At 45.8% G+C, this 527,980-nt stretch overlaps 1 protein-coding gene across 3 annotated transcripts; it reads right to left on the reverse strand.

Moving 5' to 3' along the window:
- Nucleotides 1-482: 482 nt before the first annotated feature.
- NUTM1 (NUT midline carcinoma family member 1) lies at nucleotides 483-380,750 on the reverse strand. Of its 3 annotated transcripts, none has more exons than XM_078644818.1 (6): nucleotides 379,242-380,750; nucleotides 342,730-342,858; nucleotides 341,730-341,842; nucleotides 231,441-231,694; nucleotides 179,364-179,480; nucleotides 483-5,563 (listed from the first exon to the last, which is right to left on the reverse strand). In XM_078644818.1, exons 1-6 carry the CDS (start codon nucleotides 379,937-379,939, stop codon nucleotides 1,535-1,537), a joined length of 5,340 nt encoding a protein of 1,779 aa, XP_078500944.1. In that variant the 5' UTR covers nucleotides 379,940-380,750; the 3' UTR covers nucleotides 483-1,534. The 3 variants fall into 3 exon arrangements, with proteins under 3 accessions (XP_078500944.1, XP_078500943.1, XP_078500945.1); XM_078644817.1 differs by having other exon boundaries at nucleotides 231,441-231,697; XM_078644819.1 differs by lacking the exon at nucleotides 179,364-179,480 and having other exon boundaries at nucleotides 231,441-231,697.
- Between the last annotated feature and the right edge of the window lie 147,230 nt (nucleotides 380,751-527,980).

Raw genomic sequence — 527,980 nt, forward strand, 5'->3', positions numbered from 1 at the left:
GGGTTTTTTTTGTTAAAAATTTTCATGTTGGCACTGATATATTCACCTAACTCTTACATTACTTTAACTTTGTTTTTCTACAGTGAATTATTAAGGTTATTTAAAAAACAAAAACAGAAAAAACCAGATCTTTTATCACACCTAACTATAATGTTATTTTAACCTCTTTTTTAGTGAAAACAAATACACACATATTTATGTATGTATATACATATATATATAATTATATTCCTTATTTGATTTGAGGTTGTAGTAGCACTGGAGGTACAAGTGTACTTCACCTTCTCGTCCACATCAAAACCACTTGCAGGAGACTGCTCTGTGGCAGGGGACATGAGCTCCTTCTTGCCACAGACCGAAGGGCAGTATGGTCAGTCATTCCGGGCCAAACACACCTGTGAAAGAACATCAAGCACATCCTCTTCTTCCTTACTCGGCAAGTGATAACAGAGGGAGAATAAATGAAGCACGGAAACAATGAAGAAAGTAACTCCTACTTTTATTGAAGACCAGGAATATATCACTTCAGATGTTGCTCTGAGGATCTTCTGAAAGTAGGGCATTCAAAAGGATCTTGAAATCAGTACCACTGCCTGTCAGCCTGAAAAGGAAAGGGAAACAGTGTTGCCTTCTTTGAAGCATTAGAGTTCTTTTTACAATCAAGCAAACCCGTTTTTCAAAAGACTGCCTGACATGAGTTTCTCCTACCGCATATATATATATATCCAGCTTCGGTTTCATCATGAAAATAAACTGAGGACTTTTCATTTTATTTGTAAGATTTGATATTAAATGTTTTAGGCACAGCTGGTCATGACAGCACACTAATCACAAATACATCCATAAAGGGATGTCTGCTGAAAATGGGTCATGTTTGAGGTGATATCACTTGATTCTTTCACTTGGTTGACCGGAAAGAGATGGTGTTGGTGGTTGTTTCTCTGTTGGAGTTCTGTGTTGGAGTCTCAGGCCTGGCGTCAAACACATGGCAGTGCCAGCATTTGTTTGGAGCTCACAATAAGCATGTGTTACTACAGGAGGATTCTTGCGGACTTCAAGCTTTGCTGGCCATCATTCACTCCAGTAGACCAATAAGCCATAATTCATTTTGGTATTTTGTGGTTACGTAAGATAGGCATCAGACAAGGGAAGCAAAAGCTTGCTTTTTGTTCCTGGAATTTCATGTACGACAGCCCTGGTCATGGATGCGAACTGTCGGTCCCAGAAGAAGTCCGAGATGATCTGTTTCAGCAGATAGGGAAGTGTCATGGGACCGAGTAACATGAAGCATTAGTCAAAGGTGATGGTGTATTTGAAGTGATGGTGGGAGTTTGTTTTGCAAGCAAGATTAGCCTGAGAAGGGGCTATCCGCTTCAGCTCTAGAGACCTGCCAGTTGTAAAGTCTATATATTCTTCTCGCGAACCAGCCCATTTCTGCATGGGCAGGTTTTCTATTAAAAATAAGGTGACATATGCAGTCAGAAAGGAATATAAAGTGCTTAAAAACAGAGGCGTATCACAGTAGAAATTTCGGTCAGTTTGTTTTCAGACGTTTGCTTCTCCTAAGCAATTTGGCTCCAATCTGCTTCCTCTGGTGCCTTGTGAGGATCTGGCCTACTCTGGAGCTTTTAGTATAATCTTGGTCATTCTTGCTAGAATCTGCTTCAACTTGCTCAGGGGTTGGACACTGAAGTACATGATGACAGGCTGTTCCCGCTGATGTCTTCCCATTGTCTTGCCCAATGACTGCTCTGACTGTGCCAGGTTTGAAGACCTCAGGATACTGCCATTGGCACGTCATTCCCACTGTGAGTCCAGCCTTGTTGACTGAGGTATAGGTGGTCGAAGGTGCTGTGGGTATTACTGACCAATGTTGATCTGTAGAGGGTTGAAGCTTTCCTGGTGCCACTGCGTAAAACTGGGCCACGTTTCCATCATCATTCTCCTCCTCTTCTCCACTTCCAAGATCTGAAGACGAACAATGAACAGGTTCGGCCTCCTGAAAACTGGAATTGTCTAGTGTGGGGATAATATGTATACTTTCTTGTGATTGTAGATTCTCTTTTGCCTTTGGAGCAGCATGATCAATGGAAAGACTATCTCTGTCCATTTCCTGGTAGCATACGATCATACTATTAATGCAATCAGACGAGTGTGAATTCTTCTGGTGTATCAGACATCCAAACCTATCTGGAAGCATCTCTGTGGCTTTCGGAAGGCTTGTTCTCCCATTATGTGCAGTCTGAACACAACACACTTCACTGCATTTATCCTCTTGGGAGACAGCATGTTGGAATTGTGCCTCTTGGTGCCTTGCAAGGATTGGTTGTTTTTGATTCATAAAAGTGGTTTCCTCTGCCTTACTTAATATGTGGGAGTATGAAGACTGGATTGAGCTTTTTACTTGCGTCTGCGATTTCAGTGTGCTCTGGGCAGGAGTTTCTTTGACAACACTGTTCTCCAAGTTACCTTCATCTGGGTTTGGATGTACTGGGCATGGTGTATTGTTTTTGTTATAATCAAGAAGAGGACAACAATCTATGCAATTTATGTGTCTATGAATGCATGTATCATGTTGGTCTTTGGTTGAAACAAAGCCAGCTGGTTGTTCTTTGCAATTTCCTCTCTTGTCATTTGCCTTTTGGCCTTCCTGTTGGGTACTGCTCTGCAAAGATATGTGCACCAAAGAGTTGTGTGTGTCCATCCCCTGAGGCTCAAATTGCTTAGACTGACCTCTGTGTGAGTCAGAAATTAATGTTCTTGTCTTTATACGTGTGATGATGTGCTCATGGCTTCTGTTAGAGCTTGTCTCATTGAGATCTGGAGCAGTGGATTGCATTAGATACTGATTGTTGTTTCTGCTGCTTTGCTGCTTCAATTGTTGTGTACTAGAATTGTCTATTTCTTTGTTGGCAGACAATATTTGAAAGTTACTGCAGGACTTCAAACTCAGGGTACAGTGTTGAAAAGAATTGGGGCTGCCATCTTCTTCATCACATAAAACGAACGAGTCATGCGTAGCACTTTTGCCCTCCAACTTATCAGTGGTCTCGGGATGATAGATAGCTTCTTGACTTGTGCCACCTGATATCAACCAGGTATTTATTGGCATTGCTTTGGATCCACATCTTTGAAATGCATTGTCAAACATTTCTTCATGCAATACTGAAGCTTCATTGACTGATTTCTGCTTGAGTTTAGGGGTGATGGTTGGATGCTGCTTCCGGTTTTCTTCTTGGTTACAATAGCCGATGGCATCCAAAGTCACTAGCCTTTCAGAATCCACCTGATATGAAAACCCAAGGCCTAGGCGGTGTTGGTGGTCATCCCTGCAGTTTTGATCGGTGCATGCCTTCACATTGGAACTCTGCAAATTGAATTTCATATTGCCAGAATCAGAATCCCTCAGACTATCAACTCTGCCATTGCAGTCAGGAGGAGCCTTAGGCACAGAAGGTGCTGAAGCCACTTGAAGAACTGACATTTTTAGTTCATTGGATTTAAATGTTTCTTGTTTAATGCATTCCTTAGTGGTAGTATCTACATGGAATTGTGAACCCTTGGATGCAAGGTTGCACCCTTGATATTCCTGATTTCTTTGTTGGTTGTTAAATACAGTGCGGCCTGTAGCCACATTACATACCCTGCCAGACTCAGCTTTGAGCTCAGTTGGTGGATTTAGGTTATCAGCATTTTTGTTCCTTCCAGAGGTAGGAGTGTAGTCCTCCCAGCATTCCAAGTTACCACACTGATCCCATTTTGACAGCTGATGTTCTTGGGTTTTATCTTCCCCACTCCAGCTGACTGGCTGTCCATCTCTTTGGGTTTCAGTCCCAAATTGTTTTTCTCCAAACTCTGTGGTATCATTCAGGCTGGAGACTGAGGATAATGCTCCAAGGCATGAAAATTCTCTTTCTGTTAGAGATTCCAAGCTGTCTTCCCTGCACAGAATCTTCCCGTCTGTTCCCTTACAGTAAACCAGAGATGCAACGCATGCTTTAGCTGCAGCACAGTCCTCTTGTTTGTGGCCATTCCCTCCTTGCTTGATACTTTGTGTCAGATTAGCAGCTTTGTCAGAGCTGGCCTCTGATTCACAGTTGTCTTTGCTTAAATGGGGAATTTGGGTTCCCTCTGCGCTGCACCTTTTCCCAGGAATTACCAAGGAACAGCAATGCTTTGACAGGCAGGAACCAGTTCCTGTTCCCAGAGCTGCACATCTGGAAGGTGAGCTCTCTCCAGAGTAAGTGACTACCACCTTGATGTTCTTAATCTGATGACTGCCACTTCCTGGTTTATCAAAGTAACTAGGAGAGGGAACTTCATGGCAAGTTAAATCTACCTTAGGATCACTCTGGATATCCAGTTCCTGCTCGCTTCCACTCTGTGGAGAAGTTGATCTAGGACACTTGGCTACTATTTTTTCATCACTGCTTTTGGCACATAGGTCCTCACTGTTCCTCTTGTGGGTTGCTCTGACACTTAATTTAGGGAAGAAGCTGGGTTCTTTCAGCAGCTGACTTGTGTTGACTGTGCTACATTGTTTGGGGGATTCTGGTAACAATGGTGCCAAACCTAACTGTGCAGCAAAGGAACCCACTTTGAATTTTTCACTTCCAGGACTTCTGTTATTTTCTGAAGCCAGAGATTCTGAACCTACCTTCCTGCAAGTAGACCGGGGTAGATCAACAGGCTTGCCTTTAGGATTATTAGGAGAGTGGGCACAAAAGAGTTTTACCTCTTTCTGGGACTTTGTGTTCTTTAGTTGAAGGTGACTCGGAACCACCAAAGTGTGTATATTTTCACAGGCAATGGTTTTGCGTTGTTGAGTTCTACTCTTGCTCAGACTTGTTATTTGCAAGGGAGCAACATGCCTGACCAAATTCTTTTCTGAAGGCAAATGCATGGCTGAAATATCCTCCTGGCCTCTAACCAAACCTACCTCTCTTAAAGGGTCCATGCATATTCCTTGTGCTTCATCTTGCATGCGATTCCAGGGTTCTAAAGAGCTTTTACTACAGGGAATCAGTGTCTCTCTCTGGTACTCATGTTCTGAGGTCTGTGTGTGAAGCCAGTGGTCAGTTATGGTCACACCTATCTTTGGTTTCCCAATTCCATACAGGGTAGTCTTCAAGTTGCCTTCACTGATGGGAGAGCCTAGGACATATTGACCTTTTGATGATCGGCTTTCCCAACTGCATTTGTCTCTCTGGCTTTCAACTTGGCACTTCTTTTCTCTAAAAGATCCCTCGTCTGTGTATGTGTCTGTTCTGGAGTGAGGACCACCCTTCCCAAAAAGAGTTTCCTGATAGGATCGCTGAGCGGAAGCATTTGAGCTGGAATGCATCATCCTGGAATTATCCCCAGATGCAAGAGTGGTCTTGTTCAGTGCTTCGTTACAAGGAGAGTTCTCTGGTGTGCTCAGTCTGAGTGATGTAATGCTGTTGTTGGCATCTGCTTTAGGAGTCTCATCCTCCTCATCAGATTGTGATGGGGTAGAGCCGGACTGAGTGCTGCAGTTGGAGTCGTTCAGGGTTTCTATAGATAAAAGTCGCTTTTGCACCAGCTGAAAAAAAATCAGATTTAAAAAGTCAAATCCCGTATAACTTTTTTCTCAATATACACACAAGCTGTTACAATGCATCACCAGCTCCCCATTCCTCAACTACACCAAAATCCTGCTACATTCCGAAAACAGAAGCTAAATGGCTACTGGCCTTGTCTAAAGCCTTTGTCAACCTTCTAGCCAGTTAAAAATACATAATGAGTGAATTATGAGTAATGTTTTTCAATCCTATCGCTTGCCACCCAACAAGCAATCTAGATTGTGTGAGGATCTTTTGTACAGTCTCTATCCTTACATTTAATCAATGTTTCTTAATGCTTGACTCACATACACATTTATGTATGATTTCCAGATCTTCCTTAGCATGTCTGGTAGTATGCAGACACATTTTTGTAACCTTTCCAGGGGGAAGTTGCAGGTGCACATAGAAGAGATGTTCTTTGCTGTTGGAACACCTCTGTGGTGTTCCACTTGGCGACCACACTGTCCCACCTCTGAGTAATCTCCAGGAGCTCCTCCCCACAGCTCTAGTTTAGATGCATACAATCAAGAGCCCAAACAATTCTGAACTCAGGCTTGCCTTCATTTTTGGGTGCATGTTACTGCCATGTTTTATTCTATAGAAACTGTTGGGTAATCCATTGGCCATCTAAGATATAGGTGTGAAAGCAACTCCTATGGTGAAGCCACTGTTAACATATTTGCCAACCTCAACTTTATTTCAATTTCAAGTTTTTTTTCTTAGAATGGTTGGACGTTTTTTAATAAATGTACATTTTTAAGAAATAGTGCAGCCAGGAAAGAAGTGGGTGTATCATGTTCAGTGTGTGTATTGGGTGTTGTGGAGGGTTTATGCCGTCACAAAAAATAGGGGACCGAGAGCCCATGAAGGTCCAGCATACATGCTCCACTGAAAAACAGTGTTTACGCCCATCCTATGTGGCAGTCTGGGTGTATAACAGCTTAACTGTATAATAGTCATTATTCAGAAACGTGTGCCTCTGTGCAACCTGTTTATAGAGACAGGAGTGTCTATTCAAAATGTGTAAGGAGTGGGTCTGTGTCTATGGAGTGAGTCTGGAGTGTCATCAGTCAGAATGAAAACCACTTTGGCTATCCAACTTACCACTTTTAACTCTTGAATTGCTCTGAACCAACTTTGGGACACTCATACAAATCCTCACTGGATTTGTGACACAAATCGGGTTCAGATTTGCCAAATGGAGCCAAAGTTATTAACAATACAAACATTGAATTATAGATGAAGCAATGCACTGCCCTTACATACATACCTAAATACATGCATTTTGTGCAATAAAAATACCCACACGTAATTTGTATTTTACATGTATGGGTACTTTTATTGCATGATGTGCGTGGGATCAAATAAGATTCCTGTTTCATACAAATCAGACTTATAAGGAAAAAGAAATGGTTAAATTTGCAAGGTTCCAATATGCTTCTGTAACAAAGTGTTGATATGAGAAGCTGCACAGGAATTCAATTCTCCCCTCTATACAGAAAATAATTGGAGGAGATGGTATACAGTGATGTGAGGATTTGGGAAGGAAAGATACATGGGCTGATTGCAAAGGGTACATACCAAAGTGCCATTGAAATGCCAATGGATTGTATAAGGTATGTAGGGATACTTATACCAATCAATCAGGATTCATAAAGCGTGACAAATCAGCTGTTAGGGTATCCAGGCGCTTGCATGTCAGAAAGGCGTATTCAAACAGCCAGGTGTTGAGGGCCATTCGGAATTCCCGAATCGAGGTGATGGTCCGGAGGTGCGTGGGGGGGTGTTCCAAGTCTTTGCTGCCATGTGGGAGAAGGATATGGGGAGGAGGATACTTACTGGCTTAACATAGAAACAATTTGGGAATTCAAATAACCGTTCAGTTAATCTAGCAACAATGAAGCTGAGAATAGATATGTAGATATCAAGTAGGGGTTAGACTAATCAAATGAGAAACGCAGGGGCATATGATGAAAATATGTTTCAGGTTTTTCTAATGTTCATTATGTTTCATATTATTATGACTGCTGGCATAACAATACAAAAAACTAAATCATCATCATTCTGATACACAAGATTTATGGTGTATTAGAGCATTGGAATGCTGAGAGCTCCACTGCAGACAATGCAGCTCCAGAGATCTGTATTCACTGGTAAAGGCCCTCTCAACTGAGTGTTCTAAACTCCACAAGCTGCCACGAGCAATCCATGCTATTTTTTAAAATCACAGTTAGTTTAACAGTCATATCATGGTGAAGAGCTGAGCAGTAGCAATGGCAAATCCTCCAAGATATGTCCAGTTTTGTGAAAAGCCTCAACACATTTCTTTCAATTGATTTGGACATATTTCCATTGATGAATGGGTAAATAAATCTGCTTGACAACAAAGGGACATGCCTGGAACATGCCACCATAACTTTGCTGCACATGAACTGGATATACTTGTAGAGCAGTGGACTGAAACCAACACTAGAACAGCAACAAAATGGGCTTACTCAAATATTCAGAGACTGGTTGGCAGAAAGAGGGCATGTGCCAAACTCTGAGATGAAATCACTGCCTAAATTCTGTAGCTTTCTGAGACATTTTTATGCAGAGGTAAGAAATGCTTAGGGGACTGTTATAGTAATCAAAGCCTTATATCAGCCAGGGCTGGACTAAACAGACAAATGAATAATCCTCCTTTTAGCAGAGCTATTAATATCATGCATGATGCTGTATTTGCACCAGCTAACAATGTGTTAGTAGCAATTTAAAAAAAAACAACGTAGAGAAGGCAAAGATATCAGTATAAGAAAAGAGTTTGTATCAGCACAGGACATGTCAATGATAAAACACTATGGTGTCTTGAACTGTGCTGAACCTATTTCATTGCAGTACAAAGTTTTATTTTGATACCCAACTACACCTTGCGAGACGTGGCAGGGAAGGATTACTGGAGTTGCCTAAAATGCTTTTACTTTCCAAGTGGATGAAAACAACCAAGAGTATTCAACCTTAACTTTTAATGAATAAACAAAAAAACACAAAGAGTACATGAGTAACTAAGATATCAAAACAGAGGTCGCATCTATGCCCAGCCAGGCAATGATATGTGTCCTGTGAAATCTTTGAATTGTTATATTTCCAAATTGCCCAGAGATTGTACGTGTTTCTCTGTTCAACCAATGAAACTTACTGTTGAGGATGCTGCACGTGCCTCTGTTTGGTATTTCAAGAAGCCTCTTGGGAAAAACACAATTGGAGGACTAATGAAAGAAATCAGTAGAAAAGCAGAATTATGTCGAATTTACACAAACCATTGTCTGCGCACTACAGCTGTGCAATTGCTTGCAGATAATGGTCTTGAAACTCGACAGATTATGGCAGTCACTGGCCACAAAAGTGAAACTAGTGTACAGAGTTACTGGAAAGCATCATCTGAAGATCAAAATATATGGTCCACTGTACTAGCAAAATTAGGTGACAGTACCAAGAAAAATAAATCTAACAAATACATGAATGGGACAGATATCCTGTGTAGAAATAGAAGACAATCCTTCTTTGAAGATACCAGGGAGCAGCGCACATCACAATATGAAAAACATTTTTTCCATTGTTTTCTCACACTGTAACATCACATTTAATGGCAATGTACAATTTTTAATAAAATGAAAGCTTATAAATGAATGCTTACCGTAACAAATTAGTTTTGATGGTTGTCATGCTTTGAACATTTCCTTCTTTCCCAAACGTATTAGTGTGCATATTTAACTCCTAAATTTGTAACTAGTTATTCCATGATTTAGTACTGTAATTCTAGCACAAGGTGATGTTAATAGGTAATAAATAATATTTTTTCACAGACATAGCAGTCTGTTGTTTTTCATTCTCCCTGTCTGTATACATTTTCATACCACTGTTCAAGTTCTTAATGTTCAAGTACGGTTGTGAACTGTCTGGTTTTTCCCCTGTTATGGCCTGTTTTTAAACAAAGTGTGGATAAACTACCGCGTTGGAAGGAGTTCCTATCAATCTAGTTTTCCTACTTGAAACAGCCATACTCTGTCTCAACTTCTACCAGTGCTAAATGTGAAAAATATAATCTTGACCCTGTCACTTTTTAAAAAAAATTGGTGGCAGCTTCAGATGTAGAGAACAAACCAGTCCTACAAAGTACAAATAGTTGTAAGGGTCATTTAATGTCAGGCTTTTAACAGATGCCGCAATAAATCAGCTTCTTTTGGGTCTATGAGCAGGGCACCTCCAAAAATGAGAGTGACACTCGCTGAGCCTGACGCCGCCGTGAGGGAAACGGCCCCAGGTGAACGCTGCTACTCACCTCACCTCTACCGCCCACCGCCAGCGGACTACCGCTCCCAGCAGCCCCGGGGAGGGCGTGACACCTCACCACGCGCCCGGAGGCGCCATAAGAACATCGAGCGCTGAGCGCTCTTGGGGGACACTCGCTGAGCCTGCCGCCGCCGTGAGGGAAACGGCACCAGGCGAACGCTGCTACTCACCTCATCTCTACCGCCCACCGCCAGCGGACTACCGCTCCGAGCAGCCCCGGGGAGGGCGTGACTCCTCACCACCCGCCCGGAGGCACCATAAGAACATCGAACGCCTCCCGCCCCGCGGGACGCGCGCGGGCAGCGCCCGGGCAAAGGGCGGGCAGTCTGTGGCCATCCGGGGACGACAAGGAACGGGATGGGCAGCCCCCCTTGATTGCCGCCATACTACCCCCTGAGTAAGCTATTTTGACTATATATGTTTTTTAACGTTTTAGCTACCAGGGTGACGTATACCTTGTGCTGTGATTAATCAATGAGCCTGAGCTAGTTGCTTGTACCTTTTCCCACTGTTATTACCCGAAGAACTTTAACAATGTCCAAAAAGAAATCCACTATGGACAATTACCTTGTCAAAGTTGTAAGTAAAAGTAACAATGATCGAAGGAAGTCATTGGGCCTGGATAGCCCTCCGCTACCACTCCTTACGCACCCTATTGATTGTCCTGTATCGTCTCTGGACACCCCTCGCTTAACTGACGTTCTAGCAGAGGATTTACCGGTTGTATTGGCCCCACTCCAGGACGTACTAACTATGGATTTGGTTGATGTCCCTTCTGATACTTCAACACAGAGTTCTCCAGCTAAGAGAGCTGTAAGGACCTGCAGAAAGGCTCAGACCAAGCGGGGGGGGAACTTTTCATAATAAAAGACTTGAAACTGTATCTAAGAGCCTGGCAACGCATAAGGAGACTACGACTATGTCTAGCAATACCGGAGCTAATATAAACTCAGAACAATATGATTTATTAGATAAGTTTAAAATGGTTGTTAAGCCTTTAGTAGACGAGATAGAATTATTGATAGCTGAAGTGTCCAGATTAGGTGGCCTATTGGGTACTCTTACCTGCAATAATGAGAGCATTAGGGCAATAGAGAGGGGTGTACTATCTGGCAGCATTGTACAGAAGCAGTCTGAGGGAGGGTCTGATATCTGCGATTCTGGTGGATCGCACCCACTGGGTGGACAGCAAGTAAAAGATAAAGCAGTCCCAGCAGCTACGGTGGTGGGGGGACCAGCACCACCCCCACCCCCACCCTCAGCCCACGGTCAAGTTCTACCACCCAGAAGAACTTGTTCCACTAATCTCCCACCAGACTGTGTACCTTATGTTGTTGTCCTCTCTAACGTCCCACCTCTGGAACCTAATTCTATCTATTCCCCCCAGGAGTCACACGACTCCCTCAAAAATAAAACTGTCTCTTGGTTAAACAGGTATTGCGGGTTCCCTACAAGATACTCCGACCAAATACTTACAACCAGAAGGGTATCCTGGATAGGAAATGCCAGGAAAACTAGTACGGGAGATTGCGTCATTGTTAATTTTAAGTACCCTCAACATGTAGCAACCGTGTTACTCAGAGCAGCCTCCTTAACACCAGTGGAGAATGGTGTACTAGTGCACCCTTTGGGTTATTTTTACAACCATCTTAGTAAGGGGCCTCACTCTATTAACCGTAGTGGGGTCCCCAATACCAATAACTGTACACCCCTTGAAATCTCAGGTCAAAATAGATACCAGGTCCTGGGTACATCAAGTATTCCAACTTTTGAAATCCCAACTCAGAATAGATATCAGGTTCTGGGTACACCAAGTATACTGGATCTAAATGACTGACTGCCTAAGGGTGGTAGGCCTTGTCCGTGTTTAACGGTAAATAACCAGGTTGATAACTTCATCGGAACAAGGTTATCTGAGCAGCTACGAACAGTTAACGGTGACATGCATTTTTGTAACAGGGTTGAACCTACAGTTGTTGTAAAGAGTATGGCGAATGTCCAGTCACTTGAATGTATTGAGGTTACCAATGCTGGACCAGCTGTGGATGTACCCCGTCTAGTTGCTGACAATCTTGGTAATGTTTTGGATCAACCGATTAGCTGTTCTATTGAGGGTACATCTATTATTAGTTAGAACATAGCCGGCTGGGCCTCTAAAGATGAAAGGTTGGGTTGGTTGTACTTGATCAGGAAATACGATATATTATGCTTCCAAGAAACCTGGTGTACTACTAAACCTAACCTAGATGGCTATGTGTGTTATAGCTTAGAGGCTCTAGAGTCACGGCATGGACAGGCAAAGGGTGGCATGCTCCTACTACTATCTGTGGACCTATTGTTGACTGTTGTTAAACACATAACCGTAGGAAGTAATTCCCAAATTCTATGGGTACATCAAAAAGAAGGCTTAGATCTGCTTTTGATTAATTTTTATACTAACATTTTTGATAACTCATGGCACAAGGTTATCGAGGAACTGGGCAATACTCTCATGAAGCTTGTAAATGAAGCCAAATGCATTTTTAACTTCATCTGGTTAGGTGATTTTAATTCCCCTACCTGTCCATTATCGTCCACTAGGGCATGTGGGATGTTAAATAATAATGGCGAAAATACATATCACTTCCCACATAAAACCTATGGGGCGACCATTAACAATATTATGGCGACCTTTGATTTAGAGCAAATAGAGCCAGTGTTGAATAATAGTGGCCACATTATACCTACTTTTACCGGAAGGAACTCTAATTCTAACATAGACCATGTCATGGTCTCTTCAAACATCATACCACATTGTAGTACCCTGGTAATTGAGGACTCTAGTTTAAGCGACCATAATTGCATTGTATTAAGAATTGAATCCTTTCAATGCAGAAGTCAGGATGTGCTAAGAACTCTAGTTAGCATTGAGCCGCATAGATCCAACGGGATAAGGTTGAGATGGAGAGGCGAAAAATCCAGTGCAGTTTTACCTGTAATTATTTCTAAATCTTTGATAGATATTGAGGATATTTTGGCAGCAGGTAGTGAGCCTGTTGCCATTATAAATAATTTTGTTAATATCAGTAAAATTATTAATACCATTTTTATAGGAGGTAGAACAGAAAACACCATACGCAAGAAGGGCTGGTTTGATCATGTATGTACGGCACTCCATGTACAACTCAAACGTGCCTTATCATTAAGACCGAGGGATCAAAAGGAAGTTTCACTCCTGAGAAAGGATTATAAAATGGCTCTTTCCAAAAGGAAGAGGGAGCTGCAACAGGAAGCATGGGATAATTTATCCCGTGTTGCAGAAACCTCTGATAGTTGCCTGTTTTGGTCAACGGTTAATTCCCCCTTTCTAAAGGAGGACAAAGCCCCACACCTTGCATCTAACGTCAGCAGTGAGGCCTGGGTGTCTCACTTTTCGGCTATATTTAATGCTAATGGCTCTATCGTAGAAGAACAAAGCCGTTGGCCTATACTCCCATTGGATATCTCATTGGGAGAAGTTGAAGGTAGTATCGGGGCCAGCAAGGGGGGCAAGGCACAAGGGCCTGATGGAGTCCCCATTGATGTGCATAGGGCCGTTCCGCTAATGTGGGGACCTATCCTCACTCTGGTTCTTAACGTGGCTGCGGTAACTATGATTCCGCCCACCTGGGCAGACTCTATTATTGTCCCTATTTATAAAAAAGGGAGATAGGTCTGCAGCAAGTAACTATCGCCCGATCAGTGTGTTAGACTCATCTGTGAAAGTTATGAGCAGAGTGTTACTGTCCAGGTTGGAAGCTTGAGCTGAGGATGAAGGGATCCTCGCAAGCTCACAGTATGGCTTTAGAAAGGGCCGAGGGACACTAGATCAGTGCCTGAATCTAGAATTCCTAATTGGCAAGTACACCTCGGCAAAGCAGGGTACTTTGTACCTCTGCTTTGCCGACTTGAGTAGTGCATTTGACCTAGTTGACCATTCAATCCTGTGGCCAGTCTTATTAGAAATGGGTGCACCGGAACCCATTATCTTTTTCTTAGCTAGACTCTATGAAAAGATGCAAACGTGCGTGCGCTACGGGGTAAACGGAGAGTGCACCCCTAATTTTAACGTAAAACGTGGTATTCGGCAGGGTTGCGTTCTTGCTCCCCTGTTGTTTACCCTTTTTGTTAACGCTATTGATGCTGTTCTGAAAAAAGTCCAAGCAGATGCCCCACGGGTCAACGGATTAGGCGTACCAGTACTGCTTTATGCAGATGATGCTGTGCTTCTCTCAAGGACTCCTATAGGTCTACAACGCCTGATGGATAAGTTCTCTGATTTCATTAGTGAAAGAAAGTTGTTGATCAATAAGAGTAAAACTCTTGTCATGACTTGTGGGGCTAAATGTAACAAAAGGAACGCCTTTTTTATTGAAGGGGTAAAAGTGCAGCAGGTGGAAACGTTTTGTTACTAGGGTGTCACCTTTACGCACAATAATAGCTGGTCAGAAGAACTTTCAAATGTTAGGACAAAAATGGTAAAGAGTGCCCACGGTATCTTTAAGTTCGCATCTAAGATCGGCGATAGACGGATCAGAGATATGATGTCAATTTACAAGGCCAGGAGTGTCTCAATTGCATTATACGGTGCTGGGATATGGGGTTATACTAATGTAGATGTTGTACAAAGAGAAGAAAATAACTTCCTCAAAAAACTTCTTTGCCTACCTACCTCAGCCCCAAACGAATTGATTCATAGAGAACTGGGTGTCGCCTATTTAGGCGACCTCATTTCGTTGAGACCCCTGATGATATGGCGTGCGATCTGGGGGAAAGATGAAACGGCCTTTAACCAAAGCGTCATTAAGGATTGCCTTGATCTAGACAACTATACCAAGATACCCTGGCTTAAGTATGTTCTAGACAGCTTCAGGGATATTTTTGGGCTCAATTTACTGGCAGAACCATGTTCTGCACGGAATATCCCTAAAGTAGACATGAAAAACACCTTTCTGCAGTACAGAGCACAGAAACGCCTGGAAGTTAACTTTCGCCTTACCACAGTCCGTCTTTACAATAAATACATTGAAGGTGATTTACCACAGCTATATTTGAGCATGGTAACTAGACCTGCTCATAGGTTTGTCCTAACCAGACTAAGATTTGGTACGGCTCACGTTTTGGTTGCCTTTCCCCAACCTAAGAAGCAACCCGTTGGGCCGTGCCCATGCGATTGGCATTCCAAGCAAAGTACCTTGCACTTTATGTTAATTTGTACTCTCTTTTTGAATGTTAGGGTGGCCTACCTGAAACCGATTTTTGTACAATATGGTGTCGGAAATGTGGAGGATGCGATGAAGTTAGTTTATAATATGAATTCTCCGGACAAATGTTTTTATATCGCCACTTTTATTTCCAAATCAATTCAGATGAGAAATAGCATGTTATTTTAAATATTTATTCCTTTTAACCTGTATTGTTTATGCATTATGTACTATGCATTTTGCTTATGTGCTTTTATGGTCATTGTTTAATATGAACCGAATAAAGCTTCATGAAATTAAATTAAATGAGAGTGAAAGGTTGGAAGTGTTGTTTGTTTTAAATGCATATAAAAGGTATTTAATGCAGAAAGCACTATGCCTCATACATGCCAGTTTGTGAGCATTATTGACCCAATATCAGAATAGCCATTGGTTTGGAAGGGAAAACTGACCCATATTTCCAGTGCTTTCAGTTTGTGGCAAAATTGAACATTATTTCCAGGCTGATGGAGCTAAAACATCACGCTGGCAACTAGCAGCTCATTTGGCCAAGGGTTTAAGAGGTTTGAAAAAACTGGGAGGTCTTTCAAAGGGGCGTGGTCGATTTAATTAAGGGTGTGGCCTAAAAGCACACAAGCTAAAAATCTGTGCTCAGCTTAATGTGCCGCCTGATTGGTATTTTGCTGCTTCTGTCATTGCATCCAGATATATAATACAAATAACATTACACCTACAACAAGCCTGGACTATTGGCTTAGTCAATGCTTGTTAGTTGCATAAGATGAATAAGCAACAACTATGGCTTCGTTGTATATAATATTGAAAACGCTTCAGTTGTGACATGATGAGACTGCCAAAGAAACATAACGGGTATCTTTGAAGTTACATCAATGTCAGTGAAGGGTGGTACTGCTGCGGAATTAAGATTTTTTTTTCATGCTGACGGTGAGGGCAAAAATGGAGAGCCTGAAGGAGACCTGTCCCAGCACCTGTTTTTCAGAGCTGCCGGTAAGCACCGGCAGGACCCCGCCCACTTAATGCCCTGCATTTGGCATTGAGAAATCACTGATGCTTAACTGTTCCTAAATTAGGCTAGATGTGAAAGCCCAAATTAGCAGCCCTTTTACAGGCAGTATTTTCTTTTGAATGCAGATCGAAAACAAGTGATGTTATTTACTATAATCTCAGAAAGTAGTAATGGTTCCACACTTCAGCTACACTGCCAGAAATACACAATGAACCCTGTGAAAATAATACAATAAACTTAAGAAACACAAAATAATCAACTGAAACAGACATCAATAGCACTCAGAATACGTAATTGATTCCTACTTCATGCTTAGCAAACAAGCTTATATTTTCCATTTCGCTTATATTTCCAAGCATTGGCTAAATGTAAAATGTTTTCAAAAGGCAGGCCTTTTTTTTTACAGGGACACAGTGGCAAATAGCAGATCAACACAACAGATTGGGGGTGGTCAATGACCCCAGAATCTTGTTTTTTTAAGCAGTTACTCATATATAAAAAGTATTGGATTTAGTCAAATACATATTCTATTTAACCAGGAGGTAGGTCTGGTAGAGAAATGCTATTGACATAATTGCTCCGTTGAAAGTAGATTCTGTCACGATAAACACAATCTTTATGGATTATAACAAACTCCGTGAGAGGCGAAGAAATCCATGAGTGCAGGCCGTTGTGAAGCTGAATTTTAATGAACAGAATGACTATTTTAGCAAGATTGTGGATGTCGAGCGCATGTACAAAAATATATAAGGAAAATGCTACTTACCAATATGCATCTGTTCTTGGCATGTAGGGCTGCTGAAATTCATATCTTAGCATAGATCGCCGCCTAGTGTTGGGTCCGGATGTTTGTACCTTGTTGTCTTGGAAGAGTCTTTGAAGTATCACAAGATAGGTGACTCCTCCCCTGGACTACAGTGCGCATGGGCATCTTCTCCATCCTCAGATTGTTTTTCGCCATTGTGGCAAAGATGGAGTATAGAAAAGTAAGAGATAACCATGTAAGTGTATGTTAAGAAGGTAACCCTGCAGCTGTGACAGGCACCGGGGAGGCATGTGGGCTGCTGAATTCATATCTTAGCATAGACTGTATAGCAGTTTCTCCTCTAGCGGTGGTCGCCTGTATCAGCTGCAGTGGTTTGAAAAAGAGTTTTAAGGACAGCCTGGCCTACTGCAGCGTGTTGCTTAGCTTGCACGTCAACACAGTAGTGTTTAGTGAAGGTGTGTATGGTAGACCATGTAGCTGCCCTACATATGTCTTCTAAGGGAATATTTCCTAGGAAAGCCACGGTTGCCCCCATTTTGCGCGTTGAGTGGGCTTTTGGGGGAACTGTTAAAGTGCGCTTTGCCTTTTGATAGCATATTTGAATGCATTTAACTATCCATCTGGCTATTCCTGTCTTTGAAATGAGATTACCCTCATGTTGTGGAGAAAAAGCAACCAAAAGTTGCTTTGTTTTTCTGAAAGATTTAGTTCTGTCCACGTAATATAGCAGAGCTCTTTTGACATCTAGTGTGTTTAGGGCTCTTTCAGCTACCAACTGCGGGTTTTGAAAGAAAACTGTCAATTCTATGGACTGATTGATGTGGAAAGTGGATATAACTTTTGGCATGAATTTAGGGTAGTACGAAGCACCACTTTATTTTGGTGTATTTGCATGAAGGGTTCCTGAATGGTTAGTGCCTGTAGCTCACTCACTCGTATGAGGGAGGTAATGGCAATTAAAAATGCCACTTTCAATGTTAAGAATTGTAGATCACATGAGTGGAGTGGTTCGAAAGGTGGCCCCATGAGTCTGGTTAGTACTACGTTTAAGTTCCAGACTAGCGAAGGTGGATGCTTTGGAGGGATAATTATTTTAAGCCCTTCCATAAAAGCTTTGATAGGTGGTATTCTGAATAGGGACACGTGTTGCATGTTTTGAAGATATGCTGCTATAGCAGCAAGGTGTAGCCTTATGGATGTGTATGCTAGATTACATCTTTGAAGATGTAGCAAGTAACAGATTATGTTTTGGATGGAGGCATCTAATGGATTGATTTGGTTGTTATTGCAATAGATTACAAATCTTTTCCATTTAGCTGCGTAGCATGCTCTAGTAGTGGGGCGCCTTGCTTCCTTGATAATGTTCATGCAGTCTGGAGGCAAGCTAAGGTACCCAAACTCTAAGACCTCAGGAGCCAGATCACTAGGTTCATCTGATTGGGATCTGGGTGACTGATTTCGCCATGGTTCTGTGTTAGCAATTGTGGCGACAGGCGTCATTTTTGGTGCGGGACTACTGATAGTTCTAGGAGCGTTGTGTACCATGCCTGTCTTGCCCATGTAGGAGCATCCAGGATCATTGTGAGTGACTGTTGTTTTAGTTTGCGTGCCACTAATGGAATCAGTGGGGTTGGCTGAAAAGCGTACGCAAATCGGCCTGACCAGTTCATCCATATCGCATTGCCCTGTGACAACGGGTGTGTGAACATGGCGGCAAAGGACTGGCATTTTTAGTTTTCTTTTGTGGCAAACAGATCTATCTCTGGTTGTCCCCTTTTTGGAGTAATGGTTGGAGAACTTGAGGGTGAATCTCCCATTCGTGTATTTGTTGGCTGTGTCGGCTCAGTAGATCTGCGATCTGATTGTCTATTCCTGGGAGGTGTTCTGCCAGGAGAAAGATGTTTTTTGGAATTGCCCACTTCCATATGCTCTGCGCTAGGTGAGACAGCTGTGAAGAGTGTGTCCCTCCCTGTTTTTGAATGTAGTACATGGCTGTCATGTTGTCCGTCCTGATTAACACAGCCTTGTTGTACAAGTATTTCTGGGGGGCTTTCATTGCTAGAAATACTGCTAGTAACTCTAAGTGATTTATATGCAATGTCTTTTGTTTGACTGTCCAGAGACCTTGGACTGTGTATTGAAGGAGGTGGGCTCCCCAACCTGTTAGTGATGCGTCCGCAGTTAACACTACTTGTGGAACTGGCTCTTGGAACAGTCGCCCCTTGGAAAGGTGTTGTGGGTTCCACCACTGCAGAGAGTTGTAAGTGCGACTGTCTATCAACACTAGGTCTTTTAGTTGTCCTTGAGCTTGGTTCCACTGTTGTGCTAGGCATTCCTGCAATGGACGCATTTGAAGTCGGGCATGAGGGACAATGAATATGCAGGAGGCCATCATGCCTATAAGCAGCATGAACACTCGAGCTGGCAGGGAGTGTTGTGGCTGAAATTTTTGAATGAGAGACTGTATGTTGGATATCCTGGCTGGATTTGGATATGCCTTCGCCACTGAGATATCTATTGTTGCTTCCAGATATTGTTGTATGTGGGAGGGCTGCAGATGTGATTTTGGGTAATTTATGGAAAATCCTAGACTGTGCAGAAGCTGGATTGTCTGAGACGTATGGTTTGCACACTGTACGTATGAGTTGGCTTTTATGAGCCAATCGTCCAGGTAGGGGAACACATGTATGTGTTGCCTTCTGAGGTGTGCTGCTACTACTGCTAGGCATATTGTAAAAACCCTTGGTGCTGTAGTTACCCCGAAGGGAAGAACTTTGAATTGGTAGTGGTGACCCTCTATTGTGAACCTGAGGTATTTCCTGTGAGCTGGATGTATGGGTATGTGAAAGTATGCATCCTTGAGGTCTAATGTAGCGAGGAAGTCGCCTTGCTGGAGTAGCGGGAGTACTTGTTGTAGCGTGATCATATGGAAATGCTCTGAAAGTATATATTGGTTCAGAGGTCTGAGGTCCAATATTAGTCTGAGGGGCCTGTCTTTTTTGGGAATAAGGAAGTATAGAGAGTATACCCCTGTGTCCTGGTGTTGAAAAGGGACTGGCTCTATGGCTCCCTTTTCTCGCATGGACAGCACCTCTTGTTGTAACAACGTGATGTGTTCTTTTGACATTGGACGGTGTTTGGGTGGTATGTTGGGTGGAGTAGAAGTGAGTTCCAGGCAGTAACCATACTCGATAATTTGTCTCACCCACCTGTCTGTGGTAATGGCATTCCAGACTGGTATGAATTGTGTTATTCTGCCTACGACTGGTGTTAAGTGGTCTGGAGGGAGTGTGAACAAGTCACTGTTTGTTGGTGGCAGAGGCTCTGGTGTTATTATTACCACGTCCTCTGCCTTTGTTATTTCCTCTATAGCTTCCTCTGTTGGAGCCTTTATGAAAGGGGCCTTGGGTATTTGTTTTAAATGATGAAGAGGCTTGTGATGTGTTGCCTCTGCCTGAGCCTCGAAAGGAGGAGCGGCGAAAGGAGCCCCTAGACTGTTGGAATTGAAGTGCACCCATGGACTTTGCGGTGTCAGTATCTTTCGTCATCTTTTCTAAGATGGTATCAACTGCTGGGCCGAACAAGAAATCCTGGTTAATGGGTTGATTAAGTATGGTAGACTGTACTTAATTTTTAAAACCTGAGATGCGGAGCCAGGCATGCCGGCGTAGCAACACACTAGTGTTGACAGACCGAGGGGCTGTATCGGCCGCATCAAGGGCGCATTTCATAGATGCGTTAGGGATGAATTCCCCTTCTTCAATTAGGTAGTTAGCTTTTGCCTTATAAGGTTCTGGTAGGTGTTGTAATAATCCTTCCAGTTCATCATAGTGTGCTCTGTCATAGCGTGCTAAAAGAGCTTGTGTATTGGCGATTCGCCAGGTATTTGCTGCCCGAGAGGCCACTCTCTTTCCTGAGGCTTATAAGATTTTTGACTTTGTCAGGAGGGGGGGCATCACCTGTTGTTTGAGAATTCGCTCTTTTTCTGGCGTTAGAAACAACAAGAGAGACTAGTGGCAACTGAGACTTGATATAAGAGGGGTCTGTAGGGGCTGGTTTATATTTCTTTTCAATTCCTGGATTGAGGACACGCGCTCTGGCTGGGTCTTTACAGATGTCTGGTGCGTGCTTAAGTACTCCCTTTAGCATAGGGAGTGTGCGTATACTCTTCTCTGATGTTGGGAAGGTATTACATAGGAAATCCTCCTCTATAGGGTCAGTGTGCATGCTTACACTATGATACTGAGCTGCTCTGTCAAGTAGCTGGTTAAAAGCAACCGTGTCGTCAGTAGGGGATGGCTTAGTGGGATATGTGGAGGGATCTGGTATGGGTTGTGTATCATATGGGTCATTAGGATCATTTTGATCTTCCCATGTGTGATCTTGGTTTCCCTGATCATCAGGGTCTATAAAGTCCTGATGAGGGCCTTCACCCATGTCCTCTTCCTCATCATAATGTGTAGGAGAATATGGAACATAAGGCATGTCAGGAGTGAAAGGAGGAGGTGTAAAAGGTCTAGAAGGGGATGTCCCAAAGTCTTTTTTCTTAGGGGGAACAGGAGAAGGAGCCTCAGTGTCCAGTCTTTTCTTGTTCTTTATGTAGAATGTTATCTGTCCTGTATTAGGGTCTATATGCAGTCTATTTTGGTCTGGGCTCACTGGATCAGGATGAAAAAGTTCTTCTTCCACTGTCCATGGCTTTGGCGCCGATGTTTTTGTATTGGTTGCCTGCTTGTTTTTATTTTTATCTTGCGCTTTTTTCGGCTCGACGTCTCTTGTCGGCTCGACAGCTGTTTTCGGCTCGACGGTCTTGTTGGACTCGACCACCTTCTTATGTTCAGGGGTCTTTTTCGGGTCGACAGCCTTTTTCGGTTCGATGTGTTTTTCCGGGTCGACGACTTTCTTCGGTTCGACTGCCTTTTTCGGTTCGACTGCCTTTTTTCGGGTCGGAGGCAGTGTTCGGATCGACGACCTTTTTCGGGTCGATTCCTTTTTTTTGGCTCGATTACCTTTTTTGGGTCGACGGTCGTTTTTGGATCGACGCCCTTGTTTGGGTCGACCGTTTTCCTTGTATCGATGCCCTTTTTCGGGTCGACAGTCTTTTTCGATCGACGACTTTTTTTGGTTGGCCGGTGTTTTTCGGATAGACGACTTTTCTAGTGTCGTGGCCCGTTTTAGGCTGTGGAACAGTCTTTGAGTCTATGGCCTTTTTGGAAAGGGTCTTGCTTGGTCCCAGGGTACCAGAAGGCTTGGTAATGGTCTTCGGAGCCGAGCCGGAAGGCGGGGCTTCTGAAGCGGTGTTTCGGTCGCGGCTAAGGCCTTTTGGCGATGCTTTGACCGGAGCCTTGTCTGGAGGTGGAGGCAGCGTAGGGGCTTTAGTATTCACGGTTTGCCCCGGTGGGAGGACTTCCTCGGAGTCTGACTGGTCTTCTACGGTGACTAGCTCTAGGTCGGAGTCCGCTGCCTTCTGGAAGTTCATGTTCGTCGTCGAAAATGTTTTCCGGGAGGAGGAGCTTCGCGCGCAACCAAGATGGCCGCGTGAGCTTAGGGCTCTCGAGACCCTCGCAATCTCCCGCATCTATCCTGTCCTATATCCTGTTCTCCATTGATGCTCTCGTGAAGACGAACCACGCGTGAGGCGAAATCTGCATTCCGATTTTTAATCGGACCCCGGGAGCCGGAGCTACGGTGCCTTGAAGATTGAGGCCTAAGCCTCCGTGATGCCCGGCTGTGGAGTGGTCCTGCTACCCAAGCTGTAGTTGAACAACATCGGCCTGAGGGGGTTGGCATGATCGGTCTAGTTGGTTTCACTTTCGGTTTCGCCTCCAAGGTGCCCCTTGACTGGGAATGAGCCTACCCCTCTGCCTACAGGCGACTGCCTGGTCGCCCACGTATGTGATTCTGACTGCTTTTGCCGGATTTTGAGAACTTTCAACTCGGGCCCTCTGGCCGGGGCTGCTTTTGCCCGTGGAGGCCAGGGGTTGCCGTTTTCTTGCTTGGCTTCGTCGACTCACACTAGCCCATCTCCCCTAATGGCGGGGAAACCGGACGGCGACAGGCTGAAACCTAAGTACACTCGGCGAGGTGGCTCCACTCAATCTAACAATATGGATCGCTATACCCAGCCTAAGGGTTCTCCCGGTGGAGCTGGCACGGGGATCTGTCTACTTCGGCGACCGAGCCGACATTACAAGATGTCATGGCAGCGATCGATGGAATCAAGTCCTCGTTAGGACACCAAATTGAGGCTCTCGCACATAAACTCGACACTGTGGCTATTGACGTCAATTTGATCCGTGCGGATCTGGGCAAAACTAATGAGAAGGTTAAATCTCTGGACATTAAGACGTCCAGCCTGACGGGTGATGTCACTGATCTGCAGACTGATGTCCGTCGCTTGAAGACCAACAGTGATCTTATTCTGCATCGTCTCGAGGATTATGAAGGGCGGGCTCGCCGAAATAACGTCTGTATCATAGGGGTTCCAGAAAAGGCGGAAGATCCTGCAGCCGGCCTCTTTGTTGAGGACTTAATTGTTCGCCACCTTGCACCTAAGGGACTGAGCAAGTTCTTCACGATTGAACGTGCTCACAGAGTTCCGGGTGGACAGCCAAAGTTGGGAGCCCCGCCACGGCCTATCATAGCCAGAATCCTCAATTTTCGAGACAGGGACGCTATCCTGCAGGCCTCGCGGACGAGTGGCCCTACAAAATTTGAAAATACCACTGTCAGTTTCTACCCGGACTTTACCCAATCGGTCCAGAGGCAAAGACTTGGTTTCATGGGTGTGAAGAGAAGATTGCGAGACATGGGCCTCAAATATGCCATGCTTTTTCTGGCTAAGTTACGAATTTAACATGCAGAGCGGACTTATTTTTTCGATCGTCTGGAGGTGGTATCGGACTAGCTTGATACTCTCTCTGGTCAGCATCCATCGGAGGAACAGTCTGGTGGAGCGGAGGTGAGCCTGACGGAACAAGAATAGTTGCCTGTGGACGGTATCCTGGAGCCTTGAACTGTGGTTCGATAATCCTGACACTTGACTTGATCTATATTTTGGGGGTTGCGGGGTCAGTAGTGGGTCTCTTTCCTCCTCTGTTTTTCTTTTTGTAGCCTAGTTAGATGGGGGGCGACAGGCACACTGCAAGTTTGGGTGGTTTTCTTCTATTCCGCAGGGGTGCAGGGTGGGGGGTGTTGTAACGGGATATTGTTGGGGGGGTTTGGGGGTTTTGTTTATGTTGGGGAATGTGTGTGTTTCTTTGCAAGGCAATGTATCTCCGTCTAATTTTAATAAGGTGCAGTATTCTTCCCGGGGTTGGATCCTCTTTCTATTTCGGGATGGGGGTAGAGGGCTGAAATTGATGAGTTGGAATGTAAATGGTTTGGGGGATCGGATAAAACATAGTGGGGCAGATGTAGGTAATTCTATTTTACCGATTCATAAATACCAAATTTTACCGATTCGGTATTTATGAATCGGTAAAATAGAAGGTGGGAGATGTAGGTAAAAATTAATTTTCAGTTACCGAATCAGTAACATTCGGTATTTACTGATTCGGTAAATACCGAATTGGTATTGCCCATTGATTCCTATGGGCCTTGAAGCCCATAGGAATCAATGGGCAATACCGATTCGGTATTTACCGAATCGGTAAATACCGAATCCTGCAAGGGTGCAGGGGGTGTCACTTTGACACCCTCTAGCACCCCAAATACAGGCATGTGTGCCATGTGGCACACAGACATGCCCTAAGGGCATTTCTGTGTGTCACATGGCACAGGTGTGCATTCACAGATGTGCATGCACACCTGCATTCGCTATTTTACCACCCAATAGGATTGGGTGGTAAAATACCGACTCTTAAGGGCCTGTGGCACTCTCAGGAGTGCCACCTACATGTGGAATTACCGAATCGGTAAAATTACCGATTCGGTATTTTACAGAATCTGTAAATTTACCGAATCGGTGAATTTACCGATTCTGTAAAATGCTGGCCCCTACATGCCGATTCTGAAATACCGGTCGGTAACGGCCGAATTCGGCCGTTACCAACCGGTATTTCCTCTCCTACATCTGGCCCAGTGTTGTGCTGCAACTGTTAAAGCGTCTTTCCCCAGACGTGGTCCTCCTTCAGGAGACGCACTTGATTGGTAATACTTGTCGTGCTATGAACAGGAGGGGGTACCGATTGGCAGCTCATGCCGGGTTCTTCTCTGGTTCCAGAGGAGTGGGTATCCTGATTAAGACTTCTCTCCCACTTGAAATAGATTCCACTGTCCTTGACGACAGAGGGCGCTATGTTGCTCTTACGGTTAGATGGGAGGGCCGGACCATTTCCCTGGTTTCTGTTTATGTCCCCCCTGGTTTGCAGACGACTACCTTTGCTGACTTGGGGCATGTTCTTCTGACTCTTCCTGAGGGATCTCTGCTCATGGGTGGCGACTTCAATGCAGTGGTTTCTAGTATGATGGATCGACACCCACCCAGAGATCTGAGAAGTTCCCAAAACTTCTTGTCTGAGTTCCTTGATGCCTTGGGTCTGGTTGATTGTTGGAGAATGTTGCACCCGGTGCAACAGCAGTATACTTTCCATTCTGGTGCACACGGTAGCCTTTCCAGAATCGACTATGTATTAGTACCGGCGGCACAAGCCCTCTCCGTCACCGAGGTTAAACATCTGGCTCGTGGTATTTCTGAACACTCTCCTTTGTGGTTGCGGATGGAGCCGGGCTCTGAGTCTGAGGGCCGGACGGCCCCGATTAACCCCTGGTACCTCCGAAACCCCAAAACTCAGACGGCCTTGGTAAAATCCTTTGACCAATATTTTTCGGAAATCGAGGGCTCGGTTTCCTTGGCCGTATCCCTCTGGGAGGCTTTTAAGACTGTCTTTAGGGGTCAGGCCCTGGCACTGATAGCGAGTGTTGAGAAGCAGAAGGATGAGGCAGTGGTCAAGATTGAAGCGGAGATAGCGGACTTGGAGCTTGGTCTGGAAGGGGGGGGGGTAACCCACGATGCGTTGCATGTATTACGATTGAAACAACTTGACTACAGGGCTCTGGTCACCGACGCGGCTAAGGCCATGGGCAGAGAGCAGCAGGGACGTCTTTATGATGTGGGGGATAAGGCTGGTAAATTAATTGCGTGGTTGGATAAGAGGGATAGGGCCAGTCGGGTAGTGCCTGTGATTGTGACGACTAGTGGTGATCGTGTTTCTGACCCTAAAGAGATCGTTCAGCAGTTCGCGGATCACTTCCGGACGGTCTACTCCTCTGTCTCAGACAGACCGGAGGAGGACTCACATCTCTTGTTACGGGATATAACCTTGCCGCTACTCTCTAATGACGATAGGGCGCAAATGGACGCCGCAATAACAGCAGATGAGGTGGCTTTAGCGATTCGCTCTTTGCGTTCGGGGAAGGCGATGGGTCCTAACTGCCTGCCTATCGAACTCTACCAATTGAGACCTGATAAAATCGCTCCCTATCTGCGAGACATGTTTTTGGAGTCTCTGGAATGTGGCTCTCTTCCCCGTGATCAGCGGTTGGCGTCCATTGTGGTGATTCACAAGGAGGCGAAGCCCAGAGACAGGTGTGCGTCATATCGTCCGATTTCCCTATTAAATGCTGAACCTAAGATTCTGGCAAAGGTCCTGGCTAATAAATTGATTACTATTATTGGTGAGCTGATACACCCGGATCAATCCGGTTTCATCCCACATAGGAACACCGCCCTGAATCTCCGGCGCCTACACGGTGTCCTCGCGAGAGCGTCGACGTTGCGTGAGTCGGCCATATTGGCGTCATTGGATGCCACGATGGCCTTTGATACGGTGGAATGGCCATACTTATGGGCCGCATTGGCTAAGTTCGGGTAAGGACCAGGTTTTATTGGTTGGGTCAGGTTGCTCTACGAGGACCCCCTCGCGCAAATTGTTGTTAATGGCCGTGTCTCTGCCTCGTTTCGTCTTGAGAGGGGAACTCGTCAGGGTTGTCCTTTGTCGCCACTCCTGTTCGCCTTGGCCCTCGAGCCCCTCGCCGCGTGGATCCGATGGGAGCCGTCGATGAAAGGTATCCGTTGGTCCTCTGACTTCGAAGATCGTATCTCGCTCTCTGCGGACGATATTTTATTATATCTGACTTCGCCGCGGAAATCCTTGATAGTATTGTGCGACGTCTTGACTTTATTTGGTAGGAACTCAGGCCTCATCATTAATTGGACAAAATCCTATTTATACGTCCTTTCAGGCGACGTTCCTCTTCTCCCGCGAAACTGTCCCATCCAGATTGCGCAAACGGGGTTTAAATACCTCGGTATTTACATTTCATTGGACCCCGCAGTTCGGTACGAACATAATCTTCTTCCGCCCTGGTCTAGATTGAAGCAAGACGTTGCCGGTTGGCGTAGGCTTCCACTTTCCCCACTTGGTCGTACTGCCCTTTTTGAAAATGATGTCTTTACCTCATTTTCACTATGCTCTTCAGAATAGTTTTGATATTGTCCCCGCTAGCTATTTTCGGGCGATCGAGGATCTCCAAAGAAAATTGATATGGGATGGTAGGCCTCGTATTTCGCTCGCCAAACTGACGCTCCCGTGGTACGATGGGGGTATCGCTCTCCCGGACATAAAGCGATACTATTGGGTGTCTCAATTAGGAGCGATTAATCACGGCATGTATGGTCCCGACTTGAACCCCGCGTTCGCCATGGATCGATGGCTACTGGCTGGTGGCAATTATTACAGGGCACTATACTCCAAATCGGTGATCAAGGCTTTGTCGGGACCTACGAAGACAGTGCGACAGGGTGGACAGATCGTCTGACTCAAGCGACCCCGCTTTTTGCTTCCGATAGACTTGGCAAATTGTAGAATATCAAGGGGTTCGATAAACGGGACCTCATTGGTATTAGTAAGGTTGGGGATCTCTGGGTCCGGGGACAGGTGAAATCTTTTGAGACTTTGCAGGAGGAATTTGACTTGAGTAACTCGGAGTACTTCCGCTATATCCAGGTTCGCCACGCTTTGTGGTTGGTTTTCCCGGTCAGGGAGGTAATTCCGGAGTCGTCCCCGATCGAAGATAGATTGTTGGATGGCTATGTGCCTGATAGTACCATCTCACTAGTTTATAAAAAGCTTTTCAACGATAGATCAGACCTCCTATTGCATCTACGAGATTTGTGGACACGTGATGGTCTTGAACTGGATGGCGAGGACTGGCAATCTGAGATCTCCTCTCCGAAGGAGGTTGCAATCCCAGCTCGACTCCGGTTGGTTCAACTGAAGATTCTGCATAGGATTTATGTCACGGGCCCTCGTCTGGTCCACATGGGTTTTTCTGATGATGGTCTGTGTAAGCGAGGATGTGGGCAGGTGGGGACATTCCTTCATATCATCTGGGAATGTCGTGAGATCTTGACTTTCTGGAACGGGGTCCATGAGGTAATGAAGGAGGTCACTGGGATTGCCCTCTTACCGGAGGCTAGACGCTGTCTATTGAATGTTTGGGAGCATACGGATCATAATGTAGCGCAAACTCAATGGGTAACCTTGGGAGCCTAGATTGCTAAGAGGGATATTGCTCAACTGTGGGGATCCCCGAGGCCGCCAACGGTCGCGGCATGGAAGGAAAACATGGACTGGTGCATGTTTAGAGAAAAGACTGTGTACTTAGCTCGGGGTCGCCCCCGGAAATGGTGTAGAATATGGGGACCTTGGAATGGCTATCGTGGAGATATATGTGAGCCTCCTGTTATAGATGTCCCTGATGTCCCACTTTCCCCCAAGCCCCACATTCCACTCGCTGTTTTATATTTGTTTTACCTCTGCCTAGCCCTCCCCCCCCTTTTTTCCTACATTGATTACTGATTTCTTGTATTGCTTTCCCCCCCCCCCCATTCTGGAATCTGTACTGTATGTAATATATTTTTCTGCCTTGCTGTTTATTTAAGAATTTTTCAACAACAAGAAATATAAAAAAAAAAAAAAGAAAATGTTTTCCGGTTCCGGTGCCTGTCGCTGCATCTCTTGTCGAGCAGCTCTTCAGTTCCAGGTAGTTTTCTTCGACCGGAACTGAGCACAAGCTGGACAATCTTCCTCGTTGTGCTCCAGAGACAGGCACTTGTTGCATACTGTATGCTTATCACTATGTGGAAACTTGGATCAGCATTTTGGGCATCTTTTAAACTGGGTTCTTTCCATCAGCGGTAGGCCCACGTGGCGTCTAAAAGGCCCAACGGCCCGCGTGGACTACCAGAGATGGATAGAAAGAGTTGTAGAGTCGAGGGATACCGAGCGGAAACAATACCGTCGAAATTATGAGGTTTTTGGCCTTGGAAATTAGGAAACTTTCGCTCCCGGAGTTGGAGTTGTCGAAGTGCATCCGAACCCAATGGCGGAGAAAAACAATCTGAAGATGGAGAAGATGCCCATGCGCACTGTAGTCCAGCGGAGGAGTCACCTATCTCGTGATACTTCGAAGAATCTTCCAAGACAACAAGGTGCAAACATCCGGACCCAACACTAGGCGGCGATCTATGCTAAGATATGAATTCAGCAGCCCATATGCCTCGAACTTATGTTTTCAAAATTTGGGCCTCACTTACCTCATTTAAATAAAACCAGTGTGCTTCCTAGCTTGCAGAGTTAAACAACATGGGGTGGGCTCTTCTATATTTACAAAATGTCCACTTCACACCAAGTGCATGCGCAGAAAAAAACACCTATTCCTGTCACTTAAAACCGAAAATACCTTTCCTTTGCCTGGCATTCTTAATGTTAATTTCATGAATGCCCTGTCATCGTCATCTTGATTAGGTCGAGTGAAGACCAGAACGTAATTGCAGACAATATTACATATGTCCTCTGCAGTACCTTCAGGCAGTGGAGTCGGAGTGCGGCTTTTCACATAAAGGCAGTGTTGGACCTGCGATGGGCAAGCCCAGCACAAAGGGGGTAGCTTGGCTCAAGTGACAAGGCAAGTGAAGGCTGTAGTGTTAAGCCGGCTCTCACCCAATAATAACTCCTTGTACAACCACACCAAGAAGAAGGACACCACAACACTGCTGTAGAAAAATACGATTCCTTTATATAAAAGTTCTTTGTTGTAAATAGGGTTGACTGGGAAAACACATATACATTTCTTTTGGTCATACAGTTCTGGTAATAAATAGGATTAATAAATAGAATAACTTCAGGAATGAGTATCACAATAAATATCACATTAAATATCAGAATAAATATCAGAATAAATATCAGAATAAATATTGGTTCATTTAAATAAACAACCACATGTTTCTTCTGGTATCGCTGCCACCAATTAAATACTTTCGAATCATTACATCTGCAATACGTTTCAAATGGGAAAGATAACTCTTACAGTTTATGCTGTTTTCAATGACCAGGTATACGGCTTCTCTGAGCACAAAATAAGGTTTGGGACTCTTTAATAATCACTCAAGGCGTATGCGCGTATATCTAGAAGGCAAGGAAACACAGTAAATACATCATTTGCACTCGGCGGTCACCGGGATAGGATCTCTGCTTGGCCGGTGAAGTCTATGCGCGCCTACGGGCTTTAGCACCACTTGAGCACAGGCGGCACCAGTTCAAAGTCATTAGGCTGACGAACGGGCTGCCGGAGAGGTCACAGAACCTTCGCGCACAGTCAAGTAAATGCCGGTTCACAGTTCCTTCACAACGCTGCATTCACTACGAGGAAACGGGCCCACCTCACATCGGCTGCAATCAAGATACGATTCAGTCGGGCACAGCACTCCTCTCGTTAGCGACGGGGCTCTCAGGGGCTCCACGGACCTCCCTCCGACTTCCGCATTCAGGGTGGTTCCCGCCCACAGCTACAGCTCCCGGGTCACTGGAGAGTGGCAAAAGACGCTAGTCCCGCCCAACGAAGGCCGGCCTTTCCCCGCCCCGGCGCACCACCTCACCTTCAATCTGCGTAGGAAGCGCTCTACGCTGGTGGGGCTCGGAGACGTCCGAGCTCCCCTCTAGAGGCACAGCTGACGATCGCGGTCGCGGCGAACTTGCTCTCGCCTCGCGACTCGATAAATCGACCACAGTTCACCACCGGGGGGGGGCGGAGAGGCACACGAATCTGGCCACAGTCTTTGGGGGCAATGAGGCACTCGCTGGGCAGGCGCTGTAGGCGCTAGATCACTTCTCACGTAGCTGACTGGAACGCCAGTCAGACACAACGCCAGCAACCCTTTGCTGCTCTACTGCCTGCGCTACCAGCCACCTCAGGGGTCAACAGGGCAGGTGTCAATCTGGTGTCAAGTCTGGAATCTCTTAATCTCCTCGTCTCTAGTCGAATCTCATCTAATCTAAAATGGCCGCCAGGGACTGGGCCTTATACAGCCAGTGCCCTGGGGTACTGGCACGAGCCAGAAGGTTCTAGAACCTTCTCTGGCTGTGACAATGACATGGCACTCTTGAGGGGTATTTAGGACACTCACAGCCACCGTACTGGGGTTCTAGAGCAGCCATTTTGTGTACCTGAGGAAAATAAAGGAATTCCTGTCAGAAATGCGCGCCAAACAAAGGGCGCCAAAACCTCAAAAGGCCAGGGTTCATGAAGGCTCCAAGGGGAGTCACTTCACATGAGGAAAAAGGGTGTCCACCATTTTAAGTTCATTTATACAGGTTGACAACCCCAGTTTGTAATGCCACAGGTTTGGGCCAGGCGCCTTGTAAATAGGTGCCACAAACCTTGTGAGCAACTGGGCGTCAAGGAACATCTAACCCCATGAGACAACACATAAAAAGTCCTGGTAGACAAATAAAAAGCGACAAATTTTAGGAGGTACAGGGGAACAAAAGAAATCATAGTGGTGAGGGGACTCTCAGAAGCAGACGGGTCTAACAGGCAGCCACCATCTTCTGCAAGTATATTGTTCTGGTTTTATTTGAAAGGTGTTGTCTACTATGGACCAATGCTCTAATAGCCCTCTGTTGCAGGGCTATGTCAGCCATTAAAATCCCGCTCCCTTGTTAAAGGCCCTCAACACAGGAGCGGACCTTTAATGCCCGGTATAGCCTATAAGGCTATATTAGAACAGTTAATTGTTGGGGGCGCCATTGAAAACAATAGAGTGCTCTGGGCTTCTAATGGTCAGTAGAAGCCAGGAGCTTCAAAATACCAATGTTGTTCTTCAAAGCTTTTGCTATGAACAAAGGCCTCATGGAGCCAGCGGGAAGTTCAATCCCCTTATAATAAATAACTGTGTGCTGTAAAATACCAACAGCTGTGCTTGTCTACTGTTCTAGCTGCCAGGATGGAGTTCTCACCATGAAGATGAGTTATTCTGAGAGGATTGGCTGACTCCTAGCACTCCTTATCTGAATGAGCATAACTCATTGTAGCGAGGAGTGAAAGACACCTTCCAGTTCTCCTTTTCTTTGAAAAGGGTATACTATGTATTAACCCTCTTCTGGTTTAGGAGATCTACGAACGGTGCCTGCCCAAGATGTGGGGTTCATAACCTGGTTCATAACCTGGTAACCTGGTGCCCAATATGGGGTTTGACCTTGAAGGGCCCGTTATGGCTCGACCAAGGAGATAAGCTAAACACACACAGTTTTAACCAGACATCTGTAAAAATGTTATGCTCTTCCTTAGAAGATAGGTGAGGTCTCCCTAACCTCCTACTGGGGTTTAAGTGCTTAACAGATACAGAGGATCAGCCCATATCATAAATACTGTTATTACATTTTAGTCAGCAATGGCTGGAGAATTAGAGGAAATTGAATTGGATTTAGTTGCGATAGCAGAAAACATTGGGTCACCCCTTACCGCTCATATGACAGCAAGGCACTTTCCATTAAATGGGTGTGAAGTAGTAATGGTAGTAAGAGCAGACCTGGTATATACCACTGAGGTATTTTACTCCTGGATTCAACTTAGAAGCTGAATTTGCAGGAGGGCTATTGACAAAGTATGTAACAAACGATCCTCCATTCCTATATGATCCTTTTGTTTATAATGAGGTGTCCTTGACTTTCATTGAGCACTTAATATTGTTTCAGGGAAAACTTACAGATATAGTACAAAATGCAGTTAGGTCCACTCACATTACGAAGGCAAACTTAGCCTGTAATAGCTAAGTACACATCATCATCTGGAATGCAAATACCTACTCACAACAGAGAGTACAGAAATACTAAAAGAATTTGTAAACATACACAGACAATTGAGTGTACATATTGCAGCATTGTGGTACTGAAGTAATAGGCCCTGTACAAGCAGCTACCCAGGATACACCCAATAATACACAGTTAATAGATTCTATAACGGGGCATTGCCAGGTAAAGAAAAATTAAATAATATGTTGGTTAACAAAGGAAATCTGTCATTTGTGGTGTTTCATCATACTACTGTGCAGGATAAACACCAGAGAGGGGTGGTATCAACTGTACAACAGTGTTGATCATGGAGAAATGTGTTTGCTACTCTACACATGGCATGCCTTTAACTGTGGTATTGCCAGAAGTATTGATAATACTCTGTGAAGAACGGGGAGCTTCACCTGCAGTTGACCTGGGATTGTAGGCCATATAGTCACAGTAGCTGAGATTGTTCTTGGTAATATTAAAAAAGATGAAATGCTATTGGGTATTTGCCAGATTTAGGCTGCAACTCCACAGGACCAGAAAGAAGTGGAAGTGCAAAAACTGCAATTTATTTCTCCAAGGGGAGAGATACCTTATGCTGACCCCCCAGGAGTTTGCGGCTTTGGGTGGCAAATTTTGTGGCCCAAAAAAACAAAGATTGTGCCCTAAAACCTAAAAATGTACGGTATTTTTGAAGTGGCCGAAGAAAATGTGCCTGCCACAAAAATATTGTAAGGTCTGTGCTATGGGACAATCTGTAATGTTGCACGGTCTCCAGCAGCACAGCGCCTCGAATTGGAGAATGTCTGTTGCCAAAGAGAGCAGTGTGTGAAGAGTATAACATTTCAGAATGGATTCCAAAATAAATCACAAATTTATAGCACAGTTAAAGAGCACAGAGGGAATGACCTGAGAGATAGTACGGGAATAAGAGCTCCACAAAGATATCAGTCTTCTGATAAGCATTTTTTAAAAATATTATTCACAGAACCGTGGAGATAAGAAATCAAAGTCAAGGAAAGGTACCCACTCTTCTACAGGACCTGACAAGAAACTAACATATCAGCAGGGCAGAGGGGATGGTCAGGTATTGGGACCATCAAAACAGTCTTTTCACAAGAAAAAAATAGATGTAGAAAGGTAGCAGGATGCCTCACAGAAAGAGTTATAACAATGAACGGGGAATAGGGGATGATCATTCTAGGCGGTACTACAGAAATAACTATAGCCAAACAGAGACTTAAATCCGAACTGAACGTGGAAAAGACCAAAAACCATATGCAAATAGAAGCACCTGATTGAAGTTCGAATGGACTGAATTTAGTGACATAATAAATCCAAAAGATTAACTTGCACAACTCAAAGCTGTTGTTCCATTAGGAGAGACGTTTTGAATGGGAACATGTTCTTCATTAGTGACCCAACCACTTAGAGACTGGTATGCCACGAAATGAGCATTACAATTGGCTCTGGCACTATACACAAATCAAGCAATTTGGGATAAAGGTGCAACAACACATGTGATTCCTTTGAGAGATTAATCACGGGTTCAAAAATAATATCCAATGAAACTAAAGGGTCAGAGAGACATCAAGCCAATCAAAAATGAATTAATGTATGACGAAATTGTCATCCGATACCCTTTAACAAATAATATATAATTGACTTGGTTTAAAATCAAATAGGTTAAGGTGATTATTTGCATTATCACAACTTGAATCAATATTGTAAAATGCAAGATGTACTAAATGCTCACTGTATAGGATTGAGGATACAAATGAAACACAGAACACACCAAACTTCAATAGGTCAAGTACAGCACAAGTAACTGAGTTACTGAAATATGATTTGAGCATAGTTTGTTATGTTGATGGCAAATACATCACTGAAGATGATTTATAGGAATACTTGCAACATGTAAGCAGTATAGTGACAATACCTGCTGCAGCAGATTACAAAGTGAACTTCAGGAAATACAAAATATGTGCTTTAGTTGCAATATTTCTAGGCAAAGAAGTTAGCCAGTGAAGAAAAAGAACTTGTATCCTTGAGCTACCTTGAATACCAATACAGTTTTCAATACATTCAGTAAACCAAATCAAGTACGAAGTTCAACGTATTTAGAGTGAATGGAAGACTGTCACTGCACAAAGCACACTTAACTAAAAGATGTATTCATAAAAAACAATACCGTCTTTAATGAAATGTCCAAGTCCACACAAATACTAAACCAGACTTGGTTTGAGATCTAAACACAAAGTATTAGTACACAAAAAAGGTTTTCTGTTCAAATATTTTCTTCTCGCGCTGAAAAAAAACCGGCCAACATGTGTTTCATGGTTGCTTCCTCAGAGCCTACATATTAACCAAAGCTCTATGAGCAAAACATATTCAGAATTATTGACACTTAATTTCCTTTGGTTATCTTCAAATGGATACATCATGACTTTATGACAAAATCAAATATCTGTTCATCCATTTTTGTTTTGGTATTCCCAGGTTGAAATAATGTTCTTATAAAACAATCACTCTCCTAAGGTTCTTAACGGCATGATAACCATGAAAATCTTGAGCGGGAGTATTCACTGGGTAACAGCCTTTACAACGTGGCCGGAACCACGCATAACCTTTACCACCAGTCCATTACAACGAATGAGCCTTTACCACAAATATGTGTTTACCGTGAATGCCTTCACAACAAAAATTTAAGTATTTCGCAGGTATACAGTTAGGCTCAGATTTCACTTGTATAAAACCATAGAAATTTAGCAGTTATAGTTACCTGAGCTAACTATAACTTACGTCCCTGCAATAAACTGCTTATGACCTCACATATTACATCACTCATGACATGGTCAGTGACCTCACTCATGACATCTCAAATGACATCATTGATGACATCATCCACTGAACCACTCAGACAACCACTCACACCCCTATGTAATGTCTCATTCACCCACTCACACACCCACAAAAACACTCACATACCATTCACAAACCCCTAATTAAGTCCCCTTGGATGCTGAGAGTGGTTAGGGGCCAATAACCCCTCCTGTTACCACAAGTAAGTCCCTTGCAACAAGATTGCTGAGATCTCGTCAGTGGCCCACCTCCTTTCTCAACCACTCTGCAAACGTACCTCCTGGCGCACTACTGGTTGGGGAATAAAGCCCCCTTGGCTGCTGAGGTTCGTTTCTGAGTTCTATTTTGCCTCTTTCTGCTAATTTATGATCTCCATTTTGCCTCTTTCTTCTGGTTGCTGGCCTTTATTTTTCCTCTTTCTCCATGTTTCTGACCTTTATTTTGTTTCTTTCTGCTAGTTTTGGACTTTTATTTTACATCTTTCTGCAGTTCCCCGGGATCGCGGAGGGAGCCTCAAGGCCCCTGCTGTCTAGGAGCCAGCATTGCTCTCACAGACAGGAAGCTGCTAAACATGCAGATCCCTGTCTGTGAGAGGAATCTTTTTATCTGTTTCCCTTCCTGCTTAACAGTGTGCAGGGAAACAGACAAAACCCCCGCTTCCAGCATCCAAGACCATTTATCATCTCTTGCTTGCTGGAAGCAGAGTGCTTGCTCTGACTTGGCGGAAGCTGTCAAATCTCAGCAAACAGCTATGTCCCAGGGGTGGGCACCCAGGGACAAACCTGGAGCTATTATAGGCCCTGGGGAGGTGGTGATTCCGGGTGAGTCCCTACAGCCCCATCCCATTGCTTTTAATTTAGCCCCAGCAGTGGTGGTTCCCAGGGCTTGAACCCGCCCACGGAGGGGGGTCCATTTGACCCCACCTCTAAATTGAAAATAAGGCCCAGGGAGGTGGTGGTCCATGGGGCTCAAAAGTGTCTCAGGAAGGGGGCACCCTCCTTTTATTAATTACGCATGCCCCGAGGACCTGACCCACCCGGGGGCTAAATAGTAGAGAAGTGCTGGGGGCAGCTCTTCTTTTTCTTATTTTTCGGTAGGAGCCACAGCTCTAGCATGACTCTCACTGAAAATTTTAAAATAAAATGCTTTTTTGCCCTATGGGTACCTTTGGGACCACCCAAGAGACCAAGGGGGTCAGGGTATTCCTACCCTGCCCCCTCTCTTTTATTTAACTTTATTGAGGGGATTTGGCTGAAGCTCAGTCTCAAGATGGCTAGCAACACATCCTGGTTGTAGGGTTGTCAGCCATTCACATTTCAGCATGGGACTGTTGGATCCTTGGAGGATTTGCGTCCCCATACATAAAAATATAGAGTCCCTTTAATAGCTCAATAATTCTGAACGGATATACACCAAATAACAAAAAGTTTTCTTTCTGGACCAAGAGCTACCATTCTGCCAAATTTGATGTAATGCTGTCCAGCGGTTCAGGCTGTAATTGCTAATAAAATCTCTATCGTAATTAACATTGGAAATAAACTTTTTTGACCCTCCCCCCTTTTTCTCGGCTCCTGTTTGACGGATCCACTCGACACATTCTATGCGCAGCAAGAATGACTAGCACACTTTTGTTGGAAACTTTCATGAAGATTTGTCAAATTGCGCTAAAGATATAGGCAAGCCAAAAAAGGCTTTTCCTATGGAAATAGGTAATATGCAATACATGTGTATATATATATAAATGCACACACATATATATAAATATATATACACGCACACATATATACACACACATATATATATATACAGAAATATATACACACATATATATACACATATATACACACACATATATTACCTACTGGCGGTCGCCAGTAGGTAGTTATAGTTAGGACCTTGTTTCTATTCAAAAAGCATTTTTTCTTTTCCCAATAACTTTGGTGCCGGTTGACGAATCTTCGTGAAATTTTCAAAACTAGTGGGGCGCTCCGGTGTGCTCCTATTTTGAACATTTCGGGGTGATTCAGCAAGCGAGGGCAGAGAAAAAAAGGGGGTTCCAAAACGTGTTTTCTCCATGTTAATTCCCGTAGGAAACTTTAGACATGGCTACAGCCCGAACTGCTGAACGGAATTACACCAAATGTGGCAAAAAGGTAGCCCTTGGTTCAGAAAGAACTCTTTTTGATAAATGGTGTAAATCCGTTCAATAGTTTCTGAGACATTAAAAAAAAAAAAGGTCAAAAAATGCATTTCCCATAGCAAACTTTAGACACGACTACAGCTCGAACTGCTGAACAGAATGACACCAAATTTGGCATAAAGGTAGCTCTTGCCTCAGAAAGAATTCTTAAATGGTGTAAATCCGTTCATTAGTTGCTGAGAAAATCAAAAAATAAAAATATCAATATATAGAGGCGCGGTGGATCCGCGCACCCTGCCGATCACGAGCTGCATTCTAATTGACTGTCAACACTACAAACCAAGAAGTGTTGGCAGCTATCTTGGGTCTTGGTAGCCAAGGCACAAGAAAACAGAAAAACAAAGGCGTAAAAAAAGAAAAGGGAACAGAGTAGAAACACCCTGTCCTTCTTGGCCAGCTAAGGGGGTCCCACAAGGACCCACAGGGCCAAAAAAAGCTTCCTTTTTTTTTTTTTAAACAGCGAGATGTGTAGAGGATCCGCGGATCCGGCCGTGAAAATAAAAAAAACTAACGATTCGTTATTAATCAGCCAAGTGGACCGCCGCCACAGGTCTTTCTATAAATACTTGCGGGGGCACACAGCACCCCACAGCCCCAGGGCCCCTGGGGCTTCTTTTTTAATCTGTGGGGGGCCTTTAAGGCCCCCCCATGGCTTTCAGTAATTATTTTGCAGAGCCACAAGGACCCCCGCTGCCCCGGGGACCGCCACCCTGGGGCTTTAAAAAAAAAAACCTGTATGGGGGGGGCTTCATCCCCCCACATGCCCCAGGGACCGCCACCTCCCCGGGGCACTAATATTCTAATTTGGGGGCCCGTTACGGAACACCGAGCCCCGGGGACCACCATTCCCTTGAGCTGTGCATTGGTTGTGAGGGGGGCCATACGGCTCCCGCCCTGTCATTGCAAACTGTGGTTTGGGTTTTGAAAGCAAGAGCAGGAAACCTGCTCTCGCTTCCAAAATCCAAACCACATTGCTTTTTCACACGGTGAGCTGCATGTCAGCAGCTCTCCATGTGGAAAAGCAATGCCGCTCCCGCAGGACACGGGAAGCCGGCAGGGACCGCAGGGGCATTGGGGCTCCCCCCACAGTCCCCACAGGAGAGGGCTAGCCCCTCACACAAAAAAGGGATGGTCAGGCCCCGGGGGATGGGGTGCCCAGGGCCAGAATTGGACCGGAAGAGGGCCACGCGGCCCCCTTCCCCCCCAAAAAATTATAAATAGCCCAAAAAATTATAAATAAATGGGGGCCCTGGGGTGTGGGGTCCTTGGGGCCAATAGTGGCCTTAGGAGGGGGGGCCATGCAGCCCCCCTTCCTATAAAAAAGAATATGTTTGGCCATGCCCTGGGGGATGGGGTCCCCGGGGCCAGAATCGGCCATGGGAGGGGGCCCACGTGGCCCCCCTTCCATTTACTTTTTCAATTTTTTTAAAGGGGGCAAGGCCCGGTGTCCCCAGGGCACAAAAAAAAGGCAAGAGAAGGGGGCCACACGGCCCCCTCCTAAAAAAAAAAAAATAATAAAAAGCTGGTTTCGCGGCTAGGCCCCGCCCCCTCCATGCAACACTCAGCAAGCGCACCCCTGGCGCGTTTAACTCTGGGGAATTAATTCCCCTTGAATACTGAGGGTCCCTGGGGGCTAACTGGCCCACCAGGAACCTCCAGTATGCGCCAGTGAGCTGCGTCGCAGAGAGGTGTTTTTACGGGAAACATCCTTCACAATGAAGATTTTAAAACGACTTACCTAAACAACAAAGCCGGAACCACGACTTTCAAAAACCACGACTTTCCTTAAGCACAACTTCCCTAAACCACGAGTCTCTCCACTACCCTCTGCTCCTGTATAACGTCACTCCTCAGAATTAAGGGAAAATAAGGGGGGGAGGTGGGGGGTCTCCCCCACAAAAAAAGGATTAATAAAAAGAAAGAGCTAATGGTATGCGTTGTCAAAGCATACTAACAAAGTACATTTAGATCCATTTTTTATTACGAGTGGTTCACGCAAGAAGTATTGTAATTACAATAGTGCCATCTAATGGCAAAACACGAGATGTTTCATTTCGTGGTTTAGGAAGTCGTGCTAAAAAAGGTAGTGGTTAAGAATAACTCGTGGTTAGGCTTTCGTGGTTAAGGAAGTCGTGGTTTAGACAGTAGTTGTTTAGACATACAACCCTTTTTACACCTCTCTGCAACGCAGCTCTGTGGCACTTACTGGAGGTAACGTGTGGGCTACTTGGACCCCAGGGACCCTCCGGATTCAAGGGGACCTAAAACATCCAACTTAATACGCGCCATGGGGCGCATCTGCACAGTGGTAAAGGGAAGGGGTGGGTCCTGAGGTGACATGTGTGCAAACGCGCCCTGTGGCCCGTTTTAAGTTGGGAAATTTATTCATCTTCAATCCTGAGGGTCCCAGGGGGCCAACTAGCCCACCCGGTACCACCCGGTACCTCCAGTAAGCGCCACAGAGCTACATTGCAGAGAGGTGTAAAAAGGGGCGTGGCCTCTGAACACCTCCCTGCAACGCAGCTCCCTGGCGCATAATGGAGGTACCTGATGGGCTAGTTGGCCCCCAGGGACCCTCAGTATTCAAGGGGAATTAATCCCCTAACTTACAACGCACCCGGGGGTGCGTTTGCACAGTGGTGCAGGGAGGGGGCGTGGCCTGATGTGACAAGTGTGCAAACGCGCCCTGTGGCGTGTTTTAAGTTGGGGAATTAAGTCCTCTTAAATCCTGTGGGTCCCTGGGGGCCAACTAGCCCACCAGGTACGTCCAGTAAGTGTCACAGAGTTGCGTTGCAGGGAGATGGAAAAATGGGCGTGGCCTCAGGCCATCTCTCTGCAACGCACCTCTGTGGTGCTTACTGGAGGTACATGGTGGGCTAGTTGGACCCCAGGGACCCTCAGGAGTCAAGGGGACTTAATCCCCCAACTTAAAACGCGCTACAGGGTGCGTTTGCACAGTGATAAAGGGAAGGGGGCGGGGCCTGAGGTTACATGTGCAAACACGCCATGTGGTGAGTTTTAAGTTGGGGAATTAATTCCCTTTCAATCCTGAGGGCCCCTGAGGGCCAACTAGCCCACCAGGTGCTTCCAGTAAGCACCACTGCGCTGCTTTGCAAAGAGGTGGTCCAGGCCATGTCCCTTTTTACACTTCTCTGCAACGCAGCTCTGTGGCGCTTACTGGAGGTACCTGTTTGGCTAGTTGGAACCCAGGGACCGTCAGGATTCAAGGGGAGTTAATCTCCCAACTTATAACGTCCACAGGGCGTGTTTGCACACATGTCACCTCAGGCCCCTCCTCCCTTCACCATTGTGCAAACGCATCCTGCAGCGCGTTTTAAGAGGTAGTTTTAATCCCCCTGCCCTATTATGTACTAGGGTCTTACAGAGGAGGTCATGCTAATCACATGGGTAACCCAACACATAGTGTTCCATAGTGTATGTTGGTGTTTTCACTGTATTCTAAGTGTCTTTTAGCATAGCACTTTCTCTAGACCTGGTTAGTCACAGTCAGTTACCACCATTACCCGTCTGAAAAAGTTGTGGGCACAGGGTGTGTGATGGGCGCAGGACGAAAAGGTAACACATGGGTTTTGGTTTTCTTGGGCCTTATTTTGCTATACAACAAATCAGAACTCTTCTTCTTGAAATGTACAGTCCGACGCGGTGAACGGCTTCTCTCGGCTCTTCGTGGACAGCGCTCTGTAGATTCCGGATGACGGGTTCTCTCCGGGTTCCGTCGGGGTGTAGTCTCGTCCGATTCCGTCTTGCCGCTCGGTACAAACAGAATGAGATAATACGGTGTAAGTCAAATGTCCTCTTTATTTTACCACTCTAGGGGAAAAGGAGTGAGGGAACAACAACCCGTGCAACACGTCTATATACAGTGCCGAAGTGAGGGGTTAGTGCTCAGGGTAGGGAACAAAAAACCAGGGATCTGTGAATACCCAGGTTACGCGGTAGAAACACTCTTACGACTGACCCAGCCCTTGATTTTGTTTCGTACCTGTGTGAGCCATACACCTCCCGCGGGTGTATGGCTGGGCGGCTCGTAATATCGGTGGCCTCCTGGCTTCTCCTTCCCCGCTTTCACTTCTCCGCCTCCCGTCTCCTCTTCCTCGAATCCTCCCAAACTCTCCTCCGCTTTGCTTCCTCCGTTCTCCACGCTCCGCTCGACAACTCTCTCCCTCCGGGTGAACAAACACACTTCTGATTCGTCGTTCTCCTTATATGACGTCTCTACGTCTGGCTGTGACTCCTCCCACTCGTTGTTCCAGTCCGAGTTAAAGGGCCATTGTACTGTCTCCTTCTCTTGTTCTTCAAAGTCAATATCGACGTTCTGCGGGAAGTATAAAGAAGGAGAGGAGATAGTGGACATCTGGTGAAATGAACCCTGGTCACACCCCTGAACCTGTGATGGACCGACGCCGTTACAGGGTGATTTTGCAACAAGGCCTCTTTCTGCTCCTCTGTTGGTTCTTTCTGCACATGTCTTGCTTCTTCCTGCACTTTTCTTCTTCTTTGTGGACTTCTGTTGCTTCTTTTTGCATTTCTTTTGCTTCTTTCTGTGCGTTTTTTCTTCTTTCTTCACATGTCCTACCTCTGTAGGCATAATTAAAAACTAGCATTTAAAAAACCTTTGAAATTCACTGAAAAACCATAGGTTTCAGGCACATTATAGTTAGAAATTAGCATTTAAAAAACCTTAGAAATTCACTGAAAAACCATAGGTTTTAGGCACGTCATAGTTAGAAATTAGCATTTAAAAAACGTTGAAATTCACTGAAAAAAACATACGTTTCAGGAGTGTTATGGTTAGCTGGACATTTCACTCGTACACAACCATGGAAATTCCTTCGTTATAGTTAGTTCTGCTAACTATATCTCGCCCGCCCACAATGCACTTCTGATGAGGTCACATATTACATCATTCATGACATGGCCAGTGACATCACTGATGACATCTCAAATGACATCACTGATGACATCATCCACGTGACAATCTGATACACCTCCTCACAAACTAGTATAACCTTTGATCACTCACTGTAAAATACAGAGTACATATTTGAAACCATTGACACACCAATACCCATTGGTTGGGTATTTGAGTGTTCTGATTGGTTTCTGGGTCTGTGATTCAATCAATGTAGGGTTGGGACTAGGGCTAGTGTTAGGATTTCTATTGGAAGTAGGGACTAGGTTTTCCGGTGTTATTGGTTGTTGGGACTAGGGTGGGACTAGAGCTAGAGTTAGACCTTTAACCCCTTGCCTGCTGGGCTGATTCCCCCGCTGTGCTGGGGCGTGGGGTTGCACACAGTGCCCCTGTGCTCGTGACGAGCTCAGCTCGTCATGAGCCACGTTGGTCGTGTGCTCATGACGAGCTCAGCTCGTTCCGGCCACACCTGTTACTGTAGAACGCTCGCACAGCAGGGGAATTAGCCCCGCGTGTCAGCGTTCTAACCGTTATGATGAGCTCAGCTCGTCATGAGTACACGGGAACCGTGGCTCATGACGAGCTGAGCTCGTCATGAGCATGGGAGAGGTTAATTGGACGTAGCGATTAGGGCTTCTGGTGTGATTGGTTGCTGGACTAGTTGTGGGACTAAGAGTAGGGTTAGGCTTTCTATTGGAAGTAGGGACTAGGGCTTCCTGCGCCATTAGTTGCTTGGACTTGAGTTGGGACTACTGGTAGGGCTAGGGCCTCTATTGGACGTAGAGATCAGGGTTTTTGAACTGATTTGGTGCTTGGACTAGGGCTAAGATTGGCTGTACGGTCCTGGTCTCTTATTTGTTCTAGATGTTTAGGGCTATTGTTGTTATTGGATAGTTTTAGGGCTAGGGTTCCCATTGGCTAAAGGGGTCACCTGATTACTGAGGCTATAAAAGGCCAGGGTTAGGGCGTCTCAGCCCGGGCGTCGAGGCTAAGGGAAGAGAGGACAAGGGCAGTTGCCTGTTCGAGACTGACCAGGACCAGGGCCAGAAATGCTGCCCATTTTCCCATTTAGCAATATCCAGCCCAAACCATCCACAAACAGAGCAACACACTCACACCAAATGTACACCACGCACAACACTATGCCCAGATTAATGTACCAGCATGCACTACAAACCCAACCAAACCACATCTATACACCCTACTATCCCAACTACCACACTTATCCACCATCACATACAAACAGTACACAACTCTATCCTATACCACTAACCAATCCACTCATCCCTAACACAACGCCAATCAACACCATACATAACTACATCCCATCCAGACACATGCTCCCTGCTGTAATTACACCTAAAAGACCACCTTTTATCACTAACAAATAATCATCCTTCCATCATTTGTCCAACAAACACCCTCCTCTCCCTTCTACCATAATAACACTAACGCACAACAGACACACTGCACACCACCACACTTTTTAACTCTTGCAACAAACCAGTCTTACCTGTACTTCATTCCCTCCCACACACAACATACACTCTACTCGTAAACACATCACCACCCCCTCTACCGTACAACCTCCTCTCACAAACAATACTATACAACCAAATCCATTGCATGAAACATACATCAGCACCCCTTTTCAATACTCCTCAAAAATAAAATATATCACACACACCAGCACAACAAGATCTTCAAAACGCAACACCTGATAATACTAACCATCACAAAATACAAACATACACCCACCTTTCTAACCACACAACGGAACAAACTCCAATGCCAATCTTTCTCTCGTCCACCACACCTAACACAGATACAGCAACACAGCAACTCTCTTCTAACCACCTCTCATCCATTGGATAATTTAGAACCTTACTACATGACCCACATGCTGCCCCACCTCCCCTGGCTCATACACCTTCCGCCTTAAACACACGCAAAAAACAAACTTGGACCCGCTGAGCCCTGACAACTACAGACCCATTACAAATGGACCTTTCCTGTGCAAACAGATAGAAAGAGCAGCGTTCACCCAAATGTCACAATTCATTGAAGAGAATGACATACTTTCAGTCCTCCAAACAGGATTCTGTCCGGGAAGAGGCACTGAATCTGCCCTCATTGCCATCTGGGATGACGTGAAGAATACAGTTGACCGCAACGGGGTTGCTGCGCTACTCTTCTTGGACCTCTCAGCTGCCTTTGACATGGTTGACCATGACACTCTGAAACAAAGACTCTATGAAGCCGGCATAGAGGGAACTGCTCTAGACTGGATCGCGTCTTAACTTCAAAACAGAACTAATGTCATCCATACCCCACCTTTCTCATCCAAACCGTACTCCACAAAAGTAGGGCTCCTTCAAGGTTCTATCATCTCGCCCATGGTTTTCAATATCTACATGAAGTCATTACCAGTACTGATCAATAAATTTCACCTCACGTGCTATAACTATGCAGATGATACTCACATACTCCTGCAACTGGAATGCCCCAAAGACATTGGAAAATCACCAATTTTCAGATGTCTCAGAGCCATGGATCAGTGGATGATTTGGAGCCATCTCAAATTGAATGCTTCAAAAACTGAAATACTCATGTGTGGCGATTGGAAACCTTACAACCCGCTTGCCGCATGGCCTAATGAACTGGGATCACCACCTAAAGTATCGAAGGAAGTAAGAAACCTCGGAATAACCATGGACTCCAAGCTGTTGATGAATGCCCAAGTGGCCAAATTAGCAAGATCAAGCTTTGTCACTATAAAAAAGTTGCGACTAATTTTCCGTCATTTGGTCCACACAAGGTCCAAGCTACCATCTCCCTTGTTCTGTCCAAACTCAATTACGCCAATGGCCTCTATCACGGATCACCTTTAAAGACCAAGAAAAGACTACAATGGTTTCAGAACTCGGCTGCCAGACTACTCTTGTATATCAAACCGCGAGACCACATCGCCCCTGCCTTGAAAGCCCTGTAGTGGTTACCGGTTGCCAGAAGATCGAAGTTCAAGCTGCTTTATATCACCCACAAAGCAATACATGGAATGGGACTGCTCTTCATCAGGTATAAAATCACCAAACACATTCAACAAAGGAACCTCCGCTCTAAAGGAGCATCTCGCCTCAAAATCACAAGATACAAGAAAAAAACCATGAGTGGCACATCCTTCTCTGTTCAAGCAGCCAAACTATGGAACTCTTTACTCCCCAACAAAAGGTCCACCGACAACCACCTTATCTTCAGAAAACTACTCAAGAATTGGCTCTTCCCCACATAAGCACCATACGCAAACAGAAATTTACAGCATATCCCTCTGTATATAAGCATTTGTTTTCACTTTAGATATGTACCTATCTTTGTGTATTGCTTTGTATAAACATGTAAAATAATTATATTGTTGAGAGGAAAAAATAATAAATGTTATGATCTTTGGTCTACATGTACATGCTTTCATTGTGCATCTATGTACCTTCCATGTACTTGGATCTGTGTGTCTGTTACTTTTCTCCTGAAAAAGCATATCCAATGCACTACCCTATTTCTCATCCTGTGCCTCTATCAATATCTTTAAACTACATATACTTACCTCCTTTATGTATCTATATACTTTCAATGTACTTATGAATCTCTCTGTTTATCACTTTCTTCTAATTTAGCATTTCCAATGCACTGCCCTATTTCTCAGCCTATACTTCTTCCAATATATCTTCTAGCCCAACCTTCTGACTCATCTCAACCTTCTTTCTACTACTCTTTCCAATGCACTACCCTATCTCTCATCCTATAAATCTATCAATATATTCTCTACATCCACTCTCTCATTTATCCTAAACCCCATACCCTACTATGATCCCCCAAAAAAACCTTTCTAGACTCTCTCCTACTCTACCCCTCCTTGCATCTTCTGACACCTCTTTTACTATACCGATCCCCAATAACAAACCTTTCTAAACTCTTCCCTCTGACTCCTCCCCTCTAAAACTCATTTTGACTCATCCAAAAGCCTCCTCCTACTGCTAAGACCTAAAGAAAATACAAAAATCCTTCACTCTTTCATCCCTCAACTATCCTTTTCAATCAAAATTAACAGACTAACATGTTCACTTCTCAAATTCCATATTCAAATATACTAATTCACCACTAACCCTTTATGGGTTCCAGAGTAGCGTGCTACTTGCCAATAAAGCGTCTCAACACCCCATCAGGGTAACAAGTGCTATATAAATGCAAACCTTTTCCCTTTTCTATCCCTCCCTAACCCTTCTCAATCTAAAAAACTGACTAACATTTCCACCTCTAAGATTACTTTAATGTTTCACCATACTAATTCAACACTACTCCTCATTGGTTCCAGAGTAGCGTGCTACTTGCGCTTCAAAACCCCATCAGGGGTAGCTAGCACTTTATTGATACAAACCTCTTTCCCTCTTCTATCCCGCCACCTACCGTTCTCTACCCAAATAACCGAATAACATATCCGCTACTCAAATTACTTCATATTTTACTATACTAATTTTCAACACTAATCCTTTATGGGTTCCGGAGTGGCGTGCTACTCGACAGAAAAGTGCTTCAACATCCATCAGGGGTAACAAGTGCTATATGAATGCAAACCTTTCTTCCCCTTTTATCCCTCCGCTATCCTTCTCACTCCAAATAACTGACTAATACCCACCACTGAAATTACTATCATATTGCACCATATTAATTCACCACTAATCCTTTATGGGCTTCCTGAATAGCGTGCTTCAGCACCCCATCAGGGCTAACAGGCGCTATATAAATACAAACCTTTTTTCGTCCTCTATCCTTCCAAATCCAAATAACTTACTAACTTATCCACCACTTAAAATGTACTTGCATGTTTCACTATACTAATTCAACACTAATCCTCTATGGGTCCTGGAGTAGCGTGCTACTCGCCGAAAACACGCTTTGATGCCTCATCAGGGGTAGTAAGCGATATATACATGCTATTACAATACAATACAACAATATAGACATTGACACATCAGCAGTCATCCTAGTCGGTTATGCAGTCATCCTACTCACTCATGAAAAGAATCAATCACACTTACATTTACTCACCTACACAGTTATACACACAACACCTCATTTATTCATACACACGGTAACTCATCGTTACTGTTAAAAAATCACTATTACAATTATACACTCATCCATACAGTTACTCTCACAATCACTGACTCTTACGTATACTTATTTATATTCACCAACTCTCACATACAATGATTTTCATTTTTGTACTTCGTTGGAGATGTACCACTGAGACATATATTCACTCACCAACACACAAATAAACACACTTAGTCACCCAAACAACTGTTTCCACACGCACTCTTAAACCCATACACCTAGTCAATTAACCACTCACAAATCTATGCATAGAGTTACACCCCCCCAATCACACACACACACTCAGTCTCCCATACACATACTGAGCCAACTAATCAATAACTAATATAGACACTCATGTAGTTAGTGACCAACTGATGCAGCAGGTGATACAACAACAGAGACAGTGATGCACACATTCACATAGTTTAATTACTAACCCATGTATTTAGTGAGACACTTTTAATTACTCACTTAAACAGGCAGTCAGACAGCTACTAAATCCTCCATCCAGACAGTTATATATCCACTCAATCTTCAATACAGATTGGTATATATATATAATACATATTTAAATTTCAAACAAAACCACATTTACTGGATGATGTAATCAGTGATGTCATTTGAGAGGTCATCAGTGATGTCCCTGACCATGTCATGAATGATGTAATATGCGACAACATCAGCAGTACACTGCGGGCGCGTGAGTTATAGTTAGCTGAACTAACTATAACGGAGGGATTTCTATGGTTTTGTACAAGTGAAATGTCCAGCTAACTATAACACCCCTGAAACCTATGTTTTTTTCAGTGAATATATATATACACAAACACACACACACATTACCTAATGGCGGTTGCCAGTAGATAGTTATAGTTAGGACCTTGATTCTATTCAAAAAGCGTTTTTTCCTTTGCCAATATCTGTGGTGCCGGTGGACGAATCTTCTTTAAATTTTCAAGACTAATGGGGTTATTCAGCTCCTGTCTTGAAAGTTTCGGGGTGATTCGATAAGCGGGGGCCAAAAAAAAGGGAGGGTCCCAAAACGCATTTTCTCCATTTTAATTTCCATAGGAAACTTTTATCGGAATTATACCAAATTGGCAGAGAGGTAGCTCTTGGTCCAGAGTGCACTCTTTGCTTTTAATAGTGTAAATCGGTTAAGTAGTTCCTGAGAAATTCATAATGAAAAAAAATGTCGATATCTGGTGACCTCAGTGGATCCGCAAACCCTCCGGAGCACGAGCTTGACTCTGATTGGCTGCCAACGCTTCAAACCATGAAGTGTTGCCAGCCATCTTGTGACTCGGTTGAACCAAGTCACAAGACAAAAGGTGAAACAAACGATGAAAAATAAGAAAAGGGGGCAGGGTAGAAACACCCTGACCCCCTAGGCCTGCTCTGGGTATGCAAATCCCACTGAAAATTTAAAAAATGATGCGCGGTCTCCTGCGCTTCGTTTCTATTAAGCCCCCGGGTGGGCCAAGTCCTGGGGGTAATGGTTAATTACTATGCACAGCCCCCCCCCGCAGCCCTGGGGACCGCCACCTACCCGGACTTTTTATCAAAAATGCTTTGGGGGAGATCCTGCCCCCCCCCCCACTCTGCCCAAGGGACTGCCACCCCCCGGGGGCATCCTTTATTATGTGTGGGGGGCCTCATGGGCCCCCCAAGCCCCAGGGACCACCACCTCCCCAGTACTTCAATTTTTAAAAACCAGTGTGGGGGGCTCCTACCCCACCCCACACTGCCCCAGGGTCCACCACCTCCCTGGGGCTTCAAACGTGATGGGAGTTGGTCCACATAGCCCCCCTCCAGGAGCCATCCTTGACCCTGGGGACCGCCACCCCCCAGGGCCAGCTCCAGCACTGTCCCGGGCTGCCCACTCCCGAAACATTGTAGTTTGCTATACCATAGCAAACTTCTCCTTCGCTTCATGGAAGCTAGAGCAGGAAAGCTGCTCTCGCTTCCATGAAGGGAAGCAGATTTGCTTTTGTTCAACACTTGTCCAAAAGCAATGCTGGCTCCCGAGGGATGGGGTCCCCAGGGCCAAAAGTGGCCCGGGAGGGGGGCCACTAGGCCCCCTTCCCTCTTTTATTTATTTAGTTTTTTAGTAAGGACGGATTCGGGGGGGATGGGGTCCCCGTGGCCGAAATTGGGTAATGGGACTGGGGTGGGATTCATTTTTTTTTCTCTCGTCATAGCAGACGCGACCCCATTGCGGCTCTGAGCACGTCCTCACGGTGTAACATCGCGGTGGATTCGCGGAGCTACCATAAATAAATAACTTAATAGTATATAATTTAGAAGGTAGTGTTACACTTCTGAACTTTTTTTTTAATAGTTAGTGAGATTGAAGTTAATAATCACATTAAATGTAATAGTTAGTGATAATATTTTTTTTTTAAAAGTTAAACTTGAAAAGTGTATTGTCGTAGTACATTAAATTTGTGCTTTTGTTTTGCAGATTTACGATGGTTTCGCGAATCCATAAAAAATTAATAAAGTGTATGTATGTTTTAAAAAAATAATATTGACTGTTGGGTAATAGGTTAGCTCTAAAAGAGCCCTTATTTTCATTATGACTTTGTAGGAGCTACATGTAACGGCGGACGCACAGCAAAAGGTTGTTGACAAACACTCTGTTGCCTTCATGTTTGAAGTGAACTCCATCAGTTCTGTAGATGTCATCCATATCAAAACGTAGATTGTTGTTGTAGATTGAGCCCATCCTATGGTCTCTGAGGTAAGCAGAAACAGCTTTATTGACATTGTTCCTAGCTTTCTCAAACTGTGGAATTGATGTGACCACTGCCATTTCTGTCTTTGTCATATATTAGAGTATACCAGTATACACAGACAGTTTGAGGCAAAAGCAACATGAATTGTGCAAAGGGATCCTTCATTTGCATTTCCAGACCTACCCCAGTCAATGTGACTAGGTCATTGCCACAACAGTGCACAATCATGAGGTCAGGGGATTGGAAATGCAAAAAGGTTTTAACCAAAGGCATCAATTGATGCCACTTTAATCCTGTGTGCAATCCATTTAATATTCAAATGTTGCAAACCTAGCACTTTGTCAATACCTCTGTGTTCAGCATGCTTTTTGCACCAGAAAACATAGCTGTCCCCTACAATCTATATGGTAAGCAACTTTAAGGGATGTCTGGAAGGAATAAAAAGATGTCTGTAGCTCAGGTAGTCAGTTGGTAGAATGAGAAGTATCTAAAACGGCGGAGAAGATGCTGTTTTAGAAAAAGTCGATAAGTGATTGGTTGTTCGTTAACATTGTGCATTCAAAAATAGGATGCATGTTATTTTCCTGAAAAAGCATGTTTCTTATTGGTTATTAAAAAATGTTAGAAAGGTACAGTAGATAGGATAAGGTAATATTTTGCAAAAGCCAACCACACCTGCTATTTGCATCTGTAAGCTACTGTGCTGAACTTGACAATATGGTGAACTTGTAACCTGCCAGTAAAATTGAATGTTGCTGAAACTGTTACTATGGAAACCGGGATGAAGCAGAATGGGGGAAGGGTTGAAAGTTAACTGTGGATTTAAAATGTGAAATTGTAACTTCTATATAAGTGATATGTTACTAAATTACGTTTTTCTAAGCCATTAGTATGTGTAGAAGTAGTCAATTGTTTAAAAAGATAAATTAGTATTATTAGAAATTGGTTTTTGAACTCAAGTATGGATTTGAAGCTCCATCGCAATGCTACACTGAGGCCGGTAGAGTCGCGACTCCAGAAAATTACAGAACCAGTTTGGGCACTTTTAGAAGAGAGTTAGAAGGGGATAATATGTCTAACAAATAGAAATGTGTTTCACAATTTGAAAAGATGTAGAAAGCAATTTGATTTGTTACTTACATTTATTTGTGTGCAGAAAGAGAGGGAAAGTTTGCAATTACTTGTTTTACCTTTTTGAGAGTGGTGCATTACATTTAATGTGTGCAAATGAAAATCTTTCATGAGTTTCTGATATTTCATATTCTGAAATACTATTTGAAAGGTGAGTTACACGTTTGTAAGATGTGTTATATATTATGTAGTAGTGCTTCACTCCTTGTAGTGATATTTTTATATTTGTAGAGCATTATTGTCAAAGTTTTGAAATTATTAGAGAAGTGTGATGTTTGAAATATGTTATGAAATGTACTTTGTTTTATTGTACTTAAATGATGATTGAAATAGTTTGTGCATAGTAATATGTGTACATTGGTAGATGCATTAGTGGTTATGGTAGTTTGTATGAGTCTGTGAAAGTACCCCACATAATTTTAGGTGTCTCTTTTAAATTTGAAGTGCAGTCTGTCAAGTTTTAAGGTCTGCATGAGGTATGTCTGTACTCCCACATGTATTCTCATACGTGTTATGCATCTGAAGATGCTAGATGTATAAAACACAGGTATACGTCTATTTGTATGTTTCTTTTATATATGATGCCACTAGGAAATGATGCAGACACGTGCATGTATGCTTTCTGGAATAAGATGAGACTTACAAGAGACACATGCAAAGGGTTACTGCTTTATAATTGGCTAGGCCCAACATCCTAAGTAGTTGCAGTATGGTGAAAGTGCAGCTCAAAAGTGAGGTTTAAGACATGTTGGTAGAGGGATTAGTGATTAGGCTACTTTGTAATGAGTGTGTAGAAAGGTACACTTGAAATACGCCACATAATTTTAGGTGTGTGCTTGAAATGGGAAGTGCAGTCTGTCAAGTTTAATGGACTTCAAAGTCTTCGGACTGAGGTATGTCTCTACTTGTACATGTATTTTCACATGTGTTATGCATCTGAAGATGGTAGACGTATAAAACACAGGTATACATCTCTTTGTATGTTTCTTTTATATATGATGCCATTAGGAAAAGGTGCAGACACATGCATGCTTTCTGGAATGTGGTGACAGAGATATGCAAAGGGTTGCTGCTTTATATTTGGCTAAGCCCAACACCCTGAGTAGTTGTTGAATGGTGAATCTGCAGCACAAAAGTGAGGTTTAAGTTCTGTTGGCAGAGGGATTAGTGATTAGGCTACTTTGTATGAGTCTAAGGAAAGGCACATTTGAAATATGCTGCATAATTTTACGTTTGCAAAAACAACAGTTGATGGACAGAATGCAGAACAATGTCATACATTCACCCCAGTACAGAGATCTGGGCCTAAATCCATTATGGCCATATGCAAATCAGCCTTGACCCTGTGCCTCATGGGAACAGTCCAGCCCAAACTGCCAAGTTATGTCTTCCCTGGACCGGAATCAAGCATCCTAGGACCGGTTTCTGGCTATCAGCCGTCATCAGCCAGGATAGCTTGACTCCAGTGGTGTAGAGAGCATGGGACCCACTTCTGGGCATACCCTGCCAACTTAGGGCGAACAAAGCAAAACCAAAGGGGATGATGGACGGAGTGTTGAACATGGCAGGCACTCACCCCCAGTCAACTGATCTGGGTTTAATCCATCATCATTCTTTAGCTCACTCCGCCACCCCAGTTCAGACATGGCCATATGCAAATCAGTCTGACCCTGTGCCTGATGGGAACAGTCCCGCCCGAACTGCCAAGCAATGTCTTCCCTGGAACGGAAACAAGCATTCTGGGACCGGTTTCTGGCTAATCAGCCATCATCAGCCAGGCTAGCTTGAATCCAGTGGCAAAGTGAGCAAGGGACCCACGTCTGGAAATACCCTGCCAACTTAGGGCAAACAAAGCAAAGTGTTTGCATTTTTGCATTTGTTTTTGCATAATTTTACATGTCTGCTTGAAATGGGAAGTGCAGTCTGTGACGTTTTAAGGTCTGCATAGTTTTGTGACTGAGGTATGTCTTTACTTCCATATGTATTTTGATTCATGTTATGCATCTGAAGATGCTACACATATTAAATACAGGTATCTATTTGTATGTTTCTTTTATATATGATGCCACTAGGAAAAGGTGCAGACCCATGCATACGTGCTTTCAGGAATATAGTGAGAGTTCCAACAGATAGATACAAAGGGTTGCTGCTTTATATTTGCTAAGCCTAACACTCAAAGTAGTCGCAGAATGGTGTAGCTGCAGCTCAAAACTGAGGTTTAAGACACATTGGTAGAGGGATTACTGATTAGGCTACTTTGTATGTGTCTGTGGAAAGGTGCACTTGAAATACGCCTTATAATTTTACGTGTCTGCTTCAAATGGGGAATGCAGTCTGTGAAGTTTTACGGTCTGCATTGTCTTGTGACTGAGGTATGTCTGTACTTGCACATATATTCTCAAATGTGTTGTGCTTCTGAAGATGCTAGATGTGTGTAACACAGGTATATAACTATTTGTATCTTTCACTTATGTCTGATGCCAACAGCAAAAGGTAGAGATGCATATATGCGTATATTTAGGAGCATAGTGAGACTTGTAACACTAATATTGCAAAGATTGCTGTTTTGCATTTCTGCAGTTCTCTTGCTTCTTTGTGCACTTTTCTTGACTGTTTCTTCACCTCTGTTGCTTCTTTCTATATTTATGTTGCATCTTTCAGCACCCGTCTTATCTTGTTGCTTTTTTTAGGAACTTCTCTTGTTTTTTAAGTACCTTTTTTATAAGTTATAAAGAGAATAGCAAGGTAATTGTAATTGTTTACTAGTTAACATTAATGTTGACATGTAATTAATTGAAAATTCTTAATTGATGTAAGAAACAATTGAAACTATTCTTCTATTAAGACAATTATTTTGTTAGGATGAGAAATTGAAGATGGCAAGAAAACTTGAAAAGAGAAGACAACAAAGAAAACAGAACTACGTAAACCAAAGTAAAAACAGTGGACTACAAAAAGACCAAAATGTTACTCAGGATGCAGTCTGTTCTGGTAAGAGTACTAAACAATTTCTTAAAACAGTTACAGAGAGATTAAAGAAAGACAATAGTAATGAAAGGAAAAAGAAGATGTTTACAACAAAGCATAAGGAAACAAACAGCTCACAAAAAAGACAAAACCAATTTAAAGAGTTACGTGTACGAATGTTTTGAAATAAAGTGATTGAAAATGTATTAAAAGACTGTAAAAAGTATAAAAGAAGATCAGCAGCATATAAGAAGCAACACATTGACAGTGTAGTAGATACTGCTTTTGAATTGAAACAAACATTATTTATATTAGTATTGAAGAGAATGAAAAACATTGCACATAAAGTGCAATGTTTTTCATTCATTATTTATATTAGTATTGAAGAGAATGAAAAACATTGCACATAAAGTGCAATGTTTTTCATTCTCTTCAATACTAATATAAATAATTTTCGTTTCAATTCAAAAGCAGTATCTACTAGGAGAAAAGAAAAAGAAAAAGACTGGTTAATAGAAGTATCTTTTGTAAAACTTTTACTGGTGAATGGAAACACACTTCCAATAGTGAGCCTTTCTTTAAAGAAGAAACTATTTCCAACCGAACACAGTGCATGCAGTTGTCGGTGCTATGAGAGGAAAGATGGTTGTCCCATTCCAAAAGAAAAAATGGTGTTAGGAGGGTGGAAGAAGTAATAGCTGAAGAAGTCCAAGGGAAGCGTACACAAGCTCCTGTATATAAGTGGGATTGTAGCAATATTTGCAGTATTCGCAGGAATCTATTGACATATTGGGAATTCTTTTACAAAATTATGCAAAAAAGTCTTAAACAGAAGATTAAGATGTTAGAAGGACTAGATCCATGTCATTCTCTTGCTTGTCTTTCTAGAAGTGTGTGTAAAAGTACTTTTCATCATTTAAGAATACAAGCAGTACACCACTCAGACATGCGGAAGTTAGTAAGGAGACTTTACTATATAAAAACTCCTACATTATGTTTAAGTGAAATTAACAAAGCTCTTTTGCACGGTTCGCTTTTAATTGTACAAAAAGTTTGTTATGATATAGAGTTTGGGGTTTTTTGGGTTCACAAAAGGAGTGTGGAGAAAGTGTAGGTTGTGAAGAACATGTGAAAAACATTAGTATTGATGAGTTTGCAGAAGTAATTACAAAGTTTAAGACAGTTTCATGTGAATAACCAAACTGTTTGTATTTGTTGTCGATGTACTGATTATAGAAGTCAAACTAGGAATGTTGATTTATATTTAAAAAGTGAAAATATGAGACAGCAATTTGGTGCTTATTTATTGGTAGAAGGTCAGTTTGAATTGGCTACTGACAAACTTATTTGTAAATATTGTTACAACAAATTAGAAGAGAACAAAATGCCAGCTGGAGCAGTACATAACAACTTAGAGTTGGTGGCTATTTCTGCAGAACTAGCAGATTTGAATGCATATGAGTCCATTCTTATTGAATCTGTGTACCCATTTCAGGCTATAGCTCGTATGGAGCCTAAAACAGGTAAGCTGCCTCCAACAGAGTTACAAAGAGGTCTGAAAGGAAGAGTTGTGTATTCAAACTGTTGGTGTAGACAGGAAGGAAAATGAGCCAGTAGTTATTCTATTAAATGGTGTACCGACAAAGAGTCGAAAAATATGGCAAGAGTTTGTAGATGTTAATAAACTTCAAAAGGCTACATTATGTCTGGTACAAAATAATATTTATTATAAAATGTAAATGTTGATGAACAGGTAATATGCTTAGAAGATGAAACTGAAATTTCAAGTGGCCAAATAGAAAAAGTGGACAAGTCCAGGAGTGAAGAGATTTATGAACATTATAGTATACATCCTCTACGTTCAAAAGAGGTGATAGGAAACAGTATTGAATTATTTCAAATGAGCAAAGCAAAGGGAAAATTAGAAGCTCGTTGTTTTCCACAGCTGTTCCCTACTGGAGAAGGTGGACGATTTGATGAGCGAGCTGTATAGATTCCAGCTTCAGAATACTGCTCAACAAGATTGTACTCTGAAGATCCGAGATTTCAACAGTGTATTTCATATGTATTTCATTTTCTGTTTGAAAGTGATTTGTCTGCACCGTCATACGCAGTGAACCACATATTAAAAAAGTCAATCTTCCACATGTTTCTACAAAAGAATTCATGGATAAAGTGCAATAAAGAGATGAACATTTAGAATCTCAGTTAATTAATTTGATGGTGTATTAACGTGGTACCAATGAGTATTGGTATCATCGCCACGGAGAACTTAAGTGTATGTTAAAAAAACCTAGATACTCCTACATGGTTCGTAACACTTAGATGTGCTGAATATGCATGGGATGATCTATTTGAATTTCTACGAGAATCCAATTCAAATGTTAAAAACATTGAATTGAAGACAGCTGGAGAACTCTGTTCCTTGAATCCTGTAAATGTCTGTAGGTATGTTAACAATAGGTTTCAAGCTATGAAGTCATTTACCTGCAATAAAAATATTCCATAACAGGTTTCTTTTGGAGAAGTACAAAGCCTGAGGTGCTCCTCATATACATATGCTATTATGGATCAAGAATGCTCCAAAATTTGGAACTGATACTGATGAGTGTTTTGTCTTTCAACGAATAGTATGTTACCTATGCCATTCCAAGAGAAGGAGGAGAAAAATGCTTGAGAAAACACGTTTTACGGTTTCAAAGTCATCGTTATTGAACATACTGTTGACAAAAGTCTAAAGGGAAATTTTATACAAAATGTTGTTTTGGATTCCCACGTCCAATAACTTCTAAAGGAAGAGTAAATAGTTTTATGTCAGCAGTAAGGCATACAATAACTCTGTAATCTCCGAAGAATACATACAACTTAAAAAGAAGCGAAGATTCAAATTAAATTAATGACTACAATCCAGTGATTTTGAAAATGTGGATTGCAAACATGAATATTCAATATGTTGCAGATAATTCAATTGCTGTTGCTCACTATGTTACATCATATATAACCAGATCTGAGAAGACAGAGATGAAAGAAATGTGGGAAGAAAATTCACAAGAAAAGAATCTTAGCAAGAAATTGTACAGCTTCAGCTTGAAAATGCTTTCCCATTGAGAGATTGGATCCTATGAATGTTTGGATCACATTAGCTCTGCCAGTTAATATTCAAAGTCAAGAGGAATCATTTGGGTAAGTCTAAGTCTTGCCACCACATGAAATAGAGTACAGAAAACATTACAAGAAATTGAATACTTAGCACTGAATGAACCAGAAAGTACAGATATTGTTAAAACTAATATGTTGGGTACATACTATCCCAAAAGGATTCCACATCTTGAAAATCTATGTCTGTATGAAATACTTCAACAGTACAGCTTTAAAAGAAAAAATGCTGAAAATATAAAAGACGAAAAATATGCAGTAATTGGATGTGATAACATGCAAAAGGAAATCTTATTAACTACAGAAAACTGAGTTGCGAAAGTCCAGATAAGAGGGAATTTCTCTATTTAGCACTTCTGCAACTGTTCAAGCCTTGGCGTAGTGAAACAGAATTATTTGGAGATTTCGACTGCTATGAAGATTTGTTTAATGCAAGTAAAGATAGTATTCAGTGGACAATTGTGCCTATATATCTACAATGTTAAATTATGAGATTGAACAAGAAAGTACTATTGCAGCTGAAATAGCTAGAGAAAGTTCTCAAGATAGTCAACGTTCTGGTCCACTAAGTCAAGATCCACTGAGGCAACCAATTATTGAAAATGAAGCAGTAATAGCCATGAATGAGGTAGAAACTGCAATGCAACAATCACAACAGGATATTATTCAGTTGGAAAAGTTAGAAGAACAACTAAATACAGAACAGAAAGAAATATATCTACAAGTGAAAGAACAGATACAACATGGTTTGCTACATGAAAAAAAAAGTATGCCAATGTTTATCATTTAAACCTATTCTAATGTACATCAGCGGTCAAGCAGGAATAGGAAAAGTTTCTTAATTAAAGTTTTGACCACTTATCCACACAAAACTACAGAATCACATTTATCTTATGTTGTAACAGCTCCAACTGGATTAGCAGCACATAACAGTAAAGGGATTACTTTACATCGTTTACTTATGCTACCAGTTGAACATGATAAATTGGAATATTAGAAGCTATCTGGAGAAGCTTGTTATGAAGTCTCAGGAATACCAGGGGCGGTTCCTCCATTAGGGTGGAGGAGCGTTGCCCCACTGCTTCCTCGCAGTGCAAGAAGAAGAAACATAAAATGGTATTTTAAATGCCTGGTTGATGTGCTGGTCGGGAAGGAGTGTCTTGCCCAATGCTGTGGCCCCTGACTGTTTGGGCCAACCAAACCAGTCATGCGCACTCTCCTTCTCTCTAAGAAGGCTGCATGCAGCCTACATAGAGAAAATGGCCTCTCCATAGGCGCCCAGCTGGGCGCCGTCTCCACCAATCACAACGCTGCCATTGCAGCATTACGATTGGCTTAAGGGAGGCTGCCTGTGGCTGTTTTCTGTTCAGGAGAGCAGCAGGAAAACACAGGACCCGGCAAGGAGCTGAGGCGGCCCCCCGCGCGGAACCCAGTAAGGTAAGTTTTGATTGAAGAAAATTAAACTCTTAGTAATTGATGAGGTGAGCATGGTCTCAAACGTAATGCTTGCCTGTGTACATTTAAGAATGCAACAGATTTTAAAAACAAATAACGATGTTCAGTTTGGATGAAAACATTTGTCCATGAAGACATTAGGAAATATTTGGGAAGTATTGGAAATGTGAACATTTGGTTAAATTTTGAAAATAAAGAACTTGTTAAGAATTTGCGAAAAGCAAGTGAGGAAGATTACGGAAATATTCTTCAAGACATAAGAATTGGTGTTTTGATGAAACATGGTAAACAAGCTTTAGAAAGTCAGCTACTAAGGAACTTGTTTACAACTGGAAACGCAGCGGCTGAAGTAATGCACAATAAGCTTGGAGAAAAGAAGTCTATAGTTTGCCTAATGCCTATACTGCAAGAGTGTTCTACATTTAGTCAAGAACTTTTGGAACTGGAAAAGCAACAAATAGTGGAAATTGAAGCTATTGATAAAATTGAACACCAGGGAGTGACTATCCTTCTTACAGAGAAGCTACAGGCTAAATTGCATTCTTTGGAAAAGTCTGTATCTAAAACTGATGGCTTAGAAAAAAACTCTACATGCATGTATAAACTGTCGGGTAGTTTGCCTAATGCCTACACTGCAAAAGTGTTCTACATTTGATAAATTTAATCACCAGGGAGTGACTATTCTTCTTAAAGAGAAACTACTGGCTAAATTAGATTCTTTGGAAAAGTCTGTATCTAAAACTGTAGGCTTAGAAAAGACTTTACATGTATGTATAAACTGTCAGGTAATTTTACGGTGTAATTTGAATGTAGAAGAGGGTTTAGTAAATGGAAAAGTTGTTGATTTTGTAAAATTTCAGAACAGAGTTGGAATATAGTTTTTGATTATAAAATTTGATCAGATTAAAGAGGTAAGACAGATTGGTCATTGTGTTGCTTTTTGCTTGTAAAACAGTTTCATCTGCCTTTAGCATATGCAGTAACTAGTCTTAAATCCCAAGGTTTACGTATAGACAGTGTTTTTGTAAATATTGAAAGTACAGTGTTCAAGGAGGGAATTGCATACATTGCGTTGTCTCGAGTAAGTCTGGTTTGTATTTGATAGATTTCGATGAGAAAAAGGTCAGTGCTGATGGAAATTGTGTAAGAGAATATAATTGTTTAAAAATACCTTTTACACCTAATTTAGGTGAATATCCCATATATGAGAAACGTGTAGTGTGTCCAAAACAGAAATATGTCAAAGATGGAATTGAGGTTCAAAAAAAGAAAACAAATGATGAGAAATTTGATGGCAATAAGAAAATTGAAACTGTTGATGACATTGCAGGATACCAGTTGGAAAATAGTTCAGGTATCAACTGTTATGCTAATGTGATTCTGAATGTTCTGTTTTATCTAAAAGATCTTCATCATGAAATCATGGGAAATCATGAATAAAGATTCTGTTCTGCACTACATCATGTATTTCAACAGTTGGTAACTGATAGAACTGTCATTCGGCATATTTTGGATATATGTACTGGTTCTTTGACATTTAGTCTCAATATACGACAAGATGCACAAGAATTTCTAATGCTTATGTTTGCAGTACTAGAACATGACGGAATATAGATTGAAAACATTTTTGGACTAAGTTACAGATGGGATCATAAATGTGAAGAGTGTTCATTTACTTCTACCACGGAAATACAAACAGAACGATTCATATACTTGACAATGCCAGACAATACCAGACTGCAAATCAGTACCTTTTAACAAATTGATAAAAACAGCTAATCAGGACATGAGATGTTCGCATTGTAGATCAGAGATGTTGTCTACATTGCATATAGAAAGGTTTGGAAAATATCTTTTTAATGCTACAACATTGTAGAGCAAATGGAGGAAAAATGCAAATTCAAATTTCAAATTTCATTGGGAGTCAAATACCTATTTCAGGAAGAACTTTTACTGCAGTGGCTATTATTTTCCATGACTGACCTACTACAAAATCTGGATACTATACTGTTTATTTAAAGTGTAATAAAGAATGGACACATTGCAATGATGCCCACTTGGAATTCAAACCTATATTGCCTTATGAATGATCAAATTCATATTTGTTATGTTTGAAGCCAAAGTTTGGAGTACATCATTCGGCTATTGGTGAGATGTGAACAAAAAGTATTTCAACATATCCGTGTGCGGATAGTGCCGTGTTTCTTGGCTCAAAAGGATATAGCTGGAAGCCCATCCAGGGTCAGTCCGCTAATGCAACTCAATTGGATATTTTCTGGTCACTGGCGTCTGTGCGGAAAACAGAGACTTTGTTTTCCGCACGGACGCCGGTGACCAGAAAATATCCAATCGAAACACTGCACTATCCGCACACGGATTGGAGCGGATAAGGTTAATTCAACCAGGGGTTGTTTGCCTCCTTCCTTCGCATCCCCCACTCATCCCGTCCTGAGGAAGACTCGCAGGCAAGGTTCAAACATCCCGCATGCCACAAGTCGAGTCGAAACGTCGACAACCCTTATGTACCTGGACCCATTCGCCTTACCACTGCTACGTGCCACAGATGATTACAATCTGTGATTGTACTAACCATTGTAAATAGACCTTGTAAAATAGTATTTGGGACAGGACAGCAAGATTGATACGCATGATCAATCTCACACAAAAACTTCAACCCCTCTCTATTATTCTTCTCACCTTGGGAATAAGTTCCCCCACTCACTTTCTTTGCACGTTCCCCCTCTGGAGCAACCACTAAATGTATAGCGATTAAAATCCATTTATGTAAATACATTTGTTTTTGTTACATATGAAGTTGATATCTCTGCACATCCTTTCAAGTATATTATAAGAAAAGATCATACTTCAGTAATTTTACTCATAAGTAGCGCAAATTGATTGGTTGCGCAAAAATGTTCAGATTTTTTGATTAATTCGGATATGTTGAAATGTTTAGTTTGAGGACAATTGTTCTTCTATATTGATTGCTACCCAGGTCCACAAACTTGTAACGGGATACCCCTTACCGGTAATGGTGAACAGAAAGTAGACAGGACTGGAAACTATTAGTATATATAATTAGTGTTTGGAATATTATTTGCAGTAATTGATATTGCATTTGGAAAATTGTGTTTGAAAGGAAATACTTTATATATGTGTTGTCTATATTGTACCAGATTTAAATGAGAGTCTACATTTTGGCAAATGTATTTGAAATAAATAACAGAGTTAATGTAGATGAAAGAAGTAATAAAAAAAAGTGTAGATAGGAAAACACATAGCTACACATATTGATAATGATGCTCTACGCTGATTTGTTTTTGTTCTACAATCATTTTGTTTGTTTTTTCCCCGCAGTTCAATGATGATACTACATTAAAATCACAGTGTAAGGTGAAGTTAAGTGGAACCTGAGAACAGCAAAAAAGGAAATCTGAAAATGTTATATAATTCTAAATTTATGTTGAGTTCGGAAAAATATAATATAATTTCTGTAATATATTATCATTAAATAACAGTTTTTCTTCTTCTTTATAGTAGGTACTGTTGAAGTTTAGGAGAACACTATTCTAAAATAGTTCTACTGCGTAATGTATCTAAATTACTTAAAAGGTAAGAATACATAATATAATATGCATGATAACATGAAAAACTGCTTAAAGTTTAATTGTTATTTGTTTCTAATATAAATAATGTGGATCCTTTACACTATTTACAAACTATCATCATGTTGCTGATGTAATCAGCTAGACAGTCATCCTTTCACGCAAACACTACCTATGCTCTCATCTATTCTCTTTAGCACAACTCTTGCGCTAATAGGATAACCCAGGCATTATCCTTTAATTATTCCTTTCACACAGGAACAGTCGATGCACAAATCCAATCACCCAGCCAGTACCCCATTACTCATATCCATTCTCTCAGGTACTACACATGCACTCATGTAATCACCCAGGGATTACTCCTGCACTCATCCTTTTACACAGGCACTACCCATGCACTGATCTAACCACCCACACATTACTCTTGCAGCTATGCAATCACCCAGGCAGTACCTCTGCACTTATAGATTTACCCAGGCACTGTCCATGTACTCATGCAATCACTCAGGAACTATTGTTGCACTGAAGCATTCACTAAGTACTCCCATGCACTTATATAATCAAGGAGGCACTACCTATACACACATCTAATCACTTAGGCATTAACCATACCTTCATGCAATCACCCATGACTACTCTTCCACTCAAACATTCACTCAGGCACTACCCATGCACTCATGCAATGATCAAGGCATTACCCTTACACTCATACTTTCACTCAGGTACTTCTCATACACATCCAATCACCCAGGCACTCAGAAAACTACTCTTGCACTCAACCATTCACTCAGGCACTACTCATGCACTCATCCATTCTATCAGGCAGTGCCCATGCACTCATACATTTACTCAAGCACTACCCATACACGTATGCAATGACCTAGGGATTAGCCTAGCACTCATACTTTCTCTCAGGTATTTCCCATACACTCATACAACCACCTAGGCACTACCAGTGCACTCATGTAATCACCCGGGCACTACTCTTGCTCTGAACTATTCTCTCAGGCACTACCCATGTGCTCATCAATTCTCTCAGGCACTGCCCATGCACTCATACAATTACCCAGGCACTACCACAGCACTCATGCAATCACCCAGGCACTACCACTGCACTCATACACTCACTGATATTCTAGCCATATACTCATGCATGCACTAATATACTACCCATATACTCATGTATCACTCATGCACCACTCTTGCACTCAAACATTCCTGCAGGCAGTACCCATGCACTCATCCAATGACCCAGACATCCTTTTACTCAGGCACTATCCATGCACTCATACAGTTAAGGAGGAACTATCTATACACATATCCAATCAATCAGGCATTACCTACGCAACCGTGCAATTACCCAGGCACTACCTTTGCACACCACAATTCACTCAGGCAATACCCAATGCACTCATCCATTCCCTCAGGTACTACTGATGCACTCATACATTGACCCACGGATCACGCTTGCAGTCATCCTTGTACTCAAGCACTAGCCATGCACTGATCTAAGCAGGCAGATATTACTCTTGCACTCATGAATTCACTCAGGTACTACCAATGCACTTATCCAATCAGCCAGGCAGTATTCCTGCACTTATGCAATCACACAGGCACTACCCATGCACTCATGCAATTAAGGAGGCACTACCTATACACACATCCAATTAATCATGCAATCACCCAGGTACTACTCACGCACTCAACTATTCACTCAAGCACTATCTATGCACTCATCCATTTACTCAGGCACTACAAATGACCTCGTCCAGTCATACAGGTACTAGAGTTGGACTAATCCATTTACTCAAGTACTACCTATGCACTCATCTATTCCCTCTAGCACTACCCATGCACTCATACAATGACACAAGCATTAGCCTTGCACTCATACTTTCACTCAGGTATTTCCCATACACTAATACAATCACCCAGGCACTATCCCTGCACTCATTTACTCACCCAGGCACTATCCCTGTACTCATGCAATCACCAACATACTACCCATATACTCATACTATCACTCAGGCACTCAACCATTCTGCAGGCAGTACCGATGCACGCATCCAATGACCCAGGCATTACCCATGCACTCATCCTTTCACTCAGGCCGTACCCATGCAATCATCCAATCACCCAGGCACTGCCCCTGCACTCATGCAATCACTCAAGCACTATTCTTGCACTCAACCATTGACTCAGGAACTACCCATGCACTCATCCAATCACCCAGGCAGTACCCATGCACTCATGCAATCACCCAGGCAGTACCTTTGTACTCATACAATACCCAGGCACTACCCATGCACTGATCCATTCTCCAAGGCACTAACCATGCACTCATCCAATGACCCAAACATTACCCTTGCACTCATCCTTTCACTCAGGCACCTCCTATGCACTGATCCAATCACCCAGACAGTACCCCTGCACTCATGCAATCACTCAGGCACTACTCTTACACTCAACCATTCACTCAGGCACTACCAATGCACTCATCCATTCTCCAAGGCACGACCCACACACTCATCCAATGACCCGGGCATTACCCATGCACTCATCCTTTCCCTCATATCCTACCCATGCACTGACCCAATGACCCAGGCAGTACCCCTGCACTCATGCAATCACTCAGGCACTACTCTGGCACTCAACCATTTACTCACGCACTAACCATGCACTCATCTATTCTCTCAGGTACTACCCATGCACTCTTCCAATGACCCAGGCATTACCCATGCACTCATCCTTTCACTCAGGCACTGCTCATGCACACATCCAATCACCAAGGCACTACCCCTGCACTCATGCAATCATCCAGGCACTACCTATGCACTCATGCAATCACTCAAGCACTATTCTTGCGCTCACATATTGACTCAATGACTACCCATGCACTCATCCATTCTCTCAGGCACTACCCATTCACTCATCCAATGACCCAGGTATTACCCTTGCACTCATCCTTTCCCTCAGGCACAACTTATGCACTGATGTAAGTACCCAGGCATTAACCTTGCATTCATGAAGTCACCCAGGCACTACCCATGCACTCATCCAATCAGCCAGGTAGTACCCCTGCACTCATGCAATCACCCTGGAACTATCCATACACTCATCCAATAACCCAGGCATTTTCCTTGGAGTCATTCTTACAACACATACAAGTTTGTCAATCTTTAACGAAATAGGCTGTTCTAAAAAGAACCATTTTTATTTAATTTTTGTGTGTTTTTCAACTTTTTGGGGGGTGTTTTAAAACAAAATGAGATAAAAACAAGGCAACAAACTGCAGTAAAGTAATGAAAACATTTTGCAATTGAAACGTCATTGCAAAAACACCAACAAAACTAACATTTGTGATTTTTTGCAGCAGCAATAACTGCTGCAATAGACTGCTCCCCAGCACAAAGTAGTATTTTGCACTTTATGTAGTGTTGCTCCAAACCGGAAGACTCCGGTATGAGCAATGATGTATCTGCTGTTGGTGTGGATCCTGCAGATGTGCTGGTTCCTGGAACTTTATCCTCCTGCGCTACTTGTTGTAGTTCTTGTTGGTGCTGTGCTCGAGTAAGACGGTTGGGATGCACTTTTTGTAGATGCTTCATCATTGATGAAGTTCCACAGGAGTATTTCTTCTAGGAGCCCAGAGATAAAACTTTTTCGCACACAGTGCTTGTCACCTTGCGGGCATTCACTTTTTTCTCCCCAGGTGGAATGGAGAAAAAAACCCAGACAACACTTTACTTTCTTTTTTTGATAGGTTCTTTCAGCTCCTCTTCATCTTCAACTACATCTAGGGAAGGAGTTCCAGATGCCATTTCCATTGTTGAGTAAAAAACACGCACAAATGAATTGAGGGTGAAAGAAAACACAAAAGGTGTGGGTGGGGTTCTCCAAGTAGTAGAATAGAAAGATTCTTAACCAATGAAATCCTTTTTTTTTAAGTCACATGGGGTTCGCGTACCGGCCGCGTATTCACCACGCACCGGACAAGATTCAGGAAAATATGTGTAAACAATATTACATATTTATTCCACTTACAAATATAGTAGATTTACAAATTTGAAAGTAAATCTGTTGGTATAATATATATTATAAAATGATATATATATATTTTTAAGAAATGCATCATTTGAGCTGGAGTCGTGAACCTATTGCGCACCTGGAAGTAAGTGCGAGAGGGTACGTGGGAACGCCGCAGGCTCCATAACTTCATTATAAGAACTCAAATATTCAAAATATTTATATTAACATCACTTTTATAACTCTTTCAATAAAACACATACCATTGATTTTAAAATTATATAGTATGTAACATGTATTTAAACTTTTTTTAAATGAGAAATTTGGGAACTGCGCTATTGCGCACCCTACGCGCATCCTAAACGAACAAACAAATATGGGGGCATGATACTTGTATTTACACACCCACCGTGACAAGATATGCGATTCTCACAGTTAAAAAAAAATAAAGTAAATATATATTAAAAAAGGGTTAAAAAATGACATTACCTTTGCTCGCAGCCGTTAGTTGGGAATACCTTTGACCAGTGCGGTGATTGAAGACCTGCTGACCCCGTCCTGTCCGGAGTTACAGGCGGTAGTGCGCGGAGGAGATCGAGCGCACCTGGGACTCTTCCCGCCCCCCCTCCTTCCTACTGCTTATCACGGCTCGCGGCCCCCGCTTCGCGGGAGCCGCTCACAGCCGTTAGTTGGGAATACCTTTGACCAGTGCGGTGATTGAAGACCTGCTGACCCTGTCCTGTCCGGAGTTACTGGCATTTTGGACCCTTTGAACTGGGCTAATTGAACCTTGATCCGGGAGGGTGCGGGACTGCGAGTCCCAGGCGGCAGTGCGCGGAGGAGATCGAGCGCACCTGGGACTCTTCCCGCTTCCCCTCAAGGTGTATAAAACCACGCCCACTTACGCGCCTCGCGGTACGCGCGTGGGACGTGCCGAGGCGAAGCCCGGGCCAAGGGCGGGCCCGTTTGTGCCCGTTCGTGACTGAGCGAGACTGGACTGGGCCCTCTCTCTAAACCCTGAACTTGTCTAGTTTGTAAGTTTACTTTGCTATTTTATAAGAAATTGTCTATTATATTTTATTTATTTGTATTCTAGACGTGCCTCCGTGCTTACGTCCAGGGTCCAGCCAACATCATGACTACCCGAGGCTCACGGAGCAAAACGGCAGCCGGGGGGGAAAAACTAACAGGCCCAATAGATAGCTTTATTATAAGGGCAAATTCGTTTATTGATCAAGAGATTGTTCTGATGGAACGTAGAGATTCCCAAGACCGTGCCCTGGCAAAAAGATCGTCCCTGGGTCTTATTTCAGCTGATAGAACCCCTGATAAGGCTAAGGACAGAGGCCTCGTACATGCCCATGCTGAAATTAACAGTGTACCAAAAGAGGTAGATTTATCAGTATCTCAGCTTCTAACTGGCTCGCAGTTAAGCCTTGCTTTGGAAAAAAACCCGGAACTAACTTTGAACCTATCGATAGGCAACAACGTTACTGGGCAGTCTAGGGGGAGGAGGGAGGGCGCCATACCAAAGAAAAAAAAGGACAAAAAGAAGAACACAGAAAAAGCCGGGGCAATACATGAAGTACCTGACAATACTAGAGAGGAATCTGACCAACTAGCACCACCGGGTCAAGCCCATCCAGAATTAGATTCGACAAACGGGGTTGTCAGCTCAGTAAGCCTCGAAGATTCTGCCATCCTTGTTGGCGATACTGACACTGACGAAGTCGAGGGGCTACTTCTAACCAAAATGGGTGAGCTATTCAAATTCTATCTTTCCCCTTTAGAGGTTAGACTGTCCTGTATAGAGAAACAGTTAGCTGATTTATGTGCCCTCATTAAAAACGGAACAACTAAAGTGGTACCTAAAAGAGGGGCCAATAAACTAAACCAATCATCTAATCCACAAAACAATAAACCTGTGGGGCCCCCTACAAAAACCATACCTACCCCAGCGGTGCAGATAAAACCGAAGACCCCTGTAGTTACAGAGAACAACAAGGGAATTAATACCAAAAATCCTACTACACATCCCAGCCAGGAAGGAAGATCAAATGGGGTTCTGTCCGCACCTCCTATTAGAGCACGGAACAGGGGAGGAGGAGACGGCAGACCCATTGTGAACTTACCGCCTGAGTCAGCCCCCTATGTGGTGGTTATGACGGGAGTCCCAGAGTTGGTTGACCATAAGGAGGAAGCAAATTGGTCGTTGAAAAACAAGGTCCAACACTGGTTAAATAGTAACAGACCGCCCCCGCCAAATCGCTCAAGCAGGATCTTAACGGTCCGCAGGGTACATTGGATAGGGAAGGAAAGGAAAACAACCCAGGGTGATTGCATTGTGGTAAATTTTGAGGACCCACATACGGTTGATCATATCTGGTCATGGAATTTGCAAGGTGGAACTGAAGGCATTGAGACCAAACGCCTCTCTTTTTTCTACCCCCCTAGTTGGCGTCCTGGTTTTGATTATGATGCTTATGAGGGAAACTGGCGAAGAGTAGGTAGACGAGACTGGGGGGGTGATTGGGGGGATTGGAGCGGTAACTTTAATTTCAACAGAGAACCAACCTTTAGAGAGACCTGGAGAGGTATTCAGACTACCAATAGATTTGACTGTCTGGAGATGGTAGACTGACTGGCCCCAGCCCCTGAGGGTAAGGATACGGATTTAGTAGTAACCCCTACTTTTTCATGCCCCACAGTAAATGAGAAGTTAAGGTTAAGTACCCAAGTAAAAACCTTTACCGAGACGCCCAGAATAAGTAGCCCAACTCGAAGTAAGTTACTTGTTAAGAATATGGGGGACGATGATGTTAGACTGGCTCACATACCCAGCCCAGGTTGAATTTCAATCCCTATCACTCAAGATGCAGGGATACCACGACATGCCCAAAGTGTTAGGATGGGCCTATTATCATGGAATGTAGCGGGTCTTTCAAATAAAATAAAGGACCCAACATTCCTGGAACTTGTAGACAAGTTTGACGTAATCTGTCTGCAGGAATGGTGGGAGAAGGTTGAGATACATCTAGTGGGTTACCGCACACATTTTTTAGCAGCACAACCTAATAACAGAGGGAGATGTTCTGGGGGGTTATGTACCTTTATATCTAACAAAATTAATTTAACTACTAACTGTTTATTTAAGGGGGGGTCACAGTATTATCAGGTTCTCTCCCTAAGGTCGGGCGAAAACCACCCTGTTCTCTTGATTAATTTCTACAACAACATCCCAAAGGCCGATCAACATAGGGCCTTAGAGGAATTAAATGATGCCATGCGCAGGGGACTGGGATCAGAACAGAATGAACGTTTTATTATAGTGACGGGGATTTCAATTGCCATTTATGCACGCATAGTGATATGGAGACATGTGGTATGGTGAATCTTAGGGGTGATCCCTGTACACACCTCGAGCACTCCGTGCTCGGGAATTTATTTAATCATCTATTATATGAGTGGGACTTGGGTTTTGCAAACAAATTCTGCAATCCACCGATTGATTTCCAAACCACCTTTGTCGGGCGGGGGTCCCGGTCTATTATTGATCACACATTGGTTTCTACAAGTCACCATCGTAGTGTACTCTCATTTAATACAGAGCACATTGCACTCAGTGACCACTATCCAATTAGCTCTAGCTTTGAAATAGGGCGGAGAGGCAGGAAAGCTCCTAATGTAGCGGAAACCATATATTCACATGGGATTTCCTTGGCTAGAACCAATGGTTATGTAATCAAATGGAATAAGGTAAATCCGATTAATTTTTTAAAGAATTTAGTAGAGGACCAGAAAGATGATTTTATGATTTGCCTAGAGGAGAATCCTAATCCCACTAAGGTCATTGCAGCTTTTCATAAGATTTCAGCCCACATTAGTAGCAAATTAACTGGTCCAGCACGAAAAGTGGGGCAGAGTAGAGCTGAGGGCTGGTTTAACCATGAGTGCACAAAAGCACATTCCTATCTGATCCAAACCTTAAAAAAAGTTCCTAGAAATCTGCTAGATATTAGGCAGCTAGGGCATCCTATAAGGTTGCCTTACAAAAACGGAGGAAGGATTTGAAGCAGGCAGCATGGGAAGCATTAATTAAGGCGAGTGCACTAAAAGATAACACTGCATTCTGGAACGCAGTCAACGCCCCATTTTTTGTGGAAAGGAACTCTGACCAATTAGAGATCGCTATAGAGGAAAATCTCTGGGTCAAACATTTTACCGAGCTATATAATCAAGAGACTCGACCTGGATTAATGAGCTCAGGATCGGGACAGACAACAACTATAGAATCTGATGTATTAGACCTATTTCCCCTCAACGTAGTCTTCTCTCTAGCAGAGGTGGAATCAGCATTAGCAGATAGCACAAATAGCAAAGCACCGGGACCAGACGGTATTCCAATTGATATCTACAAGGATAACGTTGCCCTGTGGGCACCACTCCTGACCAACATTTTAAATAGCTGTAACATCAAGGGCTTTCCAACTACTTGGCAGGAAGCTATTGTAGTGCCAATATTTAAAAAGGGGGATCGAAATGACCCTAAATGCTGTAGGCCGATCTCCCTCCTCGACTCGTTGATGAAGGTGGCGGGTAGAATTCTCTTAAATCGTCTCCAGACATGGGCTGAGGAGGAAGCCGTTCTCTCCAAATTTCATTATGGCTTTAGGTCAGGTCTTGGTACTGTCGAACAAGGCCTAAATTTGGCATTGCTGATAGGTAAATACACGGCAGCAAAGAAGGGAAACCTATTTATGACTTTTGTAGATCTTAGCTCGGACTTCGATTGCCTGAACCATGATATTATGTGGGCTACCTTAGTAGATCTAGGTATTGATTTTAACATTCTTAACTTTCTTAAAGAGTTATACAGAGAAGCAGGGGCCAAAGTCCGCTACGGGAAAACAGGTGAATGCACGTCCAAATTCCCAATTGGGAAAGGGGTCCGCCAGGGATGCATCCTGGCTCCATTTCTCTTCAATTTGTACATTAATGGGGTGGCAGACCATTTAATAAAACTGGAGGTGGATTACCTCCAAACTGATGGAGAACGTGTGCCTATTTTACTGTATGCCGATGATGCGGTCATAATGGTTAGAACTCAAATAGGTCTTCAGAATGCTTTAACTCGCTTCTCGGCATACATGGGAGATAGGGGCCTTAAGATTAACATAGGGAAGACCTTCACCCTGTGCTCCTCGAACAAGGTAAAAATTTCTTGTAACACACACTTAGAAAAATCAAAGATAGGCTTGATTAACACTTTTTCATATCTAGGGATTGTTTTTAATAAAAGGGGTACCTGGAAATCAGCCATTATGACCAGGAATTTAGCTTTTTCACGGGCAATTGGTGTTTTGGGACAGTTCGCAAATAAGCAAGGGGACAGGCCAGTACGCATCCTGCTTGATATATACAGGGCTAAATGTGTATCGACAGCTGTGTATGGAGCTGGTATATGGGGGGTGGCAGATTGCCATGAAATCCAAACAAAGGAAAGCGGTTTCCTGTGTTACCTGCTTGCTGTTCCCCGGTCCACCTCCACTTATGTCTGTCATAAAGAACTAGCTCTGCCCTTTATTTCAGATCTAATTAAAATTAGCCCTGTGTTGCTGTGGCACAAGATCTGGACTTCAACAGAAACTGCTTTTAACAGGGCGATTATTGCGGACTGTATTAAACTTGAAGGGTCTAAACAGATTCAGTGGCTCTCCTATGTTCAGGAATTTTTCAAAAATATAGGGCGCCCTGAATTTTATAATTCACCTTTGTCATTGTCTCTAATCTCCAGAAAGGCATTAAAGGAATCTTGCCTTGCCTTTCTGGAAGATCAACGCTGGTGTTTAGAGGGGAAAAAGGCTTCTGTTATTCATCACCAATTTTTGCTGCAGAGCTCTGGACCACAGCTTTATTTATCACCTGACCAGACAAGCTATAGCAGAATGCTTTGAGCTCGTCTGAGAACTGGAAGCTTTTTCAGGATGTTAACTTTTCCTAACTCAAATGATTGGTCGTCACAATTAACCAACTGTCCGTGTGATGATTCCTCCACCCAATCTACCATACATTGTGTTTTGTTCTGTAGATTCTATGAGTGGGGGTGGAAGAGATATCTATTACCTCTTCTTAAGCTCTGGAACTTGAGACAATGTAGACCGGCATTATTTAAATTACTCACTTTGTCTGATGAAATGACTATTATTGCTGTGTCTAGGTACCTGAAATTTGCGATTAGATGGAGATCCACCATCGTTTAATTGCAACCCTATATGAAAATTAATGACCGTGTTTTTACTTTACTGTAGCATCCTTTGGGAATGTGGTGTGTTGAAATCATGAATTATGTTCATTTGTACATACTTTTTTTTTTTTTTTTTTTGCTGTTTATTTCAACATCTATTTTATTAAGTCCCATTCAGAGACACACATAATAAAAGGGTCACATTGACACAGCGATAAGCCTACAACCCTCATGGGGCCGGCCGCGTTGTATAACCGAAGGAAGCGATCCTGTGCCAGGTTGGGCGCATACACATTGCACAGCGTAAGACGGCGAGAACCCACCTCGACCGACACCTTGAGGAAACGGCCATCACCACCCCGGAAGAGCTTGTCAGTACCCCGCCTGATACCAGCTTTGCACAAAATTGCCACCCCTGCCGTTTTCGTGTCCGCAGCCGCCCAGTATTGGAGGGGGTATCTAGGATGCGCCATGCGCCTTGTATCAGCCTGGAGAAGGTGGGTCTCCTGTATGAAAATGATGTCCGGGTCATGTCGCAGGAAATAGTGCCAGAGCTGTTGGCGCTTATTAGGTGAATTAAGGCCCTTAACATTGAGTGATAAAATCTTAAGGGGTTTGGTCACATCACTCGTCATCGTAGGTACGCAAAGCTACGCGCAGCAGAGCACCCACTGGCCAAATGCCCCACCCAGAGGGCCCACCCCCTCCAACTCCGCCCACCCCACCCCCAGCCCCCCATAGTAGACAGAAAAAGGAAGGAAAGAGAGAAAGAAGAGGAGAAAGAAAGCCAAGTGAAGAAACCAATCTTTCAGCAGCCTGTAGGGCTGACGGCATAGATCGTTAAGGTGTGGCCAACAGGGCCAAATTACACTGTCCCCAGAGAAGGGCATCCTACACCCACGGGTTTGAATGTCCATCGGGATGTCACTCCCCAGGAGACAGTTCTGGTGGGACATGACTGGCCGGAAACACTAGGAGGTATGGAGCCCCCACCCTCCCAGGCCCAGCACAAGGGGATCAGGAGTCCAAGCAACCTCCCTCCCGCCACACATCCATCCCCTGCCCGCCGGAGGGGTGTGAGGGAACAGTACCTCAAGTAGCGTGCCACATGTGCGATGTCCATCTCACGGTGTAGAGGGCCGCTCCGCAGGGGAGCGCTCCGCACGATCGATCTCCGCTTCCTCTAGCGCTCTAATGTGGGCGATGACGTCCTGCCTGGCTTGGCTGGTTGTTGGTGCGTCAACAGGTGACGCGCGCTGTCTCCTCGGCACCGTGGTCCAGTCCGGGGCAAGCGGTGTCCTCTTGCGTGGAGGGTGTCTAGAGGGGCTCCCCGGGGGAGAGCCCGCAATGTTGAGGAGCCGCGCCGCCTCGTTGTAGGACCGCAAGGATTTACGCTTACCCTCCCATTGAAAAATAAGCGCAAAGGGATGGCCCCATTGGTATGAGATGTTCATGGACCGCAACTTCTCCGTTACTGGGCGAAAAGCGCGTCGTCGCTTCAGGGTATTGGGTGCTAGGTCTTGGAAGAGTTGAATCTTGTGGCCCTTGTATTGTAGATCCGGCTTGTCTCGTGCGCGCTTCCAAATCTCCTCCTTCTCCACAAAGAAATGCACCCGCGTGAGGATGTCCGGGAGAAGCCCCGATCTCCCCGCAGGTGCCGCCACCCGGTGAGCCCGGTCTAGTGTGGGAGGTGATACATCCTCGTCGCCTCGCACCTCGTGGAGGAGTTGTGCCACAAAGTCCATTACGTCCTCCCCTTCTTCGCCGAGTGGCACGCCGCGGATGCGGAGGTTGTTTCGTCGACCCCGATTCTCCAAGTCCTCCTGCTTGATTTGGAGTTCAATATTTTGTTCCTCCAGGGCCGTTAAGCGCTGCCATAGGTGTTCCTGGTCCTCGGTGCGCGTGTCCGCGGTCCTCTCCAGACTGTCTACGCGGTCCCCCAGTTCCGTGACCTCCCTCCTGAGTTCTGTGACGCATGAGTGGACCTCTGTCCTCAGGGATCCGATCTCGGCCTTAAGGTCAGTCATGAAGGCGGCCATGAACGCCTGTGTGACCGGAGGTGAATCCACTAGTTCCGCAGGTGGGCCCCCACTGGCCGCTGGTACTCCCACTTTGCCCCACATGGCCGTCACCGGGTTTCCCTTGGGGGTCGGCGCCGGTTCCGCCTTGCTGCTCCTGTTTGTGCGTGTCATCTTCCGTGCGGTCTAAAGAGCGCCGCCCAGGCCGTGTCAGGGTCCCTGCCCGAGGTAGGTCGTGCGAGCAAAGCCAGAAGGGGGGGGGGGGGAACACTGGCGCGAAATCCCAACGCACCCAAGGGTTCCGGGCTCCGCGCCGTCACCCCCCGCAGTAGCGAGCTCCCAGCACACCCCCCGCAGCAGAGCAGGTAGACCAGGGACCACCAGGCAACAGCACCTCACATTCGAACGCACCGACGCGGATCAGTCCTTCCGCTGTAATCTGCCAGCTCAGGGGTATGCCTCAGGTACAAGAGGCCGGTCAGGCCAGGGAACAGACCCCTCACATCAGTGGGGACCCACGCAATACTCGCAGTCAGCTCCCACTGGCAATGGTCAAAGGAGGCCGCAATCTCCCCAGGGGGGGGCCGGCACCGTATAGCGCCACCCGCAGCAGTCCCAAGTCCTCACTCACCCACAGGGAGGAGCCGCTGTGTTGCCGCGCTGTCACGGCGTCTCCATGCGGGCCTGTATCGTGGCGGGCGCCGTCCGCTCTCCAAAGTGCCCCGGGGGCACCGTCCGCACCGGAGCTCCGCTCCGATCCTCACCGCCGCTCCCCGCCGCAGTTCCGCTTCTCCACCGCAGCACGCAGGGGAGGCGAGGTCAGGGGCACCTCCGACCACCGTTGGATCCGGGCAGCAGGTGCCGCTGCCTCTCAGCTCCGCCCTGGAACGTGGGGGCCTGAGCGCACCGGTCACAGAAGCCACTCAGGGGTCTCAGCCCGGTCCCCACTTCTCACCGCAGCGGCCACAGGTAAGGGCTCGGCAGTCTCCCCGTGTGGGAAGGGCGGGGGTAGCATCCGCTGGCGTCCGCCGACGCTCACAGTGTCCGCTGGACTCCGCTGTAGGCCGCTCCCCCAGGGCCGCAAGATGGCGGACGGACAGGCAGTTCCCGCCTGGAGCGAGCCGTCCGCTCGTTTCTGCCTTCCACCAGACGTAGCACGGAGGCACCACACACAAAGGTATTGCCCAGCTTGTCGGGGGCTCCGGGGAGGTGTGTAGCGGGTCTGGACACCCCGAAATCCGCCTTAATTGCCAGTGAAAGGCCCAACGGCGGCGGGAGCTCCGCAGCAGTGCGTCGGCCAAGCCACGCCCCCTCCTTGTACATACTTTTTAAAACATTTATTGTAACTGTTTTTCTGGATGTATTCATTTGTATCTGCTTTTATGATTTTACTGTAAAATCGAATAAAGCTATCTTTGACTTGACATTACCTTTATGAATGTAAAAATATTTTGAACAAGCCTTCTTAACACTTACTGTAACTTGTACACACTGCAATTCTTTAGAAATGGTTGAACATGTAGCACCATTTCTGTTCCACTCAAATAATTTGAGCACTAGATATTCACTGAAAAAACACAGGTTTCAGGGATATTATAGTTAGGAATTAGCATTTTAAAAACCTTAGAAATTCACTGGAAAAAAAAAACAGGTTTCAGGGACGTTATAGCTAGGCTGACATTTCATTCGTACAAAAGCAGAGAAATTTAGCTGTGATAGTTAGCTGTGCTAACTATAACTCGCGCCCCCGCAATGCACTGCTGATGAAGTCTCATATTACCCATGACATAGTTAGTGACATCACCAGAATTTCTTTTTTTTAAGATATGTCTATATTGGCATTTTTAATATAAAAAAAGTTTACATGTACAGACGTATGTATGATATCTGTCAACAAGTGGCCCTATAAGTTATGACAAGAAGAGTTGACACTTTCGTCCCGAGACAACCAGTATGGGTGTCCGTACAAACCACAATTGTGAGATGCCACATGAATACTCTCTGTATTTTTTATCTATGCGTACTCAAGGGAGTCACAAATATCCATTAATCACATAGACATATCACTTGCTCGAAATTGATTAATGTGCAGACATAGCGAGAAGCGGAATTTTATATACTTTTAAAACTTGACTGTGATTAATATTGTGTGTTTTTTAAAAACTTGATAGAAAGTCCGCATTGCCTCACAACCTCACCGCATCACGCATCAGTCTCAGGGCACTCTCCTCTTTGTATCGGTAGCGCTAGTAACCGCCTCCCACCTCCCGTACTTGCAAGGGGGTGGCAGGCTTTGACACCACTTCCGGTCCCACTAGGAGCGGTTAGCGCTCTAGTGGTTGCACGCAGGGCTAATTAGCCCTCACACCTTCCTGAGCGCGCAGCGATCGCGCGCAGCCCTGCCGAAGACCTGCCAAAGAGCTGCCCGTCTGCGCCCGTCCGCGACAGGACGGGGCCAGGGGCTCTCCTCTCTGCCCCTCATAACATGGACATGGATGCTCCCATTATAAGGTATTCGGCACATTCTCTTCTTGCCCTGCAACCCCAGGAAACACACAGATGTACCAACAGACTGTTAGTCTGCCCTGGAGGACCTTTTTCATGCTTAAAATGTGGTTTTCAAGCTACTCACTGTAATATCATAACTGGGAACCCTAATAATGATATAGTCACTCCAAATGGCTGGAAAAGCTTCTTACTTAATGTGAGGTCCCTCCCAAAGCATTACATGCAACTCTGGGACTCTATATACAGTATTAAGCCTGAGATCTGTTTCATAACTGAAACATGGCTTAAACCCCACACTATTCCAACTATCACCTTGGGAATACCTATGGGGTATAAATTTCTCCGCCAAGATCGACTGGAGAAAGTAGGAGGCGGGATCGCCATTGTTTATAAAGATAGTCTGAATATTAGGGTCTTAGAACAAGCATTGCTACCCACTATGGAAATAATTATTTTTCATTTGAAAGTCAGCCCTAAGATTCACTGGAAAGGAGCCCTAGTGTATCGCCCGCCCGGATCTAATGCTGGGTTTTCTCTAGCTTTGACAGAACTTTTAGCTCCACACATGAAAACGAATGAAAATTTCATCTTATTGGGAGATTTTAATTTTCATACTGATGTTGCAGATCATCCTGACACTATTGCACTTCTGACAGATCTTGCTTTGTTGGGCCTCCATCTCCGTAATAATGGCCCCACCCATTCTGGTGGCCACACTCTGGACTTAATTTTTACCACCCTTCCTAATGTCTACTGCCACCCTCCTAAATATATCTACTGGTCGGACCACAAAATGTTAGACTTTTCCTTCCTCCATGTACCCGAACCTATCAATCGTTCCATCACGCAAACTATCAAACGCAGACCATGGCATAAAGTCACTCCAGATAGGTTCATTCAAGTCTGGAAACAGCCAGTCTTCACAAATTTGGATGACATTGAGACAGCTCTCTCAAAATTTGACTCCTCACTGATTGAAGCCATTAATGTTCTGGCTCCTCAGAAAGTAGTCAAACAACCTACCATAGCTAAAAGGGAAGCATGGTACACTGAGGCCCTTAAAATAGAAAAACAGGGTTGCAGGAAATTGGAGAAACTATGGAGACGATCACATAAGGGGGAAGACAAAGATCGTTATTTAACATCTATGACCACCTACTATAAAAATATCAAAAGAGCAAGGAAAGTCAGTCTTACCTCCCAAATAACAGAGGCAGGTAACTCCACTCGAGAGTTATTTAAAATCATACAGACCTTTACCAACCCTGTAATATGTGAGAGCCCGGATGTTTTTACTCAAGATCTCTGCAATAACATCTCCCAGTTCTTCGAGGAAAAAATTGAGGGGATATATAAGAAAATTACGAAAGTCACAGGTCCTTTAGAGACTATGGCTCCTGAGACCCTCCCCTCAACGACCCCTGATAAAACGCTCCATGCAATCCCAGAAGTTACTTTAAAAGACCTGACCACCCTTATTGGTAACATGAAAACTGTCTCCCCCACTGATCTGATCCCTGCAAAAATGATTTCCCCCTTGGTGGAATCATTAGGCCCTACCATTCAGAAGCTTATGAATCTTTCCTTTGCCGAGGGACAACTTCCACAACCTTGGAAAGAAGTGGTTGTGAACCCTATACGGAAAAACACCACTCTTCCCTGGTCAGAGCTCTCCAACCTTCGCCCTATTTCCCTTCTCCCTTTCATTAGCAAGCTGGCTGAGAAACACGCTAATACCATCCTCTCCAACTTTATCGAGGCGACAGGGGGCCTGGACCAATCACAATCTGGGTTCAGGCCCAACCACAGCACTGAATCGGCCCTCCTATCTGTGACTGATAAGATCAAAATGTCACAGGATAGAGGAGGGTCCATGATATTAGTGCTGCTGGACTGCTGTCTGCGGCCTTTGATACCGTGTCTCATAACATCCTTCTCAGCCGCTTGCAGGGAGTGGGGATTGGAGGCTCAGCTCTATCTTGGCTGGAGAGTTTCCTCTCCGGGAGATCGCAATCTGTCAGCTTGGGCCCCTATCGTTCCACCTCGAAGGCGCTCACAAAGGGGGTGCCACAAGGCTCATGTCTCAGCCCTACATTGTTCAATGTATATGTGGCCCCCCTTGCTGAGATTGTGCGGAAGTATGGGTTCATACCAGTTTCTTACGCTGATGACACCCAGCTCCTCTACCCTTTCAGCTCCCTTGGTTCTACAGTCAAGGAAAATTTTGCTGAGGGTATGAGGGCAGTGTCACATTGGATGGCCGCAAACTGCCTCCAATGCAACGTTGCAAAAACTGAGGTTATGCTCTTCGGCAGGGCGAGCCTCCTATGGTCTCCTGAATGGTGGCCGCTGGACTTGGGCCCAGTCCCTACATCAAAGCCCCATGTAAAAAATCTAGGGGTTAAGATTGACCAAAAACTGACCCTCAAGGAGCATGTCAATCACATTGCAGGACTATGCTTTTACACCATTGGCCTCCTAAGACGAGTATTTCCATATCCTCCTGATACTTATAGGAAGACACTCGTGCAGACTTTGGTTACTAGTCGCCTAGACTACTGCAACGGCCTGCTGACGCTAGCAAACGCTGATGCAGTAGGTCGTCTGCAGGTGGTCCAGAATACGGCGGCTAGGCTGGTCATGGGTGTGCCGGCTAGGACCCCCTCTAAGCCTTTGTTGATGGAGCTACACTGGCTCCCGATACGGCAGCGCATCAGTTTCAAAATATGCTGCACGGTCCACAAATGCTTATATGGGGACAGCCCCAAATATCTCTCCCAATCTATTGAACTGTACCAACCCAACCGTTCACTTCGCTCAAGCAACCAAGCACTTTTGAAACCCCCTGCAACAAAAAGAGCTAGGCAGGGAGACCGAGCATTTTCATCAATTGGTCCTGCCCTATGGAATAAACTTCCCACAGAAATGAGGATGAACATCAATCATCTGGCCTTCAGAAAGGCGCTGAAAACATTCCTCTTTCAGGAAGCATTTCAGTCCCTCTAATGCACCTTGAAGATTATGACAAGTTTTCTGGCTGGCAAAGCGCGGAGATACCCTTATGGGATTGATTCCAGCGCGATACAAGAAATAAAAATAAAAATAAAATAATCGTACAGTAATAAAACAGTCTACCCAACCTCGGGGAAACTCCATAATGGTGTGTCGCCTATTGGTCCCTCCGCCCTGCAACATGGCCTATAGCTGTCTTTATAATGGGGAAATACATACAATTCTAAGTATCAGATCCATGTGGGTCATCAGAGGGGAGGGGGGAGGAGATAAGGGGAGAGGTCAGCACCTCCAATACAGTACTCATCTAGACATCACCCTCATGACCCCCTGAGCTATTGTCTTCCACATCTCCTGTAGCCTCCACACCACTCCCTGAACATATTTCATGCCGGGCCTCCCAGGTGCACAGCACTTTTGTCCAGAGATCTGCCGGAGGATGACGACGGATCATCCATACATCTTTCCTCTGTAGTACCCTCTCTTCTGCCTTGGCCCACATACTTTCCCTCGGTGCCACCGTTGGGCCTGTCACTGTCTTCTATGTCAGTGCGATCTATCCCCTCACCAGGAACAGTGCTAAATCCACAAACCTTGCCTTCGTTCTGAGGTTCAGACCCAAGAGGCAAAACTCTGCTGTATTAGGAAGCGTTCGGGCCATGGTCCTCTTAACCATGATCAACACTGCCTCCCAGAACCACCTAAGGCACAAACACCTGCAAGTCATGTGGGTAAACTCTGCGTCACCCAGTCCACATCTAGGGAAGCCACTGACTTCTCCTTCATGCATAACATTTAGCCTATGAGGTGTCAAGTAGACCATATGTGTATAATTACATTGAATGGCCTTAAAGTTGGTGTTTCTAGACACCCATTTCGGGCTCCCCAAGACCAGGGCCCATTCCGTATCCAGTAAATCTCTTCCTATTATCTCTCACGTCTGGACTAGACGCCTTTTCACCATTCTCAACATCGCTCTATAAAGACACTTCACTAAACGTCTGGCTGCCCCTAACATTACCAGCGCCTGGAGGACCTCATGTGTTTGCAGTTCCTTCTGGCCGTTCTGCCACAAGTCCCTGAATGTTTTTGTCATTGAGTGATAAGACAGAAATTGTCTGTGAGGTAAATTATATTGGGATGAAAAGTTATCCAAAGGGATCAATGACCCATGGTGAAAGCAATCTCCCACTGTGATGATCCCATCAGTCGCCCATTCTTTCAGCTGAGTCCCCGAGAATGGGGCCAGCGGGATACCATGCGGAAGCCAGATTAAGGGCATGTTCGATGAATAGGGATGAACTCCAGTTGTGGGTCAGAGGCAGTGCCATCTGTAACAGCACTCTGGGTTTCAGAATAATTACCGACAGGTGTAGGAGGCTGGCCAACAACAGTCCTTGGTTATTAAAGAAACCCGTTTGTCCCAGCAGCTCAAGGTTCATGCCGTCTAACCATTGGACGAACCATTGAAGCTGTGCAGCTAGGTAGTATAGTTCAGATTGGAGGCACCCAATCCTCCCTCATCTGACGCCCTCTGCAACACTGCCAATGAAACTTTGTTCCGCCCACCATACCATATCAGCTGCCCAAGAAATTGGTTTAGGCCCGCAAACCATGAGGGCATGACCACCCCAAGGTAGGTTTACAAAATAATATAGGAGTCTGGAAAGCATGGTCATCTTTGACAGCGCTATACGGGCCATCAATGGCAACCACAGCGAGTGCAAAATTGGACACATGTTTTTATTGATCTTGGGACCGAGTTCAGGTTGCTGTCTCTCAGATCCTGCACTTTGAGGAATATCTGTAATCCTAAGCGCTTAAAGGAACGTAGGACCAGGACAGGCCATCAGGGAGACCTTCAGGGCAATGGTAATCACAAGCCAATGGGAAGACATGGGCCTCAGCCTTATTAAGTCTAAACCCTTCTAATCCAGAATACTCATCAAGCAATGTCAATGCCTGTTCCACCCCCTGACCACCATCTCCCAGATACAACAGCAGGTCATCGGCATGGAGATAGATTACATGGGTCCTCCCTTCCAGACCCATGCCGTGGCAGAGCCCTCACTGTCTGAAAATTGCTGCCAATGACTCAATAGCCAAAGCAAACAATAGCGGGTACAGCAGTCAACCCTGTCTGGTAACTCTATAGATATTGTATGATTGTGATATCACCCCGCTTCTCATAACTCGCACAGTTGGGTGTGTGTATAATAGTTTAACCCACCTGATCCATCCTCCGCCTAGACCCATGCATTTTATTGTGGCATATAAGAAATGCCATCTCACCAAATCGAATGCCTTTTCTAGATCTATTGACATGATAAGAGTCTCCGGGTAACTGCTCCGATCGGGATGATGCATGACATGAAAAACTCACAGAATGTTCCCAAAAGTAGACCTAGTTGGTATGAATGCATTCTGATCCTCATGTATTTAGCTGCGTCATATTAGGTAGAAGGCATGAGGCCAGGATTTTGCTTAAAACTTTGAAATCAACAATGAGCATAGAGAGTCTGATGTGCGTTCCTCCAACGCTTTTGTCTTCGGGAGGGGCACAACCAGGGTGTCCCTGGTGGAGGGCGGCAGCTCACCCTTGTCCTATGCTTCTGCATATAGTGCCTCCATTTTTTAAACCAATGTATGCTCATACATGGAATAGAACTCCACCGGCAAACCATTCAGTCCTGGAGTCTTCCCTTTGGCCATCTCTTTAAATGTCTTGCGTATCTCCTGCGCTGTCACCGGTCCTCCCTCAGGGTGGGTTCCAATGTTCTCAGTGGCATGGGCGTCGGAAATTCAACTATGTCCTCCCATAGCTGCGGTCTCAGTGTACCATATAACCCCTCATACTAGTCACTAAATGTCCAGTCTACTGCCTTGAGCGAATACAGCATTGTCCCCTCTGCAGTCGTCATCTGAGTAATGGGGGAATCCCTTGATTCAGGGTGCATCTACCATGCAAGTAGTCTATTCGCTCTGCCCCCTTCTACATGTACTTGTGCCTGATATTCATGCAGGTCCAAGCATCTCAACCATTCCAGCACACTATTGTACTCATCCCATGTGTCTGCCAGTCGTTTGTGTCCCTGCATCAGCCATTAGTCGGGCACCCCAGCTGTGGAGGCTGGCCTCTAATCTTGTGAGGTCCTCTAATATATCCTTCCTCATCCCCACCGTCCGACCCAGGCAGTGCCCTATCACCTTAAATACCTCACACGCTGCCATCCTACAGCCGGCCGAACCCTGATTAAACTGGAAGTAATCCTAGATCGCTGTCTATAGAGAAGCTCGAAAGCATGCATGTTCCAGGAAGGCAGGGTTAAGCCGACAAGCGGGGGTCACAGTAGGCTCTGTCAAAGGGAGTACACTAAATAAGTGTGCACCCCAAATATTCAGGATATGTGATAGCGGATCCCAGGTGGGCAGAGCAGACAAACATATCTAATCTAGTGTGTTGGCTATAAAGGTGAGAAAAGTAGGAATAATCCTGTAGTTGCCCATCCTGCACTCTCCAAAAATCTACCAGGTCCCACCGCTCCCTCCATTCTCTGAAACCCCTTGTCACCTTGGAGACCAGTGTACCATGTAGCAGGGGGGGGTCGACCTGTGTATTCAATATCAGCCACACAGTTGAAGTCTCCCCCTACAAGGAGGCCAGTTGTGTTGAGAAAGGAGACGGGTGCAGACAGGACCTAAGGTATTGCACCTGATCTTGATTTGGAGTGTAAATGATCCACAATGTAATCACTTTGCCTAGTAACCTGTCCTGTACCAGTACATAACGGGCCTCGGGGGCCACGAGGGAGTGGCCCACTTCAAAAGGTGAGCCAGTCCTGATCCACACTAGCGTTCCTGAGTATGAGGTGGCATACAGTTGACCCCACCATCTACGTTGCAATTGGACCCCCTCTTCGGATATGAGGTAGGTTTCCTGTAGCATCACTATGTGTGTCCTCTAGGCGTAATGTAACTATATATTTTGTGGGGCTTAGATGCAAACCCCATTCCCTTCACATTCCAGGATAAAATGTTCACTTCATGATGTAATTGTGTCACGTTTGGCATACTTATAAGTGTTATGTTTCATACAGGTACCCCAAAATAGGCTCAGATAGTAACCGAATCATTCACCTATATTTCCCCTGCCATTACACTACATAACGGTTCTTGGTACTGACATTTTACTTAGTTATGGTACTGCTTACATAGTTCAAGTTCAAGTTCAGGCATTTATAAAGCGCACTACACACCCAGAGGGTCTCAAGGCGCTAGAGGGAGGGGTTCACTGTTTATCGAATAGCCATGTTTTCAGTTCTTTTCTGAAGGAGATGTGGTTCTGAGTAAGGCGGAGGTGGGTGGGGAGTGAGTTCCAGGTCTTGGCAGCCAGGAAGGAGAAGGATCTGCCACCCATGGTGGTTTTTCGGATGCGCGGGACTGCGGCGAGGGCTTGATTGGATGATCTTAGTTGGCGGGTGAGATAGTAGAAGGACAGTCGGGTGTTGAGGCATTCGGGTCCTAGATTATAAAGGGCCTTGTGTGCGTGGGTAAGAAGGCGGAAAGTAATTCTTTTGTTGACGGGAAGCCAGTGGAGGTTTTTTAAGTGACCGGTGATGTGCTCTTGGCGCGGGATGTCTAATATGAGTCTCGCTGATGCGTTTTGGATGCGCTGGAGCTTTTTCTGCAATTTTGTTGTAATTCCGGCGTAGAGTGTGTTGCCATAGTCCAGTCGACTCGTGACCAGTGCATGGGTGACAGTCTTTCTTGTTTCGAGGGGGATCCAGCGGAAGATCTTTTTGAGAATGCGAAGGACGTTGAAGCAGGAGGACGATACGGCGTTGACTTGTCTGGACATTGAGAGAGAGGAGTCTAGAATGAAGCCCCACATAACGTGGGGTTTTCTCTGAAAACGAGCCTCATTCATTATGCATGAGGATTCTTGGAATCTCAGCAGGACTACCATCTCCTGCATAATAACTATGTATAACAGTCATTCCTTCCATCATCATAGTCCGACATGACACAGCAAGGTAGATCCCCTGAGAGTACCACTTTAGGTATATAAACACCATATCTTCACTGAGGTGGGAGAGGAGAAAAAGGACTTCCATGCTGATACCCTGACGCAAGACGCTGAGGTTCCTGCAGGCAGACACTCCAGTTCGCAGTGGTCTGACATCTCTCGCCATCTCGAGACCAAGACGGGGTCCCACAGTCTCTCACTTCACATAATTGAGTTGGCTTTAGCCTAGGGGGATTCGTGGCTATACACCTACATACATGCTAGGTACAGTTAGGTACATCTAGTTAGGGTTGCATCGTAGGAGTACGCATTGTTACTGACATGTATTTATATACCTGCCTGTATTCATTGTTTTAGCACTACGGTAGGAATCTACCATCCTTTCACTCTTTTGGTGCTTGTAATCATTTATATCTGTTTCTGTCTTATGGTTGTCTCAGCACACATATTTTACACTAGAATGATGCTGGTTCAATAAATGCTTAATGAAAAACGTCCCCACCATTATATTCTGTGTACCTCTCTGAGACTAAGTGAGCACAAATTACGTAGTGAAAAAGTACTGTACTGTTCAATGATCCCTGATGGGACAGAGTTGTCATGTTTGATAGGTGCCAAGAACTATTCTCTCCTTGGTATGAATTGTTTCCAGTGGCACTGTGAGCTAGCTGGTATACAGGTGAACATACCCAGTGGGGGTGTTTGGAATCAGTCTGGACACCATTCCACAGACTATGTTGTCTAAATGTGCAGATCCTATATAGGTTTATAGGAACTACACAACATGGCGTGGACAGGGTTGGTTTGGTACTTAGTTAACAGTCAAATATGAGTAGTGTAAACCCAGTAAAAACTACTCCAGCTCCACAGAGACAATACTCTATTAAACAAGAAGCGAAAAAGCAAGTCAGGGAGATCTTAGATCAAATGGAATACCAGGGTGTAATTGAAAATTGATCCTCTTCAATTAATAATCTTTTGTTTCCTGTAAAGAAACCCGATAATTCATACCGTCTAGTTTTAGACTACAGCCAGCACTACAATGTTTGCAGTACAGAATGCACACATTGCCGCATTAATGAATAACATTGTGCGGAAAAAATACTAATCAACATTAGATATCTCACATGTTTTTTTTTCCCCGATATATAGCTCCTGAAAGCAGATATTTGACAGCATTTTCAGTGCTCAGTTCTCAGCGTCAATTCTGTTGACTCCCCACAGGGTATAAGAATAGCTCTGGGTTGTTCTCAGCTAGGGTAACAGAGTTACTTCAGAATTTGGATGCACTGGCGTAACTAAACTTGAGGGGGCCTCGCTGCAAGATATGTGGAGGAGCCCCCTCCGGGCTCAATCAGGAGCTCTACGGGCAGAGTTGTGAGCTGAGGGGGGCCCCCTGGAGCTTGGGGTCTCCCGCACCGCAGGGGCTGCAGGGGCCTGTGTTACTCCCCTGTTTGGATAAAGAGGCAGTGTCCTATGTAGATGATATTTATTTGATGGATGATGTTTTAATGGACCATTTGATCAGGGTAAGCAATATAATTTTGGGGTTTGCCTCTGAGGGCTACAAATTCAATTTAAAAAAATCGAAAAAAGCACACCTCAATGTCCTATTTTGTAATATGAGCCTTCAAGTGAAGGGAAAAGCAGAGCAGCTAACTTTTTAGAAAAAAAGTGTGCTGCTTCAACCTCCTAAATTGTTGAAAAACTTACAGTCCATGTTGGGATTCTTAAATTCTGGCAGAACTTACATTTTAGATTACGCAGAAAAAAGTGACACCTTTCTACGAATTAGACCTGATTTTTCAGTAAGACATTGGGCACAGAAACACACAAAGATCCTTTGTTCCTTACAAGCTTACATGATAGCTTTAAAACACCTGTACGCACATGTAAACACCATAAATTTGGTGATCTGTGTTATTGCGGGTCAATCCGGGTATACTATATATATATAGCATGCAATATGTCAAGCTTCAACCACGAGAAATCTGTTACACGGTCGTAAAGCAGGCCCAGAAGAAGAGGTGGTCCTCGAAATGCGTCGGCCCTGAAACGCTTTACCGGATTCAATTACCGCTGTATGCTGGGAAAAAAACGTCATGTTTGCAAATGCAACGTGTGCGCTCTAAATGCTTTTGGGCTTTTGCAAAAACATATTTATGCGTGGCGCCCATGCCACGCTGAGCTGCACCATCCTGATACTTTAAGGAGGCTGGAGGAAAAAACAATTCTTCACTTGTCAGTGCTGCTTTTGGGCTCGAAATAACAACGGTTTGAACACAGTGTCCTACTAAGGTGAATTTACATGCTGAAAAAAGACTGTTAACTGGTGAAATATTGTGGCGATGAACTATACAACCCAGCATGCACTATTTTAAACAACGTATTCAGCCACTAAGTGCACACCTACTTAAGGCGGGGTCAATTGAGCATGCAATACGTCAAGCTTCAACCACGAGAAATCTGTTACACGGTCGTAAAGCAGGCCCAGAAGAAGAGGTGGTCCTCGAAACGCGTCGGCCCTGAAACGCTTTACCGGATTCAATTACCGCTGTATGCCAGGAATAAAACTTCATGTTTTCAAATGCAACGTGTGCGCTCTAAATGCTTTTGGGCTTTTGCGAAAACATATATATATATATATATATAATATATATCATATAAATCACACTTGTACACAAATGTAGAAATGCATTTTGCTTCCACAGAAAAAATTCTGACATCAGTACAAACTGCTGTAGTGAGAGAAAGCTAGCAAAAAAAGGGAGGAGTTGAGCCCACGGGACAGAAGGGTCGGCTGGGCCAATTAAAGCTAAACACAAGAGATTTGCCTACCCTTCATATAATTTACGTTTTGCAGTTACTTAAGCAACAATGATAAACACGTTTCTTCTATTTATCATGAAAATTTATTTATCATTCCATTCATGATTTTCATTTTTATCATATTTGTATGTGAAAAAAGATAACAATAGGCTTTTCAACTTCTACTCACATACCACAATTAATAAGTTATGTCTATAAGAAGACAAGTGATTTTCATACAGTGAAAAATTAAACAATGTGTAATTTATATACAGTGAAAATGATAGTGCTTGTCAAAACAATATGCAAAAATGATGAATCCAACAATGCATATATCACTTTTGTATCATTTAGTACATTATGAACAATAAAGTTTATATACAAAAAGACCAGTTTGTCAATTCGAGATGGAAACAAATCAATACGCCTTGTTTTACTACGAGGCTTATGCCGACGCGTTTCGAGTCCGGAAAATGAATCGCCAAACTCTCCTCAGGGCTTTATTATTCTGATCTAGAAAATGAAATGTTTTGAGCCAGATCGAACTCAATGAATTCTATGGCTGGCTCAATACCAGACATAGAGACATAAAGTTTTGCATTCAGTCCAGCCAATCTAAAATGACATTTCTGGATGTGGAAGTCAGTGCACATGATCAGAAACTTAAAACATCGCTGTATAGAAAAGACACTGATAAGAACACCACTCTTCACTTTAGAAGTTCGCATCCAAAGAGTTTAAAAGAGAATCTCCCGTATGGGCAGCTACTGCGCATTAGGAGAAACTGCACTGATCTGTCCGACTTTGAAAATCATGCAACGGTCTTCTGTGATGCAATGAGTAAAAGGGGTTATCCGAAAAAACTGTTGAACCATTCTAAAAAACGGGCCAGATTCACGGCAAGAGAAACATTGCTGCAAGTTAAAGAAAAACCAGAACTAGAAAAACTGGTATGTGTGACTACGTTTGGTCCCCAAACCAACCAATTTAAAAAGATTGTGTTGAAAAATTGGCACTTATTGGAGAATCTTGAGGTCCCTCTAGAAAAACCAATATTCGCCATGAGAAAGAATACAAGCATTGGGCAACAAATTGTTAGAGCAGATATCTCTATTCCCAAACAAAAAAGTGATTTAATTTCCCAATGGAACTTAAAACCCATACAGGGCCACCGCAAATGTGGTAATTGCGTGGCATGTAATCACACCATTGAAGGTACAGAATTTACCCATAATGGAGTGAGGTGGAAACATGAGCAATTCACTAATTGCAGAACTAAAAATGTTGTATATGCCATCCGCTGCCCCTGCAGTCGAATATACATTGGCAAAACAAATCAGCAGATAAATGCCAGAATTACGCAGCATAGATCGCGTATAAAGAACAAGGTGTCCACAGCACCTATGGTGGAACACTTTTTGAAACAAAAGCATGGAGAAAATGACTTTCAGTGGACTGTTTTATCAGTCATAAATGCTTCAAATTTTTCTTCCAATACCGAAACTGCATTATTGCGTAGGGAAGCGTATTTAATAATGAAATTCAACAGCACAATCAGTGGATTAAACAGCATGAGTGAAGTCAATAGACTTTGAATGTTGAGATGAAAGTGGTTGAAAATATTGAAAAATACCAAGGGAAGAGCTGTGGGACTACATACCCCATAATGCCTAGGGAAGGCATAAGGTCACCTGACATATCACATGACGCTATAGGACCACGAATGTGAAAGAACGGTGAGCGAAGGTGTAATGGCGTTTGGCAGAGGAGACTGATCATTAGGAATACAAGTGTTCAACCGTGGTGAGTCCCATGAGCGCATCCTTGATTTAAATAAACGAAACGGCCAAGGAACGCGAATACTTAGAACACACTGTTATTTCATTGCAGAAAACAATTGGAGTTTAACCGGTCTGCATAATTGAATGGATACCGCAAGCTACTAACAACTCGATTATTGACTCAGGTACCGCCACATTTCACCTCCACCTTAGTTTCACCCTAAATTTATAACATCGATCCAGTAAATCCAAAATGTTTTTAAATTCCAGAACATAACGTCCCAAAAATTGTGCTCCACAACGTGAAAAACTTTGTGCTCCACAACGTGAGGCAATCAAGGTCCAAGAGTACTTCACAACTCTCGCCCTTTATAGGTATGTAAACTTCCCAGTTGAGATATGTACAATCTCACAGAACCAACAGACACACTGATAGTGAATAAATATGTTCCCCTGCAGGGCCGGTTGGATGGCCACCACGCTTCCAAAACCATTGACACACATTGGAATACTTTGAAGGACTAAATCATTCATTCAGGTACCCTCTTAGACATTACGGTAGTCAGTGCATTAATCACAAATAGAGACAGGCCTTTTTTTAATGTTGTCAAAACATTTCATTTTCTAGATCAGAATAATAAAGCCCTGAGGAGAGTTTGGCGATTCATTTTCCGGACTCGAAACGCGTCGGCATAAGCCTCGTAGTAAAACAAGGCGTATTGATTTGTTTCCATCTCGAATTGACAAACTGGTCTTTTTGTATATAAACTTTATTGTTCATAATGTACTAAATGATACAAAAGTGATATATGCATTGTTGGATTCATCATTTTTACATATTGTTTTGACAAGCACTATCATTTTCACTGTATATGAATTACACATTGTTTAATTTTTCACTGTATGAAAATCACTTGTCTTCTTATAGACATAACTTATTAATTGTGGTATGTGAGTAGAAGTTGAAAGCCTATTGTTATCTTTTTTCACATACAAATATGATAAAAATGAAAATCATGAATGGAATGATAAATAAATTTCCATGCTAAATAGAAGAAACGTGTTTATCATTGTTGCTTAAGTAACTGCAAAACGTAAATTATATGAAGGGTAGGCAAATCTCTTGTGTTTAGTAGTGAGAGAAAGAGCACTGGCTCAGGGGAAACTAATAATTGTTGTGACTCCAGTATCGGCCTTAGAGGCTGTCACAAAATCAAGCATTCCAAATTCTAAAGCTTTACATCCAAGTTGGATAGAATGGGCTAATTCTCTCACAGCAACAGATGTAGATTACAAATTTGACTTTACACTTAAAACTCCAGAATTCCTGCAATACGAATAAGAATATCCTCTCCCGCATGAAATAATGCCTCTAGATCAGTATGAATATATTATTTACGCTGACGGATCTGCTCAGCCGGCCATAGGAAGTAAACAACAATACAGCGTAGCGTGTGCGATTGTGAAGGGTCATATGAAGGACGGCAAATCTCATCCTAGCACTACACAGTCTCTAGGAGGCTGCACAGCGCAGCTGGCAGAATTAAAAGCCCTGTTACTGGCACTAATAAATACGGATCGAGAATTCCCAACACTAATTGTGTACAATTCATTTTACTGTGTCCAGTCATACAATGAATATCTTCACTACTAGGGTCAGAATGGGTTTAAAGACTCAAAGGTTGCACAATTAAGCATAAATTACTTTGGAAACAGGTAGCTGAGTTGAAAAATGAACTACCAAGAGCTCATGCGATACACACACTGAGTCATCAATGTGATGGCGTCACATTGAAGGGAATTCCTTGGCTGATGAAGCCGAAAAAGGGGCAGTACGAACTGCTACCATAGCTTCAATCACTCGTCTAGTACGAGAATAGACAGACAGATAATGGTAGCTGTCATTGCTTCACTCACAAACAGCACAGCCTTACAGAAAGGCTTTCCACTCAGTACTACTACAAGTTAGGTGCAAAAATATTCTATATGCTCAGATTCCAGGAGTGGGGGATAGAGTAATACTAAACATGGATCGCAGATTAGGTTTAATTCTAGCTGTACACGAGGGTCTAGGTACTGCACACGCAGAGATTTCTTACTGAATCAATGCTATTGGTGGCCAGGTTTAACTAAACAGATTTTTTGTCTTAAAGTGCAACATCTGTCAGCAGATAAAGGGTTTCACCGTGGCACGGCCATTGCAGACCCCATTACTTATATCAGACTGACCACTCGCTTGTGTCTATTTAGACCACTGCGGCCCCCTAAAATCAGATGGGGCTTACAAGTATAGCTTGGTGGCAGTGGATTCATGCTCTAGATTCCTATGGGTTTGACCTCAGCGCTCGGCTGACGCTCCAACAGTTATAGTCTTCATAGGGACATACGCAGTAGGCACATTATATTCTGACGGTGGCCCTGCATTTAGCTCTAAGGTCTACAAGGAAGCCAAGGGAAGTCTGGGTGTTGCACTGTGGTATTCCTCTCTGTAGGATGTACGACATTACAACGCATGCTTTTACCACGCATGCTTTTACATCGCAAGTTTTACAACGCATACCATTACAACGCATAGTTCTTTGGGGCGCTGGATAGGGAATAGTTTAATTTACTATTCCAACTCCAGTCCCCGTGGATAGTAGGGAAGGTGTTGGATAGTACATTAAACCTATTCCCTATCCTAGAGCGCCCCCCAGCGCAATGCGTTGTAATGGTTTGTGTTGTAAAAGTTGCGTCGTAAAGGCAGTGCGTGGTAAAAGTTGCGTTGTAAAGGATGTTTCCCCTCTCTGTACCATCCCAAGGGAAATTCGGTAGTCGAGCGGAAAACCCGGGAATTAAAGCAATCTTTAACTGCGAGGGTATTAGGTACGGGTGGCAGTTGGGTCAATTACCTATAAGGGGTTCAGAGGGCACTCAATAATATGCCGAGAAGTTTCCTAGGAGGTGTCACTCCTTACGAAGTCCTATTTGGGACGTGAATTTGGGTACCAGATTTCGACTATGAAAGCACAGTGGCGGATGAAAAACCTTTTGATATCAATAAACGTTTGGCTGTTTTACAGGATCTTAATGAATTCCGGGTGCTACAAAGCAAAGTGCAAGTAAAACGCAGAGCCACTAGGGAGGTCAAATCAGTCACAGCAAGACCTGCCTGGATCGCAAAGGTCGGGGATCTGATCAGAGAAAATATTGTGGACAAAAAAGAATTTGGGCCATCATACAGAAAGCCTCTCCTGGCTGTCGAAGTACCAAGAACAGTACCTCTTCCGCCTCTTGCCTACAAAAAAGAAAAAAGATTTGTCTCCATCAATCTGATCAAACCACACTATGTGGCCGATATTGAATAGTAGGGCTTGTGGGCTCCGGGGTAGCTGATGCTCTCTCGCTACCAGACAGGAAGTTCAGACAGAAGGACTCATAACATTTGAAGAGTCACCAATACAAAATAAGGGACTTTCCAACAATGAAATGGAACTCATTCCTATTGAAATAGAACATCAAAACACAAATGAAAGACAAATATCAATTGGGCCTACCACGGATATCTACATAAATAAGCCTCTACAAGAGACATCTGCCAGTTCAACAAAACCTGCTGAGCTACCAAAAATAGATGGAATTGTACATGGCTACTTCATCGATTTTGATACCTTCTCTCCTCGATCCCAGTGAACCTGAAACAACGCCAGCTCCAGTTTCCTGTAAACAACAACTTCACTAGTCTCACCATGGCTACAGCTCTGGATAATAACTGTAATACTGTCTTGTCTATTCTGGATTGGCCTAGTGACTGCCCTTTGCTTACTCATGAATGGAAACTAGCTCCCAGAATGCTCTGCAGTATCAAATGTGAACTTGGCACTGAAACCTCATAATATCATCACATCATGAAAAGAGACCTGCCCTTTGTGAACATTACAGCTGTTCCAATTCCTGGTAGTATAGTTTGGGACAGAGTTGCATAAGATATATTTGGTCCCACTGAACTTTTGAAAATACCTCATGTATCCACTACATTTTCTGACGATTGGGATTTTGAAACTGTAAATAATATGTTGTCTGATTTAGAACAATCTGCTGCATTTTCAAGCATTGGAATGTTAGAGGACACAACTGATTACGTACTGTTACCAACATTATGGTAATCTCTTATTACATAAATCCAGTATCCCACGTAATGTTTTTACATACTGCTAATGGGAACATTGCCCAATACCACAGAAAGGTAGTTCACAAACGTTCGCACATAAATTTTCTTATTTTTCATGGTTTAACACTTCTGAACCAACCCCATATTACAATAAGGTTGCACCTACAACTACACATAACAAGCATTTACAATGCAATAGGTCTCCCAGCTTTAAAGTTTGAGCTATTGGCATTGTATATTACAATGTGTTACATTAACTTGTTATCAAACTCTGAATTGTTGTATAAAGATGATTTGCAAACTGTCAAATGTTGCTGAATAGTAAGCAACGTTGTGAATAATATTGTTTGCTAGTCATCCTTGGGTACCAGAGTACTTCACTTGAGGCAGCTCACTACTCTGCACTCACTACTCTGCACTCACTACTCTGCACTCACTACTCTGCACTCACTACTCTGCACTCACTGCTCACTACTCTGCACTCACTACTCTGCACTCACTACTCACTACTCTGCACTCACTGCTCACTACTCTGCACTCACTACTCACTACTCTGCACTCACTACTCTGCACTCACTACTCACTACTCTGCACTCACTACTCTGCACTCACTGCTCACTACTCTGCACTCACTACTCACTACTCTGCACTCACTACTCACTACTCTGCACTCACTGCTCACTACTCTGCACTCGCTACTCACTACTCTGCACTCACTACTTTGCACTCACTACTCACTACTCACTACTCTGCACTCACTACTCACTACTCTGCACTCACTACTCACTACTCTGCACTCACTACTCGGCACTCACTACTCACTACTCTCCATTCACTACTCTGCATTCACTACTCTGCGCTCTCTGTAAGCTCACTGAAAAGTTTAGTTGTGCTATTGAATGGTCAAAGATCCTCTGTTCAATGGTACTCATTTTATCGACCTTAGAAGGATGAAAAGCCATGTAAACTCATGTGGAATCAAACAAGTGAACATGTGAGTATAGGAGAGCAAACACAGATCCTTGGAGTAGGCACATTAGCTCCTTTGGCCACCAGTGTAATACATAACTGTTACTATACCACATGACCCAGTAAGATAACGGTGTTCGGACAGTGTAGTGACACACACAGTAGTGTGTTTTACTGCTACTGCCTGTCTTCAGAGCAGCCTGTGACCGAAAAGGGGGCTCTCTGTAAGCTCACTGAAAAGTTTAGTTGTGCTATTGAATGGTCAAAGATCCTCTGTTCAATGGTAAACATTTTATCGACCTTAGAAGGATGAAAAGTCATGTAAACTCATGTGGAATCAAACAAGTGAACATGTGAGTATAGGAGAGCAAACACAGATCCTTGGAGTAGGCACATTAGCTCCTTTGGCCACCAGTGTAATACATAACTGTTACCATACCACATGACCCAGTAAGATAACGGTGTTCGGACAGTGTACTGACACACACAGTAGTGTGTTTTACTGCTACTGCCTGTCTTCAGAGCAGCCTGTGACCGAAAAGGGGGCTCTCTGTAAGCTCACTGAAAGTTTAGTTGTGCTATTGAATGGTCAAAGATCCTCTGTTCAATGGTACTCATTTTATTGACCTTAGAAGGATGAAAAGCCATGTAAACTCATGTGGAATCAAACAAGTGAACATGTGAGTATAGGAGAGCAAACACAGATCCTTGGAGTAGGCACATTAGCTCCTTTGGCCACCAGTGTAATACATAACTGTTACCATACCACATGTCCCAGTAAGATAACGGTGTTCGGACAGTGTAGTGACACACACAGTGGTGTGTTTTACTGCTACTGCCTGTCTTCAGAGCAGCCTGTGACTGAAAAGGGGGCTCTCTGTAAGCTCACTGAAAAGTTTAGTTGTGCTATTGAATGGTCAAAGATCCTTTGTTCAATGGTACTCATTTTATCGACCTTAGAAGGATGAAAAGCCATGTAAACTCATGTGAAATCAAACAAGTGAACATGTGAGTATAGGAGAGCAAACACAGATCCTTGGAGTAGGCACATTAGCTCCTTTGGCCACCAGTGTAATACATAACTGTTACCATACCACATGTCCCAGTAAGAGAACGGTGTTCGGACAGTGTAGTGACACACACAGTAGTGTGTTTTACTGCTACTGCCTGTCTTCAGAGCAGCCTGTGACCGAAAAGGGGGCTCTCTGTAAGCTCACTGAAAGTTTAGTTGTGCTATTGAATGGTCAAAGATCCTCTGTTCAATGGTACTCATTTTATCGACCTTAGAAGGATGAAAAGCCATGTAAACTCATGTGGAATCAAACAAGTGAACATGTGAGTATAGGAGAGCAAACACAGATCCTTGGAGTAGGCACATTAGCTCCTTTGGCCACCAGTGTAATACATAACTGTTACCATACCACATGACCCAGTAAGATAACGGTGTTCGGACAGTGTACTGACACACACAGTAGTGTGTTTTACTGCTACTGCCTGTCTTCAGAGCAGCCTGTGACCGAAAAGGGGGCTCTCTGTAAGCTCACTGAAAGTTTAGTTGTGCTATTGAATGGTCAAAGATCCTCTGTTCAATGGTACTCATTTTATCGACCTTAGAAGGATGAAAAGCCATGTAAACTCATGTGGAATCAAACAAGTGAACATGTGAGTATAGGAGAGCAAACACAGATCCTTGGAGTAGGCACATTAGCTCCTTTGGCCACCAGTGTAATACATAACTGTTACCATACCACATGTCCCAGTAAGATAACGGTGTTCGGACAGTGTAGTGACACACACAGTGGTGTGTTTTACTGCTACTGCCTGTCTTCAGAGCAGCCTGTGACTGAAAAGGGGGCTCTCTGTAAGCTCACTGAAAAGTTTAGTTGTGCTATTGAATGGTCAAAGATCCTTTGTTCAATGGTACTCATTTTATCGACCTTAGAAGGATGAAAAGCCATGTAAACTCATGTGAAATCAAACAAGTGAACATGTGAGTATAGGAGAGCAAACACAGATCCTTGGAGTAGGCACATTAGCTCCTTTGGCCACCAGTGTAATACATAACTGTTACCATACCACATGTCCCAGTAAGATAACGGTGTTCGGACAGTGTAGTGACACACACAGTAGTGTGTTTTACTGCTACTGCCTGTCTTCAGAGCAGCCTGTGACCGAAAAGGGGGCTCTCTGTAAGCTCACTGACTCCTAGCAGTCCCTGCAAACCATCCTGAGTGCTCGGTGGCAGCTATATAAGGTATATAAATATTCCATTGCCACCAGTTGACCCCGTGATACTCCGGTCCTAATGGAAGCAGCCCCTTTGAAAGTCAGCAGTATAGTATTATATTGATATAGCTCTCCCTGCCAGTGTACCTCCCTGAACCCGCGGCGCGCGCCGGTATATAGGAGTGCAGCTGACCTGCTGTGGCTGCTATTAATAAATACAATTGATGCTTCATCGTTCTGAGCTGCCTGTGCCCTCTGCCTTTAGTGAGCTGTGCAGCCGCTGCCTGGCTGCTTCTGCTCTGTTTTCAGCCTTGGCTGGCAGCGATGGGGTTAACGCTGCTCAAGCAGGAGTAGTGTTCGCCGCTGGATCTGGAAAGCGCATGCGTGCAATCACACGCATGCGCGCTAAACGGCCAGAAGTGGGATCACAGACCGGCAGAGACGGGCAGCGGGCAACGAGAGGAGAAACCGGCGGAATCCAAGGACTGCACGGAAGAGAACAGGACCGGACAACTTAGTTGTAGGAGGTAGGAGGGGGTATCGGTGCACGTGTGTGTGTGTGTGTGTGTATGCTCGTGTGTGTATGTATGTGTGCGACGGCGGGGGGGCCTCGGCGCACTCGTGTGTGTGTGTATGCATGGGAGAGTGTGTGTCTCTGTATGTATGTATGTATGTATGTATGTGCGTGCGTGCGTGCATGGGTGCTCGTGTGTGTGTCTGTGTCTGTGTGAATGCGCATGCGTGTAGGAGCTTCCCAGGAGACAGCAGCTGGCCACAGCGCTCGTTCGCGTGCGCGTGGCCAGCTCTAATCGCCTCCTCGGAGAGAAAATGCGCGCGCCAGGTGCTGTCTCCTGGGAAGCAGAGTCAGCGACAAAAGATCTCCTGGCGGACACAGCGCTGACGCGCTGTTAAACGCCAGGAGACCTAAAAATATGCTAACAAACACCATGCAGATTTACTCTGCATCCTTTTTTTTCCAAATGTCTGAGCAAGGTTTCCACTTATGGAAGGTCGCTATAGACATAAAATCAGTCTGGGGTTCAAAGGAATAGCAAGTTTAGGGAACACAAGCACTACTTCGAGCATGCCTCATTCCACAGCGGATAATATTTCCGAGTGACACTGTGCAACAGACTTCCTGTCTTGGACTAGCCAAGAACAAAGGTTTGGACACACCTCGGATTCCGGCACCTTCACACTTTGAGGGATGGCAAAACTTTACAACACATGGTGGGGATACAGTGAAGGAAATCATACATACAATCTTGCATAATTCATCAGAGCCCAATTGGAAGGGATGGTTAGTTTGGCCCACAGACACAAATATGTGTCAAATAAGATTCAGGGGTACCACTAAAGGGTTTAGTATCCATAACCCGGACCATCGCTATGTACAACAAGAACATCCGAGGGTGGTGACATCATAGTTCCTATATTCCCAATAGGCTCTGCGCATTGGAATAATATATCCTATAGATTAGACCTAGTCGACTGAGGTCAACTAGGTGTCTATCGAATATACTAAACTTAATAGTGAGTGCCAGCTAGCTCAGAGGTCACTAGAAACGTTCTCGAATTCACAAGAAGGGATTCGTTTCTGACAACCGCATAAACATGACAACTTTGTTTCCCAAGAATAAGAAATATATCTTTAGAGTCGCAGAAACAATAGATAAGTATTTCACTCAGTCAATCGTGCATGCTTCGTTTCAACAGAGTTTGTAGAGAAAATAGAGAGAAGGGCGTTTTCAATAAAAAGGTTTATTGAACAGTCTTCTTTCTCATACAAGAGAAGTGAACTGCAACAAGCGTTAAGCAGACGGCAAAGTATAATGCGTACAGCGAGAATAGTATTATAAAATAATACTGTAAAAACATTGTATGGTTTCTAAGCTATATAAAAATACATACATAAATAACATTAACAAAAAATACTCAACTGGTGCTTCTAAATACGTCTACCCCAATGTACCTAACCTAAGTCTAGTACGCAGTAAGAAGTATGTATGGTGTAACATAGGTTTAGTTGTTTTTGCCAAGAATTAACCAAAGGTTTTTCTAGGTTCTAATCAGCTCCATACCTTGGTTAGAATGAAGGAGGTCTGGTATCTCTGTCTCAGGACTCGATTTCGCAACACCCCGCAAAGGGAGCTTGGAAGCACCGGAGCTGGATTCTCGGCGAGAGAAAGGCAGCCTCTAGATCAGTGCGTCAGTTGGAGGGTCGGCTTCCTTCTGCACTTGCTGTAGCGAGCTGCGTCGGGCAAGTAGACAGTCAAACTGCTCCAAACCACCGTAGTTTGCCATAGCAAGTGAAGGTATATTTATACCTTGAAGGTGTTTAGGAATGCCATAGATTGACGTACAGTTGGGCATAATAACGTCAGGAAAGAACCCCTAGGGAATAGTTGTTCTTTGCAAAGTACATGAGTTCTTCAACAAATCAGTACTCAAGCAAGAGGGAGTTCCCTAACTGCTTAAGCTGATTTTCCAAGAAATCGTTGTAACGTTTGGTACGGGTGGAAGTAGCCATGCCTGTATTTGGTCTGCATGGGCTACCTCTAAATAAGGGATTGATTTATATGCCTATATAAGGGCAATGTGAATGGTACCTATATAAGGGCATGAATCAGGAAAAGTCACTCGGAGCCTAAAACGCCACACAACAGCCACTCCACTTTAGTATGTACGACATTACTAAGTTCTAAACACATTAAAACATGATGTGTTAAAACCCACCCAAAATAAATAAAAATCATTGGTACTGGTTGTACACAAAAAGCATTTGTGCTGTACGCATTTAAAGCCTTGTTTCATTCAAAGCATATAGATGACGTTTGAAAATGCTATCCAAATGAATCACGAAAATACATTTATGAGATGGCTCTTAAATACAGAAGAAAAAGTCGAGATCATTCCATGGCAGATTATATATACTGGTTGAATGTCGACAAGGTCAAATATTGTCTCTTGGAAGTTTTTCAAAGAATTCTAGTTTTTTATAAATAGTTCTACTATGAGCAGATTACTTTGTGCCAAAAGAGATACAAAAATACAAATATGGAAAAACAAAAGCTTGATCATTGAAAAAAGAGTTCCAAAGTTAGAAACTTGTTTTGAAAAAAATGAAGGTCGAATTCAGAGTCTCTCAGAACACTGTGTGCCAATTCAAAAGTCAGTGTTATTGTTTGGAGAAAACATCAAATCTAAGTCTGAAAATAATTTGTCTACCATTGTAGGTGAAAGTTGGATTACCTCGTTAAGAAGATTACTTGCACAAAGATGCGAAGAATCGCCATCAGCGTTGGTCGCGTTAGCAATGTTCAAATTGGATACCTATGTGCCACTTTCCTCTCGTACCTCACCGTCAGCATTTTGCATCTGCCGTCATCAGAATTGGTAGCCGCTGGGGACAACACTGCGCATGGACCGTTACAGGGTCCAGCAAAGCATCAACATCCATTGGCATCACTGATGGGAGTGTGAGACAGATGTCTAACACGCATTCTTTTCCACATACCAGGCATCGTAGAACAGGTAAGATGCAATCTTGCCATATTGGTCTGCATGACATAAACCATGTGGTATTTAATTCTCTTAAATGAGTTAATCCCAAAATTTGGACTATGTGCTCACAACACTTCATTGCCAGAAGAGTGTTCTTCATGGTGAACTGAGTATCGCTGGTGATTTGGCTTGCCATATCGGAGCAGAAGGAGCAAAAATAGTATCTGTTGCGAGTCCCAAAACGAGAGGCAGTCCGCCAAACAGAGAGTGCACGAAGTTTGGAAAAACGGCGACTCCCGGTATGTCTTGGTTTTTGGAAACAATACTTGCATACAGCATAGTATGAGTTATGAGATTGGCTAAACCTGGCAACATACCACAGCAGCTGTAATCATTCAACATAATGTAACTTCCATTAGAACACTGCCTAAAAATTGGATCAAACACTGCAGCCGGTGAACCATGCAGGTGGCACGATAAGTTGTTCGAGGAACCATCGCAGGCCCCGTGCAAGTTTATACCTGACATAGGAGAGAACCGCTTAGTGGTTTTCACAATAATTAGCACTAAGAAACACTACTTTTCCCCCCCACTCCAACATCTGTGTGTTTAAGGTAACTCCCAGGATGTCTTGATGTATTCTTTACCCAACCTTTCATATAGGCCCGCTGATACACGTTTTAAGCAATACTAATAATGGAAAATTTTAACAGGCAGAGTGATTGTACAGTGTATTATCCATTCAATGGCTGGTTTTTCAGCGACTGTAAATGGCAATCTTTCCAGTTTTCAATGCTCAGCACCGTATAGTCTGTTCCCCCCTGCGCTAATTTGATCTGTTTATCTGTGAAATTAAATTCTGAAAACAATGACGTTGTATTGATTAAACGCCAAGGCACATAGCCTGAATGAAGGTTTTGTAACATCCAGCATAATAGCATTATAAAACGCAATTGCGACTGACCATGTTGCAACATGACCAAGTCCTTTTCCATTATGTCTATGGCAGAGGATACTATGCTGTCCAAAGAATATATCCTGGATGACAGAGTCGTTAACCCATTGTCAACTACAGAGAGTGATTTCTCTTAATTAATACGATCAATTTCTCGTATTCGTCTACAGTCTTTGCTTGAGTAATTTTCCATGCCTAATTACATAGAGCATAGATACCGGCGTATATAAAACGTTTATGAAGCGTTTTTTTAGGTCCTTGTAAGAAGTCCCTCAGGTCAGCGCCATCTTTAAGTAAAGATAAGTGCTGTTTTACTTCCTTCAGTGTAGACTTGTGCAGCCACTCAAGTCACAGTTTCCCTACACTGTATGATGTTACTATCCCTGGATGCTGTCTCTGAACATATCTTGGATCTGGCCTAGTGTATGTGAACCCTTGTGTCTTATTCAGGAATTCATCTTGACAGTTGTTTGTGTCTGTGGGCCAGATTAACCATTTTTTTCAATCAGCATCTGTTCTGTTGTGAAGCAAAATAGTATGTACGTCGCCCACCCCCTCTGAAATGTTACTTCTATTAGGTGTAGGTGTAGGTATGGACGGTTTGTTTAAATCTTTTATCTTGGCTAACCCAAGACAAGATGTCTGCTGAACAGTGTCATTCAAAAACATTATTTGCTCTGGGATGATGCAGGCTCTAAATAAAGCTTCTAATCCCTGCACTTGCCAGTCGTTTGTGCCCCAGACACTTTTTGTCTCAATGGTGTCTTTCCAAAAGTCAAAACCTAATGTGGACAGCTGAGCATAAAAGGCCGCAGAATAAATTTGCTTTGTATTTGTCAACATACGTTTCATTCCTGTCCTATTAACATTTTTAAAGTAAAATGATTCTGGATTTGAAACATTATACCCTGAAAAGTATGGAAATTTGCCAAAAATGTTTTTGAGCTACTCTTTGGTGGCGTAGGACAATGTTCCCATTGGTTATAAGTAAATACATTTCTAGGATTTGCAGATTTATGCAAGAAATGATGACCATAGTGATTATAACAATACATTTGTTCATAATCTGATGAACCTTCTAAGTATTCATGATTTGTAAATTTTGCAGACATTTCTAAGTCTGACATCATATTATTAACAGTCTCGAAGTCCCAATCATCAGAAAAAGTACTAGATGAAACAAAGTCACTCAAGGAAATCTTGAGTTGGTGTAGAATCTTCAACAGCTCTGCCGGACCAAGAATGTCATATTCAGTTCTGTCCCAAGCTATACCACCTGGTATAGGAACGGCTGTGATGTTCACTGATGACAAGTCTCTTTGTTCACGATGAGATGATTTGTGTGGCTTGAGGAGTAAGTTGATGTTCTTACTTGCTGTATCCTTTTTAACATACCTTCCATTTATCAGCATTCCCAAAGTAAATACAAAAGTCAACCAAAGTAGAAGAAAAAGTACACCCAACACAATCCAAAGTTCAATCCATGGTGAAAGGAGATAAGTCTTTTCCAGTTGATGAAAAAGTTCTGTTGCTTGTTCTTTGAAAGTTCTTTTAGCTGGCGTTGTTTCAGGTTCACTGGGATCCTCTGAAAACGTATCAAAGTTAATGAAATAGCCAGAGGCAGTTCTGTCAATTGTAGGGGTTGCATCAGGATTTGGTGAAATCGCTGGAACCACATGATCACTTGTTACATTTGTATAGTTGCTATTTCATTGTAGACAGGCTTTTCTTGACAAACTGTTATTTGGGTCTCAAGAGGTACAAGTTCCATGGCTTTGTTGCATAGTCCTTCTTTTCGCACTACAGATTCTTCAAAGGTGATGAGTCTCTCAGTTGGAACCTCTTGGATAGTAGCCAGATTCGGGCGTCTGCTACATCTTTGGAGTCCACTTGGCCTACTACTTATGATCGGCCACATGATGTGGTTTGACCAGGTCGATGGACACAACCCTGTGCTCCTTTTTAGCAGCAAGGGCCGGAAGTAAGACTGTTCTTGATCCGTGGATGGCTAGGACAGGTACTGGTTGTCTGTAAGAAGGCCCAAATTCCTTCTTTTCTCTGACTTGATCCCCAATCTTTGGATTCCAGACAGGTCTTGCTGGGACGGATGGTTTCTCTTCAGTGGTTGTTGGCTTCAGGAGTACGTTACTTTGTCTGGATCTTATTTCATTTAAGTCCTGCAAAACAGCCAAACGATCTTTGATATCAAAGGGTGTTTGTTCTACCACTGAAGTGTGACAATCGAGGTCCTGCACAATTATTCTAGTTCCAAAAAGGATTTCATATGGAGTGATACCCCCCAGAAAACTTCTTGGCAGATTGTTAAGACTACTTTGGACACTTATTAGATGTTTGACCCACCCTAGCTGTTATAGATTGCTTTATGTCCCGTTTTTTTTTCTCTCCACTACCGAATTTCCCTCAGGATGGAATGGACTAGAATACCGCAATGCAACGCCCATGTTGGCCATGGCCTCTTTGTAAGCTCGAGAGCTAAACACAGGACCTTGGTCAGAATGTAGCGTGCCGACTGCATATGTGCCGATAAAGACTCGCAAATCTTTTATAACAGTTCAAGCGTCAGCCGTGTGCTGAGACCACATCTAAATGGATCTTGTCTTAATATTTATGGGACCACATCTGTCCATAGTGTCGTCTGTGTGTAGAAAGTCTAATGCTGTCTAACAATGGTGTCTGTACTGGGCTGGCTTCACTGTAGTGAGGTATCTGGCGGCGTTCTCTGCTGCGATCTCTGTTGCAGTCATGGCAATTAATTGCAAATGTCTGAATGTGACCATTCATCCCTGGCCACCAGTACGTCTCTTTTAATTCTAGTATAGATTTAGAGATCCCCTGATGTACCAGACCCTCTCCCAAATGTGCTTTGTGTATCAAAGCTACTCTACGTTTCCTGTTTGGAATTACTCTATCCCCCACTCCAGGGATTCGAGCAAAAGAAACGGAGTTTGCGTCAATTATGTATGAGTATTTGAGTGAAAAGCCTTTTGGTAATGTTCTACCACTGTCTTTGCTTGAAGCATTGACAGCTTGCATTATTTTGCCGATTATTTCCATTTTTGAACGAGTGATTGCAGCTACGGAAGCCGCTTGCACAGCTGCGTCCGCGGCTTCATCAGCCGATGAATTCCCTGCAACGTGAACGCCATCACGTTGATGACTCAGTGTATGGATCACGTGAGCTTTTTTGTAGTTCTTGTCGTAACTGAACTACTTGTTCCCAAAGCAACTTATGCTTAATTGTGCCAACTTTTGCATCTTTGTAACCGTTTTCAATCCAGTTCTGCAAGTATTCATTGTAAGATTGAACACTGTAATACGAATCGCACACTATGAGTGTGGGGAATTCGCGATCAGTATTTTCAAGCGCCATCTGGAATGCTTGTGGTTCAGCTTGCTGAGGTGTACAATCTCCTAGAGATTGAGTTTTAGTTACAATAGGTTGGAATTTGCCATCTCACCAGCGACCTTTAAAAATCGCGCACGAAGCACCATAAGCTTGTTTACCCCCAACTGCGGGCTGTGCTGATCCGTCTGTATAAATTACACATTCATACTGTTCTTGAGGCAGAATCTCAGTAGGCAGAGGACATTCATGTTCATATTGTAGAAATTCTTGTGTTTTCAAATAAGGGTCGAAAACGTATTCAAAGTCTGTTGCAACAAGAGAATTAACCCATTGTATCCATCTCGGATGTAAAGCCTATGCATTCGGAATGCTCGCTTTCGTCACTGCCTCCAAGGCAGTTACAGGAGTAACGACCATTATGCGCTTACCCTGTGCGAGGGCTCTTTCTTTTGCTACTGCAGTTTGAACCGCTGTCAGAATTTTTTCTGTAGAAGGGAATTTCATTTCAGCTTGTGTGTTCAAGTGTGATTTGTAAGCTATTGGTACTTTTTCTCCTTCATTAAAGGTTAAGTACGTGAATTCGCATCTTCCTGGGATGATTCGGATCACTAAGTTGCGTACATTTACGCGAGTCGGTAAATGTGTTGTTGCCAACATGTCCTTTTGGACTGAACGCAAAGTTTCGGTGTGTTTTTGAGTCCAATTAATTTGTTTGAAATCTGGTGTGATTAATCCGTAGAGAGGTTTAACCCTTTCTGCGTAATTTAGAATGTATGTTCTTCCGAAATTTAGGAAACCTAGAATAGACTGTAAGTTTTGCAGCGTCTTTGGAGGTTGGAGCAGGGCACATTTCTCTAGAAAGTTTGCTGCCAGGCTTTTGCCTTCACTTGATAACTCGTATCCTAGGAAAAGGACGTTCGTATTATGGTTTTCACCCTGTTCAAGTGCCTATCCAAGTCCTCGTTTGTTAGATAGATGTCATCGACATATGATAATGCCTCATCATCATAGTTTTGTAGCAACTCTGTTACTCTGGCTGAAAATAACCCTGGACTATTCTTGAATCCCTGGGGGAGACGACAGAAGTGACGCTGTGTCCCCATGATTGAGAAAGCGGTCAAATACCTACTTTCATGTGCAATGTTTTGACAGAAGAAACCGTTAGAAATATCTAATGTGGTTTTATATTTTTTACACACAATGCTATTCATTAGTGCTGCACTGTGTGCATTTTGTACTGCAAAAGTTTTGCAACAAGAGTTTAGATGTCTGTAATCCAAAACTAGACGATATGTATTGTCTGTTTTGGAGACAGGAAACAAAGGATTGTTCATGGACGAGGTGCATGTTTCAATCACCTCTTGGGATTCAAGTAGATCTAATATCTCCCTGACCTGTTTTTTAGCTTCTTACTTAACTGGGCGCTGCCTTTGTGCAGTTGGTTGATTTTTTAACTGGATTTTATGTTGAGGAGAATCCTCATCCCATCCTACATGATTTGTATATAATGCAAGAGCCTGGGCTACTGCCCATTTCCTGGCATAAGTATATTTTTTATGAATTGGAATATGGTTGGAGAAAGCTGGCGTAACGATATCTTTGCCATGTGGGCACTCCCTGATGAATTCAGGTGGCCAGTCTTGTTCAGCTAAAAGAATGTCATAACCCTGTGAGAACTTCTTCCAAAAGAGTGCTCATATTTTCCTAGTTATGTCCCCCTCCATCCGGAGTGTTACTTCATATAGCTTATGTGGGACACTAACCCTGGTATCTGCAGTTTCAATTTGGATGTACTCATTCAAGGCCACTGTCTCCAGATGATCCTTCAAGTTCTTGCGAGCTATGGTGACTTCTGCTGCCCTGTCCAACATCGTCTGAGCCCATTCCCCGTTCTTGAGTTGTGTCCTCAAGATCCTCGTCATGTCTGCTCTTTAGACCTGCTACTTTCTTTTTGATGATTTGAGTTTTCTTATTTTTTGGAACGTGTTGATCGTCTTTGTACTTCAAGCGTTCTTCCTTTTTTTCTGATCGTCCTCTTCTTTCGGATTTCTGTGAGGAAGTTTGAAAGGTACGAGAGGAACGTGTATTAGTATCTTGATATCTATCAGGTTTTCTCAAATTATCCCTATTCCTGATGTTATACCTCCTTTCAGAGGGCTCTTTTTGAGAAGACCTACCTCGGGATTGAGAACACTTCTCTTTAGAAGTTTGTTTAGTGTTCTCCGACTTATTTTTGGGAGGAGTAGGAGTGTTTTTAATAAAGAACTTTTCAGGACTTTCAGTCAGTTGGGGTTTCACTGGTTTACCACCCAAACTGTCTCTACCTAGTTCTTCGTAGGATTTTTTCAATTATTCTGACCAGTTAATTTGGTTGCTCAGTTACATCAAATTCTCTTAAATTTTGACGGATCACCACGGATGCTGCTTCACCTTTAATATTAGCTAATATTATTGTTGAGACCTGTTTGAAATCTTTCAGTAGTTTCATACCCAGATTTAAAGCAGGCTCTGCCCCGTATTCATTTTGAATCTGTCTCAAGACGTCTGGTATTACCACCATAGACGAAACACCATGTGTTTTGGTGTAGATTGCAGCAAAGACTGTACCCCAAGTGTCGCCGTCCTCCAGGTGTGGTGCGATCCCCATTGGTAAACAGATTGTTAGAATCCTGTGTTTCTCATGAGGGGGTAGTATCAGGAAATACTGCCTCGATTTGAGTAATTTTTTGAGCTATCCAGAATGGAATTTGTTCCCGTTTTGCGGGTAATTTACCAATGACTGATTGTATAGTCTGTGGTGTAATTTTATTTGTGTTCCCCTGGTAAGGGGTGTGTTGCGGAATCCTTATTGCTGTTTGGACAGTAAAGGTCCGCATGACATATTGAACCAATTGTCTGTGGATTTTAATTAGCTCTTTTATTTAAACTAATAGTTCCTTATCTGTCATATTTTCAATGACAGGATGTGGTGTATAGCTGGCTAACACCGGCCATGTTGCTCCTGGTCTACCTAGTGGACCGAGCCTGGTAATGTGATGTGTATATTTTAGGGCACCTTTAAACCGCATGCTCTTGGTATGTTAGTGGAATTTCAACATCCTCGAAAGGAATGTATTCCTCTGGAGCTTCATCTTCTTTGTAAAAGTGAAATACTTTTGATATTGGATTTGCTTCAGGGAAGACTATCCATGAATAGAATACCTCTGTCTGATGATATTCATGTGCCTCTATCACAAAACCTACCCTACCACCTCTTGCTGATAGGCCATTTCTTATAAGTTTCATAGTGATGGCTTTCCTTAAAGTTTCTGGAATGCTTATAGCATCCACATCCATCTCCTGGAAGCCTGTAAAGTTTAAAGCTTGTATCTGCTGCCGCTCCCCCGGTTGCGGTGTTGTCGCCGTTGATCAACATTGTTTAATGAAAGTTGCAGAGCAAGTTTCAAGGAAACAAAGATAAGGTGCACAATATTTTGGAACACTGTATCCTTCAACGTTGAACAAACCAAAAACGAATACATAGGATTTTCGTCCTACTCAGCTATGGCGGATATTATCCCTTCACCCACTCCAGACGCCAATAGGAGTATTACGGAAAAAGGGGTCTCTGAGAAAAGCACGACTATCTAGCGTTAAATGAGTGCCTTACCAAACGTTGGGCGCCATGTAGTGTAGTTCCTATGTTCCCAATAGGCTCTGCGCATTGGAATAATATATCCTATAGATTAGACGTAGGACTGAGGTCGACTAGGTCTCTATCGAATATACTAAACTTAATAGTGAGTGCCAGCTAGCTCAGAGTTCACTAGAAACGTTCTCGAATTCTCAAGAAGGGATTAGTTTCTGACAACCGCATAAACATGACAACTTTGTTTCTCAAGAATAAGAAATATATCTCTAGAGTTGCGGAAACAATAGATAAGTATTTCACTCAGTCAATCGTGCATGCTTCGTTTCAACAGTTTGTAGAGAAAATAGAGAGACTGGCGTTTTCAATAAAAAGGTTTATTGAACAGTCTTCTTTCTCATACAAGAGAAGTGAACTGCTACAATCGTTAAGCAGACTGCATAGTATAATGCGTACAGCGAGAATAGTATTATAAAATTATAATGTAAAAGCATTGTATGGTTTCTAAGTCATATAAATATACATGAATAAATAACATTGACTTAAAATACTCAACTGGTGCTTCTAAATACGCCTACCCCAATGTACCTAACCTAAGTCTAGTACGCGGGAAGAAGTAAGTATGGTGTAGCGTAGGTTTAGTTGTTTTGCCAAGAATCTTCCAAAGGTTTCTCTAGGTTCTAATCAGCTCCATACCTTGGTTAGAATGAAGGAGGTCTGGTATCTCTGTCTCAGGACTCGATTTCCCAACACCCAGCAAGGGGAGCTTGGAAGCACCGGAGGGGGATTCTCGGCAAGAGAAAGGCAGCCTCTGGATCAGAGCATCAGCTGGAGGGTCGGCTTCCTTCTGCACTTGCTGTAGCGAGCTGCGTCGGCAAGTAGATAGTCGAACTGCTCCGAACCACCGTAGTTTGCCATAGCAAGTGAAGGTATATTTATACCTTGAAGGTGTTTAGGAATGCCATAGATTGACGTAAAGTCGGGCATAATAACGTCAGGAAAGAACCCCTAGGGAATAGTTGTTCTTTGCAAAGTACATGAGTTCTTGGACAAATCAATATTCAAGCAAGCGGAAGTTCCCTAACTTCTTAAGCCAATTTTCCAAGAAATCGTTGTGACGTTTGGTACGGGTGGAAGTAGCCATGCCTGTATTTGGTCTGCATGGGCTGTCTAAATAAGGGAGTGATTTCTATTCCTATATAAGGGCAATGTGAATTGTACCTATATAAGGGCATGAATCTTGGAGGCTAAAACGCCACACAACAATACAGTGTTGGGAAGGTATGCCTTGATTGGCTGGAATCCCCAACACTGTCCCAGGTGAAACAACATTTATCCTTACTATCAGAATATGGGAATTAAAGGGGCTTTTTATTGGGTCCCTGGAAGCCACGTCAGAAACGCCTCCTACAAGCTGTCTATAATGAAATTTTGGAAGTCTCTCAACAGGAAGCTGCGGAGAGACTTTGTGAAATTGACAGAATTCACTTAGAAAAGGTTTTGGCTGTGGTTGACAATGGTAAGACCACTTTAACATCCTGAATGTATTCTCTGGACAACATTGTATCTTTTGCTATAGATATAATGGAACCGGATCTGTCCATGCTACAGACCGACAATCTCAGTTACGTTCTATCGTGTTGTTAAGCTGGATGCTACAATCATTGCGCTCTGGTTATGTGCCTTGACGATTTATCAACAATACATCTCTGTTCTCTGCATACAATCTAACTAAGAAACAGATAACAATAGCACAAAGAGGAGCAAAATATATAATGCTGTGTATTGAAAAACTGGACCAATTACCTTTCACTATGGCAGAATCACCATCCACAGAATGGTTAATTCATGGGCATATAACATTACATGATACAACTTTCCCGTTTCAATATTGCCTAGACCAACAGGCAGGCAGATATGGAGCCATGGGTGAGGAATTTATCAATGAATCATGGTAATTGCCGTATAGATTTTGATGCAGGAATAGGGACATGGAAGTGTTTCTCAGAGGTCCAGACTGCGAGAACTCTTTAAGTGGATCTCTCATCTGCCAGGATATCAGGCTTCACGGGGCCTGTAACTGTTCAGTTGTAAACTTATCCTGTCATTTGAAAGGATCCCTGGCTGCCGTGATTAAACCAGTGTTCAGATTGCTCTTGAATGGGAGTTACTTAATGCTGAATGATCAAGGTTTTTGTGGGATGCTTCCGGGCATCGCATATCTTGTCACTGTAAGCTCCAGGGTTACTTGTGGTATGCAAGTATTGTTTCCACTGACCCACACAGTCAAGAAGGCGCCGATATGGCCTTCTTTGAATGTTTCCTTTCTACGGTTTGATACCCTGAGTCGAATGAAAGCCATGCTTTTACAGAAAACCATGCCCTTATCCTCCATCTGAGAGACTTTTGATATTCAGGTCACAAGGTCCTCAGCTGAGATACAGGCACTTGTAAGGAATAACTGCCCTTTCCATTTCTGAGAAATGGTACAACGCATCTTTAACTTGTCTGATACGAGGGGTATAGTACATCTATTCAAGACCATAGGTTCTGGACTGTTAATCACCTTTCAGACAGTCTTCGGAGAGATTCCAGCTCTTATACACTCCGTATTCGGAAGCATTTTCTCAGGACTTCCGTGAATACTGCTACTAATAGCAGGAATCCTGATTGTAATCTTTCTGCTACGCAATGGGCGTCCCAGTCAACAAGGAGATGGAAAAAACGCTCTTGGAATGCCAATACCATGATTGCATGGTACTCCATCTGGCCACACCTCGCCTTCGGGAACTAAGCGAGTCTTGGTTTCTATTGTTTCGACCAGTCTGGATTGACTGTGTTTTGCCTGTCCTCCGATGCCTGTTCTGCGTGCAAGAATGCGTATTGGATCTCTGTCTAAACCTTCCATCGGTTGCGCCACTGGACGTGGATGCTTTAACGGACCTGATAAGGGCCCATGTACTACTGTGTCCTCAGCCTATTCCCATGTTGATGTCTGCAGTATTAGAACCACCACGGGATGCTTCCGCTCATGTTGGAATGGAGACCGGCTCCTCTACAGGCATCCAGGCCTTGGATTTCGTACAGGCTTCCCCAGAATCGACTGTGGGCAATACAGAAGATCATCTGTGCTCGATTGACCTGATCAGTGAGGGGGTGCAGGGATTGTCGTCTGTGATGGCAAGCAACAGTGATGTTGCGTCTCCCACACAGTACACAAACATTTGGCTCATTGTGTGCTGGGGAAAATGTGGCCTTTTTCAAAACAACCAAATTTGGAATTTTAAAACAAAAAACACGTTTTGCTTTTTTTGCTGAACAGCATGGCTTTCAGGCACTCATAGTTGTTCAGACCATATATGCAAATATATTTTAATAGATTTTCTACAGCTTATGCTAGAATTTTTGCATTTTTTACGCATTTTTTTATGGACTTGTTAGTTGTTTGCGTATTTTAGAAGTACATTTAGACTCTTTAATATGTCGTTCAGTCAGATGAGGAGTGGGTGTTATATTTCATACAGGTCCCCTTATATAGGCTCAGATAGTAACCAAACCTTTTACCTATATTTGCCTTGCCATTACACTACATAACGGTTCTTGGTACTGACCTTTTACTTAGTTAGGGTACTGCTTGCACATGTCTGTATTCATTGTTTTAGCACTATGGTAGGAATCTACCATCCTTTTACTCTGATGGTGCTTGTAGTTATTTATATCTGTTTCTGTCTTATGGTTGTCTCAGCCCACCTATTTTACACTAGATTGACACTGGTTCAATAAATGCTGATATTAGAAAACGTCCCCACCTTTTTATTTTGTGTACCTCTCTGAGACTAAGTGAGCACGAATGATTAGGCGAAAAGTACTGTACTGTTTCCACAATCCCTGATGGGACAGAGTTATCATGTTCGATAGTTGCCAAGAACTATTCTCTCCTTGGTAAGAGGAGTTTACAGTGGCACTGTGAGCAAGCTAGTATACAGGCGAACATACCTGGTGGGAGTGTCTGGAATCGGTCTGTACACCAATACATTGTGAACATCTAGTCTCTGAAGTGGCCAGCTGTACAAGGTTGCTCCCATCAACCAAGCGAATAAGCAGAGGAAAGGGTCAGCCTGCGCCTCTCTGACGGCCGCACAAATGCTCCAACCTCATCCTTCACAAGGCAATTCAGGGACACACTGTCCAGACCAGGGTCAGGGGCTCACCACCACCTTACTGCCCGGTACCGCCTCCACAGACATTAGTGCACCCCCACGCTGCTCCAATAAACATCCAGGGGCGAGTCTCACACCGGGCCCCGATGCATGTCCAAGGTCTAGCCGCACTGCTGTTTCTGCCACTGTGTGACCGAGCAGGGTTCCGTCCATATCCAATTGGGGGCCAGGTGTTACCCTGCCTCCCTAGCTGGCCGATACTTCCACCCTGCCACGGTCCCAGTCTCCCGCCTGTGTGCCGGGAGGTCTACGCTTCCCTCAGATTCCGCTCAACTCCTCTCTTTGCATATGGCCAGGTCTAAACTGGGGTGGCATGGTGAGCAAAATAATGATGGATTTAACCTAGATCTCTTGACTGGGGGTGAATGTTTTGATTTGTTCTGCATTCAGTCCATCAATTGTGTGTCTTTTGCTTTCTCGCCCTAAGTGCACCAGTTATGCCCAGATGTGGGTTCTGGGCTCACTGTGCCACCAGAATCAAGCTATCCTGGCTGAAGAGGGGTAAAACCCCAAACCCGGTCCTAGGATGCTTGTTTCCGGTCCAGGGAGGACCTGGCTTGGCAGTTCGGGCTGGGCTGTTCCCATGAGGCACAGGGTCAAGACTGATTGCATATGGCCAGGTCTAAGGTGGGTTGGCATGGTGAGCAAAAGAATGATAGATTTAACCCAGCTCTCTTGACTGGGGGTGAATGTTTTTATTTGTTCTGCATCCTGTCCATCAATTGTGTGTCTTCAACTCCTCTTTTTGGCTTACCTCCACAGCCTCACTCAATCTAGTCAGTGCCGGACAGGCACTGTCGGCACCCCGGCCCTCCGATTTGGGACTGGGGTCAGCCACTTTTCCCCGCTCCTCTTGCAACTGTCTCCTTCAGCGCCTGTACAACTGGAACCCCGCAAGGCCTCCACCAAAATTCGGATCACACCCCTATAACATGTCCTCATATCAGGGCTCGCCATGCCCAAGTCGGGTGAGCAGGCTCCTCTGATCCCACCAGTCAGTCTCAGGGGTAGGGGGAAGGCGACCAATCAGCCCGTCCCCACCACAGTCACCAGCCAGAGGTCTCTCGGGGCAGCCCCTCATGTCCCGGCCGTCTGCTGGCACTGTTCTTCTGCCCCACAGCTGCAATCTTCTCTTAGGCTCACACCACAGCAGTCTCTGTAGTCTGGAGAGGGGGGACATATGTTCTCTGCCAGGCCTCCGGAGTCACTTGTGCACGTATTTGTGGGGCCGGGATGCAGGCCCACAGCGGGAACCCTCTCCATGGCTCCTACTCCTGCACAGCGCTCGCACCAGCGATCTACCATGAGAGGGCCCAGGCCGGCCTGCGGGCGCAGTCTGCCATTCCCAAGGCTCCACCTCAGTTGAGCCCACCGTCGTCCTCGATGGGGCTCCTCCAGCCCTCGATCACAGCACGGGACTTCCCACCAGCAAATGTGAATCATGGGGCCACCAGCACCCTACCAACAGGACGATACATCAGGATTTATGGATGGTGGGAGCGGATCTACTCGCTCTCATGACTGTCATCTTCTGCGTCCTAGCCACGCCCTGACTAACCAGAATTTCAATGACAAAATAAACCCCCTTGAGTTTCTTTCTAAATTAAATGTTTTAGGTTTTACCAGTTTATTCAATCAAGATTGCTTCAGGTGTGCCATACTTTTGTCATAAGTATGACTGTCAGAGCTCTAGATGTTCTTTAGAACAGTCTGGGAGGCTGCAATAGAACACAAGGAAATCAACTGACAGGCTGCTCCTGTTGGAAGAACATGATTTACTGAGAATGTCAGACTTCATTCTCATTTGGCTGAGAAACATAGTGTGAATTTACAGAAAATATACTCTCATTTTAGCTTATGGAGGACCTTCTGTAACCTCTATGGGAAAATCATGAGAAAACTGTTGTCTCTAAATCATGATTGATCAAATCCTAGCAGAAGGCTTTTTCCCAGGCTAAAATCACCTTAGAAGACACTACAATTACTAAAATTAGTATGGTATTGTCAACTTCATTTTTCCTTTTTGTGACCCTCGAAACCTGAACCTACCATTCACTACAATGCCTTTATATGGAGTGCTATCATGTATATTGGTCCTAAAGATGGCTGCCAGCACTTTCTAGTTAAAGTGCTGATAACCAATCAGATCTCACCATGAGATCTGTGCTTAGGCTCCGCCCAGATATCCTTATTTGCGTTCCCTTAAATTTCTCAACAACTACTGAACAGACTTAAACAAATACTTGAAGGCATGATCTGTGAGCCAAAATCTACCTTCCTGTCAAATTTGGTGTAATGCCGTCCAGCAGTTTGGGTTGCAGTTGTGTTCAAAGCTTCTATGGAAATTAAATTTTTTTATTAATTTGCCCCCCTTTTTCTCAGCGCCCACTTGACAGATCACCCCAACAAACACTTTCCATACACAACAACACTCACTATAACACTTTGTTTGGAATATTTCATGAAGATTAGTCAAACAGTGCCAAAGATATAGGCAAGTCTATATAACTACCTAATATATATATATAAATATATATATATATAGATACATATATAACTAACTGGAGGTTGCCAGCAGGTACGTCTAGTTAGAACCATGTTTCCATAGGAAAAGCGTTTTTCGACTTGTCTATATCTTTGGCATCGTTAGAGGAATCGTCAGGACATTTTCCAATAAAAGGGTGTCTGTGATTCTAGTTATGCATGGAAAGTTTCAAGGTAATCCATAAAGCGGACGCCAAGAAAAAGGGGGATCAAAAAGTGTTTCCCATGTTAATTCCCATAGCAGTTTTGAACATGACTACAGCACGAACCGCTGGAGGGAATTGCACTGAATTTGGCAGAAGGGTAGATTTTGTTCTGCAGATCATGCTTTCAGTTATTTCGAGTGAATCCATTCAGTAGTTGCCAAGAAATGTAAGGAAATCCAAATTTATATATCTATGGCTGCTAATAATTTGCCACTATTTTGTGAAGAATCGCGAAAGTGCGAGCCAACAGGAAAGCAGTGAGTGGCTGGCTGCAACCTGAGCAGAGTTGTGGCGAATATTTTAGTTTATCAGAACAGTCACCTGGGCTCAAATGAATGGCAGAATCTGCCATTAGGTGTCAGTTTGGATGTAGGGGTGTTTCTGGGACAGAGTATGGGTAGAAAACATTAAAAAAAAATGTTTTCTGTGCCCGTGCCATATTCGAACATTCGCCATGATGCCCAACACAGCCCCCCTGTTTAATGTTGTGACGAATTTGCGAATATCAGCAAACAAATAGAAAAAAATATGCGTACACTCACACTATAATACACTCACTCACAGACTCAACTCACTGAAGCACGTATGCACCCACTGGTAGACGCAGTTAGACACTCTTGCAGCCACTCAGAGCCCTGTAAAGATACTCGTGTACCCACTCAGAGATCCACTGCAACCACTCACAGACCCAATCAGACACTCGTGCACACACTCACTGACACACTCAGAAACACTCACACCCACTCACAGTCCTAGTAAAAACATTCTTACACCCACTTAAAGACCCATTAAGACTCATGCACACACTCACAGACCCAATCATGCACTAACTCACCCACTAACAGAACCACACAGACACTGTTATGGGTTTCCTGCATTGCCTATCGTGGTTTTCCCTGTGTTGGCATGGCTGTACACGTTGTAGGCCTAGTTTTCCTTTGCACACATTACTATATAAACACATTTGCCTTTGCGCAACATTGTACTTTCACACCAAACCTGCATATGTTTTTGCGTTCTGCTCTTTTCCTGGGATTTAGTCTGAACACCACAGACAAGGTCAAACAACAATGTCCCTTATTATTCTTTCAGGCAAGGTACTAGCACCTAGGTATAACACAGAATGCAGCTGTTGTATATGAGCATACATGTCTATCATATAGATGAGCACATGGCAACAAACACACACATGGAATGAGAAATCTGCGACAAGAGCACTGCATCTGCTGGGATGTAGAGCGTCTATCTGTGTATGCTGAGGTTCTGGGTCTGCCAGTAATCCCAGAGATCCTTGATATATAAACATTTAGCTTCATTAGTAAGGGACGGGGTTTGGGTTAGTCTGCCCTATAAAATGACAGGGCTTTTCATGATATATTGATTATAAACCATGCTAACAGTATTTTTAGTAGACATTTATTTTCTAACTATGGCACGTATGCTGCATTTCAGAGCATGATAGTTTGAATAAATATTCGAAACTCCCTTCGTGGCTCCTGGTTATTTTATTGTAAACAAGTATGAGTGAGAGAACGAAAGTGTGCTTCCTGTTACCGCAATCCCTGAGAGGGTCAAGAGTGTTGTGTACAGGGGTGCCAATTCACTTGTTTCTCTGGTAAGGTTAGGAGGGTAAGGGAGGCACTATAGCTAATCGGAATCAGACCCATAAGTACTGAGGTGGTATGGTGACCCAGTCCGGTAAACAGTCAAAATATCGACTACAAAATATCGAATGGACATAATATCGAGTTTTAAATATAGAATGGACAAAATATCGACTGGACAGAATATAGACATCAAAAATATTGTTTTTAAGGTAAGTAATGTAATATCGAATGTTAAAAATATAGACAGTTAAAATATCGAAGTATATAATATAGGTTATTAAAATTATCGAATTTTTAATAATATCGATTTTTTTAGTGTTTTTTATGTTATATGTGTGAAAAGTGTATTTATGTTATAATTTATTTTAAATAATGAAATTTGTTTTTTTAATTTTTGCGTAATTTAATTCTGTAGCGGGTTGTGGGTTTATAGGGGAATAGGGTGGGAAGTAATTTAATTATAATTAATTAAATATGTAAATTTATTTATTGGTATTCATTTTTAATTAATTGTTAATTAATTTATATTTGGTAATTCATTAAATTTTAATTGGCAATTAATTTTAATTATTTGATTAATTGTTAATTATTTTAATTTTACTAATTTATTTTCTGTAGCGGGTTGTGGGGGAATAGGGTGGGAAGTAATTTAATTATAAATAATTAAATATGTAAATTTATTGGTATTCATTTTTAATTAATTGTTAATTAATTTATATTTGGTAATTAATTTTAATTAATTGATTAATTTCTAATTATGTTAATTTTACTAATTTATTTTCTGTAGCGGGTTGTGGGTTTATAGGGGAATAGGGTGGGAAGTAAATTATTTATAATTAAATAAATCAATGTATTTAATTGTATTTAATTTAAATTAATTGTTAATTAATTTTTAAATGTTAAATTATTAATTGTTAATTTGTAATTAATTTGTATTATTAGGTAAATTGTAATAATTAATTTTAATTTGTAATATTAATTGATTAATTATTATATTATATTAAATTGGTAATTACTTTTAATACATTTTTTATAGATATTAATTTATATTTATTGAAATAATATATGAAGTATTTAATTTCCCTACTATTGCACTCTCTGGAGTGGGAATAGTAATTTTTACCACTATGCTATCCAACGCTTTCCCTACTGTTGCACTATTTGGAGTGGGAATAGTAATTTTTACCCCTACGCTATCCAACGCTTTCCCTACTGTTGCACTCTTTGGAGTTGGAATAGTAATTTTTACCCCTACGCTATCCAACGCTTTCCCTACTGTTGCACCCACTGGAGTGGGAATAGTAATTTTTACCCCTACGCTATCCAACGCTTTCCCTACTGTTGCACTCACTGGAGTGGGAATAGTAATTTTTACCCCTACGCTATCCAACGCTTTCCCTACTGTTGCACTCTTACATTTATCATTATACGGGAGGAATAACATCTTAAAAATGCTAATCTTGCCAAAATTCTTATATTTGTTTAGAACAGTGCCACTTGAATTTCCGCTAGACTTTTTCAAACAAACAGAAAAAATGATAGGGAGATTTTTATGGGGCTATAAGGGTAATCGAAGAGCCTACAAAAAAATTATCTTACCAAAGACAAGAGGAGGATGGGCTACTCCACATCTTTTGTTTTATTACTTGGCGGCTGCACTACAATACATATCCCCATTAATTATTGGTAATAAAGCCCCGATATCATATGCACACACCCCATCGATTTATGAATTTGCATTAGGAATCAAAGCTAGAGGGCACCTTCTAAAAATAATAGAACCTAGCTACTATAAAAAGACAAAATTTAAGATTGTAACTGCAGCATATAAAACATGGAAAATTATCAGAAAACTTGTTGGGATCCCAAAATTATTGAGGTATACTCCATTAAGCTCACCACAATATTTTCCTCCCATATTTAGAGATTCTACTATGAATAGATGGCGCAATTATGGTATTACTTATCCGGGTGATCTATGGACAGAGAATCGCATATCTTCATTTTCTGAACTTCAAACTAAATTTAATCTCACGAGATATGATTATTTTAAATTTATGCAGATTTATAGTTTTTTTAAATTAACATTATATCAAGATCGACAAGATCTCCAAAAGATCCCACTGATTGAGAGTCTCTTCTTTAAAAGGAAGATAGGTTATTTTTATGATGTACTTATTACTTTCCTTCCGGATGATTTACCCATGATTCAACAAAAATGGGTAGTGAAATTGGGGAACAATGTATTGCTAGAAGAATCAATTGAGTTAGCTAATTCTATTCTATTTACTGGTAGATCACGTACACAACATTATATGATATTGTTCGATTTGTACTACACACCAGCTAAGGTAATGAAATGGGGTGCCACAGCAGGTATTTGTTGTAATCGGTGTACCTTGATTGGAGCAGACACTATTCACATGTTTTTTTCTTGTCCCAAATTCACTATTTTACTTTCAGAAATGCAGAAATTTATTCAGATTATATTAGGTTATACATTAAATCTAACTCCGGAACTGTTATTATTTGGACTCTCATTAGATAATTTAGGAAAAGAACATCAGTTTTTGATTTTTATTATGATGTCTGTATTTCGGGCATGTATTACACAAGAACGGATCAGTGCAGACCCACCTTCCTTTTCTATGTGGAGATCTTGTTTGCTGGCTAAATTTAATTTCAAACTTGCTATCTATGCAACAAAAGGACGGAAAAAAAACAAATGGGGATTACAATTTGGGCGCCTATTCAACAATGGACTCAAGGAGAAATGAATGGATAAAGTTAAGACACTACTTTTTCTGTTTTATGCAAATTTTATTTTTTCTATTGTAAAATGGTCTTACTTTGTTTTTTTTTTATTCTGGAATTATGTTGCAAATGGATCTGATCTATAATGTAAATTTGGTCATAACGAACATCTCATAGCAAAAAAAGTTAAATCTTATGTATTTTTTATGTTGTTAATCTGACTTGTTTGCAATAAAAATAAAATTTAATAAAAAAAAATAAATGGAGTGGGAATAGTAATTTTAACCCCTACGCTATCCAACGCTTTCCCTACTGTTGCACTATTTGGAGTGGGAATAGTAATTTTTACCCCTATGCTATCCAACGCTTTCCCTACTGTTGCACTCTTTGGAGTTGGAATAGTAATTTTTACCCCTACGCTATCCAACGCTTTCCCTACTGTTGCACCCACTGGAGTGGGAATAGTAATTTTTACCCCTACGCTATCCAACGCTTTCCCTACTGTTGCACCCACTGGAGTGGGAATAGTAATTTTTACCCCTACGCTATCCAACGCTTTCTCTGCTGTTGCACCCACTGGAGTGGGAATAGATTGTTACCCCTACGCTATCCAGCGCTTTCCCTACTGTTGCACCCACTGGAGTGGGAATAGGAATTTTAACCCCTACGCTATCCAGCGCTTTCCCTACTGTTGCACTCACTGGAGTGGGAATAGTAACTTTTACCCCTACGCTATCCAACGCTTTCCCTACTGTTACACTCTTTGGAGTGGGAATAGTAATTTTAACCCTACGCTATCCAACGCTTTCCCTACTGTTGCACTCTCTGGAGTGGGAATAGTATTTTTTACACTTCTGCTATCGTACGGTAATAATATTGGATATTATTTAATTATATTATGTTACTATATATATATGTTTTAACAAATATGATTGTAAACATTTTTTTTGTAACTTTCATTAATTATTTAATTATTATAAGTTAATTTAAGTATTTTTAAGTATATTTTAGTAATTAATTTTTACTATTAATTTAATACTGTTTTTAATAAAGTCAATATTTTTATGAACTATATTTTTGTAAACGATATTTTGTACTCGATATTTTTGTACTTACCTGTTTGTAGATACAAACTCGATATTCTGTCTGTCGATATTTTGTCATCGATATTTTTGCTAGTCGATATTATGTCAGTGATCCACCCAGTCCCTATACATTGATGTCCTATGGTTCTATGCATAGTTCTGTTCTAAGAGCAAAAACCCTGCAACATGGGTCCACCAATGTTTGGTCAGGTACCTACTTGCAGGAACCATGAGTAGTGCTTGTGCTTTTCCATAATACCCTTGCACCTTTGATTTGATTTGTAGTTTTGTAAAGCTCACTTTTGCCCTTGGGCATCTTAGCCTGAGACATCCGTGATGCTGGGGATTTCTCCTCCACAGTGATTAGGCAGTACCTAGTTCTGTTGGTTTTTCAAGCTTGAAACTTAAAAGGTTTATAAACCCTGATTTTACTACACTTTAAATCCTTTCTCAGTTAACTATGGCTCAACCAGCAGTTGTTCCTGTTGATTGCCGCCCAGCTGCAACTCAACATTTATTTCAATACGGTGTTCCTAATGCAGGGGCTGCTGTGACTTTTGTGATTGAAGCGGATGCAGTGTTCCGCTTAGAGGTTTTTTATTCATGGGTCACTTTCCTGGCTGTGGATGCTAATGATAATACTTTTCATGAATTTGCAGTAGCACCAGATCCTGCTGCAGATCGACCATATGCCCTTACTGAGATTCCACTTACAGTCTGGGAGAACCAGACTTGGTTTAACCCCTTCGCTGCGGGGTGTTTTCCCCCCGCTGTGCGGGGGGGGGGGGCGCTAGCAGGTTATTCCCCGTATCCAGGTCCAGATCTATTTAGTACAAATTAGTGCAAACTCAAGCTATCTCGAATATTCTTGTTGTCCTATATAAACACATACCACAATTTACTGCACGCACCTTGCTGGCTGGACCAGCTAAGGTTCCCTACAAGGACAACACCAGGTGCCTGCTGGTAAAGGTATCAGTCCCGTAATTGTTAATTCAGTTATGGGCAAGGGACCTGCAAATCGTGAAGAAACTCCCTTTTGGATTACCCAAAAAATTGATCTTACAGGACCACAAGACATGCACAGAATTTTGACCATGTGCTTACCTAATGGGCTGTTTTCCCCTCTATCCAACTGCAACACCTGGAGGACTATTTTTGCCACTGTCTACACTGAAGGATGATACGGCTGGGAAAGATAAAGCAGCATCTTTGGCTATACTCCAGAAACTAGCCATGGTGGCAGTAGCTGGCAGCGAACTCAAATTACCAGTCATTAGTGTCAATGTATACACATCTTTGGGACGTAATAGTTTGGGAACCAGACCTCCAGTACCACTGCTTGGCAAGCCTAGCTCTGACAAGCCTGCCCGAGAGTTTCCTAAGAAACCATAGGACAAATCTAAGCAATAGCCAAAGCTTAGACAATGCGGAGTTATGCCCCTGACATGTATCAGATTCCTGATCCCCATTCTCCTCCTTCCTTTCAGGACTCATCTGACCGACAGTACGATAGAGGAGGGCGATCTGATCGCAGACAAGGAGAGTACGCGCCACCAAATCGGGAAACACAATGCTTGTTTCACGTGAAGATAAAGGATGAGAATAGGTCTATTTCATACAAACTCCCTTTTCAGAAAAAGATGGTTGCAGCTTTAACAGCTAAATATGGTGCAGACTGTGATATCCCTCCTCCTGAACAGGTGTTGGGTGGTGACTCTCCTCGACAGCGTGGCAGAGGTCACTGTAGTACGCCAGAATCTCCGCCAATTTCTGGTAGCGAACAACAATTGAAACGTTTATTACGGTAGATGATATTCTTTTGGCGGAGGTCGATTGGCCCCCACCTTTTGTTCTTGCATGCCCCCAGGGAGAGGATATCATTCTCCCTTCCTTTTCACACCTTGTAACTCATAAAGTTAAACAAGCTTATGCTGCCGAATGGGCCCTTAAAGCAAGGGCCCATTCGGCAGTATAAACTTGTTTAACTTTATGCACTATATCGTAACCATACAGGTTGGAATAGGGATTTTCCTTACCAGGTTATTCCTATACGGTCCACACCTCAGGTACAACCACAATATCCTATTAAAAGGGATCCTAAAGCACCCGTTAAGGAAATTCTTTCCCAACTGCAGTACCAGGGAATAATAGAACCATATGTCTCTCAGATGAACAATCCTCTTTTTCCTGTTCTGAAGCCTGATAATTCTGATCGTATTGTCTTAGATTACAGACATTTAAATGGTCATTCTCGAACATTTGCAGTGCAAAATACTCATAGTACAACGTTGATTAATAATATAGTCTGTAGAAAATATAAAACCACCTTAGATATTTCTAAAGTTTTTTTCAGTCACAATTTGGCTCCAGAAAGCCGCGACTGGTCCGCATTTTGCGCCCACAGCTTTTAGAGACACTACACATGACCCTTATGGGCTACAAAAACAGCCCAGGAGTCTTTGCAGCACGCATTACGTCCATTCTTCATGAAATTGACCCTGATGTACTATCCAATGTTGGGAATATCTACCTAACTGATGATGAATTAAACCCACATTTGGCAAGCGTGGATCGCATTATTTAGTAATTTGCTGAACTTGGTTACAAGTACAACTTCAAAACATCTTTCATAGCTTTTCTCAGTGTACTTTTCTTGGGATATTAACTAATGAGGGAAAAAAGTCTTGCCCTCATTTTCTGGAAAAGTGTGCTCAGCTGTAGCCTCTTAGTATACTTAAAAAATTACAATCTCTGGTGGGATTTTACAATTTTGGCAGGACTTAAATACCTGATTATGCCAAATGTGTTAAATCTTTTAATGCCTTAATATGCCCTGATTTTTCTGCTCCCTATTGGACATCAGAGCATACTGAAACATTAAGATCTTTACAGTATGACTTACTAAATAGAACCACGCCATCTGCATACATGTGTAAATACTACGAATGTGGTCATCCGGGTTTTGCCAGGTTCTATTAGATTTACTTATGTCACATTTAATGAAGGTGAAACATATTTATCAGCCGTGGATGTCGACTTTGTCTTTGACCCTTCTTTTGCATACACAAGAATTTTTGCAAAATTAACATATTTATTTTATTTATTATTATATATTATTATTATTTTTTTTTATTATGAAGTTTTATATAGCGCTGGCCAGACCCGGGGGTATCGGAGCGCTATACAACAGTCAAATTGCAGAGACCAAACATACACGAACAGTAGATACAGTGAAGGTATCAATACAAGTGTCCAAAATAGCGAGACAGTCTCAAGCATGAACTGTGAGTTTCCGCGGGTTAAGTAACCAGGGTCAATGAGTACTATTAGTGCCTATGATGGGTGTCATAGTCTAGGGTCACACACCCATCCAGTGAGTAATGTCATCGTCTCCTCTGTGTCTCATGTCCCTTCGCTAGGGACCGATCTAGGAAAAGATTTTTGAGCTGTCCTTTGAATTTTGCGAAGGAGGGTTTAGTTCTGATGTGGGGTGATAGCTTTCCAGATTTTGGGCGCGTTTCTCGCGAAGGACCGGGTTGCTGTTTTTTGTTTGTGTGCTTTCAGCGGGATGAGTAGTAGAGTGTTTGAGCTCCGGAGGGTCCAGGGTTGACCGGCTTTTTTGAGTTTGGAGGCCCAGTATTCAGGTTTGCCTGTGTGAAGGGCGTTGTGGGTGAGGCAGACTAATCTGAAACTGGCACGCAGTTCAACTGGGAGCCATTTTAGTTCTCTGAGTGCAGGTGAGATATGGTCAAATTTCTTCACTCCTGTGACCATTCTAGCTGCTGCATTTAGTGTTGTTTTAAGGGGGGGCAGGTGTGCCTTTGATGTGCCTTAGAGGGTTGCAATTCCATATTCTAATCTAGATAACACCAGTGAATGGGTGGCTTGTTTAAGGTCCTTGGCTGGGATGAAAGGCTTTATTTTGTTCAGTAGCTTCAGGTTTAGGAAGGCGCTCCTGGCGGAGTTCTTAATGTGATTGGTCATATTGAGTTTCGGGTCTAAAGTGATGCCTAATGATTTTACAGAATCCGCCAGAGTGATGTTTCCATCGAGTGTATCGATCACAGATAGCCATTCTGTAATTTGTGGATTCTCTTCTTTGTTTGAGATGAAGAGTATTTCAGTCTTGTCTTGATTAAGTTTTAGGTGGTTCCTTGACAGACAGTGTTGGACTTCTCTGAGCGTGTTGTTGAGTCTCTGAATGTCATCAATGGAGATGGTTTCCAGATAGATCTGTGTGTCATCGGCATAAAGGTGGACGGGGTGTTGGCTTTTCTGAGTAGGGTTGTGAGTGGTTCATTGTAAATGTTGAAAAGTTGTGGGGAGAGCACTGACCCTTGGGGGACTCCCCTACTAACAAGGTGTAGGTCAGACGTAAAGTTTTTGTTTTTTATTCTTTGAGTGCGGTTGTGGAGGAAGAAGGAGAACCACTGTAAGACCACCTCATCTAGACCTGCCCTTTCTTGAAGCACCTTCATGAGGAGGTTGTGATCGACCGTGTCAAAAGCTGCCGATAAGTCTAGGAGAATGAGAAGGCAGCATATGTCTGCATCCAGTGATTTGTGTATGTCATCAATGACGTTGAGGATCGCGGTTTCCGTGCTGCAGCCCTTTCTAAAGCCCGATTGGTGGGCATCGAGTAGGTTGATGCTATCCAGGTGTTGAGTTAGTTGCAGGAGCACACATCTTTCTAGGGTTTTGGATAGAAGAGGTAAGTTTGAGACTGGTCTGTAATTATTCAGATCTTTTTTGTCTTGGCCTGTTTTTTTTTTAGCAGTGGCGTGACTTGCCCTACTTTGAGGCAGTCAGGGACGACTCCGGATCTCAGGGAACTGTTAATGATCTTGCACCAGAGCGGGGCAAGGCAGAGTTTGAGCTTTTTGGTCAGTTGTGGCAGAAGAGGATCTAGAGCATGTGAGGCGGGCTTAGATGTGGAGATCAAGTTGACTATATCATCTTCCTTTTTTAGGGACAGCCGCGGGCCGTGGAGGGAGTTACGGTGGGGCAGGGAGGCGGGGAGGGGGAGGGGCAGGGTGGAGAGGGCTAAAAACCGGCATATGGATAATTACAGGTAAGTAAACAATTTAAATAATAAAACGAATTTCGTAGCGCGCACTGCATTGCATTTTGCGATGCAGTGCTCTCTACGAAATTCGTTTTATTATTTAAATTGTTTACTTACCTGTAATTATCCATATGCCGGTTTTTAGCCCTCTCCACCCTGCCCCTGCCCCTCCCCGCCCCACCGTAACTCCCTCCACGGCCCGCGGCTGTATAGGGATGAAAGATTTCCAGGATTTTGAAGGAGGCTTGTATGTAGCGTCCTTGGTCTCAGGTGGGAAGATCTTGCTGAGGGGATTGATGTTAATGTACAGTGAGAGCTCAATCTTGTTGATCTTTTCCTCAAAGAAGTTTGCGAAATTGTCACATAGCTCTTTGGAGGCTTGCACTGAGGAGGTAGCAGGCTTGGAGGTTTGTTATCTAATGATGTTAAAGAGCTCCCTGGGCCTGTTTTTTGCGTTGTCCAGTGCAGTGCAGAAAAATTAGTTTTTTTCGTTCTGTATATGTTTTTATACTTCCAGCGAGCTGCTTTGAGTTGCTCATGGCGAATGTCGGAAGGGTTGCTTTATATCTTTCCTTCCTCAAATCTGCTGCTTGTCCAATATAAATCCATCATTTATACAAACGGATCAGCACAACCAGCTATAGGTTCTAAACAACAGTATTTTTCCACATGCGTTATCGTTTTGGGCACTATTTTGGATGGTGTTTTTCAACCTCAAACTGCTTGCACGCAGTCTCTTGGAGACTGCACAGTGCAGTTGGCTGAATTGAAGTCTTCACTTCTTGCACTTGAGAATATGGATCCTAGACTCCCCACACTTATAGTGTGTGATTTGTATTACTGTGTACAATCTTTTAATGAAAATTTAAATTTTTGGAAGCAAAATTACTTCAGAGATGCAAAAGGTAGCACAATCAAGAACAAGTTGCTTTGAGTTAAGATGCAGATTTTAAAGATCGGTTGCCACTAGATCATGTAATACATACTTTAAGTCATCAATGTGTGGGAACACACAATGTAGGGAATTATCTGGCTGACAAAGCGGCCAAATCTGCAGTTGCCACAGCTAAAATTGCAGTGGTTGCCCGCTCTAAAACTTGTATCGACAATATCTTGACTGCCGTCAGTGCTTTTAAAAACGGCAACCCTTTACCTAAGGGCTTTTCTTCTAAATATTCCTATTATTTCAACGACCAAAATGTTCCTTTTACAACTATTACTGGCGTTGGTGAATGTGTGATTACCAACGTGGATCACAGTCATTAATTAATTGTGACCACACATTAGGGTATCGCTTCTGTGCATTCCGGTGTGGCTGCCACCATTTCACTCTTACAGCAAAGATATTGGTGGCAAGGTATATAGCAACTGTTAGACCTGTCTGGCTTTTTGCGTAGTCCCTCCAATTTATTATTTATTTTGTCCCCTTTTTGCCCCTCATACCTTTATTAATTTTTGTGTCCACTAGCTTTTTCAAGGTGTTGGTCAAGGGGATAGGTGTTCTTCCCCCTCTCATAGTTTTTCACCTCAGGCCTAGAGGCCTTTTCTGACAGGAATATAGCTGGAGTCACAAAATGGTGGCTACCAACTGCCCTAACTGCCAAACCTAGAACCTGTCCCATAGAGTAGAATAGGGCGTTCCAGAACCTTCTGGTCCCTTCTGGACTTCTGAGGGTCAGCCTATAAAAGGCGGAATGCTGGACAGCCATTTTGTCTCACTGGAGAGAGTCAGCTGGAGGACAGGCTGTAGCTGAAGGTGGGGGTAGGATAGTCAGAGGGTTGACCTATTGATTCACCACCCTTCCTCCCTTGGGTTACCTGACCTGACCCTGCTGATTTGGATGGCTGGAGACCCTGGGCGCCTGACCAACCCCTAGTCTAGAAATACAGGGGTGTGAAGAGGAGAAGGAGACTGCAGTGCTGCGGAGCGCAGTCCTCTGCCCAGTAGAGAGACTTTTATTGAGCAGTGCTTAGTAGAAGAAGGGTTCATCTTTGTGGCCCCCCTCGTGCAGTGGACAATTGAATCCTGCCCCTGGTTGCCGTGACTTTCCCCTAGTAACAGAATCCCCCAGAGTTTCATCACGTACTTGCTGGGGCTGAATCTGGCTGTGGAGAGGAGCCAACCTTAGGAGGAGCGGAAGCGGAGTGAAACCGAGCAGGTCTACCCCCGAGCCAGCGCCTGGTGAGCAGCGCAAGATCAGCGCTGTGGTAGCTGGTAGTGTGGGGAGAGGAGTGAGGTAGCGAGGCAACCGCTTATCAGGAGCAGCCCGGCGGTATTTTCCCCAGTCCCGGAGTGTGAGGAGAGGAAGGGGAGGCGCCGTTGGAAGTGCGTGATCTCCAGCGAGGAGACACCGCTCCCTCGCGCATGCCCAGAGGAGCCGAAGGGTTCTGTGAGGAGGAGACGACCGGAATTGACGTCGCAGCATAGAGCGGCTCCTGTCGACGGAGACGCGCCCTGCCTGTATTAGCCCGGAGGTCGAGGGGCTAGATAGGCGGTGAGTCTACAGACAATCCTGGACAGAGGGGAAGTGTTTTTAGCGCTCCTCCCCGCGCCGGCATCAAGTTGGAACAGCTGACCGGGCGGGAGGTAGCGAGTGCAACTGCTGCTGTTGGAAGCTTTGGCGGAGCCCTGCCCTGTCGGCTCGTTCTCCTGGAGACTCGGATCTAAAGGTCTCCATCGGAAGTAAGGAGTGTATGGGATTGCGTAGTGGAATGGAGAGAAAGTGTGGGGGAAGAAGCTAAGCTCTGTGCAAAAGCACGTGTGACAGTACTATTGTTCGTTTTTCCTCCTCCTCTGACTGGGAGCTAGTAGCTGGTTATTGAGCCAGCAAAGTTACCAACACCAAGTTCAGAACCAGGGAGGAGTAGCCACTGGAAGTAAATACTGAGAATAGTAGCAGTGGCCAATGTTGTTCTAGGAGCACCTGCTAGATAAGTAAGAGAATAGGTATCTAATAGAGGCTGCTGGTGCACATTCCTGTACAACTGAAACCTTTCTTTGGTTGTGTTCCATTGTGGTGGTTAAAGTGGTTGAGACGGAGAGTTATAGAACACCTCACAAAGGTTGAGACTCATCAAACTCTGGAGACCAATGTAATGTATTATTGATGTTGAGCAGCATTATAATTTAGCAACTGTAAAAGGATTTGTATTAATCTCATGACTAAACTGTATTGAGCCGTTAACTCTGAAAGGAAAATTGCTTAAGGTGATGATTTAGCAACTTTGAAAGTCTAAGAATATTTACAGGATTAAATGTACAATACTGAGCCGTGATTTTAAAAGTCAAGAAAGCAACTATTATTTTTATAAACAAGCTCGTATTTTTCCATACATTGGTGTAGTGTCATTTTTGTGTGTTATTGCGTTGATTTATTGCTGGGTGGTTTGCAACCTTCACACATGTGCCTCTAGTTTTTTGTGTCTTACCCTAGGCCAGGCTACCCTAGGTGACCTGTCATCACAGGTTCCAACAGCAACAAACTAGAAAATATGTTTTAACTTGTGGCATTTGTCAACAGGTCAAAAGTTCCACTGTGTCTCACCACCTCAGAAACATCTGTTCATTTCTAACCAGCATTTTGGCTGCAATTGTTTAGATCACTGTGGTCCTTTGATTTCTGATACTGTGTTCAAATATATTTTGGTTGCAGTTCATTCTTGCTCTAGATTCCTCTGGGTTTGGCAAGAGCGCTCAGCTGACGCTCCAACTGTTATTAAAGACTTGTAAGTCTTTGTCGGGACATATGCATGTTACACATTCCACTCGGACTGAGGTTCGACTTCCACTTCAAAAGTGTACCATGATTCGATGAAGTCTATGGGTGTGCAAGTGCATTTTTCTTCTCTATATAGACCCAAGGATACTTTTGTAGTGGAGAAAATGAACCGTGACTTAAAGCAGTCCTTAATGGCTAGAGTACCAGGTACAGGACGTGGTTAGTTGAACCATCTATATGGGGTTCAACGAGCTTTAAGTAACCTCCCTAAAAGATCTCTGGGTGGGCGGACCCTGAAAAAAATACTTTTTGGCATCAACATGTATGTTCCAGATCTTGATTGTCCAGACGTTGTGGCGGCTGACGCAACCTTTGACGTAGATAACCACATTGCTGTCTTACCGGACCTACGAGAGTTCTGTGAAACTAACTTATGCAAACATTCGCCTGCCTCTCTACCTTCTGCTTCCACAGTTGCTCTTACAGTTTCCAGTTGGCTTCCGAAAATCAGTGATTCGGTACGAGAAAAGGTGGCCATCAAAAAGGAATTCGGCCAAGGATATTGTGCTCCTGTTCCAGATCTTGGTCTTCAAGGTACATGTAGTGTGATTTTGCCACCTCTCCCTCGATACACTGACAATCGTTTTGTCTCCATTGAACATGTCAAGCTACACCATGTGGCCAGCACTCCATGGGATGCCACGTAATAGCAGTTATTTTCAGCAAAACTTTTCTTTCATTACAGCTGTGAGCACCACCGATGCTGATACTGCCTGGCTGAGGAAGGGGGAGGCTGAGTCCTTTGCTAACAATTTCCCTGGCCTGATACCTGCTTCTAATATCACATCTTCTACAACCGATGTCATTTATAATGATACACTGTTTCAGAGTCCCTTTGAGTTGGCATTTGCAAGTGCTGCTGCTGAGTCCCAACCTCCTGTTTTTCAGCGAAGTGTCTCTGGGTACTTTATGGATCATGATAATTTTTCGTCAGACAGTTCTTCTGTGTTGTACATGCCTCCAGCTTGGATTTGTGTTTTTTATTCTTGGTTAAAACACACTCATCTAGTCTTTCCTTGTATATAAGTCTGGATCATACTCTCCTTGGTATTTCTGCTCTTGTGGATTGTTTTTTTGACTGTTTTTTTTCCTTTTCATCAATAGCCATTAGCTCCTGGAACGCTCTGCTACAGAACTGGTCGACGGGGTGTTGGCCCCACATTCTTCTGGTAATAACAATTCCTAGGCAACTTAACACCTGTCTGAAATCAGATCTCACACATTTAGATAGACGACAGATACTCAGTGTACTGAACAAAAACACAGTTATAAAGAAGTCATTTTATTAAATTCATACATGTGTATATCTTAATTTTGAAACAAACATAAAACATCAGTTACCTGACACAACACAATATGATCTTAGATAAAAATCTGTTATTACGTAGATCTTAAAAACGAACATAGCATAACAATTAATAAAATAATACAAGGGTCACTACTTTTGGGTAGATATAGATGATAATCTCTATACGCGTTTCGGCGTATCCCACGCCTTCTTCAGGAGAAACCACTTGAATTTCAAAGGAAGTAAAATATAACAGCCTCCTGGAAGTGAACAGCTGATTCTAGAAGGCTTGATGTATCTATAACTGTAATTCACATGAGAGTGCCCAATCAAAGATGTACGACCGGGTCAGGACAAAGGTAAACCTTAGTGATGAGGAATCTGGAACCTGGATTACTTCCGGTATCAGGTAAGGGGCGCTGAAATAGACGATGTGAGCCCAAGAACGTTAATGATATTAAATTCCCAAACTCTTATGCGGAGCTAATTCTCTTTGGTGGACGAACTTAAAAACAAGCAGCAATGTTGCTGGTAGAACTGGGTCTTAACATTAATAATGTTGATCCCAAGTCCAACAAACAGGACTACAAAACGGATACAATCCAAGAGAGGATAAAATAGGCAATCCCCGAAAATACGTTTGCGTCTCAGTTCTGCTATGGAGTACGCGGACCCATATTCTTCATCACATAAAATGAAACGATACTTGTTCCTCATCAACATATCGTCCCTTCCAGTGACTGATGGAATTGTTTGAGGTCACGTCCTTTTGACATATTCAGTCCAACGGAATTCCTGCAGATACCTTATCTGTTCAAAGTTTCTATTGGTGATGTAATAGTAGTACCTGGTTTACAGTTGGATGATTGGGATGTACACACTGTAAATTCTATGCTTTCTGATTTAGAATATTCAATTCAATTCAAAAAGTGCTTTATTCGAGTGTTACTCATAAAAGCAAGACAAACAAACATACAATTAAAAAATCAATTAAATTTACATAGTCAATCAAACAAGCACATACATATTTTAAGAATTTAAAAAAAACAATGACACATCATATATACAGGTGCAAAAATCATTACCGTCGACAAATAGAGACCAGAGGGGTGAAGTTCATAATAGCAATGTAAATATCCCCAGGAGATCATACATTAAAAATGATTTCATTACAGTAAAAATCGATGTTCAAGCCAATGACACATTACATAAACAGAGAATAGACGAGTGTCTAGCAGTCTCTGGTCAGTTAAAAAATTTACAGAGAATAAACATTAGTTTAGCAGTCTCTGACTATTCACCAAGCAATTACAGAGAATAGACAAATGTCTAGCAGTCTCTGATCGACTAATGGCAATAATTAGTTTGCCAGCAGTCTCATCCTTAAAACCCACGCCCATCCCAGGTACTTTGCAATTGCAATATTGATCCATTCTTCAGTAGTAGATTTTATTATACGCAGTGCCACCATACTACTTTTTGTGCCTAAATTCCTACACATAGGAGCCAACCAGGCTTGCCTTGGGGCAGAATATACTGGGCAACAAAACAGAAAATGACCTAGGGTTTCATTTCCTACCCCACAGGCTGGACATAGTGCTGCCCCCCCTGATTTCCATTTAGCTGTTAAATTACAGAGGGGGAGCGAACCTACCCTCATTTGAAATAACAGTTTCCTGTCCAGGGGTTTCATTATGTAGTCCCAATACTTTTCATAAATGGGGAACGTTTTAGCTTCTAGGTAGCCAGTGGTCATGGTCCCACTCTTGGTGTTGAGTAAGCTACTATTAGCTACGTGTTCCCAAAATATATCTTTTAGAACAGTCTTGGAGGGAAATAAAGCCCCAGCAGGATCTGTCCATAAGGCATGAAGTCCTAAATTAAACAGTACAGTCTTTAGTGTTTTAAACCACCTGATTTTATTATAGTGATCGGCTTTGATGACATCAGAAAACCCTTCCGCGTAATGAGAGAGTTCTGGTGTAGTCCAAAGTCTGCGCCAGAATAAAATCGGGCGCAGTTTGGCCTTTTCCGTAAACTCTCTTCTACCTAATTCGTAACGCAGGGGCAATAGTGGGCTACTCTGTGGAGTACCCGTCAACAACCTCAGAAATTTATTTTCAGATAGTTGGAGTTCATGGAGGTTTTCATACCCCCATAACTCCGCACCATACATGGCAGACCCAATTACTTTTGCCTCGTATATTATCAGAGGTGGTTTAATAGGTTTAGTCTTTGACTTCCTATACTCCTTAATTATAGTGCCAGATAGCTGCTTGTGCCTTAATGTAGCAATATTAAGGTGTTGCTGCCACTTATTGTCATTGGAGATCAAGATCCCCAAATAGGTGAAGGATTTTACAACTTCGAGAATGCGGCCACTCATGGTAATGTTCGATTTAAAATTTCTATGTGGGTTAAAAGCCATGAGTTTTGTCTTGGTCGCGTTCACCTCAAGTCCGTGGTCAGTGCAGAACCCGTCAAATATTGCCAATGCTTTTTGTAAGCCACTGGGGGTTTTTGATAAAATTAAAGTGTCATCGGCGAACATTAAAATGGGGACTTTCTCCCCAGCGAGAGAAGGGGCATCCACAGCCCGAGATTGCATGCGGGAAACGACACCATTAATAAAGAGGGTAAACAAAGTAGGAGCCATTGAACAACCCTGCCGAACCCCGCGCTCAACAGGAAATTCAGCAGTGTTGTTCCCATATCCTCCCCATCTTATTTTGGCATAGTTGCCCTCATGCAGTCGCATAATTAAAATCAACAGATCCCCTGGGACCCCTATTGTCTCAAGCACTTCCCACAGTTTCGCCCTCGGTACCAGGTCGAAGGCAGCCCGCAAATCAACAAATGCTGCATACAGGCTGCCTCCGCCTAGCACCACGGTCTTCCACTGTATTAGTTGGAAACGGAAGACTTGATCCATGGTGCTGGTTGCCCTGCGAAATCCAGCCTGAAAGGGGGATAAAATGTTTTGTTCCTCAGCCCAATCGAGCAACCTATTGACAACTACTCGGCCCACTACTTTCTGAATGGTATCTATTAAACTAATGGGTCGATAGTTACCGGGCTGAGCCCGATCTCCTTTTTTGTATATTGGGATGATTACAGCGCCCCTCCAGGTCGCTGGGATATCAGCCCCCCTGGTAATCAAATTTATCAACAGATGGATGTATCTGCACCATCTATCAGTGTCATTCAGGAAAACATCCGCCGGCACCCCGTCAATACCAGGAGCCCGCCCACTTCGGACAGTTTTTAGGGCCGCGAGTATTTCGCTCTTAGTGAAGATGTCATCCCCAGTTGGTGAACCGTGCGTGCACCTTCTATCCACTGCCTGATCTCTAGAAGCATACTGCTCGCTAAAAAACTTAACCCAAGCATCCTGGGGGACATTATTAGTGCTTGCTTCTTCTATCCTATCATGTCCCCATTTAACTATATGCCAAAATAACCTGGAGTCCTTACGGTCACTTGCATTTTTTAGGTTATTCCAGTGTGCCTCATCCCAATCTTTTTTCGCTGTTACTATACACTGTTTGTAATGCTTCCTGGCAGATCTAGTTGCTTCTAGATTCTTGTTTTTAATAGCATCACCCAAGGAGGTTCTTGCCAGCCTACATTCGTGATTGTACCAACGTGCTGGTCTATGGGCATGCATCTTTTTATTTGCCGGTTTCAGGAAATGGCCTCTAATTTCATCAAAAAGAGCTTCATGGACCTTAGTGGCATTATTTTTACTAGGAAGAAACCCAGTTTCACCCTCAAGGCCCATGATAGCCTTGTCAGTTGCCATGCTTATTTTTTCCATAACCAGCTGATCTGATTTAACACTAGTCCACCTAAGCCTGCGTAAATCGTTTGTTGGAACAATCAACGGGGGTACGGGATCAATAGAAGCACTGGGGGCAATCACATCAGACAGCCACCATTTGTGGAGAACGCAAAGAGGATTGTGGTCACTCTCAGGCCTCTCCTTAACCTCCATATCAATAATGGATGACCATAGGGCCATACAGCATATTACATAGTCAATACGACTCTTAGATCTTCCATTATCAAAGGTCATGGCTGATACTCTGTCTGACTTAGTACGACCATTCAGAGCCCTTAACCCATATTCAAGGCACATAGCATTCAGGCTTAGAATATCCTCGGTCCAGCGAGTTATTGGGGTTAAATCAAGTGCAGGGATTTCCCACATATTGTCTTCCTCCGCACCTAAAAAAGCCTCACCAGTATCAAGGGGTTCAAAAGTACGGTTTAGGTCTCCTGCCAGTATGATGTTGTTCCCAGAAGAGTGAGTGTCTAGGTAACTGTACAGAGACGATAAGACCGCTGATTTACCAGCATTTCCCCCTCTAACATATAGGTTATAGATGTCAATGGGAGTAGAGGAGTCCCTCTCAAGTCTAATGAGCTGGATGTCTTTGTTATTTAGCTCTAGATTTTTTACTGAGATCTTCAGGGACTGGCGGACCCATATAGTGAGACCTCCCATTGGTCTCCCCTTGGGACCTTTGATTGCCGGTACATAATAATTCAAATACCCCAAAGCATAAACAGGATCACAGGCTCATGTTTCTTGGAAAATGCAGACGTCATACTTGCTAACGAATTCAAACCACTCTCCACAGTCCATTTTGGAACATAGCCCTGCTATATTCCAAGATAGAAGGTTCCCAAAGTCATGCTCCCTGCATATTTCAGGACTGAGATCAGGCCTATTCGTATTTACATCCACATTAACATTGCCTTCTACTGTTAAATTTGTTAATCCCACTAAAGCATCTGGCGTACATAACTCATTTGGAGAGCCCATAGCTCGATTATGCCCCCCTGTTGCACACAAAGATGAGGGTGTTTGCAGCTGAGGCATACAATTAGTTATTTGTCAATCACAAGCATCTAAATTGGAAAGAGCAGAGAATCTATTTTCTAAACCTAGTCCCCACTCAGCGGAACCAAAATTCTTACAACCCCTTTTGGTTACGACGTTCCATTTTGTTCTTAAGGTGCTTGGATTGGGGCCTCTGCCTTTTCGGGGGTAAAAGAAGTCAAGGGTCAATGGTACGATAGAAGCGGAGCGTCTCTGTGGTGGAAAAATGTTAGGCAGTATGTTTGGTAATGCATCAGGGTGAGAAAGATTAAGCACAACGCAATCGCCCTTAAACTTTTTTTCACTGTTTCCAATCCACTCCACTCTTCTTGCATTTACCAGTTCCTCGGCCAGTTGCTGTTTCCCCCACGGAGATATGGCCATGTTGTTGGTTAGCCAAGATAAAGATTTATTTAAAAGTGATGCTGTTGATTCAGCTTCACCAGAAGCCAGAGGGGGCACATTTGCTAATACAAGAACTAATGGCGAGGCTTCCACCACCAGCTCACATGACCCTTTTGAGGTAATAGGTTCCCCAATAGAATGGGCGGGGGGTGCAACCCCAGAGCTAGTTTCCGGTAGATTTATCAGAGGAGCCACTGGGGGGTTTGGAGTAACAGTGAGTGGCAATTTAATTGCTAGAATGTCATTAACCAGAGGTTGTACATTGGACGTGATGACTTCAGGGAGTTTCCCCACTTCACCCAGCGTTTTACCAAGGAGACCTTCCAATTTAGTCACTTCAGCAGATAGCTTATCAATTTTGCTTATCAGAGGTTTAACTATTCCTTTGATTTTTATGTCCATCAGACTGCAAAATTTCTGGAATTGAATGTTAGAGAAGGTTACATGTGTTTCCCCCAGGGGATCATCCTCCTCCACACAAGAGGTTTTCCTTGGTGGTGTTGCAATTTTATTTTTAGCTGACCTTAACCCGGTCGTTTTTGTATAGCTTTTCTTTTAACCCCTGTAACCCTTGGTGCTGGAATTGGAACAATGGGAGGGGTGATAAGCTCACAGATCATAGGACTCAGAGGCACTACGTCAATGTCGTTGATATCTTCAGTGCTGGCCACTATGCCACTGGGTTGAATAGTGACAGTATCTTGTGAGGAAGCTTGTGCCACTCCAGAAAAGCTAGTGTTTGTCAGGTCAAAGGGGTCCTCTGTTTCTATGTCAACTAATGGAGATTGTGTGGATGAGTCCAAACCCAATGAGGACCTTCTATCGCTGTTTATTTTCGCCACTACCTGGACTAAATAGTTCTCCATGGTGTTAGTTACAGGTGTTAGCTTTTTACCAGGCATACCAGGCATGTATGCAGATGGCTTGGTAGTAACAAGACGTAAAGCTTAAGATGTAAAGCAGCGTTTTACCTGGCAGACGATGAATTTGCAGCTATATGAACGTCTGTAGATGTTTGGGCAGGATTCGTGGCCCAACCCAACCTTGTCCGACCTCGGACGGCCTCAGACGGCCCGCCCTTTGCCCGGGCTTCGCCCCGGGCGTCCCGCGACGCGGGGGTGCTCCTCCTTTTCAGCGCCGCTGTTGGCGCTCTCTGGGCGCTGCCGCGTCACTCAGACGCGCCGCCGCGGTGCCTGCCGGGATTTGGAGTCTCCCGGAGCGGCGGCGCGGAGTCTGCTGTCCCTAGACTCTTGGCGGTGGCGGCGGCGTGGTCAATGGCTTCAGCCTTCCTTGGGCGTGTAAAGAGAGGTAAGTTAGTGTGACTCTCGGCGGTGGTGGCGGATTCAAAGTGTTCTCCCCCGCTCTGCCGGGGTGCTCCTCCTTTTCAGCGCCGCTGTTGGCGCTCTCTGGGCGCTGCCGCGTCACTCAGACGCGCCGCCGCGGTGCCTGCCTGGATTTGGAGTCTCCCGGAGCGGCGGCGCGGAGTCTGCTGTCCCTAGACTCTTGGCGGTGGCGGCGGCGTGGTCAATGGCTTCAGCCTTCCTTGGGCGTGTAAAGAGAGGTAAGTTAGTGTGACTCTCGGCGGTGGTGGCGGATTCAAAGTGTTCTCCCCCGCTCTGCCGGGGTGCTCCTCCTTTTCAGCGCCGCTGTTGGCGCTCTCTGGGCGCTGCCGCGTCACTCAGACGCGCCGCCGCGGTGCCTGCCGGGATTTGGAGTCTCCCGGAGCGGCGGCGCGGAGTCTGCTGTCCCTAGACTCTTGGCGGTGGCGTGGTCAATGGCTTCAGCCTTCCTTGGGCGTGTAAAGAGAGGTAAGTTAGTGTGACTCTCGGCGGTGGTGGCGGATTAGAATATTATACTGGCTTTGAATCAGATCTATACCTTAGTTAAAGAAATGAGTGTCCCAAAATTTCCCACTGTTGCCCGTTTTGATAATTGGCAGAATCATAAAAATGACACTAAAGAACAGTTAAATAGCATGGCGCAGAACAGACATAAACGGATGTCATGCTTGTTTTCTAAATTCTACATCTGGGTTTAAATTAAGTAGACCGGATCCCCGATATGCCCATGCAATGCATTCTGGTACTATTTCCACTTATTTGGCAAAAGCTATGTCAACAATGGTTGGAAAATTCCACAGTGTCTGCAGTCCGAGGACATGAACTTATCAGATTTTCTTTTGGGTCCCAAATCTCCACGTTCTAAATGATTTATATCATATAATGACATTTGGAAATTATCCCAAATGGAAGCTGCTGCATGTTTGAGACCAAAAGACAATTTGGACAAAGTACTAGCCGTTGTCGTTAATAGTATTAATACTCTGTCTTCTTGTATTTACAATTTAAATCATTGATCTACTGTGCTATCTGTTATTGATATTGTGCAGCGTGACATGTCAACCTTGTATCATGGGCAAAGTCAGCTTAAATCTATTATGCGATTTAGCTGGACATTTAAAACACTTAAAAATGGTTGTGTTTCATGGCATTACATGAATTGTACTGATTTATTCTCACCTTTTAATTTAACATGTAAACAATAATTGATGGCCATGAAAGACGTGCCCTGCAAATGCTGCATTTAGAAATATTAACAGCTCCCGTTCACTATAGCTGAAAAGCCTTCAGCTGAGTGGTTGATTCACATAGTTATTTCACCGCCTGTTTTTCAGTTCACAGTTTCAATGAAGCATTTTCCTGTAGGTAGATACGAACCCCTGGGTAATAGTTACATATATGAAGCATGGTCACTTCTCTTTGCTTATCGTTGTGAGTATAGTGACATGGACGTTTTTTTCTGGTGATGATTTTAATTTAAAAGGAATCCTTGGTCCTGCAATTATCCCCTTCATTCTGATCTAAAGGTTAAGCTAGTGGACCACATACCCAGTCTAGAAAATGTGTATAAAAGTGATAAAAGTGGGACCCAAAACTACACCACTTGGTTCCAATAACATGTCCCTTGTGACCAAGGAAGTGGGTGCTTATTCAAGTACTAAAAAGACTGCTGTATGGCAAGACTGATGTCTCCCAGATAGCCAGTCACATTGAGCTGATGAGACAACCCAGCTCCTCCTCAACAGTTTCTGATGACAACTGCGGGCCTTTACCTGTGAGGGGAAGACCAAGCTACTGCATCCACGCTAGTCAAGTACAAGAGAATCAGAGACTAAGTTTGACCACAGTGGTGACCAGGGGTAAAAACAAGCGATACTCATGAAATTATTGCGTAGTTTAATTGTACTGATACTGCTTCTTTCAGAATTGCCTGGAGGACAAGCTTATAATGTGTCCCCTGGTAGGAAAATAACACAAGATGCAATCAGTGGTTGTACCATCACAAGGGAGAATCATGACCAGGATTTTGCTTTATATGCTGAATTGAGCTGGGCAGCCTTTTGTACTGCAGTGAGATTAAAACGTACTTTAGTTTCTTCAAAAAGACAGGCGCAGGGCAGCACAGTAAAACTATACATCCACACTATTTTCCTGAGAAGCCTGTGACTGCTTGCTGACGCTTTTCTAAGAGTGAAGAGTGAAAGGAGTTTACTCGTCTCAGATGGCAGACTGACCCCAGTACACCAATGGCAAATGGCCTAAACCACCATGGTTGGACCCAGTAGCCCCTGTCTGCGGACTCCCGAACAACTAACAAATTTCCCAGCACTTTTCTGTACTCTATCTTTTAGCTCTATATTGGCTGTGCATGTTGATATTTGCTTCATGCAGCACCTCTAGCTCAGCTAAGCCTTTTGAGATGTTTCAGTGCTACCATATGTGAGGCACCTGGTAGCCCAATGAAGGGTTCTGACCTATCTGTAATAAATCTGGATTGGAGAATTGTCTGAGCTCCTCTAAGGTGTGGCTCAAAACCACTCTCCCACTTACCCCCTACAATACCTGTTTTTACTCTGCACATAATCCACATTTGTAATAATAATCCACATTTGTAAAGCGCACAATCACCCGTAAGGGTCTCTAGGCACTGGGGGCCGTCTGGAAGATTAAGCAAGCTATTGCCCAGAGTCACATGGTGCTGGGCTAATCTGCAGCCGGTGCCAGGGATCGAACCGTGATGCCCAGATTCCGGAGTCAGTCACCCTAGCCGCGGCGCCACACCACCGCATGCCTGTTGCATGTATCCTCTCCATCAAGAGAGCCCACTTTTATTAAGGTCATCTATGCCTCTTCATCCTGTACCATGTTCCCTAAAGGATGCAAAACGTTTGCCCACACCGACAAATATCTTAGGCAAATACTTGGCACCATTTAGAAGGCCCAAAAGGCCTACCTCTGAACATCTTGGTTAACCAATGAACATTGCCCAATGTACACAATTTATAACTCTAAAGTGGTAAGTGGTGCAATATGTATAATTTCTCTTGCTCTCAAACCGTTTCTTTGACAAAACAAGCAATTTTGATGGCATGGGGCGCTTGATGTGGTTACTGTACGCTTGAGCAGGGCTTGCTAAACTGAAGACAGTCTTCTATTTCAGATAGTTCACATAACAATCTCTTTGAATAATTGCAGATTTCTTCCAGGAAGGACACGGAATGTCATTTTTTTTTTTTTTTTTGAAAACCTTTATTGAGACAAAAAACAGGAGATACATGCGCAGGCCCACAACCATCATGGCCGGCCGCAAAAATAGACGAGAATAATAGAGAACCACATATCAATATACAATCAGGATATTGAAAAGGACGCCAAAAACGACAGTGGGGCGCGCAACTCAGGAGAGGAGGTTTTACATTTTTAAAGCAAAAGGGAGCGAGGGGGCTGCAACAGGAAGGAGTAGACACCGCACATTTAGAGCCCCAAAAGAAACGCGGCAAGAGGGGCGTGCCCCATATATAAATAGTGGTGGGCTATACATGCAAAAACTATACAGGAGCAATAGGCAGCAATTCACACAATAACAGTGGGAAGCGTAAACCCAGAAAGCCCATCCCAGGGACAAGAAGCAAAGATCCGATGAAACATAAGAAAACAAAGGTTGTAAGGACCCGAAACAGCCTACCCCACTAAGAGGAAAGAACCCTCCCAAAGCCGGAAAAGAGCGATAGGGACCATAGAACAAAACAAACTAAAATAACAAACCCCCCCCACACCCACCACCCTGCACCCCTGTAATGGCTACGGCCTAACCCACTAACAGCGTGCCTGTCGCCCCGGAACTGCCCCACAGTAGGGAAATTTATATAAAAGATTATATAAAAGAATGGAGGAGGAGAGAAACGAACCCACTCTCGGAATTCAATACTCAGACCGCCCAACCCTAGACCCCATCGTCAACACAAACTGAATGCATCACATCCCCGGCTATCAATCAACACCCCAGCGGCACGAGCAAATGTGCGTGGGCAGGCAAAGTCACAATAGAGAGAACAGCATCCAGACTGCGCCCTAGGTCACAGGCCGTGGTACACAAAGCAGTATGAAGATCATCCAGGGCACTCAGAATGTCCGTAATCTGCACTGGCGCCTCAGGAGGGAAGGATGCAACAGAGCTACTCACACGGGGCTCGGAAACCTGGAGCCGCCCACAAGACTGGCCGTCCATGGTACCATCCCCACACTGTGCACCACGCCCGCACACTGCAGAAAACCATCGGTCCGGGGGGACGAGGGGCTCACCGCCCATGTCACACCAAGCAGGCGTAAGCGCGGCGACTGTAGCAGCCATGTCACCAACTATAGCCCGGGACCATGAAAAACGAGCTCCGATAGCTCCGACTTCAAAATGGCTCCCTCTGCATCACTTAACGAGATCAGAGGCGCACAAAGGCTTACAGGAGCCCGGGCGGTGTAACATTGTCGCAATCGCCGCCAATGTATCCCCTTCGCATAAAGGGGCAGAGCGGTGAGATGGAAAACACGGAATGCAGCCACTGCACTCCGTCGGCTGGTCCGGTGCCAAGTACAGCGGCCGCTGTTGTTGCGTGCGATGGCGGCCGCACCCGGAGAACAAAGACCCGTCCACACCAGGCAGCGTCCGGGAGAAGGCGAGGGCGCCCAGCCGCTGTTGCCGCATGGAGCGACGGAAGAAACACACCAGCGGAGTCGGGGTCACCTCCCGCGCCCGAAAACAGCACGCAGGATCAGGACCAATGCCAGGATAGGTCGCGGGGCGGGAGGGAAGCGAGAAGGTCGGCGGAGCCGAAGGATTAGGCGGCCATCATGGCTGCAGGCTAGGCTCCTCCCCCGGAATGTCATTTTAAATTATTAAGGGGCATATTAACAACGGCCAACGATAATTATCGCTGGCCGTGCTTAGAGATAATTATATTATCGCAGGCTATCTCTGGTATTTATTGCCCTGGTAGCGCGTTATTAACAACGCGTTACTCCAGGGCGATAAAAATTCCAGAGATAGCGAAGTTATCGCCCTTTTGCAGGGAACATCGCTGGTTTTCCAGCGATGTTCCCTGCAAAAAGGCGATAACCTTGCTGATACGACCCAGAGGGTCGTATCAGCATAATCCACCCCCTATGTTAGGGATGGCTAAGTCAGGATTTTAGCAGACGTTAGATTTTGGTGAAAACTGCAGTTTTCGCCAAAATCTAATGTGTGCTAAAATCATGTGGGCTGCCTTGTAAATATTGCGATGTAAACATCAGCGATATTTGCAAGATAGTCCATTTGGGGTACACCCAGTAACGGCCACTTTGCATCTCATTGGAGATGCAAAGGGAGGCGTTGGAAAAAAGGGTGCTAACATGCTATTATGCATGTTAGCACCCTCTTGTTAATAGGGCACTGGTTTTATCTCCGCTTTTTTGGCTTTGTAAGCCAAAAAAGCGGAGATAAAGCCCTTGTAAATATGCCCCTTAGTGAGTTGCTCCCAAAGATATTTTTCTTGAAATTCAGTTCTCCCTCCTGGCACGATGTGCACCATTATTAACATGTTTTTGCCTGAGTTGATAAAGCCATCAGGATATCATAAGGCTGTTGCACCTTTATAAAATTTAACATATTGTCCATGAACTTGTTGATTTGGAGATTCTACCTTCCAAAGGAGAGAGATTATTGTCTCTGTTCAGATTACTCTATGGCCTTTAAATCTGATGGTTCACTGATTTCTGTTTTTTTTTCCAGAGAATATATTTCAAGAAAGATCATGATGTCCTTAACTCGACATACCTAGAGAGATAACAATTCGCCCATATCCACTCCTGTTTTTAATTAGGATACCGCAGTAATATACATCTGCCTGACTGTAGATGCTCCCAAGAGAAAGATAAATACACAATGATTATCTTACTGCTTATTGTAGCAACAGCTGAGGCCAGGACATCTCGATCATGAGCCCTCTACGGGGAAGCAAATCGCTGAGTTGGTCAAAGAAAGATACCTCCAGCTTAAGATGGTAAAGAATTTAGGGACTGTATTTTTGTTTGACGGACTGCCTATCATCCATCAGTGTGGAGAACATTACATTGACGGACTAATGCCTCCAAATTCAGAGTTTACTGCCTGCCCAGTGGTGACCTTTGTGGCTTCAGAGGAATGACTGCGGATTCTTCAAAGGCAGTATAAGTTTGGTGGACAGCTACCATCAATTAGGCAGCTGTTGTAGGGTGTGGGAGTCTTTTTTTTTTTTTTCTTCTGTCCATTACTACCAGGTTTTTCTTGTCAGTGATGGAAAAAATAGATGTTCGACTGACTGCTCTAAAATGCGTGTGGTCTAAGGTCTTTACTCAGATGGCCCATACTCTGTCAGAGTTAGTTGTCTGACAGCAGAGCCAGTGGGGGCACCACTGTTGCAAAACTGATGGTCCATTCGACTGAGAATAGGCAAGTACTCCATCAATTTTGTGACTGAGTACCCTGTCCTCTAAACTTTAAATCATGCCCACTGTCTCTTTGTTTTTTGTTGTCCTCATCTCACCATTTAGCGTCTGCAAATGTAGCGAGAAGCCATCCATCCGACCTGGGCACCCCAGACTTCTGCAACTGCATTGGCTTTAGGCATAACCAGGCCAGCTTTTTTTTGTGTAAAGCTCGGTGTAATCATAGGACCGAGGGGCATTCAACCAGTCTCATCTCTCTGCCCCATGACAAACACTGTGACAAGATATTAAACTTATTATCGTTTAAATGCCCCTGGTCCAAACGGGCCATACCAAATGAAGCTTTCAACCAGTTATCTAAATGTGAGGGCTGTGAATCTTTCCAAAGTTTGCATATCTCCCTTCGGGCAATAAGGTTTAGATGTAATAAAAAGCCTCTTTGAGTTGCCCGCAGCAAGTTCATCAATTTAAGATCCAGACCAAAAATTACTATAGGAAGATTCAAATTGATCTTAACTTCAACAAGCATTTGCAATGCAATAGGTCTCGCATTAGGAAAGTTTGAGCTATTGGTATTGTAAATGACACATTTTTTAATTATGTGTTGGTTTTGAAAATAGCTAAATTAATAGCTTTGTCATTTACAATGCCAATAGTTATAACTTTCGCAAATGTGACACCTATAGCATTTGTAATGCAATATGTGTTGTATTTACGTGACTTAGATGTATTGCTATTACACATAACATTGGCTTTTAATTTTTTTAAATAATTAATACTTAAATAAAAGTTATTGTAATTTATAATGGCAATAGCTTAAACTTTTGTAAATAACTTTTCTGAAGATTATGTTCAGTGTATTTTATTGTGACGAAAATGCAAGATCAGAAGTGAAATATTAACATCTTTTTGTGACATTTGTAATAAAACTTGAAACATTGAGAGAACATATTTGAATCAGTTGTTGTTGAATGGTTGCACAGATTGATGCTGTGTTGGCGCTGAGTGATGTTGTGGTGGCGACGAGTGATGCTGTGGCGTTCAGTGATGCTGTGGTAGCGCATAGTGATGTTGTGGTGCCCCTGAGTGATGCTGTGGTGGTGCTGAGTGATGGTGTGGTGATGCGATAGATAGAGTGAGTGCGATAGATAGATAGATTGAGGGCGATAGATAGATAGATAGATAGATAGATAGATAGATAGATAGGTAGATAGATAGATAGGTAGATAGAGTGAGAGTGATGGCGATAGATAGTGAGTGCGATAGATAAACAGATAGAGTGAGGGCGATAGATAGATAGAGTGAGGGCGATAGATAGAGTGAGGGCCATAGAGTGAGGGCGATAGATAGAGTGAGGGCGATAGATAGATAGAGTGAGGGGTGGGGGGCGATAGATAGAGTGAGGGAGATAGATAGATAGATTGATACAGTGAGGGGCGATAGATAGATAGATGGATGGATGGATGCTCAAATATGGATTTTTTAATTTTATGCATGCACATTCATGAAAAAGGAACTAATAAAGATCAAAATAAGCAATGTGATAGCAAAAGGTTTCAAATTGATTTGTAAATAAACATGTTCTTAGTTGTAATATTTTGTTTTTCTAAAAAATATATTAAACATTAACAAAATCCACAAAATTAGACAATTCACTAGATACCCAAACTCAGGTCTGTTTAAAGTGAAAAAATGGTGAGAAGTGCAAAAACTGGTTGTGCGTTTCTTAATTTAAGAATTAAAACTGGTACATGTGCGCAGATATAAATGTATGTTTCTGGAGTTTTTTTGCGGGGGCAGGTCCCTTGCCCAACCAAGGTCACCTCAGGAATAAACACTGTAAAAGAATGAAAGACCCTGTTCAGCTTTGTTCAGAGTTTCGTGGCCTTTCATAGCAGCCTTACCGATGCTTGAGATCTCATGTTAGTTGGTGTCAGTTGAAAACAAACCCGAGGCATAACTCGCAATGTCCCCAAACATTTTCAAGGGCATGAGACCTTTACTTTGCTGGGAAGGCTTAGTATTGGCCCTGAATTGTTTACCTAATCTCTGCAACAGCAGACATTGAGCAGTGGGAGAAGAGCCTGGGACAAAGATCAGCTGTTATTAGCAGAAATGCAGTGGGCGCTTTGCCAAATTGCACAAGCAGACAGTATTTAAAAAAAAAAAACAATAAACCTGGGATGCTTGACCAGGACTGTATGGCGTTATTGCACATGTTTTCCAACTGGAATGCATTACACTGATACAAGTTGCTTAATGCACTAGAAATATATATATATATATATATAAAAAACACATTCGGCGACAAAGATCTAAATTTGTGGCGTTTTTTCTTTCTCTTCCTCTGGTGCGGAAAAATAAGTACCGATGGCATGGACAGATGGCCACCGGCTCAAATTAAGCACTGCCTGCAACCCCATACTGTCCTACTGCCCTCTTCACCCCACTCAGGGAAAAGGGGTTTTGGACTATCCAAGTCCCCGCAAGTATATTTTAGTTGAAAATCTGTTTTATTTTCCAAACAAAAAAGCACAAGAAAGAAAGGGAGGGCCATAATGACACAGCGTTAAGCCTACAACCCACGCAGGGCCGGCCGCGAGTCTACGGTGGACATTGATTATCAGTGGGGGGCAAACTGCAAGCAGACAATTTAAACACGCGGTACAAAAGGGGGTGGTAATGGACGGAGCATCTGAACCAATCAAACACTCACACACAGTCAAAAGATCTGGGTTTAATCCATCACCGTTCTTTAGCCCACTCTGCCACCCCAGTTCAAACATGGCTATATGCAAATCCGTCTGACCCTGTGCCTCATGGGAACAGTCCAGCCCGAACTGCCAAGCCATGCCTTCCCTGGACCGGAAACAAGCTTCCGAGGACAGGTTTCTGGCCTTACAGCCGTCTTCAGCCCGGCTTGCTTGAATCCAGTGGCAAAGTAAGCAAGGGACTCACGTCTGAGCATACCCTGCCACACTTATGGCGGCCTCGTGGGAACAGTCCAGCCCGAACTGCCAAGCTTGGATGCTTGTTTCCAGTCCAGGGAGGACCTGGCTTGGCAGTTCGGGCTGGACTGTTCCCATGGGCCACAGGGTCAAGACTGATTTGCGTATAGCTGGGTTCAAACTGCAAAGGCATGGTGAGCAAAAAAACGATGGATTTAGGCCCAGATCTCTGTACTGGAATCAAGCTATCCAGGCTGATGAGGGCTGAAAGCCCGAAACCGGTCCTTGGATGCTTGTTTCCAGTCCAGGGAGGACCTGGCTTGGCAGTTCGGGCTGGACTGTTCCCATGGGGCACAGGGTCAAGACTGATTTGCGTATATCTGGGTTCAAACTGGAAAGGCATGGTGAGCAAAAAAACGATGGATTTAGGCACAGATCTCTGTACTGGGGTGAAAGTATGACATTGTTCTGCATTCTGTCCATCACCTGTTGTTTTTGCAATTGTCACCCCGAGTGGGACGGGTATGCTCAGACTTGAGTCCCGTGCTCTCCATGCCACTGGAATCAAGCTATCCAGGCTGATGAGGGCTGAAAGCCCGAAACCGGTCCTTGGATGCTTGTTTCCAGTCCAGGGAGGAACTGGCTTGGCAGTTCGGGCTGGACTGTTCCCATGGGGTACAGGGTCAAGACTGATTTGCGTATAGCTGGGTTCAAACTGGAAAGGCATGGTGAGCAAAAAAACGATGGATTTAGGCCCAGATCTCGGTACTGGGGTGAATGTCTGACATTGTTCTGCATTCTGTCCATCACCTGTTGTTTTTGCAATTGTCACCCCGAGTGGGACGGGTATGCTCAGACGTGAGTCCTGTGCTCTCCATGCCACTGGAATCAAGCTATCCAGGCTGATGAGGGCTGAAAGCCCGAAACCGGTCCTTGGATGCTTGTTTCCAGTCCAGGGAGGACCTGGCTTGGCAGTTCGGTCTGGACTGTTCCCATGGGGCACAGGGTCAAGACTGATTTGCTTATAGCTGGGTTCAAACTGGAAAGGCATGGTGAGCAAAAAAACGATGGATTTAGGCCCAGATCTCTGTACTGGGGTGAATGTATGACATGGTTCTGCATTCTGTCCATCACCTGTTGTTTTTGCAATTGTCACCCCGAGTGGGACGGGTATGCTCAGACGTGAGTCCGGAGCTCTCCATGCCACTGGAATCAAGCTATCCAGGCTGATGAGGGCTGAAAGCCCGAAACCGGTCCTTGGATGCTTGTTTCCAGTCCAGGGAGGACCTGGCTTGGCAGTTCGGGCTGGACTGTTCCCATGGGGCACAGGGTCAAGACTGATTTGCGTATAGCTGGGATCAAACTGGAAAGGCATGGTGAGCAAAAAAACGATGGATTTAGGCCCAGATCTCTGTACTGGGGTGAATGTATGACATTGTTCTGCATTCTGTCCATCACCTGTTGTTTTTGCGACAATTTAAACACAGCATGTCGCCTACAACCTGCATGGGGCCGGCCGTGTGGTCTATAGTGTGTCGCTAAACCAACATATTGTAGGGAATCATAAAGTCTGGTTGAGAATAACAGCGTTTGGTAGGGCATACGTCAGGTTACTATTTACACAGCGATAAGCCTACAACCCACACAGGGCTGGCTGCGTTAAAGGTAGAAGTGTCGCTATGGAGCCCAGGCAGCATATAACTCATGATGGCATGTCTTGGCGCCTACTACTTGTGTATTGCCAGCTACTGTGGCCAATAGAGGAAGCAACAGCTCTGGGCGGCTTGCGACATATGCCCCAGTAGAGCGGAAAAAATGACAGTGCGATCACGGGCGAAGTGCCCTAAGAAAGTGGATAGTAAGAAATAGACCGAAACAGAACAGGAATAGCTACAGAGGGAAAAGGTGGAGAACGGAGATAGCTATCCGGGGACACGGGTGAGCGGGAGTACGCAGCTATGGGCAATCACACGCATTATGGGGGCCTGGGGAAGGGCTCTAGGGGCTGGGCAGTGATATTCAGTCGGAACACTTGGTGAGATTAGCAGGTGTTGGCGGAACCAGGGCATCCTCAAAAAGACACAGTGCTCTAAGTTTAACAGGAAGGTATCGCGCATGTTCTATCTTGCAGAGGTAGTGAACCAGGGGACGCCACACAGCAGTGAAGCGAGTTTCCCGCATTTGCAGGCGCGCAGTGAAAAGTTCCATAGTTAAAACATGCCACAATCGCACAAACCAAGCAGCTATCGGGGGTGCCTCCGACCTTTTCCAATAAAGGACAATGAGTTGTTTGGCCGCCCCAAGCATATGTAAGGCTATGGTCCAATCGCTGTTTGTGAGTGCTTTTAAGGTGGCAGGTTTGATGCCCAGGAGGATCGTGGCTATGGAGTCAGGAAGGGGAAACCCCAGTACCCCCTTAATGTGACTGAGGACCTCCTTCCATAGTAGGGTCAGGAGCGGGCAGGCCCACCAAATGTGTATGAAGTCACCAGGTGCAGAGGAACATCTCCAGCACATAGGGGACGTGGCAGGGAACATTCAATGGAGCCGGACCGGTGTATAGTACCATTGTGTCATCATCTTATATGCGTTCTCTCTCTGTGGAATACTGCGAAAGATCTTGGGAATGTCACTCCAAAGCCGAGTCCACTGTCTAGGTGTGATGTCACCACCCGATGCTAAATGCCATTGTCGTTGGTACGGGTGTAGTGACGATGACGGCGGGTGTTGAAGGATCTGATATGTCCGCGAGACAAGACCCCTTGAGTTGTCGAAGGAGTGGACCAGCCTCTCAAACGGAGTAAAGGGTCGAGTAGCCGCCTGCCATATGGCTGGTGACGACATCCAGTGTCGCAACTGCGCGTATTGCAGACCCGCCGATGACAGGAGACGGAATTCATCTCTGCATTGGGCAAATGTTTTTAAGAGGCCCCTTCAATCAGGTCCCCAATAACTCTGCATCCTCCCTGTATCCAGTTGGCGAAAGCTTGCGAATGGTATGTCGGGGTGTGCGGTGAGGGGAACGCTGTCAACCCCCTGTGCACAGCTACCTTGTCCTATATATCAAGGACTGTTTTAGTGGGTCCAGCCATATAAGAGCTGCGGGAGCGCGCCGTCCGGTGCAGCCAGGTGAGGTCCCAGATAGTACGACCCGTGACTGACCGATCCATGTGGAGCCACACCTTCTTGCTTTCTGTAGTGGTCCATTCCGAGACAATACGAAGGTGAGAGGCCCAATAATAATCCAGGAGGTTAGAGCACGCCAGTCCCCCCCTATCTCTGGGTAGCATAAGGATCTTATGGGAGAACCGCGGTCGACGACCACCCCAAATAAACTTGGTGATCTCCTTCTGGAGGTCCAATATCTGTTGTTGCGGTATTGGAGTGGGGAGACATTGAAACAGGTACAGGATTTTCGGAAGAATAGTCATCTTGACCGCATGAAGTCGCCCAAGCCAGGAGATAGTCAAGGACTTCCACCGCCTCATGTCCTCCCGGATGGCAGCCTGGCATTCACGCCAATTCGCCTGGAACCACGTAGATAAGGAAGGGGTGGGTCAGCTTCAGACCCAAGTAGCGGATGTGGTCTGCAGTCCACCGGTATGGGGCCACCGGTTCCAAGGCTGGCAGCTCCTCCATCAGGACCATAAGGTTTAAGGCCCAGGATTTGGCGTGGTTGATTTTAAGACCGGACGCCCTTTCACAGGTCTGCAGGAGGGCATAAAGAGCTGGGTGGGAGGTGTGGGGGCCGCGACAACGTAAGAATAAGATCCTCCGCAAACAAAGCCACTTTATTCTGGCGACCTCCTAAAGTTAGACCATGGATGTCCTCATACTGCCGAATCAGGTTCGCCAGGGGCTTCCACCACTAGGGCAAAAAGCAGGGGCGATAGGGGGCATCCCTGTCGGGTGCCCCTGTGGATATGGAAGGGTTCCGATAGCTGCCCGTTAACACGGACCTGCGCCTGGGGGGGAAGAGGTAGGGTGCCATAATCCTCGAGACCATATTATGACCCAGACCAACCCTGTGTAGAACCGAGTGAAGGAAGCCCCAGTATACCCGGTCGAAGGCCTTCTCCGCGTCAAGCGAGAGAAGGCAAGCTGGGATCTTCCAGTGATGTGCTTTCCCCACCAAATGGGCAATCCTGCGTACGTTAGCTGCCCCCTGCCGCTTGCGGATAAAGCCAACCTGATCAGGTGCCACGAGGCCCGGCAGATGTGCTTCCAGGCGTTTGGCTAACATTTTAGTATAGAGCTTAAGGTCCGTGTTCAACAACGCTATAGGGCGGTACGAGGCACATAAGGTGGGGTCTTTCCCGGCTTGGGGATAAGAGCTATTTTAGCCATGCCCAAGGAAGACGACGGCCCCTCAGTGTCCGAGAAGGAGTTGTATAAACGCAGTAAGTTGGGCTGGAGCTGCGGTGCAAACAAAAGATAAAAGGCCACGGGCAAACCGTCCGGGTCTGGTGTCTTGCCCAGGGGAAGATCGTTCAGTGCTGCCGTCAGTTCTCCCAGCAAAAGTGGGCCCTCTAGTTGGGCAGCATGATGTGGGTGGATTGGGGACCACGAGCATTGGTCCAGCATCTCATCAATATGAGCTTGGTAGGGAGTGTCTGCCGTATAGAGGGCAGTGTAATATTTCCGGAAGGCCTCACATTTCGCCCGCTCCGCCGTGACCTGCCCTCCCCCAGACATGTAGATATTTGCGATGTGCGCCTTTGCAGCCCTCATCCATAGGCGACGCGCTAGCAATCGCCCCACTTTGTCTTCCCCCTCAAAATACCGTTGTTTCAAGGCCAGTAGAGAGCGTTCAGCTTTGTTATTCCTCAAGCACCGAAGCTGTGTCCGGAGGTTGGCAAGTTTCCGCCGGAATGTGAGGGAGGAATGCTCCCGGTCCTGCGCCTCGAGTTTCTTTATGTCCGCGGAGAGGTCACTCTCCAGTTTACGGGCCTCCCCGGGAGCATGTGATCGCCAAGGACATTATGTGGCCACGAATCATCGCTTTGAAAGCATCCCATACCACCGGGAACGGAGTCTCAGGGAGGTCATTAGTTGCAAAATAAGAGTCTATGGAAGCTCGTATTGAGTCCACCGCATCGGGGTCCCGCAAAATATACGTCGGCAAACTCCACCGCGGCGGACGGACGACAGGCCTTGCAGGAGAAGCTCGACATGAGCATGGTCAGAAAGCGATATGTCCGACATAGCTGCCGATAGCATACCCCCTACTAGAGCATACAAGATAAATAAATGATCAATGCGAGAATACGAGCGGTGTACATGCGAGTAGCATGGGTAGTCTCGCACCCCCGGGGAGTGGTAACGCCAGGAGTCAATAAGGCCGAGGACTGAGATTTGGTTCCGCAGCGCTGAGGACATGGCACCCGAACCATGCGAGGAAGCTTCACTGCGGTCTATCGCCGGATCCCACACCAAATTAAAATCCCCTCCCACAATAAGAGAAGTGTCGCCCTGTGGCACCAGTTCCCTGAAGAGCGTTCGGAGATAGGAGTCCTGCATCTGGTTTGGTGCATACACATTGCATACCGTGAGTGGACGTCTGCCAACTACCACCCCCACCCTAAGGAAACGCCCATCTGAAACACAAAAGGCCCTGGAGTTCCCCCGCCCAATACCCCATCTGCAAAGGATGGTCACCCCCGCCGTTTTAGTGTCCGCAGCTGCCCAGAACTGAAGGGGGTATTTAGGATGCGTCATGCGCAGGGTGTCCCTTTTCAGCAGATGGATCTCCTGAAGGAAAACTATGTTGGGGTCATGTAATAGGATGTAATGCCACACCTGTCAACACTTATTCGGGGAATTGAGCCCCTTAACATTGAGAGAAAAGATCTTCAAATGGTCGGTGAGAGCCATTAGCAGCTCCGGACTTGAGGTAGTGTGCTAAACCTCCCACAGATCCACAGGAGGGCCCTAAAGGAGGATGGTAAAGGGGGACCCCCACCGCACCACCACCCGCAGTAACCGCCCATACATCTCCACATCGCCGCGCCAAAGTTGGGGAAGGGGGATAGCAAAGAGCAGAAAAACAGTAGGAAAAAGGAGAAAAGGAGAAACAAGCAACCAAAGCAACATTATCCAACCGGGCTACAATTGTTAATGTTAAAAAGTATTTATTGAGCGCGCTGTCACCGGTTGGTTTCCTGGCGCTAGAGTAGACAGAGAACAAATCCTGACGGCGGGAGGGGAAGGCGATCAGTGATAAGCTTGTTTAAAAAGCCATGTTTTCAAGGCTTTCCTGAAAGACAAGAGGTCTGGGCATGATCTGATCTCAAAGGGGAAGGTGTTCCAAAGGCAAGATGCAAGAACCGCAAATCTGCAGCCACCAGTACGTTTGCGTTTGAAGGCAGGTGTCTGGAGGAGAGCCTGGTGCGCAGAGCGCAGATTGCGGGAGGGGGTGTACCTGGTCAGAATATGGTCTATGAATTTAGGGCTTTTGCAGTGGAGCGATTTAAAAATCATGCAACCAGTTTTAAAGGAACAACGTTGGGCAAGGGGGAGCCAGTGGAGGTCCCTAAGCAGAGGAGAAGCTGAGTGCCATCTGGGTTGCGCCGTGATTAACCTGGCTGCGTAATTCTGGACCATCTGGAGGCGCTTGAGGAGATAGAGGGGAAGGCCTAGGTATATGGAATTTGCATAATCCAGGTGGGACAAGACCGTGGTAATCACCACCTGGGTCATGGCTGCAGGAGTGAAGAAACGTCGCACCTGCCGGATTTTCCTGAGCTGGAAGAAACACTTGGAGACCACTTGACCCACTTGAGTTTTTAAGGAGAGGTCGCTGTTCAGGGTCACTCCAAGCGTTTTTGCGGCCGGGGTAGGGGTAGGGGCTTTGCCCATATCGGATGGCCAGTAGTGAAGGCCTCAGAATTTGGCACTGTCCCCTGTGAGCACCAGCTCGGTTTTTCCAGGGTTTCATTTTAGGTGATTTTGGTTCATCCAGGTATGGATGAACCGCATGGTAGACTGAAAATGAGATATGGAGAGTGTGGAGTTATCGATCGTAAAGAGCAGTTGCATGTCGTCTGCGTAGTTAAATACAGACACCTGCATGTCTCTTAAGGCCTGAATTAGCGGGAGAATGTAGATGTTAAACAGGTGGGGTGACAGTGATGAGCCCTGAGGAACTCCACAGGTAATGGACCGTTTAGGGCCAACCAGGGTACCCAGACGGACCGACTGGGAACGATTCTCCAAAAAGGACTTCAGCCAGTCTGCCGCTAGGCCCCTGATACCAGCCTGATTGACACGATCGATCAGTATGTCATGGTCGACCGTGTCAAAAGCGGCCGACAGATCTAGGAGCACCAGGGCCTGAGGAGAGTGTCTGTCAGCGCAGTAACGGAGCGAGTCAAGGACCGCGACTACCACTGCCTCAGTTGAGTGGGCAGGGCGAAAACCTGCCTGGTGGGAACCTAGTCAGTTTGAGCTCTCCAAAAAGTTGGACAAATGTTTTGCGACATGGGCTTCTAAGACCTTAGCCAAAAAAGGGAGCAGGGAAATTGGCCGATAGTTTGCCATACAGGAAGGGTCCGCCCCAGGTTTCTTCAGAAGTGGAATGACTGTTGCCTCTTTAAATGCACAGGGTACTAAGCCGGAAATGAGAGAAGTGTTCAGTAAGGTAAGGGCCGGCGTAGGGACGGAGGACAGACAGTCTTTGAGAATATAGGGGGGGCATTTTTCAGAGGGTGCCCCGGACTTGACTCTTGTCAGTAACGCTAGGAATTGCTCAGAGGTCATGGTAGGAAACCTGTTAAGTGTAACCTCGATGGAGGAGAAATGGTGGGCAGGGGGAATTACGCTAGGGGAACTAGGGATGCTCGCTTTGATGTCCACAATTTTATCAATGAAGTATGTATTGAGGGCATCGCAGAAGTTCTGGGTTGGAGCCACCTTAGGGCGTACACTGTCTAAATCAGTCAGCTCATTTAAGATTGAGAAGGTATCCTTGGGCTTGTCGGTAGAGTTTAGGATACGGGAGGAGAAATAGGCATTCATGTATACCTTCCTGGCCGTAATGAACTCAGATTTTAGGTCAGGGGAATAGCAGCGGCGCCACTTTCGCTCAAGTTGGCGCAAAGATAGTTTTTTTTGTTTTTAGGTCTTGGGAGAACCAACGCTGGGCGTCAGCTCGCCGGGCCAGTTTGATATCTTTGAAGGGTGCGTGAATGTCGCTAGCATTTTGGAGCCAGCCCGCTAGGTTGGTCTCGGCAGAATTAATATCAGGGTGTGGGAGAGGAATCGTATTGTTTAGTGTATTTATGAATTCTAGTTTGTCAAGTGTTTTCCATTTCCTTGCCCTGCAGCAAGTTAGTGCGGTGGGTGATTTGAACGCAGACCAAGTAAGATCGAATTTGAGAAGAAAATGGTCTGACCAGAGGCAGGGAATGGTGAGTGGGGATGTGTTGAGTGGAAAATTGGACCAGATGTGATCTAGGCTATGGCCTTTACAGTGGGTAGGCAAAAGAACTTGTTGGGAGAAGTTCAGGTTAGTGAGGAGTTCAGTGAGCTCACAGGATTGAGGGCCTTCCGAGGGGTCATTGAACCAGTAGTTAAAATCACCTGCCAAAAGAATCTGAGAGTGTTCCATGGCTAAGTTGGCGATTTGTTCGCTAAACAAAAAAGGGAAAGATGGCATTGATTTAGGAGGTCTGTACAGAAGTACGCACAACATAGTAGTGTTAGAGGTTTCGAACTTTAAGACGAGATTGTCAATATCTGGTAGGTTGATGGAGGTAAGGGTAGTAGTTTTTAAGGAAGAGTGGATGATTGCTGCCACCCCCCCCACCAGACCTGCCATCGGCACGGTCTGCATGAATGATGTAATAGTTTGGGGGAAGTGCGGCTAAAATATCTGGGGCAGAGTCTGGCGTCAACCAGGTCTCCGTTAATAAAAGGACGTCAGGGTGCTCTGTGATCAAAAAAAGGAAAACATCCTGTTGATGTTTGACAAGAGAGCGGGTATTTAAGTAGAAGAATGTCAGGGAGTGAGGTTGGAGAGTAGGCTTGGGCCGAATGAGACGGGCATTGTACGGCGTGGAAAGCAATTCATCAGGGCATGTGCAGTCCGCCAAGATCCCTAAGTTTTTAGCTTTAGTGTGGGTAGCTCTCGATATGTGACCATGTCCGTTGTTGTAGGATAAGAGGGCAGAGCGAGGGTAAGGGCAGAACCGGGCAGCATGCCTTGCCCCGGGGCCCGGTTGGGCGCGGACGGGCGCAGACGGGCTTGCCTTAGGCGCGCCTTTGGCACGCAAACGGCGCGCCCGCTGCGCGACCGGAAGATACACATTTTTATACAGGGAGGGAGATCCTGGTGGGGGGGGGGCGTGGCCTCTCAAAAAGGGGCGTGGCCTGTGCCCGCGGCGGGAACGGCGGCATTGGGTTTGGGTTTGTACTGCAAACAGCGCTTAAATCCGCTCTGCGGTTTTGATCCAAAGCGTGTGAGCCCTGAACAGGGTACAGAAGAAGGGTGCAGGAAGGATTAAAAACAGTGATTAGTGACACTCAAATTATTAAAAGATCTAGCAAACCTACTCCCGGCTTCCGCCTCAGGAGAAATTACTGTCTGTATGGCGCTTGTAATCAGCGTCCTTTAGTAGTGACGGCCGGCGGGGGCGTGGCCTCTCAAAAAAGGGGCGTGGCCTGTGCCCGCGGCGGGGAATGGCGGCACTGGGTTTGGGTTTGTACTGCAAACAGAGCTTAAATCCGCTGTGCGGTTTTGATCAAAAGTGTGTGAGCCCTGAACAGGGTACAGAAGAAGGGTGCAGGAAGGATTAAAAACAGGTAATTAGTGACACTCAAATTATTAAAAGATCTAGCAAACCTACTCCCGGCTTCCGCCTCAGGAGAAATTACTGTCTGTATGGCGCTTGTAATCAGCGTCCTTTAGTAGGGACGGCCGGCGGGGCCTCTCAAAAAGGGGCGTGGCCTGTGCCCCCGGCGGGAATGGCGGCATTGGGTTTGTGTTTGTACTGCAAACAGCGCTTAAATCCGCTGTGCGGTTTTGATCAGAAGCGTGTGAGCCCTGAACAGGGTACACAATTGTCCTATTCCTGTCGTGGGCTGGCCCGTGGGTTCGGGAAGCCCGGAGACGTCACTCTCCTAGGAGTAGGTGGGGGTGGGTCTGTCCTCTAGGTCGGTCCAGTGGAGTGCTCCGGGTCCCGCTACTGTGCAGGAAGGAGACCGGGGTGTTGCCCAGTGCACAACCGTCAGCAATAAGTTCAGCCAAGTGCGGTTCGTATCTTCCAGGGTCCACCGAGGGGTTCAACACAGACGCCAGGACTGCTATTCAGGGGGTAGGAGGATCCGGTCTCGCCTCCGACCATGTTCTCCTACCAAGGACTTGATGTGTTCAATGATATCTTGCTTGACTTGCGAAGCTGTGTGCGCGTCTAGGGGAGGAGAGCGCCGATGTCTGCGGACAGTGGACCAGGATGGTCTGGCCGAAACTCTCGTAGGCGGTTAGAGACGGTCGGGACTGGCAGAGCGCGACGACGGCAGCCATAGCAGTTGTGACGCTTCGTGGTAGGATCGGACTATTCTACGCTTGGACTCCCAGGTGAAGATGAGAGCGAAAGGATGGCCCCACTGGTAGGAGATGTTTAGACTTCTCAACTTGTTCGTAACCGTCTTGAAGGCGCGACTGCGCCGCAGGGTGTTAGGGGTGAGGTCTTGGAAGATTTGTATCTTGTGACCATCATATGTAAGGTCCTGGGTGTCCCTCGACGCCCGAAGGAGGGCCTCTTTTTCCGTGAAGAAGAGGACTCTTGTTAAAATGTCTGGGAGGAGACTCGGCCGTCCCGCGGGCCCGGAAACACGGTGAGCTCGGTCCAAAGCCGGCGGGGAGGCGTATCCATCCCCCTAGACCGTGTGGAGTGCGCTACATATGTCATGATGTCCGTCCCTTCAGCCCCAAGAGGAACCCTCCGGATGCGGAGGTTGTTCCGGCGACTGCGATTTTCCAAATCTTCTTGCTTCATCGGCAACTCGATGTTCTGGTCCTCCAAGATAGCCAAGCGCTGCCACAACTGCTCCTGATCCTCCGTGTGGGCATCTACCGTCTTTTCCAGGCTATCTACTCTCTCACCCAACTCTGAGACCTCCTTACGAAGTTCGCGAACGCAGGAGTGGACCTCCGTGCTCAAAGAGCCAATCTCTGATTTCAGTTCCGACATAAAGGAGGCCATAAACGCCTGCGTCACCGGGGGAGAATCTCCTCCAGTCTGTGAGTTCCCCCCCGCGGAGGTAGAGTGTCCTGCCTTGTTCCACATCTCTGGTACTGTGGTGTCCTTGGAAGCCGGGGCCGGGGTATCCTTGCCCCTGCCAGTGCGAGTCATGATTGCGATGCAGGCAGCCTCCAAAGCTCCCTCAACAAAGGGCAGGGAGAAGCCACGCGTCTAGTGGGCCCACTCAGCCACCGAAAAGCCGTTCCTCGCTCCCACGCTGTGGTCCTTCACAACAGTGCCTCTCCCCCCGCGCCAACTGCGCGCAAGGCTATGCGGGGAAGAAGGAAGTGGCCTCTCAAATCACAGCCGTACCACCAAGGCGCGGGGACCCGCAACGGGCACCCACGGGGACCCCAGCCGCGGCGCCAGGCAGCGGGAGCGACAAGCCACCTAGTCCAACCTGTGCACTGCCAGCAATGAGTCCCCACAGCCCTAGAACGTGCACGCTATCACCTCCAGGTCGCCTGCCAGAGTCAAAATGGCGGTGCCTTCAGACCACGCTGATGGCCTCCCCCGGCGGTGTCCCCTCTGCTGCTGCGTGACGGCTTGCCAGCTGAGGCTTGGACTTCACCCCAGGCGATAGCAGCACTAGGCTAAAGGCTACAGTCCAGGCCAGACGTTGCAGCGCTCGCCAGGCGCCAGCTGAAGGTCACCCAGCGCGTTCCCCTCAAATTGGCGGCGTCCTCAGTGGCCACTCTGTAGGCCCCTCACAGTGTACCCGGTCACTGTCGCAGGACTGCGCACTCCCCCCAGGCGGAGATGCAGGGAGACAATGGCAATGGACCCGTGCCTGGCCCCCGGGCCGTCACCGCACTCAGGGCCCCATAGGGCAGGGCCACCAGGAAGACAGAGCACAAAATGGCGGGGGCGCGCTGGCCGTAGATTCCCACTCCCGCCACACACAAATGCCCCGTACCTGCTGTAGGGCTCACTCGTCTAGGGCCGCCATGCCGCACCTCTGCCTTGCCTGTCCGCCGTTGTGCCTGCCTCCGGGGTGTGCTCTTCCACGCCTTGTGCGCCCGGTCGCCGCTGGCGTCGCAGGCGGGCCAGGCCACCGATGATGTGCAGGCGGTCCCCCCGGGCTCACCGCACCAGATCCGCAAGCTCCAGGTCGCGCTCAAGCAGGCGCCGAGACACGGGCAGGCTCCCCGCAGGCTCCTCCTCCGCTGTCCGCACTAGGAGCGGCCGCCGCTTCCTGTCTGACAGCGGTGCAGGGCAGGCCTCACTAGGCCTCGCCAGGCCGCACACTCGTGCCGCCTCTGGCTCTGCTACTGGTCGGGTCTCCCCAGCTCAACAGAGCGGTCACTGGTCCAGAGCACGCCGCCCCTGCACAGCCGCCCGGTGAGATAGCATCCGGCAGGCGGGATCCTCACAGCGCTGAGGGACAGTCGGAGCTTCTGCGGTGCGGCCCCTTCAAAATGTCCTGCAAATCGCCGTCAGGCGAGGCGTCGATCCACCGCCGATGGCACCGCAGTAGGCGGCCAGCTATTGCCCCGGTTCTGTGGGCAAAGAAACCCCCCTGGGTCCGCTATATTTGCCTATAATAGCAGCGGATCGCCGGAGCTCCCCCAAGGCGCGTCTCATCGCATCGCCGGTCAGACCTCGCCCCCGCAAGTATATTTTTGGGTGTAATGCCACTACCATTGCAGTGCTCACCGCTGGTACGGGGTGCCACTGAGTGGTGTCTTGGATTGGAGGCTTGGAGCACCCAGACCAAGTATGGCCCAGTGCCAGCTTAAGGGGGCTAGCAGCGGAGGCTTACTGCTCACAGCTTAGCTTTACTTTCTTATGAAGTGCATTTCACGTACTCATGGTGATGTCAAAGTGAGGCCACGCTCCATATCTGTGCCTGCTTTGACTCTCTTTGAGCAGGGCAGAGGGGTGTGTAACGGAGGAACTTTGGATCGAGGGTCAAGGAAAATGGTGAAATAGAAGCTGGAGAGCCGAGGAGCAAGCATCGGGAGGAGGAGGTTAGAGACGATGAGAATTGGGTTGAGTGGTAATGATTTTTTTTTCCAGTTTTGAATAGCGCACATTTGACCCAAAGGTATTGGAGCTCTTTACCTGAGCACCAGTTACGTTAGACAAGGACAAATTCATTTTTGGTAGGCACGGGGAGATGACATAATTTGCCCCTAATCACAGGATTTTGAGCTGACGCAGAGACTACAACCCGTTTCCCCAGCTTCAAGTTAGGCAACTCTGGTGGGAGAATAGGGTTTAGATACCAACTGAAGAATAGTAAGTGGGACAGACAGACAGACAGACAGACACACACACACACACTTTCTCGACACCACTTTAGGACCTTTCCGTACAATTAGCGCCTATAGTGCTTGAAGTAGTTAGAAATTACTTACTGTTTCAAATGCATTCATCGAGAGAGAGTTTCATTACCTCATGAGGGTTATGCTTGAATCCTGCAATATGATTGTGCAAAAAGATGGTACCCAATCGTACGGATTTGATTAAATTTACATTGGGAGGAAGGGCAGTCTCCCGAACACAGGCTCAAAGTCTCAAACGTGCACTCCTCGAATGTGCTCAGGCAAGTGAAACAGCCGCTTTCAGCGGGAATGAGAAAGACAGCGTGGGCAAGGCGTGACACTCGAGTTTACTACATAATATCTCAACACTCGTTTTTCACTGTGAAACCAATGTGCTGGGGCTTGTCAACTTACACAAAATAAACAGACAAGCGTGTGGGACAAGACTCGTTTGCAGCACAGTGTGTGCGCACAAAAAGTGGAGCACTTGCGCTGCGCGCTTGACGGTCGCAGTCCCAGCTTGTACCTCAACGCCCCCTTCTCCTCTCAGAACGCTTAAGTGGTGGTCAATGCGAGAATAATGCTGCTCTGCTCAAAGGCTTACCGATCCTGCAACAAGTCCCCGCTTCTGCAGCTCACCCTCGTGGATCAAGACAACAGACAGCGAGAGGGGAGCGGGAACAAAGGGAACGAACGGGACATGGACAACAGGAAAGGGGGCGGGAAGATGGACAACACGGCCAACGGGAGGGGGCGAGGAAGCAAGACAACAGACAGCAGGAAGGGGCGGGAACAAACGGGACACGGACAACAGGAAAGGGGGCGGGAAGATGGACAACACGGCCAACGGGAGGGGTCGGGGAAGCAAGACAACAGACAGCGGGAGGGAGGCGGGAACAAAGGGAACAGAACGGGACACGGACAACAGGAAAGGGGGCGGGAAGATGGGCAACACGGCCAACGGGAGGGGGCGGGGAAGCAAGACAACAGACAGCAGGAGGGGGCGGGAACAAAGGGAACGAACGGGACACGGACAACAAGAAAGGGGGCGGGAAGATGGACAACACTGCCAACGGGAGGGGGGCGAGGAAGCAAGACAACAGACAGCGGGAGGGGGGCGGGAACAAAGGGAACGGGGACGCGGAGAACAGGAAACTAAAAAGCCAACACTTCCAAACTCTGCAGCTAGTGGTAAACAGCGGTGGAAAATAAACAAGAAAGTAGTCCCTAAATGCGTATATAATGCTGAGCAATGGAAGGAAACTGTAGTTGGTCAGTGCTGCTTCCTGCAAAATGGAAGCAAAGCGGAAGTGACGTTTCGGACCACCAGCCAATGAATGAGCTCCATAAAAAGAGCAATGCAAGATTTAACCAATGGAAAGCTAAGAAACAAATATACACACAATGGGTGGAGTTTCACCACTAATACGAACTACTTGATGCCTCGTAGAGGCAGCGCAAGCGCTGCCTATGCGAGACCTAAAAATGGCACCAAGAGCACGCTCCACATTTTGCCAAAACCCGCTTAACTTCGAGCACTCGAAAAATATATGCATATCATCGGCAGCGGAAAAGTCACATCTTGGACATTTAGAGGAGACTAGAGGGGCAAATCTAGCTATTTTCATGGGGGTGTAGCATAATCTATTAATGACGTAAAAATTATGCTGGTTAAACAAACTTATATAAGGTTTGAAGTGATAAAAGATACAGATCTGCAGCTATAGAGTCCAAGGCTGACTGGTTCCAAGCAGCATACTGTGGAAGAAGATCTGTGACGTCGGCATCCAGGAGTTTCTTGTACCAATACGCGACCTCCTTTTTTTTAGGGTTGGAATTCTGAAGACGAAACTCAATTTCCAAATCGCCCCCACTAGACTCTTTTTCTATACCAGGAGGCCATTTGCAGATATTTAAATTTAGAAAAAGAGCTTTCTATTTTTGATCTTAATACTTCCCAAGGGAGGACTAAACCGGAGGAAACAAGAGCCGACCAAATCTCGATGCCAGTCCTTTTAATAGGCAACGTAAGACTATCCTCCAGGCAGGCAGGTAGCCCGGGGGAATCCCAGATGGGAGCAAATTCAGAATAGTAACCAATCCCCCATCTACATCTAACCTTGTACCACACTTTGAGTGCTGCTTTTAAGACTATCAGACAGACCATTTTAAAAAACCTTGGTGCCCCAAGCTTGTATAAAAAAACCTTCTCCCCCGCCCTCAAATGTGGCCATTTCTCTCAATATCTTCCCCCAATTAGTTTCTTTGGTTATAGTAAGCAGCATCCGGATATTTTTAAATTGGAAGGCAAAAGAGTACCGAGCTAAATCCGGGAGAGCAAGACCTCCCTTCAGGAGCTTACGTCTTAACTTCTTCCAGGAGAGTCTGGCGCTCTTATTGGACCAAATGAAACTACCAATTTTGCCTTGAATTATGCTGATGCCCTTACTGGGAAAATCGAGGGGGATGGTACTAAACAAGTATGTCAGCTTTAGTAAAATGACCATCTTTACTAAATTAACCCTGCCGTAGATAGTCTGGGGTAAGTTTTTCGATCGTGTAAAAAGAAGGTTGACCTCCTTAGACACCTTCTTTAAATTAATCCGAGGTACATCATCTAGGTCTTTAACTATAATAACCCCCAGGTATCTAAATTCCTTGCTCAATCTACCGACCCAGCTGTTGATGTTCCAGTACATCACCTCTGTCTTAGCAAGGTATCCAGAATATGAACCAAATTCCTCTAAGAGAGCTTCCACGATTGGTAGTATCTCCACTGGGTTATTAGTGTATAGCAGTAAGTCGTCCGCATATAGGGCTAACTTGCTACTATATTGATGAACGCTAAAGGGAGTGATTAATTCATCCAGTCTTAATGCTTGAGCAAGAGGCTCTATATAGATCGAACAGCAAGGACGAGATGGGAGATCCCTGCCTTGTTCCGATAGATATGCTAAAACTTGCTGTTGGCATACCATTTAACAGGATTACTGCAGAAGCATCCTGATAACAACTGATCAAAGTCTGTATAAAAATTGGTCCAAATCCCATTATCTTTAAAATTTCCCAGAGGAAGACCCAACAGACCCTGTCAAAAGCCTTGGCTGCATCGAATGCCGCCACAGCCAAGGGTTCCTACCGGGCCACCGCCAGGTCCATGCTACCAATTAATTGGAGCGTCTGCTGCTGAATATACCTCCCTGGGATGAAGCTCTTTGATCCGTGTTGATCAGCTGCGGGACTAGCTTGACCAATCTCCCAGCCAAAACACTCATAAAGATCTTATAGTCAGCATTAAGCAGGGAGATTGGTCTCTACGAATCGGCTTTAAGGGGATCCTTCCCTGGCTTTAAAATAAGAACGATTATGGCCTCCTTCCAAGACTTAGGAACTTTACCTTCCAGACTGTAGATATAGTTAAATAATTCACACAGCCTTGGAACTAGCTCCTCCTGGAGGAGTTTATATCCCTCACCAGGGAGAGCATCAGTCCCCGCAGCCTTGTTCTTCTTGATGTTACTTATATACAGTTTTATCTCGCTCTCTGTTATAGGAGCTTCGAGATAATCTCGGCTGCCCTCAGTTAATACGGGTAGTTCTTTATGCCGCAGCCATTTTTGGATATTCTCTGAGCTAGGAGTTATCTCTTCTCTATACAGATCTGAAAACAAGGAGAGGAGGAGCGTTTGCATCTCCTCCAGTTTGTAAGAGGTAGCCCCGCCCTCATGAATTATTAATTCACTAATATTATTTTTAGCTCGGTCCACTCGTGCCTTCCAAGCCAGAAGAACACCCGCCTTTTCACCGTATTCATAATTTTGCATATTATGGGATGTCCACTGGGCCTTTACTTTTTGGTCCAATTTCCCCCTATATTCCTGGTGAAGACGATCAAGAGCACTGAGAACTTGTGTCAGTTTTTCAGAATGAACCTCGGAGCAACTTGCCCTTTCGCCCTCCAACTTAGTTATCTCTCCTTCCAATTTATGGAGATCTTGGGCCTCCTTCCTATTTTTGGAACAGATCAGGCTATGTAGCTGGCCGTGTGTGTGTGCTTTAAAAGCATTCTAAACATAATCTAAAGATGTTGAGCCTATATTAACGGAAAAGTAATCCAATGTGGAGGCTTTAAGTGCCCTGATTATTTTGACATTGGACAGCATTGCCCTTTTCAGGGTCCATCTAGGCTTAAGACTATACATCCTCCCTAAATATGAAAAGGAGATAGGGGCATGGTCTGAAAGAATACTAGGTAAAATGGAGATATCAGATAAATTCTCTAAACTCAGCCTGTCAGCTAAAACATAGTCAATTCTAGATGAATGACCATGTTTTTTACTGAAAAAGGTAAAACCTGATTAATCTCCCTTCTTAGCCCTCCATACATCAGCCAGCCCAAGATCATGAATCATATTAGTCATTGCCCGGCGTATGCGTGGGGCTCCTACATAGTAACTCTGATTTGATCTATCCCGTGAAGGGTCGAGAAGGATGTTAAAATCACCTCCAATTATTATAAGAGTAGTGGTTTCTATTAGTTTAGTTTGCATTTTACAAATATGCGCCGGATCTTCTACATTAGGGCCATAGAATGAAGCTACAGTTAACTCGATCCCTCCAATCTCCAGCTGCGCTATGATCCATCTCCCCGACTGATCAGTTAAAACTGATTTAATATTACCTCTAGCTCCTGATTTTATTAAAATAGCCACCCCTTTATTGTGCGCTGCCTGTTCGGAGGAACAAAAATGCTCAACCCAGTGATATTTACAAAAGATGGCCCTACATTCTGAATAACTCAAGTGAGTCTCCTGTAGGAGACAGACTTGAACAGGCGATTGGTCGAGGTATTTCACGACCAATCTTTGTCTACGTGAACATCTCAGCCCATTAATGTTCCATGAGATAAATTTAATTTCACTACTCATCAGGGCTGCTACGTCCACCTGATGGCGAAACTTTACTCAGACGTTTTAAGGATGGCTTAAATTTTAAGATAAGGTTGAGATTGAGGATTTTTTAAATTTTTTTTCCCATTGCATCCCCACCCATGCTCCCCCCCACCTCTCTCCCTCCCTACCCCAGTGACCCCTTCACCCCCGCGCTCCCCTGGGGAGTCCCCCCTTCCTCCCTGAGCATGAGCCCTGTGGACTAGAACCCCTGGACATGACCATGGAAAAAAAACATTTTTTTATAAATACTACACCAGTCCCTCCCGGGAAGCCCGGCTAAACAATAACTAACAGTGGATAATATACGAGTACCCCCTCCCCCTACACCCCACTTCCGTTCTTTATTTTATCAATGAGGGCATCTACTTCCTCAATTTGGAGCAAATTATGCATATGATTATTCCACATAATCGGGAGGGATGCTGGAAATCTCAGTTGTGTCTTAGCCCCCAATGAATATAGAATTGCCATTCTTTTACCAAGCTCCCATTGTTTTGTTGCTGTAATGTGGGAGATGTTAGCCCTGATGGTCAAAGAAAATGAGTTGGATGAGGCATTACTTTTTATCAGACCTTCTTTCAGAGCCAAGGATAAGATTTTCACTTTTACAGAATACTTAAGAAAATTTACTAAAATTTTTCCTGGCTTTTGTTTAGCAAGATTCCTCTTATATGGGTCCTGATGGACTTGTTGAATATCAAGAGCCAGATCTAGTTCCGGAGAGTCCTTGAGGATAGTTTTTTTTAAAAGAGAAATCACGAAGATTTTATTGTCTCCCCCCTCCAGGTTCTGGCACATTTAGCAATTTTAGGTTGTTTTTTCTAGCATAGTTCTCAAGTCGCTCTATATCCTCCTTCATTTCCCTGTTTTGGAGGACTAATTTATCCATTTCCATTGAGGACGAATGTAGTGCTTCCTTATTTTAGGAATTTCAGATTCTAAGACGTCCGTTCTCTGAGAGACCTCTTTAAGTTTCTGTGCTAGTACCTCGCAAGAAGCTTGAATTGCTGCCTGATTAGATTCTGAAACGGAGAACCTTTTCCCAATATCCTCCTTTAGGGCCAATAGGATATCTGCTAATGACCCAATCTCCAAGCTGGTAGGGGCTACCGCTCGAGGTGGTCCAGGTAGTCCAGGTGTTGCAAGAGTTAAAGAGGATACAGATGTGTCTGCCTTCTCCATTGCAGAGGGTAAACCCAACCCATTCTCTTGGACTTCCAAGGTCGAATACCTGTTTGAAAGTTCCACAGAGGAGTGGATGACCGCACGCTGCTCAGTGAATACTTCAGGTAATTTCGTTGCAGCAGCCGCCCCTTCTACAGCTTTATTCATTGACCCAGGGGAGGAAGGGGCAGAGGCTGCATACTATCCTTAAACGGGGGAGATTTGGTGAAGAAGCAGACTGTATACTGGTAGACGCCAAAGTGCTGCTTTTATTTGCCCCCCTATTCGATGGAGTAGATAATACCTTGTAGAATGTCTTTAAGGAGGGTGTAATTCTAACTTTGGAAGACAAAACTTTCTTCGCCCTCCCCCTCCCTTTTCCACTCACTGGAGAGGTATTCTCCGTAATAGCTTTCCGCTTGCCCTGCCTGGCAGTAGCCCTTACTTCCGCAACCGGGGGCGAGACACAAATAATTTTGGCAGAATCAGTGCCTGAATCGAATTTGGCAGCCCTAGTACGCAGCGTGTACCGGCAAATGTTAGAATTTATGATAGCACTGCGGGAGACGCTGCAGGGAACACTACTCTCACTGTTCTCCATAGAGATCTGAGGTCCCACCTGCTAAACTATCCCAGCTGAGCTCACCTGCACATCAGGGACCCCACTCCACACCTCCAAGATGGTAAGTTCTCGGAGAGGGAAAAATCAAAGCGCTGAGGTCCCACCTGCTAAACTATCCCAGCTGAGCTCACCTGCACATCAGGGACCCCACTCCACACCTCCAAGATGGTAAGTTCTCGGAGAGGGAAACATCTAAGTTCTTACCCTTGCCTTCACTGGAAACAATAGGGTGTTAATTAAGGGGGAGAAGGGAGCAATCTCCTACCTCGCTTCAGATTCCCACCACGCGGTCCCACCTCTGCTCTCCAAACCTTCGGGAGAGGTAGTCACAGGCAGGCGCGCAACACCCATTGGGCTCACCGGGCTTCAGCCCCCCCCGTCGCCTCCTCTGCCCGGGCTAAGATTACACGCACTGAAAGGATGCATGAAGGCTGCGCATCCGATCCGAGAATGATTTTTTTAAATGTTTCTGAGAGGCCCGGCAGCCCGAGCCGCCAGACAGCCTGCCTCTGAACCGTGTCAGTGAGTTAACCCCCTGCCCTCACCTCTTGTTTTCCTTTAGAGTGGCGCCGCGAGGTGAAATCCTTGCCTGAAGGCAGGGATTTCACCTAAACACTTGATGGTGTGTGAAGATGGGGTGTGAAGATGTGCACAGCAGGGGGAAAGGGCTGGCCAGTGCAGGTGACACTTTTCCTTTGTAAAGGAATTCCTGCTGGCGTCATAGCCCAGGGTGTGCTGTCTGTGCACTTGTATAGATGTGCATTCCATACAAGTGCACAGGCAGCAAACCCTGGGCTATGACGCCAGCAGAAATTAATTTACAAAGGAAAAGCATCACCTACACTGCCATCCCTTTCACCCTGCTGTCTGTGAAAGGGATGGAATACACATCCAAGGAGCTGCTCACCAGATAAATGGTGAACAGGGCCATGGATCTTTCTATTTTCGCATCCAAGGGCAGCAGCGAAGAAGCAGAGGGGACCCAGGCAAGGAGAATCCAGGAGACCTATCTACCCTGAGACCTTCGAGGGGCTGGATGCCAGGACACAGTGCTGCTGATCAGCCAGACTCCACAGGATAGCATCAGAAGAGCAAGCAGCAGTTTTTTATTTATGTAAGTTCCAGTAACTTTAATGCATTTTTCAGCACAGCATTACTTACTGCCTGCATATCTAGGTTACTGTGAATGTTGTTCTTGACTTACATACATAGAAACGTCAAAGAGGACAGTCCCCTCCAAATATGCAAATGTAGTGTAAGTTTGTAGTGTTCATTTTTTTTGGGGTGCTTGTGGGTAATTTTAGAGTTCAGGGTGGGTGTGGGTTTTAGGGTGCCAGTGAGTCATTTTATGGTTCAGGGTGGGTTACGGATTGGGGTGCCAGGGGGTAATTTTAGGGTTCTGAGCGGGTATGTGTTTTGGGATTCCAGGGGGCAATTTTAGGGTTCAGGGTGGGTATGGGTTTTGGGGTGCCAGGTGACATTTTAGGGTTCAGCGTGGGTATGTGTTTTGGTGTGCCAGTGGTAATTTTAAGATTCAGGGTGAGTATGGGTTTTGGGGGGCAAGGGTGTTATTTTAGGGATCACTGCAGGTATGGGTTTTGGGGTGCCAGGGGTAATTTTAGGGTTCAGGGTGGGTATGGGTTTTGGGGTGCCAGGGGTAATTTTAGGGTTCAGGGCGGGTATGGGTTTTGGGGCTCCAGGGGGGTGATTTTAGGGTTCATGGTGGTAATGGGTTTTGGGGCGCCAAGGGGTAATTTTAGGGTGTGGGGTGGATATGGGTTTTGGGGTGCCAGGAGGGGGGGATAATTTTAGGGATCGGTATGGGTTTTGGGGTGCCCGGGGTAATTTTAGGGTTCAGGGCGGGTATGGGTTTTAGGGTGTGAGAGGGTTAATTTTAGGGTTCAGCATGGGTATGTGTTTTGTGTGCCAGGGGTAATTTTAAGATTCAGGGTGAGTATGGGTTTTGGGGGCAAGGGTGTAATTTTAGGGATCACTGCGGGTATGGGTTTTGGGGTGCCAGGGGTAATGTTAGGGTTCAGGGTGTTTATGGGTTTTGGGGTGCCAGGGGTAATTTTAGGGTTCAGAGTGGGTGTGGGTTTTGGGGTGCCATGGGATTAATTTTAGGGTTCAGCGTGGGTATGTATTTATAATAGTGCCAGGGGTAATTTTAGGGTTTAGGGCAGGTGTGGGTTTTGGGATGTCAGGGGGCTATTTTAGGGTTCAGGGTGGGTATGGGTTATGGGGTGCCAGAGGGGAATGTATGGTTCAGCATGGGTATGGGTTTTGGGGTGCCTGGGGTAATTATAAGGTTCAGGGTGGGTATGGGTTTTGGGGGGAAGGGGGAATTTATGGTTCAGCATGGGTATGGTTTCTGGGGTGCCAGGGGTAATTTAAGGTTCAGGGCGGGTATGGGTTTTGGGGCTCCAGGGGGGTGATTTTAGGGTTCAGGGTGGTAATGGGTTTTGGGGCGCCAGGGGGGTAAATTCAGAGTTAAGGGTGGAAATGGGTTTTAGGGTGCCAGGAGTAATTTTGGGGTTCAGTGTGGGTATGGGTTTTGGGTTAATTTTAGGGTTCAGGGTGGGTATGGGTTTTGGGGTGCCAGGGGGGTAAATTCAGAGTTCAGGGTGGTAATGGGTTTTAGGGTGCCAGGAGTAATTTTGGGGTTCAGTGTGGGTATGGGTTTTGGGTTAATTTTAGGGTTTCATGGTAGGTATGGGCTTTGGGGTGCCAGGGGGGCAATTTTAGGGTTGGTATGAGTTGAAGGGTTGTAGGGTTTTAAGGGAATGTGGGTGTGTATATATATATATATATATATATATATATATATATATATATATATATATATATATATTTACTTTACTAAAAAAAATAAGCCATTTACAGGGATATATAAACCTATATACATATATATATGTAGCGTATATACTGTAACATAGTTATATTTTAAAACAAATCTTTTACCACGCATATGCTTTTGTTGTAAAGGCATGTGCGTGGTAAGAGTTTGCATTGTAATGGTATTGGGTTGTAACAGCACTTGAGTTGTTGAGTTATTACAACCGTGTTGCAAAGACATGCATTGTGATGGCATGTGTTGTACTGTCTTACATTCGTGCGATGCTGAAGCACTTATCCATGCATGTAGCAGGTTACACCTAGTGGGTGTGTGGTTGGAAGAGTGTTGTCTTTATTTAAGCCTCTGTGAAAAGCATCTCCATGCAGTTCATGATGAATACCAAGGTGCAGTTATTGAGCTATGGGAATCGGTGCTTAGTCGTGTGATTGATGAGGAAGTGTGCAAGATAGGAGACCATTTCTATAATATATTTTATGCTGCCAGCTCTCATTAGCTCTGCAGGTCCCTTTATTATGCTGGTGGTTTATTTCTTGTGTTCTGGATCCTGGCTCCTGCTTATGATGGGGGAAGCAGTAGATGGTTCAATCTGATCTTATGGATTCGCAAGAGTTAGCAGAACTAATATATGTCATAGTCTGGTAACTTCTTATGGATGTATGACGGTACAACGCGTACCGTTTCTACGCGTGCCTTTACAACGCGTCTTTAACAACGCAAGTCGTTACAACGACTTGCGCTGTTGGGCGTGGATAGTGAATAGTATAATTTACTATTCTAACACCAGTCCCCGTGGTTAGTAGGGAAGGTGTTGGAATAGTAAATATACTATTCAATATCCTTTAGCGCCCTCCAGCGCAAGTCGTGGTTATGACTTGCGTTGTAAAGGACGCGTCGTAAAAGCACTGCGGGGTAACGTCCGCGTTGAAAAGGATGTTCCCCACTTCTTATCTAGTACTACAGACCTGCACATTACGTAATAATCTAAAATTAAATTTAGTTCCGGAATACCTTTCCAAAAATAATAGTTGCACCATTATAGACTCAAATGGCTTGCCCAGTTTGTGATTAATTTTTCATCCCATAATAGATGCAGACACCTCTCAGTAACTTTAATTTCGGGTGTCAAGAAGTTTCCGCTAGCAGGTGCTCTTCGGTTTCAATAAGTTTCAGATTATTGATGAGGCCCAACACACACACTTTTTTTAAGCATGTCCAAAGTATGTTGATTGGCTCTTCGAATGTGAGATTTTCCTGCAGGTAATGCAGTGTATCAAAAATGCATGTCAAGCAGGCGGTGTATTTGAAAACACCATCTTGGTTACTCAAACGTTACTAGGGTTGGACTTTTACATGAGAGCGCAGAGCTCAGGCAATTAAGGGTTCCACGTGTGAGCCTCTATCCTGACTTGATACATGCAATCATATTGTGGTATTGAGCTATTTAGAGGGTATTTACGTTGCTTGCTGATGTGCACCACTCCTTAATATCGCAATTGTGAGAGCATAATATCCACATTTGGTAAACACACTTTTCAATGAACTCTGTAACCTGCTGGTACATCGGGTAGGTGTGTGTTATACGATCTGCTATCCTTTCATCCATCAATCCAACCATCCATCCTTTCTGATTTCAATGTACTCTGCCAACCTTACACCGATCCTTTTAGCCACCATCTCAGATATCTATTCACTCTACCATCCCTTCACCAACGCATCCATCCTCTCACATTTAGATTTACTATAGTTTCACCCTTGTATCCATCCATTCTGATTTCCTTTTACGCTGCCATAATTTTACCCATTTAATTGGGATTCACTTAACTTACACAAAGACCACTTATTGTGGTTTTGCGTGGTTTAGTAACTCCAGAGTAATGAGAGGCAGAGCATTGAGCTGCCTTGAGTTACCTTGCGTTGGGAAGTTGTTCCATGGGTGGAGCTAGGGCATTCCCACACATCTGTCAATGGATTTTGACACAATCCCACAGTTACTTCGGCCAGTACACCTGGGAATGCTTCCAAATGGTGCGCCTTCCAGGCCCAGGCGTTACTAGGGGAAATATCTTTATTTATCCTTGTTGCTTCCTTTTTCCATGTGAGCTGCATTCAGGTATTCCTTCCTTCTCAGTAAAATTCTTGCTCATAACGCAGGCACCGTTGCACCATGATGTCTGCATTGGCACTATGCAGCACCAGTTGAGGGAGACAGCAGAAATGTGTCATATTTTTGTAAATATGGCACATTTCTGCTCTCTGCCTTTGATGCAACACAGCACAACATGTTCCCTTGCCAAGTTGTGGTGCATGAAAGCTTAGTAAATCTGGGCCTAAATATTTGTGAGGCCTGTTCTTTCTGTAGGTAAGCGTACATTGAAAGCATAGAGGGCACAAGTCTTTGCGTCAAACATTAGAAACTGTAATCTTATAATTATGTATCCAGATGGTTTTGCATAATTGTTTGGGGCTGATTTGCATTGGACATTTTCATATTATAAGAAATTCCAGCCATTTCATTGAAGTTTTAGACATGTGGTAAGTGTGTGGTATCATAATTGTACAGAAAATCAGGCTACTTCTAGCTTGCTTCTTTAAAGAGTTTTAGGGTAATTTAGAGAGGTACTGGGTGTTTAACTTGTATTTCTTGGCTTTTTAATGTTGGTTTATTGTACAAAATTACAGTATTCTTTCCCCCGTAGTTTTGTAATAATTAAGTAAGTGACCTGAGGGCCTTTTTTATATTTCACTAGAGATCGCTATCCGCATACAGCAGGATGCCGAACACCAGAGGCTTTGGACCACAAAATGTTAAGCGGCGAAAGATAGAGGATTTTTTCACTCGTCAGCCAGCCGCTCAAGACCCTTTGACAGCATGTTCTGATTCAGGTGAAAAACCTGCCCTGCCAGCTTCCGGCTACACTCCTGAAGAACATTCAGCATTTCTTCATTCTGAGTCTCCTGCATATACAACCACTGGTATGCCAGCGACTAGTAGTCCATGTTTGGAAAAGTCAAAGAGTTCATCCATCCTAGATATAGGAGTATATATAGATGTCTCAAGACTCAGCACAGTTTCATCATCAATCCCAAATGAGTTACGCTACCAACTTTTGCACTCTTCCTGGACGCCAGAGACATCATACAAGTTTCCAGTTGTTCAAGAGGGAAATCAAGCACGTCGCTTTCAACATGAATGGTTGAAAACCTATCGCCCATGGCTTGCCTACAGTGCTAAACTTGAGGGGGCCTTATGCAAGATGTGTATACTCTTTGCCCGTAAAGAAGTTGGAAGAGGTTCTCATCAAGCTGTGGGGAAATTAGTGCTTCGGCCCATAACAAAATGGAAACATGCTCAAAGTGATTTTCGTTTCCATGCTTCTTCCTTGTATCACAAAGAGAGTATGACAGCGGCAGCTAACTTCTCATCTATTTTTGAAGGAAAGTCTGTTGCTGTTACAACTATGATCGAGAGCAACTGGAAGAAAACTATTTTGGAAAACAGAAAACGACTTGTGCCAATAGTGGAATCAGTACTCCATTGTGCAAAACAAGGTATAGCTCTTCGAGGACACAGAGACAGTGGACAACCTATTACTTCAAAGGAACCCGAAGAGAATGATGGCAATTTCCGTGCTGCTCTGCGCCTACGACTTCAAGCTGGTGATGAAGTTCTGGCATGGCATCTGGCAACGTGTCCCTCTAATGCAACTTATACAAGTTGGAAGATTCAGAATGATATCATCTCTGCTTGTAACATTCTAATGAGAAATAGAGTGGTGGAGCGCGCAAACAATGCAAGATTTTTTGCCATTTTAGCAGATGGAACAACTGACAGTGCCACTATCGAGCAACTTGTTCTAGTAATTCGTTTTATAGAAGGTACATCTGTGTATGAAGAATTCCTTGGCTTCGAAGAGCTTCAGGATGGAACAGGGGTTGAAATTGGAAAGAAAATTCTCACTTCCTTAGAAACCTATGGCCTGAATTTAGATCGTATACGTGGGCAAGCATACGATGGTTGTGCTGCAATGAAAAGTTCTGTTAAAGGTGCACAAGCGCTAGTTTTAGAGCGTGTGCCAAAGGCATTTTATGTACATTGTGGAAGTCATTCACTGAATCTTGTGATTGGACATTCATGTGAAATACGTCAAATCCGTAATTGTCTTTCAACACTTAAAGAAGTGTCTAATTTTGTAAGAGGCTCTGCAAAAAGGATGGCTGTCCTAAAGGCGAAATTTGCTACTTTGCCAGATACAAAAATGAAACTGTTAAGTGGTTTATGTGAGACACGGTGGGTTGAAAGGAATGCATCGGTTGTTCGTTTTGTTGATATGTACCCAGCTGTGGTTGACTCTTTGCTTGAGATCTCGGATTGGCAAGATCACAATGCCTCTTCCAAGGCTGAGCAATTTCTCGCAGCTGTTCAGTCCCATAACTTCATTGTTGCATTACACATCCTGGCACGATTTTCTGGGCTACTGCTTCCTGTTTCAGCTGCACTCCAAAATCCTAATACAGATATGTTGGAGTGCATAGGACAGATTGAAACAGTCAAGCAGGTGATTCAAGAAAGCAGAGACAAAGCTGAAGACGCATTTCATGAGATTTTCATTAAAGCCCAAACCACAGCAGGGGAACCTCTGACAATGCCACGCCTTACTGGCAGGCAGACACAACGGGCCAATTACAAGACTAGTGATCCTGAAGCTTACTTTAGGATTTCAATATTTTTACCATTTATAGACAATTTATTGTATGAATTGTCAGAAAGATTCAGCCAGCATGTGAAAAAGGCCTGTACAATGCAGTATCTGGTACCAAGATTTGTTACCCAAGAGTCTTTTAAAAATTTGAAGGATGCTCTTGACATATATGAGGACGATTTACCTGGTACACGCGAGGATCTTAAAAATGAATATGACATGTGGGTAATGACATGGCTGAAGGTACCTATTGAAGAAAGGCCAGGGAATATAATGGATACCTTAACTCATGCTCACATTGACTTCTATCCCAACATATACTGCCTGCTAAAATTATTTGCCACTTTGCCAGTGACAACCGCATCCCCAGAAAGGTGCTTCAGTTGTCTTCGCAGACTGAAAACCTATCTTCGGTCAACAATGGGGCAAGAACGACTCTCTGGACTTGCAATGATAAACATTTCACGTGCACATTGTCCTCCTATAGAAGCAATTGTTAATGAACTGGCGAAAAAGGGTCGTCGCCTTGAAATGGCATTGTGAAAATTGGTTATAATGTGTTCCTAAAGTGCTTTGTAGTAAAATATATTAAATTGGCCTTTTAATTCAGTACATTCTGTTCTTTTTTCATAAGAAAATAGCATATAAATGCATCAAATTAACAAAAATGTGTGCTTTAATTGTTGTCCAGTTTCAAAAGCAGAATTCACCACATTTTTTTCTCAGCTTGACCTGAGCATTAACCGATCCTGATTATCTGCCATTTTAGCTCCGCCCCATTGATTAACATTAGCCACGCCCTTTCATCTGCCATGTTAGCCCCCCCCGAAATTAAGACCTAGTTGCGCCCCTGGTCACAGGTGCTGACTCTGCCAACGAAGTCTCAGAGCTGCAAGCCGGGGATTCGCTGACTCCACTCCCGCGCCGCGCCGACAAACCGCAGCAACGCAGGCTCCTGCGGCGCCCAGCTGCCTTGAAAGTCGGACACCATCCAGGGAGAAAAAGGCTACATCCGAGAGAAAATTTAAAATAAGAAGAAGCCAGCAATACCTTTTCAAGGTAACAAGAAAAAAAATAGCAAAAAGAAAATAAATTCCAAGCTAGGGAAGCGGGGGGATCCGTTAATTTCTATTTATAATATCATATAAAGTGCTCGCCGGGCTCCAAGGAGGGAGCTGGTAACGCACTCGAGGGGAGCTCGACCACAAACGTTAGCTTCCGGCCGCCATGTTCCCCCCCACTGTCTCTTTGTTAGCAACATCTCTGACAGGAAGCCTGATGAGAGTTCCTTTATGTGCTCTTCAAAGGCTGCAGAGGTTTCATAACAGAGGTACTAGGCTATTCTTCGAATTTAAAAAAAAAAAAAGGCACAAAAACATTATTCAAGACCTGACTGATATTACTGGTTCCCTGTAATACTCACAAGGATATGTTAGGTAATAAAGCTTTGGGAAGAGAGTTTATCTCAGTTTAATACTTCCAGCTTCTACTCTGGCACAACAAATCCACTAGCAGCTGCTGCTATAATAAAGTGGTCGAGCAGGGGGAGGGGAGGGGAGGGGCTTGCAATTAAAAAAATAAAAAGACTAATCTGCCTGTCTGCTCCCGCTGCCGGCCACCTCGTTGCTCCTCTTGTCCCAAAAGTGGATGCACGTCACTGCACAGGCTCCCCATCCAATCCAGACGTTGTTCTCATGCTATTGCTAACATGAGAGCAGCACCGGGATTGGCCTGAGTGGGCTGGTTTAACACTCACTCCGGCACAGGGAGCTTGCAGCTTTTTTCCAACCCGGCTGTACAACACATCTGGGTTGGAGAAACCTGAATGCACATGTCTATTTTCCAGGCCTAAGACAACTGGCCAAACTGACATGCACACTTATAAGTGCCTACCACCTATTGCTGACGTGACACCCGTCAGCATGGCACCGCCCCTGCCCTCGGCTCGGCTAGGCTGGCAATAAGGTAAGAAAAATACAAATATAATAAAATTGTTTATCATTTCATTCTTCAGTGGGCAATGCTCCTCCACCACAGCGGAGGAGCCGCCCCTGAACAAACCTCAAGAAAGTGTGAAGAGGAATCTTCTAACCGAGTCAGACACCAAGTAACACTAGAAGTCTTAATTCCTGGTTCTTTAATGATCTAATGTGTCTAGTTTGGTGAATGTTTATGTTCTAGTCCTTGTGAATAAAGATAATGCCTTGCTTGGGACCACTTCAATATTTTTGGGAATGGTTGTGGAAGTGCATGCTAGGTCTCTTCACTATTTAATGGAAAGGAGATCTGTTATGAAGTCAGAAGTAGTTTCCAAATAACTTTATTGGAAAAAAGGCAATACGACCTCCTGCCACGTGAGCTTACAATCTCAACTGGCTGTTAAACTGTACGTTTAGAATCTAGGCAGAGGAACATTCCAAAGGTGACAGAAGAAGGGGAGGCAGGGAAATTGGGAGACGGGACAGTGAAGGAAAAGGGGGTTGAATAAGAGAGGGCTAATTATAACAAAATCTTTTTGAAATGTGTTTATTTTTTTATCCTTCTGAAATGGAAATGCAACTACAGTTGCATCTATATTGTTGAGATGGGAATTATTTAGACCATGTTGCAGCTACGAGTTTGGTAAAGCTTTATCTGGACAACAGAGAGTAAGGGCCCTGATTTTGTTGCTGGTTGGGCTCTGGTCCGACCGGCACCATAGCGGTAGCAGGGCCGCCCAACTACAAGTCGGCAGTCCCGTTGCCCTGATTACAATGTGACCGCCTTTAGGGTGGTTGCAATATGTATATTTTCTATTGCTGCGTGTGCTGCAGACTGTAGCACAGGCCCAAAAGAAAATAAACACTGTAAATACATCCCTGCACCATGTAGCAGGCACCATGCGGTGCCTGAAACATAGTTCAGGGATGGTTACAGGGACACCAGAGGTGCCCCCAGGCCTCATAGCAGAGGACCAGGGGAGAAGTCACTTTCTGTCTGCCTTTTCATGGTGGGTGAAACGTCATGAGAGGGCAGGCGGAAAGGGACATTCTAAGCCCTACAGGTGGTGCCGGGGCAGGCACCGCCCTTATTGTAGGAATTACTGACCCTCCAATGCACCGACAGGCGTTGGAAGGGCTGCGGACGGTCCCTTCACCTACCACATCGTAACGCAGTGGGCAGACCGCAGGGGCCGATGTCGGTGGGTCAGACGAGCCGTCTGTGTCGGACCCACCGATATCTTAATGAGCCCCTTAGTCATGATGCACTCAATCTGTCCTCTAAAAAAGTGAAATTCATATTCAGTCTGCATTCTCATTCAATGTTTTGCCTCTCCATAGAGGAATGTCAAGAGAAGGCTGTGTGTATCATACCATTGGCTCTCTATTTATCGGAATCCCTGCGTAGGAGCATAGTTGCAAAAGGCTGTTAACATCCACACCACCTTCTGCATGATAGTTGGGCTTGAGGGCTCTTACCACTCATTCCACATCAGAGAAAACTCTGAGTACCTCATCGATGCTCAGGCCTTCCTCCTCGTCCAGCTCCTCAGTGGAACTGAGAGGATCTTTCTTCTGTTTTGGGGACAGCAGTCCTGCCAGGAAGGACGGGTTAATCACAGCTTCTACCTGCAATGCAAGGCAAGAACAGACCTGTTAGCAAGGAGCAGAGAAGTGCATGGTATGAACTGAGGTGCAGGGGTGTGAGGGAAGAGATGGTGTTGAGAATTAGAAGTGATGTTTACTGGCAGAGCTGTGTGCTGGTTGCCTGCTTCCCAATCTTGGAACAGTAGAGAGTGCTGAGATGTTTGCCCCTGAGTACAGGTGGTGTTGCAGCCTGCAGATCCTTACTGAGGTGCTCTGACTGATACACTCTCTCTCTATCTCTGGATTTTGACCTGGTGCTTCCAATCCGAATTGAGGTGCACTTAGGAAGCTGTACTGATTTTTTGGTTTGATCTTTGAGACTTCTTTAGCTGTATTGTCAGAGACTATTGCTTTTAGGATAAAAAATATGATACATTATACCTACATTTTGGGCCTTTTTGTCAGTCCTCTTTGTGCACTTGTCACTTCACTTGCCATTCACCCTCTGCTTCTGTCCACCACAACATACAGCATGGGGTGATGGGTAAACCTACTTCAGCCATTGGATCCCCTGACTGTGAGTGACAGCTTTCACCTTCTGCACAATGTGCACTTCTGCCTAAAAAGTAATCCACTACACTGCCAGTGCTGGTCAGCCTGATCCACCCTCTCAGCGGCTATTGAGCTGAGAGTCTTCACAGGCGGGGTGTGAAAGTGTTCTTGCAGTGATAAAGCCAGTAGATGGCCATTTCATTCTTTTCACATGAAATAAAAGCACGGAGTCAAGACCAGCACCTCAGTCAAATAGGCCTATCATGCTATTGGGCCTTGGCTTCCTAGTGCCCTTATCTTCTCTAGTCAATGTCATTTAACCAAATGCATCGTGGCACCTAAGAGCAACTTTGTCATACTTTCGGTTTCTGGAGCATGTTTTATTCTAAAGGGGGACCTGGAGCCCTCTCTCTGCTAATCGTGCATTGATGATCCCCTCATAAACCCTTTTCCCCCTACTTGTAATGTGCATATAGCACAGTGCTTTATAGCAAGGTGCTTCCAGTCCTGTGTCCCACTCACACCTCTGTTGTAATCCAATCAAAACATTTGCCACTGAGACAGAGAGGGACCTCTGTCAGCTGTACCTTTGTACGGCCGCAGTTTCACATACTTTGAGTGGTAATGATAATTGGCATTATCCAATGGTCCTTTTATTGGCTTAGAAATTTGGCTTGCACTGCCAAGCGTGAAAACACACGTACATTGACTCACACACACAAACTTTCAATTTAAAATACGTATTAATATAAATCAATAGCCCACAAAGTGCACACTAATTTACACGCTGTGAGAAATTGGATTACTAGTTGAGGGGAGTGAAACCCTACTCAAGCAGCAACCACAATTCTCGTCAGGGTGAAACACAAGCAAACGCCAAATTAACCTGTGCTGAACCCTCTGGTAGCTCGGCACAAAAGCAGTCCAGCTTAACTTTGAGGCAATCTGTAAAGTATTTATGCAGCACTTCAAACAGTAATAGAGTGAAAACGCAACTCAAGACAAATCCCACATCATTGTAGAAAAATAGAGAACAATGTAATAAGTTATTTGACACCAAAACAACAAATGTCCAATTAGTAGAACTGGAGCTATGCAATTTTAAAGATTTAGGTGAAAATAATGCTTAAAAGCACAAAGTGCCAACTGTGGTTATCTGTCGGCGCCGGACCAGAACAAAGTCACAAATTCAGCTGACTGCATTGGAGCGTGAGCCAGATACAGGAACCAAATTAGTATTGCTGAGAAATGTACTGTAAATCCTGGTTGTGGAGTGCTGTGCTATGCAGCATCGATCGTGTGAAGCAATGTGGGTCCACGTCGAGGGGGCATCACGCAGCTGCAGTTCCGGTGAGCAGTAAGGTGTGCAATGCAGGCGTGATTTGAGGTTGAATCACGCTGTATTGGTTCCGATGAAAGGGTGCAAGGTAAACGTCAAAGATGTACCACAAGTCTGCAGTTCTGATGAGCTGGGCTGGCTGTGATGCTGGCTTGTGATGAGGCTGCCTTGGTTCTCATGAGGCGCTGCAAAGAGCTGCATTGAATTTGCGTTCAGCTGTGTCAGTTCTGATGAGACCACAGGTGGGCTGGTAGAGCAATTTAGCCCCATTTCCAAGGGTTACGGACTGGAAGGGCACCAATTGGTGGAGTTATGACTCACAGCAGGCAGAGTCCAGGTGCAGGGTTCGGGATGGTTGGGGCCTTTTCTATCCTTGAGGCTTTGATCAGGAGGCCAGTCAACTTGCCCTCAGTGTCACTCTGGTGTTTGTGGGTTCAAGATGCATGTCCAGTGTGTCTCACTCAGGCAGCAGGGCAGAAGAGCAGTCCTTCTTACAACAGAGCAGCACATCAGTAGTTCTTCTGAGTGTTCCATAGATCAAGAAGTGTACTGAAGAGGGTGTCTGAGGGCTCTATTTTTATATCTGGTACATCCTTCGAAGTAGGAGAAGTTTCTGGAAGTTCCCCTTTCAAAAGTGTTGGGAATTTCCTGCCTCCCTGCCCTAGCTCCAGTCTGGCTACAGGCACAATACACTAGTGTGAAGTTATTTGTGTGCAGATCATGTATGCCCCCTCATCAAGATGTAGTGGAGAGGGACAAAACAAAGTGTCTAATCAATAAGGCACATACATTGCCAGAAAGACTAAAGGGTATTGTAAGTAACCCTATCAGCACTGAGCTCTAAAATAGTGTCATAGTCCAAACATTAATAAAGAGTAATCAGCCATATGACTATCCAGATATTCTAGGGGCCCCTCATTGGTATTGATGAGATAGTCATTTATTCTAATATCTATAGGTCAAGGCATCCTTATATCATCATTCAGGTACCAAATGTAAATGTAAATGTACCGGTATTTATAGAGCACACAGCTACTTCCCTGAGGTAGTGTCCCGGCGCTGTCCGTATACCGCTTAGGAACCCTTCCTGGTTTTCCCTGTGAGTGTCCACTCCTGGGCACCCCAAGGGTGAAACCAGGCATCCCAGCGCTTTTGGGGCCGTTGTGGAGATTAAGCAAGCTATTGCCCAGAGTCGCAGAGTGGGACCCATGATTAGAATAGGCACCGAGGCGAGAATTATCAGGTCCGAGGAAATTGAGCCCAAGACCCGCCAAGGCGGGTATTGAACCCTGGTCCCGGGCCAGACCTCTGCATCAGGGTCTGCCGCTCCAACCATTTGAGCCACACTTCTCCACAATGACCATATAACAGTGTAACCATGTCATGCAGTGTACTGTGTCTTATAGTGTACTGTGTATATCACGTCTCACAGGAACACTGAACTACAATCACGTTAAGAAACATGATCCCATGAAGTCTCCACGTTATGTGGACAGTGATTACCCGCTGTCTGTCAGAAGTACCACATCTAATCTATGCCTCATGTATGTGCAGACCTCTACCTAACGGTAACTGCCTATAAGAGGACCCTGACATGTGCAGACCTCTACCTAACGGTAACTGCCTATAAGAGGACCCTGACATTACAGATTGGACCACGGTATATCATAGTTGAGCCCCAGGGTATCAGTAAGGAGCTTAAATATCCATTTTTGTTCTTTAATAAACAGATATCTCGAAATGTTGCTAATGTGTGACGGTATCAAAGGTTTTTCCAATACTGTCCACTGGAAATCATCTTCGCCATGATGCTTCTCTACAAAATGTTTCGTGAGACTCGTCATTGTCTTTTTACATCAAAACGAGCTCTTGTGTTCAAGCATCCGAATGCGCACTTTGTGTGTCGTCATTCCAACGTATCTGGTCGAACAGAGGCAGGTCAGAATATAAATCAAATTGTCACTATTGCAGTTTGAAAAATAGACTTGTCCCAAGGACGATCAGTGCCTATGTCCACAGTGGTGGAATGTTTTGTTTGGGGACAGATAGAGCAGCTTCCACACGGATGGTGTCCCACTACAGCTGGTAGGTTCCACAAGGTGCCTATCGTTCTTCTCAGCACATCCTTCGGGCGCGTATGTACCAGCCAGTCACATATGCTACTGGCCCTCTTGAACACAAAGAGTGGTTGAGCGATCTTCTCACTGCTATGATTCAGGATACGCCATTGCCAACGAACTATCTTTTGGATGTTATTGGCTTTTGTACTGAAGGTACTCACAAATGTCAACCGATCCATCGGAGGTTTGGGTACGGGGGGCTCTAATAAGGCTTCACGATTGTTGTTCTTGGCTCGCTTGAGCGAACGCTTAATCAGTGAATGAGGATAATGTCTTTCTGACAGTTGTTTGTACAGACCCCTCGCATAATTCCGGAAGGCCATATCAGTCGTACAGTTTCTCCGCAAGCGGAGAATTGCCCGTAAGGCAAGTTGTCTCGGAGGGCTTTAGGGTGTTGGCTCTCATACTGTAGTAATGAGTTCCTCGCCATAGGCTTGCGGTAAAGCTCGCTCTGCAAACCTGCAGGAGTTGCATAGATGGATAGATATAGGCACGACAATCTTTCTTTGTTAATCTCTACAGTAAAGTTTAGATATTGGTTCCTGGTATTGAGCCATTGATGAAATTCCAAGATGGACTCATGGTTGCCTCTCCATACCACTAACACATCATCAATGTAACGTTTCCACCAACGGATAGACGTGAAGAAAGGATTGGTGGGTGTGAGTACATGTTGTTGTTCGAATCGATGTACATAAAGATTCGCCAAGCTCGGTGCAAAAACGCTGCCCATACTGGTCCCCGATATTTGAAGATAGATGGTCCCTTCAAAACGGAAGAAATTATCTTTCATTGCTAATTTAGCAAGGGACATTATAAAAGGCACAGGTGTTATAGTGTCCAAGTCGGCCTCCCCCAGGATGGATGTAATGACTTCCAAGGTCTCATCCTGGGGGATCGAAGTGGGCAGGGACTCTACATCGAAAGAGACTAAAAAGTCTCTTTCGGAGTCAAATTCGATCTCAGGTATTACTCGCAACACATCCTTCGTGTCCTGTAAGTATGTGGGCATTTGCTGTACGATGGGCCTGAGAATGTAATCCACAAAAGTGGATGAAGGTTCAAGAACCGTGCCTTGACCTGAGATTATAGGTCTTCCGGGCGAGGTCTTTGGGGCTTTTGCACTTTGGGCAGAATGTCAAACTACGGCATCACCGGAAATTTCATCTGCAAAAATTGTGCCTTGCGTGCCATAATCCAACCCTCAGTGAGGGCCTCCCCCACCAGTATACTAATCTGTCTCATCAGGTCATCAGTGGGATCCTGTTGGAGGGGCTCATAAGCTCATCTATCGCCTAGCTGGCGAAGGCATTCTGCCCTGTAATCTGTGGTGTCTGCAATCACGATCGAACTGCCTTTATCTGCAGGTTTGATCATGATCGATTGATCTTGCGATAAAGTATGCAGGGCTAGATGTTCATCTTTGTATAGATTCTTGTAGGTACGCTGCGGTTTCATGCGAGGGGTCTGTTCAAACAACTGTCAGAAAGACATTATCCTCATTCACTGATAAAGCGTTCGCTCAAGCGAGCCAAGAACAACAATCGTGAAGCCTTATTCGAGCCCCCGTACCCAAACCTCCGATGGATCGGTTGACATTTGTGAGTACCTTCAGTACAAAAGCCAACAACATCCGAAAGATAGTTCGCCGGCATTGGCGTATCCTGAATCATAGCAGTGAGAAGATCGCTCAACCACTCTTTGCGTTCAAGAGGGCCAGTAGCACACATGACCGGCTGGTACATACACGCCCGAAGGATGTGCCGAGAAGAACGATAGGCACCTTGTGGAACCTACCAGCTGTAGTGGGACACCATCCGTGTGGAAGCTGCTCTATCTGTCCACAAATGAAACATTCCACCACTGTGGACATAGGGACTGATCGTCCTTGGGAACAAGTCAATTTTTCAAACTGCAATAGTGACAATTTGATTTATCTTCTGAGCTGCCCCTGTTCGATCAGATACGTTGTAATGACGACATGCAAAGTGCGCATTCGGATGCTTGAACACAAGAGCTCGTTTAGATGTAAAAAGACAATGACGAGTCTCACGAAACATTTTGTAGACAAGCATCATGGCGAAGAGGATTTCCAGTGGACAGTATTGGAAAAACCTTTGATACCATCACACATTAGCAACATTTCGAGATATCTGTTTATTAAAGAACAAAAATGGATATTGAAAGCTCCGTACTGATACCCTGGGGCTCAACGATGATATACCGTGGTCCAATCTGTAATGTCAATGTCCTCTTATAGGCAGTTACCGTTAGGTAGAGGTCTGCACAGACATGAGGCATAGATTAGATGTGGTACTTCTGACAGACGGCGAGTAATCACTGTCCACATAACGTGGAGACTTCATGGGATCATGTTTCTTAACGTGATTGTAGTTCAGTGTTCCTGTGAGACGTGATATACACAGTACACTATAAGACACAGTACACTGCATGACATGGTTACACTGTTATATGGTCATTTGATACCTGAATGATGATATAAGGATGCCTAGATCTATAGATATTAGAATAAATGACTATGTCATCAATACCAATGAGGGGTCCCTAGAATATCTGGATAGTCATATGGCTGAGGACTCTATTAATGTTAGGACTTTGACACTATTTTAGAGCTCAGTGCTGATAGGGTTACTTACAATACCCTTTAGTCTTTCTGGCAATGTATGTGCCTTATTAATTAGACACTTTGTTTTGTCCCTCTCCGCTACATCTGGATGAGGGGCATGATCTGCTGTTCTTACTATGATCATTTGAGGACTTATTGAACTATTTAGCAGCAACACAATGCCATATCTTAGTTCAATTGCTGCCGTGCTGAGCACAGAATATCTAGCCCCCTTCCTTTATGCCATGTTGCAGTCCCACTGCTGCCGTCCTGAGTGGAGAATAACTGGTCCCACTTTCCCTTGCCAAACAAGGGAACTATAACGGTGTAGTCATTTATGTAGGATGCATACTATTGTTGGAAGTTTATTTCCCTCTTAAAGAATGCGATTTGCACTAACTCAATAAAGTTTTCGGGTCTAAACTACAAACGTCAGTATCATGACGTCACTTTGTAGTTCATTATTTCTGTGACCACTGCGGAGTATTTTGCTGAGTATATCGGTGCCTCTTGTTTAACTGCGAGTGCAGTTTGGATATCTATTGACATTATCTTTTGCGTAGGCGCCTTAAGCACTGTGGAGAAATAATGGCTCACTCGATTCAGTTTTTTACAATAAACTACAAACGCCATACTTATGATGTCATTCTGTAGTCATTGTGGTTGGAACATTGAGAGCCATAGTTTGTTTTGGCAGGGTCCATATGAAGTAATTGATTATTTTTGAAGGCCTCTACGGAGCCAATGTGGGCGACTGTTTTCAGAGGCAGGCTAGGTTGGAATGAGACATTTAAGATGTATAGGTATACAGACCTTCACTGTTACATACTATGTGGGGGTCTGGTTCCGTTTAATCTAAGACTATGATTTGATCTACAAGTCTTAATATTGAGTGTGTTGCTGTGACACACTGGGTGCTTGATGATGTACCAGTTGGCTGTCTTTTATTTACAGCTCTTTATTTCTCTATTCTACAGTTTCCTCTTCTACCTTACCTTTTACAGAGCGGGACCTCTTAATCCTGAGCACGGTCCAGGTGAGGTGAGGTCCAGTCCCCGGTCAAGCTAGGTGAGCACATAAAAGTTTTTAACATTTACTTATATTTCATTATACGAACCTAACAAGGAACGCTTATGATTCATTTGTTTAACCTTATTTTATTCAATTTGTTGTAGATGCCATCTGCATTCCTTGATGCGGAGGATTAGTATACAACAGGTTGTATTCATTCCAACCTTTTTTGCGTCATTTTATGCATGACTAATAGCAAGAATTTTGTTTTATTTTTTTGAGTTGCACTATATGTTCACTGGGTAGGAGTATCACGTGCTTATGCAGTAGCAATACTTGAGAGCAGAGGCCCTGAAGAAAGCCTAGGGATTAGCTGCCCGACTGGCTGAAACATGTTGGCCCTTTTTGGCAGCTATTTCTTTAAACTGCCCTTTGCACTGTTCTGTTTTTAATTAGGGGATGTGTCTATACCTTAATAAAATGTTCTCTATTTTGTGTCACATCACTCTATTTTAACCCACCACATATTTTTGTGTTTTGCACTGAACTTTATCTTCTCGGTGGTCAACTACTTAGTTGCTCATTGTGTTTTCCAAAGTGAATGTGGGCGTGATCCAGCCCATTACCATAGAAATGGTGATCTCTATGATCAAGAGATACACCACTTCTTTAGCTGGATGACCAATTGATAATACTGATCACGACGAGAAGTTGATGGCTATCCAGATATACGAGTTTGGATCTTACCACATATCACTGTAGGGTTTTTCTCTTGTTGTGAGTTCTTTATATTTTTTGGTTTATTCGTGACTTAGGTACCACTTTATCTCTGAAGTTGTAGATAGCCTGCCATAGTATTGGCCTTTAGACCCCCGGATTGTTTTGTTGTTTATAAGTCAGTATTTGGGGATGTGAACTTGGGCCGGTCTTCAAAATTTCCCTATGACCCTTCCTCTCCAGGTATTGTTGTAGTAGTTTAAAACTGCTAACAGGCTGCAACGTGTCAGATGCACTAACCTGAGATATCCCGAACCCAGCGGTAACAATGTTCATGCTTGTTCTACCACACCCCTCACTGCGATGTAGACCGCATTTCTGGCATCCCGTCAAAATGAAGGGAATGGGACAAAAAAATATATTAACAAGATCTAGTCTGTTGGCTCACTGGACACCCTTGTCTGTGGTTGCTGGGTAGGCGTTGCCCTTGAAGTAATACCAGGTGGGCATTGAGGATGTGGTGCAAACTATGATCATACATAAACAGAATTACTCACAGATCATCACACCTAATGCAAGCACTCCCCTGCACATCCTACCACACTCCATTCAGTATCTGTATTACCTTTTCACAGAACCAGATCAGCAGGTAGCCTAGGATCTTGGACCAGGAGGTTGGCATGCTATTGCCTTCAGTTAAGTCAATGAATAATCGCCAGAAGGAATGGAGCCCTTCTTCAAACCGAAAGTGCTGGAAGGCACCTTACACATGTGCCCCACAATAATGAACTATCCAGACCTGAACCAGGTGAACCTTGGGGTTACTTCATCCTCTAACTATCCCTAGTGGCTATCCCTAAACATTGCAGCAAGCTGGGCATGAGATGCTGAGGGCAGTGTCATACATGCTAGCCATTGTAGTCCTGCATGTACTAACTTGTTACCTTTGCAGAGATCTGGTGGGTGAGATTCTATTGTAAGGCATTAAAGATGCCTAATTGTGGGTGTGTTGTAGTAGTAGGCCTCAGCAAGGCCTACCAGTGCTAGAGGTTCGCCCTTCTCTGCACAGAGTCCTCAGACCATAGAATAGAAGTTGGAACAAAAACTGGAATAGAAAATACAAGATTTATTAAACCTCATGAGGGGGACCTACATTCACACAACACCCTTCGGTAATGTATGAAGTAGCACACTGAATGGAAGGAGCTTGGTCCTTTTATACCCACACAGGGGCTCAAAAGAAGGCGGTACAAGTACAACAAGAAGGTTTTAGGTACATATAAGGTCATACTGAAAATGCACAGTCAACAAGTGGGAAGAGCTAACAGTTGCTAATTCTGGTGAACACATTAATTAATTAATTAATTGTGGGTTTCTAAAGCGCTAGAATCGACTCCGGAAGGAGTATCTCTGCGCTGTAGACCGCTGCGGAACCCGTCCTGGCTTTCCCTGTGAGATGGTCCCTACTGGGTATCTCCAAGGTGAAACCAGGCATCCCCGGCGTATGTGGGGGGCCGTTGTGGAGATGAGGCAAGCTAATGCCCAGAGTTGCCGAGTGTGATCCCTGGTTAGAGTAGACACCGAGACGAGAATTATCGAGTCCGCTGACCCTGGTCCACGACCCTGCCGACAATTACAGATTAACAGCAGCTGCATGGACAGCTGCAAGCTCAACTGAGCATGTGCGAAGCAGAAGAAGCTAAATATAACCTGTCTCTAGGCAGATTCCAAGAGCAGACAACAGCAAGGTAAGACAGAGCACATGGCACGCACGTGGTAGCACATGGCAAACAAGATGGCTGCCAGAAATAGAAAATGGATTCCACAAAACGGATAAGATAACTTCTAAATACAGGATGGTTTCTGCTAATGCTAACCCAATTGCTGCCAATTTACAACAGACGACCACTTCAGTTCAGTGACCTCTTTATTTAGCATTTGTTGGGCTTTCATTTCTGAAACATTTCTCTTAGCAGGTGTACAAGCAGTGATGCAAATAGAGCAAAGCATAGGACCACAATGTATACATATACTGCATGTAAATAGTATCACCAATAGTATACCTAAGATAGTCAGTAGCTTCCAGCCCCAAGTAATAAAGAGTGTCCACATCCAATTTGAAAAAGTCCATGTACCAGTCTCTGGATGAATCTCTGCAGCAATCTTATATAGTTTAGAGATTGCATCATATACTGAAGGCAGGTGATCCGGAATGAAAACACAACAACTGCTGCCAATGATGCGACATGCACCCCCTTGATCAGCCAAAATCACATCAAGCACCATGCGATTCTGGAGTGCTACAATCCTCGCAACTTGCAGCTCTTCTGTAATGTTCCCAAGTACCATAGCTGTCTGATTGGTAACAGCTTACACAACACGAGTCGATCGCCTTATCTTTCTGCTGTTCAATGCAGCACCCACAAAAAAGAATAAGCCTGAGTTAAAGTCGACATTGTTGCAAAGCAGTGTCAGTTTGGTCAACTTCATCCATACTTATTGTCCTCTTATTCCTGTTCTTGGAAATGTCATTGTATAGCTTGAAGTTGAGATGATACGATGCAGGTGCCAGAAACACAGGGGGCAACAGAAAGGACACGTAGCAGACCCCAGACCACCCCACAGGTAGTTGGTAGTATCCCTTATTACCGCAAACAAACTATGTATTATGTGACAAAATAAAGCTGCTAATATTGGTTCCTTCAATTGTCAGAATTACAGTACATTCACTTCTCCCCACTGGAACTCTTACAACACTACTAATACATAAATCTGCTTTAGCTCTTGTCACAGAAATTACAAAAGGTCCAATATTGTCAGGTTGATACTCTTCCCATTCCCACTTAGTCCCTTTAGCTTGAGGATAACCATCTTTATCTTGACAGCATACTTTATTGAGATGAAAGTTAATCCCACTAACTGAAGGCTTTCCAGAGGCAAACAAATGCGCAAACCAAGCTTGACAAGAACCATTGTGCGAGAATGGAAGAGGAATGAAAGGTGTTCCTCCCTTTTTCTGGTGAGCAGGTATCATCCCACACAACCAACAGTTGGTAATATTTGTGGCATTATGAGTGTGATGCAGCATCTGAATGAACAAATTATTTAAGTAGGATTGTCAATGCTTCTGCTCATGGTAGAGAAGCATGAAGTAGTGGTGCTCAACTGGTACTGGAGTAGTGGCGATCAAAAGCTCTCGAACAGGAGCCACCTTCTCAATATACCAGGTAATTGCTGCCATTACACCATAGCACCAACAAACCCTACAGCATAAATGTTTTTCTTATTGCAGATCTCAGCAACCTTTGATCTCTCAGCAGACATGATCACTTCGTCGTAAGAAACAATCGTTGGAGCTCTTATCCATAGGCAGACGTTGATTTCTTTACCGAGAGCCAAGACGGGTGTCACTTCGCAGGACCGGTCCCCCCCCCATGACACATCGGCACTCCGTTTCACTAACCCAGGGCGGTAGCTCAACCAGTCCTTTTCGACAACGCAGGCTCTTTCCGTGGTCTCTGTTGGTATCGCGATGCTCCAGTGATCGTGTGGTCCGGGAAGACTTCCTCAGATTCGTCAGGTGAGATAGCTTGGCCTTTCTCCGTTTCCAGAATCTCTCGATGGTTGGTCAACACAGCAGGTTCCACCAAGGCAGGCAACACTCTCTTGCAGTGAGTGCTATGGACCCAGTTCTTCCTGTTCGTCACTCGAACTGCTGTCCTCGTCGCTAGGTGCACTTGCTCCGGTCGTCGCCACCTCGGCTCCAAGCTGTTCGACCTCTCGAAGACCTTGACTATTACGTGGTCTCTGGGCCGGAGTTCGTGGGCCTCACACTTGGATCTGTGAGGAAGAGCTTCTCGAACCTGTTGATGAATAGAGATCAAACTGTCAGTTAACCTTGCCAAATAGTCGCTCATCAGAACAAAAGATACATCATATATGGGGTGTGGCTTAGGAACTCCCCAAATGTTCATTGGTCTCCCAAATATCACTTCATAAGGTGTAAGCCCAGATCGTGAGTGTGGGACCGATCTTATTGACAACAATGCCAAAGGTAATGCATCTGGCCAATTCAAAGACGTGGAAGCCAGTATTTTCGCTAATTTCAGTTTCAGTGTAGCGTTGTACCTCTCCACTAATCCTGCTGATTGTGGGTGGAAGACTGCATGAAATTTCTGCTTGATCCCTAATCATTTCAGGACATGCTCAACAACTTGCCCAATAAAATGAGGTCCGTTGTCACTCCACAAAAGTTTACAAACACCATATCTAGGGAAAAACTCCTTTAGAAGCATCTTCGCTGTAGTGAGAGCTGTATTATCCTTTGTAGGGTATGCCTCTATCCATTTACTGAAGGCACATACCACCACTAGGACATACTTTAAGTTATTGCAGCATTCAAAAGGTGCAGTCGGTGTATCAAACCCTCCTGTAGAAGTCTGTGTCCCTTTACCAGGATTATACTGCCAACAGATCAAACAGGACTGTACTACTCTCTTAGCTGTGCAGGCAATTTCAGGATGCTCCCAAACTCGTGTAAGCAATTTCGTTATTGCTTGAGCTCCAACATGTGCCAGCCCATGTGCCATTTGAACCATAGGTTATAAATAGGCTGCAGGTAGTTTCCATTTATCCATGTCTTTGTTGCGCCAACAACCCTAATCGTCCAATATTCCTTCTTTAGCACATTGCTCAAGCTCTTCTACTGAAGCAGATCTCTGTATATCTAACACTTCTTGTCTAGCATCATGCCAACGCTCAGCTTGTGATTTCACTACGTACATAGAAGTAGTGCTTTGTTGCATTGCAGTATCACGAGCTACGCGATCTGCAAAGGCATTACCTTGCCCTGTCTTGTCAGTCACTTTCTTGTGTGCGCTACACTTCACAATAACTATTTTCTTCGGATATGTCAGTGCAGACAGAAGATTATGCACTAGTTCTCCATGCATTATCTGCATCCCGTGGGATGTAAGAAAGCCTCTTTCCTTCCAAAGCAGGCCAAAATCATGGGCCACTCTAAAAGCATAGCGGCGGTCTGTATAGATGTTCACACGCAAGTCAGTGCTAAGTTCACACGCTCGTGTCAGAGCTATTAGTTCAGCTGCTTGAGCTGACTTCTGAGGTATACGAGCTGTCTCCACTATAGTTTGAAGTGTCGTAATTGCATATGCAGCTGAGGTCGTGCCATCTGGTAACTTCAAACAGGACCCATCAACCCACAGTTCCCCATCTACATCTGAAAGGGGTGTATCTTGCAAATCGACGCAACCCTTTGTCTTTTCCTCAGTAAGGAAAATACAATTGTGAGGCTCCTTTGACTGAGACTGAGTCGCAGGATATGGCAACAAAGTGGCTGGGTTTAGTTTTACACATCTCTTCAAGGTAATATGAGGTGCTAACAGTGTCAATTCGTATCCTGTCAAGCGGGCACTAGTGAAGTGTTGTGTTTTGGTCTGATTCAAAAGGGCATCGACCGCATGGGGTACTAGCACCAACAATTTGTGTGACAAAACTATCCTCTCACTCTGACATATGGACACAGCTGTTGCTGCAACTGAACAAAAGCACCCTGGTAATGCACGAGCAACAGGATCAAGAACTGCTGAAAAGTACGCACAGGGACGCTGCTTATCACTGTATGTCTGTACTAAAACTGACAATGCGCATCCATCTTTCTCATGTACATAGAGTGTAAAACCCTTTGTGTAATCTGGAGTGCCTAACACTGGTGCAGAACAAAGAGCTTGACGTAACTGATGAAAAGCATTCCGACATTCAGTTGTCCATGGAAGGGTCACTGGGGTGTCTTTGGTCAAAAGCGCTAACAAGGGTTTGACAATGTGTGAAAACCCTAATATCCATTGCCTACAAAACGAAGTCAGACCAATGAATGCACGGACATCTTTCTGAGTACAAGGTACTGGTGTATCTAAAATTGCTTGAATGCGATCTGAGGTAAGTGCACGGCCCTCCTTAGACAGAAGGTGACCTAAATAGGTAACCTTCGGTCTACAATATTGTAATTCCTTCCATGACACTTTGTGATGGTGCGATGCAAGAAAAAAAAGCAAAGACAAAGGAAATTTTTCACATTGTTCAGGCGTATCGGCTGACAACAAGATGTCATCGACATATTGTATGAGAGCCACTCCTTCAGGTAAAGCAAAAGAATCAAGCTGTCTTTTCAATGCTTGGCTACAAATGCCAGGACTCTCAGTAAACCCTTGAGGAACTCTACAAAATCTGTACGATCGATTATTCAAAGTGAAACCAAACAAATATCTGCTATCAGAATGAATAGGGATCGAAAAGAAAGCGTTCTTCAAGTCTATCACAGAGAATGTAGTCGCTGTCGGAGGAACCAAAGTAAGAAGTGTTATGTCAGAAACCACCGGATATTGTGGTACTACAATCTTGTTACCTTCTCGCAAATCAATAATGAATCTGTAAATCCTAGTGTCAGTATCTTTTTTCAAAATGGGAAGAATAGGACTGTTACAAACATTGTAAGGGACTTCCTCCACAACCCCCACTTTAATCAAATCATGGACAATGCGTATAAGGGCTTCTTTTCCTTCCTGAGAAATTTTATATTGAGGCAAGTGGGATAATGAAGCGCCCTCCTTGACACTAATATGCACTGGTGGAATAACCATTTGTCCTACATCAGTGTCTGAAGTAGCCCACAAAGTACTAGGGAGTGAAGCTAATGCAGTATCCTCTCTAACAAGACAAGATCTCTCAATTGCGGGATAATTGTCATTCAAAATAACACGTACTCCTTCAGGAGAACATCATATCGTAGCCCTGAAATACTTGAGCATATCAAGACCCACAATATTGTCTGGTGTATTTGGAGAAAGTATAAATGGACATGGAGCAGTAAACTTATCAACATGGAATGCGAGTGGATGGAACAATGGGCTAAGGGAAGGTGTTCCATCGGCACATATCGATGTAATGGTTGAGCCAGACAGGGGAGCCCTTGGAACCAATTGTTTAGATAAGGCGCTACGAGTAGCTCCTGTATCAACCAGAAACTGATCAGTAGAACACAAAACATGTGCTGTGACATATGGACCCCTCTGATCTACTGGAACTTCAACTGATTCCTTACCCCATCCTAGGCAATCCTATGCATAAGCAGAATCTTGAAAATCAGATGGCACATAATCGGACATTTGATATTGATTACGTCTATCAAAAGTGTTAAACCCATCCTGTCCACGTGTATTAGCATCAAACCTAGCACGATCATTCGTACTTCCTCTAGGCCCTTAATATCCTGAACGACTTCTCATTTGTCCCCATCCACATGGACACTGCTGAGCACGCAGTACTGGACAATCAGAAACCCAATGTCCACATTTCTTGCAATATGCACACTGGTCAACAGACAAATTCGAATGAGTATAGGAAGAAAAAGACGAACCATAAGATCCACGTCCACCTCTATCATTACCTCTAGAAGGCGGACCATAAGCCTGAGCCAACATAACCTTAGTTTTTAACTCTTTAGTCTTTTTATCCTCATTGCCCTTCGCTTCTAATTCCTAACGTTCCTAATACTGAGCCATAGTCAAAAGAGAAACCGGAGAAGAGGTAGTCCATGAACTCTCACTGGCCTTTAGGCGACTAGCTATTTCTGGCAACAGGTTGCAACATATTTATCGACAAACAGATGCCTACCCGTATCTTCTGTCAATGACTGGCCACTAAAATCGTCAAATGCCTCCTCAAATCGTGTAAAGAAATCCGAAACTGATTCATCTGCTTTCTGCTTACACAACGCTAAGACAATCCAATCTATTATTTTAGGGGGAATAATCGTTTTTAACTTAACTAATACAGCTGCAGGAAGATCTGAAATTAATTTACACGGTTTCTGTGCTGGTTCCCTCTCTACATCCATTTGTTCTAACTCTTTCCATAACGCCCCAAAAGTCGCACGATCATCAACTTCACGCACAGTTCTCCACATGTCAGGCGGTAATATCAACCCAAAAAACATGTCGATGTCGGGCAAAGTGATAGTACAAGAGCTAATGGCTCCCTCAACTTCCTCATAAAAAGTGGCTGGATTCTTCCGCGGATCAGGCAATGCATTTTTAGGAGCCATAACATCCGCTCTGTTCCAAGGAGTATAGACCCAATTATAAATAAAATAACCCTTAGCATCGGCAGAACTCTTATCTCATCTGTTCCCTCGCCTCTAGGAGGAACATACAAAGGCGTGGCTTCCCGCATGGGTTTCGCGTGAACGATCATAGTCTTATCTGTTCCGAAGATAGAAGATTGTGCCACGCCGGTCTGAGATGTTTTTGCAGCTGCTTCTGCTGCCTTTTTCTCCTCTCGCAAACGGACTGCATCAGCACGCAGTTTAACCAAATGCCTGATTGTATCAGCCACTTGAGAAAAGACAAAAAGACCATCACGCATTCGTTTACAATCCTGTACTACATCATTGGGCTCTAATTCATCAGAATGTTTCCTAAACTGCTCAACGACTTCTGCGGCAAATACCTCGGTAAAATATATTTGCTCCCTTTCCTGCCAACTTTTTATGTCATCTAAAAGCTCAGAAGCAGGGGCAGTACTGCAAACAGCTTTTCGGGCAGCAGATCTAAGCTCAGAACAACGCTGAACGGGCAGCATAGAACGAGTTTCCCGTGCTTTCTCCTGATCTGTAGAAGATTCCTCATCGGACTCATGAGGAGCAGAAGGGAAAATATACCGAGGTGGAGAACGATCTAATAACAAGAAATCATCTTGCGGTTTATTAAGGAAAGGATAAAGGGGTTGCCTAACAGCGTATTGGCCAGTTACCTGTAAATTGCGCTCCCTATCCTCTCTCTCTTTTAGTTCTTTCATTTCTTTATTTTTCAACTCTAATGCTTTCGCACGAATGTTCTTTCGCTGTTCTTTTGCAATCAAGGCTTGCTCACGCTTCATTCGTTCACACACTTCTTTCTCCCACATTCGTACACAGTCAAACATATCTTGCTTAGTCTTTCGCTTAAACATACATTGTTCCACATACTGAATCTTTCGTAAATCAAATGACCCATGCATAGGCCAACGCAACTCAGGATCCTTACGAGTATATTTATTCCATAACGTGCTGTACATTATAAAAGAAATACCATACTTAATATACATGTCCCTATTAGGCGTCCCCTCCGGGGGGCCGGTTGTGCTTCATCAAGTCTCAAACTGGTACCACTACAAAAGCAACACATCCTACGAAGTGTGCTACAAACCGGCATGCCAAAAATAGTGCAGAATATGCAGTATTATAACCAAAGTAGCGCTTAAGGTTCTCTTTGTACATTGCGCCGTTCAAATCAATTCAAAACAGAGAAAAATCTCCTCATTACCTGCCTATATAAATTGCAATTTATACATTACACATTTCCAAATACAAATATTGGCCAATCATACAAATCCAAAGGCACAGTAAGTGTTACTAAACTACCTTACCAATCCCAGGCATCAAAACCAACAGCAAGTGCCGCAGAACGACTCTTACCAATCACTTGGTGTCCAGATTACAACTGCCAAGTTCTCAAATCAACCAAATGGTCACTGCACGGCGAATCAATAGAAGAGATCTCAGTCGAGGACCGGCACCACCTGGATGGTCAGATCAGAAAGAAAGGAAAAACGCAGCGGGTCTCCTCGGGCAGCGAACGTCCAAAGCCAGATTCCAATCCTTCGTTTCGACCACTCCTTCGGGCATCCGAGTCGCCGATGAGCCCCACGTGGGGCGCCAATTTGTAGTAGCGGGCCTCAGCAAGGCCTACCAGTGCTAGGGGTTCGCCCTTCTCTGCACAGAGTCCTCAGACCATAAAATAGAAGTTGGCACAGAAACTGGAATAGAAAATACAAGATTTATTAAATCTCATGAGGTGGAACTACATTCACACAACACCCTTCGGTAGTGTATGAAGTAGCACACTGAATGGAAGGAGCTTGGTCCTTTTATACTTACACAGGGGCTAAAAAGAAGGCAGTACAAGTACAACAAGAAGGTTTTAGGTACATATAAGGTCATACTGAAAATGCACAGTCAACAAGTGGGAGGAGCTAACAGTTGCTAATTCTGGTGAACACATCCTGACAGTTACAGACTAACAGCAGCTGCATGGACAGCTGCAAGCTCAACTGAGCATGTGCGAAGCAGAAGAAGCTAAATATAACCTGTCTCTAGGCAGATTCCAAGAGCAGACAACAGGTAGGACAGAGCACATGGCACGCACGTGGTAGCACATGGCAAACGAGATGGCTGCCAGATACACAAAATGGATTCCACAAAACGGATAAGATAACTTCTAAATACAGGATGGCTTCTGCTAATGCTAACACAATCGCTGCCAATTTACAACAGCATGACTAGAGGACTTGCTTGCTGTACAGTTTCTAATACACCAGTGTCCACCGTAGGTCCGTGACACCGGATGATGAGCAGACGTTCACTGAAGACGCGTGACACAGGATGACGTCCACTGCAGACTTGTGACACAGACTGATGCGCCAATGTCCTATGCAAACCTGTGACTCAGGATTCACTAGATGCCATTATCAAGAAGTCCAACGGCGACCGGAGCTGCTCTGAAGATATGGCCATGGCTGCACCGATTCCTAATTGTATAGCAACAGGGTGCAGGCAGGGAGTGCCTTTATTGTCCTGGTCCAATTAAGAGGGCTGCTGAGTGTTCAACAAAGCAGACGCAGCCATCGCACCCCAACTACGGACGGTCATCAACATCTCCTTCGAAACAGCGACATTCCCTGAAAGCTGGAAGCACGCCGAAATCAACGCCCTCCTCAAGAAGCCCAAAGCGGACCCCAAGGACCTCAAGAACTTCCGGCCCATCTCCCTGCTCCCGTTCCCGGCAAAGGTCATCGAGAAAATCATCAACATGTAACTGGCTGGCCACCTCGAAGACAACAACATCTTGGACCCGTCCCAGTCCGGATTCAGACGAAACCACAGCACCGAAACAGCCCTCATCGCCGCCACAGATGACATCAGGCGCCAACTAGACAACGGCGAAACATCAGCCCTCATCCTACTGGACCTGTCAGCCGACTTCGACGCGGTCTGACTCTAAAGAAACGCCTCCTAGAAGCCGGAATCCAAGAGAAGGCTCTTGACTGGACCACGTCCTTCCTCTCCGGCAGAACCCAGAGCGTCTGCCTCCCACCCTTCCAATCCGAAGACACCGACGTCATCTGCGGCGTCCCCTAGGGCTCATCCCTCAGCCCAACGCTGTTCAACGTCTACATTGCCCCCATCGCACAAGTGGCCTGCCATCCCAACCTCAACATCATCTCCTACGCTGACAACACCCAGCTCATCCTCTCCCTCACCAAGGACCCACACACCGCCAAAACCAACCTCCATGAGGGAATGAAGGCCGTCACCGATTGGATGAGGTGCAGCCGTCTGAAGCTGAACTCGGACAAGACGGAGGTCCTCATCCTCGGACCCACCCCCTCAGCCTGTGACGACTCCAGGTGGCAAACCACACTGGGAACAGCACCAACACCCACCGACCATGCACGCAATCTAGGATTCATCCTTGACTCCTCCCTCTCCATGTCTAAGCAGGTCAACGCCGTCTCCTCCTCCTGCTACAACACCCTCCGCATGATCTACAAGTGGATCCCGACCGAAACAAGAAGAATGGTGACACAGGCCCTCAACAGCAGCAAATAGGACTACGGCAACACACTCTACGCTGGAATCCCAGCTAAACACCTACGATGACTACGACGCATCCAAAACGCCTCTGACCGACTGATCGTCAACGTCCCCTGCCACAGCCACATCACCCCCCACCTGAGAGACCTACACTTGCTCCCCGTCGACAAGAGGATCACCTTCAAGCTCCTCACCCACGCACACAAAGCACTCCACAACGCCGGACCAGCCTACCTGAACAGCAGACTCAGCTTCCACAAGCCCACCCGCCAGCTCCGCTCCGCCAGCCTCGCCCTCGCCGCTGTCCCCCGCATCCAACGAATGACCTCCGGCAGATCCTTCTCCTACCTCGCCGCCAAGATCTGGAACACCCTCTCTACCCACATACGGCATACCCAAGACCTACTCGCCTTCAGAAGACTCCTCAAGACCTGCCTCTTCGAGCAGTAGCAGCACCCCCCTTCCCTCAGCGCCTTGGGACCCTCACGGGTAAGTAGCACGCTTTACAAGTACTCTGATTGATTGATTAATTGAGTGTGTGACTCATTTCCTGATTGTATAATCATCAGCCCAGGCTGAGTGACTCATTTCCTGATTATATAATCAGGCTCAGACCATAACGTAAGGGTGAGCACACACAATCAGATGCACACGTGGCAAGCACACAGATACACCACACAGATGGACATGGGCTATAAATGTGGGTTTATGCGGAGCGCATACCCCAGAATCACACAGCACCTGTCCAGGGATGCACATCACGACAAGCGTCATATAACTCGGTATATGTCTCCGTGACAAAATGGCCTGATACATGTTTTAAAGGGCTAATTAAGTGGGTGGCACAATACGTGCTGCAGGCCCACAAGTAGCATTAATTTTACTAGCCCTCTGAATCTGGTATACTACTATACTAGGGTCTTATAAATAAATTAAATACAACAATTAGGCGTAAGCCAATTTTACCATGTTTTAGGGAGTGTGCACAAGCAATGACCCTACAGAGAGATCTGAGAGGCCAAGCATGCAACACATGCTTACCCTCACAAATCCTCATATGTACTTCTAGTTATATAGTCGAGACTGTCCTATGTGTTGTGTACAGCTATGCTTCTCTGTCCTGTGTGCCCACTGCAAGCATCCGGTATCCTGGTTTTCGATTTTAGCCCCAGTCTCATGCTAATCTAGTGTGTGCAGATGCTTAGGCCTATCCAGTCACATGGGTAATGTCTTGAATCTGTTCTGAGACCTGGAATGGTGATTGCACCGTAGCATGTTTTGTCATCCAGTACTTTTGACCGGTCATTTTTAGATATTTCTTGCACATCGCTTGCACTGTGCTTGTAAAATCTACTGTATTAAGTATATCTTAAAAGGGGCTTACATCCTGCCCCCTTGATTTTATTGTTCCTGAGCTTGCCACTTACTTTTCCTCCATTTCTATCTGCTGTAGCATACTGTTTCCAGTTGTTCCTCGTGTGCTTCTCTTATCAGTTTCCTGCTTCTGAAGTTCTGTTTCCATCCGCTTTTGTGGAACAATTGGCTTTTATGATTTTTAATGCACAGTGCTTGTTTTATTTTGCTTTCGGTTAGGGAACTTTGTTTTTAACCCCTTAACTGCTTAGAACGTTCCGCGCCAGTGCGGAACATTCTATTGAGCGGGCGGGCCGCGACGCCCAACGGACGTGAGCAGCACTACAAAGGTAGTGCACGCGACGGCCGATGGCCGTCAGAAGCAGCGATGAGGTTAAAATACAGCTCTTCACACATGTGATTGCATGCATTTATCTTGTGGTTTTATGGGGGGGACTCTTTGTGTGCTAATGCCTGTGCTTCTCATCTAACACCCGACTGCAGCGCTGTGCTGGGGATGGCAGCAGGGGGCCCAGGCTGTCAGTAGCTCCCTGTCCTGTCTGGTATGTCTGCACCCTCAGGGGTCCCTGCTTGCTCATGTTTCTGTCCACTAAGTTGTTTTGTTTATTCCATTTCCATGCCACTGCCAATGTTTGTTTCTTTTTCTTGTATTTGTTGATGCCAGTGGTTGTTTTGCCAATGCTTTTTGTTTTTGGGAGCTAGCAACAATATCACATTATTTGACATGTGCTGTTGTTAAGCACTGTTCACCCTATGTGGGAAGGGTATGCCCAGACGTGGGTCCCGTGCTTACTGCGCCACTGGAGTCAAGCTATCCTGGCTGAAGACGGCTGATAGCCAGAAACCAGTCCTAGGATGCTTGATTCCGTTCCAGGGAAGACATGGCTTGGCAGTTCGGGCTGGACTGTTCCCATGAGGCACAGGGTCAAGACTGATTTACATATGGCCATGTCTGAACTGGGGTGGCTTGGTGAGCAAAATAACGATGGATTACACCCAGATCTGTGACTGGGGGTGAATGTTTTGCCTTTGTGCAACATTCCGTCCATCATCTTGTTTGTTTTGTTGTTAAGCACCTGGCAAGCTTATGGGCGTGGCTAAGGCACCTGGCATGCATACGGGCATGGCTAGCCTTGTGTGGTTAACTGCCACTGAATTGGCTATAAAAGCCCAACCCTTGCACCTGACGGTGCTTGGCTTAATCTTCTAGTTTCTGCTTCAGCTGGAGACTGCTTCTGTCACTGCTACAGGATTTCCTCCTTCACCATCGGACAGAAGTACACGCCAGGCTGGAACTGCAGTAAACATCTGACAACTAAGTGGAGTGCGCTTTAAGGCTGCGTGTTAAGTGGAAGGCTGTGTGACTTTTACATTTTCTGTTGGTATCGGAAGGCTCATCCATGCATATTTGCCTTGTGAATTGGACATCTGGTATTTGGCACAATTGACTTTTGATTCCAGACCATGGCATTTACATATTTATTTCATGCTTAGCACTTGGGATAATTTTATGTTTGAACTCATTTCATATTTTTTTTACGCTTAGCGCTTGGGGTCATTTTATGTTTGAGCTGATTTTATATTTGTTTTATGCTTAGCGCTTGGGGTCATTTTATGTTTGAACTCGTTACCAGTTTCTGAGAGTTTTCTGTCTACACTATTTGCATAGAACTTTGGTATTAAGACGAATATTGTGAATTTGATACCGCGATTTGCGCATGGAAGCATCCTGTTACACCTCTGATTACTATATTGAATGGGCACTGGCCTATGTAGCCCTTTTGACATGTTCCTAGATGTGAATATTTGTTTATGGGTGTTCTGTGCAAACGAACAACATGTCTAGGTGCCATTCATTTACCTGGCTGTAGAGGGCACATAATCATAGCCAGTGACTTCTTTTTGGCAGCATTGTTTTTAGAGAACTATTATTTAGATTGTTATTATTTAGATTGTGTTCTCCTGCAACCTACAGACAAAGGCTAAGAGAGTATCTCAGCTCCTCTCGAGAACCAGGTGATTAACATAACTTGCTTATTATGAATGTTCTGTGTTGAGTGCGCCTGGGTGGCCCAGAAGTGTCTCTGTACACTCATCTATTGCATTTATTATTTCATAGAGAAACGGAAGCCCTCAAAAAAGCAACCCTACTCTGCAAACAGATCCCCTCGAGGGTGCCGGACTGGACCAGGCTGTGTGGAGTAGCGGTGTCCTCTCTCTTTTTCTCGTCCCATTCCCCTTACCTTTTGGGAAACCTACTGGGACTCCTGTAGTTAGTTCAGTAGTGCGAAGAGGAGTTCTAGGAGAGAGGAAAGTTTATTACTCCTGCAGACAACCTGAACCCATTTGCCCGTACTCATCCCAGACCCCCAAGACCAGCACCAAAGCCGACTCTGCCACCGCAAGAGCTGATGCCACCACCCTTCCTGTCCCCCTCACAACATGCAGGAAGCAGTCCTGACTCCTCCACCAAGGACTCAGGCCTGTCATCACCCACTGCATCCAAGCAAATCTTCTCGAGGATGAAGGAGTCTCATCAGAATCCCAAACAGCAAACTGGCAGCTCCAGTTCAGGTAACAGCAATTTCTCTCTTAATTAACATACGTACACTCTTTTGTAGGCCAATTGCAAGACTTCTCAATAGTGCCCGGCGTATGTTTGCTTCCAGTCCCATGAAGGCTTTGGGAGGTGTATAACTGTTAGCTGAAGTTTAAAGGGGAGCATTAGACATATGGATGCATGCCTCTTTGGGCGATATGCTTGCATCTCCGTATTGATCATTTGACCCTGGTTACAGCTTCTACATATTGTCACCCAACAAAGGAGTTCCATACAGAACCAAACATATGTCACAACTCTGTTTGTGAGGATTAATTTATGCACATCAGAGCATTTCTGTGCAACTGCTTAGGTGGCAAGTTAATTTCTCAAAAGTAGGGTCATTGTTTACACAGCTTGAGGCCCACAACCCTCTGTAGGGCCGGCCGCGTTGTATAAGTAGTCGTAGAGAGGCTGGGGTGACATATAACATGCAGGCATTACACAGCAAGTCGCCTACAACCCACATTGGGCCGGCCACGTTTTACAGTGTGTGGCTCATGAGGTTGCACTGTGGAAGCATTTAAAGACCCTTGATCAACAAACATAATTCTATAACAAAAGAAGAGGGAAGAGAAAGCGGTAAAGAGCCTATAGACAGGAACGATGAGAGATTAAGGGATAGTAAAGAGGGGGGAGAGGTCCATTAGATAACCAGGGGAGGGAGGGAGACTACTAAAAGGGGGCTGGAATGTATAGCGCAGGGCAGGGAGAGACCATCATTGTACGTAGAGTTTCAAGCAGTGGGGGTCAAGGCTGACGTAGAGTGAAGGGGAGTGTGCTGGGAGGTGCAGGCGGGTGGTGCGGGGTGGAACGCTGGCGTGTAGCGAGCGTGTTGCTACTTGTCACACATCGCGTGGGGCCAGGAGCAATATCATTGTGACTATGCCAATAATCTTTCAGGTTCAGGTGGAAGCACTGCGTCCTCGAAGAGAAGCAGGGCTTGGACCTTCGGGGATAGAAGGCGTGCGTGCTCTATTTTACAGAGAAAGTCAATCAGTGGTTGCCATATTTTAGTGAATCGTGTGTCGCGTGACTGTAAGCGTGCTGTGAAAAGTTCCATAGTCACTGTGTGCCACAAGCGCGTGAACCAGCAGTTAATGGGGGGGCCTCTGCTTTTTTCGAGTACAAGGCAATGAGCTGTTTAGCGGCCCCTAGCATGTTGAGAGCAATGCACCAATCACTGCGGGTGAGTGCAGGCTTAAGACCTAGCAAAATTGCAGCTGGAGATTCAGGCAGGGGGAAGTCAAGCACCACTTTAATATGACTGAGTACTTCTTTCCAGAAGAGAGTCAGGAGCGGGCATGTCCAACAAATGTGAATAAAGTCACCCGGCGAGCTCGAACATCTCCAGCACATTGGAGAGGACGTGGGGAACAACTTATGCAGACGGGAAGGAGTATAGTACCATTGTGTCATAATCTTGTATGCCGTTTCCTGTTGCGGTATACTGCAAAAGATCTTCGGGATATCTCGCCACAAACGACTCCACTGGGCAGGTGAAATGTCGGTAGGAGATGCCGATTGCCATTGCCGTTGGTATGGGTGAGTGGGTATTAGCGGGGGTGTTGTAAGATCTTATATGTCAGAGAAATGAGTCCCTTCTAGTCATCAAAGGAGCGTACTAGTGGTTCAAAGGGGTTGAGAGCTCGTGTGGCAGCTTGTTTCATATCTTGAGCGGAGAGCCAGTGACGGAGTTGCACGTATTGGAGCCTGGCTCCCGCTGGGAGCCGGAACTCCTCCCTGCATTGCACAAAGGTTATAAGCGTGTCCCCCATATACAAATCCCGGATCATCCTGCAATCGCCCTCCAGCCAATTGGCAAACACCTTCGGGTTTTGAGCTGGTGGAAATAGTGGATGGCCTGCAATGGAGGTGTGGGGGGAGGGAAAGGTGGTCAACCCCATGGTAACCGCAACCGTGTCCCAGATGTCCAGAACCGTCTTGGTGGGTACAGCAATGTAGGCGCTACGAGAGCGCGCGTTCCTATGTGGCCAGGCCAAATCCCAGATGGTTTCTCCAGTTACCGCCCTATCCATATGGAACCAGACCTTTTCGCTCTCTCCAGCTGTCCACTCGAAGATAAAACAAAGGTGAGAGGCCCAGTAGTATTCGAGCAGATTGGGGCATGCTAATCCGCCTCGGTCACGCGGGAGCATCAGAATTTTGTTGGAGAATCGCGGCCTGCGCCCTCCCCTGATGAAGCTTGTGATGTCCCTCTGCAGGTTTTGAAATTGGTGCTGCGGGATGGGATTGGGAAGACATTGAAATAAATATAGAATTTTGGGCAGGATTGACATTTTGATAGCATTTAGGCGACCCAGCCAGGAGAGGGGGAGGGATTTCCAAACCCTCAGGTCCTCAAGGAATGATCTCCTGCATTCCCGCCAGTTTGTTTGGGACCAAGTAGCCAATGAAGGGGTTCAACTGAAGCCCCAGGTAGCGTATGGAGTCGTTAGCCCAGCGATAGGGGACAAGGGATTGCAACGCAGGTATTTCCTCTTCAGCGATCATCAGATTTAATGCCCAAGACTTTCCATGATTGATTTTAAGTCCCGAGGCCAGCTCGAAGGACTGCAATAAAGAATAAATTGCTGGGAGAGAGTTGTGTGGGCGAGATAAAGTGAGGATAAGACCGTCAGCTAAAAGAGCTACTCTGTGCTGTTGACTGCTGTGGGGAATACCATGCACATCGGAGGCCTGGCGGATCATCATGGCTAGAGGTTCTACCACGAGGGCAAACAGCAGGGGAGAGAGAGGGCAGCCCTGCCGGGTGCCCCGTCGTATGGAGATGAAGTTCGTGAGTTGGCCGTTGACTAGCACCCGTGCTTGAGGAGAGAGGTAGGGGGCCATGATTCTGGCTATCATGGATTGGCCTAGCCTGATTTTTTGTAGTACTTCCCGTAAGAAGGTCCAGTCCACCCGGTCAAACGCCTTTTCTGCTTCGAGTGATAACAAACATGCCGGTATGTTCCAGTGCTGTGCCTTCCCAACAAGGTGCGCAATTCTTCGTACATTGTCGGCCCCCTGGCGATGCCGAATGAAGCCGACCTGGTCTGGTTCAATGAGCCCAGGCAGGTGTGGGTCTAACCTCTTGGCCAATATTTTTGTGTAGATCTTGAGATCTGGGTTCAAGAGGGCTATGGGACGAAATGAAGAACATAGAGTGGGGTCCTTTCCCGGTTTGGGAATAAGGGCTATCTCAGCTAATCCCATGGAGGAGGACGGCCCTTTCGTTTCAGTGAAGGAGTTATACAGACGCAAGAGATATGGCTGGAGTTGCGGCAGGAACATGTGATAGAAGGACTGGGCCCGGCGACTTCCCCAAGGGCAGGTCTTTCAACGCGCCCTCAAGCTCCTCCTGGGTAAGGGGTGCTTCCAGCTGTTTAGCATGGTAGGGGCTGATATGAGTCCAGGAGTAATTATCTAGAATGTCTTTCACCACGTCCGGTGGCGGTTTGTCCGCCGTCTATAGTGCCGAATAGTACGCGTGAAAGGCTTCGCATTTGGCCATCTCTGTGATGGCCCACTTACCATCCTCAGTTTGAACATTGGCTATATGTGCTTTGGCCGCTCTCGCTCGTAAGCATCTGGCCAAAACCGGTCCCACCTTGTAGCTCCCTCAAAGTAGTGCTGCTTCAATGTCAGGAGTGCTCTCTCGTCTTTGTTCGTACGGAGTGTGCGAAGTTGCGTGCGAAGGTTCGCAAGACGGTGTTTCATTGTGAGTGAGGGCCACTCTAGATCCGGTCTCTCCAAAGCCCTAATGTCCCTGGAGAGGTTATCCTCCACGAGGCGTGCCTCGCGTGCCCGTGCGATTGCTAGAGATGTAATATGGCCGTGGATTGTGGCCTTGAATGCATCCCATATGACAGGGAAGGGTTTTTCGAGAATGTCATTTGTTTAAAAATATGAGTCAATAACGGTTCGAAGGCTCGCCACGTCTGCGGGGTCTTGCAGAATATGTGGTAGCAAGCGCCAGCGGGGAGGGTCCGAGAGGAGCACACAGCAGGGTCCTTGATGAAGAGTTCCAGAAGGCCGTGATCTGAAATAGAGATGTCTGACATAGACGCTGACAGCGACTCGCTGATTAGGGCATGGGAGATGAAAATGTGATCAATGCGCGAGTACGATCGGTGCGCATGAGAGTAATATGAGTACTCGCACGCATCCGGGGAGTGGTTGCGCTAGGTGTCCAATAGACCAAGGTCGGTCAACTGCCTTTTGAGGGCCACGGACATAGCTCCGGTCCCTTGGAAGGAAGCATCGCTGCGATCCATTGTAGCGTCCCAGACCATGTTAAAGTCCCCCCCTATAATTACGAGGGATCTGCCTGAGGAACATGCTCCCGCAAGGTTGCCCTGGAAGAGGCGATGCCCGATCCTGATCTACGAAAAACCCTAGATTTCCCCTGCCTGGTGACAGGTCTACAGAGTATTGCTACTCCCGCCGTTTTGGTGAGGGCCGCCGCCCAGAATTGGAGGGGAAAGCGGGGGTGAGCCATGCGGGGGACGTCAGCTTAAGCAAGTGGGTCTCTTGGAGAAGGATAATATCTGGGTTGTGCTGCAAAAGGTAACGCCATATTTGTTGTCGCTTATTGGGGGAATTTAATCCTTTCACATTTAGGGACAGGATCTTCAGGTGAGTGGCGACCGCCATAGGTTAGTCAATGTCTGGTATAGTCCTTCCCGCCACCGCAGGGAGCACGGTGGAGCGCTAGTGGAGATGGGCATAAAGACGCTGCTCTCGCTAAAGGGTATAGTTCTCTTCCAGTGGTGCCCCCGCCCACCATAGATAGGCGTAGAGAAAGGACAGTAGGAAAAGAGTGAGAGAGTAGAGAAACAAATAACCAAAACATGTTCAACCAACATTGGCTGGTTAGGCCATAGTGTCCTGTTCCAGTCGTGGCCCGAGGGCACGAGTGGTCCCGGAGAAGTCACTCTCCCAGGAACAGGGAGGAGGCGGGTCTCCTACTGTGGGGGGGTGTCCTCTGGATGGGTTATTCGGCACCGTCAGCACTGCAAATCGGGAGCTGGGGTAGGATCATTTCAAGGTGTAAAACCCCAAGGCCCCTGGATCAGGAAACAGACATAGAATGTTGTGTCCACTGCTATCAGCAGAGAAGAAATTTAGGTCCGTCAGGGGGTCGAAGGTCGGGAACTGGTTGTTGAGCATTCGCCTTCCATAGAGCGGATGTGCTGGATGATTTCATTCTTGGCCTATGAGGACGTCTGCTCTCCAGGGTGTGAGAAGCGCCGGCCGCGGCGCACCGTAGACCAGGCTTGATTTGGCAGGGGCCCATGTGAGAGGCGGGAGGTGTGCTGGGGTATGCGGCGGCGACTGGGAGATGTGAAGGAGTTGTGCCGCCTCTTGGAAGGAACGCACCATCCATCATCTAGACTCCCACTGAAAGATAAGAGCGAAGAGATGGCCCCATTGGTATTGGATATTTAAACTTTTCAGCTCGTCAGTCACAGGACGGAAGTCTCTACGTCTCCGAAGAGTAGTGGGCCCAAGGTCCTAGAAGATTTGTATTTTAGCTTCTTTGTAAGTAAGGTCTTGTTTTGCGCGCGCCGCTTTCAAAATTGCTTCCTTCTCTGTGAAAAAATGGACTCGGTCAGAATATCAGGGAGGAGGCCCGGGCGGCCGGAGACTCGATGGGCTCGGTCCAGAGCCGGCGGCGAGGCATCGTCATCTCCCCAGACCTCGTGCAGGAGCTGCGCCACATAGGTCATGATGTCCTCCCCCTCTGCCCCCAAAGGGAACCCCCAGATGCACAGGTGTTCCGTCGGCTCCAGTTCTCCAAATCCTCCTGCTTCAGTTGTAGCTCAATGTGTTTCTCCTCGAGGGTTACCAGTCGCTGCCAGAGTTGCTCTTGGTCCTCCGTTCGCGCATCTACAGTTTTCTCCAGACCATCTACTCGCTCTCCTAGATCAGTGACTTTCTTTCTAAGCTCTCGCACACAGGACTGTACCTTTGTGCGCAGGGACCTCGATTTCAGTTTTAAGCTCCAACATGAACCCAGCCATGAAAGCCTGGGTAACAGGTAGTGAGTCACCCAAGTCTGTGAAGCCATGCCCTCACGGACTGCTGCACCCGCTTTGCCCCATAACGCAGCAACAGGATTGTCTTTCGGGGGTGCCGTTGCATCCTTTGGCACCTTGTTGCTTGTCATCTCCCGACTGGAGCCCAAATTCGTCAGTACCAGTCGAGAGCAGTCTTGAGACCGAGGTATTTACAGTGATGGATGTAGCCGTGCCCTCCTCGATCTGGATGACTATAGCCGGTGGGCGCCCACAGTCAATGCAGCTCGTGCCAGCGATGGTTCAGAGCACTGAGGGATGCCCAGGCCTTTTACCGTTAGTGCGATCGGCTTGTGGTTCTAAGATTACGTGGCCCAAGGCCTCCTCAGGCCGCCCCACCAGCACCGATCCGCCAGGCCCGCCGCGGCCTTCCACAGTAAAGGCCAGCCCGGGGCACAGAGGAGATCCCGGGAGGAGCCCCCTAGTACGTGCCTGCTCCACAGATGGAGGGGTATTCTCAACCCGCCGTCTTTTCCCCTCTGCAATGCCCAACTGGTAGCTCAGTTCACTGCCACCGTCAGTCCCAGGGCCCGCCTGCCTGTTCTCCAGGGACTATAACCCACCTCTGATCCCCGGAAGCTATTTGAGGGTGATCTAGGGACCCCCCCGGTCCCGGGCTGTGTGGGACTGCTTCAAGGGGGTGGCCGAGCAGCTGAAAAGAGCGCGCAACCACAGCCCGCTCGTCTCTCGAAGGCCGTGGGCCCCAAGCAGGTTAAGACAGCAAGGTCGCAGTTCAGCAGCACAGCGCGGGCCAGCGCCGGAACGAGACCTCGCCTGGGAGGGTGATCGGCGCGACTAGGACAGGAAGCCTCTCCCGCAGGAGCGTCTCTGGGTATTTTCAGGGAGACAGTCAGTTTCGGCAAGCGGCCATGGCGTTGATCTTCTCTCAGGGGCAGCACTCCTGTCTTCCCTCGCCACAAAGCCCCTGCGCACCTATGTGAAAGCGCTCCACGCTGGTGTCAGGTCCGGGCCCTCTGCATCTGGGTCTCCTCACAGGCCGCCTCCACCCAGCGCCAGCCGCTCAGCTCCGCCACTCACCGCCCGGCTTGTAAGCCACAATTGCCTTTTCTCGCCGTTGATCCGCTCTAGACCTCCTCCGCCTCGAGCAGGCCCGCACCCGGATTCAAAATGATGGGTGGGCGGGCCCCAAGGAGGGTCCTCTATCTGTTTTGCAGCTCCCTCCAGGCGGCAACCTCCACCAGGGCCACCCGACGACCTAGTCAGCGCAGTGCAGCGTCAGCGAAGCCCGGGGAGACGCAGGACAGCACCCGCCAGCTACACGAGCAGACCAAGCCCGGGCTCCACAAGATGGCGGCCGCCGCCTCCAGCACCAGGGAGCAGGTATAGGACGATCTTCTCACCGCAATCTGGCGATTCTCATTGTCCTCAGCTTGCCAAGGGGGGCCTCTCCCCTTCCGTCGCCGGTGTGCCCCAAAAAGCAGCACCAACAAGGCCCCAGCTCCGCGTTAAGAGCTTATAATGACAGTGATCCACCGGAGCTCCCGCGGCGTGCGTCTCACTCCATTCGTAGCGAGACCACGCCCCTCCATAGATACAATATTTTAATGGCTGAATACAGGCCCTTCTCATTAGAAGACAGTATTCTGAGATAGTGAGTACCTAAGCTTCTATATTTTTATTAAAAGCACTGCAATAATTTTTGAGTCATTCTCATTTATAGATGAGTGTAGGTGCCGTTGATCCACCGTCATTCACCAAAGTCATTCCAATGGGCAAACAAATGGCCACTGGGGATTTCTGTCCATGGGTAAATCTGACGAGCAATTAAAACAAATGTAATGACATGTAAAACTACTGCTTTTGTGCATTAGAAGACACTGACAAAGCAAACTTTGCTTTGCAATTCAGATACACACATCAACTGACATGATGTAGACATCTACAATTTTAGAATGAATCATTTTTATTTCGTGGAATACGAAAGCAGAATACTAAGCTTCCTGCCTACATCTCAAGGCCGGCAGAGTGATGGTCAAAGTCATCATATGGAAAACCCGAAAGCCAGGCACCAGAGCTGATGTAACAGCAAAATCAATCAGTGATTTCCACTTTAAAAACAATTCAACTACTATAAAGAGAAAACAAAGAAAAACCCAGACAAACCCCTAACCCCATCTACATGTTTAACATAAAGTGATCTGTAACCACATACCATTTTAATGAGCTGTCAGTTTCAAGCACAGCTGTTTTCTGCATCACTGATGTCACTTTCACCTTGTAAGATTCTAGGCTGCCATTACAGGAACGCTCCCGTGTACGGGTGAAGCTTTATACTACATGGCGGCCGTCTTGGTGTCAGGCGAAGCACTTTGCCGTTTTTAGGTTTCGCCTGCACAGCGCTTGCAGCCTCTCTGCTTCCGCAAGTTTAATCTCTAAACAGTGACTGGCTGCAACTTCACCCCAGCCTGGGTCTACACCATAGGAGTCCTACAGCTCCTGAGGCAAGTGCAGGTGATGGCAGTACTGTCTCTAATTTTACACATATTTATAGACGCAGGTAGCACCTATAGCTCTCAGGCTACACAGCCCTCACAAACTCCGGCTGCAGAAGGTAGAGTTCTGCCTCAGGGTATATAGAACGTACACTTGCAGCCTCACTCCCCCATGTCAGCAGAGCTATCCCCAAGTTGTATCGAGCAAACATGCACAGGTCTCGGACAACATTACATTGAGTTTCACATACTGAACAGGCTCAGCGAATATACAGCAGAGCTATCTTCCAGGATTTCAGCAGTAAGTTATCCGAGTACAGGGAGATTACATACTGGGATCTCGGCAGAATTATTTTACAGGTTCCACGGACTTTACAAGCTCAGGAGACAGATGGCACATAGGCACAGAGCACGGGCAGCACTTTTACACACAGCAGGAGGCTGAGCCAAGGGCACTACGTGGGACATAAAGACCTAAGACATTCCCTCTCTGGTTATCTGTGCAAAATTCATCAGGCACTATGCACCAATGGCCTCAGGGGCTCCCCTGCCTTACAGCCGACAACTGGCTTTATGTCACATGCTGCATCACACACCGTTCGCCATAAGTGGCATCTGAGCATCCTGGGAATTGTAGGCCATAGCTGTATGGAGGCATGTGATACTTTAAATCCCAGAATACATCTGCTCTTTTGTCTAAAAACCCTGGATCTGTCTGAGGGAGCTACAGACAACACATTCCGCCTCTCCCCGGGTTTCACATAGGGTACCCTAGGATCTCCAGTGATTTCTCAGGGGAAGGGCTCTACAGTTACGTGGTTACAGTTGAGGTCTTCTAAACGCTTGGAGGGGGTACGTACCTACAAATGCGTCTGAAGCATGCACGCACGCCTTTTAACCTATTCTGCTTCGTTCCTATCCTTTCTTTCCTCCAACCTACTTTCACGCTCCGCTCACCCTGCACACTCACCCACCATACACTCTGCACATTCACCCTGACATTGCACTGGCAATCAGATACTGCTCACCCACCACTCACACAGTGTTGACTGTGCACTCACACATCATTGACATACCTCTAACTCAGCACTCACATTCCTCCCGCCCTCCACCCACACCTCTCACTGCTCATCCTGCACTTATACTATTGACATATTGCTCACCCTACACTCGCCCACTTCTTACCTTGTACAGGGTAACATCTCTCACCCTGTACACTCACACAATTCTCATTCTGCACTGAACACACATCAATCACCATGCATTGAGGTGCTTTCACCCTGCACTCAGTTTTCAACCTTCATTCATGCACCACTCACCATGTACAGAGATCACTCAAACCATTATCTCTGTACTCATACACTACTCCCACACCTCTTAATTGAATATGAATCCCATAGGCAAAACCGAATGCATTTACAATGCTTGTTATCTGTCTCACTGGAGTGGAGGCCTACTGGCCCCTTTGTGTAAAGTGTTGCTTCTATCTGCTAACCCAGATCCTAAAGCTAACATTCAAAGTGTATGTTATCCGTGTGCTCTCTGTGTGGTACATACACTGTGTGCACATGTGAATCACAGTATTGGAGGCCTGCTGGCTCCATTTTGGAAGCCTCTGGCCGGTTCATGTGCACAAGACGGAGCTGAGATTATTTTCTAGTCAGTGAAAGTGTATTATTGACATTACTGAAGCTGGAAGGAGACCTAGACTGTAACATGGGGAAAGGGGAGGCAGGGCTCCCACCAGAAATTCAATTAGGTACTTTTGCTGAGAGGCATGGTAGCAGACTCAGAGAACTGCTGTGCATCCGCCTGACAGCCAGCTCCCTAGATTTGAGGTGACATTACCTGGAGTCTGGCCTGAAAGGAGGAAGCTGTCCCCCTGCCCTGCAGTGCCTGGACACCAACTTGCCTATTGAGAAAGCAATGGCGCATATCGACCGCGCAGGAGGTGTGATTGTCCAGGGCGAGGCTTACCTCAGCACTGCGATAACATCATGAAACTAAAACTGAGAGAGCTGTGCCCTCAGGGCCAGACTGGGAACCAAAACCGGCCCTGGCAAAGTGCTCGGGGGGTTGGGGGTGCAGCTGAGCTGTTTGCCAGGGCTGATTTCGGACGATTTTGTTACAGGGGCCGGTATTACAGCTAAGCTGCAAAAATGGCCTTGTAACAAAAACGGCTTCTCAGGGGCCAATAACCAGCCCCTACCCTGTTGGCCCACCAGGGAAATACCCAGTGCCCGCTATGGCCAGTCGGGCCCTGTGTGCTCTTGTGAAATTGTGAAGTCGTCCCCGAATGGACCGTGCTATTGCAACATTGCGAAGTTGCGCTTGAGCAGACTGTGCCCATGTGACATCGTGAAGCTGAACCTGAGTGGACAGGACCACTCTGAATTTACACTGCAGCTATGTGGTCTGAGCTGCCCTCAGTAACATGAGCCATGGGAGTTTGTGCTTCTAAATGCTGCCTCAGGATGGTATTGTACCCCTGCCTCCCCAGCCCAATACCTGAAGCGGGATTGTGAGCAACCAGAGACCAGCAACTACGCCAGAGCATGCATGCCTGAACAAACTCTCTGTGTCAGTCCCTGCTGCTGCCTTCCATGTACTTAAGTGCAGGAGCACTTGCAGCCATCCTCCCGAAATAGAATCAGACAAGGGCTGCATATCACAGTAAATGGGCACTGGGTTGGATAATTCATTATTGTGGTGCTGGGTGATTGTTGAGTTCTGAGCTTGAAGCCCCCTACTCTACCTCCCTTAGAAGCCTGTGCCTGCTCACCATCGCTATTACTTGAGAGTTAAGTGTTGAAAGAATTTTTCTTGGCTCACTTTGCAAGGCAATAGCAGGACAGGCCCCAGTATATCAGAAGCAACCCATCTCAGCCCCCACAGCTGAAGTCTGATAGCTTTTGCTTGCTTTGTTTCCTATCAATCCCCCGAACGAGGTCAGACAATAGTCATTCGAGCACATCATACCACACTTAATTAACATAGTTAACTCTGTCGAACATGCCCACAAACTTCCTAACTTCTGCTTAGTAATACATCCTGGTACTTGCTTGTACTCACTCTAACTTCCTTGCACATTCTTTCACATGCACTCATTCACAACTATAGTCATACACATTCATATACTATGAATCAAATATTATGCTGATTCAATGTTATTCATAATAGTACACACATATGCCCACTTAGAAGCACACATACTTACATTCAAGCATATGCATATACATATATACCCACACCTAGTCATTCTCGTACTCACAATTTCACATTAACGGATATATTCACATAAATACACACTGTTACGGTGCACGCATAGACACCTGCTCACAAAGTCACAAAAGCCCACACTTCTTCAGTAGGAGATGCAGACACATGTACACACAAGGTCAAGTACAAATCTGTTATTTTGTAGATCTATAACTTGCAAGTTTATCCTCGAAAAGGTTTTCAATTGAATGCTTATTTTAATAAAAAAACGTTGTGCCTTGTAAATCTCTACAGAAGATAATGGCAAGTGTTTATTTAACTCACTGAACCATCGTCTCAGTTTACACATGTACTAAGACTTGCATCAGCAAAGTCAATAAGTCTGGCTTTAAAGTGCTAATGAATGCAAACACAGGTAGTATCCACATAATCTATTTCTACCGTGTCTCTGTGCAGCTCCTCTCTTTTTGTGCCTCCTATGTTAGCCCTGTTTTTTTTTTTTTACTTTCCCCAAGCTTATTGTGCTGCTGCTTTATTATTCTGTAAGTTTAATTCCGGTTGTTTATTTGTGAGGGCCTGGCATCTCCCGACACACTTCTATCATGCCTCTTGCTGACACTTACAGCTACTACATGGTGCAATGGCACCACCTTGAGATGGTTGGCCATCTGTAAGGAAGTAGGTTTTTAGTTGAGAAGGATGTGAGTCCTTCACAAGTAATACATTGGCAACTTTCACTTTCTCGAGTACCCAGTACCCTATTGTAGCACTTGACTCTCTCAGGGTAGCGAAGCAGAGCAGTCCAAGCCCTTTTCAGGGAAGGTGGTGTGAGCTAGTACCCTAGTCCGCAAGTACACAACACACAAAACCCAACAAACCAAGTCCAGTTGTTGCTTTTACTTATAAAAAGTACAGGTACTTTATTATGCACACACTACTCAGTACTATTCATCAGTTCACAAACATACATATTGGCAGATGGAGAGACCTAGGTTGACACCCTCCTAACAGCTCACACTCTTCGCAAGCCAGGAAACCTATAACCACAATACTGCCATACCTGTGCTATGCACAATATACAAGGGTGTAGGGATTTTTAAAGGTGTTGTCACATTAATAATAGATTAAATATGTCATACACAGCTAATGCAACACTATTAAAACCATTATGGATGGTGCCATCTTACAATTAAATTAATGAGGGACCTAGTGAGTATCAATGAAAGCATTTAAAATCATTCCAGTGATCGTAATTAAATCATTTAATGATTAACTGTTAACTTTAAGGTAGTCAATAAACATTTTTCATGACCTCGCTAGAGACGTATCATATGTCATTCTCATTTTGGCCCTTTGGTGGTGCACCTGGCATGTGCCAATTGTTGGGGCCACACGGACAGTCCAATACCTTGTGGCCCATCTGGCTCCCACCACCGGACAGCTGTTGGTTGTTTGCATGAAGCAAGCAAACTCTATTTTGTTTTTTCCTGCCACAGTCGATGCAGACAGGGAGATATCGGTCATCTACTTCCCGCTACCCTAGACTCGGGCACAGGGAGTGAGAGAAGTACACTTCCCTACCACTTGAGGTCAATGGTGCTCAGCCTCTCCCTAGTTTCTTTCTGCCCCGTGCATCAGGCCCCAGAGGATGGAGTCCCGGGGTTAAGGATCTTCTTTGGGTAGTAGGCTTAAGCACACTCCCTCCCATTTAAACATGATTGTGCCAACTCCCAAGTCCTGGTCTACTCCAGAGGTATTTTTTAGCATCAGCAGTGGAGCACTATGCACTTCAGTTTCTGCCGGGACAGACTTCGCTGGCTCTCTCCTGCAGCACCATAGAGCCAATCTGAATGGGGATGTGTTTTACTCTTAGTGGTGAGATCGAGCCACACGGAGGGGATTCTTCAGCCCTCTTGGCCGCCAAAGTTTTATTTTCCTTTGGAAGTTTGATTTCTCTTTGCACTGAAGCTCTGTGCTCAGGACCTGTCCTCTGACCAGTGCCTGGTGTTCTCTTTGGCCTAGTATCACCTTCAGAGGCACCCCGTAGCCCTCAAGGCAGAGTTACCTCCCTGCATGCACTCTCAGGTTAGGTGGTAACCCTGCATTGTGGTTAACCCATCTGCAGGCCTAGTCCCTAGACACTCCAGGTTAACCCTTGTAGGAGGATGGATATCTGACTATGGCTACCCCCAACTTTTTGCCTAGTGTTTAGCTGGTTATCTGCTCTCTATGTAAAATGGACTCCATGTACTTTAGGTACATACCTAATTGGATATTGGGTCACCTTTGTGAGCCCCTGTATAGTGTACCATAGGTACCCAGGGCATAGGTGCATCCAAGGCCTACCAGGGGCTGCAGCATGAATTATGCCACCCCTGGCTGGCCATCCAAATTGACACAACTGGCTGATCACTCAGCTGGAGCAAGGTCGTGTAATCACCCCTTGCTTAGGTAAAGTATCCCTATACCTACCATTATATATATAGACACATATGCACCTATAAGTCACTCCTATGGCAGGCCTTAACAATCCTGGAGGCAGAGTGCTTGGTTTTATGTGAGATGAGGCTCTAGCATGAGCTGAGCCTGTCTGCAGCTTTCGGAACCATGTCCTTATAGCTGTTCTATGATATAGCCATACCATATGCTCTAAGTGCATTATAATCCTCGCAGTTAATGCTAACTTTGGTTTGGCTTTATCAAAACATGTCATGTAAGGTGCCATACGCTTTGGAATACTACCCCTTCGCCAGTTCTGGCGACGGGGGTAGCATTCCACCCTTCTAGAGGGAGAAGACATGTTGTTCCTGTTAATCCCGGTTAAAGTTAACCAGAGCCTCAGCATCACAAAATGGATGCTGCTGCCACAGACACAAGTCTGACCTCCTGCTGCTGGGAGTCCTTCCAGTGAGGGAGGCTTGGACAATAGAGTTCCTGCCTTGGGAGGTGCTAGCACCACCCCAGACAGGCTTTAGTGTATTGGGGCAGGGAGGGCTGAATGAAATGAGACACTGCCTGGGGCACACAAGGTGCTCCATGCATAGCCCGGTTCAAACCAGTTGCTGGGGCACTCCAGCCCCAGCTCTGGCACGAAACTGGACAAAGGGAAAGGGGTGTAACCACTCCCTTCCCTGGTCCCACCCATAGGAGGGACCTAGCAGGTAATCCAGCCCCTTTGATTAGTATAAAGGTAGGTGCTGAGTCTAGAGACTTTAGATTTATCCTGAACTGAAACTTGAAACGAAACTCTGGACCGTCGACATTCTACTGCAACTAGAAGACTGAAGAATCTACCTTGTGGCCAAGGAGTGACCACCCTGTGCAACCAGGCACCAACAGCGATTTGCCGGTTTGCTTTGTCGACGCTCCCGCCGGAGCCGAGCACAGAGCCAGACAGGAACTGGACTTCCAGACTTCTCTGACCCCGATCCACAGCCACAGCAAAGCTGAGACCCGTGGAGGCGACGAGAGACGTGGGACCGGACATCTTGGAAAACCTGCTTATTGCTAATTGCGCAGCTTCTCAGGCACCCTCGAAGTTGTGCATTGGGGATTGAGAAGCCCCAGCCCTGAGCACCCTTTGCACCGATGCACAGTCCTTCCACACTCACCGAGTGCCGCGTGGGGCCTGCTTGTGTTTTTGTGCTCAACGCGCCTTTCCGGTCACTTGCCCGTTGGCTAGTGGCCTTTCTGAAGGCGAACCTTTGAACTTACACCACTTGCCTGGTTGCTCCAGGCTTGCTCCTGCTTCCCTGAAAAGAAGAAGCTCCCCAGACCTTGCTGGTCTGACTCGAAGCAAATATTCGATTCCTGCGTGGGTTGCATTTGCCAAGGCCTGTTGACTCCATTCCGGAAGCCGACAATGCCGACAGCGAGATCCTTCGTGAGACAGTCCGTATCCAGCTCCTGGTCGTCGTCGACGCCTCCTGGTCCACGTGGATGCAGAGACAAGCTTCATGACATCACCTGATTGCTTCGCGACATCGCCTGGTTCCTTCCTGGTCACTGGCTAGTGACCCAGACTCTGTCCCCTCTGCTTTCAGGTACTCTTCATCCTCGATCCACCCTTGGATCCAACCGGACACTTCTCTCCTGGTCGTCTGCAGCATCTTTTTACAGGTCTCTATAGGATTCAGCGACGAAACCCGACACAACTTGACACCTATGCACCCGGCTCCTGTGGGTGAGGTAACGAGAGTACTCCGGTGCTCCTGTGGGTATTGACTATGCTAGTGTCCTAGTTTTCAGTAGCTTTCTCCCAGTCCATCCGGAAGTGTCCTAAATCAATTAGTTTCTAACTCTTACGTTCCCATTGTATCCCTATGGTAACTCGCGTGTGTTTTTAGACACTGCACACGCATCCCGTGGGCCTCCTGCTTCCTAACCTTTGGTATTCCAGTGTAGCCCCAGCGATTCCATAGGCCTTAGGCCTACTCCCTGTTCATGAAGTGGTCCTTACACCACTATTTTAGTATATGGTTTGCAACGCCCCTAGGGCTCGACTGTATTTTGGTCAACTTATTGTATGATAATTAAGTAACTTGTTATGTGCTTTGGCCTCTGACCTCATAAAGAGTTCAGAGGGGTTGTGTTAGTAATACATACATATATATATATATTATATATAACCTGTGTGGTGTCCTTTCATTTGGTATTCAAGGGGTTACATATGGTAAAACAGCTGGCTTCACATGCTCTCTGACGTTTTAGCCTAAGACTGCTTTGTCCATGCTACCACTAGGATAGCTGGTCTATAAGGCTGACTTTACAACCATCACCATAAGGGTTGTTTGGACTGATACAGGGTGCCCACTAGAATAGTGGACATCACATATCAGGCCAACTTCTCACAACCCTTTTAAACCAGGGTCTCTTGGCTGGTCCATCCTTCTACTGTCCATCAATAACTGTAAGGGGAACCGCACACCTGGTCCTTGAGAGATGAATCCAGTCTAATTTGAGGGTCCTCACCACCTTAGACCGGGTTCTGGTCTTCTTCATGCTCTCCCCTGTGCATAGGTTTTTAGGTGGGGGTGGGAAGTTCAAGAAGGTAGGCACCTCTCTCCTATCCTAGTATAAAACATCATCATATCACCACTGTCCCAACCCTCCTGCGCAACATCTTGGGACACTGCAAAATGGTGACTTGAAGTGGTCAATAAAAAGACCTCTTTGAGACTCTGAAACCACACCCCTAACTGCCATAGTTGCCTGGTCTCTTCTCTCCAAAACTTCAAAGAAGGGTTCCTCCTGTGGTTGGCTCCAGAGAGCTTGCTGTCCGCCTTTGTTCTACTTGGGATGAGCCCTCCCAGGCCTAATGCAGGGTGAAAGTATCATATTCACAATCCAGTGCTACCCCGATCTCTACCAGGCCCAGGCCCCTATCTGTCGGAAATGCTTTTTGTCCTATTGCTGGTCAGCATTATCATTAACTTGACCCATGAGGAAATTCAAAACCACAAATCTAATACAGGAGTTTGCTCACAGAGATCTGAAAAACTGTAACTGAACTTTGGTGCAGATTTCGCCCCTAAGATATAATACAATAAGCACACAATATTTTTCCGTTACTTACGCTGTAAATGCCCACTCACATTATGAGGCCTACCCCAGACCAATCCCTGAAGACTCCCTTCTGCATTTCACAGCACCGGTGGATGCTTCAGTGCATTATGCTATGGTAGATAACCCCACTGGATTAGGAAGCTTGGTCCTGGGGTGAAGTTAGCGAAGTGTGATATAAATTCATTTTTCAGAATGTGAATGGGTAATTCGAGTGATTTTACATTGCTGGTCTTAAGACAGTTTGTAGGTGCTACTTATATAAATAAACAACACAGGGTAGTTGTGCCATGTTTTGTGCACTGTTTTGAGATATGTTTGCACCTTTATACAGTAGGGTTTTCCGCAGCCACAAATATTCATTGGGTGATCATTATCTGGATGACTTTCTTTTTGTGGGCAAACAGGGATGTAGCATTTGTGAATTGGCAGGGGATGACTTTCAGAGTCCAATGAGTAAATTGATTGTGCCTTGGACACTGGAAAAGACAGTGGCCTGAGCAGAAATTTTACCTTTTTGAGTATTAAATTGGAGGTAAAGGATTACCGACCACAAAAGGTGAGGTGATTTTGAAGGAAATGGTTGTGGGTAGAAAGCTGGAGTTGAACAAAATCTGGTTATTCTGGACCATTTAAACTTTACTTGCTGAGCTGTAAGGGCAGGTAGGACAATTTGCGTTAGGTTAGGGTTTTCAATGTCAGGAGCTTTGTTGCCTCACCACTGAGCAAAATATTCTATTGAACTGCGAGGAAACATGGTGCTGTAGAAATTCTTTTTGCCTGAATTTAATGAACCGACAATGTGGATATTGGATTATGTGATGTTGTGGCAAGTGCAGATATTGTCAGATGCTGCAGGTGCAAGGGGTCCTGTCTCTTTTGGGATGGTGGGTGGTGTGTGGACTGCTTGCCAAAATACTGGTTGAGGACAGAACAGTGTTCTTCCATTGTTAGTAGCCATGGTGCTTGGAGGTAAGGACGTGGCGGACAGGAAAGTTACATTCAACGTATATTGGCTGTGGGGTTTTAGGTTTAAACCTATAATAACTGATAAAACCCCACTGAAAGAAAAATAGCCCTCACAGGTGAAAACATATAAACACTGAAAAAACACCTGCACAACCACAAACTAAATGCCATTCAAAGAAAGGAAAAAGAAAGTGAAAGAGTCAGTGAAAGAGTTTATTGACCCTTACTGAAAGGGTCAATAAAATGTAACTTTGTTATACAAGCTAGCAGTAAGAAAGACTGGCTTACATTATTCTGTTTGAGTTTTGTTCTTTAGGGATGCCACTAAAATATTATTTCTTCTTCCTTTTACTTTTTTCAGTTTTATGGCCTTTGGTCTAAAGATGCAGGGTTTAGTTTCACGTTTTAGGTTTAGTTTAATTATTTTATAAACTGTAGAGATTCAGGACATATCAAACTCACATTTGATATTTTGGCTGCATTTGATTCTTTCACTGATAGGTAAAATGGCTAGTTTCATAAAAATCTTTCCTAATATGTGTCATCACATTTGCCCACAGACAATGGGTAAAACCCTTAATACATCAGACCATAGTTTCTAGTGGGTCAGTATTGATAGTAGGTGAATTGCCTACACCTCAGGCTTTAAACATTAAATCTAAGGTATAGTGACAAGTATATATATCATCAAGCATCTGGGATAGTGGTGAAAACATGACACCAGACTTTTGGAAAACATGGAACGCAGTTTCACTTTTCATGCTCTGCAAAAAAGGTTCTTTCCAAGCTCAACAAAGATTGGAGTGATATTGTTTGTATTTGTAGTGATTCAGCTACGTATATAAAAAAAATTGTGTGATGACCTGTCAAAATTGATACCCGAGCTGAGGTGATTCCCTGTTGGAGATCCTTGCCACTTGTTAGATGGTATGCTGAAAGCATCTTTACAATCTTCAGAGTTAATGAGGGATGCTATTGACTTTTTAGTCCATTCTGGTGCACTCTTTTCTTATGCCCAGGAACTAAAACGCAAATATTTATCATTTCGTGCTTTATGTGGCATCAAAGAAAGAGTCATCCAAACTGTGCCCCTTAGCTGACGGTTCTCAGCCCAAGGGGCTATGAATGCTGAGAGGGCCTTTTCAGAGAAGTTTACATGGGAAGGAAAGCGCGAGCGCACATGACCAAAGATGCACTCAAGAAGTATTGTATGGTGTACTACAATAAGATTATTTTGCAAAAATCTCTTTGGACCTCATCTACACTATACGTACACTGTCTATATACCATGTTCGTTAAGTACAGAAAGCAAGCAATGATAAAAGCAAAACGTTCCATAAACACCGGAAAAACACTTTTTCTGTTGTTTTTAGTGGCGTGAAAATGTTTAACCACTGATAACAACTGTTTTTTAAGATATTGAAAACACTGGAAAAAACCCCACCAGAATTTACCAAAAATATAAACTGAAAACAGGACAGCCTAAACGTATACTACGAGAGTGTTGTTGCACTGGCCAACGGGCAGATGGCATATGACCTGAGGTTTTATGACTGTTGAGAGTGCTCTGGTACTGGTGTAAAAGTCACTGATGTTGCCAACTAGAAGTTACAGTCAAAATTGATAGCAGTTTCTGGCTAGTGGAGCACAGCAGAGAGGTAATTTGTTGGCAGAATTCGTAAAAAAAAGACGTAATGATGGGGTGCATTTAGCATGGGATGGATTGAGCCTAATTTATTAGAGATGACCATATCTGCTATATTGGCTGCTGTGTTCTACGGTAAATTCTTCTGAGACTATGAGCCATGACTGGTGAGTACGGTAGGAGACTTTTTCTAGGTTGGGCAAAGGACAAAGGGTGGTTAAGGGTAGCATTTGGATGAGAAGAATTTGGGGAATACTGAGGGAGTTTAGTTACCCAATTTCTCAGGTGTTTATTTTCAGTTGTGCATGGTTTGGTTATTCCTGAGGACTTTTCAGAATCACTGCGCTCGTGATATGGGAAGAAGCTGTAGTAGCAGGAAGTATAAGAGGCCCCAGATTACTTAGTGTTCAGTTAAGCGGTTCAGGCAGTCTAAGAATGTCCAGCTGGGCAAGCGTTTTGTTTTGAAATTGGGGATTTTTTTTAAATCGCTTTTTCCCTAGGTTGAGCATTTTGTCATAAGAATGGCAGGTAGTTGTCTGCTTTCGAGTTTTGGGAAAGGTGATGAAGAGGCGGGTTTTCTCACAATTCAGTTTGGTACACATTCATTCAGAATAGCGGCTGCAGCGAAGGCAGACAGGTTTGGTTCTTACTTCTATAGGCTGGTGAAAATCAGTTTACTGATGATGTTACATTAGACCGAAGTGTTATTTTAAGTGTCTGTCTAATTCGGTTTTCCACTGATTCGATATGTTGTTAATGGGAGGCACTGGGTGGTTTAAGTAAGGGAAGAAATGCGTTACTTACCTGTAACTGCAGTTATCCAGTATTGGTGTCTTTCATAGATTCACATGCCTGAATCATTCCCCGTCGTCGAGACGGGAGTCTCCGGTACATAGAAAAGTGATGTCCTATAGAGAATAGTAGGCCTAAAGGCCTCACCTTAGTAACATATCCATGTCCTTTTGTAATAAGGACCAAACTCTAAACAAGAGCCAATCAGCTATCACCTCCCTCTAGAACCTTCCTGGCAGGAGCCTCAGTCCCTCAGATTTTCGTACGCACTAAGCTAAGTAGGCGTGACACTGAGAGAGTTAGGTGAGTCCTTCAAGGGGAGGCAGGAGGGTTGCATGTGAATCTATGAAAGACACCAATACTGGATAACTGCAGTTACAGGTAAGTAACGCATTTCTTATCCAGTATTATGGGTGTCTTTCATAGATTCACATGCCTGAATCAGAGTAGCAAGTAATGCAGAGTGCACATTTCTGATGGAACAGCATATACTATTCCTTAGATAATACACATCATGCGAGCATGAACCTCATTAGACATCCACAATAAGTATTAGTAAAGAAATGTGCATACCAGAGTAGGATGGAGGGACGGAGGAAGGCTCACCTTACTGAAATATATATAGCTGAACACCGATTGTCCCACTGCTGCATCCTTCCTCAGCTCCGTATCCAGGCAGTAGTGCCTAGTGAATGTATGCGGCGACTTCCATGTTGCCGCCCTGTAAATGCCAATGACTGGCGCCCCTGCAAAGAGAGCCATAGACATAGCTCTCGTGGAGTGCGCTCTCACTTTGGAATGCAATGGCTGTCCAGCTTGGTCATGACAGAAAGCAATGGCTGCAGAAATCCATCTGGAGATACTCTGCTTGGTAAGTGGTAGACCTTTCCTAGGGCCGCTGTAAGCTACGAAGAGCTGGTTAGATTTCCTGAATCTTTTCGTTTTGCCAATGTAAAACTTCAAGCATTGTTGAGATCCTTAGAATGCAGCGATCTTTCAGTTGCCATGCTTGGGTTTGGAAAGAAGGAACGCAGAACCACAGGTTCATTTAGGTGGAAGTCCGACGGGACTTTTGGGATAAACCTAGGATTGGTTCTCAGGATTACTCTGTCGTTTTTAAAACTGTAGAAAAGGATCCTGGATTGAAAACGCCTGTAGCTCACTGACCCTCCTTGCAGATGTGAGCGCCAGGAGGAGTGCTATTTTCCACGAGACATACTTCAGGTCAGCTCTGTGTACTGGTTCGAACGGATGTTTCATGAGCTGGTTAGGAACCGCATTGAGATGCCAGGCAGGTGGCAACACACTTACTGGCGGGAAAGATCTATATAATCCTTTTAGAAATTGCTTAATCGACCAGCTTGACCAGAGAGATTGACTCGTTGAAGTTCTTTTATAACGAGATATTGCTGCTAAGTGTACTTTAATGGAGGAGTGGGCTAGGCCCTACTGTGCCAGATGTAATAGATAAGGTAAGATTTGCTCCGGTGAGGAGGAGAAAAGCCGAATGCTTTGATCTGCACACCAAACACAAAAGCGCTTCTATTTCAGGGAATACGTTTTGGTCGTTCTATCTGCCCTTGCTCTGGCAAGAATGTCCCTACAGTCTTGTGGAAAATTCAGATTGTGGAACTCTCGGAACTCAGGAGCCCGGTACCTAACCTGAGAGACTTCAGATCCGGATGTTGTTCATTGTGAGCAGAGATGGATACTGCCGTAGGTGGATCGGCGGCTCCAGGGATAGACGGTGGAGCTCTGAACTAATGTTGCCTCGGCCAAGTTGGGGCTATTAAAATTAGAGTACAAGGCTCCACCGAAATTTTCCTGAGGACTGTAGGAAGCCTCGGGAGTGGCGGAAAGGCGTACGCAATGACGCTTGCGCCATGCGATGGAAAATGCATTCCCTAGAGACCCTGACTGGGGATGCCAACCTGCGAAGTGTGGGCATTTGGCGTTCATTCTCGTCGCAAATAGATCGATTTGCGGCGTGTCCCATCTGGAGAAGATCTGGTCGATAATTTGTTGATCTAGCTCCCACTTGTGTGACGATGTTTTCTGCCCGGTCAACGCGTTGGCGAGCACATTGTCCGCGCCTGGGACATATTCCGCCCTTAGGGTTGCATTGTGGAGTATGAGCCAATTCCAGATTTTTTTGCGACTCGCGAGAGAGTGTCAGCGAGCGTGTCCCTCCCTGTTTGTTGAGGTAGTGCATAGTCGTGGTGTTGTCTGTCCGGACGAGCACCAGGGAATATTTGATTCTTGGCAGGAAAACATGAAGGACCAGGAAGACCGCCCGCAATTTCTTCTCCATAGGAGACCACTACCCGCTTATCTGTAGCTCTTGCAGAAGAGCTCCCCAGCCTTCCAAGGAGGCGCCTGTTGTGGCAATACGAGGAGTAGCCAGAAGCAGGAATGACAAGCCTTGAGACAGGATTTGAGATGACATCCACCATTGAAGGGCTCCGACCATCTGAGGATTCACTTTTATGTGGCCTTCGAATGACCCTGTGCATTGGACCCACTGCTTTGAGAGCGCCTCCTGTAGATTCCTCATTCGTAGTCAACAGTGAGGAATCAGGATGATACACACTGACATCATCCCCAGGAGGGATTTGAAGAGGCGGACTGTCAAGACTTTCTTCGAGGCTACTATAGCAGCTAGTGCAAGGGGCTTGTTCATCCTCTCTCTGGATGGGAAAGCTTTTGCCGACCGTGTGTCCAGGGTTGCACCTAGGAAACTGATGCACTGAGAAGGATGTAGGACCGATTTTTCCTGATTGAGGGTGGGACCCAAGCAATCGAAAAGCTTTAAACAGGCGTTGGAAGACCTAGACGCGTCTTCTAAGGATGAAGCCTTGACTAGCCAGTCATTTAGATACGGAAAGACCTGGTGATGGCACTGTCTGAGATATGCCGCCACCGTGGTACGACATTTCGTGAATATGCGCGGTGCAGACTTGAGCCCGAAGGACAAAACGCAAAACTGCAAGTGTCTGCCCGCTACCGCAAATCTTAAGTACCTTTTTGTGATTCCTGTGAATTGGGATATGGAAGTAAGCGTCCTGTATGTCTACGGACGCCCTAAAATCCTGCTCTTACAGTAGTCGCAAGACCTCCTGGATCGTTACCATGCGAAACGCCTGCTTCTTAGGAATTTGTTGAGGGCCTTGAGGTCCAAGATTGGTCTCCACTTCTTGTCTTTTTTCTGGATCAAAAGAAGCGGGAATAAAGCCCTTTTCCCTTCCGAGATGGAGGTACTCTCCCTACTGCTCCTATCTGCAGCATAATCGAGATCTGTCATAGAAGCAGCCGTAGATTTTTGTCATTTCCGCTGTCCTTTACCTTGAAAGGACGACCTCCCAAAAGAGGATTGCTTGTTTTGCTGTTGTTGGCGCTGTTGGTATTGCGGTCTACTTTGGCCTGAAGAGCAGGAAGACTTGTATTGATAATTTCCTCTGTAGGAAGACTGTCCTCTTCCTCTATTTCTACTAAAGGACTGGTTCTTATACTGAAGAGTGCCCAAAGCTCTCGCAGTGTCTGCTTCGTCAATTTTTTGTGCCAAATAGAAACTGGCTATCATATGGCATGTCCAAAATCTTTGTTTGCACCTCAGGACTGAAAGAGGTTGCCTTTAGCCATCCTTGGAGCCGCAAGACTGCTGCTCCAGCCAACTGGCGGAACCCTGTCATAGCGATATCCATCGCGCAGTCTATAGTTTCTGACGCCGATGCTTCACCATCTAGCAGAATCCTCTTTACTTCCTCTTTGGATTAATTTGGCAATTCCGACAGGTATGGGGCTATGTGTGCCCACAATTGTCCATGATAGCGTCCCAAGAGCGCTAGAGCGTTCACGGCCTTTACCGTCATTGCCGACATTAAGGAAAACCTGTTCCTAATGTCGTCCACTCTTTTTCCTTATCAGGAGGAAGCGACAAAGGGGCCGAAGGATTCCTGGAGTTCTTCTGGGCCGCCTGTGTCACTACGGAGTCTGGCTTAGGATGTCCTGTTAAACACGCCGGTGCTGTATCTGGCGCCCTATACTTCTTATCTAACTGAGGGATCACTGGCGATACAGAGGAGGGGTTCTGCATGACCCTTACCCCTTCTGACTATAGGTAATCGATAATCGGTATTGACCTTACTGCCTTCTTGAGAGGTTCTTTGAAGTCATACAAGAAGCAGGCCTGTTCTTGAGAGGTCCTTGAGATCTTAAAACGTTGAGCAGCCCTCTCTACCATATTATAAGAAATTCCAGAATTGGCGGATTTTCCCTCGTAGATCGCCGTCATAGACTATGCCGTCGTAGACGAGCAGTCATAGATGAGGCCGTCGTAGACGACGCCATAGATGATCCGTCGTAGACAAGGCCGCCGACGCCGTCGTAGACTAGCCTTTGTAGATGAGGCCGTCGTAGATGAGGCCGTCGTAGACGAGGCCATCATAGACGAGGCCATCATAGACGAGGCCGTCATAGACGAGGCCATTCTATACTAGGCCCTTGTCGACGGCGTAGATAGGCCGATGGATCAAGCCCTGATCTTTGGACTGGGTAAGAGTGGTCTGCTCAATTCAGACACTCTGTTCATCACCACCCCCTTTTCTGTATCGTTTTTGGCCACTATAGGTGTGGCAGGGTATACTCAGACATGAGTCCCTTTCTCACTGCTCCATCAGGATTCAAGCAAGCCGGGCCGAAGAGGCTGAAATGCCAGAAACCGGTCCCCGGTAGCTTGTCTCCTTTCTGGTGAAGAATTGGCTTGGTAGTTTGGTCTGCCCTGTTCCCATGATGCACTGGGCCAGGGACAGACTAATTTGCACATAGCCAGGTTCTGAGCTGGGATGGGGCAGTGAGATAAATAACGGTGATGGATCAAGCCCTGATCTTTGGACTGGGTAAGAGTGGTCTGCTTAATTCAGACACTCTGTTCATCACCACCCCCTTTTCTGTATCGTTTTTGGCCACTATAGGTGTGGCAGGGTATACTCAGACATGAGTCCCTTTCTCACTGCTCCATCAGGATTCAAGCAAGCCGGGCCGAAGAGGCTGAAATGCCAGAAACCGGTCCCCGGTAGCTTGTCTCCTTTCTGGTGAAGAATTGGCTTGGTAGTTTGGTCTGCCCTGTTCCCATGATGCACTGGGCCAGGGACAGACTAATTTGCACATAGCCAGGTTCTGAGCTGGGATGGGGCAGTGAGATAAATAACGGTGATGGATCAAGCCCTGATCTTTGGACTGGGTAAGAGTGGTCTGCTTAATTCAGACACTCTGTTCATCACCACCCCCTTTTCTGTATCGTTTTGGCCACTATAGGTGTGGCAGGGTATACTCAGACATGAGTCCCTTTCTCACTGCTCCATCAGGATTCAAGCAAGCCGGGCCGAAGAGGCTGAAATGCCAGAAACCGGTCCCCGGTAGCTTGTCTCCTTTCTGGTGAAGAATTGGCTTGGTAGTTTGGTCTGCCCTGTTCCCATGATGCACTGGGCCAGGGACAGACTAATTTGCACATAGCCAGGTTCTGAGCTGGGATGGGGCAGTGAGATAAATAACGGTGATGGATCAAGCCCTGATCTTTGGACTGGGTAAGAGTGGTCTGCTTAATTCAGACACTCTGTTCATCACCACCCCCTTTTCTGTATCGCCATTCTATACTAGGCCCTTGTCGACGGCGTAGATAGGCCGTCATAGACGAGCAGTCATAGACAAGGACGTCGATGACGATGCCGTCGTAGACGAGCCATCGAAGATGAGCCTTCGTAGATGAGGCCATCGTAGACGAGGCCCTCGTCGATGCCGTAGACAGGCCGTCGTAGACGAGCAGTCATAGACGAGGCCACCGTCGACGCTCCCGTCGACGCTCGTCGTCGACGTTCTCGTCGACGTTCTCGTCGTCGTCGACGCTCTCGTCGTCGACGCTCTCGTCATCGTCGACGCTCTCGCCGTAGACGAGCCATCGTAGACGAGGCCATCGTAGAAGAGGCCATCGTAGACGAGGCCATCGTAGAAGAGGCCATCGTAGAAGAGGCCATCGTCGACGCCGTAGACAGGCCGTCGTAGACGAGTAGTCACAGATAAGGCCGTCGTCGACAACGTCGTCGTAGACGAGCCGTCGTAGATGAGCCATCGTAGATGAGGCCATCGTAGACGAGGCCATCGTAGACGAAGAGGCTGTAATAGGCAATGACCATGGTGTTTTCCGTCGACGATCCTGTTGACGATGTTGGCTTCTTAGTCTTTACCTCAGGAGGTATAGAAGACTTCTTTCTGAAGGGTCCCATGACCAGAGGAGGTGATTTTGACGGCTTAGAAGTCGTCCTTTTTATATGGTTTTTCTCCAAAAGCAAGTCCTTTACTCTCCTTTTCCACAGAGTGAGGAGATTTTGAAGGACTGCGCCCAGAAGACCCATGAGTGGTCTTTTTGAGGGCCTTCTCAGGACGTTCCCCTGAGGAATCAGTCTGAGGAGATTCTCTTCTCTTTTGAGGTCTGCTAGACGTTGAGGGCAACGCCTCATCACAGTAACTGGAGAAAATAAAAAACCTCCTTTCTGGTCTTAACCATATTAAACGTCGACCTTCACGACCTCTCAAACATTTACTTGAGAAAGTGCGACATACCTTGCAGTCTTTGGCCTGCGGTATAGACAGAAAATGCGGTCAGTGTGAGAAACAGAGCAGAGCAACCTCTTGGAACAAGAAGCACAGGCTCTAAAATAAAATTCTTTCTTCTCCTTACAGACCTTCTTTAAAGAATGTATTTGAAGATAATCCATAGTAGAAAAGCAAAGTTATTTAATGAAGTGAAAAAAAAACCACAGAATCTGAGCAGAACTCAGAGGAGACTCCCTTAGCACAACGTGCGGTAGAAAATCTGATGGACTGAGGCTCCTGCCAGGAAGGTTCTAGAGAAAGGTGATAGCTGATTGGCTCTTGTTTAGAGTTTGGTCCTTTTTACAAAAGGACATGGATATGTTACTAAGGTGAGGCCTTTAGGCCTACTATTCTCTATGTATGTCTATAGGACATTACTTTTCTATGTACCGGAGACTACCGTCTCGACGACGGGGAATGATTCAGGCATGTGAATCTATGAAAGACACCCATAATACTGGATAATGATAGTATATGTGTTTTCAGTGAGTGAGGAAGGAGATGTTATCATGTTGTAGTTGTTCAGTGTTAATGAATGAAATGTTTTCAGCCACTCATTTTCTTGCTCATTCAGTCACTTACACACCTTAGACACAAACATCTGGTTGTCGCACAGCTGGTGTATGTAGTTTAGAAGTTCTGGACTGGCATCTTCCTGTTCTTCGGCTTCTTCATCGTGCTCTTCAGTCATACTTCGTAGCCCCGCCATGATCTCCATGTACTGCTCTAATGCCTCCGGTGGGACCTCCTTGGCAGCAGGAGGCGCTGCAGGCTTCGCTGGCTTCCTCTGTCTACGCTTTGGTTGGGCAACCTTGCAGGCGGACTTCTTAGGAAAGTACACTGCTGAGAAATAGGGAAGGCAAAGTCAGAGTGGATGCACAGGGGTACAAGGAGCGCACATTTACAAGCGAGGATGGTCAAAGAGCAAAGCCCTTCCAACTCCATTTGCAGGTCGCAACTGGTCCAAATAAAATTAGTGGTACTGTTTTGCTGATGTTACAAATCCATGGAAATAGGGTTAGGGTCCTTAATGAGATTTGCGGGGAATGTCCAGACTAATGTGAGAATAAGCTTTACCTGCTTCCTGATCTGTGCCTAACGACCACAGTAGCCCAGATATGTTTTTATATTTGTTCCACTCCTTAGGAGCATAATTGAACTGTTCAAGGAGTTTTCACTGAGAAATTTTCCCTTGCTTTTCTCCAATTTGAACTTTTCTGTTTCGGGACCTCTTTTTGGGCCACCACCTGTTGGCCAGAAACCAGTCTTGTCCACCTATGTGAACAATATAGGTATTAAAATGGACTCCGCTTTGTCCTTGGTGTGTGTGTGTGTGTTTGTTTGTGTGTGTGTGTGTGTGTGTGTGGGGGGGTGTGTATGTGTGTGTGTGTGTGTATATATTGAAAAAAACAGGTTTCAGGGATGTTATAGTTAGAGATTAGCATTTAAAAAAACGTAGAAATTCATTTGAAAAACCACAGGTTTCAGGGACGTTATAGTTAAGCTGACATTTCACTTGTACAAAACAGAGATATTCCGCCATTATAGTTAGCTGAGCTAACTATAACTTGCGCTACCGCAATGCACTGTTCATTACGTCACATATTACATCACTCATAACATGGTCAGTGACATCACTGATGACATCTCAAATGACATCACTGGTGACATCCTCCAGTGACTGTTTCTGAAAAATTTAAGAACTATATATGCACCAAGGTGTATTGAAGAATGAGTGGGCGTATGAGTGTCTGTATGAATGATTTATTGGATGGGTGACTGAGCGATTAAACGTGTCTTAGTGAATGTATGGGTGAGTGACTAATCTTAGTGAATGTCTGTATCAGTCTGTCGGTTGGTGTTTAAGTGGCTGCATGGGTTGGTTAGTAGCTACATGAGTGTCTATATGGGTTAATGATTGGTTGTCTCAATACCTGCATGGGTGCCTGAATGTCTCTATGGGTGGTTGGGAGTGTGTGACTCCCTGCATGGATGTGTGAGTGGGTGATTCTCCGGGTGTAAGGGGTCATGACTGCGCCTACGAAGAGCTGTATGGGTGAGTGAGTGCGCGTATGGCTGTGTTGGTGAGTGGATAGATGTCTCAGTGGTTTATGTGTGAGTAACTACATATGTGATAGACAGTATATGTGAGTGTTAGAGTATCTAAGTGACTGTATGGGAGAGTGAGTGATTGATAGTGGTTGTATGGATGAGTGTGTGCTTGTGCCAGTGATTGTGAAAGAGAGTAAGTATGTGTTACTATCTGTATGAATAAGTGAGTTGGTGTATGTGTATATAACTGCATAGGTGAGTAAATGGCAGCGTGATTGATTCTTTGGGTGACTGACTAAGTGCCTGAGTAACTGTGTGGGTGAGTAGTGGTGTGTGGATGTATGAGTGCATTTATCAGTGGCTGTATTGATGAGTGACTGCGTGTACGAGTGATTGTATAGATGAGTGAGTAGATGTGTGTGCAGACCTATGAATCAGTGAGCGGGTATGTACTAAAACTGGTATTGGTGTGTGTATGGTTTCTAGAATGGTAGTCTGTATTTTAGAGTAGTGTATCAAACGTTATATTAGGGTGTGAGGCGGTACATCAGATATTAAGTGGATGACGTCGCAAAGATTCGTCAAAAGATATTGGCAAATCAAAAAATGCTTTTCCTATGTAGACTAGGTCCTAACCATAACTACCTACTGGGGAATGCCAGTAAGGGGGGTGTGGTGTGGTGTGGTGTGTGTGTGTGTGTGTGCGTGTGTTATCGATTGCGCCCATCAAAGTAGAACTACATAGGTAGTTCTACTTTGATGGGTGCAATCAATACATTCTCTAGCCTGCTGATCACACTATAGCCCATCATTTGTGATTGCTACGAATGACACAGCCTCGAATATAAGTGGTAAGTACCTGCATGCGTAACTGCGTCTATTCCTACACTCTTCATAACATCCCTTGTTTATGTGCAGTAAAGTTCAAAACCAAATCCCTGTACGATGCTTTCAAACTTTACACACATAATTAAACAGGGTGGCTTTAACACTGGTGGCGCCCAGTACGACAATATCTGTTGGTGCCCCCCCCCCCCCAATGGCCACCTCTGCCATAGATTCCCTCACTAGCACCCTTTAACAGTGCCTCTCAAGTCTCCATAAGCACGGTCTCTCAGATTCATTTAGTTTTATAGCACCGCTCATACCAGTGTAGGATGTCAGAGCACTTTACATCACACACACACATTACACTGAGACAAGCATATGTACGTACATAAGTGTTTAGGAAATGTTACATCAGACAGGACTACATGGTGTAGGAGTGACATTTCATCGATACTGGTAGGCAATAACATTTAGGAGTCCTTATTCTGGAAAAGCACAAATTCAGAATTTAAAACGTAACATCATTGTTAAGGGTTCTCTTAAATAATAAGAATTGTTTTCTACCAAAAAGAACCCTTTTCGCAAGATTGGGATGATGAAAGACTGGGCCAAAAAATATATAGCTCTAACATATACCTTGTAGTTTGCATTCAGCTCTTTGATGACAGTCAATGGCTCAACGTTCTAAATTAGGATTTTGACTTATAAACTATAAGTTACAAAAGGAGCTCTCTTGCAAAAGCACTGACCTACTCACATTATATGCACTTTGTTATTTGCCTCGTACACGTTCTTAGCAGCAGGCATTGTAACCCTCTGCGCTACCTTAGGATGACTCAAAACTTCCACTAGAAAAACCTCCGGTCTCTTTCCAGGAAAACGATGAATCACCAGCGTTATCTTGACATTTTAATTGATGCCTGAAAATTGCTGGAGGCCAGGAACATGCAGCAGGTGCTTTCAAAATGATAATATACTTGTAAAAATTACATCCCTACCCCAAGTTAGCGCTAGGTGCAGTGGCACTGATCGCACCACCCTAGAGACGGCCCTGTCATCAAAATGTTCTCACATAGTTCAAACTACAGCAAACCCCTTTTCAACTACCTAACCGAAGGGTGCTAAGGAACGGGGACAGCTTTAGCTCTGTTGGCGCCCTGTATGACAAACATATTTGGCACCCCCCCTCCGCCCATGACCTCGTCCTCAGATTCCCTCATGACCACTGGCAAAAACTGTCTCTCACCTCTCCATAGACACTATCCCACATCCCACATACATTTAATTTGTTTTAAAGCGCATATAAAGGCTGGCTTTACTAAGAAGAATGTATATCTTCCCGAACAAACCATTTTCAGCAACATTAGGAACAGATAATAAAAGACTGGGGTGGGAGGGACAGAACATCCAAACCTCTTTGCAGCGGGCATATTAACCCTCTATGCTACTTTAGGGCAAGTGAAAACTGCCACTTGATAAAACTCTGATCTCTCTCTAGCAGGAACATTAATCGCAAGAGTTATCTTGACATTTTTAATGCTACCTGAAAACTAGACGCATAAGGAATTTTGCCACAGTTGTTATTAGCATAATTTTATTGCTAGACACAGCCCCACCCCCCCCCTTGAGGTCAGCGCCCCCCTCCACAGATCAGCGCCGAGTACAGCCGCACCAGTCACACTCTCCTAAAGCCCACCCTTCTGAGAAATCCGATGCAAATCAGATTGCTTCATTTATTTATTTATTTATTTATTTATGCATTTTTATATAGCGCGGACTTTACCCAAAGGTGTCAGAGCGCTTCACAATAGGAACAGAACTGATACATGAGAACATTACGAGTGAGCAAAATACAAAGGCAAACGTTACATTAAATGAAGCAAAATTACAATTGTGCGCCAACAAGGTATAAGAGGTAGTAAACGGTGCATTACAAAAGTGACAATCGTGAGTCAACAAAATACAAGAGGTAGCAAACCGTGCATTGCAGGAGGAAAAAGTGACGTGTGCAGGTTACAAAAAGCGTACAGAATAAATATAGAGGTATAATACTGCAATATATGGAGGACACTCCAGCACAAGAACAAACGTTACGTAGGCACTGGTGGCACTTGTGCAGGTGTCAAAACAAACAAATGTAGGAGGTAGAAAACAGTGTGTTACCGGAGAGAGTGACGGGTGCAAGTCACCCATGAGTCCCAGACACAGGAGGAAGGACAATACTGCAATAAGAGGCAGACTATCAAACCACAAGAACACACTTGGAAGACACTTCCATAGTCAAATAAAGTAGGTTTTTCAGTAGTTGAAGGGCTTCCTTCAGATAGCATAGAGGGCATGAATTACATTTGGAAATGTCTTTGAAGAAGGAGAACTTTGAGGTCAGATTTGAAGGCTTGGGAGGAGGAGGTGGTCCGGAGCTGAGGCGGAAGTGAGTTCCAGATTCTCACTGCACTGCCTGAAAAGGATTGGGCCATCGATCTCTCCTTCTTGAAAGTGGGAGGTTCAAGCAGTAGATTTTCCGCATTTCGTGATGGTCTAGAGCCTCCAGAGAGTTTCAGTTTATTCGCCAGGTAGCGCGGAGAGGAGGAGTGCAAGGCTTTATGGGTGATGCAGGCAGTCTTGTAGATAGCTCTAGCCTCGATGGGGAGCCAGCGGAGGGAGGATAACATGGGAGTGATGTGGTCGCTTCTTTTGGCCCCATAAATGAAACGAGCTGCTGAATGTAGAACAGACTTAAGGGGGGATAGGTGGGATTTGGGGAGGCCGGTCAGAAGAGAATTGCAGTAGTCCAGTCTGGAGAGGACCAGCGATTGGACCAGGGTTTTGAGGTCATGCACCGGGAAGAAGCGACGAATCCCCCAAAAAAGGCGCAGTTGGTATCGGGCAGACTTTGCAATTGAATTAATGTGGGAAAGTAGATTGAGTTTTGTGTCGAGTATGACACCAAGGGATTTTGCGCTGTCGACAATGATGGGATTAGTGTTCAGCAGATTCATCTGGTCCATCCATGATTGCACCGGGGGGGGGAGAAAGTGAGGAGGAGGAACTCAGTTTTGGAGGGGTTCAGGATCAGTTGATGTGTTGACATCCAGTTATGAATGGAGTCGAGGGTAGAGCTTAGGACAGAGAGATCGTGCGCGGAGGCAACCTTGAGGTAGATTTGAGTGTCGTCAGCGTAGAGGTGATATTTGACCCCAGATTTACTTAGGAGATTTCCCAGAGGTTCCAAATAGAGATTGAACAATGTGGGAGCAAGAATAGAGCCTTGGGGAACACCTTGACCCACCGCCAAAGGAGGTGAGAGACTGTCCTCTATTTTGATCATTTGGGATCTATCAGAGAGGAAAGAAGCAAACCATTTAAGCACGGTGCCTTCCATGCCCATTCTCTGTTGAAGGGTGTTGAAGAGGGTGTTGTGGTTGACGGTGTCAAAGGCTGCCGAAAGGTCAAGGAGAATTAGAAGACAAGACCCCCCCGAGTCTAGTATTCTCAGCGCGTCATCGATCACTTGCAGCAGGGCAGTTTCAGTGCTGCAGTTTTGGATGAAGCCGGACTGAAAATTGTCAAGAAGATCATTTTCCTTGATATGACGAGAGAGTTGTTTTGCAACACATCTTTCTGTGATCTTCGCAAGAAAGGGTAGGTTAGTGATGGGGCGGAAGTTGTTGAGGTCATTCGCATCCGCAGTGGGTTTTTTAAGCAGAGGGGTGACCTGCCCAGATTTGAAGGGAACAGGGAGGGAACCTTGACAGAGGGAGAGGTTGACCAGAGTGGTCCAATAGGGAAGAGAAAGGGTATAGAAGTCAATGGCAATGGCACTGGGGATGGGGTCAAGCGAGTGGTTGGAGGGCTTTGTTTCGAGGATGCACTTGAGGAGGACATCTTCAGAGATGGGGTCGAAGTTCTGCCAGATGGCTAGTGATTTGCGCTCCTCTGGAGGGGTAGGATGAGCGACCTGAACCACAAGTGATTTCACTTTTTCGTCAAAGAATACAGCTAAATCAGCAGCTTTCTTTGTAGAATCCTCCAATTTGGAGGTTGGGGAGAGTAGTTAGGGGTCTTGATGAGATCAAATAGTTTTTTGGGTCTATTTTTGGCTGAGTCAAGGAGGGTTCTGAAGTGTGATGCTTTCCCAAGGAAGATGTGCTTGTGGTACTCGGATCTTGCTGAACGAAGAGTGGCCAAGTTATCGGTGGAGGGTGCTTGCCTCCAATGTTTCTCCAGGCGTCTTAGGTGTTTCCTTTCTTCATATAGGGATTTGCTGAACCAGGGTGCTGAGGGAATGGGCCTTTTCTTTTTGCTTTGGAGAGGAGCAACGCTATTGATTTCGACTGCAAGGACTGAGAGGCATTGTGAAGTGAGATCATCAATATCTAGGTTCGGATCTAGTCTTGGAAGTGACAGAAAAGCTGATTCACAGAGGGAAGCAGTGTCAATGTTTTTAGCGTCACGGAACCAGGAGGTAGCCCTCTTGGGTTGGCCAAGAGTGATAGAGTGAGCTAGGAGAAGAGAGAATGGAATGAGGAGGTGGTCAGACCAGTCTACGTGAATAGGGGTAGCGATAGAAAGCATGCCTGCTTTAGAAATAACAAGGTCCAGGATAGAACCCTTAGAGTGTGTTAATTCTGTGCAGTGTTGGGTAAGATCGTTTGTAGAGAGGAAGGAGGCCAGCCCGTTCGCGGAAGAGTCTTGCATGGAGCCCCAGTGGAGATTGAAGTCACCACTGATTGTCACTTTGTGCGTATTGGTCACTGATGAAGTCAGTGAGTTCCTCCATAAATGAAGGGCCACTGCCAGGTGGGCGGTATATGACATGGAATCTAAGGGGTGAGCGGTGGTGTAGTTGAAGCTCAAGAGATAGACATTCAAAGGTGCGGAATGCGCTGATGGGAAAAGCCTTGAGTTGAAGGGAGTTTCTAAAGATAACTGCAACACCTCCCCCAACTTTGATAGGTCTGTCATTCCTGAAAATAGAGTAGCCAGTGGGTAGGAGGAGATCAAACATGGAATGAGAGGTATCGTTGAACCAGGTCTCTGTTAAGAAGAACAGGTCAATATTGTGAAGGGTGATAATGGCCATTGTCAGGTCAGTGACAATTCATGGCCTTGTCAGGTCAGTGTCTGAAGAGTTTTATAAGTGAAGTTGACTCAACAATCCAGAAGAGCTTTGGGCCTCACAAAGGATATAAATGTGCTGTACAAATACCATTAAACGCAGTACAAGTTTCTAAAAGGTTCTTTCAAATGGCACAAAATGTGATAAGATTTGACTGATCTCTCTTATCAGTGTGTGCATTGGTGGTGTTCTTGATATGTTACCTAATCCAGTAACACTATTTCAAATTGAAAAGGGCGTGCAGCAGGAGTCTCGAATCATTAAATTGATTCAAGAGAAGCCGTGGTGTAATATTGGTTGTTCAAATGGAAGGCCAAATCCAGTAAATTTAAGTTTAGCAGTTAAGTTTAATTCGAGTTCTCTGCACACAAGAAACAGGTGTGTAAGGTTCCGCTGCAGCAACTATACTGAGCTGGAACCCATGCAGTGGAACGTTACCATGTCATGACATGGAACATCACACCATCACAACACATTCATAAGAATACAAACCATAACACATCACCTTCCGTATACCAAATTACAAAGTAAGATACAAATATGAATAATGAATAACCAGCATCGCCACCCCTATATAAATGTAAGAAAGAAAAGAAAAAAAATTAATCATCCCACGACAAAATCCTTAAGCCATCACTGTAAATCTCTTTTTCTGCCACTCTTACCAACAGTGGCTGCTCCCCCATTGGGGCGTAGGGGCGTCGCCCCACTACTTTTTCGCAGTGTGAGAAGGCAGAAACATAAATGGTAATTACTACCACCATTTAGGTTTCTGCTTCTCGCACTGCGAGAAAGCAGGAGTGTCTAGTAGGGGGTGGGCGGTCCTGCTCGAGGACAGGGGGGAGAGGCTTGCCCACTTTTGTGCGGATTGACTATTTGGTCAGCCAGGCCACTCCCCCCTGCCCTCGAGCAGGACCGCCCAAACTCCCTTTTTAGGTCTCGCTAGCGAACGCAGCGCGTGCGCTGCTTTGCCTTGCGAGACTCTATTGCTGCCACTTTCTGTCCCGAAGGGAGATAGGAGGTGGCGCGCGCGGACATGAGATGTGCACGCGTACTGACAGGAGATGTGCACTCCGTTCACGTGCACATCTCCTGTCCCGGAGGCTGGCAGCGCGTGCATCGCGCACTTTCAGTTTCCCTCCCCCGATCGGCTCCACAGAGCCAGCTTGTTGTCATATTCTATCAGCTCACGCTTTCCCTACTCCAATGTGCATTTTGCAGTCTCAGTTATTCACAATTAATACTGTTAGTTGGAAGTTCCAGTGTTATCTTTGCTGCTTCATTATCTTTTTTAAAAGTTTTTTCATTATGTTAAGTAGGAAGCTATGTGGCCTTGTCAGAGTGCACGTTCCAGAGGGCGTGGGGGTTCAGTGGTCATGACCTGGAATGCCAGGCAGGTGGAGCGTACAGCAGGAACAGTTGACTATCTCATCTGCCCTTTTCACGTAGATTGCTGGGGTAGTATAAATGCTGGAATTCTCTTGGGTACAAGTAGGCCTCCCTATTTAACGATGTGCACGTTACACCTCTCGGTTATGAGAAAGCAGGTCTCTCTTGATTCGGCCATCACCACCGTCTCTTCAAACTAGTCAATCACCCATGTCACTGAGGAGGGAACGTTCATACCCTGCACAGCACCTCCAGACACACACCACCATGCACACACAAACTTGCCATCAGCACCCTACATATAAAAGAGCACAACTATTTCAGCATTTACTCCACCGTACCGAACCTCCACCCACCTCCAAACACAAAAGGCAAACTTAATAGTACAAACAAACAATAAAATAAGGCAGGGTCTGCTGTTTCCCAGTTACTGCTGTCGCATCGAGCACTCTCCCTACAATACCATGCAACAGAGGTGTAGACATGCCGCTGCCTTCTAATTTGGGACTATGTCTTGCTTGCCCTGAAGCCACTACTACAAAGGATCTGCACATCCCTGGCTGTGACACCAAGCAACATTACAACAGCAAACAACACCCTAAGACGCATTCCCCTTTCAGTCACCACAGGCACGGGCCACACTCCTGCTTGTCACACACTACACCACAACAGTATAATCGCATGCATTCAGAATCCCAACCCAAAAACGCGCCGATGTGCTCTCACCTTGCAGCCATCACCGGCACAGACTTGTTCCCAAAACAGATCAGCAAAAGGCCACGCTCAAGTAATCAAATGCCATTCCGTCACCAGTAGCCTCAAGGTTCCAAATAGAACTGAAACACTGCAGTGCGGGAGGCCCCGTGAATCATAACTGCATCTCAAGGACATGTGCTTTCATGCTCCCAGTGCACACACCTGTGATCACACTATAGCATGCACAAATAAAAGCAGAGAACAACAACATTAACTTCTGTATCGGATATAATGCTTGACAAATAAAGTCGGTACCACTGGAGCGCATCAGTGTCACACTTTTCTATATACACCATGTTGCAGACCATGCCAGTAACGACAAAGGTAGAAAACGCCAGCGAGAATAAATTTAAAAAGGAAAAATGAATTCAAAATGGACTGTAAGACCGCATTTGTAATACGCCAGCCACCTGGTTGTTGGGTGTCTTGCTGCTGGTCTTAGACAATACGTAAAGAAGTTAGAGGGGGGCATGAAGATGAGTGGGTACTGGCCAAAACTCAACAAAGTATTTAATCGATCAGATATTTTAGGTATTGGCATCTGTTTGCCTTTGACATTTTTAATACACTAATCAGCACCCAAAGAGCTACATACTTAGCTTTCTTTGATGTGCTTCCGGCTTTGGGGAAGGGGAGTGACCCTGCTTGTCAAATCTATAAGATTGAGAACTTTAAGACTGCAGCATGCTCCTGCTGCCATACAGAGCCACTTTACAGCTTTGCTTATTTTTAAAAAACATTGGCAACTTTTTACCTGGCAAAGCATTAAAGTTTAAAAATATGACGCCATAAGCCCAGAATCATAATTCAGTTTTCAGGATATCCATGCTGGTCATTTGTGCATCATAGCAGCTAATAAACTCTGCTGACTTAACACCTCTCCCAGGCCTTAAAATATCCTATGTCAATGGTGTTATTCATTCAAATAAATGATAAGGGAGAGCCCATGGGGCTGCACGCCCCTGTGAAACATTATGGTGAAAAACGATTGTTTTTCAGTTCTGAATGGCCTTGGGTGGGCCAGGGTATTCCTTGGGTAGGTCTGGTCATCCCTCTAGAACTGGGCATGTTCTTAGAACTGATTAGCCAAACAAGTTTTAAGCTTTTACTTTATGGAATTCAGCAAAGATCGCCCAGACTCCAGTGGGAGGGTGTTCCAGATGCAAAAGCTTGTAATGACAAATGTATGTATCTGAATGAGGGCTTTCACTTTGCCCTAAAGTGTAGGAGGAGGTTGGCACACATTTTGATACTATAACATATTTTGTGGCAGTCCTACAAAGTTCTGTTCAAAAACAGCTGGTGATTAATTTAAATCCACTCAATTATTTTGATGCCTATTTCATCCTTAGCACTCCAGCTCTGCCAAAAGCCTACTATCTCGTGCCAAATCGCTACCAGTGAGCGGACGTGATTATCTAAGACAAACAGTGCCTGATTAGTGGCTAGTTTATCGCAGTAGTGTGAGGCTTTTCTCCACTGTAGTAAGCTGGCTTTCTAAAATGATGTACCAAGTTTTGATTAGTTGGGGCTCCTTGTTTTTGGCAAATAGAAATGCTGTTTGGTGGCGATGAACTTCAGGTAGGCACTGCAATAAGAACAATTGATGGAAAGAATGCAGAACAATGTCATACATTCACGCCGGTACAGAGATCTGGGCCTAAATCCATCGTTTTTTGCTCCCCATGCCATTCCAATTTGAACCCAGTCATATGCTAATCAGTCTTGACCCTTCGCCCAATGGGAACAGTCCAGTCTGAACTGCCAGACCAAGTCCTATCTGGACTGGAAACAAGCATCCTAGGACCGGTTTCCAGGTTTCACCCCTCATCACCCAGGATAGCTTGACTCCAGTAGCATGGAGAGAACGGGGCCCATGTCTGGGCATACCCGTCCCACTCGGGGTGACGAATGCAAAAAGAACAATTGATGGACAGAATGCAGAACAATGCACTACAGTCACCCCAGTACAGAGATCTGGGCCTTAATCCATTGCTTTTTTGCTCCCCATGCCATTCCAGTATGGAAAACTGGGGTGGCATGGTGAGCAAAAGAACGATGGAACTATTGACTGGGTGAATGTTTGATTTGCTCTGCATTCCATCCATAATCTGTGTGTCTTTTGATTTCTCGCCCTAAGTGCGCAGGGTATGCCCAGACGTGGGTCCCTGACTCACTGTGTCACTGGATTCAAGCTAGTCTGGCTGCTGACAGGTGATGCCCCAAAATCGGTCCCAGGATGCTTGTTTCCTCTCCAGGGAGGACCTGGCTTGGCTGTTCAGGCTGGACTGTTCTCATGAGGCACAAGTCAAGACTGATTTGCATATGGCACTGGTCTAAACTAGGGTGGCATGGTGAGCAAAAGAACAATGGATTTAATCCATCATCTGTGGACCGAGGGTGAATGTTTGAATTGCTCTGCATTCCTTCCATCATCTGTGTCTTCAGGTAGGTTCTGGACATCCAGATATTGATGAAGTGCAGACAGTGCATAAGACTGGAACAGAAGAAACTGTAGAGTTATGCATAGTTAGTACATTCAGGAATTTTGATGCGTTTATCAGTGAGTATGTGGGCTTCCTTGTAGAGGGCAGAAGATGACGGGGACCAGATGGAATCCTAGGGATCTCTGCAGGTGATAGGGATCTTTTGGGACTGGGAGGCGCAAATGTGAATGATCTTGTGTTTGCATACATAAGAGTAAAACAACTGAAGGAGAATGCCAGTGAATTCCATTCAAGGCTTCAGGGTGTGGATGAGGATGGGATGATCAACAGTGTCAAAGACAATAGAGGGCTGCTGCTTTTTTGTTTGTATCAGGAGGCAAAGGGTGTTGTATGATCTTGTTATATCTTTTATGAAAAGGTTGCTTTTTCTGTCAACTTTCTCTAGAATGTCTAGAGATCTCTGAGCTTTCTTGCCTTATTCTTCTGCCCTTGCTGAACAAATCCTATGTTTAGCCCGAACATATCAGTTTGTCACTCCGTTCATTGCTGGGATTCTTCTGTTCTGTGACAAGGACTCAGGGATTCCTGAACTTACTTAACCATCATCTAATTCTAGTGGGAATCCCATGGTTTGCCACTACTTTCCATGCCCTCGAAAGTACTGTTTGTTTCCAGTGGGGAACTTTGGTTTTATGACTGCTAATCAGCCTCGTCCATCCTCCATGAAGTTATAATAGCTTTTCTAAACTACTTTAGCAAAGGATTGTCTTGGTTCCTTGATTGAGAATTGTGTTTTCTATAACTGGCTGTCCATCCATTCTGTTGTATGATGATAGAGGCGTCAGGTGGTACGTCAGAGAATTTTCAGGAGACTCATAATTAATTGTGGGAGAGGTGTGGCGCCGCGGCGAGGGCGACTGACGCTGGAATCTGGGGACCACGGTTCGATCCCCGGCTCCGGCGGCAGGTTAGCCCAGCACCATGTGACTCTGGGCAATAGCTCGCTTAATCTTCCCGACGGCCCCCAGCGCCTAGAGACCCTTACGGGTGATTGTGCGCTTTACAAATGTGGATTATTATTATTATTATTATTATATTATTATTATTATTATTATTATTATTATTATAATTGTCTTCATGTTTCTTGTCCTGGCCATGATGGGTCTTCCTCTTGAGTCACTTTATTCAAGGCTCTTTATTTGAAACTTTTACTCTTTGGGAACCTTTCCTGGAAAAGTAAGCCTCTCACTCGGACTTTGAGGTGTTGTTCTGCTTCCAGGTGCCCCATTTCTCAGCGATTTCCATGGCCCCTTTGCATTTTTTCCTTTGACTTTATTAGCACAGCCTTCTGCTTCTGTCTTGGCTCATGGAACTATCTCCTGTTCTTTCAGTGGCTGTTCTACATGGGTTAATCTGTTCAAATTTATATATATACTCCACTATTGCTATAACACTAATGTGCTGCCCTTATCTATCTACTGTTTTCCCTAGTTTATTTCAAATAACCCAGTCTTCTTATGACTGTTTTCATTCTATTTCTTTGAAATAAGAAGTAGCAAACCTTGCCCATACATTTTATTTTCTCCTGGCCATGATTGCATGTCAGCCTGCTGGTCTCTACTTTTTAGGTGGAGTTTGGGCAGCGCATGCGCTTCTCTGCGGGGCATGTGGTATTGAGGTAGGGAGGCTCCGCCCATATTTTTCATTGGCTTGTGTCATTGTCCACTGTAAACTGTGGCTGGTCATTTGTTAAATGGCTTAGCAGTCCCTCCTTAGTCCCGCCTTGTCTCATTTAGTAACCTCCTATTAAGTTAAGTGTGTGGTTACTCAGTAGACTTTAATTATGGCCTCCGGGCACTATTTTCTCAAATAGCTCTCGCCTAATGTTTTATTTTTATTGCACTCATTTGCAATGCAATAGGTCTTGCATTTGTGAGAGTTTAAGCTATTGGCATTGTAAATCGCAATGCCTTTTATTTATCTCTTTTAAAAACACATAAATAAAAGGCATTGTCATTTACAATGCCAATAGCTCAACTCTTGTAAATGCGAGACTTATTGTATTGCAAATGCTTGCTGTCTGTGTAGGCTGCTATATGCAGCAGCCTACATAGAGAAAATGGCCCGGCTGGGGCGGGTGTCAGGACAGAAGCTGAGGTGGCTGACGGTAAGTTTTATTTGACATATTTCTTTCATGTAACCCCTCCCCCGCGATTACCCCATTTCCACACCTCCACCCGCCCGTCATGCCGGCCGCGGCCTGCGACTAATAGAAGTGCGCCTTATTCTCAGTTTTTCACTGTCCTGGGCCTCGCCTGTCACGCCACCCAATTGTGTGAAAGTGTGGGTGCCTGCTCATACGTGTGCTAGAAACAAGCCGCAGAGGCTGCCTGCATCTCATTTACAAGGCACAAATATAAATACAATTACTGACAGCACCTGAGCATCCCAGAATGGAGCTCCTGTAATTGCATCCAAAAATGCTAACTGCTGCAGCCTTTGCAAGTGCAGCAACACCAAAAACCGCCAGTCACCCGCTGTCAATCTCAGACCCTTTGTCCGCACTGCAAGTGGAAATATGTCAACAACAGAGAGGAGCGCTGGAGAATACTAACATGCACACATTCAACCCATGGCACAAACAGAATCGATCACAGCTCCTGCTCCTCCCTGTGTTTCAGAGCAGATGGCTGTGGTGTAGTTACTTGTTGTCTGTAAAATGGCATATCGCTGACCGTTGTGTGTTACGTTTGCGGGATGATAATTGACAACAATTATGCAGACTTGTAAAAGCTCCCTCACGACGCCTACCACTAGGTAATGTGCGCCGGTGCATCATTGCTGTGATCGCAAACATGGATATTTAAGTCCAGATTTCATAAAACATTCCCTTTGTTTAGGTATTCATATATCTGGCAAATCCAACAGCACTCCGTGCACATTAACAATTTACAAGCTAAATATTTCATAGGCGCATAACCGTGCAGTTCCATTTCGGAGAGTCTCGTCATAGAGTTAACATGCAGAAAATAGTCCACCCCAACAAAAATCGAAACAGCAACAGAAGTGCACGGGCCAATGTTATCAATGAGTCCTATGAGGTGGGATATTTGAAGGTTTCACAAAATATACAACAGTGGAAGCAGAGAGATGCATTTCAAGCTGGTGAAATCTCAAAGTCTATGGACTCTTGGAGTAACAAAAGAGGAATCCTGTTTTTCAGGGTGGGACAAACACCATGTGGGCGAGAACTCCGCTGTCTGCTGCTGTCTTAGACCATGGCTTCATGTTGTTAATTTAGTATGTTTTGTCAATTTTACGCCCTACCACTTTCAAATGTCACCAGCCGCCACTGCTTACCAATAACAATATCCTGCATACTACCATTGGCATTTTCCTCAATGCTACCAGTACCTGGTGCACCCATCCTCGCAACATCCTTCTCTCCTTCCCCAACATTGCACATGCTTCTTTTTTTGCATAGTGGTTTGTTCTTTAGATAGCTCACAAATATCTGTAGACCAAAGAGGGTCGGTTCCTATCCTAATGTTTAGATCCTCAACCAGTTCCTCAAAACCGACATCCTTAGGACATAAAGCAACCTGTTTGAAATTCAATACTTTCCCATTTCAAATCTCAAAGCATTTCTCAGAATCTCTTTCACCCTTTGTGGCTGGAAAAATTGATTTACCCATTTTGCGCCTTTGTAGGTTTCCCGATTCTCACCCAACGTCCACATTAACATGGACTATCTTGACTGTATTTCGGGCATCATAATACACCTGCTTTTGCGATGAGTTTGTTCCAACCTTTCCTTTACTCCGTTGACCACTTTTGCACAATGCTATCACACAGCCACACAGTATACTTACACCTTGGAATCATACCTCTCATCAGGACATACCAGTAACATCATTTTTGGTCATACTGTACGCCCCACAGCCTTCATTACCGCTATTCTCCAATCATCTCCTTTAGTACACAACATACTTAAATACACCTTAAACCACCTGGTTAAATCTCTCTACTCTGCCATTCCCACTGGGGTTATAAAGTGCAGAAGCTTTATGTTTAACCCCCAATTTCTCAAAATAAATTTTAGCCACATTAGACGTAAACTAAACTCCATTATCACTCAAAAGTGAAGCAGGAAGTTCCTCAGACCAAAAGATCCTGTCCAAAAATTCTAACACTGTAACAGTGTTTTCTTTCTCCACTACCTCCACAACTGGCCATTTTGTAAACAAATCCATCAAAACAATCACATATTCCTGCGCGTCACCAATATGACCCAACAGATCAAAGCCACATTCTCCCACGGCTGCTTGGGAGTAAAACCTTCACTCATGGGAGGCCTTACAGTACTTCAAGTTTTATCAGAAGCAGAGCAAACTTCACAGCTTTGAACAAATCTCTCCACCGCGTTGTCCATAACAGGCCACCAAAACGACTCTTAGTCCTTACAACACCAAAATGACCCTCATGACAGAGATGTAAAATTACATTACGCACGCCAACAGGTGAAATTATTTTGCAAGCTCTCATAACAACATCTCTATCAACCGACAACTCAGATCGGACTTCCCAAAATGGTCTGCACTACTCAGATAACAAATCCTTCTTAGGTCAACCCTTGGACATATGGGAAATGTCCTTTAGGACGAAGACGGATTTATGCTGTGCCTTCAGAATGAATGCGTCTTTAGCACAAAATCATTCTGCACGCAAGTCGTTACCACTACTTGCTTAAGGGGGGCAATGGTGGAGTGGTGTTGAAATTAAAGTCCAGCACCTTCCCTACTGTTGTGTAGGCTGGAGTTGGTATAGTAAATTAAACTATTCCAATATCTGTGCCCCCCCTAAGGCAAGTCATTAAAACGTCTTGCATGCAAAAAAAATACATGCTAAAGAGTTACTAAGGCATGCATTAAAAATGCATGCAGAATATCATCAAAAATTCTCGACATGTACCTCAAAGAAATAACAAGGTCCAGGATAGAACCCTTAGAGTGTGTTAATTCTGTGCAGTGTTGGGTAAGATCGTTTGTAGAGAGGAAGGAGGCCAGCCCGTTCGCGGAAGAGTCTTGCATGGAGCCCCAGTGGAGATTGAAGTCACCACTGATTGTCACTTTGTGCGTATTGGTCACTGATGAAGTCAGTGAGTTCCTCCATAAATGAAGGGCCACTGCCAGGTGGGCGGTATATGACATGGAATCTAAGGGGTGAGCGGTGGTGTAGTTGAAGCTCAAGAGATAGACATTCAAAGGTGCGGAATGCGCTGATGGGAAAAGCCTTGAGTTGAAGGGAGTTTCTAAAGATAACTGCAACACCTCCCCCAACTTTGATAGGTCTGTCATTCCTGAAAATAGAGTAGCCAGTGGGTAGGAGGAGATCAAACATGGAATGAGAGGTATCGTTGAACCAGGTCTCTGTTAAGAAGAACAGGTCAATATTGTGAAGGGTGATAATGGCCATTGTCAGGTCAGTGACAATTCATGGCCTTGTCAGGTCAGTGTCTGAAGAGTTTTATAAGTGAAGTTGACTCAACAATCCAGAAGAGCTTTGGGCCTCACAAAGGATATAAATGTGCTGTACAAATACCATTAAACGCAGTACAAGTTTCTAAAAGGTTCTTTCAAATGGCACAAAATGTGATAAGATTTGACTGATCTCTCTTATCAGTGTGTGCATTGGTGGTGTTCTTGATATGTTACCTAATCCAGTAACACTATTTCAAATTGAAAAGGGCGTGCAGCAGGAGTCTCGAATCATTAAATTGATTCAAGAGAAGCCGTGGTGTAATATTGGTTGTTCAAATGGAAGGCCAAATCCAGTAAATTTAAGTTTAGCAGTTAAGTTTAATTCGAGTTCTCTGCACACAAGAAACAGGTGTGTAAGGTTCCGCTGCAGCAACTATACTGAGCTGGAACCCATGCAGTGGAACGTTACCATGTCATGACATGGAACATCACACCATCACAACACATTCATAAGAATACAAACCATAACACATCACCTTCCGTATACCAAATTACAAAGTAAGATACAAATATGAATAATGAATAACCAGCATCGCCACCCCTATATAAATGTAAGAAAGAAAAGAAAAAAAATTAATCATCCCACGACAAAATCCTTAAGCCATCACTGTAAATCTCTTTTTCTGCCACTCTTACCAACAGTGGCTGCTCCCCCATTGGGGCGTAGGGGCGTCGCCCCACTACTTTTTCGCAGTGTGAGAAGGCAGAAACATAAATGGTAATTACTACCACCATTTAGGTTTCTGCTTCTCGCACTGCGAGAAAGCAGGAGTGTCTAGTAGGGGGTGGGCGGTCCTGCTCGAGGACAGGGGGGAGAGGCTTGCCCACTTTTGTGCGGATTGACTATTTGGTCAGCCAGGCCACTCCCCCCTGCCCTCGAGCAGGACCGCCCAAACTCCCTTTTTAGGTCTCGCTAGCGAACGCAGCGCGTGCGCTGCTTTGCCTTGCGAGACTCTATTGCTGCCACTTTCTGTCCCGAAGGGAGATAGGAGGTGGCGCGCGCGGACATGAGATGTGCACGCGTACTGACAGGAGATGTGCACTCCGTTCACGTGCACATCTCCTGTCCCGGAGGCTGGCAGCGCGTGCATCGCGCACTTTCAGTTTCCCTCCCCCGATCGGCTCCACAGAGCCAGCTTGTTGTCATATTCTATCAGCTCACGCTTTCCCTACTCCAATGTGCATTTTGCAGTCTCAGTTATTCACAATTAATACTGTTAGTTGGAAGTTCCAGTGTTATCTTTGCTGCTTCATTATCTTTTTAAAAAGTTTTTTCATTATGTTAAGTAGGAAGCTATGTGGCCTTGTCAGAGTGCACGTTCCAGAGGGCGTGGGGGTTCAGTGGTCATGACCTGGAATGCCAGGCAGGTGGAGCGTACAGCAGGAACAGTTGACTATCTCATCTGCCCTTTTCACGTAGATTGCTGGGGTAGTATAAATGCTGGAATTCTCTTGGGTACAAGTAGGCCTCCCTATTTAACGATGTGCACGTTACACCTCTCGGTTATGAGAAAGCAGGTCTCTCTTGATTCGGCCATCACCACCGTCTCTTCAAACTAGTCAATCACCCATGTCACTGAGGAGGGAACGTTCATACCCTGCACAGCACCTCCAGACACACACCACCATGCACACACAAACTTGCCATCAGCACCCTACATATAAAAGAGCACAACTATTTCAGCATTTACTCCACCGTACCGAACCTCCACCCACCTCCAAACACAAAAGGCAAACTTAATAGTACAAACAAACAATAAAATAAGGCAGGGTCTGCTGTTTCCCAGTTACTGCTGTCGCATCGAGCACTCTCCCTACAATACCATGCAACAGAGGTGTAGACATGCCGCTGCCTTCTAATTTGGGACTATGTCTTGCTTGCCCTGAAGCCACTACTACAAAGGATCTGCACATCCCTGGCTGTGACACCAAGCAACATTACAACAGCAAACAACACCCTAAGACGCATTCCCCTTTCAGTCACCACAGGCACGGGCCACACTCCTGCTTGTCACACACTACACCACAACAGTATAATCGCATGCATTCAGAATCCCAACCCAAAAACGCGCCGATGTGCTCTCACCTTGCAGCCATCACCGGCACAGACTTGTTCCCAAAACAGATCAGCAAAAGGCCACGCTCAAGTAATCAAATGCCATTCCGTCACCAGTAGCCTCAAGGTTCCAAATAGAACTGAAACACTGCAGTGCGGGAGGCCCCGTGAATCATAACTGCATCTCAAGGACATGTGCTTTCATGCTCCCAGTGCACACACCTGTGATCACACTATAGCATGCACAAATAAAAGCAGAGAACAACAACATTAACTTCTGTATCGGATATAATGCTTGACAAATAAAGTCGGTACCACTGGAGCGCATCAGTGTCACACTTTTCTATATACACCATGTTGCAGACCATGCCAGTAACGACAAAGGTAGAAAACGCCAGCGAGAATAAATTTAAAAAGGAAAAATGAATTCAAAATGGACTGTAAGACCGCATTTGTAATACGCCAGCCACCTGGTTGTTGGGTGTCTTGCTGCTGGTCTTAGACAATACGTAAAGAAGTTAGAGGGGGGCATGAAGATGAGTGGGTACTGGCCAAAACTCAACAAAGTATTTAATCGATCAGATATTTTAGGTATTGGCATCTGTTTGCCTTTGACATTTTTAATACACTAATCAGCACCCAAAGAGCTACATACTTAGCTTTCTTTGATGTGCTTCCGGCTTTGGGGAAGGGGAGTGACCCTGCTTGTCAAATCTATAAGATTGAGAACTTTAAGACTGCAGCATGCTCCTGCTGCCATACAGAGCCACTTTACAGCTTTGCTTATTTTTAAAAAACATTGGCAACTTTTTACCTGGCAAAGCATTAAAGTTTAAAAATATGACGCCATAAGCCCAGAATCATAATTCAGTTTTCAGGATATCCATGCTGGTCATTTGTGCATCATAGCAGCTAATAAACTCTGCTGACTTAACACCTCTCCCAGGCCTTAAAATATCCTATGTCAATGGTGTTATTCATTCAAATAAATGATAAGGGAGAGCCCATGGGGCTGCACGCCCCTGTGAAACATTATGGTGAAAAACGATTGTTTTTCAGTTCTGAATGGCCTTGGGTGGGCCAGGGTATTCCTTGGGTAGGTCTGGTCATCCCTCTAGAACTGGGCATGTTCTTAGAACTGATTAGCCAAACAAGTTTTAAGCTTTTACTTTATGGAATTCAGCAAAGATCGCCCAGACTCCAGTGGGAGGGTGTTCCAGATGCAAAAGCTTGTAATGACAAATGTATGTATCTGAATGAGGGCTTTCACTTTGCCCTAAAGTGTAGGAGGAGGTTGGCACACATTTTGATACTATAACATATTTTGTGGCAGTCCTACAAAGTTCTGTTCAAAAACAGCTGGTGATTAATTTAAATCCACTCAATTATTTTGATGCCTATTTCATCCTTAGCACTCCAGCTCTGCCAAAAGCCTACTATCTCGTGCCAAATCGCTACCAGTGAGCGGACGTGATTATCTAAGACAAACAGTGCCTGATTAGTGGCTAGTTTATCGCAGTAGTGTGAGGCTTTTCTCCACTGTAGTAAGCTGGCTTTCTAAAATGATGTACCAAGTTTTGATTAGTTGGGGCTCCTTGTTTTTGGCAAATAGAAATGCTGTTTGGTGGCGATGAACTTCAGGTAGGCACTGCAATAAGAACAATTGATGGAAAGAATGCAGAACAATGTCATACATTCACGCCGGTACAGAGATCTGGGCCTAAATCCATCGTTTTTTGCTCCCCATGCCATTCCAATTTGAACCCAGTCATATGCTAATCAGTCTTGACCCTTCGCCCAATGGGAACAGTCCAGTCTGAACTGCCAGACCAAGTCCTATCTGGACTGGAAACAAGCATCCTAGGACCGGTTTCCAGGTTTCACCCCTCATCACCCAGGATAGCTTGACTCCAGTAGCATGGAGAGAACGGGGCCCATGTCTGGGCATACCCGTCCCACTCGGGGTGACGAATGCAAAAAGAACAATTGATGGACAGAATGCAGAACAATGCACTACAGTCACCCCAGTACAGAGATCTGGGCCTTAATCCATTGCTTTTTTGCTCCCCATGCCATTCCAGTATGGAAAACTGGGGTGGCATGGTGAGCAAAAGAACGATGGAACTATTGACTGGGTGAATGTTTGATTTGCTCTGCATTCCATCCATAATCTGTGTGTCTTTTGATTTCTCGCCCTAAGTGCGCAGGGTATGCCCAGACGTGGGTCCCTGACTCACTGTGTCACTGGATTCAAGCTAGTCTGGCTGCTGACAGGTGATGCCCCAAAATCGGTCCCAGGATGCTTGTTTCCTCTCCAGGGAGGACCTGGCTTGGCTGTTCAGGCTGGACTGTTCTCATGAGGCACAAGGTCAAGACTGATTTGCATATGGCCTGGTCTAAACTAGGGTGGCATGGTGAGCAAAAGAACAATGGATTTAATCCATCATCTGTGGACCGAGGGTGAATGTTTGAATTGCTCTGCATTCCTTCCATCATCTGTGTCTTCAGGTAGGTTCTGGACATCCAGATATTGATGAAGTGCAGACAGTGCATAAGACTGGAACAGAAGAAACTGTAGAGTTATGCATAGTTAGTACATTCAGGAATTTTGATGCGTTTATCAGTGAGTATGTGGGCTTCCTTGTAGAGGGCAGAAGATGACGGGGACCAGATGGAATCCTAGGGATCTCTGCAGGTGATAGGGATCTTTTGGGACTGGGAGGCGCAAATGTGAATGATCTTGTGTTTGCATACATAAGAGTAAAACAACTGAAGGAGAATGCCAGTGAATTCCATTCAAGGCTTCAGGGTGTGGATGAGGATGGGATGATCAACAGTGTCAAAGACAATAGAGGGCTGCTGCTTTTTTGTTTGTATCAGGAGGCAAAGGGTGTTGTATGATCTTGTTATATCTTTTATGAAAAGGTTGCTTTTTCTGTCAACTTTCTCTAGAATGTCTAGAGATCTCTGAGCTTTCTTGCCTTATTCTTCTGCCCTTGCTGAACAAATCCTATGTTTAGCCCGAACATATCAGTTTGTCACTCCGTTCATTGCTGGGATTCTTCTGTTCTGTGACAAGGACTCAGGGATTCCTGAACTTACTTAACCATCATCTAATTCTAGTGGGAATCCCATGGTTTGCCACTACTTTCCATGCCCTCGAAAGTACTGTTTGTTTCCAGTGGGGAACTTTGGTTTTATGACTGCTAATCAGCCTCGTCCATCCTCCATGAAGTTATAATAGCTTTTCTAAACTACTTTAGCAAAGGATTGTCTTGGTTCCTTGATTGAGAATTGTGTTTTCTATAACTGGCTGTCCATCCATTCTGTTGTATGATGATAGAGGCGTCAGGTGGTACGTCAGAGAATTTTCAGGAGACTCATAATTAATTGTGGGAGAGGTGTGGCGCCGCGGCGAGGGCGACTGACGCTGGAATCTGGGGACCACGGTTCGATCCCCGGCTCCGGCGGCAGGTTAGCCCAGCACCATGTGACTCTGGGCAATAGCTCGCTTAATCTTCCCGACGGCCCCCAGCGCCTAGAGACCCTTACGGGTGATTGTGCGCTTTACAAATGTGGATTATTATTATTATTATTATTATTATATTATTATTATTATTATTATTATTATTATTATAATTGTCTTCATGTTTCTTGTCCTGGCCATGATGGGTCTTCCTCTTGAGTCACTTTATTCAAGGCTCTTTATTTGAAACTTTTACTCTTTGGGAACCTTTCCTGGAAAAGTAAGCCTCTCACTCGGACTTTGAGGTGTTGTTCTGCTTCCAGGTGCCCCATTTCTCAGCGATTTCCATGGCCCCTTTGCATTTTTTCCTTTGACTTTATTAGCACAGCCTTCTGCTTCTGTCTTGGCTCATGGAACTATCTCCTGTTCTTTCAGTGGCTGTTCTACATGGGTTAATCTGTTCAAATTTATATATATACTCCACTATTGCTATAACACTAATGTGCTGCCCTTATCTATCTACTGTTTTCCCTAGTTTATTTCAAATAACCCAGTCTTCTTATGACTGTTTTCATTCTATTTCTTTGAAATAAGAAGTAGCAAACCTTGCCCATACATTTTATTTTCTCCTGGCCATGATTGCATGTCAGCCTGCTGGTCTCTACTTTTTAGGTGGAGTTTGGGCAGCGCATGCGCTTCTCTGCGGGGCATGTGGTATTGAGGTAGGGAGGCTCCGCCCATATTTTTCATTGGCTTGTGTCATTGTCCACTGTAAACTGTGGCTGGTCATTTGTTAAATGGCTTAGCAGTCCCTCCTTAGTCCCGCCTTGTCTCATTTAGTAACCTCCTATTAAGTTAAGTGTGTGGTTACTCAGTAGACTTTAATTATGGCCTCCGGGCACTATTTTCTCAAATAGCTCTCGCCTAATGTTTTATTTTTATTGCACTCATTTGCAATGCAATAGGTCTTGCATTTGTGAGAGTTTAAGCTATTGGCATTGTAAATCGCAATGCCTTTTATTTATCTCTTTTAAAAACACATAAATAAAAGGCATTGTCATTTACAATGCCAATAGCTCAACTCTTGTAAATGCGAGACTTATTGTATTGCAAATGCTTGCTGTCTGTGTAGGCTGCTATATGCAGCAGCCTACATAGAGAAAATGGCCCGGCTGGGGCGGGTGTCAGGACAGAAGCTGAGGTGGCTGACGGTAAGTTTTATTTGACATATTTCTTTCATGTAACCCCTCCCCCGCGATTACCCCATTTCCACACCTCCACCCGCCCGTCATGCCGGCCGCGGCCTGCGACTAATAGAAGTGCGCCTTATTCTCAGTTTTTCACTGTCCTGGGCCTCGCCTGTCACGCCACCCAATTGTGTGAAAGTGTGGGTGCCTGCTCATACGTGTGCTAGAAACAAGCCGCAGAGGCTGCCTGCATCTCATTTACAAGGCACAAATATAAATACAATTACTGACAGCACCTGAGCATCCCAGAATGGAGCTCCTGTAATTGCATCCAAAAATGCTAACTGCTGCAGCCTTTGCAAGTGCAGCAACACCAAAAACCGCCAGTCACCCGCTGTCAATCTCAGACCCTTTGTCCGCACTGCAAGTGGAAATATGTCAACAACAGAGAGGAGCGCTGGAGAATACTAACATGCACACATTCAACCCATGGCACAAACAGAATCGATCACAGCTCCTGCTCCTCCCTGTGTTTCAGAGCAGATGGCTGTGGTGTAGTTACTTGTTGTCTGTAAAATGGCATATCGCTGACCGTTGTGTGTTACGTTTGCGGGATGATAATTGACAACAATTATGCAGACTTGTAAAAGCTCCCTCACGACGCCTACCACTAGGTAATGTGCGCCGGTGCATCATTGCTGTGATCGCAAACATGGATATTTAAGTCCAGATTTCATAAAACATTCCCTTTGTTTAGGTATTCATATATCTGGCAAATCCAACAGCACTCCGTGCACATTAACAATTTACAAGCTAAATATTTCATAGGCGCATAACCGTGCAGTTCCATTTCGGAGAGTCTCGTCATAGAGTTAACATGCAGAAAATAGTCCACCCCAACAAAAATCGAAACAGCAACAGAAGTGCACGGGCCAATGTTATCAATGAGTCCTATGAGGTGGGATATTTGAAGGTTTCACAAAATATACAACAGTGGAAGCAGAGAGATGCATTTCAAGCTGGTGAAATCTCAAAGTCTATGGACTCTTGGAGTAACAAAAGAGGAATCCTGTTTTTCAGGGTGGGACAAACACCATGTGGGCGAGAACTCCGCTGTCTGCTGCTGTCTTAGACCATGGCTTCATGTTGTTAATTTAGTATGTTTTGTCAATTTTACGCCCTACCACTTTCAAATGTCACCAGCCGCCACTGCTTACCAATAACAATATCCTGCATACTACCATTGGCATTTTCCTCAATGCTACCAGTACCTGGTGCACCCATCCTCGCAACATCCTTCTCTCCTTCCCCAACATTGCACATGCTTCTTTTTTTGCATAGTGGTTTGTTCTTTAGATAGCTCACAAATATCTGTAGACCAAAGAGGGTCGGTTCCTATCCTAATGTTTAGATCCTCAACCAGTTCCTCAAAACCGACATCCTTAGGACATAAAGCAACCTGTTTGAAATTCAATACTTTCCCATTTCAAATCTCACAGCATTTCTCAGAATCTCTTTCACCCTTTGTGGCTGGAAAAATTGATTTACCCATTTTGCGCCTTTGTAGGTTTCCCGATTCTCACCCAACGTCCACATTAACATGGACTATCTTGACTGTATTTCGGGCATCATAATACACCTGCTTTTGCGATGAGTTTGTTCCAACCTTTCCTTTACTCCGTTGACCACTTTTGCACAATGCTATCACACAGCCACACAGTATACTTACACCTTGGAATCATACCTCTCATCAGGACATACCAGTAACATCATTTTTGGTCATACTGTACGCCCCACAGCCTTCATTACCGCTATTCTCCAATCATCTCCTTTAGTACACAACATACTTAAATACACCTTAAACCACCTGGTTAAATCTCTCTACTCTGCCATTCCCACTGGGGTTATAAAGTGCAGAAGCTTTATGTTTAACCCCCAATTTCTCAAAATAAATTTTAGCCACATTAGACGTAAACTAAACTCCATTATCACTCAAAAGTGAAGCAGGAAGTTCCTCAGACCAAAAGATCCTGTCCAAAAATTCTAACACTGTAACAGTGTTTTCTTTCTCCACTACCTCCACAACTGGCCATTTTGTAAACAAATCCATCAAAACAATCACATATTCCTGCGCGTCACCAATATGACCCAACAGATCAAAGCCACATTCTCCCACGGCTGCTTGGGAGTAAAACCTTCACTCATGGGAGGCCTTACAGTACTTCAAGTTTTATCAGAAGCAGAGCAAACTTCACAGCTTTGAACAAATCTCTCCACCGCGTTGTCCATACCAGGCCACCAAAACGACTCTTAGTCCTTACAACACCAAAATGACCCTCATGACAGAGATGTAAAATTACATTACGCACGCCAACAGGTGAAATTATTTTGCAAGCTCTCATAACAACATCTCTATCAACCGACAACTCAGATCGGACTTCCCAAAATGGTCTGCACTACTCAGATAACAAATCCTTCTTAGGTCAACCCTTGGACATATGGGAAATGTCCTTTAGGACGAAGACGGATTTATGCTGTGCCTTCAGAATGAATGCGTCTTTAGCACAAAATCATTCTGCACGCAAGTCGTTACCACTACTTGCTTAAGGGGGGCAATGGTGGAGTGGTGTTGAAATTAAAGTCCAGCACCTTCCCTACTGTTGTGTAGGCTGGAGTTGGTATAGTAAATTAAACTATTCCAATATCTGTGCCCCCCCTAAGGCAAGTCATTAAAACGTCTTGCATGCAAAAAAAATACATGCTAAAGAGTTACTAAGGCATGCATTAAAAATGCATGCAGAATATCATCAAAAATTCTCGACATGTACCTCAAAGAAATAACAAGGTCCAGGATAGAACCCTTAGAGTGTGTTAATTCTGTGCAGTGTTGGGTAAGATCGTTTGTAGAGAGGAAGGAGGCCAGCCCGTTCGCGGAAGAGTCTTGCATGGAGCCCCAGTGGAGATTGAAGTCACCACTGATTGTCACTTTGTGCGTATTGGTCACTGATGAAGTCAGTGAGTTCCTCCATAAATGAAGGGCCACTGCCAGGTGGGCGGTATATGACATGGAATCTAAGGGGTGAGCGGTGGTGTAGTTGAAGCTCAAGAGATAGACATTCAAAGGTGCGGAATGCGCTGATGGGAAAAGCCTTGAGTTGAAGGGAGTTTCTAAAGATAACTGCAACACCTCCCCCAACTTTGATAGGTCTGTCATTCCTGAAAATAGAGTAGCCAGTGGGTAGGAGGAGATCAAACATGGAATGAGAGGTATCGTTGAACCAGGTCTCTGTTAAGAAGAACAGGTCAATATTGTGAAGGGTGATAATGGCCATTGTCAGGTCAGTGACAATTCATGGCCTTGTCAGGTCAGTGTCTGAAGAGTTTTATAAGTGAAGTTGACTCAACAATCCAGAAGAGCTTTGGGCCTCACAAAGGATATAAATGTGCTGTACAAATACCATTAAACGCAGTACAAGTTTCTAAAAGGTTCTTTCAAATGGCACAAAATGTGATAAGATTTGACTGATCTCTCTTATCAGTGTGTGCATTGGTGGTGTTCTTGATATGTTACCTAATCCAGTAACACTATTTCAAATTGAAAAGGGCGTGCAGCAGGAGTCTCGAATCATTAAATTGATTCAAGAGAAGCCGTGGTGTAATATTGGTTGTTCAAATGGAAGGCCAAATCCAGTAAATTTAAGTTTAGCAGTTAAGTTTAATTCGAGTTCTCTGCACACAAGAAACAGGTGTGTAAGGTTCCGCTGCAGCAACTATACTGAGCTGGAACCCATGCAGTGGAACGTTACCATGTCATGACATGGAACATCACACCATCACAACACATTCATAAGAATACAAACCATAACACATCACCTTCCGTATACCAAATTACAAAGTAAGATACAAATATGAATAATGAATAACCAGCATCGCCACCCCTATATAAATGTAAGAAAGAAAAGAAAAAAAATTAATCATCCCACGACAAAATCCTTAAGCCATCACTGTAAATCTCTTTTTCTGCCACTCTTACCAACAGTGGCTGCTCCCCCATTGGGGCGTAGGGGCGTCGCCCCACTACTTTTTCGCAGTGTGAGAAGGCAGAAACATAAATGGTAATTACTACCACCATTTAGGTTTCTGCTTCTCGCACTGCGAGAAAGCAGGAGTGTCTAGTAGGGGGTGGGCGGTCCTGCTCGAGGACAGGGGGGAGAGGCTTGCCCACTTTTGTGCGGATTGACTATTTGGTCAGCCAGGCCACTCCCCCCTGCCCTCGAGCAGGACCGCCCAAACTCCCTTTTTAGGTCTCGCTAGCGAACGCAGCGCGTGCGCTGCTTTGCCTTGCGAGACTCTATTGCTGCCACTTTCTGTCCCGAAGGGAGATAGGAGGTGGCGCGCGCGGACATGAGATGTGCACGCGTACTGACAGGAGATGTGCACTCCGTTCACGTGCACATCTCCTGTCCCGGAGGCTGGCAGCGCGTGCATCGCGCACTTTCAGTTTCCCTCCCCCGATCGGCTCCACAGAGCCAGCTTGTTGTCATATTCTATCAGCTCACGCTTTCCCTACTCCAATGTGCATTTTGCAGTCTCAGTTATTCACAATTAATACTGTTAGTTGGAAGTTCCAGTGTTATCTTTGCTGCTTCATTATCTTTTTAAAAAGTTTTTTCATTATGTTAAGTAGGAAGCTATGTGGCCTTGTCAGAGTGCACGTTCCAGAGGGCGTGGGGGTTCAGTGGTCATGACCTGGAATGCCAGGCAGGTGGAGCGTACAGCAGGAACAGTTGACTATCTCATCTGCCCTTTTCACGTAGATTGCTGGGGTAGTATAAATGCTGGAATTCTCTTGGGTACAAGTAGGCCTCCCTATTTAACGATGTGCACGTTACACCTCTCGGTTATGAGAAAGCAGGTCTCTCTTGATTCGGCCATCACCACCGTCTCTTCAAACTAGTCAATCACCCATGTCACTGAGGAGGGAACGTTCATACCCTGCACAGCACCTCCAGACACACACCACCATGCACACACAAACTTGCCATCAGCACCCTACATATAAAAGAGCACAACTATTTCAGCATTTACTCCACCGTACCGAACCTCCACCCACCTCCAAACACAAAAGGCAAACTTAATAGTACAAACAAACAATAAAATAAGGCAGGGTCTGCTGTTTCCCAGTTACTGCTGTCGCATCGAGCACTCTCCCTACAATACCATGCAACAGAGGTGTAGACATGCCGCTGCCTTCTAATTTGGGACTATGTCTTGCTTGCCCTGAAGCCACTACTACAAAGGATCTGCACATCCCTGGCTGTGACACCAAGCAACATTACAACAGCAAACAACACCCTAAGACGCATTCCCCTTTCAGTCACCACAGGCACGGGCCACACTCCTGCTTGTCACACACTACACCACAACAGTATAATCGCATGCATTCAGAATCCCAACCCAAAAACGCGCCGATGTGCTCTCACCTTGCAGCCATCACCGGCACAGACTTGTTCCCAAAACAGATCAGCAAAAGGCCACGCTCAAGTAATCAAATGCCATTCCGTCACCAGTAGCCTCAAGGTTCCAAATAGAACTGAAACACTGCAGTGCGGGAGGCCCCGTGAATCATAACTGCATCTCAAGGACATGTGCTTTCATGCTCCCAGTGCACACACCTGTGATCACACTATAGCATGCACAAATAAAAGCAGAGAACAACAACATTAACTTCTGTATCGGATATAATGCTTGACAAATAAAGTCGGTACCACTGGAGCGCATCAGTGTCACACTTTTCTATATACACCATGTTGCAGACCATGCCAGTAACGACAAAGGTAGAAAACGCCAGCGAGAATAAATTTAAAAAGGAAAAATGAATTCAAAATGGACTGTAAGACCGCATTTGTAATACGCCAGCCACCTGGTTGTTGGGTGTCTTGCTGCTGGTCTTAGACAATACGTAAAGAAGTTAGAGGGGGGCATGAAGATGAGTGGGTACTGGCCAAAACTCAACAAAGTATTTAATCGATCAGATATTTTAGGTATTGGCATCTGTTTGCCTTTGACATTTTTAATACACTAATCAGCACCCAAAGAGCTACATACTTAGCTTTCTTTGATGTGCTTCCGGCTTTGGGGAAGGGGAGTGACCCTGCTTGTCAAATCTATAAGATTGAGAACTTTAAGACTGCAGCATGCTCCTGCTGCCATACAGAGCCACTTTACAGCTTTGCTTATTTTTAAAAAACATTGGCAACTTTTTACCTGGCAAAGCATTAAAGTTTAAAAATATGACGCCATAAGCCCAGAATCATAATTCAGTTTTCAGGATATCCATGCTGGTCATTTGTGCATCATAGCAGCTAATAAACTCTGCTGACTTAACACCTCTCCCAGGCCTTAAAATATCCTATGTCAATGGTGTTATTCATTCAAATAAATGATAAGGGAGAGCCCATGGGGCTGCACGCCCCTGTGAAACATTATGGTGAAAAACGATTGTTTTTCAGTTCTGAATGGCCTTGGGTGGGCCAGGGTATTCCTTGGGTAGGTCTGGTCATCCCTCTAGAACTGGGCATGTTCTTAGAACTGATTAGCCAAACAAGTTTTAAGCTTTTACTTTATGGAATTCAGCAAAGATCGCCCAGACTCCAGTGGGAGGGTGTTCCAGATGCAAAAGCTTGTAATGACAAATGTATGTATCTGAATGAGGGCTTTCACTTTGCCCTAAAGTGTAGGAGGAGGTTGGCACACATTTTGATACTATAACATATTTTGTGGCAGTCCTACAAAGTTCTGTTCAAAAACAGCTGGTGATTAATTTAAATCCACTCAATTATTTTGATGCCTATTTCATCCTTAGCACTCCAGCTCTGCCAAAAGCCTACTATCTCGTGCCAAATCGCTACCAGTGAGCGGACGTGATTATCTAAGACAAACAGTGCCTGATTAGTGGCTAGTTTATCGCAGTAGTGTGAGGCTTTTCTCCACTGTAGTAAGCTGGCTTTCTAAAATGATGTACCAAGTTTTGATTAGTTGGGGCTCCTTGTTTTTGGCAAATAGAAATGCTGTTTGGTGGCGATGAACTTCAGGTAGGCACTGCAATAAGAACAATTGATGGAAAGAATGCAGAACAATGTCATACATTCACGCCGGTACAGAGATCTGGGCCTAAATCCATCGTTTTTTGCTCCCCATGCCATTCCAATTTGAACCCAGTCATATGCTAATCAGTCTTGACCCTTCGCCCAATGGGAACAGTCCAGTCTGAACTGCCAGACCAAGTCCTATCTGGACTGGAAACAAGCATCCTAGGACCGGTTTCCAGGTTTCACCCCTCATCACCCAGGATAGCTTGACTCCAGTAGCATGGAGAGAACGGGGCCCATGTCTGGGCATACCCGTCCCACTCGGGGTGACGAATGCAAAAAGAACAATTGATGGACAGAATGCAGAACAATGCACTACAGTCACCCCAGTACAGAGATCTGGGCCTTAATCCATTGCTTTTTTGCTCCCCATGCCATTCCAGTATGGAAAACTGGGGTGGCATGGTGAGCAAAAGAACGATGGAACTATTGACTGGGTGAATGTTTGATTTGCTCTGCATTCCATCCATAATCTGTGTGTCTTTTGATTTCTCGCCCTAAGTGCGCAGGGTATGCCCAGACGTGGGTCCCTGACTCACTGTGTCACTGGATTCAAGCTAGTCTGGCTGCTGACAGGTGATGCCCCAAAATCGGTCCCAGGATGCTTGTTTCCTCTCCAGGGAGGACCTGGCTTGGCTGTTCAGGCTGGACTGTTCTCATGAGGCACAAGGTCAAGACTGATTTGCATATGGCCTGGTCTAAACTAGGGTGGCATGGTGAGCAAAAGAACAATGGATTTAATCCATCATCTGTGGACCGAGGGTGAATGTTTGAATTGCTCTGCATTCCTTCCATCATCTGTGTCTTCAGGTAGGTTCTGGACATCCAGATATTGATGAAGTGCAGACAGTGCATAAGACTGGAACAGAAGAAACTGTAGAGTTATGCATAGTTAGTACATTCAGGAATTTTGATGCGTTTATCAGTGAGTATGTGGGCTTCCTTGTAGAGGGCAGAAGATGACGGGGACCAGATGGAATCCTAGGGATCTCTGCAGGTGATAGGGATCTTTTGGGACTGGGAGGCGCAAATGTGAATGATCTTGTGTTTGCATACATAAGAGTAAAACAACTGAAGGAGAATGCCAGTGAATTCCATTCAAGGCTTCAGGGTGTGGATGAGGATGGGATGATCAACAGTGTCAAAGACAATAGAGGGCTGCTGCTTTTTTGTTTGTATCAGGAGGCAAAGGGTGTTGTATGATCTTGTTATATCTTTTATGAAAAGGTTGCTTTTTCTGTCAACTTTCTCTAGAATGTCTAGAGATCTCTGAGCTTTCTTGCCTTATTCTTCTGCCCTTGCTGAACAAATCCTATGTTTAGCCCGAACATATCAGTTTGTCACTCCGTTCATTGCTGGGATTCTTCTGTTCTGTGACAAGGACTCAGGGATTCCTGAACTTACTTAACCATCATCTAATTCTAGTGGGAATCCCATGGTTTGCCACTACTTTCCATGCCCTCGAAAGTACTGTTTGTTTCCAGTGGGGAACTTTGGTTTTATGACTGCTAATCAGCCTCGTCCATCCTCCATGAAGTTATAATAGCTTTTCTAAACTACTTTAGCAAAGGATTGTCTTGGTTCCTTGATTGAGAATTGTGTTTTCTATAACTGGCTGTCCATCCATTCTGTTGTATGATGATAGAGGCGTCAGGTGGTACGTCAGAGAATTTTCAGGAGACTCATAATTAATTGTGGGAGAGGTGTGGCGCCGCGGCGAGGGCGACTGACGCTGGAATCTGGGGACCACGGTTCGATCCCCGGCTCCGGCGGCAGGTTAGCCCAGCACCATGTGACTCTGGGCAATAGCTCGCTTAATCTTCCCGACGGCCCCCAGCGCCTAGAGACCCTTACGGGTGATTGTGCGCTTTACAAATGTGGATTATTATTATTATTATTATTATATTATTATTATTATTATTATTATTATTATTATAATTGTCTTCATGTTTCTTGTCCTGGCCATGATGGGTCTTCCTCTTGAGTCACTTTATTCAAGGCTCTTTATTTGAAACTTTTACTCTTTGGGAACCTTTCCTGGAAAAGTAAGCCTCTCACTCGGACTTTGAGGTGTTGTTCTGCTTCCAGGTGCCCCATTTCTCAGCGATTTCCATGGCCCCTTTGCATTTTTTCCTTTGACTTTATTAGCACAGCCTTCTGCTTCTGTCTTGGCTCATGGAACTATCTCCTGTTCTTTCAGTGGCTGTTCTACATGGGTTAATCTGTTCAAATTTATATATATATACTCCACTATTGCTATAACACTAATGTGCTGCCCTTATCTATCTACTGTTTTCCCTAGTTTATTTCAAATAACCCAGTCTTCTTATGACTGTTTTCATTCTATTTCTTTGAAATAAGAAGTAGCAAACCTTGCCCATACATTTTATTTTCTCCTGGCCATGATTGCATGTCAGCCTGCTGGTCTCTACTTTTTAGGTGGAGTTTGGGCAGCGCATGCGCTTCTCTGCGGGGCATGTGGTATTGAGGTAGGGAGGCTCCGCCCATATTTTTCATTGGCTTGTGTCATTGTCCACTGTAAACTGTGGCTGGTCATTTGTTAAATGGCTTAGCAGTCCCTCCTTAGTCCCGCCTTGTCTCATTTAGTAACCTCCTATTAAGTTAAGTGTGTGGTTACTCAGTAGACTTTAATTATGGCCTCCGGGCACTATTTTCTCAAATAGCTCTCGCCTAATGTTTTATTTTTATTGCACTCATTTGCAATGCAATAGGTCTTGCATTTGTGAGAGTTTAAGCTATTGGCATTGTAAATCGCAATGCCTTTTATTTATCTCTTTTAAAAACACATAAATAAAAGGCATTGTCATTTACAATGCCAATAGCTCAACTCTTGTAAATGCGAGACTTATTGTATTGCAAATGCTTGCTGTCTGTGTAGGCTGCTATATGCAGCAGCCTACATAGAGAAAATGGCCCGGCTGGGGCGGGTGTCAGGACAGAAGCTGAGGTGGCTGACGGTAAGTTTTATTTGACATATTTCTTTCATGTAACCCCTCCCCCGCGATTACCCCATTTCCACACCTCCACCCGCCCGTCATGCCGGCCGCGGCCTGCGACTAATAGAAGTGCGCCTTATTCTCAGTTTTTCACTGTCCTGGGCCTCGCCTGTCACGCCACCCAATTGTGTGAAAGTGTGGGTGCCTGCTCATACGTGTGCTAGAAACAAGCCGCAGAGGCTGCCTGCATCTCATTTACAAGGCACAAATATAAATACAATTACTGACAGCACCTGAGCATCCCAGAATGGAGCTCCTGTAATTGCATCCAAAAATGCTAACTGCTGCAGCCTTTGCAAGTGCAGCAACACCAAAAACCGCCAGTCACCCGCTGTCAATCTCAGACCCTTTGTCCGCACTGCAAGTGGAAATATGTCAACAACAGAGAGGAGCGCTGGAGAATACTAACATGCACACATTCAACCCATGGCACAAACAGAATCGATCACAGCTCCTGCTCCTCCCTGTGTTTCAGAGCAGATGGCTGTGGTGTAGTTACTTGTTGTCTGTAAAATGGCATATCGCTGACCGTTGTGTGTTACGTTTGCGGGATGATAATTGACAACAATTATGCAGACTTGTAAAAGCTCCCTCACGACGCCTACCACTAGGTAATGTGCGCCGGTGCATCATTGCTGTGATCGCAAACATGGATATTTAAGTCCAGATTTCATAAAACATTCCCTTTGTTTAGGTATTCATATATCTGGCAAATCCAACAGCACTCCGTGCACATTAACAATTTACAAGCTAAATATTTCATAGGCGCATAACCGTGCAGTTCCATTTCGGAGAGTCTCGTCATAGAGTTAACATGCAGAAAATAGTCCACCCCAACAAAAATCGAAACAGCAACAGAAGTGCACGGGCCAATGTTATCAATGAGTCCTATGAGGTGGGATATTTGAAGGTTTCACAAAATATACAACAGTGGAAGCAGAGAGATGCATTTCAAGCTGGTGAAATCTCAAAGTCTATGGACTCTTGGAGTAACAAAAGAGGAATCCTGTTTTTCAGGGTGGGACAAACACCATGTGGGCGAGAACTCCGCTGTCTGCTGCTGTCTTAGACCATGGCTTCATGTTGTTAATTTAGTATGTTTTGTCAATTTTACGCCCTACCACTTTCAAATGTCACCAGCCGCCACTGCTTACCAATAACAATATCCTGCATACTACCATTGGCATTTTCCTCAATGCTACCAGTACCTGGTGCACCCATCCTCGCAACATCCTTCTCTCCTTCCCCAACATTGCACATGCTTCTTTTTTTGCATAGTGGTTTGTTCTTTAGATAGCTCACAAATATCTGTAGACCAAAGAGGGTCGGTTCCTATCCTAATGTTTAGATCCTCAACCAGTTCCTCAAAACCGACATCCTTAGGACATAAAGCAACCTGTTTGAAATTCAATACTTTCCCATTTCAAATCTCACAGCATTTCTCAGAATCTCTTTCACCCTTTGTGGCTGGAAAAATTGATTTACCCATTTTGCGCCTTTGTAGGTTTCCCGATTCTCACCCAACGTCCACATTAACATGGACTATCTTGACTGTATTTCGGGCATCATAATACACCTGCTTTTGCGATGAGTTTGTTCCAACCTTTCCTTTACTCCGTTGACCACTTTTGCACAATGCTATCACACAGCCACACAGTATACTTACACCTTGGAATCATACCTCTCATCAGGACATACCAGTAACATCATTTTTGGTCATACTGTACGCCCCACAGCCTTCATTACCGCTATTCTCCAATCATCTCCTTTAGTACACAACATACTTAAATACACCTTAAACCACCTGGTTAAATCTCTCTACTCTGCCATTCCCACTGGGGTTATAAAGTGCAGAAGCTTTATGTTTAACCCCCAATTTCTCAAAATAAATTTTAGCCACATTAGACGTAAACTAAACTCCATTATCACTCAAAAGTGAAGCAGGAAGTTCCTCAGACCAAAAGATCCTGTCCAAAAATTCTAACACTGTAACAGTGTTTTCTTTCTCCACTACCTCCACAACTGGCCATTTTGTAAACAAATCCATCAAAACAATCACATATTCCTGCGCGTCACCAATATGACCCAACAGATCAAAGCCACATTCTCCCACGGCTGCTTGGGAGTAAAACCTTCACTCATGGGAGGCCTTACAGTACTTCAAGTTTTATCAGAAGCAGAGCAAACTTCACAGCTTTGAACAAATCTCTCCACCGCGTTGTCCATACCAGGCCACCAAAACGACTCTTAGTCCTTACAACACCAAAATGACCCTCATGACAGAGATGTAAAATTACATTACGCACGCCAACAGGTGAAATTATTTTGCAAGCTCTCATAACAACATCTCTATCAACCGACAACTCAGATCGGACTTCCCAAAATGGTCTGCACTACTCAGATAACAAATCCTTCTTAGGTCAACCCTTGGACATATGGGAAATGTCCTTTAGGACGAAGACGGATTTATGCTGTGCCTTCAGAATGAATGCGTCTTTAGCACAAAATCATTCTGCACGCAAGTCGTTACCACTACTTGCTTAAGGGGGGCAATGGTGGAGTGGTGTTGAAATTAAAGTCCAGCACCTTCCCTACTGTTGTGTAGGCTGGAGTTGGTATAGTAAATTAAACTATTCCAATATCTGTGCCCCCCCTAAGGCAAGTCATTAAAACGTCTTGCATGCAAAAAAAATACATGCTAAAGAGTTACTAAGGCATGCATTAAAAATGCATGCAGAATATCATCAAAAATTCTCGACATGTACCTCAAAAAATGCTGCAAAACCTCATCCTCTTTTGTTTATCTTCTCAATCTTTTTGCTTGATAGCGGGTGGCCCCGAATCATGGATCAAGGCCACTTTAAGGTAATTCCACGGATCATCCTCACACACTTCTAAAGGATTTAGCAATCTAGATAAACAATCAGCCACCAAACTTTCCTTTCCAGGGACATATACAATACTATAAATGTAGTCCTTCATCCTCATGGACAACCTTGCAATTTTCGCTGAAGCAGATGTACTACCTTCTGTTGTAAGTAACTTGAATAATGGCTTATTGTTGGACTTGGCCCGTTTTGCAGGGTTATCCCTAAACATTTTGCCTTTCTCCTGGCCTTTTTTCTGACATGGTGTTGGTGGTTCTAGGACTCTGGGCACTTTAGCACTGATGTCCAGTGTAAAGTGCGTGTGCTCTCTGTGTTAAATATGGTAACATTGGTCTACACCTATTTGGCCTATTTAATTTACCTGTCAGTCCCTTGTGAAGTGGTATCCCATTTACCCAGGTCTGGTAAACTAAATGCTACTGGTGGGCTTGCAGTGCTGATTGTGCCACCCAGCAAAGTAGCCTTTCAAACCTATATCAGGCCTCTGCCATTGCAAGGCCTGTGCGCGCAGTGTTACTGCCGCTGTGATTTGCACCTAAAATGTGTGCCTTGTCGGTGACCCCCCCCTTTACTGCATGTCAGTCACCCCTAAAGTAGGACCTCGCTAGCCCTATAGGCAGGGTGCATTGTAGGGAAAAGGTAGGACATGTACTTTAAGTGTGTGACATGTCCTGGTAGTGACAGACAGCCATTTTGGTTTCCCACTACTGTGAGGCTGCCCTACCATAGGAATGCATTGGGGGTTCAATGATAAGTGTTTCAGTGGTAATTCCTTATATGAGAGGAGCAGCGTGGTCCAGTTTGGTATATTTGGAATAGTGATAATAAATGCTATGCAATGGTGTACGCAGATTTATTATAACTAGTTGAGAAATGACACTTTTAGAAAGTTGGCATTTCTGTGTGCTATGTGTCTGCCTGCCTGATGTGAATTGCATGTCTGGCTTTCGAGTGACAGGGGATGGTGAGCACTAGGCTGAATGGGACATCTGCATTTGGAGTAGTGGGAGGAGATGTCCCTGGTCCCTGAATAGGTCTATGCCTAGCCTGTACAATGCTGGCTCCACCCCCTTGTGGTGTGTCTGATGACGAGCCTCCATCTGACAATGGGGAAGAGGAGCCTTGTAAACAAAGTGCTCCAATTCCCCCCTGAACCAGTTTTGGCTGGTTCCCCCAAGCCCCTTGCCAGGGCAGACAAAGCAAATATGTAATGTAAATATAGGGGTTGTGACCACATGAATGTTATGCTTGTTCTTGTGCTGGGGGCTTGCTGCTCAGCCCCAGGAGTAACCCCCACAAGGGACTGCTTCCCTGCTGGAGGGCCCTGTGAGCTGGCCTGCCTGGGCCCAGCCTTGTGCCCCTAGAACTTTACCCAGGACATAGCGCCTCGTGGAGCGCTTATATTTTTAATTTGCAGCACTGGACTGCGACCTGGAGATTATCCTACACAGCATGGGGCGCGGGTGCCCAACCCGTGTTTTTGGAGAAGGAGCGGTAGCCCACCCTGCTTTTTGCATATTTGAGAGGCAGGTACCCACCCTGCATGTGGTGTTCGTCGGCGGGTGCCCAACCCGTATGTGGTGTCCGTCAGCGGGTGCCTACCACGCATTTGAGTTTTCTTTGAAAACGGGTGCCCACCCCGCAAACTGCAGCTGCCAAGAAGGAGCCGCGGCCTAGAGGAGCAGCGACCCGGAAGCCAGGCGCCTGCTGCCTGGCTCGAGGCGGGGCCAATAGAAGGAGGCGGCAGAGGCCGCCAATCGCAGCGCGGCCGAACGAGAGGCCACACGGGCGCCAGACGAAGACCGGAGCCGACCAGAAGAGGTCCTGTGATTGGGGCCTGCCTGGGATGTGTGCCGGCCCACCTTCAGCCAGCGAGAGAAGCAGAGTCCACCAGAGAGCCCGGTGAGTGGGGCTCACACTGCGCATGGCTGATGCTCCCCGAGGCACACTGCCGGTTCCTGGGGAATTGCTGGTGCCGATCGAGGCACATTGTCGGTGCATTGCCACAGCTGCCCCGCCTGACAGTGGGTAGCTGCAATGTTGGGGCACTTGCCATTTAGGAGCCCCAGTGGGGGCACATTTGTTTTTAAGAGTCCCAGAGTGGGGCTCAGGCATCACAGTGGTGCCAGGCCTTTTTCAGAGCTGCACCGCACCAGCGTGGGCAGCTGCAATGTTGGGCACATTTGGTTGTAGAGTCCCCGTGGGGACTCAGGAGGCACCGTGAGTGCCAATGCTATTATTTCTTTAAGGGCATTTTTGGTTTCCTGTGATGAGAAAGGAGTGAGATACACTCCTGCCCTGCCTCAGCACATTGCACGCCCATTGAGCTTAGCTGCATTGGCATCCAAGCCCTGACTTTCTGAACACAAGGGCATTGGCCCCAGAGAGAGGCCAGTTGGCCGGGGTCACAGTGAGTACCAGTGTTGGTAGGGCACAAGCCCCTAATGTTATGCCTACTGGGATTGTTAAATTGTTTATGCTAGAATATTATTGCATAATGTGTTTATGCTTATGAGGTTGGCGCATAATATGATTTACGCCTAATGTGATGCTGATTGCATAATGTGATTTATGTTGCAGGATATCATGTTGAGTACAGTATTTTGCCAGTAATTATTGGTTGTGTTCTACATTTACTATTTGTGCTTCGTGATGGTTCTGACAGTGGCCCAATTGGCCCTGTTATGTGTTTATAATCCCCTGTAAATATTGCCTAGTGCCAGTTGGCACAGTGTATATTGTGTGATTACTATGCTAATGTGTTTTGGATAGTACAAAGGCAATTTTTATATGTAACCTTGTATGGAGTTTCTTTTGTGGTGTGCCTAGTGTGTTGCTGCTGTGTGTGTGTTGTGCAAACGCTTTACACATTGACTCTGGGATAAGTCTGACTGCTCGTGCCAAGCTACCAAGGGAGTGAGCAGGGGTTATCTTCAGCATGTAACTCCCTTGCCCTGACTAGAGTGGGGGTTTCTGCCTGACTTAGCCAACCAGAAAACCCATTTCTAACATTTATGATCACTCCGAATAACAATAGGTCTGCCCCAAACAAAAGCTCAAAAATGATCTAATGCCCATGCACACGCTAACGCCTCCTTTTCTATAATAGGATACCTCTCTTCAGTAGGAGACAAAGACTTGTACGCAAACAAAATAATGTTCTCTTTTCCATTGTCAACTCCCTGCGTAAGCAGAGCCCCAAGACCGTTATTGTTAGCGTCCACCGTAATGTAACTTTCCATATTAGGGTCTAAACTGCTCAAGTTTGGTTCCTTATCCTAAATAGTCTTTGATATAATCAAATTTGTCTTCACACAATGAATCCCAATTAAACTTTGCATGCTGCCTGAGTAATTGCCTAATATTAAACACACTCTCCACAAATTTGGAATACATTTTGGACAATACTCAGCCACTCCAAGAAACTCCCCCAGCCCTAATAACTACCCTGCCCTCCACCAGCCCTTAAAACTACCCGCCCTCCCCTAATCCCTATAAACTACCCTGCCACCCTAAGCCCTAAAAAGTATTACGATCCCTGCCCCCGCCCTGAGCCCTAAAACGGCCCCCAAGACCCGCACTGACACTTAAAACCACCCCTTCCCTCCTAAAAAACAACCTCCTCCTCAAAAACACTGAAAACTAACCACCTAGCCCTGTAAACTACCCCTAGCCCTGACAACTACCCCAACACCCCTGGCCCTGAAAACGACCCTGACCCACCCCCCCCCAGCATGAAAACTACCCCAAAACCCCCCAGCCCTGAAAACTACCCAAACCACCCAGCCCTGAAAACTACCGACCCCCCCAAACCCGTACGAACTGCCTGCCCAAACCCGGTCCCAATGCTACTTACCTCAACGCATCCTCTCCCAATCCTTCCAGCGGCTTAGCTGCTTTCTGCTCTTGCCAGCTACCAGCTAGACTGCGCACTGCCTTAACGACGCATATGCGTGGTTAAGGCATATGCATGGTTAAGGCATACGCGTGGTTAAGGCAACCATGGTAGCACATGCGTAGTCTGAACACGAGTGGCTGAGGCCATGATGTTCTGACTGTTTCACCAATACAAGGACCCGACATAGCACCCTGATTGGTTTGGCTAGGGTACCTACTACTTTTGATCACAAGGTATGTGGGTAGTGTATGTGCCTTTGGTAGGGAATTCCCTCAGAAAAGGCTCTCACGTCAGCTGAGGGCAGTGGGACAGAAAACGTACCTATGATATGTGGACCAGAATAATATGTAATAGCTGATACTTTTCTCTCTGGTTTGTGTACCAGGATGTTCAACCCTCGTTGCCCTAAAGGCCATGCGCCAAACACGTCTTACTTAGATGTATTTATGTTTGCAGTTAGATCATGATATTCAGCGTGAAGACTCCATCAGCGTGCTCTTATCTTAACCTAATAAGGTAGACTAAAAGGTAGTTTAATATTGTTTTCCATGTCATATCCCATCACCACACTGAAAAAGGTGTATGCTTTCCAAGAATGAAGAATAAGAAGGGTTAGGGGTACAGATCCATCGCACTGCCTTCTGCTGCAGCGATGGCTGCTTCTCACAGATGGCTGACATTATTGTGAGTATTAAAAACTGGATCTTTGGTGCTCTGTATGTTGAGGGCCATCTGGGCAGTGACATCCTCATATCCCTCTTTGTCACCCACTACCTTTTGCCAAAGCCTGCCATGAGGTTCATCCCCAGCTGTGAGATCTTAGAGGTAGCCACTGCCCCTGATCCCATACCCATTAACGAGACACTGACCAGGCGACCTCAAAGGATACAGCACCAAAGTCTGCCCCGAGCTGTGTCCCAGCAAACTGGTAGCAAGCGGCCTGGAAGGGAAATTGGGAGGCTGTGCCTTGAGCTCCATAAAGATAGACGTGCAGATTAGGACGAATAACATTTGCAAGCATTTACTTTTTTTGTTTAATGCAGTGAAATGACCTTCGGGTTACCAAATTAGATAACTGTTTCAGTCTGGCGCAGGCATAGTAGCGCTCTAGCATACTACTAGCCAGATCTAAAGCAGAAACCTGATGCGCATCATTGTCTTGGCTACTCTTTTTCTGCCACTGACGTGGAGAGACAGCTAATATTTTAACTTGGCGTCTGAGAGCAGGCATGGATGACTGGGATTTTCTGTTGCAATTCTGCTATGTATAAAATAAGCTGGCATTAATACAGAGGGCTATTTGAACTATATAGTACCAGCATTATTAGCCATGTTGACAAAATTGCTCAGCAACGGATTAAAAACGAACTGGGTTTAAACCATTACCCACCAAAAGGTTGCTGTTTAGACCAGAGTGTGTTCAGGAGATTGGTTCCAACCACGAAAATGGCAGCCAGTAGAAAGCCAAAAGCTGGCGACAAGTACTTAGGCTCAAGGCGGTCATGGAGAGCTTACAACAGGCTCTTTACCAAAGCGTAAAAAGATGATCCCGGGGTCAGCACACGTGTTGTCATACCAGTTGAATGATAATGTTGAGAACACTACTTCCCCTAAAACAGGGTCTAACTTAATTATGAACTTCTCCCAAAAACAACCATGTGGGAGCAATGCATCTGGTAGGGAGAGGGCTACAACACAGCTCGAAAAAGAGGCCATGTTTGTAATTGTAGTCAAAGTCCACAACAATATATAGTCTTTGGAGACTAATTACTCAGAAGCTACGTATGTGTAGTGGCTAAATGATCAGAGGCAGACGGCTCTAATCAGCTCTTGATCGCTCTAGGAAATAAATTGGGTGAGCTTGACAACAGTCCAAAGGACAATTGTCTAGAAGAAGCTTATTTCGCTGATAAAGAAAACATTATAAGAAAGCTATCAAGTGATCCCCCCATCCCCGTAGCAAATTCTCCAGCTGGGCTGTATTTCAGCCTGGATATCCCAGATGAAATAATCAATGAAATTATGCACAACTAAAACTGTACAGGTATTAGTGCACCCTTATCCTGCCAACATAGTTACAGCAGTATCCAACAGCACTAGTTTGAAGCTACAGTAGGGATATTCGATTTTGCAGAATATGCTGTGCCAAAGTCATCCTAACATAGGTTTCCCTAAAAACCTGAACAAACAACATTTTATTATTTCAGAGGCATTACATACTCTACATAGAGTTTTAAATGCTAAGCTTCTAGTAATGGAGAAATTATTGGGTGGAGTGGATCATATTGCATCATTGGTAACAACTATACTACAAGTTCTGACTAGTGATAATCATTGCCACAACAAAAACTGACAGATCCTTGGCAAAATGACGCTGAGGACAATCTGCCACAATTACACTTAAGCTTGCAAACAATAGGGACTTGAGATGGCCTGATGGGGAAATCCTTTGAACCTAAACAAATCTATAGAATTCATAGACCACATCTAAAAGTCGTTTTGTGGTAATGGTGAACTACGATCTTCAAGAGCTTCTGAAAATATGAAACATCTATCAAGGGCAAACAATAATAGTAAAAGAAAAGTCCTACCACCAGTGTCTTTTGATAAGATGAAAGGGAAAACGAAGAAAAAGAAGTTGAACATGACTCGTTATTCCCTAAGGAAACTGTTCCTATGATGGCTGTAATTGAATAGAAGTGACAGAGGACGTATGGCTGAGGTGGGAGACGTCTCTAATCTTGAACATATTCAGGGGGGGAAATGGCAAAAAATGTACCTCTACTGGATTATCCCATCTTCAAAAGAAGAGGGAAAAAGCTTGATGGCAAAGAAGAAATACTACATGTGGAGGAATGAATAAGCCAATGAAAATCAGTTAAAGGGAAATAAAAGGCGCAAATTACATAAGAAAAAGTAACTCTATAAAGAAGACAAAAATCTGATGCTACCGATAAAGGAAAATGCTAAAGTAACATGTTCTAATAAAAACTATAATGATGATTTAATAACTCAGAATAATGATTCCTAATAACCCTCAAGTTTTTTATATCCATTAGCTACACCATATATTATGGGGAAGGTGGTGGTGTCCTGTGTAGGAGAGTAGGATCTGCTTACTATGGTTATCCCCACTTTTTGCTGGTGTTTCACTGTTTTTGGACGTTAGTCTGGCTGGGGCCCTGCTAACCAGGACCCCAGCCTAGCTGCTTCCTCTCTAAATTGATTGCATGTACATGAGGTACACTCTTGATTGGTTACTGGGTTACACTTATGAGTCCCTAGTATATGGTACCTTAGGTACCAAGGGCATAGGTACCCCAGAGGCCTACCAGGGGCTGAAGCATGTATTATGCCACCCCAGGGAAGCCTTCCAAAATGGCACGACAGGTCTGCTACTGCAGCCTGGGTAAGGTGGTTTAAGCACCTCTTACTAAGATATAGGTTACCTATATCTACCTTTAAATACAGACACATATAAACCTATAAGTTACTCCTATGGCAGGCCTTAACAATCCTGAAGGCAGAGTGCTTGGCTTTGTGTGAGGGGGTGCCCATGCATGAGCAGGACCCCTCTGCAGCTTTCGCAATATATTCTCTGTAGCTGGTCTGTGATACAGCCATACCATATACTGTTAAGTGCATTATAACCTCGAGTAAATGCTAACTTTGGAACGGCTGCATCAAAACATGTCGTGTTTGGTGTCAAACACTTTGGAATCCTACCCCACCCACCTCCCCCCCAACCGCCAGTCCTGGCGGCGGTTGTAAAATTCCACCCTTCTAGAGGGAGAAGACATGTACACACTTACCTGACCGGTAATAGTTTAAAAGAGCCCCAGCATCACAAAATGGATGCTGCAGCCACAGACACGAGTCTGACCTCCTGCTCCTGGACGAAACTCCGGCAGGGGAGGCCTGGACAATAGTTTTCTGTCACAGGGAGGTGTAACCACCTCCCCAGACAGGCTTTAGTGTATTGGAGCTGGGTGGGTGCATTCAGTGAATGCTTTTCAGACAGTGCTGGGGGCACACTTGGTGTCTCTGTGCATATCCCAGTTCAAACCGGTTGCAGGGGTGCTCAGCCCCTACTGTGGCGCGAAACTGGACAAAAGGGAAGGGCTGTAACCACCCCCTCCCCAGGTCCTCCCATAGGTGGGACCCTAGAGTTAGTCCAACCCATAAACTTAGTATAAGTATAGGAACCCAGTCCTTAGGACTTCAGATTACACCTGGACAAAACTCTGCAACATATATCCTGGAACTTTGACATTCTATTTTGACTAGAAGATGGAAGAATCTCCCTTGGGGTCAAGGAGTGACTCCCGTGTTCAAACAGGCATCAAAGAAGCATCTTGCCGGTCTGCATTTCCAAGGCTCCCGCCGGATCCCGACGGACTTGCAACACAGGACACGGACTTCCAAACATCTCTGAGGCCGCATGAGATCCCAGCAAAGCTGAGACCCGCAGCCATCACGAGATACGTGGGACCAGAACTCCTGGACACCGTGCACATTTGCTAGTGCATTTACTTCTCAAGCTTTTCTGAAGTTGTGCATTGGGCTACTCATAGTCCAAGCCCTGAGCACCATCTGCAGCAAGGATTGTGGGCCTACACTCCACAAGTGTTCTGTGGGCCCGCTTCTAGCCGTTCTGCTAGAGGCCCCTTCGCGATCCCTGGTCCATCAACTGGTGGGTCCCCACAAAGGTAACTCTTCTATTTCTTGGGCTTCCCTGGTTGCTCCAGACGTTCTCTGACCCCCCTCCTTCAGACCTTGCTGGTCTGCACCGAAGCCAATCTCTACTTTCTGCGGGCGTTGCTGTTACCAAGGCTTGTTGGGTCCAATCCGGATACCGATACCGCAGCGCTCTACATCCTTCATGGGACAGTTAGAATCCAGCACCTGGTCGTCGTCGACACCTCCTGCTCCTCGTGGCTGAAGAGTCAAGCATCACCTTCTTCACCTGCAAGCACCTGACATCAGTTGGCATCTTCTCTTCGCCTTCCTGGTCACTGGCCAGTGACCCAGACTCTGTCCCCTCTGCTTTCAGGTTCTTCAGATCTTCGATCCACCCTTGGATCCACCCAGACACTTTCCACTTGGTCGCCTGCAGCACTTCTTGGCAGCTTGCCATAGGAAACGACGACGAAACCCGACAGGAAAAGACACCTATGCACCCGGCTTCCCTGGGTGAGGTAACACGAGTACTCCGGTGCTCCCGTGGGTCTTGACTCTCGAACTGTCTAGTACTGAAGGGGTTTGTTCCTAGTCCACTCCAAAGTGTCCCTAATCTGTAATTTTCCAACCGTGACTTTCCCCATAGAAGTCAAAGGTGATTCGCAGCTGTGTTTAGACACTGCACCCATCCCCCGTGGGTCCCCTGTGTCACTACCTTGAGTGTTTCCTGGTGGCCCCAGCGGTTCTACAAGCTCCAGGCCTGGTATCTATGTCAGTCGTGAATCTTATACCACTTTCTTAGTATATGGTTTGTGAGGCCCCTAGGGCAAAATGTATAGTGTGCTAATTTACTGTGTGCTAAATAAGGTTAACTGATGTACGTTTGCCTCTAGCCTCATAAAGAGACTAGAGGGGTGTGTTTAGAATAAATACATATATTTTATATAAATACCTGGTGTGGTTCTCCTTTCATCTGGTCATTCACAAGATTATAGACTGGTAAAACAAGCTGCTTTACATTCCTTCAAGACTTATCCTGTAGGCTGCTCTCCACAGTTACCACTAGGATAGCTTTCTATAAGGTTGTCTTTAACCTATCATCAATAATAGGTCATTTGGACTGGTGCAAGGTGCCCACTAGAATAGTGGACAGCATATGCCAGGCCAACTTCTCACATCCAGTAAGAGGGCAACTGATATGGTGGATTCAGATCAAGCACAAGCAACGGTTATTAATGCTGTCATATGTCACTACGTGTTTTTTGATCTATTCTGTGATACTAACATATCTGAACCATTGAATAGGTCACAGCTTCTATCCCTTTTCTATGCTACACAACCTCCAAGGTTAATAGCACCACCAGATATAAGAGATGTGGGTTTGATGAAAGCTTCAACAATTGGTGAAATAGTCCAAGTCACGAAAGTGGAGTTTGCTTCACTCATTATTAGTAGAGTCATCCTAGGCCATTTGGATGACTGGCACATGAACCAACGAAGCTGAGAATGAAACCACCACCAAACCGCCCATCCTTGTTGAACAATGCGAGAAGGTCATGACTAGTTCAATTACATAAGTCAGTAGAGTCTACCGCAGCAGCCGCCGTTGGTGAGGCTGATTATGATAATATATGCATCATAATGAACGATCACTCAAGGAAGGTCAAATTATCAAAAAATGGTGTTCATGACACCGAAGAAGGTAAGGGAAAGGACACTGGACTTAATTGGCCATGGTTAGCATCAGCCCCGCATAGCAAGGGCAGAGGTTAGAAATAAGATGGATCATATTGTCGTATTTATCGCCATTCAAATGATAAGCTGCAGTGGTGTGGATCTTTAGAGCTGGTAAAAAAGTACCAAAGAGGATTGTATTAGTGTTGTGTCTTGGACTATTGCTGTCATGGATAGTAGATGACTAACAACAGGAGATCAATACGCTGGGTATATGAGAAATACTATGAAGAAATTCCACTAGTTAATGCAATATGACTCCGGCTTGGTTATTGTATTTTAGATACAGCTAGCGGAGCGAATGATATACTTCTCGATTCATTTCAATACATTTTATTGGAAATAAAATGGCTAGGGTCCCAGCCTATTAAAACATCTAAGACCAAACATCTTTGACGATGAAAGCTTGTACAGCCTAGAATGTTTCAATAGAAAGCACAAGATCTCATCAGTATTAATAACTCACCATATTTTTTTTATTTTTTTTTTAAACATATTATGTCATCTTTATTGGTGATTATCTAAAAAAGATTGTTTCAGACATGAAAACGCAAAGAAGTAAACAACATTTACGTATAGGTGCATATACATCAGATTAAACGTATTTACCATGAGTTACGGGTGGTAAGCACTTTGTCTCAGACAATATAGACATACACAAATACATAAACTACAATTATACATAAAATACAATCTAGAGCAAATATATAAAAAAAGGGACCCCTAAAAACTGAACAACCGATGCACCGTGGCAGATGGCAACAACTGCAAAAACTCTCCACGCGCGCGTCAGCACAGGGCGCGCCCCCATGAGGAGAGCCACAGAGGCACACACCGAGAACCGATCAAAGAAAATGCACCCACATCCATGTGGATCCAAAACAAACACGACACACAACAAAGCACGGATACACGCCCCCGCACCGGGCCCAAAAACTGACAAAGAAGTGCCAGTCCTCCCAAAGCGCCGCCAGGCGACGCGCGGAAGGAAACCACGCGACACACAGAGACAAAGAGAAAGCCACCACCAAGACAATCCACCCATCTTGGCGACAGCCCCCCTCCACCCCTACACATCGCACGGCCTCCCTCCACGCACCACCCGGCAACGCCCCGAGAAGACCAACACCTCCACCAGCCCTCAAGCCCAGTGCAAAAACGTACATCTACACTGCACTACATGCATCATGTTCATTCTGGATCCACACAAACATAAACACATCCTCGCTGACCAACTCCCAGGACACACCTTCGCGGCTCCCCCGAGGAAGGCACGCCCCGCGCCGAAACGCACCCAGAGAACCGTCACCATCCGCCACAACACATCAACCGCTCAATCCCCAATAATCCCTTCTTTTGATATATTTGCTCCAGATTTTTTTTTTTTCTATGAAAGCAATTTTATTTTCATTTCATCAATCATCAAATATAGAACAATCAAGTACAGTCTCCTCCAATTACAGTAATCGAGTCTAAATGGTCGGGCATCGTATACACAGAAAGGTTCAAAAACATCATATCCACATTAACTGTCCCACTAAGCACCTCACCCGCCTCCCCCCACCCTCCTTAGCATCGTGGATCACAACGGTCACTCCGGGGACCCCCCCCTCTCACGGGCTGTTTCCAGGTGTCAGTTCTGTACATGGTGGCTCACACAAGTTCCCTCTGGATTCATTCCATTTCCCCCATATCCACGTCCACTTTTTGGGGCAACCCCTATGTGTGTAAACCGCTTTTTCCGCTACCATCGCGACATCCATATCGTTTTCCCACTGTGACTGCGTGGGTGTCACCCCAGAGCCCCAGTTCCGTGCTACGTTTTGTTTTGCCAGGACCATTCCCAATGTAGCGCACGCTTTCTGTGCCACATTAAGGTCTGTTGGTGGCCATATGTTTAGAATACAACACCTAGGGTCTACCAGAACTTCCACCCCGCTCACCTCTGAGATTTGTTCCAGCACCCGTTCCCAGTATGATCGTGTTTTGGGGCAATTCGACAGTGTATGGTAGTATGTACCGGTTTGTCCGCAACCCCGTAGGCAAAGTGGGTCAGGCGCGCGCCCCAGTTTGTGGACCGTGGTGCGAGAGTAATATACCCGATGCAGGATTTTGAGCTCTATCAATTTCAAACGTGATGGGATCGCTGCCTCTCTGGCCGTTGCTAGCGCCTCCATCCAGTGCGAGTCATCTATGTCCCCCAGTTCCACCTCCCACTTGCTGCGCAGAACTACAGTGGGGTCAGGGAGGTTGTTGATCAATTTCCGGTAAGTTTGTGAGATGGCTTTCTTGTCTGGGTGATCTGTGAGGAGCCTATCCTCAAGTGGAGAGGCGTCTGCTAATGTGGTTCCTGGGGGGATAGCGCATTGTAGTGCGTGCCGGATTTGGGTGTAGCGGTATAATTCTGTGTCTGCCATTCCGTATTTTTCTTTGAGTGCGGCGAAGGACAGGATTTCTCCCCTCACCCACAAGTCCCCAATGTTGGTAATACCGATGAGGTCCCAGTGCCTGAACCCTTTAGTGTTTGCTAATGTGCCTAGTCGTCTTGTCTCCCAGAGTGGAGTAGCCAGCGTGAGCACTCCTTCCCAACCCAGCGCTTTCTGGGCCGTGTGCCATACGTTGACTGTGTGGGCAGTGGGGCCAGTTAATGCTTGGCGCCTCTTGGTTGTATATAAGGCTCTCATTAGTCGATCAGCCGGTAATACCTCCCTGTTTAGTCAGTAAGCTGGGTCGTCATGTGGTGCGTGTAACCACTGATTGACAATTACAAGCTGTGCCTCCCAGTAGTACAATTTGACGCTTGGTAGCGCTATGCCGCCATCATACCAGCTGCGTGTCAATTTAGAGTGTGCTATTTGAGCCGGCCGTCCATCCCAGAGCAGAGCCGCTATTTCGGCATTTACGGCCTGGAAATAGGAGAGCGGGACCGGGAAGGGAGTGGTCTGCAGTGCGTAAAGGAATCTAGGGAGCGCCAACATTTTAAAGAGCGCTGCTCTACCTAGCAGAGTGAGCGGGAGGGACCGCCAGTGGTAAACGTCAGATTTTAGTCTATGTAATGGCTTCAATAGATTTTCCTCCATAAAGGTGGTCGCCTGAGGTGTGATATAGATTCCCAGGTATTTGAATCCTCTGGTCACAATTTGTACTGGACAATCTGGGGGCATGGTTGGAGCCAAGCCTTGCAGTAAGTAGAGCAGTGATTTGGACCAGTTGATTGTGTAGCCGGACTTTTCCCCATACACTGTGAGTATGTCTAGGAGGACCTGCAGGGATTCTGTCGGGGATGTCATGTAGATCAACACGTCATCGGCGTATAGGGAGATCCGGTCTTCCCAGCCCGTCTCCCACTCCATCCCCCGAAATAGTGGTGTTGTGCGTGTCCAGGCTGCCAAAGGTTCTAAGATTAAGGCAAAAAGGAGCGGCGAGAGCGGGCAGCCCTGATGCTTCCCTCTGCCCAGTGCAATTTCCCTCACGATATGACCATTTGCGACCACACGTGCCAGGGGTGCCGTGTATAGTAGCCGGATCCAGCCACAGAACTTCGCGCCGAAACCCATCCGTCGTAAGACGGCAAACAGAATTGGCCATTCCACCTGATCGAAAGCCATGGTCGCGTCCAAGGAGAGGATGGCTGTCTCATGTTGAAGGAGGTGGGTGCGGGCCAGCACCCCGTGTAGGCGCCGCTGATTGAGGGAGGTGTTGCGGCCAGGCATGAAGCCCGACTGGTCTGGGTGGACCAGCGTCGCCAGATGGGGCTGTAGACGTATCGCCATTGTTTTGGCCAACAACTTTGCTTCCGCATTAATTCATGATATTGGCCGGTAAGACGATGGGTGCTCCGGGGGCTTACCCGGTTTATGTATCGTTACAATTGTCGCTAGCCTCTGATCCCCGGGCAGAGTTCCCTGCGTGAGTCTGTCGTTGTACATGTGGATCAAATGGGGGGTGATCTTGCTCGACACCTTTTTATACAATTCCACCGGTAACCCGTTAGGTCCCATAGCTTTGCCAGTGTGTAGTGCCCCTAGTGCTTTCCCCACCTCTTCTATCGATAGGTCGGCTTCTAACGTTTCCATATCTTCCTCCTGTAGTGTTGGTAGTGGTATATTGGCTAAGAACTGCCCACAGTCTTCCTCTGTCGCCTGTACACGGGGTGTGGAAACCCTCGCATAGTATGTTGCCAGCTCCTCGACAATTAGCCGAGAGTCTGTAGTGAGTGTACCATCCGCCAGTGTCAGTTGTGCTATCCACCTACTCGCCCTTTCCTTTTTTCATTTTCCCTGTTTTGTCACCCAATTCGTATACTTTGTGCATTGTGTCCGTGTGTCTCGCTTTAGCCACATCCTCGGCATATGCCCAAAACTCCTGCCCCGCCAGTGTCAATGTCTGCGCTGTGGTTTCATTGGGGTCTAGTGTGTGTGCTTTCTCCGCCTGTAGTGCCGTTGCTTCTAGTGACTCCATGATCTGTTTTTGTTCCCGCTTGTGTCGGGTGATAGTGGATATTGCGTCCCAGAGTATGCACGGGAAATCCACTGAATCCACTGACCCAGCATTGTCCGCAAAGTAAAGGTCTGTGCCTGTCACCAGGGCCTTTGCATTCTTACGGTTCTGGAGGAAACCGGGGTATAACGGGTAGATGCGCTGTTGCCGTGGGCGGTGGGTAGTGTAAGTAAGCTGTACCGGGGAGTGATCTGAAATCCCCCGAACTAGGTGGTCGATCGCTGTGATGTTCTCGGGGGATATCGCCGATGTAAGGATGTAATCTATCAGGAAGAGGCTATTGTGTGCCCCCAAATAGTACGTGTTATTGTCGTTCCGTGGGATGTTTAAGTCTCCACCTGTCGGTCAGACCCATGGCCCCAAGAAAGTCTCTAATGAGTTGGCTGGGTCTATTACTGTCTCTGGGTGGGCAACAGTCGACGGTAGTGTCACATACTGCATTTAGATCCCCACCTAGGATTAATTCGCCCTTAGGTAAGTCTAACAGTAGTTTAGAGTGTTGCCTGGTGAAGTGTTGGGGGAATGTATACTGAGACCATGTTGTAACTGCGCCCCTCCAATTGACAGGTGAGTGCTGCGAACCTCCCATGATCATCCCTCCATGTTCTTGTGACCACCAATGGGGAGCTTTTGTGTATCAATACGCCCACCCCCCTGGATCCGGAGGAGAATTCCGCATGTGCGGCCATTTTAAACCCCCAGCGATTGAGTGCCTTACACGCCGGTCCAGTCAAGTGTGTTTCTTGGAGTAGAACCACGGTGGGGGCTTTCCGCTTTAAATATTGCAGGACTAGACCTCTTTTAATTTTATGGCCCAAACCATTCACATTCCACGATATCACCGTTAAGGAGGGGGTGACCATTCGAGGTGCCTGGGGATCATTCCCCGTCAATCCGGTGCTCTGCATAGTATTTGTGGAGTAGAGTGTCATGAGTGATGCCGCTGTCAGTGTATCTGTTCCTTATACTTGCCCCCTGGGTCCCATGCCATCGCACTAGCGGTCTTAGGAGAGACTGTGTAACCATAACCTGTGAACAAATGCACATAAACTTTGCATAACTTAAAACCCCTGCCCCCCACCCTGCCTACCTGCCCGGCGGATCCAAAACTGTCCACCTCCCCAAATGAGCAGAGTGCTTACATTCCCTTGGAACCTGCATAACTCGGGAGGGTGAGACCTCGCGGACCCCAGGAAGCCCCCCATTCAGAAATTAGTCCCATTATGGCTTCTTAGGTCCAACATCTCCTACCTCTTGCCGTCTTCACAAATTGGTCAGCTGTGTCCGCCCAGGTCTGCGGCAGACGTCAATTGTGCAGTGGACCCCCCCTCCCCCACTAGTGCCTGCCCCTTAGTCGCAGTCTGCATTGCTGACAACTTAACTAGGATCACCAGTTCAGTTGCTGTCTCGGTCATGCTGCAGTCCTCCAGGGTGATTCCTCTCAGTGTCCGTCCACCATACGCTGTCTGCCTTCCTCTGGTTCGCCACAGGCCGTTCCTCGATTTTCAGGGCCTCTTGCCGAGCGCCATCCTTCTAGCCAGTCCCTCGCCTCTCCCGGGGACTCAAAGAACCATGTCTTCCCTTCGAATTCTACTCGGAGCCACGCTGGAAAGATCATGGAGTACATGAGTTCCCTGCTCCGCAATTCTTTTTTCACTTCCACAAAGCTTCTCCGTTGTTGCGCTACCGCCGCTGTGTAGTCCGGATAGAAGGTGACTTCCGAGCTCTCGATCTTGATCGGAGGGGCAACTCGCGCCGCCTGTAAAATGGCGTCCCGGTCACGGAAGTTGAAGATGCACGCCAGAATGGGCCGCGGCGGTTTCCCTGGGCGCGGCTTCCCTCCTGGCACTCGATGGGCCCGTTCCACCGAGACGTAATTAGATAGGCCTCGTGGTTTCAGCTGGGTTTGAATAATGTCCTCTACGTAGAAGTCAAGGGCCGAGGCCCCGGCCGTCTCCGGTACGCCAACCAGGCGTACATTATTGCGTCTGGATCTACCTTCCTGTTCGTCCAGTTTGGCTTTCAGCATCGTGTTATCTTGCTCCAGCTTGTGCAGACTGATCTGTAGGTCCGCCGTGTCCGCCGATAGTTCCATCGATGTTTTTTCCACTGCTCCCAGGCGGTCCGTTACTTTGGCGAGGTCCGCACGCATGAAGGAAATATCCGTAGAGATCATGCCCATAGAGGTCTGCATCAACTGTAGCGTCGCCATGACGTCTTTTAAGGTGATTTCACCAGTGTCTCCTGGGCTGGGCGGCAGTTGTGCGGATGACTGCGGCGCAGTCCCTTTCGCCATCTCGGCGGCATCTTTGTGATAGGCATATTTGCCCAGTCTTGGGGCTTGTACTTGCCCCCTTGTCCCTCTGCCACTCATAATGACCCCCTCCTGGGGCCGAAGCCTGGCACTCTTCCCTCTCGCCCCTGCTTACTGACCTCTGTCAGCCTCTTATTGCCGGTTTGTTCCCATTGGGAGGATCCCCTGCCTCCCCCTTGTGCTTTTGGTGGCGTTTTCCGGCCTGGGCTCGGGTTGGAGGTCGCAGCAACTGTAGGGTCGCTCGCCTAGCTGCCCCCCCCAAGACAGTATCAGTTGGTGTTGCGGTGCTGGACCCCCCTTGGCCCGTGTGCTGATGCCTGCTGAGAGCTCCGCCGAGGGATGGGGAATTTTCCCAATGTCAGTGGGACCCTAACCGGTCCGCCGCCAGCAGCCTCATGCGTGTGTGACCTTCAGGGGTGTCCACTGTCCACTCGCGCTGTTTATCCCCCGGAGCAGGCGGTGTGTGCACTTGCAGTATGGGTGTCACCATCACTTTAGCGTGGTCTGCGAGGGGGCCTGGTGCCTGCTTCGGGCCCTGTGGTCTTCACCTGGAGCGGCCTCCCCCTCTGCCGTGCTGTTCCTCGGGCCTCGGGTCCAATCGAGTCCCCGGCTTCGGCGGGAAGAGTAGGCCGCAGGTTACACTGTGGCGGATCTCCGTGTGTGGTGGGGCTCGGACGACGCAAGTCGGCTTCGCTTGGAGCGGACGTGCTCTGGTTTAATAATCTGTGCTTTTGGAACCAATGGAGGGCAGGATCAGTACGCGGATTTCCTCGGGAGGCCCCTTGGGTCCGGAGCCCTCCTAAGCTGCGGCCATCTTGTCTGGTCGCTAGCCACGCCCCCCTCATAACTCATCATATTAATCAATCGAACAAACTGTTCTTCCAAAGGTGTAGAAAAGAATATAAGAATCTAGTAAAAAGCAAAAAGGTGGAAGCTCCTCAAAAACGGTGGGTTGAGCTAAAAGAAACAGCATTTAGGAAGGACGAGAAAAGATGTTGGGCATGTGTTACCCATGTAGGGAAGGGAGTCATAAATAGACAAGAATGCAATCGGGCCATCTTCAGCACAGTTGGCGCCCGGTGCGACAGTCATTTTTGGCGTCCATCCCCAATGACCATCTCCTCGGATTCCTTCTCAAACAGCAGGCAAACGTGCCCCTCATCTCTCCATTACCCCTCTGATTTACATTTCATGTGTTACAAAGCACAGTTAAAAGTTGACTTTACTAATAAGAATGTATATCTACCCAAACAATTTTCAGTGATATTAGGAATAGATAATAAAAGACTGGGGATAAAAACAGAACGTCCTAACCTATTTTATGCAGTTTGTAACAGTCACAGTTCTATATTAGGGTTGCAACTTATGAACTGTGGTAACAAAAGGATCTCTGTGACAAAAGCAGTAATCCACATAAAATACAGATCTGTGATCTGCACGGTTCGCATTCTTTGCAGCCGGCATATTAACCCTCTGCGCTGCTTTGAGTCAAAACTGCCCCTAGACAACCGGATGTATAGCAAACAACAATGTCTCAACAGGTAGAATTTAAAGACAGTTTTGGAAGGCGTGCAAGTTAATTGCAAAAGAAGGAGAGAGGAAGGCATTAATGGTTGTAGCAACAAATATAAAGAGTGGTCTGTATTTACACAAAGTAGAGAGAGAACAATGACGGCACTCTATTACATTGAATGTACGTGTAACCTGTTCAGACTTGTGCACATTTGTGCTCGTGAAAAATAACGTAACGAAGCAAGTGACAAGTGAAACCAGCGAAAAAACAGCGCAAAGGGAACAGAAATGTCAAAATATATATAACTTTTTTGTGGGTACCACTTCATTACCAAAAAATTAGAGAGGGTGGGGGGCGTGGCTTGGCCGGCTGCAAGATGGCCGCACTTTGAGTGGGCTCTGCCGGCCAAGCTCCTTATCCAGCAAAATCCTGCAGCCTAACCAGTCCTTGCTGCCCATCGCGATCACCTACCTGATCGCCAGAAGGAGAGGATCATCTGGCCCCTTTTACAGCGCTTTCCGAGGCTGCCTGGGCCGGGATCGAGGACTCTGGACTGGCGCTGAGCCCCGCCTCGTGTCCTCCTGCTTCCATCTGCTGTGCCCGGGCTCGGGCTGCTGTGCTGGTGTGGCACCCGCGGCGGAGTGTCGGCGGCCTGCGGTAGGTGGTGTCCTGTGGGGGGGTCCGTTGGTGGTGGGCTGGGGGGCTCCCTGCCGCCGGTCTCATCCGCTGGGGGCTTTGGCCTGGTGGGGGCACGGCTCTCGCCTCGGCCCCGGCCTGGATTTGCTGCCGGGTCCCGCCTGGTGAGGGGCCCAGCGTGGTTTGGGGCGGCGGCGGGGTGGCTCCCCCTGGCCCCGCCTGGCTGTGATCTCCTCCGGGGGGGCTCGGGCTCCCGCACACTTTGGGCTGCGGCCGTATCGAGCTGGGGTGCCCGCCGCTGTGCGGCGCTAGTGGTGGGGGCCTCCGGTGCGTTGCTGGCTGCGGCGGCGTTGCACCCCCGCGACCACGGCATTCCGACGTTTAGAGGAGGCTGACTTTTGACCTGTGCTGCGGTGCCCCATTGGTGCCGGCCTCTCCTCCTCTCTTGCGGCCCGCCTTTGGGTCCAATTACCTGCTGCCTGACCCTCGTTGCGGTCTCATTGCTGGACAACTTCGGCTTCCTGCCCTATTGATAGCGGACGCCGGCTGCTGAGGTTGCCACACTTGGCTGTCAACTGCCCTGGTCTCCCGCATCTGTGTTCCACCCACCAGTACTGCCCAACACTCGCGCCTGGAGGCCTCCTTACTGTGGCTCCCTCTCCCAGCTGCGGCCTTGGATCTGCTTTTGGGGCACACTTCGAGGGGTTGGGGTGACGCCGCCCCTGTCAGTTCGCCCCTGTAATCTTCCTGGGCGGCAGAGCCTGCCCCCTCCTTTTTGTTGCGGGCTGGCCAGGTCCCGGGGCTGGTAGCCTGGGCGTTGGGCCCCCTGGGATCTGCCTGACCATTGTTTGGACGCGTGCCTCTGCCCCCACGTGGACGACCATTGGGCTCTAGCTCTCCATCTCCGGCGCTGACTCCGGGATCCCGGGGTCGTACCTCTGGTGGGCTCCTGTCACACTCTTCTATCAAGCCTTGGGTCTCTCCTCCGCTGGCTGACCCTGTAGCAAGCCACATCACCATGGGGAAGTCGGACCCCAGGCAGCCCAAGATAGCTTTCGAACTCCGCAGGTCCTCCCGTCAAGATGGTGCGGGTTCGGAGGCGGCGGACTCTGCCGGTGCCCCTGGCGCTCTCCCTGGCCGCGATGACGATCTCAAAGCTATAATGTTGGAGGTGAAATCGGCGGTCTCCGGGATCGCCTCTCAACTGGAGCAGCTCTCGGCTCGCCTCGACTTGGTGAAGGCCCGGGTGGACTCCCACGACAACAGGCTCCTTCATGTTGAGTCCAGGGTCTCCGACGTCGAGGACACGGCCACTCAAGATCGACAGAAGCTGCTCCAAATGGACAAAATCCTGGCGGTTATTTGTGAAAAGAATGAGGACTTGGAGGTGCGCTCCTGTCGGAGCAACCTCCGCCTTACGGGCCTTCCCGAGTCCACCAATATCTCAAAAATGGAGGACTATCTGGAGGACCTACTCAAGGAACTCTTTGGGGATGTCCTTTCATCCTTCTTCCTGGTGGAACGCGTGCACCACTCCTTGGGTCCCCGTCCTTGTCCTGGTATGCCCCCCCGCCCCATTGTGGCCAAGATATTGAACTTCCGCGACCGAGATGCCATCCTACGGGTCGCAAGGGACAGGGGCACCATCACGCACCAGGGAAATACCCTCTCCTTTTACCCCGATTACACCGTGTCTGTGCAGGCCGCAAGGAGAGAATTTCTGCCAGCCAAGCGAATCCTTCTAAAACATGGTGTGTCTTACTCCCAGGCATATCCGGCGAAACTGAGAATCCGTCAGGGCACCAAGACGCTGGTTTTCCCCCGAGGGCAGCGCTTGCCTTTGCCAAACGCCTAGACAAAGACTCCAGGAATTCCCCCTCGGGGTCATCTCGCGAAACCCCCGATCAGTTAAGTGACAATGACTAAACTGTCCAGGCTGGTCAATGTTTGTATTGTTCACTCTTTTTTGTGATCACTGTCGGATCTCCGTATTCATGCTGATCTTTTGCTCGCAACTATTACTCCCTTATTGTCTGCGGGAGCCCTCATTAATGCGAACTGTGGATTGCTCATATGTGTTGTTTTACTGTTACACGCAGCTGTTATTGTGACATGTATTCTACTCCCCTATTCTTGGCTGTTGTGGGGCTCCTCTTCAGGCCCGATGGGTTAGTGAAATGTATGGTTTACACTTAATTTTTTCAGGTGGCTGCTTGTTGCTCTTAGCTTGGCCACCCTGCTGTTTCGCAGGGGTGTTCGCCGAGCCCTGCCATGCCCTACCTTGGATGATTCACACTTCTTTGTTTTTGTTTCCCGATCCAAGTTCTGGGTTCCTGGGGTGTTGTGGGTGGTATTCTCAGCCTGTTTGGGGGGTTGGAGTGGGTGGTGGGAGGTGGGGTGTGGGGTGTTCTAGGTCAGGTCCACTGGATATGGTCCTAGTTTTTCTGGTGGGGTGGGAGTGGGGGCGTTCTCCACATGATGTTGTTTTTTTTTTGTCTTGCTGTCTTATTGATGGTTTTATTCTTTGTATGCTCCAATGCTTATATTGTGCCATGTCTGATCTTCTGCATCTTTGTGCCCGACGAGACACTTGCTCCTCTTTCGAACCTGACTTGCCATGTTTATTACATCCCATGTAATGAGCCCTATCTGCGGCCCTACCTTATCACCTCAGTGACTTGTCCTCTGCTGCCTCTGTGTGCCCTCCTTCCCTTATCGGCTGTGTTGCGGCAGTGCGTCTCTCCTACCTCCGCTCCCCTTCCTACCTGGCGCAGGCGTCTGCCCTCCCCGGTCTGGATGCAGCGCCCTTCGGGCCGCCACCTGTCCTCCTTGACCCGGGGGGTTCCCTTTCCCTCCTGTGGGATTGGGGGGTGGGACGCGATTGATTTCCTGGCGGATTCCCCCGTGCTCCACTGTGTCTGTCTCTTCCCTAAATGGCTAATATAACGTGCTGGACTTGGAATGTCCGTGGCCTCAATGACTTCCGCAAGGCCCGCCCGACCCATGCCCACTTACAGCGCCACTGCGTTGATATTTGCTTATTGCAGGAAACTCACCTGCTTCCCAATTCGGTATCCAGGCTGCATGCGCGCTACTGGGGGAAGGCCCATTCCTCTACTTATTCCTCCTATGCCAGGGGGGCCTCAATTCTGCTGCGCCGAGGTCTCCCCTGGCAGACTTCCAATGCCCTAATTGATCCGGAGGGTATATACGTGGTTTTGCACGGCCTTCTATATGCCCAACCGGTTACAATCGCTGCGGTCTATGGCCCGAACTGTGACGACCCTAACTTTTTTCATCTGATCTCCTCCTGTGGCCCGGCTGCTGTGATTTGGGGTGGAGGCTTTAATGTAGCTCTTTCCGCCGTGCTGGGCCGCTCGGGGGCCCACCGGCTCCACCCGCGGGCCTCTTGTGCCCTGTCCTCTATCCTGACGGACAATTCCCTCTTCGACGTCTGGCGACATCTCCGCCCGGAGGCCTGTGAGGGGACTTGTGTGACGGGTGCGCGCGGCTGCTGGTCGAGAATTGACATTTGGATAACTTCACCTGATGTTTTGTCTTGGACGGTCGATGCCACTCACATGGCCCGTACCCTATCTGATCATGCGCCGGTTCAACTTATCATCAAACCCCCCTTCTTGCAGCGTCGGGCCTTCTCCTGGCGCCTTCTCCTGGCATCTTTCTCCAAGCGCCCTCAGGGACACTGTATTCTGCGCCGAAATTCAGTCCTCCATCACTAATTTTTTCGAGCTCAACGTGGGATAAGTGGACTCAGCTTCCGTCCTCTGGGAGAGTTTTAAGGCATACATTCGGGGGGAGTGTATATCTAAACAATCGGGCGTTCTCCGGTCTATTCGGTCTACGCAAGCTAGGCTGGAGGGTGAGATTCGTGGCCTTGATGCTTCTCTGCTCTTGAATCCTGGTCCTGATGTGATGGCGCTCCTGTGCCAGAAACATACCGAATTCTCTGACGAAGCTGGCCACGAGCTCTCCTTTTTGGGCAGAGAGGGTCGGGCCTGTCGATTTGGGGAGGGGGAACGTCCGGGGCACACCCTCGCCAACCTACTGCGTCCTCCTCAAGCTGCTTCCTACATCACCGCCCTCTGCGATGGTGGTCCGGATCGTACCACGTCCACTGGGGAGATTTGCGCCCGGTTCGCTGCCTTCTATTTTGATCTGTACTCCGCTGGCCCTCCCCCCACCTCGGTGGAGTTCGACCAATACTTTGAGCCTACTCCCCTGGTATGGTTAGCGGATTATCATTGGAAATTCCTCGATGAGCCTTTTTCGAAGGAGGAGATACTGGCGGCAATAAACAGCCTCCCGAGTGATAATGCACCAGGCCTTGACGGCCTGCCAGCTTCCTTTTATAAAATGTTTGCCGCTCCTCTTGTTCCGCATTTAGCCGCCATGTACAACGAATCCTTCGAGACGGGCACATTCCCACCATCCTTCGCGAGGCCTCGCTGACCCTCCTTCTCAAGCCCAATAAGCCGGCGGATCGGTGTGATTCTTATCACCCCCTGTCCCTTATCAACATAGACAACAAAAAACTAATCGCCTCCCACAATCTTCGCACCATTTTTTCCGTTATGCACCAAATTAGCCCTGAGCTCCCAGCCGTGGCGGCATTGCCTGACGCCACAAAGGCGTTTGACACCCTGGAGTGGCCTTTCTTATTCTATGTTTTATCGCGCATGGGCTTCAGTGCCCATTGTTTGCAGAATATTCGTCTTCTTTATACCAACCCCACAGCCCGGCTCCGTATTAACGGACTGGTGTCTGATCCCATCGCCATCTCCCGCGGAACTAGGCAAGGGTGTCCTCTATCGCCCATGCTTTTCGCGATCGCAATGGAACCCCTAGCTGCTCGGCTGCGGCAGCACCACACCCACAGGGGCATCGGTTTTTCATCTTGCTCTCTCCTGGTATCCATGTACGCAGACAACGTCACTCTTTATGTTCGCCAACCCTGGGACAACCTTAGCCCCCTGGTGCGAGAGGTCATCCGGTTCGGCGGACTCTCTGGCGTCCAGATAAACTGGAATAAATCTGTGCTTTTTCCCCTAACTGACGTCACTCGCCCGTTCGCGCCTGATTATCCCTTTGAATGGGCTTCCGGCCCCACGCGTTACCTAGGGATTTGGTTGAGCAGGGACCCAGACAAGCTCTGGCGCTTTAACTTCGGCCGCGTGGTGGATTGGTTTGAGTCTAGGATCCCTCAATGGAGCCGGCTACCGCTATCCCTGGCAGGCCGGGTTGCTATAGCCAAGATGGTTGTCCTCCCCAAATTTCTTTATTTATTTTCCAGTATACCCATCCCCCTGACAGCTTATTTCCTTCATCCACATGTGGTATATAAATAAATAATACCGGGACTATTTTTGAATTACATTAACAATAACAGATAGCTCAATAAATAAGAGGCAGGATCCGATGTGTCCGAGTCAAAAGGATTTATTCAGGCAAAAGGGAAGGGACTGGAACGGGACAGCCTGAAATAAAACAGGAAGGACGGAAGGCAGCTGCAATGCTTCATCGACAGTGCAGCATATATATAGTAATACATTTCCAATACATTACATACAGTAGGCGTAACTTATGACAAACATATGATAAGAGTGCATGGGTGGAGAAAGAAGGCGTGTACAGGGCGTGTAATGAAACATGTGATGTGAAACGTCATAGAAGTGTCATGAATGGGGCGGAAACATGGAGGGGGCTACCTGAGAGCAGCTGGGACCTTTAACCTAGTGGTGCGCGCAAACGGGCAATGACGTGTTACCAGGGAGAACTGGGGGCTATGACTTCTGCGCTAGAAGAGGAGACTAAAGTCTGCGGTGTCAGGACGACATGTACCTATGGCATATCTGGTATCTGGTGTTTGGAGTACATGTTGATAGAATCCAAAAGTTATCAGGGCAAAGGCTACTTGACACTAAGACTGGAGCATGCATTATTCTTCATGTATTGCGTGTGCTAGGAATATTCTATGAATATTAATACAGTATTTCTCTTACATGGAGACAGAGAGGCTAGACCATAGCTGCAACTATTGATGCGATTCAGTAGCTTAGGAATGCAGAGAAGGAGGGCTGGACTGATAACTAGAAGCATAACATACTCTTGGCAGACAGGCAGGCAGAGCCAGGCCGGGCCGGGCACCGCGAGGCAGGAAATAAGTGAAGGGTCAGGGATGCAGGTGGGGGCTGCATCGCTCCTCGGAGTGGATTCAGGAGACTGGAGCTTGAATCTGATGTCCGGGCCCCTTTTGAGGCCTAGGAACGGGGATAATGCGATGAATTAACGTGCACACTGTGAAACATGGCAACATAGGCCTAATACTCGTTGCTTTCACGAGAACTGGAAACTGGCATACTAGAGTTGGACACAACTATGATTGCGTCTTTAATCGATCATAGGGGGATACATGCATATCGATCATGCACATACAACATAGAGTGGGGAACACGTAGGCACATATAACATGGCAAAATTTACTTTTCCACATTCCCTCCTTGTGCCCTACGTTTCCATCAGGAAACATCAATATTCATGATACCATCTATCTGTTCATATAGCATCATTTGCTCGTCTCGAATTGTCTTAGAACGGGACTTAGGACTAGGAATACAAGAGGTAGCACACATGCCGCAAATCGCAGGGCCACATTGTAAACAGAGGCAGCAACTGAATATGATCATTACTGCTATACCTAGGAATGACAATACTTTCCATCCCCAGGCAGATATGATACTCCAGAGCCAACCGGACCATGTCCAGGTGCCTGGATTCTGGTGTAACTGATGGGCAATTTTATGAAGTCTGGTTATAGCTGAATAAACAGACGGCGCGTTATTAGGAATGAAAATGCAGCAACTAGATCCGATGACTCTACAAGCTCCTCCTCTATCGGCCAGTATGACGTCAAGAACGAGACGATTTTGGAGCACAACAAAACGCATAGCAGATTGCTCTTCGGTTAAGTTACCTAGAGCGGAAGTAGTCTCATTCACTACTGCTTCAAGGGTTCTGGTTAACCTACGTATTAACTTACTATTCTGGACTGGGCCAATAAAGAAAAAGAAGCCTTTATTGAAGTCTTGATATTGTTCTAGAGCAGTTTCAGTTTGATCGACAATTGGGGACTCAGTCTCCCTTCTATGCCTAACGTGTACTAGATGTGTGTTTCTGTGATAATCAGACGGGGCTAGAAAAACTGGTGGCAGTAAGAAGGCAATGTAACAGGTTCCATCCCAATCGAGGGGCAGACGGATATATGCGGTTTGACCACAAACAAAATAAGAATGACGTGAGGCTTTGAAAATAGATTTCCCACTGTCACTATACTCGACCACAGTAGTACAATCACTATGTCCTACATGTGCGGAACCATTCTTTCTGACACATAATTCGCCTTTGACTGGTAGTACTGAAATGGCAGGCAAATCTGGAGTAGTATCGGACTGAACATTCAAGACCATAAAATTCGAGGAATAATTACCTAAATCATATACTTCATTTTCTAGATCTAACCCTGTTCTATGGGAAAGACCTTGCTTGTCTGGGAAACATGTACGATTCAGAAGGGACATATCAGTTGAGGATGACGTTAACGTGGACCATGCTCCACACGAACCATTATGAGAAAACGGATAGGGAAAGAGTGGCAGAACTCCCTTCGGTGTCTGGAAAGGGGGGAGTCGACCACACACCCAACAATTAGTGGCATTGCTGGTCTGGTGTGAATAGTGCAACATTCGGATAAAAGTGTTGTTACGCATAGCAAGACGATAGGATAACTCGTGAGGAGGCAGATCACTAAATGTGTGCTCTACTGTGACATTAGAAAACATATGTACATGTGAAATAGGAAAACATAAATGTAACGCATAACTTATGCATGTAACCATAAGACTTAGGAATAATAAAAAGAATAGAACGATAATACATCTTTTAGAGTTTTGACTAACTCTCTCACTGTGTGGGTCTATCTCATACATGTCAGGAACCTGTCTAACCGTTTCACCCGAGAGGGACTTAGACAATTAAACTGGCTTACTTACTTTACTAGACCGGAGCTTTGCTTTATACTCCTGCTGCGGAGTTTTCTCTAACAGGGGAATTTTAGATTCATAATCGGGGCAGTCCTTGGGGACGGGGCAGTCCTTGAGAAATGTCTTATTTCTGAGTCCATGAAACTTCTTGATGTGGCTCATATGTAGCCACCCCTTGCGGTTTTCGAGCTTTACTGCTGTCCGGGTGGTGAGGAGGACCAGGCGGGGCTGCTTCCAACGGGGCTCCAGCGGACTTGAACGATCAAAATTGCGAACCAAAACAAAATCCCCCGGAACGACTTCATGCGGTTTCACCTCGGTGTTGTCTGGAAATGTAGCGGCAACCTGGGAACGACAAGATTGTAGTGCAGACATCAAGGAGGCAAGGTAATCTGTCAGCATATTACTGTCAACATCGGTTATGCTACGGGGTCTAGGAGTACCCCACATGTTAGGGGGGCGGCCAAATACTATCTCGTAGGGAGATAGACCTGAACGGGCGTGAGCGACCATTCTCATATAGAATAGGGCAACTGGCAGTGCTATTATCCAGTCTACACCTTTCTCTGCACATACTTTGGCGATGCGGATTTTCAGAGTCTGGTTATGTCTCTCTACGAGACCGGCTGCTTCAGGATGGCGTACACAATGGAACTTCCACTGGTACCCTAACAGAAGGGAAACTTGTTTCATGAGCTCGGATGAGAATGGCTGGCCGTTATCTGAATACACGACCCTAGGTAGTCCATAGCGAGGAAAGAACTCACGAACCAACTGCCTGGCAGTGGTCGCGGCTGTGTAATCTGGAACTGGATATGCTTCTGTCCACCTGGACAAAGCACATACAACTACGAGGACATACTTGAAACCTCGACATCGCTCCATCTGAATATAATCCATCTGGAGGACTTCAAAAGGGTGGTCAGGAGGATGGAATCCACCTTGTTCCACCGGGACACTTTTACCTGGATTGAACTGACAACATATCATACAGGTACGTACTTTCTGCTTGGCTGCTGCTCGTAAATGTTTGTTGAACCAAAGGTTCTGGATACTGTCTAACATGGCTTTTTCTCCTAAATGTGCTGGACTATGTGCAGTGTTAATAATGATTTGAACCATAGAGTCGGGGAGAAACCATGTGGCTTTTCCCTTTGTCAACCATCCTTGATCTGTCTGGACCCCTCCTTGTTCGGACCATTTCTTGATTTCATCGGGAGTAGCATGTAACTGTATGTCTATGACGTCTTGTGTAGGGTCCTTAACTGTCATACAAGTAGTCTGTTCTGGAGTGAGTGTCTGTGTCGTATTAACTGGAATGTCTGGAGTCTGAGCTGTGAGCTTGGCTGTTCGATCTGCTAGATCGTTACCTTGGGAAATGATGTCAGTGACTTTCGTATGTGCCTTGCACTTCATGATAGCGATAGCTGTCGGTAAATGTATTGCATCTAACAAAGCTTGAATGAGGAGACCATGCTGAATCTTGGTTCCATGAGAAGTCATGAAACCTCTCTCCTGCCAGAGCACTCCAAAGTCGTGTACGACTCCGAATGCATAACGTGAATCTGTGTATATGTTAACTTTCAGGTTCTTGGCACGTATGCAGGCTTGGGTCAGAGCGATGAGCTCTGCTGCTTGAGCAGACAGGGTATCAATTCGATGTGTTTCTATAACTTCGGTGTCAGTAGTCACTGCATACGCGGCTACTAGTTCTCCTGTACTTGTTCTCATACATGAACCATCCACATAAAGTGTCAGGTCGGGATCTGGTAATGCAATATCTGTCAGGTCTTGTCTTGGCTTTGTCATGGTGTTAACAACTTCCACACAGTCATGTGTGGCAGGATTTGAAGTAACTGACGGTAACAGTGTAGCTGGATTTAAAATGTTGCAGCGTCTGATTTCTATGTGTGGCTGAAATAATGTCAGTTCATAACCTGTTAAACGGGCAATTGTCAAGTGCTGAGTCTGTGTTCGGTTTAAAAGAACTTCCACAGAGTGTGGAACTTGTACTGTCAGGGAGTGTCCTAACACTATGGAATCACTTTGTCTGATAGCTAGAGCTGTGGCTGCAACTGACTTGAGGCACGCAGGCAGAGCCTGGGTTACTGGATCTAATGTGCTAGAAAAATAAGCACAGGGCTTGTATTGTCCTGCTTGATCTTGTGTGAGAACAGATAATGCAGTACCATCACGTTCTGTGACAAAAAGTGTAAAAGGCTTACTGTAGTTCGGTGTTGCTAGAACAGGTGCATTACATAAAGCTTTCTTTAACTCATTAAAAACAAGTGTATGTTCCTGGGTCCAAGGGAGGACAGTCGATGCGGCTGCCTCCTGTGTCGTTAACTGTATCAGTGGCTTGGCTAGAAATGCATACTGGGGAATCCATTGTCTGCAGTAAGAAGTGAGGCCGATAAAAGCTCGCACCTCCTTCTGTGTCTTGGGCTGTGGAAGACATGCTATTAACTGGATACGGTCAGGTGTCAACTGCCTACCCCTCTTGGACAGTAAGTGTCCTAAGTAGACCACTTGCTGGACACAGAATTGCAATTTGGAAGGGGACACCTTGTGCCCCATCTCGCCCAGAAAATACAGAACTGTAAGTGACGCACGTTCGCAGTCACGTTCAGAACGGGCTGTGATCAGTAGATCATCGACATACTGGAGCAGGGCAGTGTCAGTTGGCATGTGAATGTTGTCTAGTTGTCTCTTAAGTGCTTGACTGTAAATGCTAGGACTTTCTGTGAAACCTTGAGGTGCTCGTGTGAATTTATAGCTTCTTCCATTTAAACAGAATCCGAAAAGGAACTGGCTGTCTGGATGAATGGGGACACTGAAAAATGCGTTCTTGAGATCGATGACTGTAAAGAACGTGGCTTCAGAATCAATGGCTGTCAATAGTGAGGAAATATCTGGGACCACTGGGTACTGAGGTATGATACACTTATTAAGTTCTCGAAGGTCAATCACTAATCGATAAACTGGAGGTGCATTTGGATCAGTACGTTTCAGGACTGGAATGATAGGAGAATTACATACATTGGAGTCAGTTTCTACAACCACTCCTTGAACAATAAGCTCGTCAATAATTTTGGATAAGGCTGCTACAGCCTCAGGTGGCAATTTGTACTGTCTGATTCGTGGTAAAACAACACCTTGCTTCAGAGTCACACGATGGGGTGTGATATGCATACAACCTACATCAGTTGGACCTTGCGCCCATAAATGCTGTGGTACATTCAATAATCTTGGATCAAAATCACGTAATACATAATGACCTTTAAAATCACGCAGGAACAGGCGGACCCCTTCTGGGGAGCAGCATATGACTGCTCCTAATTCTCTCAGTGTTTTAATGCCTAACAAATTTTCTGGACAAGATTTCGTGAGTAACAAATCTGTAGTTTGGGACAATGGACCAACTTCTAGAGTAACTGGTTTCGATATTTCATTTACAATAGGCTTTCCTGAAAATCCAAGGGAAACATTTCTAGAGCCTGAGAGCGGAGCCCCTGGAACCTCGTCATGACTGATGGTAGTCCTACTTGCCCCTGTATCAATCAGAAACTTTCTGTCTTTCCCCAATACTTGACTGTGTACATAGGGACCCTCTTGATCTACAGGTATCTCGATGAGAGGCAAGCCTACCTCCCTCTCTAGGCTGTTTCATGAATACGGCTGATAATCTGGGTACTCTGACTGTGCATACTGATACATTTGCTGTGTAACGTGTTGTGTGGCAGCGATAGGCTGCGGTACTGTAACTGACTGTTGTGCATTCTGTGGTGGCTGGGAAGTCTGTGGAACTTGTTCTTGTCTAGGCGGACGTGGTCTTTCTTTAGTCTTACCGGTAGCTATGTTGTGTTTCAGAACTGCACATTCGTTTATAAAATGACCTGGCTGTTTACAGTAATTGCATGTCCCTTTAACGGGAGTTGTAGGATGACTGGCTTGATTCGGACCCCTCTTCTGACTGTCTTGTGGAACAGACTGTGCAACTAATACTTTCATTTTCGTGTCTTTCATACGTCTCCTTTCGTGTTCCTGCTCTTCCCTGATTCTGTTCTGGTGGTACTGGAGCATTTGTAACATCTGTGACGGAGAATTAGCTTGCCAGGTACTTTCGACTTTCAGGACTCGATTTTTAACTTGTGGACTTGAATTCTCGACTAGTTTGGTAACAAAAAGATGAGGGTATGACTCACTACTTGTTTTCAGACCACTATTAATAATAAAACATTTTTCAAATCTAGAATAGAAATCACTAGTATCTTCGTCTTGTTTCTGTTTACAGGCTGAGATTGCATCCCAATCTTCCTTTTTCGTGGCTAGTAATCTTGGCAAAACTTGTATCAATAACTCGGGCAATTCTTTAGCTTTATCCCCAAGACCGGTACCTGGTACTCGTGAATTATCTTCAGCTTCTAGAGCTGTCCAATCTATCTTTTTCTCTCCCACCTCCCATTCTTTTTCTTTAAGTTTTTCATATATGCCTGCTGGCAACAGGACCTTTAACATTTTAATGATATCAGGGTACGTGTATTCTCCCATACGGAGCATGTCCTTTAATTCACGGTGGAACCCTGCTTGATCTTTGTCATGACAGGGAATTAACTTTTTCATCTCTAAGAGTTCCATCTTTGTGATAGGGGTGTAAACAAATACTCGTTCTAGACCACCATCATCTTTCTTGACTGGATGTACTTCTCGTAATGGATTCTGTCTGTCTATGTAGAATGATTTACTTTCTGGGGGTGAGACGTGAACAAAATGTGGATTCAAAAACGTTCGGTATTTGTGGCGCTGTTCTAGAATGACGCTAATTAAATCGGTACCTAGACCTTTCCATCTGTACTGGAGTATCTCGTTCAATACATCATGTAGAGGACCTGGATCAGAATGTTGATCCTCATACAGCGTAATGAGATGCTGGATCATATACATACCCACCAGACGTTGCTCGGCTGGAGGCAGTTTCAGAAACATTTGGGCCACTATTTCGTCTGGAAAAGTGGTAGAATCAGTAGTCCACCGGACTGCTGATCGGGCTAGTTCTTGTTCAGGCATTGTACTAAGCTCGCTATAACCTATCCGTAACTTCAGAATGTGATCGGTAGCTTGGAATACTTGCTCAAGAGAACACTGTTCTGGTGCTGGAGGAGGAAAAGCTTTCTTGTAATCTGGGCGTGAATGTCGGTCGGAAAGTCTAGTTCTACCTACATACGCTATTCTGGAGGGATTCTCGTCGTCTACCTCTTCAGTAGAAGAGTCATTCTCTTTCTCGGTTGCTTGTTTTGCTTCTTGTTTCTCATGTAACTTTATGATTTCCCTACGGATTTTCTTGTACATACTCTCTATACAGTTCTGTGTCTTGTGTTTTCCCTCTGCTATATTGTCACTCCACCTGGTCAGGACTTTCATTTCTTCTTGATCTTTTTCTGGAGTATCGTGCTCTCTTATTAAACAGTTAATCAAAAACTTTAGAAGCATGAGCTGAGTCTCGACTTTTCTTTGAACCATGGCTTCGTGAATACTTTCTGGATTCACTCCTGTACGGATAAAACGATATATTCTGTCTAGATGTTCTCCCATATCGGGCAGGGTGTCCAAATAGTCGACAACCCGTCTTAAACGTAATGAATATATGACCATATGACCTTCGCCTGGAACTGGATCATAACGGTATTCAGTAAGTGCTCGCTTGATATCTGCGTATGTAGTCATTTTTGGCGTACGCTGTAACGCTAGTTCATGTAGCGTCAGCCGTCTGGTTTGAGGCGGGGTACGAAGAGAACCTCCCCCCGCGGCTCCTAAACTAGAATCGTCGGTGTGTACTGTACGTGCTGGTAGAGTGACTGGCAAAGCGGGTACATGTACTGTGGGCTGGGCCGGGGGTGCTGTAACGGGTGCTGTAACATGAACTGAACCCACGGAACCAGCGGCTGGAGGAACAGGAATTACATTATTAACAGGAGCAGACGGAACAGGATTTGCATATTCTGGGACTGTATCGTCCAAATAGGACGAAAGAAAAATGTCAGCTGCGGTCGGTTTATGACGTAGCTTAATCGGGACCAATGGTGGCAGGAAATTACAGGGTGCTTCCGGGGTTGCTTTTGCAAGCCCTCGGCAAGAAGAGGATACATACCTTTAATAAGGGCATTTCTCTGTCTGTCTGACTGTTCTGTTTTAACTCGTTCACCTTCTTCAATTAATTCCCTTTCCTGGGCTTTTCCTGCGGATTCCCTACTTAATTCTGTTTTTCTGAATTCTTTTTCGGTTCTTTTATGAGATTCTTTGCGCCATAACTCGATAGCATCTTTCTGGGACTGTCTGGCTTTCTTTTTCCATAATGCTTCTTCTACTCGCATGATGCACTCGGCATCCCATGTACCTGATACGGGCCATCTATATTGCTGTTCTAGTTCCTTGGTATAATCCGCCCATAAGTCTAGATATATAATGGCATCAAAGCCATGCTTGTGATACATAAAATGTCCTGGACTGTCCCTAGGAGGGACAGGGACTGCTTCTTCGAGCAACCCTTTTCTGGTCTTTAACTGACGCAATTTCGAGAATAAAGGCATTACAAGAATATACTTGGAACACAATACACAATAATCACAGTAATAAAACAGCGAACAAAGCACTCATACCACGACATAAAAATACATGAATAACAGTTTGAACAGAATATTACCTGATACACTGAAAACAGAACACATGAATTTCTCGAGAACGGAACTTTCTAGAATTACTGGATGCACTGCTAAAACAGTACAGAACATACCGGTCCCATAAAGAGACACGTCAGGACCCGTATCCACCTAGGTGAATACTTCGTACTGGATCTGCGTACCCAAACCCATCGGACCAGGAACAAACTAATGCTCCTGTCTAGATACTTCCCCTGCGACGGTACTCACCAGGAAAGCAGAAACTGGAAGGCCTCGGACTGGACTTGACTGGACTGCCACGACGTCGGACTACGAACTTCGGAAACTTCGGTTACAGGTGGGCCTCCGGATACTTCGGACCTTGCTCTCTCGGCTTGGGCTCTGGTCGGGACAAGCCGCATTCCACACCGCTTCGTCTGGATGTCGGACCGCAGACTCCGTTTCCTCCGTGGGCCTGAGGGAGACTTGAAGCAGAAATATCTGCCGGTGCGCAGTAGAGTTCCGTCACGGCTGTAGAGGGTCAGGGGACCTGCGTGGCATCGCCAGCGCGTGAGGAAGGGGCTCGTCCCTATTCGGGCGCCATTATGTGGTATATAAATAAATAATACCGGGACTATTTTTGAATTACATTAACAATAACAGATAGCTCAATAAATAAGAGGCAGGATCCGATGTGTCCGAGTCAAAAGGATTTATTCAGGCAAAAGGGAAGGGACTGGAACGGGACAGCCTGAAATAAAACAGGAAGGACGGAAGGCAGCTGCAATGCTTCATCGACAGTGCAGCATATATATAGTAATACATTTCCAATACATTACATACAGTAGGCGTAACTTATGACAAACATATGATAAGAGTGCATGGGTGGAGAAAGAAGGCGTGTACAGGGCGTGTAATGAAACATGTGATGTGAAACGTCATAGAAGTGTCATGAATGGGGCGGAAACATGGAGGGGGCTACCTGAGAGCAGCTGGGACCTTTAACCTAGTGGTGCGCGCAAACGGGCAATGACGTGTTACCAGGGAGAACTGGGGGCTATGACTTCTGCGCTAGAAGAGGAGACTAAAGTCTGCGGTGTCAGGACGACATGTACCTATGGCATATCTGGTATCTGGTGTTTGGAGTACATGTTGATAGAATCCAAAAGTTATCAGGGCAAAGGCTACTTGACACTAAGACTGGAGCATGCATTATTCTTCATGTATTGCGTGTGCTAGGAATATTCTATGAATATTAATACAGTATTTCTCTTACATGGAGACAGAGAGGCTAGACCATAGCTGCAACTATTGATGCGATTCAGTAGCTTAGGAATGCAGAGAAGGAGGGCTGGACTGATAACTAGAAGCATAACATACTCTTGGCAGACAGGCAGGAAGAGCCAGGCCGGGCCGGGCACCGCGAGGCAGGAAATAAGTGAAGGGTCAGGGATGCAGGTGGGGGCTGCATCGCTCCTCGGAGTGGATTCAGGAGACTGGAGCTTGAATCTGATGTCCGGGCCCCTTTTGAGGCCTAGGAACGGGGATAATGCGATGAATTAACGTGCACACTGTGAAACATGGCAACATAGGCCTAATACTCGTTGCTTTCACGAGAACTGGAAACTGGCATACTAGAGTTGGACACAACTATGATTGCGTCTTTAATCGATCATAGGGGGATACATGCATATCGATCATGCACATACAACATAGAGTGGGGAACACGTAGGCACATATAACATGGCAAAATTTACTTTTCCACATTCCCTCCTTGTGCCCTACGTTTCCATCAGGAAACATCAATATTCATGATACCATCTATCTGTTCATATAGCATCATTTGCTCGTCTCGAATTGTCTTAGAACGGGACTTAGGACTAGGAATACAAGAGGTAGCACACATGCCGCAAATCGCAGGGCCACATTGTAAACAGAGGCAGCAACTGAATATGATCATTACTGCTATACCTAGGAATGACAATACTTTCCATCCCCAGGCAGATATGATACTCCAGAGCCAACCGGACCATGTCCAGGTGCCTGGATTCTGGTGTAACTGATGGGCAATTTTATGAAGTCTGGTTATAGCTGAATAAACAGACGGTGCGTTATTAGGAATGAAAATGCAGCAACTAGATCCGATGACTCTACAAGCTCCTCCTCTATCGGCCAGTATGACGTCAAGAACGAGACGATTTTGGAGCACAACAAAACGCATAGCAGATTGCTCTTCGGTTAAGTTACCTAGAGCGGAAGTAGTCTCATTCACTACTGCTTCAAGGGTTCTGGTTAACCTACGTATTAACTTACTATTCTGGACTGGGCCAATAAAGAAAAAGAAGCCTTTATTGAAGTCTTGATATTGTTCTAGAGCAGTTTCAGTTTGATCGACAATTGGGGACTCAGTCTCCCTTCTATGCCTAACGTGTACTAGATGTGTGTTTCTGTGATAATCAGACGGGGCTAGAAAAACTGGTGGCAGTAAGAAGGCAATGTAACAGGTTCCATCCCAATCGAGGGGCAGACGGATATATGCGGTTTGACCACAAACAAAATAAGAATGACGTGAGGCTTTGAAAATAGATTTCCCACTGTCACTATACTCGACCACAGTAGTACAATCACTATGTCCTACATGTGCGGAACCATTCTTTCTGACACATAATTCGCCTTTGACTGGTAGTACTGAAATGGCAGGCAAATCTGGAGTAGTATCGGACTGAACATTCAAGACCATAAAATTCGAGGAATAATTACCTAAATCATATACTTCATTTTCTAGATCTAACCCTGTTCTATGGGAAAGACCTTGCTTGTCTGGGAAACATGTACGATTCAGAAGGGACATATCAGTTGAGGATGACGTTAACGTGGACCATGCTCCACACGAACCATTATGAGAAAACGGATAGGGAAAGAGTGGCAGAACTCCCTTCGGTGTCTGGAAAGGGGGGAGTCGACCACACACCCAACAATTAGTGGCATTGCTGGTCTGGTGTGAATAGTGCAACATTCGGATAAAAGTGTTGTTACGCATAGCAAGACGATAGGATAACTCGTGAGGAGGCAGATCACTAAATGTGTGCTCTACTGTGACATTAGAAAACATATGTACATGTGAAATAGGAAAACATAAATGTAACGCATAACTTATGCATGTAACCATAAGACTTAGGAATAATAAAAAGAATAGAACGATAATACATCTTTTAGAGTTTTGACTAACTCTCTCACTGTGTGGGTCTATCTCATACATGTCAGGAACCTGTCTAACCGTTTCACCCGAGAGGGACTTAGACAATTAAACTGGCTGACTTACTTTACTAGACCGGAGCTTTGCTTTATACTCCTGCTGCGGAGTTTTCTCTAACAGGGGAATTTTAGATTCATAATCGGGGCAGTCCTTGGGGACGGGGCAGTCCTTGAGAAATGTCTTATTTCTGAGTCCATGAAACTTCTTGATGTGGCTCATATGTAGCCACCCCTTGCGGTTTTCGAGCTTTACTGCTGTCCGGGTGGTGAGGAGGACCAGGCGGGGCTGCTTCCAACGGGGCTCCAGCGGACTTGAACGATCAAAATTGCGAACCAAAACAAAATCCCCCGGAACGACTTCATGCGGTTTCACCTCGGTGTTGTCTGGAAATGTAGCGGCAACCTGGGAACGACAAGATTGTAGTGCAGACATCAAGGAGGCAAGGTAATCTGTCAGCATATTACTGTCAACATCGGTTATGCTACGGGGTCTAGGAGTACCCCACATGTTAGGGGGGCGGCCAAATACTATCTCGTAGGGAGATAGACCTGAACGGGCGTGAGCGACCATTCTCATATAGAATAGGGCAACTGGCAGTGCTATTATCCAGTCTACACCTTTCTCTGCACATACTTTGGCGATGCGGATTTTCAGAGTCTGGTTATGTCTCTCTACGAGACCGGCTGCTTCAGGATGGCGTACACAATGGAACTTCCACTGGTACCCTAACAGAAGGGAAACTTGTTTCATGAGCTCGGATGAGAATGGCTGGCCGTTATCTGAATACACGACCCTAGGTAGTCCATAGCGAGGAAAGAACTCACGAACCAACTGCCTGGCAGTGGTCGCGGCTGTGTAATCTGGAACTGGATATGCTTCTGTCCACCTGGACAAAGCACATACAACTACGAGGACATACTTGAAACCTCGACATCGCTCCATCTGAATATAATCCATCTGGAGGACTTCAAAAGGGTGGTCAGGAGGATGGAATCCACCTTGTTCCACCGGGACACTTTTACCTGGATTGAACTGACAACATATCATACAGGTACGTACTTTCTGCTTGGCTGCTGCTCGTAAATGTTTGTTGAACCAAAGGTTCTGGATACTGTCTAACATGGCTTTTTCTCCTAAATGTGCTGGACTATGTGCAGTGTTAATAATGATTTGAACCATAGAGTCGGGGAGAAACCATGTGGCTTTTCCCTTTGTCAACCATCCTTGATCTGTCTGGACCCCTCCTTGTTCGGACCATTTCTTGATTTCATCGGGAGTAGCATGTAACTGTATGTCTATGACGTCTTGTGTAGGGTCCTTAACTGTCATACAAGTAGTCTGTTCTGGAGTGAGTGTCTGTGTCGTATTAACTGGAATGTCTGGAGTCTGAGCTGTGAGCTTGGCTGTTCGATCTGCTAGATCGTTACCTTGGGAAATGATGTCAGTGACTTTCGTATGTGCCTTGCACTTCATGATAGCGATAGCTGTCGGTAAATGTATTGCATCTAACAAAGCTTGAATGAGGAGACCATGCTGAATCTTGGTTCCATGAGAAGTCATGAAACCTCTCTCCTGCCAGAGCACTCCAAAGTCGTGTACGACTCCGAATGCATAACGTGAATCTGTGTATATGTTAACTTTCAGGTTCTTGGCACGTATGCAGGCTTGGGTCAGAGCGATGAGCTCTGCTGCTTGAGCAGACAGGGTATCAATTCGATGTGTTTCTATAACTTCGGTGTCAGTAGTCACTGCATACGCGGCTACTAGTTCTCCTGTACTTGTTCTCATACATGAACCATCCACATAAAGTGTCAGGTCGGGATCTGGTAATGCAATATCTGTCAGGTCTTGTCTTGGCTTTGTCATGGTGTTAACAACTTCCACACAGTCATGTGTGGCAGGATTTGAAGTAACTGACGGTAACAGTGTAGCTGGATTTAAAATGTTGCAGCGTCTGATTTCTATGTGTGGCTGAAATAATGTCAGTTCATAACCTGTTAAACGTGCAATTGTCAAGTGCTGAGTCTGTGTTCGGTTTAAAAGAACTTCCACAGAGTGTGGAACTTGTACTGTCAGGGAGTGTCCTAACACTATGGAATCACTTTGTCTGATAGCTAGAGCTGTGGCTGCAACTGACTTGAGGCACGCAGGCAGAGCCTGGGTTACTGGATCTAATGTGCTAGAAAAATAAGCACAGGGCTTGTATTGTCCTGCTTGATCTTGTGTGAGAACAGATAATGCAGTACCATCACGTTCTGTGACAAAAAGTGTAAAAGGCTTACTGTAGTTCGGTGTTGCTAGAACAGGTGCATTACATAAAGCTTTCTTTAACTCATTAAAAACAAGTGTATGTTCCTGGGTCCAAGGGAGGACAGTCGATGCGGCTGCCTCCTGTGTCGTTAACTGTATCAGTGGCTTGGCTAGAAATGCATACTGGGGAATCCATTGTCTGCAGTAAGAAGTGAGGCCGATAAAAGCTCGCACCTCCTTCTGTGTCTTGGGCTGTGGAAGACATGCTATTAACTGGATACGGTCAGGTGTCAACTGCCTACCCCTCTTGGACAGTAAGTGTCCTAAGTAGACCACTTGCTGGACACAGAATTGCAATTTGGAAGGGGACACCTTGTGCCCCATCTCGCCCAGAAAATACAGAACTGTAAGTGACGCACGTTCGCAGTCACGTTCAGAACGGGCTGTGATCAGTAGATCATCGACATACTGGAGCAGGGCAGTGTCAGTTGGCATGTGAATGTTGTCTAGTTGTCTCTTAAGTGCTTGACTGTAAATGCTAGGACTTTCTGTGAAACCTTGAGGTGCTCGTGTGAATTTATAGCTTCTTCCATTTAAACAGAATCCGAAAAGGAACTGGCTGTCTGGATGAATGGGGACACTGAAAAATGCGTTCTTGAGATCGATGACTGTAAAGAACGTGGCTTCAGAATCAATGGCTGTCAATAGTGAGGAAATATCTGGGACCACTGGGTACTGAGGTATGATACACTTATTAAGTTCTCGAAGGTCAATCACTAATCGATAAACTGGAGGTGCATTTGGATCAGTACGTTTCAGGACTGGAATGATAGGAGAATTACATACATTGGAGTCAGTTTCTACAACCACTCCTTGAACAATAAGCTCGTCAATAATTTTGGATAAGGCTGCTACAGCCTCAGGTGGCAATTTGTACTGTCTGATTCGTGGTAAAACAACACCTTGCTTCAGAGTCACACGATGGGGTGTGATATGCATACAACCTACATCAGTTGGACCTTGCGCCCATAAATGCTGTGGTACATTCAATAATCTTGGATCAAAATCACGTAATACATAATGACCTTTAAAATCACGCAGGAACAGGCGGACCCCTTCTGGGGAGCAGCATATGACTGCTCCTAATTCTCTCAGTGTTTTAATGCCTAACAAATTTTCTGGACAAGATTTCGTGAGTAACAAATCTGTAGTTCGGGACAATGGACCAACTTCTAGAGTAACTGGTTTCGATATTTCATTTACAATAGGCTTTCCTGAAAATCCAAGGGAAACATTTCTAGAGCCTGAGAGCGGAGCCCCTGGAACCTCGTCATGACTGATGGTAGTCCTACTTGCCCCTGTATCAATCAGAAACTTTCTGTCTTTCCCCAATACTTGACTGTGTACATAGGGACCCTCTTGATCTACAGGTATCTCGATGAGAGGCAAGCCTACCTCCCTCTCTAGGCTGTTTCATGAATACGGCTGATAATCTGGGTACTCTGACTGTGCATACTGATACATTTGCTGTGTAACGTGTTGTGTGGCAGCGATAGGCTGCGGTACTGTAACTGACTGTTGTGCATTCTGTGGTGGCTGGGAAGTCTGTGGAACTTGTTCTTGTCTAGGCGGACGTGGTCTTTCTTTAGTCTTACCGGTAGCTATGTTGTGTTTCAGAACTGCACATTCGTTTATAAAATGACCTGGCTGTTTACAGTAATTGCATGTCCCTTTAACGGGAGTTGTAGGATGACTGGCTTGATTCGGACCCCTCTTCTGACTGTCTTGTGGAACAGACTGTGCAACTAATACTTTCATTTTCGTGTCTTTCATACGTCTCCTTTCGTGTTCCTGCTCTTCCCTGATTCTGTTCTGGTGGTACTGGAGCATTTGTAACATCTGTGACGGAGAATTAGCTTGCCAGGTACTTTCGACTTTCAGGACTCGATTTTTAACTTGTGGACTTGAATTCTCGACTAGTTTGGTAACAAAAAGATGAGGGTATGACTCACTACTTGTTTTCAGACCACTATTAATAATAAAACATTTTTCAAATCTAGAATAGAAATCACTAGTATCTTCGTCTTGTTTCTGTTTACAGGCTGAGATTGCATCCCAATCTTCCTTTTTCGTGGCTAGTAATCTTGGCAAAACTTGTATCAATAACTCGGGCAATTCTTTAGCTTTATCCCCAAGACCGGTACCTGGTACTCGTGAATTATCTTCAGCTTCTAGAGCTGTCCAATCTATCTTTTTCTCTCCCACCTCCCATTCTTTTTCTTTAAGTTTTTCATATATGCCTGCTGGCAACAGGACCTTTAACATTTTAATGATATCAGGGTACGTGTATTCTCCCATACGGAGCATGTCCTTTAATTCACGGTGGAACCCTGCTGGATCTTTGTCATGACAGGGAATTAACTTTTTCATCTCTAAGAGTTCCATCTTTGTGATAGGGGTGTAAACAAATACTCGTTCTAGACCACCATCATCTTTCTTGACTGGATGTACTTCTCGTAATGGATTCTGTCTGTCTATGTAGAATGATTTACTTTCTGGGGGTGAGACGTGAACAAAATGTGGATTCAAAAACGTTCGGTATTTGTGGCGCTGTTCTAGAATGACGCTAATTAAATCGGTACCTAGACCTTTCCATCTGTACTGGAGTATCTCGTTCAATACATCATGTAGAGGACCTGGATCAGAATGTTGATCCTCATACAGCGTAATGAGATGCTGGATCATATACATACCCACCAGACGTTGCTCGGCTGGAGGCAGTTTCAGAAACATTTGGGCCACTATTTCGTCTGGAAAAGTGGTAGAATCAGTAGTCCACCGGACTGCTGATCGGGCTAGTTCTTGTTCAGGCATTGTACTAAGCTCGCTATAACCTATCCGTAACTTCAGAATGTGATCGGTAGCTTGGAATACTTGCTCAAGAGAACACTGTTCTGGTGCTGGAGGAGGAAAAGCTTTCTTGTAATCTGGGCGTGAATGTCGGTCGGAAAGTCTAGTTCTACCTACATACGCTATTCTGGAGGGATTCTCGTCGTCTACCTCTTCAGTAGAAGAGTCATTCTCTTTCTCGGTTGCTTGTTTTGCTTCTTGTTTCTCATGTAACTTTATGATTTCCCTACGGATTTTCTTGTACATACTCTCTATACAGTTCTGTGTCTTGTGTTTTCCCTCTGCTATATTGTCACTCCACCTGGTCAGGACTTTCATTTCTTCTTGATCTTTTTCTGGAGTATCGTGCTCTCTTATTAAACAGTTAATCAAAAACTTTAGAAGCATGAGCTGAGTCTCGACTTTTCTTTGAACCATGGCTTCGTGAATACTTTCTGGATTCACTCCTGTACGGATAAAACGATATATTCTGTCTAGATGTTCTCCCATATCGGGCAGGGTGTCCAAATAGTCGACAACCCGTCTTAAACGTAATGAATATATGACCATATGACCTTCGCCTGGAACTGGATCATAACGGTATTCAGTAAGTGCTCGCTTGATATCTGCGTATGTAGTCATTTTTGGCGTACGCTGTAACGCTAGTTCATGTAGCGTCAGCCGTCTGGTTTGAGGCGGGGTACGAAGAGAACCTCCCCCCGCGGCTCCTAAACTAGAATCGTCGGTGTGTACTGTACGTGCTGGTAGAGTGACTGGCAAAGCGGGTACATGTACTGTGGGCTGGGCCGGGGTTGCTGTAACGGGTGCTGTAACATGAACTGAACCCACGGAACCAGCGGCTGGAGGAACAGGAATTACATTATTAACAGGAGCAGACGGAACAGGATTTGCATATTCTGGGACTGTATCGTCCAAATAGGACGAAAGAAAAATGTCAGCTGCGGTCGGTTTATGACGTAGCTTAATCGGGACCAATGGTGGCAGGAAATTACAGGGTGCTTCCGGGGTTGCTTTTGCAAGCCCTCGGCAAGAAGAGGATACATACCTTTAATAAGGGCATTTCTCTGTCTGTCTGACTGTTCTGTTTTAACTCGTTCACCTTCTTCAATTAATTCCCTTTCCTGGGCTTTTCCTGCGGATTCCCTACTTAATTCTGTTTTTCTGAATTCTTTTTCGGTTCTTTTATGAGATTCTTTGCGCCATAACTCGATAGCATCTTTCTGGGACTGTCTGGCTTTCTTTTTCCATAATGCTTCTTCTACTCGCATGATGCACTCGGCATCCCATGTACCTGATACGGGCCATCTATATTGCTGTTCTAGTTCCTTGGTATAATCCGCCCATAAGTCTAGATATATAATGGCATCAAAGCCATGCTTGTGATACATAAAATGTCCTGGACTGTCCCTAGGAGGGACAGGGACTGCTTCTTCGAGCAACCCTTTTCTGGTCTTTAACTGACGTAATTTCGAGAATAAAGGCATTACAAGAATATACTTGGAACACAATACACAATAATCACAGTAATAAAACAGCGAACAAAGCACTCATACCACGACATAAAAATACATGAATAACAGTTCGAACAGAATATTACCTGATACACTGAAAACAGAACACATGAATTTCTCGAGAACGGAACTTTCTAGAATTACTGGATGCACTGCTAAAACAGTACAGAACATACCGGTCCCATAAAGAGACACGTCAGGACCCGTATCCACCTAGGTGAATACTTCGTACTGGATCTGCGTACCCAAACCCATCGGACCAGGAACAAACTAATGCTCCTGTCTAGATACTTCCCCTGCGACGGTACTCACCAGGAAAGCAGAAACTGGAAGGCCTCGGACTGGACTTGACTGGACTGCCACGACGTCGGACTACGAACTTCGGAAACTTCGGTTACAGGTGGGCCTCCGGATACTTCGGACCTTGCTCTCTCAGCTTGGGCTCTGGTCGGGACAAGCCGCATTCCACACCGCTTCGTCTGGATGTCGGACCGCAGACTCCGTTTCCTCCGTGGGCCTGAGGGAGACTTGAAGCAGAAATATCTGCCGGTGCGCAGTAGAGTTCCGTCACGGCTGTAGAGGGTCAGGGGACCTGCGTGGCATCGCCAGCGCGTGAGGAAGGGGCTCGTTCCTATTCGGGCGCCATTATGTGGTATATAAATAAATAATACCGGGACTATTTTTGAATTACATTAACAATAACAGATAGCTCAATAAATAAGAGGCAGGATCCGATGTGTCCGAGTCAAAAGGATTTATTCAGGCAAAAGGGAAGGGACTGGAACGGGACAGCCTGAAATAAAACAGGAAGGACGGAAGGCAGCTGCAATGCTTCATCGACAGTGCAGCATATATATAGTAATAAATTTCCAATACATTACATACAGTAGGCGTAACTTATGACAAACATATGATAAGAGTGCATGGGTGGAGAAAGAAGGCGTGTACAGGGCGTGTAATGAAACATGTGATGTGAAACGTCATAGAAGTGTCATGAATGGGGCGGAAACATGGAGGGGGCTACCTGAGAGCAGCTGGGACCTTTAACCTAGTGGTGCGCGCAAACGGGCAATGACGTGTTACCAGGGAGAACTGGGGGCTATGACTTCTGCGCTAGAAGAGGAGACTAAAGTCTGCGGTGTCAGGACGACATGTACCTATGGCATATCTGGTATCTGGTGTTTGGAGTACATGTTGATAGAATCCAAAAGTTATCAGGGCAAAGGCTACTTGACACTAAGACTGGAGCATGCATTTTTCTTCATGTATTGCGTGTGCTAGGAATATTCTATGAATATTAATACAGTATTTCTCTTACATGGAGACAGAGAGGCTAGACCATAGCTGGAACTATTGATGCGATTCAGTAGCTTAGGAATGCAGAGAAGGAGGGCTGGACTGATAACTAGAAGCATAACATACTCTTGGCAGACAGGCAGGCAGAGCCAGGCCGGGCCGGGCACCGCGAGGCAGGAAATAAGTGAAGGGTCAGGGATGCAGGTGGGGGCTGCATCGCTCCTCGGAGTGGATTCAGGAGACTGGAGCTTGAATCTGATGTCCGGGCCCCTTTTGAGGCCTAGGAACGGGGATAATGCGATGAATTAACGTGCACACTGTGAAACATGGCAACATAGGCATAATACTCGTTGCTTTCACGAGAACTGGAAACTGGCATACTAGAGTTGGACACAACTATGATTGCGTCTTTAATCGATCATAGGGGGATACATGCATATCGATCATGCACATACAACATAGAGTGGGGAACACGTAGGCACATATAACATGGCAAAATTTACTTTTCCACACACTCCGCTCGTTGGCGGTGTCGCTGGTGTGGGCCGGGCGGCAACCCCGAATTGCGTATGAAATTCTAACTCTTCCTATGTTGATGGGCGGTCTGGGTGCCCCGGATTTCAGAAAGTATGCCCTTTGAGCTCAAGCCATCTTCCTCCATTCCTGGTTGCATCCCACTCCGTACGAACCCCATGTCGCAATGGAATCAGATGAGGCCTCCCCCTGGCCCCTGTCCACGGCCCTATTCGCACCCGCTGTTCGACCCCGAGTGGAAGTGAATACGGTGGAGACACTGCGCTGGGCATGGTCGCAGCTGAGCCGCCTCGCTGGTCTCCCTCTGCTGTCCGCCAACGCCACACCCATTGTTGATCACACAGATTTTCCGCCCCTGCAGTCCCTCTGCTATGTCTCGCCATGCGGCGTCCCGTGGCCTTAAGACCGTTGCGGACCTATACCCGGACGACTCCTTTTATTCCCTTCCGGAGTCCCCGTCCCTGATGGACACACTCCTTTTTTATCAGCTGCGCGCCACCTGTCGGAAACTGCACCCAACCTTCCCGCACACCCCGCCTACCGTCCCGGCATTGGATTACGTGTACACCTCAGCCTCCCCACGTAAACTGATCACCAGATTGTACGCCCTTACTCTGCTGGCCTCTACCGTTTCCTCGTCTCGTGCGCGCGACGCTTGGAGCGCGGACCTCGGAGTGGAGATTTCGGAGCCGATTGGCTTTACTGCTGTAACCAGTCTACTAAATTGTTCCCAAATTATCGGCTTCGCTTGATCCACTTTAAATTTTTACATAGGTTTTATCGCACGCCGGTACATCTCCACCGCTTGGGGCTATGCCCAGAGGACTCCTGCAGGCGCTGCTCGGCGCCGGCCGCGGACTTTGCTCACTTGTCCTGGCTCTGTCCTAAGGTGCAGGGATTCTGGATAGAGGTCTGTTCCATTATTTCTGCCATTACCGACGCGGAAGTCCGTCCCGATCCTTCCGTTTGTCTTCTTGGTTTTGTGAAATCCTGCCCTGAAGCCTCCCGCCAGCTGATTGCCATGCTCCTGGTGCTGGCCAGGCGGAGAATTGCTATGTGCTGGGGCCGTCGACCCGCTCCTGAGGTCGCGGCCTGGCTGGAGGACGCCTCCCGTTGTAAAACACTCCTGTCTGAATTTTGGGACCTGATGCCGGCCAGATCGCGCCCGGTTGATATCAGGGGCCCCCTGGTTGCCTATCTCCTCTCCCGTGCCCCCTCTAGCGGAGCTGCCTCCCCTGCGCTTCCCGCCGGCCCTGGGTCCGTGGTGGCCGCTGCTGATGACTACGCCTGACAGCCCTCAATTACCCCGTCCTCTACCGCATTGACAGTTGATCCCTAACCGGGCTGCCTCTCCCGCGCTCCCCGCCGGCCCCTGGTCCGCGGTGGCCACCGGTGCTGGTCCCCGTTACCCCTGTCTGACATAGCCTCTACTGACCTTTTGCCTTTTCCCCCTGGGGTTCCCGCCCTTCATATCATCACTCCAGGAACTATTTTCTTTTCTCTCGCACTTATCAGGTAGCACGGCACTGTCAAGCTATTGTTTTCAGGATTGCTTGCTGAATATTCGTTATTTATGGTAATAGACATGGACTTGCTATTATGTAACTTGTTACCCTGCAGAGTATTCAGACGTGGAGCTCTCTTTTGCATTGATTTGTTGTAATATGTATGCATTATAAAAATGATAAATAAAACTTAAAAAAAAAAAGAATTAGAGAGGGTAGGTAGTTTTGATGAACCACGAAACTTGCGCCCAAAATTGGGCTGAGAGGTCCACTGCGTTTCACCTGTATTCAATTCAGGTCATCTTCAGGGCCAGGTTACGAATTAATGAGTGCTGCATAATTACTGGAGGCCAATTCCAGCGGGGAAATGCAGTAGCAGCCTTGTCTTGGTGTGCTGGGGTAGAGGGTGAAGTCCCAGAGGGGGGAAGGAAGGAAGACAACCGATATGTTCCAATCAGGCTATATCGAGGACGGAAGGGATTCCAAAGAGAGGGCACGACTTAATAAACGCGTTGCACGGATCCTGTGAGGGAAGCCAACGATCAGGGAACAATGAACCGGCGTCGTAGGCAGGATGTCCGGTAACAAGGACTGTTGGAGCAGTCAGGGGGATAAAGCTGAGCGGAATAGAGGTCAGCCGGACTTGGCAGAGTCCTCCGTAAGCCATGGCTGAGAAAACTAGACGTACAAGGAACTCTGCTGAAGGCGTTTTTAAATCGTAAGTTATTGATAAGTACAGTGCCCCCCAAAGTCAGCACACCCTCCCATGGTCAGCGCCCAGTGCAGCAGCACCAGTCGCACTGCCCTAAAGCCGGCCCTGAATGTAATATTGGAGCTTGTGAGAGGTTACGTTACTTTAGGAATCTGTGTAGGGCTGAAAGTCCTGCAAAGAGCTATAACCCTTCCAAGTGTGAAAGTCCTTCTGGAAAAAACTTTCCACTGAATATTTTATGCCAGAAGTGGAAAGAGTGCTGCATAGTATGAAAAAGAACAAAGCTCCTAGTCCTAATAGATTAGTATAGTGCAAACTTTAAATTGTAGTCATGTGTACACACTGAAGTCTTTAACTCTACTGTTGCCAATGTTAATATACCACCCTTGTGGTGCACTGTGATCCTGGTACCATTATATAAGGAAGGTATTCGTGGCAGCCCATCTATCCACCAACCAATTTTGTTACTAGAAGATGTTTGGGAAAGGTAGACTAAAAACCCACTCCAATGGTAGGTTGATAATGCAAACATTTTGAATGAAGTACAGGCTTGCTTTAGGTCACAGATTACGACAGTTGATGTATTGGTTAATTTGTAGATCATTTGCTACAACTATACTGTAATTAAGAAGACTTCGCTGTACTTCATTTTGGTTCACCTGTAGTCAGCGTGTCAACCTTTTCAAATGTGAGAAATTATGGTATTTTCTTCAAGAACTGGGAGGTTACAACTCAGACTTTGGGGGCGATAATGGGACTCCATGTTCCAACCCCACTCACCTGACAACACAGGTACTACAGGAGCGAAGATGGCCCGAGTCACCCCCTAACAGTGCCTTAACCCCTCGAGCGACATTCAATAATAACCACCCGAGCGGGCAAAGCACCCGGGGAAGAACCGGTTAACGTCAAATAATAGTGGTGATACAAGTATTCATACAGCCATCCTCTAGACTGCAGGCATACCACATCTCTGTACCAGGAACATACTGCAGCAAGAAGAAACAAAAGACAACAGATTATGAGAAAGGGATAGACCCACTGGATAGATTTGTTATGCAAAAGATAGTGTCACCCAATAACACCCCTTTCACCCTATCCTTCACATACCAAGAACAGAACGTAGGAATTACTCTTAAGGCAATCCTGAGGTCTCTTAAAAAATGGAAGGAAGGGGGTGGGGAAAGGTATCTACAAAAGAAGTTCCAAGCAAAATCCTGTAACACCAGGTTCTCCCAGAATGCGGGGAAAAAAGGAACACCTCCAGAAAACGAGTGACCAAAAAACCCGCTGGCAATAAAAATATAGTCCCAGAGATTCCTTCTCAGTGCACTGAAGTAAATAATGTTCTCTAAAAAATATGGACAATATATCTCTCCTAGAGTCCACAAGAATCCACTACTTGTTTTGCCATCTAAGATAACTCCTGGTGAATCCAACTTGAACTGTAGAGGAAATGAAATCCCACGAAGAGTCTGCTCCAGCCAGAAAACGGACAAGTCCGTTATAGCAGAAGGAGATCCAATCACGGGCAAAACAGGAGTCCAAAGGAAAAGTAACCATGGAGCAGGGAAACAAAGATCCAAACTACAGGATGCCAGGATACCGAAGGCCGAAGTGCTTCCGGGGCCGAAAACCGGAAGAGAACACAAGCAATGATAGGAGTGAGCAGGGGCTTTAAATACGGACCAAAGCCCCACCCATCCACTCCTCACAATGCAGGTTACAAAAGGGGAACTCCTACCCACCTACTCGAGAACAGGATCGAGTTCCCGCCTCAAGTGGTTCCGCCAACCTGTCCCACCTGCAAGTTCCCGCCCGCCTGTTCCAGCTCGCCAAGTCCCGCCTGCAAGTTCCCTCCCGCCAGTCCAGAAAGAAAGAAAGTAAAGGGAAAAACAACCCACACACAGCGTTCAGACCGCAACACTCCACACTAACAATACAGTTAGGGTCTCCTATGGGCCTCCTGGTGAATGCAGCGAACCCCTTCCAATTGAAAAGAGTTACAGATATGGATGTGTACTAGCTCTGCTTCTTTTTAACTCCTCCTTAACAGCGTGGTAGACCATCTAATGGAGGTCGCCCTCGATGGTCTTACAATTGCTGGTCATAAGGTTCCAATTCTCTTGTTCGCAGGTTATCCAGTTCTGTTATCTAGAACTGAAAATGCAATGCACAAATTGCTGGAGAGATTCGTAGGTCATTGCAACAGAAAGGACTTAACCATTATCAATAAAAAACACAAAGTTTATTCTAATGAAGCCATCCACTATTTAGAGAGAAACCCCCAGGTACATGTAGAGTAAATAGAGTGTGTGACATAGTACAATTACATGGGTATGCAATGTGATAGGCAACTCAGGTGGGCAGAAGAGATAGGCAAGGCTAGTTAGTACCATATTACTTCAAACTGCAAAGGCTGTACTTGGATTCAAACAATAGGCAGGTTGACAATCTATAAATATAATCCTCAAAATCTACAAATAGAAAGCGGTGGAGGTGGGAGCGAGAATTTTACCAGCATGCCAGAGATGTTGGGTGTGAGATAAATCATGTGTTGGTATTTGAGCTGGACCACTAAAATGGGAGAAGATGGGAATCTCATGGGGGACCATCTGGACATCTTATCAATTAATATAATCGTGGGGTCCGAACCCATCCCTCTCACTTTTTCTTGGGGGCCACAAATCTATCTGGCACAGTCTGGGAGGTCATGTGGTCCCACTCACCAGTCAATCAGTCATTAATTCCCAAAGTCTGAGTAGCCCAGTAGTACAACCAGATCTCCACCATGTCCATCGCTCCATCATAAACCATCTGCTTACGTTTATCTACAGCAATTTGAGGAGGATGATCCACCCCTAGAGAACACCAAATCACCAATGCAAGGTTATTAAACACGCTGTTTGGAACTATTAGTGGGAAGTTTTGGAGGGTGGAGACAATTTGTGGAAAGAGCACTATTTTAAATAGTGCTGCTAGTCCAAGAATGTGGAGAGGGAACTTCACCAATTTCTGAAGGTCTTTTTTTTCATGGTACAAAGAAGAGAATTGAGATTTAGGGTCCATCTCAAGTTGCGATCCCGCAAGATGTGCACACCAAGGTAAGGAAAGTTAAGTTACCTAATGGGAATAGTCAGCTGCCAGGTTATAGAGTCATTGTCTCCCTTAAGTGGAACTACTTTGAATTTAGCCCAGTTTGCCCTGAGAATTGAGTTTGATAGTAAGCAGCAAATGTTGCTGCAAATTCTGCTTGTGAGGAAATGAGGTGTATTATATGGTGTGGTTGTGTGACTTCACTGTGTACTACACTTACCAACCTCTTCGAGACTAGTAGTTTTCGTTTTCCACACCTTTAGCCAACCCTGGATAGCTATGGTTCTGTGCAGCAAGTGTTACACAATGGAACAACCATAAGCATTTTACAAAACAATTGAAGACGGAATACACATGATACTAAAGAAATCCACCACCAAATAATAAACAGACTAATATTTTTGTGTACTTTTAGACACTATAATTCAAAATATGCACTGGAGGGTTCTCGAGATATAGAATTTAGAAGGTATAGTAAATCAAATTATTCACTGAACCTTGAACAAGCATTGACAAATTCAAACAAATTTGACACAGACATTTTTTTGTTAATACTTTGGCTAGTGTATGGAGGTTGTTTGGAGGTACTTTGGGAGACCAACTCCAAAGGAGATCCAGTCAGGGGGACCAGCAAAGCCCTAAGAAACAGCTACATAGACAGGTGAAGCAGTCTTCATTCAGTTCTAGGCAACTTTATTCTTTGCTGTAGTTTATAATGGAAGTGGCCCTAATGCAAGGGATACAGGATGATGAAGGTGCTCAAGGATGCTGTGGATGTGATGGGGTAGACGGAGGCATTCCTTCCATGACTCCTTGGCCCACAAAGTGGGTGAGGCAGCCCTGGTCACAAGGTCGACGTCCCTCGAAGTCCTCTCCGTCCTAGTAGAAGTCACGTCACCTCTTGGCTACCAGTTGTCTAGTATTGCGATCACAGCCAAATCTTTCCCTGGGTGATGACTTGTCTTTTGGGAGACCCAGCTGCACTCAGACGACTCTCCGAGTCCTGCGGACTTGAATATATCTTTGAGCATTGGGTTCTGATTACTAGTGCTGTACTATGGAGGTTAGTGGGAGTTCGAAGATTGTTGGCTACCAAATTGCCCCAGCAGGCTGCTTCAGCTGTGTTGCAAACAGGAGGTCATCCAACTAACCCTTGGAGTCTCTTGCTTTGGCTCAGTTCTGGAGAGGACTTCTTTATGAGCAGAACACAGCTGGCATAGTCCCTTTTCCTTTGCTAGCCACCAGTTTCAGTAGATGCAGTTCACGCTGGTGCAGCCTCTCTTTGCCGATTTCTTGGTGCAACAGTGGAGTCCTTCTTCCAGTCCAGTTGAGATCTGAGTTCTGTGAGCCAGAGGTGCCTTTTTAAGCTCAAAAAGTGCCCTCAGATTAGATGAAGTCAGTAGCCAATGGGCAACTAGGTTCCGTCCCTCATGAATGGCTATCTCAGGATGCGCCACTCTGCCCACTCCCCACATGGCAGAACCCTTCTCTCGGCATCCATAACTCCCTAGCAAACCCAGAGTTGTGGCTACCAAGAAGGCTATTTGCTCCTGGAAACCCAGTTTGGCACCTAGTTTCCCATTCCCTGTCCCTAGTTCCACCGTGTCTACCTAGACAATGGAAAAGCCCCTCTCCTAAGTGTTACCCATTTGCTCTTCAGAGGCAGCTTCTCCTGTGACGCTCGCCTTTTGGGCCATCACCCATGTGGCTTCCTACAGGAAGGAGGTAGCACCTCTCCCCAGTACAGGCTTCTATTGTCTCCTTTCCTGGGAGTCATAGCACATCAAATCAAATCAAGAATATATATTGAGCGCACATATCACCAGAAGGTCTCATGGCGCTGGTGGACCACTCTGACTTTCAGGCTAGAGAGAAGATCTTACTGGTTTTAATGGTCGAACAGCCATGTTTTTAGCTCCCTATGGAAGCAGTTGTGATCAGTTGCAGTGCGTAGGTGAAGCGGCAATTTGTTCCAGAGAGTGGGCGCCAAGAAGGAAAAAGATTTCCAGCCATTATTAGTAGTACGGACTCTAAAAGGGGTTAGGAGAAATTTGTTACTGGACCTTAATAGCCTGTAAGGCTGGTACCAGCTGAGTATCTTTGCCAAGTAGCTGGGGCTCCTACTGTACATAATCTTGTGTGCTAGGCAGAGAGTGTTGAACCTGGTTCGCTTCCTTACAGGAAGCCAGTGAAGGAGTTTTGAGCTAGGTGCTGAGGGTGATCTAGATGGAAGATTCAGCACTAGCCTGGCTGCGGTATTTTGCAGAACCTGTAGCCTGGACAACAGATCTTCATTTATTGGTGTCAACAAGGTGTTCCCATAATCCATCCGGCTGATGAAACGTTTCCTTGCTTCTATCGGGATCCATTTAAAGATTTTGTGCAAACTGTGCATGATGCCAAAGCAGGTGCCTCTCATTTGGTTTACCTGGTTCTTCTTCGATAGTTGCTCATCAATTAAAACACCAACATTGCGCACTGCCTGCCTAGGAATTGGACAGGGGGCCAGTTTGGGGGGCCACCAGTCTTTTGACCAGTGCTCATTTGCCTTCCCAAAGAGTATCACCACAGTCTTGTTACCGTTTATTTGCAGATGATTAGTGCTCTTCCATCTGTCAACGTGCAACATGCAATTAGTAAAACGTGTTTTTGTGTCCATGGGGTCAGCACCAGGGGTGATCAGAATCTGAGTGTCATCAGCATACGACACTACGTCACAGCCGTAAGACCTGATCACCCTGGCCAGAGGAGTTACATAGAGATTAAAAAGCGTTGAACGCTGAGGTACTCCCATCCTTACTGGTCGACTACATGAGACCACATTTCCCATCTGAACAGTGGTGGTTCGTTCGGTTAGGTAACTCTTGAACCACTTCAAGGCCCTTCCTCCGACACCAATCTCCCAGAGCTGTTGTTCCAGAATGCTGTGGGAGATGATGTCAAAAGCGGTCGATAGGTCTAGCAGTACAAGGATGGATGATTATCCCTTATCTAAAGCCAGTCTGATGTTGTCATAGGCTTCCGCCAACGCTGTTTCTGTGCTATGCGCAGCCCTAAAACCTGACTGTGAAGCGTCCAATAGGTCAGTGCTTTCAAGATGGATTACAAGTTGTCTGTTAACTAAAGACTCAAGCACTTTCCCAAAATAGGGAAGTAGCGAGATTGGGTGATAGTTGGTCAGAATGTTAGGGTCTGCAGAAGGTTTGTTTAGGATTGGCCTGACTCTGGCGGCCTTCCATATCACTGGGACTGTTGTTTTTAACAGTGATCTATTAAATAGGTCAGTGAGGTTGTCAAGAAGCAAAGGGGAAATGGTGGAGAAGAAGCGAGGTGGCATTGGGTCCAGTGGTGAGCCAGATTTGATTTTCAGCAAGGCCATTTCCACATCTTTCTATTTAAACTTGGAAAAGTCTACCAGTAGAGGAGGAGAGCTAATAGGATCCATTACATCCTCTTCCAGGGTGGTTAAAGATTCGGAAGGTGGAAAAGAACAATGAATTACAGAGATCTTGTCCTAAAAAAAACGGAGAGTGAATCCACACAGTCCTGAGAGACAGGGGCACCAGTCTGAACAGGGATAGTCGAGAATTCTTTTAAGATTCATAGAGTTCCTTGTTGGAGTTGGCTGTCTTTTCAATCTAGGAGGCAGAAAGCTATTTCAGGGACAGGTTCCGTGTGCAACCGTTAAGGGTACAGGAAACCGAAGGCAACAAACTGCCAACTTTGTAAAAGTTGCACACTGCCACATGTTACATTAAGTTTGACTTGAGAATCAAGTCAATCTTAATGCAATAAGTTGCTTGATACCTTGGATTACAACTTTGGTTGCACCGTTCAGGAGTCAGCACAGCTAAGGAGTCAGTTTGTAATCCTGCTCTCCCTAATGGAGCGATCAAGCTTTTCCATAGTAAAAACTTAATTTTTACGTTTTTACAGCCAGAACATGTAAAATAAGAGTTTCTGCCGGTGCAATATGATGCACTCTGCCTTAGGGCTTGGGAAGCCTGCCATAGGGTGACTTACACATAATTCAGAGGGAGGTTGGGCTTTGCCATTGCTTTAAATGGTAATGTCAGGCTAGCAGTTTTAAACTTCTTTTCCAGTCTGCAATGGCCGAATAAGAGAATCTCTTTATCTGTCTCACACCCAGGGTGGCATAACCAGTGCTGCAATCCTTGGCATGACTCTAACTCGCCCTTGGTGACCTGGATACCAAATACTTGGGTTTTATAGGTAAGTTAGCCTATGCCAATTGGGTATGGCCAATGTAACATTAATGTTTTGGGGTCATGGCACTGACACCAAAGGTCTGGTTAACAGGCCTCTGTGCACTCTGAGTCGAAAAACCAGCAGCATCAGTACAAAAACTTGAGGGTGACCACACAAAATAAGGACTTTTCTTACACTGCTCATTCACGTTTCTTCTCATAGTAATGCCCCAGAATTTCTGGAACTCTTCTAGATCACATTTCATTAGTGACCAGCCAGTAAAGTAGCTTAACGGGTTTTATCCCTGTGTTCATACGCCTTCCTAGTTGAGGCTCCCCTTCATTGGCGGGCGTTTTTCCAGGGAGACCTGCCTCAATGTATTTTTATCATGTTCAAGCTGATGCTGGAGAGTATCTGATGACTCTTGTCAGGCATTGACATTCTAAATATACAATACGGTCTTCAAGATCAGTTATCTGTCACTGTTTGTCTTTTTCTTTATGTCTGAGATAAGCCCTGCAGTCCCTCTGATAGTCGCCTTACCAGCAGCCAGAGTGTACCCACAGAGGCAACCAAATTCAGTATTTTGGAAAAGTATGATTGGAGCTCCGTCAATAGATATTCAGAGCTCTGATCATCTAATAGGCACTAAGTGTTAGGATGCCACAAGTGGATTCTGTCCTTGGCGGTTAGCCTGAAATAAGCATTAAGAAGAGATCATTCAAACTCACCAGATGGGTTTCTTGCAGCATGAGGACTAGGCAAGTTCCTTTTTGCATAATGGACTGTCCTTTTAATACGATCTAGCAAACCATTAACATTCCAGGACATACTTCTTGTTAAAAATGGGATCCCTGGCTGACCAGGGCTTGCGCCAAAGTCAGTCAGAGACCACCACTTTCACGTCAGGGCAAGGGAGCGACACGCCAAGATAACCCCTGCTCACCCCCTTGGTAACGTAGCACGAACAGTAAGGCTAAACTCGGAGGCTATGTGAGTTAAGTGTTTGCGCATGCACCCCCAGCAACAACACCCAAGGCCCACCACAAAGGAAACTCCACACAAGGTTATGTATAAAATTAGCCTTTGTATTACACCAAAACACATTAGAGAAAACACACACTTTACAATGTGCCAACAGGCACGGGCAGAATTTACAGGGGATTATGTACAGGACAGGGCCACATGGACCACTGTCAGGGGTATGCACTTTTAGAACTAGCACTTGTTGTAATTAGCACTTTGTAGGGATAATAATTCTTGTAGGTATAACACTTAGCACATAGAACATATAATGACTGTAGCACCAAAATAGTACATGTAGCACACAACCAGTGAATACTGGTAAAGGGTAAATACCTCCTACGCAACCCTAACCACCTTAGGAAAATCACGCAGGGAACCAGAACCTTACTAGCAGGACCTATAGAAGGAAAAACAATCACCTAAGCATCAAACACATAGCAAAGGGAAAGAAGCAAAACACATGATGCCTAAAAACATTCAGAGGTGCAGGTAATAACAATTGCGCAGAAATCACATTGGCAAGTAAATCACAAATTGCGCAAGGTGCACATAGGCACAACACTAGAATTGTCCCTCAGGCCAACTGGCCTCTCTGGGGCTGAAACACCCTGTGTCCAAAAGTCAGGGCCGGCTGCGCGGGCAGCCAAAGAACAAGCCTAAACGTAGCAGCTGCCAACTAAGTGCTGGGCAGCTGAAAGGCAATATGAACACACGCGTTGGAGCCTCGTGAGCTCAAGAACAACAATGGGGCCAACCACAACGTGGGAGCCTCGTGGCTCTAGCAACAACTGACTGGTGTCCCCCAAGAGCCTCGTGGCTCTAAACAAACAAACTGGCACTCAAGAGCCTCTCTGGGCTCGTAAAACAAATATGGGCTGTGAGCCTCTCTGGGCTCTAAAACAACAATGGGACCCTGGAGCTTCTCGGGGCTTCAAACAATTATGCCCACGTTGGAGTCCCTCGTGTACTCGAAGCAACTCTGCCCCGTGAGCCTCTCGGGCTCTGAAAACAATTATGGCCCCAGATGCGGGAGTCCCACTCGGGGGACTCCGAGGCCGAAATGCCCTGGGAGCCTCGGGGCTCCTAAATTACAAATGCCCCTTTTGGTGGAGTCCCTCGCTGGGGGACTTGAAGACACCGACTGTCCCTGGAGCCTCAACAGGCTCTACACACTGGAGGGCACACTGGAGGGCACCGGCAATGTGCCCCGACGTCCCCCCTCTCTCTAAGCTGCCCTCGCACTCACCGGCTTCCCTGTGCAGCTCTGCTTCTCCTGGTGCCGCGGGCGGGGCTCCTGCCTCAGGGGAGACTCGCTAGGCTCCGCACGGCTGTTGCAGGCTCCTTCTCGCTCTGAGGCTGCGGGGCGGGACTTCCGGCCAGGCCGCGCTGCAATTGGCCGGCCGGCCAACCACTTCCGGGTCGTTGCAGGCAGCGCGGCAGCCCGGCGGGCTCTTTGCACACTCCTGGGCTGCGGCGGGGAATTTCCTTCACCAGTGCAGGGTGGGCACCTGCAAATTAACCCCTACAGCGGGGTATGCACCACGTTTGGGCACTCGATCGGACCACAAAACGGCAACTGCTAGGGGCACCTGCTAGGGGCACTAAATCAGAAAAACGAGTCCAATGACGGGTGGGCACCGGCGGAGAACAAGTGAAGCGCTCTCAAGCGCTAGGGACAAAATACAGCGCTCCCAGGCGCTATAAGTGAAATACAGCGCTCCCAGGCGCTATAAGCAAGGCAGAGCTCCAGCAAAGTTCTGGAGGCAGGTAGGGGGGCAAGGCTGGGCCCAGGGCCAGCTCACTGGGCCTCCAGGCAGGGAGGCAGTCCAAGTGGCGGTCCTCCTGGCGCCCAGCAGCAGCAGCAGCCCCCCTCAGCTAGGATCCTGGAAGAAAACCACCTTCATGGGGACACAGACCCTTTTTATACAGGTAAATCCTTTGTTTGTAGGTGCAGGGTGGGGGAGAAACCAGTCGCAGCTGGTTTTGGAGTACTTTGTTTTCCCCAGCCACCCTTTCCATTCACCAGGCAGGCTAGGGGCATCAGTCGACCACAGGGGGCAGAGCCAGCATTGTGTGGGGAAAGCCCAGCCCTATTCAGGACCCAGGTGCACCCCTCCCTCACATCACTAAAGCTAATCTCTCCACTCACCGCCGGGCAGACCCATCCAGACTCCTGGAGCCAGGCTCCCCAGCCAGCTCCAGCCAATCACACGCCAGCACACTCACTGCACACACACACCAATGTCTAGAAGTGACACTTCCCCACTAGACACATACACGCCGCATATATCATTGTGCAGCATTCAATCTCACGAGTTTGCACATACCAAACTCGAGCCTGCACTCCCCACACATCAGGAATTAACATGGACACACACATTCCCCATGCATTCCTATGGGAGGGCAGGCCAGCCTCACTACACGCACGCACTTTACTCTGGGACACAGGAAAAAAGTGCGCAGAGACCAAAAATCACTAACACAGATCACATACTAAAAGCAAAAAGATTAGGGGTGAACCTGCCAGAAGGGCCAAGTCCAACACTTCTAAAGTCAGTGATGTGTGTATGGGGCGGTGAGTGGTGTCTCGAGCAGCAGGTCCATACACGTAAGATGACAAATCTCGGGCCTGCAAGTTTGCGTCAATGAAATGGGAGACTCAGATCTGTGTACAGGGTGCTCAGAATGTCAAACTGAATCAAAGAATGTGAACAAGTAGAACATGCCTTACCGCCAACATCTCCCATCTCTAGACTTCCACCCCAGAAGCATCTGTTGCCTGGTAAACTCCTTTTAAACAAATCATTGTTACATCTTAAGTTGGGCATTGGAAATGGACCTCCTCCTATGTAGGATGTTCTACCAAGGTGATGTAAGGTCAAAGTTCAAAGAGGATCTGACCAACACCTTGTATAAGGTAAAGAATTAAAAAAGTCCTGAGCACTCAATTATTAATTCATAAAGTGTCCAGAGTGTTCAAAGTTCAAGTTCTTTTTATTCCTTTCTCATCTTGTGCGTCAAATACTGTTGGTACATAAACAGGCAACCAAGAGTAAGTAGCCAGCAGCCAACATGTGTTTCATTGCCTGGTGAATATGCCTTCGACTTCCTCTGAGCTACTTATACAAAGTTCAACGAGCATATTCAAGACGGCCAAAAGGCTCATCAAAATTAAAAGCCTCAATCCGTAACTGGTCAAGTGTCTAGCATCTGTTGATAAATGAAATAACCTAAAGTGCACACGACTGTATAGTATTTATGTAGTGGTATAGTTTTCAGTCCCAATATTTAATTTGGGTCCATTTTAAGGTAGAAAGACCATGCCGGAGAGTACTCCATGATTATATAGGCGGCGTGAATGCTGCTGAAAAGTATATCACTACATGAATACTAAAGCGTTGCATGCACTAAGGATTTCTTAGGTTATTACATTTATTGACAGATGCTACACACTTGACCAGTTACGGATTGAGGCATATAATTTTGATGGACCTTAAGGCCGTCTTGGATATACTCGTTGAAGTTCGCATAAGCAGCCCTAAGGAAGTCGAAGGCATATTTGTCAGACGACGAAACACGTGTTGGCAGTTGGCTTCTTACTCTTCGTAGCCTGTTTTTGTACCAACGGTATTTGATGCACAAGATGAGAAAGGAATAAAACGAACTTTAACTTTGGACACGCTGGACACTTTATGAGTTAATAATTGAGTGCTCAGGACTTTTTCGTTCTTTATTTATTACATATACCTTGATTGGTTTATGTTTTAGGTTGTTGGTAGCCGACCTTTGCCCTAGAGCACCACTAAAAATACATATTGCACTTCCTGTCCCGGACATCTGGTGAGCACCTGCCGTTAGCCTGGTTGCCACCTGTTTGTTGAGCACATTGTATAAGGTAATCCTAGAAGATAAGCACATGATTGCATGAAGCCCTACACCCTTTATTTGTCTCCCAGACTTAGAGCAGGTGACCAGAAAGGTCCGTTTGTATCTGAGTGTTCCATCCGGGAGTCTGTGTGATCTGTGCACATGACTGACATCTGACCGAGCAGTTAGGGTTGACGTTTGTCTGGCTCAGACAAGTGCGGTATGCCATGGGGCCATTACGAGCCCCTGCAGAATCTCATCTTGACTTGACTGGCTTGGTGCCTAAGGGCGTCCAGGTACATTGACCAGATGAGTCATGACCCATAGGAAGATGGTGGCTAAGTTATTTTTCCTCCGCTGCCCAGTACCACGCCTCTTCTGTGATCTCAAAGAAGTGTGATCGAGAGTTGCAAATCACTTTAGGCTTGGAAGATTAACATGTATTGTAAATTCATTGCTGGGATATTCTGACGATCGGTGTCAATAGATTTTCTCCATTTCAGGACAAACTTGGTATAGTCAAGGAAGATCATGATGTAGTTAGATTGAAAACCTAGTTTACCAGCTTTCCACACTAGAGAAAAGATAATGTCTCTGTCATGACAATTGAGTATAAGGGCAATCATGAGACACAGTGTCCACCTGAAGGGGGCTTCTGTGTAAAGAACTTGTGAGCCCTTTCGATCAAGACCTAGGGCAAAAGCCTCCTTTCCAGCACCCAGGATGTGAGCCATATCTCGAGGAATTTTTCCAGATCTGTGGATTCAGCTGCTTCTGGAAACCCAACAAATTGAAGATTGTTGCATCATGATCTATTTTCAGCATCTTCTGCCCTCTCTTCAGGAGTTTTGATTGTAGATAGAAGTTGTGACATGTTACGATTAAGTTCATCGACTACCTGTTCCAATACAGAGACTCGATCTTTCGACTTTGAGACTCTGTTTGCCACATTACAGAGGTCCTGATGGAGGAGCGCTATGTCTGTTCCCACTTCTCTGATTTTGTTTAAACTGCTTCAGGTGGTGTCTGATTTGCCTGCAGGATAGTTTCAATGTCACTGGACTCAATTGTTTTCTCACTTGAGGAGATGTCCTTGGGATTTTTGACATTTGCAGAAGTAAGAGTTGTGTATTTATTATTCTTTGCTTGAGCTGGAGTGTTTAGCTGCTTCTCCTCCCACATGTTTTAGTTTGTCCCATGGGCTGTGTGGTAGCAAATCAGAAAATGGGGTAGGGGAGTTAAAGAGGGGCAGTGATGGATGTCCACCAGCTTGTGGCAGTTTCAGTTGAGTCAGGGTATACCCCCCCAGGCTGTGTCTGTGAGTCCCTTCCAATGCTGGGTGTTCCTTTAGTCTTGCACAGCTGAGGGGTGAGAGCCATGCTCCAGGCCAGGAGAAAGATCTCTCAGAGCTGGCGCCTTGAGTATGTCTGTAGAGCCAGGGTCACCTCTTGGGGGTAACGGCGGCATAGAGGCTGCTGCAACTCCTGTTCACCCAGCCCACTTGCCATGGATGTCAGGAAGTAGGCAGCATGAGCAGCTGGGGCCAACCCAGGAAAAAACACACAGTCAGGATATTGCAGCGGAGACCCATGTGGTGCAGCATGAAACAAGGGACCCTGGGTGTCCTTTACCTTATTGGGGCCCATGAGTTGACCCAACAATTTTGACTGGAGGCACACCCCTCAGCCTCTGGGTTCTAGATATGAAAACAAGTTACTTACCTGTAACTACGGTTATCTAGTATTGGTATCTTTCATAGATTCACATGCCTGAATCATTCCCCGTCGCCGAGGCGGGAGTCCCACGGTAATAATGTATACAAAAGCAGTGCCTTAGAAATTTGTAGTAGGCTGATAAGACTACAGGCCCCAAAAGGCCCAAAACTTAGCAGCCTATCTACCTCATTATATGAAAAGAACTGAAAGTAGTTCCAACCAATCAGCTGTCAGCACCCTCTAGAACCTTCCCAGCAGAGGCAGTTCTCCTCAGATTTTCCCAGCACAAGTGAGAAGTACGTATCCCTAATAGAGAACTGTTCTGCCGGGGAGGAGGGTGGGTGCATGTGAATCTATGAAAGATACCAATACTGGATAACCGTAGTTACAGGTAAGTAACTTGTTTTCTTATCCAGTATTGGGGTATCTTTCACAGATTCACATGCCTGAATCAGAATAGCAAGCAGTAAACCCATATCTGTTGTTTGCGGAAGGTGGGAGACAAAGCGTAATCCTACATATCCCCCACTCATCCGGAAGGTTATAGAGCACTAGAAATGTAAATATACATTAATGCAGAAACCTTCTGAAAAGAAATAATTATATTCTGATAACAAAGTTCATATTAAAAACAGCATTTGACAAGCAAAACATTACAGTGTATAATGCATAATTTTATGTCATGAATATAATGTGAGAGACCTTAAAAAGTCTAACCTTAATGAAGAAGATGCTGCAGCACCGCTTGTCCCAATGCTGTATCATCCTGTGATGCCGATTGCAAGCAGTAATGCTTTGTAAATGTATGAACACTCTTCCACGTAGCAGCTCGGCAAATGTCCTCCAGCGTGACCCCAGTAAATAAGGCTGTCGACGCCAACATCATTCTGGTGGAATGTGCTTTTACCTTTCCGACTAAAAGTCTGTTAGCTTTTTCATGACAGAATTGTATTACTGAAGTTAACCATCTAGCTATCGTTGCTTTCGTCACGGCTTGTCCCAGCGTGACTTGACCATAAGCAATAAATAACTGGTTAGATTTTCTTATGTGTTTAGTTTTCTGAAGATAGACCTTTAGACATTGTTTCACATCAAGAGAGTGCAGGGCCTATTCTGCCGGTGTGACTGGATCCGGGAAAAAAGTCTTTAACTTTACCGGCTGGTTTAAATGAAATTGAGATGGTACTTTAGGAATGAATTTTGGATTTGTTCTCAGGGTGACATAGTCCTTAGAGAAATGAAGGAAAGGTTCTGAAATCGTGAAAGCTTGAATTTCACTTACCCTTCGGGCTGAAGTGAGAGCTAGTAAAATAGCCACTTTCCAGGTTAAAAACTTTAGTTCAGCTTTGTGAATAGGTTCGAAGGACCTCCTCATTAACTGGGACAAAACGATATTGAGATCCCATTCAGGAGGTGGAGGTCGAATTGGAGGAAAGGCTCGAAACAATATTTTGAGAAATTGCTTTATCAGTGAGGAAGAGCATAGTGATGGCTTGTTCGAACTTTTTCTGAATCTGGATATAGCGGCAAGATGTACTTTGATAGAAGAGAATACTAGACCTGCTTTGGCGAGCAATAGCAAGTAAGGAAGGATATCCTCAGGTGGAGCCTGGAGCGGATGAATATTATTTGCTTCACACCAACAACAGAAGCGTCTCCATTTAAAACGGTACTTTCTGATAGTACTGTGAGCACGGGCTTGAGACAGAATTGCTCTACAGTCTGCAGAAATCTTGAGATCCTTAAACTCTAAGAAGTCAGGAGCCAGGCTTGCAAGTGAAGCGATTGTGGATCCGGGTGTAGAATCTGACCTCCTTCCCTTGTCAACATTGAAAGTGTCGGTTGGAGACGAATTGGAGGCTGCTGAGATAACAGGAGCAGTTCTTGGAACCAGTACTGCCTCGGCCAGCGAGGAGCAAAGAGGAGAAGAGTACAATGTTGCCTCTTCATCTTTTGCTATATCCTCGGTATTAACGGAATCGGGGGGAAAAGCGTATGCATAGATTCCTGACCATCTCATGGACAGGGCATTCCCTCTTGACCCCAGTTGAGGAAATCTGCTGGTGTAATAAAGGCTTTTGCTGTTCTGTTGAGTCGCAAACAGATCTAGAGTTGGCGTGCCCCATCTTCGAAAGATCCTGTCCCCCTGTTCTTGTTCCAGTTCCCATTCGTGGCAACCTGCGAGAGATCTGCTGAGGTTGTCGGCTAGAGAGTTTTGAACCCCTTTTACATGCTCCGCTGTGAGGGTTATGCCGTGTTGTATAACCCACTCCCACATCTCTTGAGCTTCCTGCGATAGAGAGAGAGATCTCGTCCCCCCTTGCTTGTTGATGTAAAACATGCTGGTGGTATTATCCGTACGCACCAGCACTGAGGAATTTGCAATTCTCGGCAGGAACGCTTGCAGAGAAAGGAAAATGGCTCTTAATTCGAGACTGTTGATGTGTTTCTGCCGATATTGGTGAGACCATCGTCATTGAATTTGGAGGTCCTGAAGATGACCTCCCCATCCTTTCATAGATGCGTCCGTGGTCAGGATGAAGTCCGGAAGGGTTTGAAGAAACGTGAGGCCCGGTGACAGATTGTTTACTCTTGACCACCATTGAAGAGCTTGCCTAATTCTGGATGTCACTTTTATGTGATCATCGAAAGACCCTCCTATTTGTTGCCATTGTTGGTGCAATTCTTCTTGGAGCGGCCTCATCCTGAGTCTTGCTAATGGGACTAGACTGATCTCTGAAGAGCACATCCCTAGAAAAGACACATATGTTCGGACAGAAAGTGACTTTTTTGTTGAGATTAGTCTTGCCAGTTTTTGAAGTTTGTTCTGTCGTTCCTGAGACAAGAACGCCTTGCACTGTTGGGTGTCCAGTGAAGCTCCCAGAAAGGTTAACACTTGGAGGGGTTGCAATTGTGACTTCTTTGCATTGAGAGTGAGCCCTAGGTTTGAAAATAGACGAAGGGAGCTTCTGACCGCTTGTCTTGTAGCCTGTTTTGATGGTCCTTTGAGCAGCCAGTCGTCGAGGTATGGGAAGACTTGTATTACCTGAGACCTCAGTGCTGCAGAAACTGGGGCTAAACATTTTGTAAATATTCTTGGTGCCAATTTCAGCCCGAATGGGAGCACCTTGAATTGAAAATGGACACTAGCCACCGTGAACCGCAGGTATTTGCGATGTTCGGGGTGTATAGGGATATGGAAGTAAGCGTCTTCCAAGTCCAGAGAAGCCATAAAATCCCCTTCGTTGAGACAATTGAGCACATCTGCCAACGTCACCATGCGAAAACTTTGTTTCTTCAAGAATTTGTTTAGTTTGCGCTAATCCAGAATCGGGCGCCACTCTCCCGACTTTTTCTTTATGAGGAAGAAGCGAGAGTAGAAACCTTTTCCTTTTTGCGAGATGGGAACCTTCTCTATCGCATTCTTGCGAAACATGTTTAAGGCTTCTTTGAACAGTAAGTGAAGACGAGGGGGAGGGGGCACTTGGGGGGGGTCGTAGGCGGTTTCTTTAAGAACTCCAGAGTGTGTCCTTTTTCCACTAGGTCGAGGACCCACTGATCCGATGTGATGTTCCGCCATTGTTGGTAAAAGGCGGAGATCTTCGCGCCCACAGGTAGGGGAGGATGTTGGACTGGCGTCCGGCATAGCTCATTGACGTTTGTTGGAATTCCGGCCTTGATTATTTGATCTTCGTCTTTCTCCCTGACGAGAGACATTGCTGGAAGTAGATTGCCTGTATGAAGATTGGTAATACGGCTATTTGTACTGAGAGTGATATTGTCTGTTCTGCTGATTGTGGTAATTTCCCCTGGAAGAAAAACCACAACCCCTTGCTCCACTAAAAAAGCCTCTCTCATATTGCAGGGTACCAAGTGATTTTGCGGTGTCTGTATCCGTCTTGATGGTAAGTAAGGCGTCATCTATGTGCTTACTGAAGAGCGAGTCCCCGTCGTAAGCCATATCAAGGATCTTTGTTTGCACTTCCGGTCTGAAGGAGGTTGCTCTGAGCCAGCACTGGCGTCTGAGGACCGCACCACCCACTAACTGTCGAAAGTTAGTGTTTTCGATGTCTAGGGCGCAGTCTGTTATCTCTGATGCCGCCCTCTCTCCTTCAAGCACTATCTTACGTGCTTCCTGCTGACGATCTTCCGGTATCAAATCTATGAATTCCGACAAATCCGACCACATCTGTCGGTCATAGCGGGAAAGAATTGCAAGAGAATTCGCTGCCTTGATGGAAGATGCAGCATTGGTGGAGAACTTTTTTCCTATTAAGTCCAATCTCCTGCCCTCTTTGTCCGGTGGCGTTGAGATTGGAGTGGATGGATTTTTGGACCTCTGTTGAGCAGCTTGGGATATTACAGAGTCGGGACGTGGTTGGCCCACCAGACAAGATGGAGTTTCTGGCAGTGCTCTATACTTCTTCTCAATACGAGGAAGGACTGCAGGTATAGAAGGGGGCGTCTTCATAATCTTAAGACCTTCCTTCCAAATGAAATCTATAATGGGTATAGCCCTGGTGATCTTCCTATACCCCTCTTTGAAGTCGTGTAAAAAGCAGTCCGACTGCTCAATAGTAACTGGCAGTTCAAATCTTGTAGCAGCCCTTTGCATGATATTGTGAAAGCCGCCAATGTCCTCCGGTGGAGAATCAGAGGGTTGCGGCAAAGGAGGTGAAGGCATGGGGATTATTTATTCATCCCACGGATCTGCAGGTGCGTTGTCATTAGGCAGCTCGCCTTCCTCTCTTCCATCTTCATCCAAAGAGGAAGTATCCTGATCCTCTTGTGGTGTGGGGTCCACAGTGTGTCTTGGCGACACTGGAGCCTGCGGTGTTGGAGGCATGGGTACATCCGCTGGCGTGGTGGACGGTGTAGGCGGGAACCTTTGGCGATAGTCTGCCAACATGGACTGTAAGTCCTGAATCAAAGAAGGAGGGAGATGACTTGTCTCCTCCGAACGTGGAGCTCTGTATGGTTGGCTATAGAAAGGTGTAGACAAATCCTCCTGATAGAAATGCTCCTGCATATCCTCTTCTTCATCCTCTTCCTGACATTTTATTCATAATTCTGATGGATGGCGTGCAATTCCAAAGGGACCTTCTTCGTCTCCATCATCCTCATCCGATTCCTCCTCCTGTACACATGTTTCCAAAATGTGCGATGGTAGTAGTGGGGAAATATTAGAGTAGTCCTGTCTATGATAGGTCTTCAACTGGAAGTGAGTTTATGCCATAGGTGAGGCATGAGACACTTGCGGTAGAGGAGGCCAGGCTCTTGCAGGTGGATTCTTGGTAACAACTGGACTCTTTGATGATTTATGGCTCATTGATGGAATTGCCGTCGACGAGCTCGTCGTCGACTGACTCGTCGTCGATGGGATCGTCGTCGACAGCGGTCCCGTCGACGGGGCTGTCGTCGATGGATTCTTCGGTGACGGGGCTGTCGTCGACAGGGCGGTCGTCGACGGAGCGGTCGACAATCAGGCGGTCGTCGACGGGCTCCTCTTTGATGATCCATTCGTCGACGGGCTCTCCGTCAACAAGATCTTCGTCGACGATGGGCTCTTTGTCGACGATGACTTAGACGTCGATGGGGCTTTCGTCGACGATGACTTCGTCGACGATGGAACTGTCATCGATGGAATGGTCGTCGACGATGATTTTGATAAAATTGAAGAAATGTCCTTAGCCCCAGAAGATGTCTTCGAGGAAACCTTGGCTGACACAATAAGTGAAGTAATAGCAGAAGTAGACACTGTAGCAGAAGAGCTTGAGGTGGTAGAAGTCACAGAGACTGTGTGAGAAGACACCAGTGAAACAGTTTTAGCCTGGGCTCTACTCACTGTTTTAGACGCTGAAGATCCTGAAGGCGGAGAAGAAGGAGATTCAAGAGGAGGAGACGATGACCTCCTTGTGGGTTCTGAAGTTCTATGAGAGGATTTGTGATGTTTTTTCCTCCTAGGAGAAGAGCTGTCTCTGGATCTAGCTCTTTTGCTGGAAGTAGAAGCTCTGTCCTCATCCTATGTAGAAGATGATTTGAGCCATAGAAGAACCCTTGCCTCCCTGTCCCTGATGGTCTTGGCAGGGAAGGTGCGACAAATCCTGCAATCCTTCACAATGTGATTGGGATGCAGACAGTAGATGCAGTCTTTATGCTGATCATCTACATGGACCCTCTTTTTATCACAGGTCCTGCAGGCTTTGAAAAGGGCTTTCTTCTCAGACATTCTGAAGAGAAAAGTAGAAAACTGAGTAGGCACTCAGGAAGACTCCCTTCCACACGACGTGCGGTGAAAATCTGAGGAGAACTGCCTCTGCTGGGAAGGTTCTAGAGAGTGCTGACAGCTGATTGGTTGGAACTACTTTCAGTTCTTTTCATATAATGAGGTAGATAGGCCGCTAAGTTTTGGGCCTTTTGGGGCCTGTAGTCTTGTCAGCCTACTACAAATATTTTCTAAGGCACTGCTTTTGTATATATTATTACCGTGGGACTCCTGCCTCGGCGACGGGGAATGATTCAGGCACGTGAATCTATGAAAGATACCCCAATACTGGATAACTCCTTCTCACTAGTCCTGGGAGTAGGAGCACTAGGCCGGCCTGTCACTCGATCGATGGATGCCATCCTTCAGACAGCACAGACAGCCAAGAAACTCCTGGTCTCCACTTTAAACGGTATGAAGCCTTTGGACATCACCTGCTACTCTCCCATTCACACATTCCATTCACATCTACACCACAAGGCCTTATACCTGTACTACACATAACAGCTTGGGATAAAAAGATCTCCATTAAAGAGACCCTAATAGGGTGCCTGTCAGGCATTGCAGCACCGGCCTGACGAGGAGCATGCCCTATAATAAAGCATGATACCCAGCCAGGTGTGTGAGGGCCCCACTTCCCAAATTGGGAGACAATCTGTCTCCATTCAAGGGATAGGGTGTTAAGGTCAACCTAGCCTCTCTCTCTCCTCCCCTTCCCCCACAGAAACTGCATATCACTTCTGCTTGCAGATTATGCTGAAACACATATTCAACCTAAAATACCCTTCAGGTTAGGCAGGCATTTTTACAGCAGGTGCATTAATTCACCAATCTTTAGGTCTAGAGTTAACCAAGTCCTTTTGTATTTTAAAAAGAACCTTAACAAATACATACATATACATAACATACAGGGGTTTCCAGTCAGTCCTCTTTGTCGATTGGTCAGTTTTAGTGTCATTTACTTTTGGTCCCACCCACTACAGCAAGGGGCAAAATGACAACCCACTTCAGTCATTGGTGTCCCTAATGGTGAACAACTACATTTCACTTGTGCATAATATGGATATGTGCATACAAATAGATCCAGTACAGTGCCAGTGATTCTTGGGCCAATGTGGAGTTTTTTATTTAAATATACAAAAAATGGGCAAAATCTTAGAGTACTGCAACGCATTGCTTTTAAAATAGGCATTGGCATAGACAATAGGTCTTGCTTTGAGACCTTATAAGTATTCAGCCATGCAGCACATTATTCTGTACGCTACAATATCTACTGTTCTTTAACATGGAAGCATTATAGCAGTGCATTGGGAAGTACTTATTAAAAGTATTACTTTTGTACAACTAGTAGTTTGAACTCACATATCTGGAAGTTTTTTCATATGTGATAATGAAGAAATAAAGAGTCTTAGTGAAATAATAAATTTGCCTGATAACACAATTTAAGCGAGGGAGCCACAATGCGTCCAGGTTTTCTGGTTTTACTTAGTACAAATAAGCCAATAAATGATAAACAACAGATAGCAGTTTGGGTTCAACTCAGTACCCTATCTATTCTAAAGGCAGAGCGCGCACCTGATAAACCCACTTAGTTCACTCTATATGGGAGCCCTAGAGTGCCTTACCTAACAGCGTCACCCCTATTATTGCACAGTGACATGAGCCTATTACAGCTCTTACTTACTTCAAGAGCAACTGTGAGACTGCCTTGTTTGACATCACACCCAAATATAATTTGTTGGTAACAGGACTGGTCAAAAAAATAATGGGGATTTGAGGTTTAGCGTGTCCTGTAAAGCACGGCAAGTCAATACAAAAGTTTGATGTTATAATAATCCGCTCCCCAAAGCACTACTATATAACTAAACTAAAGGTAGCCCTAGCCCGAATTCTGCTATCCTAACAGTTAAAAACATGTAATGTGAGTGACACAAGCCAGCCTATACAATGCACAAATAGAGGGAAGTATTGCAAATTCAAGTAAAGCAACTACGAGACAGAATCTCTGAAGGAAGCTGGACTACTGATCCTAATAGAAACTTCAGGGCAGACTCTTTCATATGAGGAATCTAAATAGGGCACATACTAAAGCCTGGGAAGATGAGGAGATTGCGGCACCCTGTAAGGAATGGGAACTTTTCACCAGCACATCTGCCGCACTACAATGCCTGATATGTGATCACTCTGACAGCAAGACATTGAGGTGAAAGAGGATGTTATGTCACAATGCAGCAGCACTGAAGTCAAGATTTAAAGGTGCAGGCACCAGCCAAACAGAGGAGTGGACAAGGGGGACACCACGCAGAGTTAAAGGGACAGTGAGCTGGTGACGATAAGAATCACCAGGGTTTACTAAGAAAATGGGAAAAGCAGGGTCAGGGGAAGGAGAGGATCGACATGGGGAGTACCTCTGAAGGCACACAGGGAGAATGCCCCAGCAGATCTGAGGTGATAACAAGAATTACAGCCCAGTTTAAATAAACAGAAGTTCGAGCTCAAAGCAACTGAAAGCATCAAGCGCTCTGGTCAAATGTTCTTAGAGAAAGGTAAAAGTAGTCCCTAAACGGATGCTACAATGAGACAAGTGGAAGGGTACAAGTACTGGGCGCTGCTTTGTAGAGTGAACAACGGAGGAAAAGGAGGGACAAAGAAAAAGGATTGACCCCTAGCCAGCAAGGATTTTTGAGGTCACTGAAACAAACAAATGAAAAGCAGTGGGCGAGCTTTAAGACAACAAAGAAGTACATACTAAAGTATATACAAGAGGTCTTACAAACTCAACTTAAAAAATAGAAAAAAGGCACAATTAACGTTCTTCTAATTCTAAACAGCTCAGTTCCTATGTTCATGGATATTGAAGACATACAGCAAATTCATATATTTTTGTATGACTACAAACTTGGAGGAACAGGAATAAAGGACTGATGGTTCGTCTTGATGCAGGCATTCATAATTAGAAACCCGCCTTTTGTGCCTTTTGTACCTTACATTTTGGAAAGGCATTTTTACTGAAGTAAACTGAATTAGCTTAATTGTTTGCACCATTGCAAATCTAGATTTATTGTTGCTGGTGTGCTGCTTCATTATGTAACATGACAAAGCTCACACTGAAGGAAACCATGTGCTTTCCCCAACCCATATATCCGTCTGAACGTAAAACATTTAAATGAACTAGATATGCCTTACTTTCTTCACCGAAAAGTAATTGGCACATCAGTTTATTGTCACCCCTTAGTTGTGTCCTCCAATGAAGACTGAGCTGTGCTTCCTCCGGTCGGTGTGAATTTATATGTATTCCAAGTGTAGGTAAAAGTGAGTACAGATTGCAAACCTGCTTAACCCAACCCGTTCATGAACAGCCACTGCCACCTAAATTCCTAACCACACCTGTTCCTTACCCCTTAGTCCTTCCCATCACACCATCACTGTTCATTTTGAATGTCAACCCTCGCTGCATGTGTAAGCACATGCAGCCATCTTTTAATGTTTTTTGGAAAAGTTTTTTAAAATTCAAAGAAGACCACTTATGTTTTTGGACCCACAGGCAGTAATAGTGTTAACATTTTTATTATCCTTTAAATAAAAAGAGCATTACAAAACAGCTGTCAGTGCATCAGCGTGCATGTGCGCAATCAGATGTCCATCTCAGATTTTTTTTTTTATATTTTCCCACAAAAAATTCCAAGACAACAATCACTGGCTCAGCTACAAAGACAGCTTGGTTTTTACAAATGCTTGTCTTTTACTTATTATCGATTTCATGCATAGAAGCAACAAAGTTTACATTACTAATTTGTTTAGAATAAAAATTCAGGGCTATTATTGTACATCAGTGTGCTCCAGTGCAACAAGCAGTCCTAACAAATTCAAACTGGTAATAACCTGCAGTCCTGCCCTCCACCCACTCATTCTTACCCCACTTTCTCAGCCCCATCATATCTTAAGAAGCACCATCAAACTGAATTTTGACGTCAATAATCATTGCTTACATACAAGTTTCATCTATCTGCACAGCTTATGAATTTGTCATTAAGTAGCCAAGACCTTCATATTCTCTCAGCGCCCATTAAACGTCGGCAAGTCACAGCTCATTGATGGTTTCCCAGGCCCTCTTTTAATATTACATCACTACTGCAATGGCTCCCTCAGAAAACTTTTCCCATCTAGGTATCTAATAATTAGTCCTGACCTTGTTACGGCACACCTCGCTAATTCATGGCTGGCTGGCATTAGGGAAATCCATAATAAGCTGATCATCTCAGCCCAAACCATGACTTTTTCCACGAATTCTTCATACCACTGGGCAGCTCATCAAACTTACTAACATTGAAACCTGTGACTCGTATATCACTGTATCAGAAATGCACCTTCGTGGGACATCTCGTTGGTACTGGAGTCTTTAACCTCCAAGTGATGTGTTGAAGTCACCAATCTATTTATTTCCAGCTTTACCACTCATATAATACAAAGAGACCACAGTGCTTGGATAGATCTGAAGGGCTATAAGCATCTTGTTTACTTTGCTCCTGCTTGGTAGTACTTGATGGCCCCAAACCCCTATGCTTCCAATACCTTCACTGCCATCACTTCTTGCACCATATTTGTAGTCCGGTGCACCGTGGTGCTTGCTGGGAAACCTCAAGCTGCCACCCCCAGTCTCACAGACTAAGATATGCCATTGTGAATGCAATAAACTCTACAGAAGTGCACAAATGCCAGTGATATGGGAAAAGATTGGGGTCCAGGGATTACAAGTCACATGTAACCCCAGGCCTGTGTTTCTTTCATTGCTTTAGGTTCCACAATCCACACCACAGCTTCAGTTGGGCTGGATCCTACCTTGCTGTTTGTTGGCATCAATGGGGGCTGCAACTTCTATCTGCTGGTTCTGGCCAACGGTGCTGAGCTGAGCCTTCTGCATCTGCAACTCCTCTTCCTCAAACTCCATAAACCTGAACATTGAGGGCGCAAACAAAATAAAGTTTAACAGTAGAAGAATCTCTTGATAGGCTCAATTATAACACCACATGCTCGATCAGTGGGCTCACGGTCTGAGCATCCTCTTGACCCCTGTTCGACTGCCTTGTGTTAGAATTCTCCATACCTATTCAGACTGAATGCACTGTCTGCTACTCACTCTGAAGAGCTGAAGTGATGAGTCCAACGCTATCACATGCAACTAGACAACTCAAAGAGGTGTTGCTGCCCAAATGAGGACAGTGAGGAAGTTCTCTGTAGCTTCAGTTATGACTTGTTGATATTAAAGTGTACACATGTATGTGTGACGTTCGTATTATCCTACATCGATCATTAGAGGGAAGGGACTTTGTTACATGAAATAGCCTTCGACTACTGTATCAGCGGCGATATTTGCCAGATTTAAACTGCAACAACTACGCTTTTCTGGCAAAAAAGCAGCCTGGTTAGCTTCTTCTTTGCTAATCCCCCTCTGGTCAAGTTGTCTCTATTTTCCTTGTCACTCCCTCCCCCCAGTCTCCTCGGCTCTCCTTATGAAGCCTTTCTAGCAATATTTTCTATGGTTTCCCAAGAGAGACAGTTCATCCTCCCACAGGGCCTAGGCTATGAAACTATAGGGATCTCATGCCTCTGAAAATGTGGAGGTTGTTCACTTTTACAAAGGGGACTATGCTGATCATGCTTACTGGGCAGACTGGCTGTACTGGAACGCAGAATGTGCAGCTCTGCTCCATGTATTTGGTGACACAACAAATATTTTTCTTTATGGGACAGAGATGGATGAGGTGGGGATTTAATTGAAGCTTGTGTGAGACAGACTGATCTGTGCATTAACTGAGGTGACGGACAGGAAGGGACTCACTTTTCTGCCATTTCGAAGAAGACCATTCGGTCGAAGTTGCTGACCCTCTCCCACTCCTGCATAGCCCGTGGAATTCCCTCCTCAATCTTCATCTCAGGCTTCAGGCGGGCTAACGAGCGCAAGACAGGTCTAGGGATAGAACGAAAAGAGCAAAGTATAAGTTTGCGGCATGAGGAGGCATGCGCTAGCGGAGAGTGAAACGGGATGGGACGCTAAATGAAGCTTGACCCTAAGAAAGTACACCTAGGAAGGAAACTGCATGATTAGGACGCCAAGTGAAGCTTGACCCTAAGAAAGTACACCTAGGAATGAAACTGCATGATTAAGACGCTAAATGAAGCTTGACCCTAAGAAAGAACACCTAGGAAGGAACGGCATGAGGAAGCATGATGTGTTGCATTAGTTAGCATATATGGAGCAAGACTACCGTCCCCATAAAAAGTTATACACCTCTTGTATTGAACTCCTTCAAGGCTTGCCACACGTGTATATACCCAACACAGTCATAGAAGATCAAAAGCTTCCATGAAATTTGAACACAACAATAACACTAGAAGTGTGGCCAAACAAAACACAGAAACTAAGCACATGACACCATGAAGGCATGTTAATGACGACATCACCCAGTTAGGAAAGGGCGAAATATTCCAGCCAAATATTTCCCTCCTGCAAGTGTCATTTGAAAGAGCTGGAGGGAAATTGAGAAGTAGTGAGTATAAGTAGTTTCAAGCGGTCCTTTTGTGTTTTCCCACCCTCTTTTGTATGTAACAGATGCTGGGAAAGAAACTATAAGAAATGGACATCTTTTTCAAAAACCTCTTGAATGTGCGTCGCACGTAATGAATTTACCGTATATAAAGTGCCCCCGCCAGAAGGTATGCAGAGTCGAAATGGATGTGTTCTCAATAAGATATAATGGTTGTCTGAGTTTAGCCTAAAAGATTAATGCCTCCATCTAGGTATTTATTGTAGGTGAACAACCCTCAAACACTAGATAAGATAGAAGGAAACAGACACTTAATATCCCAGCGCACACTGAATACTTATAAGACATCAAGTCCCTATAGTTTGAATATAACTGAGGGTATACTACATGTGGGCCATCACTAATACAATGATTGTGGGCGATCATAGGAGTTTTCTCCATTTATTATAGGAGAATATAAACTCCCAGGGAAGAAGATATGACAGCATGCTTGGAATGTCTGAAGTATTTGTAAGTTAATGGTGAGAAGAAGAGCAATGCGAACTCCTCACTAACAGGCCACACTGCCCTGAACACTACCGCTAGTATCATGATTGCAGTGAGTAAAGCCTTCATGTACCAGGATGTACTGGAAAGCAATGGGGCAGGCCCACTAACTAGTGTGTGGCCCCATGGAACGGCACCACCAACCGGCCTCAGTCTCCTGGTAATGTAAATGTCTGTTTGATCCGGTAAGGAGTGTCAGACCCTTCTCGTTGGTGTTGTCTGCCACCAGGATGTAGGTAGAGAGTGGATGCTGTTCTGGGCAAGAGGGAGTGCAGTTCCAGGGGCCCTAACAGCGCGGTGGCTTTGACATTCTCAATCTCTGCTCATCCAGAAATAAGAGACTTGACCATCCTTCTTGACCGCAGGATCCAAGCCTCCCCCCATTAACTTACACGATCTCTGCTGCCAACACTCAAGGCTGATAGGCCTGTACCATGGACGCCCTGCTGTTCAATTTAGGACATCTTCGTCCCTCGTCCGTCCTCGCTCACTCCGTATCCTACAACCCTCGCTCCTCATTCCTCACTCCTCACAATCCCCTTATTTTCCTTCTCTACTAGTGACGAACACAAGGGCTGCTCTCATTGGTCGTGCTCGACACAGACAAGCATTCCATGCTGGATATTAATTGAAGGGAGGCGATTGGACTTCTTTACAGCTTTACGCATTTGGGGGCATATTATCAAGAAACAATGTTAAAATTATCGCCGCTTTAGCGGCAGGAAACTGCCGCTAAAGCGGCGATAATGGGCTTGATAATATGCCCTTGAGAATTCCAATAGAAGCCCATATTCACACCAGAGCAAGGGCTTCTATGGGAATTCACAAGGCATATTATCGAGCCCATTACCGCTGCTTTAGTGGCAGTTCCTGCCGCTAAAGCGGCGATAATTTTAACATTGTTTCTTGATAATATGCCCCTTGGTGTCAGTGGTTCCAACATGTGTATTCAAACAGCAGATGCAAAGTAAATGTACCAGCACTGTAAAACCAGATGAGAGCTCTGCTCCTGGAAGGCGCTCGACACATACCCTTGGAATCTCGGCAAGATCAACGAAGAAGAGGGACTAAGGGCTTTTGAGAAAGGTCCAGCATACATGCCCTGATTAAACTTACAAAAAGATGAGTATGCAGTTCATATTTGTAGGGGAAATGGAGGCAGGGAATGGGACAGGCGAGATACCAAACTAGAGAAAAATTGTGTCTAGGAAAGGAGGGACAGGGAAGTCCTTCCTTTCGGAATGAGGGCCCTCACACACCCAGCCAGCTGGGTGTCATGCTTCATCATCAGGCATGCTCCTCGTCGGGTCGGCGCTGCAATACCAGACAGGCACCCTATGCAGGGGCTCTTTGGCGGAGAACTTTTATTCCTTGCCATATGGTGAGGTGGATGTAAGGGGTCTTGGAAAGTGTAGGAGTGCAAGAGTGTTGTCAACTCGACCATGTGAGTTAAAACAAGGAAATGGAAGAGTCGGGTAGATTAATTTTAATGATCCTGCTTTCCACCGTGGTTGAAAAATGGAGTGGCGACTCTCTGCAATAATGCCCGCAAGAGACTGAGCGCAACACCCTGCAGCATTTTTGCCAAGAGTGACCACTCCATTTCCCTGTTTTAACGCACATGGTCGAGTTGAAAAAACACTCTTGCAATCCTGCTACTTGAACTGGTCACTCCAGACTAACTCTGACCACCCCAAAGGGCTCCAAGGGCACCCCCATTGGGGCTCCTCCTCTTCCTTCTGCTCTCCCTATGTTCAGAGCTGGAACACCAAATGGGCCCAGGTCTTCCTCTTCCTCCCTGATCCTAGGCTGTGCTGTAATCAGCTCACTTCTCCAGATGCCGAGTCAGCGGCAGATTGGGTCTCTGAAGCAGTGCACAGTCTGAGCATCACATTATCTGATCACTCAGCAGATGCCAATCGTCCCTCTGACATCTCAAGGTGGTCAGACAATTCTTTCCTTAAAGGTTGTCCACCTGTCAACCAGTTTAGTCCAATTTATCTCCATTCGGGTTTTAACCTTTTTAGATCTGCTCAGGCTCCATGGTGCACGCCGTCCCTGCCATTCCCGCTTGCGCTTCATAGAGCCACATCGCTGTCCAAGCCACTTCCTTGTGCTGGGCTTAGGGTCTTCTTCCAGTTGTGCCTTGTATGCCATTACATCCCACATGGCTCTCTGTCTTACTGAAGGAGTGTTCTCCCAACTTAGAGGGTCGCTAGAAATGGGGCCCCGTGCATCGTTTAACTTCTGCTATGGGGTGCTCCAGCCCCTACCCAGGGCACAACTCTAACCGCACTGAAAGATCCCAGAGAGAACTCCCTAAACCAGTGGTTCTTAACCTTTTGACTTCTGGGGATCCACACTTAATCATTACTGGAATCCAGGGACCCCCACCGAAACATTACTGCAATATGAGGACCCCCCACTGACTCATTACTGAAAGCAGGGGACCGAGGCCTGAGCATTGTCGATTACATGAACAGCAAAACAATGCACAAAAAATGCAGAAAAAAGCATTAATCAAACAAATACAAAAATGAAAACGCATTTTACTTAATTCACAAAACACATATAAATAAATGTTTTTAAAAACTTAATAGAAAGGGTGGAGTTATTCTAAATTCAATTGAAGCCACTCACCGTCCATACTGTTTTCTGTTTAATGCACCTGCACTGCTCCCACAAATCAATCTGAGGATACTAATTACATTTTTTACCTCCAATTTCATTTTCTTTCACATTTACACTACGTTTTAAAATGTTAAACTGTACATTTAGCTTCTTTATTTATATACACTTTATTCATCGGTTAATATTATTTAACTCTAAGTAGTTGTGGGCCCCTTGAGGAGGCTTCATGGACCCACAGGGGTGCCTGAACCACAGGTTGGGAACCACTGGCCTAAACATCTCCCACCTGTAGCGATTCATGGACAGCTAGGCCTAAAGATCCCACCCATAGACGCTCCCGCGCAGGGCCCATCACAACTGTCTTCTCTTCTCTGTTGCCTTGTGGGCTCCAGCCGATGCATGTCTAGTTGCGGCCTGCTCGCTCGGTCTCTGATTCGAGGGGCCTTACAACAGCCCTAGGGCCTTGCTCCTCCAGCACCCTCTCTTCTGCCCTGAATTTGGAAGTCGGGGTTCTGCCTGGCAATGCCGAATGCCCTGGTTCAGACACCAAGCATGGCAATTGCCATCCTGGGGCCTTTTTTTGTTTGTCTTGTCGGCAATTACGCTCCTCTTCCAATCCAGAGAGGAGTTCAGATGACTACCCCTGCCACCCACTACAAAAAACCCACCCCACCTTATGCCCAGGTGCCTCAATGTGGAGAAGAGGCCTGAATCTAATTTTTGGGGTGGAAGCGTCTCTGACCAAACTGGGTACTGAGGCCGAAGCTGAGGTGGCAGAGAGTGCTTACTACTTTGCTAGCATCTTGACCACGCTCCCAATATCTTACTTTTATCCCACTGGTGCAGTCTGTATGCATTTGTACCAGGAATGTACCTAAAAATCTAATATCACAATTGAGGTAGCCTATTATTTATGTTTTGGGGGTCTCCCCAAAAGCACTGGGATGTGTTTAGTAGCCTCCCAGCGCAGAGATGCAAGATGCCAGCAAGCCTAGTCCCCAATATGAACAAAACTTTGGGAAACCAAATCAAAATGTAGATATCCGACCACATTACACATGTTTTTTTTCTGAAATGGGTCTTTAATTTTGTTATGTCTACTTTAATTATCAATATAACTGAAATGTTGAAAAGAAGGACCATATGGTAGCATGGAAGGACAGGTTACCAATTAGAAAAGATGGAGTTAATGGGTAATAGTAAGCCCTGTTTTGCCTTTTCCTTTTACAAATGGTGAAAGTGAAGATGGGGTGGGTCCTTAGTGAAAGTGGGACAATGGATGAAGGTTTGGGAGTGCATGCATGGTGAGAGAGTGGATAAGTGAGTGCTTGGGAAGGTAAGAGAGTGAATATGGGACAAGTTAGTTGATCAGAGGCAAAAGGAGTGAGGAATGTTCAGAGGAACAGGTGTGGTTACTGAGTTGCAGAAATCCAGCTGAGCAAACTGTAAATAAATGTAAACATGTATGCGCAGATGTGCTCTGATTCTTTTCATATCAAAAGGTTTTCCTTGGCTTTGTGCAATTAGTTGTGAAATGTATCTCATCTGAAAGTAGTGGTTCCAAACAAATTTGCATTGGCACACAGGCTTTTCTAGGAAACATCTAGGGGGTCATTTAGTGTTTGGTGAAGTGTCAGGTTAAACCAGCAGATCTCCCACCCCACCATACTCGTCATTCTCCCACTCTATTTAGACCCAGAAGAAGTTTTGTGCTTCTGATGGGGGATGTACTGGTTTTGCTATCAGAAACCTCTCCGTTACCTGATGTTCCATCCCCCACATGGTCATCGGGTGATGGTGACAGTCATCCCACCCTATTTACAGCAGGTCGACCATCACTATATTTCACTGCCTGAGCCAATATGTAAAGGATGGGAGTCACAGGCAAGATAATCGTCCAATGGTCTCCCAGTACATGGAGAAAGCTCCTTGTTTGTCATGGTCATTGGTCATCAACAGTTCATTTCCTTCAATGGCACTCCTACAGCAGCAGCTCCACTGAAGCCAGAAGATGCCTGCCTGGGTGGATCCCTTAGCATGGCGGGCAGTCTTCTGCCAGAAATGATGGCCTCCACCTGCCTGGTGCCCACGCACCAAACTGCAAATAACCTTTTATATGAAGCCCTAATAGGGGAGTTATAGAAGTTAGGCAACTTAGGGACAAACTGGGTGGTACTGGATGCCCATGTCCTTATCAGCAATGATTCTGCTTCTTAATGTTTTGCATGCTTCCAGTTTACCTGTTGTGGTTGAGACTTCAGTAGTTGCTTGATGAGATTACAGCACACATCGGGGTGCGTTCCTCCTGGGAGCCCTGGTCAAGGGGTCCAATGACATGTCAAAGAGCTGGAGAGGGAAGTACATGAGGGCAATGACAGGGGTTGTCTGGATCCTTGGCAGTGCTTAACTTGAGCCGGTGACTTCCAGTGCTCACCACCGGCACCAAATTGTCAACAACGGCACTTATGACAGTGTGCCTCACTGTGGCACTGACTGTCTCAATTTAGAGATGAGACGAACAACAGATGTTTATTAAGGCAATATACATTTTAAAAAATCCTAATACCTGCCTCCCAAGCGATTCTTATAGCTTTGGGGGTGGGGGGGCTGGAATTGTCTGAATTGCCACACTTGTAGGTGTGTGATGGTTAGTAGCTGTGTTGTTACTATCATTGCCGGCGCTGGCAGAGGCAATGGGTGGTGCAAGTTGCACTGATTGGTGGTTTGACATGAGGTACATGGTGTCCCAGAGAGGAGCAGTTACTGATAGTTTGGACTATCACGTCGGAGTATTAAACATATTGTTGGACTGTGTAACTGGGCAGCACTCTATGTAATCGGGATCTAGACCCCCAGGAATTAGCCATTAGCTTTCTAGCTTCACAGCTGGGATATTGTAGTAATTCAGAAGAACAACCTGAAGAGTAGGGGGAAAAGGAAACCTTCCATGGTACCTACAGAGCCATGCCTTGAAGCACACATAGTATATCCATGCCCACTGGTGAGCCTCATTGCAGGATTACCAAGTAGGCACCGGCCTATGGGCTCCACTCCTTTTAGAGGTCCCGCGACAACGGATCAAAATAATATTGATTTGATCTTGAAAGAAAATTGCAATTAAGCTTTCTTAACTATTGTCTCCAAAAGATGGAAAAAAAATTATCAACTCAAAGAAATTAAAACTTTACATTAAATACTCTATAGAGAAAATACTGTATGAAATGAAATGAAATGAAATGAAAGGGAGATTTATGGAGCGCGAAACATTAACCCAAGGGTGTCAAGGCGGTTGCTCATATGAATGTAATGTATCCTTTAACAACTGAAAGTAAATAAACTATAGAGAAAATACTGTATGAAATGGAATGAAATGAAAGCGAGATTTATGGAGCGCGAAACATTAACCCAAGGGTGTCAAGGCGGTTGCTCATATGAATGTAATGTATCCTTTAACAACTGAAAGTAAATAAACCAGAGACATCAGATTCACATAACAGTTTGCCTTTTCAAAGCTCAACTTCTGGTAGCTGTCCGCTTGTAAAAAAAAAATCTGGTGCATTGGGTATTAGGAGATAATTTGCGAGAGGGGCCAGGAAACGTCAACTGCCTAGAGCCTCCACAGGGTATAATCCGGCACTACGGGGGTCTTAATTGTAGACAGGACTAGTCTTTGGTCCCCAGAGTCACTTAGGCCCAGATTTACTTAGATTTTGTGCACCCAAAATTGCTGTGCTGTATAACACAAAGGAGAAAACACAGCAGCACTCAGTCAAATTCGCTAATATTGCCCTGCTGCAGGTGTAATTCAATGCGCCAGTGCACAGACAGGCTGTTGTGCGTCATGCACCGCCTGCCACCCTGTTGCAAAGGTGACTGTGTGCTGTTTAGAAGGTATATTGCACACACATCTTTTTCAGTACAAATTCCTATGCAAAGACAACCACAGAAGGGTCAGTTTCATAGACGGTGTGCTGGGCATCACGGCATTTAACACATTGGTTTTGGTGGAAATCAATTCATTGTTTGCGCTTGCTTCTACTAGACAATCATTTTTTACACAATGTTATGTCAGGTTACCTTCGAAGATCAAACTCTGCTTCAAAATCTATGGGTTTTTACAGAGACAAGCCTCCAGAAACACAACCCTTACCACAAAGCACCATAAAGTGGATTTGGCACTGTGAAAAGGCCACCTTTACTGTGCTAAACAGCTTTTGTGCTGTAAAGTTAATCCTTTTTGCCGCTTTGCACCACTTTGCTTTGAGGCAGCAGCGACCGCTACTAAGCACAGGTGGTGGGGCAGGGGGTTGGTGGGCGGGCGTAGGAGGTGACTGAAAAACAAAACACACTTACCTGAATGCTGCCGCCTCTGCTCTGTCTCCTCGCCACAACAGGAAGCTCCCAGCCTTTCAGAAGCCCCTGTCCAGTCACAACACTGCCTTATCAATCAATCCATCAATCAATCAGGGGGTTTATAAAGCGCGCTAATCACCTGCGAGGGTCTCAAGGCGCTGGGGGAGGAGAGGGCAGCTCCTGATCAGTTGAAAAGCCAGGTCTTGAGGTCCTTCCTGAAAATGTGCAGGGTTGGGGAGCATCTGATGTTCACAGGGAGCTCGTTCCAGGTCTTGGGTATGATGTAGGAGAAAGCTCTCCTACCTGCTCTGTTTCTGCGGATGCGGAGGTCCTCTGACAGGGAGAGGTCAGAGGAGCGGAGGTTCCTCTTGGGTACGTGGAAGGAGACTCTCTCGTTGAGGTACTTGGGTCCAATGTTGTTGAGGGATTTGTAGGTGTGGATGAGGAGTTTGAAGGTGACCCTCTTTTCGACGGGGAGCCAGTGGAGGTCTAGTAGCTGTTGGGTCATGTACTAGTTGCGTGGTGTCCCGAGGACGAGTCTGGCTGCGGTGTTCTGGTTGGCTTGGAGTTTGTGTAGAAGAGTTCTGTTGATTCCAGCATATAGGGTGTTGCCGTAGTCCAGTCTGCTGGTTATTAGCGCGTGTGACCGTCCTTCTGCAGACGGGGGGATCCACTTGAAGGTCTTGCGGAGGATGCGCAGGCAGTTGAAGGAGGTGGAAGCGACGGCGTTGATCTGGCGATTCATGGAGAGGGAGGAGTCGAGGATGAAACCAAGGTTTCATGCGTGGTCTGTAGAGATAGGTGGCTTACCGAGGGTGGGGGGGGGGGCACCAGGTGTTGTGCCAGGCAAAAGTGCAAGGTCCGAGGATGAGGACCTCGGTTTTCTCTGATTTGAGCTTCAATCAGCTGTCTTTCATCCAGGCTGCAACGTCCTTCATTCCTTCGTGGAAGCAGAGTCTGGTGTCTTCGGGATTCTTTGTGAGCGAGAGGATGAGCTGGGTGTCGTCGGTGTAGGATACTATGCTGAGCCCATGCAGTCTGATGATGGCGGTGATGGGGGCCATGTGTATGTGGAAGAGTGTCGTGCTGAGCGATGATCCTTGGGGTACTCCGCAATTGATGTCGGTGGTTTTGGAGAGGAAGGGAGGGAGTCTGATCCTCTAGGTTCTGCCGGAGAGGAAGGATTGGATCCAGTCGAGGGCGGTTCCTTGTATCCCCACGTCATGAAGCCTGGCTGCGAGTGTGCGATGTGAGATGGTGTCGAAAGCTGCAGAGCGGTCAAGAAGGATTGTGATTGATCTGAGTACAATGGTTCGTCACTGAGACAGGAGCTTGGTGGCTTTGCATGTCCCTCACCAGGCTGTGTAATGCAACCTGGTAGGGAAGATGCGAAGTGCACATGACGGTTTGACCGGCCCTCTTTGGCTGGTAAAACCGTTATGCGCACTTGGTGTGGTTTACACTCATCCCCTATCCCCTGCCCCCTGCACTTGCCAGCCTGGGCCATCCTCCCCGCCCCCGAGCAGGAAGAAAAACGAAAATGATAATGACATTAGTTATTATCGTTTTCGTTTTCCTTTTTCCACTGCTCACAGAGCAGTAGGGAGACTCTCCTATGCCTTGCATTGCGGTAGTGCCAGCAAAAAGCATTGGTATATTTAGCCCTTAGTATCTGGTGCAGGGGGGTACCAAACCCCTCCTACTGGATAAAGGATGCTCCCTTCCACTTCTCATTTACTGGTATGTGAGTACAAGTGGAAGTTCCTGAAAGAACAATGACTCTTCTGAGAGTCTACCTGAAATCAACTCGCCTGAGTTAGAATGCTGTTATGTAGTGGATATGGCCTATATTTGCTTGCTTTGTAATAAACTATCATATTTTTTGTACTCTATTATAGTTTATTCCGTTTTTATAATGTGAAGCAGCCCAAATAAAGATCGCCAGAGGGGCGTTCGTAAAAGACTAATGTAAGAAGACAATTAGCAGTGATACCTAAATCATTTGAACTAGTTCGTAATTTCAGACACTTTACAAATCAGGATGGTTTTACAATAGCAAACAACATTTCAACAGGTAGTACTATAGTGGTAAGTTGTATAAAGTAAATTAAATTACATGAAAAGGCGAAAGAAACACCAAGGGTTGACTATTGCGATCTGTATTCAATAGTAAGCATAAGAATTCATTCAGACGGCAATATTACAATTATTCATAAGTAAGTATATTCAACATAAAAGTCCACACATATCGCTTGTGAAAAGGTGAACAGCGCATTTGAGGCACGTGACAAAGTGAAGGCAACAGCGAGAGGGTATTACTTAAAATAATACATAGCATGAATACTGGGGGAAGTAACTTTACAGGAGCGTGTTAAGTGCCAGAGGTGTAGGTCCACTGAATTCTATCGACTGCGTTTCAACCTGTTTTACATCAGGTCATCATCAGGACAAGAGTACACAAATCACTTGAAATTGCTGTGCGTAGTGTGTATGCACGTGCGTATTCGGGACCGGGGAGTAACCTGGGACCTCACCATGAGGTTAGAGGTCGGTACCAAGACTGAAGTACCAGGGGTAGGTCAACCTACTGTGCTCACGAGAGCTGCACTAATATTAAGGAATTTAATAAATAATTAATATATTATTGTTATAGATTCAGCTTAATGTCATCAATAAATGTCTTCTTTTCATATATTCCTTGTTTTAATAATGCTGATCCTGTCTTTACATCAACATGAGTGTTGTATCCCTTTAATTTGCCTTAAACTTGCTTGTTTTCTGCCTGTGTTCTGTATTCTACGTTCTGTATTCTTTCTCTTGGTGCGTTGCTGTCAGGTCCATTCTAGCTTGGAGATCATACCAGGAGTATCTCTTGACTTTGTGTTTTTTTTCCTTTGGAGTTATATTTATTAATAAACTCCTGATTCAAACTTCAATTGTATTTTTTAATGTTGTGAACCTATACAACATTATTTTGGCGACGCTTGGTTTGGGAAATTGAACTTTGGAAAACCCACCGGAGAAAACAATCGACTGTAGAAAGGAGGCAGACTCGTAGCAAGGGTTCAGAAGTTTTATTCATAACATCCCCACACCTAGTGCAGTGCGTAGGTCAGGGAGGAATCTCAATTCTGGCAGTTGGTGGTGGAGCAGTTGGAACGATAGAATGTTGGGGACTCAATGGGAGGGAGGGAGGGAGGACAATAGGTACTCTCGCGCAGAAGAGCTTGAGTGCTTATGTTGTCACTTTCACGCGCTGGTAGCAGCTCGTGTGGATTGCAATAATACAATACAACACATCTTCCTCTCTTGTATGTTCAACAATAAAATAATGCAATGCAAATTTGTAAGTATTCATGTATGTTTAACTATACACAATTAGTCACGAACAAAATCGTCATAACGTCTGGGTTTGTGGATGGTTCTCCCAAACCTACCCATGACCCTGTGGGGGTCAGGCACACCTTCAGTGTCAGAGAGTGGATCATCACAGGTTCTGCCGGACCTACCACTGAAACTATGAATGTCTGACATGACTTCAGAGTCAGAGTGTGAGTCACCATCGCAACTCCGATTAAGCATCGGGCGCGAGGACTGACATCAACGAACTGGTCTGATGTGTGACAATCAGCGGAGTCAGTGATGGGTGGGAGATCATGCGTTATCTCATTTCTGGGCATGGAACCATGCTCCATACTGGTTCTGTCAAGATCGACCCACAAGTCTTTGCTGGAAGTATTATGTTGAAGTTGATTAGGTACGTTGGCTTCACGATGATATCTTGTCAATCTACTCATGTGCCAGACTTTGCCATCAATAAGTCTGGCCGCTTTGTTATAACGTTGGTTGATGTGGAGAGGAACGATGAATCTGCTTTCTCCTTTTCTGACTTTTCTTTCCAAGCGAACTTTGACAAGGTCGCCGACCTTAAAGGAGTGTTCTTTAACACCATGTTTGGAAACATACCACTCTTTATAGTATTTTTGCGCCTTGATGATGTTATTTCTAATGATGTCTGGTGACCATTCCAATTATTTGGAAGCTGGCATCCAACCGAGGTCTATGCTCAGGGGCTGTCTGCTTCTCATAAGGACAAAGGTGCAGTACAGGTGCTGGCACAAGGGGAGATCCTGAAGGCCCAGATGAGTTTGAACACTTCTTCCTCCCAGTTGAGGTTGGCATTTCTTGACAATTCTATGTGTCCTTTCAAGACACGATTAAAGCATTCAGTGAGGCCATTACCTTCAGGATGGTAGAGTGAGGTGGTGCGGTGCGTGATGCAATTCCTCTCTAGGAATGACTTAAATGCCTCAGAGGAAAATTGGGGACGATTGTCGGTGAGCACGTATTTGGGTAACCCTTCACTCAAGAACAGCCTGTCCAAGAATGAGATGACTGTGGAGCTGTCTATTTCTTAGACTATTTCTATTTCAGGCCACTTGGAGAAGTGGTCCATGGCTACTAAAATATACTTGATCTCTCCGTCGTGTCCTTCAATGGGTCCTGCAATGTCTGTTCCTTATCTCTCCTATGCCATCATGGGAGGTTTGAGAGGGGAGAGAGGAACCTTGGATGTCTTGAGGGTTTTATCTGAATCACAGCATTCTACACAGTTTCTTATCTGTATTTCAATCTGCTTGTCAATATCAGACCACCAATAACTGGTTCTGACCAATGTGGCATAGGTTAAGAATTTTGTGTCTGAGTGTGAAGGGGGCTATGGCTTTGCCAATCCTGTACAACACTCCATTTTCCAAACTGAGTTAATTTCTTATTTCCCAATAGACTTTTGCATTATCCTGAAGGTGGCCATTCTCAGGCCAGGAGGTGTAGACATATTTGCATATGTCTTGCAGTGTGGAATCTCGAGACATGTGTCGATCCCATTCTTCCACCGAGATTCCATCAAGGTCTGTATTGAAAAGTAGTGCTACTTTTTCAGCTTCCTCTTGGGTATCCAGATTCTCATTGTGCGGTAGGGTAGTCTTCTTAGGAAATCAGCCACCTTGTTTTTGATTCCAGGCCAGTATTCAGCTGTGTAGTTGTAGTCCAACAATTTGATAGACATTTTACTCAGCCGTGGTGAAGCATTTTGCAGTCCGGAGGCAGAAAGGATCTTGATTAACGGTTTGTGGTCTGTGCACAGGTGTTCATTATATCCCCAGATGTACGCTCTGAAGTAGTTGAGCGCCCATAAACAGGCCAGCATCTCACGTTCGATCACTGAGTATTTCTCCTCAGCAGGGGTGAGCGATCTGGATACAAAGGCCACAACCCATTTGTTGTTCGAGGTGTCTTTCTGTGCCAGCACAGCACCCAGTCCTTTGTTGCTGGCATCAGTGGTAACAAAGATTTCAGCCTTGGGGTCAAACCCTTTGAGAAAGGGTGCATTACTAATTTCTTTTTTGATTGTATCGAAGGTGTCCTGACATTCCGGGGACCATTAGAATTTAGTTCTATTTTTTAGTAATTGTCTTAAACTGTACATTTTTTCAGAAAAATTTCTTATGAATTTCGAGTAGTACTCCGTTAACCCGAAGAATGCTCTCATCTTCTTTGCTGGATGAACAGGGAGCATTGAGGATGGCATCAACTAAGCCTTGTTTGGGTTTGATACATTCGTGGCTAATCGTGTGCCTCTGGTATACTACTTTGTTTTGGGACAGTTTACATTTGTCTAACTCTACTGTTAGACCATGCGTTTTCAACTTGTTAAAAACCTGCCTAAGGAGGTGGAGCTACGCTTGCACACAAGATGGCCGCATAAGCCCCCGGCTCCGCTGACCTCCGCCAGCCTCCGCCAGCCACTCGACAATCCTGACAAATATCCTGAATTTGCACCGGGCTCCCACGTGGCAGAAGGTTTCCTGAGTCTGGAGATGCAATCCCGAGATTTCCATCTTCTTGGATAATGAAGATATGCCGTGTTTCATTCTCGGCCTAACCCAGCGCTGAAGCCGGGGCCTCAATTTTGAATCCATCCGGGTTGGAAGTGAACAACATCGGCCGCGAGACTTGGGCCGTGTCCGGTCCCCCGAAGGGGAGCATATCCTGCCTGGTTTGAATGGCGATTTGATGGTCGGTTGAATCCGAACTACAACGGCGTGTTGCACCGGTTGCCGTGGTCGGGGGTCCGCTGCCCGGAGGCTTTGCTGCCCGCCCTGGGCCGACGGGCTCGGGCCCTCGCAGGGGGCGACGGTGTTGATATTGCGATATTGAGAGCGCCCACTGTCTCCAACGGCACCACCTATGCCTGTTACCCCGGAGTAGTCGACCTCCGGGGTTCAAAACCTGCTCGGTTGTTTTGCCTGAGGGGATGGAGCGGGTGGAGACTGAGCCGTCGTTGCTGACCGTAATGGCTGCCATTGGGGCGTTCCACTCGAGGGTCACCGCCATCATCCAGAAACTTATTGACAAAGCTGACTCTATCAGTCATATACCGGACACCGCCCCTTCGATTTGTCTCCAGCAAGTTTTGCTACCTGCGGAACAGATTATGCCCGTGATTGGGGACCCCGTGCCGCAGCCAGATCTGGCGTTTTCAGCAACGAATAATGAGCCCGTGACTACCACACGCTCAGTACGATTAATGCCGACACCGCCCGAGATGGACAGAGAAGTTCCTTTGCGTTTTACCAAGTCTATCAGAGACCATGGGAGTGATTCATCGTCCTTTCCCCCCTTATTGTTGCAATTTCTCTCCTTGGACCTTGCTTTTGCGGACGATTGCCGTTTGACTTGTGGTCTTCCAGCACAGATGTCTTGGCTTCTTTCCGGACGAATTGACTTTGACTTTGTTAAACATTTCACCTTTACTATTGCTATGGCTGTCCGAGCGGAGAGGGTTCGTACGATAAGTCGACGTAGCCAAGGTTGATTTGATTGACTAGGTGTGACGAAAGGGTTTCATTCGACGCAGGATTTGTAGTTTGTAATAATGTGGGAGTCAGGCGATCCTTTGAAACTCCCCCAATGTCGCTAACTGTTGTTTAATATTGTCCTGTTGATGATAGGGGGTGGTTTGCTTCTGGCCAGGGGTACGGGAGACCGGGGGCCTGTTTGTTCTCTCCTCCTCCACTTTCTTTCTCCCTTCTTTTAGGGCATGTTTCTGGGGCGACAGGCACGCTGCTAGTGGGGTAAGGCTGTAGCCATTGCAGGGGTGCAGGGTGGGGGTTTTGGGGGGGGGGTTGTTATTTTGTCTTGTTTAGTTCTATGGCCTCTTTTTCTTTTCTTTTACCTCTTTGCGGGAGGTGCTTCGAATATCCTGAATCGTGTTCTCTCACTCATCTAGGTGTCTACTCTGGTCCCAACCTTTCTGAGTCGTGGGTGGAAGGGTTCTGCAGACTGTAATTTATCGACTTGATTGACCGTATTGACTCTCCTGTTCATATAATACATTCAGTTGGTATATTTTACTTGCATGTACTGCTTTCTCTGCATTTCCTCACACGCCTGCCGAATATTGTAATGTAATTGAATATGACACCAGATTTGTGTAACGTTTACTCCTGCTTTCTTTAATAAAAATATATATTAAAAAAACCTGCCTAAGACGTATGTCATGTTCCAATTGGTTGCTACCCATGACCCGGATGTAGTCTTGGAAAAACCCGATACAGTCAACACCCTCAAAGATTGATGTCATGACTCTTTGGAAAAGCGATGCGGCCAAGGCTAGACCAAACGGTACGCTGGTGAAACGGTAACAACCGAATGGTGTCATAAATGTGGTGTACTTTTTGCTATCCACGTGTAGGGGTATCTGGTGATAAGCGGATTTTAAGTCAATAATGGAAAATATAAGCATATCATTAGTGGCATTGAACATTTCACAGATGCGAGGTAGGAGGTACTTATCCACGATTATATTTTTGTTTAGGTCCCTAAGGTCTATGCAAAGTCTGATTTTCCTATTGGGACGTTTGACGACAACTTAGGGAGAGACACACTCAGCAGATTCAACTTCTTCGATTATTCCGTCACGGACCAGTCTGTTCAGTTCTAGTTGGACATCGTTTCTAACCAAAACTGGTAGATGTCTTACCTTGTGAATGCAAGGGATGGCCGAGTCTTTTAATTCAATTTTATGTTGAAAACTGTTTAGGAGACCGACTTTGCCGGAGAACACTTCTGGGAAATCTCTGTGGATGGTATGTTTACACGATTCATCAATGGACAAAACAAGGTCAGCACTATTGGGGTTGAGGATAATGCCAAGATCTGCTTGATCACCCCAACACCGAAGGTCCTTTCTTAGCTACAAAAAGTTTACAAAGTGCTTTCCTGTTTTTGAATTCAAATTCTAATTCACGAGTTCCTAAAAACTCAATGTAATCGCATGTGTAACTTCTTGCAATCACGTTAGATTTTTCAAGTGATGTTCCAATTTTGTCTATGAACTGTTGTTTCCAAACGTTCTTGTTAATTATCATGAAAGAGGACCCAGATTCAGCCATTATGTTAACAGTTACTCCACCTAATTTTATTTCACACATGGGTTTTTTGATCTTGGAGGGAGTAGGTTCCAATATGTCGTATTCAATGGAGAATACGTAATTGATGCTGTCAGATTCTGAGTAATCAGAATTTTCCGCCCCAGAGTCGCTCTCTTCTTGGATGTGTTTCACAGGTTTGTGTGTTTGTAAGACTTTCTATTGCATTCTTTTGCAATGTGCGTTCTGAGTGGTCATTGTTTTTCTTGCTGTGACTCTTCTCATTGTTGTGTTTCGATTTGAATTGTTCACTTTTCTTGTGATAATCATGAGAGATTTCACGACTATTAACTTTTGACCTCAGTCTGTTTGCATTGGATGAATTGATTGCTTTTACTATATGTGGCTCATCCAAAACTGCCTTGGCACATCTGCCTGTAAGTTCTGCCTTTTTAACCAAAGCAACAACTTCCTTTAGAATCAATCATTTTTATTATCGAAGACACAGCTCAACTGCCTACATCCACCGGCCGGCAGAGCGTAGTGACATGGCCAGCACACAGCGTACAGGTCTACAACCCGGAGAGCGACCCCGCGTGGAGAAGTTTCAGACCATAGCTTTCATGGCAGGCAACTGCAAAGATACCACTTTTAAAATAAAATAAAAAAAGAGAAGAAGGAAACTGACAAACACCCACACCCTTCACCCCCCAAAACCCCCCTCCCACCCCCTCCACATCAGTCTCCACATTCCTATCCTACTCTCCCATGACCGTTCGTCCTCTCACACATTCCTTAGCGCTCATGGGGACCGGGGCAGTGTAGCTTTGAATGCATCATCAATATCATCAAGAACTTCAGCCCAATATCGCTCCAATTTGAAAATGAATTGCCTATTCCACTCCGTGACATATCGAAGGCAAGTCGCTTGATAATAATCACTCAATAGGGGGAAGCCCAATCCTCCCACCGCCTTCGGCGCCGTAATAAACGTCAGCGCGAGCCTCAGCCTCTTGTTGCTCCACAAGAATTTATTAAGGAGCCCTTGCAGCTTCCGGGGGACACCCGGTGGAGGACTCAGCGGCAGCATCTGGAACAGATAGAGGATGAGTGGCAGCACAGTCATCTTCACCGCCGCCAACCTCCCATACCAGGCCAAGTTGAGGCGGGCCCAATCGGAGAGCGCTTTAGTAGTTTGGTCCACTAATAGTCTATAATTGAGGGAGACCGTTTTTGCAATAGAGGGAGTCAACCGAATACCCAGGTATGTACTGTCGGAGTGTACCCACTGAAAGGCAAAATCTTGCTGGAGGTCCCGGACCTCGGCTTCAGGAATTGAAATATTCAGAATTTGCGATTTCGAAAAATTCACCTTAAACCCTGCCACCCTCCCAAATTCAAGAAGTTCTGACGCAAGGTACCGTAAAGTGGAGTGGGGTTGAGTCAGCGAGAGAATAACGTTGTACGCATAAAGACTGATTTTGTGGGTGTCAGCTCCAAATTTAATTCCCGTTATATCTGGGTTGGAACTAATGCGTTTGGCAAAAGGCTCCATGTAGAGCACAAAGAGTTACGGAGACAAGGGGCACCCTTGCCTCGTCCCTCTGAAAATGGGGAAAAGGGTAGATCTACACCCGTTCACCCTCACCGCCGCCTTAGGAGCCGCATAGAGACATTGTACCCAGCGGACAAAGTTATCCCCGACACCATAGGCCCGCAAGACCTTGAATAGATAGTCCCAGTCTACCCGGTCGAAGGCCTTTTCCGCGTCGATGGAGAGTAGAAAGGCCTGAGCTCGAGAATGGTGTACCAGGTCTATAAGGTGAAGGATCCGCTTAGTATTGTCCCCTCCCTGCCGCGTCGGGATAAATCCAGATTGGTCTGGATCAATGATATCGTCCATCAGAGGGCTAAGTCGCCCGCTAAAATGCTCGCAAAAAGTTTTGCGTTGGTGTTTAGAAAAGAAATAGGCAGATAGGAACCACAATCTTTCGGATCTTTCCCCGGCTTAAGGATGACCGTAATTGCTGCCTCCGACATGGAGGGGGTCACTTCCCCGTAGTCGACAAAGGAGTTGAAGTGGCGCGTTAAAAGATGAGCCAGCTCCACACAGTAAGTTTTAAAAAACAGCGCAGAGAAGCCGTCCGGTCCCAGAGATTTGGCGAGCTTTAATTGCGCTATCACTGAAATGACCTCCTCTATGTGTATGGCAGTGTCCAAAGCGTCTACGGACGCCTGAACCAGCGCCTTAATATTACAAGAGTCAAGGTACTCTATCGTCCCTCCCGAGCTTGAAGTCTCCCCACTATACAGGCAATGATAGAAGTGGCGGAAACAATCTACGATAAGGGCATCCATAGAGTGCTCAACCGCCTGCGAATCCCTAATAGACTGGACAGCTGCGAGCTGCGCCCGTGCCCGCAGTCTATGGGCCAACATCCATCCCCCCTTGTCCCCACTAAGATAGAATTCATGCCGTAAGCGCAAGAGGGCGTGTTCTGCTCTGTCTAAGTCCAAGTGCTTTAGCACGCGACGCTTTGTTTCCAGCTCCCTCCAAACTCGCAGGCCCCCCGTCCGCTTGTGCACTGCCTCCAACGCTCCCACCTCCCTTTCTAATTCCGCGTGCTTAGCTCAGGCGCAGTCACGCAAACGATGCCGCCACCGCAATGAACTCTCTCCTCACCACTAATTTCAGGGCTTCCCACACCGCTGCCAAGGGTGTATCCTCCTGGTCATTTTCTGTAAGATAATTAGTGATTGCATCCCTTACCCGGGACACAACTGATTCCGAATGGAGCAGGGAATCCCGGAGACGCCAGCCAGGGGACGGCAGGCGTCCACCGCAGAAGGTAAGCTGCACCAAGATAAGGGCATGGTCTGAGAGGGAGCGCGGGGTAATCTGAGCCTCAGATAAGTAGGGCATGAGAGGGGTCGTAGCTAAAAAAGTGGTCAAGTCGGGCATAGGTTTTGTGCGCTGCAGAGTAGTAGGTGTAGTCGCGCTCAGTGGGGTGTTGGACACGCCACACATCATGCAATCCACCATCAGTCAGCCATAGCCTACCCCCTTGCGACAGCGCACCCGACTGATGCGATCGCTGTTCAGATCTGTCCATCTCAGAATCCATCACCACATTTAGGTCTCCACCCACAAGGATCGAGGCGTCCGGAGATGCCAGAACCTCGGAAAGGGCCACCCGGAGGAAGGGTTCTTGTCACTCGTTCGGGGCATATAATGATCGTAGGGTAAGCTGCGCATCCCCCCACTGGACCCTGACCGCCAGGAATCTACCCTTAATATCAGTCACTTGGGAAAGCACTTCACAATGTGCGCGCGCACTAAAGAGGATTGCCACTCCATACTTCTTAGCCAGACCTGAGGACCAAAAGTTGCAAGGGGAAGCGCTTGTCCCTCATCCGCTTAGTATCTTTAGAAAGAAGATGAGTCTCCTTCAGCAGACACACATCGCCCCCCACATTCTTAAGGAGAGACAGAATGGCTACGCGCTTGACTGGGCTATTCAATCCCCTGATATTCAAACTCACAATCTTTAGATCCCTACCCATGGTGCCAACGGGGTGAGTAGGAGCTAGCTAGTCGCCCAAAATCAGAGGCATGAAAGGAGACATAGTGCTTCAACCATAAACCATATAACTGCCATGTCCAGCCGAAGACTGATGTGCAGCCCCAAAAATAACCCCGAAACCCCAACAAAGACCCCTTCCCTAAATCATAATGCAATAGAACAGAATGAGAAATGAAAATCACAAGTCCTGTCCGAGGACAACAGTCTGTCAAGAACATCAAACGAGAAGGGGAACAAGGCACCATTCAGGGAACGTACCGCACCTGATACAGGGCAACTCCACGATACAAGGATTGGGGGATGGTACCACTTTTCAACAGAACATTTCCCACCGCCGGCGCCGAGAAACAGCCCACCTGATGCAATTCGAATCTTGCTCATGGGACGTCATTATTGTCAGTCACCAGACCAGAGACCAGCCGCGTCTCTTTCCATCAGGCTAGCGGACAAATCCGGTCTCAATTGTTGGGGAGGTCTTCCCACCCTCTGCCAGTCAGTAGAGCATCTGCGCCACCTCGGGGGAGACGCCGTGGGCCCCGGCTGAGGGGAGGGCCGCTCCAATCCCAGGACATCATATGCGACGGACAGAGAACGGATCTGGTGGTGCTTGCTCTGTTATTTAAAGATAAGACGAAAGGGGTGGCACCATGAGTAGGGGGATACCCTTCTCCCGTAGATGGTTGGTAATGGGCTTGAATTCTCTGCGCTTGGCAAGGGTGGAGGCCCCTAGGTCCTGGAAGAGTGCAGGATGATGACCCCGGAATTGCACTGGGTGAAGGTCGCGTGCTTTGCGAAGGATACGTTCCTTAAGCTGGAAATCATGCACACACACCAAAATGTCCGGTGGGGGAGCCTTAGCGCCCCTTGGTAAGCCGACGCGAAGTACCCTGTCCAACTGTATGTCCAATCCCTTTCTTTCCGCCAGGATTTGCCGGAAAAGTTTGCAAACATAGTCACGAAGGTCATCTCCCTCACCCCTCCACGGCACCGCTCGAATCCTTATGTTATTACGCCGGGACCGATTCTCTAAGTCTTCGGCGTGCGCTTGGAGGTCTAGGTTTTGCTCCGTGAGACGAATGACATCCTACTGAAGTTGGTGGAGATCATCCTCCCGACCCAGGTCCTGCTTCTCCAAGGTTGCCACCCGCTCGCCAATGGCATCCACATTGCGCCGTACTTCTCGTAGGTCGGAGGAGTGCTGAGAATGGATCTCCAAGATGTCTTCTTTAATAGCTGAGAACAACTACAGCATGAAGGCTTTGGTCGCCGGTACCTCGTTGTCCTCCAATGGCGAAGATTTGGGGTCTGCATGAGAAGTGGACTGACCCACCGTTTTCTGCAGTAGATCTTTCAGGGGCTTGTCCTTCCGGGTACTGTAAGAAGACATGTTGGAGAAGGCGCAGGTCTATCCTCCAAGAAGCGCAGCTCAGACACACGCGGTGTCTGTACGCCGAACAACTCTAGGAATGCCCGCGTCTGACAGGGCCCAAACCCAAGGCAAGGACCGCGCAGTAAAACACCAGAGCTCAAGAGTGGCTGGCCCACGTGAATAGTGAGATGCAAATGAGTCCGGGCCAGACGTATGTTGTAAGGCAAAGAGTCAGGACATGGGAGGCACCCCCGCTCCCCTCTTCCCCAAGGCTTTCCCCCTCAGGACCCCAACACGTGCTCGGCCCCAGTAGCTTCACTCGGGAGGGGCAGCACTCACGGAACCCAGAGAATCAGGGTCCTAGTCGGACAGGAGGCCAGAGCAGCGCACCTTCGCAACTCCTCAGGCAACAAAATGCACAAATCAGGTCCCGACCCCCCAGATCATCTATGCATAGGTCATGAGTGGGCCCCTGCCCCCAGCAGAACAAGTGTCTTAGGTCCCAGGTCCACCAGCAAGGGCCAAAAAGCACCCCGCCGCGAGGGTCTCTTCCAGTGTAGGCCCTGCTCTTGCTCTCAGTCACCGCTGTACGGGGAGGGGCAGAGGCCGCCACAAACCACGGTCACAGCCTAGCGAAGCGCCAGCTCCAGCCGCCCGCTCCCGCAGCACACCACCACTTCTCACTCCGCCAACGTGCGGCCCGCTCTACATCTCCGGGGGGAGGGACAGTAAGTCACTAGTCCGTCAGGCCTCGTCCAGGCCAGCACACAGGAGTGACCGCCACCCCAAGCAGCCAAGGCAGGGATCACAACTCTGGGCCAGTACAGAGGGGCTCTTCCCGCCGATGCACGGGCCGACAGCAGCCCCAGCACCACTCGCAATGCAGCCTCCAGTGCCCCCAGCAAAGTTCAGCAAAGCGTACCTAGTGGGCACACAGTGGGGGGGAGGGCATCCACAACCGCCGCGCCACACAGTCACACTGTCAGTGGCCCTCACCCCAGTACCTCAGCCACCGGCCATCCGGTCAAATCTGCAGGGCTCGGGGATCGCAGCAGGTGTCCGGACGCCGACCCAACACGCTCAGGACAGGGTCCCTATCTGCCCCGCAGCACCGAAGCACGCCGTCCGTCGATGTACGGACCGAGTCTCGCAACCCAAGGTCCGCTGCCCCCTCTCGCCTTGGCGTACTGTGCTGGGGCTTTCCTTTCGTCTCCGCAACGCTGCTACGTATCCGTACCCGGCCGCTCCACACAGCTACGGGCACAGGCAAGCCGACGCTTGCAAGGGAGGCCCGCCCGCACCACTCTCGTCAGAAGGGTGGTATCAGCGGCACATACCGCCAGGCCGCAGTCACCCTCCGCTTCAGCAGGCACAGATCGCTCACCCACACGGGCCTCACAAGCTGGCGGCCAGGGTGCAGACCCTCAATCTCCACGGTCCGGGCCGCTCCATCAGTCGGGTCCACAGCTCGCACACCCCTCCGCTGGTCCTGAGAAGCCGCCGACTCTCCACAACCCGAGCAGAAGTGCCGCAACGCTAGGAACCCCGCCGTCAGCGTCTCACCAACCGGCTCGCCAGGCCACAGCAAGGCTGGGGCCGGGTGGCTCAACTCAGCACCAGGCACCGCCTTCGATCGCCAAAATACCCTCTCCACTGGGACGGGAGGGGCAACGGAAGCATCCACGCTCGCTGTCCAGCGCGGATGGGCACCAGGAGGGCAGATATACAATGCTAATTACAGTCGGCGCCGGAGGGACAGAGAAACACATCCTACTCCGCCACCATCTTGGCCACGCCCCCCCTCCCCCGCAACAACTTCCTTTAAAGGAGATTCACCACTCACCCAAAGTTTGTCATGGATATTTGGATTGCTAGCATGCATGACTATTTGGTTATGTACAAACTCCTCTTGTAGTTGTCCAAATCTGCAGGTTAAAGCTAGATTGTTCAAGGCGGCGACATAGTCATCTATGCTCTCGTCTTTACCCTGTTTTCTTCTTGAAAAATAGTAGCGGTCAACAGCAACACATACAATAGGTGAGAAATAGGCATCAAGATCATCTAAGGCATGTTGATAAACACCATCGCCTTCCCTTACTTTTTTTTCTATGTTATTGTAAGCTTTTACGCCTCCTGGACCCTAACAGTACAATAGCACTTTCTTTTTCTTCGCAGACGTGAAATCCTCTACAGTTTCTGTGTAATTGCAAAAGTACTCTTTCCACTGCATGCATGGTGCACCTTTGAGGGGAAGAAAAGCTTGAGGCTGACCTAGGTTCAAAGAACTTAGTGCACACATGGCGTATACCGATGGGTAAGAAGAAGTAGGAAACAAAAACACGTTCGTAGAGATTATGGATGGAGTTGACTTGTGTGTGTGTGTGTGTCACAGGAGGAATTAAATCGCCGCAAAATGATGAGGTGACACACTGACGTATAGCTGCCTCAGCAAGACTCTGAGTGATAATGTAGGGTTGACAAACATGTGAGTTGCCTAGAAGTGAAAGAATGCCTGGCCACAGTCAGTAAATATTGCGTCAGGAAGAAGAATGTGTAATCTCAGTCAGAAAACACTATAAAATTGAACATAAGGTATATTTCAACCCTTTACCATTAAATATATTGTGGTGTGCAGATCACCGTGAGGAGTGTGCAATGTGAAACAAAAGGGTTGCTTAAAATATGCTGGTTCCGATTATTTGAAGCGGTGTGCACATCACGCTGAATGTCCCTCAGTTGGAATTGAACTCGAAAGCTGTCGAGTTACGATGATCAATTTCAGCAAGATGGCGCCTGACGCTGCGTTCAAGTGACATGGGGTGCACGTAGGCATGCGCAGATGGTTGGCATTGAGATGCAGGAAAGCGTCTTAAGGCGCGAAAACACGCTGACTGAAAAGGAATCAGCTGCGCAAAAAGGTGAGGCTAGGTCAACCACACGGTGTTAATCTAGGTTATGATGAGACAAGCTGATGCGTGGGAGCAGGAGCAAATTAATGTCTTGGCACAGTACATCAGCGCTGAAGAGGCATGCAAACATTCCGGGTATCCTAAACCACTCGATGCGAAGCAGAGACAACGCGCTGAATGAGTCAATCCTACCTTAAGGCCGGGTGGAACTCAGGCTGAAGAAAACACTCAAGAGCAGTGCAGGGTTCAATGACCAAAAGCGCCGCTCTCACCCAGGGATTTTACAGGTGGACACTCTTAGACGGCAAGGAGGTTGAAATCCTGTAGACACCCTCATGTGACAGGAAAGACACGATGTGGATAAGGTGAACCGGATTTCAGGTAGGAGAGAGCAGTCTTCTTTTAACTTGTAGCGCAGCTCCAAGGTGATTCCAGAAGTTGCACCTCCCCACGAAACAGCCCAGAGGGACGACCGGCGTACCGACGGATAGAGCGGTGCACCCTGTACCTGAGCTGGTGCCAGGTGAGGTGGGGTTGTTCCCTTCCTTCGAATGGGAGGATGCGCATATATCGCACTTTTCAGGTGATATTTTTCAATGTTTTTATACAGCAGTAGCACTAATGGTCCTGAAGAAGCGGCTGGAGACTGTGTAGCTCCGAGTGACCGCAGAAACATGTCGACCTAATAACTTTGTTGGTAGTCATTTGTTACACTACCACTTGCACTGTTTTTATTGATTTGGGAGTGAAGGGTGCATAATAAAGTTCTTTTTCCCCTATCACGATCCAATTTTAGACATAACTTTTGTATTTTTCACTTTATCACTTTCACTTTCTTGAGCACTGCTTTCCAGTTCCCTGCAAGACACACTTTGTTTCACATCTGAGAGTTTGTTTCTGGTACACCCTTAAATTGGTTTGTCACGTCTGCCGGTTTATTGGGGGTATCATTACTCTTGATGTACAAGAGATCCCAGATGATGAAGGGCGGTCTCGAAGGTGGACTGATGGGAACTCGTTCACGCTGAGTTGTTCTTTCATAAGATTTCTTATTTTTTCATCAACACACTGTTGTTGTAGATTAGATGCATAATTGAGTTAGTCCCTTGACTTACTGCTATTTTTCGTTGGTGTAAATGATTCCAGAAGTTGACCTTTAGATTTAACAGGAACTCAGCAGGATTCTGCGGGGAGAGGCTGTATGTAAGTCCGCACTTCGCCACTTGTAGAAAGGAGGCAGACTTGTAGCAAGGTTTCAGAAGTTTTATTCATAACAGCCCCACACCTAGGGCGGTGCATAGGTCAGGGAGGAATCTCAATTGTGGCAGTTGGGAGTTGGTGGTGGTGCAGTTGGAACGATAGAATGTTGGGGACATGGAGGGAGGGAGGACAATAGGTACTCTCGTGCAGGAGAGCTCGTGGGCATATGTTGTCACTGTCACGCACTGGTAGCAGCTCGTGTGGATTGCAACAATACAACATCGACGTCTTTCAATTATAAATGTTGTTTTTTGGTAAATGAATTAGAGTATTTAGGACACTCCATCACAAAAGAGGGTATTAAGCCAAAGAAAAATCTAATTGATTCTTTTACTAATGCTCCAGCACCTGTGACTAAAGATTCCCTTAAGTCTTTTTTAGGACATAGTGAGTACTATGCACGTTTTGTGCATGGATATGCATTCGAGCCTCTGAGATGTTTGACTCGCAAGAATAAAAAGTTTGATTGGAGAGCGGAACATGAAGATGCTTTTAATAACATCAAAGACATGATAAAAAATGCTCCTGCCTTACAACCGTTTACATGTGGGTTAAAATGTACAGTTACTGTGGATGCTAATTCAATAGGGCTTGGAGGTGTACTCACTCAAACTCATAAAGGAAAAGAAAATACCATTGCATTTATTTCACGTACCTTAAGCAAGGCTGAGTCAAATTACAGCACTATGGAGAGAGAAGCATTGGCTTGCACTTGGGCTGTTGAAAAATTCAAAAGCTATTTGTGGGGTAATTACTTTGATTTATTAACTGACCACAAACCCCTAATATATTTGATGAGTGGAAACTGTACTGGTTTGGCATCATCTAGATTAGTAAGGCTCATATCAAGGTTGCAGGAATACAATTTTGATATCAAGCACATATACGGTTGTGAAATGGACTGGTGGTCAGCCACCCCGCTTTTACCTACTTCCCTTCCCTCATTACAGCAGCCCGAATCCAGCCCACAGGAGGTGTGGGCGGTACAAGAATCTGAGCACTGGTGGCAAGACGAGGAGCTAGAGGTGCATGATCCCTTTAAGTGGGAGGGTACAACGGACGAAACTCCGCCCAGAACGAGCGTCCCGACGTCAAAAGGGGAGAGAACTCAGGAAGCAACGGACGGCGTTTTCCCGGAGGAGAAAGGAGTATTCCAGAGCGTAGAGGAGAGGAAGAACGAGGAGGACCGCGCAGAACAAGCCCTGAAGACCAGAGGGAAGTTGGAGAAGCCAGGAGGCCAGCGTTTCCACGGGTCGCCCCGCCACGCCACGCTCCCGCGGGAGGAGCGTGGCTCCAACAGGTACGGGGCCGAGTAGCGGGCTGGGTGGGACGTCGGGTTCAGCCTACGGACTAGCCTGTATAATTGTATAGCCCCATGTACAGTCCTCAAACCCTCTCCCCTGTACCTTGCATGAGCACTCCTACACTTCGGCTGTTTGAAACTCACCGTTTGCACTAGGTTTCTCTCACTCCCGGTCCTTACTTTACTTGAGTTCCAAACCCTCCACTAATTCCGTCCCTCTTTCTCCTTTCATTACGGTGGCTGCAACCGGAAACTTCAGGACAAGCGGATACCTGACCGGATTGCAAGCTAGAGTCCTTAAGAAAACCTGCCATCGACCCTGCCGCCTTTGCCAGAGAGAGAATCACTAGCAGAAGGAGAAAGTCCTATATAAAAATAAAGCCTTCACTTAAAACCTTCTTCAAAGTCTCGGACTCTACCTCTAGATCACCTTCCCCTCCTCCCTCTCCGACCCTCTCCACCCCGGGACAAGTGGTGTCAGAAGTGGGATTACCAGCACAGTCCATCTGCAGCAAAGAAATGGACACCCTGATTCAGCACGTGATTAAAGGACAGGAAAAGCTTGAGTGGGCTGTGGAGCGACAGCTGTCCTCGGCACACAAAGACAGGGAAATGTTTAAGTCCACCATATCTGCTCACATCGAGAGCCTGAAGAACGTGCCGCCTCCAACTGTGTTCGCTTCAGGAGAGGCTCGTGTACATACCCCGAACCCCTCGGGCATTGCTCTACAAAAGTACGGACACGGTGAGGATCCGGATGCCTTTATGATGAACTTTGAAAGGGCCGCCCGCGCGTTGGGATGGCCTGAAGAAAAGTGGCCCTTCTTCCTCGCCCCTCTCCTCACGGGGGAGGCGCAGTCGGCCTACCAAGCTGCCAATCCCTTGGGGAACACCCCCTATACGATAATTAAGGAAGTCATCTTGGACCATTTAGGGCTCGATCAGGAGGCATACCGAGTGCGTTTTCCGGAAATGGACTGGTGGTCAGCCACCCCTCTTTTACCTACTTCCGTTCCCTCATTACAGCAGCCCGAATCCAGCCCGCAGGAGGTGTGGGCGGTACAAGACTCTGAGAACTGGTGGCAAGACGAGGAGCTAGAGGTGCATGATCCCTTTAAGTGGGAGGATACAACGGATGAAACCCCGCCCAGAACAAGCGTCCCGACGTCAAAAGGGGAGAGAACCCAGGAAGCAACGGACGGCGTTTTCCCGGAGGAGAAAGGAGTATTCCCAGAGCGTAGAGGAGAGGAAGAACGAGGAGGACCGCGTAGAACAAGCCCTGAAGACCAGAGGGAAGTTGGAGAAGCCAGGAGGTCAGCGTTTCCACGGGACGCCCCGCCACGCTCCCGCGGGAGGAGCGTGGCTCCAACAGGTACGGGGCCGAGTAGCGGGCTGGGTGGGACGTCGGGTCCAGCCCATGGACTAGCCTGTATATTTGTATAGCCCCTTGTACAGTCCTCAAACCCTCTCCCCTGTACCTTGCACGAGCACTCCTACACTTCGGCTGTTTGAAACTCACCGTTTGCACTAGGTTTCCCTCACTCCCGGTCCTTACTTTACTTGAGTCCCAAACCCCCCACTAATTCCGTCCCTCTTTCTCCTTTCATTACGGTGGCTGCAACCGGAAACTTCGGGACAAGCGGATACCTGACCGGATTGCAAGCTGGAGTCCTTAAGAAAACCTGCCATCGACCCTGCCGCCTTTGCCAGAGAGAGAATCACTAGCAGAAGGAGAAAGTCCTATATAAAAATAAAGCCTTCACTTAAAACCTTCTTCAAAGTCTCGGACTCTACCTCTACATCACCTTCCCCTCCTCCCTCTCCGACCCTCTCCACCCCGGGACAACGGTGGAGCTAACTTTAGAGCAGATTGCTTATCTCGCTTACCTGTAAAAACACTTCTGATGCATTAGAATATGATGATGATGAATGTTTTGTTGTTTCTGCCATTGATGCTTCTGAATATTCTATGGGAGTAATTTCTGAAGAAGATTGGATTAAAGGATATAAAACTGATGATGTACTTAAAAAATCATCAAATACGTTATAAACGCTTGGCCACCATTAAGAAATTTGGAAAAATGTTTGGTTCCTTTTCAACAAGTTTCTTCTGAATTGAGTATGGAAAACAATATAATCACTAGAAATTGTCTTTTTGTTCCACCATTGAAGCTTATTGATACCTTAGTGAAAAAGGCACATATTGGTCATCCAGGTATGTCAGGAACTAAAAAATTACTTCGAAAATGTTATTTGTGGCCAAGCATGGATTCAATTGTGGAACAATTCATTAATAAGTGTCCTGAATGTTTATTATCGGATAAGCATTGGATAAACAGTAAAACTTCTACCTCCACTAATATTTTACCAGAACAACTTTGGGAAAAATTTGCAATAGATTTTTCTGGACCATATAACATTTGGAGTAGTGACATGAGATAACTTATTGTGCTAACAGATTATTATTCCAAATGGATTGTTTATGATTTTGTTTCTTTTCCCACAACTGATGTTGTCATTGATTTTTTGATAAAAAAAGTTTGTCTTGAAGGTTTTCCCCAAAAACTAGTCTCTGATAATGGCACACATTTTGTTTTTTAAAAATGGTGGATTTTCTAAACAAAATATGATATTAAGCATGAGAAAACACCACTGTATTTTCCGGCTGCAAAGGCTTAGTGGAGAGATCAAATACATTTTTCAAGGAAGGTATTCAGATGTTAGAAAATACATAAAAGAGAAGGTTAGGAGTTATCTCAATACTCCACACTCTATTACTGGTTTCTCACCTTTTTTCTTATTGAAAGGGAGAGATGCTAAAACAGTGTTAAATCCTGTTTTTGATAACAAGTTAGATTATTTGTCCAAGATTGTTGAAAATAATTCTCACATTTCAGTGGATGATTGTGTACGTGAAAATTTTGAAAAAAAATACAAACTTTGCAATAAAATATCCATTAAGGAAAAGAAAGAATATGCTACTGGAGATTGGATCATTGTTAAAAAACCTAAAAAAACAGTAAAGGGGAATCTAAATAAACTCCTCCTCAACAAGTTGTAAGAGTCACACACACACTCTTCAGTAATGTTAAAGAACCATGGCTGGTGGAACAAAAGTGCTGTTATTAAGATTGAACCTTTTCAGAAAGATATTATTGTTTAAAAAAAAGCATGACAAAGAAAAGTTGAGCATTTCATTCTGGTGCTTTGATAAATATGTATCTGATCAAACTCAATGTGATTCAAATACTTTATCTTCTTTGCAACCTAACAATTCTAATTGTAATGAACAAATTGGTTCAAATGATTTTTCGGCCTTGCAACGTACCATTACTAATTGTAATCAACAAAATGTTTGCAATAATAGCACTACTGATTGCAATGATGTCCAACCGACAGTTTATCAATTCCAGATACTAGTTCAGTTACTGGAAAAAGAAATGTTGTAATTCCATCCAGATTTAATGATTAATATTTATATTGATTTTCTTGTTTTATTTTGTTTAGCGAAGGGAGATGTTGTATTCCTTTAATTTGCCTTTAACTTGCTTGTTTTTTGCCTGTGTTCTGCCTGTATTCTATGTTCTGTATTATTTCTCTTGATGCGTTGCTGTGGGTCCATTCTAGCTTGGAGATCGGACCAGACCGCATCATACCAGGAGTACCTCTTGACTTTGTGGGTTTTTTCCTTTGGAGTTATATTTATTAATAAACTCCTGATTCAAACTACAATTGGTGTGAACCTATACAACAATGAGACACTTATTTAGCACTAACTATACAATATAAAGTCAAAAATATGTATTGTTAGAACCCCCATCCCGCACTCATTCAAGCTGCTCAGACATACCTAACATACCATCCTTACATACCACATCGACATCTCAGCACAACCACACATACAAAGTACAATAAAACAAATGTGGGCCGAGAGCACTTGAAAAGCGGTCTGCAGCTCCATATTGTAGAGTTGCGCTCTAGTCTTTGTACGTTGTGTGACTAGGCAACGCGCAAAGACGCCTTGCCTGAGCGAGTGCGCATGCGCGAGTGGCCGCGAGCCCCGGAGGAAAGAAGACGCTCGGCGCTCTCTCGCGCTTGATTAATTTAAATAAAGAAACCTTTCCCCTACTTCCATAGTCTGCCTCCTCATTGCATGAGGGCGTATAGCAACCTCACAGTGGCGACAAGGAGTGGGATTACCCACAGTGCACATCCACGAAAAAAAATAAAAACGAAAAAACAGAGGAGCAGCACAGACCAAAGGGAACAACCCCACACAGGCTCAACCGAAGGGGGGACAGCAAAAAAATAAATAAAATAAAAACGTCCAGAAGAGCTGGAAAGTCACAGGGAGAGCGCGGCAGAAGCGCGAAGAAGCAGGGTGCACCCACTACGTGCACCGAGGCCGGAAGCTGCGGCAACCAGGCGGAGACGCACAGAAGGAGTTGATACTGCCCCACAGAGGCCCTGGCGGAACTAGAAGCCACAGGGAAGGGGGAATAGGAAAACCCCGATCGAATACGACAGCAGGTGGGAGCGCTAGTGCGCCAGGCAGCCCAAGAGGCCAGGGAGTGGAACCGGAAGAGCAGGCCAGAATGAGCACACAGGCGTCATCACTCACAGCGCCGATCCCGTTCTTGCCCAAACCAGGTGAACCCCAGATGAAATGGGAAGACTGGAGGGAATATTTCAAAAATCACCTCGAGGCCCTGGAAGATGAAAATGGGGAGGCCTTCCCCAGTGCGAGGAGGAGGAGGATACTCTTGCACAATCTAGGACCAGAAGGTATAAGAGTGTTCACTAACTTAGTGCCCACTACCAGACCACAAGCGGACGTTGATGTCTTTAAGCATGCCATAGAAGATCTGGACAATCACTACCGTCCAGCGGTGTGTGTCTCCATTGATCGCTACAACTTCCAGCAAAGGAAGCAAGAAGCGGGTGAGTCCATAGACGACTACGTCGCAGCTTTGAGAAGGTTGGCGATAACGTGCAAGTACGGGGCTCTCCAGGACGAATTCATAAAAGATCAGATCGTTATGCACACAACCAATAAGACTGTACAAGATAAATTGTGGGCACACGGGGAAGCGATGCTGAAGGAGGTCATAGCGATGGTAAAGAAAGCAGAGTTGTCGAAACGATGTGCCGGAGCAGCAAAAAGAGAGACCACCCAGAGGATCATGGTGAACAGAGTGGAAGATTCGGAAACCTCAGGAAGGAACAGAATGGCGCCAGGAGAAAGTAAAGGAGCAAACAGATGGGCGGGAAAACCCGGACAGACAGGAAAACAGGCAACGGAAAGCAAAATAGTGTGCTACAGGTGCGGAAGCCCGATGCACTCAGCCCAAGATAAACGCTGCCCTGCGTTCAGGGCAAAATGCATGTTCTGTGGCCTAATAGGTCATTATGAAAAGGTGTGTCGCAGGAAGGTAAAGAGACCTGTGGTGAAGTATGTGGCACAAGACCAACCAGAAGGAGAAGAGGATAAGCTGGAAGAAGATGACCTTGTGTTGTGCATAGAGGAGCAAGTGTTGGGAATAGACAGCAAGCGTTCCCGTAAACCACAATGCGACATGCTAATAGGAGGAGTGAAGATCAAGATTGTAATAGACTCAGGATCCCCGTACACTATAGTCCAAAGATCAGTGTGGGAGAAAGAGTTCGAGCCCAGCTTAGAACCCAGATTAGAACCTCCATACATACGGCCGGTGTCGTACACGAGCACGCCCATCCCCATGGTGGGGTATAGGACGCTAATGTTCGAATCAGAGGAAGGACAGCGGAGTGCAAGCTGTACGTAGCGGAGAAGGGTCCATCAGTGTTAGGGTGGATGGATCAAGGTGACCTGGGAATAAAACTGGACCCAGGACGAGACATACAGGTGTTGATGACAGACCAGGAGTGCTGGCCGGACCTGGAAAAGATGAAAAAAGACTTCCCGAAGGTGTTCGGAGGGAAGGTCGGCAAACTGGAGAAGTTCACACACAAAATCCTGCTCAAGGAGAACTCCAATCCAGTTTCCCACAAGGTGAGGAATGTTCCCCTGGCAGTAAAAGAAGCGGTGCAACAGGAACTGCGTAGGCTGGAAGATCAAGGAATAATCGAACCCGTAGACAGTTCGGAGTGGTTGGCGCCATTGGTTGTGGCAAGAAAACCAAATGGCAAAGTGCGTCTGTGCGTGGACCTTCGAGAACTGAATAAGTGCCTGATTTTGGAGAAATTCCTGCTGCATCGCATAGAGGAAATGCTGGCCAAAACAAGGGGTGTGAAGTGGTTCTCCACCATTGACCTCACTTCCGCCTATCACCAAATAGACCTGCACCCAACGAGCCGGAAGCTGACATCCTTGATAACGCCGTTTGGATGCTATCAATTTCGCAGGATGCCCTTTGGTCTCGCCTCAGCCGCAAAAGTTCCAAAGTTCCAAAAGTTGATGCACCGCCTGTTCAAGGACATCGAGGGCATCCATTACTTTCAGGATGACATTTTGGTGATGGGGATGGACCAGGAAGACCATGACAAGAAATTGAATAAGGTGCCGGGTGTACTACAAAAGAATGGCTTGACAGCAGAATGGGAGAAATGTCGGCTGAGAATGACATCAGTCACGTACCTTGGGCACGAGATAGGAGGACGCGGAATCACGCCGAAAAGAGAGAACGTGAAGGCGATCTGCGACGCCAGGGCTCCCAATAGCAAAGAAGAAGTGAGATTCTTCCTGGGGATGGCCGAGTATTACAGCAAGTTCGTCCAGCACTTTGCCACAAAAACACATCAACTGAGGCAGCTGATAAGAGACAAGACCGCGTTCAAGTGGAATGAAGAAGCACAGAAGGAATTTGAAGAGTTAAAAAGGGACATAAGTCAAGCGATACCACTACAAGGGTATGATCCCCTGGGTCAGACCATACTGACGACAGACGCGAGTGAGGAAGGACTGGGAGCAGTCCTAGCGCAAGAGAGAGCAGATGGAACAGTGGAGACCCTCAGCTTTGCATCCAGAGCTTTAGCTCCCACAGAACAGAAATTTAGCGTTATTGAGAAGGAAATGCTGGCGGCGGTATGGGCCATGGGGAAGTTCAGGCAATTCCTGTGGGGCACGAGATTTCGACTGCAGACAGACCACAATCCCCTTGTCAAAGTCCTTACCTCGAGTGGATATGCGACCGCCACGCCACGAATAGCCAAAATGACATTGAAGGTACTGGAGTACCGGTATGATGTGGAATATATACCGGGGACACGCAACAAGGTGGCTGATTACTTAAGTAGAGCCTCGGCCATGGAAGAAGCTCCTAGCCCTGTGGCAGAGAATGAAGAGATGATAACCGTAATGGAGGACTCAGAAAGGGTGATTAGCAAGCAAGAATGGGCCCAAGCATATGACGGAGACGCAGAAATCTGTGAGGTCAAGGAGTACGTAATCAGCGGTTGGCCCGAAAAGAAAAGGTTAAAGGAGGTGCTACGGAAGTTTTACGAAGTCCGTGAGGAGCTATCGGTGAGTGACTCGGGAACCTTCCTTTACCGAGGAGACAAGGTGGTGCCTCCTACGAGATTGATCCATCATCTGTTGGCCCAGCTACATGAGGGACACCTCGGCATAGTGAAGACCAAAATGAGAGTGAAACAAATGTACTGGTGGCCTGGGCTGGACATACAAGTGGAAAGGCATGTGAGAGACTGTGATCAGTGCCAAGGAGCTGACAAAATTCTGAAACCCCTAAGGCCAGCTTTGGGAAAATTCGACCAACCTCGCAATCCTTGGGAGGATGTCTTGGTCGACATTTTGGGACCCGTCTTGGACAACCAAGGAATGCCGAAATATATATGTGTCTTGGTGACAAATACTCCAAATGGCCTGAGGTTCACATCCAAGAAGAAATGGACTCTGAAACGGTGATTAAGTTTCTCACCTTGGTTTTCCTGAGAGAAGGGATCCCGAGAACAATCCTGAGTGACAACGGCCCGCAATTCACCTCCGAGAAGTGGCACAAGTATATGGAAAGGAATGGGATCAAAACCAAGCACACTTCCATATACCACCCTTCGAGCAACGGACAGGTAGAAAGATTCAACCGAGTCATCATGGGGTCCGTCCAAGCGGCCATCATGAAGGGGAAGGATTGGGAAATGGAGATCATGAGTATGATCTGGGCATACCGGATTACCCTCACATCAACAGGGTACAGCCCATTCTAAATCCTGAGAGGCAGGCACCCCTTCACCAAAGACAATGTGGTTTGGAGGGAAAAGACCATCACCAGCAAATGGTCACCGGCAGTGGTTCAACACAACCTGGAGAAGGCTCAGAAAGTATATACTGAACATTACAATCGGAGGAGAAATGTGAAAGAGGCAGCCCTTGAAAGAGGGGAGTGGGTGAGAGTCAAACTGGCGGTGCTGAGAAAGAAAGGAGAGAGCAAGTATAGCCCGCCTCTGCAAGTGGAAGAAGTATACGACAGAGCGGCGTTACTCAGCGGCGGGAATGTGTGGTCCCAAGACCGCATGGCAAAAATCAACAAGATCCTACAGTGGCCTATGGAGGAAGGAAGAGCCCTACAAGATCAAGGAGCAGAAGGAAGTGAAGGAGTCACTGCAACAGGTGAAGAAAGCAGAAGAGAAGAGGGATCTTGCGTGGAGGGGAGAGATCAAGAGATGCCCGTGGTAGAGGAAGCGCAGAGAGAAAAGATGGCGACTCCGAAAAGAGCAGAGTCCTCGGAGAGAGAGTAGGGTGAGCCCTGCTGAGAACTGCACCCGAGAAGTCTCCACACCGGTAAAACGCGCACACGCGCGGGTAGAGTGGTGGTCAGACGCAATCACTTCAGAGACTTCGAACTTGGGGGGTGTTAAACCCCTGTGGACTCAGAGGACTCTTTTTTGTATATGTATAAAAAGGGGAGCTATGTAGAGCTGCGCTCTAGTCTCTGTACGTTGCGTGACTACGCAACGCGCAAAGACGCCTTGTCCTGAGCGAGTGCGCATGCACGAGTGGCCGCGAGCACCGGAGGAAAGAAGATGCTCGGCGCTCTGTCGCGCTTGATTAATTTAAATAAAGAAACCTTTGCCCTACTTCCATAGTCTGCCTCCTCATTGCGTGAGGGCTTATAGCAACCTCACACATATGCACAGTGCTTCAGGAGCCGAGAGGCCGCTGCAGGTGCCATCTGCTCTCGCTGACGCATTCCAGGAAGGACAGCATCAACAAGCTACATACAAAGGGTTTGGTGCCTGTTAAATAGTCTTTAAAATGAAAAAAAAAGTTGACCAGTGCTACTGCCTTAATTACAAATTCACCATGATACATTACATTTGCTGCCCATTCCTTCTGCCACTACGCCCCCGAGGGGTGTTTTACAGGGCTTGAATCCATGCCCCCTACCTGCCATGCCATGCCGGCTGCCCCCTCCGTCACTCACATTAGAAAGCAGGCTAGCGCCTCCGTATCCGGGTTGCTCGGGAAGTGTCTGCGCACCAGAACCTTGTACTGCTGCCACCGTCGGAAATTCTCGTAGACCCCCTTGGATGAGCAGGACATGTCTCCCAGGGGCCTGGCGGTGGCGCTGCCGCACGCCCCTGGGGGCAGAGGGCCCGGGGCCACGCACTGCGGGATCAATGGTGTAGGGCTCAGGCCACCCACAGTCTTCCAAGCCAGGTGGCCTGGAGAAGCCATGTGCCCTTGGCCGGGCCTCTTCGTGCTGGCGGAGTCCTCCCCCTCGGCAAAGACGGGCAGCACGCTGGAGCCGGGCAGCAGCATCGGCTTGCTGTGGGGCAGTATCTGGGACAGGTCAGCGGATGGTAGTGCTGGGGTGAAGCTGACGCCTGCCATGGGCAGGATCACCTTGACGGCGGTCTGGGTGACGATGAAAGTCTGGTTCTTCTGCTCGTGGCGCTCGGGCGGTCCCGGGGCCCCTGCGGGAGAGACACTTTTGACCTTCATGATGACCTTGGCAGAATCTCCGGTGAACACCAGGGTGCTAGGGACAGGGGCCACCAGCAGGGGGTTGCCCAACTGGAAGGGCAGGGCAAGGTCTTTGGGCTCCTCGGAGCCGGCTCTAGAGAGGGGCAAGGCCGGGGTGCCTGGCGAGCTGGAGACCTCTGGCGGCTGAGAGGCCATGATGGAGAGGCAGGACAGCCTAGACGTCTTCGGGCGGAGGGGCCAGTAATGTCAAACGTGATGAGTAAATATCAGGGTCTGTAACCCGGAGACTGTCAGCCCGTCCGCCTGCTACAACCAGCCTGAGTGTCGATGAGTCAGTACTCACAGTGTGTCGTGTTTCACTAAGTGTCTATGTGTGGTGCATGTCTGCCTGCGCATCTCTGCGTATGTTTTGTCTGCTTGTGCTTTGTGTATGTAACTATTTATTTATCCATCTGGCGATGTCGATATGTGTTTAGACATCTTTCTGACTGTGCAGCTGCGCCTGTCACTATGACTGTTGTGGTCACTTAAAGTATGTTATGCTCTTGTGTTCTGCAAGCCTAAATCTGCCTCTGTTTACATGCTTAAACCTTTGCTTGAGTGTGGGAATCGTTCTGCCTGCGGGTACTCTTCGGATAGGTAGCTGTGTGCATGGGTCTGCCCAGGAGCAAAAGTTCATATATCTGTCTTTTTCTGGCTAGGAGGGGCGGGTGGTGTTTTAGGAGGGTGGGGGTGGAACGAGTAAGAACTCCAATCAGCTATCTGCTGCTACAGGGCCTGCGTGTGTTCGCGTGAGGCCCTATGTAGTGGCCTGCCTGCGGGAGAGAAGGTCTGTTTAAAGACGTGACATGGAATGCTGGTCTGCGGGAGAAGCCACCAGTGCGCCACCTGTCGGGGATGGGCTGGCATATGAGGGGGGTGACCAACCGTCCGTAAATGTCACGGACAGTCCATACTTTCGGCCGTCTGTCCGTTGTCCGTGAAGGTTTCTTTAATGGATGCCATTTGTCCGTAATTTTAGCAGCTGTTGGGTGACAGCCAATCATATGCCTTTCTAATGCCAACCGTTTGCTGTGGAGAACAAATAAAGCGAGCTCTAGGATTGGCTTGAAAGCCATCAGCCAATCCTAGAGCTCGCTGGTACACTGCAGGAGTGCTTCTCATTGGCCCTGATGACCCTGATCCAGGGCCAATGAGAACAGCTTTAGGGTACCCAGTCACGGTACTTCTGGACGTGCAGAGCACGTTTTGGGCCTTTCCCATTTTGCGGGACCAGGACGCGACCCCCTGACCTGTAGGCTCCTGTGTGAGTGCCAGATGAAGAAGACTCGGACCAGAATCACCCGACTGCCGCGGACCCGCCGTTACCCAGCCCAGCAAACACCTTCTCATTACGATTCGGTAAAAGGATTATTTTTCGGGTGTTTTGGATTTAATGTCTCTAGTCCTCTAAAGTAGTTTTTCTGAAGTCCTGCTCGTATGCCAAATTTTGGATTCGGCGTGCAGGTTCTGTTTGATGTCTCACAGAGTAGGAGAAGAGGGACTATGGAGTTACCATGGAACAAAAAGGCTGATGATTGTATGTGGACTGAGCCGGAAAATCCCATACATTTGCATACGATTAGCAGGACGAGAAATTCAAGGCTTCTTATGGAGGTAGGGAGAGGGCAGAGGAACATCATTCAACTATCGCCCAATAAAGCAATGTATCAGCAGTCCAATCCAGTGCTTATCTTTATGTAAAAGAGAAGTACTTTATTATACACTATGCAGTAATACACAAAAAGGATATGAACGGGGGCCCAGTGGTCTTATGACGTTCTACAGGAAAATGAACTAACGTAATTAGCAAGGGAAGATCACAGATGCAGGTTTAAAGTCAAAATGCAAGCAGTTTGCTGTGTCTACGACTTTGGTCTCAGAATGTAGGACACTCAATCTCAGTTCACACAGCTAAGAGGCCCGGTATCAATTCTAGGCCCTTAGCATAGACCCAAACCAGTTCAGGTTTAACCACCCTTTTGGCTGTGGGAAGAAGGCACAAGGTACTCGCCGTGGTGGTGCTCTGCAAGCCAACAGACTACACCCACCTATCCTCTGATAGCACTGGGAAAGCTCCAGATGCTAGGCCCGGTCCCTGGGTACAGCAGTGGGAACAAGAAAAGCAAACATGCTCAGTGCAAAACCCTCTAGCCAAACAGTAAAGATCACACCCTCGAGTTCTCTGTGAAATCATTGGTTCCTGGAGGTCAGACACAGTCCGCACTAGTGCCCAATACTCAGGCACAGAACTGGGCAATTTCGAGCTATGGTCAAGTTCATCTTTGTCGGCACAGCACCCCAGTTTGCTGCAGGGCAAGGGAATCGCACTCAAACACTTCATTCAGCTCCTGTAACATCTCATCAGTCAGGAGTGATCAAAGGCAATGATCAAGCTATCTTGTTTCTCTTCAGCTGAGCTTAGCACACTGAATTGGGTCTACATGGATGCAGGGAGGCACACTCGGCTGGCTCCTCTAACCCCCCCCAGTTCTTCCTCCTGGGAAGGCCTCCACTCCCCTCTCTCAGCTGGCCAGGCAGACTTTACACCAAGGTAGACCACCAGCTCTTGTCCAGTGACAGATGTAGACATGCACGTTATGTCCCATCACCTAAAGGAGATTGGCTGCAAGCGACACAAGAATTTCCTGACCCTATGTGGAGTGCCACCTGTTCCCTCAATGAAAATGTCTGGTGCACCTTTGGAAGGTTTCTGACTCTTTCATACAGCCAATTTCCAGACAGGAAATGTTTATTCCATTGTCACTGTTCAGGAAACGGTTTACGGTGGTTTGCTCAGATCAGGGGCGCAACTAGACCCAAACTTCGGGAGTGAGGGTGTTTCAGGGGGTCTAAGACTCCCAGCCAGGGCTGGCCCTAGCACTGGTCGCGCATGGTGCAACAGTCTTTTTTGTCGCCCCTCCCCCATTTCTTCCTTCTTCATAAATTCCCTCACTACCACTTGCCAACAATGCACCTCATCTAGCTTAGGTCCCTTTCTGAAAAATCATTTAATTCTTTTTTTATAGGGCTACTCGTAGATTATCCACAATCAGTTCTGTGATCTGCATGGTACACGTTCTTTGTCGTAGGCACATTAACCCTATACGCTGTGTGGGTGACAGGAGTGAACGGTGAGTGATGCAACAGTGTGAGAGTAAGGTGAGAGGAGTGACTGCAGGGTGAGTGAGGGGACCATATGAATTTGGGCGCAAATGTAAGTGCAGAGTGGGGCAAATGAATGTATGGTTAGTGATGGGCTTGTTTGAGTGAGATTGCAGAGTGAGCAGTGAGGGGGACAGATGAGTGAAGTGTCCCATGAGTGCAGGGTGAGTAGTCTGCTCGTGTGACTGCAGGTTGAGTTACAGGGTGAACAGTGCAAGTGCATTGTGAGTGCAGATTGATCACTGTGAGTGCAAAGTGAGCCGTGTGCTCATGTGACCGCAGGATAAGTGGAGGGAGAACCGTGTGAGTTCATGGCTAGTAGCATAAGTGCTGTGTGGTCATTGTGAGTGCAGGGTGAATGGTGTGAGTGCATGGTGATCAGTGTGAGTACATTGTGATTGCTGTGAGTGCAAGGTGAGTGTGAAAGGGGAGGGCGAGAATGAGGAATGAGTTGTCTGAATGCAGGGTGCATTCCCAGGCACTTGAAGTAACTCAGCATGTTATTGAGGGTTGGTGTAGGGTTTCAGATATAAGTTAAACTATTGCTATTATGGCATTATTCAGAGACCGCGCCGGACTGGCTGTAGCGGGCACCAGGCGTTTTATCGGTGGGCCGGAAGGGTGGGGACCAGTTTTGGACCAGTGGGGGCTGTGTTTGGTACAGGGGGACGGTTTTGCAGCAGTGCTGAAATACTGGTCCCTTGTACCTAAAGCAGCTGCTTTGTTTTCCACGCGCACCCTCCCTCCCCGCGCCCCCATCCCACACCCACTTACCCCACAGCCGGTCCGACTCCATTGCCAGGGCCGGTATGCTTTCAGGGATCTGAAAGCATACCGTTCAGGGATTGAGATTGGGGGAAATAAATATTGTGCTTGTCCTGCACCAAACTTCCAGTCTTGTGATTAGGGTTGCAAGCTCATTATATTGATGTCCTAGACGGGAAACAGCCTTATTACGCAGTTTATACCACGCAAGACCATTACCATGCATATTTTACAATGAACATGCCTTTACCACGCATGTCCCTTACCATGAAGCTTTTACCACGATGTCGTAAGGACTCCACCAACGCACCGGTAAAAGACGAAGAGGGTAATCAGTTACCTTCTTATCTGTCCCCTATCCTTTATTTTCAGTCACCATGGAATGCATCGACTCTGGATGTAGAGGGTCCTTTAAGCCAAGCACCTCTTACGAACAGACGCCCCATGTGATCCTGTCACATGCACCATTCGGATCCAAACAAAAACAGGAAGCACCCTTCTTAAAGTAGGACGAGAGTGAAGGGGGTGTCGCCTTTTGGAACCGTAGAAGTTACAGCTCGAACGCCGACAGAGACCAGTGGACCAAGGACGCGAGCCTCCAGACACGGGAAGTCGACCAGCCATCGAGCCTGCAGAACTCCTCAGAGGGAACCCACGGAAAGGAGCCGGACCCGGTCCGGTACCGCGAAGCTGCCCGCCACGCTCTTGGAGGAGCCTGGCTACCTGAGGTACGTGCTCTGGTACAGGGTTGGTTTCGGAAGGGGTCTCCCTCTTCCTAATCGAGTCACGAGTTCGGGGGAGGGAAGAGAGCCCTGAATACCCGACTCTGTAGTTGAAACTTTTTTTTTTTTCTTCATTTCTTCTTTCTGATAACACATCCGTGTGCTTCTATTTTGGTCCACTACTGGTGTCGATTGAGTGCCTTCCCTCACGCCTTTTCCCTTTCCACATAAGTCAAATCGAGAGTCCATTGTGATGTATCCTTCTGGGTGGTTTTTTCGACATCGGTATTCCTGCATGGGAGGGAAGAACCAAAACTTGAGACTACCCGCCAACCTGACCGTGACAGAAGGAAGAAAAAGCTAAAACCTACTATAAAACCATCCGTGACTGTCTAGAAAGATTAAATAAAAAACCTTTCTGTTTTGACAACTTGTCTGTCTCCGTTCGGTTAACCCACATATGGTGTCAGAAGTGGGATACCTTCACATGGGCGCCTCCAAGAAGGTCTTGGAGGGGACACTACGAGATTACTGCACATCGAATTTACGAACATTGAACAAGTATGATATGAAATGTAACAGCAAAGTCCGATTGTGGAAGGGTGGGAGGGGGAGTAGGGGGTTGAGTACTGCTAATTACATGACTGTATTGTTGAGTTATGAACAATATGCAAATAAAAATAATAAAAAAAAAAAGTGGGATACCTTCCATTGGAGAACAGAAATGGAAAACCTCCTCCAGCAGCTTATTACCGGTCAGGCCAAACTCGAGTGGACGGTGGAAAAATATATGTCGTCCGCACATGCAGACCGAGAAATGTTCAGTACCACAATGAACCGACAATTAGAAGGCCTGCACAAAGCGTCAGACAGACAAGATGAGCTCGAAAGACAAATGCCCTCACGCCAAGGGATTCAGTCATCCTTCCCAAATACGGTCTTGCAAAAGTATATTCCCGGAGAGGACCCAGGCTTGTTCCTACTTAATTTTGAGCGGGCAGCCCGAGCTTCAGGCTGCCCGAACATAAACGGACCTTCTTCCTGGCTCCCCTCTTAACAGGGGAAGCCCAGGCTGCATACCAAGGCGGCCAACCCTATGGGTACAGCTATCTACCAGGAGATAACAAAAAGTCATCTTAGACCATTTGGGTCTAGATGCTGAAGCCTATAGACTGCGATTTCGAAAAGAGAAAGGCAACCCTGGGGACACACATAAAATTCTCTTCCACAAGCTAAAGACAGCAGCTGATAAATGGATGAAACCTCATGACCGTACCAAAGAAGAAATAATGGCATGTATATATCGTGAGCAGTTTTTAGAAGCCCTCCCTTACCCTACCCAATAATGGATAAAACAGCATGATGGCCTCTCTTTAGAACCGACCATTGACATGGCAACAACATACTTTAGGGCCCAACCCAAAACCCCTGCATGGGAGGGAGAGCATAAACAACGGACCACAACTGGGAAAATCGACAAAAGACCCATTAAGCCTCCAACAGAGGTTTCGAAGATCCGACCACCGAATACTGAAACCACAACCATCAAGGAACCACAGTGTTTTGATTGTGGCACCTGGGGACATATAGCCCGTTTCTGTCCCCAGAAAAAGAATGGTGAAGAGCCAATGGATGTCAATTACCTGCCCCGACCTATCATGTATACAGGGGAAATGGGCACGGTCCTATGTAAGTCTTGTAATTGATGGGATACATATCAGAACTTTACTAGACTCGGGTTGTAGACAATCCGTAATACAGAGTTCCCTCGTCAAACCCCAAGACATCATAACTCAACGACAGATACCCATTAGATGTGTACACTGGGACGTTAAAATCCTATCCCACAGCCCTGGTAAAAGTGCGAGTACCTGATGGAAGGGAGCTAGAGATAACCGTAGGAGTTTTACCTACTTTACCAGAGAAGCTTATCTTGGGGGTCAACCATCCTGAATTTATGAAGTTTCTTAGCGATAAGGTAAAAGGGTACATTAGGAACACTCCTATGCTTATCACACAAGCTCCATGGCAAGGAGATAAAAATTTCTGATACGCTCAAAAAAATGACCAAACTCTCCAAACCGCCTGGCAGCAGGTGTCTCTTCCTGTCACCACTTACCCATCCTTTCTAAAGGTAAATGACCTACTCTATAGAAAAGCTACACCAACTAGTTCCCCCCCCCCCAACTATTGGTACCCCAAAGCTTCCGAGAACAAGTTAGGTTTTTTGTCCACACCCACCTTCTAGCCGGCCACACAGATGCACAAAAGATCGGGGCACAGGAAGTAATCTCTCTGGGCACCAAAGTTGTCCCGCGAGTGCGTCCACTCCTAGACTGAGTTCCTGAGCTCCACCCCACAGACACCTCTTTTTATAGTTTAAATCAACATGTTCGAGAAGCCTCTGCAGGCGCTCTCGCCCATCTATTCACAGGTGCTGGCCCCATCGCTGCATCGGACCCACCCACCCAGACAGACCTGGCCAGATTCTGTTTGGGCTGTGCCGAGGCAAAAGACATTCCTTTCCCTATCTCCGGCCTTGGAGCTTTGCACAGCCATCCTCCCTCTGTCCTAGAGATGAGCATAGAATGCACGAAAACACACTGAAGGTACAACATAACCTCACAAGGCATCCTCACAAGATGCCTCGCACCAGCTTGTACTGGTTTACGTGAAAAACATGTTTATGTTACTGCTGAAGTGTAACTACTACAGGGCAAGGCAGGACAAAACGGAAGTGCGATGCAACAAAATGGAAGATCAGAGCATTGCATGGAATCGAGGTCCACATGTAATTTAACACGTGTAAAATGGCAAATGCAGTACATTCCACCCCATGACCTACGATTCACCCATCATACCCCATTGGCCTAAATCCCATGGATCTGGGACGAAAAAGGGAGAGAAGATTAGGAATGCAACAACATAATGAGATAAAAACGCAAATAATGACGCATTCTCACGCTACAACAGTAAAAGTAAAACCCAAGTAAGGCAGAGTGGGAGCGCAGGGGGTACTGGAACCAGAAAAAAACAAGCCTTGTTAAACAGTTTACAATGGTATGTAAGTATGCAAATGTTCTTTGAAAGACCTGTGAAAAACTCTGGTGAGCCAGAGATAAGACTCCAGACACTGCCCTGCCGAGCCCACAGCAGCTCGGGTTGAGCTCCCAGGTGAGGGTTGTACAGCAAGAAGCAATGCGTGGTGTCTCCAAGTGGAGTACCCAAAACCAGCACAATCGGGAATGGACCTTTCCCCTGGCAGCCATCTGCCTTTTTAGGTCAAGCCTAGTGCAGCGTGCATGTGCTGCTCTAGGAGAGGGCCTCTTGGAATCACTCCAGACTTTCTGAAAACTCGTGCATCTGTTGTGGCTCATGTTTCAAATTAGAGCTGTCGCTTTCACTTTCGCGGCCGCTTGTTTACATATGCCTGTCTCTGCTCATTTCCCTGCCACAAAACCTTCATTGGCGCGGCCATTTTCGGCACCCGCTGTGCCGCTCTATATCTCCACGTGCCCATGCCCACACCATCTTAACGCTTCCACAGCAGTGCATGCCCACTCTTTACTCCCAGGGATTTGAACGAGAATCCCATGCTTGTTTTGTATTTTAATCTGCCTCCCATGTATGCATAACCAAGCATGCCATGGGGCACCGGCCTCAGCAGACTGTGTTCATCAATGGAACTCGATTTCCATAAATGAAAGAGCATTGCGCCTATTATCGATCCGGGATCTTATAGCCTCAGATATAGTTCTGTTGATACCAGGTATTGTTCTCGCTTGTCCGCTCCTGTTTTTTAGATCTGTGCTCCCATACCTCAGGTTGGGGGCCTCTGAGGCCAAATATAGCTCTCTTTCACCACAGGCTCGCTTACTCGTTTAGCAAAACACACAAGATGATGGACGGAATGCTGCACAATGGCAAAACATTCACCTCCAGTCACAGATCTGGGTTTAATCCATCGTTATTTTGTTCACCAAACCACCCCAGTTCAGACATGGCCATATGCAAATCAGTCTTGACCCTGTACCTCATGGGAACCGTCCAGCCCGAACTGCCAAGCCATGTCTTTCCTGGACCGGAATCAAGCATCCTAGGACCGGTTTCTGGCTATCAGCCGTCTTCAGCCAGGATAGCTTGACTCCAGTGGCGTAGTGAGCACGGGACCCAAGTCTGAGCATACCCTTCCCACATAGGGTGAATAGCAAAACACACAAGATGATGGAGGGGCATGTTGCACAATGGCAAAACATTCACCCCCAGTCACAGATCTGGGTTTAATCCATTGTTATTTTGCTCACCAAGCCACCCCAGTTCAGACATGGCCATATGCAAATCAGTCTTGACCCTGTGCCTCATTGGAAGAGGGTCAAAACAAAGTCTAAACAATAGCGCCCCAAAGGCGAGACCTATTGGCTATGCCAATGCTTGTTGAAGTAGCACCTCTGGGAGAGATAAAAGGCAGGCCCTGACAGAATGGCTCCCTCTGCACTACAAAGGAGACCCCGTCACCCCTCCCCATCCCCGAACGTCCCATCTAATCAAGTGAGTGTGCTCAGGAAGGAATATTCACACAGATCCCTGCTTAAATGTGAGTATTCCATTTGTAGACAGCCCTTTTCCAGTCCTCTCACACCTAAAAATCTGGTGCATCTCAAAAGCGCAGGAATGCTGGCAGTACCTGTCGCTAGTCTGGGAGTTTGTGACCCAGTCTCCATCTGGGCAATCCAAAACAGATCTCGCTGATCTCACTCAATCATCTGCCATTCATCTCCATGCTTTAGTCATTTTATAATCTCAGCACTGACATACCACACCCACGGGATGTCAGCGCGAGGACATAGGTATAGCTTTTCTTTGAAACTTTACAGAGTGTGGCCAGTAGGCTACGTACTTGTTAACTGGAGCAGGGAAAAAGGTCCGGCCTGGCGTTATTGATTAAAAAATGTCCACCATACCCAAGTGTTTGAAAGCTGTTGCATGGACAGTAGTCCCATGGAGTAAGGAGTTTTTTTTGGCACTGTCACAGTACTGCTATGTCCTCGCCCATACCTTACCAATTGAGTCAAACCCCACCTACCCCCACGTCCTTTGCTAAATTCTCCAGTGGCTTTGAGGAATCTGGAGGTTTGTAGGCACACGTGTTGTACTCTGACTACGCACCTGTGCAGCACCTTTATTCCTGCTCCGTTGGTTCCTGGAGTCCATTACGCATGCACTCAGTCAGATGAATGTGTCGCATGAAACACATGTATCAAGGATGTTGATAGGTTACGCACTCAGCCCTGGGAAAAGTGGCAAGATAAACATGGGGGAAAGGGTTATGCAAACCCGAAACCAAGAAGACCTTGTAGGTACTGCTACCTTGAGGTAGTGTCTTCCGCATAAAAGCAGCTGTATATAAACCCATAGGGGAGGGCTGGAAAAAGGACCTCAACTCCCTGTGAGCTCAGATGGAGTCCGATAGGGGGGAGGAACTGACAGACTGGGACTTCGAGCTGTAGCCAAGTTTTCTATAATGCCAGGCTTAAACTGTAACAGATCAATTACCTGCATCTCAGCACAGCTACACAGTATGCTCCCTAATGTAGCACACTCATGCCCTAAATGCAGCGAAGCAGAGGCCATAATTTACCGCATGGTATGGTCAGCAGTACACTAAAGCCATACTGGTTTAAAGATCATACATCAACAAAACATCTGGACTGGGTCAAGAACACAATTCAACCCCAAAGTATTCGTCCATGGGCAACTGTCTTGGCCAAAAGCTAACACATCTATGACTAAGATCATAGACCTGGCATTGACTGATAAGATGGGCCATCTAAACGAACGGGAGATCGTCTCCAGGCCTAGAATGCATCAAATAGAGAGTTGAGCTTCACAAATATGTGCTCGTAATCGCGCAGGTAGACAGCCCCTCTTGGTGACCTGGGACCATCTCCTTATGTTTGTCACCCAATCAGACAATAAACTGCCCCAAACTCATTTCTGCTTGAACAAAATGCTCATCAAAATCAGTAAGTGCATAACTAAGAAGACTAGTGAAAGGGTGCGTTGCCCTGTGTGAGACTTGCCCAAGTGACCACAGGCTATCTATATTACTTATGCTGCATTCATGAACCACACACCCTGAGAGTGGCACAACACTAGTCATGACTCATGCTGCCACCAACATTCATAGATCCAGCAAGTTGTACATTTTTTTTTAGTTTGTTGATTGTCATACATAAGTAACCAAAACATGGGACACTAGCGCTGTACTCACTTTGTATATGGTACACATTCTCCCTAGGAACTGGATAGTCGGGTCAGAGCAACGGATGGTTGTATTATAATAAAGTGATCCAATTTATCAATATTGAAAATATTCAATGTGAAAAGACACTACTGCTCTCACTCTATGCCCAAAAGGCCCTTTGGTTGAATGCTCTTTTCTAAAGGAGTTTATGGGGAGTGTGGGGTTGAGTGAGAGGTTGGGAAAAATTGCCTTGGCTGGATACTCCAGCACTATAATAAATGTTAACAATAGAATCATCCATAGTTATGATAAGTGGCTCGAAACAGGTGTGCCCTTTGTCACCCTTGATCTTTGCACTATATCTTGAACCACTGGCACAGAGAATATGCACTGATGATACTACTACAGGGATAAGATTTTGTAAAGGAAGAATTTAAACTATGCAGATGACTTTCTGGTGACTCTGTACAAGCCAAGAAGATCTTTGCCCTCTCTTATTAGAGAGCTGAATAGCTTCCACTTTGGATTGGTTTTGCCAGACGAACACAAGAGACGCATTTACCCATTAATGCATCGACTCAGGAAATAGGGGCCGTTGGCTAGCAAAACGCAGTTCGGGAAGGTAATTCAATATTCATTAAAACGACTAATGCCTGGTGCCCAAGCCATTCTTATAGCTTTGGGGATCAGGAATAGTCTGAATTGTCACACTTGTAGGAGTGTGATGGTTAGTAGATGTGTTAGTACTGATGTTTGCAGCAACGAGTGGTGTAATCTGACAAGGGCCCTAGCACTTCTTTTTTTTACAAACTAAGCACTGCATCCTGTGATTGGTGTGCTGAGAGCCGGAGCAGGGGCCGTCCGACATACGTCCACAGAGCGGGGCACTGACGGAAGAGTTCCAAGGCTCTGGAACATTCCTTTTGTTGTTTCTGCCTGCATTATTCCCGCCCTTGCCAGCATTCTGGTTTTCAGGTTTGTGCAGGTCCACTGCTTTGCCTATAGCGGACCGTGATACTCTAATCGGGAGCTGGAGCCGGGAGGCCTGGTGCTTTTATTCTATTCAACACCAGCTGCTTCATTCTGCTTTATTGTCATCCCCTGGAGTGGCTAGCGTGCGGAGAAGCCAGGATCCACCTGGAAGCTAATAAGCATATAGCATCAGCAAGAAGGGTTGTGCACTGGTAGCCGCTGTAACGCCTTAAGCGTAAGCTGCAGCAGTAGTGGTAGCAGCAGGGTGGAAAAGAGGCAGAGGACGGGTGAGGAGATGAGGCACAGCGCATTAGGTGCTGTGGCGATGGATTGTGCTACAGTGCGTGGAGGCGGACGGCCTAGGTGCTGGTGCTGCTTGCTTGACTTTATGCTCCCCACCACTCTCCTACTAAGAAGCCCAATGGAGCATACTCATTTTGGTCACCTGCTGCAACGTTTCCTGCCAAATACTCTAGCCCCTCTGCCTTGGCCCCAAGGCTCATATTAAGGCATCCAGAGGGGCAGTTGCGGCTGGCCGCACTAGAGAGTGGTGGGGTGGGCATATGGGTAGGTGACTGCAGATACACGGTTAATAAAGAAAATAAATAAAAAGGCACTTACTGGCATGAAGGTCCTTGTTGCTCTGGTCCGGTTTTCTTCTGCTCGGCTTTGCCTCCAGGGAGGGATCCTCAACAACTCCCTTGACCAATCCTGGAGCTGCTCTCATGCTGTTAATCGCCATGAGAGCAGCGCCAGGATTGGAGGGCGTGGCCTACGTAGCGCTCCTGAGGGCACTGCAGGCCTGGGCATGGACTAACCCAATTGTCTTTTGATAGCTGGGTTAGCGGTTTCAAAGTGCACATATCTGACTGGTGCACTTTGGTGCATGTCTGACTCGCTTTGAACTGCCCAAGCAGCCCACCCTCCTCTGTGCTACTTCACGTAGCAGGCCCTGCCCCATCCTGACAATTTGTTCCGGATGGGTGGAAGAAAAATAAAATGGTAATTAAGTTTCTCTGGGGCATTTTTGTTTGTGGGGCGATGCACAAACGGAAGAGCCGCCCCTACAGAGGAGGAGTCCATGAAAATAAGGAACCCAGAGGCGGAGGAATCAAGGAGGAACTCATTGGTCAGAGATCTAAGTAAGTTTTGTTGCAGGACTGAACTGAGAATAATCTGACCATTCTGGTCAGTATTCTGGCCAACAACCGGCATGGTTCCTGGGCTCAGGCATGGGATTTCCTCAACATTGCATAAATTACAGCTATCCGTATCATTGACCATCAGCTTAGAAGGCGATTATTGAGCTCCTACTCACTGACAGGGGTAAGAGAGACTGTTGTACAAGGGTTCTCATGTGGAGGTAAATCTCCCCTCAAACTCGAGCACACATGCAAGAAACAAGAGCCAAGAGGAGAGCTGCAAGAACTGGATCTGAGGATCAAATAGCCTCCTAGAGGGCCACTCATAATGGAGAAGGAAACTGGTGAAATATTAACAGAGAATATAATCATCAAAAAGCTTGTGACACAGGAAGATAATCTAAACAAATCACGCAAACCCTGCAGTCCAGAGTCTGTACATTAATTTAAAGTTAATCCCATGCTTTCTTCTGCCGAGATAGGCATCACAGCGGGAAAATGTGTGGCCGACAGTAATACTAAGGACCAGTCATGCTTTGGAGGGAAGGACGCAGGCAAGTCAAACTGCACAGCCACTTTTGCTACCTCTAAACCCAAAAAATCAATTGCAGAGCAATACAATATCAAACTACTTTGGTATTAACAAGGCGAAAGAACAGGATTACTATTACGGGCTGATGTCCCAGGAACCCCCACGTTATAAAATCAGAGAGAGACGATCATCGAAGGGAAATTCTCGATTCCTAAGTTAGTGCCTTTGCTCAAAGGAAAATTCCCAGCCGAAGCTGGGAAGCCTTAAAACCTGCAATGCTTGCTGTACTCGTAGGAGTCAAAGGGAAGGCGTCTACACACGTGATAGACCGCTTAAAGCACTCTAAATTGTATGGGTGTACTATAGTCATAGTTTAAACGCACTCCCATGTATTTTTATCGTTTGCAGTGTTTCATGATTATTAAGATGCATTTATTCAAAGTTCTATTAGCATTGAAATGTAGTGTACACATTTAGGTAGGACTTTGTATGTATTGAAGAAACATATAATTCCTGTATGTGTAATGTGCAGGATGAAACATTACTTGTGCAATGTAATTTGTGCTTAGTTTAAGTTGCAAGTTGTTTTGAGTTTCGTTCCTCCTTGACTGCTCAAGAATTGTAATTAAATGAATAATTTTTGTGCTCAAAGACTGTGCGTTCTCGTCCTACTGCAGGTGCAGGAATTCAACTTTGTTATTCTTAGATTTAAGGAGATACCCAGAATGTCTTTGAAGAAGTTTGAAAGGCGAGAAGGGAGGATGCTTTCCGTGCCTGGCCTATCTGAGAACCAAGGCCACTGGAAGAAAAGTTGGCTTAATTAAAGCTTCTGCGGAAACTCACTGAAAGATGGTGTAAATGGAAAAGTTTATCATGTGACGTATTGCGGGTTGAACATGGCCTTTTTGTATGAGGCGCAGGGACAGATTGAGAGACTTTTACTTTTCGAAGCAGAAGAAGCATCTTAGAGCGAGCTCCATAGCTTTAAGCTATCAGACCCATTTTGACGTGGGTACTTCTTAGGAAGTCAACATGTGCTGACACCTTTGGGATAGGATAATGGGAAAATAGGTAGGACTCTCATCTAGAGTAGAGTAGAGAAAGATACTTCTGTTTCTTCTCTCAAATGAAAAGACAATTGGACTCCGCTTCTATTCCTTGTTGTATTCAGATTTTGGAGTTCATCCTACTATGCTATGAATTATATTCGTAGATTCGGTTCTGTATTGATTTTTATGTATCTGTATACTCCAATATTGAGATGTGTTTATATTCAATTATTTTTGGCCTCATAATAAATCCACAAAACTGAACGTCCGAGTCTGTGCTACTTTAAAGGAATAACCAAATTGAAAATATGACTTTAAAGTGTTTTATTCCCCTCAAACACGTTAGCAGGCCATAAAAATACCATCTGATTTGAATTTAGTAGGGAAGGCAAGGAGTAAAATTTTGCGTAATCAAGTCGTAGCAGTGGATGGTTTAGCATCTTAGGGTGTGGGGAGAAAAGGGAAATTAGAAGTAGGATCGGAAAAACAATAAAAAACAGTAAATGAAGGAACAGATCAAGTCGTAAGAACTCTTGGTGAAGCTGGTCAATCAACAGAGCAGGGATAAAGAGATCAAACTGCTCGAGTTGAGTTCAGATTCTTAGATAGATGAGATTGCAGAAGTGAACTTTGAACCAAATCAGAGTAAACAACCTAGTAAAGAAAGATCAGATCAAGAGGAAGAGAGGAGAGCAGGTGCTGAAACGGAAACGTGGCCAGCAAGAAAAGAGAGGCTGAGCATAAGGCTTGCATCTGAGAAGAACTTCGCTCCTATTCCCAAAACATCTGAACCGATCAAAGTGAAACCCGAACGGAGACCGGATGGTTTAAGACAATCCAGAAGAGAGAGAGTACCGTCTCAAAAATACGCATTACCCGAGTGGACGTACATGGCGTAGATGCCGAGACCGGAGAGCTCCGGGAGGCTGGGGATCGGTACCGTGAGTCACGGAGGGAACATCTTGACGATTGATATCCAGTTGCTGGTCAATAGAGTTGATGCTTTTGGAATCCTGACCCTGACAGTCCCCGATCCACCAAAGGCGAGTGGTTTGCGTTTTTTTTATTTTATTTTTTTTTTTTTTTATCCTTAACCAAGTTGCTTTCCCTACCTTTGATCGACAGCCCACCACACAGGAAATGGGAGAGATTCACACAGAAATTCTTCAGCTTGCTCTTACTATGCTTGGATCGAATATCATTAACGATGAAGCTTGAACTGTGAAAGGAGAACTTATTAGCCTTTAGAAAGAAGATAACCTAGGCCCAAGTGGAAGAAGATGTAAATTAGGGACTTTCAATAGAAGAAGCATTAAGGGCTAGGGCTGACTACAGCTCTTCAATAGGTTAGTGTTATTGGACTGACAATTGCAATAATTGAATGGAAAACAGAAAATAAAAAAGCATTGTAAATAACAGGATAAGGCAAAGAAAGAACAAAAAAGACTTTATTGATTTTGTTTGCGCCTCAAGAAATCCAACAGTGATTCAAGATGGAGCCTGGAAGTTCAGGTCGCAGGCAGAAGTGCATAATCGGTACCCTTATTGTTGTGGTGCTTATTGTCATAACTGTGGTGATTGTTACATCTTTGGTTGGGGCTCACGATACTGAAAAGAATGGGGAACAGGCGACATCTACCCCACCTGCCTCAGATATACAGGAGGGTGCATCCGCAAAAGATAGAGATATGATCAGGGAAACTAGTCGAATATTACATATAGATTTGTCAAAAGGTGATTTCACATTGAATGCATATGCTCGTTTGTTGTATGAATTGTTGATACAATGGAAGCGAAAGACTGCTATGCGTGCATGCAACTGTCAGCATCAGTAGACGAAGGCATTCAATACCATCATTTACCTTTGACGCATGGTATCACGTAGTGTGTTGTTGAGCATGTTTTATAGTAAAGCACATTTTGAGAACTATTTCTCCTATTATGATGTGGTACTCTCAGAAGTTCCAGTTCTCAAATATATGAATAAGTATGACTATAATTAGGAGGTAGAGAGGATGTCTACGTATTTCGTGCCTACTATTTTTTTAGATCCATCTTATGCACATAGACACAACTGACCTGTATGTTATCTGACATCGAGAAGAAGTTTGTAGATCAGATAGAAGATCGCCATAGGCAGACTTTATTTAGACCAGAAGCATAAAGGTATTCCATGGACCCAGGAAGAATTAGCTCATAGAGCAAAGGGAAGTTCTGGTCCAATAGCTTTAGATATCCTGCAGAAAGGGAAACTGTGCATTAGACACCCTTCAACATATTATGACAAAATATTTCTGGGTGAGAGTGACTGTGAACACATTTTCTTAATTGAGGAATCAATAAGGAAGGCGCTCTTAGATAAATTAACCATATTGCCAAATGTGTATTTTTTTGTGTGGAAAAAGTGCTTATGTGAAATTGCCCAAGAATGGGTATGGTATGTGTTATTTGGCTGTGGTATTTCCAAAAATCTTCCATGCAGATGATTTATGGCCTTTGGAAGGGAAAAGATCTCACAGAGGAAAACTTGGTGTAAGTGCGGGAGAAATTGTTGGGGATGTATTTGGCGCCATGATACCTAGCTTGGGTGTGATTTTGAATGATGTGACAATTAGAAAATTGTCAAAGCTGGTAGATAAGCTTTCTGTGAATACTGCTCAAGTTCTATTACTTATTGATGGAGAGATGGTTTCGATAAGGGCTATGGTTCTTCAAAATTATCTTGCATTAGAAGTGTTGTTAGTAAAAGCCGGAGGAGTCTGTAAATTATTGAAAGTTCAACAGTGCTGTACTTATATTCATGACAATAGTCGAGATATAAGGAAGTACATTAGTAACATTTCAGAGATTCATCAAGATTTATGTGATCTGGCTGCTGAGGGACTTTGGGAGCAAATTGGTAAGGGATTTGGAAAGGTTGGCAGCTGGTTCGGAAGTCTGGGACAAGGAATAATGGGATACATTTTGAAAACCTATCATAATAACTGTCATTTGTATAATTGTACTATTAGGAGTCATCAAGGCTTACAAATGGCAAAGAGCACGTCATAATGAAAATTCTTTGAAAAAACAAGAGCAGCAATTGGAACGACTGCAGGACAGTCATTATCAGCACCTAAAGGGGTTAGAAAGATTTATACAGGGACGGAAAGCTACAACTTCTGTTTAGGTCGGTCTTTTCTACAAGGAGAATTATATAAGAGGGTAAAGTATTGGTGTTATGACACAAGTTATAAGAGGGGGGAACTGATAGGCACTTACAGCACTCTAAATTGAATGGGTGTACTATACTCATAGTTTAAACGCACTCCAATGTATTTTTATCGTTTGCAGTGTTTCATGATCATTAATATGCATTTATTCAAAGTTATATTAGCATTGAAATGTAGAAATACTCCTCCCAGACGAAAAGAGAAGAGGCCACATCGGGGAACAGAGGCAACATCTTTTATTTAAATCGTATGGCGAATGCATTTCGGCCTTCTCCGGCCTTCGTCAGCGCCGTGATGTTTCAGGGGATTACTGACGCTGTGCATAGAAATGTACCATGCCGCACTGTGATAGGTGCAATGTCCGCTCCGCCCCCAGGGCAGGTGAACTCACTATACTTTCAACGGTCCCAGATGCTTTGAGGACTCCGTCTCCCAGGATGCACCTGATCGCTCCCAGGTAAGTGATGCCAAGGGTGGTACTCAGAGTAGTCAGAGTTTTCAGCGGATGGCAGGGTACTCCGCACAACGCTCCAGAACCGCTGGTGATAAAAACTTGAGATGCCCCGTCGGGGTCCCCTTTGACCCCTTCAGCCATACGAACAGGTTTCCAATAAGCGGTGGCAGGAATGGCCATGCATCCCGCCCAGGCTGAGGTTAATAACCTCGCTGTACCGCCGCAATTTCACCGGTGCTGTAGGTGGGCTTGGATTTTTCAATTACTTGAAGAGAACAAAATGCCGAAGCAGGGGCCAGAACCTCCAGGCCAACTTGTGAAGGGGGGGGCCTCTGTGACACGTTTTCTGGTAAACGCGTTAACAATTGCAGAAATACTCCTCCCAGACGAAAAGGGCAGAGGCCACATCGGGGAACAGAGGCAACATCTTTTATTTAAATCGTATGGCGAATGCATTTTGGCCTTCTCCGGCCTTTGTCAGCGGTGTGATGTTTCAGGGGATTACTGACCCTGTGCATATAAATGTACCTTGCCGCACTGTGATAGGTGCAATGTCCGCTCAGTCCCTCAGCAGGTGAACTCACTATACTTTCAACGGTCCCAGATGCTTTGAGGACTCTGTCTCCCAGGATGCACCTGATAGCTCCCAGGTAAGTGATGCCAAGGGTTGAAATGTAGTGTACACATTTAAGTAGGACTTTGTATGTATTGAAGAGACTTATAATTCATGTATGTGTAATGTGCAGGATGAAATATTACTTGTGCAATGTAATTTGCACTTAGTTTAAGTTGCCTGCATTATAGGCCCAAACTACAAGTTGTTTTTAGATTAGTTTCTCCTTGATTGCTCAAGAATTGTAATTAAATTACAAGATCCATGGAGGGGTAGGAGTACTAGAACACAAACACCGGAGCTATACGAAATTGGATGCACCAGACTGTCACAGCACCACACATACGAAAATAGGGCGGGTTGAACAAGATGGTATTTGTGATGCAGTGTTGGGGGGGTGGAGGGTGGCGGGGGAGGAAGTGCGGACTGAAGATTATATGATTTTATTGTTGGTATATGATAAAATGCAAATAAAAATGTTGATAAAAAAAAAGAATTGTAACTAAATTAATCCTTTTTGTGCTCGAAGACAGTGTGTTCTCATCCTACTGCAGGTGGAGGAATTCAACCTCGTTATTCTTAGATTTAAGGAGATACCCGGAATGTCTTTGAAGAAGTTTGAAAGGCGAGAAGGGAGGATGCCTTCTGTGCCTGGCCTATCTATGCCTGGCCTATCTGAGAACCAAGGCCACTGGAAGAAAAGTTGGCTTAATTAAAGCTTATGTGGAAACTCACTGAAAGATGGTGTAAATGGAAAAGTTTATCATGTGACATATTGTGGGTTGAACATTGTCTTTTTGTATGATGCGCAGGGATAGATTGAGAGACTTCTACTTTTCGGAGGAGAAGGAGCATCTTAGAGCGAGCGCCATAGTTTTAAGCTATCCGACCCATTTTGACGTGAGTACTTCTTAGGAAGTCAACACGTGCTGACACCTTTGGGACAGGATAATGGAAAAATAGGTAGGACTCTCATCTAGAGTAGGGTAGGGAAAGATACTTCTGTTTCTTCTCTCAAATGAAAAGATAATTAGACTCCGCTTCTATTCTTTGTTGCATTCTGATTTTGGAGTTCATCCTACTATGCCTTTTGTGCCGAATTAATTATATTTGTAGATTTGGTTCTGTATTGATTTTTATATATCAGTATACTCTGATAATATTGAGGTGTGTTTATAATTAGTTATTTTTGGCCTTATAATAAATCCACAAAACAAAGTCTGAGTCTGTGGTCCTTTAAAGGAATAACCAAATTGAAAGTATGACTTTAAATTGTTTTATTCCCCTCAAACACTTTAGCAGGCTATAAAAAGACCATCTGATTTTGAATTTAGTAGGGAAGGCAAGGAGTAAAATTTAGCATAATCATACGCAATGAGTAGAGCCAAATTTATACATACAGTCGAGGTTGGAGATGGCTTAAAAGACAAGAAAATCTATAGTGACATTGACACCAATACCTTACATGCATCAAGAAGAGAGTCCAGCAGGAAATTCTTTGGGGCTAGAGCTTGTCATTGAAAAGTCAGACAAAGAAGGAACAGGCAGATGGCTCTAAGAATTCGGAACACGTTCAGCACAACCGATTTTGGGAATTATGAAAGTCATGTGTAGAACTTTAGATGCAATAGTCAGCGCTTTAACCCTACAGTCACAGAAAACAGATGATGATGATGATGATGATGATTTAGGTGCTGATAATGACTGTCCTGCAGTCGTTCCAATTGCTGCTCTTGTTTTTTCAAAGAATTTTCATTATGACGTGCCCTTTGCCATTTGTAAGCCTTGATGACTCCTAATAGTACAATTATACAAATGACAGTTATTATGATAGGTATTCAAAATGTATCCCATTATTCCTTGTCCCAGACTTCCGAACCAGCTGCCAACCTTTCCAAATCCCTTACCAATTTTGTATTTTTCAAGATCCTTACTTTCTATAAGCAACATGAATCACAGAATGGCTGTAGTAGATGAAGTGGTGAAAGACAAAATCAGAGAGTCTGTGCCACAAAAGGACACCTACACTTGCCCTCGCATCTACTTACATATATTAAACAAACTTCAGGCGGTATCTGGAATAATAAAGTCAATCCTAATTGATTGTAAGACTAGGGGCCAGATGTAGGTAAATATCATTTACCGATTCCAAAATACCGAATTTTACCGATTCGGTATTTTAGAATCTGTAAATGATATGTAGCTAATGATTCGGTAAATTTTACCGAATCGGTAAAATTCGGTAAATACCGATTCGGTATTCCCCAATTCGGTATTCCCCATTCATTCCTATGGGCCTGGAGGCCCATAGGAATGAATGAGAATTACTGATTCGGTAAATACTGAATCGGTAATAGGGGGTAGACTTACAAGGGTGGCAGGGTGTCACATTGACACCCTGTTGCACCCCTGATTAGTGCATGGGTGCACATGTGGCACACATATGCCACATGGCATTGTTGAAAAAGCACAAAATTGCTTTTCTAACGGTTTTCGTTATTTACCACCAACTTGTAGTTGGTGGTAAATAACGAACGAACGAATGCTTCCTATATTAAGGATTTAGTAATTTACTGAATTGGTATTTAAGAATTTGGTAATTTACCAATTCCTTAAGTTACCGATTCAGTAAATTACCGAACCCTTAAATTAGGCCCCTGCATCTCAATTGCCCAATACCGGTCGGTAACGGCTGAAATTCTGTAATTTCGGCCGTTACCGACCGGTATTAGGCTTCCTACATCTGGCCCAAAGTTCCTAAAGGAAAATATGTGCATTGCCAGTAGTTTATTTCTAAAGTAACATGGATCCGATTGTGAAACAGGGTTTTAAAACTGGCTCAACAGCTGGCAAGAAGAATTACATAAGAACAACTCATAATCCTAAAGTTTGGATGCAAAAGAAGCACAGACCACAAGTCAGTCCACATACTAGAAAGCCCCAAGAATCTACTTGCAAAGCAGAAGGTTTACAGTGGGAAAAGTGAAAAAGAAAGGATTCCTTGGCGGACAACACTTAAAAATCAATCATATGCTATCTTGCATACACCATATTAAGCCCATGTATTAGCAGTGGTCTCTAATACTTGTAATACACAAACAGAGACATTTTTGTAAAAAATCACTAATTTATTTTTTGGTGTAAAAAAAAAACACATAAATGTTACATTTCATAAAAACAACACGTTATAATTTCATTAAAAACATACACAATATCATTACCACAATGTACATCCGAAAATGTATAATTCTATTGCTCGCAAACTATTTTTCAAACAGCAACTTGTTATCTTGCTGTATCCACTAAAAACAATGGGGAAAGAAAGAAAGGAGAGACAAACACAGACGTTTCAATTTGTCATAGGAATAGCATATCAAGAAACCCAAAATTCAAAAAAAGGCTAATCCTGGACCCGCCTAATTATTCTTGTCTGCAGGATAGACTTGGTCACTTGATTATGCAGATTTAGGCGTCGACGCGTTTCAATGGATTTTCACTGCAATATACCATCTTTATCAAGACAAAATTATAGGTCTCTCCAATAAAAGGGCACTGGATGGTTGCCACTTTAGAACAATTCCTGTAGATAAACATATTTCCATAAATATCGTGCGTTGATGCCACATTCCTGTAATCTTACATGATATACATTTAAAATGTAACTCTAAATACTTCATTCTTATCTCAGTATATTGACAGGAGGTCCTTAGTCCTATCTTACTCCTGTATGCATTTACTGCACCAGTGACTAATCATGGTTATACTTGGGTGCAGTCTGTGTTTTGAACCAGTAACATATTACATTCTATACAGGATAAACATTGTTCAACAGTTGTCCTATCAACATCTGTCTATGTTAATATTTGGCCAATTCTAATATATGGGCTTATAGAACCGTATTTAGGAAACCCTACATAGTCCGTGTGAGGAATTAACACATGGATATAGATAATCTTCCACCCTCTGGGTTAGAATACCATATAGTCGATATTTATTTTGATGTCTAGTTAGACTTAAATTCCCTGAAATCTCTTGGGGGGAGATTGAATTTCATAAAGGTTTTACCTTATTGCATGTTCCTTTTCTGTATTTCTCTTAGTCCTATGTTATTTAAGTGAGTAGACATCCTATTTGTGCGTTGTTTCTGTAACGTAAGTGGATTATGTTATTACTATTGTCTGTTATACATTGTTAACCACACTCATTGAATTGCTTGATTGGCTTATTGGAGCGTTTACCTTTTTATCCTGTAGTTATTCTGTATGACGGACCATTCACCGCATGTGATATCCCTTAGTATTTTCCAGGGGAAAATATGAGAATTGGCTTATATCTTAACCCTACATCGGCCTCTCTTTAGAGTTGAACATAACCTCATGATATTGTTACTATACCTACTTTAAAAACGACTTCCCAATTTGATTTCTTCTTGATCACAGGAGGGCGGGGCGTTCCACCACCAGTACAAATTCACTCCAGCCCTTGGAGATGCTGCCCTGACTATCTCATCTGTCGGGAGGGAGACAGGGAATTTAATCATGGTGGGCATAACAATATATGCCTATAGTAAGACTCAGCTTGCACATTGTCCTTACCCAATAAAACTTTCGCAATTGCATCCCTTGGGTGGATTTTAACTTCTGTCCGTTACTATGGTTCTATGTAGGTAAAGACATAAATAGACAGAAACCATGTCACTGCTAAATCCTATACCCACGGATTCTACTCTTAATAATCTACTACACAGACAGAGTTTTAGTCCTCCTTACCGTGGGTTTGTTCAGAACACTCTCATCCACACCCGAAGCGTCTATAGCGAAAAACGTCTGTCCCCGAAAAGCTGCTCAGTTTGTTACGTCAATGGGTGTTTTTTACACTACTTGTTCTCAGCCCCCATTGGTTAGTCCTGGGTGATTGCAGGTGAGAATAATTTTTTACCACGCGTGTTAGTCAATTATGCTTGAAAGCTCCGGGCTGTCTTCTATTTCCTCGTTCCAAGCCTCGATTTCAAACGCGGAAGGCAGCGGGTTTCAAGCCTCCATCTGGCACTGGTCATTGCGAGTGTCAAGCCTCACTTCCATTTTGAAAAAATGTTTTCCTCCCTCCTTTTCTAAGGTGATATCCCGACTGCCTCACTGTGGCAGTAGTTCATACTGCGTTACGAACCTCGCTCACATATCTGGAGTCAGCCAGTGGATCAAATAGGTCATCACCAACTGAATAGTGAATATTACAATACTAACCATTTATTTAATTAAAACAATTTCCTTACCACAATTAAGCGACTCTGTACCTACTTATTTATTGATTTTTATATTTGATCACTGCCCAATTGGTCTATCATGTCCGGGATCCCATAGAACCTAATCTAGCTTATATTTATTCATTTGTCTGTTCAGACCTAAACAACACTTCATAATGGCAGATACATGTTTTTGGTCATTCTCTCAGGCTTACCTTTCAGTATTAATTATCGGATGCACCTTCTTATAATGGCTATGAAGGAAACCCGCATGTCCCTTTGTAGTTTGTTCTCTGAATTATTATTTCTCACCTTCATTGCGATTTGTTTGGCCTTAGTGGCCAATCACTTGTCACCAAATATTGTGGGCTCAGTTTTGTTTTAAAATATGGCATGACCATTGGAACACACTGTGTTCCTTTTTAGTCAGGTTCTGATAGGATTCAAGAGTTGACACTTTTTACTGGCTGGCTACCAACTTCATCCATTCTTCCCTGGAATTAAGGCCTTTATCTATTGTGTCAAGATACCACATGAACCATTGTTGTCGTGTCTTAATGCTTCTAAATTCCCTCCTCTCCTGCTTACAAATACTTTCTCCAAAATGAACCACGTGAATTGATTGCAGTCATGGTTATATTTTTGGAAATGGTCAGTGAGAGGAGCGTTCTCTTTTTTTGTTTTTTACGGATGATCTGTGTTCTAATAGTCTGATGCGAAGCTCCCGGCCCGTCTCCCCTACGTAGCCTAAGCCACAAGGGCAGACAAGCAGGTAAACCACGCTCTTACTTCTACAGTTATTTAGACTTTTTGGAGTAAGTACTTTTCCATTGAAGGTTAGTGACTTGGTCTCTATACAGTTTGGGCAGATGGAGCATGTCCCACATTTGTAGTTCCCTATGGCTTTTTTATTTTCAGTCAGTGTTGTTTGAAAACTGCTAGCAGGATTTTTATATGTGCTCACTAGGACATTTCTAATTGTCTTATTCCGCCTGAATGAAAAAGCGGTTTGGGTAAAGGTGTTGTTAAACCGTTGTTAATGATTTTCCAATTGCGGTTCACTATGTTTTTAATTTTTTTGCTTAAACCAGAGTACTGGCTAACAAAAACAATCCTGTCATGAGCTTTGTTAGTTTTCTTTTTATCCATATCCAACAGATGACCTCTATCATAAAATCTTGCCCGTTTAAGGGATTGTTTTATAAGTTTTCTTGGATATCCTCTCTCACGTAATTTTTTGTCCATGATTTCTGCATGGTAATAAAAATCTTCCAAGGTTGTGCAATTGCGCCGTAACCTTAGGAATTCCCCAAAAGGAATGTTGTCCTTTTGGGATCGAGGATGATTACTGTGACTTACAGTGGGAAAGTACACTGAAAAATATGTGGATATAGAAACCAAAAAAGATATTCCTAACAATCTAAGTCAATCGACAGTAGACCATAGGTAGCCAGTCAGGGGATCTAGATGCATCTACAGCCAGATTCAGACCCAGATCCAACAAAAATAGAACTGTCCCTCCATTCCAGTCAAGCAATCCAAGTCTCTCGCAAAGGAAGGCTCCCTCCTCTCCTTTCATTAATATAAATGCAGGTCTTTTGTGCAACAATCAGTGTAGAATCCACACACATAGTAACAGAGTGCTAATAGGATTTAGATCAGGTGGCTCCAACCAGTCGATCACAAGATACCAGTAGCTCACAGACACCTTCAGAGTAGTTCCCAGCCTTGAGTTCTTTTTTAAATAAGTACAGGGTCACGATTTGCTTTTAAGCCATTCGCTGCATGCGTCGGCAAATGGCCGTCGCAAGCACAACCTCTGTAGCATGGAGCGCGCGCATGGGAAAACCGCCTGCACTGCGGCGGATTTTACACCATGGTTAAAAGGTTAAAGTTAAGGAAAGGCTGTGTTTATTTTGCATTATTATCATCAGGCTGCAGATTACAGGGCCTGATAATGAGCAGTGCTGAGTCAGATGCATGCTTGAGTCAGATTTATGACCCAGGTGGAGCACAGAGGTGAAGAACGGAAGCACTGAGATATTTAAGTCCTAAAGAAAAGTCCTTGTCAACTCAATTCCTCCCATTTAAAGAAATGGCGGTATTTTGCTGTTATAATTTTGGCACCATGCCGATAGGCCACTGGGTGCAAATGCCTGCTGTTTGTAAACATGACTCTTTGAAATGGTAGAACTTTTAAATGAGTTTTATAGAATACATATAAGCAAAGCTAACTTCAGTTTAATTTTCTACCATTTCAACATGTCACCCTTACAAACAGCAGGCATCTTGTTCCCAGTCGCTGGTAGACACGATTTCATATTTTTAACTGAAACATAGCCATTTTTATTAGTAGGAGAAATGTAAAGTGCAGAAAAATGTTCCACAATATGAACATTTTTGCTGAACATTTTTCTGCTCTTTCATTTCTCTTATTTAAAAATTTTATATGTTTGTGTTATACATGTAATGGTTGGAAATTTCGAATGTGTGGATGAGCACATCTATTAGAAAATCTGTACATAAAAATAAACATTCTGAATGTTTAGTGTCCTGTGCCCTCAAGTATCTGCCGAACATGTTTTTACAACAATGGTGCCCAATGCATTTCGGGGCCAGGAGGTCTCTTCTTCAGGGGCGAATTATATACAAAAAGTTTTATCCTTCACAAGGTAATAAGCCATTGTTGAAACGTATAATTTGGAGACGTTAATTTATGGAATATCTTGATTTGTATATTTTTTAGAGGCAACTTGTGTTGCTGATAACGTATATTGAATAACTGTGTTTGCAAAAGATAAAGGAATCTTGAAGTACTGCACACATCAATGGTTGATCGTTTATTAACTTTTTGTGTACATTGACATATATTTGTCTCACAGTTGTGCATGCCCTGTCCTAGCTACACTCAATAGCTTGGCCCCAATTTGATGCATGTAATGGTGCCACATATGGTGAAAGGTATGTCCGGCGCCGCAAGTACATACAACATAGGCTCTCATTCACCCATAAACATGTATTGCATTCATACGCACAGGTTAATACATCCTAAAAAGCAACACGCTCACTGACACACATGGCAGCCCTGTCATAGTGCCCCTTGTCAAAGGATTTTGTTCAAACCATAGTATGTGGCTCTATGGACATTGAAATTAAAGTTAATGAAACTGGGAATAGGAGTGTCTGGTAACACTGCGGGAATGGCTTGGCCTTCAGTAGCTCACAAGGATTTTCACTGATCAGAAGTAGCTCTCACTACAGAAAAGGTTGAGACCCCTGTTTTACATTTTTGCAATTGCGTGAGCCTCCTAACCCAAAGACAACAGACTAAGGCTCTACTGGAGAATAAGTACCTGACGGAAACCACCTCGGGTTCAACTGATTACTAGTGATTATCAAGTATATAATAAGGTAATTATATAGGAGCATATATCCAATGAAGAACCAGAACTTAAGCATACCCTAGTCAAAGCACAGACACCAATGAGGCCAGAGCTCTTCTGCCCTACCAACCATGGGAGAAGTAGCAAGTGAATTGGAGCCCACTCTACCTTCAGTATGCAACGGAGGATGGGAGCGGGAATCCTGCACCTTGTGACTATCTTGCTGATGAGTGGCTTTCTATGCTTCATGTAAGGCCAGAGGTCAAATATGGCTATTGCTTGCCACACAACATCAGGGCCAACTAGAATCCCAGACGGAGCCCTGGAAAAGTGTGTAACCCAAATAAAATAACTTAATTCACTTCAGCAAAGGATATTCAATATCTACCTGTAGCCAGAGCAAATGCAGTCAGAGGCTGCATGGAATCCAATGAATCTCTAAAATCCCAAGTCACCCCAAGTGACAAGACCGTATTCTCATTCACCCCAGTGTATCTGTGGAATCATTTTTTTCTGTCATACATGGAACCCATTTTGCCTTGCTTATTTCTGTGATATTCAATGATAATAAGGCCTGTACAACGCACACAGCAAGTATGTGACCTTTGGTAAACTAATATACTCTGCTGAAGTAAACAGCTTCTAATGCAAAACAACGCAATGCTGGCTCAAAGACATCAACAGTAAATTGCAATTGCATGCTAGCCCAGCAACAAGGTACCGTTAGGGCCTTTCAGCACACCATATATAGACGAGACAAAGCATCCACCTCTGATTAGTTACCGCATTGCTTAGGCTTGGAAAAGCCCTACTGTTACACTTAGTACACATGGGGGTGCACCAACCTGCATCATGTAGGTGTCATGCACTGTTTGTGTCTTCTGATTGGCTCTGTATATAATAATTGTGTAATTGTGAACGGTCTGCTTCTGGATATGTGATGTATTAGTCCATAGTTGCTGAGAAATCTATTGTACTAGTGATTTAATTGGACCTGTACCTTGTGGTTTGCAGTAATAAAAGATTGTGCAGAACTTCTGCAATTTGGATAATTGAGCACAATGCAAGCTGTCCCTGTGTACACGTATAAAGCTGCCTTTGACATTCCCCTGTGTCTGTGACTATTTTATTTAGCTTCAACATATCAATACAGGTGGAGCCATGACATATTAAACAGGGGGGGACATACTCTAGTTGGTTAAATCTCTGCCAAAACTACATCACATAACATCAAGAGCCTTATGCACCGTATGTTTCATCCTGTCGAGGGACTCCCACGGAAATGAGAAAACCATTACTTCAGTCTGCAACGTCAAAATACTTAATCATCTGAAGATTCTAAAGTCCTGGGGAATAATAATTAAAGCAAAGAGCTCAGAGCCATACCCTGTGATCTTCCTTGAGAAATCAATGGGGAGCAACTCTGCCAATTTCAAACAATGGCCTCAAAATAGGACGGCCTCATTTTTTTTTTTTTAAACAGAATTTATTGTGTAAATGGCCATGTACAGTGTAGGGCTCCTTGACCCAGGGAACATCTGCCATATTAAAAATTGCAAATTATTGTCACTGACAATTGATTTATACATTCTTATTATCATAGTCAGTGAAAACATTATAACATAAACGAGATGAACCTGCCCTCCCAGTTGCACCAATCCACTACTAAGTTTTGTTTGCCACCACATCGTCCATCCCAACATGTCAGTTCCCTCATTGCATAGCTGGTCGCTTACCCATGGGGCCCACATATCAACCTAGATGTAGATGCATCCACCGGGTCCAAGTCGAGGCCTCGGTAATCCGCCCACCGTTTCCAGATTTTGGAGTGCTTTTGCGGGCAACCCCTGGCTTTAAATATTGGGATCTCTAACTCCATGCAGAAGTCCAGCCCATTCTTCCATGCCAAAAGAGAAAGGTGGGGCCGTCGCCTTCCACAGCCTCACTATATCCCGTTTATCCAATGTCAGCCCCAACAGTAGCAAGTGCCTCTTGTAAATGTTACCTCCTATACCCTCCATAATATGTAAAATTGCCAATCTTGGCGAGGAGGGGAGCTCCCACCCCAACACTTCCGCAAGACCCCTCTCCAAAATTTTGTGAGTGCTGTGCAATGCCAGATTGTATGCATTAGGGACCCCTCCTCCCTCCCACATCGTAGGTATATCGGGGATGTCACAAGACCCGCCCTCCACAACCGGAGCCTGGTATCATAAACCCGGTGAAGGTATTTAAATTGAATAAGACACAACCACATTGATATTGCTGCTCCCCTAGGGGAAGCCAGTGAGCCCATCCATGTCTCCGTCTAGTTGGCCAAGCTCCCCAGCCCATGCTTCTCTAAGTTTATCCAGTGTATTGGAAAATATCCTTGAAGTCCTCCTGCATTGTACTTATGGTAGTTTATCTGCCCCCTAGGACTACCCCTGGTTTCAATGAGTTTTTCTTGGAGCTGACTTGGGACCTATGTTTCAGATATAAACGTCTCCTAGTAGTGGGAGATTTTAATTATCACTATGACAAGGTGCAGAGAGAGCCTGCTGCGGGTCTGTTTGAGACGACTATGCTCTCGATGGCCTTGCAGCAACTGGTTAATAGTCCTACTCACGTAAAAGGCCATACTTAGATCTAATTTGGTCTTCACAGCCTCGGGCACAGATAACTGATATCAGCCCCTGTGTCTGGTCGGATCATTCATTGTTGAGATGTTGGGTCCCAATTGATAGTCAACTACCGCAGCCCCCGCCTCTGTGGAGGAAGGTCAGAATATGGAAAAATATTGAGGCAGATCACCTAATAGCCACGCTACACTCAATCCCTTCCGCTGATCTGGGAGAAGATAATTTGGATAATAAAAGTAAAGCTTTATTTACTCATTTACAACAGGCCATTGATATAGTGGCACCAGAACGAAAAGAAAGGGTCAGAGATAAAAGAAAGGGGCCCCCATGGTTTGATGATACATTAAGGAAAAAGAAACAACTTCTTCGCCAAGCAGAGAGGCTTTGGAGACATAGCTATGAGCAAGCAGAGTCAAAAATCTTTAAAGTCCTTTTTGCTGCTTATAAATCGGCTATCCTAGTCAGGAAAGCAGAATACTATGAATGAAGGAATTATTGCTCAGGCAGGAAACAAACAAAAAGATACCTTTGCCATCTTGAAGGAGTTGAGTCAAAAAGTTGAGAAGTCCACAATTGCATCTCCAGATTGCGATGCCTTTCAGGAGTTCTTCCTTCAGAAAGTCACGGACATCATCTTGGAAATCACAAGAACTCCTATTGACTTCAGTTCCCTTGACCAGACTAGCCCCCCCCGTCCTAGCAGTCAGTTGTCTGAATTTCCTAGTCTTGATGCACCTACTTTGGTAACACTGGTAAAGCATATTAAATCAAGCTCCCGAGCGGACCCTTGTCCTCCGAGGGTTTTTCAGATGGCTCTGCCAGCTCTGTAAAAGCAGGTTTTGGGACTACTTAATGACTCCTTAGATTTGGGTTATTTACCAACTAATCTGAAGGAAGCTAGGATTACAGCCCTGTTGAAAAAGCCTGGTGCAGATACCCAGACCCTAAAAATCTATAGGCCTATCTCGCAGCTACCCTTTCTTGCAAAAATCTTGGAGCAGTATGTATTTAAAATACTTGCAAGATATTTGGAAGATCATCAACTGCTCCATACTAGACAGGTGAGCTTTAGAGCACATCATAGCACAGAGCTAGTGATGCTGTCCGTCCTGGACGAGCTCAGAATTAGGGCCGATAATAAACAACTGTGTGCCCTGATTTTATTTGACATGTCAGCGGCATTCGATACAGTCAGCCATAACATACTGCTGAACCGTCTTACGAATCTGGGTATAAATGGGCAAGTACATCTTTGGCCTAGGTCTTTTCTGTCAGATCGCACTCAGAGAGTTCAATTGGGTGAGCAGCTGTCGGATCTGGGCTCCCTATCCTGCGGAGTACCCCAGGGCTCTGCTTTATCTCCGCTTCTTTTCAACATCTATCTGCAACCCTTGGTGGAGGCCTTGACCCATATGGATTGTCAGGTCTTTAATTATGCCGATGACACACAACTTCTTGTCCGGCTTAATAACTCCTGTTAGGCCCAGGATTCATAAAAAAATCTGCTCAGGTTCACTGTAAATTGGATGGCAGCCAATTCTTTGAAAATAAATCCAGATAAAACCGAAGTGCTCATTGTTCCAACAAATAATAGCCCATGGTGTGATCTTTTTTGGCCCTCAGAATTGGGAGTGGTCCCAGTACCAGTCCCGGCGGTAAAAAGCCTGGGGCTGAAAATTGATTTGGAATTGTCTATGTCTTGTCAGGTCTCCTCTGTTGTGGGAATCTATACGGGTGTACTTCGGCAGTTACGGAAACTTGATCCCCTCCTATCTATATGTCAATTGTCTCCGCCACTGTCATCCCTCGGCTAGACTACGGGAATGCCCTTTACCTTGGCCTTCCCCAGAAGCTCCTTAGGAGACTGCAAGTCGTATATAATGATGCGGCTAGGCTCATTTTTGGACTCCCTAGGAAGACACAAGCCACCCCTCTATTACATAAATTGCACTGGTTGCCTATTAAACAGTGAGTGCAGTTTAAGCGTCTTTGTATCGCCCACAAGGCAATCTATGGTGAGGCACCGAAATATATAAAAGATCGTTTGACGAAGTATATTCCCAGTCGGGTCCTACGATCATCTGAGGCATGTAGGCTAGTTCCACCCAGGTACAGCTCTAAATTCAAAGGGGGTAGAGCGTTTTCTGTCCTCCTCCCGCAGTCCTGGAATGATCTGCCATAGTACCTGTAAAAGGAACCGGTCTCATCTTTAGGAAGCTCTTAAAGACCTTCCTTTTCAGAGAGGCACTAACAACTACGTAATCTCTGCATCCGCTGCTGCCAATTATTTCTGCTCTAGTGACTTGCTCACTCTCTAGAAGCGCTTAGAGACCAGTTTGTGATTTGCGCTATATAAAAATAACATAACGACGGGTCACTAGTGACTGATAGATCTTTGATATTTTATGGTCCTTTTATGGTCCTGCAGATCACCCATGAAGACATTGGCCTCAATTGGATTAAATTCCGGGAGAGCCTCGAATCCTGAGATGCTTGGTAAAATAGCATGCCGAAGTTGAAGGTATTTATAAAACTGGGTTTGGGGCATGTGGTATTCTTGTTAAAGATCGTTGAATGATTTCAGCACCGTGGCTCGCATTGCATCCCCTAATGTGGAGACCCCTATATTATCCCACCCTCGGATTCCGGATAACGCAGCCAGCTGCAGCAAGCGACCATTGTGCCACAGTGGGTTTTCCCTTGTCAACTTGTTTCACCACCCCATCCGACGGAGGGACTGTTTCCACACTTGGTATACCACCCGAGTAGCCGGCGGCAGAGAGTTGTGTAAGGGCGCTGAGTACAAAATGGTATGTTGGGTGGACTCCCCCATAAATCTTCTCTCCACTGCTTATGCGGAGTCCTGCCTGTCCCCATACCACCATTCATTCAGCACCAAGAGATGCGATGCCATATAATATGATTGAATATCATACGTGGCCAGCCCCCTGCAATATGTCGCCTGAAAGCAGGTCCTCATCGCCACTCTAGATGCCCCCACGCCCACAGAAATTGTCCCAACGTCGCGTTGACCTGTCGAAACCACATAGGAGGTACCGGATATGGATGGTTCTGCAATTAATATAGCAGGCACAGCAACGACACCATTTTGAAAATAGCCGATCTGCCATAGATGGAAAGGGGCATGTACGACCACATTTTCATCTCTTCGGGTACCCGTGTCCATACCGGGACGACATTTCTGTCCCATGCCACTCTCGGCCGATCTGATAGGAAGACACCCAGGTACTTCACACCCTCCTCGTCACCTGCCCTGCCGAGGCCCAAGGCCCCAGGCCCACGTTTCCCCCAACGCCCACAAAGTGGACTTAACGCAGATTCATGAAAAGGCCCAGTGATTCCCCTAAAATGTGCATAATGTGAAGCAGCCTCGGTACCGTATTGTTTATACCTGTTAGAAAGAATATATAGGACATCATCCACATATGAAGCGATACGGTCTGCAAGCCCCTGGTCCCACTCAAAGCCCATCACCTGCGCATCCATCCGCACCCACGCCACCAAGGGCGCCAGTGCTAGAGCAAAGAGATATGGTGACAGGGGATATACCTGGCGGGTGCTCCTGCCTATTGAAAATGTGCTGGAGGTGGATCACCCAACCCACACGGATGCCATGAGATCTATATATACCAGCTTTAGATATGACAAGAATCGCTGCCCGATGTTTAGACGGTCTAAGAGTGTGAACAAATACACCCAGCTAAGGAAGTCAAATGCCCTATCCATATCCACCACCAAAAGAGCGGCCTGCACTCCCTTTCCCTGGATGGTGGTTATGGCTGTGTGCGCTCGTAGGATATTGTGTCGCGTAGCCCTCTGGGGCATAAATCCAGCCATGTCAGAATGGATCAAGGTGGTAATATGAGGTTGGAGGCGGTTAGCCAATGCTTTAGCCAGAATTTTGGTCTCAAGGTTCAATAAGGAGCTGGGTCGATACGAAGCACGTTGGTCTGGGGGCTGGCCTGGTTTATGGAATACGACCATTTTCGCGTGTCTCCAATCTCTTGGTAGACAACCCGGGTCCCTTGCTTCATCAACCACTTGGAGGTAATTAGGCCCCAATTTGAAAAAGTACAGCTTAAAAAATTTGCAAGGGACCCCAGTTGGACTCATGGCCTTTCCAGAGTTCAAGTCTCCCAGCGCAGTGCAAACCTCCTGAGCGGAAGTTCAAGGTCTGCTCGTGCCTCATCTGAGAGGGTACGAGGCGGTAGTTCATATAGAAAATGGTGTATCATGCCTTCCTGCAGGAGTTCCCTCTGGGTGTAGAGCTCTGCAAAGTAATGTGTGAAACTTTCCGCTATATGGGATGGGTCACTGAGACCCCGTCCATCTGGACCCAGTATACCTGGAAGAACCTGAGGTTGCAAAGCCCTTTGACACAGTCTATGTAGTAATTTACTGGATTTGTTGCCCGATTGGTATATTCTGCTGCTGGACGCTAGCCACACGAGGCGGGCCTCCTCCAACAGGGTGTCAGCATGGGACTGTCGCACCAACGCCAGCTGTCGGCTCAACAAATTCCCTCCTACTACTCTGCTCTTGCACCATTAAATGGGCCTCCGACCACAGAAGCGAATCCCGCCGGGTACGATGGGCTGCCACACAGAATGAGATGTCTAGCCCCCGCAAGGTGGGCTTCTTGGCCTACCACAAGGCCTCAGTCACTGATCCCATATTCGTATCTATGTATTGCTCAATTGCCTGCCCCATGTGCTCCTTATATTGCTCATCCTGCAGATGCCAGGGGGAGAGACGCCAACGAAAGGGTTGTTTCTCAGGACCCAACTGCGCCATCAGTACCACTGGGGAGTGATCGGACAGACCCCTTGGGAGAATCTCCACCACCGTCACCCTTCCAACAGCTCCCATCGGTACAAAAATATAATCAAGGCGGGAGTAAGATTTGTGTGTTGATGAAAAATACATGTATCCTGGTTGTTCTCCATGCAGCTCCCTCCAAGCTTCCACCCATCCCAATCCCTTCACAAAGGAATTTAGGGGCATATTACCAAGCAATAGCGATAATTATCGCTATTGCTTGGTTAGAGATAAAAATTTACCGCTGAGCTGCGGCGATTTTTATCGCAGATAAACCTAGGTATTACCAAGGTTTATCGCAAATGCGATAAAAAAAGGCCGCAATGCATGAATATCGCTGAAAAGTCAGCGATATTCATGCATTACCGAGCTAATGCTCTTAGCCATGTTATCCACCTCCCATTGGATAACATGGCTAAGAACTGCTCAGGGCAGGTGTTAGCTTTTGGAGATATTCGCGCTTAGCGCGAATATCTCCAAAAGTTGGTAATAGGAGTTAGCGATGTTAGCAACTGTTTCCAGTCGCTAACATCTTGGCACGCTCACTTTGCATGTCATTAGTGATAAATATCACTGACATTCAAAGTGGGGCCCAGGATGGTCGCTATCTCCTACTAGCTGTCGCTAACTGGTATTAGCGACAGCTAGGTAATAGGGAGATCATTTTATCTCCGCTTTCTTGGCTTTTAAAGCCAAAAAAGCGGAGATAAACCCCCTTGATAATATGCCCCTTAGTTTGTTACCGTGGGAGGAATTGGAGAATCCCCCTGCTCTCCATCTATCCATGGCCACATCCATTACATCGTTCCAATCTCCCCCTACTATTGCCCACCCTTCCGGCATGTCGGCCCACAGGGTCGTGAGGTGCTCGACTAATGCCATTGCAGCGGCGGGGGCATACACACAATCCAACACCACCTGTTCCTCATTTATGGTACCCATAATAAAAACATATCTCCCGTGGATGTCTGTCCATGTCTTGATATGTTGGTATGGGACCCTACGATGAAGTAGAATCTCAAAACCAAGGGACCCCGTGGTAAAGCCAGAATGGTACACTTGAACAAACCCATAGCGGAGGAGACTCTATGCTTTAGTACTAAATAAATGTGTCTTCTAAAGCATCAGGACGTCTGCTTGGTATTGTTTGGACTGTTGGAGTATAGCCCCTCTTTTGATTTTATCCAGTGACCCCCTGACGTTCCAACTCACTATTTGGAGGTCCCTGGCCTGAAGCCACACCCTATCTATTGGGACTGCCATCTAAGGGTCTAGGAACTTTGATGTGTGGGACAGCTACCCGCCAGTGTGCGAACAGTGGCCATGTGTGGCAGGAACGAAGTGCAAACATACAACCTACATACCACAAGTTCCCCCAAACCCCCTCCCTATACCTCAAAACAACTGAAGTATCTGTCGCGGCGGAGGTGGCTTGCGGACCCCAACAGGAGCCCCCCACCTGCCCTCCCAATGGTTCCCTAGGAACTTGCCGTAGATAAAGGGCGTTCCCCATGACTATTGAGAGTCAAACAGAGGTACTACCTCCCGCATATGTTTAGTCGGACTGAACAAATGTCACCAACAGTTCCCCATCCGGGAGAGCCCTGACGTGGCTATGAGGCCGAGGATACATGCCGGGGCACCGAAGTAGATCTGTTAGGATCACTGCAGGATTTAGAGCGGCTTCTAGATCTTGACCTCCTCGCTCCTTTGATTTTGAGCTTGGGTGGCCTGCGGGCGACATCACTAGACAAGGAGTCTGATTCCAACCTGGGCGGCGTGCAGGGCCGAATCTTCACCACTTCATCCACCCAATTAAATACTTCTTCTGGTGATTCAAAGAATAGCGTACAGGATTGGAACACCACCCTCAGCCTGGCGGGATACAGCAACGTATAGGGGAGTTTCAGGTCTCAAAGGCGGGCCTTGACTGCCATGAATGACTGTCGCTTCTGTTGGACCAATCTTGTATAGTCCGGAAATATGAGGATGCAAGTGTTATCGAACGTCAGGGGTCCTTGGCTCTGGCTTGCTTGAGAATCGTGTCCCTGTCATGGTAATTTAAAATCTTCGCAATGATAGGCCTCGGTCTGGCTCCCGGGGGCGGCTTCTGTATCAGGGCTCGGTGTGCCCTTTCAACCACAAAGCAACAGGACAGCGACTCCAGAGGGAGCCAGCTCATAAGCCACCCACAGAGGACCTGTTCCATGTCCCCCATTCACATCCCTCAGGGAATCCCACAAAGTGAAGGTTGTTTCTCCTGTCCCTACACTCTGCGTCTTCCACCCACGAGGCCAGACCCCTAGTGATCGTCTCCAGGGACTTGCCTTTTTTCTGGAAGGTATTAACAGAGTCCTCCACTCCTGATGCCCTGGTCTCGGCCTCAGTAATGCGCTCCACCGTGTTCTGAAGATCCTGTCTTAGGAGCATGACATCGGAGTCCACCTCTCCAATCTTTGCTTCCAATGCGGCCCTAGACTATGTGATGGCCGCCATGAGTGCAGCATTTTCCGGAATGCCTACCTGTCTACCTCCCTGGTCGGCAGTTGAGACCCCTCTCCGGCATAGTGGTCCAATTTGCTCTGCTTAGCAGATCCCCCTGACGTTTTATTTTTAGTCATGATGCAGTCCTGGTGCCTACCTTTCAAGATGGCGGTTCAGTAGCCCCCAGACGGGCCTCCAGCACAGACCACCACTACACTTCCTGTAGCACATAGATCTTCTCCCTCGCAGTCCTCGGCTGTCGATGTCTTGCTCTGCCATGAACCTTTGGATGAGCAGGACTCGGGGGGGAGACCTCCTGCCCACAAACCGCACCAAGCTCTAACCTGGCCGCCTCCACGGACAGTCGGACCTTCCCCGCCCAGATGATCAGGATGGGATATCTTGTCCCCTGCACCGGGTTCCACGATGCGTATGAGGCCTAGGCCCAGCTCCCCACAGGGTAGAGATCAACAGCACAAATAGGATCCAACAGTCACGAGCCGGCTCCCAAACTACAAAGGCACTATTCGCCTCCACCAGTGGAACCACAGGTTTCTCTGCAGGACCGTTTATTGCCGCACCGGGCTCTAAGTATCTCCCGGGCCTCACTTCCACCAAGGGCCCTGTGTGTGGCACCGCTACCCAGTGCCTTCAATAACGCTCCTCCCCGGCAGTCAGGGGCAGTCCAGCACCTGGCCCAAGCGACAGCGCTACTGTGCAGCAGAGGGACCACAGAGTCTCTCCACTAGGCATCTATGGAGGGCTTATGGGGCCCAACAGCATCCGTGCCAGGCCCCAGTACTGCTGCTGCCGGAAAACAGGGCCGCAGGAACCTCCCTCCTGACCTCCACTCTGGCCTTTGCTCAGCTTCAGCAATCCCGTCCCAGGCCGTACAGACCCCAGCAGGAACCTCACTCTATGCCGGCACACGGCTAGCCTCTGGACACCCCCTCCACGTAACCCGATCCGACCGCCGGATTCAATGTAGGAGGCGGAGGGGGATGGGCAACACACTCACGGGCACCTCCCGGCCGCACAAATATCGCTGCCTCCGGGACTCGCACTCCGGGCCGGTCGCAGGAACCAATTCTGCTCTCTGCCAGCCCTTTTGCACTTGGAGCACTCCGGCGCCACCACACCCGTCGTCCTCTGCTCCAGCTGCCGCCCAGGAGGCCCCACTTGAATTTTTTCCCCTAAGCCTCCAGAGCTGCACACCATGGCAGTTGCTGCGATCTCGCTGGTCCCGGCTCGTCTCTGGGTCGGAAACACTGCCACGCAGTGCTTAACAGCTGCGGAAGACGTGGGGAAACAAATTTGTCCAACGTGACAGGATAAATAAAGGATTTTGGATATATGCTTAGCGGAGCTAGCCTAACGCACGTCCACAATGATAGATCGCTAGGCCACGCACCGACGACCTCTTTTTTTAAAACAGCGTTCAGTCCTGACTGACAGCGGACTGCCACATGCAATCACATGAGGAGGAGCCTTTCAGCTTTTTAATGCTGTCTCTGTGCGACTGCCAACCGTTCTTGGTCTTCCTGTCACTGACATTCTTGTCACTCCCCATCAGGGGGATTTTAAAGAAATGGGAGCAACTCAAATGTCCATGTGAACATGGGTATTGGTAATATTAATAGAATCATTGGCATTGTTTATAATGATGCATTTGCACATAAGACCGAAATCGCATCCCTATTGTTAAATTTGCCCGTCAAGAACTCCCCATCAACCCCGACTCAGGAACATGTGGTATGGCAGGCTCTGAGACCTAGGCGTGAGGTTACTGATTGACGTATCACAGGCGGGTAGCACGTAGCTGGCAGACAAGCGCGCCAACAGGAAACTCGGGTACATCTCCCAGATATGCGCAGGGATCCCACAATGGTCCAGGGAGACCCACACATTGGTAGAAGGGTGTGCGCATCATCAAAACACAATAAAGTCAGATGTCACATGAAGTTAGTAACACACAGCGCGTCAGGTCACCGCACAAACAGTACAAGCAGTGATCATGCACCCTTCATGTCGTATATCTCAACATGTTACCCACTGACCCATATTATGTCCACGCTGAGTCGAGGTCCTACTGCATTTGCCATCAGACCCCATTCTTTTTTCCAAAAAAGGATCACCGGAAGTACTTTATGATACCCAAAGAAATGTATAAAACCCTGTTCAGATTGATTGTACTTTGAGACAGTCCTCAAATCTGGTTCTGTAATTGTGCTCCCAGCTGAAGTGTTTAATTACAGTAACTGTTCCTTTTTTGCCAAATGCCAATTTTGAAGCCACAGTCAGTGGGTTAGAGACTACATCTGATCCTTAGTCCCAGTAAATGGCGTATGGCACACCAGGTAGAAGCGCAAAAATGTAACCTGAGCGCCCTACCACTTACAGAAATCTGGCATGTTACCTATTTTATGTTTCTGAACTGAGTAGTCGCAAGGCAGCCTTGGAGGCCCACATTTTTTCAATAGTCAACATACTACGAAGGGTGAATATAGGTTGTTGCTTGGACCGCTGGGCATGACACAGATGGTATGCATGTCCCCAGGGTGTAATACCGTATTGAGGCCTCACCGGTTGGACTACTGGGCATGACACAGATGGTACACATGGGCCCTGGGTGTGACTAGGGAGGCACTTCAATCATATTTTTTTAGTTTTAAAGGGTTTTCCCAGTGCTACTGGTTTCTTAAACACTATTGGCATCTGAAAGAAATGAGAGGTGTTGTTCGCTTGGACTGCTGGGCACGACACAGATGGTACACAAAGCCACTGGGTGTGAAACAGGGAGCGATTCAGACATTAGGGAAAAAGATTTGGATCTGGGAGATTGGGAGTAGCTTGAACTTTGCCAAGAGGGGCCTTTGGGTCTTTGAGGTATTCCTTTTCTCCACAATTTCTTTTTCTTTTCTTTGTCCCAGAGCTGATATTAACAGACTATCGGGCTCACTTTGTCCCGTGTACCGTGCAGGGCTTCTTCTGGTCACAGGATAGCTTGTTCTAGAAGTGGGCTAAGGGATTTTTGACAAGGTCAACATTTTTTCTCTGTCAGTTTTTTCCTTATTGTAATATTGAAATTGGTGCAACATATATTTGATGTTGTGGTGCTGGTGGACAAATGCAACTGTACTTTGTCTTGAGTGTTGTGTTTTGTCGATGTCTAAATGTGCTATAGGAAGGCTTTGTTATTTTCTCACAATTATTATTTCATATCAAAGTAAAGTCTGCTATTTGCTGCCAAATTCCATGACAATTTAATAATTGCACTATCTTCTAGATTGTGACACTTCATATGTATTGCTATTTGTGTTTGTGAAACGTTCACATTGATGCATCTGTAAAAAGTGTTGCACTAATAGTAAGTAGTTAGAACCAGCAATCCCTGTGTATATATTTCTCCACAACCAGAGCAGAACTTAAGAGTCAGGGTGCATCCGTCCCTTAAAAAGTACCCAATTTATCATGGAGTCACCACTAAAACACATGCAAACCAGGTTCCCCACACAGGCTAAAAAGGCCAAAGGAGGGAACCTTCGACACTAACACAGGGGTGTGGAATTTATTAAAATATCTACTTGTCCATGGGGCAGGTTGCTTCATAAATCTACTTGTCCTGTAACAAAATCCACATGTCCCTTTGGTGCCATGTAGTGCTGCCACAAATTATGGCAGCAATCTCATTATATAAGAGCTCTTATATAGCCTCTCGGATTATGCCATGGCATATCCCATAATAGTGTTTGAATACTAGTAATCATTTTATGTTGCCACGTTTCCGCTGCTCCACATACTGGGACTGAAGATGGTGGTAAGCAGTAGTTCCAGGCTTGGAATGCCCTATTGTGTCTGTGCAAACCTACTAACTTGCATGTTTTAGGGTTTTCAACAAATCTTCTCTAATCTTTCCTGAGAGTGGCATACGTAAACCTTCTTTCAGAGTTGGGTAAAAAGTAGTTGGAGGGAAAATAAACTTTCAAACATCCAGGTTTTCACATGATCAAATCTACACATGCATATTTGCTCATGCTAAAATGCAGTTCACAAATATTTTGTAGAAGTACAATTTCTTGCCGTACTAATGTAAATTCTTGTGAATTCACGAAAGCCATATACCAAAGGTGCCCTTTTGAGACTTTCTTTAAAAATTGGGCCCCTAATTTGGTCTGGCGTTAACCATGACCTTTTGTGTTTATTAAAATTCTCTCTCTCTGAATCAGCTGTCTTCACTGTGAGTGACAACATTCTGCTCTTTCACAAAGAGCATATCGGTACACAAAGTAGTTTTGTTCAGTGCCAGTAATGTGGCAGTGTGTGCTTTTTTGAGACCAAAAACAATTTTTGCATTTGCCAATGTTTGTTATAATGGTGAGGGCCTGGCAGCTCTCACATCAATAAGGTTTTACAAAAGCCATGCCAAAACAAGTCACACATTGCCGAAACTAAAAAGCTGACCACCAATGTCAGACCTTCTGGCTTTGCCAAGGCTTGCTTATTTTTGTTTCCCATAATCTTATTGAAACTGGTTACACGAATTTTCCAATATGAATATTTTTGGGAAATACTAGCATGCATCAGCACATTTTACTAAATGATGCTGCAAAGAAATGGTACCTGAAATTTTACAGTAGTTTAGCAAAATGTTATTTCCCTACTTTCATTTTTTAGAAACATTTTATATTGAAAGCAAAGAAGCATTAATCTTGCTTTCAAGCTTCTGCAAATATTTGCATCTAATAGGAGAGCATTCTGTGAGCATCATGCATAGCCTCATGTTGCTAAACTTTGAAACCGTGTGTACACATTTTCATACTGGAACCACTGTCAGTAGAGCAGTCAGAACGTACATTTACTTAGAGCGCTCTCCCTAATAATAAAGGCTTTCAATTAATGAACCATAAATCCAAGTTCTGAACAGCATTAACACATGCACACAAATATTAACTAAACTACAGGCAGTACCCTTCCCTGATCCTTAATGTGGACTGCAAACTGGCAGCCAAAGGGTTTGTGCTGCAGGAGGTTGGGCCTACTTGTCCCAAGGACAAAATACACATTAAAACTTGTTGCCCTTGACCCCAAACAATATGTCCTGGGCGCCGGGCTATAGGAATTCCACATCCCTGCTAACACAATCGAATACATGAGAACACACTAACAGTCCAAATACATAGGACAGAAGAGAGGCACTAAAAGAACTATGGGACATCTTTTAGGAGCCCAGACCAATAATCATATCCCACAATCAGCAAGGCGTCCGCACCTCCTCACCATATGGAGGTGCTCTCCCCGATGCCTGCTATTCCCGCATTAGGATATACCAACGTGCCAGTTGAGGGAATTGAAGGGACCCCTACCAAACAACAAACTGTTAGGTCCAGGAATAAGAGTCTAACAGGGCCAGGCAATCCCAGAATCACCCCAGTCTAGTGCTAGAGTTCCCTGAATTTAAACCCCCCCCTGTCCTTCGCATGCAGCCATCAATCTCCAGTGGCGTGAAGAACACGCACTCCCACCGGTTCAGGTGAACACTCTCGAGAGATCGGGAGAACTATAGCAGTTCTGGACAATGATACAACTAGTGAGAGTGAGAAAAAGGGCCCCAGTCCCCTTTCTGGCAAGAATAAGGCTATAATGGTAACCCAACCAGCCAAGGCGGAAAATTGAGAATCAATGGCCAAAGCAGAAGCGGTATTCAAAAACACACACATCCTACTGTCCATCCTAGACCTATCAGAGGACTTTCCAACAGTCATGGTACTTGTGAACGACACAGCATTCTGTTTCCTAATAGACACAGGGGCGACAAGGTCATGCCTAAAGAAAGGGATAGTCCCCTTATCGAAAAATACTGCAGTTGTACAAGCTTTCTCAGGCACAGTAACAGGGATCCCCTTCCCTTAAAATCTTGTTAGAGCTATGGGGAATAGTGCAAGGGAACAGTTATTATACTGTCCCTCATCCCCAGCTAATATACTAGGTGAGACCTGAGCCCGTGCCATGAAAACATATGTACATATGTACAGAGGCGAAGACATTGTCAACTAACCAGACTCCCTTCGCTGAGGCAGTTCTAGAATGTACAGATACATTTTTGACGTTGTGCAAACTTGTTCAGCAATGGGCATGCCACATGTACCACCTCTTAGTCCAGACAGCTAAAAGACAAGGACCTTGATAGCCAATAGGATATGAAAGGAGGAAGAAAGTCGGTACTGCACCTCGCACACACCTGCTGGGTCCCCTTAGGCAAGGCGGGAAGTAGGGCTAAGGCACACAGGGACAATGGCAATAACAATCGGAACATACGTGCTTTCCCCATGCCTGAAGCTCCCCTTCCGTTGTCAGATATGGTACCCAAAAGCATAGCCGTCATAGGAAATACGGCACATAAGGTAAACAGTAACCACCACGAGAAATTATCCCTGCCGACCACATGGAAAGGGAAGCTGAGTGCGAGATGGGCAGGCAGTCACACACAACCCCCGCTCAACGACCCACCAAGAAGATTCCCCTACAAAATTCCAAATGATTCCAACATAACTATAACAGCAGAGGCCAGGGGCGTTGGCAACAATCAGACTGTAGAGGGTATTAATACTGCCTCAGAATGGGCCACATCGCAGACCAATGCCGGCTAAAAGTATATCACGAACAAAAGGCGATAAACCTGGACCAGTGCCCAGAGAATCTCCATCCACAAAACCAAGCATGGGAAACCTGAATGGACCATACACTCAACCGCAGGGAAGTCAGCCACTGTACCCCCATCGCAGGGATTAGGTAGGTAGACCAACACTGGGCAACAGCAACAACAGTCAAAGAACCCAGCCCAACAGGGACCGGGGCCACAACTACAGCAGGACGGGGTAACTGGAGGCAATGCCTTTGAACAAACGCAGAATGCAGGTAGTCAGTGCTGTCCGGAACCTCCGCTTTTTAGACATTTAGCAGTACCTGAATTTTATTTGCGCAAAATTTCTGCTTTTTAAATCTTATTTGTTGGAACTTCTGCATTTTAATTATTTCAGCTAGCGGAATCTCCTTAATTCACTTTGGGCATTTCCTGCTTCCCTATTCCGCCACAAGCCGAAGGGCATGATTGCTGCAGAGGCAAGCCGTTAGCGGAGCACTGCCGGGAAGGGTGAAGACCGGCAGGTAGTGTTCTAGGGCCCGATGTAGGTCGGTCGGTAACGGCCGAAAATCGGTATTTTCGGCCGTTACCGACCGGTATTACAGAACTGGGATGTAGGGGCATGTGTAACTGATTCGGTAAACTTACCGATCGGTAAATTTACCGATCGGTATTTCTACCGAATCGGTAATTATGAGATGTAGGTGGGACTCTTCTGAGTCCCACAAGCCTTACAGAATCGGTATTTTAACATCAATTCAGGTATGCCTGCCACATGGCACCCGAGCCTCTTTTGGGGGTGCCAGAGGGTGTCAAAGTGACACCCCCTGCACCTTTGTGTAATTCGGTATTTACCGATTCGGTAAATACCGAATCGGTAATGCCCATTCATTCCTATGGGCTTCAAAACCCATAGGAATGAATGGGCATTACTGGTCGGTATTTACCGAATCGGTAAATACAGATTTTTACCGATTCGGTAAAAGAAACATCTGGATGCTCCTACATGTCCCCCCTTCTTATTTACCGATTCTTAATTACCGAATCGGTAAAATTCGGTAATTAAGAATCGGTAAATAAGTCCTACCTACATCGGGCCCTAAGTGTTTGAACTAGACACTACGATATAAAGATGAAATGTACATGGACGTACAGGGGATGTGCGCAGTGGAGGCGTCGCTGGCGCAGCCAGGGCAAGCCTGTCTGTGCCCTTCCACGTCCGGACTGCGCCCGGCATCCAAACCCCTCGTTCTCGCAGCGGGGAACAAACATTGAAGATCAGATACCCCAGACAATTGCTATTGAAGCTTCGAGGTAGGTGGAAGGCCCTCTCCTGCATTGTATTTCCTTTTATGGACCTCCATGAGACTGGGCATCTAACAAATGAAAAGGCAAGTTTCTAGTGCTCCCAACATCTGATATAACTGAAAGGCACACTGACCATATTTCCTAGGAGAAACTTAATGGTTTCCTCTTAAACTCACAGTCATGGGGGCGTGGCTTGCATGGCGATGTGAGCGGATGCGTTCTGTCGTAGCTCCCGCCGTTCCCAGCTATAACAAGCTATTAAAGCGGAGTCGGAGGGCTTAAATTCCTCCCGCGGAGCTTTTCGGCGGGGGCTGCTAGCATCGGAGCTGAGTCCGGTCGGGAGTTTTGGACGGAGAGCGGAGGGCGAGCGCTTCTTCGCGGCGCCGACCAGAGACCCGGAGGGGTGCCTGCCATCTTGGAGCCCCGGGCCGCCTCTAGTATCGCCCGGGTTGCCCGGGCTGCTGGTGCGCTCCCGGAGAGCCCCTGAGGTCACACTTGGCGAAATTGCTGCGGTTGGCCCTCTTTTTGCCCCGGTGACCAGCGGGTGAGCGGAGGTGCTGGGTCCACGACGCAGATCGGGCGAGGAGGATCCGCCATTTTGCTGTGTCCGGCGGCCTACGGTTTCGGACCGGGGGCCGGACCCTGAGTGCTGTGGACATACCTGCAACTGCAGCCCTGAGGTGCAGAACGAGTGGGCCCAGCGGGCGGCTCCTCTGTGCGGCGTGAGCAGGGGTGGGGCAGCGGGTGCTTCACTGGTCATCGGGACCCGCCATTTTGTGTGCTGCAGGAGCGGCCTACGTGTGCTGTGGATCTGGCAGGCCCTCAGAGCGCTGCGGGGCAGATTCGTGGTGCTGGCCCTGTGTACGGCGGCAGAGGTTGCCAATGGGGACTGAGGCTCTGGACTGCGCCGACCACGGCTGCACGGTGTGTTGGGGCCGGACCGCGCCCCCTCCCCCCCCTGCACTGTTCTGCCGGCTGCGGTGGGAGAGTGAAGCCCTCAGTGAAGCGATCCGACGAGGAGAGAGACCTGGAAGTCCGCAGGTGAGCGATACCTTCCCGGGGGTGTGGTAGAAGAGGTCGGAGCGGTCCATCCTCTTCAGAATCCTGGGAGATCGGCCTTGGGAAGCCTGCTGAGCTGCGTGGTGCCCCCTGGAGAGCTGAGTGGGCGATCTGTTCCCCGCTTTACATCGGGCCCCTCACTGTGGAGTACCCCGGCCCCGGGGGTGTCTGGACTGCGCTCTCGCCCCTCGTGGAAGCCACCAGTTGCGGAGCCTTGGGTCTGAGCGGACTGGACCTTGAACTGCCTTCCAGTAGTACTCTTTCTGGCCTGGGGCTGTGTGGGGCGGTCAGGTGTGGCACGGCGGTGGTCAGTGGAGCGACTGACTGCTTACCCTCTGGGACACGATTGACTGGTTTGGGAGTCCCTCCTGGAGACCTCGACCTTTGTTTTGTGGGAAGAGGGCCCTGTCCTGGTGCGAGGCCGGAAGCTTTGGTGTAGATTTGGGGGCCTTGTTATCTCCCTGCTCAGATCTGTGCGGAGCCGACCTCCTCCCCTAGTCGGCGGGGGAACTGCCTGCATTACCGGCTTTGACAATCCTTCAGCGATGAGACGCTCCAACAAAGGCGGCAAGGCCGATTCGACTGCAACCCCCAAGGACAATACGGTTGTGGCCATGTGGGGCAAAGCAGGGGCGCCTGCGGCTGATGACGGTCCATCCAGGGGTGCCGAAAGCTCTCCGCCGGTCACCCAAGCCTTCATGTCCTCCTTCATGGTTGAGTTGAAAGCGGAGATAGGCTCCCTGTGGTCCGAGGTTCACAGCTGTGTGTAGGAGCTTCGGAGGGAGGTGACGGACCTTGGAGATCGAGTTGATGGGCTGGAACGGACAATGGACACGCGAACGGAGGACCAAGAACAACTGTGGCAGCGCCTGGCGGCCCTCGAGGAGCAGAATATCGAGCTCCAGGTGAAGCAGGAGGACTTGGAGGATAGAAGTCGGCGCAACAATCTCCTCATTCGGGGCATTCCGTTGGGAGAAGAAGGGGAGGACATCATGGGCTACGTGGCGCAGCTTCTGCACGAAGTCTGGGGAGACGAGAACGCTTCACCCCAAAGTTGGATCGAGCGCATCGGGTGGCCGCCCCGGCGGGGAGGACGGGACTCCTGCCGGATATCCTGACCAGGGTCCACTTTTTCACTGAAAAGGAGACGATCTGGAAAAATGCCCGTGACAACCCGGATCTGAGATACAACGGCCATAAGATCCACATTTTTCAGGACCTGGCACCCAACACCCTTAAGCGTCGCCGCGCATTCCGGCCGGTGACTGAGAAGCTACGAAGCCTGGGCATCATTTACCAGTGGGGTCACCCCTTCGCCCTTATTTTTCAGTGGGAGTCGAAGCGCAGATCGGTGAGATCCTACAGGGAGGCAGCACAGCTCCTTCGCCTGGCAACGACCCCTCCGCCGAGCCCGTTGCAGCCCCGCAGACAGAAGAGGGAGCCGGCGGGGCCAGACTGGACCACGGTGCATCGGCATCGCCGTACCCCCCCTGCGGAAGGGTTCTCCCCTTCGCAGGCCAAGCAAGACATTATAGCCCACATACGATCCCTGGAGGGGGATAAGGCTGAGCTAGACGAGGGCCCCCTCCCACCTTGATCAATGGACTGTCTCTTTCTTTGCCTCTGCCTCGGGGGGTATACCCCGGATCCTGTTGGGCTCTGGGTGGGAGGGGGCAGAGAGACTCCTTCCTTCCATCCCTGACTCCGACTCTGTGGGCTGCGGAGACGGCGGGGGCTCCCTAGCGGGATTCCCTTTGAGACCGTCACAACCCCCTCTTTGTTTTTGACCTGCCCCTTAGGGAGTGACATCCCGGAGAGCGTCCGAACCTGTGGGTGTAGGATGCCCTGTTACGGGGTCAGTGTTCTGCGGTCCGGTTGGCCGCGAGTGTTTTCTCTTGATGGACGGGCCTTGTGGCTCTTAGTTCCTTTCCTCTCTCTTTCTATCCTTCTTGGTTTCCTACTGCCCTTTCTTTCTCTTTTCCTTTCTTCTTGTGGGGGCATGGGGAGGGGAGGTAGATTGCGGGTGGGGGTAGGGATGTACGGCTCTGGATTGGGAGTGGATGTGCTGAGAGTGGTATGATTGTTGTGTGGGTCATGATAGGCTCTGCGACACCTTGGCGTGGCTTTGAATGTGGCTAGTCCTCTGAAGATCATGACCCTTAACGTGAAGGGTCTTAATTCGCCCAACAAGCGCAAACAGGTCTGGCACTATCTCCTGCGGCACAATCCAGATATCATTTTCTTGCAGGAGACCCACCTTCTACAGGCTGACACTGGGCGCATGGCTCACCCTAGATACCCTCTTCAGTTCTGGGCAGCGGCGGACACGAAAACGGCAGGAGTGGCGATTATGTGCAGGGCTGGCATCAGGCGGGGGGAAGGAAGGCCCTTCCGGGGTGGCGATGGCCGCTTTCTCAGGGTGAATGTCGAGGTGGGACGTCGCCGCTTAACATTATGCAACGTGTACGCCCCCAATCAGGCGCGGGATCGCTTCCTCCGGGACCTCTTGCGGGATCAGATACCTCAGGGCGGCCCCTCGCTAATTCTGGGGGGGGATTTGAACATGGTGTGGTGCCCAAAGATGGATCGGAGCGAGGGCTCCTTCAGTAGGGCAGGAGCAATGTCTCTGGCGCTTCGCTAACAGATCGGTGACCTAGGGTTGTTTGATGCGTGGCGGTATTTCTCCCCGGATAAACGTGAGTACTCCTTTTATTCGAGTGCTCACCGTTCCTACTCTCGCATCGATCATATGTTTATGTCCCACGACCTTGTCCGGGATGTTGCGGGAGTGGAGATGTCTGACATTTCAATCTCAGACCATGCTCATGTGGAACTGCTCTTTCGGGACCCGGGTGAATGCCCCCCTCGGGAGCGCAAATGGTATTTGCCGCCAAGCATCCTTCGGGATGCAGCAAATGTTGAGGACATCCGTGAGGCCATTACCTCCTATTTTATGAACAACGACTTGCCTGAGACGCCTTTCCCAGTGGTCTGGGACGCCTTTAAGGCCACGATCCGGGGCCATATTACGTCTCTTGTGATCGCGAGGACACGTGAGGCGAGAGCAGTGGAGGATGGCCTGGTGAAAGACCTAAAGGAGGCGGAGGCGCAAGACCGGGGTGGCTCTACCCTACAAACAAGACGCCGCCTGGCGAATCTTCGAGGCCAATTGCGGTTGTTGCGTACGAATAGGGCGGAAGGCTCCCTCTTGGCTTTGAAACAGACACATTTTGAGGGGGGAGATAAGGTTGGGAGACTCTTAGCGAGGAGGCTGCGGGTCAGAGCTGCTAAGTCCCATATAGTGAATGTACAGCTACCTAATGGGTCCAGGGCTGCGGCAGCTAAGGATAAATGTCAGGCATTCCGGGATTACTATACTTCACTATACACTGCGGAGACGCCACCTCCTGACTTGGTGGCAGAAGTCTTGGAGCAGTATGGTGGGACGACATTGGGCCCCCACTCGGCGGAGCTCCTGGAGGAGTCGATAACACAGGAAGAGGTGGCCTTGGCTCTTCGTGAGCTCCACCTGGGGAAAACGCTGGGTCCTGATGGGCTACCGCTCTCCTTCTATCGCCTGTTTCAGGCTCAGCTGGGACCTTACCTTCTCCGGCTCTTCAATTCTTTCACTGACGAACAGGGTCCCTCTCCGGATATGGGAATGGCGGAAATAGCCTTAGTCTTAAAGCCTGGGAAAGACCCCACACTCTGTTCGTCATACCGCCTGATAGCTCTACTAATCACCGATTTTAAAATATACACCAAAGTGCTGGCGAAGCGGATGGACCCCCATATGCCTGACCTGATTGACCTGGATCAGGTGGGATTTATACGCGGCCGTCAGGGGGCTGATAACGTGCGAAGGGTGGCTCACCTGTTGGGGAAGGTGCACCACTGGCAGATCCCGGCCTGCCTCCTTTCGTTGGACGCTGAAAAAGCATTTGACCGGGTGGACTGGTCGTTCCTCCGGGCGGTCCTCTGCAAGATGGGACTTGGCCCGAAGATGGTCACTAGAATCATGGCGCCTTACGTTGCACCAAAGGCCAGGGTCCGCGTGAATGGACAACTAACGGAACCGTTTAGCATAGGGAGAGGGACCAGGCAGGGCTGCCCTCTCTCGCCTTTGCTGTTGGCCTTGGCGATTGAGCCTCTGGCGGATATGATCCGTCGGGCTCTGGACATTCACGGCATCCCGTTGGGTGGACAGGACCATAAAGTGGCGCTCTATGCGGACGATCTCATCCTCACCCTCAGTGAGCCCCGGGAGTCCTTACCAGCAATCCATTCTACGCTCTGCCTCTTTGAACGTGTCTCTGGTCTGAAAATTAACCACAGCAAATCCTGGGCACTCAACCTTACCGTCCCTAAACCCGAAATCCTCCCACTGGAGCAGATGTGCCCGTATCGCTGGACAGAACACCACATTCGGTATCTCGGCTTACACCTGACCCCTTCATTAGATGGTTGGTCGCAAGTTAATTGGAGGGACTGCCGCAGATCGGTCCTTGAAGACCTGCGGAGATGGAAGTCGCTAATACCGTCATGGTTGGGTAGACTCAATGCAATAAAGAGGTCCATCCTACCCAAACTCCTTTATTTGTTCCAGTGTCTACCTACACCCATCCCCTTACATAATATTCGGAATTTGCAGAGGGAATGAACCAACTTCATCTGGGGGGGAAAACGCCACGCTTCTCCCAAGCACTTCTTATGGCGTCACGAGACCGTGGAGGGCTGGCGTGTCCTAATTTGGTGGACTATTATTGGGCTTCCCATTTGCGCTTCGTGGTTGAGTGGGGCACCAGAGAAAGTGAAAAGGGGTGGCTTCACATGGATAGGGCTGTAACCGGCCATACCATCTGGGACTTGGCGTGGAACCATAAAGCAGGGCGTTCCCCGAGCGCCTACTTGGCGGTGCCCACGAAAACAGTATTGGAAATATGGGACAGAATAGCGGTACGTAGAGGTCTCACGACTTTTCCTTCCCCGCACACCCCTATTGAGGGCAACCCGTGGTTTCCGCCGGCTTTCCGTACTAGAGCTTTTCGTAGATGGTCTCAGGGCGATTGCAGGGTCCTTACAGACCTCTTCGATGGAGGCACCATTAAGTCTTTTGCCCACTGCAGGGAGAAATTTCGACTCCCGCCTGAGGCCGAGATGCAATATCTCCAGCTGCGACACTGGGTCCTGACGGATGCAACGTACCCGGGAGCCTCCCGAGACTTTACCCCGTTCGAGCGCTTAGCCCGTTCTTGTACCGAAACGAAGGGCTTGATCTCCAAGATATACCAGATACTGCAACATCCTCAGGTGCCGCCTTCGCAGACCTATCAACAGCGGTGGCACACGATGTTAGGGGCCGATATTACACCGACACAGTGGCTTAGTCTGTGGCGGGATGGTGTGCAGTCTAAATATCGAGTTTTTATTTTCGACTGGACATAATATCGACTCCAGAATATCGAGATGGCATTAATGTCGAGGTAAGTAATATCGATGTATTTTTTATCGATTTTCATGTATGTTAAAAAATATCGATTGAAAAAATATCGAGTAAGTAATATCGATAGTAAAAAATATCGTTATTTCTAGTAGTTTAAAAATATCGAAAGTCAAAATATCGGTTTTAAGAATATCGAAAGTTGTGTTATCGACAGTCATGATTAAATATATGTTATTTTTTTATTTATTTATATTGAAAATAAATTTATAAAAAATTAATAAATATAAAAATTAATTCAAATAGTATAATAATTTCTAGGAGCGGGTAGTGGGTTTTTAGGGGAATAGGGTGGGAAGTAATTTAATTATAATTAATTAAATATGTACATTTATTAATTGGTAGTAATATGTAATTAATTGTTAATTAAATAATATTTTTTATTTATATAAAATTTAATTGCTAAATAATTTAATTTAATTGATTAATTGCTAATTATGCTAATTTAAATAATTTATGTCATGTAGCGGGTTGTGGGTTTTTAGGGGAATAGGGTGGGCAGTAATTTAATTATAATTAATTAAATATGTAAATTTATTAATTGGTAGTAATATTTAAATAATTGTTAATTAAATAATAGTTTTCAAATATATAAAATTTAATTGGTAAATAATTTAATTTAATTGATTAATTGCTAATTATGCTAATTTAAATAATTTATGTCAAGTAGCGGGTTGTGGGTTTATAGGGGAATAGGGTGGGAAGTAATTTAATTATAATTAATAAAATATGTACATTTATGATTTGGTAGTAAGATTTAATGAATTGTTAATTAAATAATATTTTTTAATTATATAAAAATTAATTTGTAAATAATTTAATTAAATTGATTAATTGGTAATTATGTTAATTTAAATAATTTATGTCATGTAGCGGGTTGTGGGTTTATAGGGGAATAGGGTGGGAAGTAATTTAATTATAATTCATTAAATATGTAAATTTATTAATTGTTAGTAATATTTAATTAATTGTTAATTAAAAAATATTTGTTGATTATTTAAAATTTCATTGGTAATTAATTTAATTTAATTGATTACTTGCTAATTATGTTAAATTAAATTTTTTATTTCCTGTAGCGGGTTGTGGGTTTATAGGGGAATAGAGTGGGAAGTAATTTAATAATAAAGAAGGAAATAATAATATTTATTAAAGGTATACAACGTTTACCACGCAACTTTTACAACGCACTACCATTACAACGAAACTTTTACAACGCAAATACCATTATAACGCATGTATTTACAACGAATGTTTTTACAACGCAGGTACTTTTACAACGCATTCCATTACAACCATTCCAGCGCCTTGAGACCCTACGGGTGAGTAGTGCGCTCTACAAATGACCTGATTGATTGATACAACGTAAGTATTTGTAAGTATATAATTATATTTAAAATGTTATAGGTTTGGGTTTTTGGGTAAAGGGGTATTTTTAGGGTTCAGGGTCAGTTTTGGGTTTTTGGGTAAAGGGGTATTTTTAGGGTTCAGGGTCAGTTTGGGGTTTTTGGGTAAAGGGGTATTTTTAGGGTTCAGGGTCAGTTTTCAGTTTTTGGGTAAAGGGGTATTTTTAGGGTTCAGGGTCAGTTTTCAGTTTTTGGGTAAAGGGGTATTTTTAATGTTCAGGGTCAGTTTTCAGTTTTTGGGTAAAGGGGTATTTTTAGGGTTCAGGGTCAGTTTTCAGTTTTTGGGTAAAGGGGTATTTTTAGGGTTCAGGGTCAGTTTTCAGTTTTTGGGTAAAGGGGTATTTTTAGGGTTCAGGGTCAGTTTTCAGTTTTTGGGTAAAGGGGTATTTTTAGGGTTCAGGGTCAGTTTTCAGTTTTTGGGTAATGGGGTATTTTTAGGGTTCAGGGTCAGTTTTCAGTTTTTGAGTAAAGGGGTATTTTTAGGGTTCAGGGTCAGTTTTCAGTTTTTGGGTAAAGGGGTATTTTTAGGGTTCAGGTTCAGTTTTCAGTTTTTGGGTAAAGGGGTATTTTTAGGGTTCAGGGTCAGTTTGGGGTTTTTGGGTACAGGGGTACAGGGTAAAAATTACATTTATACTTGGTGGAGTTGGAATAGTAATTTGTATGGGTTCAGTGTCCAGCACCTTCCCTGATGTTCTACTTGGTGGAGTGGGAATAGTAATTAGTATGGGTTCAGTGTCCAGCACCTTCCATGAGTTTACAATTGGTGAAGTGGGAATTGTAATTTGTATGGTTTTAATGTGTAGTATGGTTTTGTGAGTTTATAATTGGTGCAGTGGAAATAAGAAAACATTTTTAATACAAATAATTATTATTGGTAGGATACTATAATAAAGTTTTAAAATTACATAGAAAAAATTTGTATTAATTATAATTATTGTTATTGTAGTAGTTAAAAGATAAATACATTTTTAAATTTATTAAAATTTAAAATGCATTTTTAAATAGAATATTTCATATGTAATTAATATTCATATAGAATAATAAAGAAGGAAACATACACAGGGTTAAATGGAATCAATGAAAAACAGTTTATTAACATATAAAAAAATAAATTGTAAGTAGAGATGTATTTTTTATTTCTATTGAAAATTGTAAGTAAACAGTTTTTATTATCCAACAAAATATATGAAGTGCATATATATGTTTTTAACAGATAAATGATATTTAAATAATTATATGTTTATTCACATATATTGTAATTTAATTAGTTAAAGAAACAAATTGGTAATATGTACTTTTCATTTAATAACAATTATTTTATTCACATAGACATTGAATATATTGTCATAGATAAATATGTATATTTGTTTTATAACAGTAACATTTTTGTTTTTTACAAAGTAATCATATTTTTTTTTACAAATTATTATTATGAATATTTAACATATTTATAATATTAATTTTTACATAGATAAACACACAAATACATTTTTATATACATACATAATGTTTAAACTAATATGAGCTATTTTTATAAACAAATTATTTGTAACAAGGTTATATATTCACATTTGTTTAACATATAGATTATTTTCAAAATGTATATATAAATAATAAAATATTATTTAAAGTAACAGATAACAGTTGAATAATTATTTGAAAGTAATGAATATTTAAGAAAATTTTTTCTACAATTTAAATAATTATTTACACTTAATATAATACTCAGTGTATTTTTTTAAAGTGTTGGAATATAGAAATTAAAGAGGTTTTTGCTGTATACAGGGACTACTTTTTAACCGCGTAATGTTATTTAGGCTTATTTGGTGCTTCAACAGATCGCGGTTGGATGCTGCTTCGCGTTAGAGAGGGTAAGTTTGTTTTTATTGTATTTTAGAAGTTAATGAAGTTAGTGTTAGTGTATGTGTGGTGTGTTTAAGTTTATGTACATAGGGTTATTAAGAGAAGATTGTGTTTTCGGTGTTAGGTAGAGTGTACGATATTTCATTTTTACCGCGTTTTAGTTGTAGGTGTGTGACGTGAGCTAATATGTTTAAATGTTACAAAGATAATATGTTTGGTGTATAAATATGTCTTTTTATATATGTATGGGTGTTTTTGTGTGGGTGGGTATGTATTTTATTTTTTCCAGGTTATCGTCGCGTTTTACTGTTTTTGAGGAGGTCCTTCTTTTTCGATCAGAGTTGTGTGACGAGTATTATATACTCTTATTTTTGCACACAAATATTTTGGTTTTCACGTTTTCCAGGAGCGTTTTTTTTTTAAATTACTATTTTCGGGTTTTCAATGGTATATCGTGTGTATTACATTGGAGAGGAGTCACTATGGATTTGCTTGTATTTTTGCATTTTTTTGGGGGCTTCCATGGATTGTATGGGTTTTTGCTATGGTGTCGTATGGATTGCTTGGAATTGGATTACGTTTGAAGGTGCAACAGAAAGGTCAGTATTTACAAAACTTTTTATGGGTGGGGAAACTGTTTTAATTTTTGCTTTAGTTACGTTGTATGTAACATTTTGTAAATACATTATCTAAATACATTTTATATATGTTAATATTATGTATTTGATAATTTAATTGCAAATTGTTACATGTAAAAATTAAGGAATTAAAAAAAAAAATGCTTAATGTAACGTGTATAGTTATGTTATGTTTTAAAGAATAGTTTTTGCAATCATTGATAGATAGTCTAGTCCTTTGCTAGTTGGATAGAGGGTAACTTGACTTTGGAGTGTGTTATACATTTTTTTCCTTTCTTTGGTGAGTTTAGGTCCGATCAAAGTTACTGATTGCTCCATTCGGAGCTCCTGGTAACTCTGTTCTTTTTGTAAGGATTGTATTAATTTGTGAAGGGTAGGTGTTCCTCGGCCTGTAGTTGCTTGGAAGGCATTGTGCCATCCTTCAACTGCATTGTTTGTTTTTGCTTCCTTATTTAGTGTGCTAAGGTAGACATTCCACCAAGCTATTTGGTATTTGGGTTGTCTTCTATGGCCTCATCTGTGTAGCCTTCCTACCCATGTGTCTTCGAAGTAGTCAAGCATAGGGCTTAGTCTTTCTTCGTTTCTTTTATAGTAGGGGCTGTCTATTAACAAGTTATAGTGCTCAGTTACATCTGTCAGTGGAACATAGGCTAGGGTGATTAGTTTTTTTATTTGATAAGCAAAAGTGCTATCAGTGGCGTATTGGATACTCAAGGTAGATTGTTGTAGATGTCGCCAGATACATTGGTTAAAATGGTAATAGCAACCTTGTATTGCTGTGTGTGGGTATGTTTTAAGGATGCTGTTTATCATTGCTTTTTCAAAGTGGAAAATAGTTGTTAGTATGTTGCTTGACTTCAGTTAGTATTTCTTGATAGGTAGCTTGCTGTTTGTTTTGTAGAAGGGCATAAAGGAATGGAATATTAGCATTTTGGAAATGACCATGGATAGTGTATAATTGATAAAAAGGTTTGGGGCATACAGAAAAAGTACCGTCCATCATCCAAGTTTGGCATTGGGTAAGTTTAGTCATGTTGTTTGCTGTGGCAAACAGTATAATTCTTTTATCTTTACATTTGTTGTCATAGAGTATAAAATCATCTTTATTGTGAGTTACAGAGAGTTCAGGGGGAATTTGCACTTCTTCAAAAGTTTTTGGTGTGGGAGGAGTAGTGCATGTTGCTCTTTTTTGTCTAGCTATAGTTTTTTTTAGGGATTCGATAGATGGTAATTGGCTAGAAGCATGTTGGGGAAGTACACTTAAATGGTGTTTCAGAATAGCAGTTGTTGGTTGATCAGTACTAGTACTAGCTTCTTTAAGGGAATCTAGCATTTGTCTAATCTCTATTTCTGTTACATTGGGTGGGTGATTATGTTCCTTAGTATAAGTAACAGTAGTTTCCTGAGTTATAGCTCTACCATAACATTTGTTGGCATAATATTTCGTACACTTCCAAAAAACTTTCAAATCTTTTTGTTTCTCTTGAGTGTAGACATATCCCATGTAACAAAGAAGCATTTTCCCTTTTTGTGAATAAATGAATTTAGCTCCTTCAGTCATGCTTGTATTGTAGTGCTAGGAGGTAATTAAAAGAGAATGTCATTACATTTTTTGATAAAATAATGTTGTATTCTAATAATACAGTTTAACACATTTCTGATTTACCTGTAAATCTTTTTATGATTTCAAGTAGTTCTTTTCAGGTGTTGATGTTCTTCAAACTGTTATTTTCTGTGTATATATTTTTGTACCAGTGGAAGTTGAGAAAATGTGTACAAATATTTTATAACTATTTATGATATTTTGGTAGAGGTTTTTAGCTAGTTTCTATTTAGTTACCTATCTATTAAATGTCGAAGTTACATTTAAAATATATACTTACTTATTTATATTTAACTTTTGATGTCCAGGTGTTGTCTAGGTCTTCTGTATTTTCTTTTTGTCTGTAGGATAAATAGTAAAAAAAACACATATATTTTAGGTATTTGGCTTTTAAACATAGGTGTGAGGTTTGAGAGTTACATTTTCGATGGAAAATAATGTAGTAGTACTTAATTTATATAGGTGTAGCTGTCTTTATGTGGAAGTCAATACGTTTTCTTTCAGAAATCCTGCAGAGTTTCGTCTTCCTTTAGTTAGGAGATTTAGGCTGCATTTTTAGTTTGCTGTAATCTTGTTTATATAGTATTAGTCTAATAGTTTCTGAAGTAGGATTGGTTGTTTAAATTGATAGTCTGTTTTAATTCGTGGATTTGAATTTTTTAACCTGTTATGCTAATTGCTTTCCTTATATGGGTGACGCCAATTAACGTTTATTTAATGTGTAAGGCCTTATTTTGTATAGGTAATGTTATCTTTATATTTTTAAAGTGGAGGAATATATATAATTTGCAGTAAGAAATGTTTAGTTGTTCGAAACATTGTTTATGTATTATAAAATGTATGTTTGTATTTATTTTGTGTTATAAATGTTAGGAAAATATATAGTATGTTTTATAGCTTTTTAGAAACAATTAGTGAATAAATATGAATAGTATGACTAAATTTTAAGATAATACAGTGATTTATTCAAGGATGTAGTAATTTCGATATTTTAAAAAAACGATAAATTTGCTATCTATATTTTTGTATTCGATATTTTGTCAGTTTTTCATTTAAAGATGTGATAATCGATGTTTTAGAAATCGATAATGTTGTTAGTCGATATTGTTGTAGTCGTTGTTTTTTTTAGTCGATAATGTGGTTTCGATATTTTTGTGTTTTGTTGTTTAAGTATAGGCAATCGATAATTTTGTAGTCGATAATTTTTCATCGATATTTTGTACAGTCGCTATTCGGTCTGTCGAGGTTATGTCAGTGATCCGTGGCGGGATATCCCTAAAGTATACCGTAGTATACCGCAACAAGAAAACGCATATAAAATGATGACCCAGTGGTATTACATGCCCCAGCGCTTACATAAAATGTTTCCAACCTCTTCTCCCGACTGCCGGAGGAGTCGAGCTGCGCCTGGGGATTTCCTACACATCTGGTGTACCTGCCCCTTGATCACCGTCTTCTGGAAGGAGGTCCTGAGTCACATTAAGGGGGTCCTGGGGTTTCCTCTGCCTGATGCCGCTAGTACATTATTGCTGGGAATCAAACCTGCGAATCTGTTAGCACTGACCCGTAGTGATTAGACTATAGCGCTACAAATGCTGGGCTCTGCCAGACAACTCATTGCCCTGTACTGGAAGAAGACGGAGGCGCCCCCTATTGCTGCGTGGTTTGTGAGACTCTGGCATGTCATTACCATGGAGTTACTCTCCACTAGACTGCAGTCTCGCAATACACGCTTCAAGGCGGTATGGCAACCTCTGGTGACCTATTTGTGCAAAACCGAACATGCGCGAAACATGCCCCCTAAACTGAGGGCGCTGCATCTAGTGGACGATGCTGTGCTCCCTCCTACCTCATGCAGGCCTGTGTTGTAATAGCCCTGGAGTCCGTACTGTGGCACGTGGCGGGTGCTCCTGTTGCTGACGGGGTCTGTGAAGACTCCTTTCCCGCTGGTCCCTTCGCTGTTCTCTAGGTCCTTTCTCTCCTCTTTCCTGATTCTTTTCTTTTCTTCTCTTCTGCTACCCTTGCTGTTCTATTGCCTTTTCCTAGGCACCTGGTTGTAAGTTGGACCACTCTGGTCCGGTAGTTTTATTAGTTCTGGTTCCTGGTCTACACTTGGCCCTAGGGGCTAGGTTTTATTGGCAGTGACTATTGGGCATGACAGAATGCTATTTCTATCTTCTGACGCGGCCGGCCCTATTGGGTTGTAGGCGGAACGCTGTGTATAATGTTGAGAAGCAAGCACGCTTTCCATGTTATTTTACTGCATTTCCTCTGACGCGGCCGGCCCCTATGGGGTTGTAGGCTTATCGCCGTGTATATGTCACCTTTTTTTTGCGTACTCCCTTCTTCGGGGGTGAAATTAAAACAGACTTTAAATATAAACTCACAGTCACTCTGAAAGCATAAATTTAAGTTTGCTGTTTTCTTGACATCAAGAAATCCTGACTGGGTCTTTATTACTGAAATCTGGGCTAACAAAGCATCTGTTCCTGATTTGGGGATGACATTCCAAGAAATTATTCAATCATGAAGGTTTGGCCAGTTGGGGGTTACTGGCTATTGTGGTCAGATCACAATTTAAACATTTGCGATGGAAGGAGGCAATCATCAGGCCCCTCCTAAAGAAAACTAACCTAGATAGAATGCACTGTAAAGACTATTGTCATATTTCACAGCTTCCTTGCCCAGCAAAGATTCTAGAGGAACATCTTAATAACCACCTGATGGAGTTTGCAGTACAACTGGACAACTCTCAGTTTGGTTTCAGCAAACATCATGGAACGTAACAGGGGTGTGGAAATTATTAAAATATCTACTTGTCCATGGGGCAGGTTGCTTCATAAATCTACTTGTCCTGTAACAAAATCCACTTGTCCCTCTGGTGCCTTGTTGTGCGGCGACAAATTATGGCAGCAATCTCATTATATTAGAGCTCTTATACAGCCTCTCTGATTATGCCAGGGCTCATACCATTTTAGTATTTGAATGCTAGTAATCCCTTTATTTTGCCACGTTTCCGCAGATCTACATACTGGGACTGAAGGTAGAGGTAAACAATAGTTCCAGGGTTGGAATGTCCTTTTGAGTCTGTGCAAACCTACTAACTTACATGTTTTAAGGGTTTTCAACAACTCTTCTCTAATCTTTTCCAATACTGTAAAATGTTGGAAATGTACTCCTGACAATGGCAGACGTAAACCTTCTTCCAGAGTTGGGAAAAAAGTGGTTGGAGGGAAAATAAACTTGCAAACACTCAGTTTTTCGCATGAGCAAATCTACACATGCATATTTGCTCATGCTAAAATGCAGTTCAAAAATATCTTCTAGGAGTACTATTTCTTGCCCTACTGCTGTAAATTCTTGTGAATTCATGAAAGCCATACAGTTGCCCTTAATGAAAGGACATAAACCAAGGGTGCACTTTTAAGACTTTCTTTAATAATTGGGCCCCTAATTTAGTCTAGTGTTAACCATGACCTTTTGTGTTTATTAAAATTCTCTCTCTGTATCGTCTGGCTTCACGTGAGCGAGAGCATTCTGCTCTTTCATAAGGAGCATATTGGCACACAAAGTAGTTTTGCTCAGTGCCAGTAACTAATGTGGCAGAGTGTGCTTTTTTGAGACCAAAAACTATTTTTTGCTTTTGCCAATGTTTGGTATAATGGTGAGGGTCCGGCAGATCTCACATCAATAAGGTTTTACAAAAACCATGCCAAAACAAATCACGCATTGACAAAACTAAAAAGCTGACCACCATTTCAGACCTACTGGCTTTGCCAATGCTTGTTTATTTTATGTTTCCCAAAATCTTATTGAAACTGGTTACACTGATTTTCTAATATGAATATTTTGGGGAAATACTAGCATGCATCAACACATTTTACTAAATGATGCTGCAAAGAAATGGTACCTGAAATTTTACAGTAGTTTAGCAATAAAAATGTTTTCCTACTTTCATTTTTTAGGGACATTTTATATTGAAAGCAAAGAATCATTAATCTTGCTTTCAAGCTTCTGCAAATATTTGCATCTAATCAGAGAGCATTCTGGGAGCATTATGCATAGCCTGATATTGCTAAACTTTGAAACCGTGTGTCCACATTTTTATACTGGAACCACTGTCAGTAGTGCAATCAGAACTTGAATTTACAGAGAGCGCTAAGCCTAATAATAAAGGGTCTCAAATAATGAACCATAAATAAATGTTTGAACAGCATTAACATATGCACACAAATATTAACTTAACTGCAGGCAGTGCCCTTCCCTGCTCCTTAATGTGGTACTGCAAACTGGCAGCCAAAAGGTCTGTGCTGCAGGGGGTTGGGCCTGCTGGTCCCAAGGACAAAATGCACATTAAAACTGGTTTCCCTTGACCCCAAACAATATGTCCTGGGCGTCGCACTATAGGAATTCCACATCCCTGACGTAAACTGGGTTGATCTCACCCACAGACTGCATTAGGCGGCTAGTGGCGGAAGGACAGGGTGTGGTATTGATACGCCTTGATTTATCAGCAGCGTTTAATACTATCTCACCTCTGTTGTTGATGAAACAACTCCAAGACCTGGGTATCACTCATCAAGCCCTGGCCCATCTGTCTTCTTTCCTTACGGATCGTTCACAGAGGGGGAATCTACAGCAATTCTACTTAGAATTTTTCTCTCTGCCATCTGGAGTACCGCAGGGTTCCTCATTAAGCCCCACGCTTTTTAATCGTTATGTTCCCCCCCTCTTGCTGCCATATTCCAGGCATTTTGGTTGAAGGTATTGTCATATGCTGACTACACACAGTTCCTTGTGTCAATCCCCAAGAAGTCAAGCTCCATAGCAGAAAACATCTCGCTATACATATCAGCAGTGGTGTACTGGATGAGTCGAAAATTTCTAAAAAGTAATGGGGAAAAAACCGAGGGGCGGCTTTTTGGCTCAGGCTCATTGAGCTGGAAGAGCAGCTGGTGGCCAGACACTCTAGCCACCTGCATCGTCCCAAGGAAGAAAGCTAAACATCTCAGAGTCCTCCTAGACACTGAAATCAATCTTAATGCCCAAGATAATCGCAAGGTGGCAACCTGCATCTGGCTCATGAGGATGCTTAGGAAAATCTTCCCGCTTGTTCCACAGTCAGCACGTAAGCGAGTTGCTCTAGTCCTGGTTATCTCGAGACTGGATTATTGTAATTCGCTATACCTAGTCTCCAACACGAGCACCCAGCAGAGACTCCTGGTGGTAGAAAATGTGCTGGCAAGATTAATTCTTGATATTGACAGGCGCTGGTTAGCCACCAGGGGACTAGAGGATTTGTAGTGTCTCCCCAACAGAGAGTGCATTTTGTTTAAATCACTCTGCATAGTACATAAGGCTCTTTTTCTTCCCAGTCTATCAAGAATTTAAAATATGTTTTGCTGGCATTGTCCAGGGAGAAACTTGCAATCAGCGCATGAAAATCAGCTCATGGTGCCTAGAACCAAAAGGAAGAAATGGGGTGACAGAGCATTCTCAATTGCAGCAAGCAGACTTTGGAACTCGCTCCCGCAAAGCCTGAGGGCTATCCCTCAATTGATGGCTTTTAGAAAAGTATGTAAGACCTGGCTGTATACGCTATAGATAATTCCTCCTGAATACTTTTAGGCTAAGCACAGTTCTCCGGACGGTCGGCTGCAGCGCCTTGATGCCTTTGGGTAATTGTTGGTATTTATAAAATTAAAAATCAAATCAAACCCAAACATGTAGTAAGTTAAAAACCTCCACTGCATGCCACCCATTTTATCCACACCCCAAAGTTCACTATACCAAAACTCAAAAGAAGGACCAATGAGACAACGTTAGAAATGTAAGCCTTTACTTGCGTTCGGGGATTCAGGGCTGCTGTATGTGCTTTGTCGATCAGGTATTCCCACTACAGGGTGCATGCAGGTGATTAGGCCTCACTCTGCTGCTGATCCCTCAGGGTGGGACTGGTGGACCACACTCCAGGGGGAGGGCAGTCTGATAAGGGGGCATGACAGCGCTCCGCCCAGTGCTTAAAAGCAGGCAGATAGGTCCCCGCACCCACAAGTCAATTGGCACAAGTACCGATCACCATATCCATGGAGCCTCATTCTCGGGCACCCAGCCCTGGACCAAAATTCCTTCATAGCGAGACGTCCCAACATAGCCAAATGGAGGACCCCATAACCTCAACAGCACGCACACAAGGTCTGACAGGTCGCGAAATTTCGCATGACAACAAGTCAGTCAGGAGGGGGGATTCTCCAGAACAATCAGCTATCCCAGTCCATCATTAGGGGAATTTCGAAAACAATTCTTGGCCTAAAACCCTGAACTCTCCATGCAGAAATTGTTCTCTTTATTTCCCTCAAATCATCCAAATGTCCAAAGTCAGTTCACCAGTTAATACCCCTTCAAAACAATGAAAGAAGCATAGCGCAGGATAGAAGTCCCTATCCAAAGCCAGGAACCTCAGATCCAAACACCCTGGAAAAGACGAAGTCCAGGGCAGTGGGGGGCACCTGGAAGAAGGGGTCCACAAAGTCCATCACAGCTCTAAGCAAGAGTAAAATGTAGAACACGCTCACCTCCATATTAGGCCTGGCAAACATCCAACACACAAGGCCTTAAATACATCCTCTAGAGAAGACAGTAACCTCAGCCTTGAACACTGCAAACAACACGAGCAGGGGTACACGGGACTTCCCCGCAACCTCTGCTTTCATTAAAAAAAGACAAAAGATCACATGAGATATATGGCGCCTATTAAGTGTCTGTCCCCGAGTGAGGGGCCCCACCGGTACTTCGTGTGTTTGGAGTGGGTCAACAAGCCAAGCCCACGCCTGATGCCCTGGCTATTGCTGCAATGTGGTGAGAAGATGGACTGTGAGTGAAGAGCCGGCATTGGGAGACCTCCACGATGCCTGACCTCAAGATGGCTGCCAGGGCTTGAATGCATCAGACTCCACCTCTTTATCCAGCATTCCCCACGAGACTACCAAAAATCTAAGTCGACAGGCATCACTAGGCACACATACCTAGGAGCTCCCCACCTCCTGCCTCAACCTGGGGTGTTTTCCTGCCCCTATGCTGCCAAAAAAGGCGATGAATAAGGTTTCACGCTACTTTTCGGCCACTGAAAAGGGCCCTGCTGCCCAAGAGGGCAACCAAACCCACCAAATGTCACTCACCAGGGAGGACCTTGTGGCTTCCCTTCATGACTTTAAATCCGAGCTCTGCCTGGAAATAAAACAAGACCTACGTTCTTCCATGGACCAACTTAAGGCCGATCTTTTGGAAAGGATGACGACGCTTCGACAGGACGTGGATGCAGTGGGCTCCAGAGTGTTGGAGGTGGAGGAACAGACATAGGCTTTGGACGCCCGCTCCACCAAGCTACAAGAAACTCAACAGGATTTGCGGTTGCAGCTCCACCAAGTGCTTATGAAGGCGGAGGATTTAGAGAACAGATCCATGAGGGAGAACATTCACATTCGGAACCTGGAGGAGGGAGCGGAGGGCCCATATCTGGAGGCATTCGTGGTGGGCCTCTTTTCGGAAATCCTCAGCCCACAACAGCAGAAGCTCAACATCGACCGGGTCCATCGCATGGGGACTGCTCAGGCTGGGGAGCGTAGACGCACTAGGGACGTTCTTGTCAAGATGCACTCCTTCGCCACCAAAGAAGTCATCTTGAGCGCGGCAAGGAAAAAAGAGGAAACCTTGTTCCAGGGCTACAAATGTGCACTGTTTCAGGATTTGGTGCCTTCTACCCTCGCAACTGTTGCGCCCTATCACCTCCAAGTTGCTGGAAGATGGTGTGAGATACCGCTGGTCCTTCCTTTTTGGACTGTCTTTTGAATACAAAAATAAGTCTCACCATATCTCAGGGCTGAAGGAGGGCCTACGCATTCTAGGTCTCCCCATGCCAGACGATGACACAACCCAGGTTCTTCCTCTGACTCTGGAGTGGCCAGGAAGGAACACGGTCTCCAAGACCAGACAGACACCAAAATGAAGTCCCGTAGTGGATACTGATCTGAACATGTCGACAATAGTGTTACAAGCTCGCGGCGGCTAGCGGATGAGATACTAACCGAGCGCTGATGATGTCTTGTGGGGTCTTTGAACATGCATCCAGGGTTTGCGGAGACTTACCTGTTCTTTCAAGTTACTAATAGAACGCACCTTGTCCTCTTTTTACTCGATGTTTGGCAATTGGGGGGTACGGGTCTGGCTCGTAGTGCCTAGAATAGTTTTTCACTTTTTTCTAAGAAGTAACAAGCTGAGAGCCCGTTGGCTGCTCGGTGTGTAGTTTTGGGGGGGTGGGTCCCTGGTGGTGGTGCGGTAACATAGTTCTTCTTTGATTTTTCAGGGGGTAAGCAGTTCACACTGAGTGGTACATTGGAGCTGCAGGATTGGCGGGAGGTTGGAACGTGACCACAAGTATATGCTCCAGGTGGGGGTTTGATGGGACAGGGGGGAGGAGGCCAGTTTATCCCATGGTGTCCATAGCGTCCTGGAATGTTAAGGGGCTAACGGCCGTCACTTTGAGGTCGTGGAGCTACAAGAAACGCTCCTCAAGAAGTCTGAGGAACTGGGCCTCCGTCACAAATCCTATCCATTAATTTACAGGTCCTCCACCAGTTCTAAGCAGAAAGGCTTTGCTCTCATCTTCCGTAGTACAGCCGAGTTCCAACCTGAGGTGATAAAGGCTGACATGGGAGGGGAGATTACTTATGGTAAAGGGGAGACTCAGCGGTGTCCTTTGCAGTTTTATTTCACTCTATGTACCCAATGTGCGACAAGCGCTTTAGACATGATTGGGGGATTTGCTGAAGGCCCGGTTGTTCTGTTCGGCGACTTTAACTTGACGTGGCATGAGGAGCTAGATAGTTCCCGTTCTCATAGGGCGGCTCTCAGCAGCTTTCCCAAAGGGGTTAAACAGAAATTGCTCGGTTTTAGCCTGCGCGATGCTTGGCGATCTCTCTATCCGACCACTAACCCCCAGATTCATCAAGAACACATTTTGCTATTCCTTAATAGCGAAAAATACCGAATCGCTATTAAGGAATAGCAAAATGCTATTCATCAAGAAATCACTTACAAAATAGCGATTTCTAGTAATTCCTTAATTACGACTCGCAAATTGCGAGTTGCAATTAAGGAATATCTCCCCATTCATTCCTATGGGCCTAGAGGCCCATAGGAATGAATGGGCAGACAATCTCAATTTGCTAATTGCAATTAGCGATTCGCAAATTGAGATTGAGATTTCAAGGGTGCAGTGGTGTCCAAAGGACACCCTGTTGCACCCCTTAAATTGATGTGTGCACATATGTTGCGCACACACATGCCCTTAGGGCATGTGTGTGCGCAACATGAAACTTTGAAAAATGCACTTTAGTGCATTTTTCAAAGTTTTTGCTATTTACCACGTAGTTAGACTTCACGGTAAATAGCGCCCCCAGATTGCGAATTCGCAATTTTAAAATGGTTCACGAATTGCATTTAAGGAATCTCAAATTGAGATTCCTTAAATGCAATTTATCGCAATTTAGAGATTTCTAGAATTGCTATTTTTGCATTTGGGATGATGAATCCCAAATGCAAAAATAGCGCTCGCAAAGGGCCAGATTCTCAGAATCTGGCCCTTTGCGAGCCGATTTTACCTTGATGAATCTGGCCGTAAGACCTTTACGTACTTCTCACACGTCCACCAATCCTACTCTCGGATTGTTACAGCTTTATTAGCCAATCGCTGATGGGTTGACTGCAGGCTGCCCAGATCCTGCCTAGCTCCATCTCAGATCACAACCGGATTTCTATTAATTTAGCCTGTTGGGGGTGGGGGTGGGGGCAAAGCCTAGCACTTCCAGTATTTCCCACCATCAATTACACAGGATAAGATGTTGCAGGACAGCTTGAATATTTCACACTCAATCTCCCTCAAGCTACTTCACACCAGAATAACTGGGATGCCTTTAACAACTTAATGCAGTCCTGAATAAACAGAGGGCAAAGGAACTCATAGCACTTGAGGGGGAATTGGAGGTGGTGGAGAACGCACATAAGGAAACACCTACTAGGGCATTGCAGGTCAGCTCACCACTCTCCGAGGCAAATTGTGCTCCATCTATAACAATAGAGCTGAGTACACACTGCTGAAGCTCTGACAGACATCCTATGTGCATGGCGGTAAGGTGGGGTCCACTTAGCCCGTCAACTGCGTGAGAAAAGGGAACGTGAATTTATCGAGGGTATACTAGACAAAGACGGCAGCCTCACCTACTCCGATGAGACGAAGGCCAACAGGGCTGCCCGCTTTCCCCCCTTTTATTTGCACTCAGCATCGAACCCTTGGCGACCACAATACGGGCAAACGCGGAGGTTAGCGGAATATCATTTGGCAGCATTGACCACAAAACTTCACTATTCGCAGATGACATCTTGCTTACACTCACTGAGCCTATCTCTTCATTGCGGGCGGTGCAGGATGTTCTACAGAATTTTGAAACTGTGGCAGGTTTTAAAGTCAACTTCTCCAAGTCCTCTATTCTAAACCTTACACTTCCTGAGATTGAGAGGCCCGAATCCGCTGCAATGGGCTAAACACTTACTTCTGTATCTAGGCATCCACCTCCTCCCTAGGATTAATGATTTATACAGAGCCAATTACCCCCCTCTAATGACACAGCTCCAACAAGACTTTAAGAGGTGGAGGCCTTTGTACATTTCCTGGTTGGGTCAGATAAATACCCTTAAAATGATGGTGCTGCCTAAACGTTTATATCTTTTCCAGGCGCTTCCAATTGACCTAGATCTTGATTTCCTACCACACTTGCGCTCACTGAATAATAATTTCATTTGGCCGGGCGGGAGGGCACGACTTCCATTTCATGGACTGCGTTGTCCAAAAAGGGGGGGAGGGGTGGCGCTGCCAGACTTCAGGCTTTATTACCAAGCGGCACAACTGTGGGTGGCGATGGAATGGTCCATGAGGGAATCTGATAAGCACTGGCTCCACATGGACAGGGCAATAGCTGGCAGGTCCATCTGGGATCTCTTGTGGAAGCCGAGAAAAGATAGGCCCGAGAACGCTTATCTTAGTACACCCAACCATACCACGCTTAAAGTCTGGGATGACATTACGCGGAGGGAGGGATGGACGTCGTTTCCTTCCACTTATACCCCAATTCACTTCAACCCGCCTTTCCACGAGCACTGCGCGAGGAACCCTTTGATTGTTGGAGGGAGGGAGGTTGTATAATGATATCAGACTTATTCCATAACTTTGAAATACTGATGTTTGAGAACTGCAAAAGAGATTTTCACGTAGCACACAGTGAGCATTACCACTATCTCCAGCTGAAGCACTGGGTCTCCCAACCGCACATAAGGGACGGGGCCACCAGGGAATACACAGCCATGGAGAATTTGGTTCGGCGGGCGGGTACCATGAAATGTGCAATTTCCTCACTATATGCCATGCTGCTAGATAATATACACACTCCTAGGGCGCAATACATGTCCTTTTGGGAACAGGTGGTTGGGCAAGACATTTCTGATGAAGAGTCGAAGCACATTTGGGGGGATCCCAATGAACATAATCACTCAGTAGCACTAAGAGAAGCACATTACAAAACGCTCCTGGACTGGTATAATCAAACTTAAACGGATCTTCCCTGACACATCGGGTCTTTGTTGTCGTGGGTGTTGCCTACAGGGAGACTTCCGTCCTATCTGGAGGGATGGCCCCGGTATTCGGCAATTTGGGAGGAAAACCACTCGCACATTAAAGACCTATTGGGGTATCCCGTCCCAACGAATATAGAGGGTATCCTTTTGGGCATTAGAGACCCTGCTCTTAAACACCAATCAAAGGCTGACAAAGCGATCTTGTGGCCCTGTTTGTGGGTGGATAAACTTACGATAGGGGCTGCATGGAAAAAGACAGACTCTCCAGCAATATCATTGTGGCACTCGCGTCTGTGGAAAATTCTCTCTATGGAAAGACTCGCTGCCATTTTTAGTGCTGATTACAAGAACTTTGATTATGAATGGGGCCCTTTGGTTATTTACTTGTACCGCGCCCTACCCTCAGTGGTGCCCTACCTCCTTGCAGGCTATGCACAACTGTAAAGTTTCAACCGATCACCACCACCAGGGGAGGGGAAGGGGGGGAGGTCTTTTTTCCCTTTTTTTTTCTCCTCCTTCTCTTTACTTGTTTTTCTATGCTATTGACTACACTTTGGGGGTATTCCCCTGCAGTATGTTGTTGAAAATCCAACATTTCTACCTATTTCGGAGGGGGACATATCGAGTCCTCTTGATATGTGAAACTGGTCTGTAATTAGCTAACTCTCTTGTTTCGAGGTCCAATGCCCTCTACTGTGCTCATGTTGTGATATTTACTTGTGATGCTGAATAAAAAGAATGTTGACAAAAAAAATATCTTTTTAGTCACGGTAAGGGGGGGCCAATGACCTATAAAAATTAATGCATCCCACTCTTTAACGCAAACCCATCAAAATATATACCCCGATTGGGGCCCCCTTCCTGTGCCTATCTAAAATTTGCGTGAATGAAGTGTGGAGAGCACACCCTTAAAGAAAAGCACAGGAACACCGAAGAAAATTATTGATGACGGCACATGCAATAATACACTGTTTTCTTAACCAATGAAGGGAACTCTTATTCAACAGGTCGGCAGTAAAATTTCCAAGTGCAATACCTTTTCAACGACCACATCAACACCCCAACAGGATCTACAGTTTGCGAATTAAGAACTCCGAACTGTACTGTGATCTTTTTTCCTCAATCTTTGTTACCGAAAGGCACTCTCAATTATCAGAGGATTACAAACATCTCCCCTGGATTCATCCCAAGACCTGCAATTTTCAATAAGTTATTATTGTACTTCCATGTACCTTGTTCTGTTTACTATGGGTGCTGGGCGGTCGTCTGCTAGGCGAGCTCCGGACCTGAGCCAACAAAATCCTAGAAATTACAAGGCACACACTGAAAGCAGACGGCTATGTGGTGTTAGCGTTCTAGACTCTACAGCCCGTGCGTGTGACGCAACACGCACTGACGCGTCCAGAGGGACTGCGCATGCGCGAACGGCGGTTCGCGCGCTTCAGAGCCCGGCACTGCGCCAGACACAGCAGACGTCCGGCGCTTTTCCCCATATATGTATTGTAGTTAATAAAGTATATCTTCAGCCCAGCAATCTAGTCTCTTGGTCTTATATAAGGTGCAACCTTACCTTCTACAGTGGCGACGAGGAGTGGGATCAATCCACAAGAAACAAGAAGGAACTGCACCTGACAAAGCAGAGGCGGTGGAAGCCCTGGGGAACCCCAAGAACGCAACACCCCTACGCTATTCACCTGCAGCACAGGAAGAGACGGACAGAAGACCTACAAAACAGAGGGAAGAGCGTGGCAGAGGCGCAGAGAAGAAATAAACACAACACAGGTCAGAAAAAGCGAGGCAACCGGCGCAGAAGCACTGTGGGCACGCGCAATCACCCCACCTAAGAACCTGGCTGAGAAGGGTGCCCACGAGGGAGCGGGGAGAAGTGCACCCAGCGCCGCAACGTCGCAAGCTGAAAGCGCCAGCGCTCCTAGCAGCCCCAAACGTCAGGAAGGGGACAACAGCGCACCAGGCAGCCCCAGGAACCAGGCGGAAGGGCCAGAAGGACAAATCAAAATGAGCAGTCAGACGTCATCACTCACGGCCCCCATCCCGTTCCTACCTAGGCCAGGAGAACCCCAGATGAAGTGGGAGGACTGGAGGGAATACTTCAGCAACTACCTAGAAGCCCTGGAGGACGAATCCACAGATGAGTTCACCCCCGCCAGACGGAGGCGGATATTGCTGCACAACCTGGGCCCGGAGGGCATAAGAGTGTTCAAGAATATCGCGTCTGCGCCACTTCAAGCAGTTGACGCCGACACCTTCAAGCAGGCCTTAGAAGACTTGGACGCTCACTACCGCCCGGCCGTATGCGTCTCCATTGACCGGTTCAACTTCCAGCAAAGGAAGCAGGGAGAAGGAGAGTCAGTTGACGACTACGTGGCAGCCTTGAGGAGGCTTGCGGTCACGTGCAAGTATGGAAACATGGAAGAAGACTTCATTAAAGACCAGATAGTAATGCACACCACCAACAAGAATGTGCAGGACAAACTATGGGCTCACGGTGAAGCTATGTTAAAAGAAGTGATTGTAATGGTGAAGAAAGCTGAGCTCTCCAAGAGGTGCGCAGAAGCTGCAAAGAAGGAAAGCGTGCAAAGAATAATGGTTAACAAAATTGATGACGCAGAACCGTCGAACAGATACAAAATGGCGCCGGGTGGCGACCGTGCACCTGGCAAATGGGCGGGAAAATCGGGACAAGCAGGAAGACAGTCCTCAGCCACCGGATCATCATGCTACAGGTGTGGCAGTGCAAACCACTCAGCTCAAGACAAACGCTGCCCAGCCTTTTGCGCGAAATGCATGTTTTGTGGCCTGATCGGCCACTACGAGAAAGTGTGCCGCAAGAAGGAGAAGAAGACAATGGTAAAATACATAGCCCAACAACCACAAGATGGAGGCGCTGGGGAGGAGTCAGGCGAAGATGACGAAGTGCTGTGCATCGAGGAGCAAGTACTAGGCGTCGACACTCAGCGATCAGACAAGCCGCGAGCTGAAATGCTGATAGGTGGAGTGAAAATCAAAGTAGCGATTGACTCAGGTTCCCCATACTCCATCGTACAGAGATCAGTGTGGGAAGGGGACTTCAGTCCGAGCCTGGGCCCACACCTCAATCCACCCGACATCAGACCTATATCCTACAAGGAAAACCTGATCCCCATGGTGGGGTACCGGAGCCTCCTGTTCGAGTTCCGAGGACGGAAAGCGACCTGTAAGCTATATGTAGCAGAGAAAGGCCCCTCTGTGCTGGGGTGAAGAGACCAAGGAGACTTGGGAATCAAACTAGACCCAGGTGGCAAAGAACAAATTCTCCTGACAGACGATGAGCGGTGGCCTGACTTGGATAGAGTGAGAAGAGAATATCCCAAGGTCTTCGGAGGCAAAGTGGGCAAATTGGAGAAATTCATGCATAAAATCGTGCTCAAGGAAAACTCCCAACCAATGTCCCACAAGGTCCGCAATGTACCCATCGCGGTGAGAGAGGTAGTCCAACAAGAATTGTCCAGACTGGAAGAGCAGGGGATCATAGAGCCCATCGACAGCTCAGAGTGGTTGGCTCCCCTTGTAGTTGCCAGGAAGCCCAACGGGAAAGTGCGTCTGTGCGTGGACTTACGCGAGCTAAATAAATGCTTGGTGGTGGAGAAGTTCCCACTCCCCAGAATTGAAGAGATGCTAGCAAAAACCAGGGGTGTGCAATGGTTCTTCACCGTTGATCTCACGTCGGCGTACCACCAGATCGAACTCCACCCGGCCAGCAGGAAGCTGACGTCCTTCATTACCCCCTATGGGTGCTACCGATTCCGCAGGATGCCCTTTGGGCTGGCATCCTCAGCGGCGGTTTTCAAAAAACTAATGCATTGCCTGTTCAGAGATGTTAAAGGCATCCAATACTTCCAAGACGACATCCTGGTAATGGGGATGGATCGCAAGGACCACGACGCCAAACTTGACCAAGTGCTGAGCGTATTGCAAGGAAGAGGACTTACAGCGGAATGGGAGAAGTGCCGTTTCGGTATGACTTCTGTTACCTATCTGGGGCACGAGATAAGTGGACAAGGAATCACGCCCAAGAAAGACAATGTGGGAGCAATCTGCGATGCCAGAGCCCCCAACAACAAAGATGAGGTACGGTCATTTCTAGGGATGGCCGAGTACTATAGCAAATTCGTCCAGCACTTTGCGACGAAGACGCATGGCTTGCGACAACTGGTCAGAGACAAGACGTCGTTTCTCTGGGATAGTGCAGCTCAAAAGGAGTTCGATGAGCTGAAGGAGGACATCAGCCAGGCTGTGCCGTTGCAGGGTCACGATCCAATGGGAGTCAGCATCCTCACCACAGACGCCAGTGAAAAAGGACTGGGAGCGGTCCTTGCTCATCAAAGAGAATAACACAGTCGAAACGCTCAGCTTTGCGTCCAGAGCACTGTCAGCTACTGAGCAGAAGTTCAGTGTAATTGAGAAAGAAATGCTGGCAGTCGTATGGGCCATGGGAAAGTTCAGGCAGTTCCTGTGGAGCACGAGGTTCCGCCTGCAAACCGACCATAAGCCACTAGTCAAGGTGCTAACTTCAAGTGGTCATGCCACGGCCACCCCGCGGATTGCCAAGATGACACTCAAGCTATTGGAGTACACATATGACGTTGAGTACATTCCAGGCACGCGCAACAAGGTAGCTGACTATCTTAGCAGGGCGTCGGCCATGGAGGAAGCCGTGGAGAAGGCGATAAGTATGCAAGAATGGACCCAAGCATATGAAAAAGATTGTACCTTGGAGGAGACAAAGAGACACTTAGTCAACGGGTGGCCGGACAAGAAAAAACTGAAGGAAGAGCTCAAGAAACTGTTTGAGGTGAGAGAGGAGTTGTCCATAAGTGACTCAGGAACATTTCTATACCGAGGAGATAAGGTAATACCCCCACAGGAACTGATCCCCACATTGCTGAACCAACTGCATGAAGGTCACCTCGGCATAGTGAAGACTAAGTCAAGAGTGAAGCAGATGTACTGGTGGCCAGGGATGGACATCGCCGTTGAGAGACATGTTAGGAACTGCAGCCAATGCCAGGAGTCAGATAAAGTACTCAAGCCATTAAGACCAGCATTGGGCATTTTTGAACAACCCTGTGATCCGTGGGAAGACATAGCTGTCGACATCCTAGGGCCGATATTGGACGGGCAAGGGGTAGCCAAGTACTTGTGTGTGCTGGTGGACAAGTATTCCAAGTGGCCAGAGGTGCATGTACATGAGGTAATGGATGCGGAAGTCGTAATCAAATTCCTCACCTCTGTGTTTCTGAGGGAAGGCATCCCGAGGACCATCCTGACGGACAATGGCCCACAGTTCACGTCTGAGAAATGGCAAAGATACATGGATAGGAATGGAATCAAGTCGAAACACACATCAGTGCATCATCCCGCCTGTAACGGGCAAGTGGAAAGATTCAATCGCGTGCTGATGGGATCAATCCAGTCCGCCATAATGCAAGGAAAAGACTGGGAAACAGAGGTTCAAAGAATGCTGTGGGCGTATAGAATTACCCCCACCACGACAGGGTACAGTCCCTTTCAGATTCTCAGAGGGAGATACCCGTTCACGAAGGACAATGTGGCCTGGAGAGAAAAAACAGTCACCAGCAAGTGGTCACCTGCTGTAGTCCAACACAACTTGCAGAGAGCACAGAAAGTGTACACGGACCACTACAATCAAAGGAAGAACGTACAAACCTCTTCGTTGGAAAAAGGAGAGTGGGTGAGAGTAAAGCATGCTGTCCTGAAGAAGAAAGGGGAGAGTAAGTACAGCCCACCCCTACAAGTAGAGGAAGTGTACAGCAGAGCTGCACTCCTTAGTGATGGTAAAGTGTGGTCACAAGATCGCATGGCCAAAGTCAACAAGATAGTGAAGTGGCCGGAGGAGAACAGCAACGACACACCCAGTCAGGCACAAGAAGGAGGAAATGGAGAAAAAGAGCCAGGAGGAGTAGGCATAGGAACGGAAGATGTGAGAATGGACAGGGGAGAACCAGTCGAGACCAGTGGAAGAGAAACATCAGCGAGAGTGGAAGCTACGCCGGGCAGAGCAGGACAAGATCAAGCGGGAGGAAAGGTAGAGAGCCCCGTCCCAGAGCTGCTAAGAAGAACCTCCACTCCGGTAAGACGCACGCGTGTTGGGAGATTGGTGGTCAGACCCTTGCACCTAAGAGACTTTGAATAAGTGAACATTGAACATTGAACTGTCTCCTCTCTTATGGAAAAAAGGGAGATATGTGGTGTTAGCGTTCTAGACGCTACAGCCCGTGCGTGTGACGCAACATGCACTGACGCGTCCAGAGGGACTGCGCATGCGCGAACGGCGGTTCGCGCGCTTCAGAGCCCGGCACTGCGCCAGACACAGCAGACGTCCGGCGCTCTTCCCCATATATGTATTGTAGTTAATAAAGTATATCTTCAGCCCAGCAATCCAGTCTCTTGGTCTTATATAAGGTGCAACCTTACCTTCTACAGGCTACAGCTGCGAGGCAGATGGAATGGACACGGACACTCGGTGCCGCTCTGATGCGAGTAATTGGGAGCGGAGTGATGTGATATCGCCATCGCAGCTTCACAGCATTGAAGGGGTCGGAGCGGCAGCGCAGGCCTGAAATCTAACGGCGCGGCATCCTACAATACAGGGAACGGAGCTGGAACGGGCACACACGAAGGACGGAGCATCGTGATTCTGTGCCTGGTCTGCACAGGAGGGGTGAGTGTTGTGGCAAGCGGCACGCTGGTAGGGAGGAGGGCCCGCGAACCCGTGACCCATGGAATGCCATCACGCAAGCCCGTGGATGCCCGGCCGCCTGCTCTCCCTAGCGGCGGACGGAGACAAGTGAAGCCTGAAGCGGGATACTGGCGTAACTCGGAACAGAGGCCTGACGGGTGTATTCCCTACTGCGGCGGCCATTTGCATTTGCGCCACTTACCGCTGGTCTGCCTGGCTGAGGATGGCGGTGAATGATTTTGGCTGCTTCCCTACTGGAATTGTTATGAATACACAGCTTGCAATCAAGGAGTCCTGCTTAAGCCCCCGATCGCGGGGTATGGTGAGAAGACGCGTGCCATATAGAGTGCAGGGGTGGACCTGTATTGGTATATTGGAGAAAAAATAGGGGCGCAATCTGTTGCTGAGACTTAGTGGGGCATATGGTGTTACGCTATAACATATCACTGTGCCCAAAAGTTGCCAGGACAGCTGCTGTGGAACTGCTGGGTGGGCGCCTTGTGACCTCCCCGGCAATGCTATCAGCACCCCCCTGCTGCACGGAGACAGAGGGAGAGACGGAGTGCAAGCGATGAGAGGTGGGCTGGGTATGGAAATGTGACTTGCCTGCTCGGGTGTCTAAACCGAGGGGAATTGCCTGGGATAGTGTGATTTGTGGATCCCCTGTGTGAGCTTACGTCACGTGCTCGGACCTGGGGCTGTTGCAGAGGCCATAGACGAGCACTACGATAAAGGAGACGTGGGGCATAGAGTGGGATGAACAGGGAAGAGTGACTTACGCGCTTCTTTGTTTGCGAACCCCTGACTGCTGCAGTGAGACCCGCTAGCCCGGTCCACGGTCACGTTAATGCGCTGTGGGCTGCACGTGTAGAAAATTTGTCTGAGGAAGCAGCTGGAGTATCTGTAACACAATAGCAGGGTACAGTACAAATCCTCTGCCCTGAAGGATACGGCCGGTGTGGCCGTGCACCACACTAACTGGACAATATGGGGCGAAACAGGGTGAGACAACAGGAACAAACTGGCGTAGACCCTGTACAACAGCACGCCAGCATCTGGTTGTATCCCCCCACTACGGTGCCTGCTCCGGAGGACAAGTTGGATCTTATACTAAAGGAAGTGCGTGACTCCAGGAAAGCAATTGAGCTGCAAATAGGGACCCTGACCACTGGCCTGAACTTGCTCAGGGCAGATCATGCGAAGACGGCGGACAAGGTGAAAGACCATGCGGTGATGCTAGCAGAGATAATACCAAAGCAGAAGCAGACTGAAACTGATGTGAAACAGCTGTAGACGCAGGTGGCCACATTAATTGAACGTGTAGAGGACCCAGAAGGGAGAGCAAGACGGAACAACATCTGGGTGATTGGATTGCCGGAGAAAAGCGAAGGGTCTGACGCATCTGGATATATGGAACAGTGGTTCAGAGATCACGTCACGACGGAGGGACTCTCCGCACAATATTGCATAGAGCGAGCACACAGAATACCCACCGGGAGGCCGAAACCGGGTGCCCCACCGAGGCCCCTTATAGTAAAGCTACTGAATTTCCGAGACCGGGACACTCTACTGCAAAAGGCCAGGGAGGCAGCGCCGATCAATTTAGAAAATGCAAGAATCTCCTTATACCCGGACTATACGATGTTAGTTTAGAGGCAGACGGAACAAGTGGGGTGGGTTGCGGTCAGCGCTTCCCAGCTCTAATCTATCTCTGCTGCTAAAACTAACGATACCAGAAGCGTGACTAATACGTTTGTTATCTGCATACTTGCATACTTTTAAAAATCCTGCACTAGAGATTTTATTGTTTTAAATCTGCACAGTACTATCGCTTGCTCATTTGCACATTAGAGGATCATAGAAGCGTGATTACAACATTTTAAAATCTGTGTACTTGCATATTTTTAATAACCTGCACTAGAGAGCCTATGGTTTTAAAACTGCACATATAACGTGTTTGCGCATTTGCACAAGTGATTAATAATTGTACCTGCCCATTGACGCCCCATTCCTCGTTCCGCCGCGGGAAGTCCCGTTTGCTGCGGAGGGAATATCGGGCTGTCTCGTCACCAACAGGCCTCATAGCCGCCAAGTTAGGTGGGGAGGACTGGTGCCACGCGCTCTAGTTGCCGCGACTTCCGGCCTACGAGCCTATTTAGCCTTATGCTGGTCCGGACGCGCAGTGGGCGAGCGCACCGGGCGCGCCGGCGACGCGCCAAAGGCAAGCCCGTCTGCGCCCGTCTGCGCCGGACCAGCACCCAGGGTCCAAAGCCCTGCCCAAACTCCCGTAGCTCCCCCCGAACACATTTATTCAAGAGAAACACTTATGAACTTAAGACGCAACGATTGTCTACACCGGATACTACTCCCTGACAGAGGTAAGACGCACAACTGCTTATGTCGGGCATGTGGTGTGACAATACCACGTCCTGTTCCTAATGAACTCCACACAAAACCAGGGACCAACCTTCGTCACTCTCCAGATCAGCCCTCGAACTGCCGGCGTAAGCCACACATCAAAACTTTAAGAAATTTACTCTTAAATGTTAGATCAATGCCAAAGCATAAACATGAAATTTCAGCCCTTATTACAGATAATAAGGTTGACCTGGCTTTCCTAACTGAAACGTGGGCCGCAGACTCATCTGGGCCGGACTGGCACACCGCAGTACCCACTGACTACTCCTTAGCAAACATGGACAGGCAAGGAACTATCGGTGGGGGGCTAGCCATTATTCACCGGTCAATCTTTAAAATAAACGTCCTCCCACAGCCCGGACTAGAAGCGAAGGCTATATCCTTTACGGTCAAGTCTAACAACCAAGTAATATTCTCTGGCCTCCTGGTATACCGGCCCTAAGGTCCTAGAGGTCCCTTCACCAACGCCCTCCTAACCTTTCTGGAATCCACTTCAGACCAACCCACCTTCACCACACTAGGGGATTTTAATTTCCACCTTAAGGATAACAACTCCACCGAATCCAGTACCCTTATAGAGAACTTCCGCAGCTACGGACTCACCCAACTAAGGACAGGACCCACCCATATTGCGGGCCATACCCTAGATGCCATCTTTACCAATAATCGCCATATCAAAGTCACGTCCGCTACTCTTCTCCCTTGGTCGGACCACGCCGCTATTCACTTTACTCTTACAACCACATTGTCAAATCCCAGGAGAAATTACCTTGCACTTCCGACTAAAATCCGCCCTTGGAAAAAGCTTGAAGTCACATCCCTTACTAACACACTCAGAAGAAATATGCCTTCCCTCGCTAGCACCGATAGTAACAGCGGAGCTAACAAATTCCACACCTGGCTTACCCAGGCTATGGACGAACTAGCCCCAGAAGAAACAAAAAAAACAGGACTCGCTCAGCCACCTCACAATGGTATACCCCCGAAGTCAAATTGATAAAGCTAAAATGTAGAAGGGCCGAGAGGCTATGGCGAATTGACTACAGTTCCCAGTCAAGAACCGAGTATACAGCGGCCCTACACGAATATAAGCTAATGATAGAGCAAGCCAAGGCAGTCTTCTAGACAAGGAAGATACAAGAATCCTCGAACTCCTCAAAAGAACTGTTTAAAACCATTACTCACTTAAGAAAAAGTCCCAGAGACACTATTTTTAAACCACGTCAAGACTTTGTGGAAAACATAGCCCAATTCTTTCTGCAGAAAGTCCAGACAGTCTACAATGACCTCAGCCGGCTACCCACCTGTAAAGAATCCCCCCATGAAGCAGATCGACAGGTACCAGCTCCAGAATTCCACAATTTTTCCCAGCTCAGCGACGTCCAGGTCACCACTCTGCTCCTTCACACTAAATCCGGCTCCCCGCTAGACCCATGTCCCCCTTTTGTACTACATCTGGCTCCTGACACAATCAGTCAAGCACTTACCCCGCTCCTTAACACCGCAATCAGCTCCGGGCAGTTCCCTAGCAGTAGGAAAAAGGCCTGCATCAGGCCCATCCTTAACAAGCATTTACAATGCAATGGTCTCGGCATTATTAAAGGTAGAGCTATTGGCATTGCTCATGACATTTCTTTTTTTTTTTTATCATAAATAAATGGCATTATCATTTATATTGCCAATAGCTTGCATATGCGAGACCTATTGCATTAGTACCCACACACAGAGTAAGTAGTAGAGTGAGTAGTTGATAGTGAGTAGGAGAGAGTTATTAGGAAAGCGAGAGCGAGTAGTACAAAGTGAAAGAGTGAGTATTAAATAGTGAGAGAGTGAGTAGTAAATAGTCCTAGAGCTACACACATTTACATGCACAGCCGCACCCTTACTTATACAAAGTGTATTTTTAGTTTCAGTAGTAAAGAGTGAGTAGTATAGAGTGACTAATTATGAGTGAGTAATGTTGAGTAGTAGAGTGTGTGTGTGTGTGTGTGTGTGTGTGAGAGAAAGTGTGTGTGTGAGAGAGAGAGTGTGTGTGAGAGAGAGTGTGAGAGAGAGTGTGAGAGAGAGTGTGAGAGAGAGAGAGAGTGTGTGTGAGAGAGAGTGTGTGAGAGAGTGTGTGTGAGAGAGAGTGTGTGTTTGTGTGAGAGAGTGTGTGTGTGTGTGTGAGAGAGTGTGTGTGTGTGAGAGAGTGTGTGTGTGTGAGAGAGAGTGTGAGAGAGAGAGTGTGTGTGAGAGAGAGTGTGAGAGAGAGTGTGAGAGAGTGCGAGAGAGTGAGAGAGAGAGAGAGAGTGAGAGAGAGTGTGAGAGAGAGAGTGCGAGAGAGTGAGAGAGAGAGAGAGAGTGAGAGAGAGTGGGAGAGAGACAGGAAGGTGCACTGGCCTACAAAGGCCTGGCAAACTTGTAATGTTTTGAAAGTGTGATCCTAAAGGTTTGGGCATGAGCCATTAAGGTTGGGCGTGGCTTTTGAGAGTTGACTTTGTCAAAGCAGCTCAGGAACTACAGTTAACAACCCCAACAGAACCACCAAAAGTACCCGATGCTGCCTCCCATCAAAGCTGAAAACACCGCACTGAGTTACAACAGTGCAGAGCTACCACCCATGACCTGGAAAGCTACCTGTAAGGTGTTCCAAATCACATGGCTGTTCATCGTGCAAAAATGTCTCATCACCCGATGTGACCGTGTGAAGAGTGTCAATACCATGTAGCACACAACAGCACCGTCTGAGCAGGATGCTGTGTACACATCAGCTGAAAAACTGAATCTTCAAATATATAATTTTTTGGCCATTAACTCCGGTCCATAAATATATTCTCTAACATGTGGAAATGTCATGTTTTGTGCATGCCAACTAACCATTGTTAAAATGCAAAGGGTCTGCTTCCATTCTAATTGCAACATCGAACAAGAACACATTTTGTGGTCAGAAAAACCACCTGCAATGTGTAATGGTATACTGTGTCTCTAATGGAGCGTGCAGCATGGCAGGATAAACAAATCACAAGTGCCCAGGACATTGAGCACCAAACACCCCATAAAATGTATATAGGAGAGTCAGACTCGCAAATTCTTTCATCGTGTCGCAAACCCTGCCCTGCACCTTAGCATATGGTACATGTGCTTCCCAGGTAAACAAACTCTCCACTGACTGGGTCCAACCCTGCGCAAGGCCTCGAACATTCCTTTTTCTACCAAACTGTAACTTTGTCCCAGAAGGCATATTGGCAGCATAGCATGGCTAATGAACCCACGGCCCACTGGCATCAAGATGACAATTAGGCAATCAACGTCTTTAATTTCATAGTTTCATCTAACATGCTCTTTTTTGCCTTATGCACAGTGTTCTGGAGAAACTTAGGCCTTGCGTGTGACAAACAAAAAAAACCTAATAAATAATTAAATAGTTCAAACACAACACATTCTGGTGCTTCCTGATTAATCCATGACACTGGTCATTAGCTATACCGAGCGGAGGGATACAAACACTTTCAGGATGACACATTAACCAGGCTGTTTGCAAGAGAATAAAATGTCACCTAAGGACCTTACAGGGGGCAATAATCTGAGCCCCACCTTAATGAATATAGTGTTACGCGCAGTCGTGCAAACCATGCAAAATAAAACAACAGGATTCAGCCTACTGCAAACACTGAAGCGTATGCTAGATAGCTTTCAACAACACTTCACTTGTGGATTCCCGTCTGTTGGGCTCAAGCCCGTTTTTCTGATTATTTCAGCACCCAGGCCCCAGCCAAATCAAAACCCAGAAACGATAAACTGTGATTATTGGCAGAAACTGCTCCCACGTGTGTTCTTATTATGTCTTGTGGCTTGGAAAGGGACTCTCCTGCTCTGGGGCCAAACAGCTAGAAAAGGCAACTAGCATAAAATAACTCAAATAAAACAGAGTAAGATTCATAAACTGAATGTCGACTTTTCCTCGCTCTATCCAATTAAGAACAATTATGTTGTTTTCCACCCACATTTTCTTGATACTCGCTTACTTCATGGCTGAAACGAAAAGGCTTGCTCTTGGGTAGGACTGATCACAGTTAATCATGCCAAACGCCATTACTACAGTCTGACCTGCACCCTCACTGCAGGCAGCTGCCGATAGCACTCTGCTTGATGGAATGAATGTAATAATTAAAAACACACACACACTTGAGTGGCTGCAATGCATCACTCTGTCTCTTACATCTAAACTTCACCGGCAGGCAGTCAGGCACCACCACGCAATAACCTCTTGCCGCCCGCCTCCTGAGTGAGTCCGCTCGGCCTGTCCTGTCCTGTGAGGCTGCTGCAATGGTTACTCCTGTCGTCTGCTGCTCTTTGCAACTGAATTTGCTGCGTGTGGGCAGTCGCGGGTGGCATTCAAGTTACTTCCCGTGCACATATTTTCTGGTGCTTTGTTTTAATTTAGTAATTTTTAAACAACACTGATTCTTTCCCCGTTTTGCAAACTTGCCTCACCTTTCAGCTGCCCTCCTCCACCGAACTTCAATGGAACTCCAACAAAACAATGAGCCTCACTCTTCTTGAGAACGATCAAAAACGGCACTCACCGGCTGTTTGGGGAGGCGGCGGCTCCTCTCTGCCGCGGGCAGGGCTGCTGGGCTTCTCCGGTCGGCGGCGGCTGGGGACGGGCTTCTTCTCCTTGCCAGGCAGGAGCGCGGGGAGACCTCCCGTCCGCTTCCTGCCTAGCCCACTGTACTTCCGGGTCGCGGCTACGATTTCCGGGTGTCCTGGGCTGCGGCGGTAATGCGGGGCTGATGAGGGGTAGGCTCCCTCTTTAATTTAAATATACAGCTGGTGAGCACCCGATGGGGGGATCCCCACGCCGGGACTTCTTCCGGCGGCGGCGGTGGTCGGGCAGAAATGGCTGCCTCAACGCTTCTGAAATTTTTCGGATTTGGGGGCGTGTTTTGCTGTCCTGAGTGACGGACGACGTCACGAGCTAAAGAACAGCAAAACTTACGCCCCCAAATCTGAAAAAGACGGTGCTTGTTTGGAGTGACTCCCTTCTCTTCCAATGGCTGGCCTCCGTTTAGGAAGCCAGCCAATCGAAGCGAACGGAGCTGAGAGGCGGGTTTAAACTGCCCTACTATACAACATAAGATCTCCGGACCGGAAGCTGCTTCGCAGCTTATAGGTCCCTCGACCTAAAAAGGAGACACTAGACCCCAGTGAAGCAAAACACTACCGCCCAATATCGTGCTTACCCCTTCCTGCCAAAATTCTGGAAAGTGCAATGAATCAGGAGCTAACCAAACACCTTGAGGACAGCCATTTACTAAATTCCACACAACACGGCTTTAGGGCTTGTCACTCAACTGAGACAGCTCTGATAATAGCCTCGGAGAATATACGTCAGACCATGGATAAAGGAGGCAGAGCCGCTTTGATCCTTTTGGATCTGACAGCGGCGTTTGATACCGTCAACCATAATGTCCTTATAAACAGACTAAAGGTGTTAGGTATTACACACACAGCCCTCAACCTACTCAAGTCCTTCCTAGAGGCACGCATCCACCAAATTCACTGGGATGGTCTCCAGTCTGAGGAGTTCCTTCTACCCTGTGGAGTCCCTCAGGGATCGGCCCTATCGCCTACCCTTTTTAATCTCTATGTTACCCCCCTGGCCGCACTGATAAAATCCCATGGCCTGCACCTAGTCTCCTACACTGACGACACCCAACTGGTAGTCTCACTTGCGCAGACAGTGGAAGCTTCCGCCACCAGTTTCAAGAACTGTCTGTCAGACGTAAAGAAGTGGATGAACGATCACTTCCTCAAGTTAAACACAGAAAAGACGGAGGTGATCGAATTCGGCCAGAAACCCTCCATCTGGAATGATCTATGGTGGCCCCCAGAAGCAGGCACCTGCCCTGTTTCGGCCAACAAGGTTAGAAACCTAGGCTTCATAATGGACAAGGACCTCACCTGTACAGCCCAAATCAGTCAGGTCACCTCAGCTTGCTTCTTCACACTGAAGGTCCTCCGTAAAATCTTGCCATACATCCCATTCGCCCTGAGGAAAACGGTTGTGGGAGCACTGATTATGTCTAGGGTAGATTATTGCAATGCCCTGTACATAGGCGCGGGAGAAAAACAACTTGACAGACTCCAGTCTATCCAAAATGCTGTGGCCAGAGTTTTGCTTAACCTCCCCAAACGACATCCTACCTCCAAAGCAATTCGTGAACTCCACTGGCTGCCAGTTAGGCGCATAATTCAATTCAAGGTTATGTGCCTGGCCCACAAATCCCTTTATGGGCAGATATCCAAGCAGCTCTCCAACCTTCTTCTTCCATATGTACCTGAGCGCGTACTCAGATCCAGCTCCCAAAATCTATTGCATATCCCTAGTATCAAGAGAGTTCGCTGGGGCGGCAGATCCTTCTCTCATCAAATAACCAAGCTCTGGAACAGTTTACCATCTGCACTTCGTTCCGAAATGAGCATAATAAAGTTCAGAAAGGCCTTGAAGACCTGGCTTTTCGCACTGCCCTAAGCCTACACCTCTCCTTCCGTCCTACAGCGCCAAGACGCCTCGGCATAAGAGCGCTCTAAAAATAGTTCAGTCAGTCAGCGGTCCTCCTTTATGGCAGTGAAACTACAACTCTGGGACCTGAATATACAGTACGCACTGCTGTTCCCGGCACGTTTAAAAATAGTACACGAACAGAAAACGTACTTCTTTGAAAGTCCTGGAGATGTTGAGGGCTGGCTTGAGGTAATGGAACTAACCAATGCTGCGGAGATCGCCACACAAACTGAGGGCAGGCAAGGATCCCTTGGGGACGCCTCGACAGGTCGCCGTAAAGCACAGATAGTGTACTTACAAGAGTCCCATATGGTGGATAGTGAGGCGGTGAAACTCAGGAAGAAATGGCGAGGTCAAATTTTCTCCACCTCTTATTCCAACTACGCACGGGGGTCCACGATTTGGGTGCGGCATGGTGTACCATTTGTGGCGCATGAACAGAGGATTGATAAATCGGGTAGATATGTGTTTGTGAGGGTGCCCTAGATGGACAATTGGTAGTGCTGGGATCAGTTTACGCCCCTAACTTTGACCAGGATAAGTACTGGGACACAGTGAGCGGGGCAATGGCTGGTTGGGACACATGCCCATGAATAATAGGGGGGGACTGAAACACAGTCATGGATGTGACCTTAGACAGGTCGCACCTGCCGCTACGTGGAGCGGGGTTGTTTAAACAGACTGAAGCACTGTTTAGGTGGGCTGCGGGATGGGAGTTGTGTGATGTGTGGAGGATGCGTCATCCTGGACAACGGGAATATTCCTTCTATTCGACGGTACATGACCTGCACACTAGAATTGACAGAATTTTTTGCTCTAACGGCATAGCCATGCAAGTACTTCACTCCACATACTTGCCCAAGACTTTCTCAGATCACAATCCACAGGAGATAGTTATTACATGGGGCAAAATACCCACCCCGGTCACTATGTGGCGGTTGTGGCCACAGTTATTGGAAGACCCAGTGTTCCGTAGTGACCTCTCACACACTATAGATTGTTATTTTGCAGAAAACAGTAACACGGCAACGAGTAGACTGATGGAGTGGGATGCCATCAAGTCGGTAATACGGGGTAAGGCGATCAGTGTGACGGTAGGCGCGGACAGGAACTCCATAGGTCTCTAGGGGAAATAGAAGAAAGAATGGGCAGGCTAGAACAAGAGGCTGCGACTGATGCAAACCAAAAAGGCCCGCCCCAGGAGGCGCGAATTAAACACGCTGAACTCATGGAATCACTTAGAGTTATAGACTACCAGGCATATACCCGACGTGCACACGCAGTGGCAGACATATCAGGAACTCTGCTGGCTAGGTTGATCAGGGACACCCCTCCCACAATAGTGATCAGTGAAATCTGGGTGGAAGATGGAACAAGGGTTTCCAGTCAGGGAGAGATTAATGAGGCATTCAGAAAGTATTAAGCCACATTATATAGTGCGACAGAAGCGGCACACAATGAACAAACGTAAGCTTTCCTGTCATCATTATCATTCCCAGTGCTCCCGCTTTCGGCTCAAAAAGACCTAGCAGGACCCATTACACCACAAGAAATCAAAAGCGCTATGAAGGGGCTCCCGCATAATAAGACTCCTGGTATGGATGGGCTTCTCATCGAATTCTACACCACGTATGCAGAGACACTAGTACCCCAATTTACGGACCTGTATAAAGCGGTATGGGAGGAGGGTTCCCTACCTCTCAGCACTGCGCAGGCGCTAGTGATATCACTACCAAAGCTAGGAAGAGACCACATGGATATGGCTAACTACCGCCCGCTATTGTTGCTGCCCACTGAGTACAAAATACTGAGTAAGGTGCAGGCCAATAGGTTATTGCCATACCTGTCAAAATTGGTCCCTATAGACCAGACCGGGTTTTTGCCTGCGCCAAGTACATAGCTAAACATTAGGAAATTACATTATTTAAAGACAGAAGCGCCAAAACGGTTCCCCTACACGGGTTGCATTTCCCTAGATCTCAGGCAAGCGTTTGATTCGATAAACTGGGAATATATGTTTCAGGCGTTACTTAAATTTGGGATACCGGAAGGGTACATAGCATGGTTGCATCTGCTGTACAAGGCCTCGACATCGCGTACGAGAACTGGTGGGCACATATCAGGTGAATATACGATACATAAAGGGACAAGGCAGGGGTGTCCACTGTCGCCTCTTATCTTCATTTTGGCACTGGAACCTTTGGCAATGGCAATGAGACGGAACTTCCTGGTTTGGGGAATTCCGATAGGGAATGTAACACATCTCTTCTCGGCCTATGCCGACGATATTATTATATACATATGAGACCTCCACCTGCCCTTAACCCCAATATTTGACTTGTACAAACAATTTGAGAGTTTGTCAGGACTTGCTTTAAACACTACAAAGTCACATGCATTTTTCTTCACGGACCGCGCAGATGACATGAACATAGTGTTCGGAGATACCTCACTGCAGATAGCATCAACCACGTTTAAGTATTTGGGCATCCAAATATATAGGGCGCATGCAGATATGCTAGAAGGTAACCTTAATAGAGCAATTAGATCTTTACGTTCCAGTGTCACCTTTTGGACTGCACTGCCATTGTCCGTTATGGGGAGAGCCGCAATAGCGAAAATGGTTGTTCTGCCGAGTTTGCGGTATTATTTTACTAACTTGCCATTAATAGCGCCACTATCCACCTTTAAAACACTGAATACTCTGCTAATAGATCTCATCTGGGGTACGGGAAGGAGGCGTATAAGTTTGAAGAGGCTGCAAGTGAGCACTCGTATGGGGGGGGCTGGGAGTTCCAGACTTCCGTGCTTATTACTACGCCTGCCAATTGCAATGGTTGTCATACTGTACGGCGGGACGCAACCTCCAGAAATAGGGTACTCTGACACGGATATAGATAATGGCACATTACATGCTCTGTTATTGCTGGGACATAGACCTCCAAGAGACTTGCCCCCCCTGCTAGATACTGCTATTAAATGCTGGAAAGCGGCACTGCGGTATGCGAACGCGGCCTCTACATACGCTGGCAATATTCCGCTATTGGGTATCCCACTACCTGGTGGCAAACTAGACGCAAGCTAGCACCTTGGGCTGAGGCAGGTATTACCATCGTAGCGGACCTCTTTGGAAATGAGACACTGCTTGATCACAACACTTTTATTAATGAGACGGGCGCCCCGGCATATCTGTATTTAACGAATGCTGCATTGGTACAATATATCAAAAAGCCACAGAGGAGGGAACCTGCCAGCAACGAGTTGGTTAAGATGGTACACTATATGGGGAGAGGGAGACTCTTGGTCCGTTGGATATACACTGGAATCAGTTCACATACACGGGTTTCTCTGGACACCATGAAGGTCATATGGATGGGGGAGGTAGGTAGAGACCTGACAGACAAGAAATGGACGGCAGTAATTGAGCATCCCAGAAAAGTATCGAGGAATTCGAAATTCAAATTTATACAAACTATGGTGTTACATCGGGCTTATCTGACCCCGGGTAGGCTGGATAAAATGTTCCCACACACACAACATTCCTGCCCAAGGTGTAAGACAGAAGGGGCAGACCTCATACATATGCTATGGGCGTGCCTAACAATTAGGGGATACTAGACCAAGGTTAGGAGGAAAACTGGGGAGGCAGCGCATCACAAAATTCAAGACACAGTGGAAGAATGTCTGTTGGGTCTGCACAAACATTTATCTAAACCCAAGATACAATACCGATTCATAGATCTTGCACTAATATTGGCTATTAGAACCCTTACTATGCGCCTGAAGTCGAGTAAACCCCCAGAGGTGTCGAGCTGGCACGCCGAAATGGTGCGCTGGAGCTGTGCAGAGGGTGCAGCGTTGCGCAGAGAGGAGATCAGGGGACTGCGTAAGACACCAATAGCACTAGAATGGGAGATTATGTTGGAAGAGTTGAGATCCACTGATATAGACATAGATGTTTTATTGTGTTGTATGTAAAATGGTAACATATGGTGCCAATGTCTTGTCACACAGTGTAATACAGATATACAATATGTTTCGCCACATGCAATCAGGATAACTGTTATGGTACACATGGTTCGGAAATACTAAAATAAAGAAACTGTGACCTGGATTGTTCGGGGTGGGGGTGTTTTAGGGGTTTTATGTGGTTTTCTGAGATGAATACATATTCCATGTACAACCTAACTGTGAAAATATCGGTTGAACATATAAAGCGTTAACACTACTGGAGACCTTTGAACATTTTGCTATAGGAATGTACATGAATAATGTTATATGGTTCTAATGGGCTACGGTTAATTATGATGGACATACTTAATGAAAAATGCAATATATGGATATATGATGTAATTAAAAATCAATAAAATATGTTTAAAAAAATACTATGGGTGCTGTCCCATCTATTCATTGCCACGACCTAACTAGTCAAATGGAGTCCACCCAGAAATTGTCACAGCGCTTGTGTAGGGACTTCTCCCACATCACTAATAATTACACCAAATCCAACACTAGTACTTCACAAGCACTACACATTGCCCCCTTACAACATATGGTATCAGAACATGACCGCCGTGGGCTCCAAGACATTAGCCAGGTCATGATGCATATGTTGACTGATACCATATGCAGTAGGTACAAACAGGCTTTACTTGTCCCAAGAGGTAGCCCCTGAAAAATCAAAATGCCTTCTCTGCCTATACCTATGTAGGATTAGGGCCAAAATACAGCCCAACAGAGAAGAAGCCCATAGAGTAGTAGTGAATCTGACCCAGTTCAACATCAATCCCACAGCTTTGTACCTTTTTCACCGAGCTTAGGCGACATTCAAATTGAGCTAGATAAAATGCACAGGAGGGGCACAATAGGGGAAGATACTGTTTGGCCCTGAGACTTTCCAGAGAAGAGATTCTTGGAGGTAGCAAACCCACCATACCAATGCACAAACACGTCCGCTCCCACTTCCAACTGTGATCCCAGGGTGGCCTTCAGGATAACCGGGGCTGTCTTCTTGAATAACATGGACCCCAGATATGGCGTTCCAATGTAGGGCGAACAAAGCAAACACAAGGAGATGATGGACGGAGCACTGAAACTTTTCAGACACTCACCCCCAGTCACAGATCTGGGTTGAATCCATCATCATTGTTTAGCTCACATCGCGACCTCAGTTCAGACCCAACTATATGCAAATCAGTGTGGACCCTGTGCCTCATGGGAACAGTCCAGCCCGAACTGCCAAGTCAGGTCTTCCCTGAACCAGAAACAAGCATGCTGGGACTTGTTTCTGGGTAACACCCTTCATCAGCCAGGCTAACTTGAATCCAGTGGCAAAGTGAGCAAGGGAGCCAGGTCTGGGCATACCCTGCCAATTTAGGGCGAACAAAGCAAACACAAGCAGATGATGGAAGGAGCGCTGAAACTTTTCAGACACTCACCCCCAGTCACAGATCTGTTTTGAATCCATCATCATTCTTTAGCTCACTTCGCCACCTCTGTTTAGACCCAACTATATGCAAATCAGTCTTGACACTGTGCCTCATTGGAACAGTCCAGCCCAAACTGCCAAGCCAGGTCTTCCCTGAACCTGAAACAAGCATCCTGGGACCGGTTTCTGGCTAATTCCCTTCATCAGCCAGGCTAGCTTGAATCCAGTGGCAAAGTGAGCAAGGTGTGGTAGTTTAGCAAATCATTAAGTTAAGCATTTGCAGAAGACATCCAGTTTTTCGATCTATATTGCCCGTTTTACGGAATCCATTTTGTCTTTCTATCGGCCATTTTGTATGCCATGAGCTCTGTCCTACCTTCCTGTCAACGGCTCTTGAAATCTGCCTAGAGACAAGATATGTTTAGTCTCCTCTACTTTGCACATGCTCAGAAGAGCATACAGCTGTCCCTAGCATGTAACTGCCAGGATGTGTTTACTCCAACTAGCTAACTGGTAGCTCCTCCCACTTGTCAACTATGCATTTTCTGTATGACCTTGCATGTGACTAAGAACAGCAGCTTGTACTTGTACCGCCTTCATTTGAGCCCCTGTGTGGGTATAAAAGGACCCAGCTCCTTCTAGTCAGTGTGCTACCTCATACTATACCAAAGGGTGTTGTGTGATTGTAGTTCCACCTCAAGAGGTTTAATAAATTCTGTCTTTTCTGTTCTAGTTTCTGTGCCAACTTCTTACCATTGGTCTAAGGCAGTGGTTCCCAAACTTTTTTGACCTGTGGCTCCCTTGACCTAATTGGCAGTTGGCCGTGGCTCCCCACCATTTTTTTACCGGCGCACCCGGGTGCCGTGGCGCACACTTTGGGAGCCACCGCAGTAGACCTTTGTACTCGCTAACATTTCCTATGTGACTCTTAGAGTTTATCCATTTGTATCTCTTCCTTGAGTGACTTTACAACCTGTACATTTGCAAATTTGTCTGTTTTTCTCTTCCCTGTGTGACTTTACTACTTGTACATTTGCAATTTATTTCTGTTTATATCTCTTCCTTGTGTGACTTTATAACTTATACATTTGCAAATATTTTCTGCTTGTATCTTTTACGTAACGCTTGTAATCCTAAATCCTTATGTATCGCAACTGGTTCTTATGTAAAAGAAAGCGCTGTGACACCTTCGGGTAAACCTACAAAACTTACAATTGATCCTAAGGTGTTTCAGAATGTGGAAGAAAGCTCGTAAGCAAAACTATATGGCACAAAAATCACAAACTGTCACTTCATTGAACATGAAAACGCCAACCAACAAGAGACTCTCCACATTCTGACCTGTAATGGGAACAAGAGGCGGGGTGCAGGCTCCTGCAGCCCCTGTGTTGCAAGCCCCGCTCCCACCCACACACCACCACTTTTCTGAGTACTTCCATTCTGCCCGAGGCCTATAAACATGAGTAAGCCAGTAGAATGCCAGGGTCTCTTCTGCAGTGGGGGCATCAATTTGAATTAATGATCAGTCATGACTGACCGCATATTTTTTAAGCACTGCAAACTGGGCTTTCTGAAGAGAGTACCAGCCGCACTCCTACCACCGCTGACGTTGAGTGTCATTAGAGCGTACCTTAATGTATATGTCCTTCGAGCCATGCGCAGGTACTAGGAAGGCAAGTAGCACTGACAGTGTAATGTAGTCCATCATAGCCGACATTCTCTCGGATGCCCACTTTCAGTGTATGCCCTTTTATGTCCTCGGTGCGGCCCTCATCGACGTTGTACGTAGTCTCTGTGTTCAGCCGTCGCCTCGTGCCTGGCTGGAGTCTCAAGTCTCGTGCCTGGAGTTTCTTGCCCCGCGCGCTCTTTCTTGAAGGCAGCTCTGTGCTTCCACCAAAGTCGGATGTGAGAGGATACTTAATGTTGTCGAAATGCAGTGATGGATTATTTGTTCCACTTTTTTTTAGTAATGCAAAATGAAGCAGTCTTGTAGCTTGGTTAGAACTTTTGCATTCCTAACGAGTACCCATTACTTTTGTCAGATGAGCTCTTAATTGAGCCATTTAAATGCTGGGGTCACGCCCAGCACAAAGGAGGGGAGGAATTGCGGCTGCAATTTCAATGAATCACATCCTTGGTGGCGGCGCGGCGCCACTGGCTTCTTATCACGGCGCACCGGGGCGCCGTGACGCACACTTTGGGAACCACCGGTCTAAGGACTCTAAGCAGAGGAGGGCGAATCCCTTGCATTAGTAGGCCTGGCTGAGGCTTGCTACCACAAATTGGCGCCCAACATGGGGCTCAACAGCGACTCGGATGCCCGAAGGACTGGTCGAGACGAAGGATTGGAATCTCGCTTTGGACGTGATGACTGCCAGAGGAGACCCGAGTCTTGGCATTCACGGCGTTTTCCCTTTCTTTCTGATCTGACCATCCAGGTGGTGCCGGTCCTCGACTGAGATCTCTTCTGTTTATCCTCTGTGTAGTGACCGTTTGGTCGATTTGAGAACTTGGCAGGAGGAACCTGGACACTATTTCACTGGTAAGAGCCGTTTTACGGCACTTGCTGTAAGTATGACGCCTTGTAATTGGTAAGGTAGTTTAGATACGCTTACTACAGCATTTTTCTATGTATTGGCCAAAAGTTTGGAATGATTCTATGTAAAGTTGATATATGTCTTGCAACACATATAGGCAGGTAATGAGGAGATTTTTCTCTAATCCTATGAAATTCGAACGGCGCAACGTACAAAGAGTACTTTAAGCGCTACTTTTTCTTATAATACTGCATACTTTGCACTATTTTCTGCATGCCTGTTTTTATCACACTTCGTAAGTTGTGTTGCTTTTGTAGTGGTACTACTTTGATATTTGATAAAGCACAACCGGCCCCCCCGGAGGGGACGCCTAATAGGGATATGTATATTAAATATGGTATTTCGTCCATAATGTACAGCACATTGTGGAATAAATACACCCGTAAGGATCCTGAGTTGCGTTGGCCTATGCATGGGTCATTTGATTTGCGAAAGATTCAGTATGTGGAGCAACGAATGTTCAAGCGAAAGGCTAGGCAAGATATACGAAACAGAACAGAGGCAGCACCAAGGATAAAGTAGCCAGGACCATGTAGTATCAATAAATAAATTCTTTTATTTTCTCATTTATCGGACAGCCAACGCGTTTCGCTCCCCAACAGTGGGAGCTTCGTCAGGGCTGAAAACAACACAGAAATACACCAATATTAATAACACATACCAACATGACATTTACAATAAACAAACACGGTTCTTTTTTTAAAAAATACATTGCAGTTGTGCTTTGAACGAGACGAGATGGCCAAACTAAAAAGCAGGTCACAATAATAATCCTATGTATATTGCTTGGAAAACATCTTGCATTTAGGTCCAAATATCTAAACACAAGAGTCATACAACTTGATGGTCTATATAGGACATTGGTAACCAGAGCCAGAAAAGTTATGAAAAAAAGAATTACCCCAAGTAACGCAGATAAAAGTAGCCATTGAATGAAACCCGAGTAAGAAGTAAGAAGAAAGGAAGAAAGCAGGAGAAGGTGAAACAAAAAATAAAAAATAATAAATAATAAAAATAGCCATTGAGTGAGACCCAAGTGAGGACAGGGCAAGAATTGACAATATACACAAGACGTTCTCACCAAGTGTGTTGGTCAGAACTGGAAGCGACGAGAAATAACGTCAATGGAGTCGTCCGATCCAAACAGTACAGAAGCTGAAAATAGTACAGAGGATTAATTGATATATGAAAAGTGATCCAGAAGTCAAGCCATAACAGATTTTGAAAGGCTTCAGAACTCCTTACCCTATGACAAACTTTCGATAGCCGGATAATATTTTAGCCACGTCAAGGGTATATATTTAAAAGACACAATTCGTCCAAGAAGTTCCACTGAATCAAAAGAAGATAAAGAGGATTTCAATCAATGCACGTCAAGGATATAATATTAAAAAAGTTGATTGCTGGTAAGTCATATTATATATTAGCCATGTCAAGGCTATATACTTAAAAGGCACAATTCGTCCAAGCAGTTCCCCTAAACCAAAAGAAGATGAAGTGGATTTCAATCATTATAAGTCAAATTTTAATATTAAAAAGCTGGTTGCTGTTGAGCCATTCTGTACAGGCTAGTCACAAGGACAATCTTATCTATAAGGACTTAACACGCGGCGATCGGCATTCCTACTCGAATCAATATTATAAAGTTACTCACACAATTAGTGTAAACTTTCTGGTATCCAAAGACAAGTGAACGCGCAGACCATAATAAGCTGCTACCAAAGTTGCTGTAATAAAAAATAAAAAGAAAGGGGAGTACTGTATATACATACATTGTAAATCACGACCCCACACAATAATATCATTTATCCAAAACAATAAATCACATAAAGGCGTATCGACTGAAACCTAACGGTCCTGCTGAAAAATAAAACGCTCACCATCACAGCGTGTACAGACCCCAAGTGTTTCGTGACATTTTTAAACTACCCAGGGGCTAAGGAAAGGGGAGTACTATCTCTGCATCCATTGTAAATCACAACCCCACACAATCATGCATATGCAGACCCCAAGAGTTTCACGACGTTTCCCAACATACCCAAGGGCTGAGGGATACCTGCACGTTTTTACCCCGACACCCAAAGAGAAAGTAAAAGCGGGTGCAGAGTTGCGCGACGTTTACCCACATACCCAGGGGCTAGGGGATACCGGAACATATTTACCCCGACACCCAAGGAGAAAAGGCGCGTGCATGGAAAACACACTGCAAGTTAGTAAAGCGCCGCTGTCACGGAGCTTCCTTTTCAAACAATACAAGAGGCAGTAACATTCAGAGCCCACCCCCCTTAGAACCAAGTGATTCGAAACGGTAACTCTGCAACTTAACCAAGGTATGGCGCAAACTCACCTGAAGAGCCCCTTATCAGAGCAGTGTCCCCATGACGGATTCTATCGGCAGTGGCCCGCCCGGTCCGGTGCGCTTTTAAACGCCCCGCGTATCAGTCACATGGTGTACAATAACATACACCTGTGTTTGCGCAATTAACACGAGAGTCTCGTCGCTTCAACTGGGGACGCGAAAATCAAGAAAGGACTATACAGAGTCACAATAGGACGGCCATGATGGACCGACCTCGGAATACCAACAGCCTTTAATGAAAGCACTGGGAGTTCTCGTGACTGCAACCAGGGACGCGGAAATAGAGAAGGGACTACACAGAGTCCCAATCGAGCGGCCATATTGAACTGACCTCAGGATACAAACAGTCTTTGCCAAAGGCACTGGAAATTCACCAGAAACGCGATTGACCATAGGCACTAACTAGTCAATTGTATATATAGAAAAATACATCTATATGTGTATTCCAATTAAGGATTCCTGAAATTCAAAAAAACAAAAAACGCCGCGCTCTACCATAGGAAATACAGAGCCAAAAACCTGGATAGAGATTCACATCCACATATATATTCTAATGACGGATGTCCCTCCAGAGCCTTTGGGAAGTAAAGAAAACGGATGAAAGGAGATTGAGACAAAAGATAACAGATACATGGACAAATCAAAAACAAGTCCCTATTCAAAACATAAAACATCCCACCTAACTGTGAATCAAATGGGAGACAAAACCCAATGGCATTCAGTATACCAAATGGGAGCAACACGATTCACATCGTGTAAATACCATCTCTATATGCACATACAAAAATACAAACAACAACACAGCAACATAAAAAAAGGGGGTCAAAGTCACATTTAGCAAATGACATGAATTAAAATTAATGTTAATCATACTATGATATCATCATTTCTTCTCTGCCTAAGCCAAGCTACACAATAGGAGGCAATCATATCCTTTTTACCCCAACCATGGTGATGCAAAAATCAAACATCAGAGTGGGCACCAGGTACAGGGATTAGTCACTCAGGACAAAATGAGCCAAAGAATTGACACTGCAGAGGTGGCTCAATATTACATTATAAAAAGTGATGCATCTCATTGTCCGAGTTATGCCCCTGATTGATCGCTCTAAGGCGACATATCCACTTGGCTTCCTCTCTCCTTAGCGTAAGCTCCCTATTCCCACCTCTTTTATTAGGCGGAATGTGCTGAATTGCGTGGAACCAGAATGTATTATCATTGGCATGTTCCAAATTGTAATGCTCCATTATCGGATGCCTACTGTCCCTATTTATAATCGCCCTGCGATGTTCTTGGATTCTCAGTTTGAGTGGCCGTATACTGCTGCCTACATATATACGACCGCAGGGACATCCTAGGACATAAATGGTGTGAGTGGTGTTACAATTACAAAAATGGGTAATCCTGAATTGACGATCATTATTGTATGAGAAGGTGGTGGTCTTATTTTTACCCATTTCACAAACATTACAGGTTCCACATACAAAGAAGCCTGAGGGCTTTGGAGCTAGCCAATTTTTGTTGTTAGGGGGAGTAGTCACATAACTTGGACATAGTTCTCTACGTAGGGAAATGCCTCTCCTATAAGTAATGGAAGGTTTATCAAGATATGTTTGATTGTGTGCGAAAATGGGAGAAAGAAGTGCGTGAGCGAATGAAGCGTGAAAACGCCTTGATTGAAAAAGAACAGCGTAAAAGTGTGCATGCGAAAGACTTAGATATGAAAAATAAAGAGATGAGAGAAACTAAAGAAAGGGAAGATAGGGAGCGTCAGTTACAGGTAAATGGCCAATATGCTATTCATAGGCCTCTCTATCCTATTTGTTAATAAACACCAAGATGATTCTCTTTTGTTAGATCGTTCTCCACCTTCGTATATATTCCCTTCTGCTCCTAATGAGTCAGATGAGGACTCTCCTACAGATCAGGATAAAGCCCGAGACACTCACTCAATGTTAACTACCGAACGTTCCTCTGAGATTAGATCTGCGGCGCAAAAAGCGGATCGTGGTACTCTCACTGCTTCTGAACTTCTAGATACTTTTAAGAATTGGTCAGAAAAGGAACAGAAATATTTTACTGGGATATTGGCTACAGAGGTTGTTGAGTGATTTAGGAAACATTCGGTGGAAGTAGAGCCAGATGATATAGCAGCTGATTGTAAGCAATTACGTGAAGGTTCTTTTGTCTTTTCCCAGGTGGCTGACACGATCAGACGCTTGGTTAAACTACATGATGAAGCAGTCCGTTTGCGGGAGGAGAAAAAGGCTGCAGACGCAGCTGCACAAATATCTCGAATTAATATGGCACGAGCACCGACGCCCGAAACAGATAAGAATGTTGTAAATGTGAAACCCATGCGGGAAGCCACGCCTTTATATGTTCCTCCTAAAGGAACAGGCACAAGTGATGATAAGACTTCTATTGATGCGAAAGGGTATTTTATTTATAATTGGGTTTACACTCCTTGGAATAGAGCAGATGTCATGGCTCTTACAAATGCATTGCCTGATCCGCGAATGAATCCAACAGCTTTTTATGAAGAAATTGAGGGTGCCATTAGCTCTTGTATTATGACTTTGTCTGACATTGATTTGTTTTTTTGATTAATATTACCGCCTGATATGTGGAGAACTGTGCGTAAAATTGACGATCGTGCGGTATTTGGAGCATTGTGGTCAAATATAGAACAATCAGATAAAGAAAGAGAACCTGCACAAAAACCGTGTCAGCAAATTTTAGATCTTCCACCAGCTAGCTTGGTTAAATTAAAGACGAGTATTCCCCCTAAAAAGATAGATTGGACTATGTTAGCAACCTGTGAGCAAAAGACGGATGAATCGGTTTCAGACTTCTTCATACGCTTTGAAGAAGCATTCCACGATTTTAGTGGTCAGTAATTGACAGATGACACAGGCAGGCATCTGTTCATCGATAAATATGTCACAAACCTTTTGCCAGAAATAGCTAGTCGCCTAAAAGCCAGCGAACGTTCATGGACTACCTCCTCTCCGGCTTCTCTCCTAACTATGGCTCAGTATTATGAACGACAGAAATTAGAAGCAAAAAGTAAGGAGGATAAAAAATCTAAAGAGTTAAAAACAAAGGTTATGATGGCTCAAGCTTATGGCCCACCTTTTAGAGGTGATAATAGAGGAGGACGTGTATCTTATGGTTTGTCTTTCCCTCCCTCTCCTCGTGTAGATTTGTCTATTAATCAGTGTGCGTATTGCAGACAATTTGGCCATTGGATTTCTAACTGTCTGGTGCTACGTGCCCAGCAAGGTTCACGTGGTCGGGGACAAATGAGAAATCGCTCAAGATATTCAGGGCCTAGAGGAAACACAAATCAAATATCAAATGTCCGATTATGAGCCATATGATTTGCAAGATTCTGCTTATGCATAGGATTGCCTAGGATGGGGTAAGGAATCAGTTGAAGTTCCAGTAGATCAGAAGAGTCCCGATGTTACAGCACCTGTTTTGGGTTTTACTGATCAGTTTCTGGTTGATACAGGAGCTACTCGTAGCGCCTTGTCTAAAAACTTGATTCCTAGGGCTCCCCTGTCTGGCTTAACTATTACATCGATAGGTTTTGATGGAACATCCACCCTTAGCCCATTGTCACAACCACTTGCACTCCATGTTGATAAGTTTACTGCTCCATGTCCATTTTTGCTTTCTCCAAATACACCAGATAATATTGTGCTTTCACCACTTCAGTTCAGACCCAACTATATGAAAATCAGTCTTGACCCTGTCTTAACACAAAGCCACAAGGATTCCCAGGGGGTTCAGGATCCCCCTAAAACCATCTCCGTGCAAAAATGTACAAAAATTCAAAGACAAATGGTTCGCTATTTTAAACAAGTGCTCGCTAGACTTAATCCTGTTGATATTTGAGAAACTATCAAGAATACTGGAGGAATTAGCTAGAGAAATATCAGGTGTTAAAACAGAAATGGAGAGAACCATGACCACGGAGTTGCTGACCCAAACTTTGGCGGACATTAACGCACAATTGGCAAAACATACGCAGGAGGTTAATGAACCCAAGATACGTAAATTCCGTAGAAATACCATTGATTATAAATTAGGAGAGGTCTACTTGTCGGCTGAAATTTATGCCAAACGCAGACAGAACAAGCTATACACTCAAAATACGGACACCTCTTCATCGGATAGCTGTTGTAATTTGTCAGCGATTAGGTTAGCATTAGCAGAAGCCATCCTGTATTTAGAGACTATCTTGTCCATTTTGTGGAATCCATTTTGTATTTCTGTCAGCCATTTTGTTTGCCATGTGCTACCACGTGCTCACCATGTAGCTCTGTTCTACCTTTCTGTTCCCTGCTTTTGTATTCTGCCTAGTGACAAGGTATATTTAGCCTCTTCTGCTTCTACATGCTCAGTTGAGCTTGCAGCTGTCCATGCAGCTGCTGTTAGTCTGTAACTGTCAGGATGTGTTCACCAGAATTAGCAACTGTTAGCTCCTCCCACTTGTTGACTGTGCATTTTCTGTATGACCTTATATGTACCTAAACCCTTCTCTTGCACTTGTACCGCCTTCTTTTGAGCCCCTCTGTGGGTATAAAAGGACCAAGCTCCTTCCATTCAGTGTGCTACTTCATACATTACCGAAGGGTGCCGTGTGAATGTAGTTCCACCTCCACCTCCACCTCCGTATATTTTCCCTTCCGCTCCTCATAAGTCCGATGAGGGATCTTCTACAAATCAGGATAAAGCGCAAGAAACTCGTTCTATTTTGCCCACTGCGCGTTCTGCTGAGCTTAGATCTGCTGCTCGCAAAGCCGCCCGTAATACTGCTTCTGCCTCTGAACTTTTAGATGACCTGAAGAATTGGCAGGCAAGGGAGCAAGTATATTTTACAGAGGTGTTTGCCGCAGAAGTAGTTGAACGGTTTAGGAAACATTCTGAGGAATTGGAGCCTGTTGATATAGCAAATGATTGTAAGCAAATGCGTGATGCGGAACAGATAAGACTATGATAGTAAATGCAAAACCTATGCGGGAAGCCGCGCCTTTGTATGTTCCTCCTAGAGGTGAGGGAACAGATGATGATAAAAGTTCTGCCGATTCGAAGGGTTACTTTATTTATAATTGGGTCTATACTCCTTGGAATAGAGCGGATGTTATGGCCCTTAAAAATGCATTGCCTGATCCGCGCAAAAATCCAGCAGGTTTTCATGAGGAAGTTGAGGGTGCTATTAGCTCTTGTACCATGACTTTGCCTGATATTGATTTGTTTTTCGGATTGATATTGCCGCCTGACATGTGGAGAACTGTGCGTAAAGTTGATGATCGTGCAACTTTTGGGGCATTATGGAAAGAGTTAGAACAAATGGATGTAGAGCGGGAGCCTGCACGGAAACCGTGTAAATTGATTTTAGATCTCCCTACAGCTATATTAGTTAAGTTAAAGATGATTATTCCCCCTAAAAAGATATATTGGACTGTATTAGCGTCGTGTAAGCAAAAGGCAGATGAATCGGTTTCAGATTTTATTTACACGCTTTGCGGAGGCATTCCACGATTTTAGTGGCCAGTCATTCACAGATGACACGGGTAGGCATCTGTTTGTCTATAAATATGTTGCAAACCTTTTGCCAGGAATAGCTAGTCGCCTAAAGGCCAGTGAGAGTTCATGGACTACCTCTTCTCCGGTTTCTCTTTTGACTATGGCTCAGTATTATGAACGCCAGGAATTAGAAGCGCAGGGTAATGAGGATAAAAAGACTAAAGAATTGAATTCAAAGGTTATGTTGGCTCAGGCTTATGGTCCGCCTTCTAGAGGTAATGATAGAGGTGGACGTGGATCTTATGGTTCGTCTTTTCCTTCTTATGCTTGTCCGAATTTGTCTGTTGACCAGTGTGCGTACTGCAAGAAATTTGGACATTGGATTTCTGATTGTCCAGTGCTGCGTGCTCAGCAGTGTCCACGTGGTCGGGGACAAATGAGAAATCGTTCAGGATATCCAGGGCCTAGAGGAAGCACGAATTATTGTGCTAGGTTTGATGCTAATACACGTGAGCTGGATGGGTTTAACACCTTTGATAGAAGGAACCAATAGCAAATGTCCGACTATGTGCCGTCTGATTTTCAAGATTCTGCTTATGCATAGGATTGCCTAGGATGGGGTAAGGAATCAGTTGAAGTTCCAGTAGATCAGAGGGGTCCCTATATTACAGCACATGTTTTAGGTTCTACTGTTCAGTTTCTGGTTGATACAGGAGCTACTCGTAGCGCCTTATCCAAACAATTGGTTCCAAGGGCTCCCCTGTCTGACTCAACCATTACATCGATAGGGTTCGATGGAACACCTTCCCTTAGCCCACTGTCATAGCCTCTCACATTCCATGTTGATAAGTTTACTGCTCCATGTCCATTTTTGCTCTCTCCGAACACACCAGACAATATTGTGGATCTTGATATGCTCAAGTATTTCAGGGCTACGATACGATGTTCTCCTGAAGGAGTGCGTGTTATTTTGAATGACAACTACCCCATGACTGAGAGATCTTGTTTGGTTAAAGAAGATACTGCATTAGCTTCACTCCCTAATGCTTTGTGGGCTACTTCAGACACCGATGTAGGGCAAATGGTTATTCCGCCAGTACATATTAGTGTCAAGGAGGGTGCTTCTTTGTCAAGACTGCCTCAGTATAAAGTTTCTCGAGAAGGAGAAGAAGCACTTAGATGCATTGTACATGATTTGATTAAAGTGGGGTTTGTGGAAGAAGTTAATTACAATGTTGCAATAGTCCGATTCTTCCCATTCTGAAAAAAGATACTGACACTAGGATTTACAGATTCATCATTGATTTGAGAGAAGTTAACAAGATTGTAGTACCGCAGTTCCCTGTGGTTTCTGACATAACGACATTACTTACCTTAGTCCCTCCAACAGTGACTACATTTTCTGTGATCGATTTGAAGAATGCTTTCTTCTCGATTCCTATTCATCCTGATAGCCGATATTTGTTTGGTTTCACTTTGAATAATCGATCATACAGATTTTGTAGAGTTCCTCAAGGGTACACTGAGAGTCTGAGTACTTATAGTCAAGCATTAAAATGACAACTTGATTCCTTTATTTTGCCCGAAGGAGTGGCTCTCATACAATATGTTGATGACATATTGTTGGCAGCTGATACGCCTGGACTATGTGAAGAGTGTACTTTGTCTCTACTTTCTTTGCTTGCTACATACCATCATAAAGTATCACGGAAGAAATTGCAATATTGTACACCGAAGGTAACCTACTTAGGTCACCTTCTGTCTAAGGAGGGTCGTGCACTTACACCAGATCGCATACATGCAATTTTAGACACACCAGTACCTTCCACTCAGAAAGATGTCCGTGCATTCATTGGTTTGACTTCGTTTTGTAGGCAATGGATATTGGGGTTTTCACACACTGTTAAACCTCTGCTAGCGCTTTTGACTAAAGACACTCCGATCCCCCTTCCATGGACAGATGAATGTCAAAATGCTTTTCGTCAGTTAAGACAAGGTTCTTTGTTCTGCACCAGTGTTAGGCACACCAGATTACACAAAGGCTTTTACACTCTATGTACACGAGAAAGATGGATGTGCATTATCAGTTTTAGTGCAGACACACGGTGACAAGCAGCGTCACTGTGCCTATTTTTCTGCAGTTCTTGATCCTGTTGCTCGGGCGCTGCCTGGGTGCTTCCGTTCAGTTGCAGCGACAGCTGTGTCTATACGTCAGAATGAAGGGATAGTTTTGACACATAAACTATTGGTGCTAGTACCCCATGCGGTTGATGCCCTCTTGAATCAGACTAAGACACAGCATTTAACTAGTGCTCGTTTGACAGGATACGAACTGACACTGTTAGCCCCTCACATTACACTAAAGCGGTGTGCGACACTTAACCCAGCCACTTTGTTGCCATATCCTGCGACTCAGTCTCAGTCAAAGGAGCCTCACGATTGTATATTCCTTACTGAGGAACAGACAAAGGATCGCATCGATTTGCAAGATACGCCCCTTCCAGATGTAGATGGGGAACTGTGGGTTGATGGGTCCTGTTTGAAGTTACCAGATGGCACGACCTCAGCTGCATATGCAATCCCGATACTTGAGATAGTAGTGGAAACAGCTCGCTTACCACAGAAGTCGGCTCAAGCAGCTGATCTAATAGCTTTGACACGAGCGTGTGAATTTAGCACTGACTTATGTGTGAACATCTACACGGATAGCCGCTATGCTTTTGGAGTGGTTCATGATTTTGGCCTACTCTGTAAGGAAAGAGGCTTTCTTACATCCCACGGGATGCAGATAATGCACGGAGAATTAGTACATAATCTCTTGACTGAACTTACATACCCAAAGAAAATTGCTATTATCAAGTGTAGCGCACACAAGAAAATCATTGACAAAATAGGACAAGGCAATGCCTTTGCAGACCGCGTAGCCCGTGAGACTGCGATGCAGCGAACCACTACATCCATGTACGTAGTGAAATCACAAGCTGAGCATGATGTTAGAGAGGAGGTACTAGATGTAAAGAGATCAGCTCCTGTAGCAGAACTTGAGCAATGGTCTAAAGAAGGAATATTGGACGATGAGGGTTGTTGGCGCAAAGACATGGATAAATGGAAATTGCCTGCAGCCTATTTATAACCTATGGTTCAAATGGCACATGGGCTGGCACATGTTGGAGCTCTAGCAATAACTAAATTGCTTACGCAAGTTTGGGAGCATCCTGAAATTGCCAGCACAGCTAAAAGAGTAGTACAGTCCTGTTTGATCTGTTGGCAGTATAATCCTGGTAAAGGGACACAGACTCCTACAGGAGGGTTTGCTACACCAATCGCACCTTTTGAAGTTTTGCAGATGAATTACATCCAACTTGAACGCTGCAATAATCCGAAATACGTCCTAGTGGTGGTATGCGCCTTCAGTAAATAGATAGAGGCATACCCTACAAAGCATAATACTGCTCTCACCACAGCGAAGGTGCTTCTGAAGGAGTTTTTCCCTAGATATGGTGTTTGTAAACTTTTGTGGAGTGACAACGGACCTCATTTTATTGGGCAAGTTGTTGAGCATGTCCTAAAAGGCTTAGGGATCAAACAGAAATTTCATGCAGTCTTCCACCCGCAATCAGCAGGATTAGTGGAGAGGTACAACGCTACTTTGAAATTGAAGTTGGCAAAAATACTGGCTTCCAAGTCTTTGAAGTGGCCAGATGCACTACCCTTGGCATTGTTGTCCATAAGATCAGTGCCACATTCAGGATCTGGCCTTACCCCATATGAAGTGATCTTTGGGAGACCAATGAACATTTGGGAAATTCCTAAGCCACGCCCCATACATGATGTTCCATGTGTTCTGATGAATCATTATTTGGCACAGTTAACCAACAGTTTGATCTCTATTCATCAACAGGTTCGAGAAGCTCTTCCTGACAGATCTACAGGTAAGGCCCATGAACTCCGTCCTGGCGACCACGTGATGGTCAAGGTCTTCGATAAATCGAACAGTTTGGAGCCGAGGTGGCGAGGACCAGAGCAAGTGCTCCTTGCGACAAGGCCTGCAGTTCGAGTGACGAATCAAAATAATTGGGTCCATAGTACTCACTGCAAGAGAGTACTACCTACCTTGGTGGAACCTGCTGTGTTGACCGACTATCGAGCGATTCTGGAGAAAGAGAAAGGTCAAGCTATCTCACCTGACGAATATGCGGAAGTCTTCCCGGGTCACACGGTCACTGGAGAATCCCGATATCAGCTGAGACCAAGGAAAGAATCTGCTTTGCCGAAAAAGACTGGTTGAGCTACCGCCCTGGGTTAGTGAAACGGAACACTGATGTGGCAAGGGGGAGGATCAGTCCTGCGTAGTGTAGTGACACCCTTCTTGACCCGTGGTGAAGAAATCAACGGCTGCCCAGGGATAAGAGCTCCAACAATTGTTTTAAATGACGAAGTGATCATGGCTACGGAAAGATCAGTTGTTGCCAGGATCTGTAGTAAAAGGATCATTTGTGCGATAGGGTTTGTTGTTGCTATGGTGGCCTTGGCAGCAATAACTTGGGTTGTTGAGAAAGGGGCTCCTGCTCGACAATTGCTGATTGCCACTACTCCAGTACCGGTTGAGCATCACTACTATACGCTTCCCTACCATGAGCAGAAGCATCGACAATCCTACCTAAATAATACATTCATCCAGATGTTGCATCATACACACAATGCCACGAATACTACCAACTGTTAGGTGTGTGGGATGATACCTGAACACCAAAAGAAAGGAGGAACACCTTTTATTCCTCTGCCGTTTTCCCATAATGGTTCATGTCAAGCTTGGTATGCACTTTTGTTTGCTTCCGGAAAGCCTTCAGTAGGTGGGGTTAACTTTCCTCTGAATAAAGTATGCTATCAAGATAAAGATGGTTGTCCTCAAGCTAAAGGGACTAAATGGGAATGGAAAGACTATCAACCTCAACAACATACGATTAGAAGTGGGTCCCAGGGCATATTTATAGACCTGCACAACGACACAGCCCCCCAATCAGAAACATAAATCAACAAAAGGTGCCTGTGGGTCTAAGATAATCCTGTCTAAGGCATGAAATCAACAAGTATTAAGCTATAAGGGAGGAAGAAAAACTATCCTATGTGAATATGGCACAATGGGTCATGAAGTGTACCCATCAGTTACCGTCCGATACCGCCCTTGTCATCATCTGGGTCTCCTCACACCAAGGAGAATATGATTGTAGCCACTGTGTGTAGAAGTGGGTACCAATAGACCAGTGATATCGGGTGAATGTGGGGGTATCTGAACAAATATGTAAAGGTAACTGATTTGCAGTGCGTGAGGAAGTAGTGAGAAAGAGGTGATGTGTATTAGATAATGTGGATAAAATTGGAGAGATAAGAGGGAAAAATAATTTTAATGATGTCCCTCTGTCTTCCAATATTAAAAAACAGAGCAGAGAATTAAGCAGGTTTAACAAATATCTGCTAGTAAGAACTAGAGGTCAACATGTTTCAGCAGTCATGGGACTGGGATTGTCTGCTGCCTTCATCAGGACCAATTACTCGCTACTGCAAAAGAATATTATAAAGGTGCATATGAAAGAAAAAATACTTTTTTACAACCATGTCACCTGGAGACCCTAGTTGCATAGGGTATATCCTGCGTATTACTGGATAGTGTGCAGAAGCAGAAGAAGTCATGCCAAAGTGGTCAGGAAACAAAGAGAAAAGAGAAAACGTCAATGTCATAAATTTCACAACATCAACAAACAGCAAAAGAGGCTGATAGTTCCAAATATATCAGGATATATACATATTGGCCCCATGTGTACAGGAATCACCTGTACTCGCTTACCTATTAGGTAGGAGGAATAGGTTTCGCCTCACCTGGCTACGGCTCAGGTAAGTTGAAGCACCGCTCTAGTAAAAACAAATGAGGCGGAAGGTGAGAGATCGTAGAGTCACCACTCAAAACCTCATCTATGCACTGTACATCCACACACATCTGGTCTTTATGCGCAGAAAGGTAATCGTAGCAGACCTATTTAGCAGTGAACACAGTCTGGCATTCCCTGAATAGTGTACATTTTTCAGGTTTCATTTGGACTGTTAAAGTAATGTGTATCACTGTGATTTTGCACAAGAGAACAATAAAGTTTTTGATTCATGCTGCCAGTTACGAGGAATCAAAGAACACAATGTAAGCCTAGTGACTCTCAATATAAGAAAATGTATACAAGAGAGAGTCTCTTGTAGGTCTTATAATATATGCAGTCTTGATTTGTCGGATGTTAAAGCATACGGGTCTAAAATGACATATCCCCAAGCAGCTTTCATCGCCTCCCGCCACTGAGGGTGTCAATACGAGTAAACCAAGGTTTTACAAGGATCGGGAAAAGACGTTTGTACAGCCGTCTTTACAAACAGAACGGGCATGCACAGGTCGGAAAGATACAGACCCGGGCAAAGAGAGGAAAAGGCAGCGTAATCCCCTGTGGCCACACACACTCTCTCTCACTTACCTCTCCTTCGGTACTCCGGGTATCCCTCTGAGCCGATTCGGGGAGGTGAGGAGTGTAGAGCAGGCGCCATCTTTATTTCGGGATCTGACGTCCACCCGAATCACGTGGGTGCGTCAGATTGCGTCCCGACGCAGGGCAAGTAGGGAAATGTAGTTGTTTATTCGGCATATTACTTGAAAATGAGACAGAGATCGCCAGACTTATCGTATCCTTACATGTGTTTAAACTACATCTATATGCTAAATAAGTAAGAGCAAATGGACAAGCCTGTATTTAGAAAGAACATAAACAACTCATATTTGGGAATACGATGGTCAGACTTCACCATCTCACATGTGTATGGTTCTGTCATGATTTCAAGAGGCGAACAAGGTATGCTAACACCAAGAACATTATCTACTCATATTAGAAGTGCGGCGACAACGTGTAATGGTGTCACCATGTCAGGATACATGAAGTCTTACAGAATACTGGAATGTATTAGTCACGTTTGTAGCGCGCAATTAAAGCCACTCTGGTCACACAATTCAACGTGTGCTCATCACCCGTGGGTGTGTTCGAGGTGTAAAAAGAGAAGAGGGGGGTGATTAATGTTGTTCAGTATGCACTCTCCTACACACAGCTATATATCAAGTTCAAGTTCAAGTTCAGGTATTTATAAAGCGCACTACTCACCCAGAGGGTCTCAAGGCGCTGGAGGGAGGGGTTTATTTTTTATCGAATAGCCATGTTTTCAGTTCTTTTCTGAAGGAGATGTGATTCTGAGTAAGGCGGAGGTGGGTGGGGAGTGAGTTCCAGGTCTTGGTAGCCAGGAAGGAGAAGGATCTGCCACCCATGGTGGTTTTTCGGATGCGCTGGACTGCGGCGAGGGCTTGATTGGATGATCTTAGTTGACGGGTGGGATAGTAGAAGGACAGTCGGGTGTTGAGGCATTCGGGTCCTAGATTATAAAGGGCCTTGTGTGCGTGGGTAAGAAGGCGGAAAGTAATTCTTTTGTTGACGGGAAGCCAGTGGAGGTTTTTTAAGTGACCGGTGATGTGCTCTTGGCGCGGGATGTCTAGTATGAGTCTCGCTGATGCGTTTTGGATGCGCTGGAGTTTTTTCTGCAATTTTGTAGTAATTCCGGCGTAGAGTGTGTTGCCATAGTCCAGTCGACTCGTGACCAGTGCATGGGTGACAGTCTTTCTTGTTTCGAGGGGGATCCAGCGGAAGATCTTTTTGAGAATGCGAAGGACGTTGAAGCAGGAGGACGATACGGCGTTGACTTGTCTGGACATTGAGAGGGAGGAGTCTAGAATGAAGCCAAGGTTACGTGCATGGTCTGTGGGTGTGGGCGCAGATCCCAAAGCGGAAGGCCACCAGGAGTCGTCCCAAGCTGAGGGGGAGGATCCTAGGATGAGCACCTCCGTCTTGTCTGAGTTGAGTTTTAAGCGGCTCTGTTTCATCTATTCGGCTACTTCTTTCATACCTTCGTGAAGGTTGTTTTTGGCGGTGTTGGGGTCTTTGGTGAGGGAAAGGATTAGCTGGGTGTCGTCGGCGTAGGAGATGATGTTGAGGTTGTGTTGACGTGCGATGGAGGCGAGGGGACTCATGTAGACGTTGAAGAGGGTGGGACTGAGTGAGGAGCCTTGAGGTACGCCGCAGATGACTTCGGTGGGTTCTGAGTAGAATGGGGGGAGTCGGACTCTCTGTGTTCTCCCGGCTAGGAATGAGATGATCCAGTCCAAGGCTTTTCCTTGTATGCCGATGTTGTTGAGGCGTTGTATGAGGGTGTTGTGACAGACAGTGTCGAAGGCGGTGGAGAGGTCGAGTAGAATGAGGGCCACTGTTTCACCGTTGTCCAGGAGTGCTCGGATGTCGTCGGTCGCCGCAATGAGGGCGGTTTCGGTGCTGTGTTTGGCTCGAAAGCCGTTCTGTGAGGGATCCAGGGAGTTGTTGGATTCAAGGAAGGCTGCTAGTTGGCTATTGACGGCTTTCTCGATGACTTTGGCCGGGAAAGGGAGTAGGGAAATGGGTCGATAGTTTTTCAGATCTGAGGGGTCTGCTGTTGGTTTTTTCAGAAGGGCGCTGAGTTCGGCGTGTTTCCATATTTCTGGAAAGGTGGCGGAGTCGAAGGAGCAGTTGATGACATCGCGGAGTTGGGGAGCGATGATGGAGTCAGCTTTGTTGAAGATGAAGTGGGGGCAGGGGTCAGAAGGTGAGCCAGAGTGGATTGAGTTCATGAGGCGAATGGTGTCTTCAATGGTGATTGGGTTCCAGGAGTTGAGGTAGTTAGTTGGAGGGGTGGGATCTGAAGTGGGTGGGGTGAGTTGGTCATTGGGAGTATTCTTGAAGCTGTTGTGGATGTCGGCAATTTTGTTGTAGAAGAAGGAGGATAGCGCATCGCAGAGGTCTTGGGAGTTAGTGATGTCGTTGGATGCTGCGGGAGGGTTGGTGAATTCTTTGACGATATTGAAGAGTTCCTTGCTGTTATGAGAATTGTTGTCGAGACGGTTCTTAAGTGCTGATTTCTTGGCGGATCGGATCAGTTGGTGGTGTTTGCGGGTGGCTGTCTTGAGGGAGTCCATGTTGTCTGAAGTTGGTTCTTTTCTCCAATTCTTCTCCAGGGTGCGGCATGTCTTCTTGGATTTTTTAAGGTCATCATTGAACCAGGGAGCTTTTTTGCTGGATGATTTCGACTGGTGTTTTTTCAAGGGTGCTAGTTCGTCCGCACTGTGGGAAATCCATTGCCTGAGGTTGGTGGCCGCTAGGTCTGGGTCCGTTGCCAGGGTGGGAGTGTTTTGGCTGAGTGATGTGAGGAGTTGTTCGGTGGAGATTTTGTTCCATTTTCTTCGGGGAATGGGTTGTAGACGGTTGTGGGTCAGGGTTGTTTTGTAGCTGAAGTGAACACAGCTATGATCCGTCCAGTGGAGGGCTGTAGTATGATCGAAGGAGATGTGCTTGCTGGAGGTGAAGATAGGGTCGAGCGTGTGTCCGGCTATGTGAGTGGGGGTGTCAACAAGTTGTTTGAGTCTGAGATTGGACAGGTTGTCCAGAAGGGTGGTGGTGTTGTTGTCGTGAATGTTGTCAAGGTGGTAGTTGAGGTCTCCTAGAAGAATGTAGTTCTCGGAGGCGAGGGCGTGCGGGCTGACGAAGTCAGTGATGTCGTCACTGAATTGAGATCGGGTGCCTGGGGGCCTGTAAATGAGTGTTCCTCTAAGTGTGGTCCTGGGGTCGGTGTGGATCTGAAAGTGGAGGTGTTCGGCGGTTGCAAGATTGACGTCAGAGCTGGTTGTAATTTTGATGGTGTTTCTATGGACGATGGCGATGCCTCCTCCAGTTTTTTTATTGGTGCGGTCTTTTCGAATGATCTTGTAAGTGTCCGGTATGGCTATGGCGATGTCGGGGGCAGAAGATGCATTCATCCATGTTTCAGTAAGGAAGGCGATGTCAGGTGACGCAGTGTCGATTAGGTCCCAGAGTTCGGTTGCATGTCTGTGGACCGAGCGGGTGTTCAGTAGGATGCATTTCAAGTCGTTGGGTTCGGAGCTGTGTGTGGAGGAAGTGTGTTTGGTGAGGGTCCTGACGCAGTTGAACTTACAGGAGAGGCAGGAGAATGGGCCGTGGGTACGTCCTGGGGTAGCTTTGCAGCAAAGTGGGGTGCGTCCGGCGTTGAGGGCGAGGAGAGTAGCGGCATCATAAGTGACTCTGGGGGGTTGGGAGCGGCAAAGAGTAGGGGTACGGGCGCTGGGCGCGGTCCAGGCGCGGACGGGGGTAGACGGGCTTACCTTTGGCGCACCTTCGGCGCAGCCGTAGCGCGTGGACGCTGCGCGTGGGACCATCTGACATAAATGGATGGTGGAGGGGGCGGAGCGTGGGAGGGTCAGCTGGGAGGCGGGATCGTGGAGGCGGGCCAGGGGATATCACAACACCAAAATGGAGGGCAGAAATGAAACTGAAAACAGGCAAGCAGTCAAAGGCTCCCAGGCACAACAAAACACCTCCACCCAGAGCGCTATTCACAAGACAAGCAGCCTCCAAAGCGCAACACAGCAATGATGTTCGAGCGGTAAATACAAAGCGCTAAGCAAATGACTGACAAATAAGTATCCAAAGCGCTGCACAATCAAGAGCTACAAAGCGCGATTATTCTGTTTGGCGCTACAATACCAGGCGCAGTCTGGAGGTCGCGGGTGCAAGGGGCTTCAGCTGCGGTGTAAGTGCTGCAAATGAATTGAGCAAGGGAGCGTGGGGGAGCGACCGTTCAGGATGGAATCCAGGCGGTCACAGCTAGGCTCGGGCTGAGGAGGGTCTATTCTTCGTGTGTGGGAGGGTCAGCTGGGAGGCGGGATCGTGGAGGCGGGCCAGGGGATATCACAACACCAAAATGGAGGGCAGAAATGAAACTGAAAACAGGCAAGCAGTCAAAGGCTCCCAGGCACAACAAAACACCTCCACCCAGAGCGCTATTCACAAGACAAGCAGCCTCCAAAGCGCAACACAGCAATGATGTTCGAGCGGTAAATACAAAGCGCTAAGCAAATGACTGACAAATAAGTATCCAAAGCGCTGCACAATCAAGAGCTACAAAGCGCGATTATTCTGTTTGGCACTACAATACCAGGCGCAGTCTGGAGGTCGCGGGTGCAAGGGGCTTCAGCTGCGGTGTAAGTGCTGCAAATGAATTGAGCAAGGGAGCGTGGGGGAGCGACCGTTCAGGATGGAATCCAGGCGGTCACAGCTAGGCTCGGGCTGAGGAGGGTCTATTCTTCGTGTGTGGGAGGGTCAGCTGGGAGGCGGGATCGTGGAGGCGGGCCAGGGGATATCACAACACCAAAATGGAGGGCAGAAATGAAACTGAAAACAGGCAAGCAGTCAAAGGCTCCCAGGCACAACAAAACACCTCCACCCAGAGCGCTATTCACAAGACAAGCAGCCTCCAAAGCGCAACACAGCAATGATGTTCGAGCGGTAAATACAAAGCGCTATGCAAATGACTGACAAATAAGTATCCAAAGCGCTGCACAATCAAGAGCTACAAAGCGCGATTATTCTGTTTGGCGCTACAATACCAGGCGCAGTCTGGAGGTCGCGGGTGCAAGGGGTTTCAGCTGCGGTGTAAGTGCTGCAAATGAATTGAGCAAGGGAGCGTGGGGGAGCGACCGTTCAGGATGGAATCCAGGCGGTCACAACCTCGGATATCGGATGCAACCTCATGACTACCAGTATGTTAGGTCTACTTTAACGTATTTATCAACAGTAAAAACGAGTAGAAACGATGCATGCAGGATATAAAGCAACAAGTTCGAATAAAGCATAACGCGGTACTGAGCCACCAGATTTGGATATGTAATATTGCCAGTTTCTCCAACTCGTGTGGTTTTAGCACACAAATGTTATGATGATAAGAGTCAGTGAGGGTTGTAGTTTAGAATTACTACATGCATTCTTGTACTGTGTGCATCTTGATGGCGTGGGGTAGAGCATCCGCAACCAGGTATTCTCGTTGTATGAGGGTACACTCAAGCCTTGTGTACTAGTGTTACAAACCTGATATAAAGGGGTACATCTAAACTCAGATATCAGGGGCTATGAACCTGTAATATGGTGGCAAAATATTGTATCACAGCGACATCCACGGAATATCCTCGTTTAGACCCTCTTTGTCTGTGTTAAGTCTGTAAGCCCACTTCTGTTCTTTTGCAAATAGGTACTTGCCAATATCAGTTACATGGTCAGGGATAAAAGGTTGTTCCACTGCGGTCCATGTGAAATCTGTCGGGCCATGACCAGCCTCAAGAAAGTGGCTTGTTAAATGAGTAGCCTGCTTTCTACATCGAATCGTACTCTTGTGTTCAGAGATTCGAAGTTTAATAATTCTTGTTGTCATACCAATGTATCTCAGTTGGCAGGGGCATGTTATCAGATAAATCAACCTCTCGCTATTGCAATTGGTGAATCTTTTCTGCTGCCACGGGCGGTTAGTCCCAATGTCTATACTCACAGATTTGTAGGTTTGTGGGCATGCCGCACACGTACCACAGGGATGGTGACCCTCCACTGCCGGTTAATCCCAAAGGGTACCGACAGTGCGAGGCATTTTGCTCTTTGGTCTCGTGTGTACCAATTTATCTTTCAGATTAGGGCCCGTTTGAAAGCAAACAGTGGTGGTGGTAAAGTGTCTGTGCCAGTATTCAAGATGACCAATGTCTCCTAACGATCTTCTGTATCTGATTCGACATTGTACTATATGTGTTTACAAAAGTCATCCTCTGAGTTTTTTCTTTGGGAGTTGCTGGTTCCAGAAGAGCCTCTCGGTGGTTATTGGCAGCTCATTTCAAAGAGTTTCGTATCAGTTTCTTAGGATACTTCCTTGTTACTAGCTGTTTCTCCAAGGCATGCGCATGTTCATGGAAAGAATCCTTAGTTGAACAATTCCGCTGTATCCGTAGGAACTGTCCGTACGGCAGATTGCTCCTTAGAGCTCCGGGATGACAACTGTCAAAGCACAATAATGAGTTCCGTGCCATTGGTTTTTATAAAGTTCTGACCTAAGCCCTTTTGCTGTTTGCTGATGTTGTGAAATTTATGACACTGACGTTCTCTCTTTTCTCTTTGTTTCCTGACCACTTCTTCTGCTTCTGGACACTATCCAGTAATACGGAGGATATACCCTATGCACCTAGGGTCTCCAGGTGACATGGTTGTAAAAATTTATTTTTTCTTTCATTTGCACCTTTATAATATTCTTTTGCAGTAGCGAGTAATTGGTCCTGATGAAGGCAGCGGACAATCGCAGTCCCATGACTGCTGAAACATGTTGACCTCTAGTTCTTACTAGCAGATATTTATTAAACCTGCTTAATTCTCTGCTCTGTTTTTTAATATTGGAAGACAGAGGGACATCATTAAAGTTATTTTTCCCTCTTATCTCTCCAATTTTATCTACATTATCTAATACACATCACCTCTTTCTCAAAACTTCCTCACGCACTGCAAATCAGTTACCTTTACATATTTGTTCAGATACCCCCACATTCACCCGATATCACTGGTCTATTGGTACCCACTTCTACACATAGTGTCTACAATCATATTCTCCTTGTCGTGAGGAGTCCCAGATGATGACAAGGGCAGTATCGGACGGTAATTGATGCGTACACTTCATGCCCCAGAGACATCTTATTGTGCCATATTCACATAGGATACTTTTTCTTCCTCCCTTATAGTTTAATACTTGTTGATTTCATGCCTTAGACAGGATTATCTTAGACCCACAGGCACCTTTTATTGATTAAAGATTATCAACCTGACAATATTTTGACACCATATGTCTTCACGAACATGAGAACCATTAAAAACAATGGACCTTTTCTAATTTCTGTGACAAGAGCTAAAGCAGATTTATGTATTATTAGTGTTGGGAGAATTCCAGTAGGAAGGAGTGAGTGTACAGTTGTTCTGCCCATTGAAGGTGCTACCAACAGCAGTTTTACAGCCTCACACAATACTTATTTTGTGTGCGGAAATAAGGGATATTATCAACTACCTGTTGGGTGGTCTGGCATGTGTTATGTATCCTTTCTATTGCCCCCTGTGTTTTTGGCACCTGCATCTTATCACAGAGACTATAAACTTTATAATGATATCTCTAAGAACCGAAATAAGAGAACAATAAGTATGGACGAAGTCGATCAAACTGACACTGCTCTACAACAATATATCGATTTTAACTTAGGATTGTTCTTCTTTGTGGGTGCTGCATTGAATAGCAGAAAGATAAGGCGATTGACTCGTGTTGTGGAAAGCTGTCACCAATCAAACAGCTATGGCACTTGGGAACATTACTGAAGAACTACAAATTGCAAGGATTGTAGCACTCCAGAACAGAATGGTGCTTGGTGTGATTTTGGCTGATCGAGGTGGTGCATGTCGCATCATTGGTAGCAGTTGCTGCGTATTTATACCAGATCACTCACCTCAGTATACGACGCAATATCAAAACTGCATAAGATTGCTGCAGAGATTCACCCAGAGACTAGTACATAGACCTTTTCGACCTGGTTCTGGACACTATTTGCTACTTGGGGCTGGAAACTACTGACTATTTTATGTATACTGTTGGAGATATTATTTACATGCTGTACTTGTATACACTGTGGTTCTAGGCTTTGCTCCATGTGCATCACTGCTTGTACACCTGCCAAAAGAAATATTGCAGAACTGAAAGCACAACAAATGCTAAATAAAGAGATCACTGAGTTTATGAGTATCAATGTGCAGGATGCATATCTAGATTACCCCAGATAAACGAATGTCTTCAGCTAATGCTAAAAGGGACGTCTGTTGTAATTTGGCAGCGATTAGATTAGCATTAGCAGAAGCCATCCTGTATTTAGAGACTATCTTGTCCGTTTTGTGGAATCCATTTTGTATTTCTGTCAGCCATTTTGTTTGCCATGTGCTACCACGTGCTCACCATGTGCTCTGTCCTACCTTTCTGTTCCCTGCTCTTGTATTCTGCCTAGTGACAAGGTATATTTAGCCTCTTCTGCTTTGCACATGCTCAGTTGAGCTTGCAGCTGTCCATGCAGCTGCTGTTAGTCTGTAACTGGCAGGATGTGTTCGCCAGAATTAGCAACTGTTAGCTCCTCCCACTTGTTACTGTGCATTTTCTGTATGTCCTTATATGTACCTAAACCCTTCTCTTGTACTTGTACCGCCTTCTTTTGAGCCCCTGTGTGGGTATAAAAGGACCAAGCTCCTTCCATTCAGTGTGCTACTTCATACATTACCGAAGGGTGCTGTGTGAATGTAGTTCCACCTCATGAGGTTTAATAAATCTTGTATTTTCTATTCCAGTTTCTGTGCCAACTTGTATTGGTCTGAGGACTCTGTGCAGAGAAGGGAGAACCCCTAGCACTGGTAGGCCTTGCTGAGGCCCACTACTACATAGTGACAGTACAAACTTGCCAAGAAACACTAAAAGACCTTCAACATCAACCACAACAACAAAAACATCTCCAACTGCTGCGGTGGCTTTTTTAGAACCAGACCAAGAGAACGGGATGACCCAGGAGGGGCAAAGGAAAAAGACAAAGAGCATCCCCAGACCCGTACAGTGACTGCAAAGAAGGACAAGGGCAAGAAGGGTCCACAGAAAACTTAGTGATCAACTTATCCGATTACCACTTCAGTCAAATTGAATAAAAAACTTTACAAAAGGGAACTTCATTCATACCAACCACAAAAACAGACGGCTTGGAACTCAACATAACGTTTTTTTTAACTAATGAGAAAACTAAGATTGCGACACTTCTTCGAGAATGTTATGGATAACGTACATGAAAAACAAGAGGATCCTCTAAAAGGCCTTAAAACAAGAAGTACATATATGGCACCAGTAGGCCACAAGAGCTTAGACATTTTTTAACTACTGGTCAAGCAAGATATCTCTCAACTAAACTTCTCGAAGCAACCTAGACACAAGAATTTAACTATGAAAGAGATGGGAATCCTGAAGTCAATCGCTCAGAAAATGGAGATTACATGTCAGAAAGCAGACAGGGGGGGGGCCTGGTCATCATGAACACCCACTATTATAACACCCAGATAAAAACCCACTTAGAAGACGTGGAAACCTACATGAAACTAGATTAAAACCCCACGGTACAATTTACGGAAATTCTACAAAAAATCTTCAATAAAGCATATGAAGACACTAAAATTAATGATAAAACCAGGAGATACCTGTTGCAAACCAACCCTAGAAGCCCCACATTGTACATGGTACCTAAGGTACACAAACATCCTACAAAACCACCATGTAGACCTATAGTGTCCACACGTGGCAGCCTGCATGAACCCATAGGTAAATACTTAGGCCGATACCTTCAACCGAGTGTCACCACAATGAGATCATATATAAAAGACACAACGGACTTTCTAGGTAAACTCTGTCAGGTCCACATAACAGATCAAGAGGACATACTCATATGTACAATTGATGTGAAATCGCTTTATACGTCTATCCCACACCAGCTGGGGATAGAAGCAGTGTAACATGCTTTGCTGAATACAGAATATGAAGAGAACATGAAAATCTTCCTCATGGAACGTTTGGAATTTACACTATTCCACAGCTATTTCAAGAGGCAAGACACATGGTACCAACAAAAGACAGGAACATCCATGAGCAACTGTGCAGAGCCATCGTACGCCAATATCTTTATGAATATATTCAAAGAGGAGAACATTTTGTCTAAAGAAGCAAGGACAACACACTTGGTGTTGTTTCTACGATTCATTGATGACCTATTCATATTATGGAGAGGTACGGCAATGGACTTACAGGAACAAATTGATGCATTGAACCAGATTGACCAACACATACAATTCACATCGGAAATACAGAAGGAATCTATTACATTTTTGGATGTAAGAATCACAAAAACGGAACAAGGGTTCAACACCAACCTGTACAGAAAAACTACGGACAGGAATAATATACTAGACTTTGATAGCTTTCATCCACATCCGCTCAAACAACATCTCCCTTACTCCCAGTTCTTAAGGGTTAAGAGAATTGTCAATAATCCAGAGAACATAAAAACACAAACAACAAACATGATTCAAAGATTTAAAGCACGTGGATACCCTGACCATATACTGACTAAAGCTAAGGAACGCAGCTCATTGAAAAGAAGAGAGGAACTACTAAGATCTAGACCCAAAACAATCAAAGAACGAACCACCGTAGTTTCCAAACACTCCACGGTGAGTTCCGCGTATCAGAAAATAATAAAAAAACATTGCCCAATCTTGCGTCTTGAACCCGATTTCAACAAAATTTTTGAAGATGAACTGACTTTTGCATACCCCAGAAGTAAAAATGTGGGAGAAATGTTGAAACATATTGAACACGACACCACATCAATCGCATACCAGTGTAACAAAGCATGTTGGAACTGCAACAATTGTAACAACCTCATAAAGGGAAGAGCCATTACCCATCCAATGAAAGGACATCAAATTAAACTAAGATTAAATGCAACATGCAACACATCAAACGTGGTGTATATGCTCAAATGTCCATGTGGAAAACCATATGTAGGACAAACAGAAAGAAAAATTAAAATCAGAATAAACGAGCACAAAAGCAACATAAGAACCAATCAAATAAAATCCACAGTAGCCCAACATTTCATTGAGGCTGGACACAATATCAGTCAGTTAAAATGTTGTGTACTGGAGGTTATCAATAAACAAGAAGGGAGAGATAATCACAACCATCTGTTGAGACGGGAGAACTATTTGATGGACCGTCTAAATTCTCTGAAACCTTAAGGAATGAATGAACGTTTGAAATACCATTGCTATTTGTAGATGGTTCACTGAGTTTCTGTTTTTGATCTAAACACTATTCATATTATTTTATTCATCACGTTACTGTTCTTGTTTTAAATACCCCTTAGTTATTCTCCATATTTATTGATTAATAATGTTTATTTCATTGTGATCACTATTGAAAGGATAACATTATCATTATTTACACCAAACACCCTCGCGCCATATGATCCAAATAGTTGCGTTCTAAAATAGCTCTTCTACACTTGTCGCCGACTGACATAGTCTGTTTACACTGTTTTCACTTCAGCGCACGCATTGACGTCAGATTTAAACCTAGTAACGTTCCTGTAAACACAAGTACGCCTTCATGGCAGAAAGACGCGAGACGGACACACTGATCCAATGATAAGACATCCAAACGGTAAGCGCACTACCGGCGCAAAGAACGATCGAGATAAATAAGGCATGCCGCTTTGTTAACGTAAATAGTCCATCGAGATGTGCAACACTAGCACATTGTATGTAGTACCCAACATTCAAACACCATTAAACGCACCAATGTTGTAGGTACGTCGTTTAACATGCCGCAGCACAGACCTCTTGAGATACAGGATCGGCACGAGAGTAACCATCACATTTATCTTTTCTAAAAACACAGCGGAAGAGCACGCCTGAAAATAAAACCGGCAGATTACACATTAAGCCCCGGAAAGCACGTCACCATGCACTGCACCCCGCGTTTTTTTTCAAAAATAGCACAACACAGTTATTATTGCTTTCACTTTTGCTAAACACGCACGTTTTACATACATTGTCTCCTATTGTATTGGTAATTATAGCGCAACACATTTATTCGCAGATAATCCCCTGAAGAAGGCTATCAGCCGAAATGCATTGGGATAAAAAAGTTGTACAGAAAGTCATGTAACAACAATAATGCATTGTGAGAAATGAAGTTTATTAACAGAGAAAGAAATATGGAAGGCGCACTTGAACGGAATTACGCAGGTACTTGTGATCTTGAGTTTTCTTTTCTTAATTTAGGTAATTATACCAAAAAGGACATACACAGCCAACGCGTTTCGTTACGTCTTGTAACTTCGTCAGGGCTGAAAACAAACATGACATAATACAAATTATTTACAATTTCTCATGAATAAAACTTTATCTACAAGCCATTTTTTCATCATATACTTTAAAAACCGATTCAAGATGGAAGACACAATACACCTATATATAAAGAAGAGAGAATTAAATCGCATATGATACACAAAATGTTCTTAGATGTTCCAATAGGACTTAAAACTTATCAGAATATAAATCAAGTTTTATGCAAAACAACAGTTAATCACATATAACACACGAGATATTCTCAGATGTTCCAATAAGATTTGAAACTAGTCAAAGTACTAGTCAGATTTTGTGTAAAACAATTGGTTTTGATGTAAACATAATTACAAATACTGGACCATGTGGCATTCAAACTTTCAATGTATTCTGGAAGTATACCCCAAAAGGGACATACTAGGGATGAAGGGAAAAGAAGGAGAAGAGATAGGCCAACAAATGTTTCTAGTGGCGCTGCCCATAGACCGGTGGCCTTAGTAACTCAGTATAACACCAATAGTGAGAAAGTGAGAGGTATCCTAAAAAAGAACTGGGGCCTCCTATTGGAAGTACCAGGTTTGAAAAAAAGTATCAATACCACTCCAACTTTGACTTTCCGCAGGGGTAGGACCCTACGGGAAACACTGTGCCCGAGCTACATACACGATAAACCCAACACTTCCATCTGGTTACCTATTAAACAGAAAGGTTTTTTTGTGTGTGGTTCATGCAACATGTGCCCATTTGGCCGTAACAAAACTATTAATTTTTGTTACAATACCAAAAAGAATTACGATATCCAGCAATTTATAAACGGCAATACCACCCATGTAGTCTATATACTTGGCTGCCAATGTGATATTATCTACGTTGGCAGCACGATACGTCCTCTAAAGATACGTCTCCAAGAACATCGTAGGGCACTTATAAACAACGATAGTCGCTATCCCCTCTGTTCCCATTACAATAAAGTCCACCCCAATGACAGGGACCTATGGTTCCATGGTATAGAACATATTCCATGTGGTGAACGAGGTGGCAATCGGGAACTACTGGTACGCCAGAAAGAGGCCAAATGGATTTGTCGGTTACAGGCTACTCTAAGGGGACACAATACAGATAGTGAGCTTCATCACTTCCTATGAGGTTACAGTAAATAAGGAGTATTGTAATGGTATACACACATGTTAAATATGATTGACTTTAGACTCTTGATGAATGTACTAGTGGTCTATTGGTTCAGTCATGTCAAATATCATGTGTCATCTATACCTTGCTTTTAAACGTTCTGAATGAACCACAACTGGGAATCATATAAATATCTATTTACATTTTGTTTCTAAATGGTATAATGAATTACAATCATAAACCATACAAGTATGCACTTGTGCCACTTGCTAAACTACTAACTATAGCAGGGTCAGTGACATTATATGTATTGCAATACTATGTTATTCATATCTTGTTTGTAAACGCTCTAAATGAACTACAACTGTGAATCATATAAATACTTATTTTTACTTTGTTTTTAAAATATATGAATGTTAGATCTGGGGGTCTCTAGTTGGCAGAGGTAGGTACCACTGTCCAAATAGGGACCCTTGCTTCTAGTCAGGGCAAGGAGATAACCCTCTGAGATAACCTCCGCTCACCCTCTAGGTAGCTTGGCGCGAGCAGTCTAGGCTAACCAGAGGCAATGCGTAAAGTATTTGTACCAACACTCACAGTAACACAGTGAAAACACCACAAACTGACTCCACAACAGTTTAGAAAAATAAAGGTATTTTTAATCTAAACTACACAAGACCAAAACGACAAAAATCCAACATACACAGTTCAAGAATATGGTTTCAAAAAGAGTTCTTAAGGTTGCGTTAAAATTCTTCAAGTTGCGGTAAAATAAACCACAGTTGCGTGAAAAGTTCACAGTTGCGTCACGTTTACTCACAGTACCTTTAGTTGCAACAAAGTTCCAAAAGCAGAAGCTGGTGCGGTGGAAAACAAGCGATGCGTTGCTCCTGAGACCCTGGGGAGGCGATGCGACAGCCCCGCTGCAGCAGCGGGCGTGTTGCGACGAATCCGGTCTGTATGGGGAGGAAGGCCACTTGTATGGATTCCGGTGCGTAGGTTCCGTAGGAAGTCTGTTCTTGCAAAGGCACGATGCGACGATCTCGTAGGTGCTGCGACGATCTCCGGGGCGACGATGCGCGGTCCAGCGGCGATCCTTTCTCTCGCAGCTCCTCGAGGCGATGATTCTGCGACGACACTCGCAGCGACGTGATGCGGTCCGCAAGCAAGCGGTGCGGCGTTCTCACCCAGCGACGACAGGCTCTGCGACGATACTCGCAGCGATGTTCGATTCTCCCGCACCGGTCTGGTGCGTCCCGCAAACGAAGGATGCGACGTCTCTGGCAGCGGCGTCAGGCGCTGCGTCGACCTCGACCTCCGTAGCGGCGGGAAACTTCTCGCACTGTCGGGGATGCGCTCCGCAAGCGAGCGATGCAACACTTTTCAGTTTCAAAAGTCTCTCAAGCTTTTAGTCTCAAGCTTCCCAGCACAGGTACAACCTCCAGAGGCCCCACAACTGGATCAAGCACTCTAGGAGGGACAGAACTCTCTCAGCAGAGTTCAGGGAAGCTGGGGGTGAAGTCCTTTTGTTCCTGGGACTTCAAAACAGGGAGCCAGCTCTTCTCAGGCCCTTGGAGATTCCTTCAAGACAGGGGACACAGCTCAGCAGCAAAGTCCTTCCCCTTTCCTTGGCAGCAAAGCAACAGGTCAGTCCAGCAGAGCAACAGCAGGACAATCTTCCTTCTTCAGTTTCAGATTTCTCCTTGGCAGAGGTTCCTTCTTGATTTCCAGGATGATCTAATTTTCTGTTGTCAGGGGTCCTGTACTTATACCCCTAAAGTCTTTGTTCTCTTGGTGCATGTGGGCCCTGAGCCCGGTCTGAACCAGTTCTGGGTGGATCCTGAGCACTTTGTTTTGCTGGCTGCATCTTTCCTTTCAGAGTGAGGGGCAGGGTCCTAAGCCGCCCAGCAGGGGGGTGGAGCCAGCATTGTGGAAGGCAGGCACAGCCCTATTCAGCCCAGGTGCTAACTCCTCCCACCACTCCAGTTGCAACTGCAGTCATTCAGCCTAGTGCTGACTCATCCATCCTGCTGGGGAATTCCCCAGCCCCTGTCACTCACAAACCAGACAGTCAATACACAAACAGGCCCAGGCACACAGAAGGGTCAGACAAGAGAACAGCAACTTTCTAAAAGGGCTGTTCTCAAACACAGGATTTAAAAACAACCTTTCCTAAAAGATGTGTTATTAAATTCTGAGTTCAGGGATACTAGATACTTATGTCCTATCTTGTTCCTATGGGAAGAAATGCTGTTAACCACTGTAGCCAGCATCCCCCATGTTAATCTATGGAGCAAGATAGCCTTACAATAGTGAAAAACGAAAATGGCTGTAATTCACTACCAGAACATGTTACCTGCACAAGTACATGCTCTACCTTTCACATACACTGCACCCTGCCCAGGGGGGTACCTTGGGCCTTCCATAGGGGTGGCTGATGTGCACGAAAAGGGAAGGGTTAGGCCTGGTCAGTGGGGACACTGACCAGGAGGACATGGCAGTTCTAAACTGCCCATGGGCACTGCACTGGCAGGCCTGAGACACCATTTTAGAGCTACTCCTGTGGGTGGCACAATCAGTGCTGCAGGCCCACTAGTAGCATTTGTCATCACCAGCCCTGGCACACCCAGTGCACTTTACTAGGGACTTCATGGTGATACAAATATGCCAAACATGTATATCCAATCAGAATAACACTTTACACAGGGAGCACTTACACTCTGGCACTGATCAGCAGTGGCAGAGTGTCCAAAGCATCTAAACCAGCAAAAACGAAATCCAGCACAGCATCAAAAATACAGGAGGTAGAGGCAAAAAGATAGGGGGAAACCACGCCAAAGATGCCAGGTCTAACAATGAATGAATCACAATTAAAGAACCATACTATTTGTGATATTTACCACTTGCTAACCATAGCGGGGTTAGTGATACTACATGCATTGTAATACTATTTGGCATAATTGACCATAGGGATTGAAGTCAAGATGCATATATACTGGATCAGTGGGATAGAATTCTGTTGAAATCGTAAAAATCAGAATTACAATAATTCTAATAACTATCATGAAAAGATTGATATTTTCTTTTGAATGAATTTTCGTTTATATTTTGTTTCTGTCTTCTTCCCTTTATACACTACACAACACTACCATAGGTAACCCTGATTTGGGTAGAAAAATATGGCCGCCGCTGGCGTTCGCTCAAAAGGTGGTCTGGACTACAAGTGGTGTCCTTTGTTTATATCCACCATCTCGTCTACGTGTATTTTCCGCAATCAGGGAACTGAGGTTGTATACTGCGTCCTTCTTTAATGTTTATTCCTTCCCTTTTGGGCGTGCCTCTAATTCTCAACATTACGCGGGAAACCAATGGCCTTTAAATACGGGGGCTTTCTTTTCCGGCTTCTCGGACATTGTCACAAACCTGTGTTACCGTGCCCGGAGACCTACATCTCTTATTGGGGTAAGTCGCTTACAAATCGTTATGCGTTATGGCCAACCCGCGCTATTACTATTTGTGGCCGGCCCGAGGATTCTGTATCACAAATCTTTAAAATACTGTGGGTTCTGGGGTAATCCAAACACGATTCATTAAGAGTCATGGCTAGCCCGTGTTATTACTTTTTAGGGCAAGTCCGTGGATTTCCTTTAACGCACTGTGGGTAGCTCTTGTTAATATTAACGACCACCTCTTTTAAAAATTTGACAAAAAGTTTCAGGTTTGGGGATCAATAGTTTTTACTATATAGTATCCACGCAAGTTTTGATATATATTATCCTCACGTTTAGATACATTTAGTCTAAATAGCGGGTTCCTTATAGACGTGTGGCCCTATCTTTAGGTGTTACACTTTTCTCATTCGCCTAGGAGCCTGTTTTCTCGCTAGACAATTCTTACGCTAAATCGGACAGGGGCACTGTTTTAAAGTCATTTGATTTATTTATAACAGTGCCTACACGGAGTTTCAGTGACGGTCGCTAATCTAACATGTCGAATAAACGTTGTCTTATAAATATCTCATTTTGATTATGGTTCTATTTACTGGGTGACATTGGTTGATGTCATTACATGTTACCTGATGCAAGCATCCTTCTCTACATGTATCTTTTTATACAGGAGATCAACATGGTTATGGGGCTGTTGTCTGGATTCTTGACACAGTCCAAGAGCACACCTTGCATTAACTATTGAGGCGTTCCATATACGTTGTGAAGTTATATCCTGTATTGAAATATCTCTATTTACATCATAAAAACAAGGTAGGATACTGTGGACATTCCGTGTTTATATAATTCCTTGTCTTACCCATTTCATTTAGTTATTTTCTCTCTTTTTAAGCAGAACCTAACATGTATATTTATTTACGATATGTGGGTCTATCAGACCCCCCTTGTCCTTTCATTAATCAAGTATGTTATCCCGTGGTGACCAATTTTTTAACTGAACATAATGGTTTATTCATGTTTTTTTCTATTTTTCTATTTTTGTACATCTTGATTTTATTTTTGCCCATCAGTATCAAGTCCACTTAAGGCGGCAGGTCATATCTATCGTCATTTTGAACAAGACACATCGAGTAGCCTTACCAAGTATATTATTTGGTGAGTGTGCCGCTGTTCTTGGTCTCTTGGGATACTGAACAATTATGATTGTAGGTACCCCTATACACTAACCATTATACTTATTCTTGGCACATATTTATATATCTCTTTCAGAGTGCCCTTCATTTTGGTGAATCCGTCCTTTTCGGCTTTCGTGTCATAGTTGCCTATGAATTGGACCTTTTTACATAATTTCAAAGAAAATACAAGGAGTAAGTTTCACTTTTTTGTCATTTTGCCCATACTTAGGTATTCGTATACATGCCCCAGTAATGACAGGAATGGGTGCGTGTGGATCTCTTTGTTATATAGTGGTCAAGATCGCATTATATTTTGTGTTGCTAATTAATTAATTTTTTGCAGTCATATTTATTCTTAATCAAAATATGTTTTGGACGGGGATGGTGACCCTCTTGTTCCCCATTGTTTTTTTGGGGTTTTGGTCCATTCCAAAAAAAAGGAGTTAGACTCTTTTTGACCTGATCTCAAATTAGGCTGTTTCTTTCCATATCATTGTGACAGGGTGAGGCCGCGTGCTGTAGGGGGGTGCGCTGCAAGTGACTGGTGGGCACCTGGTACTGACCCGGCACGTCCTCCTTCTTTGCAGACTGATCCCTGGGAAACGGAGTCCGAGGAGTATGCCGAGGAAGAACGCGGCTCCTTTAACTGGACTTACACAGAGGAGGAGGAGCCGCCCACTGTTCACGTCAGCCGGCCTGGATTGGTCAAAAGAGAGGAAGCAATGTGGATGGCGTGTGACGTCACCCCCGAAGTGCCGGAGAAGAGTGAAGACGGAGAACCAGGAACCGGAGACGAGAGAAACGGAGGAAGAAGCGGAGAACCCGACGAACAGCTGGAAGCCAGCGGAGGAGCGACCGAGGGGAAGCCAGGAGGCCAACGACCCTGCGAGTCGCCGTGCCACTCTCCCGGGGGAGGAGCGTGGCTTGCCCAGGTACGTCAGCGTATGGCGACTTGGGTGGGGAGCAAGCGTGTACTTTAGTGTAAATAGCCCCGTGTGAGGTCCTGCGTCCCCCTTCCCCCTCTTGTGTCCATTTATCCTGCGTTTACTCCCCCCTCACAGTCTGTTTCCTCCCCTCACTCCCACACTGCATTGTTATTGAGTTGTGTGGTCACGAGTGGTGTCCCCTACACTACACCCCTGGGTCCCCCGGTGCATGCCCTCCCAGTGGACGCTGGAACTAACAGCCCCTTTCTGCTTGGTCTCCCCTTTCCCTGGGTCACCGGAGCCACGACGACGGCTGTCAAACACCCCGCCAGCAGTGACCAGACCTCGAGGGGGCCACAACACACAACCTAGGAGAGGAAGACCTACCAAACGCCACAACGGAACCCAGTCAGTTCGCGAGGGAGAGACTTACGTTCCGTACCAGGAGAACTCTCATGTTAAAAACCCAACGCGGAATACCAATAAAACCCTCGTTGACACCAAGAATTAGTGTACTGCCTGTTCCTACCCCACCATCCGATATCGCCCCAACTCTTGGTACACAGGGCCCGTCTACAGTGGTGTCAGAAGTGGGATCTACTCCCTCTGAGCAAGACCCGACGATGGACCAAGTGATACAGACCTTGATCGACGGTCAACAGAAACTGGAATGGGCTATCGGCCAACAAATCAGCACAGCTGATGCAGACAGAGCCCTGTTTCGTAGCACCATGACCCAACAAATGGACAATCTACAGAAGGTAGTGGCATCCCCCGGTACTGCTATGTCAGCAGATCGATGGCCTCAAGGACCCCATCCTTCGGGGGTATCCCTGCAGAAGTATGTAGTGGGCGAAGACCCGGATGCCTTCCTGGTCAATTTCGAAAGAGCTGCCCGTGCATGTGTGTGGTTCGAGGACAAGTGGCCTTTCTTCCTCGCTCCCTTGTTGACAGGAGAAGCGCAGACAGCATACCAGGTCGCTAACCAAACAGGTACGGCCACCTATATCGAGATCAAGGGGGTGATCCTGGACCACCTCGGTATGGACGCAGAAGCCTACAGGCTTAGGTTTCGTAAGGAAAAGGGTATCACCGGAGAAAACCCAATGACGTTATATCTACGTCTGAAAATGGCGGCGGAAAAGTGGCTGAGACCCGAAACCCGGAGTAAAGAAGAAGTCATGACAAGCATAATCCTGGAACAGTTCATGGAAACCCTGCCCTACGGCACGCAAAGATGGTTGAGGCAACATCCAGGACTAACTGCTGCTCAGGCGATTGAAATGGCAGCCAATTATACTAGGGCCGCCCCACGCACCTTTCCCTGGGAACCGGAGAAGCCATCCAAAAGCACCCTCCCACCGCCCAAACCAGAAAGAAAAAAAGCCGTCTTTGAACCCCTGAAACCACGGCCCTTCCGGCCAGACATAACCCCTCTGCGGGGGCCTCAATGCTTCGAATGTGGGGAGTGGGGCCACATCGCCCGGTTGTGCCCCAGAAGAAAACCGACGGAGGAACCCATGGAAGTGGGTTACATACCCAAGGCCGTGATGTACAGCGCAGAGATGGGGCCCTCCTACTACGTAAGGGTACGGATAAACCACACACCAGTAAAGGCGCTCCTAGACTCCGGCTGCAGACAGTCTGTAATACGGGGGAAACTAGTACGTCCCTCACAGATAGGGCAGGAGGGCGAAGTACACATACGGTGCGTCCATGGGGATGTCAAGACGTATCCCATTGCCCGTATCACCATACACTCCCCGGGGAGGGAACCCTGTACGGTAAAGGTAGGAGTGGTGAGCGCCTTACCTGAAGAACTGATATTGGGGGTGGACAACCCGCAGTTCCTAGCCTTGTTTAAACGGGAGTTGGACAAACAACCCACAGAGGCCTACCTGTCCACCGAACCATGGGTCCTAGACAGGGGGTTCAGGTTTGCCCAGTCCAATGACCCGTCTCTCCTGAACGCGTGGGAGGCCGCCCACATCGCCCAGACCACGGGAGCACCCCAGAGATATCCCCGCTTTACTATGGAAAACGACCTGTTATATCGGGAGGGAAAGGAGGGAGAGCCCAGGCAACTGGTGGTACCGAGCGACTTCCGAGAACAGATATTGTTCTACGCCCACACGCATTTGACAGCAGGGCATAGCGGGACAGAGAAGACCACACAAAACATTCTCCGATTGTTCTACTGGCCGGGGATCTACAAAGAAACTGAGACGTATTGTCAACAATGCGAGGTGTGCCAGAAGAAGAACATGTCCAGACCACCAGCAATCCCGTTACAACCCCTACCAGTGATAGGCAATCCATGGGAACGAGTCGGCATGGACCTCATAGGGCCTCTGCCCCGCTCTTCCAGGGGGCACACCTACGCCCTAGTGGTGGTGGATTATTCCACCCGTTTCCCAGAGGCCTTCCCACTAAGCAGCCCCACCACGAAGAACGTAGCCGAAAAGCTCGTCGAATTATTCTCGAGGGTTGGGTTTCCCCGTGAGATCCTGACGGATCAGGGGACGCCCTTTGTGTCTCGCATGATGAAAGAGGTATGCAAGACATTGGACCTCCACCACATCCGTACGTCTGCGTACCACCCCCAAACGGATGGCCTGGTGGAGAGGTACAACAGGACTCTCAAAAACACCCTAAAGAAACTGCTGTCCACCGAGAATAAGGACTGGGACCGAATGCTCCCGTTGGCACTGTATGTAGTAAGGGCACAGGTCCAAAGCAGCCTTGGATGCTCACCCTTTGAACTGCTGTATGGCAGGCAACCAAGGTCCCTGCTCGACATAACCAAGGAAGCATGGGAGCACGAGGAGGCCAATGAACAGCGGTCCCTCCTGGACTATACCCAGCAATTGAGGTCGCGCTTGGGGAAACTGAGGGAACTGGCGTATTCGAACCTGCAGTCGGCACAAACACGACAAAAGCGACAGTACGATAAAGGCAAACGCTGGAGAACCATGAGTAAAGGGGATTGGGCTCTGGTGCTGCTTCCTTCCTCCACCCAGAAATTCAGGAGCGAATGGAAGGGGCCGTATCGTGTTCTGGAAAAGATAGGCAATACCACCTACCGGCTACGTATGTCTCCCACCCGCAAGCAGACCTTCCACATGAATCTCTTAAAAAAATGGCTGGGTCCTACACCCTGATCAGCCAACTTGACCCTTCCAGAAGGGGGCGAAAAAACAACCCTATCCGACCTACCCATCAACCCGGAGCTGTCCGACAAGGAGAAGCAGGAACTGCTGAGAGACCTCCACCCTTTTTCCCCCTTGTTTTCAGACACTCCTGGTTGCACACACTTGGCAGAGCACGAGATCAATACAACCCCGGGTAGCAGGGTGCAGCTAAGAGCCTATCGCATACCTGCAGCAAAAAGGGCTGACGTGAGGAAGGAAGTCGCGAGCATGCTAGACCTCGGCGTCATCAGGCCCTCAAAAAGCAACTGGTCCTCCCCAATCGTGATGGTGCCCAAGCCTGATGGGTCCACCCGTTTTTGTATGGACTTCAGGGCACTGAACGCCGTCTCATCCTTCGATGCGTTCCCCATACCCCGGGTGGACGAATTGATCGAGCGAATAGGGGAAGCCAAGTACATAACAACGCTGGATCTGACAAAGGGATACTGGCAGGTGCCCTTGAGAGAGGAGGATCGCCACAAGACCGCCTTCGCCACTGAGGACGGGTTATACGAGTTCAATGTCCTCCCCTTTGGCCTACACGGGGCGCCTGCCACGTTCCAAAGGCTCATGAACACGGTGTTGTCCCCTCATGCCGGCTATAGCTCCGTATATTTGGATGACATAGTCATATTCAGTCAGACCTGGACTGAACACCGAGAACATGTCACCAGGGTTATGGCCTCCTTGAGAGACGCCAGATTGCACGTGAACGCCAAGAAATCTCGAGCGGCTTACTCCAAAGTGAAGTACCTTGGGTTCATGTTAGGGGACGGAGTGATAGCTCCCCAAGAGGAGAAAATCAAAGCCATCACCGAAACTCCGTTTCCTTCGACAAAAAAGGAACTTAGGGCCTTTTTGGGCCTCATGGGCTACTATCGCCGGTTCGTAGAGAACTTTGCCGACATAGCCACCCCCCTGACTAACCTGCTCCAGAAAACAGTTAGGAATAGCCTGCCTGTCCCTCCTACACTGGAAGCCAAAGCAGCCTTCGAACGACTGAAGAATGCCATCACAACCAGTCCGGTGTTAATACCACCAAACTTCGATAAACCGTTCATACTAGCCACGGACGCGTCCGACTCAGGAATCGGGGCTGTACTGTCTCAGACAGGGGAGGACGATAGGGAACACCCGATACTGTATATAAGCAGGAAGCTACACCCCCGTGAACAAAGATACCCTACAGTCGAGAAGGAGTGTCTGGCGATCCGATGGGCTGTAGAGAAGCTTCGTTACTATCTGGAGGGGAAGGCCTTTACCCTGTACTCAGATCATGCCCCTTTGCAGTGGATGCATAAGAACAGGACACAGAACGCTAGGGTACTGAGGTGGTTCCTCTTCCTCCAGCCTTATGCATTCACGGTGGTACATAGGAAAGGGAGGGACAACGGGAACGCCGATTTCCTCTCTCGCATGCCTGTTCTCCCCAAACGGGAGAATGCAGGGGGGGAGGTGTGTGACAGGGTGAGGCCGCGTGCTGTAGGGGGGTGCGCTGCAAGTGACTGGTGGGCACCTGGTACTGACCCGGCACGTCCTCCTTCTTTGCAGACTGATCCCTGGGAAACGGAGTCCGAGGAGTATGCCGAGGAAGAACGCGGCTCCTTTAACTGGACTTACACAGAGGAGGAGGAGCCGCCCACTGTTCACGTCAGCCGGCCTGGATTGGTCAAAAGAGAGGAAGCAATGTGGATGGCGTGTGACGTCACCCCCGAAGTGCCGGAGAAGAGTGAAGATGGAGAACCAGGAACCGGAGACGAGAGAAACGGAGGAAGAAGCGGAGAACCCGACGAACAGCTGGAAGCCAGCGGAGGAGCGACCGAGGGGAAGCCAGGAGGCCAACGACCCTGCGAGTCGCCGTGCCACTCTCCCGGGGGAGGAGCGTGGCTTGCCCAGGTACGTCAGCGTATGGCGACTTGGGTGGGGAGCAAGCGTGTACTTTAGTGTAAATAGCCCCGTGTGAGGTCCTGCGTCCCCCTTCCCCCTCTTGTGTCCATTTATCCCGCGTTTACTCCCCCCTCACAGTCTGTTTCCTCCCCTCACTCCCACACTGCATTGTTATTGAGTTGTGTGGTCACGAGTGGTGTCCCCTACACTACACCCCTGGGTCCCCCGGTGCATGCCCTCCCAGTGGACGCTGGAACTAACGGCCCCTTTCTGCTTGGTCTCCCCTTTCCCTGGGTCACCGGAGCCACGACGACGGCTGTCAAACACCCCGCCAGCAGTGACCAGACCTCGAGGGGGCCACAACACACAACCTAGGAGAGGAAGACCTACCAAACGCCACAACGGAACCAAGTCAGTTCGCGAGGGAGAGACTTACGTTCCGTACCAGGAGAACTCTCATGTTAAAAACCCAACGCGGAATACCAATAAAACCCTCGTTGACACCAAGAATTAGTGTACAGCCTGTTCCTACCCCACCATCCGATATCGCCCCAACTCTTGGTACACAGGGCCCGTCTACAATCATATATGTTTTATGTCTTCCTGAATATTAAATATGGTTCTCTTGTCTTTTTGATCCTGTCGGCTCACAGGTTTTTTTCGCATATCTGGAATTGCGCCTGTTCCAAACCTCGTTTATCGGGTCAACGTCATTATTGTTCAAGGCCCAATACCAACAATACATTTCTAGGTGAGCATATTCAAATTTAGAGCTACTTTCAGATATTGGTCTGTTTAGAGATATATGGTCTTACCTTCTTTTTTGAGCATATCAGGATGTCATCCTATACCAGTATAATAGACGTACATGGTGTCTCGTTCTTCTGAACATATTAGGATGTCATCTCGGTATAGGTATGACAGGTGTTAATATGTCTTTGTCTCTTTTTTCTTTCTCTTGCATATTCTTCTCCTTCTTTTCCCTTTATCCCTAGTATGTCCCTTTTGGGGTATACTTCCAGAACACATTGAAAGTTTGAATGCCACATGGTCCAGTATTTGTAATTATGTTTACATCAAAACCAATTGTTTTACACAAAATCTGACTAGTACTTTGACTAGTTTCAAGTCTTATTGGAACATCTGAGAATATCTCGGGTGTTATATGTGATTAACTGTTGTTTTGCATAAAACTTGATTTATATTCTGATTAGTTTTAAGTCCTATTGGAACATCTAAGAAGATTTTGTGTATCATATGTGATTTAATTCTCTCTTCTTTATATATAGGTGTATTCTGTCTTCCATCTTGAATCGGTTTTTAAAGTATATGATGAAAAAAATGGCTTGTAGATAAAGTTTTATTCATGAGAAATTGTATATAATTTGTATTATTAGACAACAAAAGGAGAGGTAGGGAGAAGAGGACACCCTCTCAGTCCCCAGTCAATTACACGTAAACAAGAAAAGAGAGGTCAAAAACTATCTCCTGACCAATCCAGGAGAAATCGCAACAGACCACAATTCGAGGAGTCAGAACAAGGTTAACACACCCGATTTGGGTGGTAAAGAAAGCCCTCACACACTGACCTTGTCAGTGTCATGCTTCATCATCGGGCCCCACCAAAGAGGCCGAGTGCCTCTTTGGTGTGCTACGACGCCAGAAAGACTGCGGAGCTGGTTTTGTGTGGAGGGCGTGCTCTAGTTTACAGTGAAGAATTAAAAGTGCCTGAAATAGGGTATCAAAAAAACAAAGTTTAATGGGTGATCCCTGGGGCACGTAACAAAGAGTATTAAGTGTCTGTATTTAGTTGCCAAGGTTCAGGGTTGGTAAAATACAGGATATACTCAAATTTATCTAGTCAACATGTTTCTGCCATAAGGGTGGTAATTGCCACGGCATTCGTCAGGACTATACCCCGGCGGTATGGGCTCTCTAATCACCCACCCTAACCTGGGGACGTGAAAGTGAAAATTATAAAGGTGAAAAAAGTGCGTAAAAAAGTGGGAAGAGTAAAATACTCATTCCAAAAATACTCCGTAAATTTGGAGTTTCACAGCACTTTCAAAAGGGGCGCTACTCGCACCATGGGTCTCGGGAGGGGGTCGGAGCGACCTGGCACATCGCCCTCAGTGCTCTCGACCCGCTGGAAAACCTGCTTGTGGCCTCAATGCCGGACCCCGTGGAGAAATTGTATATAATTTGTATTATGTCATGTTTGTTTTCAGCCCTGACGAAGTTACAAGACGTAACGAAACGCGTTGGCTGTGTATGTCCTTTTTGGTATAATTACCTAAATAAAAAAAAGAAAACTCAAGATCACAAGTACCTGCGTAATTCCTTTCGAGTGCGCCTTCCATATTTTTTTCAAACGTGTTGATTGTATTTGTGCCCAGGGACAACGGGCACGGGAAGTGTGCTGCACCACCACCACTTTTGCTCTGGACTATTGTTTTGGTTGTGCTAAACCTTGGTCGTGTTGTCCTGCTGCTTTTGTTAACATATTAACAGAGAAACTCTATGTGTGATGAACAACACAAGATTAAACTGAATTTGATCTAACAAGAACGTTTATTTGTGACTTTAAAATTTGAAACCTTTCAAAAGGACTCATCCAATGCCCGGGGGACATCACCCGCACCAGTGGGGGATGCAATAAGGAACTTTCGTATTTACACTCTGTTCAGAAGGTGATACTCTGGAGCACGGAAGAACTATACAAACTAGCTGAAACACAGCAGTGCACGCGCTGACCTATATATTAGTTATTCAAAAGGTGACATAGGTGGCTCGAAGGGAGCCGTGTGAGGTGTGTAAAGTGTTACATGTTGGGGCCTCTCTGACATTGGTTCCCTGTTGGGCGGGGGCAATCATGCGATGTCAGAGAGATGCCTGAGTCCTGATGTTCTCCTGATTTTGCTGGCAAGGAGGGGGGCCCACTACAAAGGCTAGCAATCTGTTTTGTTTTTCTGTCAGCCTGCCTGACAACAGCAGCCACCAGAGGAGTGTGATGTTGGGGCCTCACACATCCTGTTGGGTTGGGTTCCAAGTGGGAGAGAGGAGTAATGCTGTAAGCAGCATCATTAATTACGGGGGAGGAACCAGGGGGCCCAGTCCAAGTCAGCAAAGGCTGGAAGCACAAGACTAAAAATCACACAACCGCAAAAAGAAGAGCTCCTGACCTAGTGTGCTGAGCTTTGATTTAATATGATGCAAAGGAGCTTTCTGATATTTGGAGGATTCTATGTATATTTACTTATACATGAGTCTGATAAATGGAAGTTGTTTACCAATTATTTCTTACGCTTTTCAGCAGTTAACTTAGAGTTTCTCGTTGCTCAAATAGGTGTAATTTATGTTATGTATATGTTTGCCTTGTCTTAATAGCTTGATTTTACTTGGGAGAAAGTGTCACTCGTAGTCATTAAAATGTCATGCGTAATTAATCTGATACTATGAAAATGTCACACATAGCAATCTGAAACCTTGGCAGCTATTGACGGTATTGATGACAACACTTTTTGGTGGGGGTGTGAGTTATAGTAACTTTAGGGCACAAGTTCATACGTGCCAACATTTTAGAGGAGGAAAGTGGGACATTTTATACAATAATTTGGACAATGCAAATCAAATCAAATCAAAGTAACTTTATTCGATTGAATTTACAATCATAAAAGTACAGATATGAATCATAAAGTACGTATACAATTATTTACAACATTATATTTTTATATAGGAGTTGCTGCTATGTACAATAAAACATCGGTTTAAGAATAAAATGAGTCGACTTTACGTTGATACCCGAAAAAAAATGACAACAGCACAAAAATAAATATTTACTGTGCAGAGTCCGCAAGTTGAGTGCGGATTTTCATACAAGCTTTTAAATAATAAGCGACTGTTTTTGCAACAAAAGGGGAGTCTAGGCATTGTAATGCCAGAAGGGCAGGTCTACATCTTCTCAGTCCTAATAATCTAAGCAAAGGGACCAACCAACGTTTGCGTGGACTTTCATAAAAGATACAGAATAAAATTACATGTAGTGTAGACTGAGGGGAACAATCGTCACAGGGACATTTGATCAATTCGCGCGACCAGTCAGAGGGCACGGGAAATGACACAAGACGATAAAAAGAATTAAATGTAAATCGGGTTAAAACATATCTATCATAATTAGACAAATAAAAAGACAGATACGGTTGCAGGCCATATAAGGATTGGATCGTCATTAGATGGATAGTCGACTGTTTGCTAATTTCAGAGCACAAACGTAAATCACTCAAATGCGAGACACATAAGTTCTTTAAAGACTTTCTTGATATGGTCATGAGTGACGTAGGATTAGTAAAAAACTCTAGACAGTTCAAGTCTTTCAGAAATTTGAAGACGTACAATAGCCAAGGAATCTTTTTCCAATGGGTCAGAGTCAGACAGTCTGTTATTAGCGACCGGGTTAGGAGACATTGCTCCTTGGTCCATATACGGTGCCAAAGGAGAATCGGTTGGTACCTTATGATGTGAGATAGGTAGTCCCAACCGAGCTCTATATGGCTACCGTAATTGGAGGCGCTTCGGGGGAGAGCTAAAACGTATTTCAAAAAATCGTTTTCAGTTACTTGGAGCTCGTTGACAGGCGCGTAGCCCCATACACCTGCTCCGTAGGTTGCCACGCTCGTACACTTGGCTTGATAAATTTGTAGTAATACTGCGGGAGCGGGCTTGCCCAGCTTCCTTGAGAATGAGGTCAGTGCTGATGTTGTGCGCTGGAGCTGCAGTTTCCTGCTAGATATAGCAGGTTTCCATGTCATTTGATGGTCAATAAGGATTCCTAAATACGGATAGTTCCTAGCGCTTTCTAACCTGATGTTCTCGATGTAGATAGGTTTACATTTCTGGGCTTTCTTGCCAACATACATGACGAAAGTCTTGGATTTGTTGACTTTAAGACCAAGAGAAAGCATGTAATGGCAATACTTGTCAAGTTGCAACTGGAGCTGATTAGGTGTCCTTGCTAAGATTACCGAGTCATCGGCATAAAGCAATGCCGGAATCGGGCGGGCATTTATGCAGGGGAGGTCCTTGTTCCCTATCAACATCGCTTGTTCCAACCCGTTAGTGTAGATGTTAAATAAGAATGGAGCAAGGACACACCCCTGTCTAACTCCTTTTGTAATTCCAAATGAGTCTGTTAGCTCTCCGTTGATACCGTACCTCACACAGGCTTTGGCGTCCGAGTAAAGCTCTCGGAGAAACTTCAGGATTGGGGGATCTACTCCCAGTTTACTTAGGATCTCCCATAGCTTGGAGTGGATTACGCAGTCAAATGCGGAACTTAGATCCACATAGACCAGGGAAAGATTGCCGCCTTTAGCCCAAGCGTATTTCCCCATAAGTAAAGTGAGATTAAGAGCCTGTTCTACCGTGCCCAGTCCCTCTTGGAACCCAAACTGGAGGTCTGTGATGATCTTATTCTCCTTTGCCCAATCCTGGAGGCGTTCCAGGAGGAGTCTCCCAGCGACCTTACCCAGTGAGTCCAAGAGGGAAATTGGTCGGTAGCAAGCTGGGTTATCTCGGTCTCCCTTTTTAAAAATAGGGAGAAGCACAGAGGTAGACCAGGAATCAATTAAACCGACTTGAGAGACTGCGGACATGACTTGTGTGACTATTGGGGACCATAGTTCAAGATTATTCACAAAGATGTCTAATGGGACCCCATCAGGGCCGGGAGCTTTCCCGGTCTTGGAGGACGTTAGTGCTGTATTCACGTCTCCAAGGTCAAAGTGAATGTCAATTGGGTAGATGTTATCACTGATGGTAAGGGCCTCCCCAGGTGTAATATCGTCGGCAGTTGATGTCGGATCCCCAAATATCTGTGAAAAATGGGTTACCCATTTTTCGGCAGGTACCGCCACGTCTAAGTGAGAGGAGGCGGCGTCATCTGCCAAGAATGGGGACTTGATTGTTCGCCAAAATAGCGTACTGTCCTTTGATTTTGTGCTCTCATGGAGTTGGGCCCAAAGGTTGTTTTTTATTTCCCGTTTGCGGGTTTTTAGGGCCAATTTATATTGTCTTCTTAAAAATGAGATTAGGGCTGTATCCCTGTCTTGGCTATGAAGGGCTCGCTTGAGTGCACTATGGGCCCTACGACAATCTGAATCAAACCACCCCCGACTGTCTTTATCTTCCTTCTTATTGTGGTGGCGGGTAAGCTCCTGCCGCATGGTTACTAGGATCTTGGCAAAACTAGACAGGATCAGCTGAGGGGATGAGGTCTCCTCTGGACAGGTGTATATTTGAGGAAGGGATTGTTGGATGACCCTTTCAGTGACCTCTTTGGGGTTGATCTTAGACCACTTTACTGTATAGCCGTTAGTTCTACCCATCTCAAGGGATTGCTGTGTTAGGAGGCTGGTCTTAGTACGGGATAAGGGAGCAGGAGTAAGAGTAATGGTAATGCTGTTGGGAAAATGGTCACTAGTAGGATCTGTGTCAATGAAAAAGTTTTTCAATCTGGTTCCTAGAATCTGCGAGCACAGAATAAAGTCGATCGTAGACAACAATCCTCTTCCGTGGAATGTTGGCTGAAAGTCGACAGCAGGTGTCACAAGTTCATTCGCAAATTCGAGTTCCAGTGAGAATAAACAGGCATTAAAAGCTGACCCTAGGCTAGAATGAGTGAAGTGGGTAATGGGGGAGTCATGCTCATCTAAAAGGCCGCATAAACCATTATTGTAGTTACTACATAGGTGAACATTAAAGTCCCCACCCCACACAAAATAACATTGTGACTGTGCATTTTTATCTTTCTGATCCTGCAGAAATAAAATAATTTCCGTCAATGACTTTACACAGTCAACAGGTGGCACATTGTTATACATGTTAATTACATAATAAACAGAACTATTGTCAGTTAGTAACTTAAGGATTTGAAAAATTGGGGCCCCGTGGGATATTTCAGTCATGGTGAATGGAATTTGATTGGAAACATAGATAGCCAGGCCACCCTTGTGTCTTCCTTGAACAGATGGAATAGCAGACATATGAAAGGTTTTAAAGCCCTGGATATGAATCGGCTCGATGGCCCAGGTTTCCTGGAGACAGACGATGTCATGACTGTTAACCAGGTCGATCCAAGACTGAAGATGTATTTTGGATCTAAGGCCCGCTATGTTCCAATACATGATTGAAAGATCCCTGGTTAAAGGTAAAGGAGGGTATAAGGTCAGCAGGTTAACAGGGAGTATTGAATCACAAGTATGAGGGGACGGGATAAGGGGAGAGGCAATGTTATTAGGTAGACAAGGTGTTGAAGATGAACTATTTTGTAGTCTTTTGTGTGATTCCTCAGAAGGAATAAGAAGAGCAGAGCTAAGGGCACAAACCTGTGAAGATGGCAAATGTGAGGATAACTTTGGCAGGGAAGTAAGAGACTCATTGCCAGCAGCGGGCGGGAAGAATTGTGTGGACGTTGCCACCCAATTTTTACTGGAAGAATAAGTAGTGGGGGTCTGGGTTCCAGTAATATCTTGGGTTCCAGTAATATCTTGGGTATTGACGGAGGGGACTGATGGTCAATCAACCATGTCCAAACATTCGTATCTGTTGGATAATGGTGGTCCTCTCCAGTTGGAAAAATGACCAGAGGCAGAGTTGGAAAAGCCGTAACCTGCCCAGTGACCATGGTCTCTGTTCCCATCCCAATTGCCCACTCTCGTCCAACTCCAGGGGGGACCGGTGTTGTGACGAGGAGCCGGGGGGTAGAAGTAAGACAGGTTGTGGGTGGCTATCCCTTCAACGGAAGTACGGTCACCCCAGGAGCAGATGTGCTCAACCGTGTTAGGGTTGTCAAAGTTCACTATGATGCAGTCGCCCTGGATGTTTTTGGGCACAGTGCCTAGCCATGGCACTCTGCGGACGGTGGTAACTCTGTTGTCCATAAAAGTTGGTAGAGGTCTATTATTGGACAACCAGTATATAACTTTATTTTTTAGTGACCAAATTGGCTCGTCTTGATTGGGGGGGAGTTCCGGGACACCTGTCATGATTACCACATAGGGGGATGCCTCAGGTGGAAGATGTACGGGACGGCCCCCTCTCTTTCGGTTCCTCGGGACGTTGTTAAATCCGACCGATTGTTGCTTCGGGAGAGCAGAGGCCGGAGTGGGAAGGGAAGGCAGAGGAAGGGATTTTTGTTGATTGGGCAGCTGATCATTTGGGTTAGTCAAAGATTGGGGTAGTGAAGGCTTCAGTAGCTTAGATGGGGCTTGGGGCTTAAGCTGAGCTGATGATGATTGTTTTTGAATACGTTTTTGCGGGGCCTTTTGGTTAGTGGTAATGTTGGGTAGAGTCGTTTTTGCCAAGCTGGGCTTGCTGGTTTTGGTGTTATTTGGGAGGGGTTTCCCTTGAGCTAAATTGGGATTTTTTGTACTACCCTTACTTAAATCAAGAGCTGAGGACAAATGGGTTAATTGGGCTAATTGAGATTGGACCTGTTGCAGTGCCTTTTCGATGGGGTTTAAATATGACTTGAATAGTTCACCTATTTTGTTGAGCAATAGGCTATCATTACCACAGGTATTGGTAATTAAATTACCATTATCATCCAGGCTACTGTCACTATCGTGGCTACTAGAGCTGCTAAGATTTAGATTGTCAACAGAAAGAATCGTTGCAGGTTCTAGCGCAGGAGAGAGTGGTTGATGGGGAGTTAAAACAAAATTAGTGGGTTGGGAAGGGAGATGCGTGGTAAAAGGGGTTTTAGGGGTAGTCATAGATGGAAAGGTAGCAATGTGCTGCAAGTTAGCAGTTTTCCTTCGTTTAGACCTTCTTTTGGGAATGGCACCTTCACGTATACCCCTGTTTTTGGCTGGGGAGGGATCAGGGGCATTGTGCGTAGCAAATATAAGTGGGGATTTTTCAAGTGATAGTTGAGATTCTGACAAATTCAAAGTTGCCGAGAGGTCTACCATACTAGGGACAGTGTGTACCTCTGCATGCACTGTCACTGGCAAGGGTAACTCTGCTGGACGTTTAGGAGTTACTGCGGTGGCCAGTAGGCCCATAGAAGAACGTCTCGCAATAGCCAGATCCTGGGAGACTCGACGATTCAGTAGAATAATACCCTGCTCGATGGCAACGTTGGCCTTAGTTATAAATTGGTCTATCGGACCGATGACCTCGGCAGCGGCCAGGGCCTGCTTTTTGACAGTGTTTCTAGTATTTCTAGGAGACATGTTAACGTGAGCTAATGCCTCACTACTGTCGGTGGAATTAAGAAAAGCAGTTCAGGGATATTAAATTGTAATAGTGTTACAGCAGTAATAGCAGGGTAATAACAAGCATTGGAAATGCAATAGGTCTCGGATTTATTTGAGTTAGAGCTAATGGCATTGTAAATGGCAATGTCTTTTAGCCATGTGTTATGGAGTGTATGCATGTGGTGTGTAGTGGAATTATGTGGTTTGGATTGGAATTGTTCACCCTACACACTCACACACTGTTTACCCTGCACACTCACACACTGTTCACCCTGCACACTCACACACTGTTCACCCTGCACACACACACTGTTCACCCTGCAAACACACACTGTTCACCCTGCAAATACACACTGTTCACCCTGCAAACACACACTGTTCACCCTGCACACACACACTGTTCATCCTACACACACACACTGCTCACCCTACACACTCTCACACTGCTCACCCTGCACACTCACACACTGTCACCCTTCACACTCACACACTGCTCACCCTACACACTCACACACTGCTCACCCTACACACTCACACACTGCTCACACTCATACACTGCTCACCCTACACGCTCACACACTGCTCACCCTGCACGCTCACACAATGTTCACCCTGCACGCTCACACACTGTTAACCCTGTATACTCACACACAGCTCACCCTGCACGCTCATACACTGCTCACACTACACACTCACACACACTCTGCCCTCAACAGCACTCTGCCCTCAACTGCACTCTGCCCTCAACAGCACACAGCACTCTGCCCTCAACAGCACACAGCACTCTGCACTCAACAGCACACAGCACTCTGCACTCAAAAGCACACAGCACACTGCCCTCAACAGCACACGGCACTCTGCCCTCAACAGCACACAGCACTCTGCCCTCAACAGCACTCTGCACTCTGCCCTCAACAGCACTCTGCACTCACACAATGTTCACCCTGCACGCTTACACACTGTTAACCCTGCATACTCACACACTGCTCACCCTGCACGCTCATACACTGCTCACACGACACACTCACACACTGCTCACCCTACGTAATGCGAAAAGACCTAGCTCTGCCCTTTGGCCTGTGCTTTAATCGTACAGTAGGTTGTGAGTAGTTGCGCTTGATTGGTTGAGGCGTCCCCTCCTTGCTGCTCCCCTCACAAAGGGCCGGCTGCCTCAATGAAGCTCCCAAGACACGTGCTCAGCTGTTCTTTGTTTGAGCTCCTGTGTGTCAGTGCACCGTGTAAGCGCACAAGCATACCCTGCTCTCTCTGGAACAGTCACTCTGCACTCTGCCCTCAACACTCTGCCCTCAACAGCACTCTGCCCTCAACAGCACTCTGCCCTCAACAGCACACAGCACTCTGCCCTCAACAGCACACAGCACTCTGCACTCAACAGCACACAGCACTCTGCCCTCAACAGCACACAGCACTCTGCACTCAACAGCACACAGCACTCTGCACTCAACAGCACACAGCACTCTGCCCTCAATAGCACACATCACTCTGCCCTCAACAGCACTCTGCACTCTGCCCTCAACAGCATGCACTCAACAGCACACAACACTCTGCCCTCAACAGCACACAGCACTCTGCACTCAACAGCACGCAGCACTCTGCCCTCAACAGCACTCTGCCCTCAACAGCACTCTGCACTCTGCCCTCAACAGCACTCTGCACTCACACAATGTTCACCCTGCACGCTCACACACTGTTAACCCTGCATACTCACACACTGCTCACCCTGCACGCTCATACACTGCTCACACTACACACTCACACACTGCTCACCCTACGTAATGCGAAAAGACCTAGCTCTGCCCTTTGGCCTGTGCTTTAATCGTACAGTAGGTTGTGAGTAGTTGCGCTTGATTGGTTGAGGCGTCCCCTCCTTGCTGCTTCCCTCACAGAGGGCCGGCTGCCTCAATGAAGCTCCCAAGACACGTGTTCAGCTGTTCTTTGTTTTAGCTCCTGTGTGTCAGTGCACCGTGTAAGCGCACAAGCATACCCTGCTCTCTCTGGAACAGTCACTCTGCACTCTGCCCTCAACACTCTGCCCTCAACAGCACTCTGCCCTCAACAGCACTCTGCCCTTAACAGCACACAGCACTCTGCCCTCAACAGCACACAGCACTCTGCACTCAACAGCACACAGCAGTCTGCCCTCAACAGCACACAGCACTCTGCACTCAACAGCACACAGCACTCTGCACACAACAGAACACAGCACTCTGCCCTCAACAGCACACATCACTCTGCCCTCAACAGCACTCTGCACTCTGCCCTCAACAGCATGCACTCAACAGCACACAGCACTCTGCCCTCAACAGCACACAGCACTCTGCACTCAACAGCACGCAGCACTCTGCCCTCAACAGCACTCTGCCCTCAACAGCACTCTGCCCTCAACAGCACTCTGCCCTCAACAGCACTCTGCCCTCAACAGCACTCTGCCCTCAACAGCACTCTGCCCTCAACAGCACTCTGCACTCTGCCCTCAACAGCACTCTGCACTCACACAATGTTCACCCTGCACGCTCACACACTGTTAACCCTGCATACTCACACACTACTCACCCTGCACGCTCATACACTGCTCACACTACACACTCACACACTGCTCACCGTACGTAATGCGAAAAGACCTAGCTCTGCCCTTTGGCCTGTGTTTAATCGCACAATAGGTTGTGAGTAGTTGCGCTTGATTGGTTGAGGCGTCCCCTCCTTCCTGCTCCCCTCACAGAGGGCAGGTTGCCTCAATGAAGCTCCCAAGACACGCGTTCAGCTGTTCTTTGTTTTAGCTCCTGTGTGTCAGTGCACCGTGTAAGCGCACAAGCATACCCTGCTCTCTCTGGAACAGTCACTCTGCACTCTGCCATCAACACTCTGCCCTCAACAGCACTCTGCCCTCAACAGCACTCTGCTCTCAAAAGCACACAGCACTCTGCACTCAACAGCACACAGCACTCTGCACTCAACAGCACACAGCACTCTGCACTCAACAGCACACAGCACTCTGGCCTCAACAGCACACAGCACTCTGCCCTCAACAGCATCTGCACTCTGCCCTCAACAGCATGCACTCAACAGCACACAGCACTCTGCCCTCAACAGCACACATCACTCTGCACTCAACAGCACACAGCACTCTGCACTCAACAGCACACAGCACTCTGCCCTCAACAGCACTCGGCACTCTGCCCTCAACAGCACTCTGCACTCTGCCCTCAACAGCACTCTGCACTCTGCCCTCAACAGCACTCTGCACTCTGCACTCAACAGCACTCTGCACTCAACAGCACTCTGCACTCAACAGCACACAGCACTCTGCACTCAACAGCACACAGCACTCAACAGCACACAGCACTCTGCACTCAACAGCACTCTGCACTCAATAGCACTCTGCACTCAACAACACTCTGCACTCAACAGCACACAGCACTCTGGCCTCAACAGCACACAGCACTCTGCCCTCAACAGCACACAGCTCACTGCACTCAACAGCACACAGCACTCTGCACTCAACAGCACACAGCACTCTGCCCTCAACAGCACTCTGCACTCTTCCCTCAACAGCACACAGCACTCTGCCCTCAACAGCACTCTGCCCTCAACAGCACTCTGCACTCTGCCCTCAACAGCACTCTGCACGCAACAGCACTCTGTACTCAACAGCACACAACAATCTGCACTCAACTGCACACAGCACTCTGCCCTCAACAGCACTCTGCACTCTGCCCTCAACAGCACTCTGCACTCAACAGCAGTCTGCACTCAACAGCACTCTACACTCAACAGCACACAGCACTCTGCACTCACCAGCACACAGCACTCAACAGCACACAGCACTCTGCACTCAACAGCACTCTGCACTCAACAGCACTATACACTCAACAGCACTCTGCACTCAACAGCACTCTGCACTCAACAGCATACAGCACGCAACAGCACTCTGCACTCAACAGCACACAACACTCTGCACTCAACAGCACTCTGCACTCAACAGCACTCAACACTCTGCACTCAACAGCACACAGCACTCAACAGCACTCTGCACTCAACAGCACACAGCACTCTGCACTCAACAGCACACAGCACTCTGCACTCAACAGCACACAGCACTCTGCACTCTACAGCACTCTGCCCTCAACAGCACTCTGCACTTAACAGCACTCTGCCCTCAACAGCACTCTGCCCTCAACAGCACTCTGCCCTCTACAGCACTCTGCACTGTACAGCACTCTGCACTGTACAGCACTCTGCACTCAACAGCACACAGCACTCAACAGCACTCTGCACTCAACAGCACACATCACTCAAAAGCACTCTGCACTCAACAGCACACAGCACTCTGCCCTCAACAGCACTCTTCCCTCAACAGCACTCTGCCCTCAACAGCACTCTGCCCTCAGCAGCACTCTGCACAATACAGCACTCTGCACTCTAGAGCGCTCTGTACTCTACAGCACTCTGCACTCAACAGCACTCTGCACTCAACAGCACTCTGCCCTCAACAGCACTCTGCACTGAACAGCTCACAGCACTCTGCACCCAACAGCACACAGCACTCTGCACTCAACAGCACACAGCACTCTGCACTCAACAGCATACAGCACTCTTCACTCAACAGCACACAGCACTCTGCACTCAACAGCACCTAATGCTTATAGAGTGGTCTGTATTCCGGTTTGTACGGAGGACACATGGGTTGTCGACAAAGGGAAAGAAGGAATGGAAAGCAACAAAAGTGCCCAAACGCCTTGGATGGCATCCCTATGAGGCAAAAAGGGGCCTCGGAGAGGCTCTGTGGCACTGGCATACGTATAGTGTACAGGGGCCACTTTTTACAGACGCCTCACCTTGAATCCAACTGGTACAGAGTTTGAGGAGGATAGCATAACCTCACAGCGATCACACAATGAGCCAATGGAGAGCCCAGGATTGAAACTGAACATGGGGCCAACACTGGGGTTTAAGATGCCAAGGAAAAAGGCACAGGTGGGATTAAATGCACAGAATGCTCGTACATTTATTGTTTAAGCGCTGAGGTATTTCACAGGTACGGAGTAAGTGTTAGGAGGCTCAGGCAGGAAGGGTAGGGTTCACTTCATCCAGTGGGTTCTCTACTGTGTAACCCAGACACCAGGCTAGAGGTAATTTGTTAAAGCTTTTGCAATAAATTATAAGAAACACACCTCTGAGAAGCACCAAAATTTTTTTTTTCATTTGAAGCACTGATACCCAGTAAATACCCAATACAGGAGATAACAACAATATTGAAGTAAAGTAAAGGACTGGGATGCGGCCGTGCAGGATGGACTAGCACAGAGTTCAGGTCTGGGAAGGTTATTGACGGAGGACGAGTGTCTGCTCACAATTTGGAAGGCGTGTGGGGCCCTTGGGTTTCTGTGGCTGAATACATGATTTTGTTTAGTTGTGTCTAAATATGTTTTCCTGTCCGTAGAGCCTCCCCCTGCACCCGAACAACGCACGCAGAATAAATTATTATCTTGAAATAATATCACTGTAAGTAATCTCTGTGACCCCCCCCATTTCTCACATGTGGTCCTGTTTTAGATCTAAAATAACCTTTTTTTATGGATGTTACGTTAAAGCAAACATATTTCTCTGCAAATTGTCTGTAATCGACACTCACACACCACTCAGAAAATTAAATCAAAGGAAAACGCAATTGAAAACAATCTGTTTAAAGAATTTTTCTGGGGCATCAGGGCAAGGTCTCTGCAGAACAAAGCTGGGTGGAATCAGTGTGCGCAATATATAATTGTACTACTGTGACTGGTATGGTAGAATTGCTGCAGCTGATACAGTGGAATTCTTGATCCGGAGTTCGTCCGGCTTCTTGCCCCGTTCACCTTTTCAGCAGTGTTTAAAAAGCTCCATTTGTGCCCGTGCCGGGTGGCAGAGGGCATCTAAATACCACGCCTACTTGCCTCTGGCAGCTTTGCCGAGGGGGTTGTGTCTCCTCCCTGCTGCTTGTCGCTATCAGCTGCCATTTGTTGGAGGGCTGCCCACCCAGCTGTGCAGAACGGGATCTGACAAATTAGGCTTGGAAGGAGCCACTCATAGACGGCTGGGGGCTGCTTGCTGCTGGGCTCAGGCACACTGGGTGCGTCGGTGGGGCCGTGCAGGAGGGACTAGCACGGAGTTCAGGTCTGGGAGGGTTAGTGACGGAGGACGAGTGTCTGCTTACAGGTTTAAAGGCGCGTGGGGTTCTCTGCTTTCTGTGGCTGAATTGCAAGATTTTAAAACAACACAGTATGATAAAATGTAATCTTCAAAAAACCGATAAAATATAATCTCGAAAAACGGACATACATTAAGCAGCTGCTAATGCAACAAGGAAGCTGCGCGCTGAGCGCTGCAGAATTGTGAACGCGCCCGTTCACTAACGGAGGCACCCTGACAGCTCCTAATTATAATTTATGTACTTCTTTGCGCGAGCACGAACGAAATATGCCCAAAATGGCGGAACAAAACTACATTTACCCTATCACTTCAAGCCTATTAAAACGAAAACACAAGGAAGACGAATCACTGACCAGATGACAGAAAACGCTAAGGAATGTGTGGAATTCCTCTCACCAAGGCCCTAGGAGATACTTCTTCTTTTTTTTCTCCTTTAACATTAGTTCTCGAAACTCCTCCCAGTTTCACTGGGAGGAGTCAGTCCGAGCCCTAAAAAACCAACCAGAAATAATGTGGCCCAGTCCAGTCTTGCACAGGCTTGAACGGGCTTAAACGGGCCCGCCCTTTGCCCGGGCTTCGCCCCGCGCTGCGTCCCGCGCTGCGGGAGGGACTGTACTGGTTCTTGTGTCGTGCTGGGGAGGCGTGGCCGCCGGGGGAAGAGGCACCAGCTGTGAGGGCTAGAGACTGCTGGTCCTCGCAGTCCCCCGGTATGGTCAGCGGTAGTTTTTTACTCGGTCAAGCGCACGCTAGGAGCTTGCAGAGTACCCGCCGATTGCGTAACTGCTCCCACCAGCAGCGCGACCTGCCAAATAAGCCCCTGTAGACCGTAGATTCCTCCGTGGGCAGCAGACAGCTTTCCTCAGTTAGGGTTCCAGCCAAGAAGGAGCAAGTGAGCGGCACCCGCGCAGCGGGTGTCGCGAAAAGTAAATAGTTGCTGATGAGGGGGCGTGGCCGCCGGGGGAAGAGGCACCAGCTGTGAGGGCTAGAGACTGCTGGTCCTCGCAGTCCCCCGGTATGGTCAGCGGTAGTTTTTTACTCGGTCAAGCGCACGCTAGGAGCTTGCAGAGTACCCGCCGATTGCGGAACTGCTCCCACCAGCAGCGCGACCTGCCAAATAAGCCCCTGTAGACCGTAGATTCCTCCGTGGGCAGCAGACAGCTTTCCTCAGTTAGGGTTCCAGCCAAGAAGGAGCAAGTGAGCGACAATGCATTTCCCCTATTGACTTCTGTTGAAAGCGAGGCAATTTT

This window comes from Lissotriton helveticus, chromosome 5_1, assembly GCF_964261635.1.
Source record: "Lissotriton helveticus chromosome 5_1, aLisHel1.1, whole genome shotgun sequence".
Lineage (NCBI taxonomy): Eukaryota > Metazoa > Chordata > Amphibia > Caudata > Salamandridae > Lissotriton > Lissotriton helveticus.

Coding starts and splice junctions, on each gene's coding strand:
- NUTM1 (XM_078644817.1), bottom strand. CDS start 379,939: ATGGCCTCTCAGCCGCCAGAGGTCTCCAGCTCGCCAGGCACCCCGGCC. Junction 341,843..342,729: donor TTCTTCGAAATGGCAGAAAA/GTGAGTCCCTTC, acceptor CTCAATGTTCAG/GTTTATGGAGTTTGAGGAAG. Junction 179,481..231,440: donor ACCAGATGTTTGTGTCTAAG/GTGTGTAAGTGA, acceptor CTTGCATTGCAG/GTAGAAGCTGTGATTAACCC.